Here is a 576,716-nt window from a genome sequence, read left to right as displayed (position 1 = left end):
TCTTCCCAATAGAGAGATTGGTGTAGGCCGTGTGGTCACCTGATGACGTAATTACGTTACATTACGTTACGTTACAGAAAAGCAAGAGTTTACCCTGGTGCGCGGGCAGAGTACAGGCATATAATAGCTGCTCAGACTGGCAAATAAACAATTGCTTATTATAAATCCTTGGTTGCCAGTCTTTCAAAATTCAGCACATGGACAGCGAAGATATAGTTTTGCCTCCACAGACCGCTCTCTGAATTTCAATCTTTAATGCATTACTGAGGGAGTGTAGAACAGTCACATCAGTCTTTCAAATAGAAGTTGCATTTATAAAAAAACAGTTTGCAACTTCAGACTGCCCCTCAGCGCTTTCCAGCGAACAAAGTCCTTTTAAAGTAGAGTGGCACGGTGGATTTACAACAGCTCTCCACTAACGGAGAACTAGTAGGCTAACCGCGCTGGAGTGATGAGACGCCACGGAGGCCCCCCAAGTGGTCAGTTGTAAGGGGGTGCTATCCTTTGGTATTACCAGCATGGCAGTGCTAGCCTGGCACAGCCCAAGGAGCAAACGGGCAATTTCCAAGGGGCACCCCTGCACTGCCCATTGGGCATCGAGCAGAGCCAAGGGGATGGGGACACGGGGGTGGTGCCTACGGGGAAATGAGGGAGATCAGTGGGGGTGGGAGGGCCTGCTGCTAATCTGTGCTTGGAATTGGTGGCAGAGGAAGGGAAGGGGCTGATTGGGGCTAGCCATTGGATTAGGCTGTGGGGCTGCGGGGTGGGGGTCGGGGAGATTGGGACTGTGGGTATGGATGGCTAGGTGGGGGAGATTGAGTGGGCCAGAGGTGAGGGGTTCAGGCTGGCCCGGAGACATCTAAGAGGCCAGTGATCAGGGAGGATGTTGGGTGGGGGTGGGAATCAGAGGGGCAGTGTTGGGGGTTGCTGTGCTGGCCAGCAATTGGGAGGGCAGCAATGTGGGGCTACTGTTTATGCGCCGATCTCGGCACTGACTGATCAGAGTGTGCACAGTGGCCCGCTCAGCACTATGCTACTGCCCACAGATTTTTATCATGATTCACTCTAGGGCACTCTGCAGTGCAGAGTGTAGGAGATTCATTCTGAAAATCCCACTCAAAAAAACTAGCAGGAGTTACTCAGTTTTTATGTGAATTTGGTGCGTAGAATTATTTTGGGAGAATCCCAGCTGTGAAGTTGTCCATTTGTGATTCTGAGGGGGCTTGACAGTAGATGCTGAGGAGATGTTTCCCCTCATAGGAGAATCAAGATCTAAGGCTCATAGTTTCATTATATGAGGTCTCCCATTTAAGGTAGGGTTGAGGAGAAATTTCTTCTGTTTAAATCTCATTTGAGATTTGGTGTCACTGGTAAGTCCAGCATCTACTGCCAATTCCTAGCTGCCTGAGAAGGTGGTGGTGAGCCGCCATCTTGAACTGCGAATGTCCATGCAACAATGGGAGGGGGTTGCAGGATTTTTAATCCAGCTAAAATGTCAGGAAGGGTCAGATTAAGACACTGAATGTTCAGTGAATAATCGTATTGACCTGTGCTGCCATCTTGTGTGGATATTTGGAACTACATCCTTTAAAAATCCCCACACCAGTGAAAGCACTTCAAACTCAATCTAATGTACAAATTACTTTCAAAATGTCATCACTGTTGTTGGTATGAGGCACTGTGTTATGCAGCTACAGCCAACTTTATATCATTACAACTTACAACTGATTAATCCTGAACTTTGAACAGAATGACCCTGGTAAAATATGTGATTTAGGTTAATGGCATTTAACTCCAAATACATTTTCTGTGCTTTGAACATTGAATTCACACACTTTGGGGTAGATCCTCACTTTGTACGGTGGGGTTCAACTGGTGATAAAGAATCAGCAGGTCTATTTTACATCTCTGCTGATTTTTATTTGGATTGCCCTGCATGTCAGCTGTGATGAAGCACTGGATCTTGTCTCCGAGGCAGAAGATTATGGGCACATGTCCCCTGACAGCAAATAATCGAAACAGGTAATTCCATGTGTTACTGAAGGAGTGCTGCACAGTCGAAAGCGTTGTCTTTCAAACGAGGTTCTAAAACTCGGGCTCTGTCAGATGGGTGTATATGATTCCATGATGCCTTGGGTGTGAGCACTTCTCTAAAGCTCCTGTCTATGATGCTTTCCACCATCTGCTCCTAGGTACATCCAACTGCTGCTCCAACCAATCCATGCAGTCTATGAGGAACTGCAACTGGGTGCACTTCCTGCAGATGTAGTTGTCCAGAACGTTTAAAGCCTCACAGATCCCCACATCTCACAGATGAAGCACTTGGCTCTGCTGACACTTATACCACTAATGAATTTATTTACAAATAAAACACTTAAAATTTAGGTTGAGCTATATAGTCCCTGGTGCTAGGTTTCTACTATAAATATTAATGCCTAAATACACTAGTCTCCTATGCTATTTAATTGATTTTTTTTTTAAACTAATTATTTATCACTCTTGATCTGAAATCAGATTAAAATCAGTAATTTAAATCAGTAATTCAGAATAGATTTTCAAATTTAGCCCAGACTTCCTTCCAGCCAGTCAGGTCGCAGTCACTTTACTGTTTTTTTTCAAATTATGAAACAAAGTCTTACTTTTACCCGGCAGTCTCTCCATCTGTCCCAGCTCAGCTTTGCTCCCAGAATGAAGGCTGCAAATCCCTGAGATAAAGTATTTATACTCTTAACTTTAACCGGCTGTCTCTCTGACAATCAGCTCTTTCCCTTGTGACCTCTACTACTGCAGCAGGGCAAGACAACACCTTGCTTTTAGCTCCCCACAGTGCAGGCAGATAGATAGGTGACTACGAGAAAGGGAAGTCAGTGTAGGATTCCCCTGTGGTTATCCCCCTCTCTAACAGATATATCATTTTGGATACTGTTAGGGGGGGATGGCCTATCAGTGGAAAACAGCAGCAGCCAGGGCAGTGGTACCATGACTGACTCTGTTGTTTAGCAGGTAGGGCCAAGGCACAGAAGAGCAATAGCTATAGGGGACTCTATAGTCAGGGCACAACAGGCATTTCTGTGGCTGAGAAAGAGACTCCAGGATGGTATGTTGCCTCCCTGGTGCCAGGGCCAAGGATATCTCTGTTCGGACATTCTGAAAAGGGAAGGCGAACAGCCAGAAATCGTGGTACACATTGGTGGTAACGACATAGGCAGGGAGAGTGATAAGGGCCTGCAAGGGGAGCTCAGGGAGTTAGGTAGCAAATTGAAAAAGAGGACCTCTGGGGTTGTAATCTCAGGATTACTTCCTGTGCCATGTGCCAGTGAAGTAGGAATAGGAAGATAGTGTGATTAAAACGTGACTAAAGAGCTGGTATGGAAAGGAGGGGTTCAGAAAGCTTGATCACTGGGATCTCTTCCGGGACAGGTGGAATATGTACAAGAAGGACAAGTTACACCTAAATTGGAGGGGCACCAATATCCTGGCAGGTAGATTTGCTAGAGTCACTAGGGAGGGTTTAAACTAGTATGGCAGGGACATGGGAACCAGAGCAGTAGGTCAGCAGCAGCAATAACTGAGGGAAAGCTACAGACTAGATCAGTAAGATTAAGAGGAAGAGCAGGTAAGGAGTAGTTGTTGAACACAGCAGGACTGGCGGTCTGAAGTGCAGTAAGAAGTCTCACAACACCAGGTTAGTATCCTGGCCAATATTTGTCCCTCGATTGACATCACTAAATTAAAAAGATTATGTTGGTCATTATTGCATCGCTGATTGTGGGATCTTACTGTGCGCAAAATGGCTGCCACATTTCCTACATTACAACAATGACTACCCTTCAAAATTACTTCATTAATTGGGGAGTGCTTTCGGATATCCTGAGATCATGAAAGTTGTTCCAGAAATGCAAGTTCTCCATTTCTTTCTTTAAATCCCGGTATCGTAGACCAAGAGAATGATACTGCAGTGAAGAAGGCCCTTCAGCCCATCTGCCAATGCCTATTATTTGAAAGAGTTAGCCATTGTGCCTCAATTCCCTATAGTTGCCATCCCTATTGTTCTGCAATGTTTTCCTCTTTGGCACAATGGTTAGTACTGCTGCCTCATGGTGCCATGGACCCAAGTTCAATTGCAGCCTTGGGTGACTGTCTGTATGGAGTTTGCACATTCTCCCCATATCCACATGGGTTTCCACTGGGTGCTCCAGTTTCCTCCAACAGTCAAAAGATGTATATGTTAGGTGGATTGACCATGGGAAATGTGTGGGGTTACACTGGATAAAATACTCTGTCACAGAGTCAGTGTAGATCAATGGGTGGAATGGACCTGTAGGGATTCTATGACTTCATGGAGTTTGCACGTTTGCCTGTGTCTGCATGGGTTTCCTCCGGATGCTCTGGTATCTTCCCACACTGCAAAGACGTGCAGGTTAGGTGGATTGACCATACTAAATTACCCCTTAGTGCCCAAAGCTGTGTAGCTTAAGGGGATTAGCGGGCTAAGTGTGTGGGGTTACAGGAATAGGATGGGGAATGGTCCTGGGTAAGATGTTCTTTCGTGGAGTCAGTGTAGACTTGAAGGGCTGAATGGCATCCACCTACTCAGTAGGGATTCTATGAATATATGCAACAATCTTTTGGAACTATTATCGAGTCCACTTCCATCACCCTTTACGGCAGCACATTCCAAAGCAGAACAAATCACTGTGTAAAAACTATTTCCATTCACCAATGATGTTAAGTCTGTGCCCTCTGGTTACCAAAGTGACTGACAGTTTCTTATCTGCTCCATCAAAGGCCTCCTTGATTTTGAGCATCCCTTTTAAATTCCCTCTTAACCATACCTGCTCTGAGAAAAACAATCCCGGTTTCTCCAGTCTTGCCCCCCCCCCCAGTGAAGTCCCAAATCCCTGGAATCTTTTGAGCAAATTTCCTCCATATACTTCTTCCAGGCCTCCTTCCTCAGACTAGTGCCAGAGTCTGGAGACAATACTCTAGTTGGGGGTTAACTAATGATTTATAAAACACAACCTCCTTGCTTCTGTACACGATGTTACTGTAATAATCTCATTGAGGCCAGTCTCCCGGCACTAACGCCTTTATTTACACAGTGAATAAAGTTTTGCTTCTGCCGCTACAGAACACAAGTCAAAGCCCCGAGGCTTACCGTGTGCAGTCCAGACACAGACAGCTGGTTTTAAACTCCTGCTGCTCTTTTCCTATCCAGCAAACCCTGCTTGTTCAATAGGCCTACAGGGAGATCTATCAATGATCCCCCATACTCTCCATGGTCACTAAAGGTAATAGTGTATCCTGATTTGTCTTGAAACTTGGTAACATCACTGGGTACTGTGCTTCAAACAGTTACAGAAGCAGTCAGAGGCTGGGAATCCTGCAGCAAGTAACTCACTTCCAGGCTCCCCAAAGCCTGTCCACCATCTACAAGGCACAAGTCAGGAGTGTGATGGAATACCCTCCACTTGCCTGGATGGGTGCAGCTCCAGCAACACTCAAGAAGCTCAACACCATCCAGGACAAAGTAGCCCTGCTTGATTGGCATCGCTTTCACAAAGATTCACTCCCTCCATCATCGACGCACAGTGGCTCAGTACACAGCGTGTACTGTCTACAAGATGCAGGGACTAACCAAGGCTCCTTCAACAGCACCTTCCAAACCTGTGACTCTAATCCCTAGAAGGACAAGGACAGCAGACACATGGGAACACTACCTCCTGCAAGTTCCCCTCCAATTAATAGTGGCGGAACGTTCAGTTGAATGGAGAATTAGAAAATCAAAATTAAAGGAGAGGGTAGAAAGTGCAGGTTAATGATGAGGACTTCCAACTAGTTAAAGGAGCTGAAGGTTCAGGAGAGTTTAGTAAAGTTTCCAGACCACATAATAGAATAGAAAGTATAGAAGGTGGCAGAAATCTAACCTCAAGCAGAGCAAAAAAGGTGACAAGTATGAGAAGAGTCAATGCAGGACAGAGGGCATTGTACCTAAATGAGCGCAACATACGGACCAAGGTAAATGAGCTTGTTGCACATATTGAAATTGGCTGGTATGATGTTGTGGGCATCACAGAGACATGGCTGCAAGGGGATCAGGGATGGGATCTAAATATCCAAGGATATGTGTCCTATCAAGAGGACAGACAAATGGGCGAAGAGGGGGTGGGGTTGCATTATTAGTAAGGAATGAAGTTAAATCAATAGCAAAAAGTGATATAGGATCAGACGGCAATGAATCTCTGTGGGTAGAGTTGAGGAATTGCAAAAGTAAAAAGACCCTGATGGGAGTTATGTACAGGCCCCCTAGCAGTAGTCAGGATGTGGGTCAGAAAATAAATCAGGAGATAGAAAAGGCATATAAAAAAGGCAATATTACAATAATCATGGCAGACTTCATTATGCAGGTGGACTGGGAAAATTAGGTAGATAATGGATCCCAAGAAAAGGAATTTGTGGAATGTCTAAGGGATTGGTTTTTGGAGCAGCTTGTAACAGAGCCTACTAGAGAACAGGCAGTTCTGGTTTGGTGATGTGTAATGCGGCAGACTTGATTAGGGAACTTAAGGTGAAGGAACCCTTCGGGAGCAGTGACCACAATATAATAGAATTTACCCTGCAGTTTGAGAAGGAGAAGCTGGAATCAGATGTAACAGTGTTATAATTAAATAAAGATAACTATAAAGACATGAGGGAGCAGCTGGCCAGAATTGATTGGAAAGGGAACCCAACAGGGAAGACAGTGGAACAGCAATGGCAGGACTTTTTGGAGGTTATTTGGGAGGCACAACAGAAATTCATCCCAAGGAGGAGGAAAGGGAAGGACAAGGCATCCATGGCTGATGAGGGAAGTCAAGAACGGCATAAAAGCAAACAAAAAGTATAAAATCAAAAGAAAAAGCTCACGAAGTGGTGAGGATTAGTGGGAAGCCAGAGGATTGGGAAGCCTTTAAAGGCGAGCAGATAAAGTAGGACTGAGTCAGCATGGCTTCATCAAGGGGAGGTCATGTCTGACAAATCTGTTGAAGTTCTTTGAGGAGGTGAAAAAGCAATAAGAGGTGAGAAGATGAAATATGAGTGAAGTTAGCTAGTAATATAAAAGAAGATAGGAAGAGTTTTTTTCATATATTAGAGGTAAGAAAGGGGCAAAAATAGGCATGGACCACTGGAAAATGAGGCGGGAAAAGTGATAATAAGAAACAAAGCAATGGCAGAGGAACTGAATAGATACTTTGCATCAGTCTTCACAGTGGAAGACACCAGTGGGATGCCAGAGCTCCAGGAGAATCAGGGGGCACAGATGAGTGCAGTGGCCATCACTAAGGTGAAGGTTCTTGGGAAAGTGAAAGGTCTGAAGGTGGATAAATCACCTGGATCGGATGGACTACACCCCAGGGTTCTAAAAGAGATAGCTGAGGAAATTGTGGAGGCATTGGTGGTGATCTCTCAGGAATCAGTGGAGGCAGGGAGAGGCCCAGAAGACTGGAAAGTAACTAAAGTAACACTGCTGTTTAAGAAGGGAGGCAGCAGCAGACGGGAAATTATCAGCTAATTAGCCTGACTTCGGTCATTGGCAAGATTTTAGAGTCCATTATTAAAGACAAGACCGTGGTGTACTTGGAAGTGCATGATAAAATAGGACTGAGTCAGCATGGCTTCATCAAGGGAGGACATGTCTGACAAATCTGTTGAAGTTCTTTGAGGAGGTAACAAGGAAGTTAGATAAAGGAGAACCAGCGGACGTGATTTATTTAAATTTCCAGAAGGCTTTTGACAAGGTGCCGCATAGGAGTCTGTTAAATAAGTTAAGAGCCCATGGTGTTAAGGGTAAGATCCTGGCATGGATAGAGGATTGGCTGACTGGCAGAAGGCAGACAGTGGAGATAAATGGGCCTTTTTTAGGATGGTAGCTGGTGACTAGTGGTATGCTTCAGGGTCAGTGCTGGGACCTTAACTTTTCACAATATACATTAATGATTTGGAAGAAGGAACTGAAAGCATTGTTGCTAAGTTTGCAGATGATACAAAGATATGTAGAGAGAAAGGTAGTATTGAGGAAGCAGGGAGGCTGCAGAAGGACTTGGACAGGTTAGAAGAATGAGCAAAGAAGTTGCAGATGGAATACAATGTGGAAAGGTGTGAGTTTATGCACTTTGGAAGGAGGGATGGAGGCATAGGCTATTTTCTAAATGGGAAAATGCTTGGAAAATCAGAAGCACAAAATGACTTGAGAGTCCTTGTTCAAAATTCTCTTAAGGTTAATGTTAAGAGGAAGGGTAATCTTAAGGTTAAGAGGAAGGGCAATCGCCAAATATGTGACAACCACCAAGGAATCTCACTTCTCTCCATCACAGGAAAAACCCTCGCAAGAGTCCTGCTAAATCGTCTGGTCACTTATCTGGAGCTGGGCCTGCTTTCAGAGTCACAGTGTGGTTTCCGCAAAGGTCGCAGGACTATTGACATGATTTTTGCTGCGTGCCAACTTCAGAAGAAGTGTCAGGAGCAGAATCGCGAGCTCTATACAACCTTTGTTGACCTCGCGAAAGCCTTCGACACTGTCAACCGACAAGGCCTATGGAGGATCAAGTCAAAGCTTGGCTTCCCCCACAAATTCATTTGGATGGTACACCAGTTCCATGATGGCATGATGGTCAGAGTACTGGATGGCGGAGGATCCTCTGAGGCATTCCCAGTCACCAATGGTGTCAAATAGGGCTGTGTGCTCACACCCACACTGTTCAGCGTGATGTTTACTGCCATGCTGAATGATGCCTTCCAGGACAATGTTGCTGGAATCAGCCTCAAGTACAGAGTGGATGGGGAAGCTCTTCAACCTGAGGAGACTTCAAGCTATTACCAAAGTGAAGGAGACTGTTCTGAGAAGCTTCCTCTTTGTCGATGACTGTGTCCTGTATGCTGGCTAAGACTCAGAGATGCAAGTCAGTATGGACAAATTTTCCACGGCTTGTGACAACTTTGGACTCACCATCAACATTAAAAAGACCGAAGTCATGCACCAGCCTGTTCCTCATGCACCGTACACAGAACCCATAATCACAATCAAAGGGCAGAAACTACAGGCAGTGGATCAGTTCACTTATCTTGGCAGCACCCTCTCCCAAGCAGTGATTATTGATACAAAAGTTAACTGCAGAATATCAAAGGCAAGTTCTGCTTTCGGTAGACGGTGCTCCACTGTATGGGAACATCGAGGAATCAGCCCAGCAACAAAACTGAAGGGCTGCAGTGCCATGGTACTCACTACCCTCCTGTGTGCCTGTGAAACGTGGACTGTGGATCGAAGGCATGCAAGACAGCTCAATCATTTTCACATGACTTGTCTTTGCAGAATATTACACATCAGATGGCAAGACACGTACCAGAGACTGAAGTTCTCTCTAGAGCAAGTCTACTATCAGTCCACACACTGCTGATGAGAGTGTAGACCCAGTGGGCAGGTCATGTCATCCATATGCCAGACGAGTGCATACCCAAGCAGCTGCTTTTTGGGGAACTCTCTGCTGGAAGACGCTTGCATGGAGGGCAGTGGAAACATTACAAAGACACTCAATGCCTCCCTGAAGTCGCTTGACATAACCGCCTGGGAAACGCTGGCACAAAACCGCTCTACCTAGCGCTGCCTCATCCACAAAGGCTATCAAGCTGACAAAGCAAGGTGCATTGCTGAAGCACAACTCAAGCGCAAGCTGCACAAGTCCAGAGCCACCAGCACCACAACTACAGTGCCTGCACAAGTTTGTCCAATATGCGCCAGGACAGTCCGTGCCCGAATTGGCCTGATCAGTCATCTTCCGACACATCACATCTAGCCTCAAAATGACTAATGGTGTTGTGGTCTTCATCAATGACGATAGACAAACAACCAAACCAAGGTTAATGTGCAGGTTCAGTTGGCAGTTAGGAAGGCAAATGCAATGTTAGCATTCAAGTTGAGAGGGCTAGAATACAAGAGCAGGGATGTACTTCTGAGGCTGTATAAGGCTCTCATCAGACCTCTTTTGGAGTATTGTGAGCAGTTTTGGGCCCCGTATCTAAAGAAGGATATGCTGTCCTCAGAAAGGGTCCAGAAGAGATTCACAAGAATGATCCCTGGAATGAAAAGCTTGTCGTATGAGGACGATTGAGGACTCTGGGTCTGTACTCATTGGAGTTTAGAAGGATGAGGGGGGATCTTATTGAAACTTACAGGATATTACGAGGCCTGGATAGAGTGGGCGTAGGAAAAACTAGAATCAGAGGGCACAACCTCAAGCTAAAAGCACAATCCTTTAAAACAGAGATAAGGAGGAATTTCTTCAGCCAGAGAGTGATGAATCTGTGAAACTCTTTGTCTCAGAAGGTTGAGGAGGCCAGGTCATTGAGTGTCTTTAAGACAGAGATAGATAGGTTCTTGATTAATAAGGGGATCAGGGGTTATAGGGAAAAGGCAGGAGAATGGGGGTGAAAAAAAATCAGCCATGATTGAATGGCAGAGCAGACCTGATGGGCCGAGTGGCCTAATTCTGCTCCTATGTCTTATGGTCTTAACCAGCATTTCCAAACTCCAATCCAGATGCGACCCACTGAGGGCCAGATGTGGCCTGCGGGCCGTACTTTGGAGACCCCTGGTCTAAACGACACACAATTTTGACTTGGAAATGTATCAACATTCCTTCACAGCTATTGGGACAAAACGCTGGAACTCTCTCCATAACAGCACAGGGTGTACCTACACCTCATGGACTGCAATAGTTCAACATGGCAGCTCACCACTAGCTTCTCAAGGACAATTAAGGTGGATAATAAATGCTGACCTTGTCAGCGATGCCCAATGAACAATAAAGAAAATCCCTGCTGGATTGTTGTTTAAGACACTGCTGATCATTAATGAGCATTAATGAGGAAGAAAATTTGTCATTTTGACTGTGAGAAATCAGGTGCCAAAGATTTCATAACGCAATGCTGCATTCTCGAGGTAGTTAGGTTGTGATGGCACCCCAGTGCTTAACAAACAACCAGAAGAAATATTTGCACCCCAGGATATTTTCACATGAACCTTTAATTAACCAGAAAAAGTTTGCTATGTGAAAGTAATATAATCATTCTGGATTAATGCTTCCAATGCCACGAGCAGTGAAGTATTATTAAACAGCTGGCCAGCTGCAGCACATATAGGTTAATGGGAATTTTACTGCCTATTAGCCAACATTGCAGATTCATTATTTCAACAAGAAAATATCAACTAAATTGATTAGCCTGTTCAGTTTCAATCACAAACAAATATCAGCAACTTATTGACCTTTAATGCAATTTTCTTAATGTTCTGTGTTGTCTCTCACATTCTCCAATCGGTAATTTGTGTCCTCAAAGCTATTTATCAGTGAGCAGACTCATGTCATCTTCACTGCGCTTGAAATGAGTAAAGGAACGGAATGGTTTCTCCCCCCATTATTTCTTCTCAGAATGTGGGAAATCAGGTTTGTTGCCCTGTTGAATTGCTCTCAGGCAATGATGAGAATTTGGGCCTCTGAAGATCCTTGTGGTGTGGTGCTTCACAAGGGTGGTGTTGGTGCCAAGTAACTAGGGTCCCCCCTACCCACTTACGGCATGTTACTGGTGCCAATATGACATTAATAAGGTCACTCACTGCTGGTGTTCTACAAAGCCCCCAGGCTCTCCCTTCTACTTCTGTAGTAGGGAAAATGCTTGAATCTATCATCAAGGAAGAAATAGCGAGACATCTGGATATAACTTGTTCCATTGGTAAGATGCAGCATGGGTTCATGAAGGGCAGGTCATGTTTGACTAATTTGGTGGAATTCTTTGAGAACATTACATCTGCTGTGGACAATGGGGAACCTGTGGATATGGTGTATCTGGATTTCCAGAAGGTATTTGACAAGGTGCCGCACCAAATGCAGCTATATAAGATAAAGGTGCACAGTGTAACGGGTAATGTATTAGCATGGATAGAGGATTGGTTAACTAACAGAAAGCAAAGAGTGGGGGGTAAATGAGTGTTTTTCTGGTTGGCGATGAGTGACTAATGGTGTGCCTCAGGGATCAGTGTTGGTACTGCAATTGTTTACGATTTACATAGATGATTTGGAGTTGGGGAGCAAGTGTAATGTGTCAAAATTTGCAGATGGTACTAAGATGGGTGGCAGAGCAAAGTGAGTAGAGGATGCTGAAAGTCTGCAAAGGGATATAGATAATCTAAGTGAGTGGGCGAGGGTCTGGCAAATGGAGTACAATGTTGGTAAATGTGAGGTCATCCATTTTGGTAGGAATACCAGCAAAATTGACTATTATTTAAATGGGCAAAAATTGCAGCATGCTGCTGTGCAGAAGGACCTGGGTGTCCTTGTTCAGGAATCTCAAGGAGTTGGTTTGCAGGTGCAGCAGGTAATTAAGAAGGCAAATGGAATTTTGTCCTTCATCGCTAGAGGGATGGAGTTTAAAAACAGCGAGATTATTTTGCAGCTGTATAAGGTGCTGGTGAGGCCATACCTGGAGTACCGTTACAGATTTGGTCTCCTTGAGAAAGGATATACTGGCACTGGAGGGGGTGCAGAGGAGATTCATTAGGTTGATTCCGGAGTTGAGAGGGTTGGTTCATGAGGAGAGACTGAGTAGACTGGGGCTATACTCATTGGAATTCAGAAGAATGAGGGGATTATGATTATATAAGATTATGAAGGGAATAGACAAGATAGACACAGGGAAGTTGTTTCCATTGGCGGGTGAAACTAGAACTAGGGGGCATGGCCTCAAAATAAGGGGAAGCAGATTTAGGACTGAGTTGAGAAGGAACTTCTTCACACAAAGGGTTGTGAATCTGTGCAATTCCCTGCCCAGTGAAGCAATTGAGGCTACCTCATTGAATGTTTTTAAGGCAAGGATAGATAAATTTTTGAACAGTAAAGGAATTAAGAGTTATGGTGAGCGGGTGGGTAAGTGGAGCTGAGTCCACAAAAAGATCAGCCATGGTCTTATTGAATGGCGGAGCAGGCTCGAGGGGCCAGGTGGCCTACTCCTGCTCCTAGTTCTTATGTTCTTATCCAATATCCCGATGAGAAACAGCACATTTTTTAAGGAGGGATAATAATGTCCTGATTGAGTAAACTGCAAATCAACTGATTTCCCCCAAATAAATGCCTCATTGTGCCCCATGCCAAGTTTTAATGTTATTTTCATAAGAGGTTTACCCAACAGTAAATGTATCTCACTTGGGACTACATCAGTATTTATAAAATGGCTATTTCACATGGAATTAAAACTCTCTTTAGTGACCTCAAAGTGCCATCAACACCAAACCTTAAACAAGCAGCACTTTGATATGGCTTAACTTTGCATCATGTATTGAATCAAAAAGACATTTCAACCAATCAGCCCCCTATACTGTTGAAGGATATGCAGTGCTATCATCACAAATTAACAGATTCAGTGGCTGACACATTTCATTATGGAATTAACACTTGTTGGCACTGGTATAATTTATTCAGATTCATCATTATCTTCATCATCTTTCTCAGAATGATCTTCATCATGTGGCATTTCAAAGACTATGGGCAGGATTCTCTGGCCGTTCATGCCAGCAGGATTCACCCATCCCCCTTCAGTGAACAGAGATTTGGCTGAGTCCCAAATTCTCCATCCTCTCTGGCAGTAGTGCCTCGGCATGAACAGCCAGAAAATTCTGGCCCTTGCCTCTTCAGTCTGGGTGATTCACCACAAATATAATACACTGAATCACATCTAAAGTACCTGTTAACTTCTCTTTGGGCAATGCTATTATTAGAGTTCCAATCTGTCTTTAATGCTGCCATTGTATTGCTACCTCCTGAACATTTTTCTAAGTTATAAGTTTTATATGAATGCAAGTTGCTGTCATATTTGTTGTCATACCTGACATTGACCCGTAACTTCTTGGCTTCCTGGATTTGGGGACTACCCCAAAGATGCAGTGGGGAATCCCTTTCAGATGTTCTCAGGTAAGGGTTTACCTGGCAATTACCCAGAAGGGCTAAATGGAGAATTGTGACGGACTGGGGAGCAGCTAACAAAGCGATTTAAATTGGATGGTTCTGCCAGTTTTACACCAATAATTACTTTGAAAACGTCAGAAGAAATAAAAGCACTTTTAACTTCAATGTAACTATTTTAAATACCTTGACTAAGTCTGATATAGGCAATTCCCCAATCCCCAGGGGGCCCCCACGCCATTCCCCCCATTGAAGCTGCGCCCCCAAGGTATTCCCCACTTACATGGGATTTCCCACCTCATCCACGATGTCTAACTTCCCCCTCCACCTCCTCAATGTCTGGCTTCCCCCTCACCCTCCGATATCTGAACCCTCCTCACTCACCCTGATATCCAACCTCACCTCACACCCTCGATATCTGACCCCCCCCTCACCTACTTAGTCTGACTCCACCTTCCCTCTTGATGTCCAGCTACCTGCAATGTCCAAACCCCCCCTCCCCATCCCGCTCTGTCTGACTTTGCCCTCCCCATCGATGATCGATTCCCTATCCCCACATCCCATTTGCTTACCTTAGAAATGTATCTCCTCCCTGGCCTGTTATTTTCAATGGAACATTTAAACTCTGCTGCTTTATGGCAGCTCATGCTGTAAGAAAGAGGGTATGCCCTCCTTCACTAATCTCCTGGAGCCAGGGACATGATTTGCTGTTTGAATCTCACCCAGTCTGAGTCACTGCCACTCCAAGGAAGTTGCGACCTATTGTGTTTTCAATTCTTACCATTGAGAAGCATGTAGATGAGAAATAGGAAGGGACCAAGAATAGACCCTTAAAGTCTTCAGGAGTAATGATGCTGGGACATGAAGACAAGACATTGCAGATGATTCTCTGACTATGGCTGGATAAATTAGAATGGAAGGGGAGGCCACTGGATTTTCTGAAGATTTTTTTTAAAACTTACTCTGTTTTCACACCCCTTACAGACCTCTATCTCCTCAGTTCCTCAAGATAGGAGCCTCAGCCCTGCCCCTAAGGGGAGGGGATTCCAAAACATGGGATCTAGGTAGACACTGGACAAAATTGGATTACATTTGTTGATCTGGAACTTTAAAAGGCAAACTTTCCCACGAGATAGTGTTCATCCTAACTAAGTCAATAGCTCCTCATATGTCAGTCCCCCCATCTCAGGAATCAGTCCAATAAATCTTCACTGCACTCACTCTAGAGCAAGAACATCCTTCCTCAGATAAGGAAACCAAAACTGCACACAATATTCCAGGTGTGGCCTCACCAAGATCCTGTAAGATTGCACTCCTGCACTCAAAACCTCTTGGTTTGAAAGCCAACATACCATTTGTCTCCTTTATCCCCTGCAACCTGGGTATGAGGACACCCAGGTCTCGTTGCACATTCCCCTCTATTAATTTGTTTTTAATCTATTTATTGTTATATAATGCATGTCTGCCTTCTATTTCATAAACTTTAAATAGACATTGCTCTGAGCTTAATAGATTCCCTGCCTCGCATTCCTGAAGGACTGGATAAAAATGTTGGGAAACTACACCAACATTGCAGTGGGCAAAAAATAAAAATGTTGATAGCTTGTCATGGAGTCGATGTGCTGCCTGTGAGCATTGGTGAAGAGCTCACAAGGAGAAACAGCTGTGCTGTCACATTCAGGAGAAGAATGACCTTTGGAATGTTGACTGGACTCACTGCTGCGCATTGTTAGAGACTGGAGCAGGGAGGGGAAAACAGAAACCCTGTTTTAAACATCACCCAGTTTGAGGACCAGTACTAGGGAGTTATTGACAATCAACCAAATGTTGAAGGCATGTAGATGTGTAAAAAGAAAACACTGAAGGGACTCTGTGCCGGGCTATAAGAATGCACAATATACTCACAAAGAAACAAGATCTAGGTCAGTAGGTTGCATTGTCAGTCAGTGGTTTGAGATGATTGATCAGATGCATATTTTGTTTAATGGGCAAGCTTCTTAAAGACCAGGACAAGTGCACCAAAGAGCAGTTACTGGATGACATACATGGAATGGTGGGGCAAGGCTGAGAAGTGTCCAATAAGGAAGGACATGAGCTGCACTGCAAGCCTATCACATGGGAATACCCCCAGAAAATAGCACTGTCTAGGTCTCCTGTTATTGGATTAGCAGAAAACAGAGAGGGAAGTTGTTGACTATTTCTACCAGATGCATAAAAGCAGATCGCGGTCACAGATAAGTTCCAGGGTAAGAGGGAGCAACTGTACACTTAAAATTTGGAAATTGACTAAATCAGGCTGATCATCCCACCCAATTTTACCGTCCACTGGAATTCCATCCCATCTGATGACTGTTGCACCCAGCAGAGTTATCACCAGAGCAACATCCACATGTCATACTTTGAGGCTGCTTGCCACTGGGAAGTGTAAACCAGGCCTGATTTGGAGGAGACTCCAATTGCACAGTGTGGCACACTTAACTGAGCTGTGATAGAAGTTTCATGGTTTGTGTTGGTGGATCATACAAACAGGATATTTTTCTTTGTCACTGTTAATATTGACCAGAAATTCATCAAACTACTGGACTGACACCAGGTTCATCTGATAGGGAAATGATCAATTGCAAAAGACAAATGAAGATTAGTATCAAGTAAATTTACATCAGATATTAGGAAGGGCTTCTTTACTCAGGAGGATAGATTCAGAAAAAGTATCAGGTGAGGTAATTGAGGCATTTGTGTTCCTCAGAACTGGGTTCAATGCTGTAATGGGAAATTAGGTTCCTGGATGAATAAACCTTGACTTCTCTGACATTTCTTCATGTTTGCTTTCTAAGTCGCTTTGGTTCAGTGGTGGCACTCTCACCTCTGACTCAGATCCAAGTCCTACTCCAGGACACTCCAATGCAGTACAGAGAGAGTGCTGCATTGTTGGTGCTGCCTTTCAGATTAAATGCTAAACCATAGTTCTCTCTGTGCTTTAGGGAGTATGTAAAAGATCTTGTGATGCTATTCAAAGCAGATTAGTGGAATCTTTCCAAATGTTCCATCCATGTTTATCCCTCATGCTACCTCATTGCAACAAGATTATCTGGGTCATGCCTCGCATCGTTGTAGGTGGGGTCTTGCTCTGCACAAATTGTCAGCTGTGTTTCTCTCAATTCCAATGGTCACATTTTGCTAGTACTTCATTGGCTTCTAAAACAATTTGGGATGTCCTGATATCATGAACCAGACTATATAAATGCACCGTCTTTCTTTATTGACTTTTCTTACATTCTTAAATAATCTATTGTTCTTGTTCAAGGTATCTGTGAGAAACATTAGGATGGACAACGTGGGAAACATGTTAACATTGAAACATCAGTTGGATGTTATTCCAGAATACCTTTGCACTGAAATGAAATCAGTTTGTATATAGGCAAAAGGGCATAAGAAATGGGAGCAGGGTAGGCAATTTGGCCCTATAGCCGATCTGTTTGTGGCCTTAACTCCACTTTATTGACTGTTCCCCATAACCTTGAATCAATCCTTGTTAACGACAAATCTGCCTAACCCAGCCTTGCATATATTTAATGACACTGCCTCCACTGTTTCTGAGGTAAAAAATTCCAAAGCTTAATGATCCTCTAAGAGAAGAAAATCATCTTCACTGCTATCTGAAATAGGAGACCCATTATTTTAAAATTGTGCCCCAACAGTATTAGATTCCCCTAGAAAGGGAGACATCCTCTTAACATCTGCCATTTCAAGTTCCCTCAGAATTTTATATGTTTCAGTAGGATCACCTCTCATTCTTCTAAACTCCAAGCCTGGTAACTTTTAATCTCAGAACTAACTTTCACAATAAGGGTTTTTCTTTCTGGAACTGTTTCCTCTAACTCAAATTGGGCAAATCTTCCAGCCTCATTCTAAATCCTTTCAAATTTGGTCATTTCAATCTGACTCACATTTCCATACAGACTGGCTGCCTCTGGATGCTCTCTCTCTCTCACTGTCTCTCTTGGAAGACTGACTGTGACTGTCAAGGATATCTTTTGGAAAGTCTGTAGTCTGTTCCTATAAATGACTTCTAACTGATCCTTCCCTTCTCTCTATAGCAATCTGAAACACATGGGTCTTCTAATAAAGATAGAAATGCTAATTAAGTAGCCATTTAGGCTTTCAATTTCATTCTATCTTAAAACTAAGTGTACGGTTGAAATATAACTTCAACTTTACAATACTGACAATTCTAGCTCTGTCCTGAGTCTCTGGAGACTAAGTCTATTCACTGACAGAATGGATGCCTCTGTCATTCTTTACTAGTGTGAATATCTTGCCCCTTCTTTTCAATAAAACAACCTTTAACCTTTAACAATGACAGTAACCCATGTTTACTGTCAGCAGAATTGAGAACAGGTCACCTTACCCTCCTTCATTCCTCCATTTTATGCAATACTTAATTTTTAATATTTAAGGTCATTAAGATTTGAATATTGTAAACATTCATGGCCCCAACACTAATCCCATAGCAAGCCACTAGTTGTAGTTTGGCCACCTGAAACTGATCCATTTATCCCAACATTGTTTCCTGCTAGTTAGCCAATCTTCTGACATGCTAATATCTCACCGCCAACACCATCAGCTCTTGTCATGCGTGGCACCTTACTCACTACCTTTTGGAAAGCCAAATATACTACATCTACTGGTTCTTCTTCATCCAGGCTTCTCATTAATCATAAAAAAATTAAAATTTACTTATTAGTCACAAGTAAGGCTTACACTAACACTGCAATGAAGCTACTGTGAAATTCCCCTACTTACCACACTCCAGCACCTGTTTGGGTCAATGCACCTAACTAGCGCGTCTTTCAGACTGTGGGAGGAAACTGGAGCACCTGGAGAAAACCCATCCAGATACAGGGAGAACGTGCAGACTCCACATAGAGAGTGAACCAACCCAGGTCCCTGACACTGTGAGGCAGCAGTGCTAACCACTATGCCACCCTGGTAACCAAATGGTAAAACTTTGCTGCAATTGCTCCTTTCTGAAGGTTTTCTAAAGCTTTACAGGATCAGAATTCACTATTTTCGTTCTGTCCATTGAGACATTCTGTGAAAGAAATGTGTTGGGTAGGAATTACTTCTTGCAGTTGTAAGATAGAATGACTTTAGTTTTTATGGAGATGTCAATTATACAGATGCAGGAATACATTTCTCATAACAGCTTGTATTTCTGCAGCATTTTGAACATAAGGAAATGTTCTAAGCTGCTTCACAGCAGCATCATAATGCAAAATGTGGCACCCAAACACAACATACTAGGACATAGACCAAAAGAGACCAAAAGAGAAGGAAAAAGAAGTTTAGCAAACAAAATTCCAGTGCTTACAGCCTCGTCACCTGAAGGAATGGCCACCAATGATGGAGTGCTAAAAAAATTGGGGATGTTCAAGAGGCCAGAATTTTGAGTACAATTAGAGATGTTGAAGCTTGAGGAGATCACATAGACAGAAGGGGCAAAGCCATGGAAGAATTTGAAAGCAAGAATGCAAATTTTAAAATGGAGAGATGGTTTAAGAGAACCAGTGAGCACAGGGTCAATGGGTGCACAAGACTTGGTGATTTAACATAAACCTTGCTTTTAAAGTTAAAGTTTATTTATTAGTCACAAGTAGGCTTACATGAACACTACAATGAAGTTACTGTGAAAATCCCCAAATCACCACACTCAGGCGCCTGTTCGGGTACACTGAGAGAGAATTTAGCATGGCCAATGCACCTAGCCAACATGCATCCAGGGGAAATCCAAACAGACATGGGGAGAGCGTGCAGACTCCACACAGACAGTGACGCAAGCCAGGAATCGAAGCAGGGTCCCTGGCGTTGTGTGGCAGCATGCTAACTGCTGTGCCACTGTGCCATCGTGCCACCCCTGTTGCACAGCTACCTGGCTAAAATCTGTAGCCAACTGCAGTTACCACCAGTCCACTTGATTATCCAATTTCTGCATTCCTGGCAAGTTTTGTTTCCAGCCTTATCCTGAAATGGTAATTCTATCTGGCTATAAGTGATTGAGAATAGCAAAGCCTGTACCTGACACCTGCCCTTTAATGATATGGTTGAAAATTTATCCATCACTAGGACCACTTACCTTCAAGTATTACCCATCTCCCTCTCTGCCAGCTGCTGATACTCTCATCCACTTTTTTGTTAAGTTCCAACTCCACAATCCTGTTTACTCAACATCAATGCTTGTTGGCTGTCTTTCACCCAACACCTCAATTTAGAATTTCTATCCTTGTATTCAAGGGGTCACACCCCTTCCTATCTATGTAACCTCCTGTAGCCTTAAATTCTGTACAAATAAGAACATAAGAACATAAGAACATAAGAAATAGGAGCAGGAGTAGGCCATCTGGCCCTTCGAGCCTGCCCCGCCATTAATCAGATTGAATTATGACACTGGAGCATCAATTGTTATAAAATCCATTCATTCTGCATCTCTTGAGTGCTAAGTAGCTGACTAAAGAAATTATAACATTTAAGGTACGGGATATTCCATTGTTTCTTACATTGTTCCAGCTTAGTAATAATGGCGGATCCTCTAGGAGTACTTTAATAGATCACCAGATCGGTTCATGGGTCAGTAAACAGTCAGTTTGAGTCAGTCAGCCTTCTTCAGAAAAGAAATGGGGCAGGAAGAGGTCCCAAAAGAGAGTTCCAAGTAAGGGACAGAGACAGGGGACAGAAACATGTCTTAGGTAAGTTAAGAAAAAACAAAGGAGCAGAGAAACAGAACTTAAGTTAGGCAGAGGGCTGCAGGGAGTAGACTTTAAGTCAGGCACTTTCGGGCAAAGATATTCCTCTGGAGCAGCTTGGTGCAGCCGAAGAGCTAAAACTGTGCTTGAAAGTTGGCGCCCAAGTGTATTTGGGAACCCAGAGAAATGGAATCTTGGAAGGAGAGACTGGAATTCTGCAAGAATGGCCATCATTGATGCTGTCCGGGTTGGAGTCACTTTTAGAGAGAATTCCAAGACCAGATCTTCAAAGGTGAAGATCGGAAAGCCTTGTGAGAGACAAAGTTTTAGTGACATTGGTTGACTCAATGTGACTAACGTCTGGGTGGGTTATTGAAAAATCCATGGAACTGGATTTGGTCACACTTATTCTGTAGTGTGGTGTTTTGACCACAGTTTATTCACGTGTACCTCATACTTACCCTGAATGTTAGAGTACAAGATAAATATTGTAAATTGTTTTATGTTCCTGAATTTGTAAAGTTTATTTTTGTTGGTTCCAGAACCATGGAATCTTGTGTCTTTTTTTACTGAAGTGTCTTAAATCTCAAACTTTGTTTACTTTAAACAAAATGTTCTTGTTCACTAACCAATCCCACCAATAACTGGGGATCTGGCCAAGAATCATAACATGAATACATAGCAACATCAAAGTGATACCCTATAATTTGACAATGGAATAGAAAATTTAGCTAAATTTATTGATTTGGTTTTGTATAAATCAGGTGAGACCATTTATATTTCACAGGTTGAAGTTAGGCAAGTACTTGGTGTGATTAATACATGATTCATTTTTCATAATGAAGCAGGCCTATTTATTTATGGAGTTACTCTTTGATCTCTCTTTGTAGAAGTTCACTTTTTGCTGCTTTCTGTTTGTCTGTTTTGGTGGCATATGGGGGCGTCATGGTGGCAGAGTGGTTAGCACTGCTGCCTCACAGCACAGGGACCCAGACCTTGGGTCACTGTCAATGAGGAGTTTGCATATTCGCCCCATGTCTGCGTAAGTTTCCTCCGGGTGCTCTGGTTTTCTCCCACACTCCAAAGATGTGCAGATTAGGTGGATTGCCTGTGCTAAATTGCCCCTTAGTGTTCAAAAATATGTAGGTTAGGTTCATTGGCCATGCAAAATTGTGCCTTAGTATCAGGGGGACTTGCAAGGTGGGGTAACTGGGATAGGGCCTGAGTGGGATTGTTGTTGGTGCAGGCTCAATGGGCCTAATGGCCTCTTCTGCACTGTGTGAGTTCTATGATCCTATAAATCCTGAAAGAATGCCAATAGGTATCTCAAACATGATTTTCCTCTCCTAGATCCATGTTGACTCTGCTTTTCATGTTTAAGTATTTCAATTGGTAAAAGTTGTTAATTCACTCATTATACTTAAACTGTATTGTAAAATAAAATTTGTTTCAATTAAAGCTTCCTAGTGGGTCAATACAATCATACCTCGTGTGAAACACCTTATTCTTACCCCAATGCCAAAATAGAAAAACTGTTGGCATCTAGTTGAGTGTCTTAACAGACCTTGTGGTTTCTGCTCTAGTACCCTAACAGAAGTCACAGTGCTCTGGAACTGCTCAGCAATTGATCCATGTGGACCTCTGCAAAAAATTGATGAACCTTTGTAACAATAATGTTCAGTGAAGGAGAGAAAAATGCAATGAGTTGTGGTCAGAGAGTGAAGGAAAAGGGAGGGTGGATGCAGACATGGATCATAGAGGGATGGCTGAGGGGATGAGGATGTACAGTGTAGGAAGAGGGGGATTGCAGTAGGATGATGGAACATAGAGAGATAGGATGGGGTAAGGGTAGGATGGATCAGGGGGTAGATGGGTCAAGAGGTAGGATGGGTTGGTTGGGAGGTCAGTAGTAGGGTAGGGGGAGAAGACAGGGGAATCAGTAGTTGATGTGGGGGAGAAGTCTGGGAGTTGAGAGGGTAGTCAGTGGATGGGGTAGTCACGAAGTGAGGGGAACTTTTGGAGGCTGGCAGAGTAGTCAGGTGATTGGGGATTAGTTGGGAGTCTGGAGGGTAGTTGAGGTGGGTATAGTTGGAAGAATTGGTGTAGTTGGGGGTGGGGAGGGTAGTTGGGGGTGGAGAGGTAGTTGGGGGTGTTGGGTAGAGTCTTGTCAGGTTGTAGTCAGGGAGTAGAGCAAGTTGGAGGTGGAATCATAGAACCATAAAATCCCTACAGTGCAGAAAGATGCCATTTGGCCTATCAGGTCTGCACCGACTCTCCAAAACAACATCCCATTCAGCTCCCCCCCCCCCCGCCCCCCCCCCCCCCCCCCCCCGGTCCTATTCCTGTAATCACCCACATTTACCATGGCATTTGACACAGTGGCATGGTGGTTAGCACTGCTGCCTCACAGTGCCATGGACCTGGGTTCAATTCCAGCCTTGGTCACTGTCTGTGTGGAGTCTGTACGTTCTCCCCATGTCTGCATGGGTTTCCTGTGGGTGCTCCAGTTTCCTCCCACAGTCCAAAGATGTGCAGATTAAGTGAATCCAATACATCCCTCACCCCTGGGCCCCCTAACATCCTTTCTCCCCCTTAACCCCTCTCTCCCCTCAAGCCCTTCTTTCTTCCCTAATCCCGTCTCTGCTCATAAACCATCTCCCACCGAACCCCTCGCCGCCTGTCCCCCACTCCTTAACCCTCAGCGCTTCGCACAGCGGCTGTCAGAACCCATCAGTTCACGTCATTCCCGGGGCTGGCAGCTGATAAATGTGCTTCCTGATACTCAGCTGCTCCGCTTCAGAGGACGGAGGCGAAAGAAAGAGCAGTGACCAGGTATGTACCAAATATCTCTGATTTTTTTTGCTGCTACCTCTGCGGCTTTTGCAGCTCCCGGTCACATATGCAATGTCTGTTGTATTTCATCTATTTGAGAAGTATTTGCCTTTTAGCTGGCAGTGGTAACTAATCAAAAGGTGAGTTTGTACAGGGCAGTCAAAACGGTTTAGAAATACTTATTGCATGCACGCACCTGTCGTTTCATACTGGTTGTGCTTCCAAATTTAGCTAGAATTCTGCAGTCCCAGAATAAGCTTCCCACTTCCTGCGAGTATCACAGAAGCCTTGCTCGCTGTTAATATCAGCGATTAAGAACTGCCACAAACTATCCCCGTCCCACTTTTAGCAGTCACAGGGGAAATCGGGTGCATTTTGCCCCTTATTAAACGTTATTGAACATTTGTGACTTGATCAAATGCTTGAAGCATTGAGACTGGTGGGTAGGATGGTTTGAAATTCGCTGGAATGTCTAATCTTTCTGTTTCTGTAGTTTTTTAAAATTAATCATACGGATATTTCCGAGCATTGATATTTGGGGCGGGAGGTCAGGGAATGAAATAAGAGTTGTCCCTGGAGTCACTGAGACACTTGTCTGTTGAAACTCCCAAGTCACGTTGCAACTACCGGTAGTAAAATAGGGGGTTAATCTACCCTGAAATTGCTCTCTGGCGGGATTTTCAAGTTCTTAAAATCACTGGTACCATAAGAATGAATGGTATCTTTTATTAAACGTAGAACCAAAATTATCCTGTGTACCATTGACAGACAAAATGTTACGGCAGACTTTTTTTTAAATGAATGCAAGTCTAAAATGGTTGAAATACCTTTTTAAGATCACTGAGAACCATTTTCTAATGACCTGTAGTTTTTTTCTAACTTGTAAAAATTTCTGAATAGATTTGAGGAGTTGGAAGAACCTGGAAAAAATCTATGCGACTGTATTCTATAATTGGAGTTGTGAGTCACACAGTCCTAGCATGCTTGGTGTTCTATTACAATCCATATATGGCCCATTTGTAGCTGTGACCTGTCCCTGTATGGCTAGCTGTTTCTATTCTTGGGAGACACTTCACTCCTTTTTTTTCAATGGGCAAGTCTTTTAATTTGATGATTCGGTTTTAATTGTTACATTTCTTTTCATGAACTTTTTTTGTCTCTCTCCTTCATACCCCTTCCAACCAACCTCATGTTGTGGCTTCAGGGACTGCTGGGAGAGTGAAAGATGTCAACCTATAATGTGTCTCTTAACGGCCCTGCACCTTGGGGCTTCAGGCTGCAAGGAGGAAAGGATTTCAACATGCCCCTGACTATATCAAGAGTAAGTTCATGATTCCTGCCTGCTTCTCATTTTCACTTCAATGGCTGTGCTGTCCTGTTCCACAAATCACTTCATTTTAAGCACCATCAAAGACCCACTTTGAAATCATCCAAAAGTTATCTCACTGTGCAGTCCTAATTGCAGGAAGCCTCAATATTGTCAATTCTTGTTCACATGACATGTTTTCTGATTTCTTCCCTTACAAAGGGGTGTTAATGTCTCCGCTTTCAGATGTTGCTGACCTGCTGAGTATTTCCATCACTTTTTGTTTATATTTTAGACTTTAAGCGTCAACAGTATTTTGCTTTAATGTTGGTTTGGATACTTTTACAAAATCTGTTACAAATGTTCAGAACTCGATTGCCCAACCGTTGCTGGTTTGAAAGCTGAATGTGTGATGGTAGTGGTGGGGGAAACAAAAATTGTCCTAACTTGGAGCAGCGGTACAGTTTTCAGGTTAAATCACTTTCCACATACTATCCAAGTTCCTAAAGCAGCCGAGATGTCTGAGCAGAAAATGTCCCCATGACACATCAACGATTATTGCCCCCATACTGACATTCTATAATTCTGTAAGTGAATACTAAGCCCAAATACTTCCACCATGAATCAGTCGAAAGCTGCAACCTCCATAAAGTATTCTTGTATTCTCTGATGCAGATTCCATGAGTTGATCCCAGGATTTACAAATCTGCACGCAGAGCCCAATCCTGACTCAAAGCCCCAACTAAAACTGGGTCTAGAAGTGTGTTGCTATGCTACAGTATCCAAACTTCTGGCCCAAATTGATTTTCTCTTGGATGTAAGCAAGTCATGGGTTGAGGGACGAATAAATTTGGTAGAAAGACCTTAATGCTTCTAATGATTAGTCAAAAGGAATCTCTTCTCTCCTCCTCACCTGAAGGTGTAAAAGCCAAGTTTCTGAAATCTGAGATTTTGTTTGTCAGAGTTGGTACCCAACAGAATAATTCGGCCACAAACCAAACGGAACTCACCCCCTACCCCCCCCCCCCCCCCGCCACCCCCGGCCCCCCACCGCCCAGGGTTCAACTCAAGATTCTGTTTTTCACAGCAATGATCTTTTGCATTAATCTACCACCTTTCCTTTTCTTGACCTTTTTGAAATTGATCTAACGTACTATAATGCCAAGACTTTTTCTTGTGTACTCCAAGCCCCAAAAGTCATCTTGGTTGAACCCTAACTTGACCATCTACAATGATGATTTAATGCAACTTGTTTGATCCTTGATCTTCTTTTGCCTAAAACCGTTACATCATGTAAATTATTGATAATGTCCAGAGTGCTTTTTAAACACCATGTGGTCTTGCAACTAGAGGAGCCATGTAATTACTGACAACTTCCTGAAAGAACAAGATATTCTTCCAACTCACTCGAGAAGCAATGTGATCAGTACTGGAATGAAAGCCAGGGTTGTACTGGTTCCAAGTCTGGCCAGTTCTTTAGAACCACTGAGACTTCAGAAATGTCAGAAAGGTGAAATCCTGTCTCTGATTATGTTGGACACCCAAAGTCTGAGAATCGTTTCTCAACCAAAGTGGCGCAAAGCAACTGATAATAGCATTAATAATAAAGGAGATTTCTGAAACTATTAAACTCATTAGCTTGCCAGCCTGGTCTTATTTCAATCGCATTGAATGGCAATATGCTCATATACCAGTATTTACTTAACCATTTCTATACTACCCCATAGTAATATATCCCACATAGTGGTATATCCTATGAACAGTGTGTCCTATTGACACAGTTGCAGTATTTGGAGGATTGTGGCCAGGACTTTTACTCACAATGCTCACCTTAGTGCTCCAGAACTTCATCTCAATCGTTTTCTTAAACATTAGCTCTTCAGACCACACCCCTCACCCAATGCCCATATGGATGCCAATTTGATGCCAATTCCTGCAAGCCCGTGCCCCAGCCATCGCCATTGACCCCCCAACTGCTAACTCATGTCATTCACTCATCGCCATGGCCCTTTGTAGCCCCTGTGCCAATTTATATAATCTCTTGAGCCCCATACACATGGCACTTTATAACGCCAGTGTCAACCTAACAACAATATCCCCACCCGCCACCCTTTGCTTTACACTCTCAGTGCCAACTCATCCAGTATCCACCATAGGCAGACATCAGGAATCATAAGAACATAAGAAATAGGAGCAGGAGTAGGCCATCTAGCCCTTCGAGCCTGCCCCGCCATTCAATAAGATCATGGCTGATCTGTTGCTGCTCAGCTCCACATTCCCGCTCTCTCCCCATAACCCTTAATCCCCTCTCTTATCAAGAACCCATCAACCCGCTTCTTAAAAATATTTAGCGAGGCAGCCTCACCACTTCAACGGGCAGAGAATTCCAGAGATTCACCACCCTTTGAGTGAAGAAGTTCCTCCTCAACTCCGTTCTAAACCGCCCCCCCTTTATCTTGAGGCTGTGACCCCTAGTCCTACTGTCTTAATAAAGTCCTAAATGTCTGTTCATGAAAGCACATTCGATGCATTTAAGTGTCCTCAGTACTTAATCCCTTATAAAAACAAACATTTGTACTCATAACCCCACATCAAAGGCAGCTAATTCCTAAATAGTGTATTTGAACTGTCAATCAAACTGTGAGGACACAGCTCTTCATTGTTATAATAAGCTACAAAAAACAATCAGACGTTACTAATGCTGTAATAATAGTACTTAAGGCTATGCCAACAAACAGCTATGGAAAGTGCTGGAACATCATTTTTTTAACTCTCACAGATGCATACAGGAAGTATTTTTTCAATTTTTAAAGGGCTAGACATTTAAATATCTTGATTGTTCTGCAGACTTTATTAGCTCTTCAAAAGGCATTTTAGACATCTCTAAGGATCCATAACTCCCATTCTGTGGGTAAAGACTTCGCTCCAGAGAAATGAGATCTGTTTGAACTCCGTATTGAATTCAAATAACCCTACTGTGTTTGGGTTTCCCACACGCGAGCGTCATATCCTGTGCCCCTGTTTCGCACCTGACAAAATCACTTTCTGCCGGAAATGGGACAGGACTTGGAGGGTTGGGTAGCTCTGTTGGTTAGATGGCTGGTTCATGATGCAACAATGCCAACAGCATAGGTTCAATCCCCGCACCAGCTAAGGTTATCTATGAAGGCCCGCCTTCTCAACCTTGACCTTCGCCTGAGGTGTGGTAATCCTCAAGTTAAAATCACCATGAGTCAGCTCTCCCCCTCAAAGGGGAAAGTAGGCTTTGATCATCTGGGACTATGGGGAACTTTTTAAGTGGCAGTGCTTGGAATACTGTGTGCAATTCTGGTTGCCATATTTCTAAAAATATACAAAATCACTGGAGAGATTGCAGAAAAGATTTGATGCAGGGGCAGTTTAGCATGGCCAACATTCTGGTCACCTCCCATCTATATTTTTTAAGTGCATCTTCACACCCTTTTTTTGATTTGGAGAATAGTGGGAAGTGGTGGAAGGATTGCTGGGCTGATTATTAGCCCTTTGAACCATGTCATAAATGCTCCTTCTGTGGCCAGTGAGTCCCCCAGTGGGATTTTCCAGCCCAACCCACTGTTGGGATTGTCCAATCCCACTGAAAGCCAATGGAATTTTGGCTGGAATCTCCTTGCGGTCCTGCCAGTGTGGCTGGAAAATCCCAACCCTAGGGTGAGACTTGAAACCAGAGCTTTTGGCCTAGAGATAGAGATGCTGACCTCTGTACCGCACAACCTCCCATCTTCCATCAACAATAAATTATCCAAAAAATTGTTGTATCAGTTCCTGCACCAACTCCCATTGAATCCCTAAAGTGCAGAAAGAGGCCACTGGTACATCAAGTCTGCCCAACTCTGAAAGAGCATCTCACCCAGGCCCTCTCACCCACACTATCCTCTCAACTCCGTGCATTTTCCATTGCTAGTCCACCTAACCTACACATTTTTAGATACTAAGGGGCAATTTAGCATGGCCAATCCACTTAACCTGCACATCATTGGATTCATCCATTATTTCAGTTATAATCACAAAGGTTTACAGCATGGAAACAGGCCCTTTGGCCAACTTGTCCATGCCGCCCAGTTTTTACCATTAAGCTAGTCCCAATTGCCTGCATTTGGCCCATATCCCTCTATACCAATATTACCTATATAACTGTCTAAATGCTTTTTAATAGAATTCAATAAGAGTTCTTATGGACTCCTGGCTCCTGATATCTCCTGTTTACAATCTCTGTCTTTAAATCCCTCCATGGTTCTCTCTTACCTTCTATCTGTGGTCTACTCCAATTCTATATCCACCCTCCTGCCCCAAAATATATGGCTCTTCCAGTTGTGAAAATTCTCCCTTTCCATCATCAACAGAGGAGTTTTTATCCTTCTGGATCCCAAACTCTGAAGGCAGCACTTGTACAGTGCAATAGAAGGTTTCCCATGATTCAAAAATAACTGGAACTGGGAGACAGGGCAGAGTGAGCAAGAGAGATGGTCTTGAAGAGAGTTAGGAAGCTGTTGGAATAACTATAGTTATGTTGTCCATTATGTGTAAAGGCTACAGACCAAACAGTCTCTCTCGCTAGCCCTGCAGCGATGTCATTTACAGGCTCTTTAATCAATTGTAGCCATGAAGCCCTACCCTTTCCTCTATGCCACATTGCGCTGGTAAATGGAGATGACCTGCCAGCTGTTTGATTCAGGTCACTGTCAAGAACAATGGGAAATTTGTGGAATGGTGATTTCATGCTCATGTTTCACTGACTGCACAAATGGGATTCCTCACTCCTCATCAGGGCAGTCATTGTCTGTGTAATGAATGGCCATATTTCACTCTCTTCCTGAAAATTTGTCTATTAATATGTTCTGATGTGTTGGTTATTTGGCAGTGAGTCATCACTTGTTGATTGATAGCAGAGGTGATACAACCAGGGAAGGTGCAAGGTCACCTTATACCTCTGACTATGCTTCAACAAACACAACTGGATTGATAACCAGTGATACAATAAAAATTGCTTTCATGTATAAACACACTTTTCTGTAGAATAAAACATCCAATATCACTTCATGCAGGAGAGCTGAAGTTGCCTGTTGAAAATATGGTCTCAGTTACTCAGTCTCATTGGGAGAGTGGGGTTGTTGCTGGAAAAGGCAGTGGAGGGCCCTAGGCAGCATTGGGATAGGGGTAATGGAACCATAGTATTCCTCTGCATCTGCACTGACTCTGGAAAAGAGTGTCTTACCCAGGCTCACTCTCTTGCATATCCCCATAGCCCCATGTGTTTACTATAGCCATTCCACCTAACCTACATGTCTTTGAACTGTTGGAGGAAACCGGAGCACTCAAGGAAACTCATGCAGACACAAGGAGAATATGCAAATTCCACACAGTGACCCAAGCCAGGAATGGAACTCGGGTCCCTGGTGCTGTGAGGCAGCAGTGCTAACCACTGTGCCACCATGACACCCGGGAAGAATATCACCTAGATGCCATAAGTGCAGATCAGCCACACTGAAAGTGATGAGGGAGTTATTAGAGTGGGAATTTAGCATTAGGAGTCAGAGGGATTTTAATCCCAATTAGATTATTTTGGATATTTTGGCCCTGGAGGGAGTGCAGAGGAGGTTTACTAGGCTGATACCGGAGTTGAGGGGATTGAGCTATGAGGAGAGGCTGAATAAACTAGGCTTGTACTCGTTAGAGTTAAGAAGAATGAGGGGAGATCTCATTGAGACGTATAAGATGATGAATGGGATGGATAGGATAGAGGTGGAGAGACTCTTCCCGCTCAAAAAAGACAGTAGGACTAGGGGGCACAGCCTCAAGATAAGGGGGAGGCGGTTTAGAACGGAGTTGAGGAGGAACTTCTTCACTCAAAGGGTGGTGAATCTCTGGAATTCTCTGCCCGTTGAAGTGGTGGAGGCTGCCTCGCTAAATATTTTTAAGAAGCGGGTTGATGGGTTATTGATAAGAGAGGGGATTAAGGGTTATGGGGAGACGGCGGGAAAGTGGAACTGAGCCACGACAGATCAGCCATGATCTTATTGAATGGCGGGGCAGGCTCGAAGGGCTAGATGGCCTACTCCTGCTCCTATTTCTTATGTTCTTATGTTCTTAGATTGTTCAATTGAGCCAATTCCAAACTTTTATTCAATGCCAACCCAGTGGCAGAGATTTATTTGGGATTAGTTGTGAGATTGTTCTATTTTGGAGCACAGGAGAATGAGGAGAGAGGTGCATAAGATGATGGCAGGCTGGCAAGAAAAGAACAGAAATTGCTGGAAACACTCAGCAGGTCCAGCAACATCTGCGGAAGGAGAAACAGTTAACGTTTCAGGCTGTGACCTTTTGTCAGAAAAGCTGTTTGTACAAGGACCAGGGGAAAGATTTAAGATTTTGGGCAAGAGAAAAGAAGGAGAATGTGAGGAAAAAACCTTTTTTACACAGTCAGTGGTAATGGCACAATTGGATTGTGTGAATGGTGCCGAATGTCAAAAGGAAATTGGAGGTGCACTTCAGAAAAATAAACTTGCATGCTAAAGGGATAGAACAGTGCAGGGAATGGGACTGAATGGATTGCTCTACAGAGAGCCAGCATGGATCCAATGGGCCAAATGATCCCTTGGTGGAGGTGAATGATAGCAATTGATTAACTGAGAAAATTATGATGCTGGCTGACTGAGACAGGCACATCTTAACCTGAGGAATGAAAAGCGATGTCTGCTGCTTTTTTGGGCAACAGGTTACTGCAGACCTATAAGGCAGCAATGTAAAATTAATGTTGCCTTAATGAGAGTGGAAATGAAAAAGTTATTGGCCAGCTTGGATGTGAGAATTAGATTCTCGGCAGAAGCCATTAATGTCATGCAGATTCATTTCTTTCCTAAGCAACTGGATTGTATGTGATTGAGGAATGATTGAAGGTTATTAAGATATGAAAACAGAAAGATAATCACATGCTTCACAGGATTTGCAGCTAGGGACACTAAAGTGTCCTTGGTGGAATGTCACTGGTCTGGTCAACTTCAAATTATGACACAGTAAGTTCTCAGCTTGCTTATCTCTGGAAGGAGCAGGAGGTGGGGGTGATCTGCATAAAGGTTTGAATTTCCTCTGTGGAGGTACTTTGAAGTTAGTCACCTTCCTGGGAATTGGGATGTAAACAGTACACCCTGTGAGAAGTGGGCTTGACAAGTTGAATACCATTCCCTTCTGATTCTTTATTGAAGTGTCAGGATTCAAGCTTGCTTTGTTGGTTAAATAATAATGTTACCTCAATGACCAGGACCAAAGGTTTAAAGTTTATTCATTAGTGTCACAGGTAGGCTGGTATTAACACTGCAATGAAGTTATTGTGAAAACCCCTAGCCACCTGTTTGGGTACAATGAGAGAGAATTTAGCAAGGCCAATGCACCTAATCACCTCTTTCGGACTGCAGGAGGAAACTGGGGCACCCGGAGGAAACCCCCAGACACAGGGAGAATGTGCAGACTCCACACGGACAGTGACCCAAGCCGGGAATCTGGCACTGTGAGACTAACCACTGTGCTGCCTGCAATAAAAACGACTAAAACTTGGAAATGAAGGGTACCAGTAAAACTGGCCCGAAACGGTCTTGTATACCTTAAAATGGAACTCAGTCTTACTGGTGTCAGTAGTGTTGATCTTGTTTACTGGGATTTAAACCTTTGCTTTTTTCCCTTTGGTCAGACCTAAATTGATCCCTGTTATCAACACCAGTTTTGGTTTGTTTCATTGACACTGTTTTCTGTTACCAAGTGGTTATATATTCAAAATAGTTCATTGACAATGAAATTTGACAACTTTAAGGAAATACGGGTTTATTCGTTGCTTGGTGTGAAAAAATGAAAACTGGTTTCTTCCAGCATGAAACTTTGTGCTGCCTTCAGGAATCAGCATTGAACGTATCACACTCACCAATGTGCTGTAGCTTTTCTGTTTCATACATAGTTGGCCTCGAGTCTCCACGCTGAAGATATTGCACACCTTAGGAGAGGGGACGGAAATTGTAATAGCACTTTCATGATAAATGAGATCGGTCAACCCTGTTCTAAATGAAACTGCTCATATATAGGAGACATGAAAAAGGGTAATTTGCAGTCATAACACCTCACTCAATGAATTCACTGAGACGTTGAGGTCTAATGTACTAAAGTATAGTTTGCATTAAGTTTAATGTCTGTGCTATTTTACTGCAGCCAAACGGCTTAGCATAATTTCTTACAAAGGACAACTGGCCCATTACAAACTTCTTTGAAGAGACATGTTCTGCAGTGTTTTTAATATTTTGCTGGTTGTTCTACCTAATGTTACAACTTATTAATGGGTGAAAATATTAGATGCTTTTTATCATGTAAACATGATATGAATATCTGCTATTTCCAAGTGAATATGGTGGCTTGTAAATAATTAAGCAAATTACTTGTAAGTGGGGTAATTTAAGCTTCCCACTCATTCACTTGTGGTAAAACAGTATGGCACAGGTACTGTTTCTGACTTGTGTAGGAGATAGATATAGCAACTGCTGTTGGACAATTAGGAGAACCACAAAGTAACTAGAAAACCATCTAAATGATCTCAAATTGTGTTCAGTCCTTCATCAGTTCCTTTCTGGACATTGTAAGTGCATTCCTCTCTCTCTCATTACCATAGACTCAATAGAATCCCACAGTGCAGAGGGCGGCCATTCGGCTCATCAACTCTGCACCAACTCACTGAGAGAGCATTTTACCCAGGCCCCCACCTCGCCTCGGTAGTTAGGAAATGGAATTTGTGGCAGGGGCCAAAGACCAAAGGTGTGCTCTTCTCAATGTTTAGTTGAAGGAAATTTCTGCTCATCCAGTACTAGATGTCAAACAAGTAGTGTGACAAGTCAGAGACAGTGGAAGTGTGGGGAGCAGAGTTGCTGAGGTAGGATGAGTGTACAAATAGATCCTATCACTGTGTTTTCAGGCAATGTCACCAAGCGGCAGCTTATAGATGAGAAATGGGAGTGAGCCAAGCCCTTGTGCAGTTTCAAAGTAACAATGAAGGAATAGGAAGAGAAACCATTGCAGGTGATTCCCTCCACATGACTGCGTAGATAAAAATGGAACTAGATCAATCTTCCAGTTAAGAAGAACCAGTACCAGCTCCTCGAAGATTGATAAGTTTGCTATTTAAATGGTTGGCAGCGAGCACAGATTAGTGAGGAAGTCCAAATGTCTTCACTAACCCTGTGAGTATTTTTGACTGACGCCATAACACTAATCTGGACAAAGCTTGGTCCCTCAATGATCACTTACATGGTTTTATTTATAGAGAAAAAAGTATTTTTGTTAAAAGGCAAGGAGATTTCCATTTTTGTGTTCTCGTTTTCTCTCTCTGTGCCTGTCTCTGTATATGTCTCTCTGACACTCTTTTTTCTTTCATATTTCCCCACTTACTCTTCCTGTCTCACTTCTTTCTCTCTTACTTGTGCTTTCCCTCTCATGAGACTGTTGATCTCTTTTACTCTTTCACACATATTCTCTCTCTTTATTTGTCATTTGCTCCTCTTCTATCTCTTTCTCTCGCATACACACAATCTACCCTTCTCTCTCAATCTCCTCTTCTCTCTCTCAAACATACAAACACATTCTCCTCTTCTCTCTTTCTTTTTCTCCCACATTCTCGAGTTTCCACCACAGCAGTTGGACTACAGCTCTTTTTCAAATTAGCAATGATAGGATTTCAGGTGAAAATAAATGCTGTGAATTCTGCCAAGTGGACGCTGAATTTTTCATGATGCTAATACAATTAAAAGGGATACAATCGTCACAGTTCCTAATCATTTCAAAATGTGAGTGCCGGTCTTCTCCACCTGTTGCTCCTTATTGTTGTGTTTTGTTCTTCAAATACCTGATTAAAACAACTCAGAAACACCTAAAGCTCTTATAGAACCTTCCTCTTTAAAATTAGTTTTATTCAATTGATTTATTTTACCCAAAGTAAGCAAATTGGAAGCATTTATTCGAAAGCTGATAATTAAACCAGTGGGATTCTTTGAGGATGGGTTTCAGTCTAGCTGCAGCTATGTTGCCATGTTTATTACAATAAAAATGTATATGTTTATTATTTTTAATCATGATGCTGGTGTGACAGGTCTATAAGGTAAGAAATGAGAATGTGATTGTGATCAATGTTTCACCTGCAACTCATTCCCTATTTTCCTCCATCCCAACGCACTCTCAAATTCTGAAAAGCTTCTCTCATGATGGGTTAGCAGTGGTAATTCTGGTGATATATTGCAGCCAGCTGCAAGTGACATTAACAGGGAGCGCATTGTGTGAAAAACGATGTGGCTTCTCCTGACACATTTCCTGTCAGTCCTGTTTCTTTCGATTGTGGAATTAACCCTTGTGTTTCAGCTAAACCTCCAAGAAGGAAGAAAGATGGGTGGGAGAATCTCTGTCTGTGCATAGATATCATCATGATTAAATAAGTCTTGCTGTGTTGTTGCTCAGTGGGAGCAAACTCCCTCCCTCTGCCTTGGAGAGCGAAGTTATAAACTGTTCAAAGGACTCGGTCTTCAAGTTTCACAAAATAAAAGCTGATGTGCTGCTCCTGGAGTTTATAGCTGTCAGGATAGATTGATCAGACTGTGGTGTTTTCCTTGAGAAAGGAGAAGAATGTTGGTGAGGGGAAGGGGGACTGGTTTGATCTGAGATTGTGTTTCAAATTATGAAGAAGTTTAACAGGGTACCTGTCGACTAGATGTTTGCACTTGTGGGGAGATCAGATCGAGGGGTCATAAATGTAAGATCATCACAATTAAATCCTAGGACTCCAGTAGTAACTCATTTACCCAGAGAGTGTTTAGGATATGGAACTCACTACCACATGGGGCAGTTGAGGTGAACAACGTCGACTCATTTGAGCAGAAGCTGGATAAGTGCAATAAGACAGACCAAATGATCTCTTTCTGTATCGTAAATGCTATACATCATGAAACACAGTAATATATCTTATCGACAACCCAAGCTAAAATTGTACAAAGAAAGTCATCTCACAGTCTCAACATTTTACCATATTAAGACTGCAATATTGGAATCCTCCAAATTGGATGTGGTCATATGAGCTTTCTCTTACCCTGATGACCTCTGGAAATCTAGAATCCAACTGAAGTTCCTGATAATTTTGACAGTAAAGGTGTTGGAAATGTAAAATGTCCTGACTGTTTCTGTGGAATTAAATATATAATTTTACACTTGTACTATAATCACACTGCCTCCCTGTCCTTCTTCCCAAATTAACATGTTTATGAGAAAAAAGTATTGATTTTCCAGTCAGCTCTGGTGGTCATGAATGGAGAATGGGTGCTAAAGGGGGATCAGATAGTTGGATAAAGAAAGATTGGGAGGTGTTTTGTGCACAGACCTCTCTGCCCAAACTCTTTGCTACAGTTTTGAGTACAGAATGTTTGCGCAGACTCAATGTCACACTCATTATGACCTTAAAACACATGTAAAAATTTTTAATTGGCCTATTTGCCTTCAGACCCTATTTTGAAGGAACATTAGAGAAGTTCCCTTTGAGATATTTCTGATACCCTTTTAGTATTGTGTTAGTACTGTTGATTTTTATATATGTATGTTCATATTTGGTGAACAACCCATCCAAAATTGATCACTCAGTCATGGGAACACCAATTAAGTGAAGCATTTTCAGGGTTTTAGCCCTTACAGAGCTTTAGCCCAACAGGAAGCAGAGTTTAATTGTGAGGTTAATTTGAATGAACCCAAATTATGGAATATCATAGTTGAAATGATGTAAAATGAAAGCAGGCAAGCCAGAGATTAACAAGTATCTGTGCAATTAAGCCACTTGCCATACTGAAAGGAATGAGCACACCTGTCCATATAGTGGCTTAAGCCTTCACAGGCTCTGCGTTAACTATGAGTTAGCTGCACTATGAGGACACCCAAGAGGTATTTTTGCAAGGGTCTGCACTGGCAGCAGAGCCTTGCAAAATGACCCTTCTGGAGCCAAGTACAACGCTACAAGTGACAGTTAAGATTATGACCATGTCAACTTTTCTGCTTCAGGCCAATTCAAGGCTAACACTTCTATATCAGGCAATGTGCTGAGCTCAGATGTGTCAAACTCATGATTGATGCACTGGTTAACATTGCTCTTCAGTGGGAAAGGCTAGCCATAGGAGCATGCTGCTACTACTCTGCTGCTTTTGGGAAAATGCAGGGATGACTGGCTGGTCAGCAAATTTTTATTCCACTGTCATTAACTCTTGCTCATATTCTCAATATAACTGTTTTTTATTCAATTCTATCTACTCAAATTCGCCAACTACAAAGGGTGTAAATATGCTGATAACTGCAAATATTGATGAGGGATGAAAGATTTTGTATTGACAATCTTCTTCTGAGTGACTGGTAGTTCTTCAAGTTCAAGAAAGACACACTCTGCATCCAACGTATTTTAGTTGAAAACAATGTGTGAAGGGATAAGACTAAAGAGCAAGTCTCTGAGCCTCGGATGGCTGCAGCTTCACCATCTCTTACTCTCTCGTTCTTGTGTGCAAATGAGTCTTGGATCCTTCATCAAAGTGAGTCAAGGGCTTGTAGTTTCCTCGCCCCTCTCAAACTCAAACTGTTTCATCAGAATTCTCCGCCATTTTTCCTGCATATAATGAAGATGTCTTGAGATGGTGAACATTGAAGGAGCACATTCAAAATAATGAACATTGGGGCGGCATGGTGGCACAGTGATTAGCACTGCTGCTTCACAGCGCCAGGGACCCGGACTTGATTCCGGCCTCAGGTGACTGGCTGGAGTTTGCATGTTCTCACCCTGTCTGTGTGGGTTTCGTCCGGATGCTCTAGTTTCCTCCCACACTCCAAAGATCTGCAGGTTAGGTTTATTGGCCATGCTAAATTGCCCTTAGCGTTTCAAGGGGATTAGGAGGGTTACAGCAATAGGATCTGTATGTAACTGTTGTCAATCCAGGCACAATGGGCCAAATGGCCTCATTCTGCACTCTGGATTCAATGAACATGCCCAACCGTTATCCTATCTGAACACATTGATCCTTTTCTCCTGAGTTGGGTAATGGAGGTCAGGAAATTTCCTGGCTTACTACATCCATGTCAGAAAATAAGTGCCTAAATGACAGGTTCTTCATTTCAGGAAATGGCTGTGGGATGGAGTCGGTCCTGCAATCCCCAGATGATGGTGGTGGGAGCAGGGGCTACAAGGTCCAAGGCAGGCTTGTTTAAAAAACCTCTTCGCTCTTCTCTCTGGAATTTTGTCCCACTTGTTATCTTAAACATTAGGCCCTCAGTCCCACTCCCCACTCACTTCCCCTCTCTGCTCCAATGACATCTGACTGTCCATGCCAATCCATGGTCCACTGTGGCCCCTCTGCCAACTTCGTGCCAACTCACATTCCCTATCCACCACCCATCGCCTTTACACCCTCCATACTAATACATCTAGTATCCACCATGGCCAACTCGGGAGCCATGCTGAGATAAAGTTCAAAACGCCTATTACTGATTACACAATGTGAAAAATGCCCCCATTGATAAAAACTTATTCAGTATATTTAAATCCTCTCATGTACTTAATCCCTAATAAAACAAATATTTGTATTCATAACCCCACATCATAAACAGCTAATCTTTCAATATCCTCTTTGAGCTGTCAATCAACTTATGAACTTACAGATACCATTCCCCCTACTATGATAGTGAAAGGATGTGGAAAACAGCCAAGCATTAATAAAGCCAAAAAGTGGGGAAATGAGCAGGCATCAGTTTCCCAACCTCTGACTTCATTGCAGGCCCAGATGCCGATCCCTGAGGAGCCTGAAGCCCAGAGTGCAGGCTTAAGAAGTGGGGAGAGTGGAATTTGGAATCTCAAAGAGAGAGGGCAAGAGCTGCAGTGAACAGCAGCAGCAAAAGTCTGGGATTGGTGAGTCAGTGTTGAGGAGCCAAGCCCCTGAACAGGGCAGACCAAAGCCTCTGACTGCATAAGAAGAGCTAACAAACAGCTGCTGGAGACCTAAGCAGACCACCTAAGTTTGAGAGGACACAAAAAGAGGAAGATCCTCATTATGTCTGGGGGTAATCTGGGTTACAGGGTCACGGTAAATTAGCAATATGAGCTCCACTAACTAAACTCTGCTACCCAGCTTGCTAGAGATCAGGAGTTAATGCTTGATGTTATTGTGGTGGATCTGGAGCACTGGCTGTGAACATCCACTGTAAATAATTTGTTCCTGAATTAAGCTTTTCCTGTAATGTTTATAAAGGTTTGATGCCAGTGGAATAAAAGATTCCTGTTTTATAACCTTTGTACAGTCCACATATCAATGCTATAATGATAGCATGTATGATAATATCAACAAACAGCTATTGTAACTGTTAGAACAGATCTTGTTTTTCTACCCAAATAGACATAAAGCAGATGCTCTTTTCAATTTTTAAAAAGGTTGGTCATTTAAGTAACTTGCCAGCTTCCTGTTTTATAGAACTCAGAGTAATGACTTCTCTAAAGATTCATAACTCCCACACTATGGATAAGGCCTTTGCTCCAGCAAAAATGAGGCTGGTTTGAACTCAGCGTAGTTGAAATATCTCTCATAAATTTGGGTTTCCCACATGTGAAAGCCATATCTCACACCCATTTCCCACTCCACCACCAACACCAAACTCCTCCAACCAGCAAAAATGAGACCTGTCAGAAATGGGGATGGGGCTTCTGGGCTCACCCGCCATTTTGGAATGTCTCTGGAGTCTCCACGACTCCACCAAATCCAGGCCTAAGTGAGTGAGCATGAGATTGTCTTAATGATTTGATTCACAATGTTTTTTTTAACAATATGGGCATATCAAGGCTTTCAATTGCTGGTTGCAGCTTGATTATGTGCCCTGCTGAGGATGGAAATGCAGGAGATGCTGTGGAAAGTTGTGTGACGAGCTGGCATAGTGAGCAGTAAATGTGGAGCAGTCTGATTGACAATACCTTTGGTATACAATCTTGCTCATTTATCTGGGACTTGCTACTGTTGAATTATTTTATTTTCAATTCTTTTGAGAATATGGTATTTTGTTTTGCCTCTGGCGCCAGGGATGTGTAAATACTGTACATAGCATTGAGACTGGCTGACACTTCATTAATCTGAATAGCTAATGAAATAACATATTTTAAGCAGTATGCAGGGGAAATATCTGTACAAAAATATCTGAATGAAAAACAGCAAGCATGATTTATAAGAGAAAGATCCCAGCTTCATTGAAAATGTTGCAGATAAAGTAAGTATTTTTGTTGTTGTGCAGACAAATATGACAACCAATTTTTACACTTAAGCAAAATAATGGATTGCATTTAACAGGATATTGTGGTCCCCTACATCTCTTTCCCCACACCCCACACACACCACCACCCCCCCACAATGGTTAAATCTCAGCAGCATTAATTGGCCATTTAAGGGGCTCACTTGGCCCGTGAGTGTACACCTGCCCAACGTACATCTGCCATGAGTAAAATTGGGACAAGCATGTAGGCAGCGAGTATGGCATCCATTGTTGTACCCCCATCCAGACCAGGTAAGAATGGCAGATTTCCTTCCCTAAAGGGCAATGGTGAACCAGATGGATTTTTATCACAATTGATAATCTTTACTGAGACTAGCTTTCACTTCCAGATTTATTAATTGAATTTAAATTCCACCAGCTGTCATGGTAGGATTTGAACCCAGGTCCCCAGAGCATTCGGCTGGGTCTCCGAACATCCGGAGACCTTACCACAATCCAGGAGGATGTGCGTTCAAGTCTTAACTCCAGGGTATGATCAAAGCTGATGCTTCAATGTGCTGAGGGTACTGCATTGTCAGAGGGTGTTGAGTAAATATAAAACCCAGCCGTGTGTGCCTGTACAGATGGATAGACAGGAACCCTGACACTATCTGATGGCCTGGCACGATTTGTATATATTTATCTCCTTGCTTATGGGGATAAAATCAGACAAGAACTCTTTAAATTCTAGATGATTAGTTAAAAAATACTTGGAGATGTCCTGAGAAGTTCAAACAGACACTGTGGCTTGGATTTTACACGGTAAGAAGTCTCACAACACCAGGTTTAAGTCCAGCCAGTTTATTTGATAGTAATTCCACAAGCTTTCGGAAACGGTATTCCTTTGTCAGGTGTGTGGAAGGTTCTGATCAGAGAAGGGCATATAAAGGCACACACAGTTTATAGAATACTAATCTATCGCATTCTAATCAGTATTCTATAAACTGTGTGTGCCTTTATATGCCCTTCTCTGATCAGAACCTTCCACACACCCGACGAAGGAACACCATTTCCAAAAGCTTGTGGAATTACTATCAAATAAACTGGTTGGACTTAAACCTGGTGTTGTGAGACTTCTTACTGTGTTTACCCCAGTCCAATGCCGGCATCTCCACACCTTGGATTTCACAGACAGCAATGAAGAAATGGCACTCATCATTGACCTCAAAGGAATTCCCACTGGATGTTCTTATGTTCTTTAAATGCCCATCACATGTTTCCCTTAACAATGTAATTGACATTAACAAACCTTGGTATAATCAATAAGACATTGACATTTGGGGGATCTCAAGGCTTCCAGTAACATTCATCAAGTAACCCATCACTTTGAAGTACTCTCACAATCAGCAAACTCGTAAGTAAAATGCACTGATTATTATTCCCTTTTTATAAACATGACATACAGTGAAACAAATGATTGCTACATCACAAACTTCAAAAAGATTATATTAAAATTTCAGATTTTTATCATTGACAAAATTGATGCTGCACAAATATAAAATTAGTTTTCTGGAGTCAGAGACGTAGTAGGCGTGACTTAGATGCCATTTAAAAATCCAGTTACACCTCATTTACAAGGTTTAATCTTTTCGGGGCTTTTAACGCTGATATTACAATGTAGAATGGGAAGTTCACATCAGTTCAGTGGTTCCCAATTGATTTCTGGTGAGGAATTCCAACAGCACAAAGTATTGAATCAATGGCAGCAACCTAAGGTTTTCACATGTCATTGCACATGTTTGGACTCCGGATGTTGCTGTCAGTTTCAATGGATTAACGACAGCAAACACTGATCGATTTGTATCATTATTATCACAAATTCTGAGTGAATGTAAAAACAACAAAGTTCAGTATAATCCCTGTTTCCTGAATCTGCCAAAAATCCCGACCAAATCAATCCCAATTGTCTACAAAGTCTCCTTCTGTACCATCTAACTAAGCAATCAGAAACCCTTTTAAGTCTTGGGAGGAGATTCTTCACTTCAACAATAGGCTGTTGGAATTTCAGGAAATGCAAATTTAGAGTCTTTAGTCCCATCATGATGTGGTTGACATATATCTGAATTCCTCAACCTGTCTTCTCCCTGTACTGTTCCTGTTCCTGTTCCTGCTCACAGCTAGCTTTTTGTAAATTTTTGAAACTGTTAAGTTTGTCAGACAGTTTGATGTCAGTTGCCCTTGATTAGCCTGTGTATTTTGAGTGGGTAATTATATTATGGATTTGCCTACAACAGGAATTAGGAACAGGAATTAGACTAACTGATTGATCTACAATTATCTGGTTGGTCCTTCTTTACGTAATGAATAGAGGTGTTCCAATAGCTATTACCCAGTTCCGTGCTAACATTTACACATATAAAAAAATTCTAAAATTGCAGCCAGAGCCTTGGCTATCAACTCTGAGTCCTGATATATCAATAACTTATCCATTTTGTTCTGCTCTTTATTTATTAACAATTTATTTTCCATAGTTATCAAAGCACAATAATTTTATGTCCTTCTCTATCATAACCTCAAAGAGTGTTCTACCTTACCCCCTCTCCTGTCTTATCCCCGTAACCTTGCATATTCTCCCTTTTCAGATAGCAATCCAATTCCTTTTAGGATACCCCGATCAAAACTACCTCTACCATCCTCTCAGGAAGGTTGTTCCAGAATCCATCCACCCTCTGGGTGAAAATATTTTTCCTCACATCACTTTTATTCCTTTTGCCCATTATTTTGAAAATGTGCCCTCTCATTCTTGATATTTTCTTGAGAGGGAACAGTTTCCCATTCTTACTCTGTCCATTACTTCTCAAGATCTATGAGGTCTCCTCTCATCTTTCTTTTCCCAAGCAAAACAGACCCAACCTCTCCTATCCTTCCTCATAGCTACAGTGGTTTATTCCTGGAATCATTCCTGTGAGTCTCCTCTGTACTCTCGCCAATGCCTTCACATCTCTCCTCAAGTATTGCACCCAGTACTAGATGCAGTGCTCCAGATGAGATCTAACTGGCGTCTAGTACAAGTTCAGTATGAACTCCTTATGAGTGATCTGTGCCTTTATATCATTATAATAGCATGACAACTTGCACCATAATTTGTAAACTAAAATGCAAATTTTTCTTTATTATTTCTGCCATAGCTTCATCCAATCTTTAACAGTTCTTTCCTTGTAAGCACAGGAATCCATCTCTCCTACATCCACAATACTATCCCCTGAGATAAATCACTGCTTCATCTTATTAACTGGAATGTAAACAGTTATTCACATGTCACAACACTAATCTCTTCTCAATATAATTATCTAGTTTTCATTTCCACTTCCTGACAGTTTGTTTAGCTATTTTTCATTTTCTGGAATAATTCCTCTGTTTCATCTAATATTTGGAGAGGTATTTTACCATTTTTTATCTAAGTGCTGGGAGGACTTGAAACTTGGTGGGTTTCAGATCCGTCTTTTGGGCATATTTTTAGACCCCCATACACACTCTGTTTGCAAAATTCTGAGCGAGCCTGTTGCTCGCTGCACCAGCCTGTGGACGAGGCTTAACACACCCAAAAGACTGCAGAGGGAGGTAGTGCACATGTGCAGGCCTCTGATGCTGCACATGTGCATTAGCAGTAGCCTGACAAACTAAGAGGGAGATGTCAGGCTCCTGCTAGTGCAGGCAGCCTGAAGCAGCTCCCATCCCTGCAATCACAAGGGCCCATGGCCCGAGATACAGCCCCCACCGATCCCCTCTCCCCTCAGATCGATCGTTGTGGAGTGGCAGTGGGTCCCCTCTTCACTGCCCTCCACCAATCGCTGCAGAGTGGCAGCGGGCCCCTTCCCCCATTAGCCCTACCCGTGGCACTGCCCAGGTGCCAGACTAGCATTGTCAAAGTGCTACATTGGCACTGCCAGTCTGGCACTGCCCAAGGTGCACCTCCATTTGTCCTCGGCTCCCTGGAGGGCCTCAATGACTCCCTGTTCATGGGAAGCATGTCTATTCCTAGCCGGCGAGAACCTTTCCTAGTGAGGTCATACGGGGGGTGGTGAGCCCAGATGATTGTGCACCAGGCTCGCTAATGACATGTAAACACTTCATGTAAGCACTTCTTTAAATAAATTTAAATACATTAACCTACTTCTTATCCATTTCCAGCAAGAGGCTGACTGCGTCGGAAATGTGGGGCTCACAAAATGGTGCCAGTTGTGAAAACCGGCGCCAATTGAGCTAATCACTTTATGGCCCACTTGATGGTAAAATAGCCCCCCGTGGAATCTAATTCATTATTTCTATTTTCTATTCCAAAGAAGTTATGAATGAGCTGCATGCTTTCAGCTTTTCTGTTCCTCCTGATTCTCTTGTCACCTCCTCCAGCTCTACAATCCCAGATATCTGCTCTCCTCCAATTCTGGCCTCTTGCGCAATCCCATTATTCATCATTCCAGCATTGATGCTAGTGCCTTCCACTGCCAAGACCCTAAACTCTGGAATTCCTATCTCTAAACCTCTTTGCCTCCCTTGCCATGTTTTAGGAACGGCCTCTTTCTCCGAGATTTATGTGCTCATTATATCTCATGATGTGCTTTGGTGTCAATATGTGTTTGATATCAGTCCTGCGAAGCACCTTGGAATAGTTTTTATTACACGAAAGCCGCTATATGTAAGCAATTTTAAAGGAAAGTAAGGCTTGCATTTATAAAGATGCTTTTCACGACCACCAGATGTCTCATTGCTTTTCATTTGTAGTCATTGTAATGTAGGGAATGGGCAGCTAATATATGCATCACACTTCCACAGACAGCCACTTGATAATGAATAAATAATCCTGATTGAGGGATGAATATGGACTGGGAATAACTCCCCTGCTCCTCATTAAAATGGTGCCATGGGATCTTCTGCATCCACCCAAGGAGGCAAATAGGACCTCCGTTTAACATCTCATTTGAAGATGACACCTCTGACAATGCAGCACTCTGCACTGAAGTGTCCACCCGTACAATGTGTTCTGAGTTCTAGAGTGGCTTCTACCACTGAGCTAAGGTTACAAATTGTAAGCCAGCAAGCCAGCAAAGCAAATCCACCTAACATAAAAATAAGTTTCATCAGCGATTAGCATCAAAATTCAGCATTGTATTGATGCTATCCAACATGGGTATAACATAAGTGTGCAAAAGAATTGGGAGTTCTTTACAAACAGTCTGAATTATGTGAGTGGAGAATTGGTATGTTGGAGGCAGAACCTTTAGGATCAGTGACATTTTCTCATTTATCATAGAGAATCATAGAATCCTACAATGCAGAAGGAAGCCATTCAGCCCATTAAGTCTGCACCGACCACAATCCCTCCCAGGCCATATCTCATAACCCCATACATTTACCCTAGCTAATTCCCCTGACACTAAGGGGCAACTTAACATGGCCAATCCACCTAACCCACACACCTTATGTTCATCAAATCCATCATTAGATAGGAATTTATTATTTTTAAACCTAGCCCATTATTAGATAGAATCCATGGCTCAATATTCCAAAAGATTTGATTTACATCTTCAATTCAATTGTTAAAATTAGGTAGCCCTCACTTTTTCACATGATCTTTTTTACATTGTGCAGTCTCATTAAATAAACTGGCCATGTGAATACAGTTGCCAACTGTGATTAATTGCATTCCTGGAGGTTTCATCACATGATAGCCTCTCACTCTCCAGCCATTAATTGGCCAACATATCCATCCTTGTGATGTATGGCCTTCCTATGCCAATTGGAAGGCAAAAAAGCTAAATACCCAATTGGATGATGCTTAACTGTCAGTCTTTATTTCCTTTATTCAAAATCTTTGTATCTCCAAAAGTAACTGGTCAAGGAAAATGACAAAAAAAGAACAATGTCCTGACGAATTTTCTCCAGCAGTATCCTAGGGATTGAACTTCAATTCCTGGAGATGCCAGGTTAATCCTGAATGGTTGGCAACGCATCATGTGAAGAACATAGTAAAGAAATCTCTGAGCTCAGCAGCAGAAAACACCAAGATTCAAAACTTACCACACTGTCAGCATTTAGGATCTGATTATTTTTATTGTCATTGTCTAGTCACGCTACAAGAGATGGGGGCAGAATCTACACCACAGGGATAAAACTGCCTTCCATCTTTCACTGGAGATGAATCATAAGAGCATAAGAACATAAGAAATAGGAGCAGGAGTAGGCCATCCAGCCCTTCGAGCCTGCCCCGCCATTCAATAAGATCATGGCTGATCTGTCGCTGCTCAGTTCCACTTTCCCGCCCTCTCCCCATAACCCTTAATCCCCTCTCTTATCAAAAACCCATCAACCCGCGTTTTATAAATATTTAGCGAGGCAGCCTCCACCACTTCAACGGGCAGAGAATTCCAGAGATTCACCACCCTTTGAGTGAAGAAGTTCCTCCTCAACTCCGTTCTAAACCGCCCCCCTTTTATCTTGAGGCTGTGCCCCCTAGTCCTACTGTCTTTTTTGAGCGGGAAGAGTCTTTCCACCTCTATCCTATCCATCCCATTCATCATCTTATACGTCTCAATGAGATCTCCCCTCATTCTTCTTAACTCTAACGAGTACAAGCCCAGTTTATTCAGCCTCTCCTCATAGCTCAACCCCCTCAACTCTGGTATCAGCCTAGTAAACCTCCTCTGCACTCCCTCCAAGGCCAAAATATCTTTGCGCAGGTGCGGCGCCCAAAATGACAAGTAACAGTGGACCCAACACCGATCCCTGAGGCACACCACTGGTCACAGACCTCCAGTTTGAAAGACACTCCTCTACAATCATCTTCTGTCATCAAACCAAATTTGTATCCATTTGGCTACTTCGCCCTGGATCCCATGAGATTTAATCTTATGCTACAACCTACCATGCGGTACCTTGTCAAAGATCTTGCTAAAGTCCAAATAGACAACATCAGCTGCACTGTCCTCATTTACCTTCTTAGTTACCCCTTCAAAAAACTGAATCAAATTTGTGAGACATGATTTTCCACTCACAAAGCCATGCTGACTGTCCCTAATCAGTCCTTGCCTCTTTAAATGCCTGTAGATCCTGTCTTTCAGAATACATTCAAGCAACTTACCCACTACAAATGTGAGGCTCACTGGCCTGTAGTTCCTAGGCTTTTCCCTGTAGCCCTTTTTAAACAAAGGCACAACATTTGCCACCCTCCAATATTCAGTCACCTCATCTGTGGCTGTCGATGATTCAAATATTTCTGGTAAGGGACCTGCAATTTCCTCTCTGATCCTGTCTCACACAGACACTTGGCAACAATCTACCTCAGATCAAAAAAAGGTCAAGATGGTTTTAAAAGTAGATTTGCAATAGTAATGAAGCCAAGTTAAAAGAGAGCTGAAACAGACTATGTTTAGGTTAGCACCAGTGGCACCATAGTGCTGCAAAGGTAAGAACTGCCAAGCGTTGAAAGGACTGTGTAATTCTGAGCACTTGGAGTTGTCATCACTGATTCCATTGTATTTAGTTAAATTTCAGTGAAAGAAACAGCGGTCAAACAAAAATGTTTAGATAATTTCCTTTCTTCCAAACTTGTGTTACTACAGATGGAGAGAGCTGAGCATTCAGGGTTAGAAATGGTAGGGAGCTGTGTATTCAGAGTTACAGATGGAGAGAGAGCTGTGTTTTAGGGGTTACAGATGGAGAGAGAGCTGTGTGTTCAGGGTTACAGATGGAGAGAGAGCTGAGTGTTAGGGGGTTACAGATGGGGGAGAGAGCTGTCTGTTCGGGGTTACAGATGGAGAGAGAGCTGTGTGTTCGAGGTTACAGATGGAGAGACAGCTGTGTGTTCAAGGTTACAGATGGGGAGCCAGCTGTGTGTTCAGGGTTGTAGATGGAGAGAGAGCTGTGTGTTAGGGGTTACAGATGGGGAGAGAGCTGTGTGTTTGGGGTTACAGATGGGGGGAGAGCTGTGTGTTTGGGGTTACAGATGGGGGGAGAGCTGTGTGTTTGGGGTTACAGATCTAACAGGAGCAATCTGAGGTTGTATTATTTACAGAATTGAAACTGGCCATTCAGCCTAGCTGCTGTATTCCAGTATTTATCCTCCCAGCCCAGCTTTCTCAACACTACTTCATTTCGCTGTATCAGAATACAATCCCAAAGCTTTTCCCTTTGTACTTACACTAGCTGTCCTTTGTGTGCATCTGAGTTGCTTGCCCTCATCACTCCATATAGCAGTAAGTTCCACATTCTAACCACTCTCTGGGTAAAGAAGGATCTCCTTAATTCCATATTGTATTTATTATTGATGTCTTATTTTACATCCTTTAGCTTTAGTGTCCCAAAGGTGGAAATATCTTACCCACTTTTACTATACCTGTGACAAATTAAGATTTTTGTTTGTCCAGCATGGTGTTGTTCTTTCTAAATATGTGAATCTCATGCAGTTGACATTGGCCAGTGCTAAACCAAAACAGCAGAAAGCCAGGTCTCTCCCGACCTTCAACCGTTTGGAACCCCCTGTTCAGCCTCCTAAACATATTGAACCAGTGTGGGTCATAGTAGACTGCTAACAAGTGTCCACAGTCAAAGTCATGGGTTCAAGTTCTGCTACACGACTTCAGTATATCATCTCTGCTGGTCTTCAGTACAATACTGAAGGAATGCTGCACTGTTGGAGTGGGCCTACATAAGATGCTTTCAGAGAGGTGCATGGTCTGAATGGCCTCCTTCTCCACTGTAGGGATTCTAAGAATTCTAAATTGCATGCTGGCCTTTATTGCTTAGGGACTGGAATGTAAGAATAAACATGTCCTCCTACAATTGCCATTATGATGCATTGCTGCAACTGCCTTAGTACTTAACGCCAACAACTGCCAATGCTCAAATGCAATTCTCCAACTCATCTGCTCCATCCTGGACCACACCTCCACCTTCATCTTCAACAACCAGTTCTTCATCCAGACACACAGAACAGCCATGGGGACCAAATTCGCACCTCAATATGCCAATAGGTTCGAACAAGACCTCTTCACCTCGTAGGACCTTCAACCAACACTATACACTAGATATATTGATGACATTTTCTTCCTTTGGACTCATGGCAAACAACCACTGAAACAACTGTATGATGACATTAACAAGTTCCATCCTGCCATCAGACTCACCATGGACTAATCTCTGGAATCAGTTGCATTCTTGGACACATGCACCTCCACCAAGGACATCACCTCAGCACTTCATTGTTCCACAAGCCTGCAGATAACCTCACGATGCTCCACTTCTCCAGCTTCCACCCCAAACACATTAAAGGAGCCATCTGCTCACAGGAGGAGTATCGCTACAGACACCTACAGACACTGAAAGACGCCATCATAAAAACAGGGTATGGCACTCGACTCATCGATCAATAGTTCCGACGCGCCACAGCGAAAAATTGCACTGACCGCCTCAGGAGACAAACACGGGATATGGCAGACAGAGTACCCTTCGTCATCCAGTACTTCCCCGGAGCAGAGAAGCTAGGACATGAACCTTCAACATGTCATTGATGAAGACGAACATCTTGCCAAGGCCATCCCCATATGCCCACTTCTTGCCTTCAAGCAACTGCACAACCTCAAACAGACCATTTTCCGCAGCAAACTACACAGTCTTCAGGAGAACAGTGACCACAACACCATACAACCCTGCCAGAGCAACCTCTGCAAGATGTGCCAGATCATCGAAATAGATGCCATCGTCTCACATGAGAACACCATCCACGGTACATACTCCCGTGACTCAGCTAACGTTGTCTACCTGATACGCCTCAGGAAAGGATATCCCGAAGTATGGTACATGGGCAAATGCTATGACAACAGGTGAATGAATACCACTCGACAATCACCAGGCACGAAGTGTTCCCTTCCAGTCTGGGAACACTTCAGCAGTCATGGACATTCAGCCTCTGATCTTCAGGTAAGCATTCTCGAAGGCGGCCTTCATCACATACGACAACGCAGAATCGCTGAGCAGAAACTGATAGCCAAGTTCCGCACACATAAGGATGGCCTCAACCAGGATCTTGGGTTCATGTCACACTCTCTGTAACCCCCACAACTTGCCTGGGCTTGCAAAATCTCACTAACTGTCATGGCTGGAGACAATACACATCTCATTCTGTGCTTAACCCTCTATCCACTCATATTGTCTGTACCTTTAAGACTTGATTACCTGTAAAGTCTTGCATTCCAACCATTATTTGTAAATTGAGGTTGTGTCCGTATATGCCCTGTTTGTGAAAACAACTCACTCATCTGAAGAAGAAGCGAGACTCCGAAATCTTGCTCTGCCAAATAAACCTGTTGGACTTTAACCTGGTGTTGTGAGACTTCTTACTTTGCTACAGTTGTACAGAGATTTAGTGAGATCACACCCTGGAATACCATTGCAATTTTGGTTTCCATATTTAAAGAAGGATATACTTGCACTGGAGGCAGTACTGGAAAGTTTCAATGAATTAGCCGCTGGGATGAGGGGGTTGTCTGATGGGAGACTGAGTAAATTGGATCGAGAAGAAAAATGAGAGTTTAGAAGAGTGAGAAATGGTCTCATTGAAACATTCAAGATTCTGAAAAGGCTTCACAGAGTAAATACTGAGATTCTTTCCCCTGGCTGGGGAATCTAAAATATGGGGGCAAAGTCTCAGGATAAGTGAAACAGTCATTTAGGACTGAGATGAGGAGAAATTTCTTCACTCAGAGGATTGTGAATTTTTGGAATTCTCCACCCTAGAAGGTTGTGGATGCTCCATCACTGAATATACTTGAGGTGGCGAGACAGACTTTTGGTGTCTTGGGTAATTGAGGGTTATGGGGGCTGGGTGGCAATGTGGAGTCTGAGACTGGATGGCAGAACAGGCTCAAGGGGCTGCACAATCTACTCCTGCTCTTATTTCTTATGTTCTTTTGTCTTTTTGATGTTGAACTGAGGTTCTGCTTGTCAGTTCAGGTGACCATGAGAAGTCTCCTGGTCAGTAATACACTCTCAAACAACATGATGGTCATTCAAACATTTCAATGATGTTTATGTAGCCTTGGACAGGTAAATGGACTGCAACATTTGCTTACAAAGCAAGTGTTATGATTCTTTAAGGTTAATCATTTGGCTGGAAAATGTTTTGGGCTTTACCACTGCATTCCGTGTGTGGGACACATGACTAGAATTATCAGTCCAGTGTCGAGCTGTGCCACTCTTGTCAGCTCATTAGGATTTAGAAATTTGTTGGTTTTGAAGTGAACTTTGAGCCTCGAGGAGGCCAGATGTTCAGAAGCTCCATTTTGATTCAAAACAGGAGACTGATACGCAACAGTAGATATAACATTGAGTTCTGAAACCAAGAGGGAGAGAAATAGCAGGATGGCAGTGCTGGTTCATAACAGGACGCATATTGTACAGTCTGGTCTGACGTATATATGATTCCCGATCCCCAGCAATGTGGTCGACATGGAAATGCCCTCTGAACCATTTCAAGCCTAGCAAGCAACTCAGTTGAAGGGCAATTGGGGATAAAGGCTGGTCCTGCCGGTGATGCCCACATCCCATGAACAAATAAAAAAAATTGTGTGATGGTTTACACATACTAAAAAAGCCAAGTGACAGCATCAAGCAAACATTTTCTGTTCAGGAAAGTCCTGCCTGGTTGATGGATTTGCAAATGTTCCCTGGCTTTTGACGCACCATGCATGAGTTTGGGACTTCAGGTTTATTTCTGCCATCAGCTGTTGGAGATGACAGGCAGGAGCTTTTAATAGCTGAGAGCTGAAGGTCAGAGAACAGTGAGAGATAGCTGAGGCTATAGATATTGCTGTGTCTGAGTGCTGTCAGCTTTAAAGGGGACGTCTGGCACAACCAAATAGCAAGTCCCCACTATATTTTTAAATCCTGTCTCATTTCTATTGAACTATTTGTGTTTCATGGAAGTCGCGTTACATTGTATCTGGAAATCATTTGAAAATATATGATCATGATTTAAACCTGTGTCTTCACCCCCATTCTCAGGACCAATTTCAATAGTTCCATGGTAGTTGTGTGGGGAAATGTGTATCAGTGACCTACAGAGATCACCATGGCTGACATTTCATCCTTGGTGTGTATTGAGTTGGCTGATCTCACAGGGGCCAAGAGGTCGGGTCATGGCCTTCGGTGTTCCTGGACCAGGAGGAATAGTACAAATTCTGCTCCTGTTTGGTATCAAATGACCTCCCCCCCCACCACACATGCCTCCCACCCCATAGGGCTTTGCTTACGTCTGATGTGGACGGGTTGCACATGGCAGCAATGTTTCTGTACTCGAACAGTCTAGAGAAATTCAAGATACCAAATTCCAACGTGAAGCAAAAATTCTGATGGAAACATTCTGCACTGCTCCATTGACTCAGTCTGGAGCACTCCCTCTTTCTTCTGCCATTCATCATGATGAGTGCACCTTCATTCATCTCTGAGGTCTGAAATTCTCTCTAAACCTCTGTGCCCCTTTCCCTCTGTGACACCATCCTTTTGACCAGACCTTTGATCATTTATCCTAATGACTTCTTTTCTCAACAAGTGCCACATTTACATTGATAATGCTCTCACGAAGGATGTTTTGTTACTTGTTGTATAAGCTGTTGTTGAATAGGTGCATGTTACTAGGATGCAACACATTTGGTGAAGTGGCATTCTATGTTGCTGTTCTGATTTCCTTTAGCAAAATGATTAAATGGCATAGATAAACTGAGAGATCTGGGGGCACACATTGTTAACAGCAAACACAGCAATATGGTTCATATGTTTGGAGAAGGATTGAACAGGGAGGGGCTCTTTACTTTAGGACAGAGAGATAACTTAGCAGAAATTTTCAAGATTACGGGCGGGACTTTCCATCCTCATCTGTCACCTGAATTATCAGGTCCAACTGAAAGTTGATGGACTTTTGCCTGGACCGCTGAATCTCCCACAACAGGTCTGCCATCATGGGGCTGGAAACTCACAGCCTATGACTGGATTTGATGGGGGGGACTGCTTCCACTTGTGGGCTAGTGCTGAATTAGGCATCATAAATATGAAATAGACACCAATAAATCCAATCCAATAGGCAATTTACTCAAAGAGTGTTCAAAATGTGGATTGTGCTATCACAAGTAGTTAAAGGTCCATGTGGAGCACAAACAGTGACATGGATCTGATGGTTGAATTGCCTGTACCTGTGTTGTAAATGTTTGGTAATAAAAAGCTACAGGATGGAAAGAAGCCAAATTGTCACTGTGCCTGTGCTGAAGTTCCCAAATTTTGCTATACTTTGGAGGCAGACTTTGAGCTAAGATAAATGAACCCCTAACAAAAGAATAACACACTGTGTGTTGCCCATTGGGTCTAGGTCCCTGATTTAACTCTTCACAACATTGTTTCAGAAGTATTTATATGTGAAGAGGTTAAGGAACGTTTTCTCCCAATCGCAGAGGTGAATGGGGAAAGCCATTGGAGATGTGTTAATAGGGCTCTATCTAGTGTCACCACCCCAACACCCCTCGGCAAAAACTTTGGGGCAAGCCCACCCTACTACAATAGCTCACCTTCAGACATTTAGTGCTAGGAAGGGATTCAATTGCTTCAATGTGAGAATTCCACCCCCTCATCTGAAGAGATGGCCTTACCTGGGACTGCATCCAGTCCCAGGTAAGAGCCAGAATGAGGGCAGAGGGTATCTGAGATGAGACCCTTAATCTAATATTAACTAATCGCTCATAAGTCGCAGTTGGAAATGGGCAGGCAGGTCACCCAACACCTCCCTCCTGCATAACGCTGCAGTGAGAAAAGGGCAAGACAGGCCCATGATTTTTTTATGTGACCTTACCGCCTGCAAACCACCACCATCAAGGGATGTAAAATCCAATTTATGATGAAGGAGAGAGGGGAGTATTAAATCTCAAAATTATTTCAACACTTTTTCAGTCAATTTTAACTGCAGTCATCTTTTCACCATTTGCAGGAAGAGTATAGAAAATCTACATTAGTGACACATCTTGTGTCCTGAGGAACAGCTTCATGCAAAACACTACTTTTTAATTTTTTTTATGGGATGTGGGCATTGTTGACTAAGCCAGCATTTATTGCCCACCCCCAGTTGCCCTTGACAAGGTGGTGGTGAGCAGCCTTCTTGAACTGCTGTAGTCTATGTGGTGTAGGTTTATCAATCGTGCTATTAGGGGGGTGGGGTTTCAGGATTTTGACACAGTGACAGTGAAGAAACAATGATATGTTTCCAAGTCAGGATGGTGCATGATATAGAGGGGAACATGAAGATGGGGGCACTCCCACGTATCAACTGTCTTTGTCCTTCTAGGTGGTAGCGATCATAGGTTTGGAAGATGTTGTCTGGGGCAGCCTTGATGAGTTACTGCGGCACACCTTCTAGATGGTACATACTGCTGCCACTACAGTGGTGAGGGAACGGATGTTTTGGGGAGTGATGGGTACCAATCTTTGTCGAGCTTCTTGAGTTTTGTTGGAGCTGCACTTACCCAAGAAAGTAGAGGGTATTCCACCACACTCTTCACTAGTGCCTTGTAGTTGGGAGTCAGTCTTTGGAGAGTCAGAAGATGAGTTATTCTCCAGAATTCTCAGCCTCTCACTTGGTCTTGTAGCCACAGTCCAGTTTACTTTCTGGTCAGTGGTAACCCCTAGGATGTTGATGGTGGGAAATGCAACAATGTAGCCTCTATCGTTACCATTACGTAGACAAGCATGGCAGCTAAACTGCATATGGAAAGGTACCATAAACATCAGTTAAGCTTAACTTTTGAGGCTAAAATCGCTCACTATTATTTACATGCAAATTGGACAGCAACTTCTTGTGGAGATCATTCATTTGAAGTTAAACACAGAAATCGGGAAGTTGCTGTTCCATATGCCCTGCTACTCCAAAAATTGGTTGAATCTGTATCTCATGGTTTGACTTGCCATTCCAAGACATTAAAGAGCATGAAGTTGCTACCCTTGCCTCAGAGTTACAGGTTAAAGCTTCTTCATTCTAGTCCACGTTTCACATGTAATGGAAAGATAATTCCTGACAGACAATCTCTCTGGCACTGAAAATTAACTTTTACAGGAATGCACCTCATTTTTCAGCTTTCAATTCTTACATGTTTTTGCTTTTAAAAATTAAATGACCTTTCTCTTTCCCTCCTTTTATTTCATTTTGTGTACCTGAATTGTCATTGAATTCAATATTCCACCTAACATTTCTGGGTCACACTGTACATTAATGATTCTTCAGTCTGACTGGTTAAAAAGGTACAGCAGCTTTCCATGTTCACACAAGTTTCAGGTATGAGGTGCTCTGAACCTCCATGTTACTGGAATGGGAAGTAGATTCTTTGAAATCCCACGGGTGGGCGCAATTAACAAGATTTTTTTTAGACACCAATCAAAGGTCAGGGTATCACTGACTCCTAAGTATCAATTCACCCCTCAGGAGAACGTCTTGATAGGTCAGATGGAGAATGTGAAATTTGATAGGAAGGAAAAACATTTGGGTTCTCAAGTCACAGTACGCCTGATAGATTGAAACTCATTCTCCACGTGGCATTCCCACAAGGCTGAGGAGAAGCGAATGGAGGAGAGTTGGTCTTTTCATTGGTTAGTTTGACCATCTGCCTGCCCTGTTACTGGGCAGAATGCTGCTGTCTCTAACCATGGGCATATTAAAATTCTGCAGCCGCCCCCCCATGCCCCCCCCAACTTGATTCCAAAGAAATATGTACCTTATCCAAACATGATTCTGATCAGATTCTCACACAACAAATCACCGAGATGTCGAGTGAGCTGATTTGTTTGACTGACCTCAAACTTCAAATGTGGAAAGTTAACAGGTTCCAATTCTGCTTTTTCTATTCTGAAGAGTAGGTGGATGGGTTTACGGCATTTTGCAGATCTTGGAGGCAGGCAGCACCTTCTAGATACAGCTTGGTGCCCTGTTCCTTCTCATTTTCTCACTTTGATGTCTTTCAGAACTCTCTTATTCAATGCTTTGTGTATATTTATGCTTGAAAATATCACTAAAAGAAAATAATTAAAAAATTTATCATCATTCCAAGCCAAACAAAGAGGGTTTAAGATTCTGTAACATTGATAAGGACTTGTTTGAAGGGAATTCCTTTTCCAAGGGAAGGAATTTCCTTTGCTATAGAGACTCTGCCATGGATTATGTCAACGCCTGTTGAAGTGACCTCTTGATTCCCAGACCTGCCTCCACGATTTGGTCTGTTTCACTGCCCTCTTTCATATGTTTTTGCCAATTCCCTGAGAAACAGTAATCAAAGGCCAAACTCTGCAACCTTGCCTGTAGCTGGGATTCTCTGGTTTTATTGCTGTGATTTGGCTGAATGCCAAATTCCCAATTCTTGCCAGCAGATGTAGCAGGGAATATAAGACTGCAGATTTCAGACCCTGATCAGGAGTTGTGCCAAGGACAAGAGATGCTTGGGAACAGCATAAGCAAGTTTCCTTTCCAAATCATGCACCATTCTGACTATATCATCATTTTTTCACTGTCACTGGTTGAAAATCCAGGGATTCCCTTCCTAACTGCACTACGGGGCTACCTACACAACATGGTCTGCAACAGTTCAAGGATGCCAATTCTCGAAGGCAATTAGGGATTGGCAACAAATACTGGTCTTGCCAGTAAGTTTCACATCCCATAAGTGAATAAAGAATTGTTGACTATATGCCAATGAGATACGGAGTATACATACTTGAGAACGTGCATGTATGTATACCAGAGCTAGTATTTCCCTGTCAAGTTAATCTAAGAGAAAATTTGCATTTATATAGCACCTTTCCCAACCTCTGGAAATCCAAAGTGCTTGACAGTTGATGAAGTGATTTTCGAAATCTAGTCAATGTTTTAACGTAGGAAATATGGTAATTGGTTTGCACATTACAACCTTCCATTAATAGTAATGTGATAAATGGGCAGATAATCTGATTTTCTGATATTATTGGGTGATAAATATTAGCCAGGACAAGAGGCCCTGCTCTTCTACAAAATAATGCCATGGATTCTTTCATGCCCACCTGAGAGGGCAGACAGGGCGAGAATTTCATTTAAAATACATGAAACCTTGTTCAACTGTTAGCACATTCTGGTATCTAACCATTATGCCACCTTAGTCTTTAACACTGTAATTACCACCCCCCAGTCTTGTGTCCATGACATCGAAGTTAAATCTCTTCTGAGCTCTCCCGATTTTGACCTATTTTGTTCCATCCCCTCTTCCAACAGTATGAAATCCATCACATTTCTCCCTCTCTTCAGCTCTGAAGAAGTGTCACATGGACTCAGAATGATAACTGTTTCTTCCTCTGCGGATGCTGCCAGATCTGCTCAGTTTTTCCAATATTTTTTATTTATATTTCACAATTCAATGTTTCATCCATAGGTTGGCTCCTCTGACAATGCAGCGCTTCATCATACTATACTGGAGTGTGAGGCTAGATTGTTTGGCTCAAGTCTCTAGGGTGGAATTTGAAGCTACAGTCCTCTGATTCAGGCAAGAGTGCTGAGACAGCTGACACATGAGTACATTCAGTGCTGTGCTTGCTTTTTAACAAACATGAAATGTAAAGACTTCAGATAAAGGTGCAAATAATGGTTTTGTCAATCATGCTAGTTGATGCCATCAGATCCCAACTTTTCAGTTGTAGCCTTGCATATACAGCATCATGTTTTCCTGTTACAAATATTCCTTATTTTGGGGGATAAACATTTTCCCAGAATGGCGATGAGTAAATGTTACCTGTTGCCCCTGAGTAAAGTGATTTGAAAATAAATTTAGCATTTAGTAAGAAGTGAGAGGTTTTCATTGTCAGTTTCTGGTCATTGTGTTTATCAACTTCAAGTGCTCGCTCTGTGCTTGTGTCAGCTATGCCCTGACTCATTGATTTTGACAGTGATTGACAGGGGATATTTTGATCACTATAAGCAGTATCAGCAAGTACTTTCTGTACTGAATAGCATTTTATAGCTGGGAATGGATACCAAGGGGTGAGTTACAGGTTGGAATTCATTCTGAAGACTTTAGTGAATTTAATAATGATGGATACTCGGGAATGAATTACAGGCTGCATTACAGTTGGGTTCAGATACATGCTCGCAGTTCCTCCAACTGTGAGGGGGCTTAACCTTAAAATTAAAGCTAATGTGTTTAGGGAGTATGTCAGGATGAACTATTTCATGCCAAGAGTAGAAATGTGGTTCATTCTCTTCCAAGTAGCTGGCGATCTGATTGGTCTGCTTCTGTCTCCCTCCTTTTTGCTTTAATTGAAACAAGAGACAAAATGGCTGTAGCTGCTTACTTATGAGTAAGAGGAAGTCAGTAGGCTAAAAAGCAATTTAATTGTGATCTCACTCGGCGTTTTCTTTATAGCAGTTACACTTTTGCAGCTTGAAGGAAGCTATGCCCTTTAACAGCAGGATAATACGTAACCTAATGATCCTGTGCATGGTGAACAGCACATCATTTGACTTACCATTAGCAAAGTGTGAAAGAACTGAGGGGCTCCAAGTCTTGCTAAGTGCGACATATGTTTGCAGGCATCAGCCAATTGTAAAATGCTGTATGCTTCTCGACTGCGACCTGAAACTAATGAGGACATTTCAATCTTCCAAGTTTACAGATTACACAGCAATTAAACTCTGAGTGACCTCTGGCTGTGTTACCTGAAGTAATTTTGATTTTCTTGCCTTAAAAGGACAAACCAGTTCTACCTGAGCAACATTGTAGGATGCATTGATGCCTTTAGAAAATATGCGGCTTTAACATTCAAAATCCACTCCTATACGATAGGGGGAGGTTGATCAACTGTTTCAGACAGTTTCTATGTCTTCCACCTGATGTAGCTTGCTACCCATCAGACAGTTTTAAGGTGACATGCATTCTGTGTCACAAACCAGGCATTAAGACTTTGTGGCTAGAATTTTGCAGCCCTTCACACCAGTGGGATCTTCCAGTCCCACCAAAAAGTGAGTGGAGATTTCAATGGTTTATTGGCTATGATGCAGGAGGACACATGGGGAGATGGGGTGGGGTGGGGCGGGGCAGGGGGGCGTGGTCTCTTGATATTTATTTTTCACAGGTGTTTAGCTCCCCAAGACAGCTCGGAAGCAGGTGTCCTCTCGAGGGAACACAGAAGCACCAGCCTGTACCTCCCTTTTCTTGGCAGTCAACATCTTCTCACTTTCTCAGAGCGTGTTTTATATTGGTTGCCCGTTAATTGGCCAGTGTGAAAACGTGTTCTGGGACCAACTGCAGCCAGAAGCACATTTTGCACCCACTTCTGGACCTGCTGAGTGTATGTGCGCAACAGGTGAAATATTCAGCCTATAAAGTTTATTTTTGTAACAAACTAAAGACACTTTGCACTGACTGTTTAAGTAGTGCCTTTAAGAGAATAAACCAATTGAAATGAGTCACTGCTGTGAGTTGGTGCTGATCTTTTGGCACAATCTGACATCTACAGGATGGTTTAACCTGTGTTCTTGCTGCTGGCTTCAACTGGAGCACAAGTACTTTGCTCTCCTCATTTGATGTATCCACCAAATGATACAGCACTAAAGTGGTGTCCATTCAGCCCATCAGGTTTGTGAAGCTCTTTGGTAGAGCTGCTTCATTAATCACTACTCTGCTCTTTTACCACAGCCCTGCAAATGTTTATTTGTCAAGAAATTGGGGAGATTCCAGGCTTTAGAGAATTATGCCTGTTCTCAGTAGCAAATACTGCAAGATGCCAGAATCCAGGTTGTCCATTTCAATCAAACCATTGGACACCAGATAACGTGATGCAGTTAAATGTAGGGTATTGAGTCACGATACGAGTGTCTGTCGAAGAGATCGAGAGAAACATTTCAATTTGTTGCCCATTCCTGTTTGAGCTTGAACTGAGTGGTTTGCTAGGCTATTTCAGAGATCAGTTAAAAATCAACCACATTGCTGAGGGTCTGGAGTCACATGTAGGCCAAACCAAGATTTCCGTCCCTAAAGGACATTAGTGAACCAGATGGGTTTTTATGACAACCAATGATAGTTCATGATCACCATTATGGAGGTTAGCTTTCAATTCCAGATTTATTAAGTGAATTTAAATTCCACCGGCTGCCATGGTGAGGTTTGAACCCATGTCCCCAGAGCATTAGACTGGGTCTCAGGATTGTCAGTTCAATGGATGCTGGAGGAAAAAATTGAAGGCATTAAAAGTCCCCCTGCATTCTGGAATTGATCATGAAGAGTTGTGAGTCCCTGAGAATGGCATGAGAGAGTACTTGTTTGACAGGCTCATCCTGGGGGAGAGTGACTGAACTGAGTGTAGGGGATAAAGCCATTGTATTTGTATAATTGAGACCTTTGGACCTGCCATGCATTGTGGGAATAAACAAACTATAAATAAAATATAAACAAATGCTGGTCTTTTCAACAACGCCCACATCCCATGAAAGAATTTTTAAAAATCATTCTATCCATGTGGAGAGAACCATATAAACTCAGTCTATGAAACAGCTGAAGTTCCAGGAGCTGTTTGTGCAGCTGCCTTGCCAGCTGTCCTACATGCCCACAAGTTAAGTCTTCTTGCTCGATGGCCAAGACAATGCTGATCACACATGCAAAGTCATGGTATAGATAGAATTTAGAATGTAATAAAAGGAAAAGGAGTGAGCCATTCAGCCTTATAAACCTGCTCTGTCATTCAGTAAGGTCACAACTGGTCATCTACCTTAACACCAACTTCCTGTACTATTTCCATATCGCTTAATTCCTGAAAAAAATCTGACAATCTCTGTCTTGAGAACAGTCAGTGACTGAACATCCACAGATATCTTCAGTAGCGTTCCAAAGACATTCAACTCTTTGCATGAAATAAATTCTCCTCACCTCACCCCAAAATGGCTAACCCTTTGTTCTGAGACTGTGATCCCATGTTTTAGATTCCCCATATTTTTTTCTGCTTTTTTTTCATTCATACATGGGTCTCGCTTGCAAGGCTTCATCTAATGACCCATAAGGTGGTGTTGAGTCTTCTTATTGAATCAGTACAGTACAGGTGGTGTAGGTGCAGCCACAACATTAGTCCTGTCAAGCCTTTAAGAATTTTACTTGTTTCATTTAATGAACCTTCTTTTTTCCAAAATCTGGTGTGAGATGGGCTTTCCTTTGAAACCAAATTTGTTTGCATCTTCTATCACTCAACAAAGCCCTCAAAATGTTCTTGAGCATTTCTTTCTGTACTACAGGTGGTTGGACCCAATATTTGAGGTTTATACGTTATTGTCTTTTTGTGCCTTGAATGTTTACTGTGTTAAAGGCACTGTCTCAACTGAGTTCTTCCTGTTTTCACCAACATTTCTTCATGAAACAATCCAATGGAATGGATAGAATTACTTGACTTAGGATGTATGTAAAAAAGCAGTGGTGGCATAAAGTTGAGGAGGCCAGGGAGAATCTAATATTTCAACATCTTCCCATCCTCTGAAGGATGACAGGACTATTTTGTATAGGTTTTTCAGTCTTGGGGACCGAATAATTGCAATTAGAGCTTGCTGAATAGAGCAGAGAATAGTTCTTGGTGAGCTACCTCCCACTTGTTATTTGATTTGGATGGGCTATTTTGTTAATTTGTCTTAGAATTTGTTAAAATAGGGATGTTCAATGAAGGGAAAATGATGTGTTGAGAAATCTTTGCAACAGATATTGATTATGCCTGTCTGTTGTACTAAGGTTTAACCACTAAAAGACGATTGAATTTGTATTCCTTGGTCATCTCTTGCCATTTTTGGAGCAACATATCATTCCTCATCAAAACCAAGACAATTCAACTATTCCAAAGTCATCAGTTCAACTGATATTAGATCTATGAAACTGGTCCTAAATGGCGAAGACTTTTCTTTAATTTCTCTCCTTTTGGTGAAGCACATGACTATGGATTTGTACCCAAAACCTGCCTAAAATTGGTGGTGCTGCTCTTGATAATGGTTTGTCTTATCATCTCTGGAAGTATTTCCTTTTAACGTATCATCCTCAAGCAACCTTTCAGTTCAGAGGGGGCTTTATGGCAGAGGACTGACTTTATTAACAACAGCCTAGCAAACAGCCAAGGATATCTATGATTTCATTTGGATGTTTCATTGATTTCATTTTGATTTAAAAAGGAATGGGCACTTGAAGGAAATGGGGGATAGAGGACAGGAATAGGACCAATTTGACTGCTCCAGCAAAGGGCTGAATGGCCTCCTTTGGTGCGATAAATGATTCTGACTCTCTGACTCCCTATCTGCTTCCCCTGATGTCAAAGCTTTTGTTGCTTGAAGATTATTGACCTGTTTTGTGTTGAATTGTATTCCCGGGAAATCTGCAGCTGGTTATTTGGTCTTTCTAACATCCCCTTTGTGAAATATAGTAAGAAGTCTCACAACACCAGGTTTAAATCCAACAGATTTATTTGGAACCTGTTGGACTTTAACCTGGTATTGTGTGACTTCTTACTGTGACCAATTTATTGTGGACCCTTACTGTGGTCCAACACCAGCATCAATGTTATGGTGAGGTTGTATAAGACATTGGTGAGGCCGAATTTAGAGTATTGTGTGCAGTTTTGGTCACCTAGTTCCAGGAAGGATATTAATAAGGTTGAAAGAGTGCAGAGAAGGTTTACAAGGATGTTGCTGGGACTTATCTCATTGAGACGTATAAGATGATGAATGGGATGGATAGGATAGAGGTGGAGAGACTCTTCCCGCTCAGAAAGGATAGTAGGACTAGGGGGCACAGCCTCAAGATAAAGGGGGGGCGGTTTAGAACAGAGTTGAGGAGGAACTTCTTCACTCAAAGGGTGGTGAATCTCTGGAATTCTCTGCCCATTGAAGTGGTGGAGGCTACCTCGCTAAGTATTTTTAAGACGCGGGTTGATGCGTTTTTGATGAGAGAGGGGATTAAGGGTTATGGGGAGAGGGCGGGAATGTGGAACTGAGCCACGACAGATCAGCCATGATCTTATTGAATGGCGGGGCAGGCTCGAAGGGCTAGTTGGCCTACTCCTGCTCCTATTTCTTATGTTCTTATGTTCTTATCTCCACATCATGGCCACACTGGTGGAGTATGGAAGGTGATGGAAGGTGATGCTGCATTATGATAGCATAGCGTGCAACATTTGAGTATGCTGTTTTAGCTATTACAGAAACGTGGTTTCAGGGTGACCAGGGCTGGGTGCTTAACATTCCAGGGTATAAAATGTTCCAAAGAACAGACAAAAGGGGAAATAAGGTGAGGTAGCACTGTTAATCAAGGAAAGTTTCAGGACAGTGCTGAGTTGTGATATAAAGCAATGGATGGTGATGTAGAATCAGTTTGGATTGAAATTATGAATAGCAGGGGAAGGAAGACAAGAGTGGGAGTAGTCTATAGACCCCCAAAATGCGACATCTCGAGAATTCAGAGAATAAATGAGGAAATATCAAGGGCATATTTAAAGAGAACTGCAATTATCATGGAAGATTTTAATTTGCATATTGATTGGACAAACCAAACCAGCAAGGGTAACACAGAAGGAAAATCTGTGGAGTGCATCAGGGATTGCTTTTTAAAGCAGTACAATACCAGGAACGGGCTATTTTAGTCTTGGTTTTGTGTAATGAAGAATTAATAAGGGATCTTGTGATTAAGGATCCCCTTGGGGGTAGTGACCATAATATGATTGAATTCCAGATACAGTTTGAGGGTGAATGCCCTAAGTCCATAACCAGTGTCTTCAACTTAAATAAGGGCAATTATGATGGTATGAGGGAGCAGTTGTCTAAGGGTAAACAAGTTAAGATACAGGTCAGTAAATGAGCAGTGACAGATATTCAGACAGCTGGTCCAAAATGCTGAGCTGCAGTTTATTCCAATCAAAAAGTGGGATTCCACGATAAAGAGGCAAAATCCATGGATAACAAAGGAAGTCAAGGATAATAAGAACATAAGAACATAACATAAGAAATAGGAGCAGGAGTAGGCCAACTAGCCCTTCGAGCCTGCCCCGCCATTCAATAAGATCATGGCTGATCTGTCGTGGCTCAGTTCCACATTCCCGCCCTCTCCCCATAACCCTTTATCCCCTCTCTTATCAAAAACCCATCAACCCGCGTCTTAAAAATATTTAGCGAGGTAGCCTCCACCACTTCAACGGGCAGAGAATTCCAGAGATTCACCACCCTTTGAGTGAAAAAGTTCCTCCTCAACTCCGTTCTAAACCGCACCCCCCCCCCTTTATCTTGAGGCTGTGCTCCCTAGTCCTACTGTCCTTTCTGAGCGGGAAGAGTCTCTCCACCTCTATCCTATCCATCCCATTCATCATCTTATATGTCTCAATGAGATCTCCCCTCATTCTTCTAAACTCTAACGAGTACAAGCCTAGTTTATTCAGCCTCTCCTCATAGCTCAACCCCCTCAACTCCGGCATCAGCCTAGTAAACCTCCTCTGCACCCCCTCCAAGGCCAAAATATCCTTGCGTAAGTACGGCGCCCAAAACTGCACACAGTACTCCAGCTGCGGCCTCACCAGTGCCCTATACAGCCGCAGCAAGACCTCCCTACTTTTGTAGGGATAATGTTAAATTGAAAAACAGAATAAACAAAGTGGGATAGTTGTGGACCTGAGGACTGGCAAAACTTTAGGATCCAACAACAAAAGACTAAAAAGCTCATAAGAAGGGAGGAAATGAATTTTGAGCAAAAACTTTTATGCAGCATAAAAACAAATGGTAAGAGTGTCAATGGATATATAAATAGGAGCAGGCACCTAAAGTGAATGTGGGACCTTCACTGAATGAGACAGGTAAATTGATAACAGCAAATTAAGAAATGGCGGATATACTAAGTACATTTTTTGTGTTAGTCTTCATTGTGGAAGACATTGCAAATATCCCTAAGTTATCAGATGGGCTGATTTCAAGTAACTTACAAAAATCCCAATCACAAGGGAGTATTAGAGAAACTCAAGGGGCTAAAGTTGGAAAAGTTGCCACAACTCAATGAACTGCATGTTAGGCTTTAAATGAAAGTGACTGCAGAGCTAATGGACCCAGCAGTTGAAATTTTTCATAACTTGCAAAATTCTTGGAGGGTACCAGAAGATTGAAAAACAGCCAATGTGTTCAAAAAGTGAGAAAGGCAGAAGGCAGGGATCTATAGGCCAGTTAGTTTAACATCTATTACTGGCAAGATACTGGAGTCAATTGTCAAAGAGGAAACAGCTAATCATTTAGGAAAGCTGAATATAATCAAATTTAGTCAACATGATTTTATGAAAGGTTTTATGCCAAATTTGCTTGAATACTTTGAGAACATAACAGGGAGAATAGATAGAGGGAAACCTGTAGATGTAGTGCATTTAAACTTCCAAAAGGCATTTGATAAAGTGCCTATATTTTATATACAAATACCTGGAATAAATGGGTCCTTCACAGAGTGGAAGAGTGTAACTAGTCGAGTACCGCAGGGATCAGTCCTTGATCCGCAATTGTTCATTATTTAATAACTGAAAGGAAGGAACAGAATGTAAGGTTTCCAAATTTGCCGATGAAATGAAGACAGGTGGAAGGGCATATTGTGATGAGGATATTGTGAGGATTTTGCAACAAGATGTTGATAGATTGGGTGACTGGGTAAAAATCTGACAAATGGAGTTTAATGTGAGGAAGTATGAGGTCATGACTTTGGTAGGAGGAATCAAAAGGTAGATTATTATGGTGAAAAACTGCAGTGAGTGAAGTACAAAGGGCTGTAGGTGTTCTAGTGCATGAAATCACAAAAAGCTAGCAGGCAGATCCAACAAGTAGTTAAGAAGGAAAACAGAACTTTTGGCCTTTATTGCAAAAGAGATGGAGTTTAAAAATAGGGAGGTTCTGCTGCAATGCAATGTTTTGTACAGGGTGTTGGTGAGACCTCACCTGAAATATTATGTAAAGTTTTGGTCTCCTTACCTAAAAAAAATTGTAATGTTGGGGGTAGTCCAAAGGAGATTCATCAGGCTAATTTGTGGGATGAGAGGGTTGTCCTGTCAAAAAAGACTACAAAGTCTGGGTCTGTATTCACTGAAGTTTAGAAGAATGAGGGATGAGCTTATTCAAACATATCAGATCTGAGTGGGCTTAACAAGGTGGATGGTGAGATGTTTTCACTAGTGGGAGAGTCTTAAACAAGAGGGTGTAAAGAAAGGGACAGTCATTTAAAACTGAGGTATGTGTAAATTTCTTCTCGCAGAGGGTAGTAAAGCTCTGGAATTCTCTGCCCCAACGGGTGATGGAGGCTAGAACATTAGAAGTAATTAAAGTGGAGGTGGATAAATATTTGATAGATCAAGGAATAGAGGGCGATGGGGAAATGGCACAGAAAAGGAGTTGAGGTTGGCATAGATCAGGCATTATTGTATTGAATGGTGGGGCAAGCCTGAAGGGCCTGGTGGCCTACTCCCGCCTCTATTTCTTGTGTTCTGATTCTGGATATTGTACGCATTTCTACTGTGTGCACAACAAGCCATTTATTTGCCCATTCAAAGTAAATAGAGTGGGAAGTGGCTGGTAATCAGAAATTGGTACTATTCAAATACCCTAGTTTTCGTAGAATTCTAGAATCATAAAACTTAGAGGCCAGTCGGACCATTGTGACTGTGCCAACTTTTTGAAAGAGCTATCCAATCTATCCCATTTCCCCATATTCTTTCTTCCCCCAAGGGTGTGGCGGGGGGGTGGGCGTTGGAGGCAATTGTTTTACTGTCAACCAAGTGTACAGAATAGTGGAAATATTGGAGGGTCTCGGTATGTGACCTCAACCAGATTATACTTTCAGACTGCATAACAATCTTTAAACATTAGGTCAAAATTCACCAGATTCAGCCAAAGAAATTGTTCTCTTTCATTAAACTCCCAAAACTGAATGAAGCATCCTGAAGAATGGATTGTTTTGAGTTCTCTTATCTTTTAGCAATACAGAACTAATGTATTGCTGTAAAAAGATACATGCCTTGTACTCATCAGGATAGCTTGCAAGAATTTAATATACTCTTTCATGGGATGTGGATGTCTCTAGCTGGGTCAGCATTTATTGCCCATCCCTAATTGCCCTTGAACTGAATGGCTCACTGAGCCATTTCAGTGGGACAGTTAAGTCACCCACATCATTGTGTGTCTGGAATCACATGTAGGCCAAATCGAGTAAGAATAGTAGATTTCCTTCCTTAAAGTACATTAAGGAACCAGATAGGTTTTACAACAGTCGACAATAGTTTCATTGGTGAAGGCATTGCCCTAGGAAATGAATCCTCCACAACAGAAGGAACGTGTCCACACTTTATATCTTTTTCAACAAAACAAAAGTTTAGGGAGTAATCATTCCTTGCGAGGGCAGTGTCTTGACAAATAGAGTCCAGTCATCTGGTTTGATTTTAAACAAGCTGGGCAGTGAATTGTTCCATGCTAAATTCTCCATAGCAATGCCTCCATCAATCAAAGGGAGATATCACACATCAGTCTGCCGCTGGCAGGAAAACTTCCTGTGGTGAAGTCGGAGATGGAAGGGGACAAGTGTGAGAAACATGTTCCTTGCAGCAGAATCAGAGTTTGGCTCATTAATGAGCCAATTGACACCAATTATCCCTGAGTCCATTGGAATTTAGTGGTGGCTCAGGGATTACGTGGGAGTTGAAAGGTTTTCCTGTTACATTCTTCTCTTTAATGGAAACATGCTGATCACCCGACAAGAATTGGTGAAACAACAATGTGTTCTTTGTATAAAGATGAAACTAAATACAAATAAGAGTTAACTGAGAAGCAAAGTGCAGTATATCTGCTCTCTACTGCTGCTGCTTGGAAACTGACTACAAGATGCTAGTGGTTGATAGCAATTCACGATGCAGTTACTTAAAGGTGCATATATACATCATGGGTGGGGAAGGAGGACCTCCTCGTGAACCTGCTTCTGGGCCTAGCCAAACTTAGCATGAGCGGGTCCAGGGGTGGGGGAGTGTCAGCCAGCTCAACAGCCTCACTTCCACAGCTATATTCATGACTAGATGTCCTTTGAGAGGGAGAACATAATGTCTGCTGACATCATCAAAACCTTCAGTAGGGACTGGGTGTTGACCAACCCTTTAATCATATTTTGATTTTAAGTTTCCTTTGCCATTTGTTTTTGGTTAAGGGGCTGCTCTTTTGATTTGTCCCTTTGCTTGCTTAATTTTTTTAATTGATTCAACCAAAAATAGATAAGCTGCAGAGCTGGGCAGAGAGCTGGCAAATGGAGTTTAATGCGGAAAAGTGTGAGGTGATTCACTCTGGAAGGAGTAACAGGATTATAGAGTATTGGGCTAAGGGAAGGACTCTTGGTAGTGTGGATGAGCAGAGATCTCGGTGTACGTGTGCATAAATCCCTGAAAGTTGGCACCCAGGTTGATAAGGTTGTTAAGAAGGCGTACGGTGTGTTAGCTTTTATTAGTAGAGGGATTGAATTTCGGAGCCGTGAGATCATGTTGCAGCTGTACAAAACTCTGGTGCGGCCACACTTGGAATATTGCGTACTGTTCTGGTCGCCGCATTATAAGAAAGATGTGGAAACATTCAAAAGGGTGCAGAGGAGATTTATCAGGATGTTGCCTGGTATGGTGGGAAGGTCTTATGAGGAAAGGCTGAGGGACTTGAGGTTGTTTTCGTTAGAGAGAAGAAGGTTAAGAGGTGACCTAATTGAGGCATACAAGATGATCAGAGGATTAGGTAGGGTGGACAGTGAGAGCCTTTTTGCTCGCATGGTGATGGCTAACACGAGGGGACATAGCTTTAAATTGAGGGGTGATAATTATAGGACGGGTGTCAGAGGTAGGTTCTTTACTCAGAGGGTAGTAAGGGCGTGGAATGCCTTGCCTGCAGCAGTGTGGACTCGCCAACTTTAAGGGCATTCAAACAGTCATTGGATAGGTATATGGATAATATTGGAATAGTTTAGGTTAGAGGGTCACTAGATTGGTTCCACTGGTTGGTGCAACATTGAGGGCCGAAGGGCCTGTACTGCACTGTAATGTTCTCTGTTCTAAAAATAGTGCATCATATTACAACATTTCCTCCACTTCCAGAAGGCCACTCAGCAAACCCTATTGTGGGGGACATAGGAGAAATCCCTCAGTGTCAAGCATCCTGCCGGTTAAAGGTCTTGGCAGCAGATAGGGAGCCATGAAAGTCACACACTGTCCTTGCCTTTGACTATCTTGTCCCTCCCACACTCATCTGAAGAAATCCAACGTCGGTTCCTGGAATGAAGTCTTTGGAGCGTTACCGGCAGCAGCCACTGCTCCCAGTAGTGGGAGCGAGATTTCCACCACTAGGATTTACAGGAAGACCAGACACTGGCTAGCACTTAATTTGGTTGGGTATTCCCCATAAAAACAATGCGAGCTTCTCACTAGTTCACTGTTGGGCAGGACCTATATCAGGAACATTAAATCCAATTCTTGGTGTGGGGCAACTAGAGGCTCTATTCACTTTCAAATTCTAGATGAGGAAATCAAACTGTATACTCAAGAAAAGTAATTTTGGAGTTGGAGGTTAAACTGAAGTTGTGCTGAAGATGTGGTAGAATCATAGAATCCCTACAGTACAGGGAGAGGCCATTCAGCCCATTGAGTCTGCACCAACCACAATCCCACTCAGGAACTATCCCCCTATCCTTACATATTTACCCACTAATCCCTCTAACCTACACATCTCAGGACACTAAGGGGCAATTATAGCATGGCCATTCAACCTAACTCACACATCTTTTGACTGGGGGAGGAAACCCACACAGAAACAAGGAGAATGTGCAAACTCCACACAGACAGTGACCCGAGCCAGGAATCAAATCAAGGTCCCTGGAGCTATGAAACAGCAGTGCTAACCACTATGTCACCGTGCCGCCCCACTGGTGTGGACAGCCATATTCTTGGAGACGTTCTCCATAGGTGACAGTCCCTGATGTCAGATGTGGGCATTCAGTGCTCTTTCTGTGACACTTGAGTTCATCTAAAACTCTGGGATTGTGGCCTGACCCAGATCTAGTCTGATTCACCCATCACCCCTGTGCTCACTGCCACACATTTGGCTCCCAGTTTACAATGCATTAATTTTAAAATTCTCACCCTTGATTTCAAATCTCTCCATTGCCTTACAGAGGAACACAGGACTTGGAGCATTTAGCCCTTTGAACCAGCATCATTCGATGAGATCATGGCTGATCTGATTGTGATCTCAACTCCACATTCCTATCTGTCATCCATAATCCTTCACAGCTCCATATCTCTGAAACCTAACTTGACAATCCTACAAGATCTCCCCATCCATCCAATCCTGACCTGTTATGCACCCTGATTTTTCACCTCACCATTAGCATTTGTGCCTTCAATTTCCTTTCTAAAGCTCTCTGCCCCTCCACCTCTCACGGGATATAATGATCAGCCAACAACAAACCAAGCATCATAAGACCTATCTTGATGGACTTTGGCTGCTGGGAATGTGCCGGGAATGTGCCCCGTCTGATGCTGATTGTGGCATCATTCCGCTGTCATTCTTGTTCCCGGCTGTCACAGATAAAGGTCCTTTAATCCCTGTGGGCAAGATGTGTATACTGAGCTGGGACGTGTTATGGTTGTTATCAAACCCTTGTACTGTGAGGAATGGAAGCCAATCAGTAAAACAGTATTTAAAAGCTTTTGACCTTTCTGTTATCTTAATGAACAGAATATCTGACCTTTTCATTGCATGGAGAGGTTCGACAGCATACTTGGCTTGATAAGACCTTTGCCTGATGAGATTCTGACTTTGCCAATGACCTGTTACAGTGAAAGGCCAGAGCGCAGAACCATTGTCCAATTTAATTTGATTATAGCTACTTTTTATATTACAGGTTGGCTCTCAGTATGAGAGCTATCTGTATTATGGTCTCTCATTTACCTGTATAGGGTAGCTAGCCCTCTTTTAAAGATCATTCTCCTGGCAAATGCTAGAAGTAATCCAGTAGCAAAATCAAGAGATTTTAATTAAAAATATTTTATTCTATTTTCTTTGGATATTTTCCATTATTAGTCATAAACATATTGGCAATGAAAAAAATGGACATTTGATTGAGTCATGTTTGACCGAATCACACAATGAAGAGTGGGCTTGAGGTGATGAGGTCTGACATGGTGATGAACATGTCAGGAAGCCACTGGTGAGAGTGAGGGGTGGGGTTATTCAAGGTCAGGTGAGAAACCTCCAGGAGTACATCCTATCAGATTTCTCACATATTATAACGAGTGTGTGTTTTCGGAAGTTGGTGAATTGTCACGTGTGTCAGCCATAACTCATTTCGTCGCACACTTGCCTCTTTAATCAGAAGGTTCTGTGTTCAAGACCTACTCTAAATGTTGAGCAATTGACAATCCCATGCAGTATTGAGGGAGTGCCGCACTGTCAAAGGTACCATATTTTGAATTAGACATTAAACCGAGGCCCCATCTGTCATCTTGGGTGGCTGTGCTATTTCAAAGAGCAGGGGAGTTATTCCTGGTGTCCTGGCCAATATTAATCTCTTAATCAACATTATAAAAAAAAGAAACATTATAAATTTATCACATTGTTGATCGTGGGAGTTTACTGAATTGACTGCCATGTTCCCTACACTACAGGTGACTACATTTCAAAAAGTACCCAATTGACTATAAAGCACTGGTAGACATCTGATGGTTGTGACAAACACTATATAAATGCAAGCTTTTCTTTGCAGATTCTGGGAAGATCAGTAACACCTAAGCAGATCTAACAGTGGGTATTTCTGCTTTTCTTAAAGTTTAAATAAAAAGTTCCAACTGTACCAATTGAGGACAAATTATTTTACAAGTACTTTGCTGATCAGAGAAAAGCTTCAAAGACCTCGCTCTAATTATCATCACTGATGCACTGTCACTGAAAGTGGGGATAGTCTCATTGGTTTAAAATCTTATTTTCTGTAATAACAACAACAACTTTCATTTATGTAGCAAACATCCCTCATAGATGTGTTTATATAAAAGTGGGAATTTACTGCACAGGAGGGGGTCATTAGGGCAATCCTATCTGAATTGACTGAAAAAGACCAATCCAGTCCTGTGGGTTACATCACTGATATATCCAAGTATTTTTTGTTTAACTGCGAGGAAGGTTTCTGCCTCTGCTGCGCTTTCAGGCCCCCCATTACCCTCTGGGTGAAAACATTTTGCAACTACTCTCTAATCCAGCCCCCAGTTACTTTAAATCTATGCCTGTTCTCTAAACAGTCCTCACTATTCACAATATTTCGGCCTCTCATAATTTTAAACCTCAAATCCAAAGAAAAGAATCCTAACCTATCCAATTTTTCCTTAATTACAATTCCCCAGTCCTGGCAGCATCCTTCTCCAGCGACATGCATTTGCATCCTTTCAGTAATGCAGTAACCATTACCTGCGTACAATATTCTAGCTGTGGTCGAACTAGTGTTTTACAAAGTTTTAGCATAACTCCCTGTTCTTATATTCTGAACCTGAGCTAATAAAAGAAAGTGTTCTCTCTGCCTTATTAACCATCTCATCTACCTGCCCTGTTACTTTCAGACAGTTGTGACATGCATACCAAGATCCCTCTGTTCCTCCATACCTCTCAGAATCCTATCATATGTTGTATGTTTCTTTTTCTTATTAGATTTTTCCAAATGCATTCTGTCATACTTCTCCAGAAATGCCAAATCATAAGAACATAAGAAATAGGAGCAGGAGTAGGCCATCTAGCCCTTCAAGCCTGCCCCGCCATTCAATAAGATCATGGCTCAGTTCCACATTCCCGCCCTCTCCCCATAACCCTTAATCCCCTCTCTTATCAAAAACCCATCAACCCGCGTCTTAAAAATATTTAGCAAGGTAGCCTCCACCACTTCAACGGGCAGAGAATTCCAGAGATTCACCACCCTTTGAGTGAAGAAGTTCCTCCTCAACTCCGTTCTAAACCGCCCCCCCCTTTATCTTGAGGCTGTGCCCCCTAGTCCTACTGTCTTTTTTGAGCAGGAAGAGTCTCTCCACCTCTATCCTATCCATCCCATTCATCATCTTATACATCTCAGTGAGATCTCCCCTCATTCTTCTAAACTCTAATGAGTACAAGCCTAATTTATTCAGCCTCTCCTCATAGCTCAACCCCCTGAACTCCGGCATCAGCCTAGTAAACCTCCTCTGCACTCCCTCCAAGGCCAAAATATCCTTGCGTAAGTACGGCACCCAAAACTGCACACAGTACTCCAGCTGCGGCCTCACCAATGCCCTGTACAGCTGCAGCAAGACCTCCCTACTTTTATATTCAATCCCCCTCACTATGAAGGCCAGCATCCCATTCGCCTTCCTGACCACCTGCTGCACCTGCAAGCTGGGTTTTTGCGACTCATGCACAAGGACCCCGAGGTCCCTCTGCACCGTCGCCTGCTGCAGTTTTTCGCCACGTAAGTAATAATCCTTCCTACCATTATTCCTACCAAAGTGGATCACCTCGCACTTGCCAACATTAAATTCCATTTGCCATTTCCTGGCCCATTCGCCCAGCCTATCTAGATCCTTCTGTAGACTCTCCACACCCTCCGCACAATTTGCCGTTCCACCAATCTTGGTGTCATCAGCAAATTTCGACACCCTACACTCGGTTCCCTCCTCCAGATCATCTATATAAATGGTAAATAGCTGAGGCCCCAGCACCGATCCCTGGGGCACTCCACTAGTCACCATCCGCCAATCCAAATAGCACCCATTGACCCCCACTCTCTGCCTCCTATTTGACAACCAATCCTCTATCCACACTAACACCCTACCCCCAACTCCATGTCCCCTGACCTTCTGCAATAACCTCTTGTGAGGTACCTTGTCAAACGCCTTCTGAAAATCAAGAAAGACCACATCCACCGGCTCTCCTCTATCCACCGCCCTAGACACATCCTCATAGAACTCCAGTAAATTTGTCAGACACGACTTCCCTTTAACAAAACCGTGCTGCGTCTGCTCTATCAAGCAATTCCTCTCAAGATGCCTCACTATTTCCTCCTTGATGACGGATTCTAACATTTTACCTACAACAGACGTTAAACTAACCGGCCTATAATTCCCTGCCTTTTGCCTGGCACCCTTCTTAAACAACGGCGTAACATTAACCGTTTTCCAATCTTCCGGTACTTCCCCGGAATCCAGCGACGTCTGGAAAATAACCACCAAGGCATCCACTATCACCTCTGCCATTTCTTTCGGAACCCTTGGATGCATTCCATCCAGTCCTGGCGACTTGTCCACAATCAGCCCCTCCAGTCTGTCGAGCATTGCCTCTCTAGTAACAGTAATGTCATTAAGACCCTCCAGTCCTACCACCTTTCCATCTCTAACACCCGGCAAATTATTCACGTCCTCCTCCGTGAAGACAGAAACAAAAAAGTTATTCAAGACCTCAGCCATATCCCCATCCCCTACCACTAAGTCCCCCTTCTCATCCTCTAAGGTACCAACGTTCACCCTAGCCAGCCTCTTCCTTTTTATATATTTATAAAAACTCTTGCTATCCTTTTTTATATTAAGCGCTAGCCCAGCTTCATAGTTTCTCCTACCCTTCTTCATCAACTTCTTCGTCAATCTTTGTTGACATTTAAACCTCTCCCAATCCTCTTCTCACCCACTACTCTTAGCTACTCTAAACGCCTCCGCTTTTACTTTAACACTTTCCTTCACCTCCTTCGTTATCCACGGCTTATTACCTCTCCTCCTAATCTAATTGTCACTTTTCTGTCCACTCAACCATTGGTATCTTTCTGCAGTCTACAGCTTTCTTCTTCACCATCAACCAAACGGCTAATTTTTGTATTGTTTCCAAACTAGTTAATCTTGGTGTCTACATTTAAGTCTATGTTGTTGTATATCATGAGAAGCAAGGGATCCAGCATTGAGACCTGCAGAATGATCTTCCAGACACATAAACTCCAGATAAACATTATAAAGTACAATAAATAAGAGCAGGAATATATCATACAGCCAGTCAAGCCTGCTTCCCATTCAGTACAATCATGGCCGATCTTGGGCTTCAATTATGCCATCTGCTCTCCGTATCTCTCCTGAGAGACCAAGCGCAGGATTTTAGGGCCTCACTCGTCCCAAAACCATAAAATCCCACCCCAGGTCAACAGACCTTTCCATTGTCCACCTCTCACCCATTCCAATTCCTGTGGTGGGCAGGGTGGCAAAATTCTGGCCCACACCTCAGCTCAGTATCTTTCCAGTTCTTAAAGTTTTACTGTTAGTCCCTATGCATCCTTTTCCGTAGCTGGACTAAATCTAACTGAATTATGAATGCTAACGCTAGAATGCTTTCCTGTTGATATCTGTTCCATCATCCCTAGATTAACTCCTTAAAATTAAGTCCAGAACTCCTGCTTCTCCTACTAGCGGTTTTATAAGCCAGCTAAAAAAAACTCCCAAAACGCTTTTAAGAATTCTGTGCTCTCTATATCGTTTTCACTCATTTTATCCCAGTTAATATTGGGTCATTAATATCCATTACACTTACTGCCCTCCTTCTATTTCACTCTGAGTGTTGGGGTCTGTAGTATTATTCCCGAAAGTGTAAATTTTTTTTTGTTCTTTAAGTTCAGGACATGTGGTCTCATTTGACAATCGTTCTAGCATACCAGCCCTCCTCACAGTTATGACTGTTTCTTTAACTAATATTGAGAACCACCCCCCACCCCACCTCCAACACCCTCTTTATCCTGTCTAAAAATCCTGGAACCAAGAATGTTGAGCTGCCATTCCTGCCCTTTAAGCCATGTTTCAGTAATAGCTATGATATCCTATTTCCAAGTATTTATCTGTGCCCTCAGCTCAGTTGTCTTGTTCAATAGGCTCTTTGTACTGAAGCCTATGGCATTAATCAGAGCTAGTCTATTTTTCAGCCTTCATTCTCTATGCATTCCGTAAACATTTTCTCATTTCTTGCCTTCATTTCCAGCTGTGTTTATCTCCTTTTCTGAATCTTCATTGTCCCTTGGTTCTTGTCCCTTGGCTAAGCTAGTTGAAATCCTCCCCATGACACCAGCAAACCTGCCCACTACCAGACCAGTCCAGGCCCAACTGAGGTGGATGTAGAGTAAAGTGTCTCAAGAACCTTGTCTCAAGAACCTTGAGAGATGCTCATGTTTATCTGTCCTTGGAAGTAGGTGTATATGGTTAATAAATGTTTGGAAATTCCTGGGCACCTTGTTTCCAGTAATCTTTGTTAAACATGCCCTGAAACTATGTCTAAAGTTACTTCAGTATAGTTCTCACCTCCCCAGGAACCAGTTCCAGTTCCAGTTTGGGAATCTAAAGCCGTCCATCCTTCACCATCTCTCTAGCCACACATCAGTCTGCACTATCCTTCCATTACTGTTCTCACTTAGATGTAACACCAGGAGTAATCCAAAGACTTATTATCATTGCAAACTGAACTTGACACTGAGCCACAGAGATATTAGGAGAAGGGTGCCTTAAAGTAGGAGCGAGGAGAATGGAGAGATTTAGGGAGCTAATTACAGATAACGGCAGATTGCATCTCACACTATGTTTTATGGATTGTGAACAGATATCCCAACGTTGTTATGGTTGCTTTGTGTTGTTGTTGCCCAAAATTAAACAGCGACAGGTGACATGCTCCTTAACAGAATAGTATCACTGAGATCTAGCTTTTGTTTGTTTAAATGGCTCATTTCATTCAGCTTGTTCCATCCTTCCTTCCATTGTAAATAAATTGGTTCTTGCTTTGTGCACACTTTATTTCGTGAAACAATTTGATAAATATGGTGGTCGAGGGTGATTTGAGTACACAATCTAGGCTGACACTTCAATATTGAGGAAGAACTGTTAGTCTTTCAGACAAGATGTTAAACTAATTTTTGTGGGTGTAAAAGATTCCATGATGGTATTTAAAGAAGAGTAAAGAGCCTGTAGGTCCTGACAACATCTATCCGTTACTCAAAACCACCAAGCAGGTTATCGTTCTCCACACAAATTGGCTGCCAATTCTGCTCACACAATAAATTATTCGCTGTGAGCACTTTGGATATCTAAGGATAGGAAAGGCAGCAGACAAATGCAAGCTATTTGCTTTTCCAACTTTGCAATCCAAAAGAAACCAGTTTGTCAGTTCAAAGCTATGAGGTTATAGTCCTTTCGATGACCCAATTCCTTCATGTTTGGCTTCCTGTTGGGTAGAGGGGAAAACGGAATCCTTCTCTGATCCTGCACAATGCCTGTTTACCATGTTGTTGATCTGCCATTCAGCCAGCCTCATCATTTTTCCTTCCAATGTGAACATTCAGAGCCAAATAATTGATCACAGCAGATTAAACTGACATTCAAGAGGTTAAAATCAAATTAAACATCAAAATGTTGGAATAGCATTTTACTATCGCTGCTCATAATCTGGTGGCATGGATTGCCTGCTCATTGCAAAACCATCTGATTTTCACACCATTGATTTCAACAAATACTACAAGAAGAGGACTGATCTGTGCAGCAAAATAAAGGATGACGGTTGAAGGTGAGAATGCCCTTCTTGGAGTTTCTGAAGATTGTTCAAACTCTGCATCACATATTTAAAAAGGACAACGTGAGTACTGATACCAAGCAGTCAGTTAGTGAGCTGAAAGCAGGATGCAACTTGTGGCATGACTTACAGAAAACAGAGTCTATTTAAAAGAGCCTGTACAAACTACAGCAAACCGAGATCATGATTGGAAATACAGCAACATCTTCCAATAACAGCAGGATTATTTCTCCAGTTAAATTCACTGACTGCAGGATAGCTGCATTATATAAATTATTGCATGCAATCAATTCTAGTCACTGACAGCAGCAACTGGATGATGTCCTCTGTCAATCTTGATCCTTATTTTGAGTTCATTTTGTGGTGTTGCTATATACAGCCCATAATGAAACCCTTTTTCCTGAAGGAGCTTGCTGTTTACTTCCACGGGACAGATCTGAATCTAAAGAACAGGTGGCTTCTTCGATAGCTGTCCCAGCTGTTTGTACTGTCTGTTCCTCATCTGTCATCCATTTTAAGTGTAAATGAATTTGGTTTAGTTGTGCATAGTTTACAGTAAGCTGTTGGGCACAGGCTACATCATCTGCAAATTTTTCAAAAAAATGCTCAGATTGTAATGGCTGACATTTTGTTCTGGGTTTTGCAAGCTCGGGCTGTACTCTGCCTATTATGAACAACTGAAGGGAAATGCTGTTTGGTCCAATCAGCTAATCGCTGAGACGCATAGTTTACGTACCTGGTCTCACATTGGCACTGAGTTTCTACATAATGTTGCTCCTGTGGATTTTTTTGGGCTGATGGCAATGTCCCATTTGTGGAAAATACACTTTACGTAGCCACTGCATAGTAGCAGTTTTCTGTTTTTCACACACACCCTCGAACACCCCTGCCCCCGTCCCCTCCAGCCAATGATCCTGAACTTCCTGCCTTGTAGCCTGACAAACACCCACAACCTGCAGGCTTTTTCTCCCTCCATCCCGAGGGCTAGTCCAATTCTACCCCCAGCTCTGCCAACACAGTGATCATTCCCGATTTACCAGGGACCTGACAATATTCCTGCCAGTTGTGGACAGAAATGGGAATGTACTGACATTTCCAGCACTAAACACCAAACATCATTAATGCAACAAACAGGGGAACCTGTTGCAAAGAACATGCATATGATTATATATATAAAAAATATAATATGAAAGTGATGCATACCCCATACTTAGCATGGAACAATGATTCATACCCCATACTCAGCATGGAACAATGATTCATACCCCATACTCAGCAGGGAACAATAGGCGTACCTCATACTCAGCAGGGAACAATAGGCATACCCCATACTCAGCATGGAACAATGATTCATACCCCATACTCAGCAGGGAACAATAGGCGTACCTCATACTCAGCACGGAACAATAGGCATACCTCATACTCAGCATGGAACAATGATGCATACCCCATATTCAGCATGGAATAATGATGCATACCCCATCCTCAGCATGGAACAATAGGCATACCCCACACTCAGCATCGAACAATGATGCAAACCCCATACTCAGCAGGGAACAATGGGCATACCCCACACTCAGCAGGGAACAATGATGCATACCCCATACTCAGCATGAAACAACAATGCATACCCTATACTCAGCATGGCACAATAGGCATACCCCATACTCAGACATTAGTTACAGGATTTAATCCAATCTCCAGCTGCAGTTGGCCAATGAGATTAAAATTTATATTTGATGGAATCTAGGGCCTTGGCTTTTAGATTGTCATTTTCTTTATAATGGGCCTCACTTGGTGAACGTTGGGTTTCCTTTTATTTTGTTGATGTTCCTTCAACAAATTTGGAACCAGCCCTTCCAGTACAGTATAAAATGTTTCAGGATTGCTTCAATTCTGACTGGGTATCTGGAGAAAGGGAAGGATCCAGCAACTGATGGATGTACAGCAGGTGCAAAGAGTTCTAGATTCTCACTGGCTCATATTTCTTGTGAAGCGCACTGGCTGAGTCAGCAACATAGATATATTTATCACTTAACAAGACTCTAGGGTCAGTTTTCTTCATTGAAAAGCTCAGTGGCAGTGATGGATGTGAATGCTAGGAATTATCTGGAACTTTGCACTGTAATTATATATCTGATCATCTTAGCTTGTGCGGTTGATGTGAACACAGCCTCCTTCAGACAGAGGGTGCGCAATGCTTGGTATTTAAGTGAGGCTTTCCCAGATTGGTTTCCTTCTGTCTCCTGGCAGCCTCCAGAAGACTCAGGAGCTCCTGCAGTATGGTCCAATTGTTGCTGGAAGACCTCTGGCAAGCGATCAAAGTATTGGTTTGCTGTTCGGCTGTGATAGTGTCAGAGCCAAGCCTGACTTTGATTGCCCCGATATAAACCCTGCAGCAGGAAGTGCTCAATTAGAACCAGGAACAGGACCTCTTCCTGATTATTACATGTAGTTTAATGATGTTCAGAGGCTTAAAGCAGTTGTTTAGTGCCATCTTAATGAATAGTGTATACTGAGAGGGTCCCTTGTGAGTTGTTTGAACGATGTATGGATACATTTAAGGGGCAATTAGATGAGCTTTTGAGGGAGGAAGGAATACAGGGTTACAGTGGGAGATTTGAGAAAAGATGGGAGGAGTCTTGTCTGGAGCAAACCGCTAGGATAGACCGGTTTGAGAAGTGGTCAATGTCTGACCCATACATCCTACGTAATCCTGTATAATAGTGCAATTGAATGTGTAAACATGGAAAAAGTATGCAACATTTTTACTTAGCCCTGTGCCCTGCTCCTCTAGTCTTTGATTGCGTGAGGGCTCTCTTGAAGCTAGCTAGATATGCCTACAGAAATATCAACCATCTGTTGCTAGCTGCAGAAGCCTGTGGGAGGGGCTTAAAGCATCCGAAAGCCTGCAGAGGGAAGTAGTACACATGCACAGGCCTCTGATGCTGCACATGCGCTGTAGCAGTAGCCTGACAGACAAAAAGAGAGCTGTCAGGCCCTTGCTAGTGCAGGCAGCCTGAAGGAGCTCTCCCCTCCCCGTAATCATTGGGGCCCTCGGCCCGAGATATAGACCCCACCAACCTCCCCCTGCCACCCAGACTGATCAGTGACCATCCCTTCCCCATTGATTGTGTGCGTGCCGCCCTCTCCCTACCGATTGTGGATCCGCTGCCCTCCCCCCACCGAACACAGACCAGTCGCTCTCCCTTCACCGATTGCTGCAGGGTGGCACTGGGCCCCCTTTCCTTCCCTTCCTCACCCACTCACCAATCCCTACACAGTGGCAGCAGGCCTCTCCCCTATTAGCCCCTCCCCATGACCAACCCCCACTGGCTTTGCCCTCACTGCTCCCCCTCCCACCCCGCGACGCTGCCTGATGGATATTGTCCAGATGCCAGATTGGCATTGCCCAAGGGGCACCCTCTTGCCCTCAATGGCCTGCGGTTCCACTGGTGAGGCCAAGTCAACTGCCCGCCTGTTCATGGGGAGTATGTCTTGCCAGCGCAAACCTTTCCCAGCAAGGTCATAAAGGGGTGGGGGGGGGGCAGAATTGAGCGCTGGGCTCGCTAAGCAGATGTAAAACAGTATTATATTTCCACACATTAACCTAGACACTGCCCATTTCCGGCGTAAGGATGACTGCGCCGAAAATCCGGCACTCGTCAAATGGCGCCAGTTGCAAAACACTAATTGCGCTAAGCACTTTACACCTGACTTTACCACCACATCATGCCTAAAAACTAGCACAACGCATTGGTAAAATTGCCCCCATTGTGTCAGATGTTTGAGGGATGTGGTACGGTAGCAGTGTTTTTTTTCATTTCTTTCTCATTCATTTCTCTTCCTCACTCTCTCTTTGTCTCAGTTTAGATGAAGGTAGTTGTTTAATTTCACAGAATGATATTGACACTGCAATGTCCATCACTCACTACCAATGTTTCCATTACCATTTCAAATACAAAAGGGTGTCCAGTCAGTGTTGAGTGTGGCTAGTTATTTGAATATATTTCCTTCAATCTGTCTCATTGTTGATGTGGTCATTCTAACTGCATTTGCATGCACTTTTTATTAAAAAGCTCTTATCCTTTTCTAATAGGGGTGCAATGATATCATGGGAACTGTGCTAATAAAGATAAAGTTGTTATAGTCCCAGGTGACCATAGACTGCTCTCCCTTTTGAGGAGGGAGAGCTGACTCATGGTGTTTTAATCTGAGAATCACCACACCCCAGGCAAGGGGCAAGGTTGAGGTGGGCCTTCATGAGTAATCTCAGCTGGTATGGGAATTGAACCTGTGCTGTTGGTGTCGCTCTGCATCACTAATCAGCTGCCCAGCCAACTGAGCGGTTAGTAATCAAGAGGCACAGGCTAATGTTCCGGCAAAGTGAGTTCAAATTCCACATTGGCAGCTGGTGGAATTTAAATGTAATTAATAAACTGAAATGTAAAACTAGTCTTCGTAACGATGACCAGAACAACTATCGTTGGTTGTCTTAAAAACCCATCCAGTTCACTTCAGGGAAGAAAATCTGCTATCCTTACCTGGCTAAGCCTACATGGGTAAGCCTATATTGGCCTAGCTAGTGACACCCACATCCCATAAATGAATTTTCGAAGAAGTCACAGCAATGTGGTTGACTCTTAACTACTCTCTGAAAGGATTTAGTGAGCCACTCAGTTCAATTTTTTAAAATTAACATCAGCAGCCCATGATCTCTAACATAGGGCATAACAGGGAATGGGCAATTGATAGGCCCCATCAATGCTGAGTGAATTTATTCAGTGAGTTCCTAAATCTAATCACAGCACTACATTACTGATTGCATTTGGGCTAGCAAGGTGGGGAAGGGGAAATTAATCCAGATTGCCATTCCTGATCACTATTTTGCACTCAAGATGGACAATGGGCTTGAAAGGTTTTGCCACTTATGATGTTTCAAACAGTTGAATATTCAAGCACATGGTTGAAAAATAGCCACTTGGAGATGGTACAAGAGAACAAATAGTCCCATAATACACAGCAAGGAGTCTTCCTTTCTGAGAGGGACAGAAGGGAGAAGTTGTTGCAAAAAGTTGGGATTAAAAGCCTGGATGCAGCCTAACTTTTACTTTTCAAATGTTAATTTAATATTATTTGCAGTTGACACATGATATTGGAAGAGCAGTTTGTTATACGTCATTGTTGTATGTAAACATTATCCTGACCTTGTTGAATCTTGTTTTAGCCTTTTCTATCTTTGGCCTCCTCCACTGTCAGAACTAAATTAAGTACGTATTTTAGAAGCAGAATCTAATATCTTCTGGTTTCTCTATATAACTGTGGTTGGAAGTCTAACCAATATTTCAAACTCTATCTCACTGTTGTTTACTTGTTGGATTCAACATTTTGTTGTCTTCCTTTTTCAGTTTGGGGCAGTGACTGATTTACTTTTTTATCCATCTCATTCTGACTTCGAAGTGCCTTTATAGCTGACTCCAATTTCAGATAATCTTTACAGAGAGTGACAGGCCATGCCGTCACTGTGCACTTTTCATAGAATTTTTGATGGACTGTAATGTCTGATTTTTTTAAGAAATAAGTTAGTCAATGTCAACTCTGATGTCTGAGCATTGGTTCTGCTACCCTGTCCTATTCTGTTGTTGTAGGTAAACCATAATAATGCTACACCTGAAACCCTTAGCCTGCCATTTTCTTTCAAATTGGTTTGCTGTTTTTTTTAATCTGCCCTTTGTTGTTTCAATTGTTATGAATGTTCACACATACTTCTTGTCATTTTCAGGTGAGCCCAGGCAGCAAAGCAGCCCTAGCAAACATCAATCAGGGAGACACCATCGTGGCCATAGATGGGGTCAGCACAGAGGGAATGACCCATTTGGACTGCCAGAATAAGATCAAGTCAGCCACCTATGCCCTAAACCTGAGCCTCCAAAAGTAGGTGTAGATTTGATAGTGTGACGTGAATTGATGCAATGGGTAGAGAATGAAGTTACAATGCATGTTAGCAATGTTGTGTGCATGGGGTGTCACGTGCGAACTGAAATCTCACATTCAGACACTTTATCTAGTTTGTTTCACTTTGTGTGATTCTGTAGAAGAAGGCAAAAGTTGTGGACAGTTCATGCAGTTACAGGATCACTACAACTTTCATTGCAAAACATCATGGTGATGGATTGTTGGGTAAACTGACTGTAAAAGTTATGTCCCACTGCACTTTCAGTGTAACTGTATGTTCTTACACAATTTGTATACATGGTCTTTTTCAGTAATGGACGGTCCAGGGAGGTAGTCCCAGCTTATCTGGAGTCTTTTTTCATCAATGCTTGTTAATTTTCTTGGTAAATGAGTGTTCAATGTCATTTGACAAATGATGAGCCAGCAACACCCTGAACTCCTTGCAAAGTGTTTATTAATGTGTATAGCCCTACTCTCAATTGAATGGTGCTGAAAAGGGAGATGTTGTTGAAGCTTTTCAACCTGCACTCATCAAGACAAATGCAAGAATGCCAAATTTCAAACTCAACAATTTATACTGCAGGAGAAAAAGATATTGATTGGTTGGGAAGTCAACTCTGATTGACTGAGGTGTTGCCTTGGTGAAAGCAGCAGGGAACTATAGCTTCTCCAAGTTCCCAAGTAATTCAAAAAAGGCACAACTTGAACATATTCCTTTTGTATGCAGAGAACAAGCCCCCCTGCATATAAATATATGTCACTTCTGGAAAGCATGAACCCACATTATGAACTCGAGTCATTGTCTTAAATTGATTGTTAATGTAGCTATTAGAATAGTCAGTATCATTCAGCCAATCTCAGAATCACATCTATCAGTAGACATTTTATTATGGGTTTTGCAAATGTGGGTACATGTATGGGATGCTTAGTGTACCAATTGGTAATATAAAGCGTAGATTTTTTTTAAGAAAAGCAAATGATATGTATTTAAATAGTGGCTGGGATTCTCTAATCTTGTTCGCACCACAACCACTACCCGTGAGAACGGAGAATTTGGCACTTAGCCAAAACTCCATTCACTGCAGAAGGTCGGAGAATCTCAGTCGCCCGTGAGGTAGGAGAATTCTGGCCAGGATCTTTCACAATATCAAGATGCCTCAAGTCACTTTACAGCCAGTTAGAACCTTTTCAAGTACAACTATAATATAGGGAACTTGGCAATTAATTTGTGCACTTCAGCCAAAAGTAAATTCCCACAAACAGATTGCAGTAATGACCAGATAATCTACCTGCTTTCCTTTGAAATATGTCCTTCTGAATTAAACATCTCATCTAAAAAATTGCACCTCTGACAGTGCAGCATTCCCCGGGTACCACACGCAACTGGGTCTTCGAGACAGTTAAGCAAAGTTGGAATGCACAATCTTCTGATTCAAAGACAAGATTGATGCCCAATGGAGCAAGTCATAGATAAAACTCACTGCTCAACTTAGTGGCATAGGAATTTTTGGTTCGAAACATACGCTGCTTGCCAGTGCTGCCTACATCCTTAGAATAAATAAATAAATTAGAAAAATCAGCTCAGTAGAAAATTGGAAACCATCCACAAATGGTTAAATACCCTTTGCAGAAAGTGGAATCTTTTATAGCTCCCTTATAACAATCACATGGAACAGATTAAATGGTGCCTCCATAATCTTTGGAAATGAAATGTTGAAGCAAATGAATCACAAGCATCGTCACGAAGGCTGGACACCTTTGCCAGAAACAAAAGCTATCAGCCAGAATTGAGATTTATCTCATGTAGTTTATTTTATGTGAAGCCATTTTATCTTCACGCTCAGGAAGATGCAATATTAATAGTTTTTAATGACAAGTTTCCTCAGATATAAAGTCTGCTGTTTTCTGACAGCTGATGGTGACTGGATATTACTTCATGTTTTGCCTCCATTCAACAACAATGCAAGTGTCTTAATTGATCCTGAAAGGCACTTTTTCATAAACTATGTCCTGTTCGAAGCTTAGTGAAGAGCAAAATTCCATCCAATTTCTACACAAACTAAAAATGTCAAAATTATAGACAGAAAATCTCTGTTTTGTCTGAATCGTGTCCAGAACCAAGTTCTGGTTGCACAGAGCTGAAATTATTAATGTTTCTTTCTGAATAACAGGAAAATAGATTCTTTAACTTTCATCTGGTCCAATAACTCTTGTAAATAATTTAAAACATTGCTTTAATCATTTCAGTACTCCATGTGATTTCTTGTTCCCTGAAGGTCAGCACAGTTGCAACTATCTATTTTACACCGACAAGAGTATTTTAAATTCGCTCTCCTTCACTTTTTATTTTTATTTGTCATGAAAAGGCCAAGCTATAGTTAATCTGTTTAGCCAGTTGTATGATATGGAGTTGTTGTCTAATTAAAGGGAAGAATGGTTTTGAATTTACTCCACCTTCAGGCACAGGCCATGTCCTTTGGTTCTAATGTTTTTTTTAATTAATTCTTGGGATGTTTGTCACTGATGAGGCCAGCATTTACCTTCCTTCCTTAATCTCCCTTGAGAGGCGATGATGAGCCACTTCTTTGAACTGCTGCAGTCCGTCCGCAGTGAACATACCTACAGTGCTGCTGGGCAGGCATTTCCAGGATTTTGACCCAGCGACAATGGAGGGAGGATAAGAGAGTTCCAGGTCAGGATGGTGTCTGACCTGGAGGGGAACTTGCAGTTGTCGGTATTGTTAACACTTTTGAACTACATTGTGTTTTTTAATATCAGTTACATTAAGATTAAGTGAAATAGGTGATGGATATGAGTTGACTTTGAGCATGTATAAATTGGGGATAGCTGGGATACTGGATTGAGTGGGAGACAGCTGTGAGACTGAACAAGTAAATAAACACTGTCAATGAAGGAAAACTCTGTGTCTTGATTTCCATTTCCCTAACTAGCTTGGATTTTATTAATTGCCCCCATGTGCCTGCTGCCTGTTCTTCTAAATGGTAAAGGGTGGAAGTTTGGAAGGTGCTGTTGAAGGAGCCTTACTGCATTGCTGTCCAAGGTGCAGCCGCATGTCATATTACATTAATCAATTCCTAAACACAGCAAGCATACTGCTTCTTAACCTGCTTTTTTTCCAGTGGAAGTATGACCAATTTACATACCATGTTTATTAGCCAGTCTCTCCATCCCCCAAACATTGCGGTTTCTCTTTTCTCAGTGCTTTCAGAAACTCCAATATCCTTTTGTACTGTGGTGAACCCAATAATTATATACATATATAAACTGGCAGAGTTACCTGAGTGTATGGGGTCATTACTGACATTTTAAGACATCACAACAGCTGAGTTTCTTTACCCTTTACCATATAGTAGTGGATCAGTGTGTCCCGATCTTTCATTTACTATGCACTTCCTTTTCATTTAAGTAGTAGTCTCTTTGGGAGATCTTGTGGTGCACTGGGTAGCATCCCTACATCTGGGCCAGAAGCACTGGATTCAAGTTCCACTCAGGACCTGACGGCTATAGAAGGTGTGTTCATAACATGGCCAAACAGGTTGATTACTTAAGATAGTCACTCCCCTGACTATCTTAAACTTTGATCAAATTGCCCCTTATTGTTCTAAATTCTAGGGAATACTATCCTACTTTGTTTAATCTCTTCTCATAATTTAACTTTGGATCCAGATAGCATTCCAGTAAATGGAAGTTGTATTCCTTCCAAAACAAGTAAATCCTTCCTAAGTAATGGTACCCAGAACCAGAACCAAGTAAGTGATGTTTGAAAGAATCTTCATTTTTTATAATTCATATCCTCAGGTTTCAAAGTGCATTTGAAGTGTAGTCAATATTGTATTGTTGGGAAATGTGGCAGTCAATTTGCAAACAGTAAGTTCTCACAAAACAACATTGAGATAGTGATTAAATTGTCTGTTTTAGACGATTGGCTTGATGTTGGCTTTGAGATACATATTGGCCAGCGCTCTGGGAGAACTCCACAGCTCTTTCACATCCAGCCAAAAGGGCAGAGAAGCCTTCAGGTAACTTTGCGCACGAAAGACAACACATCCAACAGTGTAGCACTCCCTCAGTAAGAACCTGAAATGGCTGCTTAGATTATGCTGTCAAATCTCAGAGGGTTTTGAACCCACAACCTTCTCAATCCAAGTTGAGAATGTTATCAATTGAAACAAAACCTACACCTTGAATTGGTTATTTCTATTCAAAGTTGTAATGGTTCCTTCGCAAACTAAGATTTGAATGAAAAGAAAGCTTTCTTCCAGTTTGAGCCCAACATTTAATACTGTAGCTCAGACTCTGCTAACTAAAATTCATCTTGTCATCTCTCTGACCAGAACAGCAGCTTTAAATTGATCATTATAACTGAGTCAGACACTGATTTAAATACTCAAAAGTGAAGCATTAAATGAAGTAATTTCTAATTGCTCACACCATGAATTGAGAAGCAGAAATCAGCCTGACTCCCCCATAAAGAAACACATAGAAATTTTGACGTTGCATTCATCATGGATCCTTCTAACACTCCTCACCAATAAACCTCTTAGAAGTGGTTTATTCTAGGAGAAGAGCAGAGTCAATAATTGACATGAAGTATAAGAGAGGCTGAAGCTGGGAGAAAGTGACTAAAATGATCTGTATTCTCTAAAGTTTCGAAAAATGAGGCATGACCTCATTCAAAGTTACAAAATCTTCACAGGGTGTGACAGGATAGTTGTAGATAAGACAATTCCCTGGCTGGCAAGTCTAAAACCAGAGGACATAATCTCAGGTTAAGGGGTAGACCATTTAAGGCTGAGATGAGGAGGAATTTCTTCATTGAGGGTGATGAATCTTTGGAATTCTCCACCCCAGAGGGCTTTGGAAGCTCAAACATTGTGCATGATCAAGACAGAAATCGATAGATTTTTGGAAACTAATAACATCAAGAGGTGTTGGGATGGTGTTGAGGTAGATGATGAGCCATGATCTAATTGAATGGCAGAGCAGATCCACAGTTAGCACAGTGATTAGCACTGCTGCCTCACAGCACCAGGGACTCAGGTTCAATTCCCAGCTTGGGTCACTGTCCGTGCGGACTCTGCAAGTTCTCCCTGTGTCTACGTGAATTTCCTCCAGGTGCTCTGGTTTCCTCCCACAGTCTGAAAGACATGCTGGTTAGGTGCATTGGCCATGCTAAACTTTCCCTTAGTATATCGGAACAGGCACCACAGAGTGGCAACTAGGTGGTTTTCACAGTAACTTAATTGCCATGTTATTGGAAGCATACTTGTGACTAATAAAAAAAACTTTAAAATAAAGCTGAATGGCATGCTCCTGTTCCTACATTCCCAAAGTCAAAATGTGTGCTTTCTTATCTTCAGTTCTGCTAAGCGATCTTAGAAATGGAGAGTTTAGGAAACTCCTTTGGACAGGTTGAAAGAAGGGCATCAGACAAACGCAAATTCACAAAATTGTAATGTGCGCATAAGTGAGATGCCATTTAACTCAATGCGTCTCAACTGCCCTGAAGGAGACAATAGTCCCATTTACCCATTGTACTGTGCTCATTGATCCAAGTTGGCTGCTTGTCCTTGATTTTAATCAATCTGATGCTTCAGTCCTTGCTGTCTAACTTCCTCCAGCTTTACTATGCTCCCAGATCTTTGCACTCCTCCAATTTTGCCCTTTCCCACATTTTGGCAGCCAAGGCTCCAACTGCTGAGACTCTCAACTCTGGAAATCCCTCCATCTCTCTCTCTTTCCTCTTTCTTTATTTTTGGTCACAGGTGGTTTGGTTTCAAATTTTGTCTGATCAAGCCCCTGTGAAGTGCATTGGATTGTTTTACTGCATTAATAAGTGTAAAGTTCTTTTCTTAAATTGATCATTTGCACTGCAACTATCAATGTCCCTGTGAAGTGAAATGTAGCCAACAAGCCCCCTGTATGCGGGAGAAAATTGTATCGCGTGTAGTGGTGGTGCACCATGTAGTTAAATATATCATCTTTACTCATTGACACAATTAAAGCCAATGAGACAAGATCTTGAAAGGTCACTAAAGTCCCATGGGACTCCACTTCAGAAAGTAAGAGAGCAAAATCTGTTAAGAAAGCAAAGATCTGAGGGTTGGAAAGGTGGATGAGGTGACAAATATAGGGATGCATTAGGATGTGGAGAGATTTGAATACAAGGATGAGAATTTTAAAATTGAGGCATGTTTGACCAGATGTTGTAGGTTAGCAGGCAGAAGGTGATGAATGTTGTGTCCTGAGAATCTTTGCTGGGGGTAGTACTGAGTGGAATATCCCAGAGATTGGGGAAACTAGCCTCTACCCATTAGTCAACAATGGGCAAACTGTCCATTGGCACCAGAGACTCATTCCTATAATTTGCGTTTATCCTTTTGGACTGTATGACTGCTTGCGCTTGCCTGACATGTTTAACCATCAATCCCTGCCCTGCTTCTGGATTTGTTTAGTGCACTTTGCTATTTCCTTTGTGTCCAAACAGAATGGGCCATCTTCCTTCCAGGTCAGAGCTTCAGTGAATGAGGGACTGATGTTCCCAAGAGAATGACCTATCTCCACAACTCTATCTACTACAGATCTCAGTCTAACTGAGGACGCATGTGATCTGGGATTGCTGGCCAGAAGGTGGCCAATTCTAAAGCTGTTTTATAGAATCCCTAGTGCAGAAGAGGACATTTGGTCCATCAAGTCTGCAGTGACACTCTGCATCTTACTCAGGCCCTATCCTCATAACCCCACACACTTCCAATGGTGATCCATCTAACCTACACAGCTGCAAACACTAAAGGGCAATTTAGTATAGCCAACAGACCTAACCTGTATATCTTTGGACTGTGGGAGGAAACCGGAACATCCAGAGGAACCTCACAAGAAGTTATTGCAGAAGGTCAGGGGACATGGAGTTGGGGGTAGGGTTTTAGCGTGGATAGAGGACTGGTTGTCAAATAGGAGGCAGAGAGTGGGGGTCAATGGGTGCTATTCGGAATGGCGGTTGGTGACTAGTGGAGTGCCTCAGGGGTCGGTGCTGGGGCCTCAGCTATTTACCATTTATATAGATGATCTGGAGGAGGGAACCGAGTGTATGGTGTCGAAATTTGCTGATGAGCACAAACCCAGCTTGCAGGTACAGCAGGTGGTCAGGAAGGCGAATGGGATGCTGGCCTTCATAGCGAGGGGGATTGAATATACAAGTAGGGAGGTCTTGCTGCGACTATAAAGGGCATTGGTGAGGTTGCAGCTGGAGTACTGTGTGCAGTTTTGGGCGCCGTACTTACGCAAGGATATTTTGGCCTTGGAGGGAGTGCAGAGGAGGTTTACTAGGCTGATGCCGGAGTTCAGGGGGTTGAGCTATGAGGAGAGGCTGAATAAACTAGGCTTGTACTCGTTAGAGTTTAGAAGAATGAAGGGAGATCTCATTGAGACGTATAGAACATAGAACATAGAACACTACAGCACAAACAGGCCCTTCGGCCCACGAGTTGCACCGATCACATCAACACCTACCAACCTACAGACCTATCTATAACCCTCAATCTCATTAAACCCCATATACTCATCCAGAAGTCTTTTAAAAGACCCCAGCGAGTTCGCCTCCACCACCACTGACGGCAGCTGATTCCATTCACTCACCACCCTCTGAGTGAAAAACTTACCCCTAACATCACTTCTGAACTTCCCTCCTTGCACCTTAAATCTGTGTCCTCTCGTAGCAACCATTTCAACCCGGGGAAATAGCCTCTGAGAGTCCACCCTATCTATTCCTCTCAACATCTTGTAAACTTCTATCAGGTCGCCTCTCAACCTTCGTCTCTCCAGGGAAAAGAGTCCCAGCTCCCTCAACCTAACTTCATAAGGCATGCCTCCCAGTCCAGGCAACATCCTTGTAAATCTCCTCTGTACCCTCTCAATAGCTTCTACATCTTTCCTATAGTGAGGCGACCAGAACTGCGCACAATACTCTAAATGAGGCCTGACAAGGGTCTTATAAAGTTGCAGCATTACCTCCCGACTCCTAAACTCAATCCCTCGATTAATGAAGGCCAGTACACCATACGCCTTCTTGACCACCTCCTCCACCTGCGAGGCCGATTTAAGAGTCCTGTGGACCCGGACCCCTAGATCCTTCTGCTCTTCAACACTACTCAGACTTCTGCCCTTGATAGTGTACTCGTTCATCCCGTTGGTTCTGCCAAAATGGACGACTACACATTTATCCGCGTTGAAGTCCATCTGCCACTTCTCCGCCCAGTCCTGCATCCTATCTATGTCCTGCTGCAACTTTTTCCATCCTTCCAGACCATCTACAACACCACCGACCTTAGTGTCATCAGCGAACTTACTTACCCATCCCTCCACTTCCTCATCCAGGTCATTTATGAAAATGACAAACAACAAGGGTCCCAGAACAGATCCTTGAGGCACTCCGCTGGTGACTGACCTCCATTCAGAAAAAGCCCCATCCACAACCACTCTCTGCCTTCTGCAGGCAAGCCAATTCTGGATCCACAAGGCCAAAGGCCCTTGGATCCCATGCCCTCTCACCTTCTCAAGAAGTCTTGCATGGGGGACCTTATCAAACGCCTTGCTGAAGTCCATGTACACTACGTCCACGGCACTTCCTTCGTCAATGTGTTCAGTCATATAAGATGATGAATGGGATGGATAGGATAGAGGTGGAGAGACTCTTCCCGCTCAGAAAGGACAGTAGGACTAGGGGGCACAGCCTCAAGATAAAGGGGGGGGGGGGGCCGGTTTAGAACGGAGTTGAGGAAGAACTTCTTCACTCAAAGGGTGGTGAATCTCTGGAATTCTCTGCCTGTTGAAGTGGTGGAGGCTACCTCGCTAAATATTTTTAAGACGCGGGTTGATGGGTTTTTGATAAGAGAGGGGATTAAGGGTTATGGGGAGAGGGCGGGAATGTGGAACTGAGCCACGACAGATCAGCCATGATCTTATTGAATGGCGGGGCAGGCTCGAAGGGCCAGATGGCCTACTCCTGCTCCTATTTCTTATGTTCTTATTAAATCCATGAGACATGGGGAGAATGTGAAAACTCCACAAAGTCACTCACACAAAACTGGAATTTAACCTGGGTCCCTGTGAGGCAAAAGTGCTAACCACTGTGCCACGCTGACCCTCAGCCTGGGCTGAGAATGGAAGTTGGGGAGGGATGGAGGGGGGTGCATTTACCTGCCATGTCACCCTGATGCTTTCCACCTGATATCAGGTGGAAAGGCCTCTGGTCCTCCAGCTTCAAGAGCCCTCTACTGTCTGTAATCGGATAGCAAGCCCATTCTCGAGCCACTAACTGGCCAATTCCAGGAAAAATCACTTTCCCACAATGTACAAGTTTCTGACCCTCATTTGAACCTGACCAGTGGGGTTCAGAAGCCTACAGGGAAAAATCCAGCTCTCTGACTTAGGGGCAAGACAGCTAACAACTGAGTTAAAGTGACAACATAGTAACAAGATCTTGATTTCTCTCAAATAGTAACAGTTCTAAATGTTTCAGAACCTACTGGCATGCAGCTGTGATATAAATGAGTTCAACATGATACACCAACGCTATGGAGCCCACATTTGCTTTCAATTTTATTTTTTGCTTTCTGTCTTCATCTTCCTATTGCTTTCTCATTCCTTCCTTCCCTTATAAGGACATGTTTGTAAGTGAACTGTAAATCCCTATGGAATTTGGGCAGCAGCTTGTGTCATGTCATTGGCTATCAAATTAATTGGAATTAATTGATCCTATTTACTTGCCGCGCACTGCAGGTTTTGCTGAGTTTTATCCATTACGTCCATCATGGCCTTTGTACCTTGCCAGTTATAATAAACTGCAGCAAGTTTAGACACCTTCAAACTTAATCACAGAATTGTTACAGCACAAAAGGAGGCCATTCAGCCCATCATGTCAGCACCAGCTCTCAAAATGAGCATTTCACTTTGTGCCATTTTCCTTTCTTCTTTCTCCCCGTAGCCCCGTACATTTGCCTTTTCAAAAAACAGTCTGGATCCCTTCTGAATGTCTCGATTCAACCTGCCTGCACCACCTCACACAATGCTAGTATGTAAGTACAGCAGCTGCTTAGGAAGGCTAATGGAATGTTTCCATTTATTGCAAGGGGAACTGGGTATAAAAATAGGGAAATTTTACTGGCTCATTCCAGGGTCAGTATCTGGAGTACTTAGTACAGTTTTGGTCTTCTTACTTAAGAAAGGATATAATTGTATTCAAAGCTGTTCAGAGAAGATTTGCTTGACTGATCCTGGGATGAAAGAGTTATAGTATGAGGAACGGATGGGCCTATACGTTGTGAAGGCACCTCCAATACAGAGTCTTACCAACAATCCTAAGACAACTCAGCCTCACACCAGCCTCACACCATACCCTAGTGATGGCCCTATTTATATTGAAGATGTACCTAAATAAAGGAGAGTGTCCCTCTGAACCAAATTCTGGGTTTCTCCATCTATTCATATACCTGAGAGATCTATTTCAGAAATGTTTGTGCTGAGCTGTATTTTTTTCCACCACGTATTTCTTCACCTTGCCCATCGTGAACTGTCTCCTATTTGATTGGGCTTGAGACAGAGTGATAACACAGATGTGTCAATCATCCCCTGCCAGAACACTAGGCCTTGAGTACTGGCCTTGAGTGAACATATTGCATCATTTGGGGCTTGAATTTTGTGGTGATCATAAAATACAGCCTTTTGCAAGGAAAGTAAGAAATGGTCGCAGGAATCAGCTGTACAAGAATCCAGATTGGAGACTCAGGCTGGCATGCTTTGATTCTGACCAATATTCTGAGTATGGCTTCCTTGCTGAGACAGGGGTGTCATATAAGTACCCAAAACAGCCAATATGACCACTTGACAGCAGCAAGGGTTTAAGCAATATTTCACTCCTAACTCAGTGCTTTAACTAATTACTTCTCCCATTTGTCACTAATTCTTCCATTCATTGTGTTGCTATCCTAGTCTCGATCGCAAAATAGGTGGTACAGTGTATTGGAAAAGACTGATTCAAGAAATAAAGGAACATTGCTGAGAGCATAATTAGCTTTTGGATTTGGATCACAAAGGTAGATCATGATCCAGGTGGTCTTTAAACCTCCAAAGACTTCAATGTCTTGGCTACAAGAGCAAGTCAAATACTGGGAGCTCTCTGGCAAGTCATTCGCCTGCTGGTTCACCAAAGCTTGTCCAACATGTATAGGACACAGTAAGCAGTGTGACGGAATACTTGGCTGAATGAACGCTGCTGCAACACTCAAAAAGCTTGACGCCATCCAGGACAAATCAGCCCGCATGATTAGCACACAACCACAAGCTTAAATCTTCACTCCCTCCACCAACCACATACAGTAGCAGCAGTGTGTATTATCTACAAGAAGGACTGCAGCAATTCACCAAAGCTGCTTAGAGAGCACCTTCCAAACACATGACCTCTACCACTTAGAAGGACAGGGCAGCAGGTGCATGAGACCACCATCAGCTGCAAGCTCCCCTCCACGTTGCACACCATCCTGACTTGGAAATATATTACCATTCCTTCATTGTTACTGGGTCAAAATCCTCAAATTCCCTTCCTAACAGAACTGTGGGTGTTCCTACAACACGTGGATTGTAGCAGTTCAAGAGACAACTCACCACCACCTTCTCAAGAGCAATTCGGAATGCGCAATGAATGCTGCTCTAGCCAGCATTTCACATCCTGTGAATGAATAAATAATAAAAAAAACCCCGAAGAGATACACATAACAAGCTGCAATCTGAGCAGGAAGGTAGACTGGGCCGTTTGGTCTCTCCCAGCATCAAGATTTTCTGTGAGCTAGTTGATCACCAGTTTGGTCAAGTATTGAGGATAACTGAATTAAGATGACAGAATGGGTAGTGAAGAATGATGGGTATGTGGGTGTAACAGGTTGATGTCGTGGTCAGTGCTGAAAAAGGGTTGAGGCCTGAGATCTTGCTCAGTGGGGACACAGATTAATAGGGACTATAAAGATGCTTCATTTGAGGTTGGGGGTAGAATTCTGACCTGTGTGCTGATGTGCTGCTTACTTGATCAGTGGGATGTTGGAGAGCTGAAATGCAGCTCGTATTGTTGTGTGGGGCGCAGTTTAGAGTGAATTTCTTCTCACCTGCGGTATTAGATAGTGTCGATAGGCTTCACATTGTTCATCCCTTGTATTCATCCAAAGGCTGTCACATAACATTATATCTGTCTCTTTCAATCACTTGCTCTTTATACGTGCTCTACTGTTTGGATTGTGAGACCACTTGTTTTCAGGCTGTAATGGATTTCAGCCAAGCCACCACATGACAATTTCAGGCATTTCTTCATGGGAAGAGAGAAAATTGGAGCTAGATCTTGACTGCAGCAATTATCTGGGAGAAACTCTTTAAAAACATAAGAACATAAGAACATAAGAAATAGGAGCAGGAGTAGGCCATCTAGCCCTTCGAGCCTGCCCCGCCATTCAATAAGATCATGGCTGATCTGTCGTGGCTCAGTTCCACATTCCCGCCCTCTCCCCATAACCCTTAATCCCCTCTCTTATCAAAAACCCATCAACCCGCATCTTAAAAATATTTAGCGAGGCAGCCTCCACCACTTCAACGGGCAGAGAATTCCAGAGATTCACCACCCTTTGAGTGAAGAAGTTCTTCCTCAACTCCGTTCTAAACCGCCCCCCCTTTATCTTGAGGCTGTGCCCTCTAGTCCTACTGTCCTTTCTGAGTGGGAAGAGCCTCTCCACCTCTATCCTATCCATCCCATTCATCATCTTATACGTCTCAATGAGATGGTTCATCCCAAGCCTATCTAGCTACAGCAGAAGGAACTGTTCGCAGTTTTCAAAATATTCTAAGAAAAAATTACTTTGTCCTTTCAGATCAAAACGCCCAGGCCCAGTGCCCACAGCAACTCTTCGTATGGACTCTCCCATGCCAGTTATCCCTCATCAAAAGGTAAGGCCTGTGCCACAGTCATTGTTGGTTCTGCAATTACTACACTCCCACTCTCTTATATTTTCTCTTGTATAATTGTCTCTTTAAAACTGTTGATATAATTGATGACATGAATTGTGTACAGCATACAAGATGCCATTGTGGAGAGTGGGGCTCCTGTACAAAATGTGACAGTCATTGCAACAACATTTCACCCAGAATCACACCAATCCCACCTGCATGGGGAAGAATCAAAAAAGAAAAATGGAAAAGAGAACATTTGATAGAAAAATCTACTTTCTTCACTTGCCAAATTGAGCTATGACTTTTTATTTGGAAGAGACAAGAAATGTTTTCGTGTGAATTATGTTGTTGCCTTGACTTTATGTAAAGCCGATTTGCCACACATGGTCAGGAATATGACACCCTAAACTAGGCTCCTAATCAACTTTACTAAATTAGCTAATTAACTTAAGCAACCAACCATTAAGACATTTGAGCTTTCAATAATTATTGTGTAAATGACTCAGAATGAACATCTTGAAATCTGCCACCCTGAAGTAGTTAACATTCAGCAGCAATGATCAGAAATTATGTTGCAACAACTGTTGATGGTGCAAAGATCATTACCTCTGAGTTGCAGGTCCCAAGTTTGATCTATGATGAATCATCTGGCTGTACTCCTTCGACAACACCTTCCAAACCTGTAACAAGGGCAGCAAACATATGGAATGTACTAGTTCCTCTCCAAGACACAGATCATCCTGATTTGGAAATATATTGCTGTTCCCTCACGACTGGGTCAAAATCCTGAGACTCCCTTCCTAACAGCACTGTGTGTGTGTGTGTGTGTGTGTGTACATATGCTGCACAAACTGTAGCAGTTCAAGAGAGCAACTAACTATTACCTTCTCAAAGATATTGGGGCAAGAAATGCTGGTCTTGTCAGTTGATGCTCACATCTCAAGAGCAAATAGGAAAATAGTCTGGGACAGTAATGCTAAAGTCATCCACAGCTCCAGACAGTTAGGGGAGCCAATTTACTAATAGTGGGGACATAATATTCAGTATGCACTGACCTATATGGCTTGGGACTGATGGACACAAGTTAGATGCAGTATAGGGACAAGGAAGGGGAAGTCATCAGACCATGCTTGACCATGAAACTTGGGTGCCCAATTGGGGAGAGTTCCATTTGCCAGGACCAGCATCATTGCCCTTGAGAATCACAGATAGTTCTCTCTCACTTTCTCTCATGCTCACAGCTCTGGCTTTACCTCTGGCTCTCTTGCACTTTCTTTCTCTTTCTACCCCGGCTCCCTTTTGTGCACTTATGAATGTGATCCTGGATCCAACTTTTCATAAAATGAAGGAACAGCAAATTAGGAATCAAATTCCCACTTCAGGAGTTTCAATTTGCTTCACTTAACATGCTAGAAGTCTACATTTTGAGCGCAGTCACAGCATCATCTTGGCGCAAACCCTTCTAGAGCCTCATTTAATTGGGCTTTTTACCAGACCATCAGGATAATCCATTAATCTTTTCCATTTTAGTCAGGGAGCTACTGATAGCTTTCTATATTCCTTTCTTTCCCAGCACTCTCATGCTGACTATCACACTCAAACACGTACACACGTTTGCACGTTCTCATTGTCTCATACTGCCTCGCTCCTTCTTTCTCTCACACTTTCTTACACTCACATGTTGGAACACTCAATCTCTCACTCCCTCACTCACACACACTCATGCACATACACACTCACACACAAACACAGGATGTAGGGAATCAAGAATATTTTTCTAGGGCTTGGACTGCTTTGTAATTTTGTCTCTTTTTTAAGTAGGACCTTGAGAGAAACTGCATTTGTTTCCTGAGATTTTGAGAACACTTTTGACCCTTTGTTGTTGTCCATTTAACTAGAGGATACTGCTCCTATTCACAGTTTGTATAAAAGGAGTAGGCAATCCACTTTCTACTTTCCTACAAATTAAGGCCACAACTTTGAGGAGACAATGTGGCAACTTTCTTTTACCTTTAATGGAGTCATGCTACACTATTACATCTCAGGCAATCGACCATCTACAGGATCTTGCGCTTTGTAAAATAATTTCCCCCAACCCCATTTGTTTACAAGTATTGTTTTCCCTTGACACTATGCTGGCTTTAAAAGTACTAACACTGTCTGTTTGCATTGTACTGGCACAGTGATGTGACAAAAAGCATTTTCATTAACATCAATAATCTCCCTGCTCCAATAAATGTATACACCCTTTACATTTCCAACATGAGGGAGGTACTGGGCAATACTCAATAAAACACAAACATTCTCGATAGATCTCCCTTAAATCTAACCATACATTTTGATGTTGCTTTTGCCTGGCCAGTTCTGAATGGAAGTACAGACAATAATATATGCGACTGGTGGAAATTCGGATTGACTCTTTACCAGTGCCAGACTATTGCAGTAATCTCTTGATCCTTTCATATTTATAAGACTTCTGCCATAGCTTGTTAATAAACACATACGCACATGCCAAATCACACATGCACAGCCACACATTCAAAATTGGAAGTTCTTAATCTGACAACTAAAATAACAAGCATTGATTCAGAAGAGGTATCACATGCGAGTGAGGAGAATTAACAACAGTATGTGCCTGGGAAAATTATAAACCCATGAATAATTCTTGTGCATCCTAATCCAATTCCTTTCACTGGCAGATTTAGTAATTTATCCCAGTCAGCAGTGCTGATAATACGAACAACACAGAATCATAAAATCACTTCAGTGCAAAAAGAGGCCATTTGGCCCATTGAATCAGCACCAACTCTGTGAAAGAGCATCCCACCTAGGTGCCTCCCATTCACCCTACCCCCGTAACTATTTACCATGGCTAATCCACCTAACCTGCACCTCCCTGGACAAGAAGGGGCAATTTAGCATTGCCAATCCATCTAACCTGCACATCTTTGGACTGTGAGAAGAAACCGAAGCATCCAGAGGAAACCTAGACAGGGGGAGAGTGTGCAAAAACTCCACACAGACAGTCACCAAGGCCGAATTAAACCTGGCACTGTGAGGCAGCAACGCTGACCACCAAGCCATCGAGCCACTGATAATCAGGATATCCCAAACAATCATCTTCTGAAGCCCCCAATCAAAGCTGTGGATCTGGAGTGTTTCAGCATTTTTAGAACAAATTTCACAGCATCATGAACATTCTCAAATCTCCCAAAATAATTGGGCATTTTATAAGCCTTGGCAGGTCTGTGTGTGGTGGGGAGTTCAGTGGATCAGCATTGACCCATCATTGTTCTGCATCAGATGCTTCTGTGCAGCCCAAACAGCCAGACATTTTCCATTAACTGTTGGTTTACAATATGACAGCATTTGAGCTGACATTTTGTCCCCTAATTATATCACTTTAAGGCTCCACATTGGCATAGCATACTGGCAAAGCAGAAACTGGCATAACCACATGTTCCAAGTGTGAACATTATAAAAACTTCTTTGTTCAGTTTAAAATGCATGTGGGCTGATTTCGACTTGGGCAAAGGTTGCCCAACTGCCCTGATGCTACCTCTGGACAGAAGGATTCCAAAACCAACCAAGGCTCCAGAATACCATTGAATGAATCCTTATATATGTGGGTTGTTAGGTGATAACTGACTGTCATATCTTTCACAGCTGCACCACCAACCAACACCTAGCCCCTGAGCCCTCACAAATGAGTTTTTTGAAGGGTAAGAAGTAATCTGTAGCTATTCGCTTGAAACCACAATTCCTTCCAATGTCCTGTGCTCCCGTGGCAGAAGAACCTTCTCCACTTTAAACTGTGAGGTGACAACATGGACCTCAAGAAGGAACTACAACTTGGCTGTAGCTCCTCCATGCCTCTTTGTTCTCCTGTCTCCTGTTGCTTGAGCCAAGAGCTGAGATAAGTTAGAATTAAATCATTGGGAATTTATTTCATCCAGTGGACAAAACGCACAACACCTTAAATAAATTTCCTTCAAAGGAATCATTCCAACTTTCTTTTCAATCCAATTTGTACAGTCAAACAGGGTGCTTAAATCACTGAGTAGGAGGATAAACAAGTTTCAAGGATGCCTAGTTGGATGTAGAAATTGAAGCATAATGGAATAATCAGGGAGTGGATGGAAAGATGGCAGCTGGGGCTCAACACACATGTAAGGTCAGTGAACCTAAACAGAAGAAGCAATAATGTGAAATGTATGGTCCAGCAGGTAAGAGATTTAGGAGTTCTGATGGAGAGGTCATGAAAGCTGTTTTTTCACTTTTATGAATTAGTAAAGAAAACAAATAAAATGTTGGGATATATGACTGAGTGTGTTAATATTCAGTGTCAGAAGGTTATGTTGAAACTACATCGAGACTTGAAGGAACCTCATAGAGCAGGGTGTACCATTCTGGTCATATTTTAGGAAAGATGCAATCTTACCCAAGGAAGTTCAAAGGAGGGCTCTGAAGCTCATTCTTGAACTTAGCGATGAGTTCTGAAGAAAGGTTGTCCATTGTGAGACATGATTCAGAAAAGGATGAAACAGAATTTGATAAGTGCAATGCTTTGCGATTTACATGAGTGTGGAGAATTTTGATCCAGTTATGCTGTGTTGGTCATTGGATTTAAGAAGTCTCATTGACAATTTGACCTATGGTATTGAAAGAAAGTTAAAAATTTGGACAGTGCTTTTCAGCATGAAGGAGACAGTTTTTTGAATAACAAGCAGAGTAATGGATAGCTTTTTGTTAAAGAACTGGATTACTATTAGTTGGTTTCAGAATGACACTAAGGAAACGAATGGATAAGTTTGGAAAAATAGGCTCAGTGGACCTATGGCATCTAATCTAAAATTTCAGTTTCTCTATTATATAAGGTTTCTGCATTTTTTGGAGTGCAATCTTCTACCGAAGCCAAAATGAAAGTGGTCATGCAATAAATAAAACAGAAAATGCTGGAACTTCTCAACAGTTCATGTAGCATCTGTGGGAGCGAAATAACATTTGAGGACAATGACCTTTTGTCAGAACTTAATTTCAGATTTTCAGTGTCTGCAGTATTTTGCTTTTATATTTTGCATCATGGAATCAGTAGCATAATGTGGACAAAGTAACATCCAGACAAGGAATTAAAACAGAGTTGACCTGGTGGTGGGATCACTCATGGATTTAAATGGTGATGTAAGTTTGTTTACTGGGGGTTAAGGAGGTTTATTAGCTCAGTTGGCTGCAAAACTAACACTTCTTCAGAATAAGGACAACAGTGTGTGGTTTGAACCCCACTTAAGGTGAGGTAAACCTGGGGCCTTCGACTTTCTCCTCACACTACCCTGTAGTAAAATCACTGCATAATCCATGGATCAGCAGCCCTCCAATAATTGAGGATATTACTTGAAGAAAAAGTTGTTCATTGGAAAATGTTATAAACTAATAATCTCCATAAAGAGCACATACTAACTTCAACATCAGGATTTTCCAGTTTCCAGTCTGAGATATTTCCAGTTAGCTTTTCTCAGACTAAACTGTCTGTTCTAGCTGATTGGCTCATTCCTGATGTCAAAGATTCTCTTCAGTCAAGTGATTGGTGTCATCAATGAATGCTGGATATTTTGGGCCCACTAATTATTTTCTTTTGCTTTGATCAGTGGTGTACTGTGTGTTTGCATGTGATCTGTGATTTTCTTTTGCCTTTTGTTCTGTGCTCGGGTGTGTGTTGCTGCAGGACCCAGCTTCAGGAATCGGCACCAGCTGTCTGAGCGGAAAACTGACGTCAGCCCCTGAGCACCAGCTCAGTAAAACTGCTTGGGTCTCTGATAGCATGCTCACAGCTAATGGGATGTCCTCTGATTACCTCAGCACAAGGGACAGCAGCTTGTCTCGTAGCTTGGAATTGGCAGCATCTCTCAGGCAGACATCTTCCGTGACCACTTCGATTTTCTCTCCAGCTACGTCCCTCACTTCCGACCTTTCACCTCAAAGAGGGGTCAGCCTTTCTCAGGCACCAAGAAGGGGTTATGATGTAACTGGCATTGAAAGTGCGACATCTAGCTCCAGCCACCGTGGGCAGTACAACAGCCCAATGGGTCTGTACTCTAAAGAGACTATTAATGAAATGGTCAGGGCAACAGCCCAGAAGGATGACAGGCGAGGCAGGGCCTCTGCAGGTGGATTCCTCCGAGAGTAAGTATTAAAATTGCAACTAAGTACATGGTAGGTAGCTGGCCACATGCCTTCAAACTTTAAGGCTTTAAACAGACTTGGTTTTTAAAGTACTCCAAGTTGCCCCTCGCTAAACAGCCTGGTGAACAGTTTCTAATTCACACCCCTTTGCTGAGTAGTTTGTCTCAGTTTTATTTGCCCAACTGGACCAGTGATTGCCCATCAACAGCAGCACTTCATCCAAGCCGGCACAGTTACCATTGCTACCCACATTGTGCAGCTCCTGGCTGCAGGCACGTCTGTCTTGTCACCACTTAGACTTCAGAGGGAACTGGAAAATTGTAAAGCATCCGACCATACGTGAAAAAGTGACATACTCCTTACCCTATAGGAATGGAGGACCAGGAGGAGGCCATTCAGGCCCTTGAGCCTGTTCTGCCATTCAGTTACACCATGGCTGATCTGTATCTTCACTGTATCTATCCAGCTTGGTTCCATAATTTTTAATACCAGCCATAGGGGTTGGATTAGTGCTGGTTTTTAGGTGTAGGTTACCAAGCAGATTATGATTGCCACTGGAGTTTTATACTGTATGGCTATTAAACAGAGTGACCAAACCAGAACCGCCAGCTAGAAAAAGATGTATCCAAGTGGAGGGAGTACAGCTACATTTGAGGGTTTTGTCCACCGATCATCATGTGTCTACACTTACAAATAAATATCAAGTGCACACTGTCGTGGTTCCCCAAGACGACAACTTATTTAACCCGATTGAAACAGAGAGTCTGAGTTGTAATCCTCCAAGCAATAGACTTTATTTCCAGTACAAGAGAAATAAAGCCGGGAGGTCCGGAACACTCCAACGAGCCATCGGCTTACAGTCTTTTTAAGCACATTTCAGCTCCATACCTCAAGATCCTTATCTCGCTTTTACGACCCACTGACCCTTTATCTGTTTTGCTTGAGATTGGTCACTCCCTGTTTCCTCTCTTTTCTTCTTGAAACCATGGTGGTTACATCCCTTGCTTTTATCTTTACAACTCTGCTTGTACACTAATAGTGGTTTAGCTGACTTAGGCCGAATGTGAAGAAAAACATGCTGTTATTTCCTTTTTATTACGGTCAATCTCAAGCTGGACAGCTGGGTTGTGTCCATTGTCCCCTAAGGGACTATTGGTTGCATTTGCTAGTAAGTAACTGCTATACTGCTTCTCTGGGCCTCCTGCTTTGATCACATGTGCTACACTTGATTATATTAGGTTACAAATCAGCTATACTTGATTACCCATCCTAATTCTACTTCAAGGAAGACATTCTAATACTATCCGTGCTTCCGTATTTCATATCCAGTTTAGGCACAATTATTCAGTACAAATTCTCTAAGTACTAACATGCTTACATATTGAGTACAAATTTCCTTACATATCCCCCCTTTGAGACTATCCCCTAGTCTCATTCCAATTACCAAGGTCAGCTCAGATAGTCCCCCTTGTTTGACCCCGTTCACATGCACATATTTAATCACACTTGTAGGCAACGTGGGGGAGCCGAGTATTTTGGTCAGGGATTAATGTCCCCATTCTAGTCTTATCATGGCCTGTCTAGCAAAAGTCTGAATTTTTAGGTTGCTCCCCCAGATTGCCTGCTCCTAACAGTCATCAGCCAAAAACCTTCCCACCCTTGTCTAGGGAAGGGAAAAAGACTGATTCCTGTGTACAGACTAAGTCTCTTGGTCTCCGTAGGCATCGGTGAGGTTGTAGAACGATCCTCCACTAGTGCAGCTATTTCGCAAACTGACAAGTTTCAATTTCAACCAGGGTCATTGTGAATTCATCCAGCGGGGGCAGTTCAATGTTTCCCCATTCCTTAGTTGTTCCTCCCAAACGTGGGTTGCTTGTCACTTGTGTCACCATTTGTTGCACTGCCAATCTGGCAAGGAGGGATCTCAAGACAGGTAAAAAACAGCAAAATATTAATCCCAGGATGGTTATTGTCATGGCTGTCACAACTCCAGCTTTAGCAAACCAGGCCCCCCATCTTCCTAACATATTGTCCAGCCAATTCCATACCCCATGCCCGAACCCAGCATTCTCCTTCACCTCTCTCCTGAGATTTTTCAGCTTATTCATGGCCTGTGTGAATGACCCCTCTGGGTCAGTGTTATTAGGGATAAATGTGCAACACTGGTCCCCAAACATAACACACACCCCTCCTTTTTCCGCCAGAAGCCAATCTAATGTTTTATTCCCCTACCTCCCCAATTCTGCATCTCTATGCTCTCTACACTCCATTTTCCTTTACTGTGGGTCAAGGAAGTCCCTGAGGGAAATAGTTTCCAAATCCCAGGTGACTTGGCTAACAAGCCCAGGCTGGACACTTGCATCATCAGCCAGCTCATACACAGAACCACTTTCACCATCCTCCGCTCCTTTTTTTCTGTTTTGGCTCTGTCTCTGTTCCCCAAGATTCCCCCCCCGTGTAGTTTTACTTCTTCCTCACTGCTACTCAAATCCAGATGATTGGTGTTTTCAACCTCCCTTCTCTCCCCTACCTCTGGTACCGTTCTGGTGCAATGATTTAAGTGATACCACAATGTACTGCCTTCTACTGGTATCGCCGTGGGAGAAACTTTGGTCACTTCAAACGGTCCCTCTCGCCTCGGTTCGTTCCAACGCCTTCGAAACTTCCTGATGTATACTCGATCTCCAGGTTTGATCTGGTGTTCTGCTGCAGGACTCTCCTCTTCCTTGGCTTTTTCCTGTTCAAATATAGTTCTATGTATAATAGTTAATTGCTGTATATACTCTCTTGTGTCCTGATCTAAGCACTCCAATGAGGGGCCCCCTGCCCCCCTGATCTTTGGTACCGGCATTACTCTTCCTGTCATCATTTCGTGCGGACTCAAATGTGTGATTCTGTTTTCCTGACTTCTGTACTGCATTAAAGCCAATGGCAGAGCATCTATCCAGTTTTTCCCTGTCTCGCTGCAAATCTTACTTATTTTAGCCTTAAGAGTTCCGTTTGCCCTCTCCACCATTCCCTGGGACTGAGGATGATACACACATCCAAATTTCTGCTTTATCCGTAATGCTGAGAGAGTCTCTCTCAGCACCCTTCCGATAAAAGCAGACCCATTGTCGGAACTTAATTGCATGGGTATGCCAAACCTTGGGATAATTTCTTTTGACAGGAAGTTAATTACCGTTCCAGATCCTTGATCTTCGGATGGCGTTGCTTCTATCCATCTACTGAATCTGTCAATAATCACCAGCATATATCTTTTTCCTCTTACCACCTTTCCCATATCCACATAATCCATGCATAAGTGTTTGAAGGGTCCTTCGGGAATGGGTATGTGCCCTATTGGGGCAGTAATGCCCTTTCTGATATTATTCTGAGCACACACCTCACACTGACTTAGTATGTAATCAATTGAGTTCTGTAGATATGGGGACCAAAATCCTTCTTTTTTGATCTTTCTGGTCACTTCCCCCCTTGCGCAGTGATCAACCCCATGTGCTTCGCTGATTAGTACGGTTAGTAGCGGTGTGGGTGCTATGATCAACCCCTCCCCATTTCTCCATATTTTATCTTGCTGTCCCTGCAAGGCTCCCCTATCCTTCCACATTGTCTGTTCAGCCACAGAGGCTTCTTTCTGCGCTTGGGCTACATCTTCTAATGTAATTTGGGGTTCGATGTTTCCCTGACCTGGCCCTGGATGCGATCTTGCTATTTCTACCGGGGCTATCGTAGCTTCGGCACATCCTGATGCCTCTTTAGCTGCTTTATCGGCTTTGGAGTTTCCCTGTGTAATGCTATCTGTTCCCTTTTTATGTGCCTGACACTTGATTATAGCTAGTTCTCTTGGATTCATCATGGCCCGTATTAATGTTCTGATTTGACCTTCGTGTAGTATTGGTCCTCCTCCGCTTTTCATAAATCCCCTTTGCCTCCATATTGCCCCAAATAGGTGACAGACCCCGTGGGCATAGGCCGAATCAGTATAAATCTCCACCGCTTCCCCGTTTGCTAACTCACATGCTCTGGTCAATGCCTTAAGCTCCGCCAACTGAGCTGAGCATGGCTGCTCACATTCTTTCGCCTCTATCACCTCAAATGTGTCCCCCTTCTGTTCAACTATTGCATAACCAGCGTGATTTCCTATATGATCCCTATAGCACGAACCATCAACATACAGAGTTCGCTTCCCTGCTGTGTCTAATCTATCAGCCTTCAGGTCTTTCCTCAGTTTCATATACGCTCTTGTCTCTCTGATGCACTCATGCTCCTCTCCCTCATGTGGCAATGGCATATAATCAGCTGGGTTGACCCTATTACACTTCACTATCGTAATGTCAGGGAATGTGGTCAACATTTGAAAGTGATGAATTCTTGACGGCGTCAGGACAAATTTCCCTTTTTCAATCAATTCAGCTACCTTGTGGTATACATGTATGTTTATCGGATATCCCATTGTGACTGTGGCTGCTTTTTCGTATGTCCACCAAGCTGCTGCCAGACCTTGATAGCAAGGAGGATACCCCATTGCTACGTCGTCTAGCTTGGTGCTGTAATATGCTACAGCCTGCCTTCGTTTGCCCTTGCAATTCTCCTGCATTAATACTGCTGTAGCAAACCCTGCTTCTCTGTTACTCACAAATAAGTCAAAAGGTTTGTCATAGATTGGTAAAGCCAATGCTGGTGCCTGTGCCATTTCTTTCTTTATATTCTCAAATGCTTCTGAAGCATCTTTGTCCCATTTTAGTTTGGCTTTTAATTCTTCACACCCCGCCTCCTTCATTATCTTTCGTAGTGCCTGTGTTTTTTCTGCATAGCTTTCCACCCATTCAGAACTGAATCCTGTCATTCCCAAAAATGTCATCATTTGCCCCACCGTCTGTGGTTTCGGAACTTTTAGTACTGCTTCTATTTGCTGTGAAGCTATCCCCTTGTGCCCTGCTGATATCTCTCTCCCCAAGTATTCTACTTTTACCTGGCACAACTGCAGCTTTTTCCTGGATACTTTATGACCCCCTTCTGCTAATCTTTCCAATAGTTTTAAACTGTCCTTCCTGCATTGCTCTCTTGTCTCTGCGCATAATAACAAATCATCCACATGCTGTATTAATGTTCCCTCCAACTGTATCCCCTCCAAATCTGCCCTCAACACCTGGTTGAATGCATGTGGGGAATGCTTGAATCCTTGGGGCATCCTGTTATACGTGTATTGTTTCCCGTCAAATGTAAATGCAAAGAGATACTGGCTTTCTTGAGCTAGCGGCACGCTAAAAAATGCTGAGCATAGGTCTACTACAGTGAACCATCTGCTTTCAGGCGGTATATTAGTCAACAGGGTGTAGGGGTTGGGAACCTCTACTGGCATGTCTTCCACTACCTCATTTACTGCCCTCAAGTCATGCACTAATCTCCATTTTTCCCCGTCTGCCTTTTTTACCGGTAGCAGTGGTGTGTTACACTTGCTCCGAGTTTCCTTTAATACCCCTGCTTCTATCAGTCCCCTAATTGTTCCTCTAATTCCTTCAATTGCTTCTGCCTTAATCGGATACTGTGGTCTGTAAGGTCCTTGTCGTCCGGTCTTTAGTCTAACCTCCACTGGATTAGCATTTTTAACCCTCCCCACATCAGTGTCCTGTCTGGACCACAACTTCTGTGGGAGGGAATTCAAATCCTTTTCTAAGCTCTCTCTCCACTCCTGCTCCTGCTTCTCAATCTCTGCCTCTATTTTTACCTGTTTTGTCTTCCCGATCATTTTAACATCCAAGATTATCTTCAACATTTGTCCATTACTGGACGTCCAAATATCTACGTTTTCTGTCTGAACAAATTCTAATTCCCGTGCCCTCAGTACCATTGGTCCTAGATCTTTTGATCTGTGTCCCGGATTCACTTTTAATGTAACATGTGGTTCCGACCCAGATACAGAGAACCATTTGTTAACCCATTCATTCCTCACGACCGTGAGGGCCGCTCCCTCTGGGCCAACTAAAATACTTTCCGACCTTATCTCTTGTTCTCGTCCTGCCTCCTTTTCCCATTTCTCCTGTATCTCGGGTTTCTGTTCTTCATCAAATATCATTGTGCTGTGCAGTTCTGTCCTTGGCCATTCGGCCTGTGGAACCCAAGTATCTATCAGCTCTCCCCAAACTTCCCATACCTGTTTTTTAACTTGCTCCTCTATGTCTCCCAACCAGTACACATTAACCCCTTCCTTTCCTGGTACTCTGAGTAAATACACTCCCATCAAATCAATTCCTTGTTCTGTACATTCTAATTTTAGTCCTAAACCTAGGATTGCATCTCTTCCTAATAAATTTAATGGCATTCTATCACACACTAATATAGGTACATGACTAGTTTTGCTTCCAATGGTGACAGGTACCGGCGTTGTCATCTGAGTTAACGTTATTTTCCCCGAGAACCCCACAGTTTTCACAAACTGGTTTGATAATGGTAGGTGATTCGCATATTTTGTTTGTATGCACGTACACGTGGCGCCGGTGTCTATCATCATGGGGACCTCAACCCCTCCTACTCTAACACTAATTATGGGTTCCTGATCTGCTGTATCTGTTATTTGTACGTACTGTCCTACCACTTCAGGGTTCTCAGGGCCCCCCTATAGGGAGCTCTGAAAATTCACAGGTCCCTGCAGCACGGGGGTGTTATTCAACGGCATTTGCGCCATTTGCTGGTCTATCTGCTGCTGGTTTTCTCCCTGCCTGTAAGAGTTCTGTGGGCAATTTCTTTTTATATGTCCTGCTTCCCCGCCTCCCCAGCATACGCCTGGAGGGCCAGGCGGCGGTCCCTGCCTTGGAAGCTGCTGATTTCCCTGTCCCTGTCCTCTCTGATTCTGATAGGGTGGCCTACCACCTCCTTGTCCTTTCCCATTTCTATTCCAGTCAGTCTGATTTTGTGAAGCATAAGGGTGTTGATAATTTAAGCCATAGCCTCCTGGGTTCATGGACAGCGGGAAGGCAGAAATGTTGTAGGTTATGATGGGCTGGCCTCCATCTCCGTTTCTCCCTAGCATCGGTGCAGGTATTTCCTCTGTCTTTTGGTTCACCACCATCAGTGCTATTTTCTTTAGTGTGGGGTCTTCTTTCACTTTCAGCTTTTCCTTACTTTTAATTTCTTCCAGCTGGGCTTGCAGGAGTTTGCGTTGTATCTCCTTCAACTGTTTGTCTGCATTTTTCCTCCCTGCGGTGTCTCTCCACTGCATGGGCAACATAATCCACAAACTCTCGGTAGTTTTTCGAATCCAGGCCCACCACTTCTTCCAGTCTTGCCTTAGCTGAAGTCGGCAGGCCTTCTAGGATTGCGGCTCGGAACAGGGAGTTGGTTAGTGGATCTGTTAGAATGTCCCTCTCCGTGTCCCTTTTCCACCTTCTTAACTGGTTTTCTATGTACACGGCCGCATTCTCTTCCTCACCCAACGGTTCCCCTCTCAGAGTTTTTATATCCATCCGATTGGGGTACATATCCCGCAGTGCTTGCCAAATGTCGTGGCGGTATGGATCCATTAGTGTTCCATCCACATCCGGGTCATAGGCTGCGGTCGGGATGCCAGCACGTCTCATTACTTCAGCCATTTGGTCCATTCCCAGCACTTTTGTCAGGAGAGCTTTGATGTCACCCAGCGCCATCCTCTTTCCCACCATTCCAGCCTCCAGCTGTCCAATCCACCTTCCGGCTCCGTCCAAAATATTGGGTAATTCGTTAATTAAATTAGGCAAGTCCTGACCTGACCAAGGGATATATTGCAGTCTGCCACCCTTCAGAATCACCGGGAACACCCCTTTCTCCCTTCGTTCCTCGGCTGGATATTTTACAGGTTGGTGTCTTTTCCGCATTGATTTTCTTCGTCCCCCTAACACTGACTGTCTCTCCTCCTCTTCACTACTTTCTTCTGTCCCTCCTTCCATCCCTTCCTCTATTCTTTCTCTCTCTGGGTGCTTCCATGTCCACCCTTCTATTTTCTGAATTTTTTTTTTTATCCCCACTCCACTTCTTAGTGGAAGTGACTACTTGTTCAATTAGTCCAGCTAACTGATGTATTAACAATACTGCTATTTTCTTTGTTTGGTTTCTTTTTTCTAACTCTCTAATCTGTGATTCTGACGTTTCAATTCTCTCCTTGTCGTCAGCCCAATTTTTTTTACCCAAGACTGAGATGTGTTCAATTAATCCAGTTTAAACCTGTTTAATTAATTCAAACTAAGAGAAGTCCAATTATCTTAGTTCCGTCCTTTTTTTTCCCAATCATTTCCATTGTTGATCTAGTGGGTGAAATGGATCCCACCCCTAGGTCGCTCTTATCACAGTCCGGTGATACCTATCAGGGGTGATCAGTCCCCTCCGTACCACCGCTTACACTCGTGGGCTTACACCCTTAAGCTCACACTATTAAGCCGGCTTTCCCTTCTACTCCGGCGATCTCTCAGACAGATTCTTTCTTACTCTCATCTGAACATCACATCCCAGGCATCCTTTTCTAGCCTTTACACTCACTTCAAACTTCTGAGCTTCGCATAGGGGGCTACCCCTCTTAACAACTGGTCTAAGGCTGGGTGTAAAGACAGACACCTCCTTATTTGCACATACTCAGCTCAGACCTCTCACACACTCTCACACTCTTTCATCACAGATGAGCACCTACTGTACTTTGATTCACTCCCTTAAATTCGGTAATCTATTCCGGAGCTCCGGTTGTGGCCATTCAACCGGACCCGTAAAAAGATCCCAGGTCTCAGCACCAATTCTTGTAGGTAAAGATACCTCTGAATCCAATTGTGAGTCAAAGTACAGCAGTTTATTTAACAAAAGCCTGATTCAGAAAATCCAAAATAAGATTTATTTTTATCACCTTTAAATATCCTCACTAAATCAAGACCCTTGCACCTTCTTACAATTCTGGTACAATAAAACAAAACATCACTTGGAACACAGATGCACGAAGAAATACTGAAAGCATTCTAATGTGCAATCTACATGTTTAATTATTTCTACAGCTCTGCCTTTGTAACCAACACAGGCAAGTACAAAATCAAATCTACTGTGTGCCTAACTGGTTAACTCTCCTTACAACTTTAAGATGCAATGTAATGCCACCTTTCCCACTTGGCAGAATTCAAATCTCTGTCCGATCCCTGCATAATTTAGTAAACTTAAAGCAATTCACTTTGATTGGCTATACCTATTACATCACCTGAGGGTCTCAATTACACAGTTCCACCCCCTCTCTCTCTCTCTCTCTCTCTGTACCATACAGAGTCAGCCTGCTTGTCTCTTTTTTTAACCCTTTACTGGTGGGAGCTCACTGGCCTCTAATAAATTTGATGGGTGTCTCATGTCGTGACAAATCCCCTTCTCTCTCAAACAGTCATATAGTCATGCACAATTCCAAATACATAACTGCTATTAGCGTTCACCCCGCACCTCAGTAAAAGCCTATGTCAGGGTTCCCAGTTCCACTGACATACTTCTCTCTACTCTTTCTGCTCCCTCATCACATAACCTCCCCTTAGTTTTAACTACCGTATTAGGTAAGAGAGCAATCTCTCACAGATCTCTCTCCCTCTCGGTTGACGTCTTTTCCCCGAGGTCCTGGGTAGGTTCGGACTGGCAGGCCTTCCTACACTTACTCTCCTTGGGCAAGTCGTAACCTGGAATCCCGCTCCAAACCGCTTGACTTAACCTAGTTGCATCTATTAGCGTTCGGTTCTTTTTGCGTCGCACTTTTTACCCATTCACAGACAACACAGTATTCGCAGCGCGCTTTGCATGCAAAACTCTACCCTTCAGATTAGACTCAGTCTCTCAAAGTATTTTCCCCAATTTAATTTTACCTTTGCAGGATATTCTTTGGGTTGGGGAGATCCAGGACCAGCAGAGAGCCGGGTGCGCTGGGCCTCGAGATCCCTTTTTCCGACAACAAGGATTTACATGCAATATAAGTCTGCTTACCTTGCTGTCAGAATGCCGGCTTTGGGATGTCCAGCCCCAGTCAGACCACTGTCTCCACTACTCCTTCCCGATGCTAGTTTCCGGGCGGTCTCCCACAGCACCCTGCTCGCAGTGCCAATTTTGTCGTGGTTCCCCAAGACGACAACTTATTTAACCCGATTGAAACAGAGAGTCTGAGTTGTAATCCTCCAAGCAATAGACTTTATTTCCAGTACAAGAGAAATAAAGCCGGGAGGTCCGGAACACTCCAACGAGCCATCGGCTTACAGTCTTTTTAAGCACATTTCAGCTCCATACCTCAAGATCCTTATCTCGCTTTTACGACCCACTGACCCTTTATCTGTTTTGCTTGAGATTGGTCACTCCCTGTTTCCTCTCTTTTCTTCTTGAAACCATGGTGGTTACATCCCTTGCTTTTATCTTTACAACTCTGCTTGTACACTAATAGTGGTTTAGCTGACTTAGGCCGAATGTGAAGAAAAACATGCTGTTATTTCCTTTTTATTACGGTCAATCTCAAGCTGGACAGCTGGGTTGTGTCCATTGTCCCCTAAGGGACTATTGGTTGCATTTGCTAGTAAGTAACTGCTATACTGCTTCTCTGGGCCTCCTGCTTTGATCACATGTGCTACACTTGATTATATTAGGTTACAAATCAGCTATACTTGATTACCCATCCTAATTCTACTTCAAGGAAGACATTCTAATACTATCCGTGCTTCCGTATTTCATATCCAGTTTAGGCACAATTATTCAGTACAAATTCTCTAAGTACTAACATGCTTACATATTGAGTACAAATTTCCTTACAACACGTGGCCAGCAAATTCCAAATTGCAAATTCTGAAATAATCCAGAAATTGCAAAAATGGAATCAAATGGAAACAGATGTTTATAGAATCCCTACAGTGCAGAAAGGCCATTTGGCCCATCGAGACTGCATCAATCATCCAAAAGAGCATCCCACCCAGGCCCTCCCCTCTGCCCTAACCTCATAACCTCATGCATTTAAATGCATCTAACCGGCATGTTTTTGGACTGTGGGAGGAAAGTGGAGCACTCAGAGAAAACCCACGCAGGCAGTGGGAGAATATGCAAGCACCACACATCACCCAAGGCCAGTATCGAACCTGGGTCCCAGGCATTATGAGCCAGAATGCTAACTATTGTGCTACCATCCTTGATATCTGAGGCAATTTAAAGTTTCCCCATCCTTTATTATAAGTGAATGTTCACCTTGTCTTCTCGTGGAATTTATGTTCTTCAGGGAATGAAACACTCTGTCCCATCCTGCTCCAACCTAAAAGGAGAGAATTTATCTCCATTTGGAAAGGCAAGATTTGATCAGGGAAAATCAGTATGGTTTTGTCAGTGGGAGGTCATGCCTAGCAAATATGATTGAATTTTTTGAGCATGTAACAAAGTGTTTGGATGAGGGTAGTGCAGTTGATGTAGTTCACATGGATTTCAGCAAAGCCTTTGACAAAGTCCAACATGGAAGACTTATTAAGAAGGTTAATGCACATGGGATACAAGGTGATCTGACAAGGTGGATTCATAATTGGCTTAGTGGTAGGAGACCAGAGGATAGGGACAGACAGCTGCTTTAGTGACTGGAGGCCAGTGTCCAGTAGCATATCACAAGGATCCGTGCTGGACCCCTATTGTTCATCATTTATATAAATTAAATAGATGACTATGTGGGGGTTAGGATCAGTAAGTTTGCCGATGACACAAAGATTGGCCGTGTGGTTAACAGTGTCTTGGGTTACAGAAAGATAGACAGATGGGTCAAATGGGTGGATAAGTGGCAGATAGCACTTAACTCTGAAAAGTGTGAAGTGATGCACTTTGGAAGAAGTAATTTGACAAGGAAGTATTCAATGAAAGATCTGACACTGGAAAATTCTGAAGAATAAAGGGACCTTGGTGTGGTTGTCATTAGATCTCTGAAGGCGGGAAGACAGGTTAACAGGATGGTGAAAAAGGCATATAGCACACTCGCCTGTATCAATCAGGATGTAGCTTACAAAAGCAGACAGGCCATGATGGAGTTGTATACAACTTTGGTGAGGCTACAGCTGGAAGGATGTGAATGCAGTGGAGGGGGTGCAGAGGAGATTTACCAGGATGCTACCTGGGATGGAACATTTAAGTTGTGAAGAGAGGTTAGATAGGCTTGAGTTGTTTTCGCTGGAGTAGAGGAGACTGAGGAGTGACCTGATTGAGGTGTCCAAGATTGAGGGGCATAGATCGGGTGGATAGGGAGCAGCTGTTCCCCTTAGTTGAAGGGTCAGTTACGAGAGAACACAAGTTAAAAATGAGGGGTAGGAGGTTTAGGGGAGATTTGAGGAAAAATCTTTTTATTCAGAGAGTGGTGACAGTCTGGAATGCACTGCCTGGGACTGGGGTGGAAGCAGAATGCCTCACATCCTTTACAAAGTACCTGGATGAAAACTTGGTACACTGTAACATTCAAGGCTATGGGCCAAGTGCTGGCAAGTGGGCTTAGGTGGGCAAGTCAGGGCATTTCATGCGTTGCTGCAGACTCAATTGGCTGAAGGGCCTCTTCTGCACTGTAGTAATCTGTGATTCTGAGAGTATGAGAAGCTGACACTTAGGAACTGGACTGAAAAATGTTTCCCTCCTGTTCATTGAGGTCACTGAGCGCTGATTGAAAAGTTTTTTTTCATTTATTTATGGGATGTGGGCATTGCTGGCTAATCCAGCACTTGTTGTCCATTCTTAATTGCCCTTGGGGATGGGCAATAAGTGCTGGCCTAGCCAGCAATACCCACATCGTGTGAATGAATTTCAAAAGGACCTGACCTCACAAAGAGGCAGATAATTTTGGGTAGGCAGTAGGCAGCTTTAGGTAGTCTTTTTAATCTATTTTACCGGAATCTGGGGAGGGCAGAGGCAGAGATGGGGATCTGCAGTTTGTCTCTTTAAGGGCAACGCAGGCCATGTGACCCTTAGTCTGCTGTGTTGCCATTTAAAGGACTATCTCCATTGTCCCTTTAAGGGTAACAGAAGGTCCCTGGCAGTGCCCAGAGATAGAGATGGTGAGTGTAGAGAGGCCCAAAGATTGGCAACATATATCTTGAAAACTGGACAGATGTTGAAGTGCAGCGAGAGCAAGAGGCTGAGTCTGGCTGCCTTACAATTCTGATTGTCTACCAAGGATTATTTTATTTTGCATATTAGTCTTTTGTCATATCTGTAATCCTCCACTGAGTGGGTCACATTTGAATTCCTGCGTCACTTTATGATTGTGATGCCATTCCATGAGTTTGTTCTTAGAAGATTATTTGTGAGTATTTAAAAGGTTTATTATGCCAGTTAGCATGAATTATGACATTTCTGAGTAAATTGACTTCACACCTTTCATCACTTCACAGTAGTTTTGATACTTAGGAAACGCAGCAGCCAATTTGCATGCAGCAAGCTCCAACTAACAGCATTGCCCTGATAAGATTAGCAGGGGATTCCAAACTTGCCACGATTGTAGGCCAAATTCAACTTTTGCTATACCCTCCTGTTTACACTTGCTTGTACTCTGCACATCAGACAGAATTTTAACTCCCACAAGGGATAAGGACAGTGATTATAATTTCATACACACTTTTTGTTTTGAAGGAGGCTTGTTGACAGTTAAGCTACTAGTAAGAGGCGAATGGTAATTTAAATACATATTTATGTGACTGCGTGCCTGAAATTTTAGCACGCTTTTACAGTTGACGATTGTAGGCTGGCCTAGTGTGGTCACCACATCTCTGCAAAGTTTGTGCTTACTAAGCATCTCCAGAGTTTACGTCCAAATACGGCAGCACTCCCAACAGCTGCATGTGTAACTGGAGCCCGGTGAGGCCGGAGTCTAGAGTTAATAAATACACTGAACACTTCAATCTTCCTCAACCCAGCTTAGAAACATTCTGAGGAGTAGAGGATGGGGAAGGGGCGAATGAACAGGACTATTCTGAGACACATAAAGGGAGAGCTTGTATAGCTATGGAATCCAGATCACTATCAATGTTGTGAACGATTGTCAACAAGTTTTGAAGACTAACTGATTTTTTTACAGAAGTATTGGCATAGAAAACATTGCATGTTGAAATAAAGATTCGATAATTTAATACTCTGTTTCCCTGATGATGAGTCCATCTGGGAGTGTGCAAGAGATGGAGTGAGAGAGATAATTGAGGGAGAAACTGTGCTTGTTTTGTTATCAATCTGTATTTGAGTCTCCACTGTAATTGCTGCTTTTGGGAATTCAAACTAAAAGAGGACCTGAAACTCTCAACAGGCCATCATGTTGCAGTACCTAATCCATGTCACATTAGGCAGTCTCCCTCTCTCTCTCTCTCTCTCACACACAGTCCCTGAAAGCAAGGAGGACGCTCATCACAGAACCTACAGCAAGAGCTTACATGTGAAGTCTTTTAACATGAAAATGCTGTTGTGTTGGCAGCTACCACGTGGGTTCTGGATGTCCAGGAAACTCTCCAACTCTTACCACCTGCCATAGGCAGGAAAGATTTATAGGTTGACAAAACGCTGCAATTTTACCATGGAAAATGGCCTTGGAATCAGAGCAGGCAAGGGGCAAACAACAGAAATATCTGTTGCCCTAGGGCAGGAATTTCTGGGGTCTCGCTCGACCGAAGCTGTAAAATCCTGCTTGGCAACATTATGAACATGCCTTCCTTGGCTCCTGGGTGAGAATCTGGCTCAGTGGTAGGAAAGTTACCCATTGTACCACAGGAGAGTCTCGAATGGCAGTGTTGATATTAGCTCTCGTGGTCATATTGAGGTACTGCAGGAATGTAATTTTCAGCTGAGCTGCTTTCAGTCACTGTATTTTGACACAGCTAAAAGCTGCACTGAAAGTTATTCCTCCAGCTGTGTAATTGTCTTATTGCTGGCTGCTACTATTGAGTGCTGACTTTGGAGATCAGAAACTGCTGCCCCAGTCTGAACCTTGTCTGCCACTTACTCCGGAGGCAGGAATATGGCTCACTGCTCTCCTTCCCCTTGGTGTTACAGATTGTCTCTTACCTTTCACCTTGATGTCTGTGGCAATGGTGGCACAATAAGAACATAAGAACATCAGAAATAGGAGCAGGAGTAGGCCATCTAGCCCTTCGAGCCTGCCCCGTCATTCAATAAGATCTTGTACTTAGACCTCACTATGGATGGGCTTCTCATAGGGATGAATTCAATCATTATCGATTGGTAACATGTACTGAGGCAGCTCTCCTAGGGCTCTGAATGTGACTGGATGCAGTGGGTCCATTGCCTCCTTCCCAATGGATTTAGAATTTATTCTCCCAGAGGAAGAGGACGATAAGTTCAAAACTGGTTGTAACCAGGGTAATGGCAAACCAAATTGGAACAGCCTCCAGAATCGGGCAATTGTGCCATACTCACCTCAAGTAGAAATAAGAAAAATAAATTCAATACAATCCATGACAGTCGAAATGCTGCTATCGAATCTATGCTTCTCTCATCCTTGGCTCTTGATAGGCTAGTCTTAAATCTCTCATTGCAAATGCTCTAATTGTTTCCTAATTAAGGGTTAGGGTAGGTGCCTGGTATGTTGGATATGTGATGTACCTTGGTCCTGCACAGGCCCAGTGCTCATTGGGGTCAACATTGCTAAAGGGCCCTAGTAATATTTGACAATCGGCAATTGTGCGCAATGAATAAATAGATCACATTTGGTGGCCTGAAAGTTGGTTTTACTTGGTCCAATCACAGATCTGTTGCTGCAGCCACACACAAACAGGAACTGTACCCTCAGCTTCAATCCTGTGCAATATTCATCCAGTGGAATCCAGGCTCGATGGAATGTATTATTCACTGATCTATCATTGTATTGCAGTGAAAATTGATGAGCTTCAAGCTGTAGGGGTGCAGGCGGTCCGAACAGGGAAATTCATTTCTCAGACATGATTTGGTTATTCTAGACTGTGATGCACCGCAGTATGATTTGAAAACTAAACCATCTTTTTTTAATTTTTCCTCCTGCAGATTGTCAACACTGCATCCAAGTTAGTGGGCGGCCATATTGTGGTAGTGTGTGGTGTGATGTGATCTGTTAATGGGCAGCATGAAGAGCCCTATGTAACTTCAAATTGCTGTGTTTGCTCCTTCTCTGCGTTGTTCTGCAGCATGAATGTAATTTGAGGTTGTTTTCTCGGATGTTTAAGCTCAAATTGCTTTATAGATTCATCGCTGTGGTGTAATATTTCATCTCAAACTGAATACACAGAATCAACGGGGGTTTGTCCCACACCTGTCTGTACCATACAACACAGTTGACACAGCAGAAACAGGAGAACCTGAAGCCTTTTTCTCCCATCAGATTTCCTGAGATTTAAGCATCAGTATGGATAATTCCAAAATCCGTTGTTCCAAAGCTTTGGAAATCATTCCCATTTCAGATAAAGAATGCTTGTTGCATCAAAGCAGGATTGTGTGGTATGTTTTGATTAGGTCTAACAGGGAGCCAGCATAGGCACAATGGGCCAATTGGCCTCCTGTGCTGCAAGCTTTTATGACTTGGCTATGCCACCCGAACTATGAACCACCCAGGACATTAGCAAGCACATGGATTCCATTTTAATATGACAACCCTTACATATATATCACACCTTTAATATGGGAAAACACTAGGTGCAGGAGTATAGTCAAACAAAACAACACGGAACATAGAACATTACAGCACAGTACAGGCCCTTCAGCCCTCAATGTTGTGCCGAGCTATGTCCAATCCCAAGATCAAGTTATCCCCTCCCTATAATTCTGGAGTGCTCCATGTGCCTATCCAATAACCACTTGAAAGTTCTTAAAGTGTCCGACTCCACTATCACAGTAGGCAGTCTATTCTACACGCCAACCACTCTCTGAGTGAAGAATCTATCTCGGACATCTCTCCTATATCTCCCACCATGAACTTTATAGTTATGCCCCCTAAAAACAGCTACATCCACCCAAAGAAATAGTCTGCACGTCCACTCTATCAATCCCTCTCATCATCTTATAAACATCTATTAAGTCGCCTCTCATCCTCCTCTGCTCCAAAGAGAAAAGCCCCAGTTCCCTCAACCTTTCCTCATAAGACCTACCCTCCAAACCAGGCAGCATCCTGTTAAATCTCCTCTGCACTCTCTCCAATACTTCCACATTATTCTCATAGTGAGGTGACCAGAACTGAACACAATATTCCAAATGTGGTCTCACTAACGTCCAGTACAGTTGCAGCATAACCCCACGGCTCTTAAACTCAAACCCCCTGTTAATAAATGCTAACACACTATAAGCCTTCTTCATGGCTCTATCCACTTGAGTGGCAACCTTCAGAGATCTGTGGATATGAACCCCAAGATCTCTCTGTTCTTCCACATTCCTTAGAACCCTGCCATTGATTCTATAATCCGCATTCAAGTTTGTCCTACCAAAATGAATCACCTCACATTTATCAGGGTTAAACTCCATCTGCCACTTTTCGGCCCAGCTCTGCATCCTATCAATGTCTCTTTGCAGCTGCAAAAGCCCTCCACCTCATCCACTACTCCACCAATCTTGGTGCCATCAGCAAATTTACTAACCCATTCTTCAGCCCCCTCTTCCAAGTCATTGATAAATATCACAAATAGCAGAGGACCCAGCACTGACCCCTGTGGTACACCACTGGTAACTGGCCTCAAGTCTGAAAATTTTCCCTCCACCACCACCCTCTGTCTTCTATGAGACAGCCAGTTACTTATCCAATTGGCCAAATTTCCTTCTATCCCACACATCCTTATCTTCTTCACCAGCCTACCATGGGGAATCTTATCAAACGCCTTACTAAAATCCATGTATACAACATCAACTGCTCTACCTTCATCCACGCACTTAGTTACCTCCTCAAAGAATCCAATCAAATTTGTGAGGCAGGACTTACCCCTCACAAAACCGTGCTGACTATCCTGGATCAAGCTGCATCTTTCCAAATGGTCATAAATCCTATCTCTCAGGACCCTTTCCATTAACTTACCAACCACTGAAGTAAGACTAACTGGCCTGTAATTACCAGGGTCATTCCTATTTCCTTTCTTGAAGAGAGGAACAACATTTGCCACTCTCCAGTCCTCTGGCACTATCCCCGTGGACAGTGAAGACCCAAAGATCAAAGCTAAAGGCTCCACAATCTCATCCCTTACCTCCCAAAGTATCCTAAGATGTATCCCATCTGGCCCAGGGGACTTATCCACCCTCAGGTTTTTCAAAATTGCTGATTCATCTTCCCTCAGAACATCTACTTCCTCCATCCTATTAGCCTGTGTCACGCACTCATCCTCAAAAACATGGCCCCTCTCCTTAGTGAACATTGAAGAAAAGTATTCATTCAACGCGTCACCTATCTCTTCTGAAACTAAAGGAAATATTAGCCATGTAAATACAAGCTTGGTTCAAGTGGTCGATTTCAGGGAAGATCTAAAAGATCTTCAAGTGGTAGATTTCAGGGAAGATCTAAAAGAAAAAAATTAAGCAGTGAGGTTGAGGGATAGGTTTTCAGGGCCATTGTTGGGACAAAGGGATTGGGATGTGCACAAGGGGCCAGAGTTAATGAAATGTAGAGTTCCCAGAGGATTGACTGGAGGAAGCCACAGATATAGGGAGGGTTTTGAATACTTGTGTGGGAATTTTTAAAACATAGCTACTGGTGGACTAAGGCCAGTGAGCACAGGGACAATAAATGAGAGGGGCTTGGTGCAGATTGCCATATGGAAGCAGAGTTTTGGAATTTATGCAGTGGTGTTCCTTGTGCAAAGCCCATTGGTGAAAGGGTAGAGACAGCAATAAAGAGAAAGAGGAATAAGTGACAGAAAGAAAAGGAAATGATTAATGGAGAAAGGGCCAAGATTGAGAAAAGGATCTGAAGGTAGTAGATGATCCAAGAGATAGTTGGGTTCACAGACTCATGGCCACAAACAAGGTTTCGCAGATGGGCAAATCATTAAAGTGAAGACATCCAAATAAAAAATACTTATGGACACGAATGGGGGTCACACATGTAAAATTATGGGAAAGCCAAAGATATAGGTGCTCAAATAGGCAGTGAGATGACAAGAATGACAGATAAATGTCAAAAACACACAGCAAAAGAGTGAAAATTTGAAATAAAAGTTTGCTTAAATTAAAATGAATCACCCTGCTGTTCATTTCCAACACTAATGTATATACTTTAAGATTGGAAATCCCAAAATACATCAAAGAAACCCCAAAGACTCTGTCACTCTTTCAACCTTCTTCCTTGGGTGTTTTGACTTGTGTGCATTGGCAAATTAGAAATAAAATGAGGCAAAATTATAAAGATTGGGAACAGTCCTAATAGACTTCAGAGTAATGAAATAGAGTGTTGCCTGTTAATCAGCCATTATTAAGATTTGATAACTGGGTGCTAGCAAGGGGTATTAAGTGCAGGTATCAAGCTTTTCCCTTGCTGAAGCTGGGCTGGGGAATAAGTCCCCAGCTTCAATCTTTGACTTGCGCTCATATCTCTCAAGACTGTGCCACAGCACCTGAGTGCAAAACAATTACTCCTTTTATATCTCTGCTTCTGTCTATATAATCTGAAGGGAATCTCCAGAGGCAAAAGCAAGATTTGTGTTACATTCAGCTGATGTGAACCATTGGCGGCTCATCGAGAATTTAAGTTCATATTGAGCCCTGGTTGGGAATTGAGAACATTGCTTTGGTTCAGGTGGAACTGTTTCCAGCTCAGAGTTGGAATGGTGTAGAGACACCTTCAACCCATGCTGTACTTGACCTTGGACTGACTGAGGTTGCCACATCACAAAATGTTTCTTATTTGGAGGAGTTCTCCATCTTCACAAAAATAAATAGCATTAATTGAGGCTGTTTGTTTAACAGTGTAGTGTGACCTCCCTGGATCATATTGCTTTATTTCACATTTTTCCTATTCCAGAAACCACAGGCCTTAAAAACCATACAAACATGTAAACATTTGAATTAAGAGCAGGAGTAGGCCATTCGGCCCCTCAAGTCTAATCTGCCATTTGACAAGATCATGGCTGATCTGATTGTGGTCTACTCCCTATATCCTTTAAGTCCCTTGTTAGTTAAGAATCTATCTAACTCTGCCTTAAAAATATTCAATTACCCTGCGTCCACTATTCTTGAGAAAGAGAATGCCACAGTCTCATAATCCTCTGACAGAAAATTCCTTATTTTTAGACAATACTGCCTCTCATTCTTCTGAACTCTAATGGATACACGCCCAGCCTTCCAATGTTTCTTCAGAGAATAATCCCTTCTTTCCAGGAAACAGTCGAGTGAACCTTCCCTGAACTGCTTCAGGTGCAAGTAAATCCTTTCATAAGTAAGGAGACCAAACTGTACACAATATTCTAGATGTGGTTTCGTCAATGCCTTGTACAACTGTAGCAAAACTTATCTACTTTTACATTCCATTCCCCTTGCAATAAATGACAATATTCAATTTGCCTTCCTAATCACTTACTGTACCTGCATTTCAACTTCCTGTGACACTCAGATCCTTCTTTACCCGAGTCCTGCTGTCTCTCTCGCCATTTAAATAACATATTGCTTTTCTATTCTTTCTGCTAAAGTGGATGAATTCAGATTTTCCCACAAAAAACTGCCAAATTTTTCCTCACTCAACCTATCTACATCCCTTTGCAAACTCCATATATCTCATTCACAACTTATGTTCTACCTATCTATACATTATCAGCAAATGTAAAAAACAGGCCGCTCGACTTAAATATTCATCTTAAACATTCACCCTATCCACCCTGACACACAGTAGCAGCACTGTGTACCTACTACAAGATGCACTGCAGCTACTCATCAATGCTCTTTCGAAGGATTGATGAGTAGCTGTCTTTCAAACCCTTAACCTCTGCCAATGAGAAGAACAAGATCAGATGCATAGGAACGAGCTCTTCTCAAAGCCAAATAAAATCCTGGCTTGAAACTATGGCTGCAATTCTCCCAAAAGTGCTGAATTGGTGAGAGAACTGTTCTAAATCCTGACTGTTCTGTCAGTTCAACTTCTCACCTGAATCTCCACACTTTCTGCACTGAAGAGGTTCTAGTCAGCAATCTCATTAAAAACTCAGGTGGCAGGGCCTATTCATGCCAGAGTTTGAGTTCTGTAGCTTTGCGCATTCACAGTGGCCCCAAACTGTCAATTCCCATTTGCTGGCCAGCCTGATCGCTGGCCAGTTAGGACCACTGCAGTGCTGCCCCTCCAGCCCCCACCACGGCCCAATTGCAGCCCCCCACAGCAATTCCCAGGCCAGCCCTGAGCCCGCCCAGAATGCCCCAATGTCCAGGCCCCACTCCCCCAGCAGTGGCAGTTCTCCCCACCACCCCCCTACACTGACACCCCCAGAGGCAGGCCCCCTCCCTCCTTGGCAGACCACCCACCCTTCCCAGCCCACCCCAATCACTGCCCGCCCTCCATCCCAGACCGATCCTGTCTGCAGAGTGGCAGCGGGATCCACCAATCACCCTTAGGCCAAATCCACAATAGGCTCCGTCCCCTTCTCATTGACCGATGCCCAGTGGGCAGTGCCAAGGTGCCCCTGGGCATGGGCACTATGCCCCTTGAGCAGTGCTGGGGGCACAGACTGGCACTGCCAGGGTGTCCATGTCCGGGGGCACAGCCCCCTGCCGCCCGATCCCCTGGGAGATCTTGATTGCCTCCCCTTCAATCTTGTGGGGTCTCCCACTAGTTCCCTGAATGTGGGGAGCTAGTCTGAACCCACGGGAATGACATACTCCTGGTGGGGTGGGAGATTCTATCAGGACCTGAAAGGTCATTAATTTAACTCATATACATATTTAAAACATATTAAAAAAAAGATTTAAGTGACTTACCTGCCTTCCCGCCAGTTTCCAGCATGGAATGACTGGCAACTGTTCACCGGCTCTGGGAGATGCACATGTGCAAATCCCTGTTCAAGGCTGGAAACATGGGTCTCTCACTGCAATCCAACAGAAAAGTCGTGGGTCGCGATGGGAGAATTGCGGCTTATATTTCTGTTTGTTCACTGTAGCTGGATCAAATTCCTGGAACGCCCTTTGTAAAAGGACTGAAGGTGTTCTTACAACCCATCAACTACAACAGTTCTAAAAGGCAGCTTACCACCACCTTGTCGAGGGCAATTATGGATGGGCAATAAAAGCTGGTTTAGCTAACAATGCCCACATCCAATGAACATTTTTTTTTAAAAAAAGCACCCAAACATTTGATCTTTTCATCCAAGTCATTCATATAATTGTAAATAGTTGAGGTCCTAGCACTGATCCCTGTAGCACTCTACTCATTCCATCTTGCCAATCTGAAAATGATCTATTTATACATACTTTCAGGTTCCTGTTAGCTAACCGATACTCCATCTATGTTCATATTATCCCCTACACCATGAACTCTTATTTCATATAATAACCTTTGATGTGGCACCTTGTCAAACGCCTTTTGGAAATCCAAGTCATCCACAGGTTTCTAAGTTTACTTGTTACTTCCTCAAAGAACTCTAATAGATTAGTCAAAAACACAATTTTGCTTTCACAAACACATGTTGAACTCTCATTGTATTGAGATGGTGCTCTAAGTGCAGTCTCACTGATACCCACTGCCATTTTAGTAAAACTTCCCTACCTTTTATACTCCATCCCTCTTGCAATAAATGTTATTTTCAACCATTGAGTCTCTTGCCAGGCCACTAAACTTGTCACCATTAATTCTCCTCTTGCTAAGACTCCCTGATAACCAAGACCAGACACACCTCACCATTTTACTGATGTTTTCCTTGTTTTGGACATGAGGTCAATGGTTAAGACCCAATCATGTGAAATAAACATGTAATTATGTTTTTACAAAAACAGGAACTACCCATTCAAAACTGCTGGCATTAAATGCAGTTAAATGAAGTTTGTGTAGTTCTGGGATTTGCAGCAGAGAAACAGTGGAGGAGGTGAAATGATGGTCACAAAAGTAGGAGTTCAAGGAAATAAACTCTCACCCTTTGCTGATTGGTGGCTTTGAGCTAGATTCTGCAGCGCATGCTGGGTAGGAGGGTGGGTTTCAGCAATGCATGCTAGTAAGAGGGCAGGTTGTGAAATGCATGCTGAGTATTGGAGCAAGTTTGTACAATGCATGTGGGGTCTATAAGGGGTCATGTGCTATCTCAGTATCTTAATGCCTCTGGCAGGGATGCAAGCAAGTTCCTTTCATGAAAAGGAAAAACAGAAATATTTTACTAAAGTTATGGCAGAATGAAGAGGGAATGATTGAGTTGACATTCTGCTTCTCATCTTTGCATTTGAATGCTTTCTCTAATATCCTTTGAACTGAGTTGTTGATGGTTTCTCACATGAAATTACTGCCAAGTTACCACAGTGAATGCAATAAACTGTTCTGTTCAAATGTTTAAATGATTTTTATTTGTGGGGAGAGACTGATGGAATGTCGTGCAGAACTGAGGCTCCTTTGAACAACTCTTAATCAGCTCTTGACCTGCATGGTGTCTTGGTGATATGAGTAGACAATGGATATGGCTAAGCAGAAGTTTCACAGTTACTTGGTTGTCTCTTTCCCATACTTGTAGCTCTCCTGAACCCTAATTTATTACTAATTGGGTTTGTCAAGGTTAACTACCCTTCACCAGTGAATCTCTACAATTAAAGCCATGGGTACCTACCCTCTGAATTCTCCCTCTCTCCTCCAGTAGGAGCTAGCTCTCTTGAGGTGGTAGAAGTCAGAAGTACATGTGAAATCTGTGGCCACTTTGCTGACACAATACAATTAATCCATTCTAAAATCACTGTAAGCTATGGATTTTGAGTATAACTTTGGCTCTGAAAGCCACTGAATTCCTTTGATTTGGTGTTTATTTTTGTTCTCTCTTTGTTTTGTTTTTAACTATTTGGGGGTACATGGTAATAGTTTCCAGGGTGTCTCCCTGTATTTCCAGAGATCAGGGAGAGCTGTGTTTCGGTGTGCTTTCTTCGTTCCTCCTAGGTGAGGCATTAGGCACATTGACCAATTTTAAGATGAGTCCTAAAATCACCCTGTCACCCAACCATTGTGAGGGCTCAAAATGACAAGAATATTTTGACTATCGAATACCCAGAGAAAGAAGAGAGTAGAATGGGGGATAGAAGGAAGATTGAAAGGTAGTCTTTTCCTTCTGGGATTTATATTTGGACTTGCAAACGTAAGTAGCTTCTGCTTACCCAACACCGCCTCTCTCCATCACCAGCTATATTTTTCCCTGTTTTGCTTTCTTCCTTTCACAATACGCTCTCCTCTCCTTTCTCACTCCCACAACCGATAGTGAGTATGTGGAGCATTTCAACCCCAATGTCCTGAAGGATTCCGTGTTGTCCACACACAAGCCCATTGAAGTGAAAGGCCCTGGTGGGAAGGCCACCATCATCCATGCCCAGTATAACACCCCCATCAGCATGTACTCCCAAGATGCCATCATGGATGCCATTGCTGGTCAGGCTCACGCCAGGGGCAGTGACCTTTCAAGGTAGGCCAAGAAAAGCTAAGATTTGTTTGCCGGCATGCAAAGACCTTGAGGAGTTATTATGTATCTTTGAAGTTTATAGACCAGAAACGTAAAGCCATTTTGAAGATGAATAAATTTTTAGTTATTTAGTTAAAATATAGTTATTAATAAAAGCATGTTAAATGAAAAGTAATCTTCTGGCTTGATAGGTTTAATCCTTCCTCTGGAAACCTGTCCTTTCAAACTCTGCAGAAAGATACTCATCATTGGAGTTTTTGCAAAAGACTATAGATAGATACTGATACAATTCTGGACACGTGGAGAAGTATCTGACCTGAGAAATTTTCACCAGTTAAGCATTAAAATGTAGCATCCGTATGAATTCCAGTTTGGCCACACCTTCCTCTGTGCTTCAATCTCCGTTCTCTAACTGGTGCTGCTGAACAGCATGAAATGGTTGGGCCGAATGGTCTGTCTCTTTGCCATCTATCCAGTGTAAACTGCCCATCTCAGTCCACCTGCCCATTCCACAAAACAAAGATTCCACAGAGATTGACACATCTGCACGGTAAGAGCTGGAATTTAACATCACGTTTCCTTCGCATCTTCCCGAAACCACAGCGACAACAGCTGATCATGAAATTATGTCTGATTTTACATTTCAACTCTCGGGTCAAACAGACACATAATAATTTTCAGAATTTCCTCAGGAAATATTTGACTCCATTACTACAGGAAGAGCAAGCCTCTTTCTGCTGCAGTTCATGCAACCCAGTGAACAACTAAAACAAGAAAATAGTTCTGCAACACAAATTTCCTGTAAATGTAGCCTGTATATGTGTGTCTATATGCCGGAGATCTTCTGATCTCCAGATGGTCAGAGACCTGACATATCCAGAAGATGTCTCCTAGGGGACCTCTTGAAATCCAAAGTAAGGACTCCATAAGAGTTGCCCAGGAAGTTTCTCCTTCAGATGAGCAACTCCTCAGCATCTGGGACCCTCTCCCAACTCTGAAATGGAGTCAAAGACTTTGGAGAGCTCCAATTCAGTTACCGGGATAATTATTTAAGAAATATTAGACCAGGAGTAATCATACCAAACTCCTAGTTGACTGTATAACTGAACGACCCCCACCCTGACCCTCCAACTCCTCCCTGACCCTCTAATGCCCCTCCATCCATCTCCATTTAACCTTACTTTAATACCCTACTCACCTGCCCACCACTACCTACAACCTACTAACTTGTCACTTTGCCACCCCCTTTCATCCTGCCATCCTACCCACTTACCTCACACACACATTCACTGAAGCGTTGAAAAATTATTTAAATGTCTCAAAACTTTTGAATGTGTTACTGAATGAAGACTTACCAAAATAGGACAGCTAATGCCATAAAAAAGGGGCACGGCGTGGCTTTCTCCAATGATCCTACAACAAAAGGAAGGACTCCGAGGTCAGGTATGCTCCACATTTCTGAAGAGACCTGCTTCGAATGTATGGGCCAGAAATGCAGAGCTCCATCTTAGTGTCAGAAAATAGAAGCAGAGTCGTAATTGGATAGTGACTACTATGTCCTAGAAGACTTGGCCCTCTTGTGCAGCACATAGTTTGGATACTGTGACAGGAGTTGTTTCCTCCTTCCATTTCATACCCTCGCTGAGGAGATGTCGATCAGAGGCTGAAATCATCACATGCTTATTTTCTTTGCAGCCTTGAATCTGGCAGAGGAGCCCTGTCCATCAATGTAATTTGAGGCCTACTTAAGTTTAGGATGGAGCCTTTAAAGTTCATGTCATGAATGAGGTTCTATTGAAGATCATCAAATGCTATCAATTACATTTGGGCTTCAGCATATTTTGAAAGACTCCATGTCATTTATTTATTTCATAAATGGCTAATGTGTTCTCCACCACAAACACACACCCAACCATCAATGACCTAAATCTTCTTTTGAGAAACAGCCTGATAGATCCAGCATCTGCCTATTTACATTTGTAACTCATTCCAGCATCTATCTTGAAAGGACTTTGTTGTCTTCCTAGCTGGAGATCCCTAAACTGTTTGTATTTTAGGCTATCAAAAGACACTCCAAAGCTTCATTAAACAACATGGAGCACTGAATGCAAATTCAATAATTTAAAATGATTGGAGTGGTTTCACTGCTAGAATCCAAGTTCAGTTTGGACAGAGGAAATTAAAGAATCCTCTTGCTGCTGGTCCTCAGTGATATGAGTTTGCCCAATGTTGACTCTGTTCCTAGGACACAAGAATCCGGAGAAAGCCACAGTTCAGTATTATTGGACAGTAAATTAGTACTGATACTTGGAAATCACATGATTGGCCCTTGTTCGAGGAGGAAGAATCACAGTGGTGGCAGGAAATGATTGAAGTTGAGTCAGGACAGAGAGAGCTTTGTCCTCCATCTGACAAAGTATATTGATCTGGGAGTTCTCAATGTCACCAAAAGCAGGTCCATCATTTGAATGAGCACAAGTTTCATCATTTAAAAGATTTTATATTAAGAGTTCAATTTTGTGAATGTGGGAAAAATACTTGACCATATAACATTCTTTTAGAGGTTTCCACATAATGGTGATATCTGAAACTGGCCTTGCTTGATGATACAGTATGGTAACATTTTATGTGGTATAAGCTCTTCTCAGAATTCTGTGATTTTCCCGTGTGGATGGCTCACTGAAGCCTCATAAACTGTTGACAATATTCTGTAGATCAGGGGTTGGTGCTGTAATTCTTTCATTTTGATTGGTAGCGCAGTATGTTGTTCTAATCGTCTGTTGCTTCTCTCTCTCCAATCCCTCCCCCAATCCCCACTCCCCACCCACCCCACTCACTCACCCCCCTCCACCATTCCCATTTCTAACACACAACTGTCATTGTCACTTTTTGTTACCTGTCAATCAAACCAACCTACCTCCTAATAATCACGGATACCAATGATCAATACCCTGGTGTGTTTGATCATGTGACCCTCAGTGGCCCTGAACCTCCGTTTGCGTAAGTAGGTTCATCTTTCGTAACCAGATTATCGTTTCTTAACCAAATCTGTACTAAACTCACATGGGTCAGAGACACCATTTCAATCACAGATCTGGGAGGTGCGAGTTTCCCTTTCTTGGTTCCTTGCCATTTTACGTTGAAATTGTGTCGTGACATCTTCATTTTTGGTTTTCTACATTTTACAGAAAAAAAATCTGGAAATATTTTGTTAAGGCATTAAACAAAACATTTCACTTTCCTCACCCCATCAACAAAAAATAAATTCAGAGGGTGGCCATTTGTTGATTGTTTGATTGTTAGATCTGTGGTAGCGTCAATACCTTTTGGCAGGTGAGTTTGTGCTGCCAGTTGTTTGATGCTAGTCACAGTAGTTGGATTTAAAGGACACAAGGAATCCTAGTTTCATAGGATGTAATGTGGTATGGCTGCCCACCATTTGTGCCTTTATTGAGCAGCCAGTTGCACTAGTTCACCCACCTGGTAAAGTGGAAACTTGCCCTGTAGAGTGGGAGCTCATGAAGTGTTTAAATAGGCCAATAGGTTAGGAATTGACAATTCTATCAGGTGAAACTGGAATGGAACTGGAAGAGGATAGCAACTTTCATGGGCTAGTCCAAATTCTCAAGATTTAGCTAAAATGTGATAGATCTGCAAAGTTCTTTTGGCATATTTATTAATGTTGGCTTGGAGGGCAGGGATGTGCAGATTAGTTTGTGCTTGTTTGCTTTGCTGCTTTCTAAAGCCAACCGCAGATTGGTTATATGATATTTACCTGAGCCCCCATTTGGGACAAAGGTGGGCAATTGTCAATTAATTGTTTCACCTATAGAATTTGCCTTATCATTTTGTTGTTCATTTTATAGACTTTTGTTTTCACTTTGTAATTAGATCAGACTCAAAAAGATTTAACCAATCCAAATTTAGGATATAGGTTTAATGGAACAATTATGCAGCATGTTAGTTAGAAAAGTGAATTATGGTTATTACTGTAAGTAGGATCAGTGCAGTTTGCTGCAACAGTGAAGCAGGCAAAGATGGTAGAATAAAGAAAGCAGCAATATGAGAAAATGGGTTTACATTAACCAAAGAAAGTCAGGATTGTTGGATTACATTTGAACTATTGCACCCCATAGGAAAGATGTTATATTCCAATCATTGTTCCCAGGAATTTAAACTATAAGAGAAATTGGACATGCTTTTATCAGAAGAGAGCTATGAAGGGATATCCAAAGTTGATCATGGCATTCAGATGCCAATGATAAGGATTTCAAAATTGAAAACCTTTAAAAAATAAACATTGAACTCTGACCGATCTGTTTCACACATAATAATAAACTGATGTATGAAGCTACCACGGATATAAAGGCCAGAGAGGTCCAATGTGGTTCTCAGGATTTGGTGGGAAGATGGCTTCCAGCTTAACCACAACTTGGTCCTTTTGTTAGACTAAATATTCTTTTACCATTATGAAAAGCTCCTAATTTACATAAGTTCAAAATGAGTTCAAATATTATCCAGAAAAATTATAATATTTGAATTATTATTCAGTAATATTTTTGCACTTGATGTAATTTGATGAAAATCATTGCAAACCTAAAATGCTGATGTCTGCCCCTCCAGTTCGCACAAAGTTGCATGGAATGTTGAATTGAGTGTGTAATATATACTTATATATAATATATACTCATATGTTAAAGTCATTGAGCCAGATTGTAGGTTGTCCCTGAACTATTGATTCTTTCACTATTTAAGCTACAAATTCATTTGATTTTTTTTATTTTCTAACCTGAGCTAACTACCATGGTCAGTGTTTGGTGTCATGGTTTAGAACCATCCTGTGCCAAAATTAACTTTTGTATATATTATAATTGTTGTGGCGTTTTGGAATGGACTTTAATCAAGAATGCACTCAAGAATGTCTTGAGCAGAAGGTTGGAGTCTGTTTTGTTGGAACGTTTTGTGCAACCAATGACAGCGGTCATTTAATCATAAGAGTTTGTATCTGAGGGGGAACAAACTTCATGGTACTGTAGCCCACAAGAAACAGTAAGTTATCAACTGGCATACACCTGTGCTTTTAGTCTGACCTTTGCAAATAAAAGCTTGTCGTCAAAATATCAACAAGGATGGGTCAAAAGGACACACATGTTTAAAATGTAACAAAATATCACTGAGAATCTATAATGTCATCTACAGGAACAATAGGTTCCTGTAGGGATATAAGATGGTCAGAGACTCAAAATTTGAGATCGGGCTGTCCTCCCAATCATAAAGGAATGTCCTTTCCAAATTAGTCTATTTTGTACTTATTTTGGAAAGAATGTGATATTCTAATATTGCATAGTAAACTTATTGACATTTGTTGAATGGAAGTTAACAGTTTCTGCAAACTATGTATAGTGATTAAAGTAAAACCAATCGTGAAGTTGTCTGTATTTTCTACTGTAGCTACTAGCTTTCTCACGGTGATTGATGGGAATAATGACATGGCTTCACTATGATGTTATCAAACAAATGGGCTGAAATGGTTTTATAATAAATTTTCATGCAAGGGGTTGAAATGTTTTTCTCTGGGGCCATCGGCCTCCCAGAAGAAACCAGAGACAGAAACTTCTGTAGGCATGAAGTGGTAAAGCTAGGGCACTGCCAGTAGCTTTCTTTGCCAACTAGGATTGTGACAGAAACTAAGACTTTAGGTTAAAGTGATTAAAGAAGGGCGGTGACAATAAAATAGGTCTTCAGAATACAAAGCATACTGGTTTGACATACTGAGTAATTCACTGACAGTAAGCTGGTGTGTTTCTTATAAATCCAAAAGGGACTTGACTGGTCAGCAAAAGGCAATGCTATCTGTCAGTGTTCAGCTCTCAAGGTGAACTGGGTGTGAAAAGTTGAGATGTCTGAGAGATGCCTCTTAAGTTTTAAAACTTGTAGCCTATTCTTATTTGGGTCACATATTATACACACAGTCAATAATGCTGAACTGAGAACTGACCTGAGATACAGACATTCCTTTAACTGCATCACTGACAGAAACTCTTCTTTACTGACTGTTGGATGCTTAGGAATGCTTGACAGGACATGTATATTAAGGTTGCATTGACTGACAATTGTACTGGCCCTCAATGGAATCCAATTTTATTTAATGTTTTGGAACTTCGTCTGGTATCTCAGTGCTAATTCCCAGCGCCTTAGTACTAGACTAACTGGGTTTAATTTTCAGTATCTAATTTCTTTACTTCAGGACCTCAGCTTTTTGGAAGTGGTATTAATGTCCCTTGGCCTAAAAACTGAGGCTGGGAGCTATTTGCAATATTTCAAGTGCTCTTTATTGTTTCTTAGTCCAGTCAGCAAATGTTTGCAATCTATTTTGAGTTTTAAAACTTAAGTGTACTTTAGAGAAAGTTGTATCCTTGCTATAAACTTTTGTATTTGATTTCCCATATGCCTGAGATGTTTATCACACAGAGTAAGTTGCCTTTCCAGCAGCAAAATATCTAGGCTTGATTCAGTTTAGAAGCCTCACTTGCTCATGAATGATCAAGGCCCAAATATAGGTGAACTAAACTCCACTATGGGGAAGGAGCAATTCTGAGCAGGAGCTAAGGCTGGAATTCAAAATCCCGATCCCAAAGTCAAGAGCTTGAGGGATGGAAACTTATTTTCTCTGCCATTGGGCTTTTCTCCTTGAGGAACAAAATGGATATGCACTAAATGAACACACCAGAGGGCAGCATCATGATTACACCCGTTCCATTTCTTATGTTCTTGCACACTGAGGGATTTGGAGATAGGGTGGGAAAGTGAAGTTGAGATCAAAGATCAGTCATGATTTTATTGAATGGTTCAGCAACTCAAGAGGTCACCTCTTCCTAGTCCTAGTTGGATCCCACCCCATTCAGAAAATGGGAAGAATTAGAAGCTTGGCTGCAATAGTTGAGCAGAACTGTACAGTTTCTGGGCTCTGAACCTGATTGTCTAGTCGGTCACCTTGCTCTTGTCCCTGCTCATTGGCTGCTGCAAGAAGAGGTAGGGTAAAAAGGCACGTTATTTCTGAGCTGCCAAAGACAACCCATGTGGCTATTTTGTTAGCATTTATCTTTAGAGCCACCTATGACCAGATGATGAGCCCCAATCTGGAACAGACCAACTGGTGACCTAGAGTGATATGGAGTTGAGTACCTAACTAAAAGAATTCAAGATTGATTTCATGTGAAGTTAGCTCATCACACTCCATATTTCATGGTCCCCTGCATACTTTTCTTTCTCCCCACTATGCTTTCCGATCCTCTGTCACCTTGGGAAGTTGAGTTAGATATCCAAGTCCTCCTCCACAAGCACTATCAGAGGTGCCCTCTGCATTAAACCACAGAAAGAATGATAGTTTTGTTTCCCTCCCTCCCTTTAACTTTGCTTAACTCCGGTAGCCCCCACTCTACCTGCCAACTGCCCACAGGTCACACTGCCCAACAGCCGGCTGCCACTGGGGGACTTGATTCTGTGTACCAGGTGTGTGAAGCGAGGGTGTTCACCAGTCATTAAATGTGAAATCATTGAATGGAACCACCGCTGTTGTGGAAATTTAAACTAGTGCATATGCAAAGCGTAGAGAATGAAAAAGAAAATTGAATACCTTATTTTTTGAAAATGAAGAATATTTATATTTTTGAGAGAAAAATTGGAATGTTTCTCATAGAATTAGATACATACTTAAGAAAGTTTGCCATACAACATTTTTGGTGAGAGAAGGGAATAGTACCTTTTTAAACTTGAAGATTTCTTCTTTCCCAGTTTAAGAGCACCTCTCCTAAAACAAAAAGGCAGCTGCTCAACACAGACCAGTGGCTTCTGGTCAGTATTAACTGGCACACCAGCCAGGACTTTTTGTCTTGAAATCAATATCCAGGGGAGGGAGAATGCATAGAATCCACCTGAAATTTGAACTGAATTTTCTTTGGCTCCTATTTGACTTGTTTAATCCCATTCTTGACTCTTAGAACCACAGGAAGTTATGGCACACAAAGAAGCCATTGAGCCCATTGTGTCTGCACTGGCCAAAAAAACTAGCTGCTCATTCTAATTAATTGATTCATAAATGTTTACAGCACAGAAGGAGGCCATTCAGCCCATTGTGTCCTTGCTGGTCAACAAATTTCTGACTACACTAATCCCATTTTCCAGTGCTTGGCCCTTGGCCCTGGAGGTTATGGCAGTGCAAGTGAATATCTAAATACTTCTTCAATGTTACAAGAGTTCTGACTCGAACCATCATTCAGTGAGTTCCAGACTCCCACGACACTCTGACTGAAACCTCAACTCCCCTCTTAGCCTTCCACCTTATACCTTAAATCAATGCCCCCTCACTATCGAACCCTCCGTTAATGGAAAAAGTGCCTTCCTATCCATCCTATTCATGCCTCTCATAATCTTATAGATCTCTGTCAAGTCAATCTTCACTGCTCAAGAAAACAGCCTACCCAATCTCTCTTCATAGTTCAAACCTTCCAACCCAGGTAGATCCTGATAAATCTCCTCTGCACCCTCTGCAGTAATCACATCCTTTCTATAATGTGGTGGCCAGAACTGCACACATTTGTGGCCTAACCAATGTTTTATACAGCTCCAGCATGACCTCCCTGCTCTTATATTCTATGCCTCGGCAAATAAAGGTAAGTATCCCATATGCCTTCTGAACTACCTTCTCCATTTCCCCTGCCACTTTCAGGGAATTGTGGACATGCACTCCAAAGTTCCTCTGATCCTCAGTACTTTCTAGAGTCCAACCATTCACAGCCTAATCTTTTGCCTTGTTAGCCCTCCCCAAGTGTATTACTTCACACTTTCATGGGTTGAATTCCATTTGCCACTGCTCTGCCCACCTGACCAGTCTACAGATATCCTCCTATAGTCTATGGCTATCCTCCTCACTATTTACCACCTTACCAATTTTCATGTCACCTGTGAACTTCTTAATCAAACGCTTAAGTCCAAATCATTAATGTACAGCATAAATGGCAAGGGCCCCAACACTAAGCTGGGGCTAATCTACCTTCCAGCACCCCGTTCATAACCTTGCAGGTTACAGCACTTTAACTGCAGATCCAGTTACCTTTTAAATGAGTTAAGGCTTTTTGCCTCCACCACCAAACCAGCCAGCAAATTCCAAACACCCTTCACCCTCTGGGTGAAGAAAGGTTTCCTCATGTCCTCTCTAATCCTTCTATCACTCACCATAAATCTATGCACCTGATAATTGACTTAAGAACATAAGAAATAGGAGCAGGAGTAGGCCATCTAGCCCTTCGAGCCTGCCCCGCCATTCAATAAGATCATGGCTGATCTGTCGCTGCTCAGTTCCACTTTCCCGCCCTCTCCCCATAACCCTTAATCCCCTCTCTTATCAAAAACCCATCAACCCGCGTCTTAAAAATATTTAGCGAGGCAGCCTCCACCACTTCAACGGGCAGAGAATTCCAGAGATTCACCACCCTTTGAGTGAAGAAGTTCCTCCTCAACTCCATTCTAAACCGCCCCCCCTTTTATCTTGAGGCTGTGCCCCCTAGTCCTACTGTCTTTTTTGAGCGGGAAGAGTCTCTCCACCTCTATCCTATCCATCCCATTCATCATCTTATACGTCTCAATGAGATCTCCCCTCATTCTTCTAAACTCTAACGAGTACAAGCCCAGTTTATTCAGCCTCTCCTCATAGCTCAACCCCCTCAACTCCGGTATCAGCCTAGTAAACCTCCTCTGCACTCCCTCCAAGGCCAAAATATCTTTGCGCAGGTGCGGCGCCCAAAACTGCACACAGTACTCCAGCTGCGGCCTCACCAATGCCCTATACAGCTGCAGCAAGACCTCCCTACTTTTATATTCAATCCCCCTCGCTATGAAGGCCAGCATCCCATTCGCCTTCCTGACCACCTGCTGCACCTGCAAGCTGGGTTTTTGCGACTCATGCACAAGGACCCCGAGGTCCCTCTGCACCGTCGCCTGCTGCAGTTTTTCGCCTCGTAAGTAATAGTCCTTCCTACCATTCTTCCTACCATAGTGGACCACCTCACACTTGCCAACATTAAATTCCATTTGCCATTTCCTGGCCCATTCGTCCAGCCTATCTAGATCCTTCTGCAGACTCTCCACACCCTCCGCACAATTTGCCGTTCCCCCAATCTTGGTGTCATCAGCAAATTTCGTCATTCCTGTCTCTCTCTTCTGTAACTACACCATCCTGAACACCTCTGGATGTGACTGGAATTTAACGTTAGTTCAAGCCTGCTGATACAAGTCTTAGTGAATTTCAAAAATCTAGAACGTTAATTTTTTTAGCTAATTTTGCATGTTGGTGCTTTCAAAACATTTGAAAAGTGGATCAGTGATAGAGTAATTTAATCGATTTGGAACAAACACTGTCACTGAATTGCAGGTGCAAATTCACCTTCTCCCTACATCCCAGAGGAAGTGACAAAGAAAGGCTGCCTGCTTTAAATTGGAGGCAAACACCAAAGGGTATTATTATGGTTCTCCCAGGGACCTTCTTCAGAGTATAACCAGGACAGGCTCAGGAGGGTCAGTTGTTGTTGAGTAAGGTAAAATGGGAGAACATCTCAGGGTTCTAAATCAATATTTCCTCTTTTGTTTTTGAAGTCTTGATGTTGACCGGGGACAATGTACAGGTCCTTAAAACTGAGTTCCTCAAAGAAGAAATGTCTTTCTCCATCTGAATAGGTTCCACCACAGACCTGTGGCAGATGTTGAGGTTTCCAGTGGTGGAGAGTCGCAGTGATAGGTTAGGGGTTAGGATGTGTCATTGTAAAATGAAACTCTCTCTGTTATTGCAGTAACCTACATGTTAAAGATGCTCTAGTCGACAGTGCCTCTCCAGTCTACCAGGCTGTCGTTCGCAACACCAGCAAGCCCCATCAGACTCAGCAACAGGAGCTGGATGAGTGGACACGCCGGGCTGCCAATTTGCAGTCCAAATCTTTCCGCGTCCTTGCTCAAATGACTGGAACACAATACTGTAAGTATAAAAAAGTTTCATTTTGTTAAGTGAAATGAGAAGTGAGTGATGCACTGTGATCACGTTACAAATGAAACTTAAGGCTAAATCCAGACCAGACTGGTGAGGTGAAAGTCTCCCCTCTTTCTGTTGGTCCTAAGTGAAGTGAGCTGATGAAATATTATCTTGGTGCTCACTGGATACAGGTTCACAAGATGAAGCAACCTGTGACTAACACCAAATGATCAGTCTCGTGATGGGAAGTAGTGCAGTAGCTGCTTCTATAAGGTTATATTAAACAGAGTAAAGGGAGCTTTATTCTGTACCTAAACTTCACTGCAACTGACCCAGAAGTGCTTGATGGCATAGAGAAGAGGGAACTTTACTCTGTGTCTGATCTACAAATGCTTGATTTACCAGTACTGAGGGAGCTTTGACTTTGATCAAATCCATGCCATTCCCGACGTGGGATGCTTAAAGGGGCTCTGTAGAGGGAACTTTACTCTGCACCTTATTTGGGATTGCTCAATGGGACCAATTACTTCACCATGTCTACTGGAGTAAGCTGGGTAATTCCTTTCTCCTAAGATCTGTCAACATATTTATTGCCTGAATAAAAAAGAAATAATTATATTAAACCAGTCAATATTTCTCTAGGGGATGTAGCAAGTGCCCTGGGAGTGGAATGGAATTACATTGGCTGACATCTAGCATCAGTGCAGCATTCAAGCCATTTGAAGTTCTAACTGTTGTTACTGTTTAAGTACTGTATTGTGTTTAAGTCATCCGTTGCCACCTGAGCAAAATGGATTTGTAGATGCACAAGCGTTCACACCAACTATATCTATCCTGAAGGCAAGGTACTTCGCCACACTACACTGATACGGTTATACTGTAGCACCACTGAAGCTTTGGGAGCAAAGATTAACCCTAGCCTATTGATTCCTTCTTCAGACCCACTTACCCCACCCACGACCCTCAGGATTGCCTTCCCACCAGGGCTGACTCACTGGCTGGCACAACCTGATTTCTGCCATTCCATAAGCAATGACATCTAAGCAATGCAGGTGTGAAAGTCATGGCCAGTTAGAGACCAGGGCAGTTCCAACAGGTATCCCAATTATCAGCCCCATTCTAGCAGATGTACCATTCTAGATGTGATGAAATGTGAAGTAAACTGTCATTGAATGGAATGCCCAAGTGAGCAAGCATTGAAAGACTTTATCAAATTAACAATACAGGAATGATATCAATAGGAGAGAATTACAGGTTTGCTTCTACTGCACATTTTTATGTTAAAATTCTGCAATTATAATTTTCTTCCCACCCAAAAGTAACTTTTTAAAATCCTGAGATATGTCAGAACTTAAAATTAAAGAGCTGGTTAATGAAGTAATAATTTTATAAATATTATTCCCTTTCTCCATCTTCCTTGTCTTGTCATGCACCGGTCTCCAAGTTAATAGAAGTGCTTTTTAATATTTACTATGCACTGTTGTTTAAACAATCCATCTCCCATTCTGAAGATTAAGATTTTGTACTTGATGTAAACCACTCAAAACAAATCTACTATATTGAAAACAGAAATGGAGAACTTCTGGAAATCTGCAAGAGTAAATACTCCATTGTGCATCTGATCGATGAGGCCCTTCTAATGTAGGTCATAACATTTTCAGCAAGAAATTCTCGCCTTAGTTGGTCTCCTTTTCCTTTTTAAGCAAGATTGCAATGTCTTCACAATCCTGGTCTTGTTTTTAATGGGACTGGGGGGTGAAATGCGATAAACTATTGGATCTAAGCTTCAATACAGCACAGGAAAAGAGCAAACTCCACATCTCTCCCTGATGGAATTAGGTGGGACAATTGCCCCTCATCCCCTTGCATTCAAATCTAGTTTACCAAGGTGCTGGGTTTACTATAATTTTCTATCCTTCCATTATTGAATGGTGTTGTTGTAAGACTGCCTGGTAACAGCATTTACCAAATTAAACAGTTGACTGGTCTTTCAGCAGATTTCGTCATCTCAACCATTTTGCTGCCAAACCTTATATTTGTTGTGCTTGAGCGTAATTAGACATATCTCTGAAGCTAAGTTTCATAAGGTGGAGCCCTCAGGGGTTTAGAATGAGACAGCTTTCACCTTCTCTTACAATACCCTCAGCAATCTAAGATCAGTGTTTAACTTGCAGCCCATGGGATATGTACAAAGCAGCATGTGCTTGTTTCACTGGGCATGATCATTCATTTGCACCTTTTGTTTTCTAGTGCAAGATCCAGATGAGGATGCTATGAAAAGATCAAGGTAGGCTTCCAGCAACAGCAGCAATCATCTGGCCCACTTAATACATACTTCAGACAGTTTACAACAAACACATTAATACGATACATTTAGCATTAAACACAGCATTAATTAATTTTAAAAATTTGGGGTAATTAAAATAACTTTGGTTGACAATTTTGAAATTGAACAAACAATTCTACATCCAACTCTGCTTGCAATAGACATTCAAGGCTCTATAAATGTGAGTCTATGCCATCAGTTACAGGGGATCATTCCATAAATGCACAATGGGCTAGTTGTGGTTTATGGACCACAATGAGGCATTAGTATTATACTGAGGTGCTACTCAAATGATCTTCCCCAAGGGTTACCATTTTAAGGGTCTTGCTGATTCAGAAACCAATGTGCAAAACATCTTTGTGTCTTTGTTGTTGTAGCAATGGATCAATTGGGGATGGATTTTTATTAGGTCTTGTCATTTGTTCAATGCATTAGTTGGTTTGTGTGTGATACAATTATAAGGTCAGGAGAGTGGAGGCCATTATCCCTAATCCCTTACTCTTCTCCTCCTCTCTCTTTCTCTCTTTCTCTATGCCACAGGGAAAAGTTTGAACATGAAGTAAAAGGTCCACGCTTTGCCAAATTGCGTAAATGGCATCATGGTCTGTCTGCACAGATCCTTAATATTAAAGGTTAAACTGCCCACGTGTAATAAGACACTTGAAGTTAGAATGACTAACTAAAGAAAAAGAGCATATTACTGTAATAGTGGCTATAAAAATAGTGAGAACATCAGATCTTCTTAAAACAATTTAAAGAAAGTGCTTGTTGAGTGTCCTTAGCCTTACATCCCTCTGTTGTATTGTAGTGCTCCTAGCAGCACAATACTTCTCCATGTATGAAGGTTTCTCTGCCAATAAAATGCTAAAAGTCCTGTTTCTGTAAGATTCTGTATCACTGAATTCCTTTCAAAGAAATTTTAGGGAATTAATATACTGAGAGTTTCCTTGTGTTTGAGAAAGAGTGCAATTTGAAAGAACTATTGTGATATCAGTGGTAGAAGTCAAAATGGTAGGTTCTGTCTAACCTGAGGGAATGCTTGCATAACACAGTTCAGCCTGCCAGGTCAGACAATGAGGCTTTGGGGAGGTGAAGGATTTGAAGAAAATGGGAATGACTTTCTGGGAAGTACAACAATGGATAACACATTTTTACATGCTTCCAATGAGATGTAGCAGTGCATTTTACAAAATCATAGATAGCTACCCAGAGATTGCTCAATCACTTATCAAAATGGGCAATGAAACATCTTTGATAAATCTTTGTTTTTATTTACTACTGCTGATCATTACCACTAAAATCTCCACCCCAATCTCTTTGTCCTATCTAAGTATGATATGTTATAAGCATCATTAATATTTAAATAATTACTTACCCAATAATTTCAGGTATGAATGTTGGCCTCCCACTGTTGCACACTCTTTGCCCAACCTCATTCCTGCCACAAAGTCCAAATCCTTATAAAAGACAAGCAAGATTCCTGTAATATTCTGTTGAAGTAGTTGGTCTATTATGCTTAGCTTCTCTCACAAAGCCGTCCAGCATGGCAGGAACTTTAGCTTCCCATCTGGATTTCTGATTGAATTCATAACAAATATTTTTAAGATTGGGACATGCAAATTAAAAGGGAAATAGGGAACCATGCAAAATGATCCAGGCTGAATCCCATTACATCTGGGCAATGTACACTGCAATCAGGACACAATTGCTGTGTCCACCGACCAAACTCAGTGAAGGCATAGGCAAATAACACAAATAGACAATTTCATTCAAACTGTCATTATATGAAAGGTTTTTTGTTTGGAAGGTGAGGGGCAATTTATATTGAATTTGGATGAATGTATAGTTATTCGAACAGTCTTTATAAAATTACATTCAATAACCAGATCAGATAAAACTATTCTTCAGTAATTGTATTGTGTGAGCATTCCTTCAGAAGTGGGGAAATTGCAAGTATCTCATCATTTAACTTTTGGAGGTAAAATATAAAATTTAGTTATATTGAGTTAAAGGTAAATGACAAAACTGGGATCAAGAGATTGAGGAAAGACTGCATCGGAAATTTATAACACATTTCACTGCAATTTTGCAAAGAAATTTCTGGATTGAATGTGCAAAATATTTCCATTCTTCCCCTACTTTCTCCACTGAAGGTGCTGATTTGTATCGTGGTCCACTTCTTCTTGTGTACATATTACCAATCCAAATGTTCTGCCGGGTGGTCAGGGCTGAGTCTCAACAATGATTAGCATCGAGACTTACAGATTCCTCCTGCACCTTGCAGTCTGGGTCACTGGATGGTAATAAATAGGAGAGAGAAACTCAATTGCAGTTTTCCTCCTCATACTTCACTCCTCTACTCTTCACTGACCTAACAGCATTGAGGTAAATGGTAACACCCATCGCCTAGCTGAAATTAGTTAAGATAGCAATTGACCCAGTCTGGATCGTAAAAGTGAGGGTCATAATGCTGTCTGAATTTGCCTTATTTTGATTGTGATATGGGGGAAGAAAAGTTCACGAAAAAGTTGCAAAGTAGGGAGCTCCATGTTCCAAGAAAAAAAAGACCTAAATCTGCAAAATATAAGTGAGATGTGTTATATTTTATTGTTAAAAAAAGGGCACCAACTGGAGGTGGTGATTTGGGACCTTCTGGAGACAGCAGGTCTGAGCTGTATCTGCAATTTCCCATTAACCCTGATGGTTCTGAATGATGTGGTCTGTTAATACGATAGTTTGTGAATGATTTGAGCTGAATAGACGTGTAGGTTGGAGACGAGTAATACAGTATATAAAATTTGGGTTCTGGTTTAGTGGAATTGTTTGGTGAAAGGCAGGGTGTGGTGACTTGGTTCCTGTATTTTGTGCTTGACTGCTTTGGTTTGCTATTTCTCTGTATATACCAGCACTTTTTCTTTTCTCTGAAATAAAAATAAGTCAAATTTTAAAAAAGACCAATAGATCCTCTTCCAGTCTCTTTCTATATCAAATAAATCTAGCACTAGATTCTCATTAAGAATCACAATCTCTATATTTGGAATCAGATTTAATTTCTTTAACATTGCATTAAAGAAACAGTACCTGAACTGGACACAACAAAGGGTTTGTATCCCATCAGTTAAGAGGATACAGCCACCACAGATACAGTGATTGACTTCAGCGGTTAGAAATTCCAGATGGCAAATTTTTTGCGCACACACTGTTCGGACTTATATGAGAGTATAGCGTGATTTATTTTTAAATATGGTTTAAACCTGATCACCAATTCTGGTCAATGCCGTACAAATGGCAGACATGGGATTATAGTATGAATATATTTAATCTGCAGGCATAATGGTGCTAATCAAAATTTGTACCTTTTCTGACATTATTGGGTACAAAAAGGTTGATGTTCTAATATCCTAAAATGAGAAATAGGTTCCATTCCTCCCCCTGCTGCCACTCCAACCAGGAAACTGGAGATTCTTAAATCTCTCCCAACCTTTCCTCAAAGTTGCATTAGTCCACTACTCAAAGCTAACCACTTCAAACCAAGCCCTTAATGCAGATTTCAAGCAATACTGCAAAGCATTATTGTTTTAGTAAGAACTTGATTGGTTGTTCAGTTATACTTTCACTATTCCATGGCTCCAAATGGCAGATCAGTAATGCTGATCATCCCTATGTCCCTGAATTCCAGAAAATCTTCAGGTATTTTTGGCTGGTTTTCAATTAATTGCAGCTTTCTGTAGTAACTATTGTGGCCAGTGAGGCTTAGATTGATTTTGGTTTTTCTCCATCTGATAAATCTAGGATCCAGGGATATTTCAATATAAACTGGTTAATATGAAACTTATTGTAAGTAGGCTGACACAAAGAAGTACTGTCGCTTTAAAATGCATTAGAACTGTATTACTGAACAGTGCACAAACATTAAAGTAACAGTGGACTGACCAAATATTTGTGTATGCATAAATGTGTACAAAGTATATGGTTACTTTTATGTAGAAGTCCTTTTCTTTAAAGCTACTTGTATTTGTCCAGGCGAGGGATAGACACTGAGAAGGCAGATGGGGAGGCAATCGGCTAAGTATTGAGACATCAAAGCAAAAGGGAGTTAGAAAGAAAATGCCAAGTGACTGGAGAAAATAGATGAAGACTTTTAAAATGTGTCCATGGGGTGTGGGTGTTGCTGGGTAGGCCAGCATTTATTATCCATTCCTAAATGCCCTTGAGAAGATGGTGGTGAGCTGCCTTCTTGATTTTACCAGCAGTAATGGAGGGAGAAGGATTCATGTAGGTTATAGTTGGAAAACTAAAGGTTTGTGGTGGGATGGAGAGTCAGAGAAGTTTGCAGGCTCATGGAGAAACCTGAGGGTGAGAATTTGAAACCATGACACGAGCTCATGAAGTGAACGAAGGTGGGTGAGTACAAAGGTTTTCACATTCTGATCCATCAGAATTTTATCTCTGAAACTTTCCTGAATTGATTTTGGGACCATCAAAGCTAACTTCACATTTTAACTTCATTTAGATCTGACCTGCTAGTTAAGTCTTTATGGTTAATCAATAAAGAGCTCCCACCTATGGGATAAATGTAGATTATAACCAGCAATTGTGTATTAGCCACAATGAAAACTTCAGACTGGTAGTGCTTTGTGTACTGTGGCTCTCTGAGTATCATATGAGCACACATAGGCAGGATGAGGTCGAAAGAAGCTACTGAACATGTGAGCTCCTAAAATGACCTTAGAAATCTTCTTTAATATAATATAGTAATGGCATTGCCACATTTTCTGAATTTTTAAACATATTAAGACCTTATTTTGGACAATAATAATGCATCATTCTAATTTCACTCAATAAGATAGAACACCAAGGAATTGATAACTAAATCTTTGAGTCTTAGCTTTTATTTGAGATGTTTGGACAATCCATCACTTTTAAATGCTGCTCAAGCTTGTGCACAACATGATCTACAATCATACTAAAACCTTGAACATGGAACAGGCACTGCGCAGGACCAGATTGTAAAGTCTGATTTACTCATGGTAGGCGTTCAAGGTTTTCTTGATATCTATTTAGATTCATAGTCATTAAGTGGTTTTTTGACTGACAGCAAATAAGATTCTGCAAATCTGAAACTGGAGGCAAATGAACTCTGTCCATTTCAGATAATTGTGTGGCATGCTGTTGCCTTTGTTTAATTTAAAATGCTCTCTGAGGGGTGAATCCTGGCACAGTACTATCAGGCTACCTTTTAAATGGCAGGGCAACTGATAAACAGATAAATAAATCACAAATCATACTTCCTTTTTGAAAAAAATCTGAAGTAAATCATGCTCTTTTTTAGAAAATTGACTTAATTCTAATTTTTAAAAAAATATAACTTTAAAATGTTTTGAGAGGCAGCTCTCCCTTGATGGAGCATTTATGTATATTTGTGATACTGATGGAGGACTCAGATGCTGCTCAGTGCAGTAGCACCCAGTTGAAAAACTGCCATCATAATTTTGAAGGAATCCTCATGCATTTAAGTTAGCCTTTGGCTTCAGTTTTGTAGCATAAACATATACCATTTACATTGAGAGCAGACTAAATATGAAACTGAGCTTTCAAAATGAAGGTGCGAAGTAGAGAATTTACTCTGCAAATGCATTCTAGTAAATGTGAGACTCCCAGCTAGGTGTTACAGTTTTGGATGCAGTACAGCTTGTGCTGTTTACCTGTGCTTTTCAATAGCTAAATTCAGGACAGGATGCTTTATTGAGCACTAAAATACAATAACAAAAGTAGCCAACTTGCTTGGGAACCATTGCCCTCTGAAAGATGTGGAGATGCCTCTGACCCAGGTCTCTTCTTAAGAATGCTGTCTACCAGCTAGCTTAGAAACAAGACAAACTGCTTCCAAAAAAGTTGTGAATAAATGAGAAGAAATTACATAGGTGGAGCTAGGCTTCTTAAAATCCTGGTTGGACTTGGTTTAACGGATACAAGTAAACGATACAGGTGTGACACGTGGGCAAATAGACTTCCTCAGAATTGTGCAAATAATGTGTTCTTGAAGATTCTGTTCCATGGCGACAGCTGAAACAAAAAGAGGCCTTTCAGGTAAACTGCTTGTCTGGTTGTGACATAGGGAAATATCCAATCTGCAATGGGCTGTTCCTTTTCCAAACCAAAAACTAACCCAACTTCTGCTGGATGCCTCCATGGTTGGAGCATTCCCTCCATGGCTGAGACATTCCTTCCTTGATTGAGACCTTGCACCCATGGTTGAGGCATTGCCTCTTTTGCTGGGAAACTGCTTCCATGGCTGGCTAGGATGCTTACTGACTGCATGCCTGCATGTTGGGAGTTGGTGACTTTGTGTGTGTGCGTGTGTGTATATATTTGTGTGTGTGTGAGCAGGGGTATCCCTGAATGCTGACCTCTCCCAAAAAGTTTGCTTTTTCGCTTCCATGTTATCATCAATTGCTTCATTGCCATCTAATTTATTCATTCTACTCACACTCTTCCTTCTCCCCAAAATGAAGACCCAAAAGCAGGTGTCCTCATTCATGATATTAGCAACATTGTGGTTGAATTGAGCTATTTCATAATAGATCACCATGTTTTTTTTTCAGTTTGTTGCACAATGTTTTGGTCATCTGTGAAAAAATTATTCTGAATCGATACACATTTGCTCAAATTTCCCCATCACCTAACTTCCATCTTCTATTGTTAAGTAAACCAATTTTTAGCAGCTACTATTAGAATAATTAAATCACTTTTCAAAAATTTATGTTTTTCTACAAAATATATCAATTTGCTTCTCGTGCAGGGGAAAAAAATAAACTAATGGACAACATAAATGGACCACTCTTAGGGAAGCGTATCATTACCTTGAATACATGACGATCACAGGACATGGGTTTTGTGTACAGCAGATTATTTGTCACAGACCCAGCATGGGAAACACTTAACTGGAGTGATTTTGTCTTTAGTTTCCATATAAAAAGACATGCATGTTCTTCACTCTGATGAGTGCATATTAACCCAAATGGTGTTGATCCAGAACTTGGGGAACAGTAAATGGGGGTTCCTTTCTGTCTGAGAGCAATATCGTCATCCCATTTGTCCATGTATCTGTGCTTCTTTGTTGTCTTGTCTTTTTGCACTTTACTAGGAAGTTGTTGTTGTAACTGCAAAATCACTTCCTGTACTTGGGCTTCTGAAAGATGGCTGCTTTGGAGAGGGAGCGAGCTGATGGCGCAATTCCTTATCCGCCATGCTGAAACTTCCTGGTGTAATTGCAGGCTCTTCCTTGTTTTCTCTTTTAAGAAGGGGAATACACTGAATTCATCTGAGGAAGTGAGGCCCAGTTTTGTTTTATCCTTTTCTGTTCAAGTCAAGGAATATTCACCCTATACCTGACCTGTGCCCCATTACATTTCTTGAAACCGGTGCTAGGTGACAGATATGGAAATTGTTCTAGTTCCCTCAATTTAATGAGAAATGTTAGCTGTTTCCAGTTGGGTTCCACAGAATACTGTATTCGGTCCCCTGCCTTTTGTGTTATATATTAAGGACTTGGATGTAAACAGAGGGAGAAATGATCAAGAAATTTGCAGACAACCAAAAACATGGTTAATAGCAGGCAGGATTGCTACAAACTGCAGGAGGATATCAATGGGCTGGGCAGAAATGGAATTCAACTCAGCAAAGTGTGAGATGATACATTTGGAGCAGTTAAACAAGGCAAGAGGATATACAACAAATGGGAGAATACTAAGAGGAACTGAGGGACTTTAGAGTGAATGTCCACTGAGAACTGAGGGTAGGAGTGGAAGGGTGTGTTTCTGAATGGAGGGCTGTGACAAGTGGTGTTCCTCAGAGATCAGTGCTGGGACCTTTGCTGTTTGTAATATATATAAATGATCTGGAGGAAAATGTAACTGGAATGATTAGTAAGTTGCGGACGACACAAAGGTTGATGGATTTGTGGATAGTGATGAGGACCATCAGAGGATACAGTAGGATATAGATCAGTTGGAGACTTGGGCGGAGAGATGGCAGATGGAGTTTAATCTGGACAAATGTGAGGTAATGCATTTTGGAAGGCTAATATAGATAGGATATATATAGTAAATGGTAGAACCCTTAGGAGTATTGATAGGCAAAGGGATCTGAATGTACAGGTGCACAGGTCACTGAAAGTGGCAATGCAGGTGGAGAAGGTAGTCAAGAAGGCACACGGCATGCTGGCTTTCATCAGCTGGGGTATTGAGTTTAAAAATTGGCAAGTCATGTTGCAGCTTTATAGAACCTTAGTTAGGCCACTCTTGGAATATAATGTTCAGTTCTGGTTGCCACACTACCAGAAGGATGTGGAGGCTTTGGACAAGGTACAGAAAAGATTGACCAGGATGTTGTCTGGTATGGAGGGCATTAGCTATGAGGAGAGGTTGGAGAAACTTGGTTTGTTTTCACTGGAGCGACAGAGGTTGAGGGAAGTCCTGATAGAAGTCTACAAGATTATGAGAGCATGGATAGGGTGGATAGTCAGAAGCTTTTTCCCAGGGTGGAAGAGTCAATTACTAGAGGGCATAGGTTTAAGGTTCGAGGGGTAAATTTTAAAACAGGTGTACGAGGCAGATTTTTTACACGGAGAGTCGTGGGTGCCTGGAACTCGTTGCCGGGGGAGGTAGTGGAAGCAGTTACGGTAGTGACTTTTAAGGGGCATCTTGACAAGTACATGAATGAGATAGGGATAGAGGGATATGGTCCCCGAAAACATAGGGGGTTTTAGTTAAGACGGACAGCATGGTCGGTGCAGGCTTGGAGGGCTGAAGGGCCTATTCCTGTGCTGTAATTTTCTTTGTTCTTTGGTAGCAGGAATGGTGGATAAAGTGGTTAAGAAGGCAAATTGAATATTTTCCTTTATAGACCAAGGTACAGAATATAAAAATATAGGAGCAGGGAGATTATACTGGAACTAAATAAAACATTATTTAGGCCACAACTTAGATACTGTGTGCCATTCTGATTACCTCATTAGAGGGTATAGAGGAGATCTATGAGTGTTGCCAGAGCTGGGAAATTTCAGCTATGAGGAAAGATTGGATAAGCTGGGGTTGTCCGCCTTAGAACAGAGGAGGCTGAGGGTTTGATTGAGATGTACAAAATTGTGAGAGGCCTAGATAGAGTGGATGGAAAGGATCTATTTAGTTTAGCAGAGAGGTCAGTGACTAGGGTGTACAGATTTAAAATGACTGAAAGAAAGAATAGAGGGAAGATGAAGAAAACATCCTTCACCCAGAAAGTTTAGAGATCTGGAAAACATTGTCTGAAAGGGTAGTCGAGGCAGAAACCCTCAACTCATTGAAAAGCTGTCTGGATTTGCACCTCAAGTGCTGTAACTTGCAGGGCTACAGACCAACCCTGGAAAGTGGCTTTAGGCTGAGTGGCTAATTTTTCAGCCAGCACAGAGATGGCCAAGTGCCCTCCTTCTGAGCCACAACATTCTATGATTCTATGAAAAAAAACACCAAACAATATTAACATTATTGAACAGGAGAGAGAGAGTAGGATTTAAATGAACAGAATACACCAGTACCAACATGGTTTTCATTAAATGCAATATTATTCTTTGTTGTTTTTGCCTTCACCTTGTGGTGATGATGAAGAGTAAAAGGGATGCAAATTAGATCAGGTAGCAACTAAACAATGACAAAACAAAATGGTACTTGGCGACCACCACTAGTAAATGTCATATTGACTTGGAGATATGCTGATAGGAGTTTAATATTTTGATTAAGAAGTTGATACTATGGAACTGAGTTTCTGAGGCTCCCTATCGCCCATGTGTACATACAAAACTCTCCCTGTGTTTGTACTTCAAGCTGCTGCTTGTATGCTTTCTGCTTGGCCTTCCTGCAGTTTTTACTCATATATGCTCATATATGCTTTTGTTAAACTTTTGCACCTCTGACTTTTTATCTGTCTGATGCTTGTACACATCTTGTGCTATGGGTCTGTTACCTGCACGTTGAAGTCCTACTGTATCTAACATTTGCCATGATAGCCTTACCCATTTCTGTGATTCTATTTTATGCTCCTGTCCACAGTAACCCTTCCCCTCCTGGGAGACAGTTATTTCCCTATGTTAAGACTGCAAGCAGACTCAAATGTAAATTAAGCTATGGGCCTCATCTGGAGCTCTCCTGTGCGTGGGACCTGCCTCTAACTGCAGTGGCTGAGAAAGACAGATATGGCTTTACCTGCCTTTAAAATAGTTGTGAACTAAAAACAGCATGAAATAAGCTGTAATCTTACCTTTCTTACGTTTTAGCAGCTATTGTCTCTCTCTGTAGTTTTGTCATTTTTTTCATTTAATGAGTAATGCTGGCTTTCGCAGTATCTCTTCTGTGGCCTGTATGTTACAAGGTTTATTTCTTCACTTAACTCTTTTCATCAACAAAAAGAGTGCCCACAGCAAAATTTCTGTTCCTTGGAGTCTTTGTCCTGGGTTTTGAAGATTCAGCCACCATAGCAAGAGAAATATGTTATTTTCAACATGGGATCATGAGGTAAATTAGATAATCTCGCACCACATTCTAACAAGTCCATCATGCATAGGGTAGGGTAAAGATCCAATAGTGTGCAATGAGTTGGAGGAAACCAAGGAAAGATCATACTTGGACCACTATCAACTCTCCTCAATTACATAGCAGAGTTGATGGCAGTCAAACAGAGGTTACGTGACCCAGGCTATCCCACACTGCATCCACGTTAAGGTGGACAAAGTTACTCTGGAGAAATTGAAATAAGAATACTAAAATTCAGGGACAAAATCACAAATTTGACAGTTGTCAACTACCATCTTATTCTCTAGAATATGAAGAATTCTGCAGTGCCTGCAGCAGACAGGGCATCTTCTAGATCTTAAGTTTTGTATTTAATGTAGCCTTTTGTAGGCCAGCAGAGAGATACTGCATCTCTATATGCCAACCACAAAACACAATCAATTCCTTCATCTCAAGAGTCTTAACTTTTGTAACACAAATTAATTGATATTGATGGGCAAATTTCAATATCAATGCTGAATCTGGTTTAAAGCCAATACATGACAAGTTCCAATGTACCCAATAATCAGCGTTGGTAAATATATAAGGTTTTGTCCCTCGTCTGTATAGCAGCCTGTACAGATGGTGCAGTATCCTATTGCCATGTAGCTTTAATTAGCTCAAGTATCAGCAAATTTGTGCTCCTGGACATTGATTCCCACATTGGAAATTGAGATGGTTTAGTAACCTTGCACAAGAGCTACTTATTGCTCAATTATTGATCATCCTTCAGTCCTTCATTCCTAAGGACATTTTTCATGTTCACCCTTTTTGATGGCTGTCAATCTCGTCTGAATCTACACTCCCTGTTTGACAGTTGGACATTCAGCAAGATTGACTGGATAGTAATCAGGAGCACATAGCCTGGCTGATCTGTATTTTTTTCTCCCTCCTTTGAGATAGGTCCAACTGTAAATGCCCAATGGTTTACCTGCATCTGATCAGCTAACACCACATGTGTTGGGGGATTGAACCTGAGACCTTCTATTGTTATGCCCAGTTGCTGGCAGTGTTTATACCCAGTAGGTTATTGTGATTGCTGAGAAGATTGGCTACTGTTTTTAATCACAGTTGTGTTTTGTGAATGGTAGCCATAGAACTGTTTAGTTCTCTAACACATCCATCTCTTTCTTACATTTGTTCTATTTGGATATTTCAAATCTAGACTAACCAGTCATTTAACCATAGTCTGTTTCCCATTAATGCTTTACCCATGTGACAGATATTTAAAGCCAGTTAATTGCTTGGAAATTGACATGACAATAGGGATTAAAATACAGTTTAAATATTTGAAATATCCGATTGGTTTGTTCTGTTTGGTGTCTCCTCTGTTTGGATGGCAGTTCAGTGTATATGAGCAGGATTTCTGTTTGTCTAGGAATCCTTAAAGCCATAGGTATGTTGCAAGCAGATTGTCATAGTTTGTGAGTTTTACTCTGCAGAGTAATTGGTATTGTCTATTTGTGCAAAGTTGTCCTGTCTTCTATCTGGCTATGTTTATGTTCATTTAAGGCTGTTGCAAGAAAATGGCAAGCTTTTGCAAGTTCCTCATTCCGAATAATTCTGATAGCAATATTCTTGGCCCAGACATTTTTCTCACTGTTATTTTAAATCCGTCAGTTCTTGAAAACCTGTTTTTAAAAATGAGCATGAACTGGGCCATAGCACAAAACAGGCAAAAAGCGGATCAGCTATAATTTTAAATCATAACCAAATTTCATTTAATTGATTGAAACCAATCAAAAAAGAAATGCAGTGAGCTGTCAAGTCATAATCGCTCATTCCAAGTTGTAGCCCAAGACCATTTGCCCCCCCCATGTGTCTCCAGAAGGTTAGATGCATTGGCCATGCTAAATTGCCCCTTAGTTATCAGTAGGATTAGCAGAGTAGATACATGGGGTTAAGGGGATTGGGACTGGGTGGGATTGCGGTTAATGCAGACTCATTGGGCCGAATGGCCTCCTTCTGCACTGTAGTGATTCTGTGATTGGAACAATTTGAGGTGTCTTCTCAACACCTTTGGTTGCCATTGAAATTCTAGCAACAGCCTTTCTGTTTTCCATCCTGACTGTACTTTATAGCAAAAGTTGTTTATCACTTTAAAAACACTTCACTCCACATTCCCAACATTAACACCCAGCTAGTTCACTGTCACTTTCCTACACATGTCCATGTAGCTCACCTTAGCAATGGAGGGTGGGGGTGGTAGGTAGTGAGCCAAAGGCCTAATGCTGCTCGAAGCCTGAAGAACCGCTGACACCACGATGCCTGTCTTGGCTGTTGATTTTTTTTCATTGAATGTCATCACTACAGAAATAAAATCAGCCTAAAATATCACTTATGGTGAGAGTGTTTTTTGTGTGTCAACTAATCATGTGTTTGGTGGGTTGCATGGAATTGTAATTCATTCAGCACCCGTGCACAAGTTCACTGATTTTATTTTGATTCACCACTTTTCTTTTAATTGTTCACCATGGATTGAAGCACATCTCATTGCCAACTGCCAGCCATGTTGATGAAACACAAAAGAACTTTGATACTTCTTGCGAATTGAACAAGTACTGGCTCTTGACGCTGACCAACTGATTTAAAACTGGCAAACTGCTATTTTTGAGTGAGCTCTCCAATCTCTAATATAAAATAGACATTAAAAGATTTTTTTAAATTAAGTCTTTCTGTACAATTTTTACAAGATGTGGAAGTACGTCTTTGGGAGTTCATAATTCTTACGAATTTTAAAGCATCCTTTCACCCACACTTTGCCTCATCTTCTGGATGTTTTACTTTGCAAAATGGGCAAACCTCGCACTGAATTTCATGATGACGGAGGTGCTTTGAATCTATTCTCTATCACCAGATTTATCTGTAACATTGTCATGGGGGTTCCAACAAGGTACCATTCCCAAGAGCTCCCCTGGATTTGCTCCCATTGACACTGTTCTTGCAACACAGGTATCTATAGACAGTAATGACCCAGCAATAGTGCTAATATATAATGTTAGACCATAAGAATTTGCTCAGGACAAAAAAATCTGTCCAGGGAATGAAACAGTTTCTCTAATTAAAGCAGGGAGTAGAGAAATACCAGTTTCTCCATCACCTACGGAGGCTGTCATCATTTCAGTGGATTAACTGATCCCAGGTCTCCACCAAACATTGCTCTCTAATCAGCTTTAGGAAATGCCAGTGTTGGGGATCTTTTTGTTTTGGTTATTGTCTGACCATCCAGTCATGAGCTTAAACCATTTCCTGGTGCATTAAACTTTTAAATGACTGATCAGAGACCACTGGCATTTGCCTATCTCCATTTTATTAATAATGGTCATGTTCATCTGTTTGATGCAAACATCTATTTTTTAGGACAGGCACAATTTATTATTTTTCTTTCATCATATCCTTCTAAGGATATACAATATATCCTTCTGTTCCTGAGGCCCAATCATGGTGAGCAGAGAAATGGATTGCCCAATGGTGGACTGATTTGGAAGTGTTATCTGAAGAATTATTCCATATAATCAGCATGGAGGTTCTTATTTTGCAGGAGCCTTTTTTCCAGTTGTTTTATCTTAAATTATGTTTTCCTGCTATGACTGTTTACTTGCTTCTCACTTTCCCATTTTTTTAAATGATAATTCCGGTTTCAATGCTGCCTGTCTCATCACCCACTCTTCCTCACTTTGGTAGCTTGATGGAGCACAGGTTCAAAACTGCTGAGACCAGGTAATGTGCGTGCCTTCTCTCACTCACTGTCTCTGCCTGCCTGTCTCCCTCTCTCTCTCTCTCTCTGTCCGCACATGTGTGTGCATGTCTCTCTCTCTCTTTCTGTGTGTGTGTGTCTCTTTGTCTCTCTCTCTGATCACATTTACGTGTTCCTCTCTTTGTATCTCCTTCTGCATGTGTCTCTTTTTCTCTCTCCTTCTCTATCTGTCTGTCTCTCTCTGTCCATGTTGTGTGTATGTGTCTCTCTCTCTCTCTGTACATTTTTGTGTGTGTGTATATGTCATTCAGAGCAGTCTATGGTCATCTGGGACTATGGCGACTTTACCTTTTTACCATATGTGTCTCTCTTTGTCTCTTTCTCTATGCCTGTCTGTCTCTCTCTACTCACTGTCTATTTTATTCCAGACTGTCCTATTCCAGACTGTTTTCTTTAAAAAGTAAGCTGCACAGTATAAGTGATTTTGGTCACTGAAGTTCAAATGCACAATGATGAGTAAAAGGATTTTTACAGGTCAGATATGAACAGCATCTGATTTGCAGATTACATTTGATTAATGCTGCTGTAAGGTATTTTGTAAGTTTTTGGAGGGAGAAGTTGAAGTGCAATTCTCTCAGCTGCTCCTCAAAGTACCCACTTTTGCTGGCTTAAAGATCCACTGTTATTACTTAGCCTTGTAGTGTCTCACTCATGTGGTTTTACTGAATACATGAAGCAGTGAGTACTGCTGGCCTGATTGACAATAAGAGAGCATTACATCAAGCTCCAATGTGGTTTTCAGCCAGCATCCGCACATTGCACTTTTTAAAATTAGGATCTTTATCCTGGAAGTAAAATCCCCAATCGATGAACTGAATCTTTGTGAGCAGGGGGTGATATACTGTGTGGTTACTTATTTTCCTTTCTTAACCTTGTTTTCCCTCCCCTCTGTCTCAAATTGTAACCAGTTTTTTCTTAAGTCTTCACAAACCTGTTCTTGAGGTGTCTGAAATGCAGCCTCGGTATCTCCCTGTAATTTTCCGTCCTCCCTTTGGAATTCGAACTGATTACAATGGTGTTGGGATGCGAAAGCCTGCAGGTGGATTTCCTGTAAAACAACGGCTAATAAATTATTCTAGGAGGCAAAAATCATAACGTGAATTATATAGACTTTGAGGATGTGTGAGACAAGGCAATTCTCTCTGGTGAAGGAAAATTTCCTCTGAGCTGAACAATGTTCAGCAAAATGTAAACACATTCTTGATAAATGCATTTGATTTTGCTGTATACAGGCCACTTTCCTTTGTTACTCGAGCTTTCAGAAGGTTTGACAAAGTTCCAAATTAAAAGCTTCTAATTCAGCAGAAAATCATGGAAATATGGGCTAAATATAGGACCAACTAATTAAGGGTAAGAAATAAGACTGAGTTCCAAATGACACTGTGAATATATCTTATACAAAACAAAATGATTATGTTAAAGCAGTAGGCAAATGAAATAGGTGAAAATGCATCTTGATTTCCAAGTAAATCATACACTGTTGGGCTAGCACAGCGTTGAGTGGAATCCTACAGCGAAGCAATGTTGTAAGGTAAATATTCTGGGATACATAGACATCATAGTAGGACAGCGGGTGAATCCAAGCAGGGTAAAGCGCTGAGCATACTTCACTTGGAGTGCAGTTGAGACAGCCAGAGAGGTATGCAAGTACAGGAGTGAATGCAGAGAAAAATAGTGTGATTTTTTTTACCTGTGGGCAGATGATTAAAATAAATATCAACTTGATTGTCTAAAGAGATTGTTAAGGGGGAAATCTTGGTAAATTACATAAAAAATTCAAAGGTTTTAACAAGATAACAATGGGATTAGAAAATGAGCCTAGGGTACGGACTAATGTAAATGTGATAAATATCTGGAATAATCAGCCAATTATAGATACCTTCAAATGTATTTGATCCTTGGAAAAAGAGTTTGATATTAAAAGGAAAAGTTTCAGGCCAATGATCTTTTGAAACCCTAGATGTTTATGTTTTTGTGATTTTATTTTCTTCTCTCAAATTCCTTGGATATTGTTACAAGATGACTGTAAGGTCCTGTGCTAAATATAGACAATTAATCTGGATAATGTGTACTATATTAAGTGCTTTTGTACTTATTAGACGGACCTATTGCACGAGATTGCACATTGAATGCCTCTATTTTTGACCGTGCAGGCCAGATTATGTTCACCACAGTCACTGGATCTTGTGTGTTCCTTCCTAACTCTGAGTATCACTGTTTTTAGGGTGTACAGGTGTGTGCTACGGGACGCCTCCTCTGCGCTTCCTCCAGTGTTCTATAACGTTGCCTATATTTGACTAACCTAAACAGTCATGTGCATTTAATGGTATAAATCAAGCAGCTCATTGGGTGAGATGTATGTGAAATGGTGAAGGCAGGGTAATTTCAATGTTATTGTGTTCTGTCAGTTATTGATTCCAGCTGTTAGTGGAACTGAGACACTCCTGTCCAGAACCATGGCAACTAGTCAATTATTTGTGTAACTTGCCAGTTGTTTGATTGAGCCAGTGGAATCCAAATCACATATAGTGGTTTCCAGTGTTTCAGGCAAAGCTCCCAACTACACTTCTATAACTTACCTGAAACAGTGCAGTCTGGAGGTTTGCCTTAAGTATCAGGAATCAGGAACTCGCACTCAAATTATTCATTCACTACACGATAAAGATGCTGGAAATTAATTGGAGTGAGTTTTAATTGCTGTACAGTATAATGGATTTCAACAAGTTATTTCTTGGACGGGATAAAGGTGGATATGATTTTATTTCAGTTGGTAACAGGACAAATATAGTTCTCAAGAATATAAGAACTAGGAACAGGAATAGGCCATCTGGCCCCTTGAATCTGCTCCATCATTCAATAAGATCATGGCTGATCTTTTCGTGGACTCAGTGCCACTTACTTTAACCTTAATTCCTTTACTGTTCAAAAATCTATCTTTGCCTTAAAAATATTCAACAAGGTAGCCTCAACTACTTCACTGGGCAGGGAATCCCACAGATTCACAACCCTTTGGGTGATAAATCTGCTCCCCCTTAGTCTGAGGTCATGCCCCCTAGTTCTAGTTTCACCCATCAGTGGAAACAACCTCCCTGCTTCTATTTTATCTATTCCCTTCATAATTTTAAATGTTTCTACAAGATCCCCCCTCATTCTTCTAAATTCTAATAAGTATAATCCCAGTCTACTCAGTCCCTCCTCATTAATCAACCCTCTCAACTCTGGAATCAACCTAGTGAACCTCCTTTGCACCACTGCCAGCGACAGTACATCCTTTCTCAAGTAAGGAGACCAAAACTGTACACAGTACTCCAGGTGTGGCCTCATCAGCACCTTATACAGCTGGAACATAACCTCCCTGTTTTTAAACTCCATCCATCTAGCAATGAAGGAAAAATTTCCATTTACCTTCTTAATTACCTGCTGCATCTGCAAACTAACATTTTGTGATTCATGCACAAGGACACCTAGGTCCCGCTGCACAGCAGCATGGTGCAATTTTTTTTATTATTTAAATAATAGTCCATTTTGCTGATATTCCTACCAAAATGGATGACCTCAAATTTACCAACATTGTACTCCATCCACCAGACCCTTGCCCACTCACTTAAACTATCTATATCCCTCTACAGACTTTCAGTATTCTCTGCACACTTTGCTCTGCCACTCATCTTAAGTGTCATCTGCAAATTTTGACAGACTGCACTTGGTCCCCAACTCCAAATCATCTACGTAAATTGTAAGCAATTGCAGTCCTAACACTGAATCCTTCTTGGAGGTAAAGGAGTAAGCTTTGTGACCTCTTCCCATTCCACGCTCTCTGTGATTCAATTATAAGGTGTTCTGCTGATGTGTTTTGATTTATTTACACTTCTTTAGGTAAGAATTATGCCGCCTGAGTCTGACACACACTGAGATATTCTGTAGATTGCCAATTTGGTGCCCGAGTGTAAAACTGATTTTTCAGACTGTCCACGTGTTAAAGAAACTGCTGATATTCATTTCCATTTCCAAGTTGACAATACATTCCATTAACTTTATATTGAACTGAAGAGTTTGCCAAATAAACTGCTTCTGATAAATAATCCCTTTAATGAAATGAGACCTGGATTGTTATGTCTGATCTACGATCAATCCAAAACATTTTCCATCTTTGATTGAAATTTGATTCAAGTAAAGTTTATTTATTAACCTCATAAGTAGGCTTACATTAACGTAGCAAAGAAGTTACTGTGAAAATCCCCTAGTCACCACATTCTGGCATCTGTTCAGGTACACTGAGGGAGAATTCTGCAGGGCCAATGCATATAGCCAGCACATCTTTTGAACTGTGGGAGGAAACCCGAACACCCATAAGCAGACAATGGGCAGATGTGACCCAAGTCAGAATCAAACACTGACATTGTGAGGCAGCAGTGCTAACCATTGCGCCACCATGCCGCAATTAGAATGCTGGGATTCAAGTTCCCTTTTTCGTGAAAAGCAATGATTTCTTTAAATCTTGGAGAAATAAAATCCCAATAGTATACTATTCAAGTTCACCAGATTGCCAAGCCAGATAACTGATAGGATAATTAGCCCATAGTTAGAATGCAATCCTTTCCTCACACAGTGAAACTGTAACGCTTAGAAATCAGGAGTAAAAAAACACACCGTGGTAAATTATACACCTACCAGTTTTGGAGGGTGAGGGTCCAAGGTGGGAACTCACACTGCTAACATTTATCCAATTAAACCTATTTAAAATGTCTTAAAACATACTTAGAGATAGTTTTTTTTCAAGTTGAAGCCAGTATAAGTACTTCAATACGAAATAAAAACAGAAAATGCTGGAACAATTCAGCAGGTCTGGCAGCATTTGTGGAGAGAGAAACAGAATTAATGTTTCGAGTTCATACGAGCCTTTAGAGATGCTGCCAAACCTGCTGCGTTGTTCTAGCATTCTCTGTTTCACTGCCGATTTCCAGTATCCACAGTATTTTTAGTACTTTAACAATGGCTTAGTGATTTCATTGCAACTTTTATTTATGTATGGATAAAATTTGCTGTTCTGAATGTACATATCCCTCCATTTGGTCTCACACACTTCTTCCCAGATTGATGGGACATTCTGAGACATTTTTCCAAACACACTGAGTTCTTTACAAGATGTTCCACTGCAACTGCTGGTTCAGTTCTCCTACATAATATTGACTCCATTGTCAGTCTATAGGAGTGGAACAATCTTCCTAGGCTGATTGTAGGATAGTCGATCTGACTACTAGAAATTAGCCAAAGCAGCGTTCAGCTCACTTTACTATGGAGTTTGTTCAGTGTTTGTTTACTAATGTAATATTTTAACCATTGCCATTAACAGGAGAAGGAAGTGGCGGTATTTCCTGTCATAGTTTTACAGAACCAACACTGTCCTCACAAAATTCAAAATATTCAGTGCCTTATCTTTTTGTAGCGGTTGGGATTTCCATCCTGATATCCATGTTATTTTCCATCTCCAAAAATAACAACCCACTGAATAATTATTCTGTTCTAATTGTAATTGTAAGATTGCCTTTCCCTCAGGCCCAGGACCCAATGGCTGTTTGATGATGTTGTGGTTTCCAAGATGCACAATTCAGCTGGTGTTTGTTCCGTCATTGGCTCGACATTGAAATCTATTTGGCACTGAGGCTTGTTTGTAATGATTTGTTTTTCCTTCTGTAATTTGGATTAGCACACCTATTGAGCACGCTCAGCCAGCTTCGTCAGCAGCCAGCCCTGCCTATGCTGCTATGCCTGTTGCTTCAGCCAATCCGCCTGCTGTCGCTAACTTGATGGCATCACCGATCTCGCCACCTGCTGCTGTCAATCAAGATCGTCCTGCTGCGCCAGCTTCGCCTGCTCTGCAAAGGTATCGATTTTCTGCAAGCAAGATAGGTGATGTGGCCATTTGCTAATGCCCTTGTTAGACAGGATTCACTTTGCCCTTTGAGGAAAGCCTGAAAAGATTCAATTCCTGTACATTGTTGTCTGTTCAGTGTATGTGCAAGTAAAACTGTGTTCTTAGCAGGGATTAAATGACATGCTGTCTGTACTAATGTAGAAAAAATACAATCTTGAACATCAGGTACGTATGGAGCCTCTTGGGTTATCCCCTGATGCATCTTTGGGGGAAGAGTAGATTTATTACCATTTCTTTGGGGAATATTCCCTTATCTGTAGTTCTGGTCCACTATGAAGTTTCACTTTTCTCCTCCATCATCACAGATCTCTCTCTTTAAATGATCCCACCTCCTCAGGGGCTGTCGTGGCGGTTTCATTATGCACGACCAGAAGTTTTCTCTCAATAACAGTACTGAAATCCTTTCGGGAAGAAGCCCTTTGCCCAAAGCCAAGCTATGCAGATTACAATCCAGAGGGTGATGATTGGTGAACTCCAGACTCTGAGACTCTTCCACATACATTAACAGCAAATGGCCCAATCAATAGATAGAGTGCTTGGAGCTGGATAAGAAACAGGAAGTTTACTTGTGCTCTCTGCTTATAAGCTGCCATCTTCTAATTGATCTTTACGCACATGTTTGATCCTCTCTGTCTTGCCTCTTTCCTTCCTGTGCCTAGGTTCTAAGGGATTGTGGGTTGTACCTCTATTGGGGAAGACTGTGCATTCTGAGGGAAAAGAGAAATGAGATTTCTCCATGAGCTATGTCTCCATTTTAAACAGTAATGGGTTTCTGCACTTGTTGAACCTAGCGCAGCTGACAAAAGCTTGCTGTCTTTTGTGATTGATCAATTCTGTATTGATTGCTTTTCCTCCCAGAGATTAATTATTTACAGACAGGGCACTAAATTTCAGGATAGAACCATAGATGTTTACGGAAATAGTCTAGCATGTCTGTGCCAGATTTTACTAAAACAATCCAAAACGATTCCCCTGTCCTGCTCTCTTGCCTTTGGCCTGTGTCTGCTTCAAATGTTTAACTGTTCATTCCTTGACTGCCTCAGCTAAAATAACTTGCTGTGTAAGTTTCTTCTAACGTTTCTTTTCACTCTTGTAGTGACTGTTGTAAATTGTTGACCACTCACAACTAACTCCCAAACAGAGGAAACAGCCTTCCATATGTTACTCAAAATACTTGGCCTTTCAGCTCCAATGGAAACAGTCCCACTATCATTTAGCTATAGGTTTTCATCCTGGAGCTATTTTGTTCAACTGCCAGTGAACTTTCATTTTAATGTTCATTCTGTAAATATGCAAATATTCTAATGCTGGCCTAATCACTGCTCTGTGCAAATTTCAAATTGTCTCCTTGCCCTGGGACTCTCTTTATAATACTCAAAATACCCAAAATGCTACTTGCCACTTTGTGGCTTTATCTTCCACACTCTCAGTTTGTAACTGTAGGTCTCCTGTTCACTCCACGTTGCAACAAATTGTATTTATCTTGCTTATTATAAATGTAGTACCTGCTTTTTAACCAAACCCCTGCTTCTACCTCTTATATTTACTAGCACAGTAACAGGATCAAGGAGCATAATGATGAAACTCCCTTGTGGTCTCCATATCTTAAGCATGCATACCGCTTTAATTATTCCAATGATTAGCCAAGTTAACATGTACCAAAGCATGATTTAGTTTGGTTCATAAGCTTCTATATCCCAATAGTGGACAAAATATTTGGAACATGGAATATGATGAAAGTTGTTTGTGTTTACATAACTTACAAACAATAACACGTGTACACTAGCCCATTTAGGTGAATTCTTACTCAACAAAGAGAATTAGATTTACTTTGCTGTTTGTACTCCCCACTAGGCAAAGTGTGTTTCTCTGTTTTGGTTGTTTTGCTGATCTCTGGCTGCAATGATTACATAGAATCTAAAGCACAAAAAACAGGCCCTTTGACCCAAATGGTCCATACTGGTATTTATTCCTCAGACCATCTCTAGGAGTCACTAGGAATACAAGTTGTTATACATTACAGTCAAGTCTGTTTTTGTCCTTTCATCAAAAATATCAGATCAAATGTCTGGAGTGTTGTTTCTTATTCAATCGACCACCATCTCCCTAGCCTGATGGTACTGTTATGTTGGTTGGGCAATATGTTAAAGGTGCAACATGGATATAGACTATTTGACCCAACCAGTTGATGTCAGTGTTTATCTTCCACATGGGAAAACATTATAATCATCTTTATTTGCCCTGATGCCCCATTCTTTTATCACATTTTATTTCACTAACTAGCCAATTTAATCTTGAATACTGACAGTTTTTGCTTCAACAGTGAACCCTGGGAGTGAATTCTCTACGAGAAGATGCTTCTCCTGCTCCTAATCTAAATCTCTTCCATTATTCTACACACCTCAACAACTGAAACATTCTGTTACTCTTAGTCCAACTCATCCATCTCCAATTTTAAACAATTCAATTATATTACCCTGTAATCTGCCTTTTTTCTAATGATAGAAACACTGCATTTGATTCCTTCATTTTATGTGATTTGTTCTTCCTTTTACACCCAGGAGCATCCTAGTGAATCTTGTTGAACTAAAACTGAAGCCTGATACGAATTGAGATCTTTTTAAGGTTTACATAGACACACCGATTGATACCTCCTAGCTTTTATATTCTATGCCTCATAATAGTTCTACCCACTTTTATTTACAGACCTATCAACCCATGCCTCTGTCTTTTAATGTTCTTTGAAGCTGTAATCCAAATCCCTCTGCTCTTCTCACAACTACTTCCATTCAAAATAAAATTACTGCTGGATATTTTTATGGCCAAAGTAATCACCTCACGCTTATTATTTATTATGTTCACTTTTAAAAGCGGACTGGATTACTTTAGCTCAGATTTCAAAGAATCATAGATTCCCAACAGTGCAGAAGGAAGCCATTGAGTCTGCATCGAACATAATTCCACCCAGGTCCTATGCCCGAAACCCCACATATTTACCCTGCTAATCCCCCTAGGGTCACTAGGGTCAATTTAGCATGGGCAACCAACCTAACCTGCACATCTTTGGACTATGGGAGGAAATCAGAGGACCTAGAGGAAACCCACACAGATACGGGGAGAACATGCAAACTCCACACAGACATTGACCGGAATTGAACCCAAGTCTATGGCGCTGTGAGGCAGCAGAGCTAACCATTGTGCCATCGTGCTGCCCAAATAGATTTGGGCTATCATAGCTTTCCCAATTTGTTTGTGCAGTTTGTGGGGGCAGAGGATATCTGAACAAACGGTCCCAAAGTGCTGTTTAGCGGGTTCCTTAATTGGGGCAAATTCATTTCCAGCGTTGACAGACTTCACAGTAGCTGTAGTCATTTCCAATTATTTATGAACTTTATTACTATATTACTGTGACTGAACACAGAAAAATACCTCAACTGAGGAAAATGTTGTCATTGCTTACGAAGGTTTATGTGACATAAGCCAGAGGATAAGAAACAGATGTCAGTGCGTTACTGGAGTTCTGTTAGTGTATTAACTAGAATTGGTGAAGTCATGTCATTTTCACATACGTAAGCTTAGCCATCCCAGTGGTTTAGTGGATCATGCAGAACCTTACAGACTGGAAAAGATTCCAGTTCATTTCCTCAACTATTCGCTAATCTCAGCTGGGAGAACTGCTGGGCTAGGCATCAGCATTCCTGGGGTTGGAAAATAACTGGGCAGCATTCCTACTGCTGAGCAGCAGCCTTAGGCCCCTGTTGGAACTGTTGTGACAATGTCCAGTTTGGCTAACAACATTCACAGTCTTGACTGGTGCATGAAACATTGGAGCTTGGGCAAAGTATTGGAAGACTTACAGATGGAATTGCTCAGTTGATGCCTTTAGGATAGGAGAAGAAGAGTAGAGAATGCAAAAACAATAGAGAGTGCTTTTTAGGTAGTCAGGCTTATTTGGCTTGCTTTGGTGGCTATTTGGAAGTGCATTGCTGTGAGCCAACACTGCACTACCGGAGAACCATGGAGGAGCTGTGACATAGTTACATTCATAAACTTAATTCTAAGTAAGAAATATTCCATCAAACCTTGCAGTGTTGAAAATCCATAAAAATCCAAAGTAAATCCATACTACTGGCAGCCATTTTACAATCTGTATTTGAATTTCCTCTGCCAGATTAGTCTGTAAATTGTGCAAATTTAGGGGTTTAGCAGTGATATTCTCCATTGTTTTCCTGTATTGCTAAGGCAAGAATGAATAAATAGATGAGCATTAATATTGGGTTTTGGCACACCAGCTGTCCCACAGTTCTGGCACATCCTGGTGAGCTAAATTCCAGATTAAGCATGACTTTTGATTTACTGCCATTAGGTTATGGGTGTGTAACCTGTCCTTCACAACTCCTCCTCTATAATATCTCTTCTATATCATTGGAAGTGAAATCATAAATTATTTTTAATTACGTAATCTATAGAAGCACAGAAATTATTTTTGAAAAAAAGGATGAAGAACCAGGAAGTAAGATTAGACTGTCCATGGAAGGGTCAGTTGCCTTGGAAACAGGGCGCATTTCATGCAGGGCTGCACACTTGCAATATCTGCAGACATCATTCCCAATTGATTAAAAGTCAATTCACTTGAACTGATGGAAAGAGTCTGAGGCTCCTGACACCATCTTACTTGTCATGAACTTTGTGAAGTGTTTCGGCCAGTCCGAGGACTCTGGGTCCTGCCCATAAGCTAATGCTGTACTTTAAGTGGTGTGTGCTGATGCAAGCTGTAGTGTTGAGCTATGTACGTCTTTGTGGTGTTGATGCCTTTCTCTCTCTCTGCTCTGTGTCCTCTTCAGAGTGGCTGCGCCTTCCATTGCTTCACCCATGCAGCCTGGAATGCTTGCTGGGTCCAGGACTACATCCCTGGCTGCGGCCACTGTAACTGCTATCATCTCTGCGCAGACTAGGTACATCCATCTCCCTTCACCTACTTTCCATCTCTCGATATGGACCTTATGTAAAGCATTGCTACAGAAAAGGTGTCACTAACAATAAACATTGGATGCCCGGAGCGTTCCAGACTATAGTAAATGACTCCAGCACACAGTGGACCACATTAATTAACCCCCCTACATCCTTCTCCATCCCCTCCCATTTCCTTTACGATGAAAACATCTTGATTGTGAAATACCATTCTAAACTGCAGATAAAGATGGAAATTTAAGAAAAAAAGCACCCAATTGAGCTTCTTTGAAGTTGTCAATTGGAAATCATTTTTTAAAGAGATGATGGTGAAGATGGTGGTGTAGTGCAAATGTCATTAGACCAGTAATCCACAGCGTTAGGCTAATACTTTGGGGACGTGAGTTCAAATCCAGCAGCTGGTGGAATTTCAATTAATTTAGTTAAAAAAATCTGCCTTTGAACACTAGTCTCAGTAATGGTAACCATGAAACTATCAACGTAAAAAGTCACCTCATTTCTAATTCCCTTTAGGGAAGGAAATCTGCCATCCTTACTTGGGCTGGTCTAGATGTGACTCCAGACCCACAGCAATGTAGTTGACTCTTAACTGTCCTCTGAAATAGCTGAGTAAGCCACTCAATTCAAGGGCAATTAGGGATTGGCAACAAATGCTGACCTTGACAGTGTTGCCCATATCCCATGAAAGAAACAAAAAACATGTATTTGAATACATGGTCGCTGATCCATGACTCTGTGGTTCCAACCTTACCATTTTGTCCCACAGTCGATGGGCAGGGCTAGCTAGTAAGATAACGAGAGAGCCAAGATATCCAGCAAAATTAGTCTCATGACCAAAAAGGGCGCAAGGCTGATTGTAATTTGAAAATTCAGTTTAAATTAGAATTTAAATATTACAAGTGAGCCCGGGACACAATCCCCTGGGCTCACTTGCCTTCACCATTGAGGATCACATATGGTCCCCATGTGTTGACCCCACTGGTGTAATAAAGGTCGTTGAAACACCCCTGGGAGATCAAGAGAAGGGGGGTGCCCCTTGGGCAGTGCCAGCCTGACACTGCCAGTCTAGCACCCTGATAGTGCCCACTGGCAACCAGGCAGTGCCAAGGGAGCAGGGCCTGAGGGGGGGGTGAGGACAACTGGGAAGGAGCAGGACCTTAAGGAGATAGGCTGGCCAGGGATGGGGAGGGACAGTGTGGAGAATGCTGCACACTCTGCAACTGCAATCAGAGAGGGGTGGGAATGCAGCGCACTCAGCAACCACTGATTGGCCAGTCCATGGGCGTTATTGGGCAAGGAGCGGGGAGGGGGGGGAGATCGGTCGCAAACGGCAACAATAGTGGCGGGGGGGGGGGGCGTCGATTGGCCGCAGAGGCCAGTGGTAGCTGGGAGAGGCAGTGACTGACAGGTTTCTGTGTTCACAGAAGGCATGGATCTGAGAAGGGGCAATGGAGCTCCCTGCTGCAATTTGCCAGGTTCCAGCGATCTTAGACCCCACCCACTTCTCCTGCTGGCAGGAAACAGATCTTGTAATAATTTTTTTCTACAGAATGAGCTAAGATTCGATTCTCCACTTTCCCCAAAAAAAATCAGTGTGATCCTCTCCAGTTTTAACGCTTGTTCACATTTCAAATATTTTTGTTAAGATTGCCCCCTTAGTATTTGCTAATACTCACTGATGTTTCCTATGTAAATAGGCAACAATGAATTGCCTATTTACAATAGATCAGCCTCCTTTTAAAAAGGAAATATACTATATTGAAGGAAAAAGCAATGGGGTAATACATCCCAGATGGGAGTGGAGTGTCTCCAGGCAGGGGCAGTGTCTCCAGGCGGGGGGGGGGGGACTCAGGGCAGACAGGAGGGACACAGGGCAGGCATGAGTGATATGGTGCAGATGTGTTTCTCCTAGCTCAATTCTTCAGCTGTTGCCTTGATGTGAGCCAATGGGTTCTGTGGTCAAGATTGTTGGCATGGTTCATTGGGGGTTTAGCTGGCTCCTGGGTTTGAGGTATATTTTCTGGTTGACGTAAAATATAATTTCATGAGGAGAATTGTCATCAATGGGACTGAGCTCAGTGGGTACAAAAACTGGATTAACACATATACAGAAACACTTGTTTCATCAGCAATATACCCCATATTATAGGCTGGAAATTACAGTTCCAATTTTAGCAAATACTCAACACACCTGAAAGGAGTTTGTTCACTCATTGATGCGGATATTAATCATTCAAAACAAATGGCTGTGTACTAGACAAGATAGTGCCATTGAAAATCAGGAAAAGGTTGCTAGCCTCTCTTTTGCTGGAGACGGGTGAATGTTGCACTTGCTGCACGCATTGATCATCATCTAAAGAGTTTACAATGTGCAAACTCAGCGAACAGCCCCACTCTGAGTTTACGTAAGGGAAGCTGTTTAATGAAGCAATTGAAGGTAGATGGATGTAGATGCAGTCTGATTAACCCTTATGTCATGGAGCTGGTTTGATTTTCTCCAACAACAACTATCTTCCTTTCTGTGGCACAGTGATCAGCACCGCTGCCTCACAACACCAGGGACCCAGGTTCAATTCCAGTGACTATATGGAGTTTGCCCGTTCTCCCCATGTTTGCATGGGTTTCTCTAGGTACTCTGGTTTCCCCCCACAGTTCAAAGATATGCACTTTAGGTGGATTGGCCATGGTAAATACGTGGGGTTACAGGGATAGGGTGGAGGGAAGGGCCTTGGTGAGATAATATTTCACAGAATCAATGCAGACTCAATGGGCTGAATAGCCTCTTTCTGCACTGTAAGCATTCTATTCTATGGTTCAATAGTTCTGAAATGACCAGCATGGACATAACTGGCTGAACGGCCACTTCCTATGCTGTTAATCTCTAACCTATAATAAGGGCTGTTGAGGGTGGTGTATCTCAGCCTACATGATCTGAGGGTGTCTGGTAGTTCTTCAGCATTAAAATGCCACAATAGTCAGAAATAACTGCCCAAAGCCACGGGATTTGGGTTGATCTGGACCTTTTCAAACTATCAATTTAGTTTGGTTTGGACTCAGAACCTGGATTCAGTGAATTTGTTTTAAACAAATCAGCACAAATCTTGTTGTGGGAGGAAGGACTATGAAATACCAGAACAGGAACCTAATCTGACAGAACATACTAAACCTTGTGTGATCCAATTCAAACATTAATTTTCTTAGTAAATTCTGACACATTTGAATCATAATCATTTCCTGCTCACTTTTAAATAGCAGGCATACAGGAAGAGGAACCTGTATTTAATGTTATTCCAGAAAAAAATAAAAATCTGTCAAAGTAATTGAGAATTTTGGTGAACCGTTAAGTCCCATAGTGCACCACCACTGGTTTTGCAAACAGGACAACAGATGGAACCAATTAGGTAAATTAAAAATAAAAACAGAAAACATTGGAAATATTCAGCCAGTCTGGCAGGCATGAAGGGTAGGGAACAGAGTTAACATTTCTGATCAATGCACCTGCTAAGAGTCATCAGCATTTTCTATATTGTTTCAGGTGTCCAGCATCCTCAGTGGTTTGCTTTTGTATAGAGGTGAATTGAGAAATGGCCATTTAGTTGACAATGTGTCTTGCAACCTAGAGATTGTAAAACCAAGTGAAAACCAGGGAAAGTTAAGTAATTCTCAGATTGAGGGAATAATTGTCAGAACAAGGTCTGCATCCCCTGGGCTACATAAGGAGTGCTGACTTTGGTTCAACAGTTTTTCATTTTCCTCAGTGTGCGGCATGAAGCAATAGGTATCCATGTTTGTTCCAACAGTTTATTTTCATTCTCAGCTATGCCTCACAGGAACAAGTTCTATACCAAAGCAGCTGACTTCCCAGCATTCAGTTTGACAGTATTGCTGGAACAGACTGCTGGTGACATCCAGTGGCAGACCTGAAATACTGCAATTCCTGGAGTCTGTAACTGCTGAGCCAGAGCCTCGTTTGAGACGAAGTGTGTGCAGGTCAGTAGTTCCAGTTGCCCATCCATTGTGACCACAAAATATCCTTGGAACAGTATTACCCCTTTGAATCTCAAAGCGAATGAGTCTTGAAGCGAAGTTGTCATAATCTATAATGAGACTGCAGCAAAGTTTGGCTTGTTTGTTTTTTGCTGCCTTCCTGAATGCTTTAACCTATTTGAAAAAAAATCCCAAATCTCAGCTCTTCCTATACTGGTGCTGCAGCTCCAAGAAAGAGGAAGCCTTCAGTCTTCAAACATCACTCTGCCCAAGCTTGCATTTATTACCCTTGAGAAGGTTGTGGTGAGCCACCACTTCGAGCCAATGCAGTCATTTGGTGTAGGTGCTGGATTTTGACCCTGCTACAGTGAAGGAACAGCATTATAGTTCCAAGTCTGGATGGTGTGTGGGTACCATTCTAGCAGGTGATAGTATTCACATGGATCTGCTGCCCTTGTCCTTCTGGTGTAGAGGTTGCGAGTTTTGAAGGTGCTGTCAAAGGAGCTTTGAGAGTTTCTGCAGTGCATTTTGTCAATGGTACACACTGTTACCACTCTACTGGTGGTGGAGAGAGTGAATGTTGAAGATGGTGAATGGATGCCAATTGCGCTGTTTTGTCCTAGATGGTGTTGGATTTCTTGAATGTTGTTGGCGCTGCACTCATCTAGCCAAATGGGAGTGTATTCCATCACACCCCTGACTTGCAGACAGGCTTGTAGACAGGCTTTGGAAGATTAAGAACATAAGAAATAGGAGTAGGCCATCTAGCCCTTTGAGCCTGCCCCGCCACTCAATAAGATCATGGCTGATCTGAAGTGGATCAGTTCCACTTTCCCGCTTCTCCCCATAACCCTTAATTCCCTTGTCTATCAAAAACCTATATACCCGTGACTTAAATATATTTAGCGAGGTAGCCTCCACCACTTCAACGGGCAGAGAATTCCAGAGAATTTTGAGTAAAAAAGTTCCTCCTCAACTCTGATCTAAACTGCCCCCCCTTATCTTGAGGCTGTGCCCTCTAGTCCTGTGCCCTCCAGTCCCAGCCTCTGACCTGCTCTGAGAGGCACAGTATTCATATAGCTGGTCCAGTTCAGTTTCTGCTTAATGGTAGCCCCCAGGGATGTTAATGGTGCAGGATTCAGCAATAATAATGCCATTGAATGTTGGGGGAGATGGTTAGATTCCCGCTTGTTGGATTTTTTCATTGCCTGGCACTTCTGCAGTATAAACGTAACTTTCCACTTTAACCCAAAATTGAAAGATGTCCAGCTTCAGTATCTCAGGAGTCATAAATGGTGCTAAACACTGCAATCATCAGCAAACATCCCCACTTCTGACCTTATAATGAAGGAAAGGTCATTAATGAATCAGCTGAAGATAAGCCTAGGACACTATCCTGAGGAACTTCTGCAGTGACATTCTGGATTGAGATGCTTGAACTCCAACAACCACAACTATCTTCCTTTGTGCTAGGTATAACTCCAGCTAACGGGGAGTTGATTCCCATTGACTGCAGTTTTGCTTAATCTGCTTGGTGCCATGCTCGGTCAAATATGCCATGATGTTAAGGGCACTCACTCTCACTTCATCTATTGACTTCAGCTTAGTTGTCCACGTCTGGGCTAATGCTATAATGAGCCCAGAACTGAGCGGCCTGGTGGAACCCAAACTGAGCTTGATAGCACTGTTGGTGATGACTGAGTATATACTGATGGGACACGATTAGCCAGGTTGGACTTGCCTCACTTCATGTGGAAAAGACATACCTGGGCAATTTTCGACATTATTGGGCAGACACTAACCATAATGGAACTGTCTGGATTGGGATGTGGCTAGCTCTGGAGCACAAGTCTTCAGTACTATTGCCAGAATATTTGTGAAGACTCGTCCTCCTCCAGTGACTTGTTTAATTGTCCGCCACCATTTACAACTGGATGTGGCAGGACTGCAGAGCTTAGGTCTGATCTGTTAGTTGCATGCTATCGCACGCTGTTTGGTATGCCCTGTGTTGTAGCTTCACCAGGTTGATGTCTAATTTTTAGGTATGCCAGGTACAACTCCCAGCATGCTTGCCTGCACTCTTCACTGACCCAGGGTTGATCCACCAGCTTAATGGTAATGACAGAGTTGAAGATAAGCTGGGCTATGAGGTAAGAGATTGTGGTTCAACACAATCCTGCTTTTATTGATGGCCCATAGTGCTCATGAATGCCCAGTTTTGTATTGCTATATTTCTTCAAAATCTAACCCAGTTAGCACAGTGATAGTGCCACACATAAAACTTGCATTTCCTGCATTCCTGGCTTGAGGATGAAAAACATCATTGGATGATGTCAAAGGCACAGAGTTTGCTTCCCTTTCATCAGCAATGGGGATATCACTATCATTTGGAAGTACCACAAGGGCAATGTAACTGCAACCATGATAATGAAAAATAGTTTCATATCATTGCATTCTGACCCTTTGGCCATAATGACTTAGCAGGAATGAGCAGCAGTAATCAGCTGACCCCACTGCTATTGAAAACTTCACTCTCCAGCTCCATGGCCTGGATTTTTTAAAAATGTTATCTCTCTGTCTTCACTTGATTGTCAGACAGTTACCACAATAGTGACATTGGACTGGAGTAAAAACATATGCTTCTTTACCTGTGCCTTCCAGAAACATCCAAAGGAAGGAAACTACAGAAGATCATTAGCATTTTTCTTGGCAAAAGCTCAACAGCTTCCAAAATATAAAGCACATTATTGTTTTGTAATTCACCTTATCACAATGCCTACTTACAATTTCCCTATGTGTAATGTATCCTTTTAAATGTAATCCTCCTTTTAAGCAAACAACTGCTTCTCCTTTTAAGCTTATTGCAGGCTTAAAAATCCTTTTTTACTCTCTTCAGTTTTCAGGAAACAAATGATGAAATTTGTTTAAATGGAAAGATGTTTCAGCCTTGGAATTTTACTGGGGTTGTATCTGCATAAACCTTGACTTCTCTTCTCCATCAATGGGTCAGCAATAAGAAAACCGTTCTTATGTTCTCCTTTTTAAATCAGATGGTCGTCAAAGGAAGTTGAGATTATAGGAGTCACTCAATGCTTTCAATGCATTTTCTAACAATAATTACAACTCTTGCAATCCAAGCATTTTGAACAATGTCTGGTTGAAGTATTTTCATGGGTTAAACTCATCTTATCCCTGAATGGTTTTCTTATACTGCATTTTGGTCTTTTCTACCTCCTTGCAGTATACGCCATCCCTAAATCAATCAAGTGTCTTAGTTGCATCCCATTCTAAATGGGTGTTTGCCTGCTGGTCGTTTGTGAGGTTGGAAATCATTTATGGCACAGGGAGAGGGTTCAAAAGCTGCTCTAGTAACATATCACACACACCAAGATTTTCCTGCTCTTCACTAAGCTCTCTAATCCCAGGATAGGGCAGCAGTGGGGGGAAAGGTGGAGGACAATGTGGTTTCTGACCGCTGCTCTCACTGCCCTTGGGCTAGGAAGGAGAACAATTAACCAGGGCTCCTGCAGTCTGATGACATCCGCTGAACAGTATAGGCAGAGGGTTGGATTAAGCTCAGCTATGATGCCATTAATGGTCTAATAGCTTGACAACACTCACCATCAAGAGTCACAGATAAAGAATAGTGGCCTAAGTTTAAGCTTAGTATTGGAGGGTAATCTGTGCCAGCAAAAGTCAAGAAAGGAATGAACCAAACTGGTGAAATGAAATTGTCATCTTCATAATACGGTTGTGTTTTTTTTCAACTTTTTGTGGGGTAGATTCGGTGTCAACCCACTCAAACCAAAGAGTGCCTTGGAAGCGATTCGTATAACTCCACTCATCAACGCACCTTCCTTACCCAAACGAACAAGGCCTAGTTCTGTTCCTCTGGGAAAAGCAAACCTGAGGTACCACGAATTCGTGGAAACTAATCCTATAAAGGGCCACATGAGCAGAGCATATTTGGATATATATGGATTTTTAAATGTATAATAAACACTAATAAATCAGCAAATAATTGAAGATTTCATCATGAATTGTATCATAATGAATTGACGTAATCAATGCAGTGTATGCTACTGTTTTAATTGATGTGATGCAGATATATTGAAATTTTCATGCAGAAGTTGTCACCACATTAAGTTTTCAACATCCTCCTTTGGAAAGTAAAGTAATGGCACATAATCCACTTTGGTACAATACTGAAGGAGTGCTACCCCCTCAAAGATGTCATTCAAATAAGACTGAGGCACCCCCTACCCTCTCAGATAGATCTGAATAATTCTGTGGCACTATTACTATGGCCCAAGGGAAGTTTAGTTCTCCCTGGTGTCTTTATCAATATTTATCTCTCAAAAACCTCTAAAAATATAAATATTTAGTCACTATTTCATTGCTCTTTGTGGGACCATGGCATATGCAAATTGTGTTTCCTACACAACAGTGACTACACATAATTGGCAGTAAAGTGCTTTAGGCCATCTTGACGTAGTGAAAGACATTTTACAAAGGATGACAGTTCTTTGTTTTCTACTGCAGACTGAGGCAACTCCTCTTATCTTGCTGTTCCTGTGGGGAAGTCCCTGACTTTGACTATTAACTGTATATCCACCAAGGAGATTGGGAGAACATTGTTGAAATTCTACCCCAAGATTCTACAAAAAGATTTTCAATGCTTGCCCAGACATGGGTAATTTATTGGAGCCAGTTGTAATGTTCAATGCTGGCCTGGCCTAAATCTTATGAGGCTGCAACTTTTAATAGGAAGATCTGAATAATTGTAGCTGAGATAAATCAGCAATTATCAGCTTGTTTTCTACTTAAAAGGAATTCTGTGGTTTACAGCTATCTTACACAAGATTTAAAAAATACTCTTAAGTATCTTAAATCTCATAACTAATACAATGAAAATGTAGGAATTCACAAAAGAAATCAGAAAAATGCCCATAAACTCTGTTCTACCCATTCCTTTGTTAAATGAACTGTGTCATCACTGGGTATACCCTCATTTGTTAGGTAATAGTCCCAGTCTTCACTAGATTCCCACTTTCCATGGGCTGGGCCAAAGTAGAACTGCTATCCTAAGGCTTTATGTGAAGAATGCAGAGGCATGTGTCACTGAGCATCCATCCCCAGCCTTTAGGGATTACTATTCCAGACTAGGATTAATAAAGTCAAAGACGTAAGGAAGAGAGCAGCCAGAACTGAAACGTATGAAGACAGTAATAGGAAGTTGGTGACGGATTAGCAAGAAAGTAGTAAAGATACAGGGAAAAAATAATATGGTAACCATCAAACATGGGGACAGATTAAGAAAGAAAATAGAGAATAAAGAATTGCACATGAGCATTCAAAACTAGGTATGGTCTTCCATTGAAACAAGCTTAGAAAGCACAGAGATAATTAGACTAGGGCATGTAGGTACAACTTGATCCCCATTTTAAATGAATGTACATTTTGCTTGTTTTTACATTTCTCTTATAACAACGTTCTTAACATCATTTTTTAATTGAAGCTGTCTGAAAACTTGTCACATTGCAATTGCATCTTTCTGTCATAGGTGGCAGCATAGTGCCCCATGATTAGTTTACATAGATGGCTTCAATTAAAAATATGACCGTACAGATGTGGTAATATTGTAATAAGATAAATTTAAAAGTAAGAACTTGCCACATTGCAGTTGTACCTTCCTGTCAATGGTGGCAGTGTAGTGCCCCCTGAAATGTTTACATAGTCTGTTTCTATTACAAATTTGATAAAGGGATTTATAATGCAAAAAAATTACAGCATGTGCACGTGTATGTGAAATTTTCAATATATGATGCATGCATACATCTGCAAGACCATCTAACTGGAAATAATGATACTTTAAACATTTTTATTTCAAGTGATAATTATTTGAATATATATCAACATGTATTCAGTTTTGGAAAATTATTTAGAAGAGTTAGATTTTTCATATATACCCTCCCCATGTGGACAGTGTGATATCAACAATTCCATTATCCCTCCTCACACAGTATGCCTAATATACACAAATAACACCCAAAGTCAAGAACAATCTAATTTTCCCCAATCTTTGAGTTCTTTGTGGTTTTTATAATATCAGTAACTGAGTTTTTACAAGAATATATTTTTGAATATTCACAGATTTTATAATCCTTAGTTGCACTAATCATTTTGGAATGTGTTTTTTTCCACCTGTTTTAATACTGAAGAGTGCACATACGCTTCTTTTAAAAAAAGATTCTGTTGCCAAAGTTTTCTTTGTCCCTTCATCCAACTACATTTGTATTGCTCCTTAAAATCTTGATGTAAGATCTGGGTTTGAAACTACACTAAATACAAGAAAATATCATTAATCTTTCCTGGGAATTGAGTCCCTTCACCTCTGGGATGTAAGTTCCCACAAGGAAGCGCTGAGGGTGCTTTTCTTAGACAGGAATAGGTACTACATTCTGTACTTCCAGTAGGGGTCATTGAGTCGTACAGAGTCGTAGAGGTTTACAACATGGAAATAGGTCCTTTGGCCCAACTAGTCCATGCCACCCTTTTTTTAACCCCTAAGCTCGTCCCAATTGTCGATGGTCCCAATTGGATCATGATAAGGGGCAGAAGCCCATTGTCTGTGAGAAATTTATCACAGAGCTCAATAGTTACAAACTAAACTAGGTTGACACTGAATCGGTTAACATCCCAAATGTAGGATGATTTAAAGCTCCTACAAAAAATGATGTTTCCAAACTCTTGACCCAATTCAGACTTTATTGGACAAGCTTCAGTATAACTTTTACAATCTAACTCGGAGCAAATTTTAATTTTTTGAACGGTCAGCATAAAAAAAAGAATCTTAAATAGCCAACTATCAAAAAGATGAAAGACAAGGTGTCCTGAAATAGCATCAAGACATACTACAAACATCAACAGTGAACAGCAGCTTCTGTGTTAATATGGAGAAATTCATGCCTCATGAGTTTGTCGGTTCTTTGTTTCTTCTTCCAGGATATTATGGATAAATGTTTAAATGCTTATTCATATTACAGAAAAATGAAGCCACAAGTTTGGAAATTTATGGGCTTGAGATCAGAAATGGGGAATATATGGGGGGTTGCTCTACATTAAATTAATTTGTATCCGTTCAGGTGGATGTATAAAAAATTAAATCTAACAATTGGATGGATGTTTTTTTGAGGCTGTAACTAAATGAAACATTTCAGATACATTAGGGTAGTTTTCCCTTGATACCTGTGTATAAAACTAGTTGTGCAGATCTGTTGTCCATCATAGAACCAGTGACTGAAATTGATTTTAGTGTAGTTTTATACTAGGCAGCTGTTCCACAACAAAGGCTTCGTGTCCAAGAATCAAGTTGAAAATCCATCTCTCTTTTACCTAACTTTCAAGAAGCACTAAGCAATGCCTTGTTATTTGGCTTCCTTCACTTCCTTCACCCAGTAATATCACAAAATGAAGATTATTCAAAATGAACGAAGGAGACAGACAAGGTCCTACAGATGGTTCATTTTGGAACTCTGCTTTTCATATTGATTTATATTCTTTGTGAAGACTGTGATACTAAATTGACTTTGGAGATTGAAGGGGAGTAGTAAAGCTTGCTCCACAATGGAAAATAATTTGCAGCAGTACAAAAAATAAGCATCCTCTAACATACCCAAAGACAACTTTAGAAATATAAGTGGCTGTAATAGTAGACCACTCGTAGAAAATGACTCAACACCACTTGGATCATTCACAAAAGAAATGTAGATGCATTGAACAGGTACCAAATATACTAAATATATATCAGCAATATTCTGTGTTCAAGCTATATTGTATCAGGGCATTGTACATTAGCAACTGAAAAAAAGGAAAATATCTCCACAACACAACCTTCAATTTTCAGGTCGCTGTAGATATAGTTGCCAGAATTTTACCAGCATGCCCACACGAGGCTCATAAGATCCCGCCCGAAGCTTGGGCAGGCGTGCCGGTAAAATTCCGGCAAGAGTCAAGAATTGACTTTGAGCGGAATATTAGGTAATTTTGCACAGCTTCACCCCTGTTGCAGGATTTTGTTAGATAGGAGTGTGGGTCAGAGATGGGCTAATTCTGTGAAGTGTATTCCCATCCTCTGTCCAAGGAACTTCAAAAGTACAAAGCCTAACTCTATCACACAGTATGTGTGTAATCTATCTGTTCTGTAGTTGCTTTCACAGTTGCTAAATTATTCTGGTCATATGAAAGGAAAACCTTAATGGAACATAATATTTTGTGTTTTCCCTTTAATCTACAGTTATCCCTTAAAAATTTTTTGTTTTCCTCACTGAAAATATTTAAATGGATTTTTAGAAGGATAGCATTTCCCTTCACAGGAGGAAATGGACCATGTTCTTCACTCACTGTGAGGTTTGCACTTTGTTTAATATCTTTTGTCTCCTTTTGACTACAGTTGGCAGCAGAAGACTTCTTCCTCCATCAGCTACCAGTCTCAATCAGCACATAATACAAGGACTAGGTACCTGCTAGATTTGTGTCAAAATCATTTCAACTTTTTAACAGAGCACTAATGCCAAACATGGTGTGACAGTATCATATTAACCAGTTAATAGAGATGCCAAGTATTCATACTGCACAGAAATACTCTCATTTTTCCTGCTTCCTCTCTGTTCTAAATTTATTTTGCAATTTTCTTATTTAATTGAGGCTGTTGCAGTCCAAGCGGCTAGTTCTCCATTTCCCAAATTTAGGATGAATTGGGATTGCCAAACCAAATCAGCCCAAGTTGCTATAAAATTCTGTGTCATTTGCGCATACCCTCTAAATATCAGGGGCCAACCTATGGAGCAGCACACATCCTGTTAATATGACTTGAAATTTTGGAACCACAAAATCTCTACAGTGCAGAAGGAAACCATTTGGCCTATCACATCTCATCTAGCCCCCACCCTATCCCTGTATTCCTGCACATTTACCATGGCTGATCAGCCTAATAGACATCTTCATTTTTGGACACTAAGGGGCAATTTAGCATAGCCAACTCACCTAACCTGCACGTGGTTCCAAGTATACGGATCAGAATATACACATTTTCCATTGGCAATAAAATACATTGAGCTGCATGATATAACACATGGCCCTGATTAAACATGTAACCTCCAATTTGCCATGAGCAACATCTCTGTACATCTACTAGGCCACAAGTAAAACTGGAATAAAGGTAAGGAAATAAAAGAGGAAGGAACAGTCAATATGGAATGTTCATTGGGAACCTCAGCACCTATAATTCTTTCCATTCCCCTCCGTCTATTGTCGTTTTAGTGCTTTTGAATGTTGCCATCTCTGTTTCTCAGCTTTAGCTTCATTTTGCTTGAGGAAAATATCCTAATCAACAACTAATCCAATATTTCTGTTTCAAATCTCTTTCACAATTTTTCTTTCATAATCTGGAATCACCCTTTTCAATGTCGCTTGCTGAACACACTTTCATTACTGATATTACCAAAAGCAATGAACAGTGCTCCAGAATTTAGCAATATTGGAGTAGACAGTACAGTGCTGCAAAACAGGATTAGCCATCTTTTATAGCGAGCACCTGATATTTACTTCCATTATTATCAATGAAATTAAGTAAAGTGCACTGTGTATAACATCCAATACCATCTGTTGAGCTCCATCGATCGAGTCAGATTCCTATTCTATCGTCTCTTATAAGGAGGTCTCATGGCACTGTGGGTAGCATCCCTGATTCTGAATCACAAGCTCCAGGCTGAAATCCCACACTAGAACTTAATGGCCAAGGATGGTGCATTCATTATGCAATCAAATCAGTTGAATATAAACTTTTAAACCTTCCCAACATACACCAATAGCAGTAAAAGTCAGAGAAATTCCTGATTAGCTGTGTGACCGAAAAAATTTGGAACTTTTACTATCACTATTCATAGCCCCAGAGTACAACATACATGTAAAAGTGTATTTCGCCTTGGATTCTTTTGTTTGTGTGTGTGTGTGTGTGTGTGGGTGGGTGGGTGGGTGGGTGGGGGAAAAGAGTGGTTGGTCAGTTGGCTGGGTTAGCTGGATGACATGATTGGTACCAACAGCAGAGGTCTTGATCCTTGTTATGACTAGGATGGATTTGGGAACTGCCTCCTTGTCCTACCCGTGTTGGAGATTGTGGTGCTGTGAGACAACTTCCTATCTTTGAGAAGAGAACTTGAGAAGTTGTCTCTTGCAACCATGTTGCTTTCCAGCATATATGTTCATTGATTCTGCAGTAAAATCCGACAACAAAACCCAATTCAATAACCACTGCAGCGGAGCTAGAATGCTTAACTCCATTTTCTCAACAAACAGGAATATAGCTGAGGCCAAAACGTGGTCTGATTTCAAGAAGAAATTAGATATAGCTCTTGGGGCTAAAGGATCAAAGGATATGGGGGAAGAAGGAATTGGGATATTGAATTTGATGATCAGCCATGATCATAATGAATGGTGGAGCAGGCTCGAAGGCCAGATGACTCATTCCTGCCTCTAGTTTCTATGTTAGTTTATCATCATCTGCAATAGGCATTATTTAGTACATTCACTCTGAATCCAACATTCAAACTCACCCACCAATGAATTTCATCCTCAGACGATATTCAAATTCTTGAAAACAAGAATCAGCCGCTGTTTGGATGTGCTTCTCTTGTGTTGCAGCCTAAAATGGACTTGATCATCCAGAATTCTAATTCTAGTTGCTATTTAAACTTATCTGATCATGGCCATAGTGTTGGGCAACATTTATAATTGTGTGCCTGGAATCAGAGTCGCTGGTGATAGTTTAGTTCACCTGGCAAAGCTGTAAAAGCTTAGGGAAATTCTATGTGTTGAGATGGGAGTGGAGCTAAGGGATTCAATAACTCAGCCAAACTAAAAAAAATGTCCATTTCTGCTATACAAATTGATTCTATGCATGATCACTGACTAGCTTGATAGATCATAGGTTAGGAAATGATTAGGAAGGCCATTTGTCCCATCCCAACTCGGCCACCTGCAAATGTCTATAACCCCCAATTACAATATCTAGTTATTGGATGAATCATTCCAGTGTTTTTACTTTCACTGCCTTACCAAGAAGGCCATTCCAAGTATTTATTATGGATTGAAGAATTCGGATATGTTTTTGTGGTACCTTTGATGGTTTGCATTTGTACCTTTTGACTTAACGTGATGATTTAATGACAAATATTGATTGAGGTTGAACCTCTCAATTCCAATTATTATCTGATAAAATCCCTTTCAGCCAACTTGCTTTTATGTTCAAGAGATCACATTTCTCCAGTCTTTCCTCAGCTCATTTCTTTGGCTTTAAGGATCAGTCTTGTGTCACTTTTCACTACCTCCAGCATTCCAAAGTATCTTGGCGATCACAAAAGTACACAGTACTCAAGTGAGCACATCCAGCGAGTCTGCAGTTTTGGACTGATGCCTCACTATTTGGAAGACTGGGGCAGTGTGCCTAAAGTATTGTCTCTGTCTTTGTCTTCTTCTCCCACTCTTGCTGAATTTGACCTCAGGTTGAGTGACAAAAACACTGCATGTGACGTTGTCCAACTTTGTACCTCTCTGACTTAGTTACATGATACAGCCTTTTAATTGCTGCTGTGCCGTACTTGGACATGTTGTTAAATTGCCTCACCTGCACCACTGAAGGAAATCTAGAGGCAAAATCTTCTTTTAAGAAATGGAAAAATGTGTGTGTTTTCAAACAAACCAAGGATGTGACCTTTGGATTGGATTGCTGAGAAGATGCATGATAACACTACTACGGCAACTGTTAAGCTATTCAAAAGCCATTGACCTTGTCATGATTTGCAGTTTAAACCTCTGGCTTCAGTTGCAGTTTGCAGAAAACAATTCATTTCATATCTCTGATGGAATTGCAGATGAGTAGAGAATTGACTGCTTACTGAATGTTTTATATCCAACTCTTAGACTATCTTTTGATTCAAAGTCTGTGTAAACTGATGATAAAAAACATCTCTGCTACTCACTCCCAGAAATGGATTTGATAACTTGCCCTTGGCAACCTGTTTCAGTCTGTTCCAAAGGTGATAATTTACTCTCATTTCCCTTGTATTTCCCATTCACTTTCTATCCTCTTTTTAAAATTCTTCAGTCAGGGCTTCGCAAGCAACACTGCAGTGATTGGGCCGCCAGCTCCTCAAGTTTGTACTGAAGCCTCAAAACTAGCTTCTAAACCAAAGGTTGTCAGCACAGCGAGTATCCGACCCGCAGCCTTTCCCTCAACTGGAGGTAATAACTTAAAGCAGCATTCGTTTTTGACTTTGTTGGATAGTCTGAGCAATCATGGAACAAACTCCTGCATTTAAGAAACATTTAGTATCATGAATAGTTAATTGTGTAGTGGTATTGTCACTGAACTAGTAATCCAGAGACCCAGATCTGGGGAACAAGGGTTTGAATCCCACCAGATGGGGAAATTTGAATTCAATAAAAATCTGAAATAAAAGTCTAATGAAGTAATTGTTGTAAAAATCCATCTTGGTCATGAAAGTCCTTTAGGGAAGAAAATCTGCCATCCTTACCTGGTGTGGCCTACATGTGACTTCAGATGCTGGTCCTTAACCATCTTCTCAAAGGCAATTAGGGATAGGCAATAATGCTGGCCCACCCAGCAACACCCACGTCCCATGAAAGAATTTTAAAAAAAGTAAGACCCTCTGATAAAATGAAACTTTTCTATCATTGGCATCAACTTCTTTGTTTCTGTTGCAGTACATAAAGTACTAAAAGCCCTTTACTTTCAGAAATAAACATGTCCCAGAATTTAAATACAACTGTTTCATTATTAGTCTTTTGATTGAAGTGCATGAGAAAGCAACTAAACCATTCAATTCAAATACAAATATTTTATGAGAATGCACCAAATATATTTTTGATTGACAACTCTTTATCAATTCACATTAGTTAAATGTACATAGTTATTTGAGAGATATTTCTCAGTCCATTTTACTGAAATATGTAAATGTATGAAATATACAGAATAGGAACAGTAGGCCACTCAACACCTCAAACTTGCTCTGCCATTCAATATGAACATGGCCTGATCTGACTGTAACCTCAATCCTTTGATAACCTTTCACCTCGTTTTTTTTTGTTTGTTTTTATTCCAACTGGATCCATCAAGTCCAATTCACAGTCTCAACAAGTTGAGACATTCCCAATCCAAGCTGACAAGACAGGGCTCTCACCTCCTGTCTTGGGCTTGATCTACATGATCCAAGATGATTGGAATAGGCATAGCACCTTCTCCAAGGCTTGATCTCATTTGCATTTTAGCCAAAAGGCCAAGATGCCACTTTTAAAAATTGCTTCAAATGAAGCTAAGATGTAACCTAATGACTTCAACCAACACATGTCAATAATACACTTGATCTCCTTGTTAATCATGAATCTATCCAGCTCTGCCTCAAAAATATTCAAAGATTCTGCTTTCACTGCTTTTTGAGGAAGAGTTCCAGAGATGCATGGCCCTCTGACACAAAACATTTCTCTGTATCTCTGTCTCTAACATGTGACCTCTTATGCTTAAAGAATGACCCGCAGGTCTAGATTCTCCAATGAAAAGAAACATCCTGTGCACATCCACCCTGCCAATACCCTTCAGATCTTAAAGGCCTCTTACTCTTCTAAACTTCAGTGGATATAAGCCTAGCCTGTCCATCATTTCCTCATAAGACAACGCACCCAATCCTGATTTTAGTCCAGTAAATCTTTTCTGAACTGCTTCTAATGCATTTACATCTTTGAAGAGTCCACCTGAAACTTTTGGAGAGATAATAATTAGCTCAAAGAGCTACAAAGAATGGTAAGGGAAATAAAGAACTGCCACATGAGATTATATACATTTGGCTTAGCATAGTAATCAAGAAAAAATTGTAATTAACTACCTAAATAGCAAGATGTGTAAGAAGTCTCCTAGGACACACTAAGTGAAGGTTTCCCTATAGCAGCCAACTGAGATGTTAAATTCCATAAATAGTTGGGAGTAAAAACCTAAAAAGTAACATAATATCTAATTGGCACATGAATTTTGAATTTAAACACTGGCTTAGATTTGCAGAGCCAATTAAAGGACTGGAATTTAATTAATGGGCATGGGATTACATAGTGAAGAACTACAGCATCAACTTCAACGATTCTAATTCTGAGTGTTTTCTAATGGAGTGCTATGCAATGTAATGGGTAATGTGTTTTATACTTGATCTTCTATACCATTGTAACACTTTTCAAAAAAATCTCTCCCGCATCTGGTTCTCCAAGGGTGTGTATCCTGGTGCCAATTCACATTCCCTTATCAACTTAAAGTGCTACTTTCTGACTTAGTCCAGGACTTCAAAAGCAACCTGAACTTGAAAAATACTGGAACAGCTCAAAACACACAGCAGGTCTGGCAGCATCTACAGGGAGAGAAAACAAAGTTGATGAGTGGAATTTTATCATCTTTTGACTAGGTGTCAATCAATTCAGACGGGAAAAACTGGATCTGGCCTGCCGACTGCACTGTCGAATTCTCCTGCCACATTTTTTGACTTGTCATCAAAACAAATCAAGGAGGCGGGTCGACAGGTCCCATGCCATCATGCTGGATGACAGTCTGCCAGCAACAAATCGGGGCACCTTTTAAAGATAATAATAGAATAATCACAGATACAGAACCTCTAGCATTCCCACCGCAACCACCACCACCACCCCCCCCCCCCCCCCCCACCCCAGCACGGGCTGTGCTAGGGTATTCCCTGGCATGACATGACTCCTCACTCCTTGGGGCCATGCTTACCTGTGTGCTCCTGGCAGATTCTGTTTGCCAATTCTCAATTTTTAAAAATCTGTTCTAATCCCACCGATGTGACTATCCTTTGTGGGGAGATGTTACAGCAGGCAGGCCCGCTAATTATATTGACATGGGGTTCCCATCATTGCATGGTGGGAACACCATTATATCACAGATGGGGGAGAGGCGAGGAGAATCGAGCAGGAAAATCCTGCTGGTATAAAAGCCATTTTGGGATGCCTCCTCGATTCTTCCCTCCGCCATTCCCACCCACTAAAAACAGGTGCAGAAAATCCCTCTCAGTGTTTGAGTCCATATGACCCTTCTGCAGAGCTGAAGAGAGAGAGTAGTGTATCGAATTACGTAGTATATAGGAGAGTGGAGAGCTAGAACAACGTAGAAGGTCAGTGATTAGTGGTAGCTAGGACAGATTGCAACAAAGATGTAGTAAAACTTAAGAACGAATGACAGATAGTCTTGTTGCAGAGGGGGAGGGAAGGTTTTTGCATTTGGACAAAGAACATTTGGGGTACATATTAAAGTAAGTTAAGGGGGAGGAGAAGGGTCACAGTGTAAAGTTGTTGAACTCAATGTTGAGTCCTGAGGGTTGTAACATGCCTAATTGGAAGATGAGATGCTGCTCTTCCAGTTTGTGTTGGACTTCATTGGAGCATTGCAGCAGGCCATGGATGGACATGTGGGCATGAGAGCAAGATGTTGAGTTAAAATGGCGAGTAACAGGAAAGCTGGGATCATGCTTGCGGACTGAGCAAAAGTGTTCCACAAAGCAGTCACCCTCTCTGCATTTATTTTCTCCAATGTACAGCAGACCGCATTTGGAGCAGCGAATACAGTAGATCAAATTGAAGGAGGTGCAAGTGAAATATTGCTTCACCTGAAAGGAGAGCTCAGGGCCTTGAACAGAAGAAGGAGGAGGAAAGAGACAGGTGTTGTATCTTCTCCGATTGCAAGGGAAGGTGCTGTGGGAAGGAAATGAGGAGTTGGAGATGCTGCAGGAGTGGATCAGGGTGTCACCGAGGAAGCAGTTCCTGCAGAATGCTGACTGGAGGGAAGATTTGTTTGGTGATGGCATCATGCTGGAGTTGGCAGAAATGGTGGAGAATGATCCTTTGAATGCATAGGTCAGTGGGTTGGAAAGTGAGGAAAGGGGGGGAACCTATTATGATTCTGGAAGGGAGGGGAAGGAATAAGGGTAGAGGTGTGGGAAGTGGGTTGAACTGTCAACCTGATCCCACTAGGGGTTGAAACCTTGGTTCAGGGAATAGGCAAACATGTTAGAGCACCATTTCTTCAGCTGATATCATCAGAACAGATGTAATGGAGGCAGAGAAACTGGGACAATGGGATGGAGTCCTTACAAAAAGCATAGTGTAAGGAGCTTTAGTCGAGGTAGCTGTGAGAGTGAGAGGGCTTGTAATGAATATTGCTGTCAGTCTATCATGGTAAATGGAGATAGAGGTCAATAAGAGAACTGTAGAAGATAGACCATGGGAAAGTGAGAGAGGTATAGAAATTGGAAGCAAAATTAATAAATTTTTCCAGATCCATACGAGAGCATGAAGAGGCACTGAAACAGTCATTGAAGTAATAGAGAAAGAGTTGCAGGAGCAACTGCATTGGACTAGAACAAGGAGTTCCACATAACCCACTAATAGACAAACATAACTGGGGCACATGCAACTACCCATAGCCACATCTTTTATACGCAGGAAATTAAACAAGTTTAAGGAGAAACTGTTAAATGATGGAATAGGTTTGGCCAGGCAGAGGAGAGTGATAATAGACAGGGATTGTTCAGGCCTCTGATCAAGGAAGAAGTGGACAGCCCTCAGATCCTGCTGCTAGGGGTGAAGGTACAGAGGAATTGGAAATCCATCTTGGAAAGGAGGCACCAAGGCTAGGAAGCTCAAAATTGTTGATATGAGATGGGGCATTAGAGAAATCACAAATATAGGTGAGATGAGATTAGACAAGGGGAGAAAGGGTGGCTCAAGACAGGAAGAAATATGTCCTATGGGACAGGAACAGACTGATAAGATGGCTCTACCAAGGTAGTCCTGTTTTCAAATCAGCATCTTGCTCTAATGCTCACATGTCCCTCCTTGGCCTGCTGCAATGCTCCAGCGAAGCCAAACACAAACTGGAGGAGTAGCTCCTCATCTTCCAATTAGGCATGTCACAACCCTCTGGATGCCAAATTGAGTTCAATAACTTTAGGCTGTGATCTTTCTTCTCCAACTTAACTTTTTTATATATTTATTCAAACATGTTTTATCCCAATGCAAAATTATCTCCCACCCCTCCCCCATCAGGCTGTCACTTGTTCTTATGTTTTGCTATATCTGCTATTTGGGATTCTATTACTTATTTCTTCCTTTCAATTCATTCTCTTTAGAGCACATGCACAGTAGCACTGCCACATTTAATGTGGCTAAGCCAGCTCCAGCCCCTCCAGAGCAACCAGCAGCTCCAACATCAGGTGGTCGTCCACCATGGATAACAGATGACAGCTTTGCACAGAAGTTCCAGCCAGGAAAAAGCACCTCTACCCTCACCAAGCATATTCAACCTTTGCCACATTCTGCACCACCTAAGCCATTTGTGCCATCCCAGGCACCTGCCCAAATTCCTACACATGCTCCAGTGCCTGGGCAGACAAGTGGAGGCACTCGCAACCTTGTGCAAAGGGCTGAGAGATTCCCAGCAAGCAACAGAACTCCTCTATGTGGACAGTGTAACAGTATTATCAGGTGAGGACATGTTCACTTATTGTTCTACTTTAGACACAGAACATAGACTAATTTCCTCCTTTGCATGCAGTGGCCCCTGTATAAACAAAGGAAAAGGGGTGATCCCTTCTCTTCTATTGCTTCAGGATATCTCTGCAGTCAGTTGCTGGTGCAGAATCATAAACTAACATTTTCTGGGGGAAGAAGCTCACAAACTAATCCTCTTTTCATAATAACATAAGAAATAGGAGCAGGAGTAGGCCATCTAGCCCTTCGAGCCTGCCCCGCCATTCAATAAGATCATGGCTGATCTGAAGTGGATCAGTTCCACTTTCCCGCTTTCTCCCCATAACCTTTAATTCCCCTGTCGATCCGAAACCTATCTACCCGTGACTTAAATATATTCAGCGAGGTAGCCTCCACCACTTCAATGGGCAGAGAATTCCAGAGATTCACCACCCTTTGAGTGAAGAAGTTTCTCCTCAACTCCGATCTAAACTGCACCCCCCCTTATCTTCAGGCTGTGCCCTCTAGTCCTGCTATCCTTTCTAAGCGGGAAGAATCTCTCTACCTCTACCCTATCTATCCCCTTCATTATCTTATACATCTCTATAAGATCCCCCCTCAGCCTTCTAAACTCCAACGAGTACAGACCCAGTCTATTTAGTGTCCCTTCATAGGCTAACCCCCTCATCTCCGGTATCAGCCTACTGAACCTTCTCTGCACTCCCTCCAAGGCCAATATATCCTTCCGCAAGTGCGGTGACCAAAACTGCACACAGTACTCCAGCTGCGGCCTCACCAGTACCCTGTACAGTTGCAGCAAAACCTCCCTACTTATATATTCTATCCCCCTCGCTATAAAAGCTAACATTCCATTCGCCTTCTTGATCACCTGCTGCACCTGCAGACTGGGTTTTTGCGACTCGTGCACAAGGACCCCCAGGTCCCTCTGCACCGTAGCATGCTGCAGCTTTTCGCCTTCTAAATAATAATCCCTCCTAATATTATTTCTGCCAAAGTGGATAACCTCACACTTGCTAACATTTACACTCTATCTGCCAGGTCCTCACCCACTCGCTCAGCCTATCCAGATCTCTCTGCAGACTTTCCACACCCTCCACGCAATTTGCTTTCCCACTCATCTTCGTGTCATCAGCAAATTTCGTCGCCCTACACTCAGCCCCCTCCTCCAGATCATCTATATAAATTTCCATTCAGTAGTGTCTGATTAGTGTCTAATGACACTAATGTTCCACCTTCAGTGTTATGGGCAGGAGATATTCTGGAGTTGCGAAGCTTCCGCAAACTTTGCATACAATCAGAAATAAGAAATGATCAACAGCCACTAAAGGGACAAGATGGTAGAAAAATTGGAATATCTCCTTCCAATTAGGAGATACAGACATTGACCTTGAAGTGACTGCATTCAGTAGGCAGAAGATAAGCAGATTGAGCCCATTGGCAGCTCCATGGAAGCTGGGGTACCATTTTCTGGGGTTGAGCCTTTGTTTGAATTTGTCACCAGCAGCTGATTGATCAGGGAGGGCAGGAAGTTGGGTGATTCTTCTGTTGAGTTCAGTTTAAGTTAGAGTAGGACTGTGAGGCAGTTGCAAGGGAGCATGGTGATTTGGAGATAAGGTAGAATTTTGAAGTTTCAGGAGGAGCGCAAACACTCCTTGTGACCCAAAAAAAAATTTAAAAAAAAGCTTTTGTTCCCTTTTGTTTTAAGTGGCCTGTGGCTGAGCCTTTAAATGTCACTGTACAACTAGAAATGAATGGAATAAGCATGGTATACCACAGCCCCCCATTGGTACTTCCAAATTGTATTATGGTCATTTTGACATCACAAGGTCTTGAATTGTCTGTGTTTGGCAAGATCTGCACTACCCTTTCATTGCCTCAATTAAACAGGAAGTGACTCGCATGTCAGCAGCAACATGGCAGTAAGTGCTGTGCCACTTTTTTATTTTTTTGTTATTATCCTGTTTCCACCCAACAGAAAGGGAAGAAAACTCATCAAGTTTATATTTCAAAATATGACACACTTCAAACTCTTGGAATGAAATGCTCTCCCTAACTTTTGTGGTGCATTCCAAAACAGAAAGACAGAGAACATTTGCTGCCAGGGGCAAGATTTTGTAATTCTCCTATCCTAATTGCACAAATACTGTATATAATTGAACAGGGAGTGATTTGTTGGATTAGTATTTCATACAATAGAAATGAGTAGGATGGGACTGTTGCAACACAAACCATTGTTAAACAGCTGTGAAGAAACACCGGTTTGGCCAATTGGGATTCTGCACAAAGGGTGAGGTTCAGGACTGGTTTGGTCCAGTCATCACAATGCTGGAATTGGCTTTGCACTGATCTGCACCCAAAATCGTGAACAATTCTGAGATATTGAACAAGGCACATTGAATTTCCTGGCAATGCATGGTGCTGTGATTACTGTGTGAGAGAGACAGAAATACATTTTTATTGTAGAATTTTGTTTCAGTGCTCATGTCATTACTTGTAGACAAGAAATCTAACTATCCATTTCTCTACTGCTCTCTTATTTTTTAGTATTTCTGTTTATCTTCTATATTTTTTTCTCTCTATGACATCCAGGTTCAAAAATTAATGAGCATGTTTCAGGAGAAGCCTTAATTGGTCAAAGACACAGCAGGGCAGAGACCCTACAATCTCATGTCAAAGCTGTGTCAACACACTGTAGCAATAGCTCCTGCCTGGCCACCCAGTCAAATGGACAGTATGGCTGGCAGACACCTACTAGAGGCAGGAGGCTGGGGACCCTTGTAAGCTGTTCCAGATGATCTAAGGGAAGCAAGTTCAAAATTGGGAGAGGGATAGAGGAAGTGGCAGGGGTCAGTAGGAAAAGCTGGTGATCAGAAAAGACCAAAGGTTTCCTTAATGGGCTTGGAAGAAGCATTCTCTTCCTGGTCCACAGGGAGCATTGAAAAAGCAATTTGCCTTAGGGAATTGGCAGTTCTGCATTGGTTTGGGTAACTGGAATTCCACAGTTTGAGGGATTGCCACAAGGGTAAGGTTTTCCTGGCTCCAGAGTGGCAGGCTGGAAGATAGTATGGGAAGGTTGCGGGAGGGGTGTTGGAGGCCAGTAAAATATCAGGGAGTCATGTTGGTACAGCTCTTCAATGTGATCTCATTGCCAGCGAAGTGGTATAGTGGTTGTGCGTAGTGGTTGCCCACTAAATGGAGGCAGGCAGCCTATTTAAATAATTAACAATCCACACAGAGTCTATTCCTTGGGTTGACTGCTGTCCTCCTCATAGGGAATAAGGTTGTTAACTGTGATTATATGTATTTCTGGAGTTTTTGACACATGACTTGCCTCGCACTCCCAGCCATTAATCAGCCAACATATCCATTTTTGTGATGTACTGCCTTCCTATGCCAATTGGAAAGCAAAAACACTCATTACCCAATTGGATGATGATTGACTGTCAACCAAACAGCTTTTTCACCCCATTTTCAATATTTTTATATCAAGTGAAGAAAAACAGTCAAGGAAAATGATTAAAAAAATTAATGTCACAATGGCTTTTCTCCAGGGTTGCACACAGCAGTGTCCTGAAGATTGATCTTAAATTCCTGGAGACTTCAGGCCAATTCTGGAGTGCTGGAAAGTCTAAGGGAGGCAGCTGATTTCATGGAGGCAGTGGCTGCCGGGGGCCATTGGAGCTGGAGACTCCAACTCCAAAGAGGGGTTGTTGGGAGAAAGACAGTCTCTGTGAACCCCATGCAACATCCAGAGGCTCTTCTGATCTGTAATTTCCTACTTAGCTCTCCAAGGCCATTCAATCGCCAAGCTGCCTCAACAGCATTGACCTCTTCCAGTGGCGCTGTTGAGGATTCCGAGCCTGTGGCAGCAAGAGTCCACTACTGAGTCTGGGGGCGACCATTTTGGAGGCAGCCTCTAGAAAAATAGCTGATCAGGTCCTGTTACTGATAGTTATGGCTTGGAACCCCTAATTGTTTCCTACATCATGATCCTGAAACCCACAATAACTCTCAATGCTGATGTTTTCCAGCTGCAACTGTGATTTGGGTAATTAGAGCCTTTTGTGTGAGTGCCTTGAATTGTATACATATATCTGAAAAATGGGATAGTGTTGCCCTATCCTGATATTTTAAACCACTGTGCCACCCATTATGGTAGGAGGGTTAAAGTTCAAGGCCAAATTCTCCCAATGTCCTCCATGTCCTTTTCTCTTTTGACTCTGGCTCTTATTCTAACTTTCTCTAAATCTGCCCATGAATATTTCCTCGCAACGTGGGCAGTTCATTATAAGTGTCTGGATCTTATACATGTTTCTTTACGAAATTAACTGATTTGTGTCTTTTACAATGTGTGTAGGCTGAAGGATTGGGGCTCACCAGGAAGAAGCAGGGCTTGATGTAGAAGAAATTGGCAGTTGGAGCAGAGACAATAGGGAGAAAACTTGAGACCAGTGAATGGGGGATTTGGCTTGGATTTGCTCTGAAGAAACAGGTTGAACTAGAGAAACAGTCTTCTCTTTTCAGGCATGAAGTAACGGCACTTGCCAATATTGGGATGCCCAAAAATGAAGATGGGGATATTAATTAACTAGAAATTAGCACTTGCATGGGAATGGGAAATAAAGAATTATTAAGAAAAACAAGGTTTGATCAGAGTGAGTGGCAAGGGTTCAAGAGGAGCAGTCATGTCTGAACAACTTTGAATTTCTTTGAAAAGATTATGACACTGTTCCACTTAACAAAGTAATTCCGAAGTTGCATGTAATTGGGATAAACGTAATTGAAGGTGTGTGATACTATGAGGTGAGGTTATCCACTCATAGAATCCTACAGTGCAGAAGGAGGCCATTTGGCTCATGAAGTCTGCACCGACCACAATCCCACCCTATCCACCCTGCTAATCTCCCTGACACTAAGGGAAAATTTAGGATAGCCAATCAACCTAACCTGCACATCTTTGGACTCTGGGAGGAAATAGGGGCACCCTAAGGAAACCCATGCAGACACAGAGAGAATGTGCAAATTCCACACAGCCAGTCCCCCAAGGCTGGAATTGAACCTGGGTCCCTGGTGCTGTGAGGCAGCAGTGCTAACCATTGTGCCACTATGCCACCCCGGGCACCTCTGCATGACTTTACAGGGATCTTTAAGATATTCACTTGCACAGACAATTTGGATCTGAGAAAATGTTTCTATGAGGCATAGGATTCAAGGACAGTGCTTAAACTTCATATTGCCCAAAGAAAATAGAAAACATAGGCTTTTTAAAAAAAATTAGAGGTGAATGGAATTGTGAAACTGATTCCCAACGTGGAACAGATGTTTTTAAAATGGGCAGAATGAATCCCTGCAAGAATGGAGTACAAGATTACCAGTTCCAGAATCAGAGTGGGAAACAGATTGGTGAATTTGGTATTTCCTGTCCAAATCAATGCTGTTTAATTATCGCATATCATGTGTTATCTATCTCCAGAGGTCCTTTTCTTGTGGCTTTGGGCCGCTCCTGGCACCCTGAAGAGTTTAACTGCACTTATTGTAAGACCTCACTGGTTGATACTGGATTTGTAGAGGAGCAGAACAATATTTACTGTGAACGGTGCTACGAACAGTTCTTTGCTCCAAATTGTGCTAAGTGTAATGCAAAGATCATGGGGGTAAGTGAAACCTACAGCACAGTGTTAAGCATAGACAAGTAGGTGGCAGCACCTAATTAGAACAGAACTTCAACATCAAATAGACAAGTAGAAAAGTAAAACCACATCCATTGGAACCAGTTCTGAAATATAACTTGGCTGTCTTACTGCCACATGTGCTTCACTTATACTGCAGATAAACAGGGCTAACAGATAACTGTTTATGTGCAAAAGTTGCTGAGTAATATCAGAAACAGGAACACTGGCATCAAAGTCAATCAAAGTCCTATCCTTTGTCCACATGTAGAGCCTGATTTAAGGTCAAGCAAATGGGTGTGTTTTGATAATGATCATGAGTGAAAATCCCAGCTCACTACTACCCCCGCTTGTCCCCACCCCTCAAAGAGTCATAAAACCAGATGTACTGCTCCATCATGACAGAGAACAGCTAATTCAAAATGCAACTAGACTTGTAGGTGGAACTTTCCCAGCCTATATGGTTCAGTACAATATCACAAATGGATCCCTGCAAAGGTCTTTCTACAAAATGTAGAATGGAGTGTAAGTGAAGAGTATCTCCCATACTGTTGAGGGTGAAGGTAGTTGAGGGTAAAATTGGTCTTCAGGGAAAGCACAAAACAAAGAACAATGAATTAAAGTCAATGGAAAAGAACTTTGGCTGAGATTTTCTGCACAACATGCCACGTATTTCCCTGCAGCAGAGGCCGCTGGCCTGCAGCAGAATTCTTTGCTCCTGCCATTATCAATGGGGTTTCCCACTGAATGCACCCTTTGCCACCAGGAAACCCACGAAGGGGTACAGTATCACTGGGACTGCTGCCGTGAACAACTGGAAAGTTCCCACCATTGGGTACAGTGTAAAATGAACTGCCAATTTCCTGGAGTATCTTGTCCAGTCATATCTTAAAGATGATGTAGAGACACTGAAGAGGGGGCAAAAAAGATTTACAAGCATGATATTAGAACTTGAGAGTTATACTTGTCAGTAGAGAGTGAATAGGTCAGGTCTCTCTTGAAGAAGGAAAGCTGAAGTGTGACCTAATACAGGTCGTGAAAATTATGGAAGGTTTTGAAAGAGCAGTCAGTGAGAGAGCTCAGATGAGCAAAACTAAAGGCCATCATTATATAAGATGTTCACAAAGAAATCAAATAGGAAATTCAGAAGAAATCTCTTTATCTGCAGTGATAAGAATGTGGAACTTGCCATCACAGATTGAGGTGAATAGTATAAATGCACTTACAAGGTTAAATAAGCGTATGAGGGAGAAAGATTAGAGAGTTATTCTGATAGGTGAGGAAGGATGGGAGAAGACTCGGGTGGATCGTAAACATAAATTGGTTTGGCTGAATGGCCTAATTCTATGTTGTAAATATTCTCTGTAACTATTGCCGTAACTTGCATTTGTCATAGATCAATTCCACCCCAGTTATCAAGAACTGCAGTAGAACTCTGTTAATTAGTTACTTAGATCTACTACTGCTGAAAAATTCATTCATGTCTTATCAGCTTCAGTTTTGTCTATTCCAGTTGTCTTCTGGTCAGTTTCCCATTCTCCACCTTGTTTTGAGTGTTCTGTAATATATATTTGGGAACTGACAATAGCTTTCATCCCTTCTGTTAAAAAAGACAGAAACCCTTAGTAAAGGTATCCTTCTGCTTTTGGATAGATGCCATTTTTATCTGTGCTGGACTTTTTTGCCAAGATAAATTCATTTAATTTTGTAAGGCAGTATGGTTATCTGACAGGGAAATGCTTGTAATAAGGTAAAATGTCTATTTTCGTTGAGTTATACTCATCAAAGTTTGCAGTGTTATTAAGACTAGTATTGAGGTTTGATGATCCTGTTGTCCATTGCAGGAAGTAATGCACGCCTTGCGACAAACTTGGCACACCACATGCTTTGTCTGTGCAGCCTGTGGGAAATCTTTTGGAAATAGTCTTTTCCACATGGAAGATGGAGAGCCCTACTGTGAAAAAGGTACATTTTCTCCAAGGTCTGCTGATGAAATAACAGCCTGAATGCATAAACGGAGGTTATTTTTCCAATTTTAGCTTCTTCAACCCTTCTCCAAAATGCCACTGACTCTCATTGTGATTTGCTATCAAGTGGATGCCTTCAATCCTCCAACAACACCTTAGCCTACTGCCTATTTTACATTATTATCTGGAAGATAAGACATATATATTCCACCAACTCAGTACAAAAATGTTATCCTAGTTCTGTCTTTGGATGAAGAATGAACTTCTATTTCCCATACAACTGTTCTTTAATAGATTAATGATTGCACATTTAAAAACCAAAATACTTGTATGTTTATTTGGTGTTATTTTAATAGGAAAGTTCAAGTAGGCATTTGCTATCAGAATGGATAACTCGTAAGTGAAATGGAGTTAGCCTGACACATACGATGAGCAATTATGAATGTTCAACTCTGTTTTTGGGTGCAACATTTTTGGATGTTGGGTAATGGATTGCTCTCCATGAGTCATGAGCATTAAATGAGTAATGAATAAAAGTCAACTAACTTACTAATAGCAATTACTCAAAAGAATGATTTCTGTCTATACTTTCAGTAGCAATGCCATGACTATGTTTCCAAAAATGATAGGTGGAACTTTACCTAAAAAATGACTAAGTGTCATAAGGTTGAGGAAAGCAGAGTGATCCACACCAGTCTGCCCGATGCAGACCAGACCACAAACATAGAATAGAATCCCTACAGTGCAGAAGGAGACCATTCAACCCATTGAGTCTGCACCGACCACAATCCCATCCAGACCCTATTCCTGTAACCCCAAATATTTATCCTACTAAGCCCCCTGATACTAAGGGCCAGTCAACCTAACCCGCACATCTTTGGACTGTGGGAAGAAACCGGAGCACTCAGAGGAAACCACACAGACATGGGGAGAATGTGCAAACTCCATACAGACAGTGACCCAAGGCCGGAATTGAACCCAGGTCCCTGGCGCTGTGACGCAGCAGTGCTAACCGCTGTGCCACTGTGCATCCCACAGTTAGTCATTTTTTAAGAGAATTTCGTGCCAGTTCTGGGAGGAATAGGATCTAAATACAATGAATCCAGCTGCAAAGCGATTAGGCTCCATTTAGAAAGGCTCCTCGATTTCACAGGGCTCTGCAAGAACATAAGAACAGAAGAAGTAAGAGCAGAAGTAGGCCATCTAGCCCCTCGAGCCTGCCCCGCCATTCAATATAATCATGGCTGATCTGAAGTGGATCAATTCCACTTACCCGCTTGCGCCCTATAACCCTTAATTCCTTTATCAATCAGAAATCTATCTACCGGTGACTTAAACATATTCAACAAGGTAGCCTCCATCACTTCAATGGGCAGAGAATTCCAGAGATTCACTACCCTTTGAAAGAAGTTCCTCCTCAACTCTATTCTAAACTGACCCCCCCCTTATTTTGAGGTTGTGCCCTCTAGTTTTGGTTTCCCTCCCTCCGCCATTGGGCATCAGGAACCCCCCCCATCATCACTGGCATGTTTCCCCACACCCTCTCCAATGTGGATCACTGGCATCATGGCATTAGTGACCTCCCAATGGATCCCCATACATGCCATCCCCTTCTTAGCCATCAACACGCACCCCCCCCCCCATTCACAGCACTCCCCCTTCATAGCCACTCCTTCATGCCCCAACCCTTTTGTGCCCCCCACCATAGAACCCCCCTTCATACCCTCTGTCATGCCCTGCCCCTTCATGATGCCCACAGGCTCCACCTTCACTCTCATTCAGGCCTCACCTTCTTGGCACTGCTCCTGGCACTCTTCTACTTTGGTTGCCCTTTCTGTATTCCTTATATGTCCTAGCTATGATTCTATTTCTCTATATTGTTCGGTAGTTCTATGGGAGTTAACTTTCAAATCCACTTAATTGCTGATTGTATCTTTCCAATTCCAGACTTTTTTCACCTCATGCCTTTAACTCTATCTCTCCACTGTAAAATTCAAATCTATATCATTGTCATTTTGAAGCTAATTTATTGACTATTGGTGATTTAGACAAGTTGATTGAGTGCAAATAATGCAAACGAAAGTGAAGTTATCCATTTTGGAATGAGAAACAGAATGGCAGAGTATTATTTAAATGATGATAAATTGGGAAATGATGACATATACAAGAACCTGGGTGTCCTTGTACACCAGTCACTGAAAGCAAACATGCAACTACAGCAAGCAGATAGGGAGGCAAGTGGTATGTTAGCCTTCATTGCAAGGGGACTTGAGTGCAGAAGCAAGGATGTCTTACTGCAGTTGTACAGGGCCTTGATGAGACCACAGTGTGCGCTGTTTTGGTCTCCTTATCTAAGGATGCACTTGCCATGGACAGAGTGCAGTAAAGGTTCACCAGACTGATTCCTGGGATGGCAGGAATGTTGAATGTGGAAAGATTGGCTCAGCTGGCCCTGAATTCACCAGAACTTAGAAGAATCATAGGCAATTTAAGTGAAACATATAAATTTCTGATGGCTGGACAGACTGGTTGTAGGAATATTTTTCCTTTAGCTAGAGGGGGTCTAGAACGAGGGGTCACAGTCTCAGGATTTGGGGCGGCATGGTAGCATGGTGGTTAGCACTGCTGCTTCACAGCTCCAGGGTCCTGGGTTCGATTCCCGGTTCGGATCATTGTCTGTGTGAAGTTTGCGCATTCTCCTCGTGTCTACGTGGGCTTCCTCCGGGTACTCTGGTTTCCTCCCATAGTCCAAAGATGTGAGGGTTAGGTTGATTGGCTATGCTAAGAAATTGCCCCTCAGTGTCCAGGGTTGCATGGATTAGTGGGCATAATATGTAGGGATATGGGGGTAGGGCCTGGGTGGGATTGTGTTCGGTGCAGACTTGATGGGTCGAAGGGCCTCTTTCTGCGCTGTAGGGTTCTATGATTCTATGATGATCTGGGGTAGGCCATTTAGGACTGAGATGAAAAGAATCTTTTTCACTCTGACGGTGTTGAACCTGTGGAATTCTCTACCACAGAAGGTTGTGGAGACCAAGTCACTGAATATATCTCATTCAGCTAAGAAGGAAATAGACAGACTTCTGGACCCTAAATGCATCAAGTGGAGAGCACAGGAGTCTGGCGTTGAATTATAGGATCAGCCATGATCATATTGAATGGTGGAACAGGATCGAAGGATCGAATGGTCTTCTCTTGCTCCTATTTTCTATGTTTCTTCGAATGCTCTCCACACAGGTCTCCATCTATCTTTCACAAACTCTAATGCAATAATCTGGCCTGAAACCCCTTGCACAATCCTACTATCCATTCATCTCAAACTCCACTAACTGCTCTCTAGATTCTGCTGCTGACCTCATCTGAGTAACTTCCCCTCAGCACATGTCTCAGGACATACTCTGCTCTGCTGACTCTGGTTTATTTTATGATCCCTCCTCAATCCACTTGACCGAAGGTGGTGGATCCATAAGAAATTACACATCTGCTTTCTAGAAGTTGTGTCACTCCACACCATTTCTCAATTTAATTTAAAAACCTCCTGAACAAAAAGCACATCTCCTTGTGCTTCTGATGCCTTCTGTCTTTACCTCCCTATTCTTCTTTCTTCTTGTTAAGTGGTGAATGATTGTTCCTGGTATTTACAGAGATAGAGAAAATACAGCTGGGAAATCCAGTAGTATGGGTTTCCCAAATATCCTGCTGAAATTAACAGGAAGATATGTTTTAAAGTTTTTCAACAGGTTTCCCACCTGACAGCTTGATCGTCAGGCTGCCTGCCTATCAGGAAGCAAAACCCAGGCGCAAGGTCACAGTCAGGGAGTGGGAAAAATCAACGATGGGGAAGGGAGCCAATTTGGGGGAAGTGTCTGTAATTGTGAGATAGGGGAGAGATTTACTTGTTAAGTCTGAAGGAAACACGCCTGCTCCATATAATCCAAAACAATGTTATAAATGCACTTAGTTTATGGATCTAGCAATGACCTGTAAAAATGGAGGCTTGCAGTCTCCTTAAAAGATTTTAGTAACTGACCTGCTTCCTGAAAGCAGATTGATCATTCCCCACCAATCTGTCACCATTAAAATCAGAAGTGGGTTGGTTAAGTTTAAGATTTTAAAAAAATACTTGTGGGTTAAAATTCCCTCATTCAGGAAGCAGTGCAGTACAAATATTTTTTGTCGTCCTGGCGAAACATTCTATAGCTTCCTACAGGTGGTGTGGTGAGGTAGAAGTTTGGCATTGCCCCATAACAGACGTTCTTGAAAACTGAGGAAGAGCCACCACCTTTTCTATTCTGGGTTACGAGAAACCTTGGGCAGAAATCCAAGACCAGTGTCACGAACCTGGCTAATTTTATCTGCAAGGGTGTCCCAACTTGAAACACCAGTTTGTGGTGGTGTACAGTTTTGTTTACAAGAATAGTGTAAGGAGCCACATACAATACCTAGTGAGAACAGTAATCAGCTCAGTCATAGTCTAACACGTATTAAAGACTATTTATTACAATAAAAAATACACATATACATAAACAAGATTATAATGCTATAAGAGAGTTACATACAAGAAACTACTGCACACATCCATACAGTTGAAGTAGGATTAACTCTTTTGATCCAAAGTATATTTACAGGATCTGAACTCTTTCAGGACTTCCCTCTTCCCAAACAACATGCAATCCAATAGTTCTATAAGTAAAGGTGAGCTTATAGTTACCATACGGAATATGATTGATAGTTATTCTGAGAAATGCCTCTTCTTGGTTCAGTGAAGAAATGAGTTTTAACTGTCTCCACAAAGATTTTTTGCACTCTTGCTTCCAGGCTGCAAGCTAGAACCAGCTTATAGGCTGCATGATAGAATCTGCCCCTTGCTTCCATGAAAATGTTGCCAGTTAGATCATTGTTTCCCTCTGAAGATTCTCTCTGTATAGTTGACTCTCTGTGCCCTCAGCTTCTGTTAGTTCCAAAATATTAGCATATACATATGTCTTCCCTGGATGGTGTCAACCTCGACCCAAAGTGTTTCCTATTAGCAGGATGATGTATTTCTCTTGGTCTGTCTCCAACAGCTAATCTTATTATTGGGATTCACATCCTTTGAAATACTGGTGGCTGGTGGCTTTGAACCTGCTGGCACATTCGTGACACCAGGCCGCTACTCACCTAGCTGAAATGTTACATGGCAAGAGCATCTGTCTATTGCCAATTGATTGACGAAAGCATATTAGTTTTTTGTTTACCTTTTATTTATATTTTTGATCAGTCTCATGTTTAATTTTTTTGTCTCCTCTGTTTCTTTTTGCTGATAAGTATTCAAGTGATTTTTTTTCCCCCCACCAGATTACATTGCCCTGTTCAGCACTAAGTGCCATGGCTGTGACTTCCCTGTGGAGGCTGGAGATAAATTCATTGAAGCACTGGGTTATACTTGGCATGACACCTGCTTCGTCTGTGCTGTATGTATGAAGTAACAGGTTCTTCGAATAGACTGCAAGCCTTTTTAAGATAGAGGAAGCAGTTTATAGAAAAAAATGTATGAATAATATGGTGCTATTTTTTGGTATCCCTAGTGTGCCATAAAGTGAAATACATAGTCAAATTGTTCCTGAATCACAAGAGCACAAGAAGTTGGACAGGAGTAGACCAGCAGCCAGATTTGCCTTTTGAATTTAAGAAAGGGAATGGAATCTATCTTAAACATTTGTTACTCCACTTCTTAAGCATGTGCACAAACTTAATGGGACAACATTTATCTACTTATTACATATTTCATCTTCCCTACTTTTCAGTATTGGTAGGATGGGATCACACAGTGTGCCACAATGAGCAGTGCCATGTGTGGGAGATGCTGAATGTAGAATTATTTTCCCTGTGAAGACTGAAGGAAAGACCAATCTGACTGCTCTGGCATACTTCTTTACCTTAACTGAAGAATTCATAACTTTGGCATATGCTTAAAACAGACTGCCTGTCTCTCCTCTGGAGAAGGCAGTGATGCCAACTTTGAGAAGACCTAAAGGGAAGAAAGCTAAACTGGTAGTGGTCTAGTACTCGCCATGACCTGTTTGTTTATCTTCCTCAATAATGACACAAAGCTATTCAGAAATACCAGTTCGCAATTTGACCTGTAAAGGTTAAGTTTGATTCCAGTGCCTGGTTGTTAAAGTAATTTCTCTTTTTCCCAGGTGTGCCATGTGAATCTAGAGGGTCAGCCATTTTATTCCAAAAAAGACAAGCCACTCTGCAAGAAACATGCTCACGCCATTAATGTTTGAACCCATAGGGACCATCAAAAGAAAGCGGAAACCTGTTTATAAGGAGCACATGGAGAGGGGCTACCTCTTCCATCAAACAGATCCCACAGCTGCATTTTAAGTCTTTTCATTCTTGTATTTTTTTAATTAAGTTTCAAATAATGTAACTAAAATCATGCATGATTGTAAAAGTTCAGTTGCCGGGTGGGGTGCAAGGTATTGTGGGAATGAACTTTTTTCCACAGTCAAAACAGTAGCATCTTGCAATGCTTTATCAGGCTCACTCAATACTAACAAAACACATTGCACATAACTGGAAAGTTTACAGAGTTAAGCTTGATGAATGCTATTCTGCTGTTCCTAATTTGATAGCTAATGTTTCTCAAAACCAGCAGGTTTCCAATTAAACTAGTTAATATCTGCACCTGCATTAAGCAGCTATCCTTTAAGATTATGTCTGTAATTACTGTTTCAAATGGCCTAGTCCTGTCGTTACCATTGAGTTAGTTAGTGGATTTAAGTTGTAGTATAGCTGCATTGATATTCTGTGCTTTTACACATACCATTTGCATTTGTACATGGATTTGTTGAACAACTAAAGTCAACTACTAACATTGTCATATTTCCACTTTCTTGTTTAAAATTTTTAAGATATCTGTTTAAGGAGCAAATATCCAAGCAAGGGTATGTATGATAGTAATGATTCTGCCACAACTGTCCTCATTTTAATTCTCCGGGGGGAGAAGGGGCAGAATCCACCAGCTTGCAAAGTGGGGTTAAGCATGCAATATTCTGTCAGCACTGCGACCTGTGATTCCATATTTATGTTTGAACAATTACCTTGAACCTTAAAATAATTTTGGGTGGTAAGAACCATGTCACAAGTCAACTGGTACGCTTCCTAAAGTTTATAGAGGTAGAGTTTTTAATCAGTTGCACTTATTTACTTGATGCAACTTGCTGAAAATTGGCTTAAACTGTGCAAAAGAGTGAATAATTTTAAGTGTAAATCAGCATTAATCAATTTTCGTGACTTTTGCACTCATTTAAAACAATGTTTTAGATGTCAGCCCAACCTACAGAACTGGCCAAGTTCCCTAGATTAATTATTATTGGGTGTTTCTGTTAAGTGTGCTTGTTTGCAGGCCTATGAGGAGGCTACAAATTTTTAATTGATTCCTTTGAGTGAAAAGACTCCAATTATAGGCATATTTTAAAAGTTACTGTGCCATAAGAAAATGGTCAATGGTTCTGTATTTTTTTTAAAAATCAGTTTCAGTAATTTAAAATTTGGTATACAAAGCTGATGATCTACACAACAATTAAAAATGTGTATTTTTTGTGATTAACCCCATTTTCAGCTGCATTAATCCAAACTCCACAAAGCTTTCATTCTCAAATATACCCATTCGATGTTTTACAAAGGAAACTTCTTTATTTTATATAAATTACATTTTAAATGCTGTCCCATTGCACTGGTCTGTAGTAGAAATGAAAATGAGTTTCAGCAGGAGTCTGAGGGGGGAAAAAAAACTTCTGAAAGCAGGCAGAAATTTGGATGTAATTTGTGGCCAGATTGCTATCTGCACCCATAGGTTCAACCCACTAGTATTTAAGAATTTAGAATATATTTTATCAAAAGTTAAACACGTTTGTTTAACCAAATATAGTCATTTTGATCACACAGACTGTAGAGAATCACACTTTATAATTGTCTCAGTTTCCTATAACAGAACTCATTTTAAACTGTTTTTGAGTAGGCTGTTTTTCTATTTGGATCTGCCTTGGGTTTCAGTGAGTCGGGGTCAGTTAAATCAAAATAAAAATTCCAATTACAGATGCTTTGCTCACAGCCTGAGTGTCAAGGAATCTTATAATTTTTTGAGAAACTAAGATAATTAGATATTTTTATTACTGCTATTTTTTATTCCCTGAACAATGCAGTGGCTTCTTGCAGTGAACTATTTCTTTTATAAATTCTATTTTGTAAATTGCAGCCATTACACTATCACAATTCTATATATAATATTTGAATAGAAACAGATGAACCTTCTCTGGTTTGCTCATAGCCAAAGTTGGTTCCAATCTTGACTGGAGGGTGTTGGGTAGGTGATGTTGGGGTGAGAGCACTGACAGGGCCGCATGGCTGCACAGCATGCATCCATCTTTTTTCCAAAATCCTTGCCCAAAGGTCAGCCTAATTGGCAGGCTGGGTTTGCATTCAGAGAAGTACAGCACAGTGGCAGAGCAGAGGGAGCCTGCAGCGATTACGGGGGAGGTGTTCCAAACTCTGATCAGGGTGAGAAGGCAAGTTTCCGATCCAAGGGAAGATGCTTGGGTTAGGGATACAAACAATGTAGTGTAGGCAAATATTTTCACCCAAAGCTGTCCTTGCTTCTCTTGAGCTTCCAGATTGCCAGCCAAGGCTACATTTGCGAAGCAGATTAAATATAAGCTGCCAGCTCACTCCTTCCCTCACAATTGAATCTCTCTTCCCCTCACCCCTAATATAGCCTATTTTAATCTTGCCTATCCCAGCAAACTCAAGAGCATTTATATCTACCCCACCCTGAGGAAATGTTCCTCTTGCCAGTTGTAGGGCTTGTCTCTGCAGAACCCATTTCATTTGTTTATAGCGATATTAGGATTGCATTTACTTCTTCCCAACAATGAAGAAGGCAAGATCACAACTGTTAGATATTATAAAATTACTCCGGACAGCTTTCCAATGTGAAATATCTCTTCTGTTTATCACGTGAGGAGTTTAAAAAGGCTGGAGCAGAGAAAAAATCTTCACCTTTAACTCAAGAGATCTAATGGATTGGCAAACAGCAAAGAGAGGTTATAGAGAGAAAGCCTTGGGCCAGAAGAAAGGAAACAGCAGTGCGATTAACAAACATTTGAAAACAGGCTGCAGCTGGGAGATAATTCGCCACAAGTGTGTACCAAAGGCGAGCATTGTTATTGGAACCTTGGTATTTTGTAATCTCCAGGATAACGATTCAACTCCAAAACCTTGCATGGGATGAAAGGATTTTCTTAAAATATAGACTATTCAATGTTTATGGCATAGCTGAATCAGGTAATGTGTAGTTGTTGTCAAGTTAGTGCTTTTCTCTAACTTTTTGTCTATTCCTCTCATTGTATCCACTGTGATTGATCCTTTGTGATCTTCTATTCCATCTGTAATCTTAATTTTTTAAGTGGGAAGTGGTGGATTGTGTTTTAGAAACGGTAAAGCTTGAATTTCTTTGAAAGCATTTAGAATTTACTGATACCATTCACTCATCCTATGATCGTTTTGCACTAGGAATGCGACTGCTCTGAAGCAATAGAGCACAATGAGTGACAGCAAATTGGCAAGGCCATTTTACTCTCCACTGAGTTTTAATTTCCACAACTTCAATTGAAACTAATATTGAGCAAAGCATAAGACATACTGCTGACTCTCTGTCACCTGTTTTGTACTGGAGTCAGAACAAATTCCATCCACTGTGTCTGTTGATTGATACCAATCCCCCACCCTGTCCCCTGTACCTGCATCAGTTATCATTCATCATTTTTCTGTTTTATCAGCCCCTTACAGCTGTCCTCCCTTTCCTTTTCCCCTCTATTTCTCCGAAGTGTACAATATCAAGTGAGTGATGTATTTGATCTTTCCATAACCTACTTGTCCCTCACCCATGAATTCCTGTTCCGTTCTCTGTTATTGCTACTCCTTTTTGTCTGTCACTTCTCCCAATAGCATTCCATGTTTCCACCTGTCACCACTGCCTCTCTCTCTGTTTCCCCTTTGTCTCTCTGCTTCTGCTCTTTACTCTTACTCTTTGTTCTGTTCTTGCTCCTGAAACTAAAAATCTATTTCTCAATATTGAACAGGGAAACAGGGTTTGAGTTCTTTGAGGGCACGCCAATATTTGTATGAAGCACGTAAAGTGCTTTTAAACAGAAGAGGATAGAAATTAGGAAAGGTGCAGCTGGCTGAATGACCCAAGGCAAATGCCCACAAATGAAGAAGCACTGGAGAGAACGCAAACAAATGACCAAGGGAGGGTTCCTAAGGCCCATTTTGGTGAGTGAGGTTGCAGGTCACATGGGATAACCGGGGGCAGGAGGATAATCCTAACATTAGAAACTATGATAGGAGCTGGAGCAAGCTGATGGCTGGAGAATTATGCCAAATTCCTGAGAGCGAAACAGCAGGGACCAGAAATTGAGACAGGCGCAGGTGGCACATGCCTAAAGTGCTGGACTGCTATGGAGAGAAACAGGAATGGGTAGAAATGCCGACTAGCTGGTAGTAACAGCATGATGGAGAGGACAGACAAGTAGGGAGTTTCAGGAGCCATCAGTGCCCTGTTAAGATTAGGAGGCTTTGGATCAGAAAATGTAGCAACTTTTACTGTAAGACATACTGGCACGGGGAAATTAGCTTCAGCAGTCACAACTTAACTTTTGTAGTGCAGTCACTGTTATGTAAAGGGGAACATTCTGCTCTTTGAATTGTGGCATAAGATTTTTCATAAAATGCACTAAGTTAAAACGTCATGGTGACCTTTGCTGCCTGCTGATATTCTCTTGTTGCAGCAGATCCATAAGAGTAGTGTTCCTGAAACTGAAATTGCTCTAGTACCAGAAAGCAACAGTACAAAGCATGCTGAAAAGTAGGGCATTTCTAATTCAAAGATATTTTGCATTTCATTGTAGTGGTGTAGCAGCCTAAACCAGCTTGTCAGCTAACCTTTGTTTAGTTTAGAAACAAGGCAAATCTTTCAGAGTCTGTCGCAAATACTGAAAGATGAGGAATGAGAGCATTGATGTCCTTAATTAAGGTTTCCTATCTCTTGGCTACAAATGGCACTCAGAACAAGTTTCAATGGTGTAATGAATAGACAGCAAAATGGTGCAGCAAGGAATCAATCAGTATTGCTTCTTTGTTGAATGAAACTGGTGAGGCAAGAGTTGAGGTAATGTCACTTGCCCTCATGTTGGAATTGCAGTTGCTATTACATGGACTTTGTGGGTTTGGCCAAATAAAAAAATGATTGTGAAGATTTGTATTTAAAATGACTGCAATAATGTAAATAGCTTCATGATCAGTGCAAAGCTGAAACAGCTATCCAAACAAATTAGCATTATCATATGTATGGTGGCCACTCATTTTTATAATCTCACACTGCAGTCAAAGCTAAGTTATATTAATTCCTCCCATATTTTCCCTCCCAAATGTTATTTTGAGCACTGCAAATTCCATTTATCTTTGAATCATGTGACTGGAGAGAGAGTTACATGGTTGAGAGTGTGAAATGAATTTGTACTAATCTCAGCAAATAGAGAGAATGCATTAAACAGAACATTTAAGCAACGGTTTTTTTTTGTAACAATCCTGTGTTCACTAAACATGTGAAAGGTGGGCCCAAAGTATGTTTCTGCTCTTAGTCCACAAGGCCCATCACTCATGAGTGCAATTTGAATGGGTAGATTTTTGTGTTGAAACATCACTTGTACAGAGTGCAGAAAGGAAATCTGGGTGGGGAAAAACCAAGTCGATTCTGCTCCCAGTGTATGATTCTCCTTATACAATTTTGCTCCAATTCTGCCTGGTTTAACACCCAGCAGGTAAAGTCAAAAGGCTTCTCCACACAGTCCAGTTTCAAAGCTGTACCTTACAAATTGAGGCCTGGTCATAATCCACATGGTGTGATATGTCATTCATGAATCCTAGATGCAGCATTAAAAGTTAAGCATTAATTGACTGCGTGAATGTATTTTTATATATTTAGATGTTTGACTACAAAATGCTTGTTCAAGGCTGAAAATCCATTAACAGCAACCCATTTAGGGAATTTTTTTTTACAATTTTGACTTTTAAATTTCCAATATTTTACCTGGCCCTCCAAAAACAACCATGAAAGTTGTTTTAGAAGCTGCTGGGACCTCAGGCCCTCACTCTTCACACTCCAGTTATGTCCCTCCATGCCAACTCATGTCCTCCATCCACACCCACACGTCCCTAACACCACCTCCATGCCAACCCACATCTCCACCCAACCCCCATGACTGTGGATTGTTCTTGCTCTGGGATAATCTGGCTCAATATATTATTATTTTTGAAAGAAGTTCCTTCTGCTGTAGTTGCACGAGGAGAAAATTTCCTGATAGAGCATGTTGGAAAGTTTGACAATAGTGCTGCAACCTAATCTCTGGTCCGCAATCCTTTTAAGCATGACTTTCTGCTGAGAGTGTTAAACTGGGAATTTTACTCAATACAAGCAGCATGCTGAGTGATTTCACCACACAATCTGGTTATATAGTCTGCAGTTGCTGTGCTTCTTTATTTCAAAGCCTGTATATTGGGATCTGGTTAGCTCAGTTGGCTGAACAGCTAGTATATGGATCAAATTGATGCCAGACTGGTAGACTCAGGGCCTGCCTCTTTGACTTACTGGATTAAAACCCAGGCACTGTGCTGCATTGTGGCAAGTAATCACCAAAGACCTATCTTCAGGCAAAGAACTGAAAAAGAAAATTACTGTGTGCATTATTGGAACATCAAGTCACCTTGTAGTGTATTCTTATTAGCTGTCTTTTTTGTTGTTTTGAACATTAATTTTATAAGTGAAAAACAATAAAAGGATTTACGTTTCCATAGCTCCTTTCAAAACTTCAGGACAATCCAAAGCTTAACAGTTAACTAAGTACACTTAAAATGTACTCACTGTTGTGTTGCAGGCAAAAGCAATAGATAATTTGTACACAGCACGGTCCCATGGACAGCAATGAGATGATTGACTAGATATGTGTCTGTGTTTTAGCGATGTTGACTGAAGAATACATATTGTTCTTCAAAGAGTGCTACTGGTACCTTCACATCCACCTATGAGAGTAGATAGAGCCCAGGTTTAACATCTCATTTAAAGTTGCCACATCCAGCAAAGCAGTACTCCCTCAGTACTGAACAGCAGTCTTAGTTTAAATTAAATCCTCAAGTCTCTGGACTGGAGCTGAACCTCATGACCGTCTGCCGAAGAGATTAGAATGCTACTAATGAACCGCGGCTGATGATGACATAGATAAAATAGATATTTCTAATGTACATAGAGATGATTGTTGATGATAGATTTCAAATCACGTGGGCACTTCCTGCAATGTGCAAACCAATGGTAAACAAGTGACACAGTTTGCAAATAGCTTGAACTGCATGAAGCCTTTCAGGCAAGACTTTGTTTATACATTTTAGTCTTTTTTTAATAGAAGCAGCATGTGTTTGCAATGAAAAATATGTATGAGAGAAATATCAGTGATAAGTGACATTTACAGGCAAGTCTTATGTTTGAAAGACTTTACTTATTTTTACTCCATTCTTAAAGTTACAAAGCAGTGTGCAGAGCAGATAAGGCAAGCCCAAATTCATCTCCTTGCTTGTTCCAAAAAACAAATTCAAATTGAATCCCATTCATGGTCCCCATAAGACAGATAAACAAGATCCAAGCTGACAAGAAAAGGCATTACGCCCCAATTTGGGCTTGATCTGATGCTTGATCTTTGCCAAAAAGCCGAGAAGCGTGTTTGAAAGATTTTTGTTGTCTGTTTACCTTCATTTTTTTTACCTAATAGAAATTACATCCCTAAGAAATATGTAACTATCGGTGAGCAAAGCTATTGGGTTAGACTGCCTGCTTACAGCTAGGTTGGTCTTGGAAATTGCACAACACCTGAATTATGAAACTAACCTGGAGTTACAGGATAACTAAATTTGTGTAGCAAACCTGCAGGAAATTGCTCAGTAAGTAAGCTTGTAACTGCCTTGCAGCAGTAGACATTAATTAACATGTTTTACATAATACTTACTGACTTCATACTCAGAAGATACCTGCAATTTTCCAGAGCTTGCCCCAATGAATTACTGTATTTACAGCAAACTCCCAACAATAGAGCCTGCCAAAAAGGGTGCAGCTAATGTTTTAAGGGATGTGGCCATTCAGTAGTTGCAATCCTGACTAAGACTTTAAGTATATTTTAAAAGCTGTAGAAGCAAAAAATGTAGATTAATTAAATTGGGAAGCTAAGATACAAAGTTTGTGGGCAAATAATAAAGCTCCTTGTTTGTGGTTTGATAAAGTGGGAATTCTGCTGTCTAAGATAGACACCCCACCTGCATGTCCAATCCCCTCCTCTGAGAGAGCAGCAATACAGCATGCCTGAAAGGAGATGGCAGCCAAATCAATACCTTGTATCATGACAACATAACCTGAGAACAGATGTGGAGGGATGTGGAATATAACACATCTTGAGGAGGTTGCCAAGGTAAGACTACCCAATAGACTATCATGTACATAGCTGAAGTATCCATGCGAGAAGGTGATGCCTGCAGGTCAGTTTCACATTCAGTATGAGCTTCAAACCAAATCCATCATAATTGTTCATCATGCATGTTCATCCTTTATCAAAGTGTCAATTCAAGCTGCAAATTACAATTGATACCCTTGACACACTCACCTTCACATATAATGTTGTAATATAACCAGGTGCTCCCGTTTCCTCCCACAGTACAAAGATGTAGGTTAGGCGGATTGGTCATGCTAAATTGTCCCTTAGTGTCAGGGGATTAGAAGGGTAAATATATGGGGTTATGAAGATAGGGCCTGCGTGGAGTGGTCAGCGCAGACTCAATGGGCTGAATGGCCTTCTTCTGCACTGTAGGGATTCTATGATTCTTAACCCACCTGCACGATGCATAGCAACTTGCTGACACAAGAAATGGGTTGTAGGATGCCTTCAATGCCTTCTCTATTTTGGAAAATGTAGTGCGGTCATATGTGAAATTGGGCAGCCACATCATACTGTTGCTTCTTTAAGTCAGAAAGGCTTGAATTCAGGAATATATTAGTCTATGTTTGATTTATGTGCAGTCAGCACATTGCCTAATCCAGCAGGTAACCATCTATTAGCCTGGATGGAGGATAAACGTTCAGGCAGGAAGTGAATATCCATCATGGGAAATGGCACAGATCTCCAGCTAGCTCCACCCTAACCTGGAACCAATTACAGAACTATTCCCAAAAGTCATTCCCAGTTAGGGGTACCACGGTTGATGATACAATGCGTGTGGACAATCCAACTCTCCTGGAAAGCATTGTTGAATTTTATAGCAATTTGCTAACTGACACTACAGTTTTCATTAGATGTCTTGCTGTGCCTTTAGATTCCCACTTTTTCAGCACCTGCCGAAGTCTTGGCAATGCTTTCAATTACAGTTAAATGTTAATTTAATAATTTTAAGATAAAGAAAAATTATTCTTTAGTGCCTGATTGAGGGAGGAGGACATTTAGAAGGGCGGGTGCTGCTTAGTCACCCTCCTGTCTTTGCTGCAGAACCCCTGTATTCCTCCTCCCATGACCCATCCCACAATGAGAGCACTCTCGTGTCTGTCCTTCTGGAAACAGCCATGACACCTCCAGTGGCACAGCTAAGCACCAAAGCTGTCAGCCTCTGATTGGCTAGCAGCTCATGGGTAGCAAGACTATAGCCCTTGAGGTCTTGATTCTAGTTGCTGGCTCTGACACTGCCTGATGGGGGTGCTTCGACAGGCCTTCTTGAAAGGAGGCAGCACATGTCTGTCGCCAGCTCTTTGGCTGGCAAGTAGACTACTGGCATCTCAACAAGATTTTGCCTATTGTCTTTTAGAAAAGTAACCTAAAAATAATTAAAAAAACCTATTCCTATCAGTGATTAAGTGACTAGAGGGCACAAATTTCAGATCAACAGTAAAAGCATGATCATCCATTTGGGAATAGGACATGGAGGGATGAATTTTAATCAACAGAAACCAATGGATTGAGGTCTAGTGAGTTGTTAAAATTTTAAACCTGATTCCAACCCATTCACTTCCAGGTTTAGTAGAGACAGGATGAAGGGAGGGCAGCCAATTCACTACAAGGAGGCAAGTTATTAATTTAAATATTTTAACGAGGCTGCCAGCCCCTAAATTAACCTACTTTGCAGACCCAGTCCTCAGGAAACCTGGCAGCTGAAGGGATGCAAGTATAGCTTCAGAGAGATGGTAAGTTTGTAGCAACTGCTTGCAGACCAGGAGGAGCAAGATTCCTCCTAGCCATCTAGCTCCACCATCATCAAATTCCCTCCATCTTTTCAGAAGCATAAAGATATTGGGGAAATTTTTGTGACTCCAAAATGTTTGAAATAAAGCCTGTGATCTAGTTTTGTCAGGCGAGTGGAAAGGAGCTCTTACAGACGTCAGAAACTGTTTTGTTTTGCCACAACGTCAGAACCATCATAATAGAAGTATGAAGAAATTTTAACAATTTTTATGCATTTTCAAATGCTTATTTCTCATACTATCTAAACTCCTGCGAACAGCTCAGTGAAAGATCAAAAAAAAAGCCTCACTTCGAGAATTGTCAAAATTAGGTACCAAAGAGGGTACTCTACAGGACACGTAATAAAGCTGAGCAATAGGATCCAAGTCCTTTAAATAATTCAGTAGCTTAATTATTTCAGGTTTGTGGGGATTTCTGTGACGTGTAACCCTTCACTTTGTTTGAATTACATTAGAGTTTCAGGAACTCCATCTAGCAGCTATTGTGTATGCATTTCATTTTGATAACCATGCAGAAGTCAAGCAGCCTTATAAATGGTACTTGAGTCTACAAATTACTTCTGGTTTTATTACTGGATAATTACTTTTGTTTGATCAATTGTATAGACCAATAGATGAAAAAAGTAGACTGGGAGAAAGGCATGAATGCTTCCCTCATTGGGGGCAACGGTAGCATTTTTTAAAAATCTATAAGTTTTGTTGCTACTTTGTTGGAAGTTTTCAAGAGAGTGGTTATATTGTGTTCACCTCAAAGCAAACTGATTTTAAAGAGAATAGACTTATCCACAAGGGAAATCCATTTGCAAGGACATCATCTTACCTATAACTCTTAGCCAAGAATTTTGACAGCTCAGAAATAACTTGCAGAGCACTCTGACCAGGGCGCTGTGGAACAACAGACGAAAGTGAACCATGTAAAGAGAGACTTCACATGAGGTTTAGATTCTCATCAATTACATCTTTGATTTTTGAATTAACATTCATGTTTTATGAGCTGCGCAAATGGTGGTGTGATGTGTAAAATTGGAAATGAAATTATTATACCAAAATGTTTGATGGCTTGAACAAACCATATTACATTTTTTTTTAAACATAATGCAACATTTTTGAGATTGATGCGATATGCAATAACATGGTTGAGCGTAGAGAAAGCTGCTACTAAGATTTGCCTATTCAGATATATTACCTTGTTGTGATTGTCATAAATACAGATTAACACATCTAATACACTTGGACAAGTGTTTCCCTGGGGCCATTCTTGAATGTTTCAATGGGAATTATGAAACTTGGTACATGCTGAACAAGAACCATCACTTTTAAAATGATAACTTAATGTAATTTGATAATCCAAATACCCTTCCCTTGTTTGTAAATTGGAAAAGATTGTGAAATGGATCTTTAATTGTTTGAAGTGTTTGATTTGTTTCACCTCTCCATACAGAATAATTACTTTATATGCTTTTTTTAAAAAACAAAATCTGAATTGGTTCGACCTTTATTTGTAACAGAAGCCAACTGAATGTGAGTGGGATGTGACCTGCCTGAAAGATAGTTAAGTTTATTTGTTTTTTTTTGCTAAGAATGTGTGCCAACCTCTGGCTATAGGAATGTTTTCAGTGTAGATGTTTAAGGGAGGGGAAGGGATCTAATAATACAGTACCTTCATATGATATGCAGTAATAGATATTTGATGCTATTAAGATATTAACTGGAATGATACTGCCTTCTACTGTGGGTAATAACATTTAACATAATTTTAGAAACGCTGAGTGATAAGAGTTACCACACTGATAGTATCACTGGATTCCTGAATTTTAAATTATGCTTTGGTTTTTTTAAAAATGTTTTTGGTTTTTATAAAATGAATTTGAAAGCACTGTTCTTATTACACTGCTATTTGCATGTACTGATGCAAAAACATCTTTAAGTTTGGAGACTGGTCTGGAAAGTAAAAACAATTTATATGTAATTCTGTTTAGCCTCTGTACAGAGTTCCAGGCATTGTGTCTTGCAGAACATCTAGGCTGCAATAAATGGCTGGAGGCTAAAGGGTTTGTTCTTGGTTTCAATTTTGCATGACCTTAAATGCATGGAAGATACGTGTCTGATACTATATCAATAAAAAATAATTTGCTTGGAGTTGGTGTTCAGTGTGTTATGTTGTCAGGGTAACTAGATGAATTACAATGGTCCCAGCATCATTACTTTGTTTAGCATTTCAAAAAATCAATACACGCAAGTGCATACATGCCAACTTACAAAATGCAGAAAAGCTGACTAACTGCTTCAGAAATCTTTTAAAGTGCTGACAACTCAAAAATCAATGTAAAACTGAAAAACAATCCAGTATAAAGACCTATGACTATATCTATTGTTTCAAGATAAACTCCTTATTATTGCCTGGCACTGCAGTTTTTATTAGTGTTTTGGGATCACATTTTGTAATGAAATCAAACTGCCTCCACATGACATACAGAAGCAGTTACAGGAATGCAGTCAGACATGAGTTTGTCATGACTTTAGGTACAGCTACACCCAACATTTCATTAGCTATTAATATGAAAAAGTGAAATACACAAAACAGCATCTTTTATAAAAATGGTTTTAGGCATTTTTGGAAAAGGAAGTGACAGTGGGATAAAATTACTTCCCAAGGCTTGCTCCCCACCCCCAGGAAATATTAAACAACATTTGTTGTAATTTATAGCATTTTGAAATGTTCTGGTTCAGTGACTCAAGAGAGCTCAGTAACAATAAGTGTCACTGAAACTTTTGTTATGTCATCTTGTTCCAGGGGTCTGGTCTGTGTGGCTTCATGTCCCAGACTGTGCTGTGTTATCTCAACTTTGGAGTTCATGTATGTTTTATTCATTCAAGTAATGTTGGCTTGTTTGGGAAGGCCAGCATTTATAGTCCATTCTTAAATGCCTTGGAGAAGGTGGCAGTGGGCTTCCTTTTTGAATGAAACAGTGGTCAGGACGGTCAGAAACGGTCCCCAGGACCGGATGGAATGCATCCGAGAGTTCTGAAAGAAATGGCGGAGGTGATAGCGGATGCCTTGGTGGTTATTTTCCAGACGTCGCTGGATTCCGGGGAAGTGCCGGAGGATTGGAAAACGGCTAATGTTACGCCGTTGTTTAAGAAGGGTGCCAGGCAAAAGGCGGGGAATTATAGGCCGGTTAGTTTAACGTCTGTGGTAGGTAAAATGTTAGAATCTGTCATTAAGGAGGAAATTGCAAGGCATCTTGAAGGGAATTGCTTGATAGAGCAGACGCAGCACGGTTTCATTAAAGGGAAGTCGTGTCTGACAAATTTACTGGAGTTCTATGAGGATGTGTCTAGGGCGGTGGATAGAGGAGAGCCGGTGGATGTGGTCTTTCTGGATTTTCAGAAGGCGTTTGACAAAGTACCTCACAAGAGGTTATTGCAGAAGGTCGAGGGACATGGAGTTGGGGGTAGGGTGTTAGCGTGGATAGAGGATTGGTTGTCAAATAGGAGGCAGAGAGTGGGGGTCAACGGGTGCTATTCGGATTGGCGGATGGTGACTAGTGGAGTGCCCCAGGGGTCGGTGCTGGGGCCTCAGCTTTTTACCATTTATATAGATGATCTGGAGGAGGGAACCGAGTGTAGGGTGTCGAAATTTGCTGATGACACCAAGATTGGGGGAACGGCAAATTGTGCGGAGGGTGTGGAGAGTCTGCAGAAGGATCTAGATAGGCTGGGCGAATGGGCCAGGAAATGGCAAATGGAATTTAATGTTGGCAAGTGTGAGGTGGTCCACTATGGTAGGAAGAATGGTAGGAAGGACTATTACTTACGGGGCGAAAAACTGCAGCAGGCGACGGTGCAGAGGGACCTCGGGGTCCTTGTGCATGAGTCGCAAAAACCCAGCTTGCAGGTGCAGCAGGTGGTCAGGAAGGCGAATGGGATGCTGGCCTTCATAGCGAGGGGGACTGAATATAAAAGTAGGGAGGTCTTGCTGCAGCTGTATAGGGCATTGGTGAGGCCACAGCTGGAGTACTGTGTGCAGTTTTGGGCACCGCACCTGCGCAAAGATATTTTGGCCTTGGAGGGAGTGCAGAGGAGGTTTACTAGGCTGATACCGGAGTTGAGGGGGTTGAGCTATGAGGAGAGGCTGAATAAACTGGGCTTGTACTCGTTAGAGTTTAGAAGAATGAGGGGAGATCTCATTGAGACGTATAAGATGATGAATGGGATGGATAGGATAGAGGTGGAGAGACTCTTCCCGCTCAAAAAAGACAGTAGGACTAGGGGGCACAGCCTCAAGATAAAGGGGGGGCGGTTTAGAACGGAGTTGAGGAGGAACTTCTTCACTCAAAGGGTGGTGAATCTCTGGAATTCTCTGCCCGTTGAAGTGGTGGAGGCTGCCTCGCTAAATATTTTTAAGACGCGGGTTGATGGGTTTTTGATAAGAGAGGGAATTAAGGGTTATGGGGAGAGGGCGGGAAAGTGGAACTGAGCCGCGACAGATCAGCCATGATCTTATTGAATGGCGGGGCAGGCTCGAAGGGCTAGATGGCCTACTCCTGCTCCTATTTCTTATGTTCTTATGTGGTGCTATATTTCAAAGGATGTTGTGTGATTTGGAGGGAAACTTGAGCCCTGACTTTCCGTGTACACTCACAATCCAGAGAGTTTTGAAAAATGTGCTTCTTGCTGGCAATTTTGCAAATTTGGATTAGGCCCGCTAGCAGAACACGTGGTGGAACGTCAGGAACCTCATTTTAATACACTGACATCTCATTATCGAGCAGTCATTCCAGATATTGAGTCCGCACCAAATATTCAGCAAGTGCTAGCGCATTTACAATAGTTCTACTTAAGTGTGAATCTAGCATCTTCACCTTCAAGAGATGTATCGGAGGTGAGCACTCAGGCAGCCATTTCTTCTCAGCCTGTCCAATACTGAAGGGCACCAGAGAGAACACTGGGGACACAGATAAGTACAGCTTGGAGGTGGGGTCACTCTTGCCATATGAAGGAGAATGGCAGGTCAGATGCAATGAGAAAATAGGAATGTGACTGTTGTGTCAGAGGGGATGCTGGGAGGGAAAGCAAATACTAACTCAGTGAATGGGAAGCACTTGTGTGGAAGGGCAAGGCTCTGGTAGGACTCTTCTTAGCTCACTGTGGTGTTCTCACTGTTGCAGCGCATGATTCAGGAGAATCATGAAGCCTGTGGAGTCGATCTTTGTTATTCACAGGTGAGACCAGCAGCAGAGACAATGCTGTGCTGTTGCACATGCCCAGGATCAGAAACCTGGAGCAGTCCAGGTAGCAGATGCACAGGATCAAATTTGGAGGCAGTACCGGCTCAGAATTTTCCGGCAAAGGTGCTTATACTTTCAGATATCCGAGCCTTAGTGCTAGAGAAGATGGCATCCGTCCTGGGGGATGTTGGGCCACCTCTGCCAGATACTATATGAGCTGACACCCCATGGAACTGGAGGACACCCAATGCCTGTGGCCTTTAAAGTCACAGCCACACTAGAATTTTTTTGCCAGCACCTCCTTCCACAGCAGCGCAGGGGACATCTGCAGCATCTCCCAGTCTGCCACCAACAAAGGAGGTCACACAAGACTTCTGTACAAGGACGGAGATGCTTATAAACTTGGATCGAGATCAGGTGAGCCATGACACCAGAGCCTAGGGCTTTGGTCTCACAGCAGGGATGCCCCAGGTGCACGATGTCATTGGCTGCCCATACATAACTCTAAGGTCACCAACCCTGCAAGTGGCGCCATTCATGAACCACAAAGGGTTCCACTCCCTCAATGTCCAACTCATCTGTGACTACACAATGCGCATCAGGCAAGCCCATTTCCCAGGGAGCACCCATGGCAGTTATATCTAGGGTCACTCACAAATACCAGCCATCTTTGAGGGAGATGGTGGCTGAAGGGGTGGGTCCTTGGGGACTAAGGGTAGCCATTCATAAAGTGTCTGTTGACGCCAATTCGGAGACCACAAACACCAGTGGAGAATCAAATCAAAGAGCTTCAATGTGCACGCTGGTGCAGCAGGCCATTGGACTGCTGAAGATATGGTTCTGGTGCCTGGGCCAGTTGGGGGGGGTTGCCCTACAATATACACCCCCAGCATACTGTGGCGTGCTGTGTGTTCCACAATTTAGCACTGCAGAGGGGAAACCGCCTAGGACAGAAGATGGGTGAGCGCCACATCTCCTCAGATAAGGAGGATGCTCAGGAGGGAGGTGGGATGCAAAGCCAAGGAAGAGGAGGAAGGCGGCAGGGCTATGGACAAGGCCAGAATGGACCACAGAGCATTGAAGAACCTCACAACATCTCATTTTGGGGGTGAGCATGAGTAGCCCATGTTAAGCACTCTTCCCCACCTCTACAATAGTGGAGGTTTGTCCCTTCAACGAATGGGGATGTGCAAAGGGTTTCTGAGGTTTTGGGAGCGGCATTGAGTGTAGCAGGTCCTCTATAGTTTTCTCAGTGTGGGACAGACATTGCACAGGCATTCTCACACTCATCAGAGATGAAGCACAGGGTGTGTGTAGGGGTTCACATAACTTTCGGCACCAAATGACACGGTGCAAGCTTTGTAAGTAAACAAAGTGAATACTTATTCTAGAACTATATACAGTGCTGACCTTTCTACACTTGTGCTTACTTCATCCAACTAGGTGCTAGAGCGATCCTTCCTTATCCTCCCACTGCTCTATGTGCTCCAGGATTCACAGCTGAGGTCAGAGAGCTCTGCTAACTTCCATGCATGAGACAGAAGATTTGGTCAAAATCATGCCGGTAGCATCAAGAGGGGTTACTTTGTTTTTCACATGGGAACCAAGACTCTCCCAAATTCTCGTAAGATTCTGCCCGTGGTGCTCACATGCATGTGCTGCCCTTGCCCCTCTTGGGAGTTGCAGCTGTGCATCTTCTAGATGGTACATGTGCAGTCATGTTGCCCCAGTGGTAGAAAGGGTAAATATTTAAGGTGGTGGATGTGGTGCCAAATGTATAGGCTGCTCTATCCTGGATGCTGTCAAGCAAGTGAAGTGTCAATGTTGTAGCTGTAAAGAGCTAAGTTAGAGACAAGGCGGGTTCTGGAACACAAGTCTTTGAAACCCCATAGCAGGCTTGTTGTCCGAGACCAGAATCTTTGCTAAATGAAGTGCGCTCAGTCTTTTGATATCACATAGAGTGAACCAAATTAGTTGAAGATTAGCACCTGTGATGGTGGAGACTGCAGGAAAAGGTCGCAATGGATCATTTATACAGTACTTCTGGCTGAAGATTATTGCACTTTATTTTGCTGGTGTTGGGTTCCATCAGATTGAGGACAGGGATGTTCATGGAGCCTTAGGTAATTAATTGTCTAGCATTGCATATGACAGGACTGCAGGGCTTTGAACTAATCTATTGACTGTAGGATTGCTTCGATCAGACAATAAGACTGTTTCTGTTGTTTAGCATGCACATATTCTGTGCTGTGGCTTCATTAGGGGGTACTTCATTTTCTGGTGCACTAGGTGCTACTCCTATTACACTCTCTTACTTGCTTTCTGAAAGACATGCCAGTTAGCTGCATTGACCCGAACAGGCACAGGACTGTGGCAACTAGGGGAATTTCACAGTAACTTCAGTGCAGTGTTAATGTAAGCTTTACTTGTGACTAATAAATATGCTTTACTTTATTTTTACTCCTCATTGGACCAGGGTTGGTTACTTGGCTTCATTGCAATGGCAGACAGAGATTTGGCAGAACACGAAGGCACATATTTTGATGAAATATAATTTAAGTCTACTGCCGCAAATGGCCCTAAGTTCCTCGTGAATGCTTAATTTTGAGCAGTAAAATCATTCTGAATCTATTCCATTTTGCATGGTAGTATTGCCACATAATATGAGGGTGTCCCTCAGAGTGAAGATAGGGCTTCGTCTCCGCAAGGACAATGCAGTGGTCATTCTCACCAATATTCTCATGGGCACATGCATCTGCTGCAGATTGGTTAGGATGATATTAAGTAGGTTTCTCCCAAGTGCTGGTTCTCTGTGTTATGGCTTGCATGACTTAGTCAGATGAGTCAGTAGTGGTGATATTGAGGCAATCCTGGTGTTATATATTGAATCCCTCACACAAAGTACATTCTGTGTTCTTGTGTTCAATATGGAGTACTGATTCAACAACATTGGAAAGGGTGTTAAGTAGTACTCAGCAGCAGGTTTCTTAGTTCACATTGACCTGATACAGATTCATGAAGTCCCGATCAACATTGAGGACTCCCAAAGTAATTTGCTCCGTATTGTATACGAACAAGTCACCACCACTATGGGACACGACATACCCAGGGATGGAACCAGAAGTGTCTGGGAAGTTAGCTAATAGGTATAATTCTATAATAAGACTATATTGCTTGATTGAATTGTGGGACAACCTCCAAATATTGGCACAAGTCCCTGATATTAGTGAGGAAGATTTTGCATGTCAACATGGCTGGGTACGCCTTTGTCATGTCCGAATCTGAGTGATCTATCTAGTTTTATTCTCAACATAACTTTTTGTAGTGGTCTGATACAATTAAGTGGCTTATTAGATCATTTCAAAGAGCAATCAAGATCCAGTTACATGGCTGTAGCTCTGGGGTGAAACATTCTTCCAAACTTATCACAGGAGCACTCCTCAATTCTATCAAGTAGCACTTATTGAGAAATAACTGGCTCACTGGTGCTCAGTTTGGGTTCTGCCAGGCAGCTTGGGATCTCATTACAGCCTTGCTTAAAACATAGACACAAAGAAGCAGGAGTAGACCACTCGGCCCTTTAAGCCTACTCTGCCATTCAATTTGATCATGGCTGATCATCAGAATCAATATTGTAATACCATCCTCTGCCCATATCCTTTGATCCCTTTAGCCCCAAGAGCTAATTTCTAATTTCTTCTTGAAATCAGCTTTATCTAATTTCTTCTTGAAGAGCTGAACTTAAGTAGTGACATGACAGTTACTGCCCTTGACTGAGTGTGGCATCAAGCAGCCCGAGCAAAACTAGAATGGGAATCAGGGAAAGCTGTCCACTGGTTGAAGTCAGTATCTAGCATAAGGGAAGACAGTTATGGTTGTTTGAGGCCAATCATCTTATGAAGCGGCTTATTTAATGACCCTCCCTCCATCATAAGATCAAAAGTGGAATATTCGCTGATGGTTGCACAATGTTCAGCATCATTCACAACTCCTGAGATACTGAAGCTATCCATGTCTATATGCAGCAAAACAATATTCAGCTTAAGCTGATGAGTAGCAAACAATAGTCACACGACACCAGCGCCAGGAAATGATCATATCCAAAAAGAGAGAATCCAACATCTCTCCATGATAATTAACGTCATTACTATCACTGAATTCCCCCACTATCAACATCCCAGAAGTTACATTGACGAGAAACTGAATCAGATTACCGTATAAATACTGTAGCTACAAGAGCAAGCCAGAGGTTGTGAATTCAGTGGAGAGTAATTCACCTCCTCAAACTTGTCCACTACTTGATTTGATTTATTATTGTCACATGTATTGTTATTCAGTGAGAAGTATTGCTCCTTGCAGACAAAACATACTGTTCATAGAGTACATAGGGAAGAAGGAAAAGAGAGGGTACAGAATATAGTGTTACAGTCATAGGTAGAGTGTAGAGAAAGGTCAACTCAATATAAGGTAGGTCCATTCAAAAGTCTGATGGCAGCAGGGAAGCTGTTCTTGAGTTGGGTGGTATTTAACCTCACATACTTTTGTATCTTTTTCCCAAAAGAAGAAGGTGGAAGAATATGTGACAAATACAGCACCAACAAAGTGCTAGGGCCTGCTTGAAAAATCCTGGAATGAAACATGATTTAAAAACATTTCTTAAAGGCACAATACCGTCACACCAGCAATGTTCTAGTAGTATTACAATGAGAAACTAGCAGGCACCTCTATCATGCACGTTGATGATTTTCTGTCAGGAGGTTCTGTAGAAATTGAGCAATGGGTGATTGAGAAAATAAAGGGGGCATTTAAAATTGGAAGATTGGCTTTGGGGGCCTTTAAAAATGTAGGGTTAAATATTAAGCGGAATATGTTGGGAATGTCAGTCTCATCCCAATAAATCAGGCCAGATCCTCATAAAAAAGATGATCCTGCATCCAAAGATGAAATAGACCAATTAAGAAGTTTGATTAAATAATTGAACTGGTCGTTCACTCCGACTAGACCTAATTCTAGTTAGGATGTATTGGAACTGCAAAAAAATGATGAAACATACTTTCGAGGAAGTTCTGAGAGCAAATAAAACATTAAATAAATTAAATTCAGAGAAATGTACACTCAAGTTTCCAGCTTTGGGGGATCTAGAAGGTATGAACAAAAAATACAGCATAAAGACAGGCCCTTCGGCCCACCAAGTCTGTGCTGATATAGGTGCCTCTCTCATCTAATATTTTCTTGCCTCGATATGGTCCATATCCCTCTATTCCCTCCCTATTCATGTAACTATCCAGATGCCTCTTGAAAGTTGTTATAGAATCTGCTTCCACCGCCTCCTCCAGCAGCACTTTCCAGTCATTTGCCACGCTTATTTGTGAAAAACTTGCCCCATACATCTCTTTTAAACTTTCCTTCTCTCTGTAACGATAACAATTCAAGAAATATGAACACCAAACTCCAAATTGTCCAAAGCTCTGCTGCATGTATCTTGGCTCACATTAAGTTCCATTTGCCATCAGATTCCCATCTTTGTTAACCTAAACTGGCTCCCACTCCCCATAATACCTTAAAGTTAAAGTTTCTGGGGATGAAATTGGTCCACACCAGCAGTGTGAAATGGGCTCATAATGAATCAACAGGTAGATTTTTGATTGATTGATTTATTATTTTCACTGTATACTAATGCATGTGGCATGTATTATTTCTTGCGCTATATAGATAAAATACACTGTTCATAGAGAAGGAAAGGAGAAAATGCAGAATGTAGTGTTACAGTCATAGCTAGGGTGTAGGGAAAGATCAACTTAATATAAGGGAGGCCTATTCAAAAGGCTGAAGGCAGCAGGAAGAAGCTGTTCTTGAGTCGGTTGGAACGTGACCTCAGACGTTTGAATCTTTTTCCCGATGGATGAAGGTGAAAGAGAGAATGTCCAAGGTGTGTGGGGTCCTTGGCTAGATATTAACCTTGCCTGAACTCCTTTCCACAGAATTATAGTTTAACTCTTTCTGGGTACTTGTTTCCTCGTCTCATTGTCAATTTTACTTAGTTTGAAATCAAAAATCTTGGCAATATTTTCCAAACAATGGAAAAAAAGATTAGGCTGTTGATTGGCTACAAGCCAATTTCGTGAAGCTGCTGCAAATTTCATCCCCATTATTTTTGTTTTTGAATTGTTCTCTGACTTGGCTCAGTCTTTTGCTCTTTGCAGCTCCAACTCTTCTGGTCTTCTGCATTGCTTGCCCTATCTTCATCCCACTATTGGTGGCTCAGCTTCTAGGTCATGATTCAAATTTCTGGAATTCCCACCTTGAACTTTTCTGCCCCTTAATTTCTGTATGTACCCAAAACACATCTGTTTCAAGAAGCATCCAGTCATAAGTCCTATTTTCTTTTCCTGACTTAGGCTGGATTTTTGTCTCCTGATGGAGATGAGAATGTGCAGTAAGAAGTCTCACAACACCAGGTTAAAGTCTAACTGCTCTTTCATCAGGTGTGTGGGAGTTGTGTTCACAAACAGGGCAGACACAAACTCAATTTACACAAACTCAACGTGGACAAGGAACCTGGAATCTAGAGGTTTTTGACAGCAGTAAAAATAATTTCCTTTCTGACACCATGCTATTTCAATGCGGCCTTTTTGCAGGTAGGAAAGGCCTTGCATGGGTCACGTCCTCCCACACAATCTTTTGAGACTGGGACTGTGATTGATCATAGAAATAAGGGTAGGAGACAGCTCGTGGAGCCTGCTCTGCCACTCAATATCATGGCTGACCTGAATGTGGCCTTAACTCTGCTTTCTATCCTGTCCTCCATAACCCTAAACACCCTGATCAAAATCTGTTTAAATCAGTTTTGAATATATTCAATGACTCAGTCTCCACTGCTCTCTGAAAAGAAGACAATTCCAAAAACTAACAACTCTCTGAAAGAAAAAAATTCATCTTCATCTCAAAAAGACCACTTATTTGTAAACTGTGGCCCCAAGTTCTGGATTCTTTTATGAGAGAATTCATCCTCTTAGCATTTAGAACATAAGAACATAAGAAATAGGAGCAGGAGCAGGCCATCTAGCCCTTCGAGCCTGCCCCACCATTCAATAAGATCATGGCTGATCTGTCGTGGCTCAGTTCCGCATTCCCGCCCTCTCCCCATAACCCTTAATCCCCTCTCTTATCAAAAACCCATCAACCCGCGTCTCAAAAATATTTAGCGAGGCAGCCTCCACCACTTTAACGGGCAGAGAATTCCAGAGATTCACCACCCTTTGAGTGAAGAAGTTCCTCCTCAACTCTGTTCTAAACCGCCCCCTCTTTATCTTGAGGCTGTGCCCCCTAGTCCTACTATCCTTTCTGAGCGGGAAGAGTCTCTCCACCTCTATCCTATCCATCCCATTCATCATCTTTTACGTCTCAATGAGATCTCCCCTCATTCTTCTAAACTCTAATGAGTACAAGCCTAATTTATTCAGCCTCTCCTCATAGCTCAACCCCCTCAACTCCGGCATCATCCTAGTAAACCTCCTCTGCACTCCCTCCAAGGCCAAAATATCCTTGCATAAGTACGGCACCCAAATCGTGTCAAGCCTGTTTAGAATAGCAAATCTCCATTACTTTTATACTCTAGTCCCCTTGCAATAAAGGCCAAAACTCAATTTGGCTTCTGAATTATTTGAAGTAACTATATGCTAACTTCACAAGATCCATATTAAAGAACATCCAGATCCCTCTGTCCTGCAGCATTCTGTACTCTCTCTTCATTTAAATAATATTCTGTTTTTTCCTATTCTTCCTGCCAAAGTGGAGAACTTGCTTTCCTATCCATCTTTGTATCATCATCAAGCATGACCACAATGCAGTTTATCTCTTTTTCTAATATAGATCTTAAATAATTGAGGCCTCAGCACTGGTCCCTGGGATACTCCAAATGTCAGTTTGTTAACCTTGAAAATGACTTATCTATCTCAACTCTCTGTCATGAGCCCTGTAGGAAAGGTGATTTTTCCAACCCTGCTCCTCATTGTTTCATTGTGTTCGTGCCAGTTTGGGAAGTCCTGTAAAGATCTGCCTCATTGAGTGTTAATAACCCGGGGAAGGAATATTTCACAGGTATGGGTTAAATGTTTTTGACAACTTCCAAAGTCACTATTAGATTTTGTATTGTAAAATATATGTTTTTAACTGCAGTGATTTATCAACTGAAAAAGTGATTTGATCATTACATTGGCCAGCATTGTTTAAATGCTGTGATGCATTAGAATATTTTTCCCATTTGGAGAGTGTTCTTTTGCATTCAAAACTGAACAAAACATTGCTTGGGGTCTCAATATGATGATTTAAATGCCCAGGGTCCTTTTTAAAATGAAAAAAACCTACAGTAGATTTAAAGGACAAAAAAAAACCTTCTGCTATTTGACTACTTCAATTGACAGGACATCTAGTGCAGCCAATCTGACAGATGTACAATATTGTTTACATTTCCTAGGATTTCTTAGTACTGCTCAACCCATTCTGAATGATTGGTTGACATTCTAAATCTGATAGAAATACTTTTCTCAGCAGGGTTCTTTGTCTACCTTTTGATTGAGTTTTAAGTGCTTATTAAAGGATTATCTTTCATATGGCAAGTGAATAAATGCTTGATTTTGTAACAAAATGAGCATTAAGGGCTTTTTTGTTAATAGCTTTTATGAATTTTTTTTCAGTTACGAACTGTGTTAGAATTATTCTATAAGATTGTTAGATTTTTAAAAACATACATTTCAAAGACGTCTCGAGGTCTGCCCATTTTGGATACTAAGTGAGTAGCTATGGAGGAGGCATGGAAGTATGAAAAGGCGTGGAGGAGGAACACTGAGTAAGAGGAGGCAAGTGAGGGGTGGTGGGGTGAGGTTTAAGGGTGATAAGAACAATGGTGGGAGCTGGGTTGCTTTCCCTGAAAGCATAGAAGGACCTTCATGCGGCTTATGTTACTTGACTCCTCCCCACCCATGTCTCTCCAGAACAAAAATATGATGGGTAGGGGAGGCCTTTGGAGGCAGGATCACATTTCAGTTGGCGCAAAAGCCCTCACACAGATTTACTCATCCCTACACCTTGGTGTCTGATGGAACAGCGCTCCGAAAACTTGGGATACCAAATAAACCTATTGGACTTTAATCTGGTGTTGCGAGGCTTCTTACTGTGCCCACCCCAGTCCAATGATGGTACTTCCACATCATATTTTCTTCTTGTCCCATCTGTCAATTGGCATGGACTATTTTATTACTGCAGTGAATGGATGCATCCTATGTGTTCATTAGCACAGCAAAGCAAATCTAAAATCATAGTCATGATATACTCACCAATTACACCTAGTGCATCAATGTACTTTGGTTTTTCGATAATATTTTGTAAATTAATTTTCTTCAAGACCATGTTAATCTCCATCAACACAGCCAGATATAATACTGGTTGCCAAGGAAGCCACACTGCCCCATTTGTCTCAGATAATAAAGTTATTTGGGTTATTTATTTGCATCATTTTTGCAAATAAATTCCACCAAACTGGAAGACCAAGAAGCACAATAGGTACGCAGTAAAATTAAGTGAAAGAACAAAAACAGAATGTTGGAAAATCTCAGCAGGCTTGACAGCATCCGTGGAGAGAGAATAGAGCCAATGTTTTGAGTCGGGATGACTCTTCGTCAGAGCTGTTAGCCACTCAAAATGGCATGCCACCATTTTGTGTTAACGCATTTTTTTTCCCACAATTATGCAGTTCTTCCTGAGGGCTTTTCTCTACTTGGTTGATGCCCGGTACCTTCATTCATTCATTCATTCATGTATGCTCTGCCTGAAAGTAGGTGTTTCGTTCATTATCTGTTGATGCTTAATCCTGAGCCACTTTCTTGGCAGTTCTTTGTCTGTGATGGTTTGCTATAGTATTCCACTCTTTTGGGCAGAGCAAGAAGACAGGTCCCAAGTCGATCTCAGGAATCAAACCCCCAGTATCAGTAAATACGACTCACACATTAGCTATCTAGCCAATTGAGCTAATCAGTCCTTTGCTCTGCAAGGACAAAGCTGAAAAAGTATTTTTATTAAGAGCTTCCATTTCACTGAGGAGACTTCAGGTCAATTCACATCCAACAACCTGCTGTGAAAATTCTGAAGACCCTGCATAAAAATTGCATCAATATCAAATTGTAAACACAGTTGTGTTGTAAACTATCTCTTTACTCCTAAGATGAAAAGAGAGTTGGGATCAGAGATAACTGATCATCATTTCTACTTGAATAGAAAGCTATTGTGTTTCATGGGAAAAGATGATAAGAAAGTCATTTTGAGATCAGAAAATCCAGAAATGTCATGCAGAAGTAACAGCTTGGTCTTAGTCAGCAGCCAGCCAAGGGGGAGAAAACAAGGAAATATAGAATTAGCCAAGCCTGCAGCTTAAGCAGAAAACATGCTGATTCTATCGTTCACCATACAGAACACAGGTGGAACTCATGCTTAGTTTGAAGACCAAGTTTGTGAGGAGTTAAAAGTGGATGAAAGATTTGCCTAGCTTCGAGCTAGAGAAATAAATCAACAGTGTAACCCTCACAGTAAGAGACACTTCTGTGATTAGAAGGTACTCAACTGGGAAAGTAGTAAGGAAACAACCCACTTGGATCTAGGAGAAACTGTGAACTGTTTGCAATGGAACTTGTAATTTTGGAGCAAGTGAAGGTAACAAAAACTTCACTGCTATAGTCAAAGGCATAAAGTGCCTGCACAAGAGAATTGTGTTTAGTGAGTTAATGGTGTTTTTCAGTTTATTGATACAATAAAAATTTTTTGAAATGTGAAATCTTGATGTGTCAACCATTCAGTTAATAACTGGGGGTTGGATTTTTCTTTCTAAAGAGTTGGAAGAATTTTCCTTTTGAGGAAGTCATAATACATAATAAACTTCTTAATTTGTTTTAAAGAAGGAAAAGAAGTTCTCCTGGTATCTCAATTAACACTTAGCCATCAACCAACACCACAGAAACAAATTGATCCTGGAGCAGGAAACATAAGTATGCATTACAAACAACAATCTCATACCAAAATAACTTTTTTTTGTCAAGCCTTTTTCTCTGTCGGAGAATAGGAGATGGAAAGAATATAGGAATAGGAAATGGGATCACAACTATTTGTTCACATGGAGAGTGAACACAAAATGGCCAGATACATCTGTGTATATTACGTTATTGAAGCCATAATCTGGCCATACTCACCTTTATAAATAAAGGAGCTTTTCTGTCATGATCCATTGTTGTTTTGTAATACGTCATCTTTGTTCACTGGTAGCCCTCTCGCCTTTAAGTCAGAGGTTGTTGATTCCAATGCAATTCCCAGATTTGAGCACACGATCTGGACAGATAGTTCAGCGCACTATTAAAAGAGTTATGCTTTGTTGGAGGTGCTTTTTGGATGGAAGGTTCATTGTTTCAGTTGAGGTAAGTAAGAAAAGATCTTATTATCTTCTTTGAAGATGGATGTTCTCCTGGTGTCTCAATTAACACTTAGCCATCAACCAACACCACAGAAACAAATTAATTGATCATTTAATTAATTGTTGTTTGTATAAAATTTGGCTACCATGTTTGCCTACAGTTCAAAATGATTGACTGGCTGTAAAACACTTTGGGATGGCCTGTTGATGTGAAATTACACAAATGCAAAAAATTGTTTTTAATCAGTATTCCCATCCCCTCAAACTTTAGGTTATTCCAGGCCATATATCGGGAAACAAACCTGAGATTTTAAGTTTTGAATTAACTCTTCATTTTCCCTGCCATAATTCTACGTCATTCCCAATCTTGGAGAATGACAATGCTAATCTACTGTGTGAAGTTTCTGCTGAATGAAGAATCGGTGCCACAGGAGCTGGATCCCATTAATCTGTGGTGCGGGGGGGGGGGATGATCTTAAAGGCAAAGCAGTTATCACGGGCTGAATGGCTGCTATCTTTCCACCTGTTTCTCTTTTCCGGAAATCTGCACTTTAAAGAAAGTGGAGCAGTATGGTAGTTCTTTTCACGAGCGAAACGAGTAAAACCAACTCAAATTAACTTAAGGACAAATTAAGAGGGGCGGCCCCCCAGCACTGCTGCTTCTCAGGTTCGGTTCCCAGCTTGGGTCGCCGTCTGTGTGGAGTTTGCACGTTCTCCCCGTGTCTGCATGGGTTATCTCTGGGTGCTCTGGTTTCCTCCCACAGTCCAAAAAAAACGTACTGGTTAGGTGCATTAGGCATGATAAATGCTCCCTCAGTGTACCCGAACAGGTGCCGGAGCGTGGCGACCACTGGATTTTTACAATAATTTCATTGCAGTGTTAATGTAAACCTATTTGTGCCACTAACAAATGAATTTTGAAAGCAACCAGGACGTTCAGTGAGAAATCCTTTGTCCAAGTTGCTCTGTCAGGCAGTGCATTCCAAATGCTTGTATATCAAGAAAATCACGTTTCTTTCCCCACCTCCAGCCTAAATTTTATTTTACTTGCACACAGAATACATTGTGATCCCAAGGGCGGCACAGTAGCACAGTGGTTAGCACTGCTGCTTCACAGCTCCAGGGACCTGGGTTCCATTCCTGGCGTGGGTCACTGTCTATGTGAAGTCTGCACATTCTCCTCGTGTCTGTGTGGGTTTGCTCCAGGATCCTCCCACAATCCAAAGATGTGCTGGTTAGGTTGATTGGCTACGCTAAAATTGTCCTAGTGTCCAAGGATGCGTAGGTTAGAGGGATTAGCGGGTGAAATATGTGGAGATATGGCGGCAGGGCCTGGGTAGGATCCTGTTGGTGCAGACTCGATGGGCCGAATGGCCTCTTTCTGCACTGTAGGGTTTCTATGATCTCCCCCTCACACTGACTGAGTGGGCGCCCAGCCGCCCGCGAGCGGCGGTTTGAAAACAAACCGTCACCGTGCCGCCCAGAGGAGAATAAATCCCTCCCTTAACCCCACTATCATCATCAATCCCATCCTTTCCTCAGTCATATTCCCTTCCGTTCCACTCCACTCGCTCTTCTCTAAGTTCTCTCTCTCTCTTACCCGACAATTAATTACCGGCGTCTCGACGCCTCTGTTTCCGGCATATGTTTTTTTGTGCGGGACGACATTTAACTCGCTCGCATTACGGAGGCGGGCGGTCGAGGGTTGGAGTGCGTGTCTGCGCATGCGTGCGGCAAAGGACGCGCGCCGTCTTGTTGGAAGACGCGTGACTGCCGGTTCGGGGGCGGGGGGAAACAAAGAGAGCGAGGAGACCGGCAGCCCGCATGCGCACAGCTTAACTAGTGAAGGGAGGAAGGAGGCTGTGCGCGTGCTGGAGGCTGGTGGGGAGGGTGCGCGCGCCTGCGTGCTGGAGGCTGCTGGGGAGCGCGCGCGCCCCTGCGTGCTGGAGGCTGGTGGGAGCGCGCGCAGGCGCCTGCGTGCTGAAGAGTGGGGGAGAGCACTTTCGTTCGTTGGGCTGTGAGGGCGAGAGAAGACAGACGGAGACTTGGAGCTGGGCTCGAGTGCCAGTCGGAGGGGAGGGTATTTTTTGGGAAAAAAGAAATTCGTTTTATTCCAGACGCTGATATTTGGTTATTTACATATTTATACCTGTGAAAGAATCACTTACCGTGGATAGGATCGAGGAGGCGCGGCTCACCGGTGAGTGTTGGTGTAATTGTTTGGCGGGGGGAGGTATTTTCTGTTTTGTTGTTGGGGAAGATGGTGTTTGTGAGGAGTGAGTTTGTGGAAGCGCCGGGTTTGCAGAGGGAAAGGAATGGAGGTGGGGTTAAGAGAGCAGGAGGAGGGTAGTGAGCCGCCTGTCTCCCCGGCCTGGGAAAGGATTGGGGCAACTTGCAGACATCAAGGAAAGGAACACAAATCCAAACTCCTTTTTGCAAACCAGACACACGCTTTTTATTTTTGTATTTACGGGGCACAAACCCCAAATCAAACTTTTGCTCAGGTCCTGGTACAAACTTTTTCGGTTGCTGGGATTTTTTTTTATCTCTCTGCTTTCAAATTCAACTAATTCCCCTCTCGAGGCAGTGAAGTCGTTTGGGAAAGATTCTTGTTTTATCTTGTTAAGTTCTTAGTTTTCAGTATTTGAACCTTTTGTCTAATCTTGATCTACCTCCCCCACCCTGTGTTTAAATTGGAAGCTGAAGCAAAAAGTTTTGAGCTCCGTTCGACAATATGTGAATGTGTGTGATAGGACTTGTGTTGTCGTGAATGTATTAATGCTCAGGGTTTGACAACATGCCCTTTGTCTGCTTGCTGTAGATCCTTTAAAGAATCAAAATCAAATTTACAAATTGGAAGCCACCCACGTAAAGGGGACAAAAGGGTTTGGTAATGTTTAATTGTGACAGTAGAATTTGGGTCAATTTTACCTGCGTTGTCCTGACAGAAATCATGTTCTGATCGTTATATAAAAGGCCACTTATACTGGCTGAAATATTTGTTTCAGTTAGGTGAGGGAGTTTCTTGCTTTCCTTGGAGGAGCATATTATGCCAGACTTGACCAGTTTGTTCGTTGACAGAAAGAAAATTGGCAGGTTTCATTGTTGTGGCTCCTGGTAGGTTTACCATGAGGAAGTGTGGTTTGTGATGAAGATGGCTAAATTGTCCCACTCTTTTTGAATGTTGTCAGCACAATAAGTTGAGGCGATGTATTTGGTCAGAAAATTTGATGATACTGGAGAGGTGGTATAATTCACCAGAAGTCTATTTTAAATGTGTCATAGAATAGTGGGGCAAACATGAATGAATCTACAATAAAGCCTATAGATAACAGCAACAAGACAATAAAATGGGGAAGAAGGTTTTCGCAGGACAACTTTTCCCGACTTAATGATCAGAAATTGTTCTATATTCCTCAGAGCAAATCATCAATCTACCCTTCCAGCTGGAGAGTAGGAAATTGATTTGTTTGGGAAAGAAATATGTCTGAAAATGACAAGTTATATGTTGAATTTAAATCCATGCATTTATTAGTAATTATTTCAATTTCTTTTCTTTCGTAATTGCCTTCTATGCTTTGGAAGAGAAATGTAGATGTTACATCACTGATTTGTTGCATGCGATGTTACGCCAGCATGAAGGACCCACGAGTCATTCTTGTGACTTTACAACTGTCTGTAGAGCAAATGATGTCCACAAGCACTGAGTCAAAGATCTGTTTACTTGTTTCACTAACTTTTCAAATTATTTTGGAATGAAGTTTGCTATTTTGTGTTAGTTTCTTCTGCTGACAATCAATGTTGTTCTCTGTCCTGTACTGAGGAGGAAAGAATAACATTTCCCTGAGAGGTGTATTTTGTTCCCCCTAGGCTGACATCCTCATTTGAACATTAAGTAAGTACTATTGAAGCGCAGATTGTTTTATTCCATCATATTAGGGCAGGTATCTTGCCCCTACCGTAATGTCTGTTCAGTTGGATCACAATGTTAAATAAATGCTTTAATGAGAGAACAATTTGGAGTCAGTTGGGTTTAATTAGTTGTGCTGAGTGAAGAATATTAGTTCAAATATTCAGCGGCCTCCTATTTGTGTATGAGGTCACAACATTTCAATCAGCAAATAAAGAAAGTAGTATTGTAATGCATGAGCATACATGTTCAACACTCTGAATACTATGGAGTGATTTTTGAAAATATTTAATATTTTTTCCTCTTTTAATTCTCTTTCCCCTCCTCTTACCAAAATATTTCCAAGTGGCAGAATTAGTAACAATACTTTTTATTCCTTAAATGGCTCATTGGGCAATTTTAGTCTGTACTGCAGTAAGCTCTACAGACATTGCTTTGATTTCTAGAAAATAAAACAACTGCTGTCGTGAAATAAAAGCAGGTGCTGCAGATGAGAGCAGAACGTGTCCGCATTTGAAAAAATGGCAAAAGCACAATGAAGGGCACACACCCAAAATGTCACAACTTGTCTTTTGGCCTTACAGATGCTAGTTAACCTGCTGTTTAGTTCTAGAGCTGTATTTTTTTGTTTTACTTTGATGTCTGGCCTTGTGTGGTGAGTGGCCATTGCAGTGCGATACTAGCTGGTTGCCAGTACCTGCTGATCTGTACCTTCAGAGACTGTGAAAGCTTGTGCTGCCAAATAAACCTGTTGGACTTTAACCTGGTGTTGTGAGACTTCTTACTGATCTGTACCTTGGCAGAGAGCAAATGAGGTGAAGAAATATAGGTGATCCTTGTGATTGAAATACATCCTTAGTTAATGTGACTTATCCTGTGCTAAACATTATAACGGCATAAGCATTATTACAGCATAATTAAAGACCCCACGAGCCCCAGATGTTCTCTCTTCCATCTTCTTCCTTTGAGGAAAAAGATACAAAAGTCTAAGGTCACATACTGACTGACTCAAGAACAGCTTCTTCCCTGCTGCTTTTGAATGGACTTATCTTGCATTAAGTTGATCTTTCTACACCCTAGCTACAACTGTAACAACTGCACCCTCTCCTTCTCTATGAATAGTATGTTTTGTCTGTATAGCAGACAAACAATATTTTTCACTGTTAATACATGTGACAAAAATAAATCAAATCAAAATCATTAAGAAAAAGTAACTGAGGATTACAAAGGACTCTCAAAATCAGACTTCAAGAAACTGCTGTGCTATGTTGAAACTAAAGTTAGTTTTGTTTCCTGTACATCTCTGGTAGCAGCATAAATTGGTATCCAATATTTTTTGTTTACAAACAATTCAAAATAAACAATTGTCACTAAACTGTCAGAATAAAGACATAATGTTCTTTCTTGCTTTGTTTGGACCACACTCAGGCCAGGTTTTTGTAAACAAAAGACTTGTACTTCTAGGATCTATTGAGAGAATATCTGGTGTTTAGAAAGATCAATGTTGTCCAGTAATGTAGAAACAAGTATCATAGTTTTAAGTTTCAGATCTTTTAAAGTGAATCAGTAATGGAAAGCTAGCTAATGTAAATTAACATTAAGATCTTTTTTGTGCTCTGACTGTTTCTCTTAAATTTTGAATATTTCAATTTAATCAGAGTGCTGATTGCACCATACAGAACTGGCTGAGAGAGTATGGGTGGCGAATTGACAATTGTGGAGAGGTATCCACTAAACAGGAGTCATTCTGGTTAGAATTCATTCTCAAACTTTGTACCTATACTATCAGTTCTCATACACTAAACAGAAGCTTATACTTTTTGAAAGGATGAAACAAAGCAAGTTGTTACTTAATTGAAGCAGACAAGTCTTCAATAATTCCAACCCTGTATCAAAAATGAAAAGAAAATAATTTAAGAGTTTGGAGACAGGGAAGCACTTCAAAGCCATTCTAATCCATTTCACCAGAGTGTTATCACGCAAGTATCATCTGCCAGCTGGTATTGCAGCATAGATTTGTCCTGCAACAGCCGTCGCTGTGTTTGGCTTGTCATAGGCACATTTGGTTTTGTCCCAATTGTGACTATTCATCACTAGGGTTCTGGCACAAGAGTAAAGCAGTTATTTTCAAAATGAAAACTCATTTTTAAAAATAAATTCCGCTTAAGTAAATGGTAAGATCTGGAAGGCACAAAACATAATGTTCAGTTCAATAGCTTTGATTTGTATTTAATTTGAGTAGAAGATATTAGAAAGTAGTTTAAAAGCAGTTGAAATCATGGAAAGAGTGGATGAATAGAAGGGAGGTGACCTCTTTAAACTTTAGTTATTTTGATGTATTCAGTTGCCCAATTGATATTAAAGTGACAAAACCTCAAGGCAGGTGAAGCTTTTACTTTAATATCAACTCTGGTCAACTGAACCAGCTCCATCTTTGTAATTGAGTTACTTTCAGCATCATTGTGAAAATAAAGTCTTATAGGTAGTAATGATTCAAATCATTCTATCGCTTCCCTGATTTCTTTCAGTTGATAAATAGATTTAAAATCGTTTCTTCCAAATTTATAAGAAAATTTTGATATTCTATTATTGACCAGGGATGTTACTGAATTACATTGGTGATGTGAGCGTACAATTTCGTGCAAAAATGTGCTATGCTAATATCTTAGATGTGATGCATTTACATCTTTGAAGCAAGTTTCTGGCAGGAAAAGAAATGAAAGCTTTGCAATTAAAGTGGATCTAGTTCACCCTTTGGCAGAGAGTATTTATTATGCTTCAATTAAATGTCAGATTTGTTTCAGATGGATCTGAAACAAGGGCAGTATTGCACTGACAGCTGCTACACCACAATACTGTGCATACTGTCAATGAAAGGTGGCCTTGGGTCATACACCAAAGTATTATTTACTAAAAGTAGCATCACAACTGTTCCACATAATCCTCAACAGTTTTAACTTCCCCACCATCGTATGGCTTAATAATCAATGTAGTTTCTTCAATTTTACGAGGCTGATAGTGAGCAGTTAATTCTGGGTTCTCATTTAGTTTTTTTTGAGTTCTAGTCTCTAGAAAATAAGCTGATTTTTAAAGTTGATATAAGGTGAAAAGGGGAAACAGGAATTGCAGTGGATCTTTGGATTAAGATGAAACTTTCTGCAAAACTAGCTAACACCATTCATGTGGCAAATACTCAACCCTAGAAGTCTGTTGTTCTGCTGTTCTGGCTGACAAAAATAGAATGTGGTGTGCTAAACATCTATTTTTGAAAAATAATTTGTTGTAAGTGGCTGCAAGAGAGAATCCACTTGCTTGGACTCGATGTCCAGTTGTGATGATAGTGTTTCTGAAAATATGTAAGAAGTGGCAGCAAGAATTTTAGGTAGAGTAACAAGAGGTTTTTCCTGATTTAAGATACAGAAATTATTCTTTTTTTTTCAAATTTTCCACTTTCAAAAGAGTGCATCATGCTGGCTGGTGTTTTATGTGAAAAAGCGTGGCAGTTCTTTACAGTGAGATTGCAGGAATATAAAAACATTTGGGATGGGTAATATTGTGCAATGTTTCATGTCCAATTTAAAACTCTCCAGTGATTTAGTAACTTTTTATGATATTGTATTCAATGAGTAGAGAGTTATTGCTAGGGTCAGCAGAAATTTTTAAACTGTAGAATTGAATACCTACCTGGAAAGAACTTTGTAACGTTTCTCCTTCCCTAGAAATTACTGTGTAAACTTTGCATCTAAAAATTGGTTGGCAAATTGGATTCCCTTGATTATTAAGAATAATGTGAGTGCTTCCAAGTTGTTTGTGTAACTTAAGCTTCCCTTGTGTTCACATTTTGCTGCCACTCTGTACACAGGCTCACTAATCCTAGTTACTTATTTTGGGTTTTCCCAGGTTTCATGTTATTCTTCCCCTCACCTGGCTATGCCAACTTTCAGCTCCTCCTTTGCTGTCAAGATTGTTTTTGCCTATTTTCACCCTTCGGTTTGCTTTCTCTCCTAGTTTTGTCTCAGGCACCAGTCTTTAATGATTAAGCCCATGGCTTCCCTTGACATTCTCCAATAAGCTTGTCATAGTAACCATATCTGCCATTTAGAGCAACTGTCCTGTTCTGTATTTCGTTTTGTTGACCATGTTGCCCATTGGGCTTATCACGAGCTTGTTGACCTCTTTCACCACTTCAGCAGACCTTATTGACAGTTTAACTTTCATCATTGTATTTCCTTCAAATGTCTGCTCACTTGCAAATAAAACCCTTGCAATTATGACCTGATCTTGGGTGAAAGTATTTGAATCGTGTCATTGACAAAAGTATGGTGCACATGCAGCAATTTTTTTTCTACCCACTCCAACCTGGCTTTATCTATCACTGTCAGCCCTGCCTTCAGTTGCTATGATACAGACATGATCCTCTTCTACAATCCACACTGTGGTACCTTGGCATATTCTCCTGGTACCACCACCTTCAAGCACTTTGCCCTTTTTCATCCATCATGAATTCATTAATTCTTGTAGTTCCAAGCCAAGATCCTTGCTCAAAAGGCCACACTTGTCTTTCCCTTATGCTGTGCACCAACAAACTAGCTTATCTTCAATTTCAGATTTCCTATCCCCTCTTGAATAGGATCAGCACCTTCGTCTTTTTTCGCCTAAACTCCACTACTTGACTTTACCTTTTTAATATCTTCCGTGCCTTAACAACAGCAACTTATATTTACATAGTACCTTTAATGTAATGAAATGTCCCAAGGTGCTCCATAACAGTATTATAAAACTCAAGTATGACACTTGACTAAGCCAAATTAGGATATATTAGAGGAGTGTAGGTACCTTGGAAGGTTGTGGGGTTGGAGGAGATCACAGAAGGGAGGGCCAATGAATGGATTTGAAAACAAGGGTAAGAATTTAAAAGTCAATATGTTGCAAGCATGAGGCTAATGGGAAAGGGACTTGCTTTTTAAGACATAGGCAACAGAGTTTTAGAGGACCTTGAGTTTACAAAGGGTAGAATCTGAGACAGGTCAGGAGTGCTTTGGATGAGTTGATTCTAAAGATAGCAAAAGTATTGATGAGGGATTCAGCAGCAGGCAGGCTGAGACAAGGGTGAAGCTGGGTGATTTTACAGAGGTGGAAATAAGCGGTCCTAGTGAAGTCAGAGATATGTCGGAAGTTGATCTCGGGTTCAGATGTGGCATCGTGGTTGGGAACAGTCTGACTTCATCTGACTGTTACCAGTAAAGGGAGGGGTGCCTTCAATCTTCGCCATATTTAATTGGAGGAAATTTCTGCTCATTCATTACTGGGTATCGGAAGAGCAGTCTGATAACTCAGTGACGATGACATCATCTAAGGAGGAGGTGAGCTTGTGATGATGTCATCGGTCTACATGTGAAAACTAATGCTAAGCATTCAAATTATGTTGTTGACTGCCAAGGATAGATCCTTAGGACACCAGAGGTGATGGTGTGGGAGCAAGAAAAGAAACCATTGTAAGTGATGCTTTGGCTATGATTAGATAAGCTCAGATGGAACCAACTTAGAGCAATCCCATCTAGGCTGAATGTCAATGCAGAAGTGGAGGAAAGTAATGTGGTTAACCATAGTTTATCATTGTCACAGTCATGTACAGTATGACCTTTAAGAGCTGTTCAAAGGCATTTAAACATGAAGATCTGGGAATGATATGGGAGGCAGAAATATTTTCAAAAACTTAGCAAAGGAAGTTTGGAGATGGCCTGATGGTTTGCAAGGATTGAGGGGTCAAGGGCTTTTTTTTTTGAGGGACAGAATCATTTACAATATCAACTAACGGGGACTAGGATTGGAAGTTCACGAGTCAGAAATTTAGTGGGTTGAGTGAATCAGGAGGTGGGTCTCATTAACAACATGAGTTCAGAGAGGAAATTAAAAAAAACTAGACAGATGCAAGCTCAGGAGGAAGGGAAAGCAGTAAAGGAATTTTGGCTGGATAGAAGGGAGGAATGCGGCAGAGACAGCTGATTGGATTGTCTCCATCTTAGTGACAACAAAGCTCATGAACTCATCGTATTTAATGTTGTGCTTGATTTTTAACATGGCTATCTATTTCCTTATTTACCTTGCTGCCCATCACCTTGAATATTCTTACCACTTTTTCCATTCGTTTGTGTGGTGGAGGAGGGAATCACTTGCCATGCCAACTTTCCTGCTTCTGCAACTTTACCTTTGATACCTCTCAGTGATCAATCCTTGACCCCCTCCTCTTATAGAGTCATTGAGGTTTACAGCATGAAAACAGGCCCTTTGGCCCAACTTCTCCATGCCGTCCCTTTTTAAACCCCTAAGCTAGTCCCAATTGCCTGCGTTTGGCCCATATCCCTCGGTAGCCATCTTACCCATGTAACTGTCTGAATACTTTTAAAAGACAAAATTGTACCCCCCTCTATTACTACCTGTGGCTGCTTGTTTCAGATGCTCGACTCTTCTGTGAAAAAATTACCCTCCTGGACCCTTTTGTATCTTTCCCCTTTCACCTAAAACCTTTAGATTTTTAGTTTTTATCCCTTAGTTTTAGACTCCCCTAACTTTAGGAAAAGATATTGACTATCTAGCTGATCTATACCCCTGATTATTTTATAGACCTCTAAAAGATCACCCTTAAGCCCCTTATGCTGCAGAGAAAAAAGTCCCAGTCTATCCAGCCTCTCCTTATAACTCAAACCATCAAGTCCCGGTAGCATCCTGGTAAATCTTTTCTGCACTCTTTCTAATTTAATAATATCCTTTCTACAATAGGGTGACCAGACCTGAATGCAGTATTCCAAGTGTGGCCTTACCAACGTCTTGTTCAACTTCAACAAGATGCCGCAACTCCTGTATTCAGTGTTCTGACAATGAAACCAAACATGCTGAATACCTTCTTCACCACACTGTCTACCTGTGACTCCACTTTCAAGGAGAATTGAAAATCTCTAGATTCATTTGAGTCTCATCTCAACTTTTTTTGGCCTCTGTAATCTTATTAACATCTGATGTCAATTTGATGAACCACTCCTTCATTTTTATCTAGAATACGTTTTTGCCCACCGAAACGTTCACTGTCTCTCATCCTTACTGTGGTAGAAATTGGGCTCTGTTGCGGTGTTCTTTTGATTCATTTGTATTAACTACTGTGAGAAGAATGGTACTAGTGGATCAGTATCTGCCTGTGGATTGAGACAATTGGTTGTTACAGATCTGATTTTATGCAGAATGTTCTAGAAAATGTTTTTGTTTTATAGTCTGCAGAACAGCGATTCAGAGTGGGTAAGGCATTGGACTTGAAATCCAATGGGGTCTCCCCGTGCAGGTTCAAACCCTGCACACTGTGAATCGATATTTGGGCGGTACGATGGCACAGTGGTTAGAGTAGCTGCCTCAAAACACCAGGGACCCGGTTTGATTCCTGGCTTGGGTCACTGTCGTTGCGAAGTCTGCGCATTCTCCCTGTGTCTACATGGGTTTCCTCCAGGTGCTGTGGTTTCCCCCCTCAGCCTGAAAGACATGCTGGGTAGGTGCACTGGCTATGTTAAATTCGTGTACCCGAGCAGGCACTGGAATGTGCAACTAGGGGAATTTCACAGTAACTTCATTGAAGTGTTAATGTAAGCCTTACTTGTGACACTAATAAATAAACAAGGATATGTGCAAGATCGTAGTATGTTGCCTGTGATATCTTCAGAACAAAATCATTTTACAGTAATTCTGAAGTCCAGGAGACAAAGTTTGTTCACAGTATTTCCAATGAGAGCAATGGTTTCAAAAAAAGCCAGTACTAGATATTGTTTACTAGTGAAAAATACCATTGCATTTTCCCACTCGGGAACAGTTTACTTGGCGGGGGATGATTAGGTGTTTGGAAGTTTATCACCAGAGAAAAATTAGCAAAAAATATTGTTCTTTGAAATAAAAACAGAAAATGTTGGATTTAGTCAGAAGACTTTGCAAAATCTGAGGAGAAAGGATCAAATAAGGTTTTAGGTTGGGATATGGTGCAATATTTTGCTTTTTATAAGTATTACTTTTTGTTGTATTAAAATGTTCCTTTCTCACAGTAATGAGCGTAATGCTGTTTTCAATATACGAAAGAACTGTTGCAAACAGAATGGATGAATCATTTTATTTAATTTCTTCAGATCATTTTGTGTGAGATTTTGTGGAAAAAAAATCAGAATAGAACCCATTTCTTTGAAAGGATTTTTGTGCTCCAACCGAATTATATTTTAACTGTATGTCACTTGTTCATGGAGTATGGCATTGCTGGCTGGGCCACCATTCATTGCTTTTCCCAAATTGTCCTTCAGAGAAAGCAGTGGTGAACTGTCTTCTCGAGTTTCTGCTATCAGTGTGTTGTCGTAATACTCACAGTGCTGTTAGGAAGGGAGTTCTAGGGTTTTGACTCAGCAGCAAGGAAAGGAACGGCAGCAATATCGTTCAGGATGATGTGTGATTTAGGGGAACTTGCAGGTTGTATTCCCTTGCATCTGATTGTTGCTGAGTAAGTGCCACTTGATAGCACTGTCAGTGACCCCTTTCATTACATTACTGATGGTCAAGAGTTGACTGATTATTGTCTTTTGTGCTGCACTCCCCCATCATTCAGGATGGGGTTATTTTTGGAGCTGCTGTTTGTTTAATTGTCCACCACCATTCATGACTGGATGTGGCAGGACTGCATTTGTACTATTGGTTGTGAGATCATGTAGGTTTGGCATGCAAGTCATCATGTGTTGTAGTTTCATCAGGTTGATGCCTCATTTTTAGGTATGTCTGGTGCTCCTGCACTCTTCGTTGAAAATTGATTCCCATACTTGATGGTGGAGTAGAGAATATGTCAGGCCATGAGCTTCAGTTAAGGTTCTGTACAGTTCTGCTGCTGCTGCTGAGATCCTACAGCACCTCTTGAATGCTCAATTTTGAGTTGCTAGATCTGTTCAGAAACCTATCTGATTTAGCATGGCAATAGTGCTACACAACCAAATGGAGGTGATCGGAATGTGAACACAGGACTTTACCTCCACAAAAAATGTGTGGTAGTTACTCCCACCAATACTGTCATGGACCAATGCATCTGGCATGTAGATTGGTGAGGATGAGTTCAAGTAGGTATCTTCACTGTGTGCTGAAGATCCAATCTAGCAGCTATGTCATTTAAGACTTGGCCAGATCGGTCAGTAGCGGGATACTGAGCTATTCCTGGTGATGGATGTTGGAGTCCCCATTCAGGGTACATTGCCACCCTAGGTGCTTCAAGTGGCATTCACCTTGATGGATTAGCTAATAGTATGTGATAACCAGCAGGAGTTTCTTTGCCCATGCTTGACTGTTGTCATGACATTTCATGGAGTCCAGAGTTGAGGATCCTAGGGCAACATCCTCCTAACTTTAAAAATACATCTTACAGACTATGTCAGGTTGTTGTTTGACTCACCTTTGGCTCAGCTGCCCCAATTTTGGCACAAGGCACCAGATGTTAGTAAGGAGGATTTTGCAGTACAGGCAGGTTGTCATTTTGTTGCCTAGGTCAATACCAGGTTGTCCTTCTGATTTAATTACTTTTGGACTTCATAGGGGTTTGACACAAATGAGGGCATTTAAGAGTCAACCACATTGCTGTGGGCCTGGTCAGGTCAGATAAAGATGGCAGATTTTCTTGCCTAAAGGACATTGGTGAACCATATGGAACCATATTTATTACAACAGACAATATTTTGTGGTCAAGGTGAGACTTGAGATGCATTAATTGAAATTAAATTGCACCAGCTGATGTGATGGGATTCAAAGCTGTGTCTACAGAGCGTTAGCCTGGGTCTCTGGAATGCTAGTCCAGTGACATTACCACGACGCAACCCGTTTCCCCCTTTCTCCCTGTTGAGAGTACAGTATTATTACCATTCAGAACATAAACTGAAACTTAACTTTATACTCTTGCCTTTCACATCCTCAGACTATTCCAAAGCATTGCTGAGTACTCATTTTTTTGTCAACGTAACAACTAATTACACCCAAACACGACAGTTATTCTGTGCACAGCTGAGATTAATGACGCTTTCGGTGATGTTGATTGAGGAATTAATGATCGAATCACTACAGTGCAGAAGGACATAATTTGGCCCACCAAACCTGCAGTGGCAACAACCCCACCCATCCTTTCCCTGTAACCTCATGTATTTACCTTGATAGACCCCCTAACACTAAAGGGGCAATTTAGTGTGGCCAGTGCACTTAATCTGCACATCTTTGGATTGTGGGAAGAAACTGGAGTATCCTGAGGAAACCCATGCAGACATGAGGAGAACGTGCAGATTCCACACAGACAGTGACTCAAGGCTGGAATTGAATCTGGATCCCTAGCACTGTGAGGCAGCAATGTTAATGTTGGCCAGGATGGTTTCACTGAAATTGTATAGCCCCTGAAAAGGTAGGTGATACTTTGGTTCAATAATTTATTAAAGAAATGATAACTCTTAACAATGGGGTGGCAGCACTGCTGCCTCACAGTGCCAAGGACCCAGGTTTGATTCCAGCTTGAGTTACTATCTGTGCGGAGTCTGCACTTTCTCCCTGTGTTTGCGTGGGTTTCCTCTGGGTGCTCCAGTTTCCCCCCACAGTCTGAAAGAGGTGCTGGTTAGATGCATTGACCATGTTAAATTTCCCTCTGTGTACCTAAATAGGCACCAGAGTGTGGCAACAAGGTGATTTTCACAGTAACTTCATTGCAGTGTTAATGTAAGCCTACTTGTGACACTAAAAACAAACTTTAAACATTTCCTTAGTAACACGCAAGTGTCATCTGAGATTATATTCTCATGCTCTTATGTTATCTCATAATCTTATGTTCACAGTCCTGGAGTGGGATTTGAATCGACAGCCTTCCAATTCAGTAGAATGCTCCCAGTCAGCTAAACTGACTCTGTAATCCAGAAGTACAGATATGTTTTGTATGTTGAGTTCTAAACAATATCAAGAAATACACAGTTTTCAGGATTTCTTAGTGTAAATGTGACTCCTAAGTGACAATTTTAAATTAATTGTATACTAAGAATAGTCAATATTCTTTCTTATCTATATGACGCATTTGGAATAGTTTCCCATTCCATAAGATTGTCCAGCTGGGTGTGAGCAAGGTTACTTCTGTGCAATGTTTAATCTTGTTTAGAAGACACCGAACCTCCCAGAAGTACTTGGAAGATACTAAACAGAAACAGGGCATTTGGCCCAACCAATTGACGTGAGTACTTCTGTCCATGGAAGCAAACAAAGTTAACTGTATGTACTTGTCCTGCTGCCCTATCCCTTTTTCCTCTTTTCCTTCATCCATCTATCCAATAGTTTGTGTCTCAATCATTCAATACTGGGAGTGAATTTTACAGGCTGTATAAAGAGGCTTCTCTTGCTTTCTGTTCTGTTTCTGGTTAGGTTCTTGTTCTCTAGCTTATTAATTTTAGACAATAATGGAGACAAATATTGCTGGAGCAAGTAGGAAAAAATACATTTCTTGTATCTACTATTAGACTTATTAGAAAGCATGTCTTGATGTCAAACAAATGACATTTTGGATGAAGTACTGGCTGTGGAACAGTATCTCTGAGTCACCAGCTTAAAAATTACATAAAATTATGGACAATTGGTGTGTGTGGGAAAATAATAAATTATGTTTGTAAATGATTTTTTGAGTGACTTTAAGGCTGTGATATAACAAACCATGCAGAGGATTCTAAAGCTTTTCAGCTTGGTTGTATACTAAACTCGGACCCCACAATTTGAATACAGATGAATGTTAGCTTGAAGCCATTCTCATTTTAGGAATTAGATTTTTTTTTAAATATCTGTAATGCTTCATACTGTCAGACAATTGAAAAATACCTTGATGCAAAATAATTGAATTCAAACCATTTGAGAAAAAAATCAACATGGTGGTAATAAAAAATGGATGAGAAATGGGAATTATTACTATATGTAGTATTCAGAATTGATAGATAATGAATTGGAAATGTGTAATTTGTTGTATAAATCTAAAATATGTTATGTCCACAATTCTTTCATTTGTATATTAATAATCTGGAATGCCTAAATGTGTGGTGGAGGCAAATTCAGTCATTGGATTCAAAAGGGCATTGGGTCATTATGTGGAAGGGAAAGAAACTGCAAGGCTGTGGAGAAAAGGTGGGGTTGGTGAATTGCTGTTGTAAGAGCCAGCATAGATATAACAGGCTGAGTGGCCTCCTTCTGTGCTTAAGCTATTCTATGATTATATAATTTGCTGTTTCATTGTTTTCTGTTTGTGTTACTACAATACACAAGTGTTTGTCAGCTCAGATGTGTTGCTATCCATAAATTACATGTTGTTTTCCCTGAAAATATCCTTAAAGCAATTTTTCAATATGCTTTTGTTCATTATCCCAAGACACATTTTCTCTCCACATAATGGTTTCCTTAGGAGCCATGTGTGTTGATTTTCATCCTGCTGTAACTGTGTATAATTCAAGGACCAGTATGCTAACAGACAATGAAAACAATAGTGGAAATGACAATGGCAAACCCAGCCCTGTTGATGCTCCTAAATCCTCCTTACTAACATCTGGAAGCTAGTGCCAAAATTGGGAGAGATGTCTCTCAGACCAATTAATCTGATGCATGACTACATCTGATGTAGTCATACTCTCAGAATCAGATCTTCCAGATCATGACCTAGACACCCCCATTCCTGGAAAAGTCTGCCCCACTGGTAGGACAGACCCATCGGAGGTGGTGACGCAGTGGCTATGCAGTTGGGAAGGAGTTGCCCTGGGAGCCCTGAACCTCGACTCTGGACCCCATAAAGTCTCATGGCACCACAGAAAATATGGGCAAGGAAACTTCCTGCTAATAACATGTGCTGTCCCACCTCAGCTGAATGAATCAGTGCTCCTCCATATTGAATGCCATTTGAAGGAAGCACTGAGGGTGGCAATGGCATCGCATGCACTAGGTGGGGAACCTCAGTGTCCATCACTTCTCCATTGTGTTGTGTGGCACTATCACCATGCCAAATGGGATAGTGCCATTAATAGTTGCCGAGGTGAAAATCCCAGACACTGGGAGGCTGCACTGTATGATTAATCTCCAATAACTACAATCACTTTTGTGCTAGGTATGTTTCTAACCGGTCAAGAGTTCTGGTTTTGGGCTGCTATATCTGTTCGAAGTCTACTTCGAACAGATCTAGCAGCTCAAAACTGGGCATCAAGAGCGACTTCTCTTGACATCAAGATGACTGGCATCATGGAACTCTAAAATTTGAAGTCAGTAGAAATCAAGAAACCTCTCCTAGCTGGAGTTATGCTTTCTGCAAGGGAAGATGTATATGCTTGTTAGAAACCAATTGTTTCAGCCCAAGAACGTCACTGGATAATTTCCTTAGGGCAATTGGCACTATCTGCTTCAATTGCTTCGTTAATAACCTTCTCTGCAACATAAAGTCAGAAGTGGACATGCTTGTGGAAGATTTTGCAGTGTTCTGTTCCATTTACAACTCGGATAATAAAACAGTTCCCACCATCGATAGACCTGGGCAACATTACATCTTGGGCCGATGTGTGATACGTGTTTCTTGCCACCCAAATGAAAGAACTGTCATCAACACTTCACTTCGTAGATGATTGTAAACAGACTGCTAGAGTCAGAACTGGCCAGGTTAGGTTTGTTCTGGTTTTTGTGGACAGGACATATCCAGGCACATGCCCACGTTGTCAGGTAGATGCCAGTGTTGTGGCTGTTCTGGAACAGGTTGGCTAAGAGTACAACTAGTTCTGGAACACCAATATTCAGTACTATTGCTGGATTGTCAGGTCTCACAGGCTTTACAGTATGCATTACTTTCAAGTTCACATTCACTTTTTATGGGGGCTTCAGTGAAGAATGAACTTGTTGGAAGTGTTAAACCTGCTTGTTTTCAAAATTAACCTGCAAACCTATACAATTGGATTGTTCAGGACAAAGCAGCACTTTTGTCATCCCATCCACTGCCTTCACCATTGATGCATAGTGGCAGCAGTGTGTATCATCTACAAAATGCACTGCAGAAACTCACCAAGGCTCCTTTGACAGCGTCTTCTAAACACATGACTTCAGCCATCTGGAGGACATGGGCAAAAGATACATGGGAACACTCGCACGTGCCTGTTCCCCTCCAAGCCACACACCATGATTTGGAACTATATCACCATTCCAATACTGTTGCTGGAGGGCAAAATCATGTGGTGTACCTACATTATACTGACTGCAGCAGCTCACCACCATCTTAAGGGCAACCTAGGGATGGACAATAATTGCTAGCATAGACAGCAATGCCCACATTCCATGAAGATTTTTTAAAAACTTTGAAATCTGATGTTGATCTCCAGGAAGTGATGGTAACTAATATATCCGTTAACGTTAAGCTACCTGAAACCTAATTTGTTCCCAATACTCCAAAGCTTTGGATTTAAAATTCTCATCCTATTTCAAATGCTTTCATGGCTTTATCTTTGCCTATCTCTCTAATCTTTTCCCGCCCTGTAACCCTCCAAAAACTTCAACATTGCCCCACCAATGGTGGGGCAATTCCTTTGGTCACTGAGGCCCCATCCCTAAACTTGTACACCTTGCCATCTCACGATCTTCCTTTCAGATATTGTTCCATTCCTGCCTCTAGGACCAAGCTATTGATTATCTTGTCTCAAAATGGCTCCTTTGGTTATCAGTTTTGTCTAAAATTGCTCAATTAAATAAAGCATACTTGAGATAGAAAACCTTGCGATGAACGATAAGCACACAGATGTTATGAGCATCATTTGCATATTCATTAATTTCAATACTATATCTGGACATCAGCTATCTAAACAGAACAATCATTCTTGTTCTTCCCCCAACACATTATTTTAGAATTATATTGGACATTGCGTTCACATTTTGGTTCAGCATTTGCTTTTACAAGATATATAACTAACGGATATGTACCCTATCACAATTTCTTCATAATTTTATGAAGTTTCTAAAAATTACTGAGCCAAACTGACTCTTTCCACCAAATACATTAACATTTCCATTTCCCATATATTCATGCTGTAATTAATAAACAATTACATACTTAACAGCCAAATAAACAATTCTGGTGCATGGCAAAATTAAATTTTTGTAAAATAAATGATTGTGCAGCTTATTCTACAAAATAGATGCATATTTGTACAGACTTCTCAAGCAGCTTTTTCTTGAGAGTACACGATACTCCTGTGTAGATACACTCCAAACATTCTTGGATTCCCCTAATCCAGGAATGGCACCTGTCCTTTGTGAAAGACATTACAAAATTAAATCAGAGAGCAAAACACATCAATCATCTGACCACAATCATTAACAAACGTGAAGACAACATGAACAGTAAAGAAGTTAAAAGTACCAATAACATAATGCACCATGGAATTCTTCAAAGCAAGTTCTTCCCCTCCACTTATACCTTTTTAGCAAACTCGGAAGGAAAAATTGAATATGAATTATTAAAATATAGTTGCAACATTACGTTGCACTTGTTATGCATGAGCTAAGTTTGGAACAACCCAGGAGCAGACAGAGGCCTCAGTTCAATATAGAAGTGAGTCATAACCAAAGACCAAAGCCTACAAGGAAAGAAAAGGTGGTGCCAGTGAGAGAGGAGTTTGGGTTTAGGGCAGTGCTTGTAGCAGCAAGAAGTTCCTGCTCAGGAGTTGAGTTTTTTTTTTGTTTGAATGAGGACCTCTGAAAAGGAGTTGACCTTTTCTCCCCGCCTACTAATCTGGTCACTTCTTCAATTCTGCTGTTAAAAACAGAAATTGAGAAAGTTCAGACTTGAGTCTGGTGTAGTCATGAAACAAACAAAAAGTAGAGAGACATTCATCACTAATTGCTGAAGAAACTGAGCCCCCCCATTCCTAGAGATGATCCCAGTTCGCAGTATCACCCTCTATTGGAGAACCGAAAGCAAATCAGATGTAAAGTCCTGATTCTGGAAATGATGCTTGGAAGAGAGCAGGGAACTGGGCAAGGACAGGAAAACAAACAACAGCTTAATGCTGAACAAAAATAAGGAATAGAAGGAAGAAACTAACAAACTGTGTACATATGTACATCATGTTGCATTCTGAGGTGCTTCAATACAGTCAAACATTACAAAATGGTGCAAAGGTATTTAAGTTGTCTACGTAGATCAAGTTGCACTCTGAGGTGCTTCCATATAATTGTGATACATGTGATATTAATGTCAGGTCCAAGTGTTTTGCTAGGCCATTTGAGGACAATTGAGTCAACCACATTTCTGTGGTTCTAGAGTCACATAGACCAGACAGGTTAAGGATGGCAATTTCTCTTCCCTACGCCCCCAAGATCATTACTGAACAAGGTAAATTTTTATCTTAATCTGCAGTTATATAGTCGACATTACCTACACTTTTTCCCTTATTTCAGAATTAATTTAGTGAATTTAAATACTCAACTGCTGGTGGGGTTTGTGAATTCTGATCTCTGGGTCATTAGCCGAATGGTTTTAAAAACAACTTTAGGGACTACACAAGGGATTAACAAGAGTTTATAATAATCAGGATGAATTCAAAATCTGAGGTCATGATGTCCAAATGATGGTTAGTTGATGATCCTTAATCTGTTGAAGGGTCACCACCTAAAATATCAAAATAAAAGCAAAATGCTGCGGATTCTGGATATCTGAAATAAAAACAGAAAATGACCAAAATCTCAGTAGACCTAGCGGCATCTGTGGAAAGAGAAAGAGTTAACATTCTGATTCCCTATGACTCTTCAGAGCCTGAAGCATTAACTTTGTTCCTCTCTACAGATGCTGCCTGACCTGAGTGTTCCAGCATTTTCTGTTTCTATTTCAGATTCCCAGTGTCTATAATATTTTGCTTTTAAATTAATGGTTAGGTCAAATTTAAAATACTGTGTGCAGATTTGGATTCCTTTTCTCTGGATGCAGCTCTGCAAGACAGGTTTATTTAAAGTAAAAGTTTATTTATTAGTCACAAGTATCCTTACATTCATACTGCAATGAAATTACTGTGAAAATCCCCTAGTCGCCTTTACCAGAATGAGTTACAGTAGAAATTGGAATAATTCAATCAGAGTTCGGGGAGATTAGTTATAAAATTAATGGATGGAGTGAATGTAGATAATTTCCCTTAGTTAAATCAAGGACATTGAGCCACAATTGCAAGATGATCACTGGATATTTAAAGGAAAAGACTAAAGAAAACTTGAATGAATCACGGAATCACTACAGTGCAAAAAGAGGCTATTCGGAATCCTTCGTCTCAATTGGGAATTGATTCCATTATCTTTATTCCTGTTTTACACTTAAATATGATCTCGGCTTTAGGCTTCTCAAAATACAATTTTTAGAAACCCAATCAATAACAAAGATCATGGAGCCAAGTATCGTATTACAAATTTCTGGAGAGCAAGTCAAAATTGATTAAATATGTAACTGTTGCATTGTTCTGTATTGTGACTCCATTTTTATTTATTAAAAAATCCATTTTCACTGAACAAGATTATATGGGCCTAACAAGTCCATTTAGTTATGGCCTTACCCTGATCCCCAACCTCCTGATTGTGGCCTCTTCCCACTCCCTGGTTTATTTTAAAATTTCGAAGGGATATTTGAGAAACAATAGCCTTATTTTATTAGATACTTATGGCACTTAAATTTTAGGAAAGGAAATTTAGACGCCTTTTAAGTTCTGAGAGGTAGCAGTTTTTAAAAGGCTTGCTGAAACGCATATTATAAATCATTGTAGCTTGCCAGTTTTATTATTGTGTAAAGGAATTTATTGGAATAGGGTGTCTGGATATTAATACAGAACAGAAACAGCAGCAATATTCCCTTCGACAACACATTGTATTTATATGAAAGTTATTTACGTGGCACCAAGCTCTAGCTGCCGTGGTACCATATTCATTTTTAATTGTTCAATGTTTCCCACTCAACCTTTTTCGGTTCCAATGCAAATGGCAGACTTTGGTCCAAATTTAGATTGGATTTGGTTTCTGCCCTCTTTCCCTCTGCTGCTATCCCCCTCACCCCTGCCCCCCCAAGCTATAACTTTGGGACATAATAGAGTCATAGAGGTTTACATCATGGAAACAGGCCGTTCGGCCCAACTTGTCCATGCTGCTAATTTTTTAACCCCTAAGCTAGTCCCAATTGCCCACATTTGACCCATATTCCTCTATAACCATCTTACCCATGTAACTGTCGAAATGCTTTTCAAAAGACAAAATTGTATCCGCCACTACTACTGCCTCTGGCAGCTTGTTCCAGACACTCACCACCCTTGTGTGAAAACAATGCACTTATGGATTTTTTTATATCTCTCCCTTCTCACTTTAAACCTATGCCCTCCAGTTTTAGATTTCCCTACCTTTGGGAAAAGATATTAACTATCTACCTTGTCTATTCCCCTCATTATTGTATAGAAATCTATAAGATCATCCCTCAGCCTCCTGCGCTCCAGGAAAAAAGTCTATCAGCCTCTCCTTATAACTCAAACCGTTAAGTCTTGGTAGCATCCTAGTAAATCTTTTCTGCACTCTTTCTAGTTTAATAATATCCTTTCTATAATAGGGTGACCAGAACTGTACACAGTATTCCAAGTGTGGCTTTACCAATGTTTTGTACAACTTCAACAAGGCGTCCCAACTCCTGTATTCAATGTTCTGACCAATGAAACTAAGTATGCCGAATGCCCTCTTCACCACCCTGTCCACCTGTGTCTCCACTTTCAATGATCTATGAACATGTATCCCTAGATCTCTTTGATCTACAACACCCTACCGTTAACTGAGTAAGTCCTGCCCTGGTTCAATCGATCAAAATGCATCACCTCACATTCATCTAAATTAAACTCTATCTGTCATTCATCAGCCCACTGGCCCAATTGATCAAGATCCCGTTGCAATTGGAGATAACTTTCTTCACTGTCCACTATGCCATCAAGCTTGGTGTCATCTGCAAACTTACTAACCATACCTCCTAAATTCTCATCCAAATCATTAATATAAATGACAAGTAACAGTGGACCCAACACCGATCCCTGAGGCACACCACTGGTCACAGACCTCCAGTTTGAAAGACACTCCTCTACAATCATCTTCTGTCATCAAACCAAATTTGTATCCATTTGGCTACTTCGCCCTGGATCCCATGAGATTTAATCTTATGCTACAACCTACCATGCGGTACCTTGTCAAAGATCTTGCTAAAGTCCAAATAGACAACATCAGCTGCACTGTCCTCATTTACCTTCTTAGTTACCCCTTCAAAAAACTGAATCAAATTTGTGAGACATGATTTTCCACTCACAAAGCCATGCTGACTGTCCCTAATCAGTCCTTGCCTCTTTAAATGCCTGTAGATCCTGTCTCTCAGAATACATTCAAACAACTTACCCACTACAAATGTGAGGCTCACTGGCCTGTAGTTCCTAGGCTTTTCCCTGTAGCCCTTTTTAAACAAAGGCACAACATTTGCCATCCTCCAATATTCAGTCAGATAATGTTTATGATTCTTACTTGTCTGTAGTGTACAGTCATATATATTCAAATTTACTTTAGTTAATTGTTCTTGAAATTATTATTATAATACCATATGATTATGTATTGATAGTGAGCCAGCATCCCAAAAATTGAATTAATATCCTGACTTGCCAAGTTGTGGACTTGCAAAAACCCAGCAGTTTTCTTAATACCCTTTCCAGAGGAAGACTCCATCCTCACTTGTGCCTTCTGTCTCATACAATGTCTTCACTCTGAATATTCCCACAATTGTTGGGCACTGCAGAACTTTACCCGCATCACTAAATGGCTCACTCTTAATTTGGTTGAGTTGGCTGTTGTACATCATTGATGTTGTACTTCATTTGATGGGGTGGTTTGTGAAGAACATTTTTGGCATTTGCTATGGTAGGATTAATATTGAACATCATCTTAAATCAAACATTCCATTTATTGGTGATATCAATCCTGTTTGCCATATAAATTTAACCATATTGGGTTTACTTTGGACAAATAGTTATGACACTTCAAAATTGGAATACAAATTCAGTCCTCGACTATAGTACTGCATCAACAGAGGTGATCTTTGTCACTTGAAGTTGGTTGGAGGAGTGTAAAATAGCATTGACAGCATTCTCTCTAGGACTCCACCCACCCCAGATGTGATTGTACGGTGGGGCAGACAAGGCCTCGGATGGGAAGCCTATCCATATCCCAAAATAAGACCTTTAACTGGCTACTTAATGGTCACTTAAGAACCAACATTGCTGCTCCTCTGGAACCCCAAGGCATCCCCTACCCTTGCTTCCCTGGGATCCGTGGTTCTTCCTGAAGTGTGGTCCCAGGACTTAGCCTCAGGCACGGTAGTGCAGTACCTCTTCCAGCCACTACAGTGCTATGCTTAGAAGGGCTGGAGATGTGTCAGATAATCTGGCCGATAGCTCTCAAAGGCTGTCTAAGTACAGTCGGAAGCATCACCTGCTGCCAATCCAAACTCAGTTAAGAGTGAAATGACAGTTAGTCTTCGCAATCAGGAGTGCGTTTCCCATCAACCCTGAGGTTAATGGGTACCAAGCGCTTGCTAGTCCAAAAACGCAGATCTTTTAGTGCAAATCAACTACAGAGATTTTGCACATAAGCTTCTGAGCTTTAGTTGAAAGTGGATTATATACAGAGGATTTTGGGGTGTTTCTAAGATGTGATAAGGTACTGTAAACCTGTTAGGTGATCTTTGTTTTGGTTCATGCTGAATATGACTTGGGCATTGACGTTCAAAATAACTACGATTTTTACATGAAAGCAAAAAAAACCCATTAAAATTGCTTTCCACTTCTGATCATAACATAGCTAATAAAGCTCTTGAATGGGAGAACATATTTTGTACTGAGTTGTATTTTTGTTTTAAGGCCCTTTTACATAGTGTTTTAATGCATTATCAGTCCTGAATATGTTGAAGTTTGCATCCCTGTATCATATTCATATTCCTAACTTTGTCTGTCATTGAATGGAGGTGTATTAAATGTACTGAGCCGAATTTTTGACTGGTTTGAAAAAGTGGATCTCTGCTGCTTGTGGAACAAGTTAGGTCAGGTGATTTGCACTTGTGAGTACCTTGCGAATTATGTTGTCAGCAGGCAGTACACTAGTAAGGTGAAAGCACTTTGTTTTCCTTTCATAGTAATTAATGATATCTGCCCCACAACTATACATACCTTCTCCAAGATAACCTGATGTTGTCACATTTTGTAAACTACTATGCTAAAATTTTGTAGGCCAAATTTAGCTCTTCATGCCAGACACAATTGAATTGTTGCCATTTCAGATTAAAGTTACTCAAAATGTTAATTAATTGTTAAACTGGCTTATTTTATATTTCCTATCAATTTTCTGGAGTTTTAGTTTTTCTTGTTAGGTCATATGTAGTTAACCTGCTAGTTTTTTATAACTACATTTTCAAGATTTGTGTATTTTGCCTAGATTCTGCAAATATATAGTAATAAATAATAAAAACTATTCTTTGCTTTAAATTCAAATTAGTTAACTTACGAATTTTAGCCCATTCCTAGTTTTCCCTTCATCTCTAAAGGCTCCACTTGCTAACCAGTTTAGTTTCATTAGGGCTGTCAGACCTCTGATCGCTTTTAAATTCAATTTAAACCATTTTACCAAAGCCATTTTACATCAGAAATTGCTGGATAAACTCAGTAGGTCTGGCTGCTTCTGTGGAGAAACAAACAGACTTCATATGACTGTTCCACAGAAGCTGCCAAACCTGCTAAGTTTATCCAGCATTTACAATTTTTGTTTCAGATTTCCAGCACCCTGAGTATTTTGCTTTGATATCCTCTACACGTATAGGTAAATATTGATAGATTAGGTAAATGGGCAGAACTGTGGCAGATGGATCTCAGTTTTAGCAAGTGGGAGGTTATTCATTTTGGATGGAGGAATGATAGATTAAGTCACTTTATAAATGGTATGAAGTTAAATACAGTAGATGTCCAAAGAAACTTAAGGTTTGGGTACGTAGGCCTTTAAAATGCCACAAACAGGTGCAGAAAATAATCAAGAAGGCGAATGGAATGCTGGCTTTTATATCTAGATGGGAGTATAAGAACAAAGAAATTATGCTGCAGCTTTACAAAAGTTAGACCCCACTTGGAGTCACTGAGCAGATCTGGGTACCACACCTTAGGAAGGATATATTGGTCTTGGAGGGAATGCAGCGTAGTTTTACAAGAATGATACCTGGACTTCAGAGGTTTAATTATAAGAAGATAATATAAATTAGATTTATTTTCTCTAGAATTTAGAAAATTAGAGGTGATCTTACTGAAGTCTTCGACGCACTGACAGGAAAAGACAGGGTAGATAAAGATAAACTATTTCCACTGGCTGGAGATTCTCGAACGGAGGTATAGCCTGAAAATTAGAGCCAGACCATTCAGTTAGGAAGCACTTCTACACGTACAGGGTGGTGAAGGTTTGGAACTCTTCCACAAAATGGCAGTTGGTGCAATATCAGTTGCTGTCTTTAAATTTGAGATGGGTAAATTTTTGTTAAGCAAAGGTCTTAAGGGATATGGGCCAAAAGCAGGTACATTAGTTAGTCACAGATTAGCCCTGATCTCATTAAGTGGCAGAATAGGCTTGATGGCCTGCACCTGTTAGTATGTTCCTAGGTAGTTGGCTTACAAGTCCTGATGTTGAACAAAATCTTTGAAATGGCAGCCGTTTTCTCTCTGAGGTCAGGATTAAAACTTATAATAAGTGTACAATAAAACAGTTAGAAAATAGGCTTGGGAACAGAACAAAGTATCACACTGTTAATATTGCACATATTTCACTTCTGGATTTTAGATAGTCTATGTTATATCATTATAATTGCATGCTTTCTGATGAATAGTGAAAGCTACTATTCAACAACTGTCTGCATTGTTTATGATTATTTATTATAGTTGAAGCTTTTTGAATTAAAAAAAGTTTTTGATATGAATAGCCATGCAAATGGGCAACCATCCTGTTGATTGGTTTTATCCTGTTGGCTCCTTTTGCAAACAAAACTGGAGCTTTTGTCAATTCAAACATCATTTCAGAAGTTTTGTGAAAAGTAGCAACTGAATAACAAGTTAGTACGTCCCCTGGATTGAAATTCAAATATTAAAGCTTGTGAATCTTGGCTAGATTGGTTTTATATGTGAATTTCTTTGGGCATCTGAAGCTCCAGAGACGTCAGCATTTTTGGTTTTGATTTTTTTTTGTAAATAAAAATATTTTAATTTAAACAAAGGAATTGAGTTTAGTAAGAAAAAGTGAAGTATCTGAATAAAAATGGGCTTGTTTCCTATATAACATTAAAAACAACTACATCAAAAGAATTCTATAAAGCAAGAAAATCCAGTAAAATTTGGGAAAAAGAAGCCGTATGGGTTAGAAACATTTAATCTGGCCCATAACCAGAATGTGTTGAACTTTCCATCCAAACTATCACTTCCGAAGCCATAATGGTATTCTTGGCAATGTTTTCACTTCACTGTATTACATAGACACAGCAAATTTACAGTGCCAGAGAGGCCATTTGGCCCATCATATCCATGGTGGCTGAAAGGGCATTATTCCACTTTTCCTGTTCATTAAGTTCCATAAATTATAACACTAGGTGCACATGCATGTATTTTCTTTAAGTGTTATGTGGATTTCTGCTTCTATTGCCCTTTGAGGAAGTTCAGATCCCCACCACCCAGAGGAAAAAAAATTTCTCTTCAACTCCCATCATTCCCATTGTGACTGTAAAGCAATGACCCTGGTTATTGACCCCTCTACTAAGGGAAATAGACCTATCCTATACACCCAACCTAGGGTTCACACTTCAATTAAATCCTCCCTCATCCTTCTGTTCCAGCCTGTCCAGTCTTTCCTCATTTAAGTTTCCTTTCCTGGTAACAACCTTGTGTATCTCCTGGACCTGCTGTGCTGGATCACATCTTTCCTGTAATGTGGTAGCCAAAACTGTACACAGTACTTTGGTTGTGACCTTTTTGATATTTTACATGGATCTCGCATACCCTATGTTTTCTTAGCCAGCTTACCTATATGTTAGGTGATCTTCAGAGATTTGTAAATAGATACTCCAAGACCACCACCACTACCCCCCTTCCCCCGTTCCTCCGCACTTGATATTGTATGTTTGATTGTGTGTTTCCTTAACTTATCCAAATGGTTACCTCCCAACCATTTAGAGTTGGATGTTGTTCATGTGCCTAGCATCAAACTCCTGAAGCAACTGCTCTGAACTCAGTTGCAGCAGGACTGTGGAATCAATTTAGGGATATCCTCAAATAATCCCTGAAGAGGCCAAGCACCCCTGTCAATTTTTCGTAGTCTTTGGCCAGTACTGACCAAAAAGAGACAGATTCATTCAGGAAGGTGCCAAACACAAAAGTCATCGGGAACACACACAGGCATAGTCATGCCTTCAGAGAGACCGCAAAACCTGCAAACAATTCATCTACCCAAATATTCAAAAACCACTTGCCCTTGTGTGCTGAAGTCCGTGTGTTGCATATTGGACTTATTGGCCAAATCAAACCAAAGTGGAAGCAAGTCATCCTTGATCCATAGATCTGCCTAAGAAAAAGACCTCACAGCTCTCTAGATTGAATTCAATCTGCTGCTTTACTGCCAACCCAGGTCTATTAATATCTTCTGCAGTCGACAGCTTTCTTTCTCAACATCAATTATATAGTCAATTTTTGTTTCACCCTCAACTTTTTGAATCATGTCATTTATATTTAAATCACTGATACGTACCATGAAAAGCAAGAGACCTAATATTGAACTTTGTGGAACCTCACCTGAAAGCAACCTTCTGGTCACAAAACACCTGTTTCCCTGTTACCATTTGCTTCCTGCCACTGAGCCAATTTAGAATCCAATTTGCTGCTTTTCCTTTGACCTGTTGAGTATTTATTTTTGTGACCTATCTGTCATGTGAGACCTTGTGAAAAGCTTTGCAAAAAATCATGTAAACTCTACAAAATACTATACCTTAATTGATCCTCTTGTTACCTTCTCAAAAAAGTTCAATCAAGGTAGTCCAACACAATCTTCTCTTAATAGATCCATGATGACTGTCCCTAGTTAATGCATGCGTCAATTTATGCTGACCCTCAGACTTATTTGTAATTTGTCTACCACTGTGGTTAGGCTGACTGGCCTGTGATTGATTACTCAATCTATTCTTTCCTCTCATTTTTAACAATACAATGTTGGCAATCCTCCAGTCCTGTAGGTAGGGTGAATTGGAATGGGTGATCAGACCCCCTTGTATCTCTTCCCTTTCTTCCCTGAGCATTCTGAGATATACTTCAACTGGGCTTAGCAATGTCTCTACTTTCTAAGATGCTAAACCCTTAAAATTTCCTTCCTCACTATATTTGACCCATCTAACACTGCAATGAAGTTACTGTGAAAATAATTTAAGCCTACTTGTGACACTAAATCTTCAAACTTTAAAAACTTTAAAACAAATACTTCTCACTCCTCAATTACAGCAGTTTTTATGAAGATGGCTTCATTGAGAACCATGACCACTTCGTCTGCCTTCACATACGTTACCATTTTGCTTTATCCTACCTTGTGTTTGACAATCAAGAGTGGTCTAGATTTGGGAGTCTTAGCCTTTTCATGCAACTGGCAGTGAACATGCAGCATTGAAGCACTAGAACTTTCCTGAGCTAATTGTCTGGTACATCATCTGCAGATAGAGGTTTAGTAATGGTTTTATGTAGTGCGAATCCATTGCCATTTTTTGTTCAGATAAGCTACTTAGAAATCACATCTTTGAAAAGTCTTGAACAGATTGTTACACTGCACATTAAATTTGAATTAAGGGGAAGAAACTAAAAATGTAGGTTGGTTTTAATCTCTAGGAGACCCTTTCTTGCTGAAGGAATTTGGGGAGGAATAAAAGGGAGCTCACAAACACAAGTAGTGTAAGCCACCAGGCCTTTCAAGCCCATCCCACCATTCAATATGATCATGGCTGAGCATGCAGTGAGTTAGCTTTTCTGTTAGCTACAATAATAATGTTTCAAGTTTGCTAACTGGTCAACTGCAGTAGATGGATTTGTCACGTTATTCACAATCTGTGAAGGACATAGGAGTCATAGAATCATAAAGGTTTACAGCATGGAAACAGGCACTTCAACCCAACTTGTCCGTGCCGCCTTTTTTTTAAACCCATAAACTAATCACACTTGCCCATATTTGGCCCATATCTCTCTATACCCATCGTACCCATGTAACTTTCTAAATGTTTTTTGAAAGATAAAATTGTACTAGCCTCTACTACTACCTCTGACAGCTTGTTCCAGACACTCACCATCCTCTGTGTGAAAAAATTGCCCCTCTGGACACTTTTGTATCTCTCCCCTCTCACCTTAAACCTACGCCCTCTAGTTTTAGACTCCCATATATTTGGGAAAAGATATTGACTGTCCAGTTGATCTGTGTCCCTCATTATTTTATAGACCTCTCAGCCTCCTATGCTCCATAGATAAAAGTCCCGGTCTATCCAGCCTCTCCTCATAACTCAATCCATCAAGTCCCGGTAACATCCTAGTAAATCTTTTCTGCACTCTTTCTAGTTTACTAATATCCTTTCTATAATAGGGTGACCAGAATTGCACACAGCATTCCAAGTGTGGCCTTACCAATGTCTTGTACAACTTCAACAAGACGTCCCAACTCCTGTATTCAGTGTTCTGATGGATGAAACCAAGCATGCTGAATGTCTTCTTCACCACTCTGTCCACCTGTGGCTCCACTTTCAAGGAGCTACGAACATGTACCCCTAGATCTGTCTCCTGTAACTCTCCCCAACACCCTACCATCAAGAGTCTTTTTGATTGGCTCATTTACAACGCATTACAGTTTTTGGTCTCTGGGCTCTGTTCTGCATGCATGTACACTGACCCAAGATTAATGATGCTCTATTCTCTAGCTTCATTTGTTCCCTTTGCTTTGACACGTTTCACAACATGTTAGAGGAAACGTTTGTTCTTTCATTTGCATCCAACTTTTTAAAGCACTTGTTGAGTCACCCTGGCTCAGTACTGAGGCACAAAACACGTGTGGCCCATGTATGACTCATGACTAAGTCAAAGCATGTGGAGTCAGAGGCCAATTTGCAGAATGAATGTCAAACTGGCTACTAGACAAGACAGAATATGAATTCCAGGTAGTTACTTAAATTGGCAACAAATGAGATATGCATTAATGCTGGGATCACTGTTCACCATTTACCTAAATGTGGATATGATAATGACAACTGCAACATTAAAATTTTCATATGGCACCAAATTTTTTTTGCAGGGCTGATGTGGATAGTACTGAGAACTCTGACTAAGTATAGTACACATTAACAACCTTTTAAATGGGCATGCAAATAGCAATGTGTTTTAACATAGATAAGTCTAGTTGTTGTATTTTGGTAGAAGGAATAAGGATGTCACCTATTCTTTGCACCTCTACCATAGACTTATTTTCCAAAAGTATTTCAGTATGGCTGTGCAAATCTTTAAAAATAGCATTGTCATTGAAGTCATTCAGTGCAATTTCTATAGAAATAAAATTCAAAAGCAGAAAAGTTATGCTAAACTTGAATATCTTTTGACTAAACCACATTTAATATGCTTTGTAGAAGCAATAGAATACTTTCAAAAGTTTTAAAAGATGATGCCAGCCTCGCTCAGGTACAATTCTCAAGAAAGACTGAAATAAGACTGACCCGATTGAGGCCGTAAAAATTGTGAAGAGATTGAAAAGGTTAGACATCGAAATGGTGTTTCCACTTGTGGGGAAGCCCAAAACCTGGAAACATAAATAGCTGGTTAAAAAAAGTTCTGTTAGGAATTGAGGAGAAAATCCTTTACTCAGAAAGTGGTGAGAATCTAAACTTTGCTACCACATGGAACAGTTGAGGTGAAACACGTGCACATAAGGTGAAGCTAGCTAAGCAAGTACAGGAGGGAGAAAGGAATTGAAGGGTGGGATTAAATATTACAGGAGGAGGCTGGCATGGAGCCCCTTCCGGGCTGCAGTCATTCTATGATTTCAATGGACCTTGTATAGATTTTTGTGGAATTTACAGCATGTTGCCATGAAGTCTATGTAGTGCTTATAGAATGATAACAGAACAAAGGAAGACCATTCAGCCTGCTGAATTTGCGTCAACTTTTCAAGCAGTGCATTCTAGATCGTAAATTACTACATTAAAAATGATTTCTATTGTGTCCTCTAGCTCTTGACATCCTGCCAAAAGCATGTTTCTGCCTTGCCTGCTCAACCTAGAACCCTCATGATTTTGAACCTCTTTGTCAAATCTTCTGTCATCCTTCTGTTCAAGGAGAGTAACCCCAGCTTCTCCAATATGTTCTTCTCCAGTTAACTGAACCATTTTCATAAGCCTTCACACCCTTTATCAAGTTTATTGCCCAGAATTAGGCACATTATTCCAGATATTTTGTAAAGGTTATTCATAACTCCTTACTTTTGTGCTCCATGGCCGGAACTCTACCACCTCACCCGCCCAACATCAGTGTGGTGGGGATCCGACTATGCGAATCTCCATTGACCTCAAGTGGGAATTTCTGGTGTCTTCATTAATGAAAGACAAATCCACGTCTTAATTAATGGCGGCCAGAATCCGACACAATTTTTTAATCACTTTCTCAACCTGCCATCACCTTCAACAATTTGTTTGCATAAGCCCTTGGGTGTTGTTCTTGCAGTTCCTTTAGAATTTGATTTATATAACCCCTTGATCTTGGTAGGAAAATTATTCACTTCGCAAGTCTGTTACATTTCATCTGTCATGTTATGAATACATATATATATATATATATATATATATATATATATATAACACCTTGAGTCAAAAAAGGATAAAAACAGAAAGCAGGAAACTTTAGACCAGTTGGCTTAACATCTGTCATAAGGAACTTGCTAGCATTAATTATTAATTAATCACTGTGGCAGGATATTTAGAAAATCATAATGTGATCAGGCAGAGTCAGTATGGCTTTGTGAGAAGGAAATAATTTTTTTTTTGAGGAAGTAATAAGCAAAGTGGATAAAGGAAAACCTATAGATGTGGTGCACTTGGATTTCCAAAAGGCATTTGATAAGGTGCCACACAAAAGGTTTCCACACAAAAACATTTGGTGCGGGGGTAATTATTAACATCTTTAAATGTTAGCTGATAGGAAGCAGAGAGTAGAGATAAGTGGGTCTTTTTCCGGTTAGCAAGGGATCAGTGCTGGAACCTCGATCATTTATAATCTATATCAATGACTTAGATGAATGAACTAATGTATAGTAGCTGGATTTATCAATGAACCAAGGTATGTAGGAAAATAAGTTGTCAAGAGTAGCTAGAGAGTTTGAAAAGATAAAGGCAGGTTATGTGAGTAGGCAAAACGTTGGCAGATGGGGAATAATATGGGGAAATGTGAACCTGACCTCTTTGGCAGGAAGAACAGAAAAGCAGTGTATTATTTAAAAGGCGAGAGATTTCAGTACTCTTGCACAGAAGAATCGAGGTGCTGGGGGGAAGAAGTCAAATTGTGGTAAAGAAAAATAGTTTAGTTTAAGACAGAGATGAGTATATTTGCAACTTACAATGTGGCCTGTTTTTTGTCTTGGGAGTACCAACCACAGACTGGATGACTGCCTTGCGGAAGGCCTCGATTTAGTCCACAAGCATGACTCCAATTCTCCAACTTGGTCTCATGCTGAACTGTCTGCTCTTAGTTGACTTAGGCCTTCCAAATGAAGCTCAATTGAGTTTGAGGAACAGCATCGCATTGCAGCATTCTGGATTCAATATTGAGTTCAATAATTTCAGAGCATCATGTCTGCCCCCATTTTCTTTACTTTTGTTTGCATGTTTCGGTCTTGCTCTCATTCTCACTTTTTGTTTTTGGATGGGAGTTGTTTGTAATTCTGCCATTTACACTTGCTTGAGACATATTTGTTTTTGTTTCCTTGCCTCATTCTGATTTCTTTTGCCCTGCACAACTATTTTGTCATTTACACTCTCCTGTCTTCTACCCTATCACAGATCTTCCCTTTAGATACACATACCTTGGTTCATTGACCTGAAACATTAACTCTGTTTCTCTTCTCAGATGCTGCCAGATGTGCTGAGTATTCCCAGCATTTTCTGCCTTTTTCATTCATCATTACTCTTTGCTTCTTGTCACTTAACCAATTTTACATGCACGGTCCAGCTGTTTCTTTTATTCCACAGACTGGCAATTCTATCATGTGACACTTTATATCAGGCACCTTTTAACTTGATTTAGCTCATTTGTGTATAGAACACAGCAGTTGGTCTAGGTTAGCAGGAAGAAATTTTAACCTGCTGGCAGTTATAAACATCAAGCAAATTCAGGATCAGTCTTGCCTATGATACATTATGGCCCCCCCATCCCCCTCCTAATGAGTGCTACTGCCATCCATGGGGTCATATGCTATCACACCCCTCATGATGCAAGGAAAGAAGAGTTATTAATTCCAGTTACATCTTGCCCAAATAGCTATTCATCTAACATAGAATTGCCTTTATTATGCTGCCTGATTGCTCAATAATATTAATTCTACATTACACTAATGACTGCTATTCAGAAGTACTTCATGGGCTGTGAAGTATTTTAAGAGGTCCTAAAGTGCTGAAGGATGCCATATAAGTGTCTTGAGTAGCGTTTAACATGGATCACATCTGGGATGACGCATGAAATAATCATTTGCAAGGCTGTATTTTCTGACAAAATCCTTTCAACACTAGTTAAATATCTACAAAATTTTATTTGAGAAAAATAAGTGAAATTTTGGGCACATTTGTGTTCAGTCATACAAAATTTAGTTTTGATACTTCAGCTTTGCATGCAAATTAAGATTAATTACTTTTTTTATTGCATAATGAATGCAAAACACAATGGAATGTGTATTTATGTTTCCTGGAAAAGGAATAAAGTTTTTTTTTGAACAAGAAGTTTGACTGTGTTGTGCTTTCAGTTCTCAATGCTTGTTTCTTGTGGAAACTGGAGCATGCCGTGCTTAAATCCCATGGTGTTTTTTTTCAGGCCGAGGATTACTTTACAAATTCTGTTTAGGGAAGGGGGAGGTGGAAGAGAGTCTGCAAGCTCAGGTTACACTCTGCATTCCACAGTCTACTTCACTGTGTGTCTGGAGACTTGCTGGCTGTGCTTTAAACGTGTGGTTAATTTGACACTGCCCTGGCCTAACCTCCAGTCTGAAGGGAGGGCAGGCAGTGAGGAAGGAACTGAATTATTTTATGCATATAACAAAAGGGCCTCTAACGGGAAGGTGTTAGTATTTCTCATGCTGTATTAGTCTTAATTTTTATCTTTTAAATATTGTGCTTTTTAAAAAAATTTGGCCTTTTGGAATGTAGGAGGAGTTTGCCTATGTATTGCTTGGTTTTATTTTGAGAAATGGAAGTCTCTGCCATTGCCTGTGTTGTCCTTTGCTGTCTCCCTGTTTCAGCCTGCTGTCATTATGTATGATGTTTATGAAGCTAATTATTTCAGTTTGGAAGTCTGTGAAACTTGGAACATTGCATGAAATCCTACATAACAGGCCTTTGAACTGAGAAGCCTGACAATTAATACAGCTTTTATTTAACTTATTCAAACATGTGAAAATGGCAGACAAAACTATATATATGGTGACAGAAGAGTTATTTTATATTTGAATCAGATTAAAACCTGATAATGTGAATGTGAAACTGGTGCTGCTGATGGCTGAATTTGTTACTGCCTTCAGCTGAAACGTACCTGCCCCTATTCACTGATTCTAATCATTTTGAGATTTTTTTCCGTCCTAATTGAGATCTTAAGATAAGAATTACTCAGTTTAATTTATTGATCCCTTCCTCGCCATCACCTCCACCTCCCTGCCTCAGCCAATCTAGTCTTGTATTGAGTTCTGTATAAAGTTGTGATTGCATGAATCTTGTCCTGAGAATGTTGTTGTTGGTTGTAAATGTGAATATGTTTCTGGAAGACCATTTGGTATCATAAGCCTAAAATTTGCTTCCCGATTCCATCCCTCCCTGGCAACTAAGGCAGAACCACAGTTTGCAACCTTGGTGTCAATTGTACACATGAGATGAACTTCTGACTATTATCATAAAGACTACCTATTTGCACTGCTGTAGCATCACCCACCTCAATCTCTACCTTGGCTCATCTGTTGCTGAAATCTTCATTTGTGTCTTTTTGACCATGTGATTACATCAATGTGTTCTGGACTGGCCTCTCAGTATCTGCCCTGCATAAACCCTGAAGTCTCACTAGGGCTTATTCATCCAAGGTGCTCTGAATTAGGAAATGGACTTCCATTTACACAGCACATTATGTAGCTCGCTGACCTACTTTGGTCTCCAGTTAAACTATTGAAAAAAAATTCTCACCCTTATTTTCAGATCCTTTCATGGTTTTGACATTCCATCTCTGTCACCTTCTCCAGCCATCTGATATCTGTGCTCCTCCAGGTTTAGCAGCTTGAACACCCCTGATTTTAATTGTTCCACCATTAGCAACCTTGCCTTCAGTTATTGATGTCCTGAGTTCTGGAATTTTCTCTCTAAACCCTTCTACCTCTTTTCCTCTCTTTCATCCTTTAGACACTCCTTAAAACCCACATCTTCAACCAAGCTTTTGATCATCTGCCCTAATACCTCTTGTGTTAGATTTTGTTTTGTAATGTTTTTGTGATATTTATTGAGGTGTTTTACTGCACTAGATTTGCAGTACAAACACAGGGAGGCCAGGCTGTGTTTAAGATTTCATTTGAAGAAAAATATGCTGCAGTATTTCCTGAGTTCGGCACTTAGGTGCCAAGATTCTCTGTTCAAGTCTCACTCGAGATTTGAACCCACTCTTGAATAGGCTGCTCTTATGTTTCTGAGCTCATTTATTTTCAGAGTTTCAAAAAAAGTATTTTTTTTAAAGAGTGGATTTTATTGAACTGCAATTTTTGAAACTTGATTTAATTTGTAAGACTTGCTGCAGATTCATTAATCCTAAAAAGAAGTTTGAAAAAACTTAACTTGGAAAATGTGTACGAAATGCTCATGATTCAACCATCTACTGCTGGAGTAAGAGTGACAGATTTAGTAAAGAGATTGTGAGGAGCAGGTAGGCAGATACTGGAAACAATCAGCAAGCCAGACAGCATCTGGAAGAGAACAGATGAGTTGACGTTTTGGATATGTGCCCTTTGGAAAATTGTGTATCTTGTGTATAATAATCAGAGTTAAACAAGACCCTAAACAAAAGGGTCTTTCTCTTTTTCCCTAGTCTAAATGTTGCAACAAATGACCTAGCTTAACTTTCAATTTTTTACGACAGAGCAACCTCCTTGATTAAAAGCAGAATGTTTATACCTATATCTGTGTCTGTGCAGAGTACCTGATTATTTTGCTCTGTTTACAAGTGCATCCAGGTATGCTGCAGCATAGGTTTGTTCTGCACTTGCAATGTGCTTTATGTCGATACCAGTTTGATTTTGTTTTCCTTTTATCTTATGGCTTTAGACAAGGGGACTGGTTAGCTGAAATATGTGCAGTCGCTTACATTAGTAAGACATAATGTTCAAAGTCTTGTATTCTGCAGTCATTGAAACATCAATAACTATTAGACGTTTATCCTTTGAACTGAGTATTTCTGCCAATTTGTGCTGTTTTGTTTGTGTGCGGTTGGACATTGACTCATTATCATTGATTAAATGCAGCCTTTTGGCATCTTGCTGATTTGCTGCTGCATATAAATTGTCTCAAAACATGGAATTTTTACCAGAATGGAATAACTTGATACAATGTTGAGGTATTCTTTTATAGATCAACTGCACATTTACATGCTGTGAAATTAAGGAATGTAGCAGCCAAATACTTGGGCAATTAAAATAAACAGATAAACATTTGGCTTTACTGATACTCTCATGTTCTTGCTGACTTTGTCAAGCTTATTTTTAGTTTATCCTTACCCAAGGTGGAAATTTTAGCCTAGAGAAAATGTAGATTTGTGCAGTTTATATAACGTAAAATAAAAACAGAAATGCTGGAGTGACTCAGCAGGTCTAGTAGCATCTATGGAGAGAGAAACAGAGTTTAACACTTTGAATCTAAATTACTTTTTCAGGAGCATCATTTGGACTCAGTGTTTCTCTCTCCAAAGAAACTACCAGACCTGCTGAATCTTTTCTGCACTTTTTGTTTTTATTTCCGGTTTCGAGTGTTTGCAGTATTTTGCTTTTTTGTGCAGCTCGATTTACCTTGTGCTTTTTTTTAAAATCAGTGCTGACAAATGACCTTGAAAAATGGTCATTTTGCCCTCTTGTGGACCACAAGCAGAAATATTTCTCATATTTGTACAGTAATGACATCAACTGACATTTGCAATGATGCTCATTGCTTCAGCAATTCTGTTAGTGTTAGAAAAGAGAAGCTTTAAACCAGATCAAACTTTTGTTTGCTAAAGAAGAATACACAGTGACATCCATGAAGTTAATGGATTTTATATACAGTTTCATCTGATAACACTTAATTTTATTATCCAGGCAGCTTCTTAGTTGGGAGTTTAAAATGTCACTTCAAGCCGATGACTGAGTATTCTTGTTTATTTAAATTAAGAAGCACCAATGCCCGTGCTACAGGACAAAGATTGAAAAGAATAGAACAGAAAACAGCTTTCTGAAATGGTGATTAAATGAAGGCAAACATGTATTTTAATTACTTGTAAAATGTAGATGGAAGGAAAGATTGAAAGAAGTATTGCGTTGCACAATTTTCTGTTCCTGGAAAAGGATGAGTTTTAAGTAAGGGGACTATGCAGTGAACTTTCATTTCAACAATGCTGTCAGTATTTCAAAGGAACAGCTGCTGCGGTTTCAGTAGGATAACAATATACTTTGTTGAAATAAAAAGAAATGCTCAAAAATTGAAAATGTTGGAATCACTTGTAGCCTCAGTCTCTGGTGCAATTGGTTAGCATGATGTGAAGATGCCGGCATTGGACTGGGGTAAACACAGTAAGAAGTCTCACAATACCAGGTTAAAGGCCAACAGGTTTATTTGGTAACACAAGCCACTAGTTTCTGGAGTGCTGCTTCCTCATCAGATAAGTGGAAATTCTGTTCACAAACAGGGCATATAAAGACACAAACTCAATTTACAAAATAGTGGTTGGAATGTGAGTCTTTACAGCTAATCAAGTCTTAAAGGTACAGACAATGTGAGTGGAGAGAGGGTTAAGCACAGGTTAAAGGGATGTGTATTGTCTCCAGGCAGGACAGTTAATTCAATTGGTTAGCACATTCAGCTGTTAACTGTAGAGGTTGGTGGTTCGAGACCATCCAAGAACTGATCTTTCTCCCCATCAGCATTCATTATCTCACAGTTCCAGGTTGTCATTGGGCCTTTGGGCAACAATTTAAAAAATCAGTAGCACTGGGGGAGACCTGATGTTCCATTCACGATTGAAGGAGATGGCGAGGTATTGTATGCCAACATATAAAAGTTAAGATGTGAGGAGACACAACACCAGGTTACAGTCCAACAAGTTTATTTGAAATCACAAACTTACAGAGCGATTTGAAAGCTTGTGATTTCAAATAAACCCTTTAGGATTATAACCTGGTGTCATGTGACCTTTCATCATGCTAACCCAGTCCAAAACCGGCTTCCATCATGGCCACCATCGTCATATAAAAGTTGAGATGGCATCATTGGAGCTAAGAAGGCTGTTAGTTGATCATGAGAGATTGTGTCAATGGAATAAGAATCAGTGATTCAAAAATTGAACTGAAGTAATTAACTTGTGTGCACTCAAATTCTGTATAATCTGAGGGAAGAGAAAGAGCATGTTCTTTCTAACCTGAGGGATATTGAAGACTGCATAATGGAATTATCAATGAAAGTTGAATAAGGAGTGGAAAGGATCTTCAGCTCTCGGTAGAGCTTAACATTCACGAAGTCCCACTTATCAATAATTCCAGTTCTCACTGACATATAATGGATTCTGACATGCCTTAAAAATTCTCATCCTTGTGTTTAAAGCCTTTGATTCTGTCCCTTCAAATGACTAAACAGCTACAGCCCCTATCCCTTTAAAACTTTCAGTTCTTCAAAATCAGACTTTGTGAAATCCTGTATTTATCATGGCATGGTGGCTCAGTGATTAGCACTGCTGCCTCATGGCACCAGGGACCTGGATTCAGTTCAAGTACCATTAAAGCAGATAGACCATAGTATGCCAGGATCTTACCAGTTTGAGACTATCCCACTTGAGTTGGACAATGGCTGACCAGTGGGACATGATGATCCCTCCCCTCATTCTCTACACTAATCGTGGTGGGCTTATTTTTTGTAACTGCTGTCTCCTGTGTTGTGTTAACACTCCGCAGTGAAACTGCAGTATTCTCTCAGGGTGCAAGTTAGGGAGAATGTTTGAAGACCCTGGGCTACCCCAAAATTAGGATTCCCCTCTGACCTCTCCGGTTCAGCCAAAAGAAATGCCAAACATGACATTTGACACCAGCTTGGGTGCAAGAGTTGCTGGAAAGGTGACATTTAAATAGCAGTCTGCTTTTGAGCTCCACTCCAGATTTTTTTGTTAGGGTTACTCTCTTAGACTTCAACCCTCCCAAGGTATCCTCAAAGTAGTAGATCTATTTGCTCATATCTGGGAGTTTGGTGTGTGTGTATTTGTGAGTGCATATTCGCATATTGCTGGGCCTGTGCATTTTGTTTCTGAGGACCAAACCTCATCGGAGTTGCACTGAAGCTTTAGTCTGGGGCCACAATGGATTCAATTTTCATGTGTCACTAGTAGGATGCATAGCCAAAGACGTGTTGATACAGAGGCTATGTACTGACAGACAGAGAAGACTTAGACGTTTGGCTGTTTGCTTTGCTGCTAGTTGAAAATGAGAAGCAAACTATAACGGGCAAAGCAAAAAGTGCGATGACTTCATTGACACACCAGACACATTGCATAAACCTGTTAGAGGTTTGTCAGATGTTGGATTCAGTGCCTCCAGTGGAGACTATGACCTGAATGCAGCAACTCAGACTGCCCAGCCATCTAAAATCAATTAAAACTGAAAGCAGCAGGCACAATGATTGTTTTTAACCAGTTAATGTTGTTGGTCAGCACGGGGACTGAACTTGCAACCTTAGCACTATTAGCACCACGCTCTCACCGTCTGAGCTAACTGGTTGGGGCAAAATAATTGCAGATTCTACAAATATAATGCAAATTAGTAGGACGAGGAGAATTACTATTGTGGGACCTTGAGCTAGAGAAGAAGTTGAATATAGTGAGACAATGATGCAGAATTCAGAAAATGAGGGAAAAATCTGTTGGTATTATTTGCTATTGGGAAGAGTTGACAGTAGTTTGAAACAGGGAAAAAAAGCATGTAGAAAAATGATGCAATGGGATAACTATTTCTGACATCAAACTGATAAAATCCATTTATGGGTAAACCAGAACATATAGTATGTAGCGCCATGAGTTTTCAGGGTGAGTGGGAGGGAAGACATTAAGAAAAGTTAACTGTCCAATTAATCTAAAACCATTGTTTTGGCTCACTTTCAGGCTTTGAAAATAAGAACATAAGAAATAGGAGCAGGAGTAGGCCATCTAGCCCTTCGAGCCTGCCCTGTCATTCAATAAGATCATGGCTGATCTGAAGTGGATCAGGTCCACTTTCCCGCTTTCTCCCCATAACCCTTAAATCCCCTGTCTATCAGAAATCTATCTACCCGTGACTTAAATATATTTAGCGAGGTAGCCTCCACCACTTCAACAGGCAGAGAATTCCAGAGATTCACCACCCTTTGAGTGAAGAAGTTCCTCCTCAACTCTGTTCTAAACTGTCCCTGCCCCCCTTTCTCCTTTATCTTGAGGCTGTGCCCTCTAGTCCTGCTATCCTTTCTGAGCAGGAGGAATCTCTGTACCTCTACCCTATCCATCCCTTTCATTATCTTATACGTCTCTATAAGATCCCCTCTCATCCTTCTAAACTCCAACGAGTACAGGCCCAGTCTATTTAGTCTCTCTTCATAGTCATTGGGTTTGAATCAAAGGAAAGAAAATTGCTTTCAGCTATGTTGTTTTCTTTCTATTGAAGAACTGACAATTTTATGTCAAGATGGTGATGGTTTGTAATCTAAAGTCCATGTATTTTATAATAATTGTTGGTTTTGAAATTGGTCTTGAAAAGGCACCTTCTAAATCATCAACTGTTTTGTTATTAGATTTCCCACAACTACATCCAGCATCATAACCTTCCCAGGCTAGCTGTGTAGATTTACTTTGTCCCTTTAAAGTGAAATCTCAACAAATAAGAATGTTGGATAGGAAACAACTGCTGTATTATGCTAACAGTTTTGGGAACTACAGTCCTAATGTGTGTCTGGGACTTATTATTTATTGAATTTGCAGGTAAATACATTCTGGGATATGTTGTTTCTCTTTAGTTATGAGTACTGTACAATACATGCGTGTGGGAGTGGGGTGAAGAAGGAAATTTACTTTGTGGGTAGCCTTAGAAAATGTATTGTGTAGTGACTTTTTTAAATTAAGTTTTTTTATGCCTCAAAGATTGGACTATAACGATGTAATGGTTGGGGAGTTTCAGGATTAACCTAGCAATGAAAGAACTGATCAGTTCAGGATATTGTGTGACTAGGAGGAGAACCTGCGGACAAGGGTGCGAGAGGTTGTGGATTTGGGAGGTTCTGTCAAAAAAAAGCTGTGGCAACTTTCTACAGTACATTGTGCAGGTGGTTCATACTGCAGCCACACAGGTGGATGAGTGTTTAATTGGTTGAATATTTTTGAGCTTCTTGAATTTTGTTGAATTCAAAATTACTAATTTTATAGGCAAGAAGAGAGTATTTCACCACGCTTCTGACTTGTGCGTCGGTGGTGGTAGAAAAGTTTTGAATATTTAGTTGGTATGTTGGATACCTAGCTTCTGTTTATTTGTTTGTAAGCAGAGTATATTGGCTAATTCAGTGAAGTTTCTGGCCCATGATGTTGACTAGGATGTCGATAACGGGGGATTCAGCGACATAAATGCTACTGAATATTAAATAAATTTGAATTTGCTCTTTATTGGTGATTATCATTTCCCAGCCTCCACATGGCACAAACGTTACTTGTCACTTATCAACACAAGCCTGAATATTATCCAGATCTTGCTGCATGTGGACATGGACTGCTTCGGTATCTGAGGGATCATGAATGGTGCTAACATTATTCAGTCATCTGCAAATCCCACCAGTTCTGACCTTGTGAAGGTGTGAAGTTCATCGATGCAACAACTGGAGATGGGCAGCATGGTGGCAGTGTTAGCACTGCTGCCTCACAGTGCCAGGAACTTGGGTTCGATTCCCAGCTTGGTTCACTCTCTGTGTGGAGTTTCTACATTATCTTCGCGTCTGTGTGGGTTTCTTCCATGTGCTTCAGTTACCTCCCACAGTCCAAAGATGTGCAGGTTAGGTTGATTGGCCGTGCTAAATTGCCACTTAGTGTCAGGGGGATTAGCAGGATAAATACGTGAGGGTTAAGGGGATAAGCGTTGGGTGAGATTGTGGTCACTGCAGACTCAGTGGACTGAATGGCCTCCGTATGCATTGTAGGGATCCTATGATTCAATGGTTGGACCTAGGACACTACATTGAAAAACTCCGACAGTTCATAACTTTGCTTTGTTCGCTATGCCTCTTTGAGGTCCTGGAACCTATCTGCATTTTCTCAGTTTTACCCTGCTGTGTTCAATGATTTGTGCCCATATATCCCCTTATTCCTTTGCTTTGTTTATATTGCCTTTCTTCATTTTTCTTACCAAAATAAATCACTTCATGTTTGTCTGAATTAATATTAATTTGCCATATGTCTGCCCATGGCACCAAACTGTCTGTTTTGTTGGAGTCTATCCCTATCCTTCTCACCTTTTACAATACGCTATTTGAATTTGTGCCCTGAACACCCAACTCTTAAGTCATTAATATACAGTATTCTAAGAAAGTCAATGACCCTTAAACTGACCCCAAAGAGCCCCTCTGTACTATTTCCTCCCATCCTTAAAAAAAAGGTTGATCATCCTTAGACAATTTTGTGTCCAGGCTGCCACAGTGCTTTAACTGGTAAATTATTATGTGATCTTTTGGAAGTCCATATTAACTGCATTACCTTCACCAGTGCTCTCTGTCAGTGATTCAGAGATTAATCAAGCCAGTTAAAAAAGATTCGTAGCGCGTAATCCCTATAATGCAGAAAGAGGCCATTTCGCCCATGAAGCCTGCACTAACATGTATCCCACCCAGGATCTAAGCCTGAAACCCCACGTATCTATCCTGCTAGTCCCCCGACACTAAGGGGCAATTTAGCATGGCCAATCAACTTAAGTCATGCATCAATTTGCTTTGAACAAATCCATGTTGGCGTTACTGAATTAATCCTAATTTCTCCAAGGAAATATGATAGGCGAAGAGAAGCATGATTACGATTACTATCCAGTCTGCATAAGAATAAATGAAATCCCCATTATTGATTTGGAACAATACCACCTTCTTCACTGTCGCTGGGTCAAAATCCTGGAACTCTCTTCCTATTGTTGACCCAATCAATTAGGATGGGAGGGATATAGGGATCCTTCCCTATGTTGAGGTTTGAGTGAAAGATTATCTTATTTTCTCTTGAAGTGTCAACTTGGCACATTGGGAGTACTTCCACCATCTAAGTCAGGAAACTATGGACTCAAGTTCCAGGAGAGTAGTGGTTCTTGAATTGGTCTGCAAACCCCAGGCAAAATTTTCCAATTTTGAATTGCTGTTACTACACACATCAAATTTACCAACAAAAATGCAATCATAGCATCTAAAAATAACATAATAACAAGTCCTTCAGGCCATCTATAATACAGGTCTAGTCAACGGCAACTCCAATTACCTGAATCTGTTTTCTGACCTCATCCCTTAGGCAACACCTTGGACATGTTGATAGCCTCACATTCCTAAATAATCAGGTTTACACAGCTCCTCCTGTTTGCTGAAGATGCAAGACTCACAACACCAGGTTAAAGTAGCAAATTTGCTACCAAATAAACCTGTTGGACTTTAACCTGGTGTTGTGAGACTTCTTACTGTGTTTACCCCAGTCCAATGTTGCCATTTCCACATGCTGAAGATGTGCCAATGTACACTCCACCATTGTCAGCTAAAAAACTATGGGCCAATTAAAGCAACAGCTGAGCAGTTTTAATCAGAACATGAAACAGAACAGGCCATCGAGAATACTAGAGACCCATGTAGTCCAAATACTTCCCTCCTTTTAACTCAAATATACATCCATACAAATGCTCAAGCGTGGAAAATCAAGAAAACACGAATGCCTGTTGTTTTAATATGCACACAGCGAAATCCTTCAAAAAGCTTTAATTGGCCCATGGTTGTTTTAGCTGACAATGGTGGAGTGTACGTTGGCACATCTTCAGCACGTGGAAATGGCAACATTGGACTGGGGTAAACACAGTAAGAAGTCTCACAACACCAGGTTAAAGTCCAACAGGTTTATTTGGTAGCAAATTTGCTACTTTAACCTGGTGTTGTGAGTCTTACATCTTCAGCAAACAGGAGGAGCTGTGTAAACCTGATTGTTTAGGAATGTGAGGCTATCAACATGTCCAAGGTGTTGCCTAAGGGATGCGGTCAGAAAACAGATTCAGGAAATTGGAGTTGCCGTTGACTAGACCTGTATTATAGATGGCCTGAAGGACTTGTTATTATGTTATTTTTAGATGCTATGATTGCAATTTTGTTGGTAAGTTTGATGTGTGTAGTAACAGCAATTCAAAATTTTTTCACTCTCTTGTAAAGCTTCAGGTTGACTGGATGGAATCAAGTTTACTGTATCTTTTAAAGATTGTTATTTCAGTTTTACATTTCTTTGTGTTCCATTTGTACTTTTAACTGATTTACAAAGCATTAAATGTTATGGGAGTTTTGACGCCCAGAAAGAACTTCCACAATTGAAAATGAAGTACAATTTGCTTCACTTTAAACTATGCATTCACACTTGGTTATAGATTAGGCTAATCCATAGCTCAATTTCTGTTCACCATGTTCAGATAAAATTTATGCTTTGTGACTTAAATCACTAAACTGTAAAGTTAGTCATGTGCTGTTTATGCCTAAGATTACAGTTGGAATGTTCAAAATTAACATTGAGCATCCATGTGTAGAATTTGGAATATGGGACATTTTACCATCCATTTTTTAAAAATCATCATCTTCGTCTTGATCAGAATTACTTACTCCAGTTTAAAAGCCTGTAGATTCTGAGAAAGATATGTGTATCTTTCACAAAGTTAACCAAAAGAAGGTTTCACTTTGAGAAACTGATATACAGCATATAATATCCTAACTGTCATGCTAACTGTATCATAATGAGTAAGTAAATCATAGAGTTGCTGCTAAACAGACTGCAGTTAGTAGAAGTAGGCTTATCAACTTGCACCTTTTCCTTAAAAATTTACAGGAATTGGTTCTGTCCAGTTGAAGGAAATGTGTTCAGCCAATGCAGAGCAGTTATGTTGATCGTATGTGCTTGTGGCTGATGTCACCATTTATATGAAGTATTTTAAAACTTTAAACTGTGCTTTTTTCAGAAAGCAAGGCTGAAGGTATACCTGATTCTTGGAATCTTGTTGTTTCAGTTTGTTTGAGGATTAACCAAATTGTGTATGTTTTAGAACAGCATGCTTTATTGGTAGGTGAAAAGTTTTGTTGTAGTTTTGTCTGTCTAGTGTCACCTGACCTTGTTTTTAATTACTGCTGTTTTTTTTCACATTTCAAAATGGCTGCTACTTACACCAACACTGGTGGCATGCAGTTTTTTATTCTGCATGTTGGTTGACTCTGTTTTTAGAAGAATTTTGAAGCTTCAAAAGTCAACTTTTACACTGCGTTCTGCATATTTCCACAGTCGTGGACAGTTTATAGGTGATGTTGGTCATAGAGAGAATGTAGAGTTGGAAGATAAGATTGGGGTTAAACAGAATGCCAAGATTCCAAGCAGTATGGCTCAGTCCAAGAGAGGGGCCATAGAGAAGGTTGGAATTGGTAGTATAAGTATTGAGTTATCTGAAGTTTGAAAATCCCATTTATAATTTGGTAAATACAGGAAAGAAATTAGTTTGAAAAATCGAAGTCAGAATTGGTTTTGTTATTGGTCACAACTGAAACAGTAGAGGGACCACAGGTGATGGTAAGGCATACTAGATATTTGGATAGTATGCTTATGTGAAAGAAGAGGTTAGGCAAGATGCAAGTGTAGTGACGTCAGAAAAGAATGGAAAAGCAGAGCTAAGATTTAGGTGAAATAATCAAAGGTGAGGAATCGCAATGTAGAGGCCAAGAAGGAAAAGGGGGAGGATACCTAGTGGAGAAACTTAATTGTAGGGCTTTTGTGCTCACAGTAAAGGAGAGGTGGAATATGGTGAGGTGCTTAAAGGAGAAGTTGGTAAAGGAGTAGGGTGAAAGAACAAAGTTTGTCTGGGGCACATGGTGAAAATTACACTCGAGTGTAGAGGCTTCAGTAAGGTGCAAATCTCATTTACTCTCTGGCCAGGTTTCTGTAAAAAGCCAGATTGTGAATACTGTGATCCACAATAAGATTATTCGCTCACTGACAAAGTCTTTGCCATCTACAGACATTCTGGAGGGAGAAATGGAGCAGAGAACTATTGTTGAGTTGCTAGCAGGTCAAGGGGGCTGTGTTGGGTACGTTAGTGGATTGGTGGTTGTCAGGTTAGTCTTCAACAGGAAGATCAATGAGGGATGTTAATAGAGTGGTTGGGTTTTCTACTTGTAAGGAGACAACAATGGGTGCCTTGATGTGCCATTTGGAGAATGCCATGATAGGCCCAGAGGGTCTATTGAATAACTTAGACCTTCAGTTCAATGCCCTTTTTCTTCTTTTATTGAGATGTTATTAAGCAGTCTGTTAGTCATTTGGTACTATGGTGCACCAAATCCTGGCCACAGTATTGAACCACACATTGATATAAGATGAGCCCTCTCCTTTGACCACTACACTGGGCATAAACTCCCCTTGTATACAAGTAGCCCGCTAATACAAAGTTGAATGTTGTAGTTACAGAGCACTGATGTGCTTTAACTGAATAGTGGATGGCTGATCACAATACCAGCAACTGGCTGCTTCACACCAAGAAACAATGGAGCTCTGTTTCTTTGCCAGTAAAGCCTTACAATTCAAAAAGAACTGAGGATCTTGTTAGTCCTCCATTACCAACATCAACATTGACAGTTGAAAGTTCCCAGGTGGCCTGATGGGTTACCAAGTGGCATAGATAGAAAATGAGGGAATGGGTTTTCGAGAAGAAGAAAGATGGAGGTGATTTGTCATGTGTCGTTAAATTTCCCCATACTTGACTGTTCTAATAGTTTTATTTTACAGAGGAATTCAGATGCTGTAATGCAAATATTCTAGGTTCTGCAATTATTTCCTGCCTTAAGGATGAGGGTGTGAGAGAGTGTGTTAACGTTTAGCGTTAAATTGACATGTTTTTCTGTATTAATAGCATACATCAAGTTAAGGCAGCTAAATCTGCTGAGTGTTGTATTCAAAACTTTACAAGTTAACAGCATTCAGAATTAATTAAAATAAGCACTGTGCTCAACCAACATCATCTGCTCTTGTGGCTATGGTATGTTGAAGGATAGCGTTTAAAAAAAACCAATGTAGACCACTCGGCCATTTGGGTCTACTCTGCCATTCAGTAAAATTTGATCATGGCTTGACTCCACTTTCTTGCCTGCACCTCCATTCCCTATAACCCTTTATGTAGATTAAAAATCTGTCTAACTTAGCCATGAATATATTCAGTGACCCAGCCTCCACTGCTTCTTGGGATGGAAAATTCATGACTCTTGAAAATACATTTCTCCTCAACGCTGTCTTACAGGAAACCACTTATTTTGAAGTAGTGCCCCATCTTCTACATTTCCCCCGGGGAGGAAACATTAATTAAGCATCTACCTGTTAAACGTCCTCAGAATCATGTATGTTTCTATAAAATCACCTCTTTTAACTGCAGAGAATGAATATAGGATCAGCCTGTTCAACGTTTTGTCGCAAGACAATAACTTCATCCTGGAGATCAGCTGAAGCAACCTTCTCTGTACTGCTTCCAATGCAAGTACGTCACTCCTTAAATAAAGAGACCAAAATGGTATGCAGTGGCCTAGATGTGATCTCACCAATGCCTTGTACAGTTGCAGCAAGACTTTCCTACTTTATCCTTCATCTCCTTTGTAACAAAGACCATTCCATTTACCTTCCTAATTACGTGCTAACATTTTGTGATTAATGTGTGAGGGCACCCAGATCCTTACATATTGCAGCATTGTGGCCTCTGTCCATATTAACAATAATCTATTTTTCTTGCCTTCCTACCCAGGTATATAACCTCATATTTTTGCACATGATACTTGATCTGACGGCTTTTAGCCCACTCACTTAATCTACCTATATCCTCCCAACTCTCAATTTTTCACAATAACTGTGCTACTATGTGTATCTTAGCAAATTTGGCGACAAAACACTTCCCTTTTATTTGAGTAATTAATATAGTTTGTCTGTAGTTAAGGCCTAAGCATTGTTTCCTGTGACATCTCCCTAGTCACAGTTAGTCAACCTGAAAATGACCCATTTATATTGACTTTATCTTCTATTAGTTAGTCCATGTTTCTATCCACATTACCCCAATACCATGAACTCATATCTTGTGTAGTAAACTTTTTATGTGGCACCTTATCGAATGCTTTTTGGAAATCCAAATATACTATGTCGACTGGTTCCATTTTATTTACTCTGCTTGTCAAAATCTCAAAGATCTCGCAAATTTGTCAAAGACACTTACAGTTGCACAAAACCATGTTGACTCTGCTTCATATAATGTCCTGGTTCTATTACTTAATAATCAGTTCCAGCATTTTCTCAACGATGTAGTGTCATAGAGGTTTACGGCATGGCAATCAGCCCTTTGGCCCAACTTATCCATACCGCCCTTTTTTTAAACCCCTAAGCTAGTCCCAATTGCTTGCATTTGGCCCATATTCCTCTAGCTATCTTATCCAGGTAACTGCCTAAATGCTTTTTTTAAAGATCAAAAAGATCACCCCTCAGTTTTCTATACTCCAAAGAAAAAAGTCCCAAGCCTCTCTTAAAACTCAAACCATCAAGTCCCGGTAGCATCCTAGTAAATCTCTTCTGCACTTTTTTTAGTTTAATAGGGTGACCAGAACTAATCACAGTATTCCGAGTGTGGCCTTACCAGTGTCTTGTACAACTTCAACAAGACATCCCAACTCCTGTATTCAGTGTTCTGACCAATGAAACCAAGCATGCCAAATGCCGCCTTTGTCACTTTGTCCACCTGTGACTCTATTTTCAAGGAGCTATGAACCTGTATTCCTAGATCTTTGTTCTATAACTCTCCCCAATTCCCGATCATAACTGAGTAAGTCCTGCCCTTGTTGAATCTACCAAAATGCATCACCTCGCATTTATCTAAATTAAATTCCATCTGCCATTCGTCATCCCATTGGCCCAATTGATCAAGATCCCGTTGCAATCAGAGATAACACTCTTCATTGTCCATTATGCCACCAATCTTGGTGTCATCTGCAAACTTATAACCATGCCTCCTATATTCTCATCCACATCATTAATATAAAAGACAAATAACGGTGGACCCAGCAGTGATCCCTGAGGCACACCGCTGATCACAGATCTCCAGTTTGAAAAACAACCCCCTGCAACCTCCCTCTGGCTTCTGTCATCAAGCCAGTTTTGTATCCCTTTTAGTTACCTCGTGCTGGGTCCCGTGAGATTTAACCTTATGTTACAATCTACCATGTGGTACCTTGTCAAAGGCCTTGCTAAAGTCCATGTAGACAACATCAACTGCACTGCCCTCATCTACATGTTAGGCTAAATGTCCAGTAAGTTCCTGTCCCTCCTTCCTTGAATGGGGTCATTACATTTGCAGATTTGTAATCCACTGGGACCTTTCCAGCATGTTGGATGCTTTGGAAGATTTTCAATACATCTGTTTGCATCCACTTCTTTTAAGACTGAGGATGCAGGCCCTAGTATGTAGGCCATCAGGTCCAGGGACTTGATAGCCTTTAACCCATTAGTTTTCTGAGTGTTTTTCTCAAGTGATCATTATTTTAAGGTTGTCACTCCTTTTTGCCTCTTGATTTTCTATTATTTGTGGGACGATATTTTGTGTGTTGTATTCTTAGGAGGCTTGTGTGTCTTCTACAGTATTCAAAATAATTATTCAAAGTCTCCACCATTTCCTTATTTTCCATTATTAATTGGTCCCACCAAGATTGGTGGAACGGCAAATTGCGCGGAGGGTGTGGAGAGTCTGCAGAAGGATCTAGATAGGCTGGGCAAATGGGCCAGGAAATGGCAAATGGAATTTAGTGTTGGCAAGTGCGAGGTGGTCCACTTTGGTAGGAATAATGGTAGGAAAGACTATTACTTACGTGGCGAAAAACTGCAGCCGGCGACGGTGCAGAGGGACCTCGGGGTCCTTGTGCATGAGTCACAAAAACCCAGCCTGCAGGTGCAGCAGGTGGTCAGGAAGGCTAATGGGATGCTGGCCTTCATAGCGAGGGGGATTGAATATAAAAGTAGGGAGGTCTTGCTGCGGCTGTATAGGGCATTGGTGAGGCTGCAGCTGGAGTACTGTGTGCAGTTTTGGGCGCCGTACTTACATAAGGATATTTTGGCCCTGGAGGGAGTACAGAGGAGGTTTACTAGGCTGATGCCGGAGTTGAAGGGGTTGAGCTATGAGGAGAGGCTGAATAAACTACGCTTGTACTCGTTAGAGTTTAGAAGAATGAGGGGAGATCTCATTGAGACATATAAGATGATGAATGGGATGGATAGGATAGAGGTGGAGAGACTCTTCCCACTCAGAAAGGATAGTAGGACTAGGGGACACAGCCTCAAGATAAAGGGGGGGCGGTTTAGAACGGAGTTGAGGAGGAACTTCTTCACTCAAAGGTGGTGAATCTCTGGAACTCTCTGCCTGTTGAAGTGGTGGAGGCTGCCTCGCTAAATATTTTTAAGACGTGGGTTGATGGGTTTTTGATAGGAGAGGGGATTAAGGGTTATGGGGAGAGGGCGGGAATGTGGAACTGAGCCACGACAGATCAGCCATGATCTTATTGAATGGCGGGGCAGGCTCGAAGGGCTAGATGGCTTACTCCTGCTCCTATTTCTTATGTTCTTATTATTCCTGAGTCTCATCCTCTAAGGAACCAATATTTATTTTAGCTACTCTCTTCCTTTGTATATACTCGTAGAGATTCTTATTGGCCTTTTATATATGGTGCTAGTTTATCTTTAATTTTTCCCTATTTTGTAATCTTTTGCTAGTTTGAAAAACTTTCCCAAAATCTTCGATTGCCTTTGCAACATTGTATATTTTTTTTCAATTTGATATTGTCCTTAATTTCCTTAGTTAGCTGTGATGGTGCATCCTTCTCAGTTTTTCTTTATCAATGGGATATATCTCTGCTTAAATGTCTTCTTATTCACTGATATACCTTTAAACTTATTCAGTGGGTGCTGAAGGTTCTTTAAATAGTGTGACATGATTTACAAAGTATTTATATTGTAAATGTTTTGAATCTAAATTGAAGAGAGTTCCAGGTTTAGCTTGTGGAGAAATTGATTTGAACTGATCCCTTGGTGAAAGTGTTTTGCTAGGTGTTTTCTAAACAGCAATCAGTTTGAACACATTTTAATCTGGAAGTCCTCTGGTGAAAATAGATGGCTTGGGTTTAAAAGCAGCTGCAAGTTGAGCAGTAGCTTGTTTTTCATTTTGAGTCTGGCCATTTTATTTACAGTTGATCTGTGTAGTTTTTGCCTGAGCCACTGCAGTCAGCATGAGTCATGGTCTCCTGGGCTTTGTTAATTGTGACAAGGTCTGCACTTCTGGAATGCTGTCTTTATGTTGTAATTAAGTTGTGCCTGAAGTTAGAATGGGCATTGCAATTCTAGTTCAGTAGAATCATCAGAGAGAATGAGAAATTGCCTTTCCTAGTACCAGAATACCACAGCGCCCATTTCCCTTTCAGTAGTGTGTCCATGCTTTTGTATGTGTTCATGTATTTTAGATTGATGAAGTAGAATTTATTGAAATGGGCAATTCAGGTAGTTGTACTTCCTTTAAAAAAAGGTTTCTGATGTGCTATGGATGAGCGCTCATTCAAATGTATAGATTATATGTTAGGTTTTTCTGCAAATAACTTCTTCCCAGAATTTTTACTTTTCACTTTTCTAATCATACATTTACACTAAATTACTAATATTATGTTAAAATATGGTCCCTCTTTTTTTATTTGTTCATTTGATATGGAAGCCTCTGGCACATGCACCATTTATTACCCGTGAGAAGGTGGCAGTCAGCTATCCACTTTGAACCAATGTATTCCTTTGGTGTTGCTCTGAAGGAAGTTCCAGATTTTTGACTAAGCAACAGTGAAGAGCAGTTATATATTTCCCAGTTAGGATCGTTTGCGGTTTGGAGGGAAACTTGGAGATGCAGAATTACCATGCATCTGTTTCCCTTATCCTTTTACTTTGTAACAGTTACAGGTTTAGAAAGTAGTGTCAAATGAGCATTGGCAGGTTGCTGCAGTGCACCTTGCTGGCATCTATCTGGTACATATTGCTGGTGTTGAAGGGAGTGAATGTCTAAGGTGGAACATGGGGTGTTGATTTGTTTGAATTGGTGTTGAACTTCTAAATGTTGTTCCCACACATTTGTCCAGTGGTGGGTATTTCATCACACTGACTTGTGCCTTATGGTTGGTGGAAAAGTACTGAATTCTCAGCCTCTAACTCTTTCCTGTAGCCAGAATATTTATGTGGCTGATGCGGTAAAGTTTCTAGTCGGTGGTAATGCTCAGGATGTTGATGGTGTAGGATTGAGTGATGGTAATGCTATTGAGCATCGAGGGCAGATGGTTAGGTTTTTTTTTGCTAGAAATGGTCATTGCCTGGCAGTGTTTGTTTGCCACTCAGATTGAGCCTGAGTCCAGGTCTTGCTGTATGAGGCTGTGCATTACTTTGATGCTGTGAATAAAGTTTATTTATTTGTCACAAGTAAGGCTTAGATTAACACTGCAATTAAGTTACTGCAAAATTCTCCTAGTCGCCACAGTCTGGCATCTGTTTGGGTCAATGCATCAAACCAGCACATATTTCAGAATGTGGGAGGAAATTGGTGCACCCGGAGGAAATCCATGCAGACAGTGTGTGAGAACGTGCAAACCCTACACAGACAGTTAGCCAAGTTGGGAATCAAACTGTGTCCCTGGTGCTGTGAAGCAGCAGTGCTAATCACTGTTCTGCCCCGTATGAAATTGAACATGCAAATGTCAGGAAAAATCCTCATTTCTGATCATTTGTTGCAGGGAAGTTCTTTGATGCAGCAGTTGAAGATGTTTCAGCTGAGGATACTGTCTTAAAGAAATTCCTGCAGTAATATCCTGGAGCTGAGATGATCAATCTGCAACAACCACAACAATTTACTTTCTCTTTTTCCATTCCAAAGCCTTACCTCCCATTGTCCTTTACTTTTTTGACCAAATTTTTCAATAAATTTGCTATATCACACTTCAAATTAACTGTCCCACCAATGGTGACATTGTGGCATCTGAGTTTTGCTGTTTCATTATAATATAATATGAAATTGAAGTTTCGTATAAAATGAAGAATAAATGTACAAATTTAAAGTGAGAACTGTGCCTTGGTGCACTTAGCTCCTGACCATTTCATTTGAAAACTACATTTGGCCTTGACTTCTCATGTGCAAAACTATGGGAGATTCACTGGATTTCTATTTGGCGTGCTTTGCCGTATTGCAATGCAAAGTATTGTTCTGTGTAACCTGGGCTCTAAATATAAGAGGTGCAAGGAAATATTTTGGAAAAGGTAAAACAAATCTTGGCCATATGAATGCTATATACAGTAACGAAGGGTTCGTTGTGTTGGGGTTTCAAAAACATCAGAGCTGAAAGTTGGACATCAGAGACATTTTGATGAACACTGATTTACAAATTTTGATCCATCAGAAATGAATCCAAAGTACGGAAACATAGAAATTGGAAACTGGAGTAGATCATTCAGCTGTTTGAGCCGGCTCGGTTTTCATTATGATCATGCTGATCATCCAACTCAATATCTTTTGCACCCCTTCACTTCAAGAGCTATATCTAATTCCTTCGTAGAATCCCAACTGTGCTGTAGGAGACCATTCGTCCCATCAAGTCTGCACCGAACACGTCCCATCCAGGCTCTATCCCACTGACCGCATGCATTTACTCTAGCTAGTCCCCCGACACTAAAGGGCAATTCAGCATGGCCAATCCACCTAACCAGCACGTCTTTGGACAATGGAAGGAAACCAGAGCACCCGGAGGAAACCCATGCAGATGCAGGGGGAATGTGCAAACTCCACACAGTCACCCAAGCTGGGAATTGAACCTGGGTCCCTGGCACTGTGAGGCAGCAGTGCCACTGTGTCACCTTCTTGAAATAAGTTTGGCCTCAACTCCTCTCTGTGGTAGCGAATTCCACAAGCTTACCACTCTCTGGGTGAAGAAAGTTTTCCTCATCTCAGTCCTAAAAGGTTTACCCTGTATCCTTAGACTATGACTGCTGGTTCTGGACACACACACACACACACACACACACACACACACACACACACACACACACACACACACACACACACACACACACACACACACACACACAAGCACTGAAACATCCTTCCTGCATCTACCCTGTCAAGTCCTGTTAGAATTTTATGTTTGTGAGATTTCCCCATCATTCCTCAAAACATCAACAAATATTTCCTAACTGACTCGATCTCTCCTCAAGTGTTAGTCCCACCATCATCAGTCTGCTAAACCTCTGCACTTCCTCAATAGCAAAAACATTCTTCCTCACATATCTAGACCAAAACTACATATACAGTTCCAGGTGTTGCCTCACCAAGGCCCTGCATAATTAATTGCAGCAAGACATCTTTTCCTGTACTCTAATCCTTGAGCTGTGAAGGGCAACATGCCACTTGCCACCTTTACTGTCTGTTGCATCTGTATGCTTGCCCTCAGCAACTGATGTATGCAGACACCCTGGTCTAGCTGCATATTCTCCTCTCTCAATTTATAGACAATCTGCTTTGGCCACCAAAGTGGATAACCTCAAATTTATCCACATTATACTACGTCGATATACATTTGCCCGCTCTCTCAGCTTGTCCATGTTAGCATATACAATTGCAAATAAACAATAGAAAATTGGGCACGTAAAATGTGGGTAGTATGGTGGCTAACAGTTGCCTCACAGCACCAGGGAACAGTTTCGATTCCGACCTTAAGGAACAGTCTGTGTGTAGTTTGCACGTTCTCCATGTTCCTGCATGGGTTTCCTCCCACAGACCAAAGATGTGCAGGTTAGTTGGATCGGCCATGCTAAGTTGCCTCTTAATGTCTTAAGGTGTGTAGTTTGGGGGATTTGTGAACTAAGTACGTGCATGTATGGGGATATGGTGGCGTGCTAGGTAAGATGCTCTGTCAGAAAGCCAGTGTGTATCTGCACTGTAAGGATTCTATGATTCAATTCTATAATAAAATGTTTGACTATTTTTCCCTAAAGTTCCCAATCTCAAACAGTAAATCATATATAGTTATATGTGGCTCATTGTGTCTTTGCCAGTTCTTTGCAAGAACTATTCAACTCGTCCCAATCCCCCGCCCTTTCAACATAGCATTCCTAATATTTTGTCTTCAGGTGCTTATGCAATTCCTTTTTGAAACAACGATTGAACCTGCCTCCACCACAGACTGGGGTATTCCAGAGCCTAACCACATGCCACTTATTATTTTTCTCATTTGCCATTCGATCTTTTATCACTCACTTTATATAGATATGTTATGGTTCTCTCTTCTTTTGCCAATGGGAACAATTTGTCTCTATCCACTATCTAGATCGTTCATGGTTTTGAACAGTTTTGTCAAATATCATTCGTTTAAGGAGTCCTGGCATTTCAAATCTATTCACATATTCAAAGATTTCTAATCCGAGAACAATTCTTATAAATCTTTTATGCATTTCTCAAGTGTTTACATCCTTCCTAAATTCTGGGGCTCCAAATTTGATGCTGCAATCTGAACATAAGAAATAGGAGCAGGAGTAGGCCATCTAGCCCTTCGAGCCTGCCCCGCCATTCAATAAGATCATGGCTGATCTGAAGTGGATCAGTTCCACTTTCCCGCTTTCTCCCCATAGCCCTTAATTCTCTTGTCTGTCAAAAACCTATCTACCCGTGTCTTAAATATATTTAGCAAGGTAGCCTCCACCACTTCAACAGGCAGAGAATTCCAGAGATTCACCACCCTTTGAGTGAAGAAGTTCCTCCTCAACTCCATTCTAAACTGCCCCCCCCCCATCTTGAGGCTGTGCCCTCTAGTCCTGCTGTCCTTTGAGCAGGAAGAATCTCTGTACCTCTACCCTATCCATCCCTTTCATTATCTTATACATCTCTATAAGATCCCCCCTCATCCTTCTAAACTTCGAGTACAGACCCAGTCTATTTAGTCTCTCTTCATAGTCTAAACCCCCCATCTCTGGTATCAGCGCAGTGAACCTCCTCTGCACTCCATCCAAGGCCAAAATATCCTTGCGCAAGTGCGGCGACCAAAACTGCACGCAGTACTCCAGCTGCGGCCTCACCAGTGCCCTGTACAGTTGCAGCAAGACCTCCCTGCTTTTATATTCTATCCCCCTCGCTATAAAGGCCAGCATCCCATTCACCTTCTTGATCACCTGCTGCACCTGCAGACTGGGTTTTTGCGACTCATGCACAAGGACCCCCAGGTCCCTCTGCACTGTAGCATGCTGCAGCTTTTTGCCCTTTAAATAGTAATCCCTCCTGCTATTATTTCTGCCTAAGTGGATAACCTCACATTTGCATCTGCTGAGGTCAAACCAATGTTTTATAACTTGCTTTTATAATTTATGCCTCTGTTAATAAAGGCTAATATCCCAAATGCTTTTTAACTGCTTTCTCAACTGGCCCTGCCTCCTTCAGTGATTTGTGTAATATACCTGCTTGCAAAATGTATCACTTCACATTTTGCAGCATTGAATTTCATCTGCCACCTCTCTTCCCATTCCACCAGCAAGTCTCTGTCTTGAATTCTATCACTATCCTCCTTACTGTTCACAATGCTTCCAAGTTTATTGCCATCTCCACATTGAGACTGTTTCTTAACATGTCAAGAAAAATGGTGGTTCTAGTTGGGACCCTAGTTGGAATATAGAATTCCACTCCATATCTTCCTCCAGTCTGTCACTCAGGCGAATTTATATTCCATTAGGAAAGGTATTCTTTTGTCCTTACCTAGTTTGGCCAGCATGTCACTCCATGACTTGATTTGATTTAATGTTGTCATATGTATTAGCATACAGTGACAAGTATTGTTTGCACACTGTACAGACAAAACATACCGATCATAGAGAAGGAAATGAGAGTGCAGAACGTACTGTTACAGTCGTAGCTAGGGTGTAGCGAAAGATCAACTTAATGCAAGACAAGTCCATTCAAAAGTCTAATGGCAGCAGTGAAGAAGCTGTTTTTGAGCTGGTTGGTAAGCGACACCAGACTTTTGTATCTTTTTCCTGACGGAAGAAGGTAGAAGAGACATGTCCGGGGTGCATGGGATCCTTAATTATGCTGGCCGCTTTTCTGAGGCAGCGGGAAGTGTAGACAGAGTCAGTGAATGGGAGGCTGGTTTGCATGATGGATTGGGCTACATTTATGACTCTCAACAATGTGATTGACTATTAAATGTCCCCTGAAAGCCCCCCTCAAGCCAGTTGGTAAAGTGGCAGTTAGGGATGGGAAATAAATGCTGGCTTAGCCAGTGACTCCCATATCTTGTAAGTCATAATTTAAAAAAAACATGGACTTCAATTTAGTTGAAAAACATACAAAGTGGCACTTTATTAAACATCCTTTGGAAATCCATGTACATCACATCAACCACATAACCCATATCAATCAAGTTGGCTAAATGCTATTTACCTTTTAATAAACCTATGCTGGCTTTCCTTAATCCACATTTACCAAAGTGACTGTTATTTTGTCCTTGGTTTTTGCTATAAGGCTTTCTCACCACTGATGTTAAACTAACTATCTCGTAGATTCTAGGTTATCCTGTTCAAAAAAGGGTGCAAATCTGCAATAGTCCACTGCTAAATAGCCCATTAACTAAGGAGGATGGGAAGATTATGGCCAGTGCCTGCCTTCTCTAAGTATCTGCACGTGCATCTCATTGAGTCCTGATAATTTATCAACTTTAATTTGTAGTCTGTAGCTCATCCAACACCACCAGCTTTGCTAAGACTATCTTTCTTTCAGTACCTCAACATGTCCTTTACCTCCCATATGAATTATTTTTGTACCAAATTGGCTGCACTGCTCCTTTTACTATTTATTTTCCATAGAATTGATTCCAGTTTACCTGAGCCTAATCTACTCTTATCCCCCCTGAAATTGGCCCTCCTGCAATTATGTATTTTTACTCTAAACTGTTCTTTTCTATTGTTATCTAAATCTTATACTATGATCACTGCACCTTAAATGCTCCCCTGCTGGTATTTGATCCACTTGACTCACCTCATTCCCCAGAACCAGATCCAGCAATGCCTCCTTCCTGATTTGGACAGAAACATGCTGCTCAAGAAAATTCTCCTTGATCCCACATCAAAAACCCTTCTTCCTCTCTGCGCTTTACACTTCTACTGTTGGAGTTAGTACTTGGTTGATTGAAGTTGTCTATTATCACTACTCTCTAGTTTTTGCATCTCTATAATCTCCCTGCAATTTGTTTCTCTACATCTTTCTCACTAGTGGGTGGCCTAGCGCATGATCCAAATAGTAAAGGCACGTCTGGTTTGTAATGCTAACCTAGTAGCTGTCTTTGACGCTTCCAGGATGTCCTCTTTCTCTAGAATTGTGATATTTTCACATTGGGTGATAGGTTGTCCCTTTGTAGGCCACTTTTGTGAGCCAGTTGGGATTTTAGAGCAGTACAGAAAATTAAATGATCTAATTTTTATTCTGTGTTGTAAATGATTTGATTGATGTAATTTAGTTTCATAATTTACCATGGTAGGATTTGAACTTGACCTCTTGGTTGCTAGTCCAGTAGTGAAATCATAAAATCAGTTTACCTGTTTATCCCAAGCCAAAGATTCTTCTGTTGAACTAAGAAAATGACAGGAAAAACTAGACATGTGCATCACAGCTTATATCACAAACTGTTCATTTGTAAGCAAAATAAATTTTGTTTCATTTGATTGCTGATCACTAATCATGACTGAACTAAACAATGATGAAACATACTGGAGCACATGATTGTCTAGACCTCTGAAGCTTTGATCTCAACCGTGTCAAGGAAAAAACAGAAAATTATTACTATGCAGCACTTGTGTGCATTTTATAGCATTTGATTTAGAATAGTGTTACTTGAGATCTGTTGATGCTTTCTATCCTTTGGGGCCTAATCTGAGAAGACTAATGGAATGAGGAGAAAGTAGTATTTTTATTCCATATATTAATAGAAGAAAATAATGAATGATTTGATCACAAAAAAGTGCTTTGTAGCATGCTTGTTTGCTTTCTTTATCAGTTTATAAATTTCAAAAAACCTTCCACTCTCCATTTTAACACCAGAAGTCTCCTGGCATTGAAACAACAGTATATTCCTAGCACCAGAGCTGTGAAATTACGATTAATTGCTCAAGCTGTTTGCCCATTCTTTATACATAGAATGACTAAATTCAGTGCTTTGCAGAATTTCATTAGGGCTGCCTCTGTAAAAAATGTATGTTTAGAATCTACAGCACAGAAATATGTTGGTGTCTGTAGTCCATGAGAACCTCCCCTTTCTATTTGCCTTTTGCGATCTGCTCCCATAACCCTTTACAGTATTTCTTTGTGCCTTACATATGCATCAAGTCTGTCGCTTCATGTGTCAGTGCTGTTGGCTTCAGCTATTGGTTACGGTGTTGTAGACATTGTTCCTGTGACTGATATGGCAGACCTTCAGTAACATTGGAGATTTCCCTGATGCGTATATCAGCTCCCTCTCTTTTTTTTCTTTAAAGGAAAAACTTGGTTGAATAATCTATATGTAGTAAAGGATTCTAATGGACAGTAAAAATTTGATACTTATGAGCGACTGAATTTCTATCCCTCCTAAGGTGCTGCTTTGCTTCTGAACAGAAGTATTTATGTGTACCGTGAGATATGCTTTATAATAGTGCACTTTGGAAAAAATTCTGAAAAGTCACTTGTGAAACATTGGCTGGCAGGAAATTTACTCCCTGAAGCTACAATGCAATTTCAGGGTGGTGAAGTTCAATGCATCTTGTCTAATATGGTGACTTTGGATATGAAAGCTTTGGCCTTTAGTATTTCATGTGAGAGAAACATGAGATCATAACATAAGATCATAAGAAACAGTCGACTGCAGTAAACCCCATCTTGGGAGCTGCAGGGAGGCCAGGCTACAATGTTGGAGACTTATTAAATCACGCATGTGGCTCTCTCATGTCTGCATAAGTTCTCTATTGTCTGAACCACTGAGTAATCTATCTTAAAGTGATGGTAATGGGCTGTTGCTACCATGGGATTTTTCTGAGTTGTTAGTAAATATTTAACCTCTTAGTACTATTGCTTATTTTTGATGTGCCTCCTTTAAAAAGGAGACAAGTTGTTGGATTATATTTTTGACTAACAGGCATTCAAAATTTGACATGAAATTGTACAAGTGCAGCAATATAAGTCCTTATTATCTGTAACCTTTGAAAAAACTAATGTCCATTTTGAAAATCAATTGGATGGTTTGTTGTATTTTTTTTAAGTCAATGTTTTACATGTTTTCCCTTCCCATTGCATTACATTACTAAAGTATTAGTTTGTTGATTCCACACACAACTCCCCCCACCCACCCGTGTCATGTGTACCTCATAATTACAAATCTCCAATGCTTCAGCAATTTTTAGGGTGGAATCAGTTGGCTCCCCATTTCCACTTTGACTGCCTGATGCTATAGGCAGCAAAAAAATGACAGGAGCAATTACCTTCATGTGGAGGGAACTTTCTTCAACGGCACCCACCGCAGAGTAACTAAGTTTAAAAGGAATCAAAACAGGGAGAAAAATCTGCATCCTATTATTCCATAGCATCATTATTGAGGTTTGTCACGATTGTATCTTTTTCAAATAAGAAAAGATTATGCTGACTTGAGTACAAAAGTGCCTGTCGTCCCTCCTTTCTTATTCCCAAACAAAAACGCAGGCCCTAAACGCATTGAGCTAAAGTATTATTTAATAGACTGCAGATGTTTCCTCCTACATTGTTATCAAAAGACAGCAACTGATTCTGCATGTAACATTGTTCAGGTTTCAAATTAGCATTGCATAATTTACTGGTGAGCTGCAGTTAGACCAGCCAGAAGATGTTTAAAAATAGATATTACTTTTCATTTTTTAAATCGGTCAAACTATTTAGCCCAGCTTGGTAAGAAATTGCTTGTTGTCATGCTGTAGCTATGTGATGCTCAACATGATGTTCCCACTTTTAGCCGTGTTGTGAAATCATACGTAATATAAAAAGAATGATTTTTTTAAAAAAAATTACTGCTGGAGGTCCCTAAATTATCTTTAAAAAAAATGCTGAAGCCATATTCCAGTTACTTGGAGTCACAGTCAAAGATGGCTGCATGTTTGCAACACTACTTTCTGTAATCCAAGCCATTGAAATGGAAGCAACCTGTATCTTTGTTCCTCCAACTGGGTCTTTAATGGAGAGAAAAGGAGTTTTTTTTAACTCATTGAGGAGAATGACATCTCTGAGTTTCTTGGACACAGGATCTAATCACCCCTATCTATCAATCAAAAGAAAGTTACTCAACCCTTTCGAACTTCGTGTCTGACTTTGCTGACAAAGTTTGGAATTTCTGGTGATGTGCCTCCTATCCAATCAGGATAACATTTTTTGTATTCTCATAGTATGACAAAATCTCATCGGACAAAGTCTCACCAAGAACAAAGATCTTGGGGAAACATCAATGAGAGCCATCACCACCTCACCCAGTCACCTGGTACTCAACTGTTTGGGGGCAAACGTTAGACGTAATTATTTGGATAATGCGGCCTTAGCTGAGAAGGAATTCCCAGCCATGATCTTAGTTATAACTAGAATACATTATCTGTGCTCATATGGAGTTGGAGAGAGAGAACCCCTTGTGTTCAAGCGACTTTTTTCTACAGTCAAGCAACTGAGTCGCTGAATGAGCAAGACCTTAAGTGGATTCTCTCTCTCCATCCAACTGGAACCATGTCTGCTGATTTTGACTGTTCAGGTGCTGCAGACACGTATTTTAAAAATAACAGAATCTAGTGTAGCTCTCTCCAGAAGAATGGATAAATCGTCTTGATGCTGAAAACAGTAGAGCCACCATGTGTAGCCTGAAGCCAGCTGAGTCACTAACCTTTTAAGAATTGTATGCCCCTTCAATTTTACTGGACTCTAAATTGCATAATTCCCATTCCCATTCTGTAATCAATTTGTGTGTGCATGAAAGTTGGAATGTTTTTATTATTTTACTTAGACCGGATCATGTACAATTTTTAAAAATGCTTTTTTCTAAACTGAAACAAACCAGCCTGTATGTCTTTTATAGTCACATCATATGAAGCAGTTAAAGAACAGTTCTTTAAGCTCTTGCAGCCAATAGAAGAATGGAAAAAGCGGGGAGCGCTCAAACCCTTCTCACCTGATCAAAATGGCCTGTTTACTTTTCTCTAGCTAAAAGATCTTTGGTCATCTTTTAGGACAGGACTTCCCAACCTCAGTTGCAGCTTACAGTGGGAGGTAATGCAACAAGATTTCGGAGTTGTGAGTTCCAAGGCAGCTGTAGAACGTGACTGAATGTAAACAGCGCGAAGCAGCCTTCCCAACCCCTGCGTAAGAACTCGTAACCTCCAAATTCTCATTCTGGAAGCATGCAAAGTCTGGGCTATTAAAAATCAAGTTAGAATGGGAATGGCAGCAAATTCATAGGAACATCACAACGTCTTAAGGTTGCACGTCATCCTGACTTGGAACAATATTGCCATTTCTTTACTGTTGCTGGGTCAGGTTCTGGGACTCCCTTCCTAACAGCATCGTTTGTGTTCCTACAGCACCTGGACTGCATTTATAATTCAAAAAGACAGAGCACCACCACCTCGTGGGCAATTAGGGATGACCAGAAATGCTGGCCTTTCCAGAAATTCCCACATCTATGATCAAATGCAAAATATTTTGTTTCAGCAGTATGAAATGGAGGAAGTCGGGCAATGTTACAGGAAATAGGCAATCTTGGTGATGGCACAAATACGTGGTCAGGAGTTCATCTCCAGATCAAATATGACACAAACGTTGCAAACATACTGGCTATGTCTCAAACTGTTACCAGGGTGAGGGATGGAGCTGATAGCTGAGCAAGGGAATTTGAAGCAGGGACCGAAAACTGTGGCAACCCAATTAAAACTAAAAACAATACGCTCTACTGTTTTTTTCCCCTAATAATAAATTGATTGATTATTGTTGTATGTATTAGTATACAGTGAAAAGTATTGTTTTTTGCATCTATAGAGGCAAAGCATACCATTCATAGAGAAGGAAAGGAGAGAGTGCAGAATGTAGTGCAATCATAGCTGAAGTGTAGAGAAGGATCAGCTTCATATAAGGTTCAAAAGTCTGATGCCAAATCTATAACAGATTGAATTAAAGCATTGTTACAGAGTTTAAAGAGTTCGAATAGAGGTTGATAAGTATAGAGTGAGATTAAAAGATAGAATTAGAAGGTATGCTGGACATAGTTTGCAAGAAGTCACCACATTGACCTTTGGCTCTGCACCTTGCATGTTGACCACAGAAACACAAAGTGTTGCAAAGCAATTTCTTGCTACAATCTTTTCGTTAAGCAGTGTGGCAGAAACTCACCTACAGTCTTTCACCAGCACCTTCCAAATCCATGACCCTACCATCTTGAAGCATAAGGGCATAGATGCATGGGAATACCATTATCTTGAAGTTCTTCTCCAAGCCACTCATCATCCTGGCTTGGAAATGTATCACCATTCCTTCATTGTTGCAGGGTCAAAATCCTGGGGCACCCTCCCCGGCAGCACTGTGGATGTACTTCCAGTACAGGGACTTCAGTGGTTCCAGAAGGCAGCTCACCACTACCTTCTCAAGGCCAGTTAGGGATGGATGATAAATTGGTCTAGCTAATGACATCCATATGCTACAAATGTATTTTTCTAAAGAAGATGTGCAGTAAAGATAGGAGATGCACTGCATAGCAATCCAGATAACTTGGAATATTAACAAAATGGTTTGGAAGTGTTCCCAAATTAGTGGAGCAGATGAAAATGTGGTTGGGCAACATGACGTGTGCCACTCCCAAATTTGTTCTGCTCACTGTGTCAAGATGTGATCCTGCTGAATACTGGTTTCTGGGTCAAAAGACTATTGCCACGGCTTATCATTTATTTAGTTAACAGCATTGTGACCAATGCTATCTGTTGTTCCATAGTCCACCCACCTCCATAAAACCGACCATCGGTTCAGATGTTCAGAAAGCCAGAAATGGGCTTGTTTGTCCAGTGCAATAATCATGTACTGCTCTTTTTTCCCCACATCTGAAGCTTTTTGTGTTCTGTGGAATTGGGTTAGCAGGTCTTTTCCTAAAATATTTGCATATACTTCTGTTGATTTTGACCCCAAAAAGTGAGCAGTCTGAATGAATGTTGGAATGGAATTGCTGTTTTGGTCTGGAAAAACTTGTGATATTGAGTAGTTAAAGCCATGATCTAATAAAGTTCGTGTTGAGGTTACATTGGAGGTTTTTTTTTGATCATCAAGCGAGTTTTCCACTTGTGTTCCGGAAGTTTTTGAAATTGGCATTCATTTATAATGTGCCATTATTTAAACCATTTAAAAATTATTTTGCTTAAAAACCACATTGCTAGCTTTACTTCAGACTCAGTTGGTGAACTGCACGCTTTACTATATGACAGTTGTACTTGATTTTGAATTATGTCAGAGCTTCTTGGAGTCACCAGGAGTTTTTTTTTAACCATGGTCACTTGCCAATTTGATCTGAGTGAAGAAATTGCTGCATCATTTATCCAGCGCGCAAGTCAGAACTGGAATGCTACAGACAGTTGCAGATGGGTTTGGTTCTCGGCACATCAGGAAATGTCAACAGTTACTTGTTATCTATGTAAGACTCGACAAACCTGTGAATAAACAGTGAATGGTTGATTGCATTCCATACCACTACCATCTTTTCGGGATAAGCTTTTGGTCGATTTAGGATCAGCCCATTCTTTAATTAGTTGCTTTCTAGATATCTTTCAATTAATGTTGATTTAATAGCATACAGTAATCCTAGCTTCCTTATTGCACATTGTTATTGTTTAGATTTAACTGCAAGGCAGAATGACATATTTGGCTGAACAGTCCTAGACAGAGGCATCCTCTGCCTAACTTCTTAATTGTCATTTTGTCCTGTGGTGTGAAGAATTGGAGGAGGGGGAAGCCTTTCCATTAAAACTTGTATCTTTCTTTTAAGGTGCACTTCCATCCACCTATCACAATCATGTTTAACTCTCCTTCCAGGGGCCAAAAAAAGGCCTTTTTTTTACTATTACTCATATCTCATTCAAAATTATGTTTGTACTCCGTAAACAAATAATGCACTAGCACAGGTCTGGAAGTAGGGTATAATTTGCCTCCCCTCTTTTTGTTGCGATTGTGACACGTTAACATGTTGTTTCTCTATAGCCTACTAACATCATTACCTATTTGGTGCATAGAGAATATGTTACAAAAGGATGAAGACCATATCCAGTAGTGAATATATTTGTTCCAGATATTGTTGTTCGGCTAATCAGTACAATCATAACATTTTATTTATTTGTCACAAGTAGGCTTACATTAACACTACAATGAAGTTACTGTGAAATTCCTCTAGTCACCGCACTGTTCGGGTCAATGCATCTAACCAGCACATCTTTCAGACTGTGGGAGGAAGCCAGAGCACCCAGAGGAAACCCGTGCAGACACAGGGAGAACATGCAAACTCTGCACAAATAATGACCCAAGCCAGGAATCGAACCCAGGTCCCTGGTGCTGTAAGGCAGCAGTGCTAACCACTGTGCCACCGCGCTGCCCACATTAATTGCCAGGTACTGGACCTAAGTATTACCACTGCTCTGTTGCTTGCTGGAAAAGATCAGTTCTCTGCTTCATGAACTTCAGGAAATAACTTTGAATGGTGAAACAAATGATTGTTTCTTTGCTTTACCAATGACCTTCCATCTCTCAATGCCAAGTTTTGGTCTATTTTCTTCACATCCCAGAACATTAAAAAAAACTTCTTTCACTTAAATCGAACTTTGTGAGAAACATTGATGAAAGGATGATTCTTTAATCTGCTTTTGGTGGTGTTGATTGTAGGAAGTGTTGACCAACTCACTGGGCAAACTTCTGATTGAAAAGTGTATGGCATGGGTCTTGTTTCATGTCTATTTGACCAAGTAAATATGTCTTATTTTAAGGTTTCATTTGAAAAATAGCACATTCAACAATACAGCACACAAATTGAACTAAAATAAAGCTGATGCTTTAGTAGTGCTCTATTCTTGGATCAAGCCACGAATCTATAATCTTCTGGTGTGGAGGCAAAGATCCTTTCACTGTGCCAAACTAAGAATTTTGAAATATTTGTAAGAAATCTTTTTTATGACATCTGCCCTTTTTCTAGGGCCTGAAGCTTGATTAGAAATTATTACCTGGGTCTAGGGTGTTTTCTGTTTGGTCTGCGTGTCAGTGAAGAAGGTACAAACAGCAAGTCATGGATCTATAGGAGCAGCATAAAAACTCCTTCAACCTACATTATGTGACAACTGGATAGAAAAACACTGAAATGTGACTTTCATTTTGTCTGTAAAGCTACAATACCCTGACAGCTGGACAGAACATTTATGTGGACTGCAGGACATTTCTTTTTATATAAAAAAAATTGTTAAATTAATCAAGTATTTTATTTGGGGTGAATGGTTTGTTATGCTGAAGAGGGGAATCTGAATAAGTAGCTTGTTGCTATTCCAACCCACAATGGAAGTAAGGGTTTTGTGAAAGTATCCTTTTAATAACCAAGAAAGAGAAGGAAGACTTTGAGGATGGAGTTTGGAGAAGCAGACAAACAAAGTACTTGTATCTTACTCAGTTAACTGACCTCTAAGTGCAGCACAGTTATTACCTTTTCAGAACGTAATTACTTGTCAATAAGAGGTGTTGGGAAGAGAAAAACATAGCTATTTTCATAAGCAAGTGTTGTAAAGTATGAGGTAAATAGCATTCTACTGTGCACCTATGTGAGGCCCTGTGTTTTTCAGAATCGGTCTGTGTAGTGCCAGTCATTAATTTAAGAATACCACCAAAAGTACAAAGTGAAGATTGAGGAGTTTTTTTTAATGTCCAGAACGTTAGGACATGGAATACACCAAAGAAGCAGTGATAGAAGCAGAATACTTGTAAGCTTTTCTAAGAGAAGAATACTTAAAAGGATGGCGGGTAACAATAGATAAACAGAACAGTGGATACCCCGTTCAGAGAGCTGGAGCAGGCATGATGGACTAAGTGGCAATAAATGCTGGCCTTGCCAGTGACAATCTCACCCCATTAGCAATTAAAACGAAGTGACTGCATCTTAAAAGTGCTTCATTGGCTGTAAAGCACTTTGGTTCGTGTCTAGGCAACTATATAAATATTTGTTCTCATTTCTCTCTCTCGTTCTCGTTTTTGTCTCTCTCGTTCTCGTTTTTGTCTCTCTCTCGTTCTCGTTTTTGTCTCTCTCTCGTTCTCGTTTATTTCACTCTCTCGTTCTCTCTTCTCCCTCCTCCTCCTCCTCCTGCCCCGTCTCTTTGGCTTTCTCCCTCTCATTTTTCACTTAACTTACTAGTTTTCCAAACAATGTATTTCTGCTGCACACTTTTTTATTCATTTACAGGATACGTGCATCACTAACTAGGCCAGCATTTATTGTCCATCTCTAGTTAACCTTGAGACGGTGATGATGAGCTGCTGCCTTGAACCCCTGCAGTGTGGGACACCCCCAGTGATGTTAGGAAAGGAATTCCAGGATTTTGATCTAGCGACAATGAAGGAACAGTGATGTGTTTCCAAGTCAGGATGGTGAATAACTTGGGGAACTTTCAGATGGCGGTGTTCCCCACTATCCATTGCCCTTGTCCTTCTAGATGTCAGTGATCCTGCGTTTGGAAGGTGCTATCTAAAGAGCCTTAGTGAGATCCTGCAGTGCATCTTGTAGATGGTGCACTTGTTATCACTGTTCATGAGTACCTTTTAAACTCTTGTCAGTCAAATCTTCACACTGAATTTTGGTTCAGTTGAATTGGCTGCTCAGGAACTATGCCTATTTCCACCCTAGAAAGTAGTAGGGATAGGAATGTTGCTACTAGCTGATGCTTTCTAGATGTATTACTCAGTTAAGGAAGTGTTAAACGCTAAATGGTCATGGACAACAATCGAGTGAAAGACTAAAACATCATGAAATGAGCTCTGTGGTTAGAGACTGTTTACAATTCACGAGCCATAATGGGACTTCAAAGCTCATGGACGTGGGGAAGAAGCATTCGGCTAACTGGATCTATATCAACAATTAATGACAAGTTGAAACAAGATTAGTGATTTGGTGCTATTGTCAGTTCCTGTTTTGCTTGTTATGGCATTACAGCAGCAGTAAAATATGAATCTTTGCTTGATAGCTCTTGAACGCCACACTTATGCTAGTTTTTGCATTGAGATAAAATAGCCACTATCATGACGGTAGCCTGATAGTGAATTTTGTTTTGTCTGGCTCACTAAAGATGTCGTGGAGAACTTGCACAATGTAGTCAGCACGCGCTGTACACAGCCAATGACTTGCACAATATAGTCGTAGCTCTAACAAGGTTTCTATTAATCTCTGTTTCCACTTAGTAAACATATTCCAAATTGATTTTATTTTTTACAGAAAATCACCTTTTTAAGTTGGTGTATCATATTTGAGAAATAGATTGCCTTGTTAAATATCCGCTTTAACATATATTGCAATATAAATAGTGAATTAACATAAGAAAGGTCATTACCTGAAATGTTTTCTCCATTTGCAATTTTTAAAAATAGATATGGGAACTTTGACAGAAGGAGAAAATAAATACCTGGAAACAAACTTGTATTTTAGCTTGCCAAGCTGGAGCTTGTCTGCTGAGAGTATTTTGAGCTGTGTAACACTACAGTAGCTGCAGGTCAGTGCAAACAGTAACTATTGGTGGCACGGTGGTTAGCACTGCTGCCTGACAGCACCAGGTACCCAGGTTCATTTCAAGCCTTGGTCACTGTCTGTGTGGAGTTTGCACACTCCTTGTCTGCGTGGGTTTCCTCCAGGTGCTCTGGTTTCCTTCCACAGTCTGAAGATGTGTGGGTTAGGTTGATTGACCATGCTCAATTGAGCCTAGTGTCAGGGGATTAACAGGGTAAATTTGTGGGATTACGGGAATGGGGCCTGGGTGGGATGTGGTCAGTACGAACTCAATGGGCCAAATAGTGGCCTCCTGTACTGTAGGGATCCTATTCTCCTTACAGCTCACGTTTATATTTTTAGGAAATAGTTTTGACTGGTGGCTGGATTTCAGCTGCAAGCATATTATTTTAACCTGCATGAAATCTCTGCACTGTTTCTACTAATACAGCTGGATGTGCTGATTTACCACCTGACTTAAAAATAGCAGTTGTCTTGTATATTATGTGAACATTTTAAAATCATGCCAATCAATTCATTTAATGACTGACTTGTTGCTCTTCCTGCTAAAGTGTAAAAGGTAGCAGAGAATGATCCACAGACTAGAAGTCGATCTTTATCCAGTTTTAAGTTTATCCAGAAAGTGAGACATTGCAAATGTATATTTCCTAACTGTACAACCCACCTCGGTGCCAGTAAATGTATCTTGTATTCTTTTGAGCAAACAATCAAACAAATTGTGAAGTGCAATCCTTTAAAATGGCACTGTAACTAAAACAAAATATGAAAGCAAAATCCTCAGCAGAAGTTTGTTAAAGTAAAATGAAATTGATGGGGCTGCTGATACAGTCAGTCCCTGCACCACCACTGTCCATGGAAGCCCTTCACTAATGATGTGCTTTCTCTCTAGGGACACTAGTGCAACCACAAGGAAGGCAATAGGTTTGAATGACCTCCTTCAGCTGCCTGCTGCCTGAACCTGTTTTTGGCCACCCTGGCCAGACCCAGAAGCAGGCTAACAAGGAGGCCCGCTGATCTGCCTGCCCCTCTCATTGTCAGGTGGCCAAAGAACAGGTGTGGATCTGAAGTGCAAACACCTCGGGAGCAGCCCCCTAAGACATTGGAGTAGGGACTGCAACAATCTACATTTGACACAGATGTGGACTTCTTAAGAAATTACAGGTGGCCTGGGAGTCTATGAACTGACTTAACCTTCTGTTGCGTGGGGCTGCTGCAGACAATCCCCCTCCATGCCAGGTCCCCTATGTAGGAAGGGAGAATACCCACAAAGAGAGTTATCCACTGGGGGTCCCTCGCCATCTTCTGACAGCAGGACAGAAAACCACATTGTGTCTGGACAATGGGTAAGAAAGTGGAGAGTGTGCAACAGTAGCCTGTACAGGAAACCTCCTTCCTGCAGAGTGGAATGGCATAGTGGGGATTTCTCCAAGATGGCTCAGACTGTTAGGATAAGGCTCCTGAGGGAGGCTTCAGGGCTGTGGACCGATGAGAACTTCTGTCCAAGTGGGCACCATGCAGTTCTAAACCACCTACACACCATGAGTGCAGTTGGGGCCATGTTTTTGAGGCTTCTGGATGGTTACGTGCACAAATAATTAAGCAATGAGTATCCCACCTGTAGTCACGAAACCTTAGTTTATACAATTAATAAATGAAACAGGCTTTAAAAATTATATTAACTCCTTTGGTGAAGAAGGGGAACAAATTGAGGAGGAAGATCTAATTCTCCATTCTGATACCATGCTTACTGGATAGTTTAATAAAAGCACACAGTTACATTTGTTGATGTAATATATTTGAGACCAAAACTAAAGCATTGTTTTAGCAAAGTGGCATTGTCACTGAACTATTAATCCAGAGACCTGGGGTAATGCTCGGGGGACCCAGGTTCAAATCCCATCATGCCAGATAGTGAAACTTGAATTCAATAAAAAATCTAGAATTGAAAGGCTAATGATGACCATGAAACCATTGTCAATTATCGTAAAAACCCACCTGGTTCGCTAATGTTCTTTAGGGAAAGGAAATCTGCCATCCTTACCTGGTCTGCCCTACTTGTGATTCCAGAGCCACAGCAATGTAGTTGACTCAAATGCCCCCAGGGATGGGCAATAAATGTTGACACAGCCAGTAACACCCACATACTATGAATGAATGAATATAAAAAGAAGTGTTGAAATTATCCAATTTTGCATCCATTTCCATTCATTCTAGAAGATTGTGGGGCAATTTTTTCCACATAAGGTGGTGCATGTATGGAATAAGGTGGTAAAGGCGGGTTCAATTACAACATGGACAGGCACATGATGGGAAAGATTTAGAAGGATATGGGCCATACACAGGCAAATGGAACTAGTTCAGTTTAGGAAACCTGGTTTACAAAGGGCCTGTTTCTGTGCTGTATATGTCTCTGACTCTACTATTTCGATGCAAATGCTTTTGGTTAACTGCAATTAAACTTGGAACAAAAGAGTTTGCAGTTCAGTGTGTTGCTGTATGTAGTTTCTGAATTTTTATGAACACAGTTGTCAGACCTTCTATTTTGCTTAGTGTGATTTGTTGTGAGCTGATCTTGCAGCTCCTCCAAGTTTATTTATAGGCATCCCTTTGAGAAATGCTGTGTTGTATTTTATGTATCATTGCTAAAAATAGTTTGCATTTTTTATTTCCTCAGTGTGCTATAAATATAGACCTGTTGCATAATTTCAAGGATAGAAATGACTGGTTCTTATTGGGGACGGAGAATCATGCATGGCAACAAGCACAGAACTGTTAATCTGTCCCTCGCAAGCATAGTCTGTCATTTAACTCGCGGTCATTACAAATGCAGTGTTTACTGTACAGGATTAGCAAACCAAAGGTTAAGAGTTCAGGCATGTTGAATTCAATATTTTTTCTTTTAGTTCATTCTTGGGGTTTGGATGGCGTTGGCAAGGCCAGCATTTATTATCCATCTTTGATTGCCATTGAGCAGGGGAGCTGCCCTCTTAAGCTACTGCTTTCATAAAAGCCAACTGGTTCATTGATCTTCAAAGGAGGGAACCTGTCACTCCAAACCTTCAGTGCCAAGTAATGCAGTTGACATCATTTAATGCTCTCTGAAGTGATTTTGCAAACCATACAGCAGTAAAAATAATCCTTGGCAGGTAGATGGATAATCAATGCAGCCTTTGCCCATGTTGCCCACAGTCCAACAAAAACTAAAAGCAGCTGAAATAGTGTACCATTTCAACCAGTCTCTTTGTGACTTCTGAGTTAACAGTCGGTGTAGCAGTTGCTCAATAGATTTTATCAGCATTTGAGAGCATAGTAATATTGCAGGTAAAAATCATTTTTAAATGCAAATAGACCAAATGCCTTTCAGATTTCTAGCATTTGCAATATTTTTGTCTCTGCCTTGAAATTATACTGATGTTGATCTTTCTGAGCTAGTTTCACCTGAAGTGCTAGTTGAAGTATTTCATGGAAGTTGTTGCACCTCATTAGAAGGAAGAGGAATAGGAGAATTGACTGTTTACTATGAAACTCACTCAGATTGAAAGCCTAATCCATCTTGCAAGAAAATATGACAGTGAACAGATATAGAACTTAAGAATGATTTTGTGTTACAAAGAGTGGATATTCAAAACTTTACATTTCCTTGTGATAAAAGCAGGCATTTGAACCTATGGAGCACACTATAATTGTTTTTGTGACCTTGCCTTCTGCCTTAATATGTTGAGATGTTGACACCTTGATAGGATGCAGTTGTACTGATGTTCTCTGATGTATCCACCATTTATATACAAGCTTTGTCATGTCTCTTTGATTATGGTGAACTTGATTTCCGCTTATATTAACACTTTTAGCAGAAGTCAAAGAAGAGTCATTGAGAGTGACAATTTTGCTTGTCTTTCTCCCTACCCCATCACCTCTATATAAAGTTACGAGGCAGATTGTAGGGCCCCTGCTGATGCCCAAACTAGCATTAGCATAGACCTCTGACCTCAAACAAAAAGGGCAGAAAAGATCAGATCAGATTAGACAGTTCTAATTGGAGAACTAACAACAACAGTAGAGTCATTACAGCGCAGAAGGAGGCCATTCGACCTAACAGATCTGTGCTGGCTTTCAGCAGAGTAGTCAAGTCGGTCTCATTCCCCACTCTATCCTGGAACCCTGCAAAGTTATTTACATCAAATGCAAATTCTTTGATTGTCTCTGCTTCCATTACCCTTTGAGGCAATGACTCAGAACTATCCAGGTCACGACTACACACTGTTTTAAAAAAGGTTCTTCTTCATACCCCCTGCATCTCTGGTCCAAAATCTTAAAATTATGTCCCGAGTCCTTGTTTATCAGCTCATTGTTTATCCTTGTTTGCCATATCTAAACCTTTTATAGTGTACGTATCTATTAAATCTCCTTTGCTCCAAGAAGAACAACCCTAGCTTTTCCGACCTAACCTTGCAGCTAAAATTGCTCACCCTTCAACCATTCTGGTAAATTTCCTCTGCATCCTCTCAAAGATCCTTGCATCTTTCATAAAGTAAGGTAACTAGTATGAGATGCAGTACTCCAGCTATGGCTTAATCAGAGTTTTAAAGGTTGGGTATAATTGCATACCTAGGAAGCCCAAGATGCTTTGCTAACCACTCTCAGTAAGTTGTGTCAGGCTCAAAGGTCTTCGTATGTGTACCCCCCAGGTCCTTGTATTTCTGTACCCTCACTAGAACTGCCACTAAGTCTTAGGTTGCCATTTCTTATTCCTTATCTATATTAAATTTCATTGTCATTTATCTGCCCATTCTGCTAACCTATCTGCGTCCTCTTGCAGTCAATTGATGTCATCCTCACTATTTGCCACTTCTCCAAGTTTGTTAACATCAGCAAATGTTGAAATTTTACCCTGTATTCCAATATCTAAATTAATTGATATTGACCCTTGAGGTACCCCACTGTCTAATATCCTGCAATCTGGAAAATAAACTGTTGCCATGATTTACTGTTTTGTGTCCTTGAGCCAATGTTTTTAGCCAAGCTGGCACTGACTTTTCTGTTCCATGAGCCTCATTTATATTAACTATACTTTTATGTGGTACTTTATGAAATGCCTTCTTACAATCCAATATCCACTGCGTTCCCATCATCAGCCTTCTCTGTTAATAAAAAACTCAGTTAGATTAGTCATTCACAATTGGCCTTTTTCCAAATACGTGCTACCTAATCCTAATTAACTGGAACCTCTCCATGCCTAGTTATTGTTTCTAAAATCTTGTCCACCACTGATGTCCATCTGTCAGATTTTGCCCCACTCATTTAACTTATCCCTTCCATTTGTAAATTTCTTATTTCATTATCACATTTTAGTGTAATCTGTATATTCGGCTATGGCACCTACTATCCCTGCATCCAAGTCATTCAAGTCCCTTAATATCACTACTGTATCACTCTTGCATGTCCTCTGATTTCCTTGCCAGTTTGCTCTTCTCTCACTATAGATAATCATTACTTCTCAACTCTAATCAAATGGATTCTTGCCACCTTAAGGACATCCTCTTCTCAATACAGTGTCTTCCTTAATCAGCACTGCTACCTTCTCTTTTTTCCCTCCTTTGTTTTTTAAACACTTTATAACATCTAATATTAAGCACCAGTTCCCACTATATGTAAGCCATGTTTCCATTATTGCCTCTACATCATAATCCCGCATGGCTATTTGTGCTTGTGGGTCACCAATCTTATTCAACACTATTTTTATGTTCACATAGCATGTATTCTAACCCTGTGGTATTCCTTGTAATCCATCTTAACCTGTCCCTATGTAACATGAATCACTTTAGCAACACTTTTAAATGCCATAAAATCTGGACTGTTGTATAATCAAAAAAAACAGATGCTAACACTAGGTATTGGAAAGGTGAACAAAAGGTGGATCGAAGGCATGAGTGGTAGAGCTGGAGGCAGAGAGGCAGATGGGTTTAGGAAGGGATTTCTAGAGCATAAAAACTAAGATATGACCACTAATAGTGGAGAACGTTGTGCTGTGTAAGTTCTTTGATTCCTGTTGTGTGGCTCAGCTTTCACTGAATGAATGTGCTGAATTGCTGAGGAAATGTGTGTGAACGGTTTATGCCTGAGGGACAAGATAATTGAATGCTTAATGGTACCTATTCTATAAATATTGATGTTTGCATCAATATTTGCAGTTTTGCAAATTTGCAGTTTCAGGAACTTGCTCACCTATTCATGGAAGCTGAAAATGCATCTCCTTGGCCAAGTTCCACAACGTAGAAACAAACATCTGTAAATTTTTAACCAACTATCTTTTCTTATGTTTACCCTGCTTTCCCAACTGCTTGACTGTCACTTAGCAAAAGCGCCTCTACGTACCAATATAAATGACAGGAAGTATAATTCTCTTCCAATTTATCCTTTTCCTGAATTATAATTGAGATCATTTAAGGCAGTTGAAGGAAATAACTCCATATTGAACAGCTAAAAATGCTGCTTTATTGTGCCAAAGAAATAAAATAAGTTGTGAATTTGGTGATCTTGTATCTGAAGTCTGAAGGCAGCACATTGCTGACATTCCAGAAAAAAAACCAAGAGTTAATCAGGACTTCAGGGCATCCCAGAGCACTTAACAAGCAATTAAATATTTCTGAAATACAGTCGCTATTATAATGCATAGAACTCTCACTGTACACGTAACAAGGTACCAAGAACAATCATAAGATGGTGACCAGTGAATCTCTGTTTTTATGGTGATGTTGCTTTGGGCAATAAGCATTGGTCAGAATACTAGATAGAAAAATGACTCTTCTGTTTTCTAATAGTAACATGGAAACTTTTACTTTGAACTGAGAAGGGAGAATGGTCTCTGTTTAATGGCTTGTCCAAAAAGTGCCATTTTAAACATTGCAGCACATCATTCCTGTACTTGGTCAGCCTAGGTTATCTGCTCAAGTTTCCGGAGCAGGGCTTCATCAAGAGTCTTTCATGCTACCTAAAAACATAAGAACATAAGAACATAAGAAATAGGAGCAGGAGTAGGCCATCTAGCCCTTCGAGCCTGCCCCGCCATTCAATAAGATCATGGCTGATCTGTTGTGGCTCAGTTCCACTTTCCCGCCCTCTCCCCATAACCCTTAATCCCCTCTCTTATCAAGAACCCATCAACCCGCTTCTTAAAAATATTTAGCGAGGCAGCCTCCACCACTTCAACGGGCAGAGAATTCCAGAGATTCACCACCCTTGAGTGAAGAAGTTCCTCCTCAACTCCGTTCTAAACCGCCTCCCCTTTATCTTGAGGCTGTGCCCCCTAGTCCTACTGTCTTTTTTGAGCGGGAAGAGTCTCTCCACCTCTATCCTATCCATCCCATTCATCATCTTATACATCTCAATGAGATCTCCCCTCATTCTTCTAAACTCTAACGAGTACAAGCCTAGTTTATTCAGCCTCTCCTCATAGCTCAATCCCCTCAACTCCGGTATCAGCCTAGTAAACCTCCTCTGCACTCCCTCCAGGGCCAAAATATCCTTGCGCAGGTGCGGCGCCCAAAACTGCACACAGTACTCCAGCTGCGGCCTCACCAATGCCCTATACAGCTGCAGCAAGACCTCCCTACTTTTATATTCAATCCCCCTCGCTATGAAGGCCAGCATCCCATTCGCCTTCCTGACCACCTGCTGCACCTGCAAGCTGGGTTTTTGCGACTCATGCACAAGGACCCCGAGGTCCCTCTACACCGTCGCCTGCTGCAGTTTTTCGCCTCGTAAGTAATAGTCCTTCCTACCGTTCTCCCTACCAAAGTGGACCACCTCACACTTGCCAACATTAAATTCCATTTGCCATTTCCTGGCCCATTCGCCCAGCCTATCTAGATCCTTCTGCAGACTCTCCACACCCTCCGCACAATTTGCCTTTCCCCCAATCTTGGTGTCATCAGCAAATTTCGACACCCTGCACTCGGTTCCCTCCTCCAGATCATCTATATAAATGGTAAATAGCTGAGGCCCCAGCACCGACCCCTGGGGCACCCCACTAGTCACCAACCGCCAATCCGAATAGCACCCATTGACCCCCACTCTCTGCCTCCTATTTGACAACCAACCCTCTATCCACGCTAACACCCTACCCCCAACTCCATGTCCCCTGACCTTCTGCAATAACCTCTTGTGAGGTACCTTGTCAAACGCCTTCTGAAAATCCAGAAAGACCACATCCACCGGCTCTCCTCTATCCACTGCCCTAGACACATCCTCATAGAACTCCAGTAAATTTGTCAGACACGACTTCCCTTTAATGAAACCGTGTTGCGTCCGCCCTATCAAGCAATTCCCTTCAAGATGCCTCGCAATTTCCTCCTTAATGACGGATTCTAACATTTTACCTACCACAGACGTTAAACTAACCGGCCTATAATTCCCTGCCTTTTGCCTGGCACCCTTCTTAAACAACGGCGTAACATTAGCCGTTTTCCAATCTTCCGGCACTTCCCCGGAATCCAGCGACGTCTGGAAAATAACCACCAAGGCATCCACTATAACCTCCGCCATTTCTTTCAGAACCCTCGGATGCATTCCATCCGGTCCTGGGGACTTGTCCACAATCAGCCCCTCCAGTCTGTCGAGCACCACCTCTCTAGTAACAGTAATGTCATTAAGACCCTCCATTCCTACCACCTTTCCATCGCTAACACCCGGCAAATTATTCACGTCCTCCTCCGTGAAGACAGAAACAAAAAAGTTATTCAAGACCTTAGCCATATCCCCAACCCCTACCACTAGCTCCCCTTTCTCATCCTCTAAAGGACCAACGTTCACCCTAGCCAGCCTCTTCCTTTTTATATATTTATAAAAACTCTTGCTATCCATTTTTATATTAAGTGCTAGCCCAGCCTCATAGCTTCTCCTACCCTCCTTTATCAACTTCTTTGTCAATCTTTGTTGACATTTAAACCTTTCCCAATCCTCTTCTCGCCCACTGCTCTTAGCTACTCTAAATTCCTCCCTAAAACAGCCCTTTAAAATGAGAGCAGGCCGTGAAGCGGGCTGGACCTGGAGCGCTGCCTTTATTTCATCCTACGCTGTGCAACTGATCTCATCAGGGGATTAATTTACTCCTCTTGTGGTTAGTAGAGATTAGTATTACTGTGTGAACTGAAAACAGGTGACAATGAAACAACCAGTTTGTCATAAAATATCCATCTCTGGTGCACTGATGTCCTTAATGGAAGGAAATCTGTTCTCATGTTTGGTATAGCCTGTATGTGACTCTAGACCCACAGCAATGTGGCTGACTCTCAGTTGCCCTCAATAACGACTTAGCAAGCCACTTAGCTGAATTTAGGAAGGCAATTCACTACCACCACTTCAAGGATAATTTGGATTGGGCAATCAAATGTTGATCCAACTCTTCTAGCATCCCTTGAACAAAATGGCAACTGTGGTTTAATGGGTATTTCTCTCTTGCCTCTGAGTCACAGATTTTGGGTTCAAATCCCACTTTGAAGTTACACTTGGAGCTGTCACCGTTCAGAAGAGACCCAAGGCTCCTGCTTCTTGCTTAGATTGATATAAAAGATCCTGTTGATGCTAATTTGAAGAACAGGGTAGTTAGCCACATATCCTGGCTAATATTAATCCCTCATCAACATCACAAAAGAAAAAAAAAATCTGGTCGTTGTCACATTTGTTGTTTATGGAAGTTTGCTATGTGCAAATTGGTTGCCATGTTTCCTAATTACAATGGCTACATTTAAAATACTTCATTGGTTCTAAAGAACTTTTAAATAGTCGTGAATAACTAAGTTTTTGAATAAAAACAGAAGATAACAAACAAAAGTCAGTTCCAGAAAGCAATACTTGGGAAGTTTGTGAAACATTGAACTAAGAATTTGAGCCTACAGAATTGTTTCATGTAGTTTAGGTGGGACTGGTTGACACATTGAACATCTAGAATGTTGCTAGGGTTTTTGGCAGCGCTTAATGCCATTTACAGAAGGGCAGCCAGGACCCAGACACAGCAGAGAGAACTCTGTGGCCAGATAGCAGAGGATTAGGCTACATGTTGAACTGCAATGGAGAGAAGGAGCAGAGCAACTGAAGTGGCACAGTGCAAATCAAAAAAAAACAGGCGCAAGACGGTCATTGAAACTGGGGCTGCAAGATGCTGCCATAAAATCATTTTGATTTAATTGTAGGAAATTGATTGTGTATATTCTTAACAATTCATTACACACTCAAGAGTTTAAGATCTCTAATTCACTCTCAAAACACTCGTACATTACCACTGATGATAGTTCTGACCTGATGTAAATGAAGCAGCACTGATGTCTCTGGAGAACCACTTTTCAGACTCCTTTTAAAAACTCTTGAAATGCTGTAGAAATATGCTGTAGAAGGTTTACCACTGGTAATGAGTGACCTTCCGAAGCCAGTGGGTTTCAGGTAGATACCTATGGGTCAATAATCTTGTTCTTCATGGCATAAGCCACATAGCTACCATAATTTGTCATTAAGCCGACAATCAGAGGTCACAGCATGGATCGTTTAGGAATTGAAAAAAAAAATCACATTTGTGTTGTTGGAGCTTGTTGCATTAAATTGGAATGCTTTACTTCTAAATTATTGAGTTTCCTGTTGGATTTGTTAGTGACTACCTTGTATTTATTGGTCCCTCATTCTGTTCTCCCCCAAGTGGAAGCATCTTTATCATGTGGACCGTGTTGCCCTTTTTTTGGAGAGTAAAGCCCCAGCCTGCTCAGACTTCCTGACAGAATGAAACAAACTTTCAAGGTTTATGTCTAATTTTTTTTTGCACCTTTACTTGTGCTTCAATATCCTTTCTGTAATATGAAAACTAAAACTGTTCACAGTGCACACAAGGCTTGTTTAGACATTGTAATCATCTATAAGCTTTATTAAGTGACCTATGGATACTCATGAAGTAACAAATTTGAACCTGTGTAGAAGTTATTGATCTAATCTATAAATGATTTATGGATTACTTTGAAGTTCTTTTTCTCTCTGGCTTGATGACTGTCTGTCTGCCATGAAGAGGGAATGGCCATCAGCAAATGTTGCCACTTGATATTCTCTTCAGTTTCAGGTTGCCAGTTTGCCAAGATTTAGTATTTGTTTGAGTTTTACCCTTGTGAATGTGGCGGAAATTTACTGTTTGGAAATGGAATGCACAGTGAGAAGGTGACCTTCAATTCACAATGGATTTCCTACTGAGTTTAGTGTTTGTAAAGCTGTGGTGTCTTTCTGCAGTTGACCCCTGCAGCAATATGCACTTGTCGTTCCAGGAAATAAATCTCACTATCAGAGCTTGTTGTAGTGTTCAGATATTTTCTCTTATAGTAGGTAGTTGCATATATTGAGCAGTTATGTAATGCTAAATAATATAAAATGTTCTTCAACTTTTTTTGTAAAATTAGGTTACCTCCAGTTATCACAATCAAATCTCAATTCATTCTACCCTGGTCATTATCACATCATTGCTGAATAACTGGGCCATGTATACTTTGCCGTTTTGAAGAATGCGAGGTGGCCTTGTTGAACAGGGGATTAACAGGGTAGATGTCGAGAGGTTATTTCTGCTGACTGGAGAATCTCACACATGAGGCACAATCTCAGGATAAAGGGTTGGTCATTTAGGATTGAGATGAGAAACTATTTCATTCAAAAGGTTATGGATCTTCTCCATCATTGAATACATTTATGCCTGAGATAAATAGATTTTTAGCATCTCAGGAATTCTTCAGAGGGCAGGAAAGCTGAGTTGAAGTCCAAGATCAGTTGCGATTAAATCGAATGGTAGAGCAGGCTTGACAAATTGTATGTATCATCCCATTTTTTTTTGGAGTCTTATGGAAGACAAACAGATTATTTTATGGTTTAATCTAGGGAAAAAATATTAGGAGCTAGTCTTTTTGACTCTTCCAAAATCTTTAAAAATTCTAACTGAGGTGAAAATCATAATTTCAGTGCAAAACTTTTCTTAACAAAAGCACAGTCAATGAATTAGTGAAGTTCCAATTATGGTTGAGCTACAGGGAACATGGCTAATAAGAAATATTTCCCAAAGAAATAAGAACACAGGCTGCACTTATCCATCATCTGGTTGGTTGTTATTTCTGTTCTTACTGTCTACATCCATCCAGCTCTGCCTCTTTTCACACTTTCTCCTACTTATAAAATCCTTACAGTGCAGAAAGAGGACTTTAGCCCATCAAATCTGCACCGACCATAATCTCACCCAGGTCCTATTCCTGTAACTCCACATATTTACCCTGCTAATCCCCCTGATACCAAAGTCAATTTAGCACAGCGAGTCAACCTAACCTGGATGTCTTTGGACTGTGGGGGGAAACCAGAATACCTGGAGGAAACCTACACAGATGTGGGGAGAATGTGCAAGCTCTACACAGACAGTGACCTGAGGCCAGCATTGAACCTGGGTTCCCTGTGAGGCAGCAGTGCCAACCACTGCCACCATGCTGCTTATGATACTTCATGATTTATTTCTATCATTCAGACCTCAGCAATGTTATTATATAGCCAGCTGAAGAGGGAATAGAGGGGGAAAAGAAGATACCTCTTTTTGGAAGATTTTAAGTTATTTTCCCTGTCTATTTTTGCAAGTGCCTCAGCACTGTTAGGCAAAGCCCTTTCCAACTGAATCAAATCACTTATGGTTTGGAATGAAAATCATTTTGGATGATTTGCATGCATTGATTTCAAATCTTTGTGATGCATTAAAATTTCCACAATTCAATAAAACAGATACTCCCAAGAATTCCATGGTCTCCAATTTTTTTGCACCTAAAGAGATCACTAGAAGATGATTGACTTGCAGTAAGGAAAGATGCAAATCATTTGTATTCCTTTTCGGAATATTGCACGGTATTTTGGTAAAGGGAGATTCAAAATTACACAAGTTGATGGCGAATGTACCTTATTGAAGTTTTTGTGCTCATCTGACATCAAGGTTATAGAATGCTTCGACAGGTGTTGGTTTAGATGAGCAATTTGATCAGGAAAACACCTATTTAAATAGAAGTGGTATTTCAATGGGGGACCCTTAAAATTGAAACACGCTCAAGAAATTCTCATTTATAGCTTAAAACAAGTAGAAACAAAGAGCAGTGACCCCAGAGTTGACTATGTGATTTGTGTGCTGCAAATATCCTGATTTGATTAGGTACAGGAAGTAAAGGATAATTTGTGACAAAATAGTGCTGTTAATTTTTGGACCCAGCTGTTATCTGCAGCTGATTTTTACAACAGCTTGTCAAAGCTTCAATGAAAACTAAATATGTAATCAAAAATCTGATGGGCATATTAGCAACTGTTATCTTCAACCCACACTGATTAAAATTGCACCTTGGGACTAACTGCAATTACTTTAGCTGTCAATGTTGCATTGGTATTTTCACTCAACACAGCACCTGCTCCTTATTTTCAATAATAAGGGATTAAGGGATGAAATTAATGCCACGATATATTGATTTGCAAATTTCTTCATATTTTGCTAGTATTTCTGAGTTTTAGTGTGATATAAAAAGGGAACTTCATAAACAATTTACTTGCATGTGTAGTGTTTCTCAGAGTTGGAAAATGTACTGTTATGGCCATTTTTTATTCATTCAAGGGACATGGGCATCACTGACTGGCCAGCATTTTTGTTGCCCATCCCTAGTTGTCCTTATTCAGAGGACAGTTGAGTCAACCACATTGCTGTGGTTCTGGACCTGGTAAGGAAGGCAGATTTCCTTCCCTAAAGGACTTGTAGTGAACCAGATGGATTTTTCCAACAAGCGACAATAGTATCATGGTCATCAGTAGATTTCAAATTCCAGATTTTTAAAATTGAATTTAAATTCTGCAACCTGCATGGCAGGATTTGAACCCAGGTCACCATATCAACAACTTCCAGTTCCTTGGCTCAAACTGTCTCCTCCTCATCATGGATAGATGCTCAATCCCTCTACATCTCCACCTCTCTGAGAGCTCTTCGCTTCTTCCTCCAAACAGAGGCCTGAACAATCCCCATCTCTTACCACTCTCCTCTGCCTGGCTGAATTTGTATTCTCACCCAACAATTGCTCTTTTAACTTGTCTCACTTGCTCCAAATTAAAGGTGTAGCTAAGGGTACCCGCGTGGGTTCCAGTTATGCCTGTCTCTTTATGGGGTATGTGGAGCATTCTCTGTTCCAGTCCTAATCTAATCTTCTCCCACAACTTTTTTTCAGTAGTACAGTGATGACTATTTCAGTGCCATTTTATGCTCTCATCCAGACCTGTAAAAAATTTCAGTTTCTGCCCCATTATCATCATTTGGTGCACGTCGCTTCTCTTCTTTGACCTCTGTCTCCATTTCTGAAGATACACTGTCCACCAGTATCCATTACAAGTCCACCAACTCCCACAGCTACCTTGACTACAGCTGTTCACCTCCCACATCATGCAAGGAATCCATCCAATTCTATCAGTTCCTTCACCTCCACCGCACCTGTCCTGATGATGTCACTTTCCAAAATGGTGTTGCTGATATCTCTTCCTTCTTCTGCAATCATGGTTTTCCACTCACTGTGGTTAATAGGGCTCTCAATTTTGTCTGACCATCTTCCAAGCCACTGGTCTAACCCCTTCCCCTCCCTCCCAGAACCAGATAAGGGCTCCCTTGACCTCACTTTTCACCTCACTAGCCTCCACATTTCAAAAGATCATCCTTGCCATTTCTGTCAACTCCAGCATGATGTCACCACTCAACACATTGTCTCCTGGTTGAATTGGTCATCACATAGGTCAACTTGTAAGCTTCAATTGGAAAAATTACTGAGAGCAGAAAATCTTTGCAAACAAGAAAAGCTGCTCCTATAGAATCATAGAAATGATACAGCACAGAAGGGAGCTATCCTGTCCATGTAGATGCAAAGACACCCAGGTGCCCTTTCTAATCCTGCCATCATGCACATGACCCAAAACCCCGTAATCTACAGCACTTAAGTTGCAGATCCAGGTACTTTTTAAACAAGTTTAGGATCTCTACCCTCACCACCAACTCGGGCAGTGAATTCCAGACACCTACCACCTTTTACATAAAAATATTTTTCTTCGTGTTTCCTCTAATTTTTACTTTGAATCTCTGACCTGATTTCTTCTCTGTCGGAGGGAAAACAACACCAATCTCTCCTCATAGCTACAATTCTCCGACCCTGGCAACATTCTTGTAAATCTTCTCTGCACTCTGTCCAGAGCGATTACATCCTTCCTGTAATGAGGTGACCAGAACTGCACACAGTACTCCAGTTGTGGCCTCTCCAGAATCTTACAGTTTCATCATTTATATCCCTACTTTTGTGTTCTACACCTCTGCCAACGAAGGAGAATATTCCAGATTGTCCTTCACAACCATATCTACCTGTAATGCTATCTTCAGGGACCTGTGACCTTGCACACCAAGATCTCTCACTTAATTTACTCCTCTCAGTATATCCCCATTTATTGTGTATTTTACTGTTTGACTTCCCTAAATGATTGTACCTCATGCTAAGCAGAGTTGAACTCCATCTGCCACAATCCTGCCCACTCCACCAACCTAACTATATCATTTTGGAGCTTACAGCTGTCCTCTACACTATCCACTACACAGTCAATTTTTGTGTTGTCTGCAAATTTCCCAATTGTGCCCCCTACATACAAGTCCAAATCATTAATATCTAAAACAAACAGCAGGGGTCTCAACACTGAGCCCTGTGGAACCCCACTTGAGACAGCTTTCAATTCGGTTGGGCAGCCATTGGTCATTACCCTTTGTTTTCTTATACTAAGCCAACTTTGGATCCAAATCTCTATAATACCCTGTATCCCATGGGCTTTACATTTTTGACCAGTCTGCAATATGGGACCTTGTCAAGTGCCTTACGAAAGTACATATAGACAACATCCACTCAGGATTGATTTTAACAATTTTCCCACCACTCAAGTAAGTCTAACTGGCCTATGATTGTTTGGCAATTCCTTCTTATTCTTTGTAACCAACAGAACCAAGTTTGTATTCATGTGTCAAGTGAAGATTGGAAAATATTCTTCAGATCATCTACTATTTCCCCTCTAACCACCTCTAACATCCTAGGGGACAAGCCTTTCCACCCTGATGGCTTTTCCACTTTCAAGGATCCCATCTTCTCTAACACTTGCTCTCTCATTAAGTTATTTTATGTGATATTTCACACTGCGCCTCTTCAATTACTATATCATCATCCCTTTCCTTGTGAATACAGAGAGAAAAAATTCATGTCAAATTCTTCCCCTATCCTCTGACTTCACTCATGATTCTACAAAGAAAGAAACTTATAATTCCTATAGTACACAAGGCCATTCGCCCATGGATCCTGCACCAAAAATCATAGTGAAGAATGTGGGCAATGATTTCACTACCTCTCACATGCAAAGTGATGCTCTACCATTTGAGCTAATTCATCACTGATGGGTCACACTTTTTCCTTCACCCTCCTCTTGCTGTTTATATACTGGTGAAACATCTTTGGGTTTTCCTTAATCTTGCTTGCAAATTTTTTTGTGCCCTCTCTTTGATTTCCTTTTTACTTTTATTTGATTCCCTGTACTTTGTATACTCTTCCAGGCTACCTGCAGTGTTGAGTTTGTTTTGAGTTATCATAAGCTTTCTTTTTCTGTTTAATCTTGCCCTGTCCCAACACCAGGGGCCGGGTTCAATTCCATCCCCAGGTGACTGTGGAGTTTGCACGTTCCCCCTATGTCTGCATAGGTTTCCTCCCACAGTCCAAAGGTGTATGGTTAGAATGATTGGCCATGCTAAATTGCCCCTTAGTGTCAGCGGGATTAGCAAGGTAAATACATGGGGTTACAATGACAGGACCTGGGTGGGATTGTTGTCAGTGCAAGCTCGATGGACCAAATGGCCTCCTACACTGTAGGGATTCTTTGATTCTACATAATTTTCTAGACAACCATGGAGTCTAGCTTTGGCAGATAACTGCGGAACACAAGGAGACGATTCAGCCTTGTGTTAGTGCTGGCTCTTTACTAGAACAATGTAACACTCATCTCAATATCCTGTCCTCATCCTTTGTTTCTTTCTCTGCTTCAAATAATTAACCAGGTTCCTTTGCTTTAATTGCTCCCTGCAACAAAGCATTCCATGTTCATGGCAACCTTCCATGTAAAGAAATGTCTCCTGATCATTTTATTGATATGAATGCAAGAAACAATTTATAGCACCTCTAACATAATCCCAAGAAGCTTTGCAGGAGCAATATCAAACAAAATATGAAACTGATGTGTTAAGAAATAATAGGTCAGATGACCAAAAGCATGGTAAAAGAGGTAGGCTTTAGGTGCTTCTTAAATGTAAAGAGCTGAAAAGGAGTAGGGAAGGAATTTGAGTTTAGAAGAATTAGGAAGCAGGAGTAAACATGCGACCCGTTGAGCCTATTTCATCACTCGTTAAGATTGTGGCTAATCTTGTACTTCAACTGCACTTTCCTGTACAGTCACCAACCTTACAATCCTTCAAATCTCTGTATCCAAACTATATATTTCAATCTTTTTTTCTTGGTGACAGTCAGCTGCATTTGTATTGCAGTTTAGGGTATTGGGAAACTGCCTTTTGCTTGCATGTAGCAATGGATAGTACAACTGTTTTTTGTCCCCACTGCCCAATTTAGCTTTCCATCCAAGTGTTTGCAAATTGAGGTACGTTAGGGTCGGTACCAATTGCACAAAGTCATGCCTTTATGATGTGTCAGGAATCTTTACCGACAGATGCTGTCACAATTGGAACAGCATATTTATTGATCCCAAGACCAGCAGTTAGAAAAATCCAGGTTTTAAAAATCAGGAGCAAGTGCCTGAAAGTCAGTATAAAAGGCAATGATTTGGTCCTCTCAGTATTGAATGAACAATAGACATGCCAGACAGCAATAAAACCTTGAAGGCAGGTAAACCATGTCAGTAACATTGCAAAGCCATTCTCAAGAAAAGGCTCATGGCTCCTTTCATTTCTGAATAGATTCATTGAACATAAGAAATAGGAGCAGAAGTAGCTCATTTGGCTCTTTGAGCCTGTTCTGCTGAGCCTAGTCCCTTAGCGCTAACTGATTCCAGCTGAAAGCAAAAAGAGCAGCAAGTGGGTGCAATTTCTGGTAACTTTTAACAAGAGGTTTAACCTCCCTGGTTATTGAGTGTCACTTCGACTAAGGTCAGTTATCCTATATTTTGTAGAGGCAGAACAAGAATGTAGGTGTACATTGCACAATAGACTGCTTACATTGAAGTTCAGTGTGGACTGATTTCATTTCAGCAGGTTTTTTTTTAAAAAGTAAAAACTACAGCAAGCACTGAACTCTTTCACAGCACAGCAGATCTCAGACATCAAAACATCTGAAATACTTAACTAGTGTGATTCCTTTTCAGTTTCTTTAGAGATGCTTAGATATTTAGACTCAATTTTCCCATGAAGAAAAATTGAGTTTTATACCTTAGTCCAGTACATGGACACTAACAAAATAATGTTGTTCATGGTACCTTAGCTGAGTCCCCACACTAGCAACAAGAGCAAACATATAACAAGAATTTAAAAAGCACAAAGTGGGATACCTTGACATATGCACCAAAAAAAAGAGAAATAACCTGCAGAGAGAGAAATACTCCATTGTCACAGCTGTCTTTAGTTTTTAGGTGGGTACATTAGAAATATTACATTCATTTAAAATGTCTTTGCCAGCCAGTGGTCATGTATTAGGGGAAGAGATACTTGGCTAGATTTGATCCCCAGTATACCAGAACCAAACCAGGCAAAAGCAGTGCACAGACTTGGAAATACCTAAAATTAAGTTAACAATTGTGGTGGAAGATGTAGATATGCTTCTTGCTTTTAGCATGCAAATATGGTTGAGATGTGTCTATGGAGCAAGTCTTGGGGAAGATGCTGGTCACAATGATGAAAAAAATATTGGGTTTGCTTTACCTTCGATTTCTAAAAACTAGCTGCCCTGTTCTTATAATTATAATGTGGAGCTGCCAGCATTGGACTGGGGTAGGCACACCTGATGAAGGAGCAGTGTTCCGAAAACTCGTAATACCAAATAAACCTGTTGGACTTTAACCTGATGTTGTGAGACTTCTTTCTTCAATTAGCACATTTTAGTAATCAAGGAATAAAGGAAGCAAAGCAAATTAGTCAATTTCTCTGAAACGTGAGTCAAAATTTGTACAAGATTGGATCTATGTGATTTATGAAGGGAAAAGCTAACTGTCAAGTAAAGTTGAAAATATTGTACATTTGTAGCAGATCTGCTGTTGACATCTGATGAAATGACAGCTTAATATTTCTAGTCGTAATACATTTGTAATATATTTGTAAAATTACTTGATGCAGTTTTGTTCAAAATTTGAAGAATGTAGTTCAGACCAGTGTGTCCTAAAGCTGCATCCATGATGATGGGAGAAAGCGAATGGTGTTAGCAAACTAAGAACATTTTTACCTAGTCTTGTAACTCTTTGACATTCATTAATCACATACATTTATATATGTACATAATGCAACTTCTGCGCTCAACCTCAGTGAGAGGGTTGTGAATCTTTACAATGTATTGCCAAAAGGATTGTGAATGCCCCATGGTTGAGTATATTCAAAGCTGGGCTAGACAGATTTTTGATCTCTCAGGATGTCAAGGGAAATGGGAAAATGGGGAAAAGTAGAGTCAAGGCAGAAGATCAGCTGTGCTCATTTACGAATGGTGGACAAGACTTGAGGAGCCATATGATTACACCTGCAACTATTTCTTATGTTCTTATGTTAGTAACCTATTTAATCAAATTACTTGCTTATAACAAAAAAACTTTTTTTCTTCAGGTTTTTGGAATTTTCTTCAGTTCATTTGGTTCTTAGGACTTCAGGTGTAGAAGATTACTTATGTTGTGCTTCAGATTCCAGTGTGAAATGTGCAAGTTCCTCAATTTATTGCTCACATCAGGTAAGATTCACTGATTCTTATATTCCATCAGGTCATAAGAAATGGGTGAAACATCCATCGAGCTAACTCCATCATGGCTATCTAGCCTGTCCCCCATAACCCTGAACTTGCATCAAAAATCTATCTAACTTAGCCTTGAATATATTCACTGACCCAACCTTTCTTCATTTCTGAGGAAGAGAATTCTCAAGACTAATAACAGTCTGAGATAAGAAACTCTTCCTCATCTGCATCTTAAATGAGAGACCCATTATTTTTAAACACTACTCCTTAGTTCTAGATTCCCTTAAAAGAAAAAGCATTCTATTAGCATCAGTATTTTCTAAGCCCTCCCACTCCCTCAGAATCTTGAATGTTTTGATAAGATCAGCTCTGCTCTTATGAACTTCAGTGAGTATAGGCTCTACTCTTCCTCAACAGACAAACCTCTTATCCCAAGAGTCAGCCTAGTGAATCTTCTCTGAGCTACATCCAAAGCAAGTATATCTTTCCTTAAGAAAGCAGACAAAACTGCATGCTGTCCTCTAGGTGCAGTTTCACTAATGGCCTGAGCAATTGTAGCAAGACTTCCACACTTTCATACACCACCTCCTTCGCAATAAAAGCAATTGCATTTGCCGCCTTAATTGCTTGCTGTACCTGCATGCTAATTTTTGAGAGTTGTGTATGATTATCCCTCTGTACTGCAGCATTCTGCAGTCCCTCATTTCTATTCTACTTGCCAAGTAGAACCCTTCACTTTCCCACATTATACTCCCATCTGCCACATTCCTGCCCATGCACATAATCTATCTATATTGCTTTGCAGACTCTTTTGTATCCTCCTCACAACTTGCTTTCCTACCTACCTTTGCTTCATCAGCAAATTTGGTGACAGTACAGTCTGTCCCATCATCCAAGTCGTCCATGTAGATTGTAAATTGTTGACATCCCAGCACCACTCTGTTAGTTAGTCTGGCAATCTGAAAATGACCCATTTATCCTGACTGTTTGTAGTCAGATAGCCAATCCTCCTGAACACTTACTTAGCACCCCCAACATCATGTGTCTTTACCTTGTGCTTTTATGTGGCACATTACCAAATGCCTTTTGGAAATCCAAATCCAGAAAATGTTTCTTAAAGTGGCTTGGAAAATGTTTAGCACCAGCTGTTGACATTTTAGCATTGAAATGCCCTTTGTGCAAAGTGATAGTGCTTAGCAATTTTGGTTGAGGACTACTCACCCAAGAAATGACTTGCATTGACCCACTCTGCTTATTTTCATGAATAGCAACTACACCATATCAACGAATAGAAATGCCAATGACAAAAATATTAAACCTTACGGTTTTTACTTGGTATTGAACAGGTATAACAAATCTGTTTTATCAACTTGATTTACACATGCAAATAATTTGTATTTTGTTTTGATCAGATATTGAAAATCATACTAGCACTAGTGATCTCTCTCAACTTTTTGTTGTACGTGATCTACCTATTTCAATGTACAGTTCCTAAAGGGGATGTTTGTGAGTTACCTGCATAGTACCTGAATGATTTCTGCCTGGCTACACATATGCGCATCTAAAAGGGTACATTTGTGAATACTTACCATAACACCTGCTCCATTTGAATTACAGAAACAGGGTGGGCATTTGCTTTCAAGAGCTGTAGCTCAGCTGTGGGTTCCCAGCAGTAATTGTTTGTATGCAGCTTGACATTCAGTCTCCATCAAGAATATTGAAATTGGACCATTCAGTAACGGTTGGCTTGAATTTTTTTAGCTTTGGAGCAGAATGAAGAACCAAAAAAGTCTGTTTTTATGGAACTATGTGCAACTTCTTTCTACTGAAAATGGTTATGTGGAGCTGGTATTTCAGACCTTCCATATCAGTAGCAAGGTTGTACATTGTAAGGAAATTGAGGTGGCGGTTTAGGGTATGTACCAACTATCCAAATTTCAAATGCGAAAGTATATATTAAAATCATGGCTTTTTTCCTACAATTGAACTTTGGGTGTCCTTCGTGCAGTGTAATCAATAGTCTTGGTTTCTCTTAGCTGTGAGAACTGTTGATGTGCAGGTGTTTCATTCAATAAGATCTTTCAAGTTTTTAAAACTATTGTTTCACACTCAAGGGATGATAGGCCAACAGAACAAGGAACATATTCTACTGGATACTATGCATGCAGTCATAGAAATGTATCTTATAATTTCTGCAATATTTTAAAACCTCCAACCCACAAATGTCAATTGGATGATGTAAATGTTAAAATCTGGAGTCATCAGCATCCTATAGCATATTTAACAAGAGCATTATTAAAAACATTTTTTGACATTTTTTTCACACTGAACCACAGAAGTAGAAATCGGAACAGATGACTAAAAGTTTGATCAGTTTTAAGGAGCAAGTTAAAAGATGACAGTGAGGGACTGAGAGAATTCTAGAACATAGGGCCAAAGCAGTGAAAAACACGGCTGCCAATGTTAGTATGATTAGAATCAAGGATGCGCAAGAGACCAGAATTGGAGGAGCACTGAGATCTCAAGACTTCTAGGGCTGGAGGAGGCTACCCAGGCCAGAAGGAGCAAGGCTGATGGGATTTGGGTCAGGAAACTCAGTTTAAGAGGAGGGATAATTTACACCTCAAGTGGGAATGTCATAGGTTGCAGATTTGTTAAACAAACAATACTTAATCATACAGTTAGCAGCCAGTACTTAAGTAAAAAGTTTATTTATTAGTCACAAGTAGGCTTACATTCACACTGGAATGAAATTACTGTGAACCCCCCCCCCCCCCCATTCGCCACACTCCGGCTCCTGGTTCCGATACACATAGCCAATTCCCTTAATCTGCACGTCTTTGGACTGTGGGAGAAGACTGGAGCACCCAGAGGAAACCCATGCAGACACGGGGAGAATGTGCAAACTCCACACAGACAGTGACCCAATGACACTGACACAGACCTTAATTGGATTCTAAAGCACCTGTTCCAACACCCAAAGTGGCAATTCAGATGTTTCTGCATTGCCTAATATATATTAATAAGCTTGTCCTTTTTAAAAAAAGTTAGTTTTAATGAATTCTCTTTCTGTAGACTGATAGAACTCCCCAATGTTGTTACTTTATCAACTGTTTCACTCCTGTTGCTAGTCTATTGATGAAAATTTTCCAGTTTGAAATCTGCACGATTCCATACCAGCCTCCTTCGGAAAATGACATAACCCTTCTGCAGAGCCTATCAAATTAAAGCCTGCTGAAATATATGCACTGGAATATCTTCTATGTTTATTGAATAAACTTACTGCTGTCCTAATCTTATTATTGTTTCAACACTTCAGTAACTATTGCATCTAAATGAATTTCTGTTTCCTCAGGTAACAGGAAAAACTACAGGTTACTGATGCTACAGTGTAAAGAAAAATAAGTAGCAGTTTCACAGCGGATTTCAAGACAGTCTCGTTAACTCTGTCCTTCCTGAAGGAATGGACTAAATGTTGCAATAGGTTTCACAGGGAGAAAACATAATCTGCTCAGATCATATAATTAAAATACAGGGTTGCCTGTGATTGCACGAATACCATTGCATATGATATCGCAAAATTGGCCCATTGCTATTAGAAGCACTAAATTTAGTTTTAGTTAAGGTATTACTTGATACCTTTGAAATGCGCACAGGAGCAAAGCAATTTGCACCGCTTGTGGCACTTAGCTAATGAACATTTTGACCCTGGTTATGAGTGCCCAGCCAGTCTGCCCAGGACTTGAATATGGATTATTGGACATGGTCCTTTCCAGAAATGCAGTCTTGTGTGTGTGCAGTTCTCCCATTGTCTAATCTATGCCACAATTTAATCAGAGTTAAAGCAGATATAGCAAAACACACAAATCTGCACAATTGTATTGAATGTAGCCCAGTAATAGAAAATAAGCATAAAATTAAGCATGCTAATATTGGATGGCACCTATAACACATGGACTGCAGCAGCTGAAGAAGGCAGGTCACCACCACCTTAGGGGCAGTTAGAAATGGGCAGTAAACGCTGGATCAGCCAGCAACACCCACATCCTAAAAATGAATAACAATAAAATTGGACTGAAGAAGTTTGAAAATGCAATAAAAGTGAAGAAATGGATCAGATCGTGCTATGATCCATGAATACAGATGTGATCCCAATTAAGTAGAGGTGATTGTTTTCAAAACTACAAGTGCAAAGAAAATCAGGGATGCTGTATGCAATTCGAATTGCTATGTGACTTTTGTTTACAGGATATCACTAATGCTGACAAGGCTACATTTTTATAGCCCATCCCTAATTGCTTACAGAATAACTGAGCTGCTGCAATGGTGTTAGACCGGGAATTTCAGGATATTGACCCAGTCACAGTGAAGGAGCAGATTTAAACGTGCAACTCAGGCTGGTGTGTGCCTTAGGGGGGAACTTGGAATTGGAGTCACGACAACATTGCTGCTTGTCCTCAATGATGGCGATTCCAGGAGATAGATATGCTATCATGTTGATGAATTGTTGGCGAGCAGCCTGTGCACAGATTGCGTAGATGGAAACTGATTCCAGCGACATGTACATTATATGCAGTGTTTCATTATAAATTTGAATATCCCATTTTATGTTTAATTGGACTCTATAACTTGTCATATAATTGAATATACCTAATTAGATGGTGATAGCTGCTCTGAATTTTGAATGTACTGGTTTTCTACCTTTTTTGCAGCAGTCCTATCCATTACTCTGATATTGTTGTTAAAGTTAGCTACCTTTGGGACAAATTTGGGACAAATAATTTCTCCAGTTATGACACAAGCTCCTAGCCCTACAATAGACAACGAAAAATACTTCTCCTAACTAACTTGAGCATACAATAAATCGTCAGAAGATCACTTTAGGCAGTCACTTGCACAGTTGACAGTGGTTGGCATTGGAGAAGCACTGGGACTCAAGTTCTGTGGTGGTAGTTACGAGTTGTTGAGTGAATCTTAGAGTGGACAGAGCAGTTGGTGAGTCAGTTTGTTTAATGACAATTGATCCTGATTAACAGGAGCAAGAGTGAGATGACTGAAGAAACCTAGTGATATCCTCAATGCTCCCAGACCTTGTCGATAATGAAAATCCAGGTAACGTTAACTGATAACTGGGGATCCATTGTACATCTTTGCTGTTTTGGATTAATATACTCCTCTGGTTTTTGTTGGTGTGGGGGTGGGGAGAAGAGGCTGAGAAATATAAGAATCAAAAAAATTGTTGACAACCAACTTGTCTCTAAATAGCACCTTTAACATAAAATGTCCCAAAACTTGATTTCCTTCTCAAAAAAATTAGAGTTAACACAGGGGTAGCAATTAATATTTTTAGGCTGCAAGAATATAATTTTATTTTCATTAAAGAAGTTAACATTTTTTATTGTTAAATAATAGCAGTAATTTGCATCAATTGTAGGTTTAGCTTACAGCCCAGTCTAGTGTTTCTTGAAATGTGCCTATTATATGCATAATAGATTCCTTCACATGGACTTGAGCTTAAAAATTCGAAGTACTCTAAGAGCTGTTCAAACATCTCCCGAGATTTGGTAGTTTCCAGATGATGCTGAAAAACGAGAGTAGGAAATAGAACAACCTTTTAGGAGTTGACTGATGGTGCTGTCAGGAAGTATTGCACGGACCATTTGAAGTGCAGTAGAGAATGGACTGGTGACTGAGAGTCTGGGCATTTGACTCTTGATTCCGAGGAAAATATTAGCCTATAGAATCGAGGAAATTAAAAATGTTTGGGGGTGTAGTGTACTATTTTAAAATGCATTTGTTTTAAAACAGAATGATGGATCTTTTGATGTTTATGAGCAGTATAGCTACTGCTGCATTTTTAGCCTGGTAGATTAGCAGCTACGCATGCAAATTGTCATGTGCGGTCAGTTTGTTTTCTTCCTGCAATGCAAATTGCAGCCAAGTGGATGCCAGATTTGACTATTAGGAGTAGGTTAATTTCACCTGTTCTTCCAGAGAGAGACATGATGCCATAGTAATTGAGGAGCAGTTAGTTAGAATACTTATTGTTGAGATTGCAAACTGATTGGAAACTGAGGGAGGAAATATTGAAAGTGGGTCTTGTTTCATATATTATACTAGTAGATAAAACTGGCCTTTTTAACACTTGTTTATACTGTCGAGTTTGTGGCAAATAGGTTTATGTTTTTTCTAAAGCTCCTCTCAGAGTAAAATTGATGTATTGTAGAAGCTAAATTGTTTAAAATACATTAAGCTGTGCCTTCTATCCAAAGTCCTTTGAAATATTGCTGTTTGTCCACATCCATGCTGGTGAGTATAAGTGACTAAGAGGTCCCGAAACGTGCCTGAAGTTACCGAAAGTGGTGGAACCACTATCTTGTATATCTGAAACTAAAAAACAATGTTACAGTTACATGATCCCATTTGCTTGATGTTTGATCTTTTAGATTGCACTATGATCAGAATCTTGATCTGACCCTCTGTGTATAAAATTTGAATATAGCAGTTTGAAATGTGACACATTTCCAAGGAATGCAGGATGGCTTGAAGGACTAGCACTTGAGACATATAAAGCATTTAATGAAACTAATCCCTGTAAATAAAGATATGGTGGGAAATGTTTCAATGATGTAATTTGAAATAAGAAACTTTGAATGAAATGGGCAGGCTTAGAATATTGCATCTTTTGAACTTGTTGACCATAAAAATTTATTGTATCCAAGTGTTTCAACAAATTTAACCATTCCAAAAAAAAAGAGATCAGACATTCATGGCATTTCAAACAATATGACTGGTTTCTGAGTTACATAGTTGATAGGATTTTCTTTGAACAAGAAAGCTATTGAAGAGTGCCTTCGATTTTTAAGATATTGACCCAGCTATCAGGGAGCATTTAGTTAGTTACTTGGCTTAAAATAGTCAAGAGAATAAAAATTTTAGCTTGAGATATGCAAATTTGATGGGAATACTGATTGAGCCATGCAAATAGTATGAATCTCACAAGGCCCCAGGGATCCCTGCTTCCTGAAGAGGCATGTTATTGTGGTTTTACCCAATAGGTGTTTGAGCTCACCAGGTCATCGTATTTGCCAGATGATACATGGCCCCTGCGCAAGGATGACACGCAAATTCGTGAAGCGTTCCATATTTTTCAGGCCCAGGCAGCAGGTGATCGAGGGTGCCATCCATCCTGACTGTCTGTCTGCCCTTCTACCACGGCTACATTCCTGACAAGGTGTCCCTGGAGAGGGAGCATGCAGTGTCCACGGGCGCAGTTGACTCCTTCAGTGCCCTTTTGGGCACCACAGGGGCTGGGGTGCATTATTGACCCTGATAATCACATTTTAATTTGATGTTTTCAAGTTTCCTTTCTACTTTGATTTTGTCTGGGCTATTCCCCTTCCTTTGGGGAGTTACCCGTTTTACTTTGTCCTGATTTAACTTGGGTTTGTTTGTTTAGTTTGACCTTGAGAGAGGCCAGATGATACAAAATGTTTGCAATATTAATGGAAGAAAATCTTTTGAAAATAGATTTGAGTTTTTAAACCATCAGCAATCCAAACTGCTACATCCACTGCCAGATTAGGAGAAGAGCTTCAAAAGGGTCTTGCAATTCAACCATTCCAAAATGAAAGCCTGCTTGATATGCACTCTTAAAGCATAGTGACAAGTAAAGTGTTCTGTTTCTAACAGTGTGCTCCAGTTTTTTAAAAAAATTCCTCAAGAGTAAACTCTCCCCTTTTTATCAGAATTTATATCCTGGGAGATTCAGAAAAAAGACATCTCTATATATTGGCTTCTGAATCCTTGAGTCTTGCCACGCCTACACTCTATTGTCTGCCATTTCCAAGCATAGTATCCAGACGTTTAGTAGACCTTTGACTCATGGCTCACCTCCTATAATCTTTTTTGCTGATGGCTCCCCGTTCCTTTCAATCATCTCCTTTAACAATGAAGACTGAACACATTTGAATGTGGCTGCAGTGCCCCGGCTTGCCACAATTGTACATTTCACTCCTCATTAACAGCCATGCAGTTATGTTCCATGTTTGGGTACCTCCATTGTTTTGCAAAATCTGCTGCCCACCAGCAGCCAAACTAAAACAAGATAATCATTTATCATCCCCTGTTTCACTAGTTTGCCCAAGAAAAGTTTGAAAACCAACAGACAGCTGTACTTTGGAAGGACACTTCTTTTGACAGTGCTGATAAGAGAGCCCTCCAGATCTCAGTAAAACAACTCAATGTTGTGTGGCTCAGAAAATGAAGGGCTTCAGTTTGCCATGCATCTGTGACTGATTTGTCACATTAGACAATGTATTAGACAACATTTATAGTCTTTATAGTATTTACATTAAGCATTGTATTTTGATAATTCATTTCCATTTCTCATCTTTTTTCTTGAGTTTCAAGGGATATGGGATTTCAGAATTGTGGGGAATTATTTTGCCTTTGACCTGAAGTTGTGATTTAATTTCAATTTTCTTATGTGGAGCGCTCTTATAATATGAACTAAAATTGTGCAGAAAGCGTTGTAGTTGGTTGGCCTTTAGATATAAATGTCTGTAGTCATGCCTTGTTCATGAGTTGCAACTGATATTGAAAACATATTTTTCTTCACAGAAAGCTGTTGTTTTGCTCTGTCCTGTTCCCTTTCAATCTAACACCCTCTATTGCTTACCAAGATAATTTTGCCAAACTTTGAAGGGTATCATTATAAACCGTCAGCCTTCAATTCAGTTATCCCTTGATTGTCTTAGATTCTGCTCCTGAGTTTTTCTTTGAAGCAACGTATTAACACCTGGATACTTAAATGCAGATGGAAGTGATTTGGCATGTGCCAGTGTCTGTTCCTTCTTGGCGTTTACCATATATGTATATTCTGTTCTTATGTCATTTTCTAATATTTTTCTTTAACACTTATCAAATTTTCTCTTAAACATTTTGACCTATTTAATTTCAATGGCCTCTTGTGGTCATGGGGTGTCCATTTTGATAACCCATTGCGTGGAAAAGATTCTTCTGACCTCGCCTTTGATTTTAGTGCTGATCTTTAACTTTTAACCAATTCATGGTCTACTAGAAATCTTGCTCTATTTTCTAACACTTCAGTTCCATTCCCCTTTTAACCTTCTCTGCTATAGTTAATACATCTTGTTTTGTTTTTCAAATTTAGCCTCACAAATCCTCTCCTGTTATTATCAGTGGTATCTTGATGAACCTTAACTGCACTTTCCCCATGATTCTTGGGGAGCCCAGATCTACACACACTTCTCTAGATGAGGCCTTGACAATGCCTTTTACAGATTCATAACCCAACTCTTATTTTTACTGAGTATAGGAAATCAAGAATGTAATTTTTCTTTTTATGGCTTTTTTTCTCCTGTGACTTTGTTTGCTTTTGTTCTTTGGATCTATCTATTACGTCCACTGTTTAATGGATATTTCCATTCCTTGTTCTTCTCCCAAAATGTGCCATTTTACAAAATGCATCAATCTGCTGATTTGCCTTTGTCACGCATTATGTGCTCCCGTTGTTCTTTATTTTTGTCTCATTCCCCACATTTAAGAATTGTTAGTATATTGGAGTATTTGCTTTCACTGAACTCTCAGCAAAAAATGCTGGGGCACAGTATTGGCAGCATCTAATTAATTTGAGAAATAGCCATCCACCCTGGCCTTCAGCTATAGTTTTATTGAAGCTACCACTTTACCTTTCATGCCACGGCCTTCATCTTTGCAACAAGTCTATTACTGTTACTGTTAATTATATATTTCTGAAAATCCAGTTATATTACATCCACTGTGTTGTTTACAGAACAAGCATGGGAACAGGAGTGAGCCATTCAGCCCCTCGAGTCTGTTTGCCACTGAGCTTTACTTCAACTCCCTAACTCTTGATACAAAAATCTACTTATACTGGATAGAGTTCCAGATTTTCACTCTCCTGTACTCTTTGAAAAAATACTTCGTGATTTCACTCTTTAGGTACAAAACCAGACAGCTAACATATCCATATGATCGGCGCAACTTGTGGGCTGAAGGGCCTGTTTGTGCTGTAGTGTTCTACGTTGTAACGCAGGAATGTCCAAAAGTCATTCCTGCACAAGCTTCTGAGCTGTCATTTGTGAAATAGCAGATCGTGTAAGATAACTTCCCTGATGTCTTTGTTGTGAGGGTATGGTTGGCAGCTACTGTATGATAAAGGAGAAGTATTGGTGCCATACTCTGTACTCTGTATTTTTAAATTACGTTCATGCACTGCCTTATGATGTGCAAATTAAGTACAATGAAATATCTCTGTTCACCATGCTTCAGGAGGTTTTTAAAATTTTGCAACATTTCAATAGTTGAGTTCTGGGTCCCAGCAGCCTGGGAAAAGGAACAATGGTAATAAGGCTTAAATCAACCAGTGGAGGGAGATCTCTGATGTTTCATGTGGACTTTTGGATAATTGAGATTTATTAATTTGATGGGGGCAGCGAGGGGAAAGGAGCACTGAGCTTCTTTCTGTTGAAGTCTAAAAACTGGAAACTTTATTTTTCTGCTTTAACAGTTTTGAGCAAGTTCAGCTCAGTAATGTAGAAAGTTCTTTAAGTCACTTGCTACTCATGGAGTTAGATTTGCAGCACTCATTTATGCCTTTGCTAACATCAAGACTTGACTATTCCAATGCATTCCTGCCTGGCCTCCCACTTTCTACCTTCCATAAACTTGAGGTAATCCAAAAATTTAACTGTCTTAACTCATGCAAAATCCTGTTCACCTATCACCTCTCTGTCACTGATCTACATTGGTTCCCAGTTCGTCATTACTTTGAAATTTTTCATTTTTGTTTTCAAATGCCTCAATGGTTTTGCCCCCTCCCTGTTTCTGTAATCCCCCCACAGCCCTGTGAAATATTTCCATTCATTTAATTCTATCTTGAACAGTCCTGATTTTAATGGCTCCATCATTGCTGGTTAAACTTTCAGATGTCTGAACTCTAAGCATTAGAATTCCCTCCTAGCAGCTCTCTCCATTTCTATCTTGCTTTCTTCTTTTAAGACACAACTTAAAGCCAACCTCTTTGCTGAGATTTCAGTTAACTGGCCTAAAATCTCCTTCTGTGGCTCAATGTTATATTTTGTTTTATAATGCTCCAGTGAAGCATCTTGGGGCATTTTGTTACATTAAAAACACTATAATAAATGTTGTATACTGCTATGTATAGGAATTTGAAGCATGAAGTGTTTGAGTTGAGTGCTTAAAGTGTATGAAGTATCTAATTCCTTTAGGGCTTGTAGTATATTCATCTTGGAAGTTTTGCCTATGGTGGGTCCTTGCATTCACTATCCCTAAGTAAATTGAGAATGTAAGACTGGTTTGCCATCTCCTTGTTTAGGATGGGAGCTTTGGCCACCTGAATATAGACCTGGCCTAAAATTGGGGTGGACTGGAACTTGGAAAAAGCCAATAGTGATGAACCAAGATATGATTTGGTGCTGTTGCCATTCTGCTTTTAAATGCAACAGAGCAGCAATGACCCACAATCTGCCTTCTGCCAAACTTGTGAAAACGTAAAATGTTTAACAGTTTGTATTCTCTTTCATTGTTAGCAGTATTTAAATCTTGTTGCTTTAAAAAAATGATTGCAGAAAACAATTGATTTCTATTTTCTATTCTGTTTTTGCATGGTAGTCCCCTTTGATCTCTCATTACTATACTAGTACCATATTAACACTGAACAAAGTGCAATCTGCTAAATCATTTGGTCAACGTAGTTTGTAATGTGTACTTTCTTCAAATTCAATTTAGTTTTAAAGTGAGTTTGCATTTTATAATCTATTCTGTTTTTGCTTGGTGACCCCTTTGATCTGTAATTTCTAGTGCTGTATTAACTTTGAACATAGTCTTGCTACACCAGTAGTTTCCCAACTTGTTAACCCTTTATTGGTACTAACTTAATTATTTCATTTGGGAAAGCCTGACCTAGATGCACAGTTTTGTTTTTATTTTAAAGGTTTTACAAAGAAAATTCCCCTCTATTGATAAATTAATTCATGTTTCTTGATCTGAGTATATTCCAGACTTAGGCATGTGCAGTCTCATGTCCTTTCCATGTGTGCATTTGATTTCCACATAATGAATGGTAGCCTATTTCTGCCAGAGAGTGCAAGATGTTAGCTTGCTCCAATAATTCTCAAAAAAAAGTTTATTTTGGGGAGTGAATGCTGCTGCATGGAGGCAATAATAATGTTTTCTCATAGGAGCAATAAAAACAAGGAGACTCTAAAAGCACATTAAAAAGCTGCAGAATCCAGGGTCTTGGTTAGTTGTGTTTGGTATGATGAAATCCAAAAGTTTGGGAAATCTTGATATGAAGGGGAAATGTTATATTAATGGGGCACACTTATAGTGCAGGTCGGCTTGTCAATGTTTTCTGTGACCTACTGAGTTGGCCACATATTCTTAACTTTGCTTGAAAAAAACACTGCTATCAATACGAGTCAGTTGCTGCTTATTTGTTCCAGCACCTTTTTTTAATCCCTCCACAGAGACATTTGGGAGTTTGTAATTGAGTTATTTATCTTTGATAGTTTATAACTGTAATAGAATGGAGCAATCACTGATAAGAATGTGCTGTACTCCTCCACCTTGTGATGCTTAAACAATGATTGTCCATAACAATTCATCACGTCAGGTCTAGCTCCTGTGACTGATTTGTAATGCTTAGGAGTCTGCTCTGAAATCAAGAGGGGAGTGTTCCTATTTAAATCTCACCATGCTGGAGGGGTACAATACATTCTTATTGGCTGTTGCTAACAGTTGCTATTAAACTCTTTGTGGGACATTGAGTAAGACTAGGACCTGATTCTGCCACTTTCAGAGCCCCTTGACATTATCCATGGGTAAACAATTGATACTTGCAATTATTTTACAGGGGATTTTCACAGTAACTGCGTTGCAGTGTTAATGTAAGCCTATTTGTGATGCTAATAAACAAAAATAATCTATCATGAAATTTCTTCAATTTTTTTGTACAACTATTAATTCTTTTGCCTTCATGGTGACGACTAAACTAATTCTGTCTACTTGTCAGTATGATAGATATACAGTTGAAAAAAAACTGTCTGTTAAAAAGAGAGCATATTTCACCAATAAGGAATAATACTTAAGTTCTTCAATGGTTTCTCTCTCCCGCTGAGCTACCAGAAACTCTGACCCACTTGTCTTTTAGAAAAGCATACACAATTTATTTCCATGATTTCTCTGGTAGCGATCCATCCAAAAATATATATCCTATCTACGATATTTTGTAATTTTTTTTATGTACTTGTCATGGAAATTTTTGTAGGACAAATGGGAAGTGTGAAATGATCCACCTTAGATTTGGGATAGAAAAATCAGAATACTTTTGTAATGGACAGAGAGGAGGAGCTGTGAAGGGCCAAGGGATTTGGGTGTCCATGTAAAAAAAAATCACTTAAAAGGTAGTGGACAGGTACACAAAGGATTGGAATTTAAAACTCATACTTGCATTGTGCGCAGAGCCTTAGTGAGGCTCAATCTGGAATGTGGTGTTCTGTTTTGGTCACCAAACCTTGAAATAAGATATATTGATGCTAGAATGGATACAATACAGATGTGCCTGAATGATGCCAAAAGTTAAGAGTAAAATATAAGGATAGGTTCCACAAATATGTCTTGTATTCTGATGTGTTTAAAAGTTAAGCTGTAATCTTACTGATGTATTTAAAATGTTGATGTGATTTGATAGGATAGATAGAAATCATTTTTCACCATGGATAATCAACCTAATCTGTACATCTTTGGACTGTGGGAAGAAACTGGAACACCCAAAGGAAACCCACAGACACAGAGAGAATATCTTTGAATGTTAGAGCAGGCTTCAGATCTGTCGGACGGATCTGTAATTAAAAACACAGCAGTGTTGGAACTAAAAGCTTTACCAGAAACCTTTTAACTTTTCGGAAAGATCCATGTCATGTTTTTAGATCTGCTGCATTAGAAGAAGAAGCTCGTGAACCGATTGGTTACGTGTTACTTTTAAACATCATGTGTTATGGACTGGTGATGGCATGTGAGATTCTGTACCCTCAGCCAGCAGTGCTTATGGACCATATGAAACTTTCAAGTCATGGCACACCGTTCTAATATGTGCTGGTATCTCTTGGTTTGAATTTTGTGTGGGTTTGGAAAGTGCTATTCTCTGAATGATAGAATACATTTTAAAGCATGTTGGTATCTACATCCTAAACTGTGTGTGCAAATTCATACAAATATTAATTTGCTCCAGAAGGTTTTATGGCAACTCCCAAAGCCGAAATGTTTGGATATTTCTGTAATATTTTGGCATTCTCAAATCCAAAACTAGTCTGTTTTCAAAGCCTGCACTAATGCATGATCTTTGAATCTGAATGGATGAAATGAAAATTGCTTCAGTGAAGGTCCTTTGCTATGCATCTGTGTTCCTAGGATTAGAGAGAGGCTGCTGTCTGAAAATGATGCAAATAGGCAGGAAATGACATCATTTCATTGGAGGGGGAATGGCAGCCACAGAGTCACTGTGGCCGCCTGACTTAAACAAAAGCAGGCTTCTTCATCCAGGAAATAATCACGTGGAAATGAAAGCCATCTGGAAAACATTTTCAATGCAGACAGTTGTGGGCAGCAGCGTTGTGAGTATTTCTGGCTCAAGTGTGCCTCAAACACAGTAAATATCAACTTTTCAGGGACGGAGCTGAATTGTTTCCTTACTACTCATGTAGTTAGCCAATGAGAAAATCTTTCAGAATTACGTTGTATCCAACTTATGCCCTTATAAAATATCATTAGACCATGAGCAATACCATGAGGAATTGCTGATGATACGTTAAGCATAGTATGCCAGCACCATGTTCATGTCCGTCATGTCACAAGTCATTCGTCACTTTTGTGGTGCACATTTCTAATTAAAAAGTGAACACAAAAACAGAAATTGAACCAGATTCAAAACCTTCCTTCAATTTTTTTTTCCCATTTCATGTGTATACCAAATTTACATGCACTCTATCATGACAACCTGATGAAAAATTGTAATCAAGTTTATTTTGTGTCTTTTGAGGCTTCAGCTTCTTTCAAAACTCTAGCATTGCACAATTCAGCTTTGTACTAACTAGGTTGTCTATCATTGTCTTATCCAATACCACCAAATGTTACTGTCAGCCGTCTCAGGACCTGTACTTCCCAGTATCTAATCATCTGGGAGTGATTTGGGGGTTAAAACAATGAAACTCATGCTAAGTTTTGAAATATAGTGTGTCTGATTCCTTTGGCTTTCTTAGTCACGTTATTATGCCATAAGGCTGCCTCTAGAAGTAGACATCTTAAGATTGGTTCACCAAAGCCCTTTGCAGAAACATACTTAAGACAGCTGCAGTCCTTGTACACGAAAGAGAGTGCACAGAAGTGAAAACATAATAGATTATCAAACCACTGAAAAGGAGTGGAGAAGACAGGTTCAAAATCCACCAAAAATAGTTCCTGAAAAAAAAGGAAAACAGACAAAGGCTTTAATTGAGACTGCTTGGTAAGCTACACAGAAAAGTACTGCTCTGCAAAAAAAAATAAAAGAAAAGTCCGTTGAGGTTGCAAATAAAATTAAATGCTATAGCGAAAAGAAGAAAAGAAAAGTATATTTAACTACAGATAAGCTATCCAAAACCACCAGCTGTTTACTTTTAAATACACCCAGTATTGGAATCATCTTTTACCATGGCGTGGGTAGCATCTTGGTGAAGACAGATGCAACATTTATTTAGCACTTCAGCTTCACCTTTGCCTCTGTGCGTAAATCCCTTTTTTGTTTGTCCCTAATAGCTCTTATTCCACCTATTGCCACCTTTTTACCATAAGTATCCTTTATAGAAGCTTTTGAGATTCCGTTTTATGTTTAAGGTTTTGTCTCAAGTAGGCTTACATTAACACGGTAATGAAACTACTGTGAAAATCCCTTAGTCACTGCACTCCGGCACCTATTTGGGTTCACAGAGAGAATTTAGCATGGCCAGTGCCCCTAACCAGCACATTTTTCAGACTTTGGGAGGAAACTGGAGCACCCAGAGGAAACCCACAGGGAGAAAGCACAGACAGTAACCCAAGCCGTAAATGAAACCCAGGTCACAGATGCTGTGAACCAGCGGTGCGAACCACTGTCACCCATCAGTTGCTTTTAATACTCCCTCTTTGAAGCTCAAGTGATTGCTTTGAATGGTGGAGCAGGCTTGATATGCTGTGTGGTCTACTCCCATTTGTGTTGTGTTTTTCTATCCTCAAAATTACCAGAATGCTGGATATCCCACCTTACATCCAAAACCCTGTTGTCCTTCTCCAAACTCGTACTATGTCCTGTGCTGGCCTACCTACACTAGCTCCACGTCTGGCAATAGCTCAGTTTTAAAATTCTCATCTTTTCAAATCCTTCCATGGTCCCATTTCTCTGTCATAAACTTGTACAACCCTCATCTCCCCAATTTTGTCCTCTTCACATCCCATATTCAATCACACGTGGTGGCCGTGCCTTCAGCTGCCTATGCCCTAAACTCTGGAATTTTCTCCCTAAATCTTTCTGCTTCTTGACTTCGTGAAATTATCACAGCCAGGTCCAATGCTGCTGTTCTCCCACACACTTTCAAAGTAGGGGTTACTAGATAGCCACATAGTGCAAATTCTGCAAAGGTTGAAAACTGAACTTGTGTGCCTGGCTTAATACTCCATTATGTTGTGCATTTACCCACTCAACCATTGAAGCTCAAAAGAAACATTTCAATCACAGAGCAGTGATATTGGCAGTTGCATTTGCGTCACATTTTGGCCACTTTCCCCATTGGCTGGGAGGAGAATAATGAGTGGAAAAATGAGCAGGGAAAGAATTTACAAATGACGCATTATGTGAGCAGAGGAATGTAATTGTTTCTTATATAATAGTAGGTACAGCCAGTGTGCAAAATCTTTTAAAAGTTTTTTGTTTCCATTTAAAAATGTAATTTGTTGGAATTAGTAAAATTCTAAATATGTTCCTAAATAAATGTGTTTGAGTTTTTTCACATACAAGTTCATCTATTTGGCCGTTTTGTTTGTTAACAGAATGCTTGCTATTTTTATTTGGGAGGGTGGAGGGAAGTGAGGATCTTTGCAAACCAACAGCTCAAGAATTTATAGCTTCTTTCCAGCTGCTGCCTCGGCATTGACTGTGGAGTTTACTCAGACCATCTATAAATAGACCGGACCCATGCAGTTGCAGTGTGACTTGTAATCGTTCCAGATGTAGCTTAAGTTTGTGGCTTGTTCTTTGTGTCTACTTACCTGTCAATGTTATAAATAGCATGTCTTGCAGTGCCATAAATGATACTCTGAATTTTTTTTGATTCTGTAATCTTTCAAGAGTGATCATGGTATGTATTGAAATATAAAGCTCTGTCATATGGATAGTATAGAATGTCAACACAGTAACCATGTTCACCGAATAGCTATGCTCTCTTAATAATGTAAAATCAGCATTAATATAATAGATATGATGGAAATTGTAATTGTCGTGTTAAAGTAGGGGAAAAGCAACCAGCTCAGTATGGTTTTCATATACAAGTAGCATTAAATTGCTATCAGGACAGCACGTTGAATTAATTGGTGTTTCTCAGCTATTGTCAAAGTTCAAAAGATTCAGAGTCACTGCAGGATGTCTTTGACTCTTTATGCACAGAAATTGGAGCACGAACAGTCCCCACAGCCCCTCAACCCTGCTCTGTCATTCAGAAAGATCTGGCAGGTCTAATTTGGGCCTCAGCTCCACTTTCGTGCCTGTTCCCCGTAACTCTGTCTATCTCGGCCTTGAATATATTCAGCTTCTGCAGCTCTTTGGAGTATCAATCATTTGTTGTACTGAAGAATGGGAAGTCTGCACAACAGATTGAAATTTGTTGAGGGGACAAGTTCATATAGCAGGCAAGGAGATCAAAGTTCCCATGTACTGGTGCATTAGATTGACTGTGGGTCAGTTTCTTGGTGGGTTTAATTGCAGGAACTCTTGATTTTGCTGAGCAACATTTTGAAATGCTTATAATGAATAAGGGAAGGTTAAACATTTCTTCTGGCCTTTGTAACTAAATTAGTCTCTGGCTGCAAACTCCATTTCGATGAAAAATCTACAGTGATTAATCACATTTACCCCGAACAAAAGTCAGCATTGAACTGAAGCTGCACTCAATGGTGTATAAATATGACCATTTGTTGTTTGCATTCATCAGGTTTTACCAAAAGGTCCTTCTTGTGAGACTAGTGCAATAAAATGAGATTTGGCTGATCTGATTTGTGTGGCTTATTCAGGGGACATTTCTGACCTTTACTAGAAATGTGTTTAAACGTCCTCAGTGGGATGTCATGCCATCCCATTTCCACTATAATTAGCAATCTTCCGAGTGACTAGATATGAAATCTAATACCTTTCTCTGGATAATGATAAGTAAAGAAGGGAAAGAAGGAAATTCTTTTTAGCAGATTTTTTTAACTCAAATCAATTAGCAAGTTTCATCCCTGTTACAAAACCATATAACAAAATTTAATTTAGTTCCTCTGAGATACTTTGTTAATGACACAACCAACCAGTGAAAACTTAAGACATTCATTGTATACTTTGCCAACTGTGACAAGCTTAATACTGCCCACAAACACGTACATAGGTATGATATCCTTAGCCCCCTCTTGTTTCTCATCTGTGTGCCGCCTCTTGGTGACATCATCTGAAAATACTAACACCCTCTACTCTGTCTAAATTGTAAGCCTGCTTGTCTGACATCCAGTACTGGATGAACAGAGAATTCCTCCAGCAAATATGCCACTGTCTTCATTCCCCACTACAATAGTCAATCCATAGCTGTTGACTGCATCCCTCTCTCCTTGGCAACTGTCTGAGGCTTAAACCAGACTGTTTACAGCCCTTGGTGTCATATCTGACCCTGAGATGAGCTTTGAAACATGCATCAGTGCCACCACATAGTGCTTATTTCCACCTCCTTGACATTGCCCTCCACCAATTCTGCCTCAGTTCATTTGTTGCTGAAACCCACATCTGTGCCTCACTGAAAGCACTCAAGTAAAATGTCCCAAGATATTAAATAGGAATTTGCTACCCAACCAGATAAGGTGGTATTGGGACAGGTGACCAAAAACTCCATTAGAGTTTGTTTTAAGGAATAGCATTAAAGGGGGAAGAGAGATGGTGAGGTTCAGGAAGGAAATTCCACTGCTGACCTGAAAGACATAGATTGGATCTGCAGCAGATGGTGGGGAACCAAAAAGTGGGGAAAAACTACTTGACTTTTCTCCTCACTAATTTACCTGTTGCAAATGCAACCGTCCATGACAGTGTCAGTATGGAGACAAAATCCCATATTCACATTGAGGATACCCTCCATGTTGTATCATGCTACCACTGTACTAAATGGGATAGATTTCCATCAGAATGATCAAATTCAAGCTGGACAAGTATGAGATGCTGAGGGCCATCAGCAGCAGAATAGGACAGAGGTGGGGTGTTCGCTGATGATGCCACGGTGTACAGCACCATAATGAGCCCTCAGATACTGAAGCAGTCCAATGCAATTGCAGCGCAAGTTGGGCAATTTTCAGGCTTGAGGTGGCAATTGACAGTTACACTACACAAGTGCCAGGCAATGACCATCTCCAAGAGAGATTCTAACTTGTCTCCTTGACATTCAATGATACTGCCATGCTGAATCCCCCACTATCAATGTTCTGAGGGGGTAATCATTGATTAGAAACTAAATTGGACTAGCCATATAATACTGTGGCTACAAGAGCAGGTTAGGGGCTAGGAATCCTGCGGTAAGTAACCTGCCTCCTGACTCCCCAAAGCCTGTCCACCATTTGCAAGGTACAAGTCAGGGGTGTGATGAAGTACTTTCCACTTGCTTGGATGGACACTGATCCAACAATACTGAAGAAACTTGACACCATCCAGGACAAAGCAGCATCCACACGCATTTGCTCCCTACACAACCATTGCATATTGGCAGCAGTGTATACCGTCTACAAGTTGCACTACAGGAACTCACCTTCCAAACCCAGGACCACGAGAAGGACAAAGGAAGTAGATGCATTGGAGCACCATACCTGGAATTTCCCTTCCAAACCAACCCTGATGCTGACTTGGAAATATATCAACATTTTTTCACTGTTGCTAGGCCAAATTCTTGGAAACTTCCCTAACACAACTGTGGATGTACCTACACCACATGGAATACAGTGGTTCAAGAAGTTTGCTCACCACCTCATTTTCGAGGGCAATTAACGATGGGCAATAAATGGTGGCCAAGCCAGCATTGGCCACATCAGAGCGAATATTTATATTAAGGGAATCGAGATTAAATTATTTTATCCATAGAATATGTGGATTTGCTAGGGTCTTTTAAGAGACTTTTGGATAAGTACATGGGACTTAGTAAGATAGAGGGTCATAGATAAGCCTAGTAGGTAGGGATATGTTCGGTGCAACTTGTGGGCCGAAGGGCCTGTTTGTGCTGTAGTTTTTCTATGTTCTAGAATAGCAAAATGTGGCATTTGTTACCATGGAGCAGCCAAAGCAAATAATACCAATGCATTTGTGGGGAGGTTGGACAAGCCTTTGAGGGAGAAAGGAATTAAGGGTTGCAATGATAGATTTGGATGAGAAAAGTTGGGAGAAGGCTTGAGCAGAACATAAACATCTGCATGAACTGGTCTGACCGAATGGTCTGCCTCTGTGCCATATATCCTATGTAAAGATTTTTTTGATTTGATTTATTATTGTCACATGTTGGGATACAGTGAAAAGTATTGTTTCTTGTGTGCTACACAGACAAAGCATACCATTCGTAGAGAAGGAAAGGAGCGTGTGCAGAATATAGTGTTACAGTCATATTTAGGGTGTAGAGAAAGATCAACTTAGTGCAAGCTAGGTCCATTCAAAAGTCTGATGGCAGCAGGGAAGAAGCTGTTCTTAAGTCAGCTGGTACGTGTTCTCAGACTTTTGTATCTTTTACGTGACAGAAGAAGGTGGAGGAGAGTATGTCTAGGGTACGTGAGATCCTTGATTATGCTGGCTGCCTTCCCGAGGTAGTGGGAAGTGTAGACAGTGTCAGTGGGTGGGAGGCTGGTTTGCATGATGGACTGGGCTTTTGTTCACAACCCTTTGTATTTTCTTGAGGTCTTGGATAGAGCAGGACCCATACCAAGCAGTGATACAACCAGAAAGAATGCTGTCTGTAAAAGTTGGTGAGAGTTGTAGCGGACATGTCAAATTTCCTTAGTCTTCTGAGAAAGTAGAGGCATTGGTGGGTTTTCTTAACTATAGTGTCAGCGTGGGGGGACCAGGACAGATTGTTGGCGATCTGGACACCTAAAAACTTGAAGCTCTTGACCATTTCTACTTCATCTCCATTGATGTAGACAGGGGCATGTCCTCCATTACACTTCCTGAAATCAATGACTAGCTCCATCATTTTGTTGACGTTGAGGGAGAGATTATTGTCGTTGCACCAGTTCACCAGATTCTCCATCTTTTTCCTGTACTCCGTCTCGTCATTGTTTGACGGTGGTGTCTTGAAAATCAAGTTTGTGGGGAATTTGGCCACAGTCATAGGTGTATAAGGACTAAAGTAAGGGGCTGAGGACACAGCCTTGTGGAGTACCAGTATTGAGGATGATCATGGAGGTGGTGTTGTGGCCTATCCTTACTGATTGCAGTCTGTGGGTTAGATGTTTTCAGAATAGCCTTAGAGGAGTGCTTGTGTCCTAAGTTTCGAGTGTACAGGCTCCTGCAACTAGCCTAACTGCATTATAAACTTGTATAATTCTGTAAGAGTGACTGCCAGGAAAACATTGTAAACCAGACTGGTCTTAACAAATGCAACACATTTAAAGCTTGATGCTCAATACCCCGTTGCATTAAAAAAAACTTCCAAATGAGATCTAAAAGTAACTGAGCTCAAGCATGTTGAGTGGCCATCTAGCAAAGTACTGTAGGGCTTGCTGGTACCTAGGGAAAAATAAATAAGAATTTCATTATCTCATCCATCTTGTTTACAGTCATTAATTTTCAGTTTACTGTGTTGCACTGTAGAGAAGGGCGGAGAAAGCTGGCACCAATACTTGAGTACCACAATTAATTTTGTCATCTTAACAGTTCCTTTTAAATGTGTTCCAGCAGCTAGTTAAAAAGTATAGGCATGATCTCTAATTTGTGACTGTTTTCTTCAAATTGTCTTTGGTGCACAGGAGTGTTGCATGATTTACTAAGGAATACTGGTTGGATTGAACATTGTTCAATTCCAATTTAAAGAACCGACTTCTTCACTGTTCCTTACTGCAAATTTCTGAGACAGGAACTCTATCGATGAGGCACATCTGGCAAAATGGTCTGTTAATTCTTCAGGTTATAAACCTGATTCTCACAGTAACTTCATTACGGTTTGAATGTAAGCCTACTTGTGACCAATAAATAAACTTCAATTTTACAAATTAAAATAAAAAGTAAAGTCAATTTTGATAATATTTTGTTAGTTTTGTGATACTGAATATTTGGCCCATTGTATTTTTTCCTCTGTTTTGTTAATTTGATTGTACTGCTGCTGGAGTTCATGCCCAGTGTGTTTTGAGTAACTCGTGTACTGTAAATTTACATAGTTAACTGCAGTTACCAATAGCACAGACATGCATGTACACCGTACCTTAAATTAGAAAACTGCCCAAGCAAACGGAGAAAATGCAGAAAGGGTTTGTCGTGAGAATTTTGGAGTACATTTTAGTCAAAAAAGGTTAGGGAAAGATGATAGGATTTAGATGGGGAATTTGATTGTATGGTGGAAGTGGCTGAATGCTGTGTTTTAAATGATGTATGAAGTCTCACAACACCAGGTTAAAGTCCAACAGGTTTATTTGATAGTAAGCACCACAAGCTTTTGGAACACTGTTCCCTCATCAGGTGAGTGGAGAGTTCTGATCAGAAACAGGGCGTATAAAGGCACACACGGTTTACAGAATACTGATTAGAAGGTGTGTTTTTACAGCTAATCTGCTATTCAAGTTTTAAAGGTGCAGACAATGTGAGTGGAGATAGCATTAAGCATAGGTTAAAGAGGTGTGTATTGTCACCTGATTATCACCTGATGAAGGAACAGCATTCCGAAAGCTTGTGGCGTTTACTATCAAATAAACCTGTTGGACTTTTACCCGGTGTTGTGAGACTTCTTACTGTATTTACCCCAGTCCAATGCTGGCATCTCCACATTTTAAATGATGGGCAGTGGTCGATGGTAGGGTGGAGGAAACACAAGGCATTCAGTTCAGAGGAACAGAATGTGAGGAGTCAATAAGAGTTAGTGGATGATCAGGACTACAAAGCTAGAGTGTTATTTTGAAGTCAAACTAAATTCATTGTGTCAATCAACAGAGAACATATATAGATCAGCAAGGGCTAGGCTAAGGAGTAGTTGGTACTTTCATGACAGGATGTAGGTGTTATTATCTTGAACAGATTAGTGTTTTTGGAGGGTAAAACGTGGAGGCAGCAGAGGAAAAATAGGGTATTCAGAACCATTTCACCTTCATGACTTTTTATTTCACCATTTTGTCCAGAAACTGCTTTCTGTGCTTTGAAGGCTGTGATGTATTATAAATTATAACAGTCTCCTTGATCACTTAACTAAGCTGTCAGCCACCTTTTCTACCTCTTGTGCTATATTGCTTAACATCTGCTCCAATATTCTTTTTATTTTTTTTCTTCTATCTGTGTAAAGTTCTTGGGACATTTCCTACATTGATATTTTTTCTACGCATAGTGTACAAAGTTCAAGGTGAATTCAGTATAATGGAAACAAAATTATTTTACACAATAGCTTTCATTAGAAGCAATTCCAAAATATAGGAAAGATGGAAAATGGGTGCATCAACATATCCTGTGTTCTAAACATGTTCCTGTACTACCAAATGTACTACCTAAACAATCCCTAACCGCAAGACTATATTGATTCACCAATTGGTTCTTAACCAGTCAGTAAATTTGCAAAAATATAGATTCTGCGACCATTTCATCAAGATTAGAAAATTCAGGTGACCAGATACCATGATTTTGCAACGTTGTTGGATCAGTATTTATGCAGTTCAGAGAAGGTTACTGGACTAATAAATAAAATAGGTAGGGCTGCCCTTTGAGGAAAGGTTGGACAGGCTAGGCCCACATTCACTGGAGTTTAGAAGAGTAGGGGGTGACTTTGATTTAAACATTAAAATCCTGAGAGGTCTTGACAGGGTGGATGTGGAAAGGGTGTTTCTTCTTGGGATAATCTGGAACAAAGGTTACTGTTTAAAGATGATGGGTTGCCCATTTAAGACTGAGATTAGGATTATTTTTAATTAGAGGGCAGCAAGTCTTTGGAACTTCCTTTCTGAAAAGTAATTTCAATATCTTAAAACAGAGCTAGATAGATTCTTGATAAGCAAGGCGGGAGGGTTTGGGGGTTGGCGTGGTGAAAGATTATCTAGAGTAAGGTGGGAATGGGGCTTGAAGTTGCAATCAGATCAGCCATGATCATATTGCATGGTAGAGCAGGCTCCACTAACATAATGGCTATTCTTGCTCCTAATTCATTTGTTCATATGTATGTTGTTCATTTGAATAAACAGCACAGCGCACAACTGGAGGAATACAACCCTCAAACATTGCTTTCTGATCTTTAATGCCATTGGGTACCACCGGTACCTTGTTGGAGGGCCAGTAGGAAAGAGCAGCTTGCTTTCAGTGCCTCAAGTGAAAAAGCAGACTCTTTGGCCTCTGAGTTATGGATATTGCCCTTGTATCGTAGAATCCCTACAGTGTAGAAGGAGGCCATTCAGTCCATTGAGTCTGCACTGACCACAATCCCACCCAGGCCCTTTTCCCTTAACCTCATGTATTTACGCTGCTAATCCCTCTGACGCTAGGGTCAATTTAGCACAGCCAATCAACCTAACCTGCACATTTTTAGACTGTGGGAAGAAACCAGAGCACCCAGAGGAAATCCATGCAGACACAGGGAGAATGTGCAAACTCCACACAGACAATGACCAAGGCTGGAATTGAACCCAGTCCTTAACGCTGTAAGGCAGCAATGCTAACCACTGTGCTACCATGCCACCCCTATCATGGTACCATAGATGGCAGGTGTGTCATGCACTTGATATTTTGCACAAATTAGAGAGCCAGGTCTTCGTTGCCAAAGAGGAGAAAGTTGGCACAGACTCAATGGCGCAAATGGCCTTCTGTAACCATTCTATGATTCCACAAAGATTTCTATTACTTAAAATGAAATTGTGTGCTTTGACCTGTTGGCTCCCAGTTCAGCAATGCTTTGATTTTAAAATAGCCATCCATGTTTCAAAATCCCTTCACGATCTGTCTGTCTCTATAATCTTCTCCAGCCCTATCATCTCTGAGATGTCTGTGCTCTTTCAGTTTTGGACTCTTGTGTTTTGCTGATGTTAGCCACTCTAATGGACGTTGTCCATTCAACTGCAAATGGCCCTAAGTCTCTCTACTTCTCTCTCCTTTTTGATGAGTGTTCCTGTCATGTTGCACTCCAGCCACCCATTTTTAGATACCATGCATACAGAGTTGCATAAAAATGTTAAAGGGCCTACACAGTCAAATGAATATTGTTCAGTGTAAAAAAAAATTAGAGGGTATGTTTTTTGAGGTGCCCATTGTCTCCTTTTATGGCTCTATGTCAAATTCTATTCGATAATGCTGCTCTGAAGCACCTTGGCGATGTTTTACTAAATCTAAGGCACTAAAGACCGTCCTTGTCTTTACAACATCCAAGTTGTGAGGAACAGAACTCGCTTTTATAAATTGACACCCCGTTTTGACTTTACAGCATTGGGTTTGTCTTATGCCAGAGCACCATCCATCTGCATAACTCGACAGGTTAAATTGTCCTTACTAGGTGGGAAGCAAGTGTTTTATTCTGGTAATTTTTATTGGTGAAACTATCACAATTTGAATACATGTTTTGTTTAATATGCACTCAGACTCACCAGAGGTTCAAGATTAAACAGGCAACTGACAGTGATCAATGGCTTCATTATATACCCCCATTCTAACCAAGGAACTTTTGTTAAGTCCCCTCAATGACTTGATAAGGCAAAAGTTGAGAGTATTTAACACCGCTGGGTTCCAGTTTTGGTTCAGGAACCAATCCCCTATTTACACAACTTTTCCTATGGGAGTTCCGACTTGCAACATTTCAGCCTACGCCATCGTTTTCAGCAACCCAACTTTGTCCCAGTCAGAGGACAACCTGTATATAAATTGTTATTGCACTTGTAGGAGGTCCTGTTTCAGTGAAAATCATATTTGTATTGTGAGGTGGATGCCACCAGATCTGGAATAGCATCTTAAGAACTGCACCTTATGACTTTGTTGTTGACATCAACAATTCAGTGGCTGGTGATAGCATTTATGGGGGGAGTTCTTGTGCCTCCAGAGCTACCGGCAAAAACCACTCTTAAGATAGGTCTTGGAGCCTATAAAGATTCCAACTGTGCTTGATGGTGGCGGCTCTCCAAAGATTAAAGCTGAGCAGCACCACAGATTGTTTCGAGATTTTAAAAAATGTATTAGTTTGTTTTAAAGTAGAAACTTTAATGTAAAAAAAGTTCCAATTATCTGATTTCTTCTAATTTGTGTGATCTGACCCCTACCCGAAAAACTGCACCTCTTATTCTTGAGCACCTCAACCTGTGAGGAAAGTTCGACTCATCTTTGTGCTGTTATTGCCACTTTGCATTTCACTATGTGTAGGTTAGGGACTTTACCTTTTTTGCGCTATCTCGCTTGGTGCTGCTGTTAATAAGGCTGAGGTTAGAGACCTGCTGTATCTTTGGGTGTGAATCATTGCTGAGGTTGTGAATTAAACAGTGTAAACCTGTTTTAAAGATGATTTGTTGAGAAAAGACACCTAATGTTCAGAAAAAAATTGTGGAATTTTATTGCAGCCCAAACAACAATAAAACATACCATTCTCCCTACACTGAATTTCAGTAGTTAATTGGTTAAGTAATCAAAACTTCAAAGCTGGTCTGCGTTCTGCCTCGTTGCTTTTGTCAAAACCTGTTGACAGTAAACTAAAGTTCAACAAAGTCTGGTTTGTTGTGAGTTTGTATTTTAATCAGAAAATGAGCACGGTACAGCATTGGCCGCATGCAGCTTTCAATGTGCACAACAACGGTGAAGGAATGGAGGTATTTAAGCAGCGAAGATCTCAGCAGAGATTGCTTGCTGGGAGATGGCAATATTCTTATGCTAATCAAGAACTGAATGTGTGGCAGAGCAGCCAAGCAAACAATAGCGTTGGAGCCAGAAAGTCTGTGCTGCAGTCTAGCAGTGCTTAAAAGGCATGTCAGCCTGGGCGCCTAGGGCAGCTTAAGAGGAGGGGCTTGCGGAAAGGGAGAATTTGCTCTCGACTCCTTCAGCCTTCACTGTAATGGGAGGTGGCAAAGAGCCAACAGTTTGAAAGGCTTGCTGCACACGATGAAAGGGGGGTAGAGACGCAGTCTAGGCATGCTTTCATTAGAAAGGCCATTTGTTTAAAAAGTCTCCGATTACAACTTTAAAAACATTGGTTTGGCTGCCAGACATCTCTCTTGGTATGTGCTTTTTACTTAACCAAAAAAGTGATGTTTTGAAAGTCAGTCCCTACCATGCTATATACTCAAGTTATTGCTGTGTTACTGTTTCTCATTGGAATCAGAGTCAGTTAAGAAGTTAAATGGAAAAAGTGAATTAACTTATTTACAAATTATTTACTTAATTTTACAAAGAGATTTTCACTGCACGAATATAAGTGAATAGTGGGTTTGCTTTTTCAGAACAAGTATTTGTTCACTTTGGTAGGAACCATACACATTCAGTTGAGACAGTGCAATTTTAAAATGTTTATTACTTACTGAAAACAGAATTAGTGACTGGAGGCCATCACCTTGGATTTGTGTTTGGAATGTAGAATTATTTTTTTACCTGAATACCTGAGAGTCTCTCTCAACATAGTCTGCAATGATCTGCACTAAACATAAAAAGCTATTCATTTTCAATGCTCTGTGCTTGATATCTACAATGTGGAGATGCCGGCCTTGGTATGGGATAAACACGGTAAGGAGCCTCTCAACACCAGGTTAAAGTCCAACAGGTTTATTTGGTAGCAAATACCATTAGCTTTTGGAGCACTGCTCCTTCGTCGGGTGAGGATAAGTAACCAAAACTTCAAACTGGTCTCACCTCACCTGACGAAGGAGCAGCATTCCAAAAACTAGTGGCATTTGCTACCAAATAAACCTGTTGGACTTTAATCTGGTGTTGTGAGACTTCTTACTTGATATCTACCTCAGGTAGGAGTTTGAGGAAATATCGATCTAAATGACAATCTAATAAAAAAAAATTGAAAAATTCACCCCACCAGTTTACCTCTGTAGCTGTTGAACATAGAGTGGGATTTTGATAAAATCATAATTATTGTGCTAGCATGCCAAGGAGTTTCAGTTTCAAGTAAACAAGCAGACAGGAGTGAGATGGAATACCGTCCTCTTTCCTGGATGAGTACAGCTCCAACAGCACTCAAGAAGGTTGATACCATCCAAGACAAAGCAGCCCACTTGTTTGCCACCCCATCCATCCCTTTCAATATTCACTCCCTCCACTGCAGATGCAAAGTGGCAGCCATGTGTACCATTTATAAGATTCACTGCAGTAACTCCCGAAGGCTCCTTCAACACCACTTTCCAAATCTGCAAACGCCACCGCCCAGAAGAACAAGGACAGCAAATGTCTGGGAATATCGCCACCTTCAATATTTCCTCCCAGCTACACACCATCCTGACTTGTTCCTTCATTGTCGCTGGGTCAAAAACCCAGAATTCCTTTCTAACAACACTATTGTTATAACAACAACAACACAAAAGGCAGTTCACCTCACCTTCTCAAGGGCAGTTGGGGATATGTAGTAAATGTTGATCTAGCCAGGAATGTCCACATCCCATGAGTGAATAAAATAAAATACAGAAATGTTAATGAGGGACTTAAATTATCTAATGTAGGACTGTGAAATAATAGTGTGAGGGCAGAGAAGGCAATAATTTCTGAAATGTGTCCAAGTGAATGTCCTTGATCAGTACACATCTATCGCAGCATTGCTAATTCTAGTTTTGGGAAATGAAGTGGACATGTTTCAATTGAAGCCCTTTTGAGAAATAGTGATGACAATATCATTGGTTTTAAGGAATTAATGGAAAAGGACAATGAAAAATAAACTGATTATTAATTTGGAGAAGTGGTAAGTTGAAAGGGATCTAGCCCAAATAGATTGGGATCAAAAATTGTCAAGTAAACCATGAAGGAGTCATGGGAGCCCTTTAAAGAGGAATTGGTTTGGGCATAGTGAAATGGTAATCCAAAGCTAAACACCCTGGATGACTAAAGACTGAGAGATTAAAATGAAATGGAGAAAGCTAGCTTGTGATAAATGTCAAATGCATGATTCAGCAACTGGGCTGAATGCAGAATTCAAGGTGGAACTGAAAAAGGAAACAAGGAGCAAAGAAAGTGTTTAATAATAGATTAACAGGTAACAAAAGTGGGAACTGTTATTAAAAGAAGGATGAAGCCAATTTGGGACCCAAATGGAGGCAGAAGGCATGATGTTTTATTCACTTTTGCAGGATGTGTGTGTTACTGGGCAGGCCAGCATTTATTGTCCATCCCTAGTTGCCCTTCAGAAGGTGGTGGTGAGCTGCTGTCTTCATCTGCTGTGCCCCCTGAGGTGTAGGTACTCCCACCATTTGTTGGGGAAGGTATTCCAGGATTTTGACCCAGTGAGAGTGAAGGAACAGCAATATATTTCAAAGTCAGAAATTGTGAGTGACTTAGAGCAAAGCCTTTAAGTGGTGGTGTTCCTGGGTACCTGCTGCTCTTGTCCTTCTAGATGAGAGTGGTCATGGATTTGGAACATGCTGCCAAAGGAACCGTGGCAAGTTCCTGCAGTGCATCTTGTAGCTGGTACACTGCTGCCAATGTGCATCAGTGGTGAAGGGATTAAATGTTTGTGGAAGGGATAGCAAACAGGCAGACTGGTTTTTTTTTCCTGGATGGTGTTGAGCTTCTTGAATGTTATTGGAGCTACATTCATCTGGGCAAGTGGAAGGCTTCCCATCACACTCCTGACTTGTGCCTTATAGATGCTGGACAGACTTTGTGAGGTCAGGAGGTGAGTTACTCGTCACAGAATTCCCAGCTTTTGACCTGTTCTTGTAACCACAGTATTTATATGGTTAGTCAAGATCAGTGCCTTGTCACTAATAACCCTCGGATGTTAATAGGGTAGTGCAGTTGACTGAGGTACTAAATTAATATTTTGCATGTGTCTTCAGTAAAGGAGAAGGAAAATGTCAATGTAGTGGAGGAGGTAGTGAAGAAGTTTCATGGGATAAAATAGAGATGCTAAAAAGGTTGGTGACATTTAAATTAGAAAAAAGGTCACCCAGTTAGGGTCGCATCCTGGATTGCTGAGGGACAAGGTGAAAATACAAGGCACTAGCTGTTCTAATCCACTCTGGTTATGGTGATAGGAAGATGTCAGATGTTTAGCCCATTGCCAATCTAAAAAGAGGAGAGGGATCAATCTAACAGTTACGGACCAGCCAGCCTAAAGTCTGTGTCAAGGAAACATTGATACATTAATCCAGTACAAAAATAATTAGCACTTAGAAAATTAGGGTTAATAAAGGAAATCCACTGCAGATTTGTTAAAGGCAAATAATGTTTGCCTTGATTGAACCTTTTGAAGTAATGGAGAGGGTTGATGAGGGTTGTGCAGTTGATGTGAATCTGGCAAATCTTCAAAAGAAATCTGATAAAGTACCACAAAATAGACTTGTTACCAGAATTAAAGCTCATGGGATAAAAAGGGCAGTTACTTGCATGAATCCAAAGTTGACTAAAGACAAACGCATAGAGCGTGGTAACATTTATTTCAGACTGGAAGAAAGTGTACAATGATGTCGGTACTGATACCACTGAATATGACTTACCTGTACTTGGATGCACAGGGCATGATTTTGAAGTTTGCAGGTGATGCAAAACTCAGAAATATAGTACATAATGAGGAGAACAGTGACAGATTTCAGAAGGATGTAAGCAGACTGGTAAAATGGACAAAGAATAGATAATATTTATTGCAGCAAGGTGATTCATTTTTGTCAGAAGAATCAGGAGCATTATAAACTAAGTGGTCCAATTTCAAAGGTGCTGCAGGAGATTTGGGGATACTAGGCAGATTTTTTACACAGTAGTGTGTGCCTAGAATGCGTTGCCGGGGGAGGTAGTGGAAGCGGATAACAGTAGTGACTTTTAAGGGGCGTCTTGACAAGTACATGAAAAGGATGGGAACAGAGGGACATGGTCCCTGGAAGGATAGGGGGTTTTAGTTAAGTTGAGCTGCATAGTTGGAGGGCCGAAGGGCCTATTCCTGTGCTGTAACTTTCTTTGTTCTTTGTGTACGTACACAATTCCTTGAAGGTGGCAGGGCAGGTTAAAGTGACTGTTTACAGACCAGTAGGCATACTTGGATCTTGGGTTTATAAACTGAACCACAGAGTTAAAAAGAAGGTTACATTAAACCCTTGTAAACCAGTTTGGCCCCTCTGGGATGTTATATTCAATTCTGGGCACCACACTTTAGGAGGGATATCACAAAGACGACACAGGCAAGATTTACTGGAATGGGACTAGGGGTGAGGGACTTTGTGAAGAGACCAGGGAAATCTGGGGTTGTTCTGCTCAGAGGAGTGGAAGTTAGGCAGAGAATTAATAAACAAAACGTTTCGAGATGTTCAAAATCTGGAACAGTTTGGACAAAGTAAGAAGCTGTTTCCAGTGGCAGTAACCAGAGGACACGCATTCAAGATAGTTGCAAAACTCATGAGGAAAAAATAGATTCATGCAGTCAATTCTGATGACTTTGAATATGTAAAGTTTATTAATCACGAGCAAGCTTATATTAACACTGCAACAAAGTTACTGTCAAAATCCCCTAGTCACCATGCTTCAGTCCCTGTTCAGGTGCACTGAGGGAGAATTTAGTCAACACACCTACCCTGCATATGTTTCAGACTGTGGGAGAAAACCAGAGCACAGAGAAAACCCTAGCAGACATGGGGAGTACGTGTAGACTCCTCACAAACAGTGGCCCAAGCTGGGAATCGAACCTGGGTCCCTGACTTTGTGAGGTAGCAGTGCTAGCCACTGTGCTGCCCCATTGTCTGCTAGGGTGGAGGAGACAGATTCAATGATAACTTTCTACAGGGAATTGGATAAAGATTAGTAAAGGGAAAAAAAATTCTGGGCCTTGGGTAAAGAGCAGGGGATTGAGACAGCTTTTCAGTGTGCCAGCAAAGGTATAATGAGCTAGATGACCTCTGTTTTTTGCTGTATTATGAAAAAGATATTTTTAAACTGATTTTGGTTGCTTGTGACATTTGTTCCATCTATTAAGTATGTCAGTTTCGCTTTTGGGCATCACCCACTGCCTTTGATTTATCACTCGACTTGTCTGCCAACTATCTCATCTTGGATAAGAAGAAATATTCTCCAATTAAGCATTGGGTAGATAACAATTTTGTAATAATCGTTATTGCCACTCGATTCGCTAGCCACAGACCATCTCTCTCCCTGCAACTGTAAGATCTTTTGCAAATTAGACATCGTGTTTTATGCTAAGGTGAGCTTCTAATCTCATATCCCCCTTCCCATCATCAGATGCACTTAGTTCCATTTCCATAACATCACCCATCTGCTCATTTTCTGCTAAAGCTCTCATCTATACTTCAGTCAATTATCCCAGAGCTGTCCTGGGCAACCTTGCACTCTGTCAGCTTGAGTTGACCCAAAGCTCTGCCTGTATTCAATCCAGCACCAAGTTCTGTTCATCCATCAACCCCTTTGTTATTTGATCTACATTGACTTCCAGTCCAGTAGCATCTTGATTTTTAAAATTAGCGTGTTTAATTCAAATCCCACTATAACTTTCCCTTCTCTATCTCTGTAACCAACTTCAGATGCCCATGCTCGTTCAATTCTGGGCTCTTGCGCATCCCTGATTTAATCATTCCACCATTGCTGTCCATGCATTCAGTTCCCTAATCCCCTAGTTCTGTAACTTACTCCCTATATCTTTCTATCTCTCCTCCATTTAAAACTTGCCTTTTTGGCCAAATCTTTGGTCATCTAACCTAATGTTTCATGTAGCTGGACTGAATCTTGACTGGTAATGCCCCTGTGAAAGGCAGTGGGATGTTAAAGGTTCTACATTAATACAGCTTGCCGTTACTGAACATAAACATAAATCTTTTAAAAACCTAAATATTATTTAAGGCCAAAAAACTTGATTTGCATTTGGAAATTCTGGTATGTGCTTCATGTTGTTATGAAAGGCATATTTTTTTCAAATCAGCAAATGTTTTTTGGTTGTGACATAATTATGGCTATGAATATAGGAACATTTTAAGTTATTTCTATAACTTTGAGCCTAATGTGTCAACTTCCAAACAAGCATCAACTTGATATCACAGGCAAGCCCAGACACCACTCAATATGAGTGCCACTGAAGCAAAGTCAGCACTGATATGTCTTTCATTCACAGGAACTTCTAATGCTGCAGTAATTAATTGCTTCCTGTCTAGTCACCTAAGTATATTGGCCCAGGTCCCAAGTCCTTGGAGGAGGAACTGAGTGACAAGAGATCATAGAAACCCTACAGTACAGAAAGAGGCCATTCGGCCCATTGAGTCTGCATGGACCACAGTCCCACCCAAGCCCTACCCCCATATCGCTACATATTTACCCACTAATCCACGCATCTCAGGACACGAATGACAATTTTAGCATGGCCAATCAACTTACCCCGCACATCTTTGGACTGTGGGAGGAAACCGGAGCATCCGGAGGAAACCACGCAGACACAAGGAGAATGTGCAAACTCCACACAGACAGGGACCCAAGTGGGGTATCTAACCCAGGTCCCTGGAGGTGCGAAGCAGCAGTGCTGACCACTGTGCTACCGTGCCATCCAAGGGAAAAAATGGATCCCAGATTCAATGTCCAGCAGCGCTACAATTGGTCTAGTTGGCCAACTCCTGAAGGATATAGTTCTCAGATTTGGCCTGTGGCAGTTGGTGTGGAACCAACAAGAGGGAAAAACCTAATAGAGCTTTCCCTCACCATCCTACTGATGCATTCAATTATGCATTAATCTGCGACAATGTTGGTAGGAGTTCTTGTGGAGATCAAGTCCTGTCTTCACTTTGAGGTTGTATGTGTGGCATTACAACCCTGCTAAATGGGATTGATTCAGAACAGATATAGCATCTCAAAACTGGGCATCCATGAGATGCTGAGGGCCATCAGCCGCAGAATTATATTCAACTATAATCTGTAATGTCATGATCTGGTGTATCCCCCACTCTGCCATTACCACCAGGTCAAGGGATCAACCCTGGTTCAATGAAGATAGTGAAAGGACATGCCAGGAGCAGCACCACACAAGCCTAAAAATACCTGGTGAAGCTATAACACAGGATAAGTTGCATGCCAAACAGTGGAAAACAGGATAAATAGACAGAGCTATGTGCCCCGACAACCAACAGATTAGATCTAATCTCTGCAATCCTGCCACATCCAGTCGTGAATGGTGTTGGACAATTAAATAACCAACAGGAGGAGGAGGCTCCACAAATATTCCCTACCTCAAAATAATGGGGAAGCCCAACACATCCATAAAAGGCTGAAGCGTTTGCAGCCATCTTCACCCAGAATTGCTGAGTGGCTGATGATGTAGCTTGGCTTTCTTGTTGGTTTTCCAGGATCACTGATGCCAGTTATCCATCAATTCAATCCAGAACACTTGATATCAAGAAGTGGCTGAAGGAACTAGATGCGGCAAAAGCTTTGGGCTTTAACAATAGCCCAGCAATAGTGCTAAAGATCTGTGCTGCAGAACTAGTCGTGCCCATAGCCAAACTGTTGCAGTGCAACTACAATATCAGCATCTACTCAGCAATGTGGAAAATTGCCCAGGTATATCCTTCCACAAAGAAGACAAATCCAATCCAGCTTCCTCTTGATCATCAGCAAACTGATGGACGATTCGTCAACAGCATTATCATGTCGCACTTGTATTGCAAATACCTGCTCACTGATGTTTAGTTCAGATTCTGCCTGGGCCACCGGTTGCAGACCTACTATAGCCTTGGCTCAAACATGGACAAGAGAGCTGAACTCGAGGTGAGATTAGAGTGTCTGTTCTTGATATCGAGGCAGCTTTTGATTGAGTGTGCCATCAAGGAGCAATAGCAAAATTGAAGTCAACTTGTTGAAATCATACCTAGCACAAAGGAAGATGATCTTCATTTCTTCATAAGGAAAGAAGTGGGGTTGATCACTACTGATGAGGCACAATGTTCAGTATTATTCACAACTCCACAGGTACTGAAGTAGTCCTTGCCTACATGCAGCAAGCCCTGAACAATATTCAGGTTAGGGCTGATAAATGGGAGGTAAAACTTGTGCCACACAAGTGTCAGGCTGTGACCATCGTACCAAAGGAAACCTAACCATCTCTCATGACATTTAGTAGTATTACCATCACAAAATCTACAAATATTACTGCTGAACTGCAAGAGCAGATTGAAGGCTGGGAATTCTGCACTGAGTAAACTCACCTCGTGACAGCCTAAAATCTGTCCATCATCTAAAGGTGCAAGTCAGGAGTGTGATAGAAAACTCTCCAATTATCTGGATCGGTGCTGTCCCAACAATGCTCAAGAAGCTTGACACCATCCAGAACAAAGCAGCCCGCTTGATTGGTATCCCATTCACGTACATTCACTCTCTACACAACTGACACACAGTGGCAGCAGTGTATATCATCTACACGATGCACTGCAGGAACTAGATTCACATTATCAAGTTAATTTAAATCGTCCTGCAAAATATGTCTTCCAGTGAAAGTATTGAAAATTTGTTGTTTGACACGTTCTTAATTTCTTTATCAAGTCAAATTTCTACTGCGAATGAGGCTTGACCAGTGAAATCTGTTGCTTTATTCAAATTCAACTCTTGTGATCAAACGGCCCAGATGTAGCTGCACCATCTTCCCCCTACTTGAATGCAATACCTGGTTGAGTGAAGTTGGAGCAATTTGAAAATGCAGCTAGTCAAAAGTACCTGACCATTATCATTTGAGGAGTGTTGCATTGTCATACAATGTGTAGAGGGCACCCTAGAATCATCGCTCCACGACTTAAAAAAACATGGGGGAATCATCACTGTAAAAAGTCTGACAACACCAGGTTTTAGTCCAACCTATTTATTTGATAATATACTCGCAAGCTTTCGGGTTAGCCCCTTCGTCAGGTGAATGGAGAGTTCTGGCCTCAGACAGAGCATATAAAGCACAGACAGTTTAGAGATTACTGATTAGAATGCGAATTCTTACACCTAACCTGCTGTTCAAGACCTGAAGTGGCTGATAATATGAGTGGAAGGAGCACTGATCACAGGTTAAAGAGATGTGTATTGTCTCCAGACAGTACAGTAAGTGAGGTTTTGCAAACCCAGGCAAGTCACGGGGGTTACAGATAGTGCGACATGAACCCAAGATCCCTGTTGAGACCGTCCTCATGTGTGCGGAACTTGGCTATCAGTCTCTGTTCAGCGACTTTGCGCTGTCGTGTGGCGTGAAGGCCGCCTTGGAGAATGCTTACCCGAAGGTCAGAAGCCTCTGACCTTCGGGTAAGCATTCTCCAAGGCGGCCTTCACGCCACACGACAGCGCAAAGTCGCTGAACAGAGACTGATAGCCAAGTTCCGCACACATGAGGACGGTCTCAACAGGGATCTTGGGTTCATGTCGCACTATCTGTAACCCCCGTGACTTGCCTGGGTTTGCAAAACCTCACTTACTGTACTGTCTGGAGACAATACACATCTCTTTAACCTGTGATCAGTGCTCCTTCCACTCATATTATCAGCCACTTCAGGTCTTGAACAGCAGGTTAGGTGTAAGAATTCGCATTCTAATCAGTAATCTCTAAACTGTCTGTGCTTTATATGCTCTGTCTGAGGCCAGAACTCTCCATTCACCTGACGAAGGGGCTAACCCGAAAGCTTGCGAGTATATTATCAAATAAATAGGTTGGACTAAAACCTGGTGTTGTCAGACTTTTTACTGTGTTTACACCAGTCCAACGCCGGCATACCCACATCAGGAATCATCACTGACAGGAATCAATTCTCTGGCCAAAGGAAGTGGATTTGCAGCTCACCTGATGTGCTGTGGAGAGTGATTACAAGCTTCATCCAAGCATTAACTTTCATCAGTGAATAAAATCTAAGCAGTGGATTAGTGTCATGATTTGCACTTGCATGACTAGTGGGAGAAAATAAACTTGCTGGTAATTGATAATTCAGATTGAAATACAAATGTTTTTGTGATACCTTATTCCATCTTGCAGAAGCAACAAGATGATGTGGATGATAGTCTTTACTGTTGCTGAATCATTTTGGCCAAAGTATGGCATTGAAAGACAGGGAAGTCATCTTAATAATTGACACCTGTGGGCTTTACATGGAGTGCTGGTATTTGCATGCGAGAGAACTGATATTTTTAGCACAGGCAAATGATCATGATCCAAGCAATGGACGTTGGTGACATGTAGCTATACAGCAGTTTGGTGTAAAATTTGGTTGCCATTTATGATGCTGATGTACCGTTGTTGTTGATGCCTTGGCTGGCATTCCACATATCCATTCTTCAGGAGGGAGAGCTGAAAGCAACATGTTGCCAACTGCTTTAAGCTTTGTAACAATGTTCCATTAACAGAGGAAATAGTGGCATTGGCTCCTATACAGGGACAAATAGTGAACCTCTTGAGCACCTAAGTTCTACATTGCAGCTGCTTATGGAAGTCCGTTTTGAATCTGTTGCCTGTACTAAGGAGGATGTGTGGTTTCTTGGTAATATACAGGAAAATGCTGCTGCTAGGGGAAGTGAGAAAGAGGCTTAAATATTAGAATGCAGTGAACATATGGAAGAGGAACTAGCCGCCACCATGACCATGGCATCCAATTATATGCAATTGCTGAGGAAGTGGCTGCTAATTAAGGCTGTTAGCTTGATGGAACTTTTCTCTGCACTAAATAGAACAAACTGCCAATTTTGTGGATGGATGTGCTATCACAGGAAATAAGCCAAAATCCTAGTATTAAACAAAATGATTGAAGTTTGAGTTGCACAACTTGTGCCCTACTTTAGTTTTTATCATATGTGTCTTTGATTGCTTTGATGTTTTATGGATTTTTTTAATATGCTGGTTCATGTAAAATTGCTTAATTTCCAAACGCAATCATTTTTTTCACGCAAAAGAGTTGGACTTCGGAATGTAGTCTGTATGTGTAAGCACAAGACAAAGCAGATGGAAAGAAAGACATGCATTTATATAGTGGTTGTCACAATCATCGTACCTCTCAAAGCATTTTATCGACTGTAAGGTGCTTCTTGAAGTGCAGTCACTTGCAGTATAAGAAAGATGGCAGCCAATTTATGCTCAGCAAACAAAATAAGCTGATAATTTGATTTGAGATTTTTTTGAGGGAAAAATATCAGTGAGGAGAAAGGGGTAATGCCTTGTTATAATCCCTGTAAAGACCAATAATTAACAAGAAATTCAGACTTCCAGTTAAAAACAGATTTCACATTTTAAGACAGTTACTTTAACAAAAGGCTAAAAGCTCCAATGACTAGACACTTGGTTAAAACAACATATATTTTAAATCACAAAATGGAATATCCCTTGTTTGCATAATTGAATAATTGCACTTGACAGATATGTATAGGGCAGAATGGTGGCACACTGGTTAGCACTGCTGTCTCACAGCACTAAGGACCCGGGTTCGATTCCTGGCTTTGTCACTGTCTGTGTGGAGTCTACACGTTCTCCCGGCGTCTGAGTGGGTTTCCCATGGGTGCTTCAGTTTCCCCAGACATGCTCGTGAGGTGTATTGGCCATGCTGAATTCTGTGTACCCGAACAGGCACCAGAGTATGGAGGCTAGGAGATTTTCACGGTAACTTCATTGCAGTGTTAATGTAACCCCACTTGTGACAATAATAGACTAAACATTGCACTGATCCTTACATTTTACCCAAAATTAAAGACCAGTCTCAAAACAACATCTTCTGTACCTCAGCATCGTAACATAATATTGCCATGCGAACTACATCCACCCAAGCAGGCAGATACGACCTCAGTTTAATTTTTCATCTGAAAGATGCTGTGTTTAACAGTGCAGAGTTTTTCCATTGTTGGCCTTGAGTATCAGCTTTAATTTTAGTGCTCAAACTCTGGAGTGGGTCTTGAACCCAGAATCTCATGATCCAGAAGTGAGTGTGTTGCTAACTGAGCGACAGCTGACAAGAGTATAAGCGTGAAGAAGCTAAGAGACAGGATGACAATCTTTTTAAATCTGTTTAGTCATGAAACTACACTTAGCGTAAATGGATTAAGTTTGTGACTCAAATGTGGATTGATATGTGCATTCTGAAATCCATGCTTATAATAAACAATGTATTAGAGCCAACTGTATTACATAATTACCTCAACATGTTGAGCCAACTATAATTTTGTAGGTATAGGAAATGGATTTTGTTGGAAAACACTAAAAAAAAATTCCCTTCTCCTCCCCAAGTAATGTAATTGATCACACATTTCTACTTCAAATCAATTAGGATCACTTTTTTCCGACTTTCAATTTTCTCCCTTCTGCTCCAGGAGGAAATGACTCATCTGGTTGGAAAGACACTGGCAACTGCAAACATTTGACTCATTACCATTCATGTTTGAATCTTAAAAATTGGTGCAGGTAGCCTATTTCTTCAGCAAAAATATCAGAGTGGGGCTTTATTCTGTTCTCAATCCTATTAATGGCCAATGGCCAAAGGCCAACAGTCAGTAGTGGGATTTTCTTCACCGTTTTACAAGAGCAGAGTGGCCAATAACGCAGGCTGGTGGGGGCGTATGATCTATTTATTCCTGCTGTATCTGAAATCGGCTATCTGGCACAGAGATAGCATAGATATTTCCGCCTTCACGCTTTGGGTGGCTCAGTATGACACCCAGCTTTTTATTAGATGGCTCAGTGGGTAAATTAAATGACAGGTCTGGAATTGCACATGATCTGTCTGAATATGCTAGCAATTTTATTCAGTAAAATAGTGAACCAAGATTTGGTAGGATAGGATCTTTAATATTTCACAAAAAGAGTTGATGTTATTGACTAAATTGGGAATAATTTAGACCTCAAATTACATTTAAACTCAATCTTAGCAGAATATTGGGCATGTTTCAAAGCTGTTTTGTCTCTCACTGCAGAATTACAAATGGAGCAAAGTCTAAGAACGCAACTGTAACATGAAAGAATTAACCTGAAATAATGTAGTTGTAAACCTTTTAATCAAACTATTTTGAGTAAAAACCTATTAATGCAAAATGATCATGTCATTGGCCTAACATTGGCATTGCAACCATCATTTCATTTGTGCTGTCATAACCAGCATTTAATCACATGGCCCAGTTTGAATTTTAATAAACTGAACAATGTGAAGACTGATTGCACATCTCCTAGTCGATATGCAATAGGCTCTTTCCCAAGGAACTCTGGCACATTATTGCCCCAACTTATTGGAAACTTGCTACTTAAGATGACTCCTTAAAGACTCTCATGCTACAATATTTGACTGTGATGAGGTTTCCCATATATTTAAAAGAAAGGTTCCAAATTGTGAATGTCCAAAATGCTTCATTATAGCATAGTACCATACAGTTTGATGTATTAGTTCAAGTCAGAGTTTGCGACAGTCCCCCAACTGTGGGTATTATTACCTGACCACAATGAAGTCTGTGAGCAAACAGAAAGGAGGCAATCTATCACCACCACCCATGGATAGAAATTACAATGTGCAGTATTGAATATCTTCAAACTAGGCATTGATTCACTTTCTGATTGAACTAGTGAACTTTTTTTTAAATGAGGTAAGATTCCATGTTTTCTTCTATCAATGAAGAGTTGAATTGTTATGGATGCCTGTATAAAACTGTAGTTTTCAAAAAGCAAGCTACAATCAGCTGTGGTCAACTTTAATATACTTAGCTATCAAAAGGTTTTTAAGCTGTTTGAATGAACAGCTTGGCTTGAACAATTAGCAGGACAAATTCACTGGGATATTGAAGCATCTTAGGTGACGGATGTTTTGATGCTCCTCTTAACCCATTTAAAAGGATATTTCAACACTCTTTTACAACACTGCACCAGTATCCCCTTCCAATACAATCATCGCTAGTTTCTTCAAAAATACAGGAAAAAGATAGATTGGAAAGTTAAAATTAATTTTTATGGAAACCAGTTTTGTCAAAGGGTGGGATGCAGCACAAAAGTTTAAACATTTATTACATTACCTTTCAGGATCTAAAGATAAATAAATCTCTTTCAGCTTCTCCCATTTTAGTTGGGGTTGGCACAATGCAGGTTGATCACCCCTTTCCAGCTCCTGTCAGCAGCCAAGAATTTTAAAGGAGATACACAAATAGAGAGACCCAACTATTTAACAATGCCAGGACGAGTGGAGAAATACTTTTTAAAAAGTATATGGAATGCTTGGATTTATGAATAGAGAAATAAGAGTACAAAAAGCTGGGAACTTGTTGTAAACCAAATAAAAAACACCGATGAAGCCCCTCTATTGTTTCCAGTTCTGGACACCACATTTCAGGAAGGATGTCAAGGCCTTTAGTTTAAAGCAGTTTAAAGGAGATTTATTGGATTGTGCCAGAATGAAAAATTTCAGTTTCAATGAGGGCATTAGAGAAATGAGTGTGGCCTTTAGAGCAGCGAAGGAAAATTTTGAAGATGTTGTTCAAAATATTAAACCGTTTTAGTACAATAAATAAGGAGAAATTGGTTAATTGGATAGCTCTTTGAAAGTACCTGCATGATGGGCTGCATTATTCTTTGAATCTAAGAAAGGGATATCCTAATAACTGTTTTGATTAAGAACATAAGAAATAGGAGCAGGAGTAGGCCATCTAGCCCTTCGAGCCTGCCCCGCCATTCAATAAGATCATGGCTGATCTGTCGTGGCTCAGTTCCACATTCCCGCCCTCTCCCCATAACCCTTAATCCCCTCGCTTATCAAAATCCCATCAACCCACTTCTTAAAAATATTTAGCGAGGCAGCGTCCACCACTTCAACGGGCAGAGAATTCCAGAGATTCACCACCCTTTGAGTGAAGAAGTTCCTCCTCGACTCCGTTCTAAACTGCCCCCCCTTTATCTTGAGGCTGTGCCCTCTAGTCCTACTGTCCTTTCTGAGCGGGAAGAGTCTCTCCACCTCTATCCTATCCATCCCATTCATCATCATATATGTCTCAATGAGATCTCCCCTCATTCTTCTAAACTCTAACGAGTACAAGCCTAGTTTATTCAGCCTCTCCTCATAGCTCAACCCCCTCAACTCCGGTATCAGCCTAGTAAACCTCCTCTGCACTCCCTCCAAGGCCAAAATATCCTTGCGTAAGTGCGGCGCCCAAAACTGCACGCAGTACTCCAGCTGCGGCCTTACCAATGCCCTATACAGCTGCAGCAAGACCTCCCTACTTTTATATTCAATCCCCCTTGCTGTGAAGGCCAGCATTCCATGAGCCTTCCTGACCACCTGCTGCACCTGCAGGATGTGTTTTTGCGACTCAAGCACAAGGACCCCGAGGTCCCTCTGCAGTGTCGCCTGCTGCAGTTTTTCGCCACGTAGGTAATAGTCCTTCCTACCATTATTCCTACCAAAGTGGACCACCTCGCACGCACTTGCCAACATTAAATCCCATTTGCCAGTCCCTGGCCCATTCGCCCAGCCTATCTAGATCCTTCTGCAGACTCTCCACACCCTCCGCGCAATTTGCCGCTCCACCAATCTTGGTGTCATCAGCAAATTTTGACACCATACACTCGGTTCCCTCCTCCAGATCATCTATATAAATGGTAAATAGCTGAGGCCCCAGCACCGACCCCTGGGGCACTCCACTAGTCACCAACCGCCAATCCGAATAGCACCCATTGACCCCCACTCTCTGCCTCCTATTTGACCACCAATCCTCTATCCATGCTAACACCCTACCCCCAACTCCATGCCCCCTTACCTTCTGCAATAACCTCTTGTGAGGTACCTTGTCAAACGCCTTCTGAAAATCAAGAAACACCAGCTCTCCTCTATCCACTGCCCTAGACACATCCTCATAGAACTCCAATAAATTCGTCAGACAGGACTTCCCCTTAACGAAACTGTGCTGCGTCTGCTCTATCAAGCAATTCCCCTCAAGATGCCTCGTTATTTCCTCCTTGATGACGGATTCTAACTTTTTGCCTACAACAGACGTTAAACTAACCGGCCTATAATTCCCTGCCTTTTGCCTGCCACCCTTCTTAAACAACGGCGTAACATTGGCCGTTTTCCAATCTTCCGGCACTTCCCGGAATCCAGCGACGTTTGGAAAATAACCACCAAGGCATCCACTATCACCTCCGCCATTTCTTTCAGAACCCTCGGGTGCATTCCATCCGGTCCTGGGGATTTGTCCACAATCAGTCCCTCCAGTCTGTCGAGCAGAACTGCCCGTGGTGGGATTCTTATTAATATTCCCGATATATTCCATTTCCACCCAAAGCACTTAATGGTGTGTTTAATACTTTTCCTATTGCTGAAAAAAGACACGTTGCTGAAGCTTTTATCTTGCACATTTTAAGACAAACGCAGGATTGTCAAATTTCAAATTACCACAGCAATTTATATTGTAAGTGAAAAGGCTGTTGATTAGTTGTACAGTTGATTCTAATTGGCCAAGGCATTGCCTGGCAAAAGCAACCAGGAACTATAGGCTCACCCCTACTTCTCGGCCTTTTAAAAAATGGCCAGACTTAAATATAGATTCATAATGAGGGACCAGCAAGCTTAAATGAGCAATGTTACAAGCTTGACTGATTATCTTAAATTTGTTATTATTGTAGCAGTTAGCACACTCAGGATTGTTCAGCAAGTGTTGCTGCTGTTTCAACTGCATATGTATATCACAAGACAAAGGGAAAATACTGAGGATATTGGAACTTTAAAGTATAAATAAAAATTGCTGGAAATGCTTAGCTGCTTTCCACTGCCTCCTTTCCCAAGTCCATAGCCCCACCACTCCTTCCAGGTGAGTAGTTATTTACTTGTATTCCCTTCAATTTATTAAACAGTATTTGTTTCTCTCAGCCTCCTCTACATTGGGGAGGATCAAATGCAGATTGGATTATTGCTTAGCTGAACAATTCAGTTCAATCCATAAGTATGATCCTAAACTTCCATTAGATACCATTTTAGTTCCTGTGCCCTTTCTGTCCTTTGTCTCCTGTACTGTTCCAATGAAGCCCAGTGCAAGCTTGAGAAACAGCAAATCTTTTGATTAGGTATTTCACAAACTCTGTACACAACATTGAGTTCTGTACTTAATTGGCCACTGCTATCATAATATCATCATAGCCAGTGCTGCCATTTTCTCCGGACAGTAGGCACTGGTACCATGTTTCTAGATCCATTTTTGTTTGTTTACTTATCTTATCACCACTCCCTTTTGCCTTGCACCATTATCCCCTATAACATTTAATCCCATCCCATCACAGACCTTTCCTTTTGTTCTTTGTTCACCCACCACCCTCTCCCTGTGTCTGTATATACATGTTACAGTGGCAACGGGTTTTTCCAGTTCTGAGGAAAGATACTGATCCAAAAGTATCAAATATTATTTTTTTTGCCACAGATGCTACATGACCTGAGCATTGGTAGCATTTTCTGTTTATAGTTCTGTTACAATTATTCTGCAGAAGTGAATCTGATTACAGAATCAGATTATTCTAAACATGATGTGGAAATGCCAGTGTTGGACTAGGGTAAGCACAGTAAGAAGTCTCTCAACACCAGGTTAAAGTCCAACAGGTTTATTAGGTAGCACAAGCTCTTGGAATGTTGCTCCTTCCTCAGGTGAGTGAAGAGTTTGTTCATAAACAAACCCTGTAAACCCAGGTTTACCAAATAAACCTGTTGGACTTTAACCTGGTGTTGTGAGACTTGTTACTATTCTGAACATAGCAGTGCTTGTGGCTTTTTCATTACTTGTTTGTCTAGACCATACCTGACATTGAAAAAAATTATGTATTTGTCAAATGTTACCTGCATTTTGTCACAAAGTCTTGATCACAACTATTGTGTATGTTATGGTATAAATGCACCAGTCACTTATACTGTATTGTGCAGCTATGTTTTGTGGATTCATTTATTGCTTCTCAGTACATGGATAGGAAGCTTGAGAACGTCAGAGGGTTCTGTTCCGGGCCGAAGTGAAACTGAGGCTGGATCACACTTTCCTTAAAGCAATGGCATGTTTCTATCCCCATATGGAATAGTAGCATGTCATTACTTTAAGATTTATTACAACAACAACTCCATTTTGAGGGCTGTAATTCGGATTTGCCGTGAGCTGCTATTGTAATTGAAAGCCCAAATAACACTTTATGTATAGCATTTTCTTGCTGAACTATACCATTAGAATCATGGGAACCCTATAGTGCAGAAAGAGGCCATTTGGCCCATCAGATTTGCACCAACTTGCTGAAAGGACATCCCATCCTGGCCCTTCCCTTCTCCCTATCCCCATAACCCTGTGTATTACCATGGGTAATCCACCTAACCTGCACTGTAGCAATACTATTCTACACATCTTTTGACACTTAAAGGGTAATTTAGCATGGCCAATCTATTTAACCTGCATATTTTTGTTTTACAATTCACAACTACAGAAAGGAAGAGAATAATTGTGCACACGGGTATCTTGCATGCAGAAACAAAAATGGGCAACAGATTGACCTGGGTTATAGGAATTTGGAGTGCTCTGTTTCATGATAGGAGTCTGACTGGGTCAGCACAACCATATCGGTCATCCTTCTGGAAATGGTCCAGCACCCTGGACTGAACTGGCTGATATGGGAATCTGTCACTGCCTTGATTGAGGCACTGACTTTGTTCTCCCTTCTTTGGGATTTTGTTGGTTGTTCCTTGCAGTAAGGAAGCCTTTTTGTTTCCTCATTATCTACGAATCATGGATGTGTGAAAACTAGGCCACAGGTCATGGGTTAGTTCTCCTTGTGAAAATAAGATGTGACATGAACCTCCCCACTACGCTACTAATTTGTTCTCTTCATGAATGCTGTTCAGAGCTGCAATTAAAATAAAATACATGAAGACCCCAAAGAACAGACAAATCAAGTTATTAATGGTGGAAATGGCCACTGATGGTAATTGCAGCACATCCTTTAACAAATACCTTAGACATGTTTAGCCATTCAAGGATAATAGTGCCAGGCTGACAGGGGTTAGTAGGTCAAGCCCACAGAAACAAGAGGCCAAAGAAAGGCAACTGCAGATTTCTATTCATCTTATCACAAATCCGCTTTGTGCTGCATTAACTGTTTAATTACAGACATTGTTTCAGTACTGCTGTAGCATCCAATTATGTTTCCTTCATACCTTTGTTTAAAATTACTGCAGAGACGCAGTATGTATTCAAGACACACCACAATCCCCACGATCCATGTTATCATGATTGCAAAACCTGAACGAAACAGGATTATCCATTGCACAGAGGATTATTTAGCATGTGTCAAAATGATAAGGGTTTGGAATATTTGTTGATCCTTTGGGAGGATGGAAGCTATCCATACTGATCAGTACGTGTGGCAGGGATTTAGTTTAAAGTTTGGAGTATAAAATCTGCTTTCTCCTTCCACATTATGAATTAGTGCTCCATTTTAAAAACTGATGCAAAATTGTGCACTGAAGGGTGTGTAGCCTTATGTCGAGACTTGAATCTGGTTAATTACTGTTTGGTTCTTAGGACTCCAGTTGTCTGTCGGCTTTCAGTTTACAGACAGTTTCATCACACGCACACAATCAGCTTAGTGAAAATCAAGGGGTGAACTGAGTTGGTTGCTTTCCCTCTTTTTTCAGAATCCTAAAAACAAACATTGCTGATAATATTTCTCAACATGTACACACAGCTTACCAATAAATCTTATGTTTGAGTCAGGACTCCACTCACCTGTGTTTTAGACCACTATCTGCATACCTTGGACAGCAAGGATAAATAAATCTCATACTCTTCACAGAGATGAAGACTTGAGTACAAATATCCCACTGGGACTCAGCTGTAAATGTTTTAAACTGGACTGCCTGAGGTGAGTAGAAAATGGCAGTTATGACCCTTTTTACCAAGAGAATTTGAAAATACATATGTAGCGTTTTACTTTACACCTCAGTGGCCCAATCACTGTTGAGTTCTGGTCACCTCACTATAAGAAGGATGTGGAAGCATTGGAGAGAGTGCAGAAGAGATTTACCAGGGTGCTGCCCGGTTTGGAGGGTAGGTCTTATGAGGAAAGGTTGGGAGCTGGGGCTCCTCTTTGGAGCAGAGGAGGATGAGAGACGACTTAATAGACATTCATAAGATGATGAGAGGGTTTGATAGAGTGGACGTGCAGAGACTATTTCCTCGGGTGGATGTAGCTGTTATTAGGGGGCATAACTAAAAGGTTCATGGTGGAAGATTTAGGAGGGATTCTTTACTCAGAGTGGTTGGGTGTGGAATAAATTGCCTGCTGTGATAGTGGAGTCAGACACTTTAGGAACTTTCAAGCAGTTATTGGATAGGCGCAAGGAGCACACCGGAATGGTAGGGAGGGGATAGCTTGGACGTAGCTCGGCTCAACATTGAGGGCCGAAGGACCTGTGCTGTGCTGTAATGCTGTTCTATCACCATAAACAAACTCAAAAGCAAAATGCCACCGATGCTGAAAACATGAAACAAAAACCAGGAACTGCTGGAAACACTCAGCATTAGACTTAATCTGTAAAGAGGAAAAATAAAGTTAACTTTTGAGTTCCATCTCTTTTCCTCTTATTGTCAAGTAATCAATTTTAGCATCCATACGTTTGAACAAGTAAGCATTAGTTTAGCTGTTTATTTCATTACAGATGATATGGCCAAGCTTGATCTTGATGCAGCCTTTCAGTATCCACACATGCATGCTTCTTGAGGGATAGATGGATGGTAATGGAGACAGTGATTTTTTTTCTCCCCAGGTTAGGAATATTAAGCTCAATTTTACCCCAGTTGAGCCCAAGTTGACTTGGTATGAACTAGGGATTTCATGAATGTGTTGTCTCTTTTGAAATCCACACCCATATCTCTTGTATCTCCATATTGAATCTCTGCACACAGGTTTTTACTCCTGACACAGCAATGACACAGTAAGAAGTCTGACAACACCAGGTTTAAGTCCAACCAATTTATTTGATAGCTATCAGCAGTGATGCAGCCAGACAGAAATTACATCCCCTGACTGTGCATTAGTCCTACTTTTCCTCTTTAGCCTTTAACACAGTTGAGAACCATTTTCATCCATCATCGTTCCTCCTTTCCCTGGCTTGCTTCCACTCTGGTGACTACTGCCTCTTAGCACCATTTGTGAAATGTATGATAGCTAGCATGTATTAGGATTTGTTTTGAGCATTATAATAGCACTAATTCATAACTTGGAAATTGCAGGGAAGGGCGAGGGGCCTTGCATTAATATAGACCCTGTTATGACCCCAGGAAATTCCAATGCACTTTGATCACTTTCAAAAGTAGAACTTCACAGTTGTAGGAACTGTGACAGCCAATTTACACACAGCAATGCCACACAAACAGCAATATGACAATGACCAGGTTACTTTTTTTTAGTAATGTTGATGGAAAATATTGGCCCGTGTAATCTGGCACAACTTCTTTTCAATAGTCTCCTGGGATTTTATTTTACAACCATTTGATGAGACAGATTGGGCCTCAGTTAAGCATCACACATGAACAATGGTGCATGAACACTTGTGGGCCTAGATTTTGTGCTCAAGTCTTTGGAGTAAGACTTGAACCCACAACCCTTCTTCCATAGAGGTGAGAGCGTTACCCTTAAACTGTGGAGTAGTTAATCTGGATGTGCATGACTGTGAACACATTAGGAAATGAAGGCAAAGCAAGATGAGATGCATTACCTAATAAAAGCAAATTACTGCCGCTGCTGGAATCTGAGACCAAAAGAGAAAATGCTGGAAAATCTCAGCATGTCTGGCAGCATCTGTAAGGAGAGAAAAGAGCTGACATTTTGAGTCCAGATGACTCTTTGTGAAAGCTAAAAGGCATAGCCTATGAAGAAAGGCAAAGGAACTGACATCAAATAAAGCAAGACAGCCTAGAAACTGAAAGGCAGAAGAAAATATGGGATTGGATTTTCAGTAGATGGGGCTAAAAGTTAGCCCTGCAAACCAATGTGCTGGTTTCCTGGCTCCATCCCACCTCTGGATCTTTTGTACGGAGCTGGGATCAGTGATGAGCAGGATACCCAGCCAGTCATACTGATTAAGATTCGAATTAAAGCCAATCAAAGGAGGCCATATTTCAGTTGACTTCAAGACTCACACAAGTGGCAGGGATCAATTTAGGTGACTGGCGATAGGCCCTTGACTGGTTGGGTGCCAGCAGTCATGGCAGGCCTAAAAGCCACAAGCTGTCCTATTAAGGAGCTTTCCCCACCCAGTCAATGTTGGTTTGGCTGCTTCCATGTTGTATCTTACTCTACACCCGTTGCAGTTTGCTGTTCTTTTCAGGTTGGAAATTCCCTCATCAGTTTGTCTTTTGGTACCAGCTTGCTGACCTTAATTAGATGGTAACCCTGCATCTTTGTCTTAATTGGCCATTCCAAAGAAAATTGCAGGTGAATGTCCCCTTATACAGGCTCAGGTGAGATGCTCTGGAGTGTGGTGATTTCTTGCAAGCTGTGCCCAGCATACCCTCTAATTCTATTTTTTTACTCTTGTTCTATGCTTCTAAAACTTCATTCTAACTCTTATAAACTCTCTTAACAATGCACTACATTCTGCATCCACTCCTTTCCTTCTCTATATACAGTATGCTTTGTTTAACATGCAAGAAACAATACTTTTCACTGTATAATAATATATGTGACAAATCAAATCAAGACCCAGAAACAATCCTAACCTCTGCATTCCCTCCAGGAAAGAAAGTCAGCGTAAATCTTTGAAAGACTATTTGTATTATTACAAAATGTATTTTTAACAAGAAAAAAAACTTATAAAAGTTCTAGACCAGCACCTCTGAAGTGTGTGCTCAAAACAAATTTAAAAGCTGCAGAGAAATATTTTGGAGGGCAGTTAAAGGAAACAAAAACTAGTGAGACCTAGGATTTATTCAAGGTCTCTGGAGAATGATGTCATGTTTGCTGTTAGATATAGGAATCCAGGCAATTTTTGACTATTTAATTATGGAAAGTGTTTAAATTGTAATAATCATTTAAATGTTAGGTTTTCCTCTGAAGGTGTTTTGAGGGCAGTGTGCTGCCAATGCAGATTGAAGCTTCTCCCTTTAAGGGAGTTGTATAAATGCAGCAGATAATTCTCCATAGTTTAACATTATTACTGATTCTGCTGTTCACAAATTATATGGTAGATAATCGACGGAGTCAAGCTTCCTGAAAATGATTTTATGTTTTAGAAGCTGATAAATGATTTCAACAGATGACAACAAAAGTTAAATTCAATTCCAAAAAAAATTGCCCAAAGTTATAGGGTAGAATCATTGTTCAATTTGAAATTTTCTTGATTTTGGTCGTTGTATCGAATGCTAGAGTTACAATGTGCTCAGTGCAATGATGAAGCAAGTGTCATGATTTGCATACGAGCCAAAACCCTTTTTAGGCTGGCAGGGACGAGTTCGTGGAGACTCGGGAGCATTAATAGAGGTGTTAAATTATGAAAGAGTGGAATAGAATAGATGTGAGCGCATTGTTTCCAAAAATTAAATATAAAAGATGTAGAATACAGGACAGGAAAAATATTTCTGAAGATGATTATGATGCTGTGATTCATTACAGAATTGATGATTGAAATTGAGATGACATCAGTATTTAAGAATAGGTTAGAAAGCAGTTGGAGAAAAAGGAGTGAAGGGAATAATACAGGCACGTGGGATTAATTGTACAGCTAACGGAGGGGTAGATGCCATCATGGAGTAATTGGGTAGACGGAAGAGCTGTGGTAGTATTTTTGTACAAATATAAACATCTTACCCCACTGGTGAGTTATTTAATTTATTCTACAGTACAGCTTGAAAGAGTTTTCGTGGTCTTGATTCAGCGAATCTTTGTTAAAGTTTATTTAATACTGCAATGAAGTTACTATGAAAATTTCTAGTCGCCACATCCGGCATTTGTTCAGGTACACTGAGGCAGAATTTAGCATGGCCAATGCACCTAATCAGCACATCTTTCAGACTGTGGGAGGAAACCAGAGCACCAGGAGGAAGCCCACACAGACATGGGAGAATGTACAGACAGTGACCCAAGCTGGGAATTGAACCCGGGTCCCTGGAACTCTGAGGCAACAGTGCTAACCACTGTGCCACCGTGCTGTCCTTTGCAGACTGTGGTATGTCAATTCAGAGAGCTAATGATCTTGTGGCACACTCCACCCTCAATTAATTTTATGTTTTATTTAATTCAAAAGGTGACAACCTGGTTGGGAGACTTCAGAATCTTTCTCTAAAGAACCATCTAGGAGGTCAGAGCCTGTAACTACATTGTGACAATTGACCATGCAAAATTGAATGGGATATGCTGATACAGCAAGTCACAATGGTAAATGTGAACAAAAACATGTCAACATTGATAACAAAAGCTGTAGTTTTTGGATGGGAGGCTCATGCCCTACATTCTTTTCATTACACTCTGTTTTGGAACACTTTTCTCTGCGAAAGCTGCGTATACATACAAGTTGCTCTCATTCCAGTGGAATTATTTAGTTTTATTGCCAGAGATAATCTAGAGGTTATAATTATTCCCGATTATTATGAAAAGCATCACTAACATATAGTTAGTGATGAGATCATTCTCTAGTAAGAACTAAATATCAAACTTATTCGAATGGTGCAAATGATTTTATAATGTGCACTTCATAAAGGACATCACATGTAACTTTCCCCAGGAAGGAAGGGGACAAATATTGGGAGCGTTTGTAACCTTTCCTCGCCTCCCTCCTCTTCCTTCCTCGCCTCCCTCCTCTTCCTTCCTCGCCTCCCTCCTCTTCCTTCCTCGCCTCCCTCCTCTTCCTTCCTCGCCTCCCTCCTCTTCCTTCCTCGCCTCCCTCCTCTTCCTTCCTCGCCTCCCTCCTCTTCCTTCCTCGCCTCCCTCCTCTTCCTTCCTCGCCTCCCTCCTCTTCCTTCCTCGCCTCCCTCCTCTTCCTTCCTCGCCTCCCTCCTCTTCCTTCCTCGCCTCCCTCCTCTTCCTTCCTCGCCTCCCTCCTCTTCCTTCCTCGCCTCCCTCCTCTTCCTTCCTCGCCTCCCTCCTCTTCCTTCCTCGCCTCCCTCCTCTTCCTTCCTCGCCTCCCTCCTCTTCCTTCCTTTCTCCAAAAATGAGTATATCCCCTCAGGGCCAACCAAGGTTTTGATGGTACTTGGAAAAGTGATGAAAAGGAATCTAAGGGGACAAAAAATACATAGTTAATTAAAAAAATAAGTCACATAAGTAGCAATGCCAGGACACAGTAGTTCTTAATCTCATGCAGATTCTCAGTGTTGTTCCAATTATTTGTGCAGGACCATTGGGTACTAGCTCTTGTTCGGATTAATTATGGAACACTATGCTCTTACCACGTAAGTTTTATCTGCATCCTTGAATGAGGGCAAGTTGATTTATAGCCATAGAATTAGTTGTATTGCTATTAGCTCCAGATGCAAGAAATTGAATTGCTTCCACACTAATACAAAATCAAACTACTGTAGACGCTGGAAATCTGACATAAAAATAGAAGATGCTGGATGCAATATATACAATTCGGAAAGGGATGTGGAGCAAAGAGACCTAGGGATATATGTGTACAAATCATTTAAGGTGATGAGGAAATTTGAGAAAGTAGTTAAAGCATATACTGCATTCTGGACTTTGAATAGGGAAGTAGAGTGCAAAATAAAGGAAGTTATGATAAACCTGTATAAAACATTGTATGACCTTATCTCAGTCTTAACCCATCCCCCAACCCCTTGTGCTACAGCTTTGAGCTCTTGTTCTAGAAAGGAGAATATTTGGTTAACGTTTACTTTATTGATCCTGTTGAATATTTTATGTATGTCAATCAAATCCCCCCTCATTCTTCTGTACTGTAACAAGTACAAGCCCAAGCTGCTCGTCCACTCTTCATACAACAGCCATTTCAAACCTGAACCTTTTCTGAATCACCTCCAGGGCCATCACGTCTTTCTCAAAGAAGATGACCAAAACTGAACACAATATTCCAAGTGGGTCTCACCAGTGCCGTATACAATTGTAACAATATTTCTCTACTTTTACTTCTCTACCAGTAGAGAAATAAATGCTAAGATTCCATTTGCCTTCCTTATAACATTTTGCACCTCCATATCCACTTTGAGACTCATGCACAAGGACACCCAGATCCCTCTGCACAGACACCTTTAGAATTTGTTTCCCATTTAAATAGTATTTTGCCCTTTTATTTGTCCAGCCAAACTGGATAACCATGCATTTATCCACATTAAAATCCGTCTGCCAGATTCTGGCCCATGCCCCTAGCCTGTCAATATCCATTTGTAAACTTTTTATGTCCTCTTCACTGCCTGCTTTCCCACCTATCTGTGTTGTCAGCCAATTTTGCTATGCTACACCCTATTCCTGCTTGTAGATCATTGGTGTAAATTATAAATAGTTGTGGTCCGAGAACTGAACCCTGTGAGGCCCCAATAGTTACAGATCACCAACTGAAGGAGGACCCATTTATCCCAACCCTCTACTTTCTATCAGTCAGTCAATCTCAATCCAAGCCACTATTCTACCTTTGGGATTTAATTTGAAAGCATTAACGAGGGTGCAGAAAAGATTCATATGATTGGTTCTAAAGATGAAGAACTTCAGTTCTGTAGATAAATTGGAGAAGCTGGAGAGGATATTTGTTAGAGGTATTAAAACTCATGAAGGGTCTGTGCACTGTAGATAGAAACTTAATGTTGGAAAGATCAAGAACCAAAGGGCACAGGTAGAAGGTGATTTGCAAAAGAAGCAATGGCAAAATGTGGAAAAACTTCTTTATGCAGAGTGGTTAGGAACCGGAATGTACTACCTGTGAGAAAGTGGTAGAGATCGATTCAATTGTGGCCTTTAAAAAGCAATTGAATTAGTATCTGGAAAGGAAATTTTTCAGGGCTGCAGAGATAATGGGAGTGGAACTAGGTGAGTTTCTTTTTCAGAGATCCAGCACAGACACAATGGGCCAAAGAGCCTCCTGTGCTGTAACTATTCTATGATTCTAAATATTCAGCAAGTCGGACGGCATCTGTAGAGCGAAAAAGCGCACTGACGTTTCAGATCTGTGACCTTTCATCAGACCCGAAACTGTTTTTTTCTCTTTCCAAAACCTGCCTGATGTGAGCATTGCCAGAATTTCTGTTCTTGATGGAACAAAAAAGTTTCATTGGTGCTTCAAGAAAATGGCAGAGCAAATTGAGGCGTGCTGAGAATGAGGTGTTATATGGCTGCAATGAATTCAAAATTAATTGCATATCTGAGAATCTTTTCAGCATCTAGTTGAATCCCTTTCTGAAATTAAAAATTGTAGATTTTTTTCTGCAGGCACAGTAGCACAGTGATTAGCATTGCTGCTTAACAACTCCAGGGACCTGGGTTTGATTCTCAGCTTGGGTCACCGTCTGTGAAGAGTTTGCATATTCCTCTCGTGTCTGCGTGGGTTTCCTCCGGGTGTTCCAGTTTCCTTCCACAGTCCAAAGATGTGCAGGTTAGGTTGATTAGCCATGCTAAAAATTGCCCCTTAGAGTCCTGCGATGCGTAGGTTAGAGGGATTCGCTGGTAAATATGTAAGGATATGGGGGTAGGGCCTGGGTGGGATTGTGGTCGGTGCAGACTCGATGGGTCAAATGCCTCTTTATGCACTGTAGGGTTTCTATGATTCTAGGTGATTAACATTTGTCAATTTTGTTTGGTTGTAATTGCTTTTCATCCCATTCTTTGACCTTTCTTCTTTCAGGGTAGCCAATCACGGAACCAAGTAATAGCAGCCATCATCTTCCTGTAGTCCTTTCTTCTCCTGACCCCAAACCCAAGACATATACGGTCACACATCTAATTGGAGTGGCTCAGTGAGCTAGAACATCAACAGGAATGAGTGTTCACAGAGCGGGTGTTCTTGGGGTATACCTACTACTGATTCTGCAAATTCAAGGTAAGCTCAATTTTTCTTCCCCTTGATCCTAGTTTTTCAATGCGTTACCATTGGCAGCATGCCTCCAAGTGTGGTTCCGAAGCTCTGCAATTCTCTCCCTGAACCTATCATAATTTCTACCTCTCTCTCTCCTCCTCTAAACGTTCTTTGAAGAAGCCTTTGGTTATCTGTCGCACTATCTCCTTATGTTGTCTGTGTCAAATTTTGTACGAATGGCCTTGGGTCATTTTACTACATTAAAAGGTGCGATATAGATGTAAGTTATTGTTTTAAATTTTCGTTTTTGAAATTTAAGGTTGTGTTGCGAAAAGTAGGGAGTGAAATTTTTTTTCCTCTGCAAAAAAGTGAATTTTTAGAATGTGCATTATTTTCGCTGTTCTGTTTTCACTCTTGTCTCCACTGTATAAAGTTTTTGACTGGGAGGGGTGGGACTGCTGCATGAGAGAGAAGTAAGATAGGTGAACGTGTAATATGGGCACAAGTTTCATATTGATCTTCCTATATGTAGCATGAACTTCACTATGACAAACCCAAGTTTAGAGTATAAATAAATACCTTTTGTGGTTTGACCTAAGCATTCACACACAACACAGAAATTGCTGATTTGCTGGTTTTCGGTCTCCAGCTCCAAAAGCACAGACTTTGTGCAGTCAATGGCTATGTTAATCATTCAGTACTACACAGTACATTCAAGGCAGAAGGTGAGAGATTTTCATATACTAAGGGAATCAAGGAATATGACAGTTAGGCAGAAGAGTTGAGTTGAGGTAGACAATCTCTCCCTTCACATACAATGCCCTAACAGAACATTTGCAACCATGGACCTCTTTAGAGACATGGATCATCTTCATTGTTGCATTCATGCAGTTTGCAAGCCTCTCTAAAAGAATAATTCTTTACCTATCTTGATCTCTTTGACCATTGATCTCATCAGCATCAAACTTCCTTAATCATTTTTTTAATTCTGTGCCAAGAAATTCCAACTTTCTCTTCCTAATTTTTGTCAGCACAGTTCTTTTGATCTACGGGATTTTTATCTCAGTTTTTACAGCAACTGTTCATTGGTACTCTGACTTGTCCAAGATATTTTCATTATTCACCTCAATTCTTCTCTTGCTTCATTGATTGTCCAATATGTGCTATGTTATGAGGCATTAATTTGCTATGATGGACTGGGAAACATTACTGAAAGGAAAAACAGTGGATAGGCAATGGCAGACATTTAAAAAAATGAATAGGTGAATTCCAGAAGTTCTTTATTCCTGTTTGGCGCAAGAATGGTAAGGGATTTGTGGTCAAATCATGGTTTACAAGGAAAATTAGAGATAGTATCAGATTCAAGAGAGGAGCATACAAATTGGCAAGAAAAAGCAATTGGCCCGAGGATTAGCAGCAGTTTAAAATTCAGCAAAGGAGGTCCAAAGGATTGATTAAGAAAATAAAAATAGAGTATGAAAGTAGGCTTGTGGGAACATAAAAACTAACCGTAAAAGTTTCTATAAATATGCAAAGAGAAAAATATTGACAAAAATGAATGCAAGCCCTTTGCAGTCAGAAATGGGAGAATTCATAATCATAAGAACATAAGAAATAGGAGCAGGAGTAGGCCATCTAGCTCTTCGAGCCTGCCCCGCCATTCAATAAGATCATGGCTGATCTGTTGTGGCTCAGTTCCACTTTCCCGCCCTCTCCCCATAACCCTTAATCCCCTCTCTTATCAAAAACCCATCAACCCGCTTCTTAAAAATATTTAGCGAGGCAGCCTCCACCACTTCAACGGGCAGAGAATTCCAGAGATTCACCACCCTTTGAGTGAAGAAGTTCCTCCTCAACTCCGTTCTAAACCGCCTCCCCTTTATCTTGAGGCTGTGCCCCCTAGTCCTACTGTCTTTTTTGAGCGGGAAGAGTCTCTCCACCTCTATCCTATCCATCCCATTCATCATCTTATACGTCTCAATGAGATCTCCCCTCATTCTTCTAAACTCTAGCGAGTACAAGCCTAGTTTATTCAGCCTCTCCTCATAGCTCAACCCCCTCAACTCCAGTATCAGCCTAGTAAACCTCCTCTGCACTCCCTCCAGGGCCAAAATATCCTTGCGCAGGTGCGGCGCCCAAAACTGCACACAGTACTCCAGCTGCGGCCTCACCAATGCCCTATACAGCTGCAGCAAGACCTCCCTACTTTTATATTCAATCCCCCTCGCTATGAAGGCCAGCATCCCATTCGCCTTCCTGACCACCTGCTGCACCTGCAAGCTGGGTTTTTGCGACTCATGCACAAGGACCCCGAGGTCCCTCTGCACCGTCGCCTGCTGCAGTTTTTCGCCTCGTAAGTAATAGTCCTTCCTACCATTCTTCCTACCAAAGTGGACCACCTCACACTTGCCAACATTAAATTCCATTTGCCATTTCCTGGCCCATTCGCCCAGCCTATCTAGATCCTTCTGCAGACTCTCCACACCCTCTGCACAATTTGCCTTTCCCCCAATCTTGGTGTCATCAGCAAATTTCGACACCCTGCACTCGGTTCCCTCCTCCAGATCATCTATATAAATGGTAAATAGCTGAGGCCCCAGCACCGACCCCTGGGGCACCCCACTAGTCACCAACCGCCAATCCGAATAGCACCCATTGACCCCCACTCTCTGCCTCCTATTTGACAACCAATCCTCTATCCACGCTAACACCCTACCCCCAACTCCATGTCCCCTGACCTTCTGCAATAACCTCTTGTGAGGTACTTTGTCAAACGCCTTCTGAAAATCCAGAAAGACCACATCCACCGGCTCTCCTCTATCCACTGCCCTAGACACATCCTCATAGAACTCCAGTAATCGGGAATAAAGAAATGGCTGAGGAGCTAAATTCGTACTTTGCTTCAGTCTTCACAAAGGAAGATATGAATAATGTACCAGCATTAGTTGAGAAATGTTGTGGGGGAAATTAATGGGATTAAAGATGGATAAATCCCCAGAACCTGATAATCTTCATTTCAGGGTACATAAGGCATTGGAAATAGTAGATCCATTGGTGGTTAGTTTCCAAAATTCTTTGGACTCTAGCTCCTCCAGATAAGAGGGTAGCTAACATAAGCCTGTTATTCAAAAAGAGAGGTAGAGAGAAAGCAGGAACTATAGACCAGTGAGCTTAATGTTGGTACTGGGGAAGTTGCTCGAGTATTATCATGGATTTCATAACTTGGCATTTGGAAAGCAGTGATATAATGAGACAAAGTCAGCATGGATTTACAAAAGGAAAATGATGCTTGACTAATGTATTGGAATTTTTTGAAGATGTAACTAGTCAAGTTGACCAGTGGATGTGGTTTATTTAGACTTTCAGAAGACTTTTGACAAGGCCAGTCTACAATGTAAAGTTAAAGCACATAGGATTGCAGGTAATGTTTTGAGATGGTTAGAAAGCTGGCTAGTAAATAGGAAGCAATGAGTTGGCATACATGGGTCATTATTCTGATTGGCAGTTAGTGACTCGTGGGGTTCCGCAGGGATCTGTGCTAGGATCCAAACTGTTCACGTTATATATAAACGATTTGAAAGAGGGAATTGAATGTGTTATCTCCAAATTTGTAGATAATACAAAGTTGGGTAGGAGGGTGAGCAGTGAGGAGGTTGCAGAGATACTTCAGTATGATTTGGACAGGCTGAGTGTGTGGGCATATGCATTGCAGATGCAGTATAATGTGGATCAATGGAAGTTATGCACTTTGATAACAGTAATAAGAAGACAGATTATTATTAGAATGGTGTAAATTGAGAGACATATTCAGTGAGACCTTGAAGTCCTTGTGCATCAGTCGCTGAAAGTAAGTGCGCATGTACAGCTGACGGTAAAGAAGGCAAATGATATGTTGGCTTTCATAGCAAGAAGATTTGAGTGTAAGAAGTACGGTAGGATGAGAGAGGAATTGGCGAATGTGGGCTGGGGGAGCGCGTTGGAAGGTAGGTCTGCTGAGGAGCAGCGGAGGATTTTTAAGGAGATCTTTCTTGGTGCTCAGCAGAAATTTATTCCAACGGTCAAAAAGGACCGTAGGAGGAGAGGTAATAATCCGTGGATAACGAAGGAGGTGAAGGAAAGTGTTAAATTAAAAGCGGAGGCGTTTAGAGTAGCTAAGAGTAGTGGGCGAGAAGAGGATTGGGAGAGGTTTAAATGTCAACAAAGATTGACAAAATTGATAAAGAAGGGTAGGAGAAACTATGAAGCTGGGCTAGCGCTTAATATAAAAAAGGATAGCAAGAGTTTTTATAAGTATATAAAAAGGAAGAGGCTGGCTAGGGTGAACGTTGGACCCTTAGAGGATGAGAAGGGGGACTTAGTGGTAGGGGATGGGGAAATGGCTGAGGTCTTGAATAACTTTTTGTTTCGGTCTTCACAGAGGAGGACGTGAATAATTTGCCGGGTGTTAGAGATGGAAAGGTGGTAGGACTGGAGGGTCTCGATGACATTACTGTTACTAGAGAGGTGGTGCTCAACAGACTGGAGGGGCTGATTGTGGACAAGTCCCCAGGGCCGGATGGAATGCATCCGAGGGTTCTGAAAGAAATGGCGGAGGTGATAGTGGATGCCTTGGTGGTTATTTTCCAGACGTCGTTGGATTCCGGGGAAGTGCCGGAAGATTGGAAAACGGCTAACGTTACGCCGTTGTTTAAGAAGGGTGCCAGGCAAAAGGCGGGGAATTATAGGCCTGTTAGTTTAACGTCCGTTGTAGGTAAAATGTTAGAATCCGTCATCAAGGAGGAAATAGCGAGGCATCTTGAGGGGAATTGCTTGATAGAGCAGACGCAGCACGGTTTCATTAAGGGAAAGTCGTGTCTGACAAATTTACTGAAGTTCTATGAGGATGTGTCTAGGGCGGTGGATAGAGGAGAGCCGGTGGATGTGGTCTGTCTTGATTTTCAGAAGGCGTTTGACAAGGTACCTCAAGAGGTTATTGCAGAAGGTCAGGGGACATGGAGTTGGGGGTAAGGTGTTAGCGTGGATAGAGGACTGGTTGTCAAATAGGAGGCAGAGAGTGGGGGTCAATGGGTGCTATTCGGATTGGCAGTTGGTGACTAGTGGAGTGCCCCAGGGGTCGGTGCTGGGGCCTCAGCTATTTACCATTTATATAGATGATCTGGAGGAGGGAACCGAGTGTATGGTGTCGAAATTTGCTGATGACACCAAGATTGGTGGAACGGCAAATTGTGCGGAGGGTGTGGAGAGTCTGCAGAAGGAGCTAGATAGGCTGGGCCAATGGGCCAGGAACTGGCAAATGGAATTTAGTGTTGGCAAGTGCAAGTTGGTTCACTTTGGTAGGAATAATGGTAGGAAGGATTATTACTTACGTGGAGAAAAACTGCAGCAGGCGACTGTGCAGAGGGACCTCGGGGTCCTTGTGCATGAGTCGCAAAAACCCAGCTTCCAGGTGCAGCAGGTGGTCAGGAAGGCTAATGGGATGCTGGCCTTCATAGCGAGGGGGATTGAATATAAAAGTAGGGAGGTCTTGCTGCGGCTGTATAGGGCATTGGTGAGACCGCAGCTGGAGTACTGTGTGCAGTTTTGGGCGCCATACTTGCGCAAGGATATTTTGGCCTTGGAGGGAGTGCAGAGGAGGGTTTACTAGGCTGATGCCGGGGTTGAGCTATGAGGAGAGGCTGGATAGACTAGGCTTGTACTCGTTAGAGTTTAGAAGAATGAGGGGAGATCTCATTGAGACGTATAAGATGATGAATGGGATGGATAGGATAGAGGTGGAGAGGCTCTTCCCGCTCAGAAAGGACAGTAGGACTTGGGGGCACAGCCTCAAGATAAAGGGGGGGCAGTTTAGAACGGAGTCGAGGAGGAACTTCTTCACTCAAAGGGTGGTGAATCGCTGGAATTCTCTGCCTGTTGAGGTGGTGGAGGCTGCCTTGCTAAATATTTTTAAGACGCGGGTTGATGGGTTTTTGATAAGAGAGGGGATTAAGGGTTATGGGGAGAGGGCGGGAATGTGGAACTGAGCCACGACAGATCAGCCATGATCTTATTGAATGGCGGGGCAGGCTCGAAGGGCCAGATGGCCTACTCCTCCTATTTCTTATGTTCTTAAGAATGGGGATGTTTTGCTGCAATTGTATAGGGCGTGGGTGAGTCAACACCTGGAGTATTGTGTGCAGTTTTGGTGTCCTTATCTGAGGAAGGAGATCCTTGCTATAGAGGGAGTACAGTGAAAGTTTACCAGGCGCATTCCTGGGCTGGCAGGTCTGTCATATGAGGAGAGACCAAGTAGGTTAGGATTATATTCACTGGAGTTTAGAGTGAGAGGTTGTCTCATAGCAACTTATAAAATTCTAACAGAATTAGACAGGGTAGATTCAGAAAGAATACTCCCAATAGTGGGGGAGTCCAAGACTGGGGGTCATAGTTTGAGGATACGGGGTGAACCTTTTAGAACTGAGGTGAGGAGAAATTTCTTCACCCAGAGGGTGGTGAATGTGTGGGATTCACTACCACAGAATTTAGTTGAGGCCAAAATGTTGTCTGATTTGAAGAAGAAATTAGGTATAGCTCTTGGGGCTAAAGGATCAAGGGATATGGGGGGAGAGAGGGGGTCAGGATATTGAATTCGATGATCAGTCATGATCAAAATGAAGGGGAGAGCAGACTCAAAGGGCCGAATGGCCTCCTCCTCCTAATTTCTATGTTTCCAAATGTCAAAATTGGTGTGATGTAGCAATCCAAGTTTCCGAGTGTTGTTTTCATAACTAATGTTGAGTTGATTATTTTATGTTCTGGTATGATTTTCTTTTTGGATGCCACAAAACAATTTGTTTCCTTACAGGTTATGCTCAGTCCTATCTTCTCACTTTCACTCGGTGCAGCGTCTCTTCAGATTCAGCAATAAGAATGGTGACATTGGCATATTTTTACATTGTTAAATTCGTAACCTCCAACTAATTCAGGAAAGTCTTCAATCTAAGAATAGTTTCACTAAACAAACGGAATAAACCTAGAGGGAATAACATCCATATAAGAACATAAGAACATAAGAAATAGGAGCAGGAGTAGGCCATCTAGCCCTTCGAGCCTGCCCCGCCATTCAATAAGATCATGGCTGATCTGTCGTGGCTCAGTTCCACATTCCCACCCTCTCCCCATAACCCTTAATCCCCTTGCCTATCAAAAACCTATCAACCCGCATCTTAAAAATATTGAGCGAGGCAGCCTCCACCACTTCAACGGGCAGAGGATTCCAGAGATTCACCACCCTTTGAGTGAAGAAGTTCCTCCTCTGACTCCTCTTTAATCTTCACAAAATATCTTAGATCATTTTCTATAATCCTTATGGTACACATGCATGTGGTGTAGGTGAGGAACTTCCAGGATTTTGATCCAGCAACAGTGAAGGAAAGGTGAAATCTGAAGCATGAAAAACTGATAAGCATGTCAGAGTTTCTTGACCTTGATGACAAAGATCTGAGACTGATGAGAGAAACCTTTATTGGTAGAAGATCAGCAGTTTATTGAATCCATGAAAGAAGGACTAGGCATTAAGTAAGGCTTTTTATTAGGTAAAGGTATTATGGGGTGGCACAGTGGTTAGCACTACTGCCTCTCAGCACCAGGGACCAGGGTTTAATTCTGGCCTTGGGTGAGTGTCCGTGTGGAGTTTGCACGTTCTCTCTCTGTCTGTGTAGGTTTCCACTCTCAGTCCAAAGATGTGCAGGTTAGGTGGATTGGCCATGGTAAATTGCCTCATAGTGTCCAAAGATATGTAGGTAAGGTTTATTAGCTATGGTAAAATATCTGAGTATATTGCTCCTTAGGAGAGTCAGTGCAGGCCAATAGAGTTAGTGCAGACTCAATTGGCCTGAACAGCCCACTCCTGCATTGTAGAGACCCTGTGGTAAAGAATATGGAACCAAGGTAAACAAATGAAGTTGAGATGGGGGGAGATGGTGGTGTTGTGGTAATATCACTGAACTGGTAATCCAGAGGCCCAGGCTAATGCCTTGGAGACACAGGTTCATATTCCAGCATGACAGCTGGTGGAATTAAATTCAATATAAGAAAGGAATCTGGAATTGAAAGGTAATTTTAGTAATGGTGACCGTGCAATCGTCATCTGTTATTGTAAAAACCCACAAATATCTTTTAAAGAAGGAAATGTGCTCTCCTTACCCAAACTAGCCACAGATCCATAGCAATGTGGTTAACTCTTCTCTCTGGAATGGCCTACTAAGTAGGCAATAAGTGCTGACCTTGCTGGTAACACCCACATCCCATCAAGTAATAAAGAGAAAGGAATCAGCCTATTAGTCTTGATCTAATTGAATGAGGAACAGGTTTGATGAGTTAATTGGCCAATTTCTAATTAGAAAATTGGCAGTAAAAGCAGGAAGAAAGGCAAAGTATGTGGGAATCTTTTGAAAAAGTCCCACATAAGAGGTTAGAATGCAAAATTAAAGTGCGTAGTATTAGGGGTAATATATTGGCATGGATTGAGAATTAATTAGCAGACAGGAAACGGAGAGTAGGAATAAATGTGTCTAAAAATGGCAGGCAGTGACTGGCGGGGTCCTGCAGGCATCAGTGATTGGGCCTCAGTTATTCAGAATATAAGTCAATGACTTGGACGAGGAAACCAAAAGTAATATTTTCAAGTTTTCTAACAACACAAAACTTAATGGGAATGTAAGGGCGTGTTAAAATGCATCAAAGTGATTTAGACAAGCACACAATTAGGAAGACATATGCTACGTCAGCCTTCCTTTTAAGAGGAGTTGAGTACAGGAGCAAGGATGTCTCTGCAGCTGTACAGGGCCTTGGTGAAACCATACCAGGAACATTGCGTGCAATTTTGGTCTCCTTATCTAAGAAAAGTTGTACCTGCCATAGAGGCAGTATGGCAAAGGTTCACCAGACTGATTCCTGGGGTGATAGGATTATTGAATGTGTAGACATTGGGTTCACTGGGCCTGTATTCACTCGAATTTAGAAGAATGTGAGGGGATCTAATTGAAGCATACAAAATTCTAACGGGATTGGACAGACTGGATGCTGTTTTTCCCTCTGGCTGGGCGTTGGGGGAGGGAGGGGTTCTTGAACAAGCCATTTACGACTGAGAGATAAGAAGCAATGTCTCCACTCAGAGTGGTGATTCTGTGAAATTCTATACCACAGAAAACTATGGAAGTGAAGTCCTGAATATATTTAAGAAGGAAATAGATTTCTAGACTCTAAAAATGTTGAGGAGTGTGGGGAGAGTGAGGGAGCATGGTGTTGAGATAAGGATCACCCATGATCATATTGAATTGGAGTGCAGCCTTGAAGGGCTGAATGGCCTACTCCTGTCTTCTTTTAACAAAGAATTAGATTTTTTTCATCCTCGAATAATTTAACCATTTGTGATTTTTTTTAATCCTAACATTTTTAACAGTGTAGTTTGAAAATCCAGTATTATTCTGTTGTGATGAATCAGATTTATCCATGAGTTTTAATGCCAAAAAACCCCAGAATGGTACTGAGGTCATCTGAACACTCGGCAAGCTCATTCTTTTTATTTTAAAAGGAGCAAGAATGAGGAGAAGAAACCTATTTATAACAAACCTGTCCAAGCAAATCACAGTGGAAAATATTAATATTTGGTTTGTGAATCTATTAGTGCTGGAGAAAAAATGAGAGTAAACCAGCGTCAAAGTCCAGTGGACATTAGATTTTCAGTTTCAGTTGGAAATAAAACAAGCTAAGAAATACTATGGATTACCCATAGATTTGTGTGAATGCTGGCAGTGATGCTCTGCACTATTGGGTTTCTAACTACAGGAAGCTCATACAGGAAGTTATTGCCTGATTGCTGGGGAATTTATTTCTCTCAACTCACTGCTGCTTCCTGAAAGCAGCATACTCAACAGTTCCTGGAGACAATATAAGCAGTTTTATTACATCAATTTCAAAAACCAGAACAAAACATTAATCACTCACCGGAAACCAACATTTTTTGTGCAGTAATAATAAGTGCAGTGATGTTACATGGACTTATTGAAAACGAGCTCTGTGCAACACCCCTCAGTGAAACTGGAAAAAAACAGGTTTGTATTTTGCTTTAATATTAAGTAATCCAAATGGCAAGTTCCTTAGTTTGTCTTGGGGTATGAGATGCACGTTATTCACCCACAGTCTATAACAATTGTAGCAGAATTTTAGTTTGCTAAAATGTTATTTTAACATTTTTACTTGAATCATGCACTGAACCATGGATGTGTGTCGGCTGCATTGATTATTCCTGTTGCATACCTAAATCAAATATAGCATCATGCTTTCCCAACCTTCTATCTACCTCTAGTTTATGTTCTTTTTTCCCTCATGTTCCCCTATAACTCATCTAGTCTGTAACATTGGCTAGATGTGTGGTTCAGATTAGTGCCAACAGAGTGGGTTTGATTCCTGTTCTGGCGAAAGTAGACTTGGAACCTATTTCTCTCCCCTGTCCCTGAAAACTACTGCTGACGAAAACAATTGAGAAAATGTTTCAGGATGAAGCGTCAGCAGACAATGAGCCAAGCAATTGCCTTTGGGCAGAACATACGTAACATGACGTTCGCTGTATTTTCCTCATTTCTACTGAACTGCAACCCACCTAACTTCTCTTCCTGTCCTGGCTCTCCCCGTACCTGCTCATCGATATTTAAATGGTAATGATATTCCACCTCAGAAATTGCCTCTGTTCTTGTGAATTACCGCCTCATCATAAGTCTTCCTTTCGTTGCCACAGTTCTAGAATGTGTTGATACTGCCCAAATCAATGCATATTTTGCCTGTAACGTGATTTCTCCACTCGACCTGGAGCAGGCTATCAAACGGGCCCATCCAAACTCTCACATGGTGGCATTTATAATTGAAGAACTTATCCCTCCTTGATCTCTTTAGATCATTTGATGTGGTCAACTGCAACACCTTTTCCCTCCATTCATTTTTGTAGGACTGCCCTCACCTAGTTTCACTGTTGTTCATTTGATTGTAGTTAGAGTTTCTCCAGAAAGGGATTCTCTTTCTGACCCCACATTGTTACTTTTGGAATCTTATCCTCAACCATCTCTCTTCTTCATCCACCTGGTTGGGGCTGAGCTTTAATATCCATATACACTGATGGTATGTAACTCTACTTCTCCATCACTTGCCTTTAAATCTCCATTCCTTACATACCAAGGGACTGTTGTTCAATGTCCAGTCTTGGTTAAGCTATATGTTTCTCCAATTAAGCATTGGGAAGACAGATGCCATCATTTCAGCCTCTGCTTTTGCGCTCTTTCTACCAATTCTGTCTCTGTCACTGGCCATTTGATCAGGTTAAACCACTGTTCACAACTATGTTTTTCTATTTAACCCCGAGTTTAGCCTTAACTCCATTATCTCTCCCATCACAAAGACCACCTATGTGAATCTTTTTAATGCTATCTGTCTCAAACTACCTGCCTTTACTGCCTCCAAATGCAACTAATACAGTGGTCTCCTGGCAGACATATCATTCTGTACTCCACACAATCTTCAACTACCTTCTACCAAGCCATGCTTGCCCATTGTTCCTATTCATACTGACATACGTTGGGTCCCAACACCTTTAAAATTCTCACTCCTGTATTCAAATCCGTTATGACCTCACCCCACCCCCTCTGTATTTGTAACCTCCTTCAGCCACAAGTGCTCTCCCTACTTTAGTATCTAGTCTCAAAATAAGTTTTATTGGTGCAGTTAACTTGTCAGTGAATCACTATAATTTTACAAAGAGACCACACTTTTCAGAGTCAATTCTCTTTCACACTGACCTACACTAGCTCCCTGTACTCAAAATATCTAAGCTGAAAACCTTTACAGATCACTCCACCTTCCTATCTGCCCTACATCTGTCATTTAGCCTTACCTCCCCTAAGGTCCACTACCTCTGGCCTTCTATCCAGTGTCCAGTCTATGACTCTACTATGTAGAATTCCATCCTTAGCCTCCTCCACCTCACCACTTTCACCAATTTTAAACGCATCCTTAATGACTATCCCTTTAAATAAACCTTCGGCCACTTAACTTTTCTGACAGTCTTATTGTTGAATTTAGTGTTGTGTGAACTGTCTGTGATGATCCTCCAATCTCAACTTGTCGGGCTTTCTTTCCTCTGAGTTCACCGTCCCCTTATCCTTCCTAAATGTCTCCCTTCACGTAAACTCTCCAACCCAAATACATGGCTATCCCTGACCTCGCCATTTCCCAGGGTCTTGCTAGTCCCATTGTATCAATTGTAATAAGGCCATCTCTGATCACTTCCTCATATCATTCTCCTTGCATGGCCTAACCCCCAGCTCCTTTTGTATCTGGCCCTGGAAGATACAAGATAATGTATAACTTACAAGACTTACAAGATAGTGAAGGGTCTAGATAGGGTAGAGGTATAGAGATTCTTCCCTCTTAGGATAGCAGAACTAGAGGGCACAGCCTCAAAATAAGCGGGGTCGGGGGGGGGGATGCAGTTTAGAATGGAGTTGAGGAGGAACTTCTTCACGCAAAGGGTGGTGAATCTCTGGAATTCTCTGCCCATTGAAGTGGTGGAGGCTACCTTGCTGAATATATTTAAGTCACAGGTTGATAGATTTCTGATAGACAAGGGAATTAAGGGTTATGGGGAGAAAGCGGGAAAGTGGAATTGATCCCCTTTAGATCAGCCATGATCTTATTGAATGGCGGGGCAGGCTCGAAGGGCTAGATGGCCTACTCCTCCTATTTCTTATGTTCTTATGGAAAAATTATCGCTCAACTCAACTGTACTACCAAGTCCCAGCTGTCTTAACTTTTGGCCCTCTATTCAGTACCACGTTTCTGCAACTAGTGATGTGCTCAGCTGCACCCTCGTTTCCAGTTTTGATGTTGTTATGAGCAGGGAAGAGAGGCAAACTGAAATCCTTTTTTTTTGCCATGTGCCAGTAAGCAGAGGTGTTTTCATTTATGAAATAGGCTGTGGTGTATTTCCTCAAACCGTCTGTGTGAATTTTAAAGTGACTCAGTAAATTCTCTTCAGCGTTAAGTCAAGAGTACAAGTTATTAATATATTCAAACCCGATTTTGCGGGGAGGGGGGGGAGGAGATGGTCGCAGTTGTATACAAACACGCGTGCACACAATAAGAAGTTAGGAATGACAGCTTTTACAACTTTAAATAATTTAAAAGGAAAAGAACCTCACATTTGGATTTCAGTTCATGTGTTTGCCAGAGTCCAGTGAGAGTTCCCTCATGTAGGAGTTACAGCTCAGGAGGGTTAAGTTAACTGAAAGTAGGTGTTACAGAATTTCTTTAAAGTTGATGATAATGCAGTGAGGTAAGGTTTGTTATACATAGACTTGCTCTGCTTACCAGGTGATGGCAGGGATTTTTCAGAAAACCAGGCTTAGGCTTAAGTTGTTTTTTTCTGTTAATGTCAAAAGTACATTTACACTGCAGTGAAGTTACTGTGAAAATCCCCCAGTCGCCACGTTCTGGCGTCTGTTCGGGTACACTGAGGGAGAATTTAGCACAGCCAACGCACTTAATCAATCTTTCATAATGTGGGAGGAAACCCACGCAAATGGGGAGAAAGTGCAGACTCCACACAGACAATGACCCAAGCCAGGAATTGAACCTGGGTCCCTGGTAGCAGTGTTTGCCAATCTGATGCAGGCTATTGGTCAGGCTGGAATCCTACTGTGGTGTCTGCAGGCTGGAGGTTAAACAGCAGACTGAGTTGTGAATCTAGGAACGTAGCAATAACTTTCCAAAAAGACAAAGTATTGGGTCATGTGATGTTGCCCATAAATTAGTGATGAGTTAATGAGCAGTTTTTGTGCCTTGGTCAAAATCCATTGTTCATCGTAGCAGATAGATGTGACTATTAATGCAGGTGTGATGAGTCTTGATGAGTTTCTTTGTTATAGTCCAGGCTGGAGAGACAAGTTGTTCGTTGGTCCCTGGTTTCATCAATTATGATGTGCCCTATCAATGAAAGGTGCGAGATTATATACAGATGAGGGTTGAGCTTGTGTTCTGTAACTGCTGTTGGAAGTTTCCAGAAGCTGTAGCTAGCTTGTAATTCACATGACCTGTAGCTTTTGGTTCAGCTTTTTAAATAGGAAAAAAGTAAGTTTTAATTTAAATAGTTTATCTTCTTTTCCTTGTTTTATGAACATGACTGTTCCCTACTCACCAATAAACCCATTACTCTTTCTTACCCTGTCAATCTCCCCAATGCGATCCTCATCATCTCTTAAGTTCAAGGGATATAAATTTGAAAGAAGATGATGGCAAAGTGATTTAACCATCCACCACCAGATCTGGCTGGACAACATTTAAAGTACTATTGGATCCTGTTGTTGACTGCTGAAGTTGCTCACTATTCCACCACCACTATTACTGGAATGTCAAAGATAACAACTGGCTTCTTTTACAACTGCCAACAGTCTTTTCAATCCCCTCTCTCCTGTCTATTCCCACTTCCAACAATGTAAATCTGAGGAACTCATGGCCTTCCTTGTCACTAAGATCAGGACTGATATCTGATCATGCCTCTGCTATGTCCCTCCTTTTCATTAGATCAGTGGTCAGACTTCCTCTAAACTTTCCCCCTGTTCCAGCCAGGAGCTCATACTAGTCTCTGGTTTCTCTCCAATTTCTCCTCATTCTCCCTTTGAGCTCACCTTCTCTGTGCAAACTATCTCCTGTTCTCGCGATCCTCTTCTCACTGAAAACCTCCCCTGGTCCCCAAGTTAATTGATATTAACAGTTCAGTCTCTCCAGGTGTTGCCCCACTCTCATGAATTCTGCTGGTATCACCCCTCTCCTCAACAAAACCAACCTTTTGGCCTTGCTGTCCTTGCAATCTCCCAGCCCAACTCCAACCCTTCTTTCCTCCCCAAAGTTCTTGAATATGTAGCCTACCAAACCTTATAATTAGTTCTGCTTTGAGATTCAGGAATAAACCCAGACACAACAGTAAACTCAAACAGTAATGAAACAGCTCTTACCAAAGTCACAAATTACATCTAGCATGACTGTGACAAAGATAAACTATCCTTCCTCCTCCTCCTGCCTGCAGATTTGCACGATTGGTCAAAGCACCCTCCTCCAAGGCCATCTCCACAATTGTCCATCTGAGTGGGATTGTACTCTCCAGTTCCATTCTTATCTATCTAACCAAAATCAGAGTATCACTTGCAATGGCTTCTCTTCCCACTCCAATACTGTTACCTCTGATGCCCCCCAAGAATCTCTCCTTTGCCCCCTCCTATTTCTCTCACACATACTGTCCCTCAGCAATAGCATCTGAAAATAGTTTTCACATGTACATGATGACATGCAACTCATTGTTGCTAAATTATCTGACTGTTTATCCAACATCAAGTGATGGATGAGCAGAAACCTTCCCTCGTTAAATATTGGAAATCATTGTTTTTGGTCCTCATTCCAGACGCCTTTGACTGCTGACTCCATCCGTCTCCCAAGCAAAAGTCTGAGATGAAACCAAACTGCTCACAACCACCATGTCATATTTGACCCCAATATGAGTTTCTGACCCCATATTTGAAATCACTAAGACCATCAATTTTCATTCCATAACATTGCTAGTCGTACAGCTTTTCGGCCCATCGAGTGTTCGTCGAGAATAACTACCAATAAAGTTGCTCAAATCCCACTTTCCAGCACTTGTACCATATCCGTGAATGTTGTGATATTTCAAGTGCTCATCCAAATACCTTTTTTAATGGTTCTAAAGTTTCCAGCCTCCTTCCCAGGCAGAGTATTCCAGATTCTCATCATTTTTTTTCTCAAATCCCCTTTGAATCTCCTGCCCCTTACCCTAAAACTATGCCCCCTCATGATTGACTTCTCAACCAGGAGGAAGAGCTGCTCCCTACTCACCCTGTACAAACCCCTCATAATCTTACGTATCTCAATCGTTCCCCCCCCCTCCACTGCTCCACAGAAAACAATCAAAGTCTTTCCTTCAGCTCCAATGCTCCATCCCAAGCAACATTCTGGTGAATCTGCTCTGTACCTCCTGCAATGCAATTACTTACATCTTTCCTATAGTTAGGTAACCAGAACTGCACACACTACTCCAGCTGTGGCCTAACCAACATTCTGTGCAGTTCCAACATAACTTCCTTGCTGTTGTACTCTATGCTGTTAGGTACCAGAGTAGAAACTCCAAAGTACGTATGAAGCCTGACTAGACCCCAACGGTTCTTCTATTTTAGCATTAATATGAGGAAAAGGTGCTTCACTCCAACTGCGATTCTGTTGAAACACTAGGAAGCTTTTATCAAATTAAAATTTACTTAACAATATGGTTTAAGTGTATTGAATGAATTAGCTTAAGTTTTATTAATTGAAATACTTAAACATGATACAATTCTTAACTGCTAACCTATCTCTTTTAGTTCCAATTCAAGCAATATGCCTCTTATAGACTTAAACTCCTTGTCAAAATCAGTTAGCAACACACAGGCTTACACGTTTGTACTTGGGCTGCCTGTGTTTAAGCCTCCAGAACATCACTGGAGAGGGAGCGATCTATTTCTCCTAGAAGTTCCCAAACAACAGCCTCCAGAGAGAGAGAGAGAGATCACCTGCTTCTTTCAGAATGCGACAGCAATTTCCTGCTTTTCCCTTTAAGCTTAGCTCCTCTTCTGAAGCACATGACCGTTTGTCAATTAACCCAATCAAAACCTGATTCTGAAAATCTAAGGAAAAAGCCAAATAAACAAAAATGAATTAACTGAGATTAAAACAAACACAGCTCTGACTAAAATCAATCAGTAATCTGCATTCTCAGCATTTGAGCTGCCTGTTTTGCAGACAAATTGGCACCATGTAAAACAGCTGAATTTTAAACATATTTCTCACAAGAAACATGATATAAATACATTTCTTAAAGGCGCAGTATCATCACAATGCCCCACTGATAAAGGCAAGTGTCCCATATGCCTTCTCAACTACATTATTTGTCTGTTCTGTTGTCTTTTGGGAGCTGTAAACAAGTACTCCAAGATCTATCTGTTCCTCTGAGCTTCCTAATGTCCTACCATTCATTAAAAACTTCCTTGTCCCATTACTTTCTCCAGAGTGCATCACCTCACATTTATCAGGGTTAAGTACCATCTGTCACTGCTATGCCAATCTGACCAACTTATCTATATCTCCCTATAACCTCTGACCTTCACTATTAACCACCATACCAATCATGGTGTCACCTAAAACTTACTCATCATCCCGAAAGAGCCCCCCATCCCCATTTTCTCATCCCAATCATTTATGTATATAACATTAGCACTGATCCTTGTGGTATGTCAGTGGACACCAGCTTCCAGTGACTCAAGCAGCCTTCTACCACCAGCTTTGTGTATTATTACTAAGTCAGTTTCAGATCTATCTCACCAAGTTTTCCTGAATTCCACATGCTTCAACCTTCTCAATCAGCCTCCTATGTGGGACCTTTTGCGAAATTTTATATGAAGTGCATCATCTGCACTCCCTTCATTCACACACTTGATCATGTTTTTGAAAAATTCTATCAAATTTGTTAGCCAAACCCACACTGATTATCCTTCCAAGCGGAGATTAATTCTGTCCTTCACAACTTTCTCCACTAGTTTCTCTACCACTGATGTGAGACTCACTGGTCTGTAATTCCCTGGTTCTTTTCTACCAACCTTACTTGTTCTCCAGTCCTCTGACACTTTCCCCATGATCAGAGAAGAATTAAAAATTTCCATCAGAGCCCCTGCAGTTTCCTGTCTCACCTCCCACAGTAGCCAGGGGATCTGTCAAAAGCTCCAGTAATTTCTCACTTTCTATGTCGAACTGCTTGAATCCCTTGTCCTGAATTCTCTACGTACATTCCTCTTCTCCTGAGTGAAGACCAATGAGAAGTATCCATTTAGCACACTTCATCCTGCGGCTTCACACACATTACCTCCTTGGACGCTAATGGGCCCTATTCCTTCCCTGGTTAACCTCTTCCCTGTAATGTATTTATAGAATATCTTGGGATTCTCCCTAATCTTGTTCACAGGTTCTTTTTCATGCCTCCTTTTGGTCTTCTAATTGCTTTAAGTTCATTCTTGCTCTTCCTATATTCCTGTCGGGCCGCAGTCGAATTGCTCCCTTCCCTTTCGTGCTCTAGACTTGATTATTCTAATGCACTCCTGACTGACCTTTCACATTTTGCCTTTCAAAGATTGAGGCCATTCAAAACTCTAATGCCTATGCCCTGACAGCAAGTCCTGTTCATCTATCTCCTTCTGCTTGCTGACCTACATTCACTCTTCAAGCAGTGCCTTCATTTTAAAAAGTTCCTCCTTGTTTTCAAACCTCTCTATTACCTCACCCTACCCTTTCTCTCAAATCCCTTATCTAATAGTAGCCTCTTGAGCGCCCCCAATTTTAGTCACTAAACCAATACCAATCATGCCTTCAACTACCTAGGCCCTAAGCTCTGGAATTCTTCTCTACCTGGCTTTTCTTATTGCCTCTTTGATCAAGCTTTTGGCTATCTGACATCCCCTTGTGTGGCTTGGTTTCATATTCAGTCCACAATGCTTCTGTCAAGTACTTTGGGTTGCTTTATTTCATTAGAAGTACTATACAAATATAAGTTGGTGCATAGCATTTTAAAAGTTGCAAATGTATCAACAATTTCTGAGCTGTGTGACAAGGTTTTTGGTTGTTGTAGTGGATGAAATGCAGGATTTTGAGATGCTGTCAGACAAATGGTTTAACATCAACGATCCAGACTGTTGGTGGCAGTGATCCAGAGGATGCAACAGGGGAAGTGTCCTGGGATGATTGGTGGACAACAATCCCAAGGCAGTCTTCCTTTGCCTAATGCCTCATTTGTCAGCGCATTGAATATAAGCTCCTAGGTAGTGTCAGTTGTTGGAGATTTTCTGAAGGCTCCATTTGAAGCACTGTGATAATCAGCCTCTGGTACCTTAACAATGGAACAAGATTGTGCTTGTTCAATCCACCAGGTGTTTTTGTGGTTTGAATTCTTTTGTCTTTTAGTGGCTGCATTGTAGTGGAAGCAAGCCGAGTGGCAAGGATGATGTGTGTAGAGTCAGTGTTCATGTATAAAATGGTGAAGAATAAGATCTTTTTGAACACAGCAGTCATAAATGACTGTGGAGTTTGAATGCAAAGAAGGTGTTGGTAACTGAGAGCTGTGGTGCTAGTGGCTGAGGCAGCATTCAACACATTGGAAAGAAATGGAGATCAGAGCTGAGGGTGGCAACATCGCAGAGAGTAGGTTTGGGATTAGGCCAGAGCAAAGATTAACAGAACTAAGAAGCAAACAAGATTTCCATTCAGAAACTAACCCACTAACACTATTTTCTTACTTCAAGAAAGCTTGCTTTTCCTTTTCTATATTCTTCACACATTAGCAAACATCTCTTGGGGGGCGGAAGGCATTCTTCTAATTACCACACAAGTTCATTTGCATTGCTTCATTGTGTTTTTTTTAACTGAAGCAGAGTTATAAAACCAGGTACAGAAACAATTTAATGGCTCTGAAAATTGGACTCTTATTCTGGCAAGACAATCACAATTGATGTGTCTTTCCACTCGGTTGTATTTGTGGAGTAAGTTGGGGCATGACGACCGTAATGGTGGTGTTTCTTTGACAAATTAATGCAACTTGTTGCCTGCTTCTGCTGGAGCCCTATGGGGCTGCCCCTAAATGCATCTTTAGCTTTTTGGGCTGTTGAAAATGCTGGCAGGGAGCCAAAAAGATAATTCTCTGATCGGGTTTGTGATCGTGTGCTTGACTGACCATGTGTGAACTAGCGTGACAGGCTGTGATGGTAATAAAGGACCATCTTGTACATTGTTAACATTATGCTCCTGCTTGTTGAACAGGGATGTCTGCATAGTTGGCGCTTGCCAAATGATTGGGTTCAATGACTTTACTGAGGTGGTATCATTAGTATGGCTAGTTCTGCCTGTCAGGAGTTTAATTAAAAATGAGATATGCCAGCAGTTCAGCCAAGTTACTCTGAAAGAAATGCAATTTATTATTACAGTGTATGTGTCATGCTAAGATTAATAGCTTCTTGTACAAATTCTGTTGACATCAAGTTTAGTATCTAGCCCCATATGAAACTGCTATTGGCTCAGTTAACTTGTTACTGATTCACTCTAATTTTAAAATGCACATCTTACACGTTCTGTTCTCTACTATCTCCCATTCCTGATCCATTTGTAACTTTGCATTTTTATTATTTTTGTATTGATCTCAAAGACATGTTATTGTTTAAAAAAAAAAGCTATTGTGTAAGTTTGAGAGCAAATGACAGATAATGCTGCGGGCTTTGACATCATCCTGTGCCATAAAGTATTTCAATACTATATCTTTTGATTTGAATATCATGCTGCATTTGTATTTTTTAAGCAGTAGTTTCTGCTCAAGTGAGACTTCCTTTGTTTCTGTTTCTCGACAGCTTGTCGTTAGAGCAAGTATTCAATTAATTCTGTCTGGAGACAACGCTTGTTTATGACAGCGAAGGTAGCCTGGTTGGATAACATGCAATAATTTGTGATGTGGGAACTTGCACCAAAGTGAGCTAACCATGCACAGTATTGTAAGATCAGATCACTTAAATGCTTCTCGAGTATAAGTCGCCTTGAACAATTTGTGCTAAATTCCAAAACGGCTTGGGAAAGAAAGGGCCACCTTCGATGCAGGTTTTTCTTTAGTTCTTCTGGGCACCAATTCCAAATGGGAGTTTGATGACTGGAATGCTCGATTACACTCGTCTCACTGTTAGCTTCTTAGTCAGGAAATCATGAGTTCAAGTCACACTCTAGGGACTCTCACACACAATTTAAGCTGCCAATCGAGTGCATTACTCTATAAATGCGGCACTCTTAAAGGTATAGTCTTTAAAAGGAGAGATAAACTAAGACTCTGCCCTGCCTGTCCTTCAGTTGGCCATTATTGATGCAGGTACATGTTAAAGAAGAGCAGTGAATTCTCCCAGTTTTCTGACCAGCATTTATCTCTCATCTGACAGCTAAACAAATGATCTGATATTTATTTCATTTGAGTTTGACATGCAAATTGGGTGTTGTTTTTCCTTCCCAAACAGTGACTATATCTGAAGTATTGGGCCATCCTGAAGTCATGAGAGTTGTTACGTAAAGGCGAATCTTTCTTTTCATTAAGCTGGTTCCCCAAACTTAAAGGCACAGCTGGCACTTCTCTAATGCTTTGAGATGCCTGACGTAGGTACTTCGAGTCTACGAAACACACAGGAGTGCGGGGATCACTGTTGCCTGGTAAATCATGACCCTCTCTAGTTTGAGATCCTGTCCTCAAATACTTGTTTCCTCAGTTGATTGTAGGTGAGCTGGCATGTTGGAGGTGATTAATTTTGTCATCCGTGTCTGTTTTCATCAAGAGTAGCTTCACAATTACAGACAATAGTCCATATTTGCAGTTGATTGAGTAATAATTCATATTGATTACCAAACTAGTAAAAAAAAGCTTGAGCATTTTGCATTTAGTTATTGTGATATACCCATTTTGATCTGAATGAGGGAGAATTGCTTTGATCAGGTCAAGGTTTTTATATAGGTTTTACGACAAATTATGAATGTAAGATGTGAGATAAAATGGTCATCCCTTATGCACCCATAGTAAAATTACATTTGGAGCGTTATATTTAGTTTCAGTTTCTGTACTGTATGAAGTAAATTGAGGAAATGTGGAGAATCACGAGGATATTGCCAAATATGAGGGAATCACATATAAATGTTTGAAGAATTAATGCTCTTTTCATTAGTATGGGGATTATGGACTTTGGATAGTTTTTCAAAATTATCAATTGATTGGACAGATTGTTTCCAGTGACACAGAGATCTAGAAGAAATGGACATCGATATAGATGAAATATGAGGTTTACACCAGAAAACGTGATAAGCTATTTTATACAGAGGATTGTGAAACAATGGAGTGTATGACTGAAGATTGCAATTGAAGTGGAGACTGAGATTTAGGAGGCCTTCACAAGGGCAATTAAGGGTGGCAACAATTGCAGAGAGATCTGGATAGGCTGAGTGAGTGGGTGAGGACCTGGCAGATGGAGTATAATGTTAGCAAATGTGAGGTTATCCACTTTGGTAGAAATAATAGTAGGCGGGATTATTACTTAAAGGGCAAAAAGCTGCAGCATGCTACAGTGCAGAGGGACCTGGGGGTCCTTGTGCACGAATTGTAAAAACCCAGTCTGCAGGTGCAGCAGGTGATCAAGAAGGCAAATGGAATGTTGGCCTTTATAGCGAGGGGATTGAATATAAAAGGAAGGAGGTCTTGCTGCAACTGTACAGGGCACTGGTGAGGCCGCAACTGGAGTACTGTGTGCAGTTTTGGTTGCTGCATTTGCGGAAGGATATATTGGCCTTGGAGGGAGTGCAGAGAAGATTCACTAGGCTGATGCTGGAGATGAGGGGGTTAGCCTATGAGGAGAGATTGAATAGGCTGGGTCTGTACTTGCTGGAGTTTAGAAGGCTGAGGGGGGATCTTATAGAGACATATAAAGATAATGAAGGGGCTCGATAGGGTAGAGGTAGAGAGATTCTTCCCACTTAGAAAGGATAGCAGAACTAGAGGGCACAGCCTCAAAATAAGGGGGGGGGGGAAGCGCGCAGTTTAGATTGGAGTTGAGGAGGAACTTCTTCATTCAAAGGGTGGTGAGTCTGTGCATTCTCTGCCCGTTGAAGTGGTGGAGGCTACCTCGCTGAATATATTTAAGTCACGGGTAGATAGATTTCTGATAGACAAGGGAATTAAGGGTTATGGGGAGAAAGCGGGAAAGTGGAACTGATCTACTTCAGATCAGCCGTGATCTTGTTGACTGGCGGGGCAGGCTTGAAGGGCTAGATGGCCTACTCCTGCTCCTATTTCTTACGTTCTTATGTAACAAATTTCCAGACATTGCATGAATGGAAAAGAAAATCAAAGACCTGAGCTTTGTTCCTTCCTGCATCTGGCTAAGAGCCCTACAAGAAGTGATTATTCTAAGATGGTTCTGATTTAACAATGAGTGATAATGGAAACTTTCTGAAACATCTCAGCATCACGTGGCCAGGCAATCTGATTCAGCCACATGAGATTCTGTCTCTGGCTCTTACCTCCCTTTTAGGAAACAGTTAAATTCTTTAACAAGTCATTGTGGCATCAACTAATTTTGATAGCAACAAAAACATACAGTACCTTTATTGTAATGAAAAGACTTGATGCACGTCACAGTAGCAATATTAAACAAAATAGGATATCAAGCTACAGGAGAAAATATTAGATCAGATGACCAAAATGTTTGAAAGAGATAGGTTTTAAAAATTGTCTTAAACAAGGAAAGTAAGGTGGAGAGGCAAAGGGGTGTAGGGAATGAATTCCAGAGCTTTGGGTGGAGGCAACTGAAGGGCACAGCCACCAGTGGTGGAGCAATTATAATTGGAATATACACAAGTAACTCATCAAAACAATACATGTATAATTTTTAAATCATCTCGTTCCTATATTGGCGATGATTCATAACAGGGAAAGTGAATGTTACCCTATTCCGTCCTTGAAAAGATTTATGGCTAATTGATGTTTTAAAGTGATCATAAGATGCCCTAAGATGGAGATGGATACAACCATATCAACTCTACTAATGTTCATAGATCATAGACCATAGAACCCGACAGTGCAAACACAGGATTTAGTAACAGGAGTAATCCATTTGGCTTGTCGCACCTGCTTACCTTTCGATAAGATCATGGTTGATTTCAACTCCACTTCCACTTTCTTGTCTGCCCCCTATATCCCCTGGTTCCATTGTCTATGAAAAATCTGTCCAACCCAGTTTTGAATAAGTTCAATGACCCTGCCCCTACTGCCTTCTGGGAACAGAATTCCATAGATCAAATGGCCCCTGAAAGAAAAAAAATCCTCATCTCCGTCTTAAAATGAAGACATATTAATTTTAAACTGAGAAATTTAGAAGACTTTCACAAGGTCAATTGGGGATGGCAGCAAATGCTGGCCTTGCAACATTGCAGGAACAGAACAAAACATTGAAGGCCTGAGTTTTGTTGATCTCTGCATCTGGCTAAGAGCCCTACAGGAAGTGATTATTCTAAGATGGTTCTGATTTAACAATGAAAGGAAGCATTTAATTCATGATTAACTTATCCCGTGTCCTGCCACTCAGTAACCCAGAGAGTTGTGACCACACATCTGCAGTTTTTTCATGAGCTTCAGAAAGCAGTGCTCTGATGAGGGAGGCATGGTCGCACAGTGATTAAACACTGCTGCCTCTCAGTGCCAGGGATCCAGATTCGATTCACAGCTTTGGTCACAGTCTGTGTGGAGTTTACATATTCTCCCCGTATCTGTGTGGGTTTCTTCCGGGTTTCCCCCCTCAGTCTGAAAGATGTGCTGGTTAGATGCATGGACCTGAACAGACGCCACAGTGTGGTGACTGAGGAAATTTCATAGTAACTTCATTGCAGTATTAATGTAAACCTTACTTGTGACTAATAAATAAACTTTAACTTGATGTGCTTCATTGATATTGATATGTATAAGAACATAAGAAATAGGAGCAGGAGTAGGCCATCTAGCCCTTCGAGCCTGCCCCGCCATTCAGTAAGATCATGGCTGATCTATCGTGGCTCAGTTCCACATTCCCGCCCTCTCCCCATAACCCTTAATCCCCTCTCTTATCAAAAACCCATCAACCCGTGTCTTAAAAATATTTAGCGAGGCAGCCTCCACCACTTCAACAGGCAGAGAATTCCAGAGATTCACCACCCTTTGAGTGAAGAAGTTCCTCCTCAACTCCGATCTAAACCGCCCCCCCCCTTTATCTTGAGGCTGTGCCCCCTAGTCCTACTATCCTTTCTGAGCAGGAAGAGTCTCTCCACCTCTATCCTATCCATCCCATTCATCATCATATACGTCTCAATGAGATCTCCCCTCATTCTTCTAAACTCTAACGAGTACAAGCCTAGTTTATTCATTGTGTGTGTCTGGTGCAGATATTTGTATTCTGGTGTATAATATTTTGGAAGCTGAGGTTGGAGGGGAAAAAAGAGCAACTGGCACGCAATAGGACCAAACAGTGACAAAGTTTGCATTTACTTTCCTAAAACATCTGTTTTACCACATCAACAACTTTACATAGCTTTTGTAACAGGCAAATTTGAAGGAAATTGAGCTTACGTTCCTCAGATTTAAACCCGCATTTTCAAATCAGGAGAACAATTTGAATTAGGGTTTAATATTGTATGACTTTTGTTTAAGTAATTGAGCCAGACTTTAGATATAAGTTGTATTTATGTAACTAGGCCTGTTTTTACACAGATTGCCAAACCTTTAGCCAAAGTGAGTTGTTTTGATTCCCTTGAAGTCATTGAGTGAAAAATCAGAAATAACTTCATCACCCAAGGTGGGGCTCAAAGCCATGACACGGGGATTAAGAGATCCATTAACTACTAACTGTGGTGACTGTGCTCTTCGACAGCTCAGTGTGATGAAGTCTAGTGTGTGGGTCAGGAGGATTAGCATACTTTCCACTTCTGTGTACTAGCTTGCTTCTAATTTTCAATCTGCATCTCTGGTTAGCAACAATCCGAAAAAGAGAGTCAACTGTCCCTGAGCGTCTCAATCTTGCAACTGAAAGAGAAATGCTAAGAAAAAAGGAGACACTATATATTGCCCTCATTGATCTCACCAAGACCATGTGAGTAGAAACAATCTATGTAAGCTGTTGAAAAAAAAGCTGCCCAGTGAAGCTGCTCAGTGTAATTTCTTTCCATGATGAGGTGATGGATAAGATCACTTATGACGGGGTCACATCAGAACCTTTCAACGGGGTCAAACAGGATTGTTTTCCCGCGTCAACACTCTGGCATATAATGTTCTCTTTGCTGCTGTCATATGCCTTCAGGTCATCTCTAAATGTGCCTGTTTACACACCAGAATTGATGGAAAATGTCCTGAGGTCTAAGGCAAAGTCCTCATCAGAGAGTTACTCCAAAATGATGATGCTGTATTAGTATTCCATACCAACGAAGATCTGCAGAAGCAGATGTACAGATTCTCTCATGCCAGTAAAGACTTGGTTTGATAACCAGCTTCAGGAAGACCAATGAGATGATCCAAGATGTTGTCATATCACCGTCTAGCAACAGTGACAATTGACGCTGGAGATTTTTGATAACTTCACTTGTCTAGGCAACCACAATTGCCAGTAATCTGTAACTTGATGCTGAAATCATCACATGTATTGCAAAAGCTGCACAATGACAGCCTGACTAAAGAACACTGCAAATCTACCAAACCTTCATCCTTGGTGCACTCCTCCTCAGTGGTAAGACCTAGACTACATAAGCTGGGCAAGAGAAAAGGCTGAATAGTTTTCACTTTTGTTGTCTCAGATGTATCCTGGCAGGACGAGGTCACCATAGCTTTGAGGTCCTCAGCATACTAATTCTTTCTGCATACACTCATTACTAAGCAGGCAAAGTCTGCACTGGCTTGACAACATTCATTGAATGGATAACAGCCATATAGACAGAGTATGGTGGGTCACTGGGTCATGGCCTCCTGAGCATCCATACATCTGCTACAAGGCACCTGCTCATGTATTATGAAACTGATGGACATTGACAACTGGGAGACAATCACTGATAGCTCAGGCCACTTAAGGCTCACTGTTTGGAAGGGCATCCGAGGAGGCAAACAGGAACAAAACCTCAACTGGCCAACAAGAGGACCCAAAAAATAGCAAATCATGCACCTTCTCAGCCCTGTCTTCCTCTTCATCAGATGCTACAGAGACTATCAGCCAGAATAGGCCTTCTGAGCCACAACAGGCAATGCTTAATATCATGAGTCAAGCCATCATCTTACAAGACAGAAGGCTGACACCAATAGTTTTGTTTCAATGAAGATGCTAATTTCATTGCAACAAAACTTCCTGAAATACAAATGCTGATTTCATTGAAAATGTTTCACTGATCTTTATTTAGTGCATATTTCAAAATCTGTTTGAATATAAGTCAGGAGTGTTTTGGAATACTCTCTCTTTGCTTGGAAGCTCCAAAAGCACTTAAGCTTGACACTAAGGCTCCTTACTTAGCACTTTCCAAACTTGTGACCACTACCATCTAAAAAGTCAAGGGCAACAGATGCATGAGAACACCATCCACTGTAAGTTCCCCTTCAAGCCATCCTGACATGGAAATATCTGACCATTCCTTCACTGTCACTGGGCCAAAATTCTGGAACTCTCTCCTTAACAGCACTCTTGGTGGACCTACTCTGCATGGACTGCAACAGTTCAGGATGGCAACTCATCAGCCTCTTAAGGGCATAAGGGATGGGCAATAAATGTTGGCATAGTCAGTGACACCCACATCTCTTGAATGAATAAAAAGTATTTTTGGAAAGCTGATGAGTCTTAAATTTTCTTAAATGTGAGTTTTTGTTGAGTAGTTAAAGGACTGATTGAAAAAAGCAATTAGACTTTTTGTCTTACCACGTGGCTTTTCTATATCCTGTGGGTGACATCAGATGCATTTATTGCTCATCCCTATTTGCCCCAAGGGCAATAAGAGTTAATCATACAATATGGATCTGAGTCACCTAGGTCAGATTAGAAGAGGAGGCAGACATTTTTTAAAACAATGATCTAGCAAATTTCATGACCAGTTCCTGCTATCAACCCGTAAAATGATTGAATTCAGTGTTCCACCTTGCCATGGATTTGAACTCATCAAGTCTAGGTTGTTGGTCCAGTTTCTACTGGTAGCTTATGTAGTGTATTCATACCTACACTTCATAAGAAAATATAACATCAATTTGTACAGCTTGATGTTGTCTATCATGTTTCTTGTAAGCTATCCCAAACTCTTGGTTTCGAAATACTGCACAACTAGTAATGGACCTCTAACCATCAGTACTTGAGCCTAAGATGTAAGTGCAGTGTTACACAAGAAGTAAGTAGCACTGAGCCTTTTGTTTAGCAAGAACAACACAGTCTATTGTTTTAGCACCTTTAATCAGGTGAAACTGTCCTGATGCAATGGCATTGAAGGAGATCCTTGGCATCGGTATTCGGGGTGGGGAGCGGTAAATATTTGTGTGTAATCTATGCTATTCTTGCAGTATTATACTCCCTTAATAACCATTTTTATTCTTTCTCATAAAGGTCAAAACCCCGACAGCATGCTTATGGGAACAGGCATGAAGGCAAATGGTGCTACAGTAGCACCTGAGGATGCAGAGCCAAGGCTTCATTGTTACTGCTCTGGTCACTGTGCAACTGATGAAGCAAACAATACATGCAAGTAAGTTATTGCACTGTCTAGAAAAACATACTAATCAGTTTCCACGGGTAAAGCTGTAAGTGAAACCATAAGAAAGATGATTTTGTCATGAGCATTGTGCATTGCTCCTTTTAGAATTTTTGTTTCATTTTTGATGTTTAGCCAGGACAGATTAAAATATTGTTGTCCACCACCACTAAACCCATTAGTTACACATTTAAGAAGTGTAATTGAAATATCTTCCCTTTTCCTTCAAGAGTAGTGAAAACCTGTACAGTATTAATCAATTGGAAAGAAAAATGGAGCAATTATTCTTTTATCTCATAGGTATGGTCCTGGTAGCCACGTGTTTTAATGGCTTGTGTAACTCTGGTCTGTGGTTCCTCTGGCACAGCTTTTACTGAGCTGAAAATGTACAGCTAACTCCTACTTCAGTTTGTGGCTTTGAATGTTTCTGTTGTCACTTGCCAGTTTTAGCTTTGTTATAGCAGAGTTTCCAGTATTGTGTGACACTGTCTTCTCTGCGGCAAAGAGTTTTATTTCAGTAATGCAAAATGATATTTATTATTTTAACTTCAAGCAGCAGCAAATCTAGCTTATATCCTTAATTTTTGCTCAGTGTGCTTTTGTTTTGGTTTTTGGGCTGTAGATAATGTTGTCAGTATGACAGGGCAGCCATTGCACAGTGATAGAAACAAGGTCATCTGGATGCCACTGCTGTTACGTGTTTAAAATGTTTTGCTTTAGTGAAGAATGTTGGAGAACAAAGGCTTGGTTACATGCCTCAAATTCATTCTCTGTTTGCCTATTAGAACATATTCTACTTTCATCATAAAATCATGGTATATATATCCTCTCTTCTGATTCTGGCCTTCTTCCATTCTGCCAAGTATTTAGCTGTAAAATCTGCAGTTCTCTCACTAGGTTGCCCTTCTTGCTACATCTGTTGTCTCCTTTGAAATCTTCCTCAACTTTCTGGTTTAACCATGCCTTTAATCACCTCCCCCATTTCTTCTACTGCTTGATATCCAGTCTGTGATTGGATGGTTACAATGCTAGAAGCAGTATTTAAATGCAATTTTTTGTTAAGTTTAACTACTGTAAGACTGTCCAGTCAGTGATTAAAACCTTAACCACTTTGCCCTCTGTATTGTGCTTTGGGTTATGCAGGTGTGCCTGATGATTGTTGGTTTACTGGATCAGTTCACCTCTAGCTTTGAATGCGTAATAAGGAATCAAAATGTACATTTTCCCTACTATTATTGTCAGTACTGCCATATAAATAGCCGTGCTATGTAGTCTGTTACAGCAAGTAATTGACATTCCAGTTGCAGAGTTTCTACAGTTCGACTTTGAGGCTGAGAAGGGTATGAATGACAATACTAAATAATATGAGGTGCGGCTTACCTACTGAACAGCATAGTAGATACTTGCTTTGAGCATTTTACAACTTAATGAAATATCTTTATGGATGTTGTAAACTTGGTATCTTGTAGTCATTGTTGTTTGTACTAAAATAACTTGAAAGGAAATATCACAGAGCTGGGATAGGCTGAGTCCAGTTTAAGTTTCACATACATGGGTAGGAATATGGAAAAGCTTACACCTGATAAATGTTTTACAATTGAATTATTGACATTGTTGTTGCAGTTGTAAGTTTTTAAGCTTCAAGGGCACAATTTTTCAGGTGGTGATGTTTTCCACCCTGCAGAATCTGCAGGGAACATATCCCCAGCTGTACTGGCTGTCCTACAGCCATTTAACATTTGGCAGAGCATTAATTGGCTAAGGGCAAGATTTCCACTCCCATCAGGTGAAATTCCAAGCAGCTTTGTGGTCCCAGCAGCACCAGGTTTGTACATTGGCCATTGCTGGAATTACAGTCAGTCGTAGAGGTCTACGGCAAGGAAAAAGCTCCTTTGGCTCATTGAATCTGCACCAATCAAAGACAAGCAAACCATCTACCTATTCTAATCCCAATTTCCAGCATTTGACCCATAGCCTTGCATGTCTTGCATCACAACCACATGCCTAAATACTTCTTGAAGGTTATGAGGATCTCTGCCTCCATTGTCCTTTCCGGCAATGAGTTCCAGATTCTCACCACCTTTAGAGTGAAAAAGCTTTCTCTCACATTCTCTCTAAACCTCCTGCCCCTTATCTTAAATCTATGCCCCCAGTCATTGATCCCCCCACTAAGGGGAGAGGAGGAGTTAATGGAAGCCAGACTCAAGATAATTGCGAGCCACTGGCAGGCCACAGCAAAAGGAGTGAGGGATTGGGTCTGAGAGGCCAAAGGTTTAAAGGAGGTTGTGACTGTGGTGGGCAGAGTGCCTCCAGTGGGCACAGAGAATCCTTTGGAGGATATAATTCCTCCATCCCCTTCCCTTGCCTGACACTGGCCCATTTAGCTGAAGCTTTCCACTCACTTGCTCGACGAGGGCCCCCCCATCACAACTAAAATAGCAGTGGGATGGGATAAGGCAGTTAAATGGCCATTAACTTGCATTCCCCCCCTCAAAGTCAGAGACAGGCAGGTAACCAGCAAGAAAGTCATGTGCTGCATTTTACACGTCTTACCCCATGTGTACGCACAAGCATGTGGACACTCAGACCTTCAAACATGCCAGTGTGGGACTGTAATATTCCACCCTAAATTCTTAAGTGGATCACGTTCTCCACATGTGAGGAGGTTTGCTGCCCTGCATTATGGATCGTTGTGTATGTTGTCTCCCTTGTTGCAGATCCTCAAAATCAATATTCTCCCTTCCTGCACGACCAGCCAAGGTTTCCATCTTTAGTCCTGTCAATTCTTTAAAACAACTTGACTAATATTTCTCATTTTATAACACAGAACAAATGGAAACTGTTTTGCTATTATCGAAGAGGATGAAAATGGGGATATTACTCATGGCTCTGGCTGTATGAGATTAGAAGGAGCAGATTTCCAGTGCAAGGTGAGACCAATGTTTACTTATTTATTACTCACAAGTAAGGCTTACATTAACACTGCAATGAAGTTACTGTGAAATTGTAAAATATCTTGGTCTGTAGCATTATGTTACAGTATGGATCGCTTTTGCATTTTAGCTTGGATATCATGAATAACTATGTTTTTTATTTGTTCATGTGATTTGGGCATTGTTGAGACGACCAACAATTAGTTTTCATCTCTAGTTGCCTTTGAGAAGGTGGTAGTGAGCCACCGTCTTGAACCACTGCAGTCGAGCTGGTGACATGTAGATTCGTTGATGTAAAGGAGGCCATTCAGCCTATTGTGTCCATGTCCGGCAACAAAGATCAGACCACACTAATCCTATTTTACAGTGCTTGGCCTGTAGTTCTGCATTGCAATCTATTAATTCTATCTAATTAATCTCCACAGTGCTGAAAGGTAGGAAGTTTCTGGATTTTTACCCAGCAATGATGAAGAAATGGTGATATATTTGCATTTCAGCTTTCAGTGTGACTTGGAGGGAACTCGCAAGTGGCACTGTTTCCATGCACCTGTAGCCCTTATTCTTCTAAGTAAAAGAGGTCATGGACTAGGATGTCCTCTTTGAAGAAGCCTTGGCAAGTTGCTGCAAATGTTATGCACTGCAGCCACTGTGCGCCAGTGTATATTTAAGCTGATGAATGGTTGGTCTTCAGCTTCTTAAATGCTGTTGAAGATGGAATCATCCATGCAATGGAGAGTATTCTATCACACTTGTAGATAGCACAAATGCTTTGGGAGTCAAGAGGTCAGTCACTCATTGCTGAATACCCAGCCTCTGACCTGCTGTTGGTGCCGCAATATTAATGTGGCTGATTCTGTTGAGTTTCTGTGGTAACCCCAGGATGGTGAAGGTGGGTGATTCAGTATTGATAATGCCACTAGACATCAAGGAAAATGATTTTAAAAAATCTTTTCGGAGGTGGCCATTGCTGGGCACTTCTGTGGCACAAGTGTTACTTACCACTTCTCAACCCAAGCCTTATGTTGTACAGTTTGCTGATAATTCAACTGCATATCTACAAGAAAATAGGTTTATAGGCTTTTTTGTTTCCAGTTTGCCTTTTTTTAAGTTAATGCAAGATTGAAAATGTTCTACCTGTCCCATATTTTAGAGAGCAAGCATGCTTGTAGTAAAACCTGACGCAGGTCATTATTTAGTCTCTTCATTGTTATCATTCTGCCTCAGTTACTTTTTACCTTTCGCAGCATTTCCAGTTAAAAAACATACCTGTCACTCATTGATGAAAGCTCACCAACCTGAACTATTAACTCTGCTGTCACTACAGATACTGTAAGAAGTCTCACAACACCAGGTTAAAGTCTTAATGACTTTAATCTGGTGTTGTGAGACTTCTAACTGTTGTTCACCCCAGTCCAAAGCCGGCATCTCCACGTCATGGTTACCATCTACAGATACTGCCAGACCTGCTGAGTATTTCCAGCATTTTCTGTTTTTATTTCCAATGATCATTTCAATCGGTTGTCTACACATCATTCACAATATTGGACTAATCCATTCTTGTCACCTCAGCTTCTCTTCAAAGTTATAATCAATCTTTTGTATTTTGGTCTGCTGGAATAATACATTTACCAGCTCATTATTGCAGGAAGATACTTACAATTAGACATGGTAGCACGGAAGCTAAGTCACTGAAATGTTCATTCAGAGGTGTGGACAATGATCTGGAGACATGAATTCAAATCCCACCAGAGAGTCTGGAGAAATTAAATTTATTTAGCTAAATAAATCTGAAATAGCGAGCTGGTATCAGTAATGGTGACCATAGAATTGCAAGATTGTCATAAAAGCACATCTGGTTCGCTAATGTCCTTTCAGGAAGAAAATTTGCCACCCTTACTCCTTCTGGCCTCTGTGTGACTCCAGATCCTCAGCAATGTGGTTGGCTCTTCACTGCCACTCTGAAATAGCCTGTCAAGTCTCTCAATTCTTAAGATCAATTCATCAACATTATGATCTCTGAAGAGACCAGTAACCTGAGTTGGCTGGCGTGGTGGCATAGTGATTAGCAGCGCTGCATTACAGCATCAGTGCCCCGAGTTCAATTCCAAACTTGGGTGACTGTGTGGAGTTTGCACATTCTCCCCATGTCTGTCGGTTTCCTCCAAGTGCTCTGGTTTCCTCCCACAGTCCAAAGGTGTGTGGTCTAGATTGATTAGCTATGGTAAATTGTCCCTTAGTGTCAGGGTGATGAGCACGCTAACTACATGGGGTTAAGGGGATAAGGCCTGGGTGAGATTGTTATTGGTGCAGGCTCAGTGGGCCGAATGGCCTCTTTCTGCATTATAGGGATTCTATGATTCAAAATTAAAACGAGATTTGAACTTCGTATCATTAGCTGAAAGAATGACACAAGATTTGACGGTTTAAAACCTTTACTGCAACAGATGACTAAAAAAATACTGTTGACTGAACACTTTTTTTTGTAGGGAACTTCCACTTTAGCCTGCAGAAAGTGACATTCTGCTTTATACGTATCACCCATTTCACTCTCCAGTGAATCACAGTTCTTTCAGTGAACAATCCACAGCTTTCAATGGTTTTTCATTCCCCATTTTGTCGGTTAGTAACATCAAGTGAGCTTTCCTCAATTTTCGGAAATTTCCTTAAATTAACCATTAGCAGTAAAGCCTGTTGTGATGTTTCTTCCTCCCTCTGGCCATACCAGGGCAAATCTCTCAGAACCACATCCAGCTGTCATAGCTTGTAGAGACAAATCTTTCTCTCTGTGGACCACACAGAACTGCTGTCTGCGAGAGGCATTGATTTTATAGGGGAACCTGTAACCTAATTGCAGACATGGCTTCTCCTGCCCTCTTCCCCACGGCAGCATGAATTACATTAACCTTGCATTATGTATAACGGTTGGTTCGTTATAAAAGCAAAATAGCATAGATGCTGAAAATCTAAACAGAAAATACTGGAAAAACTCAGGATTAGCAGCATCTGTGGAAGAGAAACACAGCGAATATTTCAAGCCCGTATGACTCTTCAGAGTTCTGAAAAAGAGTTATACATGTTGATTAGCTATTCTTGGTGCCAGCTCACTTTTATTTTAGAAGTTTACACTGCAATTGTTCACAACCCAATGACTACAGCATCTTTCTGGAACTTTGAGAGACTGAGTCTACCCATTTTGAGTTTATCCATGTTAAAAACCTCAATCCTGTGCAGAAGTACAGAATGTATCTCCCAGTAAGTTTCTATTTATTGAATTAATATTCCAATAGCAGGTGAAAACTGAAGAGAAGCAAAAGTTAAAATATTCTACTCTGGAGGAAGAAACCTTTTGTATAACTTTCTTTTATTTGTTCATAGGATTAAGTGTCATCTGCAAGGCCAGCATGTATTTCCCATATCTTATTGTTGTTTGTGGTGAGCTGCCTTCTTGAACCCGCTGAATTCCATGTGGTGTAGGTACACCCACAGTGCTTATTAGATACCAGGATTTTGAGCCATCAACAGTGAAGTAACAGTGATATATTTACAAGTCATGATGGTGTTTAACTTGGGGAGAAATTTGCTGACTGTAATATTCCCATGCATCTACTTTGTCCTTTTAGGTGGTGGAGATTGTGGGTTGGAAGATATTGTGGAAAAAAATCTTGATTGGTTGCTGGACTGCATCTTGTGGACAATACTGCTACTAATGGCAGTGAACAAAGTTGGATCCAGCAAAATGTTTTGACCTTGGTCAACCTTGTTAAATTATATAATAAAAACAAAATTCTATTCCCAACTCCTGCGCAGGTAGCTTTCCTTGTTGCTTCATTACACTTTTGGTTTACTCTGGTTCACATTTGAAGGTTTTTGATTTACCAAATAGAACAAAATCTTTGAATTTGCCTTTCGGGAAGTTATTTAGCAAGTGAGTGCCAGAACTGTATGAATTGTAATAGTTTCAGACACTCCTGTATAATATTTTGTTATGGCTTAGACAAGGAAGATGATTTTAGTTTGGAAGATTTGTTCCAAGTGGTAATGAAGACATCTATTGTCAAGCTATTAATACATATGCAAGGTTTGAATGATGTTAAGAGCACAGCTGATGGTAAATGCTAGGGTATTCCAAATCCTGGAATGGAAACTTGGAATGCCTGCTCTCGACTGTATTTTAAAATTTGGTATAATGTGAGGAAAGATGTGAAGATCAGTGAAGGATGTCCCAGATGTTTTTGTGATGATTTTAAACAAAATAACTGTATATTAAGTAGCACAACACAAGAAAATCAACTAAAAAGCCCACTTAATTGTATTAATAGTTATACATGGTATCTTTAAAATTATCCAGTTCCAAATCCCTCAATTTTTCTAGTCCCAGAGCTAAACTTTCCCGAACAACATCCCAACTATAAGCAGAATTCAGCAATAGTTACCAAACCAGGCATTTATATCTTTTAGGGTTGCTTCTGTTTAAGGATTGAAACAACTGACTTCTCAAATAGGCATTCTTCAGGCACAGTTTGTTGAGAGTTGACAAAGCTTCCTACTGTGGGCTGCAGTCTCAAAATAGCTCTCTTGCATTGAGAGAACTTGCTTCTCATGTGCTGTTTTCCTTATCTTCCCTTATCTGAAATAACCATCTCAGAAGTCACTCTTATACTCTGATGTGAGTTCATCTTTTAGATTGTAAGTTTGAAATTCATCCTCATCTTTTTTTGAACTTTTAACATCCTATTCTCCATTGTTACCAACTTGCCTTAGGTGAGCATCTGTTCAGTGTTGCCAGGCTATTCAGCATATCAAAACCCTAGTTCCACCAACCCAGTCAACCTGTTTCCATTTTGGAATAGTTTGTTCTCCTTTAAACACACAACCACCAGAACACATTCCCAATTATTGGATTTCTTGCTTTTTTTTTCATTTTTATTGCCATTTCTTAACAGTAGGCAATGGACATCTGCCTGCCATATGGTTCCTTGCTTAGGTACTGCACTGTGTCTTTTCAACTTCCTTAATGGCTTTTTGGGGTGGGAAATATACTGCAGACGTTTCTTAATATCTTTAATTCAGTTTAGTTCCTCCCATTGACAGATCCCAGTCTTCAACCATGTGATTCACTCCATTTAATAGCAGGAAACCATGTAGGCACTGGGGCATGACTCATCAAGATTCCCTCCACAGTATCTTCCAAACCCACAATCTCTACTACCTAGAAGTAGATACATGGGAATAATACGATCATAACCAAGGCCATAGGCCTAGAAAGCATCCCAGTTGCAGTATGTAAAACATGTGCTTCAGAACTAGTCAAACCCCGAGTCAGACTGCCACACAAGTACTTCACAATATGTACAATTGCTAAAGTATGTTGCATCCACAAAAAATAGGAAATGTCTGATCTTCCTTGTGCATCTACTGTCAATCATCAGCAAAGAGATGGAAGATGTAATCGACAATGCTATCAAGTGGCACTTACTCAGCAAAAGACTGCTCACTGATGCTTAGTTTGGGTTCTGTTAAGGCTATTCAACTCATATCTCATTACAACCATGGTCCAAACATGGACAGGAGCTGTTTCAGAAGTGAGATGAGAGCGATTACCCCTTGCATTTCTGCGAAACTGGTCCATGTCCACCAGGTACAAGTCAGGAGAGTGATGGAATACCCTCCACTCTTGGTGAGTGCAACCCCAACAACACTCAAGAAGCTTGGCACCATACAGGACAAAGAAGCCCGCTTGATTGGCACTACTCCACCATTTTAGAAATTCACTCCCTCCATCACCAATGCCCAGTGACACCAGTTTGTACCATCCACAGTACAGCAATTTGCTAACACTTCTTTGATAGCACCTTCCAAACTTATGACTTATACCACCAAGAACAACAAATCCAGCAGACACAACAAAACACTACTACCTGCAAGTCTCCCTCCAAGTTGATCGATTTATTATTGTCACATGTATTGAGATACAGTCAAAAGTATTGTAATAAATCAATCAATCAAGTTGCATGCCTGCACACTTTTCTGATTTCGAACTATGTCACCGTTCTTTCACTGTCACTGGTTCAAAATCCTGGAACTCTCTTCTTAACAGCACTGTAGATGCACTTTCACCATATGAATTGTAGCAGTTCTCCCACCATCTCCCCAGGGCAATAAGTGCTGGCCACATCTGTATCACTCTCATCTCAGGGTATGATGAGGGCAGATACGTTGCAACAATTAAAAAAGCACTATTTAGGTCATAATTAATTTGATATGATTGCATTAGAGAGAATGCAGAGGTGATGTACATGAATGTTGTCAGAAGTGGAAGAATTCTGCTATAAGGAAAGGTTGGGTGCGATTTTCCTTCCCCTCTGCAGCATGTTTTGTGGCAGGAAATGGCACACTGCCCATTGGCAGCAAAATTTTTACCATCCCGCCATTGCCAATGGGATTTCCTGTTGAGAACACACCTTGCACCTTGCTGCCAGGAAACCCACAGCAGAGTGCACCGTCGACAGCAACGTGACTTCCCACCAACATAAAGGGCAGCAAGGTTTTGGCAATTGGATAGGCCAACATTGGTTTCTCTGAAAGGCTAAATGGAGATGTAATTGAGGGGCACAAAATAATAATGGGCCTAGATAGAGTAAAGAAGATCCTGTTTCCCATGGTAGAGCGGTCAAAGTGTGGAAGTAGGCTGAAAAGCTGTTTTTGACTGGCACAGGACAATGGACTTGATAGTTTCCTTCATCTTTTAAAAGCTATTTAAAAGGAATTAAAAATCCTATTTAAAAGGAACTCTGGTTATATTGTCCATTCTTCTAAAATAGAAATTCTCCATCTTTTCACTTTCCAATATTTGAGTAAATCAACTGCACACTAAGGAATTTCATATTGGGCACACTTGACTGTCTTGTGGGCATCATGAGCATTGTGCTTTTGGATCAAGGGCTCCCTCAGTTTATGGACTCTTAACCATCTGTTTTCCATCTAATTTTGTGCATAAGAAGTAATTTCATGTTAACTCTTGTTGTATAAGGTGAGCCACCACACTGTTGTACGCTGAACAGCATACTTCATTGTAGCACTCAGGGAGTACTGTATCATTGGAGGTGCTGTCTTTCTGAAGATAAACTTAGGCTCCAGCCTGCCAGTTCAGATGCAATAACCCACATTACTATATGACAAAAAAAAGACTTATGTAAATGTAATTGACGTTCATTTGTAGACAACAGTCCCCAAAAGAGATTGATTCATCATTTATCTCATTTGTTGTTTGAAGCATGATTCAATGCACAATCTGTTATATTTGCCTAAATAACAATAGTAACCATGTTTCAAAACATTTGATTGCCTTAATGTAAATCCTAAATTTGATAATCTTTCTGTATCACAGTGCTGTATAATCTCTTCCCTCACCTGGCATTATTACAACAGCACTATTCTAGTCTCCCTAGCACTTCTAATGTTATCATCGGGGTGTTGGATCTTCCACATATAGACACTTGTGTTCACTTGCACCCTGTACAGTTGAATGGTACACTATCCTTTGTATGTATTTTGTAAGTTGTCTCCTCCTGATGACCCTATTGATAGTTATATTTGTCACATCTGTCCAGCAAGAGGTTGGAATGCTCTGTGTAAGAGTTCTTGGTCTTGCTAGTATTTCATTAGTACCTCAGCAAAAAACTTGCCTCCTACCTTGTGTCTTTTGGATAATACCTCTTATTAGTTTTCTTTCATTATTTTCTTGTATTCTGTTTCATTCCTTGCTTTAGTTAACTGAGAGAATGGAACCTCGACCATATGGTTAATATGGAAGAGGGTATGCTTTTTATTGGAAAGACAAGGGGTATCCAAAAACTTTTTCTTTGTGGACCATTCAGCTATCCATTATGAAACCTCAAAAAGGGTAAGATAAGTCCAAATAAATATACCCATTAATTTGCATATGTGTTAGAACAGATATAGGGCTAGTGACAGACAAGAGTTGAGAAGAATCTACTAAACCTCAGGACTGAGAAATTCTAACAGGGGAAACTAGCAGAGTGAAGAATACAAGTTGAAATGGAGTTGAATTGCTTGGATTTCAGGGAGCGGACAAGTTAAAGCTTGTGACCTTCCATTGACTTTAGGCAGTAGTTTGGGTACCCTACTAATTGCTCTTCAATTAAAATATTGTGGTCACATTAACCATCTAAGAATTATTTCCTCTCTTGCTAGACCTGTTTAAACTCTTTAGCAAGAAGCTATAATTTTAATTCTTGCACACACAAATTTCTGATGACTTCCTTTGACTTGAATAAGGATTGCTGAACTCAAGTGACTAAGCAATGTGTACAGGAATTTTCAAAATTGAGACTGCACAAATTCAGTCATTACATTGCTTGCCCTCCCATTTGCTTCTGTTCTTTCGGTTACTTAAAATCAGGTTTGCAGTGACAGGCATCTCTCGATCATAAGCACCATCAATTAACCAGTTGCTGGGCTGATACTTCATTATAATATTATTGGGACAAGCAAAAGCCATCCAGATTACTTCCCCACTTCCAACCGCTAAAAGGCCGTTCTATATCAGATCTAGACCATTTGCTACTGTTTGAGCCAGCAATGAGAATTTCTGACCCCATTTCTACCATATGACTTCCTATTTCCACCACTGTAACATCACCTGTCTCTGTCCCTGTCTCAGCTCATCAATGCTTTCATTATCTATAGATCCAACTGTTCCAATGCGCTCCTGGCCAACTTCCCACCTTGCATCCTCCATAACCTTGGCCTTGCCCAAAACCCTGTTGCCCATTCCTTAACTTACAAGCCCCATTCACCTGTTGCCTCTTTGCTGACCAAGATTGGCTCCTGGTCCAGCAATACCTTGAATTTAACATTCCCATTCTTATTTTCAAATACCTCCATCTACATCTCTAAGCACCTCTGGCCCTACCCTTTGAGATCTCTGGGCTTTTGCACATTTCCAATTTTCATCACACCATTACTTTGTGATTCAGTTGTCTCCACACTAAGCTCTGAAATGACTTGTACTTCTCTCATCCTTTAAAATGCCTCTTATAAAAATACCTCTGACTAAGCTTAAGGTTATCTCTCTGAATGTCTCCTTTTGTAACTGTCATTTTTTTTTTGATTACTCGCCTGTGACATGTTGTATGTTATTGTTTTTATTCCACGTAGGAATTAGTTAATTTTCCCTCCAAACATCAGCTACATTATTTTCTGTTGACTGTATCCTAAGTCATGAAGAAATTCTATCCCATGTTAAATAATGCTCAGTTCTTTCCCAAGGTACGATAAGTAAGATTGAATTATGAGTATGTACACATATAGTGTGTACACACTCCACAAATTTGCATGTTGTTTTTTCAGTCTATCCCTCATGCTGATAAAGCCTTTCAAAAAAAACACTTGAACCTTCTTACTGGTATTCCTGTCCAAGCAATAGAGTCTGATACCCATCCACAGCTCAGTCCTGGAACAAATACCAGAATCAATTTTTCTCCTTTTTTTTGGTTTTTCTTCCTCATCAAGGGATCTGATTAACATGAATGGAATACTTTTCTGTCTTGTGACTTATTTTCAAAAACCGGACTTGGCGGTTTCAAAACTGAGTGTTTCATAGAACACCATCAGTTCAAGGTACCAAGCTAAAGAGAAGTTGCTTAGAGTCATACACAGAATTCTACTGCCCCACCTGTCATTGAATTGGAGCAGGCAAGGGGCAGGCATTGGAAATGTCCGTTGACCTTGGTTGGGATTTTCTAACCTCGCTTGAGTCCGTAAAATCCTGCCCATAGAGTTTTACAGCATAGTGAGAGGCCCTTCGGCCCATCATATCTGCGCTAACCATCAAGCACCTATCAATTATAAACATATTTTCCAATACTTGGTCCATAGCCTTGTAAGCTGACACTTTAAATGCTTTTTAAATGTTGAGAGGACATATAAAGTGCCAGTGTTCTGTTGGGCTTCTTATTGTTGCCTGAAGTAACTTGTAATGTTGCATTAGTTTGGTACTGTGTCCAATCCGGGTTCCAGTTAGGAGGATCCTGTCTGCACAAGTAGACGTTTTGCAAGTTCTGTATAAAGGTTTGAAATTTAAACTTTGTGTCATTCAGAGAAATAGCAATTACACTGGCAGATAATGCTCATTTCCTGTTGTGCTGTGTCTTATTTTTTAAAGGCACCAATTTTGAATACACTGCTCTCACAACACAATAGAATATTTATAGTAAACGAGGAGATCATTTGGCCACTTTTGCCTGTCCTAACTCCCTACAGGTGCAGTTTAGATATTCCTTTTCCCCATAGGGAAAAGGAAAAGGGGGGACTTAGTGGTAGGGGTTGGGGAAATGGCTGAGGCCTTGAATAACTTTTTTGTTTCGGTCTTCACGGAGGAGGACGTGAATAGTTTGCCGGGTGTTAGCGATGGAAAGATGGTAGGAGTGGAGGGCCTGAATGACATTATTGTTACTAGAGAGGCAGTGCTCGACAGACTGGAGGGACTGATTGTGGACAAGTCCCCAGGACCGGATGGAATGCATCCAAGGGTTCTGAAAGAAATGGCGGAGGTGATAGTGGATGCCTTGATGATTATTTTCCAAACGTCGCTGGATTCCGGGGAAGTGCTGGAAGATTGGAAAACAGCTAATGTTACGCCGTTGTTTAAGAAGGGTGGCAGGCAAAAGGCAGGGAATTATAGGCCGGTTAGTTTAACGTTTGTTGTAGGTAAAATGTTAGAATCCGTCATCAAGGAGGAAATAGCGAGGCATCTTGAGGAGAATTGTTTGATAGAGCAGACGCAGCATGGTTTTGTTAAGGGGAAGTTGTGTCTGATGAATTTATTGGAGTTGTATGAGGATGTGTCTAGGGTGGTGGATAGAGGAGAGCTGGTGGATGTGGTCTTTCTTGATTTTCAGAAGGCGTTTGACAAGGTGCCGCACAAGAGGTTATTACAGAAGGTCAAGGGACATGGAGTTGGGGGTAGGGTGTTAGTGTGGATAGGGGATTGGCTGTCAAATAGGAGGCAGAGAGTGGGGGTCAACGGGTGCTATTCAGATTGGCGGTTGGTGACTAGTGGAGTGCCCCAGGGGTCGGTGCTGGGGCCTCAGCTATTTACCATTTATATAGATGATCTGGAGGAGGGAACCGAGTGTATGGTGTCGAAATTTGCAGATGACACCAAGATTGGTGGAACGGCAAATTGTGTGGAGAGTCTGCAGAAGGATCTAGATAGGCTGGGCGAATGGGCCAGGAACTGGCAAATGGAATTTAATGTTGGCAAGTGTGAAGTTGTCCACTTTGGTAGGAAAAATGGTAGGAAGGACTATTACTTACATGGTGAAAAACTGCAGCAGGCGACGGTGCAGAGGGACCTCGGGGTCCTTGTGCATGAGTTGCAAAAACCCAGCCTGCAGGTGCAGCAGGTGGTCAGGAAGGCGAATGGGATGCTGGCCTTCATAGCGAGGGGGATTGAATATAAAAGTAGGGAGGTCTTGCTGCAACTGTACAGGGCACTGGTGAGGCCGCAGCTGAAGTACTGTGTGCAGTTTTGGTCGCCGCACTTACACAAGGATATTTTGGCCTTGGAGGGAGTGCAGAGGAGGTTTACTAGGCTGATACCGGAGTTGAGGGGGTTGAACTATGAGGAGAGGCTGAATAAACTAGGCTTGTACTCGTTAGAGTTTAGAAGAATGAGGGGAGATCTCATTGAGACATATAAGATGATGAATGGGATGGATAGGATAGAGGTGGAGGGGCTCTTCCCGCTCAGAAAGGACAGTAGGACTAGAGGGCACAGCTTCAAGATAAAGGGGGGGTGGTTTAGAACGGAGTTGAGGAGGAACTTCTTCACTCAAAGGGTGGTGAATCTCTGGAATTCTCTGCCCGTTAGTGGTGGAGGCTGCCTCGCTAAATATATTTAAGACACGGGTTGATAGGTTTTTGATAGGCAAGGGGATTAAGGGTTATGGGGAGAGGGCGGGAAAGTGGAACTGAGCCGTGACAGTTCAGCCATGACCTTATTGAATGGCAGGGCAGGCTTGAGGGGCTAGATGGCCTACTCCTGCTCCTATTTCTTATTTCTTATAGCCCCACATTTTTTTCTCTTCAGATAACTATCCAATTTCCTTTTCAATGCCATGATTGAATCTATCTCCATCACACACTCATTACATTTTAGATACTAACATTGTCTATCTTTAAATGAAAGATTTTCCACATGTTGCCTTAGATTCTTTTGCCATTTACTTTAAACATGAGTCCTCTGGTTCCCAAACCTTCTGTCAGTAGGGAATGAAAACCTGAAATATCAACCCTCAGGAAGTCAAAACAATAATAGATTGTAATTTATCTTTTATTAAAATCATCATGATAATCACTTCAATCTTTAAAATGGAATTAATTTGGATAAATACATTCATCAACTTTTGCTCAATTTACTTCTCATCACCTACACAACATTACATAAGAAATTAGAAAACAATAAGCATTTTTTTCTACTTGTGTTGGACCCATATATTTTTGTTCTTTTAAATGTGGGACAGCAGGTTTGATGCAACCCTTTCATCTGTGGGAACCAGACTCACGGACGAAAGTCTTGTCTGCATGCAGACCTGATGCCTGAAATTGGTTTGGCCTTATGATCAGCATGAAAAAACTGAAATAATAAACTAGCCAGCTCCAGGGAAGCCCTATCCCCAACCATGACCAGAACCTGTCAGCAGTGGGTAAGTTTACTTATCTCAGTAGCACATTCTGGAGCTATCTATATTGATGACAAAACTTGTGCAAGAATTACTAAAGCAGGTGTAACATTCAACAGCTATCAAACATCAGTCTGAGAGCAATGTGGAGTAAGTCTGTCTACGAAACTGAAAGGCTAAATGGCAATAGTCCTGCCCACTCTGCCCTGCATATACTAGACTTGGACTCTGTATTTGCATCATGTCAAGAAGCTCAACCACTTTATCTTGAATTGCGCTCAGAAGTTTCCGAAGATTAGATAACAGGACAAAATATCTGACACTGAAATGCTCATCCAAACTGACATGCTAACCATCCACACTATATTGAGACTATCACAACTGAATTCAGTTGGTTGTGTAGCCAGAATGTTTGACACTCACTCACCAAAGTGAGTCTTCTATGGAGAACTTGAGTCTGGGGTGAGTGCTCATTTCAGTCAAAAAAAAGTGCTATGAGGACACTCTGAAGGCTTCACTTAGAATCGTTTGAGAAGCACACCCAGGATTGTTGCACCCAATGCAACAAAATAAAAAATGGTATAGCCTCCTTTGAAAGTAAGCACACATCAGAGGCAGAGTGAAAATGCAAGGAGAGGAAATACCGTGCCAACATTCACCCAAATCTACTGTATTTTGACCTATTTTTAACAAAACCTTTGGGTGAAGTTTGGACTGCCAAGTCTTAGCAGTCATCTATATACCCCCCAGAACCCTGCCAAAACCCCAAGTGATGAACATTGCCTTGCTCGCCTCGGAGGGTAAACAAGAAAGGAGAGCCATGAAAGGGAACGCTTTCCCACCGAAATAACTGTTAATATCCTTTCTTAAGTGTTCCCACTGATTTGCTTGAAGTTTTGGTAGAGTATAAGAACCCAGTGGAAATGTTATCCCTGTGTCTACTGTACAACTTCCTAGCAGTGGTAAAACCATTTTAAAAAATCACAGTTTAACTGTGTGTGTATACATATATATTATACACAATATTATACATAAAACTAAATTAATCATTAAGAGGTGGCATTTTTAGTTAAAGTTTACTTATTAGTCACAAGTAATGCTTATGTTTACACCAATAAAGTCACTGTGAAATTCCCCTAGTCGCCATACTACAGCACCTGTTCGGTTCAATGCACGTCACCAGCACATCTTTCAGAATGTGGAAGGAAACTGGAGCACCCAGAGGAAACCCACGCAGACACGGGGAGAACATGCAAACTCCACACAGATAGTGACCCAAGGGAATCGAACCTGGGTCCCTGGTGCTGTGAGACAGCAGTGCTAACCACTGTGTTACTGTGCCGCCATTATCTTATAAGATGAAATTTAAAAGTAATGGGCTACTGACTATTTACTTACTTGCATAACTAGAATGTAACAAAGTTAAAATTAGCCTTTGATCATTTGTGATTTAAAATGATGTAACAGCTCACAAAATTGAGGGGTAATTGTATGGCTCAATTGTATGTTCCTTTCAGTTGTTATCATATTTCAGCTGGATGATTTTTGCACCTCGTCCTGTAACCCATGAGTTTCTCTGTTTCTAGTTCTAGATCTATGGGTAATCAGTGTTCCTGTATTCTAGATATGCCTATATTGTAGCATCCAGAATCATTTTGCTCAAAGATGGACACTTTGCTGCACCTAACTATATATTAACAGAAAGACTACTGAACTGCTCACCCAGTCAGCTGAACCCTTTGACATTACCTCACTATTATTATGAACACAGAAAAATGGCCAATCTGATTTCACTGGGCTTCAGTTTCTAAATGTGGAGGCCAGGGAAGTAAATTCTTTTCCAAGCAGGGTTATTTTGCCTGAATGTTCTGGAATAAAGATCAAGAAATGCAAAGCTGAGGATCATATTTAGGCAGTCTCAGTACAAGTATCTATATTTAGTACTTTCATGAAACAAATAAGTTTGAATTTAATGTGAAGGCAGGCTAAGGATATCTTCTGACGTCAACTAGTCAGTGAAGTAATCAACTCTGTTTTGTATATCGAGCAGTATAATTGCTTGCGTTCTCATCAGATGTGTAAGCTACACAATTAGATATGTCAAATAAAGGATGACAACTAATGCTTAGTTATAAAGATAAGTCTGAAGAAGTGTAAACTATACTTGTCACCCATTCAAGAGGTAGGAACTTGTTTTGTCCTGGATAAATGTGTGCAATGCTGTCCATATCCTTTCTTAAATCACCCCTGTGCTGGCCAACTGACATTGGCTTCTGGTTAACCAACAAAACACCTTGATTTTAAAGCTCTCATCTTTGTTTTCAAACTGCTCCTTGTAATTGCCCTTCCTTATGTCTATAATCGCCTGCAATCCCACAATCTCGAAAGTAGCTGCACTCATCTAACTTTGGCCTCTGGAACATCCTCAATTTTGATTATTCCATCAGTGGTGCCTTCAGCTGCCTGCACCCCAAGCTTTGGAGTCCACCCTCTATCCTTCTCTGACTCTCTGTCCTTCTTTCTTCCTTTGAACCGATCCTTAAAACCTACCTCTTTGACCAGCTCACCCAATGTGCGAATGGTACCCATGTCCAAAAATGAATTTCTTTAAACAGTGAAGTTGGTTTGGAAAAGGAAGATGGAACTTTTTTTGCTGAAAATCTTGCACTCTTGAAAGGGTTAACATAAATTGTGAAATCTTGGTTTTTTAGCATAAAATCCCAACTAACTATTTACCAAGCAAGAAACTAGGTTTGGAAACAACCAAAATCATTGACCTGGGACTTTATTTTCCCTCTGTAGGATTCAACAAAAGTGAGAAAACGGAGAACTATTGAATGCTGTAACACTGACTTCTGTAACAAAGATTTGCACCCAACACTTACTCCAATTTCCATTTCAGGTAAGATATAGATGAAGCTTGCAGTTACAGGGTAGCTGAACTTCTGTCTCCATTTTAAAAAATACGATATTTCAATTGGGAAAATATGTAAATGTTTCAAATCCAACCTGGAATATTTTATCAATAGCTTCCATTTGAAACTGCTTCTCTGATGTCTTATGTTTATTTTAGGGTTCACTTTCACCACCTGATAGCTTGGAAAGCCGTCATGCCTGCAGTAGTGCAGTTTTGTGTGTTTGTTCTTATAACAGAGTGATAGCCTTGATTTATACCAACTTTGTCATAGTCTGCATTCAATTGAAATATTGCATAGATGAATTGCATTGGCGCCATGCTAATCTCTGCTGATGTGAATTGCATTTGCTTTGCCATGTTTGAGTTATTGCGAAGTGTGCTGTCCTTGCCACATTGTTCTGAAGCACTATGGCAGAGACTTTACAATGGAGTGATGTGTAATGCCTGGCAGAGGGTGCTTATTTGAAAGATGATGTGGTCTCCAGTCGCTGAAACATTTCTCCTCTTGTTTATTTGTCTGTAGTAACTTGAAATTATATTGCTAATAAATTTTTGTATAGCAATTCATATAATTTCAACCATCTGCCCATATCATTGCATGTGGAGAGTTAAACCAAGGTTATCCTTCAGGTTGAGCAATGTTAAAAATTGGTCTCATTGTATCAGGTTCATGAATGTAATTCAGGCCCACATTTAAAACTGTACTCTACGTTTATTATGTAATAATATTATTTTACATCATTATTAATAGTTAACTTGCAAAACTTGGCAGCAACATTTGATAACAGGGCGATAGAGTTGGTTCAAGTGTGGATGTTCTGTGCTTTATAGAGGAACTGGCAGATGCTAAATGGAGATGTTACAGCTCCACCATTGGTAGGATTGTGTAATTAAGGCAATAGAAATTTACATAATTTTTATATTTCTTAGCATTTACATTCAGTTGTTTCAATAAAATCTGCAATGTATCAAAAGTATTGTATGTCAACTTTATGCATGATAAATTCCACATCAACAGTTATAAAGGAAACTGCCCTTTTCAAGTTAAAAGTGGCCATTATACTGTTGATTTTGAAAATGAAAGCTTTTTATTCTTATTCCTTAATAGGGGGTTTATTTCTACCTATTTTTCTAGCCATTGATTTTAGGTGTCACTGATTGTGATTAGCCTTTTGATTAGGCATAGTGGTGCAGTGGTTAGCGCTGCTGCTTCACAGTTCCAGGGACCTGGGTTCAATTCTGATCTTGGGGTAACAGTCTGTGTGGAGTTTGCACATTCACCCCACATCTACATGGGTTTCCTCCCACAGCTCAAAACTGTGCAGATGAAGTAGATTGGCCATGCTAAATTGTCCATTAGGGTCCCAAGATGTGTAGGTTAAATGGATTAGCCATGGTAAATGTGTGGCGTTAGGGGATAGGGTGAAGGAGAGATCCTGGGCAAGATACTCTGTCGAAGAGTCGATGCAGACTTGGTGGGCCAAATGGCCGCCTCCTGCTCTGTAGGGGTTCTATGATAATTTGCAGAATGCCCTTATCACCTGGAGTATTGTATGTTTTTAAGAAGGAGTTAGATACAGTTCTTGGGATGAAAAGGATCAAAGGATATTGGGGGAAAGCAGGATCAGAAGATTGAGTTGGATGATCAGCCGTGATTATAATGAATGGTGGAGCAGACTCAAAGGACCGAATAGCCTACAGTAATTTTCTATATTTCTTAATCCTGAAACTTGTGTCAAACTCTGATAAATCTATGGTGATGTCCATTGTGATTGCGGTCAGGGGCTTTTTTGTACTTTTTTTAACCTAAAACATCTTTTGCAAACAGGTGGACCATTTGAAGGTGATGTCCACCGATTAGGCCTCTTAATCTCGCTTATTGTCTGCATCTTTGTCCTGATTATAATCACAACTGCTTTCTACTTCAGGTAAGAGCTGATTCGAATATGCTTCAAAGGGAAAATAGTATCACTCATGTTCCATTGGTTTTAGCTATTGGCAGTCTCTTAAAATTTTGCATTTTAATTCTATTCCAATATAACAGTGAGATGTGTAATTGATGATCCTAGTTTCTGGAAAAATATTCAATGGTCTAGACAGTTGATTACTTTTAGGGATGAAACTGTAGAGTAACCAGTATCAAGAGTGTAGGAAAATAAATAGTGCAGTGTAACTGCTTTTGTTTTGTAGCAGATGGGGCACCAAGGAAAGAGCAAGAAGTGACCTTGTGAGGGAAACCTTTCTTAAGACATTTCGTGCAAGGTTCTTCCCTAAGGGTACCACTGGGGCAACTGCCTGGAGCATTATCATCTTTGCTTACAACTCGGTGCTTCAAACTGGCCTGAGATTGCAAGACTTGAGTAGTTCCTACTACTAGCTTGTAAACACTATTTGCTCCAACTTGTGCTTGGAGGTTGAATAACAACAAAAACTTGCATTGATGTAGCACCTTTAACTTAGTAAAATGGTGCTTCATAGGAATGTTATCAGGCAAAATTTGGCATTGAGTGACAAAGGGAGATATTAGGGTAGATAACTAAAAGTTTGATCAAAGAAGTGGGTGTTTGGGGGGGATGGAAGGAAGGAAAGTTAGAAGTGGATAGATTTAGGAAGGAAATTCCAGAAATTGGAGGCTAGGCAGCTGAAAGCATTGCCAGCTTATGGTGGAGTGATTAAAATTGAGGTTGTTTAAGAACCCAGAATTGGAGGTGTAGAGACTTCAGTGAGTTGTAGGGCTAGAGGATGTTACAGAAGTAGAGGGAGGAGAGAGGTGATGGAAGGATTATAAAAGAAGAATAAAAAATTAAGGTTGAAGCATTACCAAACCAAGAGTCAGTATAAATCAGCAAGCACAGAAAGCTCATGTCATGAAGAGATATGGAGATAGTGTAGAAAAGTGGCATTGAGCTAGATGATCAGCAATGGTGGAGCAAGCTCAACAGGCTGAATGACCTACTAACGTTCCTATGTTATCAGTGAGTGGGACTCTGTGTGAGCTGGAAAACAGGCAGCATCGTTTCAATGACTTCAAGTTTAATGCAAATCTCTGTTGTCCCATTTCAACACCATTATGGTTAAATAGAGTCTGATTGATGTCCAATCTGTCAAAGAACTGTGAGGTCTTGGGGTTGAGCAGTGTAATAGATAGTCATACAATCAGAAATCATTATATTTGTATATGCGCTATATTCTAACAATTATTAGTCTTATTCAATGATAGTACCCTCACTTCTAAGTTAGTAAGTAATGGATTCGTGCCCCACTGAGCACCTAATCTAGGCTGGCACAAATACCTTCTTTTGGATGAGACATTAAAATGAGTCTTTGTCTGCCCTCTTGTATCCTTTATTATCTCCTGTTTATAGCCTCCTATTAAGTTTGTGTCAATCCCAGGGAATTATAAGAACAATTTAAAATGGCTGTCTTGTGATTTATATGTACTTCACTCTTGTTTCAAATAACTTATTTTGTTGTTGCATTACATTGGAAAATGATGTGTTTTGTATGTAGTCAGTTATTCCACTGTTTATTATCAGGAAGCTGAACTTTGTTTAGTAGTGTGTACATTGCTTTTGCTCCCTTTCCTTGCCTTCTGGTATGTTAAAGGTGAATGCATAGCAAAGAAGAAAGAGTACGAATTGTTTAAAAACTACTTTTGTTTTAGGTACAAGGGACAGGCAGACAGACGTCGTTACAATCGGGATCTTGAACAGGATGTGGCCTTCATCCCACCAGGAGAGTCACTGAAAGACTTGATTGACCAGTCACAGAGCTCAGGTAGTGGATCTGGGCTCCCTCTTTTGGTAAGTGCACTAATTACACAATTTCATATTTTAACTCCCTTGGACAATCGATCCCCAACTGAGTTGGTCCTCTTGGTAATTTGTAGCTTATCTAAATGACAATTTATTGTCCTCATCAACCTGACAGACCTAAAACACACTCTCAGAATAGCAGAGATCACAGCCAGAATAGCTGAGCTGACAATTTGATATTTCATGTTTTTGTTTTGCCCTGTTTAATAAATCGCTTTTTCTCATCCCCATTCTGCCTTTTCCCCATAACCCCTATCCCCTTATCAATCAAGAAGCTATGTCTCTCTGTCTTAAAGACACTCAATGACCTGGTCTCCACAGCTTTCTCTACCCCAAAGTACATTCCTCACATTGGTCACTTTGTGTGTGAAGAAAAGGTTCTCAGTATCCTTCCTAAATTAGCCTACCATTTCCAGATTAAAAAGGTTTGCATCTAGGTCCCATCAATCCTATAGAATTGTAGAATCATAGAATGATTACAGCATAAAAAGAGACCAGTCGGTCCATTGTGTCCACACCAGCTCTCTGTGAGAGCAACTTGCCTAATCCCTATAGCTCTGCAATTTTCCTTCTCTCTGTTAATTGTTCCACTCTCTCTTGAAAGTCTCATTTTAATATGCCTTCACCACAGCCAGTGCAATCATTTTGATCCCATAACAATTTTTATAAGCGGGAGACATGATATGTTTTCTGAAACAGAAGATCTCTGAATGTGAGTTCCTGTAGTTAGAACCCATCTTTTTGATAACTACATACAGTTTCACAATGGATTGTGCATTCCAGATCCTAACCAGTCTCTGCAAAAAAAAAAGGTATTTTCTCGTATCGCTGTTGGTTCTTTTGCCATTAAATTAATGGCCTCTGGTTCTCGATCCTTCTGTACAACTGCAGTAGTTTATTCCCATTGACAGCCCTCATGATTTTGAACATTTCCATCAATCCACCTGTTAATATTCTCTTGCCCAAAGTCAACAGCCTCAGTTTAACCAATCCTTCCAAGTAACAAAAGTTCTCATTTTGCCATCAGAATTCCAATAGAGACTGTCTCAGCTGGCTCTCTCTCTCTCCATCATTCCTTAGTTGGATAAGAACTTGCTCTCTTTATCACTTCCCCACTCTCTTGCTGCCTCTCCTCACTGTCAGGTGCAATTGAGAACCTATCTGGCAGCCCAGGTGCAGGAGGTCGTAATACACCTTTTCTGAAGATGCTTTTTCCAAAGAGATAAACCAGCAATCAGATATTTCCCCGTTTTTATTTAAAAAGATCTGAAGGAGCAGAGAGCAAAACCCCCAAATCTTAACTTTATTATTTCCAATCCATTATGAAACTATATGTAGTTATCAAAAAAATGGATTCTAACTGCAGGAACCCACATTCAGAGATTTTCAGTTTCAGAAAACATATCATGTCTCCCATTTACAAAAATTGTTATGGATCAAGATGATTGCATGCTACCCGTTTTATGACATAATAATGAATGAGGATAACTTTTCTTATTTATCAAGCAGGAATGAGTTCTTAAATGAGTCCAGTGATTTTAGTCCATGAGACACAGCAACAAAATTAGACCACTCTGCACATCGAGTCTGCTCCACCACATGATCATGACTGATATTTTTCTTACCCCCATTCTGCCTTTTCCCCATAACCCCTAATCCCCTTATTAAGCAAGAACCTATCTCTTCCTGTTTTAAAGACACGCAATGACCTGGCCTCCACAGCCTTCCCTACCCCAAAGTACATTCCCCACACTGATCACTTTGCGTGTGAAGAAAAGGTTCCCAGTACCCTTCCTAAATTAGCCTTTTACTAGTTTGAACCTATGGACCCTTGTCTATTTTGTTTCTGCAGCTAAATTTAATTTTCTTAATTTACCTCAACAACCTTAGCCATCTTTTCCCAAGATTAAAAAACATGCCCACGTTGCTTAAATTTTCTCCTCATTGCTGGGGATCAACTTCGTGATTGCCTCAACCATGTTTGAATGTTGACCCTAGGGAAAAAAAAATTACATTTCTATATCATGTTTCAAATGTGATGACTGTTTGCATAATCCTCAAATTTGCTTCTGATAATTTGAAATTGGATGAAGGAAAATTAATAGGTCAACTCCCACAGGAGTAATGTGGATTTAGAACTGCAAAAGAGTAAAGAAAAATGTGGCCTTAGAGCACGCCAAGGAGATTATATCTCCAGAGTGATTGATATTATTCATATTGTTATTCATTGCCAGACAATACAATATGCCAAAAGTTTGATTTAAAAGAAAGTTAGATTTTAATGTTATTACAGATTCATCAAACAATCTGAAATTTCATTAAAAGCAGTGCAATTTAAATCAAAGATTTTGCCCTTCCACACTCGAGTTTCAAGTAGCCCATTATTGGAGCAAATCAGTACACAGTTGGAGCACAATGGTACACTATTAAAGCACATTTCCATGCTGCTAACATGTTCTGGTCTGCTGTTAAAGCTTATTAGAATTCTCTTAAAATGTTGGCTCAAATGAAAATTTTCCTGCACTGTATTAGTGCCAAATGCACATAGCAATATCGTAAGAATATGGAGGAAAGGCAACTGCCTCGCAGATGCACAATGAGTCTTTGTTTACACAACGGCCTCAAAAATATTCAAACTAGTATGCTCCTGACTGCTCAGTAAAATGTTTGAACAATTTTGTGCCACTCTTGAGGCAAATTAGCATTTTCTGCAGCGTTTGTGCTAGCCACTGATCCTCACAGAGTAAAATTTGAGAGGAGAGAAATCAAGGTATGAGCAACAAAGACAATTCCAGGTATCAGAAATTAATGACCAAAAGAACGATGTAGGCAGTTGGGCCGCCGCCTTTTGCAGCCAGCAGGTTTCATAATGATCATTTTGCTGAGTTTTCAAAATCGTAGAATCTCACAGTGCAGAAGAGGCCCTTCATCTCATGAAGTCCTCACCAACACATTAGAAACACCTGAACTCCCAAGATAACAGAGCTTAACCAAGAATGTTTCACTACAGAATTGAACTGGGATTAAACTATAAGCTGTTCAGAAACAAAATGAAATGATGACCAGTAAAATAAAGCAAAGCCAGATTGCTCAGTGTTAACAGACTTATGGAATAAATTATCAGGAAGCTTCAATTGAACTAGAGATCGTGGGCAAATGGCCTCACACATTAATTCTCTAATAGATCCAAGAAAAAATTTAGATGCCTTTTAGAAGAGAAAGGAGATTAGGATAGAATCATAGAGGTTTAAGAACATAAGAACATAAGAAATAGGAGCAGGAGTAGGCCATCTGGCCCTTCGAGCCTGCCCCGCCATTCAATAAGATCATGGCTGATCTGTCGTGGCTGATCTGTCGTGGCTCAGTTCCACTTTCCCGCCCTCTCCCCATAACCCTTAATCCCCTCTCTTATCAAAAACCCATCAACCCGCTTCTTAAAAATATTTAGCGAGGCAGCCTCCACCACTTCAACGGGCAGAGAATTCCAGAGATTCACCACCCTTTGAGTGAAGAAGTTCCTCCTCAACTCCGTTCTGAACCGCCCCCCCTTTATCTTGAGGCTGTGCCCCCTAGTCCTACTGTCTTTTTTGAGCGGGAAGAGTCTTTCCACCTCTATCCTATCCATCCCATTCATCATCTTATACGTCTCAATGAGATCTCCCCTCATTCTTCTAAACTCTAACGAGTACAAGCCTAGTTTATTCAGCCTCTCCTCATAGCTCAACCCCCTCAACTCCGGTATCAGCCTAGTAAACCTCCTCTGCACTCCCTCCAAGGCCAAAATATCCTTGCGCAGGTGCGGCGCCCAAAACTGCACACAGTACTCCAGCTGCGGCCTCACCAATGCCCTATACAGCTGCAGCAAGACCTCCCTACTTTTATATTCAATCCCCCTCGCTATGAAGGCCAGCATCCCATTCGCCTTCCTGACCACCTGCTGCACCTGCAGGCTGGGTTTTTGCGACTCATGCACAAGGACCCCGAGGTCCCTCTGCACCGTCGCCTGCTGCAGTTTTTCGCCACGTAAGTAATAGTCCTTCCTACCATTCTTCCTACCAAAGTGGACCACCTCACACTTGCCAACATTAAATTCCATTTGCCATTTCCTGGCCCATTCGCCCAGCCTATCTAGATCCTTCTGCAGACTCTCCACACCCTCCGCACAATTTGCCTTTCCCCCAATCTTGGTGTCATCAGCAAATTTCGACACCCTACACTCGGTTCCCTCCTCCAGATCATCTATATAAATGGTAAATAGCTGAGGCCCCAGCACCGACCCCTGGGGCACCCCACTAGTCACCAACCGCCAATCCGAATAGCACCCATTGACCCCCACTCTCTGCCTCCTATTTGACAACCAATCCTCTATCCACGCTAACACCCTACCCCCAACTCCATGTCCTCTGACCTTCTGCAGTAACCTCTTGTGAGGTACCTTATCAAACGCCTTCTGAAAATCCAGAAAGACCACATCCACCGGCTCTCCTCTATCCACCGCCCTAGACACATCCTCATAGAACTCCAGTAAATTTGTCAGACACGACTTCCCTTTAATGAAACCGTGTTGCGTCTGCCCTATCAAGCAATTCCCTTCAAGATGCCTCGCAATTTCCTCCTTAATGACGGATTCTAACATTTTACCTACCACAGACGTTAAACTAACCGGCCTGTAATTCCCCGCCTTTTGCCTGGCACCCTTCTTAAACAACGGCGTAACATTAGCCGTTTTCCAATCCTCCGGCACTTCCCCGGAATCCAGCGACGTCTGGAAAATAACCACCAAGGCATCCACTATCACCTCCGCCATTTCTTTCAGAACCCTCGGATGCATTCCATCCGGTCCTGGGGACTTGTCCACAATCAGCCCCTCCAGTCTGTCGCGCACCACCTCTCTAGTAACAGTAATGTCATTAAGACCCTCCAGTCCTACCACCTTTCCATCGCTAACACCCGGCAAATTATTCACGTCCTCCTCCGTGAAGACAGAAACAAAAAAGTTATTCAAGACCTTAGCCATATCCCCATCCCCTACCACTAGGTCCCCTTTCTCATCCGCTAAGGGACCAACGTTCACCCTAGCCAGCCTCTTCCTTTTTATATATTTATAAAAACTCTTGCTATCCTGTTTTATATTAAGCGCTAGCCCAGCTTCATAGCTTCTTCTACCCTCCTTTATCAACTTTTTTGTCAATCTTTGTTGACATTTAAACCTTTCCCAATCCTCTTCTCGCCCACTGCTCTTAGCTACTCTAAATTCCTCCGCTTTTAATTTAACACTTTCCTTCACCTCCTTCGTTATCCACGGCTTATTACCTCTCTTCCTACTGTCCTTTTTAACCATCGGAATAAATTTCTGCTGAGCACCAAGAAAGATCTCCTTAAAGATCCTCCACTGCTCCTCAGCAGACCTACCTTCCAACGCGCTCCCCCAGTCCACATTCGCCAATTCTTCTCTCATCCTACCATACTCCCCTCTATTCAAACAAAGGACACGTGTCCGGGAACCCACTTTCTCCTCCTCCATCTGCAACAGAAACTCCACCATACAATGATCACTCTCTCCAAGAGGATCCTTCACCTCAAGGTCCCTAATTCTACCCGCCTCATTACATAGCACCAGATCCAAGATAGCTCGCTCCCTCGTCGGCTCCAACACACACTGTTCCAGGAAACTATCCCGGCAGCATTCCAAGAACTCCTCCTCGAGCCCACCTCGTCCAACATGGGTCGACCAATCAATATGCAGATTGAAATCCCCCATAACTACTGCCGTCCCATTCCTGCACGCCGCACTTATTTGCGCGTTAACAGCCCGCCCCACCTCCAGATCATTATTCGGGGGCCTATAGACGACACCCACCAGCGTCTTCCTCCCTTTGCTGTTCCTAATCTCCACCCACAACGATTCCACTTTCTGCTCTTTGGCTCCGATATCATCCCTTGCTACCACCTTGATGCTGTCCTTAATCAGCAGAGCTACGCCACCCCCTCTTTCCTCCTGCCTATCCTTCCTAAACACTTGATAGCCCTGTACATTCATCTCCCAGTCCCTGTCACCTTGCAGCCACGTCTCTGTAATGGCCACCAGATCGTATCCATTTGTGTCGATCTGCGCCACCAGCTCATCCACTTTATTCCGAATGCTTCGTGCATTCAGATAAAGCGCTTTCATCCCAGCCTTCTTCTGGACCCTATTTGCCGTAACGCCACCACTTGGGACATCCTCAGCCTCTTCCCTTACCTGTACCCTATCCTTAACTGTAGACCTCCTAACATCACCTACCCTCGCACCCTCCCCCCCCCTAATTAGTTTAAAGCCCTGTCTACAGTCCTCTTTACTCGATTCGCCAGCACTCTGGTCCCAGCACGATTCAGACCAACCCCATCCCGCCCGAACAAGTCCCACCTACCCCAATACTGGTGCCAATGCCCCATAAATTCGATCCCATTCCTCCCACACCAATCTCTGAGCCACCCATTCACTTCCTTTATCCTGTCAACCCTACGCCCGTCTGCACTCGGTTCAGGCAGTAGCCCAGAGAAGACCACCTTGTCGGTTCTACTTTTTAATTCCATTCCCAGCTTCTCATACTCCCTCCCCAGATCCTCAGTCCGCACTTTGCCTACGTCGCCGGCACCCACATGTACCACCACAACTGGGTTCTCACCCTCCCACTCCAGATTCCTCTGCAGCCCAGCTGCGACATCCTGTACCCGAGCACCAGGCAGACAACACACCCTTCTGTGCACTTTGTCATTGTGACAAAGGACAGTGTCAATACCTTTCACCCCACTATCTCCAATCACTACTACGTTCCTTTTCCCCTTCTCTTTGCCTATGTCCTGCTGCATCACTGTACCGTGTGCAGTTTGCTCACCAACCTCACCTGCCTCGTCCTCTTCCAGAGTGGAAGCAAGAACCTCAAACCTGTTATGCAGATTAAGAGGCTGAGGCCTCCGCTCCTCACCCCCCTTCCTCCTCCCAGCAGCCCCCTTTTGTTCCTGACCCTTAGATTTAGACAGTCTAGGGGGGGTGGATGTCACTTGCACCCCATTGACAATGACACCCTCTCTCCCCCTGATGAGCCTCAGTGTCTGTAGCTCAGAGGCCAGCTCATCCACCTTGAGCTGGAGCTCCTCCAGCAACCTGCACTTACTGCAGACATGGCCACTGGGAAGGACCCTGGGGTCCACCAGTTCCCACATCATACAGGAACCGCACATCACATGCCCCTCCATTATTCAATATAATTTGTTGTGGGAAAAAATATTTTCCTTGTTTTTTGCTGTAGTAGTTTTGAAAAAAAAATTTTTTTTTTTCCTTGTTCTTTCCACCTGGCCTTTTTACCTTCCAGCCCTTTTTGATATTAAGCCCTAATAGCTCACTCTGCTTCCCTCTCACTCCGCTGCCCGCTCCGACGCTGCCCGCTATCTACACCAGGCCTCCTTTTAAACTTGGCGCTGATTTAAAGCTGATGGGCCACAACTGCCTGATAATCACTCCCTCACAATTCTTAAAGCAGTAAATACAATAAGTAAATGCTTTAAACAGTTCTACAAAGAACAAAGTGCTTTAAACTTATTTTAAACAGGTTTTTAACAGGTAAAGTCTTAGCTTTCTCTCTGATGCTCCTTCCTCGTCTGCTCCAGCAAACAATGTCTGCAGCATGGAAACAGGCCCTTCGACCCAACTCATCCATGCCACCCCTTTTTTTAAACTCCTAAGCTAGTCTCAATTGCCCTCTTTTGGCCACTATCCCCCTATACCCATTTTACCTATATAACTGTCTAAACACTTATTAAAAGACCAAATTGTACCCACCTCTACTACTATGTCTGGCAGCTTGTTCCAGACATTCACACCCTCTGTGTGAAAAAATTGCCTCTCTCTGGGCCCTTTTGTATCTCTCCCCTGTCACCTTAAACCTATGCCCCCCTGGTTTTAGTCTCGCCTACCTTCGGAAGAGGATATCTATCTTATCTATGCCCCTCAGCATTTTTTAAAACCTCTACAAGATTACCCCCAAGCCTTTTACGCTCCAGAGATAAAAGTCCCTGTTCAGTCTCTCCTTATAACTCAAACCATCAAGTAGCAGTAACATTAATACTAAATCTTTTCTGCACACTTTCTAGTTTAATAATATCTTAGGATAACCAGAGCTGTACACAGTATTCCAAGTGTGGCCTTACTAAAGTTTTGTACAATTTCAACAAGATGTCCCAACTCTTGTACTCAGTGTTCTGACCAATGAAACCAAGCATGCCGAATGAATTTTTCACCACTCTGTCCACCTGTGCTTCCACTTTCAAGGAGCTATGAACTTGTACCCCTAGATCTCTTTGTTCTGTAACTCTCCTCAGTGCCCTACCATGAACTGAATAAGTCTTGCCCTGGTTCGATCAACCAAAATGCATCACCTCACTTTTGTCTAAATTAAACTCCATCTGACATTCATCAGCCTATTGGCCCAATTGATCAAGATCCCATTGCAATGCTAGATAACTTCCTTCACAGTCCACAATGCCACCAATCTTGGTGTCATCTCAAAACTTACTAATCATGCTTCCTAAATTCTCATCCAAATCATTAATATAAATGACAAATAACAGTGGACCCAGCACACCGCTGGTCACAGGCCTCCAGTTTGAAAAACAACCCTCTACAGCCACCCTCTATCTTCTGTCATCTGGCCAATTTTGTATCCATTTGGCTACCTCACCCTGGAACCCATGAGATTTAACCTTATGCAACAACCTACCACATGGTACCTTGTAAAGGCCTTGCTAAAGTCCATGTAGACAGCATCAAGTGCACTGCCCTCATCCACCTTCTTGGTTATCCCTTCAAAAAACTCGATCAGATTTGTGAGGCATGATTTTCCACTCACAAAGCCATGCTGACTGTCCCTAATCAATCTTTGTGTCTCTAAATGCCTGTAGATCCTGTCTCTCAAAATACCTTCTAACAACTTAGCCACTACAGATTTGAGGCTCACCAGCCTGTAGTTCCCAGGCTTTTCCCTGCAGCCTTCCTTAAAGGCACAATATTTGCCACCCTCCAATCTTCAGGCACCTCACCTGTGACTATCAGTGATTCAAATGTCTTTGCTACGGTTCTCGCGATTTTCTCCGTAGTCTCCCACAATGTCCTGGGATACATTTAATCAGGTTGCAGGGATTTAACTACCTTGATGTGCTTTAAGACTTCCAGCATCTCCTGTGGTATAAGTGCATTCCTCAAGACATCACTGTTTATTTCCCCAAGTTCCCTGACATCCATGCTTTTCTCAACAGTGAATACTGATGAAAAATATTCATTTAGGTTCTCGCCCATCTCTTGTGCATCTGCATATAGATGATCTTGTTGATCCTTAAGATCCTCTCTTTGCCCTTCACATATTTGTAGAGATATGTAGAGAGATTGCTCATAACTGGGGTTTAATTCTCAAAATTGGCCTTCTCCTGAACTGAAAATACTTCAATTCTCACTTATATATTAATCTAGATTATTTAAATTTTCTGTTTTAGCGTATTAGTTCCCCCACTGCCCCCTTGTTTCATTGGCTGAGTGAACAGGCAGGAGACCTACTTTCAATCTTCTGTCAACTGTGCTCTGTCTGTCAAACATAGAGCAGCCCAAGAGCAATTATAAATTTCTCATTTTTCCTTGTATGGAAGGGGCTGGCCTGAACACCATCCAGTGGTAGAGTTGAAATTGGGAATGAAATGTGTAACAAATTAACAATATGAACTCTGTTCCTAAAGTGCTGTGGAGTTGCTTTTTTTTAAAAGTTTATTTATTAGTGTCACAAGTAGGCTTACATTAGCACTGCAATGAAGTCACTGTGAAAATCCCCCTTGTCGCCACACTCCGGCACCTGTTCGGGTACATTGAGGGAGAATTTAGCATGGCCAGAGCACCTAACCAGCACATCTTTCGGACTGTGGGACCCAGAGGAAACCTATGCAGACACGAGGAGAACATGCAGACTCCACACTGACAGTGGCCCAAGCCAGGAATTGAATCTGAGTCCCTGGTGCCATGAAGCAGCAGTGGTAACTGGTGTGCCACTGTGCCGCCTTTTTTTTTGCAGAAGTTGAAGATTAAGGTGATTTGAAAGCAGACATATTTTCATGGATTTTAATCAGGAAGGGGCAATGGTAGCCTTAGAATATTTTAAAGAAAAACATTGCAGGATGTAAAACAACAACTGCTTGTGATAATGTAGCACCTTTAACAAAACAGCTGGTTCCAAGACACTTAAATGTTAGTATATGCCATGTCAGCTCTCCCCTTTATGCTAAGCTTGCTAAATTGATGCATACAGTAAATCTGTCTTTTGTGACAAATTAAAATGTGCAGGAATTTGTGTTCTTCTGACTTCTACATTTAGAGTATGGCATTCAAACCCTGTAATAACTTGGGTTTCCTGAAAATATGACTTATGATGAAGAATGGCTTCATGTCAGCCTCTGCTATCCAAAAGAAGCAAAATGTTTATGTATGACAGAGACCATTGATGGACTGTACAACCAAGGAAGTCACATTTAGGCTTGATTCTGTTCTCTGTTAACTGACAGCTGTGTGTACTCACGTCCGTTAATATTTTTGCCGCAACGCTATAGGATAGTGATAAGCAGCAAAGCCCTAATAATGTCCCTTTTTTCTGGCCTGGAGACATCACTACCCTACCTGGGATTAACTATTTTAATTCAGAATTTGAATTTAGCATGCAGAAGCTTCCTAAGATTGGAAAATAGCTAATATAACTCCAGAATTTAAAAAGGGGAGGTGGAGTTGAAAACGGGGAATTATAGACCAGTCAGCCTGATATTGGTAGTGGGGATAATTCTGGAGTCCATTATCAAAGATTTTGTAGCAGAGTACTTGGAAAACAGTGGTAGAATTGGACAGAGTTAGCATGGATATACGAAGGGGAAATCATGCTTGACAAATCTACTGGAATTCTTCAAGAATGTAAATTAATAGAGTTGATGGGGGGGGAACCAATAGATATGGTTTATTTGGACTTTCAGCTGAGTCCCTTTAAGAGATTAGTGTGTAAAATTAAAGCGCATGGCATTGGGGTTAGTGTACTTAGATAGAAAACTATCTAAGACAGGAAACAAAGAGTAGGAATAAATTAGTCTTTTTTCGAATGGTGGGCAGTGACTAGTGAGGTACCACAGGGATCAGTGCTGGGACTGCAGCTATTTACAATATATATTAATGATTTAGATGAGGGAACTAAATGTTATGTCTCTAGATTTGCAGCTGACACAAAGCTGGTTGGGAGTTTGAGTTCTGAGGAGGATGCAGAGATACTTCAGTGTATTTGGACAGGTTGTGTGAGCGAGCAAATGCAAAGCAGATGCATATAGTTTGGATAAATGTGAGGTTATCCACTTTGATAGCAAAAACATGATGCAGATTATTATCTGAATGGCTATAAATTGAGGGAGGGGAATGTGCAAAGTGATCTGGATGTCCTTGTACATCAGTCACTGGAGGTATCAATGCAGGTGCAAGAGGCAGTAAAAAAGGCAGTGTTTTCTTTTAAAGTTGGCCTTCATAGTGAGAGAAGCCACATCTTCGATATTGTGTGCAGTTTTGGTCTCTTTATCTGAGGAGGGATGTTCTTGCCCTTGAGGGAGTGCAGCAAAGGTTTACCAGTCTGATTCTTGAGATGGCCTGGCTGATATATGAGGAGAGTTCGAGTCAATTGGGGTTGTATTCGCTGGAGTTCAGAAGAATGAAGGGGATTTCATATAAATCTATAAAATTCTAACAGGACTAGACAGGGTAGATGCAGGAAGAATGTTCCCAATGGTGGGGGAGACCAGAACCAGAGGTCGCATTCATAAGGATACAGAGTAAACCTTTTAATACTGAGATGAAGAGAGATCTTTTCACTGAGTTGTACCCCAGAAACTAGTTGGGGTCAAAACATTGCATGCTTTCAAGAAGTTAGATATAGCACTTGGGGTGAAGGGGATCAAAGGATAAGGGAGAAAGGTGGGATCAGGCTATTGAGTTGGATGATCAACCATGATTATAATGAATGACGGAGCAGGCACAGAGGGTGTAGTGTCCTCCCCGGCTCCTATATTCTGTTTCTATGCTTTGTTTGACTAAATGACAAACCGTAATTTAAAAGAAACTCTTGAAACAACAAAGCACACTCTGTTTAATGCCTACTGACCAAAGAAAAATCCACCAATACAGATCTTCGAGAGACTGTGTCTGTCCTAGAAAAACAGAAAGCATGTTAAAATGAGCTTAATTTAGTTATAAATTCTGACAACAGTTTGATTACAAAATTGCTACTGCATTTGGAGAAGGACTAGTTTGTTTCTGAGAGCAAGTCTCTGCAGGATCCATTTTTTGATGGATTATTCTGAGTATGAAGCTGCATGGTTTACAGGCACCAAGTGGAAAAAGGGTCATGTTTTTTCTGGAATGCAGAGCAATATTTGATCTCTCTGAACAAGAGTTCTGATTGGTTGGCAAGAGATTATGTTGTCCAGTCATTCGGTGGGCAGAACATTGTGTGTGACATTCAGTGCTGGTGTGGTGCCAGGTCCCTAGGCTGTACATTCTAGTAATTGGCTGATCAAATCAAACTTCTTTGGTTATTTCTAACAGTACAGACATTACTCAACCAGCCCACACAAAATGTCTGTTGGATGTGATTCTGGGATTGGGTTGCTCCTGTTGAATAATAATGAGTATGCTAATTGCTACACTAACAACCAATATAAGATAACTAATTGAGCTTGTAACATGACTCACTTACATTTGCTAGAAGAAATTATGTTCATAAACAGGAACCCATTCTCTGCAAACAAAAGGAATATGTTTACCTCTTGTTATATCTTATCATTAGAATAATTTCATCCATACATTTGTATAAAGAACACTTATTTGGGCTATGCATCCTATCTAACCTGTGTTTTTGCTCTACTCTTGAACTCTCACATTTTCTACTTTTTTCCTGGTCCAATTACGTTACATTTTCATGTTCCTTAAATGCCTAAAACACATTCTTGACAGTTAACCTACTTTCTGCCCTTTTTTAACTTTGTATTCTTTATTCTACCTTTTCCACCTCAGCCCTTCCACTCTCTTCCTAACTTCCCTCAGTCTCTCCGCTGGTGAATTACAAGTTTAAAGTACTGTCCTATTCATTTTTTTTTGCTCAGCCGCTGATTCCAGTGCAGCTTCCATGTTCTCAGTGGCATGGTTCCTTCCTGTGTCGGTGTCCCATGCAATGGAATCCTCCTTTTCCATATCACTCCTTCAGTCATGTATTAATTTCCCTCGTCTGCTTGTCACTATAGCCAATTTGTAATGGCTCGAGTAATAATTTATAAATGATGAACTTTAAGATTCTGTTCTTCAATTTAGCTCCAAGTTCCTGGTACTCTCCATGCATAACAATTTGAATTAGTCCCAACATGGATCTTTGCAACTGAATCCTGCTTTCTCTGCCAAATAATTTCAAGACAGTTCAGGAGATCTCTCACACTGACACCAGAAAAGCAGTATACTATCTAGGATTCTCAGTCCTGCTCACAATGGATACTATCTCCTGTACAGCTTGCCACATTATGCTTCCCTTCCTCCTTTTCCCCTAAATGGAGCTGTCCATTACCCTTGTCAGATTATTTACTTTGTGATTTTTTTTGTAATTTATATACAAAATATGATATGTAAGTGAGTCCAAGATTGTACACTGCTGTGCACTGAACTCTGCTTGTACTTTGACTACTACTGCTGCTTGCCAGTGTCTTGTTTAGGCCTCTTATTTTACAGGAATTAACATTACCTTCAAATTATTTTGTGTTCTTTTTCATTTTACTAATATATTGTCGATAATAAACTTCTGGGTTTTTTACTCCACCCCTCCCATAGGTGCAACGTACAATTGCAAAGCAGATTCAGATGGTGCGGTTGGTGGGTAAAGGACGCTATGGTGAGGTGTGGATGGGGAAATGGCGTGGTGAGAAGGTGGCAGTAAAGGTATTCCCTTCTGCAGAGGAGGCCAGCTGGTTCCGCGAGACTGAAATCTACCAGACAGTGCTGATGAGACATGAAAGTATCCTGGGTGAGCTATACCAATAACCTAATTAGTATATTTCACATATAGGTTAACAGTGTTGGAAAGCTGGGGAGGAGATTTGATTTACATGCCAGCATTTCTCACTAGCTGTTGTGCTTTCCTGAAAGTTGTAGGAATTTGCTGCTCAGGTAGGAAATTATCCACTGAATGCAAAATACTTTGTTTTCTTAATGTATCTTCTTCCTTGCCATCCCTTTCCTCACATCTTCCATTATGATTTCCATCAGTCATATACTTTATCACTTTCCTGATACACATGAAAGATATAGCTGTTTAGTCATCACATCAAAGATAGCCTGTCATGCTCGAGAAGGAAACTACTTTAATCTACAACAGTTGCACCTTACTCAGTTTTAAGTTTATTTATTAGTGTCACAAGTCTGCTTATATTAACACTGCAATGAAGTTACTGTGAAAATTTCCTACTTGCCACACTCTGGCGTCCATTCGGGTACGCTGAGGGAGAATTTAGCACCTAACCAGTACATCTTTCAGACTGAGGGAGGAAACTGGAGTAGCCGAAGGAAACTCATACAGTCACGAGGGGAACTTGCAGTCACCACACAGACAGCAAGCCAAGCCAAAATCATACCTGGGTCCCTGGCGCTGTGAGGCAGCAGTGCTAACCACTGTGCCACCATGCCACCCTTGGGTACTAGTACCAGTATCAAAAAAATCATGGCTCTGTAATTTTGATAATGATGTTAAAAAGCACGCAAGGTAGTGATGAGAGCTTACATCAATTGTGCTGAACTTCTCCCTTCAACAGAAGGAACCCTGGTACAGCTTAATACCAACTCTGATTAAGGTTCCAAACCCCCTCACTTTGGGCAGGATTGTACCAGAATGGGTAATTGGTCTCCTAGGTTTTGCTGCTGGAAAAGTTTAGGAATGGTCCTGGCATGCACCAAATTCCAGTTTTAGTGCTTTGCGAATAAACTGCCTTGTTGGGGCCCTCCTGGTCTCTTTGTTATTCTAAAACACTGCATCATTATCAGTTGTGAGGATGACACCATAGGGGCCAATTTAAATCATCTGGAAACTCCTGACAGAGCAATGTAAAGCAAGAAAAAGAGACTATGAGCAGCACAATCTGGGGGAGACTAGGTGGAGAGAAAAGCATGCACTGGGGAGAGAGAAGGTGGCACAAACTAATTTGATAGCATGCTGGAATTTGAGAGCTTATGATCATCTTCAGCAGACACATCATTGCGTCGAACCAGACGTGGGAAGAGGGTGAGGCTAGCTCATGTTGCTGCCAAGTACACTGAAAGGATCAATATGCTTGAAGGTATAAATAATAGGTAATGGCAATGATAATTGTGTGGCGTTTCTTCAGCAGAGAAGACAGTATTCATGATATGAACATTCCTATTCATGTATAGTGATGAAATATTTGTTGAAACCTTGCAAGTAACCTTTTCCATTCCAGATGTTCTTGTTTAAAAGCAGTAAATTTACTCTCTTCTCCCCATTTCTAATTAAATATTCTTTCTCTTTCATTTATTATCAATATATGACAAGTTGTATTTACAACTTGAATATAAGAACATAAGAAATAGGAGCAGGAGTAGGCCATCTAGCCCCTCGAGCCTGCCCCGCCATTCAATAAGATCATGGCTGATCTGTCGTGGCTCAGTTCCACATTCCCGCCCTCTCCCCATAACCCTTAATCCCCTTGCCTATCAAAAACCTATCAACCCACGTCTTAAAAATATTGAGCGAGGCAGCCTCCACCACTTCAACGGGCAGAGAATTCCAGAGATTCACCACCCTTTGAGTGAAGAAGTTCCTCCTCAACTCCGTTCTAAACCGCCCCCCCTTTATCCTGAGGCTGTGCCCTCTAGTCCTGCTGTCCTTTCTGAGCAGGAAGAGTCTCTCCACCTCTATCCTACCCATCCCATTCATCATCTTATATGTCTCAATGAGATCTCCCCCCATTCTTCTAAACTCTAACGAGTACAAGCCTAGTTTATTCAGCCTCTCCTCATAGTTCAACCCCCTCAACTCCAGAATCAGCCTAGTAAACCTCCTCTGCACTCCCTCCAAGGCCAAAATATCTTTGCATATGTGCGGCGACCAAAACTGCACACAGTACTCCAGCTGCGGCCTCACCAGTGCCCTATACAGCTGCAGCAAGACCTCCCTACTTTTATATTCAATCCCCCTCGCTATGAAGGCCAGCATCCCATTCGCCTTCCTGACCACCTGCTGCACCTGCAGGCTGGGTTTTTGCGACTCATGCACAAGGACCCCGAGGTCCCTCTGCACCGTCGCATGCTGCAGTTTTTCGCCATGTAAGTAATAGTCCTTCCTACCATTATTCCTACCAAAGTGGACAGCCTCACATTTGCCAGCATTAAATTCCATTTGCCAGTTCCTGGCCCATTCGCCCAGCCTATCTAGATCCTTCTGCAGACTCTCCACACCCTCCACACAATTTGCCGTTCCACCAATCTTGGTGTCATCTGCAAATTTCGACACCATACATTCGGTTCCCTCCTCCAGATCATCTATATAAATGGTAAATAGCTGAGGCCCCAGCACCGACCCCTGGGGCACTCCACTAGTCACCAACCGCCAATCCGAATAGCACCCATTGACCCCCACTCTCTGCCTCCTATTTGACAGCCAATCCTCTATCCGCGCTAACACCCTATCCCCAACTCCATGCCCCCTGACCTTCTGCAATAACCTCTTGCGAGGCACCTTGTCAAACGCCTTCTGAAAATCAAGAAAGACCACATCCACCGGCTCTCCTCTATCCACCACCCTAGACACATCCTCATAGAACTCCAATAAATTCGTCAGACACGACTTCCCCTTAACGAAACCATGCTGCGTCTGCTTTATCAAACAATTCTCCTCAAGATGCCTCGCTATTTTCTCCTTGATCACGGATTCTAACATTTTTCCTACAATAGACGTTAAACTAACCGGCCTATAATTCCCTGCCTTTTGCCTGCCACCCTTCTTAAACAACGGTGTAACATTAGCCGTTTTCCAATCTTCCGGCACTTCCCCGGAATCCAGCGACGTTTGGAAAATAATCACCAAGGCATCCACTATCACCTCCGCCATTTCCTTCAGAACCCTTGGATGCATTCCATCTGGTCCTGGGGACTTGTCCACAATCAGTCCCTCCAGTCTGTCGAGCACTGCCTCTCTAGTAACAATAATTTCATTCAGGCCCTCCACTCCTACCATCTTTCCATCGCTAACACCCAGCAAATTATTCACATCCTCCTCCATGAAGACCGAAACAAAAAAGTTATTCAGGGCGTCAGCCATTTCCCCATCCCCTGCCACTAAGTCCCCCCTCTCATCCTCTAAGAGTCCAACGTTCACCCTAGCCAGCCTCTTCCTTTTTATGTATTTATAAAAACTCTTGCTATCCTTTTTTATATTAAGTGCTAGCCCAGCTTCATAGTTTCTCCTACCCTTCTTTATCAACTTCTTTGTCATTCTTTGTTGACACTTAAACCTCTCCCAATCCTCTTCTCGCCCACTACTTTAGCTACTCTAAACACATCCGCTTTTAATTTAACACTTTCCTTCACCTCCTTCGTTATCCACGGCTGATTACCTCTCCCCCTACGATCCTTTTTAACCATCGGAATAAATTTCTGCTGAGCACCAAGAAAAATCTCCTTAAAGATCCTCCACTGTTCCTCAGCAGACCTACCTTCCAACACACTCCCCCAATCAACATTCAAGTATGGTGTCAAGTGCTAAACTTTGTTTCTTTCCATTTTATTTTAAACAGGATTTATTGCTGCAGACATTGAAGGTAAAGGTTCGTCGACGTGGTTGTATCTGATTACAGATTACCATGAGAATGGCTCTCTGTATGATTACCTGAAGTGCACTGTGCTTGATACTAAAGCCCTGCTGAAGCTGGCCTATTCTGCTGCTAGCGGTCTCTGTCACCTCCATACAGAAATTTATGGCACACAAGGCAAGCCTGCTATTGCACATCGTGATCTAAAAAGCAAAAACATTCTGGTGAAAAAGAATGGAACCTGCAGCATTGCTGATTTGGGCCTAACTGTGAAATTCAACAGGTAATGTATGACTTCTCGAATCAAAAGACAAATCTATTGTCAGCTGTGCATGTAAGCTCAGGGTTTGGGTTGAAATAAAGCAGGTATTATTTTGCAGAAAGTCAAGATGCACAGCCCATACACAACATCTTACAGCACGTAAAGGAATGAGAATACCTTTTCTTAACCACCTCTTTTGTTGTGAATGGGCAGAGTCCATGTTAGACCTGCATGCAGCATCTTTATCTTCCTGTAACCCTATTTGGATGGGAAGTACCATCTTTTCCAAGCTATGCATGATCCCCCGATTCAACTCCAAATAAAAATCTGAAAATGTTGAATTTCCCATTAACAGCATTTTAAAATAATTTGAACTGTACCCATTGAACCAGGACTCTGTGTCTCCTACACATTTATTAAATTGAGGTGATGATAAAAGGTATGGATAAAGCAGACGTGAAGCGGATGTTTCTTCTTGTGGGACATTCTAGGACGAGAGATCGTAGTTTTAGGATAAGGGGTGGTAAACTTAAAACAGAGTTGAGGAGAAACTACTTCTCCCAAAAAGTTGTGAATCTGTGGAATTCGCGACTCCAAAATGCGGTAGATGCTGGGACAGTGAGTAAATTTGAGGAGGAATTAGACAGATTTTTAATTGGTAATAGGTTGAAAGGTTATGGGGAGATGGCAGGAAAACAGGGATGGGGAGCATGTCAGCCATGAAGGAATGGCAGAGCAGACTTGATGGGTCAAATGGCCTAATTCTGCTCCTTTTTCTGATGAACTTATGGTGCTGTCATGAGTATCCTCCGAAGGCATACACATCTAAACATGCATGGCATCAGCGCAGAAAGCCATGTTTGTGCTGGGGCTTGAATCCCTAAGACCTCTGACTCAGACAACAGTGTTACCAAATAAGTCGAGTTAACATGGGTAAAAATAACTGCTCCTATTCATTCAGTAATTCATCACACAATGTAGGAATTTTGCCAAGCCTAGCTATTTTTGGGAGAATAACACACTTAAGTATGCCCCTAGAAGGTCTTGCCATGATTGTAACATATACTTCCTCCCAGTATATTTATTTAACTCTTGTTTGCCACAAAATGCTGATTTCTGTACATATTGCTTCCTAGCAATTATCTGAATCTGGATGGTTCGCTTTTAATTTCATACTAAAAACTCTATGCATGTTTCTCCATTTCCCCCTTATCTCAGGATGCTACAAAATGTTCACATAGGAAAGGTAAAAGTCAACATAACCGGCTGCCCCAACCATGGCTTTTGACTTTTTAGCTCATTCTTCGTTATTACATTAAAATGTCAGAAGCAGATCCATATTTTTGTTGATGATTTTGTTTCGCAGTTATTGAAATGCATGTCTCCATTCTAAATGGGCCATACTTAATTTGTACATCTAGCCAGAAATGATTCTTGGGCTCCTTAGGGTTTCTCCCTATGTTGCGGGAGGTCAGAGCAAAGGGGTATTACGTTTCAGTTAAGAGCTAGACTGTTGAGAGGTGATGTCAGAAAACGCTTTCTCGTTTGAAAGATGATAGAAATCAGGAACTCTGTTCACTTGAAAAACTACTGACACTGGAGGACAATTTAAAATTTCAGAAGTGAGGTTTTTGTTAGGCAAGCATTTTAAATGTTCTGAAAACAAAGTGGGTAAATGGAGATAAACCACAGAGTAGCCTTAATATAATCGATTTGCTCTGAGTGCTGAATGGCTGACTCCTGTTCCTATGTTTGTTTCCCAGATTTAATTGAATCAGGAAATGTTTCATTCATTTTATCTTACACTGCACTATTCAGAGACAACTACAAGGTGTCAATGTGTGAGAATGCTTACTGAGGCTGCCTAGTCTAATGATTCAGGATGAGGCAGTTGGGGTAGTTGGATCCATTCTCCATTCCAACTTGGGCAATTCATTAACTATACAATAGTTAGCAAACTGCTGATGGGAAGCTGCCACCTAGTTGGTTAAAAGTCCCTGAAGTTGAGTTCTATTTGCAGTCATTTCTTAGGTTTTACTGAGAAAACTTCATCATAGAATTCAGTCCATTGGTTCTCCACTGATTCCCCAACAGAGCATCTTACTCAGGTCCAATCCCCATATTTACCCCACTGATTGCCCTAATCTACACATCTTGGGGCAATTTAGCACAGTCAGTCCACCAAACCTGCACATCTTTGGGCTGTGGGAGGAAACCCATGCAGACATGGGAAAACATGCAAACCCCACACTGTCAGTCACCCAAAGCCAGAATCAAACCCAGGTCCATGGAGCTGAGGGGCAGCAATACTAATCACCTGTGGTTTGTGAAACAACTTTATCGATTTACAAAATAATTCTGTTTAAGCTTATTTTTAATGCACAGGACTAGACATTGTTAGAGCTGTTTTGACGGTAAGGGTTGGAGATCTTCAGTTAGAGTCTCCTAATATTTGATTATTTTGGCACGTGTGCAGTGTGATGATTGCCTGAATTAAGAGGAAAGGTGCATGTATTTACCTTGTAGTATCTCTTATGTATACACCCATCACAAGCCTAGAGTTGGATAATGCTGTCTAGACCAGGGCTTCCCAAGTCTTCCCCCACTGAAACCCCATTTTGATAATTGCCATGACCTAGATGTGTGAGCCAGATTGGAGGGTAGAGCTGTGAGAGTAGGTTGATGGAGGGAGCTGTGAGACTGGGGTTAGCAGAGCTGGTGGCAGCAAGAGCTGTGAAGAGGTGCAGGGGTGATATTTAAACTGCTGGGTTTTCCATTAAAACACCAACCTTTTGGAGCAAGAATAGATCTCAAAGATTAGTTAGTTAGGCCATAGCCATGTCCAGCACTGGAAAAAAGCACGAGGATTTAAACAGGCCTCAAGATGTTAGCACTTAATCAGGAGCCTTTGCTGCCTTGTATGCAACCCCAGAATTGCATCTGGAGTCATGACCACACTTTGAGAAGTCCTGGTCAAGACTCTGACATGAAGAATGAGCATTGGCTTAATGTGAGTAAATTGATATGTTGAGAAATGGGGAATTTCTTTTCCCAGACATCAAAATTATAGTAATGAATTTAAGATGTTTCCATTAGTTTTGAATGTTCCTTCCGAACTCCTGTTCCTTACCTTTTCTTCACAGTGATACAAACGAGGTTGATATTCCACTGAACACACGAGTGGGCACCAAGCGATACATGGCACCTGAGGTACTGGATGAGAGTCTCAACAAGAACCAATTCCAGGCTTATTTGATGGCAGATATATACAGCTTTGGCCTCGTCATATGGGAGATGTCACGCCGCTGTCTTACAGGAGGTATTTCACCGATCAGAAATCAACATAGTAGAAGATATTCAGATAGAACTTGCATTTCTCAGTTCAACAGATTTCATTCAGAATTTTACTTGTAATTGGAACTCCCGTTCTAAGGCAGATAACATACTGATTTGTGTTTGTACGATGCATTATTCTACAGAAAAGGTAGATATATATAGAATCTAATTGTCAAATAAACACACTGCCTCCAGTAAACCAGCATTTGGGTGTTTGGCAAGGAATTATATAAAATAAAAAATGCGATCTCCAGGTTGGAAGCAGCTGGCATTAAATGGTTTGTTTTCTCTCTTTTAAGATTGTTACTTATCTGCAGCTGCATGTGTTATGTGATACGCAATTGACAAAACGTACACTAATGCAAAACTTTAATTTGTATAATTATACATAGATGTAGACAGACGAAGATAGATGAATGAGTTGAGATGCTCTGAAAGTTCCTTGCATCTAATTTGTGTCTTGTGAAAAAATATCTTCTAAGTCTATCTTGAACAAAATTTAAGATGCAGCACCTATAGCTTTCCTTTAAGACACTTAGCTTTGTATGACAAATTCATGAACATGCTTGATCATGTTTGCACCACTTGAAATTTCTGTACACTTTCCTGTGAATTCCCTGAGATGGGCTGTCTTGAGCTTTCAGCCCTGTTGCCTGATGCTTTATCCCTCAATTTTTCCATTATAAATCCTCCCATTTTTACAGATAATTCTTATTGGGGAATCATCCCAAGGGTTCTGGCTGCCTCAGTGTATTAGCCATTCTTCACATCTTTGTCTACTAGACTATCTAACAATGGCAGACATCAATCAAGAACACAACGACTTTAGCACTCCAGTAACCTTGAGACTCTGAGGCAAATCATACCAGTGTCCCAGCAACCTGGTTGAGATTAACTAATTCGGCATAGAACAGCAATCAATCCTGAAACCTTGTGGTGCCGAGTGTATTTAACACATTAAGTCATCAGGAAATTTTAATTTGATTTCTTTTCCCTGCAGGCATTGTAGAGGACTACCAGTTGCCATATTATGACATGGTACCAAATGATCCCTCCTATGAGGATATGAGGGAAGTGACATGTGTTAAGTGTCTCCGTCCAACAGTTTCTAACAGATGGAACAGTGATGAGGTGAGAATTTGGTTTTTAATGTGACCTTTAAGGACACTGCAGCTCTTCTGACTGACAGTGTAAGTGATGCTGTCAAATACATTGCTCAGTTCTTTGAATTGAGCTCCATGTTTTCAAAGTTTGCTACATAAGTTGGATTGCCATATTTGAAAGATGTGCCAGAGGGGAAATTTAATAAAACAGATTTTACAGGTCAGTGCACGTGAAATCTAAAGCTTATATTAGATTTCTGTAGTTAAAGTAAAACAGAAGTATCACGCACTTAGGTTTCATGATCATTTTGTGCTTGAACTTGCAAATAGCTATTAAAGCAGAGAGTAGATGATTATTACCTCAGATGTAACTAATATCTTGGCAACAAGCCTGCCAATACATCTAGCTCGCTAGTAGCTGAAGACTATTTTATCTCCTGGGCCTTGCTCGCTAGTAGCTGAAGACTATTTTATCTCCTGGGCCTTGCAGACACTGCATACACCAGTATCTGGATGAGCTAATATTTGAATGAGACCTTTCTGGATCAACAGTGAAGACTGCTTCAACCCACCTGCTGGTTGGTGTTCAGATGAAGCCTTGAAAAAGAATAGCAGATGTTTGTATCGAGCATACAAGCTGCCTTGACCTAGATCACATTTCATCACAGAATCCGAAGAAGGAAAACTTTACAAAATCCGAGAAACTTAACAGCTCAGAGTCATAGAGGTTTACAGCATGGAGACAAGCCCTTTGGCCCAACTTGTCCATGCATCCAGTTTTTAACCACTAAGCTATTCCTAATTGCCCACATTTGGCCCATATCGTTCTATATCCCTTACCCTGTCTAAATGCTTTTTAAAAAACAAAATTATACCCACCTCTACTACTAGCTCTGGCAGCTCGTTCCAGACACTCGCCATCCTCTATGGAAGAAAATTGCCCCTCTGGAACCTTTTGTATCTCTCCCCTTTCACCTTAAACCTATGCCCTCTAGTTTTAGACTCCCCTACCTTCAGGAAAGGATGTTTACTATCTACCTTATCTATGCCCCTCATCATTTTATAGACCTCTATAAGATCACCGCTAACCCTCCTACACTCCAGAGAAAAAAAGTCCCAGTCTATCCAGCCTCTCCTTATAACTCAAACCATCATGTCCAGATAGCATCCTAGTAAATCTTTTCTGCACACTTTCTAGTTTAATAATATCTTTCCTATAGTAGGATAACCAGAGTTGTACACAGTATTCCAAGTGTGGCCTTACCAATGTCTTGTATAACTTCAACAAGACGTCCCAGCTCCTGTATCCAATGTTCTGACCATTGAAATCAAGAATGCTGAATACCTTCTTCACCACCCAGTTCACCTGTGTCTCCACTTTTAAGGAGATATTAACCTGTACCCCTAGATCGCTTTGATCTATAACTCTTCCCAAAGCCCTACCATTAACTGAGTAAGTCCTGCCCTTTTCCAATCTATCAAAATGTATCATCTCGCAGTTGTCTAAATTAAACTCCACCTGCCATTCATCAGCCCCTTGGCCCAGTTGATCAAAGATCCTGTCGCAATCCTAGATACCCTGCTTCATTGTGCACTGTGCCGCCAATCTTGGTTTCAACTACAAACTTACTAACCATGCTTCCTAAATGCTAATCCAAATCATTAATATAAATGACAAATCACACTGCACTTAGTACCGATCCCTGAGGCACACTACTGGTCACAGGCCTTCAGTTTGAAAAACAACCCTCTACAACTACCCTCTGCCTTCTGTCATCAAGCTAATTTGTATCCAATTGGCTACCTCATCCTGGATCCACTGAGATTTAACTTTGTGCAACAACATTACTGTGCAGTACCTTGTCAAAAGGCCTTGCTAAAGTCCATGTAGACAACATCAACTGCACTGCCCTCGTCTACCTTCTTGGTTATACCTTCAAAAAATTCAAACTCGTAAGCAATGATTTTCCACTCACAAAGCCATGCTGACTGTCCCTAATCAGCCTTGCATTTCTAAATGCCTGTAGATCTTGTCTCTCAGAATACCTTCTAACAACTTATCCACTACAGAAGTTTGGCTCACTGGCCTGTAGTTCCCAAATATTTATTGGCAACCCTTCTAAAACAACAGCATGACATTTGCCACCCTCCAATCTTCAGGTACCTCACCTGTGGCTGTTGATGATGTAAATATTTCTGCTAGGCAACCTGCAATTTCCTCCCTAGCCTCCCATAACGTCCTGGGATCTGTCATCAGGTCCCGGAGATTTGTCTATCTTGATCGCTATTAGGCTTCCAGCACCACCACCTCTGTAATATGTACATTCCACAAGACATCACTATTATTTCCCCAGGTAACATCCATGCCTTTCTTATTAGTAAACACTTTTATCTATTTGTAGAAGTTCTTCGGATTTTCCTTTGCCTTATCTGCCAAAGCAATCTCATGTCCCTTTTTTTGCCATCCTGTTTTCTCTCTTAATGCTACTTCCTCTATACTCTTCAAAGGATCCATTTGATCCCAGCTGTCTATGCATATCTTATGCCTCCTCCTTTTTCAGGGCCTCAATATCCCGAGTTATCCAGGGTTCCCTACTTCTACCAGCCTTGCCCTTCACTTTAAAAGGAATGTGTTTATTCTGAACCTTGATTAACACACTCTTGAAAGCTTCCCACTTACCAGACATCCCTTTGCTAGCCTGCAGATTCCTCCCAATCAACTTTTGAAAGTTCCTTTCTAATGCCATCAAAATTGGCCTTGCCCCAATTTAGAATTTTAACTTTTGGGCTAACCCTATTATTCTCCATAGCTACTTTAAAACTAATGGAATTATGGTCACTGGTCCCAGAGTGATCCCTCACTAACACTTCTGCCACCTGTCCTTCCTTCCTTTCCCAAGAGGAGGTCAAGTTATGCCCCTCTCTAGTTGGGCCATTCACATGCTGAATGAGAAACTCCTCCTGAATACACTCGAGATGAATTAGGTTAATTGCATTGGCCGTGCTAAATTCTCCCTCAGTGTACCCGAACAGGTGCCAGAGTGTGGCGACTAGGGGATTTTCACAGTACTTTCATTGCAATGTTAATGTAAGTCTATTTGTGACTAATAAATAAACTTTTATTTTTTAACTTTTCAACAAATTTCTCTCTATCCAAGCCCCTAATACTATGGCTGTCCCAGCCAATGTTGGGAAAGTTGAAGTCCTCTACCATTAACACCCTATTTTTCTTGGAGCTCTCTGCAAACTCCTTATGTATTTGCTTCTCAATTTCCCACTATAAGGAGGATTTTTTTTGCCTGTCGTGCTGTGCTGGTTCTCGGACAATATAGCCACATTTACTCCTAAGTATTGTTTTGTCCATAAATCCTATATTAATTGTGAAATGTGATTGGAGTAGTTAATTTACTCCCTGATCAAACTGCTATACAGCCAACTTAAAAGTGGATTACCCTAATAGGCAAGGGGCGGTAAAATAAATAGCAACTTAAAAGCTAACATAAGAATAGGAGAAGGCCATTTAGCTTCTTCAGCCGTTTCTTCCATTCTGTTAGATCGCCGGACAATCTGTGTCCACGTACCCGACTTTGCCCCATGCCCCTCAATACTTCTGGTTAACAAGCTCAGAATTAACAACTGATCTAACATCAGTTACATTTTTGTGGAAGAACTTGAAATGTTAACCAACTTTTGTGTTTAGAGGTGTTTACTAAACTCATTTCTGAAAAGTTTAGCTCTAGACTTCTGGTTTATGCACCCAGTCCTAGTCCTAATTCTGTACCAACACAAATAATTTCTCCCAGTCTACCTTATCTGTGCCTCTTAATATCTTTGATCAAATCACTTCCAAGTTTAAGGAATCACAATCCTAGATTGTGTAATCTTTCGTCATAATGTGGAGATGCTGGCATTGGACTGGGATAGGCACAGTAAGAAGTCTCACAGCACTAAGTTAAAGTCCAACAAGTTTATTTGGTAGCATAAGCTTTTGGAGTGCTGCCCCTTTGTAGGGCGGCGTTCCGAAAGCTCATGTTACCAAATAAACCTGTTGGACTTTAGCTTGATGTTGTGAGACTTCTTGCTGTGCTTTCCTCATAATTTAACACTTGGTGACCAAATAGCATTCTGGAAAATTATCCATTTGTATAGATGAGCTGTACAGGCAACAAGAGATCACTGTCATTATTTAAGTTGATAACTTAGTTCAGAAAGTCCAGTTGGCACTATATATGTGAAGTAGATTACTGATTACTTGCTTTGGGATGTGGGTACAGATTTGCTCATTGTTTGAGTAGAGATGGAACTGGCAGAGGTGCCTTACCTTGGCAGAAGCTGAGGAGGAGTCTGTAGGACTGGTAAATCTCTCAAAATAGAGCGCACAATTAATTGGGAGGAAGTGGTGAACCTCAGTCAACTTGGAATTCCAAATTAACTGAGAACCTATTTTTTTTTAGTTGTTAGCAGTCTACACATTGAAGTACAGATTGAAGTAAACATTTTCCTGAATGCTAGAACTATAAGGAAAGCGTTTCACAGTCTCTTAGTGCAGTCTCTGCCCTAATGTGCTCGTTTTCACCCCTTACAGTGTTTAAGAGCAGTCCTGAAGCTGATGTCAGAATGCTGGGCTCATAACCCTGCCTCCCGGTTGACAGCACTAAGAGTGAAGAAAACACTTGCCAAAATGGTGGAATCGCAAGACATCAAGATTTGATTGAGCCACTACACAGCTGACATTACTACCCCACAGAGGGTCAGGATCTTCGGGTGTGTAGATAGAGGACTGGGCACCCAGTCACCCTAATCTCTTTGACACACCATACTAGATAGGCTGCTAATAATGACCTTTAGAATTCGGAACTATTACATGCATGGCATAGTGTGGGATAAAGGACGTTTGATAATGAACCTCTATGTCATACTTCATAACTACAGCATCATGTTAAAAACACGACTGTGTCAATGAATGCTGTTGGACTATCATAAACTTCCTTCGGTTTCCTATGTGTTGCCGCCTTTATCATGCTCTGTTGGCGGCCCATAGTGGAACGATACTGGCTGGCACCATGGGAACTCTAGAAATGGTGTATCACAGCCAGGAAAGATAGTGCTTTCTGTGAAAGCCTCAAATCTGAATGAATTTGAAAAACTATTGCTGGGAGGTTAATAGTCGCTTTTCATCTGCTATCTGTAAATGGGGTCAGGTGAACAAATCTGCTTTTGCCTGTCTTCGTGAGCCACAGGGGCATCAGTTATTTCTCTACCCCACCCTCAAAACCTTAAATTGGCTGGTTTTAGGCATTTTCCAGAACTTTGTGAATGCCAGCTGCACAGAATGAACTTCTGCTTCCGTGCCAGTTACAAAACACAGTTCCGACGTTTCGTCTTTTTAACCCCAAAAGCGGCTAGCTCCACTACTCTGATTACACATCAGCAATCAAGGGATTCATTCTTGTGTTCTGGAACCAATGTTGCTGCCAAGGTTTGTAGAACGGTGTGTTTTCTAGGAACTAGAGAAATGGTTTCGTGTAGTTCTGTTCATAATGTGTCTCAGCTATCCTCAACAGTAATTATGTCCTGGTTATAGCACTGTCTTAATTTTAAGTATTTTGCTATTTGCTAGCTGAAGCTCTCAAATATTCAAGGAGTTCCGTTTTAAGTCAGCCTATTTCCTCTGGGGCAAGAGAGCAAGTCCAAGTATTGGTCAGTCAGTCCAGCTAAACTCACGGAAGGTCAGGCAGTGTTGAGACTTCAGCAGTCCTGTGCTAGTGGTGTGGTAAGTGTCTGAAATGTAGTTCTGCTAACTTCTCAGGAGTGTTGGGGGTGAGAGGGTTTCTGACCAAGTATGTTAAAAATTATTCCTACACAAGTGTAAAATGTTATTAATCATGAATACTACAGACACAAATGAAATGCTGCATCTCTTGAGACTTTTAACTAATGTAATGTGTGTTCTGCTAACATTCTTTAAATCTGAAGTTCCAGTAGCGATTTGATGTAAATTCTGTTCCATTGAATGATCGTGGGGGTGAAATATCACTGCCAAGAAATGAAAGCTATCTCACCAATTCTCCTAATCCGCAAAGCTATTCCACTGATTTATGATCCTTCTTCAAGTTCAGTGTTTTTTGTCACACTAACAGTCAGTGTCAGGAGAGGAGTGTCAGCTTCACTTGTGTTCCATGAAAAAACAAAAAACTATGATGGTGCATGCAAAGTGACGTTATTTTTATTTTAAACTACACAATGCCAACTCCTGTGTTATTTTATTTTGAGCAATGCCAACCATCTTTATGAATTGATTGATTAATAATCCTGTTAATGGCTGAATAACTTGTGCCAGGCCAGATGCTGCAGTCTTGTAAGATGTTATGTAACATAATGTTTATAACTTTGTGTAGTACAGCTGATGCAATCTTGCCAGCTTTTCTTGTAAATATGATAGCCAAAGTAGGGATTGAGGCCCCACCCCACCCTCCACTATGCTGCCCTGTTCCTGGGAAGGATGAGGAAGATAGTGATGGTCCATTCAAATGAACAGGCTTATTTTTGTTGTGTACCATGTACAGTTGTATAAATCTGCATTTCTTGGTTGCCATGTTTACTTTGAACATGAATGATGCAGTGCCCATAAGTAAATTTGAATGTTTATCAGTGAGATATGATTTTGTGACTTATGCCCAATCAGCATCACTGCATTGTGTGTTGCATTATTTTTGTGTGTGGCCTGATGTACTGCCCTGGAGATGGTAAATTTTGGAAATTTCTTTCACAAATACCAAAGCCCTATGTCAAAGACTGTGAAAAGCACCATGTCATCAGAGCATGAAACTTGGATGTTTGGCAATCTGCAGTCTTATCATTGTGTTCCTTTTCAGTAATGTTTGTGTTGAATTGGAACAGCTTTTATCATTTGGAACTTATTGCAGGGGGATTCAGATCAGAAGTGCTGAATCTTCCTTTCAGTCACTACAAAATAATGAACGATTGATGTACAAATGGTGAATAATGCTGCCAATCCCTGCATTCACCCTGCCCCTTCTGATCATTCATTATTTCAATGTGCGCAGGTAATCCTTTTTATTTACCCCGAGGTGCAGAGGGGAGCAGGAGTCACTACAGAAAACAACGCTGTTGTGATGGAGGTATAAAAAGGTCCTGTAAATCTGAGAGGCAAGGGGAGGGGGGAATTCAATGACCTGTCCACTTTTATGATGGATATTCTGACCTATCAGAGGAAATGATGCAAGTCAGGGAGTTTGTTTTAAAGCAAGTGTTTTTAATGATGGTGCCTTTTTTTCTCAAATCAGCCTGCCTTTTTTATTTAAAGATAACGGGGAGAGAATTCCATCTGCCAGCTGCCAGACCAGCATCTCCCTATCAATGTGTCATTGTAGCATAGACAAAAATGTATGAATCTAAGTATTATGAAATCATTTAGTTAGTGTATTTGTACATAATAAATGGACAGAGAACAAAAGGGTTAAAGCAGTAATGTTACTCTAATGCTTATGTCATTGCAAGTAAAACAAAATGATTACCATTAAAACAAATGTAATGATTTATAAACCTATTTTGTACAGCATCTGGTAAAGGGTGCCTTATTAAGTTTACCACAGATTACTTTGCAAAAGGTACATCATGTACACAGATTATGTCCTGTATCTGACTCTTAAATAACATTATTTTAGTACACAACTGCACTGTTGGCTGTGTTTATTTGTTTTTCTTCCTTTGTTCACTCTTGAACTGGGGTCATGACAGCTGCAGAGCCTGTAGATATAAGTGAAGACCCAAATAAATTGCTGCAACAACAGTCATGTGACATATAATTTGGAGAATTCAATAAGGTGAATTAAATTATGTGGCAATTTAAAAAAATTTGGGTACAGAATGAGGACAAATAATGTTTTTTTTCCGACCGGTATGTTTGCTACCTCTCATATTTTCCTAGGATCTGGTCTGAATCTGAATCATTCCAAATGTTAATATAAATCAACCACAATCCGCAATTGTGCTCAATTGGAATTATTCTGAATGTAAATCAGAATCAAATGACTGTGATTCTGAATCATGAATGCGAATAGGAATCGATCTGGATGTGAACCTGGATCGATCTGGGTGTGAACCTGGACCCATCTGGATCTCTGCTCAATCTTCTGTTAGGAAAAGAGCCCTAACTTCTATGTATTTAAGCAACTGAAATTCCTCATCCCTGGAAACATTCTGCACTCACTCATGCTCTCGTATCTTTCCAAAAGTATAGTGCCCAGAACTGGCACAATACTGCAGTTGATGTGGAACCAGTATTTTATACAGGTTTACAATAATATCCTTTCTTTAGTACTCTGTGCGCCTATTTATAAAACCCAGGATCCCATATGCTTTTTTTCTTGAATTTCCCTGTCACCTTCAATGATTTGTGCACATATACACCTAAGTCCCTCTGTTCTTTCACTCCCTTTTGAATTGTATCCTTTATTTTGTAAAAATAAATGGCTTCACGCTTGTTTTTCCATTCCATCAACCTGTCCATGTTTTGAAGTTTTGACATTATCCTCCTTGCAGTTCACAGTACTTCTGAGTTTTGTGTCATCTGTAAGATTTGAAATTATGCCCTGTACACCCACGTCTCGGTCCTAACTATAAATTGGGGTCCCCTGCTGCTCTTAGCATTGACCCCCTATGGAGCTCCACTATAAATTTTGAGGTAAGTCTGAGAACAACCATTTACCACTACTATCATTCCTGTCACTCAGCCAATTTTGTATGTATGTTGCTATTGTCCCTTTTAGCCCATATGCTCTAACTTTGTTCACAATTCTGTTGTGTGACACTTTATCAAATGTCTTTTGGAAGTCCATGTGTACCACCACAACTGCATACCCTCGTCAATCCTCCCTGTTACCTCATCAAAGAATCTTGTGCAAGTTAGTTAATCTCAATTCTCCCTTAACAAACCCATTTACTCAAGTGACTGTTAATTATATCTTGAATTATTGTTTCTAAATCTTCACCACCACCACCAAGGTTAAACTGACTGGCCTATAGTTTGGCTTCTCTTTACATTCTTTTTAGAACATAGAAAGTACAGCACATTACAGGCCCTTTAGCCCTCAATGTTGTACCGAGTTTTGTCTGAAACTAAGATCAAACTATCCCACTCCCTATCATTCTGATGTGCTCCATATGCCTATCCAATAACCGCTTGAAAGTTCCTAAAGTGTCGGACTCCTCCACTATCACAGCAGGCAGTGCATTCCACACCCCAACCACTCTGAGTGAAGAATCTACCTCGGACATCTTTTGGAACTAGGGTGTAAATGTGCAATTCTCCAGGCCCCTGGCACCACTCCTGAATCTAATGGGATTGGAAAATTATGGCCAGTAGCTCCAATCTTTCTTCCCTCAGTAACTTGGGATACAGCTCTTCTGGTCCTGATGACATATCACCTTTTAAGTGCAGGCAGCCTATCTAATACCTCCTTATCAATTCTAAACCCATCAACTGTCTCAGCTACCTCCTCTTTTACTATGACTTGCATAACATCATCTTCCTTGAGAAAGACAACTGCAAAATGCTCATTTAGTATTTCGGCCCTGCTTCTGTGTGTAATTCTCCTCTTACTGCTCATTGGGAACTTTATTAAGAATTTTCCACTTCAGTTTAAATATATATTTTTTATACATAGCGCTAGTGTTTTGTTCAGATTAATATATTGCAAAATGAATAAGGAAACAAATGGGTGCAGTGATCCCTATTCGGAGTTGGTGACCTACAAAATAATGTCTTCTGGTGAAAGATCATCGTTAACTCTTTCTCCATCGATGCTGTTTGATCTGAGTATTTCAGGTGCTTTCCCTTTTTATTGCGAAATAACGTTAGCTGTGGGACCGACAGGAGGTCTTCCAGTCAGCTTTGCTCACTTTTAGACCAACAGTTTTGGAAATGCAAGCTTAGCTGAATTTTTGTGCCCCTTTATGCAATGATAAACTAAAATAATAAAAACTAGAGCATGTTGCCACAGCAATGATGTTTGTGCTAATATGCTAATATCTTTAATATTAAACAATATGCAGTTCAAAATTTATTACTGTAATTGTCCCAATTGGGATACCTATTTTTGTAATCTCTGAATCAAATATAATGCATCTACAGGAATGTGAATAAATACAACCATGAGCTACGACAAAAAGAGGAACTGGGGTGGGCCATTCAGCCCCTTGAGCCTGAAAATCCTAGGGAAAGACTTTATAGTGAGGGAACACAGTGCAGCAATGTAAGGGGAAGATGATCATCAAAAGTCTAGTTCCTGAATAGAAACCGCCAACAATGAATTTGTTAAAATAGTCTGATGTTTCTTCTATTTTCAGGACTGGTAGAGAAGCCTTAAGATGTTTTAAATAATAGAAATCCACTAAATGTTGTCTCTGATGGGGTCCGTTGAATTACAGTCCCTTGTGCCACCTCTACCCACACTTGCTGTCCTTTACTGAGCTGGAGGATGGCATAGCCCCAAACCAGGCTGCTGTGCTGATGGCTTTTCCGACTGTTATGAAATGCGACCATGTGATTACCATCAACCAAAAGATACCCAAGACCAAGTCCATGGTTGAACTCCACAGTAACCACAAACACATAGATGCCTTTGACTGGAGCTTTAAAGTAACCTTTTTCCAATGAATAACCATTTCCATGGTTCAGGAAGATCTGGTCAAACTTCAAAATCATGTTTGTTCCTGAATTGTTGGTAAGTCCCACGTAAAACGCCACCTGGAATTCTATACAAAAAGTAAGGAAATAGACCAAAGTTAAACAACTGATTACCTTTTTTGTGCTATTGGTTGAAGGATGATTATTGGTCAGGACCCCAGGAGAACTCTCAGCCCTTGAGATAGCACAGTATAGTACCACAGACTGCAGCAGTTCAAGAAGGTGTGTCTCACCAGCTTCTCATTGAGAAAGAAACGTGGATATAGTTATGAGCATCAATCCAGGCATCCTTATCAAGATAAGGTGAGGGCAAATGTATCTCAGCCTAATTTCTCTTGCTTTCTGGGAACTGCTACCCAAGGTGGGACAGCTGCTCCACAGACTGGATGAGCAACAGCCTGACTTGGTCACATCATTTATCAGCGGACATTCTGTATTACTGCCTCAACAGCAGGATAGACCCTCAGCAGGGTTTGGGGGGGAGGGAAGGCAGTCAAGGGTGAGATCCCTTAGGAATAACAACATTGACTGCAGACCATAAATCTCATAGTTTCAGGAGAAAAAAGGTCAAAGAAATCTTTGTTTATTGCCATTTGTACAGGGAGGTGGTGGCACAGCCACATTGTCACGAGACTAGTTTTCCAGTGACGCAGAGTAATGTTTTAGGACCTGGGTTCAAATCTCACCATAGTAGATGATGAAATTTGAATTCAGTAAAAGTCTGGAATTAAAAGGTCTAATGATGCCCATGGTGTAAAAACCCGTCATTAATGTCCTTCAGGGAAGGGAATCTTACCTAGTCTAGTCTACATGTGACTCTAGAGCCACAGCAATGTGGTTAACTCTGAACTGCCCTCTGAAGTGGCCGAGCAAGCTACTCAGTTCAAGGGCGTTTAGGGATGGATGTCCACGTCCCATGAGTGCATTTTTTAAAAAACCTAATCCTCCTGGAACCACACAACTGATCAATTAGAAGTTCTGAGAGAAACAAGTACAAAATGCACTTTGGATAGATTGACTATCACCAAGTGTGACTTAGTAATAACTATCATTGACTGAGTCTTGAAGACTTTGTTGTTTGGAAAAATGTCCCAAGGCACATCAGAAAGATAAAAAAGATGCAAACAAATACTGAAACAAAGAAGGAAGCTGTGACCAAAAGTATGTTCAAAGCAGTTTTAAGTAGGGCTTAAAGTAGGGAAGGGAATTCTCAAGCATGGGCCTAAAGTGACAATGGCGAGGATAAAGAGAGGTAGATCACAGAAGTTCAGACAGTAATGGAGAATTTGGATAGATTGTACATTTACAGTAGTACAGTGAAGCTGGCTGCTGGCCTCGGCCTTTTGGCTAAGATCAAGTGTAGTATCAACATGCTGCACTTGGTGGAAGTCATTAGGTTACATTTCAGCTTCATTTGAAGCAATTTTTTCAAACGGCATCTCGGCCTTTTGGCCAAGATGCAAATAAGATCAAGCCTTGGAGGAGGAGCTAACCTACTCCAATTGGCTTGAATCATGTAGATCAAGCCCAAGACAGGAGGTGAGAGCCCTGTCTTGTCAGCTTGGATCGGGAATGTCTCAACTTGTTGAGACTCTGAATTGGCTTTAATTTGACTTGATTGGATTGGAATAAAGTAAACAAAAAAAAAGTTTTTAACACAAGGCAGACAAGGCTACAAAGGAGTTTAAATTTGAGGGTGGAAATAATAAGATTCTGGGCAACAAAGTCTGGGCTAGACTGAAGCTTATGGAGGGTGGAAGATGGAAGACCAGTCAGGAGAATATTGGAATGATCCAAGTGTAGAGCTGCCTAAGATTGGATGAGAGGTTCGACAGCATATGCTCCACCTGGAGAAGGAGGAATGATGATGGAGGAGGACAGTGCGGTTAAATCGTGTCAAAGGGGCTGCAGAGGGGTTGAAGAGGAATAATGCACAATAGTCACATTCTTATTCAGCTACTGAAAGGTGCACTCACCCTGTGCATTTGGGATGCTACTTAGGTTGACTGCAATTGAAGCATTTCCATAACTCTCCAGCTGTTTGCTGCCATGGTGACCCTGCCTGTGATGCTTTCTCATTCGCTTGGAGCCAAACTGGCCTCGTCCAGTATGGAATGTCCCATTAGAAAGGTTGCTCACATGACCAATGAGCTTCTGAAACACAGAGATGTGACTGTCAAGGAACTGTTTTAAAGATGACACGTCTGACTGCACATTCTTCACCGACTTTATAACCAGCTCCTTTATTTGCTCCAAGCTCTGATTGTAGTAAGGATCTTCATTATAGCAGTGGGATTCCAGTTTAATTACTTTCAAATTCAACATCTCAATGTCTCTTTTAATATTTGATATTTCGTTAGAACCATACTTTGAATCGTCCATCTGTTCCTTTTCCATTGCTTCATGGTTTGGTTTCGTGTGTTCGAGGGAAAGGTGGTTTCTGTCCTCTATTTCTGAAGAGTTTTCCTTCAAAAAGTTTCCTTCAGTATCAGAACCAATTAATTCCTTTGATCCACTCTCTTCAAGTGCCAGCACCCTGTTGTTGATGTCTTCCAGGATCATTTTGTGGTTGGCAAGGTCTTTCTGTGTCTCATTGAGGTTCTGATATAAAACACTAATGGAAAGCTTTTGGAGCTCTGGTTCATCGTCAGATGTGATCTCCAATATGTCCTGCCCCGTCACACTCTGCAGAATAACTGTGTGTCTCAAAGCATCTTCCAAAAGGGAACTGAAGGAACTATTGAGGTATTTGATGTGAGAATCCATTCTGGTGTCTATTTTTTTCAAATGTCTAATTTCTCCCATAATCATTGTGGAATTCTGCTCAAGTGTTGCGATGTCTTCAGTTAAAGTGTTGATTTTTTCTTGCTGCGAGTACAAAAAGTTCTGGACATCTTGATGTCTTTGTTGAGAAGACCTGAACAGATCTTGAACAGAATAATTTAAACTAATTCTCAAATCCAGCTCCTGCTGCTTAACGTCGCTCAGATCAAAGTACATTTTGTCCATAAAGTTACTGGCATTCCTTAAGCTATCAACAACGAAACCATAATCGGCAATTAACTTCTGACAGTTGCAAAGCTGATCGTCTTCTGCCATTCTATATAACCTTTGTTTCAGTTCTTTCATATCACTGTCAAGATTGTAAAGACGTTCCTCTTGACTTGCGCTTCTATGGTTAAAGGAAACATTCAGTCTCAGAACATTCTCTGTAAAACCCATACTGGTCTCAGTCAGTTTTTGATCCATCTCTCTCTTCAGGCCTGCCACCAGTTGTGCACTGTTTGAGTCCTGCTCCTCCAGTTGTTGCCGAAAATCAGTAACTACCTTCGGCGCAGGGTGACATGATCCACAAATTCTATTCAAGTGTGTGAGATTCCTTGAATGAACCTCAACAGTTTCCCTAAGCTGGTCAAAGTCCTGCTTTGACATTCCTTTGACAGCTTTCGAGTTGCACGGTGAACAGGATTTGGAGCCTTTGAGTTCAGTAATCTTTGCGAGATGATCATTTAAAATGTCGACTTCTTGCCATAGCCTGTCCTGTTCTCTCTTCATCTCAGCTGTAGTGTTATCTAGAAGATGTGTTTTCATCTGAATCATCTTCTGACTGCGCTTGAATTTTAGATCAGTTTCTGCTTTAATCATGGTTAGGTTGTGGTCAAGGTTAACTTTCTGGGCATGCAATTCGTAATCTAATTTCTGTTGTTGCTCATGCAGCATGTTGCCGATCTTCTGCAGCTGCTCAGTGTTCTCATCAAGTTTCAGTTGTAACTTGGCGCCAATTTCCTCCAGTTCCCTTTGAGGCATTCGCTGTTTCGTGAGCTCGTTAATATTCTTCCTGTTGACCTCTATACCTTGTGATAAATTGAGGACCACATCAGATAGGTCCTGCAGGCTTTTGTGAAAGATTGTCCACAAGGAGTGAAGGTGCAGTCTCAAGTAATTTTCGACATGATGTTTTAATACATCCTGAAGCATTGGAAATTCTGCAAAACGAAAAAAATGTGCAATGTCATGGCAAGTGTAAGAAATTTTGTCCCCATTTTCAATTACCTTCTTCAACAACCAGAAGGTGGATTTTTACCAAGCTACCTACTCAAAGTGTAAGGAGGAGTGATGGATGCTGAGGTGAACCAAACACAGGAACAAAACAAGGAACTGTGAACATTGACAGCAAGGTGGTTTGGTTGAGGAGAGTTCCAGGATGGTGGAGCTAGACTGAGCAGCGACACGAAGGCTGCAAAATGGAACAAACTGCCAGGAACACTAGCTAAGGGAATTAAGGATAGGTTTGAGAGAGTTAAAAATAAAGACATGAGACTTGTAGTCATTGTTCTGGAGGACAAAGGTGATGAGAGTATGGAACTCATGAGAGCCAGAACTCCAGAGACAACATTCCTAAAAGTGGAGTTTGTGAAAGATGGATACAGAGAGTTGGTGAGGATACGATTCGAAAGGTAAACAAGCATAATGAAGTTATAGTTGAGGGTCAACAGTGTATGGAGAAGAATGAGCAATGTTATACAAATGTACAGCAGAGGAGCAGGAGTAGACCATTCAGCCCATCAAACCTGCTCTGCCAAATTAGATCATGGCTGATCTGTTTGTATTCGGAATTCCACATCTCCATCTGTCCTGATAACAATTGATTCGCTTGCCTGACAAGAATCCATCTAACCCCACCTTCACTGCCTTCTGAGGCAGAAAGTTCTAAAGTTGCCCAACCATTATTCCTACAAAAGTCATCGCAGAGGGAGGAGCCTGGGCCTCGGCTCTGACCTCTATGACTGGAATCTGAACGTCCTAACTCACAGGCCACCATCAGTAAGGATAGGCAACAACATTTTCATGATAATCCTCAACACCAGTGCCCCACAAGGCTGTGTCCTTAGCCCACTACTACTTGTATACCTATGACTGCGGCCAAATTCCCCTCCAATTCAATTTTCAAGTTTGCTGACGACACCATCTGGGTCAGATCTCAAACAATGATGCGATGGAGTACAGGAAAGAGAGAATCTGATGAACTGGTGCAGTGACAATAATCTCTCCCTCAACGTCAACAAATTGTCATCAACTTCAGGAAGTATAGTGGAGAACATGCCCATCTACATCAATGGGGATGAAGTAGAAATGTTTGAGAGTTTTTATGTGCATAGATCACCAACAACATGCCCTGGTCCTCCCATGCTGACACTCTAGTTAAGAAAGCCCATCAACTTTGTCAGGAGGCTAAAGAAATTTGGCATGTCAGCTACGACTCTCACCAACCTTCACAGATACGCCATTGAAAGCATTCTTTCTGATTATATCACAGCTTGATATAGCTCCTGCTCTGACCAAAACTGTAAGAAACTATAAAAGGTCGTGAATGTAGCCCAGTCTATCATGCAAACCAGCCTTCCATCCATGCATTCTGTCGACACTTCCCAATGCCTTGGAAAAACAGCCAGCTTAATTAAGGACCCCACGCACCCCATCTTCTCCTTCGGCAGGAAGATACAAAGGTCTGAGGACACGTACCAAGCAACTCAAGAAACTCTTCTCTACTGCTAGCAGAATGGACCTCGAATTAAGTTGATCTTTATACCCTAGCTATGATTGTAATGCTGCATTTTGAACTCCTTTCCTACTCAACAATATGATTTGTCTCTATAGCACGCAAGTAACAATACTGTTCACTGTATACTAATACATGTGGCAGTAATATAGCAATCAATCAAACAGCTGGAGCCTTGGAGGAAATTCACTTAATCAATGAATGTCTTGGTATTCTGAAAACAGCCACTCGGGGGTGAAGGAGAGCAATGCTCTTCTTTAATTGCCATGCCCATGAAGTGTCTTTAGGTGTCACTATTCTCAAGGGCAAAATCTAGGGGTCAAAGCTGAACAATACTTCTCTGTAGAACAGCCACATCATTGAATGCTTGGGCGAATTCAGACTAACTGAATGTGCCAGCAGCATAGAATCTTACAGCACAAAAGGGATACTAGTGGGGCTAAGAACATAAGAAATAGGAGCAGGAGTAGGCCATCTAGCCCCTCGAGCCTGCCCCGCCATTCAATAAGATCATGGCTGATCTGTCGTGTCTCTGTTCCACGTTCCCGCCCTCTCCCCATAACCCTTAATCCCCTTGCCTATCAAAAACCTATCAACCCGCGTCTTAAAAATATTTAGCGAGGCAGCCTCCACCACTTCAACGGGCAGAGAATTCCAGAGATTCACCACCCTTTGAGTGAAGAAGTTCCTCCTCAACTCCATTCTAAGCCGCGCCCCCCCCCCCCCCCCCCCCCACTTTATCTTGAGGCTGTGCCCTCTAGTCCTACTGTCCTTTCTGAGCGGGAAGAGCCTATCCACCTCTATCCTATCCATCCCATTCATCATCTTATATGTCTCAATGAGATCTCCCCTCATTCTTCTAAACTCTAACGAGTACAAGCCTAGTTTATTCAGCCTCTCCTCATAGTTCAACCCCCTCAACTCCGGTATCAGCCTAGTAAACCTCCTCTGCACTCCCTCCAAGGCCAAAATCTTGTGTAAGTGCGGCGACCAAAACTGCACACAGTACTCCAGCTGCGGCCTCACCAGTGCTCTATTCAGCTGCAGCAAGACCTCCCTACTTTTATATTCAATCCCCCTCGCTATGAAGGCCAGCATCCCATTTGCCTCCCTAACCACCTGCTGCACCTGCAGGCTGGGTTTTTGCGACTCATGCACAAGGACCCCGAGGTCCCTCTGCACCGTCGCATGCTGCAGTTTTTTGTCATGTCAGTAATAGTCCTTCCTACCATTATTCCGACCAAAGTGGACAACTTCACATTTGCCAACATTAAATTCCATTTGCCAGTTCCTGGCCCATTCGCCCAGCCTATCTAGCTCCTTCTGCAGACTCTCCACACCCTCCGCACAATTTGCCGTTCCACCAATCTTGGTGTCATCAGCAAATTTCGACACCATACACTCGGTTCCCTCCTCCAGATCATCTATATAAATGGTAAATAGCTGAGGCCCCAGCACCGACCCCTGGGGCACTCCACTAGTCACCAACCGCCAATCCAAATAGCACCCATTGACCCCCACTCTCTGCCTCCTATTTGACAACTAATCCTCTATCCACGCTAACACCCTACCCCCAACTCCATGCCCCCTGACCTTCTGCAATAACCTCTTGCAAGGCACCTTGTCAAACGCCTTCTGAAAATCAAGAAACACCACATCCACCGGCTCTCCTCTATCCACCGCCCTAGACACATCCTCATAGAACTCCAATAAATTCGTCAGACACGACTTCCCCTTAACAAAACCGTGCTGCGTCTGCTCTATCAAACAATTCTCCTCAAGATGCCTCGCTATTTTCTCCTTGATCACGGATTCTAACATCTTATCTACAACAAACGTTAAACTAACTGGCCTATAATTCCCTGCCTTTTGCCTCCACCCTTCTTAAACAACGGTGTAACATTAGCCGTTTTCCAATCTTCTGGCACTTCCCCGGAATCCAGCGGCGTTTGGAAAATAACCACCAAGGCATCCACTATCGCCTCCGCCATTTCTTTCAGAACCCTTGGATGTATTCCATCCAGTCCTGGGGACTTGTCCACAATCAGTCCCTCCAGTCTGTCGAGCACTGCCTCTCTAGTAACAATAATTTCATTCAGGCCCTCCACTCCTACCATCTTTCCATCGCTAACACCCGGCAAATTATTCACGTCCTCCTCCGTGAAGACCGAAACAAAAAAGTTATTCAAGGCCTCAGCCATTTCCCCATCCCCTACCACTAAGTCCCCCCTCTCATCCTCTAAGGGTCCAATGTTCACCCTAGCCAGCATCTTCCTTTTTATATATTTATAAAAACTCTTGCTATCCTTTTTTTTATATTAAGCGCTAGCCCAGCTTCATAGTTAATCCTACCCTTCTTTATCAACTTCTTTGTTGACATTTAAACCTCTCCCAATCCTCTTCTCGCGCACTACTCTTAGCTACTCTAAACGCATCCGCTTTTAATTTAACACTTTCCTTTACCTCCTTCGTTATCCAGGGGCTGCCATGTCTGTGCCTGCTTGTTGAGAGTTGTCCAATTTAATCCCTAATCCCATTCTCCCCCCTGTCCCATAAACCTGCAGAATTGTCCCCTTGAGGTTCAAGTCTTCTGAAAGTTCCAATGGAACCTGATTCTGCCACCCTTCCATGTTCCAGAGGTTGTTAACTCTACGTAAATAGAGGTACCTCTTACTTGGGTTCTATATTCATTGGAAGCATTCTACTGGTCCTGCACCCTCACTAATCTGTTTAACTCAAATATGTTCAAACTAGACTCCAAGTGCATCCTTATCTTAAAGACCTCAACCAGATGCCCCACACTTGTGAAGTAAAGGTCTTGACATTCTAAGCCTATTCTGGTAACTGGAAAGCCATCTCAAGCCTGTATCTCAACCCTACCAAACCTCTTAGCCACCGTGAGGCATCAAAATGGAACTAATATTGTTCCCTGAGTCCGGCCTCCTCACAACCACCTAGTGTCTGTAAAAGAGCTGTTGGATTGTCACAAAAACCCAATTATTTACATTTGGGGTGGAGATCAGCTCTCCTTACTCAGTCTGACCTATATCATAAAATCCCTACACCACAGAAGGAGACTGTTTGTTTGGCCCATCGAGCCTGCACTGACAACAACCAGGTCTATCCCCGTAACCCAAAGTATTTACCCTGCTAATCCCCCTGACATTAAGGCATGGCCAATCCACCTAACCTGCATGTTTTTGGAATGTCGGAGGAAAACCATGCAAACACGGGGAGAATCACAGTCACCCAAGGCCAACTACCTGGCGCTGTGAAGCAGCAGTGCTGATCACTGTTCCATCATGTTGCCTAGCCACACACAAAGCCTTAGCTGCACACCAATGTTGCCAAGCACGTCATGCAGCTGAGTTGATTAAGACATTAGAAATAGCAATTCAAGAAGATGGCCCAATAAATGGAGTAAACCAGTGATGCCAGTGACTCTCAGCTCTGTGGAATTAATACTTGAGAATCTATTCTTGAGCAGCAGAGAGGGAGAGAGATCCAGTAAAGTCTCCCTGTCAGAGACTCCAAGGGCTGATAAGTAGCAGGAAATAAATCCGAGCTCTACCTGTTCTGTTTCCTTTGCTTTCCATTGAGGAAGTGATTTTTGTCAGGTTATTCAGCAGTTCCTCGAAGGCCTGTGTGGAGGTAGTGGTGACAGAAATGTCATCCTGTACATGATGCAGTTTCAAATCGAAATCCTGTAGCTTGTCCGTTGACGTAACCGGTTCTGCTGCAGCAGAAAAGCAGCAACAATGAGAAAATGCAACACCGCAGGCAGAACACATGCAACCACTCTCTTCACTCTTACCCCCCTGCCACCATCCTACCCACACAGACTGGCAAAGTCAAAGTATTGCAGACTGGAAATACTCAGCAAGATGGGCAGCAGCAACCATGGAAAACAAAACAAACAGAACTGACATTTCAGGTATGTGATCTTTTATAAGGGGTGCATACCGAGTGCTGGAAAATGGGGATTGAATAGATATGTACTTGTTGGCTGGTGCAGGCGAGGGAGGTGATGGTCTAGTGGTATTGTTACTGAACTATTAATACAGGAAGTCAGCAAATGTTCAGAGGACCAGGATTTGAATCCCGTCACAGCAGATGGTGGAATTTGTATAAAAAATATCTGGAATTAAGAATCTACTGATGACCATGAAACCATTGTCGATTGTTGGAAAACCTCACCTGGTTCACTAATATCCTTTAGGAAAGTAAATCTGCCATCCTTACCTGGTCTGACCTACATGTGACTCCAAGAGCCGCAGCAATGTGGTAGATTTTCAACTGCCCTCAGGCAATAGGGGTGGGCAATAAATGCTGGCCAGCCATCAACCCATATCCCATAAATGAATAAAATGAAATGGGCCAGAGGACCACTTTCAAAGCTGTAAAGTTGTATGACTATACAGTAAATAGCCAAGGTCCTTTCCCCAGGATAGTGGAGTCCAAAACTTGTTGGCATGGGCTTAAGGTGAGAGCAGACATATTTAAAAGGAACCTGAGGGGCAGATGGTGGTGCGTATATGGGATAAGCTGGCAGAGGGGGCTGGTAGAGGCATGTACAATTACAGCATTTAAAAGACATTTGGATGGGAAAGGTTTAGAGGGATATGGGCCAAACTCATACAAATGGAATTAGTTCAGTTTAGGAAACCTGGTAGGTATGGATGAGTTGGGCCAAAAAGGACATGTTCCCATGCTGTATTCTCTATGACTGCCCATTCTTCTGCTATTTCTGTTTCTCCCTCCACGAACACCCTGACCTGTTTTGTACTTTCAGCATATCCTGTCAATACTCCAAAGGCACTTTGTAAGTAAATGCAATACAGGAATTGCCTGGGTCAAAGAAAGACTATTGCCCATTGCATTTACCTTCTAGCATCCCAGGAGTTGTTGCGCAATCTCTGTTAATGAGTACATGATGTGAGATGAGAGAAGTAAACCCCCAAATGGAGGAGGGCTTTGAGAACCACACCTAAGCATGTTTGCATTGTGTCAAATTACTCATATACTGTTTCCCAAAATGTTATTTTCTGAAAATCTACCTGATTTTCAGCTTTTATTAATTCATGGGACATGGGTGTTGCTGGCTGACCATTTATTGCCCATCTCTAGTTGCCCTTGAGGAGGTGGTGGTGAGCTGCCTTCTTGAATGGTAGCAGTCCATGAGGTGTAGGTACACCCTCAGGGCTGTCAGGGAGAAATTCCAGGATTTTGACCCAGCTGCTGCAAAGGAAGGGCCAATATATTTCCAAGTCAGCATGGTGATGGCTTGGAGGAGAACTTAAAGGTGGTGGTGTTCCCAGATATCTGCTGCCCTTGTCCTTCTAGATGGAAGTGGTGGAGAGTTTGGAAGGTGCTGTCTAAGGATCTTTGAATTGAATGAGTCTGTACTATCTGCTTCCACTATCCCTCTCCAGGGAAGCATTCCATTTCTTGGACACTCACTGAAATATTATTTCCACAGAATAGTTTTGAAACTAACCCTCTTGTGGAATAAGCCAAAATGGAGCAATAGGTCCCAGAGATTGATTGCTGGCTGGGTCCTCTTGATCTTATCCCAATCTCAATGTGCAATCACTGCTCTCGGCACTACTGGGATTATTATGGCAATATCAGCCAGAGCTCCATCCCAGTTTACAATTCCAGGAAGGGGTATGAGAGAGTGTGCTCGTGTGTCTGGATCTGGTTTTTATTATGCTTCTCTCAACCTGAGGATAACCAGGAGGCCAAACACTGCAGTAAGTCTCCATAGTGGCATACCCAACAGGGGTCAGAGGCTTGGAGGAGCAAAAGCAAGCTGGAAGCAGGAGGATCTGGAGGATAAGATGTCCCTAACCTTGTCGTGATGACAGGAGAGTCTCCATGGCAACAGTATTTTGCTGAAAGTGTCAGAGAAAGCAGAGCAGATACTGATTAACGTTCAGCTCACAACCCTCACAGGATCACTGAGAAAGTAGAATATAAAACCTGTGATTGGTTGTATATGTACTCTCCTTATCCTCTGTGCCAAACAATTACCAGCAAACAAGTAGACAGGATAAAAACAGAGAATGCTGGATAAACTCAGCAGATTAGACAGCATCTGTGGAAAGAGAAGCAGGGTAAACATTTCGAGTCGGCATGAGCTAAAGAGAGGGAGATAGGTGATGGATTTGATTCTTTATAAGAGGGGGTGAAGCAAAATCTGAAGTCAGAGATGGGATAAAGATGTCATGGGCACAAGACAAAGGGAGTGTTTAAAGAATCATACGGACTCGAAACTAACTGTTTCTTACAAAAGGAAGTGTTAATAATAGTGTTAAAGATGAAAGAAGGTACGAACAGTGACATTATGGTAAGATAGGAGCATCCCTTTGCCTTGTGTTCCTGCACTGCCTGGACCCTACGCTGCCCGGAATATCGCTTCCCAGGCCCTGTGCTGCGCGAAACCTACACTACCTGGAATATCGCTGCCCAAGCTCTGCGCAGTTTGGATCCAACGCTGCCCAATCCTGCACTTCCCACGCACTGCTCTACCCAGTTTTATTTCATCATCCTGAAGAGTAAAAGCTGGTGTGAACACAACCCTCGTGTGGCAGCCGGCTTCTAGCTGCTCCACACCCAGCTAAATCAGGACCTAAAACCTGCATCGTTTCAGCTGTTCTCAAAAAACCAAGTACAAGAATTAAAAGCCACAAGATATCCTGAAAATCACAGAGGATTTCATAGAATAAACGCAGAAGCTTCCTGAATAGGGGGACTGAGGCGACTTAAGGCTTCCTGCCTAAGGGCTGATTTATATTTTGTTCTGTGACTGACCTCATAGTTGGTGAAGCCACGCCTGTCTCCCAAGGCTACACACAACACAATAAAGGTTACTCCAGGGACGCTTCTTTGGGACTGGCAAGAAGACTTGTTTTTTTTGCGAAATGCTTGCCTCTCCATTAAAGGGAGGCTCCTTCAGCTCAATGCAACAACCCAGCTGTACTCCCCCGGGCAGCTGTGTTTAGAATCCATTCAAAGTAGTTTGTTTGTCCATTGTTTTATGTTGACAGTGATCTTTAAATGAAAACCGGGCCATTTAGAGACGGAAAGTCAGCAAATGTTTATTGTTCACATCAGAATACTCGAGATCTGGAAATATCTCTCCCAAAAAAGCTGTAGGTACTGGGGGGAGAGGGAAGAGATCTTTGACATTTTCAAGATTGCAATCAACAGATTTTTGTATAGTTTTATCAACAGATCCAGAACAAAAGCAGGTATATGGACTTAGGTTTACTTATTAGCCATCAGTCCACTTGAAGGGCTGAATGGTCTGCTCTTGTTCCTAATACCCCTAAATGGTCTTCCTCGCTGTTACCTCACCAACTCAGCATTATGGGGTCTGTACTCCCTTTGTTATTCATTTGTTGGATATGGATGTTACTAGCTGGCCAGCATTTATTGCCCATCCATAGTTGCCCAAGGGCAGTTGAGAGTCAACCACGTTGCAGTGGCTCTAAAGTCACATGTAGGCCAGACCAGGTAATGTTCTCTAATGGGACATTAGTGAACCAGATGGGTTTTTTCCAACAATTGACAATGGTTTTATGGTCGTCACTAGATTCTTAATTCCAGATATTTTTTATTGAATTCAAATTCCACCATCTGCCGCAACAGGATTTGAACTAGGGTTCCCCAGAACATGAGCTGAGTTTCTGGATTAATAGTTTAGCGATAACGCTACCAGGCCATTGCCTCCCCTTGTCTTTGATGGATCTGTGAATGGATTCAGAAGTCGTCTTGCTCACCACTTGGTGTTCCCAAATCATTAGAATTAGCCCTGGGATTACTGGGAATTCACAACAATCTTGGCACCCAGTTCATTGAACGTCACTCCAAATAAGTGATGCCGCATTTAGAGAGCGGAGTCACTCAGTGTGTATTCAGAACCAGGTTCCTGGCAATTGAACTGGAGTGTCTGAGCAAAGTGGGGAAGAATATGTAATAACATTCCGACTTTAGTTAGCTTTGGGTCCTTTGTAAATACAATCAAATGACTTAATTGCTAAATATGTCACTGGTATTGAGTGCGTTGAGGTTTAAAGAAAGCATAGCATTTAAGATTAGATTTTGTTTTTGAAATGTAGTGAGTTGTTGTGATGTGAAATGCACTGTCTAAACTGGTGGCAGAAACTGCTTTGATAGTAACTTTCAATGGGGAATTAGACCAATACTTTAAAAGAACAAACTTGCACAGACAGCTATGGGGAAAGAGCAGGGTAGTGAGTTTAATTTCAGATGCTGTCAGACCTGCTGAGATTTTCTGGCACTTTGTTTTTGTTTCAGACTCCAGCATCTGCAGTAATTTGCTTTTATCTTGGTCATTTCAGGTCAAGAGTGGGCTTGGGGGGAGTGAATATCCATCATTTGTTCACTAACAAAGATTAGCGAAACAAGCTCAGGTGTTGACAATGTCAACAAGGGGCAGCACGCATGGTGGTTAGCACTGCTGCCTCACAGGAGATTTTCACAGTAACTTCATTGCAGTGTTAATGTAAGCCTACTTGTGACACTAATAAATAAACTTCTAAACAATGTTTTATAATTGAAATGTAACTCACTTGGGGTTATAATTTCTTCCATCACTTGCTGTCCTCCCAAGGCCCCCTTCAGGGAGGCTGGTGCAGTCAGCTCCTCAGGAACTAGGGGGAGAAACACAGCAGTTAAAACCATTCCAATTCTTTCCATTCTACAGTGTGTGCTAGGTCAAACCATTCATTAAATCAAGAGCAGTCGAGCGAGGCTCAGATTGTTCTTTTCTGCTATGGGTACTCTTTACATCCAGATATTCAGTGCTGGGTTAAAAACTGTTTCAAACAGAAGTCTGCCGTTTGCATCCAAGGCTCCACAGACATTGGGGCTCTCCCTATGTACTCCAGATGTACCTGTGAGCATGCAGTTAGAAATTGGCATATCGATGGACATCTACAGAGAAGGAGACAATTGAAGCAGGGAGAAGAGATAGATTAAAAACTTCATCAGCCTCTGGAAAGAGGTTGTTGAAGTTTAAGGTTAAAGCTCATGAGTGTCACAAGTAGGCTTACAATAACACTACAGTTATGTTACTGTGAAAATCCCCTAGTTGCCACACTCTGGTGCCTGTTCGGTTACACTGAGGGAGAACTTAGCACGGCCAATGCATCTAACCAGTACGTCTTTCGGACTCTGGGAGGAAACCGGAGCACACGCAGGAAACCCACACAGACATGGGAAGAAGGTGTGGACTCCACACAGTGACCCAAGGTGGGAATTGAACCTGGGTCCCTGGTGCTGTGAGGCAGCAGTGCTAACCACTGTGCCAATGTGCCACCCAGAAAAAGGATAGAGTAAGAAATGCAAAGGTCAGGCAACTGATGGAAAAGCTCCCAGTCTCAATCCCTGCCTGCCAATTGCTAAGATGTTTGAAACTTAGCAACTTGGTATCACATTGCAGCTTGCCTGCATTTTGTCTTTATTCATTCGGGGGATGTGGATGTCACTGGCAAGATCAGCATTTGTTGTCCATCCCTAAGTGCCCTTAAACTGAATGGCTTGCTCAGCCATTTCAGAGGGCAGTTCAAAATCAATCATATTGCTGTGGGTCTGGAGTCATGTGTAGGCCAGAACAGGATGGCAGATTTCCTTCCCTAAAGGGAATTAGTAAACCAGATGGGGTAAAAACTTGGAAAGTAGGAGGAGGAGTAGTCCATTTGGTCCTTTGAGCTTACTCTGCCATTCATTATAATCATGGTTGATCAGCCAACTCAATAACCTGATACCTCCTTCCCCTTGTATCCTTTGATCCCCTTCGCCCCAAGTGAACTTCTTCTTGAAAACATATAATGTTTTAGCTTTCTGTGGTAGCGAATTCTACAGGCTCACCGCTCTCTGGGTGAAGAAAATTTTCTTCATCGCTATCCTAAACGGTTTATCCTGTATCTTCAGACTGTTACCCCTGGTTATAGAAACAAGACAATCTATGGAAATTGGCATGCAGCCCAGGACAGTAGTTTCAGGTAGCATCTGCCTCTGCTCTTGGTCCCTGCTGGGAGAACACCCCCAAGTCTCTGAATGCCACTTGAATTCAAGATCTTCTGATTCGGAAATGATCATTTTAGCTGATCAGTCCCAGATGGTGCTAATGTTATTCATGTGGTGACTTGCAGAGAGCTTCCTTTAGGAAGTAAAACCCCTGTGTGTGAAAGTTACCTCCAGGAGCGAGGCAGAGACTCTTGGTGAAGTCTAACCTGCCTGAAAACATGGCAGTCAAGGCCTGGGCGCAAAGTAAAAGGCATTTTGTAAAACTCTCGCAAAATCTCATGAGAAGCAGAATGCTGGAAAGCAACCATGTAATTGGTCACCTCTTCCTGCTCCACGTTTAACCTGCACTCTCCCTGTCAGGCCTTAATAGGTGGTTTGCCATATTCCTGCTGTACAGCTTAAAGGTTTTTACACAGAGGGTAGTAAGTGCCTGGAATGCGCTGCCAGAGGAGACGATAGAAGCAGATACAGTAGCAATGTTTAAGAAGCACTTTGACAGATACACAAATAGGAAGGGAATGGAGGGACACTGACTGCACAGAGGCAAAAGAAAGGCATCAAATGTTGGCGCAAGCTTGATGGGCCAAAGGGCCTGTTCCTGTGCTTTTTTTCTTCGAATCATTGTCACATTATCATTCTCATATCTTTGCTTTTGACATCAGGCTTAAGCAGGCTAAACCTTGAGAACGTATTTAAACACCAACCCATCAAGTGAGCAATCTGTTATAGACTGTGCGGTCATTCTGTGAGGTATCAGGAAATTGTGTCGAAGAGAAGCAAGGAAATTACTGCCTCGCTTGTCACTGAATTAACACTTCTGCAAAGACCTTTTCTCAATCTGTACACTTTCTGCTGGGTGATATTAGTGTGTGCTTACTCAGAAATATTTCAAACTCTTCAGATATAAACTGTGGACCCATTAACTGTTAGAATCACCTCTAGAAACTCATAAGTTGTAGAGCATCTTCTCATAACCCTCATAGGTTTGGCACTTGTAGTCGTGGGCGTCGACTCAACATCTATCCACTTGCTATAGCTATCAACCAAAACACTTCCACTTCAAAGAAATTGACATGTATTCTTTCCCAGATTTCGTGGGTCCGCCCATGTTCTACTTAATCTAGCCAGTTCTTATTGTATCTAACTCTGCATAAGGTACAGGCTTAGCTTGTGAAATTATTTTGACTTCAGTCTTGTGATGCCCAGTTTTATCATTTCTCCCTTTCTCAAAGACCACTTGGTGCTCTCTTATCACTTCCTCAAGGTCCATACAACCAGGTTGGAATTTGGTTGAGTTATTCACTGGCTTGGAGATTCATGGTGAGGTCTTCTTGACATTCATAAACTTTCACCATAGCATGAATAAGCAACTTCTGCCTCATACCTGGAGGTAATAAACGTAAAACATTTGTTCTTAAATACACCAGTCATCTTTACTAGGGTTGAATTTCCTCATTGTCCCCAAATATGCCTTCAGTGTCATTTCTGCAATTACGTACCCTGCTGCGTCACTGTGTACCTTAACTCAATTTGCATACACAGAGTATTCTTTCATACTTCCTCAGAATCAGTTTTAGGAGTCTTAAAAAGTGTGGCACGTTTTTCTCCTTTACATAGAATCATAAAATCCCTATCGTGCAGAAGGAGGCCATTCGGCCCACTGAGTCTACACCAACTCTCCAAAAGAATGTCTTTTCTCAGGCCCAACCCCAGTCTATCCCTGTAACCCTGTGTATTTACCCTGGCTAATCCACCTAACTTTCACATCTTTGGACACTAAGGGGCAATTTAGCATATCTAATTCACCTAACTTACACATCTTTGGATACTGTGGGCAATTTAGCTGAACTTCTCAAATTAACTTAGCTTAGTGTAACTTCTCAAATGAGCCATAAAAAGAAAATTCCATCTGGCTTTGTCATCACGGTATGGAATTTTCCAGCCCCAGCACGGTGGTGGGGTTGTAAAATTATTCAGCGAGTTGTTCAGAAGTCCATTGACTCTGGCAGAACTGGAAAATCCCACCAGCGTGTCGTTCCACCCCAACTTTGTGTAGTGCGTTGCACCAAGAAAATGTTAACGTGTGGATTCTTCAAACATCCACCTTGGAGCTAACTTTATCTCCACCTCCCCAACAGAAGGGTAGTAGAGAGGGCAGAATAATCAAATGCTCAGCTGCTGTAGCATACTACACTGGTCATGTAGCAGATTCAGAGACACTGACACCACCCCTCGCCCACCTCCGCACCCCCCCCCCCAACCTCCCACAAACAGAATTGGGTCATCAAAACTTGCTTCCTCCCCTGAACGTGCACAGCAAGTCTCCAGAACCCCTACTTTACTGAAACTGATGCCAGTGACACCTATGTCATATTCCTATTTATCAACTACAACTCAGCCTTCAACACCATTGTTCCTAAGAAACTTAGCTCCAAACCGAGCGCAAAACTTGGCCCTTCCCTCTACAACTGGATCCTGAACTTCCTAACCCAATCAGTAAGGAAAAGTAACAACACCTCCACGATCATCCTCAACACCGGTGCCTCACAGCACTGTCTCCTCAGCCCCTCACTATACTCTTTATACACATGACTACATGGCCAAATTCCCTTCCAACTCGATTTTCAAATTTGCTGATGACGACTGCAGTGAGTCAGCTCTCAAATAATGATGAGGCAGGAAAGAGATAGAGAATCTGGAGAAGTGGCCCAATGACAATAATCTTTCCCTTATGTCATCAAAACGAGAGATAGCCATCAACTTCAGGAAGCATATTGGAGAACATGTCCCTGTCTATATCAACGGGGACAAAGCAGAAATGGTAGAGAGCTTTAAGTTTTTAGTGTTCAAATCACAACAACCTGTCTTGGTCCCTCCATGCTAACATTATAATTAAGAAAGCCCACCAATGCCTCTACTTTCTCAGAAGACTAAGGAAAATTGGCATGTCAGCTACGAATCTCACCAACTTTTACAGATGCACCATAGAAAGCGTTCTTTCTGGTTGTATCTCAGCTTGGTATGGCTCTTGGTCTGTCAAGACCACAAGAAACTACAAAAGGTCATGAACAAAATCCATCATGCAAACCAGCCTCTCATCCATTGATTCTGTCTACACTTTCCACTGCCTTGGAAAAGCAGCCAGCATAATCAAGGATCCCACACCTCCCGGACATAGTCTCTTCCACCTTCTTCTGTTGGGAAAACGATATAAAAGTCTGAAGACTTGTACCAACCGACTCAAGAACAGCTTCTTCCCTGTTGCAGTCAGACTTTTGAATGGACCTACCATGCATTAAGTTGATCTTTTTCTACATCTTCGCTATGTTTGTAATACTACTTCCTGCACTCCTCCTCTATATACGGTATGCTTTGTTTGTATACTGCGCAGTAAACAATACTTTTCACTGTATGCTAATACATGACAATAATAAATCAAATCAATAACACTATCAGGTCCAACCCACTTTTGGATTGTATCATGACCCTATTTATCCTCATGCTGTGTTGTAAAGTTGTTGGGTGCCTCACTGAAAGGCCCAGAATCTGGTGTAGTCGAACATATTATTGTTAACGCACATCTATATACATATCTCTAAGGTATAACCTTGACTAGGCATTATCTTAATGCTGACCTCTTCAGCATCACATCTCCCATCTCTCACAGTGGTCCAGAAATAGTTAATTCTGCGCCCCCCTCCACCACCACCACCATTACCCTGGGTGCAGAAGCTGTTGGTCGAGTTCCATTAGCACTGCATTTGGGTATCCCCACTCTGCCCCTTTACCTGCGTGTTCACACTTGGATCCTATGTATCCAGGACAGCACTTCCATTCCAGGGAGGTCACAATCTTTTGCTTCACCTTGTACAAAGGCCTAAGAGCCAGTCGGTACCTGAACAAAAACAACTTGCATTTATATAGCTCCCTTTATCACCATGTACTCCACAAAAAAAATCAAAAAGTATTTGACACAGAGTCACGTAAGGATTTAAGCATAAGCCACATTAAGGCAAATGACCAAAAGCTTTTAAGGAATGCTTAAAGAAGGAAGGAGGGATAGAGAGGTGGAATGGTTTAGGAAAGGGATTCCTGAGCTTGGGGATGAGATTTGCCCCTCCCTCCCCCTGCAGCCTGTTTTCTGGCAGGGCAGGCACCTGCCATTTGCCAGTGGTAGGATCTCCTATCCTCACCAATATCTACAGGATTTTTCTGGAGTTCCACGCCATCCTCTGCTGGGGAACCTATCATGATAGTCCTCACTATCGACAGGACTAGAAATCTCTCTGGCAAGAAGGGCTGGAAAATTCCATCCTTTAGGACTCTGGCATCTGAATGCACAATCATCAGTGATGGAGCAATTAAAATCAATGTTCGAGAGCCCAAAATGAGAGGAAAACAGATATCGCTCAGACTTAAAGGCTGGAGAAGGTTACAGAGATAGGGAGGGGCAAGGGCATTTATTACGAAGATTTTTAGTATGGGGAGGTGGTCACATAGTGGTATTGTCAATGGACAAGTAATCCAGAGACCCAGGGTAATACTCTGGAGACCTGTGTTAAAATCTCGCCACAACAGATGCTGAAATTTGAGCTCAGTAAAAAATTTGGAAGTGAAAGTTTAATGATGACCATGAAACTATTGTCGATTGTGGGAAAAATTCAACTGGTTCACTAATGTACTTTAGGGAAGGAAATCTGCCATCATTACCCGGTATGGCCTCTAAGTGACTCCAGAGCCACAGTAATGTGGTTGACTCTTAAATGCACTCAAGGATGGGCAATAAATGCTGGACCAGCCAGAGATGCCTACATCCCGTGAGCAAATAATTTTTTAAAAATCTGCAGCAAGAAGCAGGAATTGGATTTTTAAAAGACAGATATTTCCTTGGAAGAGACTAAAGTGATCATCAGGATGGCCAACACTAATTTACATCATTATATTTTTCACATTCCAACCCTAAGCAGAGGAGAAGACAAATCTGTAAAATCCACCAAAGGCAATGACACTAAACCCTCCACTCTCCATTAACAAGGTATTGATGAAGTTCAACAACTGATGATGAACCATTTAAAGGTTAATCGCTTGGACAAAATATGTTGATTTTTAAGATTGATTTCCAGACAAGCTAATCTAACTGTAATTGGAATCTACAATTATTTTTGAATTACTAGCAGTTGAGGAGACCTTGCATAACTAGCCCAAATCTTCTGCGTGATTTATGGCACAAGGGTTTCTGAGCAGAATGGAACTAATGGCTGAGTTAAGTGCTCTTGCTCTCTCTTGCTCTCTATTTCATTCTCTCCATCCCTCCTTCCAACTCTCCCCACTGCCATCACTCGCCCTCCCCAACAAGGTTAAACCCTGTCTTCTAGTTTGACACTGTCTCTATTCCGCAGCAGACAGAGATTTCCTAAAGGGAGAGTTTAACCTCACAGCGGTGTCTCCAGGGAGATGGAAAGACCTGCTACAGCTTTAAACCACTTCTGCACTGAAAATAAAACAACCAGATTCACACAGCAGCTGGACCAGGATATGGACCGTGAACTTCTTTTAAATTTGGCCAAATCTATCCTCCCCAACCCTAGAACATCAATTCACGTGTGAACTTTGAGTGTAGACTTTAGTAGTTTTCTTATGATGTTTTGATGCCCTTTTTATTATGATCGTTATCTTTTTATACCAAGGCCAAATTGCAAAGTATGATGGTTAATCTTGTCTGGAAATATCAAGATGTGATGTGGTTAAGCACGCTGCGAGAAGGACAAAAATGATTAAGCATTTGACAAACTCAAATGTAGTCTGTCTGACACCTGCTGCTCAAATAGCAATTACATTCTGGAGTCCCCATGATAGGAGGAATGTGATAGCACTTGAAAGGCTGCAGAGGAGATTCACCAGGATATTGCCTGGACTGGAGAGTTTTAATTATGAAGAGAGATTGGGTAGACTGGCGTTGTTTTTCTTGGAGCAGAGAAGACAGTGGGAGGAGAGGGGGCTCATGTTTGAGATGTATAACATGAGGACACAGTAAAAAGTCTCTCAAAACCAGATTAAAGCCCAAGAGGAGTCACTCACTGCTGAAGGAACAGTGCTCCGAAACCAGTTGGACTTCAATCTGGTGTTGTGGGACTTCTTACTGTGCCCACCCCGGTCCAATGCTGGCATCTCCACAACATAACACTATGAGGGGCATAGATAGCATAAAGAGGAATAAATGTTTCCCCTTGGTGGAGGGATCAATGACCACAGGGCAGAGGTTCAAGGGACAGGAGATTTAGAGGGGATTTAAGGAAAAACTTTTTCGCTCGGAGGGTGGTGGGAGTCTAAAACTCGCTGCCTGAAAGAATGGTAGAAATGGAACTCTCACAACATTTAAGAAATATTTAGATGAGCACTTGCAATGTCAAGTCACACAAGACTATGGGCAAGTGCTGGGAAATGTGATTAGAATAGTTGAGTGGTTTGTCTTTGACCTGTGCAGACTCGATGGGCCAAAGGGCCTTTTCTGTTCTGTAGTCCCGTACGACTATGACATAACATTGTGATTTATCTGTTGGAAATTTGAGGAACAAGTCATTATGTTTGAGAAGTGAATTAATGGCCAAACTATTGACATTAATACCTTGGATAAGAAAATGTAGCCATCTATCTTGTGAAATGTTTAGGATCTGTTTTGTACAGGGAAATGCTTTGCAGACTTGTGACCTTTGGAATCTTTTGCAAAGACTGTTAAGAAAAGCAGGGGTCTTGTCAGGGTCCGTGGGACAGAAATGTAAAAATATTGAGATTCCAGACTAAGCCATTCATATAAGAGCGATTGGGATACATCCAAACTGGGTAGACCACCATAAATGAGGATGAAAGAGACATTGATGCACTCCATTAGAAGAAGGATTAAAGACCACCAGGCAGCAGAACAAAAAGTTCGTGCCACAGCTGAGAGGCAAGGAATGGAGTGGAAGAAGTTGCATATTGCTGCCTATACTAAGCACCACACAGTTTAACTTGCATTGCCTAATAAATCTATTAATGTGACCCAATGATTAGTACTGTTGCCTCACAGCGCCAGGGACCCGGCTTTGGGTAACTGTCTGTGTGGAGTTTGCACATTCCCCCCTCCACCCTGTGTCTGTGTGAGTTTCCTCCAGATGCTCCAGTTTCCTCCCACAGCCCAAAGATGTGCAGTTTAGGTGAGTTGGCCGTGGGAATTGTGTGGGGTTACAGGGGAAGGGAGTTGCAAAGGGTTTGGGTAAGATGTCCTGTCAGAGAGTTGGTGCTGGGCTGAATGGTCTCCTCCTGTCCTGTAGAGATTCTATTCTATGATTTATAATCAGAATCTGTATTATATGGTCCTTAATAAATCACAAATCTACCAATCTAACACAAGTATTTAGATGCCAAAGTCAGAGCATACATTCTTTTTGCCTGATTTGTTAGCAAAATAAAGTTAACCCCTTTCTTTGTTAAATGGTCTATGACTAGTTCATTTATAATCACAGCATGTAAGCAGCCAAGTACCCGTTAACTTGGCAAAGAGATCCGCATCTTAAAAAAAATACTTGTTGTGGTCAAACAAACAGGGGACATGAGGGGAATCCTTCGACCTCCTCCTTGTAACACTGAAGCATTTGGAAACATTGGTAAGAAAGTTAAATTAGTGATGTTGCCAGGCAAGGAGGCAAATGGATCAGTGAGCACAAGGGTGATGGATCAATCGGAGTTGGAGTGGAGAAAGCAATATTTTGGAGGGTGGGAAATAGGAGGCATGTTCTTCCACTCTCCCCCAAAAGGGAGAGAGAAACATAGCGTAATATAGATAGTGAGGAAGTGATATAAATATGATTGGACTCTTCTGAATTACACAGAATATATTATTACTCTTATAAACATTGATACAAAGTTCACTCCTTACCTATCTGATGCTGTTTAATAAAATATTTTGCTCCAAAAAGTATAGACATCAGATTTCCTGATTTCATTGTCCATTGCTACATAAGGACATTAACGTCTCCCTAACTAGATAAGGAGATGTTAATACATGGTCATTCACCAGGCTTTTTTTATTCATTCATGGGACATGGGCATCGCTGGCTGGCCAACATTTATTGCCCGTCCCTTGTTGTCCTTAGAGGGCAGTTGAGAGTCAACCACATTGCTATAGCTCTGGAGTCGCATGTAAGTCAGACCAGGTGTAGAGGGCAGATTTCCTTCCCTAAAAGGCATCAGTGAAAAGGTTGGATTTTTCTGACAATCGACAATGGTTTCACGGTCATCATAGATTCTTAATTCCAATTTTTTTTTTAGTGCACTCAAATTCCACCATCTGCCATGGTGGGATTTGAACCCGGGTCCCCAGAACATTAGCTGAGTTTCTGGATTAATAGTCTAGCAACAATACCACTAAGCCATCACCTCATAAACCATTCTCCAAAGATGAAACAACTTTCAGGGATGTCCCACCACCAAATACTCAGCCTTTTCCTTAGGGAAGGTCCATGTGCCACTTAGCAACTTAACCAGAGAGGGAGACCGCGGTGTCACTGAAGACACAAAACTACTCAATGCCAGGGATACTTTTTAAGAGTCTACAAAATATCTGCTGGGAGATTGCAAGGACTGCAAAGTGAGTTCGCTTCCGTTGATATTAGCAAAGGGGCGATGAAAAGTCTCAGATTGAACAGTGGCTGCAAAGTGGTGGGAACAAATAGAGATGTCGAAATTCTTATAAAACATGCTCACTTGTCTTTCTCCACACCCACCACATTGAAAGCTCTTCAATTCTGTCAACAGCATCTTCCAAAACTCCCAACTGTTAGTCCACTACCTGCCCTGGACATCTTCATCACTCTGTTCAACATTAGCTTGTCCTCCACTCCTGCGGAAGCCACACCATTTTCAGCAGACTCAAGCCCATCACACTGCACCGTCTAGTCACAGATTTGTTGCACACAGTGGCATATCACCGTTGGTACTTACAGCCCATTTTGGCAGTTAGCTATCCCATTCACACAGGGCTCCATCGTTCTTTGGACAAACTGCTCGATTCCACATGAAACCACGGATGTGGACAGTCTGGATTTCACAAAGGCGCACCAGTTCCTAAAAGAAAGGCAGAAAAATCATTTTCAAGATCGTCCAACTCTGGGTACGTTTGCAGAACAGGTTTCCTGTACCTTTTTAAAATTTAATCGTGATTCTTAAATACCAAGATCAGGAAACAAAACAGTAAAGTTTTTTTTTATTACTTCAACAGGATAAGAGGAGCTGTGATTTCAAAAGCTACTAAACAGAAGATGGGTGTAACGTGAGTAAATCTTATCAATAAAAACACGGAAAACACTGGATAAATACAACATTTCTGGCAGCATCTGTGGAGAGAGAAACAGAGTTAACATTTCTAGGCCGATATGACTCCTCTACAGAACTGAAGAGGGATAGGAATGTATCGATGAATGATTCCTCCAAGTTTTAATAAGGGATGGCTCAGAGAGAGCATTAATGGCTTAATATAAAATTATCATAGGATCCTATATTGCAGAAGGAGGCCATTCAGCCCATTGAGTCTGCACTGACCACAATCCCACCCAGGCCCTATCCCCGTGCGTTTACTCTAGCTAGTGTTCTGACACCAAGGGACAATTTAGCACGGCCAATCCACCCAACCCATGCATCTTTGGACCGTGGGAGGAAATCGGAGTACCCAGAGGAAACCCACACAGACAAGGGGAAAATGTGCAAACTCCACACAGACAGTTTACCTATAAATTTCCCATTCAAAAAGTAGACAAGAATGTGCGTTGTGTAACAATCAGTGGTGGTCCCCAGGGTGAGTATTAGGGTATGAAGTTGAAAAAGACCAATTTTCAAAAATGGTGGACCCAAGCAGATATAGCCATTCACAAACTCACCTGTCATCCCTCAATCCCTGCAAATAGTGGAACTGATTGTCGGGAGTAGACCTAAGGATTTTTAAAGTTAGAGTTTATTTACTGGTCACAAGTAAGCCTTGCATTAACACTGCAATGAAGTTACTGTGGATAAGAAAGGAGTCAAAGGTTATCAGATCAGCCATGATCTTATTGAATGGCGGAGCAGGCTCCAGGGGCTGAATGGTCTACTCTGGCTCCTAACTTGTACATTAACAAACATGGATTCAGAAATGGTGTTCCTGTCCTTGATTATTTTTTATTGAGGAATGGCCTCTAAAGTGAACAGTGGCTAGCTCCTGTGTAACCGGATTTCGGACAAGTGCTCCTCCACATTCTGCATAAAAGGGCAATTAGTTAAGCCCAAGGTTGTGGGAATTAGGATAAATCTCGGGAAGGGATAAGAATATGACGGAGGGGAGAGGACAACGGTCACACTATGGAGGGAATGCTGTCTAGGTTGTCCCAGCCATTGGCTTTGAGAACGCTGCTGTTCAGGATTTACACCAATGGCATGAATTCAGAAACCCATCTTAAAGTTTTAAGATGATCCAAATCAGGGAGAGACACAGCTGCTTCTGTGAAGGCAAAACAAGCTGGGAAAAGTGTACATGCAGACATCAAGTTAAAACATAAAGTGGCCATGTATGAAATACTAATCATAGGGGGAGAAACTGAATGATGGGCGAACGTAGGATGAATATTGAGGATGAATGGGAAGGAGACCTAGCTGTGTTCGGAGACTAAACATTGAGTATGCCCATGTCAGGAACACTCACTATGAAGGGATGCTAAACCACCTAGCCCAATTGTAGAGTCCGGATTGCCAACATTCTGAAATTGTCCTGCTGCCCTCAGGAACAAAAGATTATTCCCTAGGGCAATGCGGTGAGGAATTCCAGCGGGAATCATAGCGGCTTTAAAAAGAGTAAATTTCTCATTGACTTAGTTTATTCAGTTCATTCATTATAAATAATACTGGATCCATCTATTGTAAAGTGTTTTGTGAGCCAGGAGTAGAGTGTATGTAGGTACAATGCTGTACTTTCAGCAACTTCACTCGAGAGCAAAATAGGATTTATTTCATGATCAGTACAGCTAGCTCTAAAATACTTCTGCCTAGAACTCCCTCCTGGCTGCAGTGATCCCCCACTCTGACTCCCAATTCATCACCCAGACTGTGTTGCCCATACACTATAGTAGTACACTTTAGGTCTGTTTCAATGATGATGAGTAAGGTAGAGTGAAGAGTATAAAATTGGTTCCCTTGGTGGAGAATTCTAGAACCAGGGTACATGGATTCAAGATAAGCGGCAGAAGGTGTGGAGGGGACGTGAGGAAGAACTTTTTTACGCAGACGTTGGTGGGTGTCTGGAATTCACTGTCCGAGTTAGTGGTGGAGGCAGAGACCCTACACTCTTTTAAACAGTACTTGGATCTGCATGTTAAGTGCTGTAAGCTACGGGGCTGTGGGCTGAGTGCAAGAAGGTGGGATTAGAAAGGGCATCTGTTTGTCCTCAGGCTAAGATGGGCCGAATGGCCACTTTCTGTTTCTTTTCTACGGTTCTATGATAGCATGATATCTATCATGCTATCATGGTATAAGGTATAATATGTAGGACTGCTGAGTACTTTTGGGTTTCTCCTGTCCTGGATATGGCAGAAGCTGGGAGACATGGTGCCATTTTCACCAATTGCAGAGTCATCCCTTGCAGAAAACAATTAAATTGTTTCACTTGAGTTGTGGACAGAGAGCTCTTGCCTCAAAGGGGATGTGAGGTGCCTCCCACACAGTTACAGATCGGGTAAGCTTCAAAGAACTCTCATCCAGAAGCAGTTCTGATTCTGATCCTGATGATCTCCGGCAGCATCCCTCGGACTGAAAACAGTCACATCCGAGAAAGCAGTTTCTCAAAATGCCAGAAGAATTCGCTGGATAAAGTTCAGAATTGAGAGTCCTGCCCTTTCAATGCAAGACTCAAAGTGTAGATAGAAACTAGAACAGGATTAGGCCATTCGGCCCTTTGAGCCTGCTCCATCATTTGTTTTGATCACAGTTGATCATCGAATTCAATATCCTGACAGTCCAGTTCTACGCTGAAGTACAACATCAGCGTACGTGAGGACGAGGTGGTTATTGAGGAAGATTTGGGGGTGGGAGAGAACTCTGTGATGGTCCTCAAAGTGCAAGTTCTGTGAGAATATCAACAGGTAACAATTGGCCCTCAGTGCCGTTTCATTCAGGACAGCTGCAATGAGAACTGGGTTTATTGCACTAACGTAGCAGTTGTAAAGGGATCTCCTTGGTGCAACCCACCAGGCATTTCGGGCGGTAAGATGGCAAGTCATTGGCCGGTGGCAGGATGTTCTGGTCCCACCATTATCAATGGGGGTTTCCCGTTGAATGCTCCCCTCGCCGCTGGGAATCCCGTGGCGGAAAGTTCCAGCCAAATTGTGCTGCAGCTGAATTGGAGAGTTTGTTTGGACAGGATAGAAAGGGCGTTAGTTCTTTATCTTGTCAACTATGCATCTAAACTGGGATTAGACAGTGATGGGACACTGTCCAAAAAGGTGAACAAAACACTCCCCTAAAGATTGATAACCACAGGAATTCAAAAATGTATAACTTTAAATAGGTGCCTAAAATAATGTGTGTACATGTGTGCATCTGTGTGTACCTGTGTCTATGTATGTGTGTGCATCTGTGTGTACCGGTGTCTATGTATGTGTGTGTATCTGTGTGTGTTTGTGTCTATGTGTGTGTGTGTGCGTGTGCGCGCATGCACGTGTCTGTGTGCGTACAGGGGAGGATAAGGGACTGTTTCACCCAGAGGATACTGGGAATCTGAAAATCACTGCCTGAAAGGGTGGTAGAATCATAGAATCCCTCCAGTGCCAAGACAGAGACCATTCGGCCCATTGAGTCTGCACTGACCATAATCCCACCCAGGCCCTATTCCTGTAACCCCGCATATTTACCTTGCCAGCTTGCCTGATTCTTAAGGGGCAATTTAGGATGGCCAATCCACCTAACCCACACATCTCTGGATTATGGGAGGAAACCGGAACACCCGGAGGAAACCCACACAGACATAGGAAGAACATGCAAAGTCCACACTGACAGTGACCCAAGCTGTGAATTGAATGTGGGTCCCTGGCGCTGTGAGAAAGCAGTACTGACAACTGTGCCACCGTGACGCCCCTAAAGACAGGAAGATCAAGGTAGGAATCTTCTTTAAGAAGCATTTAGATGAACACTTGAAACACCATAGCATAAATGGCTATGGACCAAGGGCTGGAAATTGAGATTAGAATAGTTAGGTGCTTGATGGCCAGCACAAATATGATGGGCTGAAGGGCTCTATGACTCAAGAAAATGTTTTCTTCACAAAATCAAGGCTCCAGTGTTTTTCCCAGCAAGGCCCTGGCAGGGAGAGAGGTTCTTCCTGAACAATAAACCTGATGCTGGAGTTGTATCTTCGAGGCATTGTGGAGCAGAGGAGGGCCATTCGGCCCATTGACCAATGTTAGTTCCCTGGGGAGGAACCTGGACTTGTCAGAGTTTAATAAGCTGCTGACTCGAATGATTTTTCCTGTGACACCAAATCCAGCTCGTTACAACCCAGCAGTTTCTAACTGGAGTGTCTAACCGGACAGACTGAGGGGGGGATTTTGTGAGGTTACAGCAGGAGAGAGAGAGCAGAAAGTGAATTGGACCAACAGACACTTTGGATATGTGTGCGACGTTTTATTGGGGCTTCCTTGACGTGGTGTTCCGATCTTACCCTTTTAACGATTCACACAAACAGAGACTGCAGCATCAAATCACGGCAACTGTGTCCTCAGTGTTGAACCTTGCATCACACCCGCCTCCATCTTTCATATCCTCCCAATGATGCAGGACTGTTTATAGGCCTCAGCCAGTCTTTGTTCTGCCGCTAAGCCTCAGCCAGGTTTTGTTCTGTCTGGAAGCTCACAAAATGACTGTTCCCATGACAATGTCTTCCTGCCCTGTCTCATTACTTGACCCCATGGTCTTGCATTGATTTTTAGTTTACTGGATTTATTTCCATTCTCCTTTCCAAAGCTTTGCTGGATTTTTTTCCATTTTATATGTTGTTCCCCTGCCACTCGACTGGCGACAGGGATCAATCCCACTTCTCAGAAGGCCCAATAATTGGGCCACTGGAACATCTTACCCCAGAAATGTGCTCAGGACACCACCACGAAAGCCCCTCCTCCTCCTCACCCCCCAACCCCCCACGCCCCCCTATGGCTTTTGCCTGGAAAGTTCAGGCTTCTATTGGACAATTTCCCTCCCTTGCAAACCACGCAAAACTACGATATAAATCACAAACTTTGGATTGTCTGACATTAATAATGACCCAGGAAAAGTTAGAATTAAAACTACTTTTAACTTTGGGTAACTGAAGTATTGATCCCCCAACTCCCGTCTCCCACAGGGACTCTGGTACACCCCTGCCCCTCCCCCACCATTTACCCACCCACCATCCTCATCCTAACCTCTCACTACTACTGACTAACTCCAAATACCCCCACGTGGGAGCCCCCCAGACTACCCACCCTCCATTTACACCGCTGCCGACTAATCCTCAATATCTCCCCTTAACTACCTCTTCCTTACTCCCTTCAAATGTGCTTCCAATCCCTCCTCTGACCATAGCCCTGACCACTCTACACCCCCCAAACCCCTCATAAGAACATAAGAAATAGGGGCAGGAGTAGGCCATCTAGCCCTTCGAGCCTGCCCCGCCATTCAATAAGATCATGGCTGATCTGTTGTGGCTCAGTTCCACTTTCCCGCCCTCTCCCCATAACCCTTAATCCCCTCTCTTATCAAGAATCCATCAACCCGCTTCTTAAAAATATTTAGCGAGGCAGCCTCCACCACTTCAACGGGCAGAGAATTCCAGAGATTCACCACCCTTTGAGTGAAGAAGTTCCTCCTCAACTCCGTTCTAAACCGCCTCCCCTTTATCTTGAGGCTGTGCCCCCTAGTCCTACTGTCTTTTTTGAGCGGGAAGAGTCTCTCCACCTCTATCCTATCCATCCCATTCATCATCTTATACGTCTCAATGAGATCTCCCCTCATTCTTCTAAACTCTAACGAGTACAAGCCTAGTTTATTCAGCCTCTCCTCATAGCTCAATCCCCTCAACTCCGGTATCAGCCTAGTAAACCTCCTCTGCACTCCCTCCAGGGCCAAAATATCCTTGCGCAGGTGCGGCGCCCAAAACTGCACACAGTACTCCAGCTGCGGCCTCACCAATGCCCTATACAGCTGCAGCAAGACCTCCCTACTTTTATATTCAATCCCCCTCGCTATGAAGGCCAGCATCCCATTCGCCTTCCTGACCACCTGCTGCACCTGCAAGCTGGGTTTTTGCGACTCATGCACAAGGACCCCGAGGTCCCTCTGCCCACTGACCAGACCCTACTGACCTCCCGGAACCCCTCTTCAACTGACCACCTGATTCCACTGACCACCCAATCCACGTACATATTCTCCCCCCCTCTCTCCATTCCCCCCCACCTCCAAACATCCTGATACACTTATCCTTCCCCACGACTGGGCCTTGCGTCTTCCCTAAGTGCTGTAACAAAGATGGCATGTGTTACCTCTGATCTAAAAGCCTCAAATACATGATATTTAAGTCAGTGTAAACTGATGTAAATCTCTACTCTGCCTAGACCGGGATGTCCTACGTGTCAGTTGGTTACACTGAGGCATTCAGTGCCAAGGGAGCTCTGAAAGGAGAGAATAGTTGTCCAGGCGTGTATTCACTTTTGCTTTTCAGGGTTTGCTGTTTGTTGCCGAGAAACGCGTGAGGAATGTATTGTGAGAAACACAACCAACCTGATGCTGCATACAAAAGACTGGTTGTTCACAGGACAGGAAGCACTGCGCAGGAATGGACCAGGAAAGTGGGACGCAAAGGTACAAACTCTAGTACTGCCCACTATCTCAGAGGCCCCGTGCTGTAGAAGAACCATTTAGTGTGATGAGGGGGATTAGTTTTAAAGGGTTCCAATCACAATATTTCACAGTTAAAGTGCTAAGTGGATGGGCAAGGCCTACCTCAGGCTGCAGGTTGACACAGTTCACACCTCCCACATACCGACTCCAAGATTTAAGATGGCGGTGGAGTGAGGCAACTTTTAAGGGGTGTCTGGACAAATACATGATTAGGATGGGAATAGAGGGATATGGTCCTCAGAAAGGTAGAAGTTTTTTTGTTCAGACGGGCAGCGTGGTCAGTGCAGCCTGGAGGGCTGAAGGGCCTGTGTTGTAATTTTCATTTCTCTTTGTTCTTGCGAGCTGGCCCCAGCATACCCTCTAATATTTTACTCTCATTCTATGTTTTTAAAACTGTACTCTGACTCTTTTAGACTCTCAAATAATGTTCTATTTCAGTATGGGCCTACCTGACATGAAGTTGATCTTTCTCTACGCCCTAGCTATGACTATAACTCTACATTCTGCACCCTCTCCTTTCTTTCTCTACCATATGCGTTATGAATGGCTTGCTCTGTCTGTATAGCTGCAAGAAACAATAAATTTTCACTGTATCTCAGTACATAAGACAATAATAAATCAAATCAGATCACATCACTGACAGAGACTCTACTTTTGAAAGGGGACACAAGAATTGGCAATGGGAGGTGGCCATTCAGCCCCTCGAACTTGCTCTGTTGTTCAGTAAGATCTGACTGTGGCCTCAACTCCACTTTCCTGTCTGATTCCACCCCACCCTCCCCCCCCCCCCCGCCCCCCCCACCCCCCCCCCACCCCCCCCCACCCCCCCCACCCCCCCATGACCTTAGAGTCCCATTGTTCATCAATCTACCTGAGTCAACCTTGGAGATGTTCAATACGATAATGCAGAATTGTGTGTTTTACAATCAGTGGGCAGGGTTTTCTTATGGGCTTTGGGATTGTGTCGTTTGAATCAAATAGAGGCAGCGGGATCAAGCGCAGAGATCTCCCGACAAGCCATCTCCCAATTGGCCACTTTCAGGTTCTGCCCAAATAAGTAGCCTGACCAATCAGAGGGCCAGCATCTCTGAAGCCTCAGCAACCCCAAAAGGTGAGGTGGGTGCTGCCAAGGTAGGCTGGGGATATAGAAACCAAGAGGAGGCCATTCAGCCCTTTGAGCCTGCTCCACCATATAGTATGATCATGGCTGGTCCTTGATCTCAATGCCATATCCCCGCTTTCTTCCCATACCCTTCATGCCACTAAAATCACACAGTGCTCAAGACGCCCTTTGGCCCATCAGGTTTGCACTGACACATGAGAAACAACTGACCTGCCTAATCCACTTTACCAGCACTTGGTCCATAGCCCTGAATGTTATGATGTGCCAAGTGCTCATCCAGGTATTTTTTAGAGGATGTGAGACAACCTGCCTCCATCACCCCCCCAGGCAGCGCATTCCAGACCATACCAATGCTTCTTCCTCACATCTACCCAAAACCTCCTGCCTCTCACCTTGAACCTATGTCCCCTCATGATTGACCTTTCAAACAAGAGGAACAGCTGCTCCTTATCCACTCTGTCCATGTCCCTCATAATCTTGTACACCTCAATCAAAGAAAATTATCTATCTTTTTCTTGAATACGTTCAGTAACTTGGCCTCCACAGCATCCTGTGGTAGAGAATTCCACAAGTTCAGCACCCTCTGAGTGAAGAAATGTTTCCTCATCTCAGTCCTAAATGGTCTTCCTCGTATCCTGAGACTGTGTGCCCTGATTCTAGATTCTCCAGCCAGAGGAAATATCCTCCCTGCATCAGGTCTGTCCAGCCCTGTTAGAATTTCACACATCTCAATCAGATCCCTTCTCATCTTTCTAAACTCCAGTGCATACAGGCCCAGTCAAACCAATATCTCCTCGTAGGACAGTCCCACCAACCCTGGTGTCAGCCTATTGCATTCTCTCTATGGCAAGTATATCCTTTCTTAGGGAGACCAATACTGCACTCCAGATGTGGTCTCACCAAGGCCCTGTATGGCTGCAGTAAAACATCCCTACTTCTGAACTCAAATCTTCTTTGTGATGAAGGCCAGAATACCATTTGCCTTCCTAACCGTGGCTGCCTCCCCACTTTCATTGACTGGTATACAAGGGCACCTAGATCCCTCTGTACATCCACACTTCCCAATATCTCACCATTTAAATAATACTCTTCCTTTCTACTTTTCACACCAAAGTGTATAACTTCACATTTAGATTTTGGTTTGATTTATTATTGTCACATGTATTAATATGCAGTGAAAAGTATTGTTTCTTGCACGCTATATAGACAAAGCATATCACCATAGGGAAAGAAAGAGTCCGTTATTAAAGATGAGATTGTGAAGTATTTGGAAGTGCATGATAAAATAGGACTGAGTCAACACAACTTCGTCAAAGGGAGGTCATGTCTGACAAATCTCTTAGTTCTTTGAGGAGGTAACAGAAAGTTAGCTAAAGGAGAACCAGTGGATGTGATTTATTTAGATTTCCAGAAGGCCTTTGTCAAGGTGCCACATAGGAGATTGTTAAATATGTGCCCATGGTATTAAGGATAAGATCCTGGCATGGATAGAGGATCAATGACTGGCAGAAGGCAGGGAGTGGGGATAAAGGGTTAGGGATAGGGGTCTTTTTCGGAATGGCAGCCAGTGACTAGTGAGGTCACAATTTTTCACAATATATATTAATGACTTGAAAAAGGAACTGAAGGCACTGTTACTAGATTTGAAGATGATACAAAGATATGCAGAAGTGCAATTAGTATTGAGGAAGCTGCAAAAGGACTTGGACAGGTTAGGAGAGTGAGCAAAGAAGTGGCAGATGGAATAGAATATGGAAAAGTGTTATGTAACTTGGAAGGAGGAATGGAGGCATAGACTATTTTCTAAATGGGAAAATGCTTAGGAAATCAGAAGCACAAAGGGACTTGGGAGTCATTGTTCAAGATTCTCTTAAGGTTAACGTGCAGTTCAGTCAGCAGTTAGGAAGGCAAATGCAATGTTAGCATTCATGTCAAGAGGGCTAGAATACAGGAGTGGGAATGTATTTCTGAGGCTGTATAAGGCTCTGGTCAGACCCCCTTTGGAGTATTGTGAGCAATTTTGGGCCCCGTACCAAAGGAAGGATGTGCTGGCCTTGGAAAGGGTCCGGAGGAGGCTCACAAGAATGATCTCTGGAATGAGGAGCTTGTCATATGAGGAACGGTGGAGGTCTCTGGGTCTGTACTCGTTGGAGTTTAGAAGGATGAGGGGGGATCTATTGAAATGTACAGGATACTGTGAGTGGATGTGGAGAGGATATTTCCATTAGTAGGAAAAACTAGAACCAGAGGTAGGTCCATTCAAAAGTCTGACAGCAGCAGGAAAGAAACTGTTCTCAAGTCAGCCATGCGTTTGCTAATTTACTCAGCTTGTCTAAAAAACCACCAGGGTTCATCAAAATGGATGTGATCTCGGAGGGGTAAGCGACATTCCACTAGGGTCTTGGGGGTGATCTTTCCTTCCTGTGCCCCATCCCACTCCCCGGGAAACAGAGCCTCAGGCGTCAATGGCTCACCCTCCCTCCCCCTCAGATAGTCGCAGGGAGGCTGCCTCCATGAAGCTGGTGGTCTTCCCACCTGACAGGGTTGGGTCGCTGTCTGTGTGGAGTCTGCACGTTCTCCCCGTGTTTGCGTGGGTTTCATCCGGGTGCTCCAGTTTCCTCCCATAGTCTGAAAGATGTGCTGGTTAGGTGCATTGGCTGTGCTAAATTCTTCCTCAGTGTACCCAAACAGGTGCCGGAGTGAATGTGAGTGAGTTTGGTGTGAGTGAGTTCGGTGTGAGTGACTCCATTACAGTGTGAATGTAAGCCCACTCGTGACACCAATAAATTAACTTTAAACTTAAACAACCCACTCTGGAAAAATCACCCTCAGTGGGGCCATTGATTATTTAACTTGACTACCTGCCTGCCTTCTTTTAGCTATCAACCAATCCATGCCCTCTCCCACCCCTGGAAAAATTCCTCACTTGTGGGACTGTATCCGGAAGACTCACCCCTCCCCCACCCCTCCTTCCCCGGAAATACGCTCTCCCGTTAGTCTCCCAGTACCCCCTGCCTCCTGGGAAAATCTTGACCATCGAATCATAGACTGGTTCCAACACAGAGGAGTTTTTATCCTGGTAGGAACTTATCTGGTTGTTTTTGAACCACCGCAGGTGTGCCTGCTTCCACCACCTTCCCCGGTAGTGCGTTCTGGAGCTTATACATCCATCGCTATTCCAAACTTAGCTTCGCCTGCTCGACTGGAGCCAGTTACAGAGCTCGACCATCTGCTACCGTGTTATTGTGGCCAGTTGGCACCATGGCTATTGCCAGCGGCAGTCAGGATCACTGCTATATCCTGCCACCACTTCCTCCCAGGCTGGCACGGGAAGCAGCTGGTATCTCTCCATCCAGGGAGCTGATGGTTTGGGCCAATCTGGGAGTAGAATGCCTCACCACAGTTAATGCTGTGAGTGATTGGGGACCACTGCATATGCTGAGGTCTTATGGAAAATTCAATTCCTTAGCTGCAAATGACATCATTCCGAGACACTGTCCCTTTTGTACTCTGAGTGGCGAGTGAGCATGCTCCCTCCCACAAGCTAGTGACACACAGATGCTAATTCTTTATACGAGAGTCTTAGTGAGTCACAGTGATGATGGATACCAAAGCCCTGTTCAGGGAGTCGCCATGGCTCAGTTGGCTGGTTAGTGATGCAAAATAACGCCAACAGCACAGGCTCAATTCCTGCACCAACTGAGGTTATTCACAAAGGCTCCACCTTCTCTCCCTTGTCTCCTGGCCTGCGGGTGTGGTGACCCTCAGGTTCAATCACTACCAGTCAGCCCTCCCTCCTCAAAGAGAGCAGCCAATGGTCATCAAGGACTATGGCGACTTTACCTTTACAGCTCTGTTCAATCCTTAGACTCATTCACACTCACACAAACACACATAGGCACACACACACAAACATGTACGTACACACACACACACACACACACACACACACACACACACACACACACACACACACACACACACACACACACACACACACACACACACACACACATCACCTGAGATTTATCACAGCACAGGTAAAACATTGAAACTTGCACCCTTCCTGTTCAGTGGAGAATGCTCACTCTCACTTTGAGAAGGTGCCAGCGTTCTGCCCCGTTACCACAACACAGAGCCCTGCACGCGCGTGCACTCACTCACTCGCACTGAACTCACCCACCCACTCACTCACCCATCCACTTGCCCACCCATCCGCACGCCCGCCCACTCGCCCACTCACCCAGTCACACTCATTCCCATTCACCCACTCACCCATCCACTCACTCACTCTCACACTCAGACTCTCACTCTCTCACACACACTCTCACATCCTCACACACACTGACACAGTCTCACACTGTACTCACTCGCTCGCTCACGCTGACTTCACTCGCTCACGCTGACTTCACTCGCTCGCTCACGCTGAACTCACTGAGGAGGGTTGGTTAACAAGTGGTAATTTGTGAAACACGATTCTTTGCTGCAAGAGTCTCTTACAAATATCATTAGGAATTGTCTGAATCGAAAGATATCAGTTTCTGAATCACTTGCCTTCCTGATGGTGATCTGAAGAGTTCTCGATGTCTGGTAACTGTAGCCTGCATTAGCCTCCTGGAAGAGTCGGAGGTGGTGCTTCGCACATAGGAGAATGGTTTGTTGGTTCCTTGGACCACCTCGTAGCCCCAGCCCCCCAGCTGAGTGTCTGCACGGCCCTCAATGCTCTCAAAACCCACAGGGTGCTGAGACCCTCGAAGCCTGCCCGATTCAACCTCGTCTCTGAAGAATTCCTTGCGGTTGCTGTCTGCGCCGTCGGGACTCTCTGAATGCTTCTTCAGCCAGGCCAGTCGCAGGCACAGGAAAATGAGGAGAAAGCGGAGAGGCATTTTTCTCCTCCCTCCTAACCCCTCGCTGCCAAACAAGCTAATGTCTTCTCCTACTGTGTGGAGCCAGTGAGCTCCTGCTACTCTGCAAAACCTTCAAACAAAGAGAGAGGAAGAATAAAGAACTTCTCAGCCTACGTGGGAAATGTCAAGAGGCGAAGGAAAATGCAGACCACCCCCCCCACCCCACCTCATTCCTGTGAAGGTTTGGAGTTGGCACTGAGATTACACAATGGATCACAAGGAAATGGCTCACTTGCCCAATTCCTAATTTTACCAGAGGGCCGGAATGAGGTGGAAGGGTCTTATCAGCAGTTTCAGGACAGGAAAAGGAAGCTTCCAACAGTGAAAGACTAATAAATAGAAGAATGATTTCCAAAATGTGTTGTTGCTCAAATGAGCAGGCTGTAAACTCAAATGCAGCCAACTTTATACATCTCCATTCCACTGAAACAGTCGCTCCGATTTTTAACCCTCTCTCGGCCATTTTTTTAAAGCAAAATTGTTCCCAGAATCTGGCTGTCTCTGGTGAAGCCGCAGTGACTTGTCCATCCCTGGTCGGGCTGAACAAGCGTGAACGGCCAGCCTCCTTCCCATTGTCAAGTGGTCATGACTGACTGATGGATTGGGATGTTCAGCTGCACTCTCACTGGCACAGTGGTTAGCACTGCTGCCTTACAGCACCAGGGATCCAGGTTCGATTCCCGGCTTGGGTCTCTGTCTATATGGAGTTTGCACGTTCTCCCCGTGTCTGCGTGGGTTTCCTCCCACAATTTGAAAGACATGCTGGTTAGGTGCATTTTTGTCGTGCTAAATTCTCCCTCAGTGTACCCGAACAGGCGTCGGAGTGTGGCAACTAGGGGATTTTTGCTGTAACTTCATTGCAGTGTTAATGAGACCCTACTTGTGACACTAATAAATAAACTTTAATTGTGGGACTGAAGTTACGTGTAGGCTAGACTGGGTGAACAGCCTCCCTTCATTATAAAAGAATGAGAGGCGACCTTATTGAGATATGTCGGATTCTCAGGGGGCTTGACAGGGTAGATGCTGAGAGGCCGTTTCCACTTGTAGGAGCATCTGGGACCAGAGGGCACAATAAGGGGGGGTCACCCATTTAAGACAGTGATGAGGAGGAATTTCTTCGCTCAGAGGGGAGTGAACCTGTGGAATTCTTTACCACAGAGGGCTGTAGAGACTGGGTCGGTAAGTATGTTCGAGGCTGAGACGGATTTTTAATCAGTAAGGGAATTGAGGGTTATGGAGATAAGGCAGGAAATTGGAGTTGGGGATTATGACATTGGATCAGTCATGCTCTCATTGAATGGTGGAGCAGACTCGATGGGCTGAATGGCCTACTGCTGCTCCTGAGCCTTAGAATCATAGAAAAGTTGCAGCACGGCAAGAGGCCATTTGGCTCATCTTGTCCATGCCAGCCCGAGGTCACTCAGGTGCCCTTTCTAATCCATTATGGTCTAATGGACCAGTTAGCAAACAAATTGGCTCTTAAAACTTTCTGGCAGCTTATTATTTTCCAGCATCAACCCAAAGCCACAGATTTATAACAGAAAGTCCTGACATTACATTGATACAGAAATTGCTCCACAATTCCTGCCACTTTCTGCATTTACCTTGACAAAAGTAACTTCCATCCAAACTTCCCATTTGCCCACTCAATACTATCCATCCTATTATGGATGTTAGAGGATCCGCAGGTTGGGGCGTCATACTCTCGTTGCCAAAGTAAATCAAGAGGGGTTGCGGGGGTGTGCAGAGGAGCAGGGGGGATGGTGGCATAATGGTATTGTTACTAGTTTAGTAATCCAGAGGCCCAGGCTCTGGGAACACTGGTTCAAGTCCTACCATGGCAGTTGGTGGAATTTGAATTCAATGAATTAATCTGGAATTATTAAAACAATGTCAGTCTCAGTAATAGCGACCCTAAAGTTATCATCGATTATAGGAAAATCCCATCTGGTTCACTAACATGGCAGCTGTGTGTACCATCTACAAGATGCACTGTATCAACTCACCAAGGCTCCTTCAACAGCACCTTCCAAACTCCAACCTCTACTATCTAGCAGGACAAAGGCAGCAGATACCTAGGAACACCACTACCTGGAGGTTCCCCTCCAAGTCACTCACCATCCTGACTTGGAAATGTATGGGCTGTTTCTTCACTGTCACTGGGTCAAAATCCTGGAACTCCCTCCTATCTGCACTGTGGGTGTACCTACACCACACAGACTGCAGCAGGTTCAAGAAGGAAGTTCATCATCACCTTCTCAAGGGAAACTAGGGATGGGCAATAAATGCTGGCCAGCCAGTGACACCCATGTCCCTGAAGGAATGAATAAAAATAATTAAATAATTGGAAGAGAGGAATTAGGAGTGGCAGTGGGCAATTCAGCCCCTCAAGCCCACCCTGCTGTTAACAGGATCATGGCTGATCTTATCCTGGTCTCAATCCTGCTTTCCTGCCTGCATTCTTTGTCCTGCTTTTCACCAGAAACACATCTACCTCTTTGTTGAATCTGTCGATTGATGTTTGCCTCCGCTGCATTCTGGGGCAGTGAGTTCCACAAATTCACAACCCTCCGAGAGAAGCAGTTTCTCCTCCTCTCAGTTTTGGACCTACCTCCTCTCACTCTCTGGGCGGGATTTTCCTGCTGCACTCGTCCCGAAACCGGAAGATCCCACCCCAGGTCAATGGACCGTTCCATGGTCCGCCCCTCGCCTGCTCCAATTCCTGTGGCAGGCAGGACAGGAAAATTCCGGTGTATATCTTTCACCTCTTGTTCTAGATTATCCCGCAACTGTTCAACATCCACCTTATCAATCCCCTTTAACATCTTATAGACCTCAATCAGATCCCTCTCATTCTTCTGAACTCCAGTAAGTACAAGCCCAAGCTATCCAACCGCTCTTCATACATAAACACGTTGATCCCTGGAATCAATCTGGTGAACATCCTGTGAACTGCCTCCAAATCCACCACATCCTTTCTCAAAGAAGGGGACCAAAATTGGACACACTACTCCAGGCGTGGTCTCACCAACACCCTATACAATAACGAACTGATCAAACCAATAAACAGGGGAGCAACTGGGAAAGGAAAAGGCTGAGCAAGAATGAAAGCAGAAAGAGCTGGTGGGACAGGAAGTAATGAAGATAACAAAGGGAGAGAGTGGGAGGTCAAAGGAGGAAGCTTCAACCTCACTTAACCTTCCTGTGCTGCTAGTGAGAGAGAATGAGTGATTTCAGATAACTCTGGAGATCTTCACTGAGAAACAAACACCAGATCCAGTTTCCAATGGAAACGGGTGTTGAGGAGAATTTTAATTTTGGAACACTGAGCAGCAAATTTTTTTTGTTTTGGAGTTCTGGGTTCCACACGGTTGGCAGGATTTTTGAAACTTCGGACAGACTCAGGAGTAGGTTCACTGGGAAATAGAATCAGAACGTTCCGGAATTAACCCAGCAGGTCTGGCAGCATCTGAGGAGAGAGAAAAACAGGGTTAAAGTCCAGCCGTTCACACCTGCAGGATCTTCCAGTCCCGCCGCCAAAGGTGGACCCCTGCAGCGGGTTTTTTTTTTGGGGGAGGTCATTCAGTGGAAAACCCCATTGAAGATCCCATCACTGGCCAATGGCCATCACACCCCCCTCACCGACATCTCAGCTCTGAAGAAAAGTCGTTTGGTCTTGGAACGTTAACTCAGTTTCTCTCTCCACAGACGCTGCCAGACCTGCTGAAACTTTTTCTTCCCAGCATCTTATGTTTTTATTTCAGCTTTTTCAAATTTTGCTTTTATTCTAGGCTTACACAGCGATAGAAACAGAAATCCCCAGGGCCTGATAAGCTGAGGCTGCCGTCATTAGGAAGTTAAGTGCATGTTTTGACAGTGGGGTTTAAGCTCTGAATGGGATCAGACACAGTAGATCGCGTCCAGTGACTGAGGCTTTAGGAAAACAGCGATGAACAAGATTAATAGAACGAGGGTCAGGGAAGCGGAAAGAACTATTTTACACAGACGCCTGTGAGGCCATGCAATGTATTATTAGAATGAGCAAATGAGCTGGAGTACAGTTTTGGGCGCCGCACCTGCGCAAAGATATTTTGGCCTTGGAGGGAGTGCAGAGGAGGTTTACTAGGCTGATACCGGAGTTGAGGGGGTTGAGCTATGAGGAGAGGCTGAATAAACTAGGCTTGTACTCGTTGGAGTTTAGAAGAATGAGGGGAGATCTCATTGAGACGTATAAGATGATGAATGGGATGGATAGGATAGAGGTGGAGAGACTCTTCCCGCTCAAAAAAGACAGTAGGACTAGGGGGCACAGCCTCAAGATAAAGGGGGGGCGGTTTAGAACGGAGTTGAGGAGGAACTTCTTCACTCAAAGGGTGGTGAATCTCTGGAATTCTCTGCCTGTTGAAGTGGTGGAGGCTGCCTCGCTAAATATTTTTAAGACGTGGGTTGATAGGTTTTTGATAAGAGAGGGGATTAAGGGTTATGGGGAGAGGGCGGGAATGTGGAACTGAGCCACGACAGATCAGCCATGATCTTATTGAATGGCGGGGCAGGCTTGAAGGGCTGGATGGCCTACTCCTGCTCCTATTTCTTATGTTCTTATGAGGCAACGCTTGTTAACATTGAAGAACAGGTTAGATGAATCGGACAGTCCTTACAGTGCAGAAGGAGGCCATTCAGCCCATTGAGTCTGCACCAGCTCTTACCCAGGCCTACCCCATAACCCAGGTATTTATCCCACTAATCTCCCTAACCTAGATATATTTATATCATTGGACACTAATTAGCATGGGTAATCTACCTAACGTGCACATCTCGTGGGAGTGTGGGAGAAAACCGGAGCACCTGGAGGAAACCTATGCAGACACGGGGAGACACGTGCAGACTCCACAGAGAGAGTCACCCGCGGGTGAAATTAGCAACATATGGAGACAACCTATCAGTACAAACTCTCATTGAGAAACAGTCAGTTCTGTTGGCAGTGAGTTTTCGCCAACATTGACATGCATTTTGATTTTAGAACACTGGAGGGAGCCAGATGCCATGGAAAGAGGGGAGATTAATAAAGGGTGTTGATTTTTCACTGCCTGACATGGTGACAGTTCGGGGCTGGGATGGGGATGTGAGGCTTACGTAGTGTTTGCTCAGTCTCTCCCATTTGGAAATCTATTATGCAGAAGCTGCGTCAACCCAGGCAATTCACAGATTGCAACAAATTGCCCAAAAGTGATGTAACATCAGACGTAGACACAGAAAATAGGAGCAGGAAGAGGCCACTTGACCCTTCAAGCCTGCTCCTACATTCATTTTGATCATAAGAACGTAAGAAATAGGAGCAGGAGTAGGCCATCTAGCCCTTCGAGCCTGCCCCACCATTCAATAAGATCATGGCTGATCTGTCGTGGCTCAGTTCCACATTCCCGCCCTCTCCCCATAACCCTTAATCCCCTCTCTTATCAAAAACCCATCAACCCGCGTCTTAAAAATATTTAGCGAGGCAGCCTCCACCACTTCAACGGGCAGAGAATTCCAGAGATTCACCACCCTTTGAGTGAAGAAGTTCCTCCTCAACTCCGTTCTAAACCGCCCCCCCTTTATCTTGAGGCTGTGCCCCCTAGTCCTACTGTCCTTTCTGAGTGGGAAGAGTCTCTCCACCTCTATCCTATCCATCCCATTCATCATCTTATACGTCTCAATGAGATCTCCCCTCATTCTTCTAAACTCTAACGAGTACAAGCCTAGTTTATTCAGCCTTTCCTCATAGCTCAACCCCCTCAACTCCAGTATCAGCCTAGTAAACCTCCTCTGCACTCCCTCCAAGGCCAAAATATCCTTGCGTAAGTACGGCGACCAAAACTGCACACAGTACTCCAGCTGCGGCCTCACCAATGCCCTATACAGCCGCAGCAAGACCTCCCTACTTTTATATTCAATCCCCCTCGCTATGAAGGCCAGCATCCCATTAGCCTTCCTGACCACCTGCTGCACCTGCAGGCTGGGTTTTTGCGACTCATGCACAAGGACCCCGAGGTCCCTCTGCACCGTCGCCTGCTGCAGTTTTTTGCCACGTAAGAAATAGTCCTTCCTACCATTATTCCTCTCAAAGTAGACCACCTCGCACTTGCCAACATTAAATTCCATTTGCCAGTTCCTGGCCCATTCGCCCAGCCTATCTAGATCCTTCTGCAGACTCTCCACACGCTCCGCGCAATTTGCCGTTCCCCCAATCTTAGTGTCATCAGCAAATTTCGACACCGTACACTCGGTTCCCTCCTCCAGATCATCTATATAAATGGTAAATAGCTGAGGCCCCAGCACCGACCCCTGGGGCATTCCACTAGTCACCAACCGCCAATCCGAATAGCACCCATTAACCCCCACTCTCTGCCTCCTATTTGACAACCAATCCTCTATCCACGCTAACACCCTACCCCCAACTCCATGCCCCCTTACCTTCTGCAAAAACCTCTTGTGAGGTACCTTGTCAAACGCCTTCTGAAAATCAAGAAAGACCACATCCACTGGCTCTCCTCTATCCACCACCCTAGACACATCCTCATAGAACTCCAATAAATTTGTCAGACACGACTTCCCCTTAACGAAACCGTGCTGCGTCTGCTCTATCAAACAATTCTCCTCAAGATGCCTCGCTATTTTCTCCTTGATCACGGATTCTAACATTTTACCTACAACAGACGTTAAACTAACCGGCCTATAATTCCCTGCCTTTTGCCTGGCACCCTTCTTAAACAACAGCGTAACATTAGCCGCTTTCCAATCTTCCGGCACTTCCCCGGAATCCAGCGACGTCTGGAAAATAACCACCAAGGCATCCACTATCACCTCCGCCATTTCTTTCAGAACCCTTGGATGCATTCCATCCGGTCCTGGGGACTTGTCCACTATCAGTCCCTCCAGTCTGTCGAGCACCACCTCTCTAGTCATAGCTGATCATCCAACTCAATAGCCTGATTTCACCTTCTCCGCCATATCCTTTGATTAACCTTTGGGCCCAAGAGCTAAATCTGACTCCTTCTTGAAAGCATACAGGGGGCAATTCTGCAAAAAAAAATTACTAACTATCCAATTTACGTAAAAACTAGAGTAAGTCCTAATGGTTTTTTTTTTAGTGGGATTTTTCAGAATTAATGTCCCATGCTCTTTGTGCTGAATATCAGTGGACAGGGCCTATTTCCACTGGAGAGACTGGCAGCATAGTGCTGAGTGGGCTACTACTGCGCGTGTGCTGATCTGTCAGCGCTGAGATTGGTGCGTGTGTAGTAGCCCTGCACTGCTGGCCTCCCAATCACTGGTCAGTCCTGCGAACTGATTAGCACGGCTGTCTCTCAGTGCCAGGAACCCTAGTTCGACCCCTGACTTGGGTCACAGTCTGTGTGGAGTTTGCATGTTCTCCCCGTGTCTGCGTGGGTTTCCTCCGGGTGGTCTGGTTTCCTCCCACAGTCTGAAAGACGTACTGGTTAGGGTGCATTGGCCATACTAAATTCTCCCTCAGTGTACCCGAACAGGCGCTGGAGTGTGGCGACTAGGGGATTTTCACAGTAACTTCATTGCAGTGTTAATGTAAACCTACTTGTGACACTAATAAATAAACTTTAACTCGCATCACTGTCCCTCTGAACCTCCAGAAACGCAGTCGCTGGCCCCGCAAACATGTCTAGGCCAGCCTCAAACCCTCCCCTCCCCGTCCCGAACACTGAGCAGCCCCCCCTCACCTAAAGGTCCTGCTCCTTTTAGGCTCTGTCCCCATTAGGCTTCACCCCTTTGACACTACCCGATGCCCAGTGGGCAGTGCCAGGGTGCCAGACTGACACTGCCAAGGTGGCACTCACCCCCCCCAACATCCAACCCTCTAAGGGGGGCCTCAATTGCACCCCATTCACTCCAGAGGGGTCAGGCTGCCAGCTCCCTGCAAGTGAGGAGCTGTTGTAAATCCTGCTGGAGTGAAACACTCCTGGCAGTGGGGAAGGCTAGCAGACCAGAGACTTCAGTCCCGGGCCTGCTGATGGAATGTAAAAGAATCAAACGAGAATTTAAATACATTAGGCAGCTCTACACTGATTTCTGGCCTGGAGCTGACAGTGCCAGGAATCTGGCACCTGGAGACTCGTGGAGGCCATGGCACCCAGTGGGAAGCCTGCTAAACAGCCTCTGCTCCAATCTCCCAACCCGCAGCACTATTAAAGCAAAATGGCAAATATGGAACCTCCAGGGTATTAGAACCATTTGTCGAGCTGAATATCACATCACAATCTAATGGAGTTGCCAATTTATCATTAAAGCAGCCCAGCAGGCTGGGAGAATCGCCCCACAGTGTTTTGGCGTCAACTACTTTCTGTGATAGCGAATTCCACACATTTACCACTCTCTGGATGAAGAAATTTCTCCTCAGTCCTAAAAGGTTTACCCTGTAACTCAGACTGTGACTGTGACTCCTGACCCCACCACCGGCAACATCCTTCCTGCATCTACCCTGACTAACCCTGTCAGAATTTTACGGGTTTCTATGAGATCCTCCCTCATTCTTCTGAACTGAAGCAAATATAATCCTAACCCACTCAATCTTTCCTCAGTCCTGCCATCCCTGGAGAGCACTCCCTCGAGAGCAAGAACATACTTTCTCAGAAAAGGAGACCAAAACTGCACCCAATATTCCAGGTGTGGCCTCACCAAGGCCCTATAATTGCAGCAAGACATCCCTGCTTCTGTATTCAAATTCTCTCTCAATGAAGGCCAACATACCATTTGCTATTTTTACAGCCAGCAGCACCTGCATACTTACCTTCAGTGACTGATGTTCCCATTCAGTTCTGGGTGGTCGGGTTTTACGATAAGGTCCATCTGTCACCATTTGCAGTTCTTGACTAAAAATAATGTTTGTCTTCAGTGTCCAGGTCACAAGCAGGCGGAGAGGTTCCATTGCAATTCCGTTGACTGGGGAGACAGTGTATTATCTGTCACTGGATTAGTAACCCCTCAGAGACGGGCAATAAATACTGGCTCAGATAGTGATACCCACATCCCATGAACGAATATAACACAATAGAACTTACTTGCCTAGTTTTCATTCCAGCATCAAATTTGACATTAAATAGAAACCTTCAGGGTTTCTGCCTTCAGTATATCGAAGGAGCAATCCTTGCCGTTAACAGTGTGAAGGGGAGAGCTGGACTGATATAGTAACAGCTAACTGGGACCCCCAGATTGTTAATCACCAGTAAGTATTGTGATGTTAATGTACTTTGAAGACTTTTTTAAAAATCATGTTCTCTGCCGCTATAAACTGTTTTCATTTCATTGCTACCAGGCCGAGTTCTAGAAGTCTTTGTATTGCTCCTTCAGCCATTTAAATGGGGTTATTTATTTTTATCTGGAATCTTTTATGACCCTTCATTATCAGAGGAAGGTCATGTGTTTTGGACAGTTTTTTTTCCTTCCCAGTGAATTTATGGTTTCATTTGCTGTTTTGGCGGGTTGCAGTTGTTACTTATTAGAAGGGACATCAAGCTTAAAAGAAGCGTTTCTCTCTCTCTCTCTCTCTCTCTCTCACTGGTTTTGGAAATTCTGCTGCTTTGCTGAAAGTCAACCCTGTCTTCCTGGGATAGAGAATCTGCTGTTGGTGGCTTGATGTGGATATGCCGGCGTTGGACTGGGGTAAACACAGTAAAAAGTCTGACAACACCAGGTTTCAGTCCAACCGATTTATTTGATAGTAAATTCACTAGCTTTCGGGTTAGCCCCTTCGTCAGGTGAATGGAGAGTTCTGGCCTCAGACAGAGCATATAAAGCACAGACAGTTTACAGATTACTGATTAGAATGCGAATCTTTACACCTAACCTGCTGTTCGCACTGTCTGTAACCCCCGTGACTTGCCTGGGTTTGCAAAACCTCACTCACTGTACTGTCTGGAGACAATACACATCTCTTTAACCTGTGATCAGTGTTCTTTCCACTCACATTGTCAGCCACTTTAAGACTTGAACAGAAGGTTAGGTGTAAAGATTCGCATTCTAATCAGTAGTCTGTAAACTGTCTGTGCTTTATGTGCTCTGTCTGAGGCCAGAACTCTCCATTCACCTGACAAAGGGGCTAACCCGAAAGCTAGTGAATTTACTATCAAATAAATCGGCTGGATTGAAACCTGGTATTGGTGGCTTGACCAGAGTCTCTCCCTGGTGTTCTGGGCAGTGGTTCTGACTTCAAATTGTGTCCAGAAGGCTGCTAGTGGTTACAAGGCTGAGAAGTCAGAGTTTCAGTTCATCAACCAAAGGATTTAGTTCCAGTATCAATTGAGCATTAGTCTTTGCTGAGTTAAAGGATAGAAAGGGTTTTTGTCTATGGGAAGTTTTTGTTTGATTGGAACATTTTAGATATATTTGTTAAGGGTTATGCATTACCGTGGTTGTTTTGTTTTTGTCTGTAATTGATAAAAGTTATTGTTAATTTTCTTGCTATACATGTTAACTATATTCTTAAACTTTGTTTAATAAAAGCTCCCTAGTGGATCATTTGTATCATACCTGAAGTGAAACCTATCATGCTTATCCTAGCCAAATTCAAAGTGCAAAACTTATGATCCAGGAGGCTTCATAAAACACTTTGGAGTTTTTGACCTGAATTATAACAATATATACCAGTGAAATGATTGAAACATTGGTGTGATTGCTGCACTAAATGGGCAAGATGAAATCTTCCAAAATAAAACTCACACAGCACTCAGGGTGATGACACTTAGTAATTACCATAAGATTGGGAGATGATGGTGGAAGAAATGATCCTGGGAATGAAAAGCTTGATGTATGAGGAGCATTTGAGGACTCTGGGTCTGTACTCGATGGAGTTCAGAAAGATGAGGGGATTTCATTGAAACCTATAGAATACTGAAAGGCCCAGATAGGTGGATGTGGAGAAGATGTTTCCATTAGTAGGACAGACTAGGATCTGAGGGCACAACCTCAGAGTAAAGGGACAACCCTTTAGAACTGAGATGAGGAGGAATTTCTTCAGCCTGAGAGTGGTGAATCTGTGGAATTCATTGCCATAGAAAGCTGAGGAGGGATTGGGTCATAGAATCATAGAAACCCTACAGTGCAGAAAGGGGCCCTTCGGCCCATCGAGTCTGCACCAACCACAATCCCACCCAGGCCTTACCCCCATATCCCTACATATTTTACCTGCTAATCCCTCTAACCTAAGCATCTTAGGACACTAAGGGGCAATTTTAGCATGGCCAATCAACTTAACCCGCACATCTTTGGACTGTGGGAGGAAACCGGAGCACCCAGAGGAAACCCATGCAGACATGAGGAGAATGTGCAAACTCCACACAGACAGTGACCCAAGCCAGGAATCGAACCCAGGTCCCTGGAGCTGTGAAGCAGCAGTGCTAACCACTGTGCTACCGTGCCGCCCCTAAATGACCCAGGTCATTGAGTGTACTTAAGACAGAGATAGATAGGTTCTTGATTGGTAAGGAAATTAACAGTCACAGGGAAAAGGTGGGAGAATGGAGTTGAGAAACTTATCAGCTATGATCAAATGACAGAGCTTGATGGGCCGAATGGCCTAATTCTGCTCCTATATCTGCTGAGATTAAAAATCAAAGCCACTCACTGAATGCTACACTGTTCATCTTTCTGGGAAAGGGAATCATTCTCAGTTTTTTTTTGTGTTGAATCTTCACTCTACTTTCCACAGCTCTGGGTCTGTCTGGATTGCTAATTCTGAGATCTGTGTACCCTCACACAGGATCCTTTATTCTACAGTCTCCGCACCACCCCACCCCCCCCGTCACCCTCCATTACCCTCAGCCTGTTTGCAGCATTGCTTCTCAACTCACTTTGTGATATATTTAAATCCCCAACATGGCATCTGAGTGCAGAGAAAGATAGAATAATTCCAGAGTTGAGAAGGTTGGCTTATGAGGAGAGACTGAGTAAACTGGGGCTATACTCATTGGAATTCAGAAGAATGAGGGGAGATCTTGTAGAAACATATATGATTATGAAGGAAATAGATAAGATAGAAGCAGGGAGGTTGTTTCCATTGGCAGGTGAAACTAGTACTAGGGGGCATGGCCTCAAAGTAAGGGGAAGCAGATTTAGGACTGAGTTAAGGAGGAACTAATTCACACAAAACGTTGTGAATCTGTAGAATTCCTTGCCCAGTGAAGCAATTGAGGCTGCCTCATTGAATGTCTTTAAGGCAAGGATAGATACATTTTTGAACAGTAAAGGAATTAAGGGTTTTGGTGAGCAGGCGGGTGAGTGGAGCTGAGTCCATGAAAAGATCAGTGATGAATTTATTGAATGGCGGAGCAGGGTCAAGAGGCCTGATGGCCAACTCCTGCTCCTGGTTGTCATGTTTAAGATCTGACCCACCACAGTGGCATCATCAGCAAACTTGAAAATCGAGTTGGAGGGGAATGTGGCCACACAGACATAGGTGTATAAGGAAGTATAGTAGGGGGCTGAGAACACAGCTTGTGGGTCACTGGTGTTGACGATGATTGTGAAGGAGGTGTTGTTGCCTATCCTTACTGATTGTAATCCGTGGGCTAGGATCCAGTCACAGAGGAAGGAGCTGAACCCCAGGCCTTGGAGTTTGGAGATGGGTTTCATAGGGATAATGGTGTTGAAGGCTGATCTGTAGTCAATAAATAGGACTCTGACACATGTTTCTTTGCTATCTAGGTGTTCCAAGGTTGAGTGTAAGGCCAGGAAGATGGCATTTGCTGGGACCTGTTGCAGCGATAGGCAAACTGTAGTGGATCCAGGCAATCCGGGAGGCTGGAATTGATTCATGTCGTGACTAACCTTTTGAGGCACTTCATAATGATGGATGTCAGAGCCACCGGACGATAGTCATTAAGGTACGCTGCCTGGCTTTTCTTGGGTACCGGGATGATAGTTGTGTTTTTGAAGCAATTAGGGCCCACTGATTGTTGTAAAGAGAGGTTAAAGATGTCTGCAAATATCCCCGCCAGCTGATCCGCACAGGGTCTGAGTGCTCATCCGGGTACCCCTTCCGCTTTCCATGGATCGACCTTCAAGAAAGCTGCTCTAACATCTGCGATGGTGATCCCAGATACGGTTCATCCAAGGCTTCCAGGGTGGAGAGCGTGCTCTTGCTGACCTTTTGCTCAAAAAGGGCGTAGAATGCATTAAGCTCATCAGGGAAGAGTGTATTGGTGCCGGTGACTTTACGTGCCTTCGTCTTGTAGCCTGTTATGTCTTGCAGACATTGCCGTAGTGAGTGGGAATCCATGTGGCTACCTTGGGACTCCAGCTTGGTATTTTGGCATCTTTGGATCTCTATAGATCACATTTGGATTTCTTGTATAAGTCAGGGTCATCTGACTTGAATGCCTCAGACATGGACTTCAGCAAGCAGTGGATATCCCTGCCCATCCATGGTTTCTGGTTGGGAAACACAGATTTGCTTCTTTGACACACAGTCTTCTACTTACTTACTGATGAAGCCAGTTACTGTAATGATGTACTCATTCAGGCTGGTTGCAGAGTTTTTAAATACTGACCAGTCCACTGACACTAAGCAGTTCCAAAGGAGATCATCTGATTCCTCAGACCAACATTGCTTTGTCTGTATAACGTGCAAAAAACAATACTTTTCACTGTATCCCTATAATAAATCAAAATTTGATAATCCAGAGAAAATCTAGAAATGTTCTGGACTGGAATGTTCATGAGGATTTTGTCATCTTCGGAGCACAGTAAGGACTCATCTACTCTGTCAATAGTTGGAGTTATCTGGGTCGTCTGGGGTTGCAAAAGGTAAATTACCAATCCTCTCGCTCTCCAGTCAAGCTCTTAGAAGATCAGGACAAACTACAAGTGAGTTTGCGACTAGTGAAGAATGGTTCAATTTCTGGTGGACATTTCCAGGCTCTCTACTGGAATGTGATGTTGGAAGTTCCAGCCAACAGCCTCTGTAGTCCTGGTTTCAGCCATTGTCCCCAGCACTAACTCTCTGACAATACTGCCCCCTCCCTGGCCACAGTCCAAGGCTAAATCAATCCGTTTGCAGTCTTGTTATCCTATCTGACTCCGAGCTGAGTGTCCAACCCCATATCCTCCCCCTGATAATTACACACTGTGCCTTTGATCTGGGCCTTCGTGTTTACACAGTTTGCAAATCCATAGCAGAGGACATAGGCATGACAAATATGGTAACTTCCAAAAACGGCACAGAGCACTGGAACAGCAAAGGTTACAGGTCCTGACAACTTCCCAGCTGTAGTGTTGAAGACTTGTTCTCCAGAACTAGACCCCTAGCCAGGCTGTTCGAGTTCATTGACATTGACACTACCCGACAACGTGGACAATTTTCCAGGTAAATCCAGTCCACAAAAAAGAGGACAATCCATCCCAGACAGTTCCATGAAAAAAGACAGTTGCAATCTTCTCAGCTCCAGGACATCTCTACAGGAGTTCCTCAGGGGAGTTTCTGAGGCCCAACCATCTTCAATAGCTTCACCAATGATCTTCCTTCCATTGTAAGGTCAGAAATGGGGACGTTCATTGATGAATGCACAATGTTCAGAACCATTCATGACTCCTCAGTCCAAATACATCAAGACCCAGGCAATGTCCAGGGTTGGGCTGACAGGTGGCAAGTAACGTTAACACTGCTGCCTCACAGCGCCAGGGACCCCATTTTGATTCCCAGCTTGGGTCACTATCTGTGTGGAGTCTGCATGTTCGACCCGTATCTGTAGTTTTCCTCCAAATGCTCTGGTTTCCTCCCACATGCTGGTTAGGTGCATTGGTCATGCTAAATTCTCCCACAGTGTATTCAAACAGACACCGTTGCAATGTTGATGTAAGCCTACTTGTGACTAATAAATGAACTTTTAAAAAGTGCCAGGCAAATGACCATCTCCACAAGAGTGAATCTAATTATTACCCTATGACATTCAGTGATATTACCTTTGCTGAATTACCCCTACTATCAACATTCTGGGCGTTACCATTGACCAGAAACTGAGCTGGACCCAGCCATGTAAATACTATGGCTCAAGGGCAGGTCAGAGGCTGGGAATACTGTGGCGAGTAACTCACCTCCTGACTCCCCAGAGCTTTGTCCACCATCTACAAAGGCACAAGTCAGGAGTGTGATGGAATACTCCCCACTTGCCTGAATGGCTGCAGCTCCAACGGCAAAGATGAACAAAAGAGCTGAACTCCAGAGGTGAGGTGAGAGTGAGAGCCCTGGGCATTAGGCAGCATTTGACTGAGTGCGGCATCAAGGGACCCTCGCAAAACTGGAGCCAATGGGTATCGGAGGGAAACTTTGCATTGGTTTGAATAAAAGCCAGCAATGTAGATGAAAGAATTAATGCATCAAAAACAAAAGTGGAGGCCAACCAGAGGGTCAAATAATAGCTGGAGCCAACAGAGAAATACAATACACAAAAGAACTTTATTATTTTCCTTTAAAAAGCTTTCAAAACTGCAAAAGGAGGAGACAAATTCCAAAACAATCCTTTTTTTTGTGGGCAATCCTGTCACAGAGCAACGGCTCACCTGTTGGTAAAATATTTCATTAAAGTATGTTCCTTTCGGTAAGAGTCATTGAGGGCCTGGGAGTGGGTTAGCCAAGGTCAAAGGCCAGTAGGTCATGAGCAGGAACGAGACACCTGGCCAGTGCAGCAGGTTGGCTTTAATGACCTTTGAACTGTTAATGGTAGGAGCTGGACCCAGACCTGAGGGGGATTTCAGTCCATTATACAGAGAGGATCCAGTCAGCAGAGAGACATGGGAAACTCTAAAACTCCCCCATGTCCCCAATATCAGACCATGCCTTTCCATATATTTTACCCGACTCACCACCAGCTTACTCCTCCTTCTTCATCCAGCCACATCCCCCCACAACCATGACAAGATTTAAGCAAATTACTGCAGATGCTGGAATCTGAAACCAAAAGAGAAAACGCTGGAAAATCTCAGTGAGTCTGGCAGCATCTGTAAGGAGAAAAAGCTGACGTTTTGAGTACAGATGTCAGCTTTGACAAAGGGTCATCTGGTTTCACGTTAAGATTTAATTGGGTTTGAAGTAGTTTTCAGCCTAGCTCCCACGGGATGTGGGCATAGCTTACAAGGCCAGCATTTGTTGTCCATCCCTAATTACCTTTGAACTGAGTAGCTTGCTCAGCCATTTCAAAGGGCAGTTAAGAGTCAACCACGTTGCTGTGGATCTGGTGTCACATGTAGACCAGACCAGGTAAGGACAGCAGATTTCCTTCCCTAAAGGGGAACCGGATAGTTTTTCTTTTAAACAACAACAGTGGTCACCGTTACTGAGATTCCAGATTTTTATTAAATTTGTTACATTTTTTATTAAATTTGATTTAAATCCGTTGGCGGCATGGTGGCACAGTGGTTAGTACTGCTGCCTCACAGCGCCAGGCAACCTGGATCGATTCCTGATTCAGGTCACTGTCTGCGTGCAGTTTGCTCATTTCCCCCTGCGTCTGTGTAGGTTTCCTCCCATTGTCCAAAGATATGGATTGGCCATGCTAAATTGCCCCTTAGTGTCAGGGAGACTAGCTGGGGTAAATGCATGGGGTTATGGGGATAGAGCCTGGATGGGATTGTCAGTGCAGACTTGATGGGCCGAATGGCCTCCTTCTGCGCTGTAGAATTCTATGATTCTAATCTATGAACTGAATTTCAAATTCCACTTTTGTGGGATTTGAATGCCACGATCCAGAGCTTTCGTCTGGGCTTTGGATTACTAGTCTAGTGACAAAACCACTGCACCACTGCTGTGTAGAGTAGAGGAAGTCTGGTTGGGCCATTGTGAAGTGTCGATATTGATATGGTTTGCTTGTTTGGATGTGGTGTGGCCTCCTGGTCAGAGCAATGGATTTCTCAGGGTACTGGGCCTACTGGGAACTCTGGCTGGATTCTTTGGGGTGTCAGGTGGGTCGTTGGATTGGTTCTGCTGGGTGGATTTCCCGGAGTAAGACATCAGAGTGGTTCTGCTAAAGAGCCAAACCTGGGTCTCCCAGTAAATTATTCTGCACCGTCTCCCTCTCCCTCTCCCTCTCTCCTGATCAAGGTCACCAAAGGACTAAAATCGCATAATTTATTGGAAACCTAAATGTTGTCAATCCAAAAGCCAATTTTCCAGTCAGTGCACATCCCAATGTCAAGTCAGTTTTTCTCCACCCACCTTCAGAGCTTGCTGCAGGTAATTATGGAATCCCCACAGTGCAAGAAAGAGGCCATTCGGCCCCTCTGGCCACTCCATCTGCACTTCCCACTGCCTCAGAAAAGCAGCCAGTATAATTAAGGATCCCATGCACCCCGATATTCTCTCTCCCACCTTTTTCCATCAGGAAAAAAGGTACGGAAGTCTGGGGTCACGTACCAACTGACTCAAGAACAGCTTCTTCCCTGCTGCTGGGACTTAGACTTTTGAATAGACTTACCTCACATTACGTTGATCTTTCTCTACACCCTAGCTGTGACTGTAACACTACATTCTGCACCCTCTCCTTTCCCTCTCCCCTATGTACTCTATGAACGGTATGCTTTGTCTGTATAGTGTGCAAGAAACAATACTTTTTACTATATCCCAATACATGTGACAATAAATCATAGAATTCCTACAGTGCCGAAGGAGACCATTCGCCCCATCGAGCCTGTACCCATTCAGGCCTTATCCACTGTCACCCGATGTGCTTACCCTGCTAGTCCCCCTGACATTAAGGGCAATTTAGCTTGACCAATGCATCTAATCTGCACATCTTTAAAGTGTGGGAGGAAACTGGAGCACTGGAGGAAACCCATACAGACATGGGAAGAATGTGCAAACTCCACACAGACAGTGACCCAAGCTGGGCATCGAACCCGGGTCCTTAGTTCAATTCAAATCATCGAGTCTGCACTGACTCTGAAAGAGCAACCCTCTCAGAGCCTGCCCTCCACCCTATTCCCCCTAACCCCATGCATTTACCATGGCCAATGCATCTAATCTAAACTGCATATCTAGAATGTATCCTAGAGGGACCACAAATATTGCATTTTTGGCCTGAAAGGCTCTGTTTTTTTTCTGTGCCTCGCAGATTGAGGTGATTGGAGGTTTGGACAGACTGCAAAGTAGCCATTAATCGACCAGCTCTTTCTCATTTGTTACAAAGAGCTGGTCTTGGATCTGCCCATCGATTGCAGACCATATCTTGTTCAGAGGCACATGACCTGCACACTGACAATCTCCCGTCCGGTGAATTATTGAGGAGTTTTAATGGGGGGGGCAGGGCAGGGCTTTTTATATTCCATGCGAAGGCTCAGTTAATGCGGTTATGCCTGGGATTATGAATCCTTTTTTATTTATTGATTTTCAGCACCGTACAAAGTGCTGTCTGTGCGGTTTAATATCAGGAAGGAATGTACAGGGAAAGACTGCAGAAGCTGGAAAGCAGTGTGGGGGTCAGGGACGGCTGAGGATGTGACTGTGGCAGCTGACTGCAGAATATTGACTCCATACTCACATCGCATTAGAGGTTACAAGAGGTCATGTGTTGATACATTCAGTTATGGGCAAGGTTTATCCATTACAGAAACACACAGAATTCGGTGAGGAACTGCAGATGATTCAACAGGCGAGAGACACAGGAACAAGAAGTCATCCTTCATCTCACCTTTCACCCTGGACTCGATCATCAATTTCTAAAACGTGCTGGGAGACGCAGATTCAAGTCCTGCCTCGGTAGCTGGTAGAATTTAAATTCAATTGAACACAAACATATCACTTCACACTTGTCTCCATTACAACCACCAGACATCTTCCACCAAGCTCTCCATGTCGTCTTGAAGTTTCTCACTCTGTTCTTCATAGTTGACACTGCGTCGACATTGAGTGACATCTGCACATCAATGTGTTTAATATGGGGTAGCACAGTGGTTAGCACTGCTGCTTCACAGCACCAAGGTCCTGGATTCAATTCCGGCCTCGGGTCACTGTCTGCGTGGAGTCTGCATATTCTTCCCGTGTCTCCGTGGGTTTCCTCCAGGTGCTCCGGTTTCCTCCCACACTCCAAAGATGTGCAGGTTAGGTGGATTGGCCAAGCTAAACTGCTCCTTAGTGTCGGTAATTAGCAGGGTAAATATGTGGGGTTACGGGGATGGGACCTGGGTGGGATTGTTGTTGGTGCAGGCTCGATGGGCCAAATGGCCTCCTGCACTGTAGAATTCTATGATTCTATTTCTGTGAAAAGCAAAGAAGGAAAACTTGTTTCAGTATAGATGCTATGCCTTCAAATCCCATAAAGTCCTTTAGCAAATACGCTGGATTATCTAAATACACTACACTGGTATAGTGTAGCCTGTGGGCTAGTGTCTAATACAACAATGGCCAAGCAAGAAAAGGACACTATTATGTCCTGAAGGGAAATATGGTCAACTTCAGGATAAGAGGTTTTTAAACTCCAGGCAGAGAGTGTGGACTAATCTGTTTACCTGCAACAAAAGGGTAATAAAGTATGGTTGTTTTCAAGGGGAAAGTTGTAACAACACATGCATGATAATTAAGTCATTCTAATCAATCAAATGGACAGAAATCAAGTATGGCGGCACAGTGGTTAGCACTGCTACCTCACATGGCCAGGGACCCGGGTTCAATTCCCAGTTTGGGTCACTGCCTGTGCGGAGTTTGTACATTCTCCCCCATGTCTGTGTGGGTTCCCTCCAGGCACTCTGGTTTCCTCCCACAGTCTAAAGATGTGCTGGTTAGGTGGATGGGACACGCTACATTGCCCTTTCGTGTCAGGGAGACCAGCTTGGGTCAATACATGGGGTTATGGGGATAGGGCCTGGCTAAGATTGTGGTCGGTGCAGACTTGATGGGTTGAATGGCCTCCTTCTGCACTGTAGGGATTCTATGATTCTAAGTGGAGACAGAAGCCTGATTTTGAATGATTAAGCAGGCAACAGCCACCGCCCTAAACTCCAGCAGCTGCAATAAACCAATCTGCATGTTGCACCCATGATTAAAGTCTCTGTGCTGAACTGAAAGTGTTTGAATCAGTTTCGAGGAATAAAAATTGAAGTTTTGAAGTCAGAATCAGAAAGAAGGAACCACAGAACAGAAGAAAGGAGCTTCAAGCTGAAAACCTGATGAAGTCTGATCCCTCTCCATGTTTGTCCAGCATGAGGATTAAAGACACCCCTACAGGTCCAGTATTTAAATATAAATAGTTAAATCTATGTTTGCATACTTATTATCATAGATTAATAGGGGAATAGAAGCGTTTAAGTGTGATCCAGTGTAAGAATAGTCATAGCTATTTAATGTTTTGTTACATTTTTCTAATAAGACGTGATTTGATTTAAAGATAAAGTTTTTGTGTCCACCAATTGACTGGAGCAAGGATTACAGTTAACAGTGGTTCTCTCAACATGTATCATCTGTACTATACCCACCTCCTGTCACAAAACCATGTTTTTAACATCTTGGCAATCATTAGAAATTCCTATATCCACATTTCTAAAGGGAACTACCTATGTAAACATGTATACAACTTAGACAATGGAATAGAAAATCATATATCCAAGTTTGGGAATACACAAAGATAGGTGGAATTGTAAGCACTGTAAGTTACAAACTGACAGTGGTAGACGAAGTGAACGGACGAAAGGAGGCTGATTAATTTTAATAGAGGCGGATATGTAGCCATCCAGTTTGGGCTTAAAAAGAATCCAGCATACTTTCTAAATGGTGATAAACTAGTAATAATAGGGATTGAAGAAGACAGGATACATGAAAAATATTATAGAATCGTAGAATTACTACAGTGCAGAAGGAGGCCATTCACCCCGTCGAATCTGCACCAACAACAATCCCACCCAGCCCTATCCCCATAACCCCACGTATTTACCCTGATGCTAAGGGGCAATTTAGCATGGCCAATTCACCTAACCCACACATCTTTTGGACTGTGTGGAGTTTGTGCGGAGAGGGATATGGTCCCTGGAAGTGTAGGGGGTTTTAGTTAAGTCGGGCAGCATGGTTGGTGTAGGCTTGGAGGGCGAAGGGCCCATTCCTGTGCTGTAGTTTTCTTTGTTCTTTGAAACCAAGGAGACCCACGCAGACACGGGAAGAATGTATAAATTCCAGGCAGACAGTCATCAGAATTGAACCCAGGTCCCTGGCACTGTGCTAATCACTGTGCCACCGTGACCATTCTAAACTGATAGCAGTCCAAAGGTTAATGGAATGCTGGCCTTTATATTTAGAAGACTAAAGATAATGGGATGGGAAGACACAATTAGACCACACCATGGAATATACATGTTCTGGACCTGGGGGCATTGGCATTAGCAAGAATGCCATTTTATTAGAATGATACCTTCACTCAAATGGTTAAACTGTGAGGAGAGATTCCACAAATTAGGGTTTTATTCCCTAGAAGTTAGAAGGTTTAAGGAGTGGTTTGATCGAAGTTTACCAGGGGAATTAAGAAAAACTCTTTTCACTGATTGGCAAGTTTGGAATTAGGAGGCATTGCGTAGAGATTAGAGCCAGTCATTTAGAATGAAATTCAGAAACTGTCCGACAGACAGAGGGTGATAGATGTTTGACACTCTTTTCCTTAAATAGCAATTGATGTTAGATCAAATATTAATTTTAAAACTGAGGTTTATTTTGCTTAAAGTATTAAGAGATTTGGGAAAAGCCAGCCAATGTTTATCTGAATGGTGCTCAAATGGTTATCTGATCATTAGCTCATTGCTGTTTGTGGGAGCTTGCTGTGTACAAATTAGTTGCCATGTTGGGAAGAAGGCGGCTAAGAGGGGATCTTATTGAAACATATAAGATGATTAGGGGTTTAGATAGGGTGGATAGTGATAGCCTTTTTCCTCGGATGGAGAAAGCTAGCACGAGGGGGCATGACTTTAAATTAAGGGGGGGTAGCTACAGGACGGATGTCAGGGGTAGGTTCTTTACCCAGCGGGTGGTGAGGGATTGGAATGCCCTGCCTGCTGCAGTTGTAGATGCGTCTAGTTTGGGGGCGTTTAAGAGATCTCTGGATAGGTTTATGGACGAAAAGGGATTGGTATAGGCTAGTGGGTCATTGTTTTTGTAACTGGTCGGCGCAACATCGTGGGCCGAAGGGCCTGTTCTGCGCTGTAATGTTCTATGTTCTATGTTCTATGTTTTCTTGCATGATAATAGTGACCATATTGCTTCACAAGGACACACAAGAATGCTGGAGTAGGAGTAGAGCATGTAGCCTAATGAGCCTGGTCCAGCATTCAACATGATGCTGATGGCCTCCTGAGTTTCAACTCCTCTTTCCTGCCATTCCCCATATGCCCAGATTCCCCAAGAGACCAAAAATCAGCCAATTCCCAACCTTAAATATAGTCAATGATGGAGCATCCATAACCATCCAGGTAGAGAATTCCAAAGATTCACAATTCTTTCTCCTCATCTCAATCCTAAAGGATCCTTTATTCTGAGACTGTGCCCCCGTGTTTTAATTTACCCAAATAGTGGAAACACCCTCCCAGTGTCTACACATTCTAGCCCCTTCCAAACTTTGGGATTGATTCTCCCAGCCTCTGCTCTAGCAGCACAGAGGGCTGGGAGACATCAGCAGAGGCCGTTTAACCACTTTCCCACTGGGTGCCATGGCTTCCGTGTATCTCCCAGATTTCCAGCATCATCAGCTCCGCACCAGAAGTTGGAGTGGAGCTGAATAAATTATTTAAATCATGATTTACATGTAATTAGTGGGCCCAGGACTGAAGTCTCCATCCCCTCCATTCTCCCCATGCCAGGGGTATTTCACTCCAGTGGGGTTTACTACCGCTCCCCACTTATGGAAAGCTGGAGTGAAGGGGGGTGATCCACTGAGGCTCCACAAGAGGGTTGGGGGTAAGAGGGGTGTGGTACCCCCTGGAGTGAAGGGAGGCAATGGAAGCTCCCCAGGGGGTATGGAGCAAGGGAGGGGTTAAGGCTGACCTGGAGATGTCTGGGAGACCAGTGATCGGGGTATGGGGGGGATCAGCCTGTGGGGGTGGGGGGAGGTCAGGACTGCGGTTGGGTGTGGGGTGTAGTTGGGGTTTCCGGGGGGAGGGGGATATCGAGGCGGGCTGGGGGCAGAGGGGTTAGGGCTGGCCTGGAGACATCCGGGAGGCCAGCGATTAGAGAGTGGGGGGTGTTCGGAGTGATAGCAATGTGGTGTTGCTGGGCTGGCCAGCAATTGGGAGTTGGCAGTGTGGGATGACTGTAGATGAGCCAACCTCCGCTCCGACAGATCAGCACACGCGCGGCGGCCCCATCAGCGCTATGCTGCCGGCCACAGATTTGCAGCATGATTCACACACTAGTGCGCTCTGCAGTGCACAGAATGTGGGAGATGCATTTTGAAAATTCTGCTGATAAAACCGGAAGGATTTACTCCAGATTTTACATGGAATCGGCACTTAGAATTTTTTGGGGAGAATCTTAGCCCTTGTAAATGAATTTAAATGAGATCAACTCTCAATCTTACAGTATAGATCCAATTCACTCAGCCTCTCGTCATAGGTCAACTCCCTCATCCGAGGCACCAATTTAATGGCCCCCCAGTGTGCTGTCTCCAATATGATTAAATATGGAGATCAAAACTGCCCACAATATTCCAGGTGTGGTGTTACTAAAGCTCTGTACAACTGGAGCAAGAATTCTTTAATCCAATACTCCAATCACTTTGCAATAAGAGCCAACAGACCATGCCACAGGTGCTTGCTGTACCTAAATACCAATGATGAGCATGTGCAAGTCTCTCTGAATAACAACATTGATAAGTTTCACCCCATTCAAAAAATATTCTTGCTATTATTTTCATTTTACAACCAAAACATATTACACTCTATTTGCCAACTTGTTTCACAGTCCCTTAATGGGCGGGACTTTGTCACCTCACTCGACCCAAAACCATAAAATCCCGCCCAAGTTCAATGGGCTTTTCCATGGTCCACCCCTTAATAGAATCCCTACAGTGTAGAAGGAGGTCATTCAGCCCATCGAGTCTGTACTGACCACAATCCCATCCAAGCCCTATTCTCGTAACCCCACAAATTTACTTTGCTGATCCCCCTGACACTAAGGGTCAGTTTAGCATGGCCAGTCTACCTAACCCAACCTTTCCTGTGGGAGGAAACTGGAGCACCCGGAGGAAACCCACGCAGACACGGGGAGAACATGCAAACTCCACACAGACAGTCACCCGAGGCTGGAATTGAGCATGGGTCCCTGGAGCACTGAGGCAGCAGTGCTAACCACTGTGCCAAACCACCGCTCTGATTTCCGTCACAGGCGGGACAGTAAACTTACAGCCATCATTTATTTGCAGTCTCTCTGTATCCTCCTCACAGTTTACATTCCCACCTACCTTTGTATTGTCAGCGTACTTTAGATACATTGTTCTCTGTCTTTTTGTATTCATGGCTGTAAAATGCTTTGCGATGTCCTCAAATTGTGAAAGGCACAATATAAAAAGCAAGCCTTTCTTTAACTGAAGCATTGATGTCACTGGAGCAAGTGAGACCAACCCGGTTACAGAGAGAGAGAGAGAGAGTTGGTGCAGGATGGCTTTGGCAATGACATTTACTGCAGCAAGCAGCCTAATGAAGTGTTACATACTGCTGCTTTAAATTTATAATTCACACTGAGATCACTGTGAAATTGAATAGTCTGCCACTGAAACAGAAATGTTTTATCACAATCACTCACTCCCACCTATTCTCAAAAGACGGTGACATAAAGGGAGAATTTTAGACTGACCCAGACATAAAACCATAGAATCCCGACAGTGCAGGAGGCCCATTGAGTCTGCATCAACCCTCTGATAGAGTATCTTACCCAGGCCCTCTCCCCCGTCCTATCCCCGTAACCCCACACATTTCCTATGGCTAATCCATCTAATCTCTACATTTTAGGGCAATAAGGGGGGAATTAACATGGCCAATCCGCTTAACCTGAATACCTTTGGAGTGTAGGAAAAAATTGGAGCACCTGGAGGAAACCCACACAGACACAGAGAAATCGTGCCAACTCCACACACTCGCTCACAGCCAGAATTAAACCTGAGTCTGTGAGACAGCAGTGCTAACCACTGTGCCTCTGTATTGCCCACTTATCAAATCACTACGGAGCAGTAGGAGGCCATTTGACCCATTGAGACTGCACCAACAATAATCCCATCTGGACCCTGTCCCCTTAACCCCACAGATTTACCCTACTAACCGTCCTGACACTAAAGGGCAATTTAGCATAGCCATCAACCTAACCCGCACATCTTTGGAGTCTGGGAGAAAACTGGAAGAAACCCATGCAGACACAGGGAGAATGTGCAAACTCCACAGTCACCCAAGGCTGGAATCGAACTCAGGTCCCTGGTGCTGTGAGGCAGCAGTGCTAACCACTGTGCCAATTTCCTGGTGTCACATTTTGTTATGTTTCTTTTTACATTGGAAAATTCCATGTTCACTTTGGAGAAGGAACCCTGTCTCTCTTGTATGTGACATGCCTGTGATAATTGCCCTTTAAAGAGGGTTAAGATACCACTCAGATGTACAAACAAGCACTCATTTCAAAAAGAAAATCTACCATAGCCTTTAGTGATCTCTAAGGATCTTCTTTTCAGGACAACATAGAATGGAAAGTAAAAGTTGTATTTAAATTAAATGTCTGTTCCAACAGATGAATTGTTGACTTCACCAGATGATTGAAAAGCTTGTCAATATCTGGATTGTCACTGGCCAAGATGATTGGCAAGAAAATCAAGCAATCTCCTAGTGGGAAAATGCATCAAGCCAAACTGGCCATAGAGAAGACAGTCTCCTGACAGCCAAACAAGCACAAGATGGACTTGCACATTTGCCTTCATCAGTCAGAACATTGAGTACAAAACCTGAGACGTTATGTTACAACTGCACAAGACATTGGTAAGGCCACTTTTGAACTACTGCGTGCAATTCTGGTTGCCCTGCTATAGGAACGATGTTATTAAACTGGAAAGGGTGGAAAATGGATTTGCAAGGATGTTACTAAGACTGGAAAGTTTGAATTATAAGGAGAGGCTGGATCAGCCGGGACTTTCTTCCCTGGCGTGTAGGAGGATGAGGGGTGACCTTATAGAGGTTTATTGGCAGAAATAAGGTGAATAGTCAAGATCTTTTCCCCAGGGTAGAGGAGTCCAAAACTTGAGGGCATTGGTTTAAGGTGAGAGGGGAAAGACTTAAAAGGGACCTGAGGGGCAACTTTTTTACACAGGTGATGCATGTATGAAATGAGCTGCCAGTGGGGGTGGAAGAGTTGAGTATGATTACAACATTTAAAAGGCACTTGGACAGGTATATGGATATGACAGGTTTAGAGCATATGGGCCAAACGCGGGCAAATGGGGCCACTTCTGTTTAGGAAACCTGGTCGGTTTGGATGGATTGGGTCGAAGGGCCTGTTTCTATGCTGTATGTCTCTATGACTCTACATCCTCTATCCAAGAACTAGCATCTGATCATTGGCATATTTATGAAATTAATAAGGATTGCATTATCAAACTGTACATCAGCTTAATGATGAAAAGTCTTTATTTGAACGTATTATTGGGATGATTGGTGAATTCTGAATTACGTTAATAAGAAAGCTTTAAAGTTGACATCCTGTTAAGTGCCAAATACTGCAATACAAAAAAGAAGTGAAGTGAATTGTGGTTATATTTAGGATACGTTTGTACATTTGGGCTCCAGCAAGTCTAGCTTAATAGTCGAAGAAAGAACTGAAGCTTTAAGCTCATTCGCTAGAAGAATGACCTGAGGACAGGACCCCCAGTTAAAGGGTACCAATAAAGTTAAATTGTTGTGGGAAAGCCAGGGGAAATCTTTCCATTGGTTAAGAGTTTCAAATACTGGGTTAGAAGTTGTTAGTTGTGTTTGTTTCAGGCACACATGCATTGGGCTAAACATTATAAAGCAACTCACAGAAAGGGTATAAAAATACAACTGCATCACTGAGGCCTTCGCTCTTGTCGAGGACAATTTCTGGGAGGCATTTATCAAGAGAGCGAGTGAGGAGAAGGGCACCTGCTCAGAGGTTAACATTTACATAGGACGCTGCCAGTCCAAGGATATTTGTCATGGACGAAAGCATTGCCACAGAGTTTAACAAAGCCTCAAGAATTGGGACTTTATTTCTACGCTAAAGGCGCTACAGGAAGATAAGATGCTACTTATCAGCAAGTAGGCGATACCAGCAGGGCTTTAGTAACTGTCTCAGAGGTTTCCCATTAACAAATAAATAAATCCCCCACTCCCCCCCACATCCCAATCCCACCTTACCCCACCCCCCCCCCACACTCCACCCCCTGCAACCCCCACCCCCCAACACACTGCCTGTCTACACTCCTCCCACCCCCCACACCCCAGTACCCCACCCGTCCATACCTCCTGCATCCCCATACCCCAACTCCCCACACACCCAAGCACCCCCCACACACCTCAGCCCGGCCACATGGGCAGCTTGGGTGGCACAGTGGTTAGCATTGCTGCATCACAGTACCAGGGACCCGGGTTCAATTCCCAGCCTTGGGTCACTCTCTGTGTGGCATCTGCATGTTCGCCCATGTCTGCGTGAGTTTCCTCCGGGTGCTCTGGTTTCCTTCCACAGTCTGAAAGACGCGCTGGTTAGATGCTAAAATTCTCCGTCAGTGTACCCGAACAGGTGCCAGAGCATGGCGACTAGGGGATTTTCACAGTGACTTCATTGCAGTGTTAGTGTAAGCCTACTTGTGACACTAATGAAAGTAAACTTTAAAACTTTTAAGAAGTGTTCTTAAAGTGTCTACTGGAGCGACGCAAGAGACTGAAATTGTGCTATGTGTTCTTGTTGTCTTTCTGTTCCCAGATGTTGCTAACAACCACACTTTAAGTTTGTGTTTGTAAAGATCGGAAACTTATTAAGTTTAAATTACCCCATGTGGTCTGGTTCAAAAGAATTAAGAAGCAGATTGAATTGCTTGTGTACATGTCATGTCATTCTCCAATGCAGCTATGAAATGTGGGCCCCTGCAACACTTACACATAACACATTAGTTCCAAGCTAACTAGTTTCTCCCAGCTCTTTCCAGATGTTGCCGATATTAACTGGCCCTATGTTAACAAAGCTGTGCAGAATGGATCTGCAAGTGCACAATTCTGGGAAGATGCGATGATGAATGAAACAAGATCAGCTGAACTCTAACCTATCCCACCTCCCCCATCCTGCACGCCACAGAATCGGAGTGGGCGAGGGGCGGGCAATGGGAATGTCCATTGTCCTGGAGCTGGAGTTTCAGTCTCGCTCGAGTGAGACCATAAAATCCCGCCCCCATGGGTTTTCAATTTCAACACATTGAAGATGAAAGAAGGGGGAATCTAACTGTAGAGTAAAGGGTTAACTTTAATATGGACACACTGAGCATGTGCAAAAGGAGCTTTATTAGCATGATGTCACTCAATGGGAGAGGGTCTCTGACTTGCTGCTCTGTGTTAGCCTAATCTAACCTTTGTAAATGGTTAGCAAGTAAATAAACGTTTTTTGAACAAAGCCCACTGTCTGCAGCGAGACCTCTTCTAGAACAAGAATTTGGGGAGGCAATGGCCGAGTGGTATTATCACTAGACTTAACCCAGAAACTCAGCTAATGTTCTGGAGACCTGGGATCGAATCCAGCCATGGCAGATGGTGGAATTTGAATTCAGTAAAAAAAAAAATCTGGAATTAAGAATCTACTGATGATTATGAAACCATTGCCAATTGTCAGAAACCCATTTGGTTCACTAACGTCCTTTGGGGAAGGAAATCTGCTGTCCTTACCTGGTCTGGCCTACATGTGACTTCAGAGCCACAGCAATGTGGTTGACTCTCAACTGCCCTCCATGGGGAATAAATGCTGGCCCAGCCAGTGACGCCCATGTCCCACAAATAAATAAAAAGAAGAAGGTACCACATCCTCAGACAAATCCATGATTACAAAATAACTATCGTGGAAATATTTATTAACAGACGCATTAATTGCTGTACTTATGGTAACTGCCTCGGCTATTACCACTTATTGCGTTTCTTCAAATGGGAATGATTAAGCAGTCAGGAGATGCTCAGGCAGCACTTTCCAAGTTTGAGGAATCAATACTGCTTCTGATGAATGGAGTGTCCTCAGCACAACAACATCAGCAGGGAAATCACTTCAACACATCATGCGTAATTCATCAGACTGCACTCCCTTCACATTTCCAATCTGCAGCTTCCTTCTCTCCATCTTTCATACCTCGTGGCACAGTGGTTAGCGTTGCTGCCAGGACCCTGGATTTGATTCCCGGCTTAGGTCACTGTCTGTGCGGAGTTTGCACGTTCTCCTTTTGTCTGGGTGCTCCAGTTTCCTCCCACAGTCAAAGGTCTTGGTTAGACGCACTGGCCATGTTAAATTGCCCCTTAGTGTCCCGAGGTGCATTGGTTATAAGGATTAGTGAGTAAATATCTGGAGTTACAGGGATAGAGCCTAGGTAGGATTGTTGTCCGTGCAGACCTGCTGGGCCAAATGGCCTCCTTCCACACTGAAGGGTTTCTATGATTTCTATAATCTTTCTTTATTGAATGACAATGTTGACCCCACCACAGACCTTAATTGCAAATGGAACATCTTCACCAAGAATCTTCACTTCTATCCCTATGTCAACCCCCTCGACAGTTCCGTTCTCCATGGAATCTGAACCCCAACCCAGTCATCAACACAAATCCCACATAAAGCAAAGCTCTCATTCCTCTTAAACGTTCTGAGCAAGAAAAAGAAAATCATCCTCAACACTCCTCTTACCTGTAACATCTTAAACCCCTCTCCCTCTTGGGTGCAAATTGATAAGAACTGAACTACCCACTGAATAGTTTTTTCACTCCAAGAAATCTCCTGTTATTGAAGCTTTTTTGCGACACAACTATGTTAAAAAGTCAGAATGAAATGAGAATTGGCTTAAAAAAAAGAAACTGATTGACTGCATTATGGTTCCCACGTGAAATCCCACCGGAGTGAATGGCTGGAGAATTCCAACCTTTGTTTTTAAAGCGGAGATATTTAGATTTCTGATAACGTCTCACCTTGTTTATCAGTTGATAGGTGGAAGGTTGAAGTCAGATCAGCCAGGCTTTTATTAAACATTTGTGCAGAGTTGATGGAACGAGTGGCCTATCAAGCCCCTAATTTGAATGCTATTAAAGCAAAGATGGACCAATTTGGAAGTACATCAGACAGACGCGAAAATAAGTTTGATGAGAGACAGTACAATGGTAACTTGCTTTCAAAGTGCATGGCCCCACATTGGGGATTCCCATGGCAACATAAATGAACCATCAACATTTTCAGAAACAAAGATCCAGAGGTTGCAGGCGGAAAGGCCATTTCAAAAACCACACTGAGGATCCTATCTCAGCTTACACTTTCAACATAGCTCACTAATTATTAGCAGCAACGGGATAGCTTTTGGAAGGACAAAAGAATTGAAGCATTAGATAGAGAAAACACAAATGTATCTCCCAAAGAGAAGATAAAATGGATTGAACTACAGGATCTTAAAAGATTACAGCACAAAGACGGAAGAGGGGCTTGGTTAAAAAAAAACACTGGGTCAGAAAATCAGTGTGGACTCAATGGGCTGAATGGCCTCTTCTAAACTGTAGGGATTCTATGATTCTACAAGAAGAAACAGTACATGATTCCTTGAAAGTGGTAGACAGGATGATGAAGAAGGCATTTGGCACACTTGCCTTCATCATCAGAGCATTGAGTACAGGAGTTGGGATGTTATTGGTGAGGCCACATTTGAAGTACTGTCTACAGATCTGGTCACCCTGCTGTAGAAAGGATGTTATTAAACTGGAAAGGGTGCAAAAAAAGATTTAATAGGAAATTACTGTAATGGGAAGGTTTGAATTTTAAGGAGAATCTGGATAGGCTGGGACTTTTTTCCTTGGAGCATAGGAGGATGAGAGGTGACCTTATAGAGGTTTATAAAATCATGAGGGGCATAGATAGGGTGAATAGTCCAAGGTCTTTTCCCCAAGATAGGGGAGTCCAAAACTAAAGCATGTAGGTTTAAGGTGAGAGGGGAAAAGTTTGAAAGGGACCCAAGGGGCAACTTTTTCACACAGAGGGTAGTGCGCGTATGGAATGAGCTGCCAGAGGAGGTAGTAGAGGTGGGTACAATACTTACAATATTTAAAATACGTTCGGACAGTATATGGATAGGAAAGGTTTAGAGAGATAGATAGGCAATAAGAACTAGCTCAGTTTAGGAACCTAGTCAGCATGGACAAGTTGGGCTGAAGGGCCTTTTCCGTGCTGTAAATCGCTGACTCATTCAGTCCGGAATCTTTGCAAGAGGAATTCAAGTCTCAATCCATTGCCCCCACGTCCTGGATTGTGAATGGTGAATGCATCTATTTACTCTTACATTGAAAAAGGCTGTGGACTCTGCCTCAACTGTGTGGATAGGAGATTGAAATGATAGCACAGGACAGGAGTAAACACAGGACTTCACGTTGCAAGGATTACTGCTATCATCTGGATTTTACCGATACGAGAATGAGATGTCTTGTTGGAGGAGCCAGCGTGTGGTTACACGGGTGAAAGGTATTTTGATTATTTGGAAAGACTGTTATTATTACAGAAAAATTGAGGGAACGGGGAAACGGTGAACACGATGCCCAAAACAAAGGTTAGAATTCCTAGAATCCTGTCTAAAAAAGACAGGATGGACTTATTCACCCAATGGTCTTGCTCAAAATGTTTGAAAAAATAGACCTTCAACAGAGTCTTTGAAATGGAAAGTGAGATTGGAAAATGAACCAAACAAAAGCCATCTTCCTCTCAGGGAGCTGTGTAAAGCTGCCATCTGGCTGGACGGGGGTGGAATGGAGAGCTCATGGACACTCTGAGAGATTACTTTGGCAGAATCTGAGAGGGAGCAGCTGCCAGAGGGGTAAGCGGACGAGGAGTTGACACTTCTTATCAGTGGAGTCACACCTCGCAGCACCAGAAGGGAGGAAGCTGGATTATCAACAAAGATATTAACATCCAAGATTCCTGCTCAGAGGAGTTACTGGAAACCCAAATTGGGAGGGAGTTCAATGTGGGAACTGTTATTAATACAAAATGCCTCACTTTTGTTACTTCACTTTCATTGGACTGGGAATCTATGTTAAAACACATTCCCACGATGGTATTTTTGTACATTCAGAGAATAGAATCATAGCATTGCTACAGTGCAGAAAGAGGCCACTCAGCCCATCAAGTCTGCACCTACTCTCCAACAGAACATCTCACCTAGGCCCACTACCCACCTTATCCCCTAACACCATGCATTTACCCCACTAATCCACCTAACCACACCTCTGGACACTAAGGGACAATTTAGCATGACCAATCAACCTAACCCGAACATCTTTGGGCTGTGGGAGGAAAGCGGAGCACCCGGAGGAAACCCATGCAGACATGGGGAGAATGTGCAAACTCCACCTAGACAGTGACCCAAGCTGGGAATCGAACCCGGGTCCCTGGTGCTGTGAGGCTATGCCACCGTGCTGCCCCTCAAAACATTGGCTGGATTTCTCCAAGCTCTCCTGCAGCTGGGATTCTCCTGTCCCACTGGCAATGGTGGTGGGTGTTAGAGACTGGAGAGTTCTGCCCTTTAGGCCTTGCTGTCTCTCTTCACAGAAACTGTCAGATCCGCCAAGATTTTCCAGCCGTTTCTGTTTTCGATTCAGATTCCAGCATGTGGAGTAATTGGCTTTTATTTCAGGGGCCTTCAGTGTTCTACTTAGGAAGGGGCAGCAGGGTGGGGGGGGGGGCGGTGGCAGGAGAATGGGGGGGGCGGTGGCAGGAGAATGGGGGGGGCGGTGGCAGGAGAATGGGGGGGGCGGTGGCAGGAGAATGGGGGGGGCGGTGGCAGGAGAATGGGGGGGGCGGGTGGCAGGAGAATGGGTGGGGGGGCGGGTGGGGAATGGCATGGGGGGAGGGGGAAGCAGGCAGGAGGACGTGGGGCGATAGAGACATGAGTGCGTCTCACCCAGTGCCCGCTGCGCGCATGACACGCATCGTTGGTGACCTTTTATTCAACCCCGGGTAATATATGTCTCTCATTTGGAAGAATGTCATTGATTTGTGACCAAATTCAATTCTGCTCAGTAGCTGCAAGCTCCTCGATTTGACCTTGTGAACGTTGCAATCTGATCTTGTGGGGAAGGAGGAGTTTTATCGGACGTCAACTGCATGCACCAGCTGATGGAACACTGCGATGGGGTGACGTCAAAACACTGCCACTTCATCAGTGCAAGATTCATGTCTGCTACTCACAGGTACGAGAATCAGTGCAGCTTCTCCATGCCTGCTCTGTGCTGAAAGCTGACAATACAGCAGATCGATAGTAATAACGAGATACTTTCAATTATTTAGGAGGACTTGGCGTCTGAGATTATTTGAAAGACATCCCGCATTTTATTCACATTAGCACCATCGAGTCACCCCTGCCTTAAAAGCTTCAGATGAGATTGAAAGGCTAATGCGTCGCGACATCTGACACTCACCATGGAAGGAGCAGATGGTAATTATTAAACACACTCTAACAGGTTTGACACAAAATATTAACACTACACAAACCAATGCATCTCTTTCAACACGCACTTAACAAACTCCTACTCAATACTGATGATGGAGGATAATTGCGTCACGGTGCTGTATATACTTCAATCGTAAAATATCTGCAAAAGCGGTACAGACATTCCAAAGTGGCCAACGCCCAAGATGCAATAATGTTCATCTTCTCTACATTCATCACCTTGCATTCTGAGTTGCTTCAATTCAGCCCAAGGAACATTGCAGACACTTCAAAATGCTCGTTACGAATGGTGCAAAGGTGTTTTTAATTTTGTTTTAGAATCCCGACAGTGCAGAAGGAGGCCACTCGGCCCACTGAGTCTGCACTGACTCTCCAACAGAGCACTCAGCCTAAACCCATTCCCCCACCCTATCACCACAACCCTGTGCATTTAGCATGGCCAATCCACCTAACCTGCACATCTTTGGACTCTAAGGGACAATTTAGCATAGCCAATCCCCAAAACCTGCACATCTTTGGACACTAAGGGGCAACTTAGCATGGCCAATCCACCTAACATGCACATTTTTGGACTCTAGGGGACCATTTAACAAGGCCAATCCACCTCACCTGCATATCTTTGGACACTAAGGGGCAATTTAGCATGGCCAATCTGCCTAACTTACACATCTTTAGACTGCAGGAGGAAACCGGAGCACCTGGAGCAAACCCACGCAGACATGGGGTGAACATGCAAACTCCACACAGTTGTTCAAGCCATGAATTGAACTCAGGTCCCTGGTGCTGTGAGGCAGCAGTGCTAACCACTGTGCCACCATGCCCCTCTGTTATCTACATAGATCCGGTTGCACTCAAGTGATTCCATACAGTTGTGATACATGTAATATTCACTGCATACATTCACTGTGAGTCATATGGCCTGACAGGGTTCTATACAATTCCTCTTCCCTCCGTGGCAGGTACACAGGACCGAGTAGCTCGCAAACATATTCCACCATTTAATCAGATTTCAGCCAACTAACCAAGCAATTCCATCCACCTGCCTTGTTTCCAGGTCACTCCAAAGATGATGTGGAGATGCTGGCATTGGACTGGGGTAAACACCTATCTCCACTTATCTATCAGGTGAAACTGCACCATACCACAGACTGCAGCATAGTGGTATTGTCATTGGACTAGGAGACCCAGGATAATGTTCTGGGGACCCAGGTTCAAATCCTACCAGGACGGATGATGGAATCTGAATACAATAAATAAATCTGGAGTTAAGAATCTACTGATGACTATGAAACCATTGTCGATTGCCAGAAAAAAAAACCCATCTTGTTCACTAATGTCCTTTAGGGAAGGAAATTTGTCTTCCTCATCTGGTCTGACCCATAATAATGGGCGGCACAGTGGCACAATGGTTAGCACTGCTGCCTCGCAGCGACAGGGACCCGGGTTCAATTCCAGCCTGTGGGTGACTGTGTGGAGTTCGCACGTTCTCCCCATGTCTGCGTGGGTTTCCTCTGAGTGTGCCAGTTTCCTCCCACAATCCAATATTGTGCAGGTTAAGTGATTTAGCCATGCTAAATTGCCCCTTAGTGTCCAAAGATGTACAGGTTAGGTGGATTGGCCATGCTAAATTTCCCTTTTATGTCCAAAGATGTGTAAATTTGGTGGATTGGCCATGCTAAATTGCCCCTTAGTGTCCAAAGATATGTGGGTTAGGTGGATTGGCCAAGCTAAATGTGCAGGGTAGCGACAGTAGAGCAGGGGAGTGCTCTTTGGAGGGTAGGTGCTGACTCGATGGCCCCTGTCTGCACTGTAGGAATTCTATGATTCTATGAAGAAAGAAATGGTAGTTTTAATGATCATTGAAAAGTTTGGGCATTGACCTTGATTTAGATTATTCCCTGACTCTCAAAATTGCATTCTCCAAGATGTTTATTTTGGTGCTTGGAAACATGCTTCTAGAACACAGATGGAAAGTAGGTGCCTGGGTTCATAATAAACCATCAAAGAGATAATTAATCTGGGAGCCTTGAGGGCAAATTCTCAGGAAAAGGATTGGTCTTTGCCACGGAATGTCGAGACTTGGATCATGTTCCTCTTAAACCTTCTTATTGCAAATGAAGCGCAGCTCACATCCAAATCCTTTACCTTTTCTATCATCGCTAATTAGGCTTTACTTTCTTGTACACAAAGGCTACAGTTCCTGTTTGTCAATGTGTTAATTATCATCAACTCATTCAATCCATTCTTCATTTTTACTTCATTCACTAGTCTGGATATCTGTCAATAGCCCCAAATCCTGTCACCTGGTGCCACAGCCCCAGTGAATATTCGTTCTCCAAACATTATACATTTTGTGCCATGCAAGGGAACTTAAGCAACAGATTGGCTTTGGGAAGATCAACTGAAAAAAGTGTAGTGGAGTTTTATGTGATCGGGAATTGTTGCTGAAAGAAAGAATGTAAAGAAGATAGTTGCGATAGTTATATAGATAGAATCATAGAATCCCTATAGAGTAGAATGAAGCCATTCGGCCCATCCAATCTGTACCAATAACAATTCCATCCAGGGCCTATCCTGGTAACCCATGTATTTACCCTGCTAATTCCCCAGACTCTAAGCGTGGGATTTTCCGGCAGCACTCACACCAAGGCTGGAAATTCCCACCCAAGGCCAATTGCATGGTCCGCACCCACCCACTACAATTTCTGTGCAGGCAGGATGGGAATGCAGGCAGGATGGGAACATTCTGCCCTAAGGGACAATTTGGCATGGCCAATCCACTTAACCCACACATCTTTGGAGTGTGGGAGTAAACTGGAGTACCCAGAGTGAACCCACGCAGACACGGGGAGAATGTGCAGACTCCATACAGACAGTGAGGGGAGAATGTGCAGTGACCCAAGACTGGGAATCAAACCAGGATCCCTGGCACTGTGAGGCAGCAGTGCTAACCACTGTGCCACCATCCGTCCTTATATAGTGCAGAAACTTAGCAGCTTCAGGAAGAGAGGATAGCAATGCGTTAGTAATCAGTCGCAGAGGCTGAGGTGGTGGTAATGACTCACAAGAAAGGACAAAACCAGGAGCCAGCACACTGGGGAATCAATAAAGATTGTGAGAGCACTGAAGATACTGGCTGAGAAGAGTTTGAAATGATTAGATTTGATTTGATATTTTATAATACAATAAATTTGATTTATTATTGTCACGTGTATTGAGACACAGTGAAAAATATTGTTTCTTGTGTGCTACACAGACAAAGCATACCATTCATAGAGGAGGAAAGGAGACAGTGCAGAATGTAGTGTTACAGTCATAGCTAGGGTGTAGAGAAAGATCAACTTAGCGTGAGGTAGATCCATTTAGAAGTCTGACAGCATCAGGGAGGATCATTTGTTGCAGAGAGAGAGGAAATGTGTGAGAAGAGTGATGGAAATTGGGCTGCCAGAATGAAGGAGAGCAGGAAGGTCTCAGACCAGACAGAAGATATGGTGGCTGGAGGTTCCAATGCAGTAGGACTGGGAGATGGAAAAGGATGATCAGGCAGCAATGCAGAAACCTCAAATAAAATGGGAGAAGCTGAAAGAAGAAAGGGAGAGCAGGAGACTCATAAACAAAACCAGGGAGAATTTGTGGTGATGTGGCCCCTTTAAGGGGCGATTCTTTCAGGGTCACACGATTGGTTCAGACCTATAGAACAGAAGCACGGGAAGTCAGATAAATCTGTAGGGAGGGGACGGGTCCTGGAAACTCTGGTGGAGCCAGGGAGGAGGAGAGAGCAAACCTGTCTGATATGGCCATCAGATTCTTAGTGCGTAGATAGTTATCATCATTTCATGAACACTTCTTGTTGATGGAGCCACATCAAATCACATCCAGTTATCACAGAATTTCACCACTCTCTACTAGACAGAAAAATAAAAAGTCCAGAGGGCCAGAAATCCCAAAGTGACAACTCACAGACAGACTCCAAAGCAACCCTTCATAAGCTTAAATCTCAAACCCAGGTGTGAGGAAATTTAGAATCCTATGCCAGTGATATGCAAGTGGACGGGTCATTCAAGAGGCGGCTGGACATAGCACTTGGGGCGAATGGGATCAAAGTTTATGGGGAGAAACAGGATTAGGTTATTGAGTTGGATAATCAGCCATGATCATGATGAATGGCGGAGCAGGCTCCAAGGGCCAAATGGCCTCGTCCTGCTCTTACCTTTTGTGTTTCTATTTACAGGCACGGTACAAAGTGTATCGGGCAGGACAGAACGCACAAACAAAACAACAATTAAACACCATTGAAGACACTGGCTGAGGAGCTCAACAAAGGATCCGAATCATATACTTTAAACCTGGACTAACTCTATAAGGTGCCTCTGAGAGAAACAGCCTTGATGGTTAATGGCAGATCTGTTAGAAATGTCAACACAGGAGCCACAGTTATAGGTGAACAAGGGTTCCGATACCTCCAGAAAAGCCTGCAACTCTAGAGATTGGGTAATTCATTTTGTCTATGTAAGCAGGAGAAAGACAGTAGGGTCAGTTACAGGGATAGTATCCTACGGAAAGTAAACAGCACCTTACCTGTTCTAATGATTGAGGGTCACACACTTTCTATTATGGGTCAAGATTGGTTGAAGCAGATAATTAGAGTAGCTGAGACATTAAATATTCAAGATGGAGTTTTTCAAGAGTTACTGCGCAGATACTCTGAGGTTTTCCAAAAGGAACTGGATGAATAAAAGGGGCTAAAGCCAAAATCAATTGGAACCCCAAGGTTACACCTAAATTCTCCCGCCCAGTACCTTACGCACTTCATAAAGTAAAAGTAGGGTGAGTAATCTGTACAGTCCTCTGAATGGGCTGCACCTTTAGTCCCTGTTCTAAAGCCAGCTCACACTGTAAGAATCTGAGGATGAGAAATTAACTGCAAACTGAGGAGCCCTGGTAAATAAATACCCCATTCTGAGAATCAAGGACCTCTGTGCAAAAGTAGCAGGTGGCCTTAAGTATGCAGAGTTAGATCTCAGTCATGTCTACCAGCAGCTGGAGTTGGGTGAAGATTCCAGAGGTTGTTCACTATCAACACCCACAAAGGGCTATACTAGAATACATGCTCACCCTTTGGAATCTCATCAGCCTGTGCCATTTTCCAGCATACAATGGAAAGTTTATTGCACAGCATTCCCAAAGTAGTCATGTAGCTGGATGACGTGCTAATTAACGAGTGCACCCTGGGGAGCACAGGGCAAACCTAGAAGAGGCCCTAAAAAGATTTAAAGAAGTGGGCGTCCTCTTAAAATGAGATAAATGCACTTTCCAAACTGATGAAGTTACATACCTGGGTTTTGAGGTAGACATCAAGGAACTACACCTCTTAGATGACAAAGTTAAATCTATGAAAGAAGTACCACTGCCAAAAAATGTATCAGAGTTAAATTAATTCTTAAGGATGGTGATTTATTGCAGCAGATTCTTACAAAATGTCTACAAATTTAGCCCCCACACCAGCTTTTGAAGAAGCAGCCATGATGGAAATGGGGAGAACACAAAATGAGGTGTTTGCTGAAGTAAAGTCTTACAGTCATCAACACTCCTTTACATTTTGATCTAACCAAACCATTGGTAGTTACCTTTGATGCATCTCCATAGTCCAAAGATGTGCATGTTAGGTTGATTGGCCATGCTAAATTGTGTCAGAGGGATTAACAAGATATGTGGTGTGACGGCGAGAGGTGGGATTGTTGTCTATGCAGGCTTGATGAGCTGAATGGCCTCCTCCTGCAGTGTAGGGATTCTATATGGAGTGGGAGCAGTCCTGTCCCACAAGATGTCCCATGGAGTTGAGAGACCAACTGGATTTGCGTGAAGAATCTCATCAGATGCTGAGAAAAAATATCCTTAGATTGACAGAGAGATTCTGCTGATAACCAGTGTAGTGAAGGAGTTTCACCAATGGAAGGCATCTCACTGTAGTATCCAATCACTGTTGTATTTATTCCAAGATGATAACCAGTGCCATCAATCGCCTCTGCTACGGTGCAGAGATGGGCTTTATGGTTAGTTGCGTACAGCTACTCCCTCCAGCATAGACCAGGGGTGCAAATATTGAATGTGTATGTGTGCAAATATCGAATGCAAATATCAACCTCTTTCCTCTGCTGCAGACAGTACCATCACCTCCTATACCGCAAGAAATGGTATTGGTATTGGACCTGATAGAGACTTTGCTAGTCTCATCTACCCAGATGAAAACACAGATCTAAAGGGCCCCAGTGTTGTCCAGAGTGAAGAGGATGGTGTTATAAGGTTAACATATGATAAGTCAGAGCAAACCCCACCAGCAGAATAGGATGGACATGACATGTGAGGGTGACATGTCATTGTGGAGTCTTGTGTTGTGCCAGCCCAGGGGTGATGACTTTTAATACAGGAATTGCACAATGCCCACACCAGATAGGGTATAGAAAGGGAAAAGGTCACTGATACAATTCCCCAGATGCCATGGTGGCACAGTGGTTAGCACTGCTGCCTCACAGTGCCAGGAACACGAGTTCAGTTTTGGCCTTGGGTGACTGTACAGAGTTTGCATGTTCTCCCCGTGTCTGCCTGGGTTTCCTCTGGGTGCTCTGGTTTCCTCCCACAGTCGAAAGATGTGCAGGTTAGGAGGATTCGCCATGTTAAATTGTCCCTTAGTGTCTAAAGATGTGTAGATTTGGTGGACTGTCTGTGCTAAATTGTCCTTTAGTGTCCAAAGATGTGCAAGTTAGGTGGATTGGTCATGCTGAATTGACCTTTAGTGTCCCGAGAGGTACAGGTTAAGTGGATTGATAATGCTAAATTGCCCCTTAGTTCCAAAGATGTATAAGTTAGATGAATTGGCCATGATAACTTGTCACTTAGTATCCAAAGATGTGCAGGTTAGATGGATTGGCTATGCTAAATTGCCCATTATGTGTAGGTTAGAGGGACTAATGGGTTAAATATGTACGATCACAGGGAAAGGGCCTGGATGGAATGTTCTATGGGAGAGTCAATGCAGACTTGATGGGTTCAATGGCCTTCTTCTGCACTGTTGGGATTCTACAATTCTAAATCTTGGGGTGAAGATTAAGGGAGGGGAGGTATCTGGCTGATCCTTGGTGGTGGGTTTTGGAAAAGTTAGTTTCAGCTCCCCCAACGGGGAAGGGTCAGGAGAGTCAACCTGTTCCCATTATTCCCAATGCCTGGAGTGATCCTGAGGAATGACCAAGGAAACAGGTGTGGCCGTGTATCACTCCCGTCCGAGGGAACAAATGAATGTGTTAGAAGGTGAATTGGAAGCAAATCTAAAAGTACATATTTTTATCTCAACTTTTAACATATTGCTTGCAACAGGATAGCAACATACATTATACCTCTTAAAACTTCAAAAATGACCCATCTCTGCAGCTCGAGCACAAAAAGCAGAATTTAATGTTGCAGCTATCTTTCCCTGTGCCGGCAGTTTTAACAATCGATCGGGAAAATATACATATGTCTTTTGTTATGCGAGGGCAGGGTTGCTTTCTGAAATGCACAGAAAGAGCCGAGCTATGAAACAATATTAAAAGTGTGGCACTCTGCAGTATTTGAGAATGATGGCCACAAAACCTTTGCAGTTTTTTTTTGAGGGGCTGCAGTGATTCTTAACCAGTGCTGTCGAATGTCTGGAAGCCACCCAGAGAGGGGGGGCGGGGGGAACCAGACATTCAGTGAACCGCTCTCCCTCCCCGGATCAATGTCATTAACAGCAAGCGGATATTCAGAAGCAGTGCGCGCACCGGTAGCAGGGCACATCATAAATAGGGCTGGCAGGGCTGAGGACTTAATCAGTCGTTGCAGGGAGAGGGAGAGACACTGTTCTTAGGACGGAGTGGTGATTTTTTTTTCCAAAAGAGCCCTCAAAGCTAGTTGCCAGGTGCAGCAGCTGAGAGTAAAGCTGAAAAGAGTTCTCTGCTGAAAGACCTCATCCCACTTTTAACGGTCCACTCTTCCCACTATGGATGTCCTGAAGAAAGGTTTCTCATTTGCCAAGGAGGGAGTGGTGGCTGCGGCAGAGAAAACCAAGCAGGGCGTCCAAGATGCAGCCGAGAGGACGAAAGAAGGGGTGATGTATGTAGGTAAGGGCATCGCACCTGGGGCAAGTGTAACCCAAAAACCACTCCTGCGTTACATTTCTCTAGTTCATTGCTGAAGGAGAAGGATTTTTTGTGTGTGTTGGTCTTTGCAGGTGCGTGAGGGGAGATCAGATTAAATCGCCAAGTAGTTATTAAAAAAGACATCCCACTGAAGAATGAGTTAAAATATAAACGATTGGACAGTTCATAGTGTAATTTTACTTTAGGGGAAAAAATCTCAAAACTAAATTCATTGCACTAAAGGAAAAGGCTTTATTCCCATTATCTAATAATAAGTTCTGCAGAATGTTTAACGTGCACCTTTTTTTAACCACTGAAAGCATCTTTTGGTTCCCACTGCAGACTGTATCTGCATCCTGCCAGTCTGTGCTCCATAGGGGCTGTTATCACAAAATACTGACACCCCTGGGACAATTCGATCAGGTGCAGTCCCTTTGGTCTTATGGTCTTTGGATTGAGCGTTGCCAAATCTGTCTTTTTTTCTCTTCTGTTTCTCTGTAATGAGATCCTTGTTCTAAAGTGAGAAATGGTGCAATGGTTGTACTGGAGCGGGGGGGGGGGGGGGGGGGCGGTGGTGGGTTGCAGTAGACAGGAGAGTTGCTGCAGAAAGTGAATATTCCGACCATAAAACCAGCATCCCCTTAAAAATCCACCCTCAGGAGCGAGATTATGGGGCTGATTAATTCTTTTAGACTTTTCCCCAATTCCCCCTCCTCCCCACCTTTATTTTGTTCTGTGGAATCAGATTAAGTTGGGAGGGGGGTCTGAAATGCTTTCTGAGGGAGAATTGCTAAAGGTTGGGATTAATCGGGAGAATGGGGATTTTAGTTCCATCTCACAGAATCAGAGGGCTTTGCAGCCGCAGATCTTTGTCACGCAGGGGGATCATGACACAGCAGATATAACCAGGGGAAGCTGCCTCGCATGTTTAATAGTGAGGAGGGAGGGCATCTCAGGGCTGCTTTACGCATTTTTAACACGAATGGGTCAAAAGTCCCAATGGACAGAGTGCTGGCAGATTTTGATGCTTTAATCTGAGAGCCGGAGCACGCAGAGGGTTAGTGATTACTGCTGGCCCAGGGTGAATTGATGAGTGAGTGATGGGTAAGGAGGGTGCTGGCACAGAGTGTCAGTGACCCATCACATTGCGGCAACACATGTCTTTATTCAGCACCTTGCACTTGGAGGCAATTTACTGATGCCCTTAATCTCAGCACAGGATTTAAAAGGATGTGGGGTGGGGAAGAGAGATAGGGGGAATGGGGTGGGGAAGAGAGATAGGGGGAATGGGGTGGGGAAGAGAGATAGGGGGAATGGGGTGGGGAAGAGATAAGGGGGGGGGGAAGAGTGGGGAGAGGGACAGATGGGGGAGTGAGGTAGGGGAGAGGGACAGATGGGGGAGTGAGGTAGGGGAGAGGGAGGGATGGGGGAGTGAGGTAGGGGAGAGGGAGGGATGGGGGAGTGAGGTTAGGGAGAGGGAGGGATGGGGGAGTGAGGTTAGGGAGAGGGAGGGATGGGGGAGTGAGGTTAGGGAGAGGGAGGGATGGGGAGTGAGGTTAGGGAGAGGGAGGGATGGGGGAGTGAGGTTAGGGAGAGGAGGGATGGGGGAGTGAGGGGAGGAGGGGGGAAGAGGGAGGGAGGGATGGGGGGAGGAGGGAGGGAGGGATGGGGGGAGGGAGGGATGGGGGGAGGAGGGAGGGAGGGATGGGGGGAGGAGGGAGGGAGGGATGGGGGGAGGGAGGGATGGAGGATGGGGGGAGGGGGGAGGAGGGAGGAGGGAGGGAGGAGGGAGGGAGGGATGGGGGAGGAGGGAGGGGAGGAGGGGAGGAGGGATGGGGGGAGGAGGGAGGGATGGGGGGGGGAGGGGGGGAGGAGGGAGGGAGGATGGGGGGAGGAGGGAGGGAGGGATGGGGGAGGAGGGAGGGAGGGATGGGGGGAGGGAGGGATGGGGGGAGGAGGGAGGGAGGGATGGGGGGAGGGATGGGGGGAGGAGGGATGGGAGGGAGGGATGGGGGAGGAGGGAGGGAGGGATGGGGGAGGAGGGATGGATGGGAGGGATGGGGGGAGGGATGGGGGGAGGAGGGAGGGAGGGATGGGGGGAGGAGGGATGGGAGGGAGGGATGGATGGGAGGGATGGGGGGAGGGGGGGGAAGAGGGAGGGAGGGATGGGGGGGGAGGGGGAGGAAGAGGGGAGGAGGGGGGAGAGGGAGGGAGGGAGGGGGGAAGAGGGTGGGGGGGAGGGGGAGGGAGGGATGGGGGGGATGGGGGGAGGGAGGGATGGGGGATGGGGGGAGGGAGAGAGGGAGGGGGGGGGGAGGGAGAGAAGGGGGAGGGAGAGAGGGAGGGATGGGGGGGAGGGAGAGATGGGGAGGGAGAGAGGGAGGGATGGGGGGGAGGGAGAGATGGGGGAGGGAGAGAGGGAGGGATGGGGGGAGGGAGAGATGGGGGAGGGAGAGAGGGAGGGATGGGGGGAGGGAGAGAGAGGGAGAGAGGGAGGGATGGGGGGGAGGGAGAGATGGGGGAGGGAGAGAGGGAGGGATGGAGGGAGGGAGGGAGGTTGGGGGGAGGGAGGGAGGGAGGTTGGGGGGAGGGAGGGAGGTTGGGGGGAGGGAGGAGGGAGGTTGGGGGGAGGGGGGGTGGGGGAGTAGGGTGGGGAGAAGGAGGGGAGGGAGGTTGGGGGAGTAGGGTGGGGAGAAGGAGGGGAGGGAGGTTGGGGGAGTAGGGTGGGGAGAAGGAGGGGAGGGAGGTTGGTGGGAGGGGGGAGTAGGGTGGGGAGAAGGAGGGGAGGGAGGGGTGGGGAGAAGGAGGGAAAGGGAGTAGGAGGAGGGAGGGTGGAGTGGAGTGGGATGGGGAAGGGATGGGGGAGTGAGGTATTGGGGCGGGAGGGTAGAGGGGATTATGGGGTGGTAGGGTTGGGGGCCAACAGATTCTTCCAGACCTAGAGGTGTTTCTTTAAGCCTCTTCATTGTATTTTAGAAAAGATAGTGGGATTTTCGCTAGACTAGTTAATCTAGAGGTTCAAATCCCACCACTGATGGTGGAATTTGAATTAATCTTTTAAAAAAAAATTAAAATTCTAATGATGACTCTGAATTGTTTAAAAAAATTTCACTAATGCCCCTTTAGGGAAGGAAATCTGGCTGTAGACTCACAGCAATGTGGTTGACTCTTAAAGGCTCCCTCAAGGGCAATTATTGACCCAGCCAGAGACACCCACATTTCTAATTGTGAAATAATTAAAAATAAAATAACGTTTTTTTTGAAAAAAGAAGCAAAAAAAGCAAAATATTACTGAATTCGGAAACAGAAAATGTTGCAATATTTCAGGTCTGACAACAGCTGTGGAGAGAGAATAGAGCCAACATTTCAAGTCAGGGTAAAAATGCAGACAGCCCAGTGATGGGGACGTGCACTCACCTGAGAAGAATGAAGGGAGAAAGGAGGGGGGAGAGATGGGGGAGATGTCAGCACACTCTGAATAACAAGAGGACGATTACAGTGTTACCAGCCCACCAGGGATGGTGGGGGCTTTGTGAAGCGGTCGGTGGGTGTGTGCATTCAATTATAGCTCCGCCAAGGGAGGGGACACAACATGAATTTAAAACCTCCTTTGCAGCATGGAGAGTTACTGCAGTCTGTCATTAAAACCCTGCAGGAGCTCAAAGCCATTCCAAACCAGCAAGAAACAACTAATGCCTTTAAGCAGATAAAAAAAAGAGGGTCCATTAGACATCAGGGATAAAAACATCAGGGATAAAAGACAAGAAAGGAGGAGGAGAGAATTCTCTAAGGGGATTGGAACATAAAGATTAGAATTTTTTGTGGACCAAGAGAAATGATGAAGATTATCTAGCAGACGGGTTAAAAATAAATGCACTGTGTATTGTGCAGTTACACAGATTTAAAAAAACTACTGGCTTGGTCTGTGATACCCAGAATGTACAAGCGGCCACCCAAAGTCCAAAGATGTGCAGGTTAGGTGATTGGCCATGCTAAAATTTCCCTTAGGGGACTAACTAGAATAAATGCATGGTGTTATGGGGATAGGGCCTGGGTGGGACTGTGGTTAGTGCAGACTGGATGGGCCGAATGGCCTCCTTCTGCACGGTAGGGATTCTATGATCCAACACTCAATGTGTGGCCTAACCAAAGACTCTGCTCAAAGCTCAGGGAGCTCCGTTCAGGGTGGGGATTTGTTAAAGCCGCAACTTCTCCTGATGGATCAATAAGTAAATTTACAATCGGGTACGATAAGGTGACAGAAAGCTCTGGAGTCCGTCTCTTGGTTCGGGGCCAGCCACTGATGGTGATTAATTATATTTATATAATTAATCTCCTCACCTAAGTTAAAATTGAAGCCGAAGCCTGAGATTGCTCAGACCTTTACAGACCTGTGCCCTCTGAGCGAGGCTGTTTCTACATGTTGACAGCTCATACAATGAACATTACAGGAATTAAGACAATAAAATGCCAAAAGTAGATTTAATGTTCACAAACCATACCCACAACTTTAAAAAAAACTTTAAAACAATTAATAAATCTTTAGATCTGCCAACATCCCAGCCTTTAATTTGGTTTGGGGCCCTGTCAGGTATAATCTCATTTCTCTTAATTGTGTCAGGTTAAAATATTTAGAAGCCTTTTCACTTATTTTCTGACTCCCCCACCCTTCCAGCACCCATTTTTGATTTGGGAGGAAGGCCACCCCAATTAAATTGGATTGGGTATGAGTGATGGGTTTTACTATTGAACCATCATATCGGATCACAGTAAAACAAATCCCAAAGACCCAGCCTCAGTGTTTGGGGGGGGGGGAATGGGTGGGGGGGGAAGGGTGGGGTTGGGGGTGGGGGGGGGATGGGGTTGGGGGTGTGGGGGGGGATGGGTGGGGTTGGGGGTGTGGGGGGGGATGGGTGGGGTGGGGTGTGGGGGTGGGGATGGGTGGGGTTGGGAGTGTGGGGGTGGGGATGGGTGGGGTTGGGAGTGTGGGGGTGGGGATGGGTGGGGTTGGGAGTGTGGGGGTGGGGATGGGTGGGGTTGGGGTGGGGCCCCACACCCCAAGCATCAATGCATTTATGCAGTGTGACTCAACTAGATCCCCATCTAGTGATGATAATGACGGGCGTTTTTGCTCCTCTAAGGGCACCAGCTATGTGATGGCAAAATTCTAGCTTTGATGGGAGGATTGTGTTGTCAGCAGAGAGGCCCAGTTTGAGGCCCAGGTTATAAAGGAATAAATAAACCCCTTTTCATTGTTAAAGAGGTGTTTCGCTAATTGAAAATGTACATTTTGGATGCCAAGTAACGTGAGATGCTTCTCTGTGTGTGTGTTTCTGTCTCTCTCCTTCCCTGTGTGTGTGTGTGTGTCTCTCTCTCTCTGTGTCTCTCTCCTTCCTGTGTGTGTGTGTGTGTGTGTGTGTGTGTGTGTCTCTCTGCGTCTCTCTCTCTTCCGTGTGTGTGTGTCTCTCTGCGTCTGTGTGTGTGTGTCTCTCTCTCTCTCACCCTGCGTGTGTCTGTGTTTGTGCATGTCTCCCTCCCTCTCTCTCCTTCCTGTGTATGCCGTCTCTCTCTCTCTCTCTCTCTCTGTCTTTCTCTGTGTCTGTGTGTATGCGTCTCCTCTCTCTCTCTGTCTGTGTGTGTCATTTTCTCTCTCTCTCTCTCTCTCTCTCTATATATATCTGTGTGTGTCTCTCTCTCTCTCTGTGTCTGTGTGTCTCCGTCACTCTGTGTGTGTTTGTGTGTGTGTGTGTGTGTGTGTGTGTGTGTGTGTCGCTCTCTCTCTCTGTCTCCTTTTCAAAGTTCCACCTTGGTGTGAAATCCTAGTCTTTGTGTACAGACTGAAAGTATCATCAGGAGCCAACAGTCTCACCCTGTTAGACAGCAGCACCTTCGCCAGAGCATGGATAGCAAACGTAAATATTTAAGAGTATTTCAATCCGCGAGGTGGCCCCTCGCTCAGCAGTTTCTCAAATTGCACCTCTGTAATATCTGGTGTTTATTTTCCTCCAAATAGCACCAAAACAAAGGAAGGAGTCGTACAAAGTGTGAACACAGGTAAACCGATAACTCCTTACTGAATTAGCTCTTCCCTCTCAAGCCTCGGCTGTGTCACTGAGATGTCTTTTGTCTCTCGTTGGCAGTGGCTGAGAAAACCAAGGAGCAGGCCAACATGGTGGAGGGGCAGTGGTAGCTGGAGTCAACCAGTGGCCAGCAAGACGGTGGAAGGAGTGGATAACGTAGCAACAGCCAGTGGGGTTGTTAAATTGGTGAGAATAGCATTGCGTATATTGGAAACAGTTTGGAACACTCTATGCGTTGCCTCCTATTTCCCAGTTCTACTGCTTTATATACTGCAATCTGTCAATCACTATCAAGGCGGGCATTTATTGGGTCTGGAATGAATTATCACACATGTCCAGACTGGGTAAGGATGGCAGGATCCCACCCCCAGTTTGGCACCTTAATTAGTTCCAAACATTTTTCAAATTCTCAGTCTTGGTGGGATTTGAACTCATGTTTGCACCCCATAACATGCCCCCCACACAACCGAAAGAACAAAGTGGGGTAAAAGGGCTAAGGCACCAATACGCAGTGCAGCAGAGCGAAGGACCCTCGCCACTACTGCAACCCACCCCAGTAAACTCATTGAATTCCCAGTCTCATCCTTGCTGCTGTGAGCATAGTGCCAATATCAAAAGCAAAACAGTAGTATGATCAACCCATTCTCTTGTACCCTTAATTTCCCCTTGAACTGAGTGGCTTGCTCAGCCATTTCAGAGTCACACCCATTGCTGTGGCTCTGGAGTCACATGTCGGTCAGATCAGGTAAGGACAGCAGATTTCCTTCCCTAAAGGACATTAGTGAATCAGATGGGATTTTACAACAATTGAAAATGGTTTCACAGTCACCATCACTGATGATGTGCTTTTAATTCCAAGATTTATCAATTGAATTCAAATTCCACCAGCAGTGGAGGTGGGATTTGAACCCATGCCCCAGAGCATTGGTCTGGGCCTCTAACCTGGTAGCCCAGCGGTTAGCACTGCTATCTTACTGCTCCCAGGGACCAGCGTTCGATTCCTGGCTTGGATCACTGTCTGTGCAGAGTCTGCGTGTTCTTCCGGTGTCTGTGTGGGTTTCCTCCAAATGCTCCAGTTTCCTCCCGCAATCCGAAAGACATGCTGGCTAGGTGCATTTGGCCATGCTAAATTCTCCTCAGTGTACCCGAACAGGTGCTGGCGTGTGGCGACTAGGGGGAATTATCAGAGTAACTTCATTGCAGTGTTAATGTAAGCCAACTTGTGACAATAATAAATGAACTTTAAACACTGTGCCACCATTGCCTGTATCTGGTGGAGGGAGGCTATAGGAAGAGAGGCAGCAGAGATTACCTCCTCATTAAAGGAAACCAAAAGAGACAGTCAATCATATGGATGGCTTTAATGAACAAAGCTCTGACTGGGCACTGTGATCAGCTCTTGAATCTAACCCAGCGAGCAGCAATGAAAGCCTCCTTGTTCTTGCTTTTGGCAAGCTCTCACAATGTGGTTTCCAGCCATCAAAGGTATACAGGACAAAGCAGTGTCTGGGTTTATGAAGATAGAAGATGAGGCAGGCTAAAAGATTGAATAATATGGAGGGCAGCATTGCAATGCTGGAGAAACTCTGACTGCTTACCCAACAGAACAATGTTAGAGGAACCCTATCTGCTAACTCACCCGTCCTGTAAATGATCAGAGAGATTATAGTGGCACAGTGGTTAGCACTGCTGCCTCATAGCACCAGGGACACGAGTTCAATGCCCAGCTTAGGCCACTATCATTGTGGAGTTTGCACTTTCTCCCCACATCTGCGTGGGTTTCCTCCAGGTGCTCTCCCATAGTCCAGAGATGTGCGGGTTAGATGGATTGGTCATGCTAAATTGCCCCTTGGTGTCAGAAGGAGTAACTAGGATAAATGCTTGGAGTTATGGGGTTAGGGCCTGAGTGGGATTGTGGTCATTGCAGACTTGATGGGCTGAATGGCCTCCTGCACTGTAGGATTCTATGATTAAACTCCCTTCAGAGGTTACACTGGTTTTAGGATGATCATGAATTAAGCTGTTTGTTTTACATCTCACCCGATGTAAGTTAGATGGAAGAGAAGGTTAAAAGGGCATGACACAAGCCACCAGTGTCGAGGTTGGGAGGATTGGCCGTGTTAGGTATGGGAAAGGGCCTGTGTGGGGTGCTCTGTTGTGGAGTGGGTACAGATTCGATGGGCTGAGTGGCCTCCTCTGCACTGTAGGGATTCTATGATAAATCTCTATTGCTGCTTGATGGTCAATAGGAAAACCGAGCTTCACCTCCACAGGTCATTCGAAGTGAGTAAATGTATTTAATTCTCCTGCATCACCAACCCAGGAAAGAATTGAAGGGTTTAGAAAGGGTAATAACAAGGCTGTGGCAAAAGAAGAGACTTTAGTTAGGGCTGGTTTCTCTAGAGGATTGAGGGCAGAGTTTAGATGTCAGTGAGTCGGTAACAAGCAAGCATGACAACAATACAAGGACAAGTTGGGACAATGTGGATAGTAGCCCTTTAAAAGGACTGGCAGAGGCAGCAATGGGCTGAATGGTGGTCTTTTTGTGCTGTAACATTCTCTGGTGGGGCCATTTGTTACCTTTGACTAGACAGGGTAGATGGAGGGAGGATATTCCCGATGGTGGGGGAGTCCAGAACCAGGGGTCACAGTCTGAGGATTCAGGGTAGACCATTTAGGATGGAGATGAGGAGACATTTCTTCAACCAAAGAGTGGTGAGCCTGTGGAATTCATTACCACAGGAAGTAATTGATGCCAAAACATTGAATGTATCCAAGAGGCAGCTGGATATAGCGCTTGGGGCGAATGGGATCAAAGGTTATGGGGAGAAAGCAGGATTAGGCTATTGAGTTGGATGATCAGCCATGATCATAATGAATGGCAGAGCAGGCTTGAGGGGCTGAATGGCCTCCTCCTGCTCCTATCTTTGACATTTCTTTAGCTGACCTTTCTGCTGATTATAAAGAGTCTGAACATTTGCTGCATTCCCATGGAGATTGGCTGTCCGGCGTTTGGACCGAGTGTGGTTCTGGGTAGGTGGCCGCAGGAAACTATTGATTTTCCAGCCAGTAATCGTGTCACTGGATCAGTGAATTCACCAAAGTTTCTACCAGATTCCCCTTTCTAGACTCAAAATCAGTTTATGGAACAACATTTCAAAATGAATTAAAAATAGACCTCTGATACTTCTGTACAAAATCTAAAAATCAATTTTCCTCCATTTATGTTTTTTCCTTAACTAAAAAAATGGAAGAATTAATTATTGCTCCTTAAAGCATCTCGATCAATTTTAATCAAAGTTTCAGAGCTGATTTTATGGGTGGAATTTTCTGGAGACAATGGGAGAGTCTGGCATCCAAAGAGAGAAAATGCTGGAAAATCTCAGCAGGTCTGGCAGCATCTGTCAGGAGAGAAAAAGAACTGATATTTCCAGTCCAGACAACCCCTTGTCAACGCTGGCAGCAGAGTTGGTAAGACCCCCTCCCAGCCTGGATCTCTGGGTTACAAGCCCAGTGATATTACCATTATTCCACCATCACCCTCTGAAATAATAGGGGATAATTGGCCAGGAGCTGGCGTCTGATGCCTAGTTACTGTTGGGGAATGCTGGACCAGGAGAAGATTGGGTTGGTTTTGAGGGAAGCCAAGCTTGCTGCTTCCAAATCATAAAATCCCTATAGTACAGAACGAAGCCATTCAGCCCATCAAGTCTAGACTAACCACAATCCCACCCAGGCCCTCTCCCCGTAGCCCCATACATTTACACTAGCTAGTGCTCCTGATACTAAGGATCAATTTAGCTTGACCAATGCGCCTAACCCTCACATCTTTGGACAGTAGGAGAGCACTAGAGGAAACCCACGCAGACACAGGGAGGACCTGCAAACTCCACACAGACAGTGACCCAAGCCAGGAATTGAACCCAGGCCCTTGGCGCTATGAAGCAGCAGTGCTAACCACTGTGCCACCGTGCCATCCATGCAAAGACCCTGGCTTGAAGACTGACAACTTGGAGGTTTCAGGAGAGGAGAGCGATGGGAAAGTGTCAGTCTGTAAAAGAATAATGGATCAAACCTTTCCCTGGTTACTTCTGGGTCTGTTTGGATGGTATTTGACTGACAATGGAGCAACTCAATCCAGGGCACGTGAAGAAAATGACCCAGTGGCAAAGCTGGCAGTGTTCATTGCCACACTGAATAACAGTTTTTAACCCAAGTATGAGCTCCATCCATTTTACACTTGGACATTGCAGCATTGCTGTGCACAGCATGGGTTATCACCACTGGCTGATGAGTAACCGTAATTTCCTTGGCCAACAAAGGTCATGATTACCCATCTCTGGGCCCAACTCCCGCCAGCAACTTCAACACTGTTTACTGTTGTGTTTAGTGGTTCATTGACGGAATAACAAATGCTACATTTAGAGTTTGGAATGTGTAAAAATAATGACTATTTTAAAAGTATAGACACTTTCTGGTGTGTGTGTGTGTGTATGCGTTGCTTGGCTGTGTGTGTACTTGTGCATGTGTGTATACACGTGCTTATCTATGTGGATGCATATATGTGTACATGTACTTGTCTGTGCATGTCTGTGTGTATGCATGTGTGTCTGTGTGTGTATTTGGTTTGTGGGTAAGGGCTTAGACTTTGGTGTTAAGGACAGGCTCTTGCTGTTCAATTCACCTGAGTGTTCAGTCTCTCCTCCCCCCTCTGTCCCGGGGATGTCTCCTGGGCTGGGTCCCGGCTGCTGCTTCTCCTCGAGATGTCCTTGAGAATGCTTGCAGCATGCTCTGCGTTATTTAGCAAACGCCTGTCCTGTGGGTGTGACACCTTTGGGAAGCATTTACTGCAATGCAGATGCGGCAGTCACGTGAGACCTGCCTCTCCCCTTCACGCACATCCTCCTGTTAACTAGGGCTATGTCTCTGCGTTGATATCAGACCTGATCGGTGAAGGTTTGCAGGGAACTGCCAGTGGCTGGCTGAGAAGTGAAACACACTGGGTGATGTCTGAACGGGTTAATCTGAGCACAGGAATAGCTGACGCACAGAGTTCTTAAAATAGCCAAGACAGAGCTTGCTCACACGAGGCAGAGCTTTGAGCTGCTGCTCTGAGTTGGGTTGATTTCCCTCCTGACCCTTGTTCCTATAACGTCTCAAATCTGAAGTTGGCGAATATGAAACCGGTACAAGCTTAGGCTTGGTGTTTTGTGATAAAATGCCATCTCTCTGGAACTTGGGTCCAGTCCTGAGTAACCAGGAGAAGTTGCAGTAAATAGGTCAACGCTGGCCTTGGCTAACAGATATCCTGAGATACATTACTCTGTGATACGTGACTCTGTTAGGGTGGCCAGTTATGATTAAATGTATCCCTGGAGGTTTCATTACCAGATTTATCCCCCTCACCCCTCGCTACCTGCAAGCCCCCACCACCCGCCAACAATCCACCACCTTCCTCACCCACATTCCAGCCATTAGCCGGCCAACACATCCAGTCTCCTGACATATGGCCTTTCGACACCAAATGCAAAGCAAAGAAAGGCTCATTATCCAATTGGATGATGCTTAACTGTCAGCCAATCAGCAACCCCCCACCCCTCCAAAACTCCACACATAATTATATCAAGTAATGTTCAAATTCCAAATATGGACATTTTTTTAATGTCCCGATGAGTTTTCTCCAGGGTTACACACAGCAGTTTCTTGCGGGACTGAACTTCCATTTCTGGAGACTCCAAGACAATCCTTTTATCTTGTATTTTAGAAACAAGACTGGAGAGGTTGGGTTTATTCTGGGTTGGGTGGATTGGCTGTGCTAAATTGCCCCTTAGTGCCCCAAGATATGTAGGCTAGATGGTTTGGCCATGCTAAATTGTCCCTTAGTGTCCCATGATGTGTATGTTAAGTGGATTTAAAGTTTATTTATTAGTGTCACAAGTAGGCTTACATTAACACTGCAATGAAGTTACTGTGAAAATCCCCTAGTCCCCTCACTCTGGTGCCTGTTTGGGTACACTGAGGGAGAATTTAGCATGGCCAATCCACCTAGCCAGCACATCTTTTGAACTGTGGGAGGAAACCCATGCAGACATAGGGAGAATGTACAGACTCCACAGTGACAGTGACCCGAGGCTAGAATTGAACATGGGTCCCTGGCACTGAGGCAGCAGTGCTAAGCACTGTGCTGCCCAATTTGTGGCCGTGGTAAATTGCCTTTTAAGTGGATTGGCCATGGTAAATTGCCCCTTACTGTCCCAAGATGTGTAGACTAGGAGGATTAGTGGGGTAAATATGTGGGGTTACAGGGATAGGGCCTGGGTAAGATACTCTGTCAGAGAGTCAGCACAGACCTGATGGCTGAATGGCCTCATATGATCACAATCCTTAGAGCAGACAAGGTGACGCTACTGAGATGTTCAAAATGATGAACAATTTAGACAGGGTAAAGAAAGATATTCTGTTCTCACAAGTTGGTATGTCAGTGGCTAGAGGGTCACAGTTTCACGGTGGTTAGCAAGTGAGCTAGGAGTGAGATCAGGAGAAACTTCTTCACTCAGTTGTTTGGATTTGGAATACACTGCCTGGGAGAGTAGTGGAGGCAGATTCCATAAGAGGTTTCAAAAGAAAACTGGATACACATTTGAGAGTGAATTCAGAGACAGGACGGGAGATTAGCTGGGTAGCTCTTTTTGGGGGCCAGTGCAGTCATGATGGGCTGAATGGTCTCCTCCTGTACTGTAAAATTCTGATTCTATATATAGCGCTGTCGAAGCTTGGCATGCTTTAATAGTGGAACTCACAGGGCGATGAGGGGAGAGAAAATTTAGGACTTGTTTAATATGTTCTAGCACAGAGCCAGTAATGGACCAGTTTGTATTGAATTCTCCAAGAATCCAAAGGCAGCTTCCAAGGGAGTGATTGGCCGGAATTCTACAGCCGTTCACACCCCTGCTGCTGGCGAGAATGGAGAATTAGGCAATTGGCCAATTCTCTCTTGACAGCAGTGGGACTGGAGAATCCCAGCTGCGGCCGAGGTCAGAGAATTCCGGCCATTGTGTCGTTTTATTTAGTGGTTCATTTTGTGCAAATCGGGCTGAGGAATGTTAATGTTCAGGAGTGGAATATCCAGAATGGGTATCAAATATTCCCAAATCAACTACGGCACAATTCAAAACAGAGGGCAGATCTCTCGCTACTCTGCATCAATAACATTGCTTATAGAATCCCCACAGAGCAGATGGAGGCCACTCAGCCCATTGAGTCTGCACCTACAACAATCCCACCCAGGCCCTAACCCCATAATCCCTTTCATTTATCTTGCTAATCCCCCTGACATGAAGGGGAAATCCATCTAACCTGCACATCTTTGGACTCTGGGAGGAAACCAGAGCACCCATAGGAAACCCACGCAGACATGGGGAGAATGTGCAAACTCTGCACAGACAGTGACCCAAGGTGGGAATCAAACTCGGGTCCCTGGCACTGTGAGGCAGCAGCGCTAACCAGTGCTGTTTGCAGCGAATGTGGCAGCTATATTTCATACATCCCAGTCCCACAAACAACTTGGGTGTCCAGTCAATCTATTTTTGACTCAAGAAAGGACGTTGATAGGATACACCCAGAAAAGCAAAGATGCCTTTGAACTAATTCAAAACCTATTGCCAGGGGTGGAATAGCAATTAATAAATCCACTGTACCCTCCATCCCTCTCCAGGTATACACTGATACCAATTCACCCTGTTCATGCAGCCTTCTGAAATAACTGTTCAGATGCCCAGTGTCCCATCACTAGATTCTCTTTATTTACAAACTCTGTTCCACTCCCAGAGTGCCTCAGGTACATGGTCAAAATCTGGAATCCCAGTGGACCTGACACTCCCATTTCTATATGCAGGCGAGGCTCCCTGATTGGGCAGGCAATTATAACCCCCATCAGGGAACTCATACTCCAAGAGGCCAACTCCGAGGGCCTCGTTGAGATCATTACACCTCAATTATAAATTGAATTAGACACGTACGGTCCAAATTGATGTTAAAAGTGATTTATATGTTGCTCCTGCAAGATGTGGTGATGACAGTTACACTTTTTGAATTTGTTAATCTTTCAGTGTTTTTTATAGTATGCATGGTTTTCTAAATCATATTGAGAAGGCCCCAGGTGAGTACGTGCTAAGTTACTTCCTTACTCAGCAACAGGGGCTGACAACTTGTACAACTGTGCCTTTCTAGGATGAACATGGTAGAGAGATCCCTGCAGAACAGGTGGTTGAGGGAGAGCAACAGACCTTGGCGGAACCACTGGTGGAAGCAACAGAGGCCATTGAAGAGGTAGAGTATTGGTCTATGAAGAAGACTTTGAATCATCCTTTTCTCTTCCTCTCCCCCCCAACTTTTCTTCATCTTTCTAAACGTACTATTTTTCTTTTAGTGGCTCCAGAACCCAACTCCTTATTCTTTGTAGCCCACTCTTGTTCATTGACTTATGAACCCTTCTATTTCTTAGTTCTGTTGGTAGATTATACAATGCGGTGCTGGTCAATTATCTGTGTGGAAATGGTCAATTTTGCATGCCGAGGGTAACCAACATTACAATCCAGGTCAGAAACACCAAGGCATTTCATGGAGTCAGCTTAGATCCTAAGTTTTGCATTTGAAGTTTGGTGCAGGTCAGTATAATATGCTTCACTCCAGGTATGATTCAAAGGACCCAGTCGGGAACTTTTATCAAACGTTTAAGAATATCTTACAAGACCACTAACAATTTTTACCAATTACAAACAACAACAAAAATCAACATGATATTGTATAAACCTTAATAGCTAAGAATATTATTCCAACACAAGCACTCCTACAAACATACAGCCCCACTCTAGGCTTAACACAAAGTAAGTATTCTCAAGTGTTGCTGGATCTTGTAGCTTTGCAACACCTGCTGTGAATTAGTCCTTTAGATGGAGAACTGAAACTCTGACCTCCTTGTCCCAGAGCTCCCAGTACACCTGAAGGTAGAGATAGAGCCACTGCAGGACCCCTAGCTTTTAGCCAGCAAACCACTTCAAGACCGAGGCATTCCTTGTCTCTAGCTAGCTAGCCACCAAGAGCTAAATTTCCAATACCAGGGAGTGACACAGGAATACTGCTTCCAGTCTGCAGTTATAACAGCTTCTAACTAACCAAATGGAAAGTAAAGTTCCCCTGTGAGGGGAGGAAAAAAATTGCCCCACTTCATCTGTCAATCATTCTTACCCCAACAATTCAAAAAGGTCATAAACTCCAGGACAGTGTATTTGGCCCAGATTAAAAATAAACAAGAGCCTATTCATGTGGCTGTAGCAGCTATACGAGAACAGACAGCTCTTTGCCTGTGTATAACCACAGAAAACATGCTTAAAATACAGTTCTTAAAGGCACAGTAGCACCAGACTAGGCTAAAGAAGGTGATAGCTTAATGGAAGCTCCAGGCAATGGAATACTCCATGGAAATGAAACCAGAAGTTACTCATTATTATCAACTACTATATTTCTCAGACTAATTTCCATTGAGAAAGAAAGCCTCTGTGAGAGGTATCAGTTGTGGTTAGCTAAGGAAGTTAAGAACGATGTGGAGATCACAGTAAGAAGTCTCACAACACTAGGTTAAAGTCCAATAGGTTATTTGGAATCTCAAACTTTGAGTGCTGCTCCTTCATCAGCTGACTGCATATAATGTGGCTAAACAGATTGGTTGTCAGCCTGTAGGTCCTTCTGATATTCTTTACGGTAGAGAGTAAGAGTAGGAGAGTTTTCTGATCAGCCACACTGCAGAAAGCAACGGCAAATCACAGCAGTACTTTGACAAGCATTTCCATAGACCCATCTACTGGATGTCCATGGTCACCAGTACTATCTTAGGACATGGGGTTGCTAGAGGAAGAGTAGCAGGCCACTCAGATAATTGTAATATAATCAGGCAGAATCAATATTTATTTGTGAAAACAAAATTGTACTTTAACAAAGTTACCAGAATCCTTTGGAGATGTAGCAAGCAGCGTGGATAAAGGGGGACCAGTAGATGTAGCATACTTGGATTTCCAAAAGCATTTGATAAGGTACCACTTAAGGGGTTTCCACACAAGGTAAGAGTTCATGGTATTCAGGATGATGTATTAGCACGGATAGAGAATTGGCTAACTAACAGAAAACATAGAACAAATTCAGTTGGAATGCCACAGGGGTCAGTGCTGGGCCTCAACTGGTTACCATCTACATTATAATGACTTTGATGATGGGACCAAATGTATTGTGGCTAAATTTGCTGACAATACAAAGATAGGTTGGAGAGCAAGTTAAATGAAGATCCAATGAGTCAGAATAAAGACATAGTGACTGGGCAAATAATTTGGGGAAACATGAGATTGTCAACAAGAAGAATAGAATAAACAGAATATTATTAAAAAATAGTGAGGGACTGGAGGACAGAGGGATCTGGGTGTTGTTGTACATGACGTACAGTGAGTAATTGGGCAGGCACATAAAATGTTGGCCTTTATTGCAAAGAGGATAGAGTTTCAAAATCTTACTACAACTGTACAAGACATTGGTGAGGCCATACCTGGAACAGTGTGTGCAGTTTTGTCCTCCGTACTTGAGAAGAAATGTTCTTGCATTGGGAACAGTTCTGAGAAGGTTCACCAGGCTGATTCCTGGGATGAAGAAAAATTCTGAGGAGAGGCTTGAGTGGGTTGCACCTAAATACGCTGGAGTTTAGAAGAATGAGAGGCGATTACAGATAAAATTCTGATGAAGTGTGACTCTGAGAAGATGTTTTCCCTAGTGGGGGAATCTAGAACAAAGGGAGACAATTCAAAACTAAGGGGAATTTCTTCTCTTGGAAAATTTTTCGACCCTGGCATTCACTTCCACACAGAGACTGGGTCACAGAATATACTTAAGGTTGAATTAAACAGATTTAAACATAAAATCTAGAAGCAGTAGTTCTTTTGGTTTGTAAGGAGTGTCTAGACAAATACGTGAATAGGATGGAAATAGAGGGATATGGTCCCCAGAGAGGTAGAGGGTTTTGGTTCACACAGGCAGCATGGTTGGTGCAGGTTTGGAGGGACAAAAGGCCTGTTTGTGTTGTAATTATCTTTGTTCTTTGGTTTACGTGCACCCTTGAGATTGTTGACTTGCAGTCCCATGTCAAGGGCAAACTCATTCAGTAAAGCCCCTGACTCTATGTGTCGTGGGACACCAACTCTGACATGTCACAACATCAAGGGTGTGTCTACCCACACGATGGTCAATTCTAACAGAGTTGTTTTTCCTTTCCTACAGACTGGAAAATGAGGAGTTGTCAATTTCTCAGGAGATTCTGGGAGCTCTTTCCCTCTCCGCTGAACGTACACACCAGTGTTGCCATAGAGAATTGAGGACCACAGGTGTCAAGCTCCTAATAGCTAACTATAAAGAAGGGGAAATTTCCCAAAGCCCTTTCACTTTCACTCACCTCCCTATTCTGTGTCTTCCTCCCATGTCGGTTACTAACTCCACAAGAGTCCCTTATATAACCAATCTTGAGCTGCTATTCATTTCATCACATCCACCTGTCTAACATCGCTCACCTTTGGAACACCACTCTATGTAACCATCGTCTGCTTTTAGCCACCAAGTTACATTGACGATTGCAACGTGTAATAATGCCATGCATGCTAATCAAATAGCTTTGTGTGTTGGCATTTAAATGTTCTGAGATTTTATAATAAATATCCAGATTAAAATAAAAGTTAACAGAGCACTGCATCATCCTTTTTATATTTCTGAATCTTTACCATAAATGTCAACCCTGAGGGTAACAGTTATCAATCGATCAAGTTCACTAAATTTATCTGCATTTCTTTGCTTTACCAGTGATGAATGGAAGGTTTTGTTTTCCCCTCCCTAGTTTGACACGCATATCAGATATGGCACAGAACATGAGATTCACCAATGCACCTCAGCATGAACTAATATTGGGGTGAAGATGGTATTTAATGCGGGTGATAATTTTCTGATCTCCCCCATTTAGCTAGAGTGCTGAAGACAGTCCTGGCATTGCTGCCTTTGCAGAAACCCACTGGAATTAGGTGCCCCAGGCAAGAAACTCCAAGGTGTTTTGTGAAGTTAGCCTAGACCCTTAGATTTACATTTTATTTTGGCATTAGGGCAAGCATAAGATGTTTCACTCCAGTATGATTCGAGTGACCCACTTGGGAGCTTTTATTAAACAAACTTAAAGAACACAGTTAGAATATAACAAAAAGAATTAGCATAACTTTTACCAGTTACAAGACTTAAACATGATGCAGTATGCTGGCTATCTCTGTTGTTCCAGTTTAAAGCAATAACCCACAGACATACACTTTTTTACCATTAGTTAGCTGATGTGATGTGTATTTCTTTACACTTCTGGACAGAGATCCCAACAGCAGTTTTCAGAGAAGACTATATCCTCAAAACAGCAAAACCTCAGAGAGGTAAACTTACTCTTTGGCAGCTTCCAGTCTCCAGACTTCAGAATGGGGAAAGAGGAGAGACACTGCTCTATCTCGACTCACAAGCAGCCTCCAACCTTGAATATTTTATGTAAGCCCAGCTTCCCTGTCACATGACCATATCTACCAATCATCCCAATTGAGCCCCACTCTGCAAAGTCCCAGGGGAAAACAACAGAATAGCATTAGTTTAGATTAGAAACAACATGCCAGCCATTAGAAACAATGATGTTGTTGCAGCAACAATACAGGAGGCTGGTGAACAAAAAGGCTCCGACAAGATGCCAAGGACTGCTAGAAACATCCCACAGGGAAACATGATTAAAATACATTTCTAAAAGGCACAGTACCATCACACCAGCAGGCACTAAAATAATCAGGCATAGGCCATCACCAGATTTGGGGATCCTGGGGGCAGATGTCCTGCTTTCCCTCTCCCTCCCTCCCCACCCCCCCAACTCAGAGTAATAGAGGTTTATAACATGGAAACAGGCCCTTCAGCCCAAATTGTCCATGTGCCCTTTTTTTAAAACCCCTAAGCTAATCCCAATTGCCCGCATTTGGCCCATATCCCTCTACACCCATCGTACCCATGTAACTATCTAAATGCTTTTTAAAAGATAAAATTGTACCGTCCTCTACTGCTACCTCTGGCAGCTTGTTCCAGACACTCACCACCCTCGGTGTGAAAAAATTGCTCCTCTGGCCACTTTTGTATCTCTCCCCTCTCACCTTAAATCTATGCCCTCTACTTTTGGGAAAAGATATTGACTATCTACCTTGTCTATGACCCTCATTATTTTATAGACCTCAATAAGATCGCCCCTCAACCTCCTATGCCCCAAAAGAAAAAGGCCCGGTCTATTCAGCCTCTCCTTATAACTCAATCCATCAAGTCCCGGTAATATCCTAGTAAATATTTTCTGCACGCTTTATAGTTTAATAATATCTTTTCTATAGTAGGGTGACCAGAATTGTAGACTGGTAAGACCACATTTGGAATACAATGTCTTGTACAACTTCAACAAGATGTCTCAACTCCTGTATTCAACTTTCTGACTGATGAAACTAAGCATGCTGAATGCCTCCTTCACCACTCTGTCCACTTGTGACTCCATTTTCAAGGAGCTAGGCAGTGGACAGTGAAGAAGGTTATTTAGGATTGCAACAGGATTTTGATCAGTGAGCCAATGAATGGCAGATGGAGTTTATTTTAGATGAATGCAAGGTGATGCATTTTGGTAGGTTGAACCAGGCCAGGACTTAGTTAATGGTAGGGTGTTGGGCAACGTTATAGAACAAAGAGATCAAAGGTACTAGTTCATAGCTCCTTGAAAATGGAGTTACAGGTGGACAGAGTGGTGAAGAAGGCATTCGGTATGCTTGGTTTCATTTATCATAACAGGAGTTAGGATATGTTGAAGTTGAAGATATTGGTAAGGCCATACTTGGAACACTGTATATTCTGGTCACCTTATTAAAGAAAGGATATTATTAAACTAGAAAGCGTGTGGAAACGATTTACTAGGATGCTACCGGGACTTGATGGTTTGAGTTACAAGGAGAGGCTGAATAGACTGGGACTTTTTTCTTTGGAGCATAGGAGGCTGAGGGGTGATTTTATAAAATAATGAGGGGCATTGATCAGCTAGATAGTTAACATCCTTTCCCAAACATAGGGGAGTCTAAAACTAGAGGGTATAGGTTTAAAGTGAAAAGGGTCCAGAGGATCAATTTTTTTCACACAGAAGGTGATGAGTTGCCAGAGGTAGTAGTAGAGGTGGTTCAGTTCTGTCTTTTAAAAAGTGTTTAGCCAGTTACATGGGTACAATTGGGATAGAGAAATATGGACCAAATGTTGGGACTAGGGATTCAGTTAGTAGTTAAAAAAAGGGTGGCATGGACAAGTTAAGCAGAAGGCCTGTTTCCATGCTGTAAACCTCTATTGACTCTGAATGCTAACATCACATTTGCCCTTTGTTGTAGCTTCAGCAAGTTGGCATTTCAGTGTATGTGGTACTACACCTGGCGTGGTCTCCTACACTTCTCATTGAGCCAGGGTTCAGTTCCTACTGCAGTAATAATGCTAGCGTGTGGGATATAATGGACCATGAGAGTACACACTGTGGTTGTGTCCAGTTCTGCTATTGCTGCCTCACCACCTCTTAGATGCCCAGATATGAGTTGTCAGAGGTCTTGAGATACTATTTCATTCAGCGCAGTGGTAGCACCTAACAACATGATAGAGGGGTACTCAATGTGAAGATGGGAATCTATCTTCACACGGACTGTCTGGTAGACACTAGTATCTATACTGCCACTGACAAATGCCTCTGTGTCAGGTAGACTGTAAGGGCTAGATCATGTAAACTTTTCCCTCTTGTTGGTTCCCTCATTGCCCTCTACAGATCCACCCTGGAAGCTATGTCCTTCAGAACTTGGCCACTTTAGTCAAGTAGTTGGTGATGGACAGTGAAATCTCCACCCAGAGTAAATTCTGTATCCTTGCCACAAGCATGAACATTCACACAAAACCACATGCATGCATACACATATGACTCCCTACACACTCGTGCATTCCCACACAAATGCACATGACCTCACCACCATCACTACCCACGCCGCCGCCCCCCCCCCCACCCCCAAAAAAAACCACACATGCAAAACCACATATTAACAAGCAGGGCAGCAAGGTGGACAGTGGTTAGCATTCACAGCGTCAGGGACCGAGGTTCGATTCCTGGCTTGGGTCACTGGAAGGAATTTGCACATTCTCCCCATCTCTGCATGGGTTTCCTCTGGGTGCTCCAGTTTCCTCCCACAGTCTGAAAGACATGCTGGTTAGGTCATTGGCCATGCTAAATGCTCTTGTGACATGAATAAATAAACTTTAAACATACACACCCCCCCAAATGTGTAGACGTATACATACATGTGCAAACATACATACAGATTCCTGCGCACACATGGACCGACATCCACCATCTGCAGACCTATACACACACACACACACATATATGAGCTGGTGCACATTCTATATATACACATGCAGGCATACTATATATATATATATATATTTACATACACGTACATGCACACTCCCACACAGACACACACAAACACTCACAGACTCACACATATGATGGTGATGGTGTTGAAGGGGGCAATCACAGAGAAGTGAAAAAGTGGAAAAAAAAATCAGGAGAAATTGCTTTGAAATGTTAAGGTCAAATTAAACATTCTTAAAATCTGAACAAAAAAGGTGAATGCCAGTTATTCTATTGGGATATTTTATTCAGTTAAATGGAGTCATTCCTTTACAAATATGAGCTGTAGTTTGGCTGCGATCCTTTGCTATTGCTGCGTGCTGTCGTTGTTGAGACCAGGCACATTTTTGGCCACTTGTTGAACCAATTTACCACCTTCCTTCTTCGCAAAGGCAGCACCTTGATCAACAGCTGGAAGAATACAAGCTTACCATGAACAACATTATAAAATCACAGAATCCCTACAGTGCAGGAGGCCATTTGGCCCATCAAGTCTGTACCGACCACAATCCCACCCAGGCCCTATCTCCATAGCCCCATGCATTTACCCTGCTCATCCCCTTGACATTAAGGATCAATTTAGCATGGCTAATCCACCTAACCCACACAGCTTTGGTGTGTGGGAGGAAACACACGCAGACACAGGGAGAATGTACAAACAAACTCCACACAGGCAGTGACCCAAGCCAGAATTGAACCTGGGTCCCTGGCGCTGTGAGGCAACAGTGCTAACCACTGTGCCACCCAGTCTGATACATATGAATGCTACAATATGTACATTATTGCCTTTGCTACTGAGCAAAGTGATTGGAGCGGAGGGGAGGGAGTGGGGCTTTCCAGCCCTTCCTGTCAGTGGGCTCTTCTGGTCCCACCAGAGGTGACCCGCTGCCCCCGCCCATGGCGGGTTCCCTCGTGGTGGGATGGATGAGCCACGCAAAACAGCAATGACCCTGACAGGACCAGAAGATTTTGTCAAAGGCCAATGGCGAGGTTTCTCCGTGACTGGGAAATAGACCATTGCGGGGTGGGGTGGGAAAAGCCACTTTTCAGGAAAGATTTTCAGGGATGAGAAGGGCGGGCAGGAAGAACAGTCGACAGAACTTGGCGTGAAAAACAAAACGGAACAGGTTCCACAGTGTGACGCTGCTGGTATCGAATATAAGATTCGAGAGGTAGCATTGGAGTTGTGCAGAGCATTGGTTAGGCCACAGCTGTGTGCAGTTCCGGTCACCTCACTATAGGAAGGATGTGTTTGCACTGGAGAGGGTGCAGGGGAGATTCACCAGGATGCTGCCTGGGCTGGAGCATTGAGCAACAAGGAGAGTCTGGATAGGCTTTGGTTGGTTTCTCTAGAGCAGAGAAGGCTGAGGGGGGACATGATGGAGGTGTGTAAAATTCTGAGGGATATGGACAGAGTGAGTAGGGAGCAGCTGGACCCCTTGGTTGGAGAGTCAATCATGAAGGGGCATAAGACTTAGGGTGAGAGGCAGGAAATTCAGAGGGGATTTAAGAAAACACTTCTTCACTCAGAGGGTGGTGGGAATCTGGAATTCACTGCCTGGGAAGGTAGTGGAGGCTGGAATCCTTACAACAATTGAAAAATGTTCAGCTGACCCCTTGACACATAACATTCAGGTATATGGGACAAGTGCAGGAAAATGGGAGTGGCGGCTTTTAGTGGTAGATATTGTCAGTGCAGACTCAATGGGCCGAAGGAACTGTTTTAATTTATTCATGGGACATGGGCGTGGCTAACTGGCCAGCATTTATTGCCCATCCCTAGTTATTCAAGGTCATTTGAGAGTCAACCATATTTGCTGTGGCTCTGGAGTCACATGTAGGCCATGAGGAGATTTTGTCCAAAGGGTGATGGGGGGGTCCAGAAAGGTGGTAAAGGAAGATACCCTCAAGACTGTTAGAAAATTATTCAGATATGTGCTTAAAGTGCCGTAACCAACAAGATTACAAATCAAATACTGGACAGTGGGATGAGGCTGGATTGGTCTTTTTCAGGCAGTGTGGACAATAAATGGCCTCCTGCTGTGCTGTAAGTCCTTTCAATGTTTCTAAGATGGTGCTGCAAGTTGGGAGACGTGGAGGAGATTGGACAAAGATTTTTCCCTCGCTTCCATTAAACCAAGTGTTAGAGAGAAAAAAGGAAGAAAGGTTAGACTGTACCTTTATTTACAACCTGCTGCACTTGACTGGCACCCTTTTGTGCTGTATTTGCTGGGGACAGAATGAAGACATTTAGCATTGCAGGTAAAGAAGACAGATGATTTTGACACAACATGCCCCACACCCCTCGCTGCAACACACTGATATGCCCCACATGCCTCGCTGCAACACTCTGATTATACCCTACACACTCCTCACTGCAACACTCTGATTATACCCTACACACTCCTCACTGCAACACTCTGATTATACCCTACACACTCCTCACTGCAACACTCTGATTATACCCTACACACTCCTCACTGCAACACTCTGATTATACCCTACACACTCCTCACTGCAACACTCTGATTATACCCTACACACTCCTCACTGCAACACTCTGATTATACCCTACACACTCCTCACTGCAACACTCTGATTATACCCTACACACTCCTCACTGCAACACTCTGATTATACCCTACACACTCCTCACTGCAACACTCTGATTATACCCTACACACTCCTCACTGCAACACTCTGATTATACCCTACACACTCCTCACTGCAACACTCTGATTATACCCTACACACTCCTCACTGCAACACTCTGATTATACCCTACACACTCCTCACTGCAACACTCTGATTATACCCTACACACTCCTCACTGCAACACTCTGATTATACCCTACACACTCCTCACTGCAACACTCTGATTATACCCTACACACTCCTCACTGCAACACTCTGATTATACCCTACACACTCCTCACTGCAACACTCTGATTATACCCTACACACTCCTCACTGCAACACTCTGATTATACCCTACACACTCCTCACTGCAACACTCTGATTATACCCTACACACTCCTCACTGCAACACTCTGATTATACCCTACACACTCCTCACTGCAACACTCTGATTATACCCTACACACTCCTCACTGCAACACTCTGATTATACCCTACACACTCCTCACTGCAACACTCTGATTATACCCTACACACTCCTCACTGCAACACTCTGATTATACCCTACACACTCCTCACTGCAACACTCTGATTATACCCTACACACTCCTCACTGCAACACTCTGATTATACCCTACACACTCCTCACTGCAACACTCTGATTATACCCTACACACTCCTCACTGCAACACTCTGATAATACCCTACACACTCCTCACTGCAACACTCTGATAATACCCTACACACTCCTCACTGCAACACTCTGATAATACCCTACACACTCCTCACTGCAACACTCTGATAATACCCTACACACTCCTCACTGCAACACTCTGATTATACCCTACACACTCCTCACTGCAACACTCTGATAATACCCTACACACTCCTCACTGCAACACTCTGATAATACCCTACACACTCCTCACTGCAACACTCTGATAATACCCTACACACTCCTCACTGCAACACTCTGATAATACCCTACACACTCCTCACTGCAACACTCTGATTATACCCTACACACTCCTCACTGCAACACTCTGATAATACCCCACACTCCTCACTGCAACACTCTGATGTACCCCACACTCCTCACTGCAACACTCTGATATACCCCACACTCCTCACTGCAACACTCTGATATACCCCACACTCCTCACTGCAACACTCTGATATACCCCACACTCCTCACTGCAACACTCTGATATACCCCACACTCCTCACTGCAACACTCTGATATACCCCACACTCCTCACTGCAACACTCTGATATACCCCACACTCCTCACTGCAACACTCTGATATACCCCACACTCCTCACTGCAACACTCTGATATACCCCACACTCCTCACTGCAACACTCTGATATACCCCACACTCCTCACTGTAACACTCTGATATACCCCACACTCCTCACTGTAACACTCTGATATACCCCACACTCCTCACTGCAACACTCTGATATACCCCACACTCCTCACTGCAACACTCTGATATACCCCACACTCCTCACTGTAACACTCTGATATACCCCACACTCCTCACTGTAACACTCTGATATACCCTACACCCTTCAATGTAACACTCTGATATACCCTACACCCTTCAATGTAACACTCTGATATACCCCACACTCCTCACTGCAACACTCTGATATACCCCACACTCCTCACTGCAACACTCTGATATACCCCACACTCCTCACTGCAACACTCTGATATACCCCACACTCCTCACTGCAACACTCTGATATACCCTACACCCTTCAATGTAACACTCTGATATACCCCACACTCCTCAGTGCAACACTGATATACCCCACACTCCTCACTGTAACACTGATATACCCCACACTCCTCACTGTAACACTGATATACCCCACACTCCTCACTGTAACACTCTGATATACCCCACACTCCTCACTGTAACACTCTGATATACCCCACACTCCTCACTGTAACACTCTGATATACCCCACACTCCTCACTGTAACACTCTGATATACCCCACACTCCTCACTGTAACACTCTGATATACCCCACACTCCTCACTGTAACACTCTGATATACCCTACACCCTTCAATGTAACACTCTGATATACCCCACACACCTCAGTGCAACACTGACATACCCCACCCCTCACTGTATGACTGATATACCCCACACCTCTCACTGTAACACTGATATACCCTACACCCTTCAATGTAACACTCTGATATACCCCACACTCCTCACTGTAACACTCCGATTTATCCCAAATCCCTCAACTGTAACACCCTGATATACCTCTCACTGTAACGACACTCCAATATAACGTGCACCCCTCAGAGTAACACTCCAACACCCCTATCTCTAATACTCAATACAATCCGCACCCCTGTCTCTTATACTCGATATAATCCACATCCCTATCTCTAATAAATGTTATACACCACACCCATGTCTGTCTTTAGAGCACATAGATATATAGCAACAGCTTCCCTGTAGCACGCAACTCTTCATAACTCCCACACTGCAATATTCTTTGATCAGTCCATCACTAACATTCTGCTGTCGCCCACACCCCATCATTATAACATTATTTGATTCCACATGCCTCACTGTTATATCCCATATCCATAATGGAAACATATTATTATATCTCAAACTGTAACAGTCTGTTATATCCCACATGCATCAATGTAACAGGCTGATATACAGTCTTGGCAATTCATTATTCCCAAATTGTCCCACCATCTCAACAATCGGCATCACTTTCCCCTGAAGCATGTGACCAACCAGACTGGAATTAGAGTCACAGAGTCGTACAGGGCAGAAAAGGCCCTTTGGCCCATCGAGTCTGCACCAATAACTACCAGTGAAGTCACGCTAATCCCATTTTCCAGCGCTTTGTCTGATATTCTTGAATATTTAAAGTTTTTTTAAAAGGTTGTAAAGTTTTTGGTTTCCAATACCTTCCCAGGCTGTGCATTCCAGATTCCCACCACATTGAGTGAAAATCTTTCTTCTCAAATCCCTTCTGAATCTTCTGCCCTGCACCCTAAAATGTTCCCTCATGATTGACCTCTCAACCAAGGGGAACAGCTGCTTCTTACTCACCCAGTCCATACCCCTCACAATCTTATACACCTTGATCATGTTCTCCCTCAGCCTTCTCTGCTCTACAGAAAACAACCCCAGCCTAGCCAGGTCAATGTGGCCACCAGATATACAACTGATACCTCAGAAGCTTTTCTGCAACTGCAGAAACCCTGTTCAGATGAAAGCACTTCTTGCCCCAATGGAAGTTTGAGGGTGACTTGCTGGAGTTAGAATTGCTCTCCAACAGGGCATGGAACTGATTAGAGATCTTGCAATTAATCGTAGAAACCCTACAGTGCAGGAGGAGGCTATTTGACCCATCAAGTCTGCATGACAACAATCCCACCCAGACCCTATCACCAGAACTCCACAAGTTTACCCTGCTAATCCCCTTGACACAGAGGGAGATTTTACCATGGCCAATCAACCTAATCTACACATCTTTGGACAGTAAGGCTCAATCTACCATGGCCAATCCACCTAACCTATAAATCTTTGGACACTAAGGGGCAATTTAGCACGGCCAATCCACCTAACCTGCACATCTTTGGACTGTGGGAGGAAACCGGAGCATTCAGAAGAAACCAACACAAACATGGGGAGAATGTGCAGAGTCCAGTGACCCAAGGCTGGAATTGAACCCAGGTCCCTGGAGCTGTGAGGCAGCAATGCTAAGCATTGTGCCACCAAACTGTGACAACAGCTTCCAAAGCCGTCCAAGGATGAGGAGTCCAATCACTTGAGCAAAGCAATGCAAATTAAGGAGGAATGTAGCACTTTAATACAAAGAAGAAAGTTAAAATATCAGAAACTCAGAATAAAGCAAAGAGTCTAGACTTGAAACTGATCAGCAGTTGTCTCAGTTTTACCTTTTCTGGCTGTGTGACATTCCCTGATACATCTGCCATTATAATGAAGACATCTAATAACACAGACCGTGACTCCCTGTCTAACGTATATATCTGATAAATCATTTTCTATGTAATTCTCCCTTCACTCTGTTTGGGTTTCAGTATCACTGCACGGCTTTGACAAAACATGTAGAAGCCAGCAGAAACACTGGATCAGATTACCAAAATGAAACGGCATTCTGTAAAAACACTCGAGATGCTCACCTGAGTCAAAATAATCGGGAGCATCTCGCCCAATACTCTATTTTCCCATTGATTTATCACTGAGGATGTAACAGTTTCACTGAGCTGGCCACATTTAACTGATACTGGTAACCTCAACATGCTTGTCTGAGGCCAGAACTCTCCATTCACCTGACGAAGGGGCAAACGCTGAAAGCTTGTGAGTTTACTACATATAAATTGGTTGGACTTAAACCTGGTGTTGTCAGACTTCTTACTGTGTTTACCTCAGTCCAACACCGGCATCTCCACATCAAAACTCATCGTGCACCAGGAATTGTAGAATCCCTACAGTGCAGAAGCCACTTGGCTCGTTGAGCCTGCACTGACCCAGCCCCTATGCGTCTAACACCTACACATTAAACCCTAGTACCCCTGACACTAAGGGGCAATTTAGCATGACCAATCCATCTCACCCACACATTTTGTGACTATGGGAGGAAACTGAAGCACCCGGAGGAAACCCACGCAGACACAGGATCAAACCTGCATTGTTCTGGTAACAAATGCAATTATGGATCAGATGAGGTGACACTGGAGCTAGGCTTTTACTTCAGAATAACTTGATTACCTGCATTTGCCGCTTCATTTTCCACGCTGGCCATGGCCTTGTTAAACTGACCGCCAAAGTTAGCCATTCCTTTAACTCAAAGAAGGGAGATGTCAGCAGTAAGAGTAACAGCAGAGATAGCTAACAGCAGATTTGATAGTGTCAGGGTTGCACACTGAGCATTTATGTCAAGCATTAGCTCCGCCCTGGGAGTTGCAGCAGTTGCCAAGTCCTGTTGAGATACTTCTCATTACCTGGCAGAACAAGTATGCAGCGGCAAGAAGTCTGCACGGGGAGGGCAGGAGCTGAACAGAAAGTGAGCGAATTTAAATGTGTCAAGCCTTAAGGCTAGGGAGCAGCAAAACAGAGGCTGCCAAAGTTAGTTTGGAAGGTGTTGTGGGAAAATCACCATGCGGAATCAGATTTAAAGATTCAACATGCAGTTTATCAGACAAAGCTTTGGGAGAAGCGCTGGGCTCTCCGCAGTGCACGTGGTCACCTTTTCAACTTTAAAATGGCAGTTGAGCACCTTTTATACATGTTCAAATAATGGACAAGTATGGGCATCAGCCATTAGCACACCATTATACATAGAGTAGATACATTTATGCCCCCCATCAATGACTGATCTCGTTACCAAAACTCATTGTTTTGGTTCTGCTTTATCTCAAGCTAAGGTGCCTCAAGGTCTGGTTTATTTCCTGCAGTAATTTAGACACAATCAGGATTTAACTCATCTGTGCCCAAGTCAGCACATCTTAATGTCTTAAAGATGTCTAAAAGGAGTGAGGTGTTTTTACACTAATTCCAGCCACAGGAGCAGTCCTACCTGGCATGCCTTCAACTTGAGCAGAAACTTGGGTGGCACAGTAGTTAGCACTACTGCCTTACAGCACCTGGGACCCGGGTCCAATTCCAGCCTTGGGTCACTGTCTGTGTGGAGTTTGCACGTTCTCCCCATTTCTGCAGTGGGTTTCCACCAGACGCTCCGGTTTCCTTCCACAGTCCAAAGATGTGTGGGTTACATGAATCGACCATGCTAAATTGACCGTTAGTGTCCAAAAATGCATATATAGGTTAAAGGGATTAGCAGGGTAAAATGTGTGGTTATGGAGATAGGGTCTGCACAAGAGTGGGTGCAGACTCGATGAGCTGAATGGCCTCCTTCTGCACTGTAAGATTCTATGATTCTATGAATAAAAATGTAACTAAGTGTACCTCTCAAAGGGTTAAAAAATCCCAGAATAGCAGAGCTGAGAAATGTAGATTAAGGCCGGAATTTTCCTGCCTGCCACGGGAATCAGACTGCACGAGGGATGGACCATGGAAAGGTCCATTGACCTCGGGTGGGAGTATCCATTTTGGGATGAGTGAGGCCAGAAAAATCCGGCCCTAAAATTCAAACCAGGAATCGGAATCAGCCTGTTTCAGCCAATAAAAATTAGTTTCAAGATTCCGGTGAGCCTCCACCTTTAGTCAGGATATTTCTATCTCTGGGAAGCATGGGGGGGCTCCTGGTGACTGCCCAGAGCTCTCTGTACTCTTACAATCCAGAAGTAGAGAGGTGAGGCATCAAACTTCTTCCTCAATCAGGTGATTGAGGTCGACTCTCAGACAACACTGCATGGACTCCCATAGAATCCCTACAGTGCAGGAGGCCGCCATTTGGCCCATTGAGTCTGCACCAGACCTCTGAAAGAGCTCTCAACCTAGTCTCAGCCCCCTGTCCTATCCCTTTATCCCAGCCTTCAGGAGAACAGTGACCACGACACCACACAACCCTGCCACAACAACCTCTGCAAGACATGCCAGATCATTGACATGGATGCCATCATTTCACATGAGAACACCATCCACCAGGTACACGGTACACACTCTTGCAACTCGGCCAACGTTGTCTACCTGATACCTTGCAGGAAAGGATGTCCCGAGGCTTGGTACACTGGAGAGATCTTGCAGACACTTCGACAACGGATGAATGAACACTGCTCGACAATTACTAGGCAAGACTGTTCTCTTCCTGTTGGTGAACACTTCGATGGTCACGGGCATTCGGCTTCTGATCTTTAGGTAAATGTTCTCCAACGCAGCCTTCACAACAGAGTCGCTGAGCAGAAACTGATAACCAAGTTCCGCACACATGGGGACGGCCTCAGCCGGGATCTTGGATTCATGTCACACTATCTATAACCCCCATGACTTGCCTGGGCTTCCAACATCTCACTTACTGTCCTATCTGGAGACAATACACATCTCTCTAACCTATGCTTAATGCTATCTCCACTCACATTGCCTGCACCTTTAAGCCTTGAATAGCTGTAAAGACTCGCATTCTAATCAGTATTCTGTAAACTGAGTGTGTGCCTTTATATGACCTGTTTGTGATCAGAACTCCCCACTCACCTGATGAAGGGGCAGTGCTCTGAAAGCTAGTGGTGTTTGTTACCAAATAAACCTGTTGGACTTTAACCTGGTGTTGAGAGAGTTCTTACTGAAACCCACAGCCAGAGTGCCGCCAACTGAACCAAGCTGAACACAAGGTAAGTTTTGGGTAAAGCCTGAGTTGGGTTCTATGATAAGAGGAGAAATCATTCAAATTCTTGGTAACAAGTTCTACAAAGGAACAGGTTCTTTTACTTCAATGACCTCCCAAAGTGAGACAGTAAAAAAAGACCCACGGTGCATAGTTACTGTTCTGGAGTAAAAATGGAAAGTTCCCAACAGGTCAGGCAGCATCAGCGGAGAAAGAGTTAACAGCTGAAATTTTACCACCCTGCCCACTGCAGGAATTGGAGCGGGCAAGGGGTGGACAATGGGAAGTTCTGTTGACCTTGGGCAGGATTTTATGGTTTTGGGATGAGCGAGTCTGTAAAGTCCCGCCCAACGTCTTGGAGCTGCAAGTTTTTCCAGACAGTTTTTAACCGTGGGATAGAGCCGAGGAAACGCGAGGTGGGTGTGAAGGAAGAACAAAAGGATGATTGGGTGGAGGGAAGATGAAATTAAATGACAAAGATGTCACTGGTACTGGGAACAGAATGTCAGGAGAAAAGAGATGTAAGAGAAGGTGAAAATGGTTACACACAAGAGTAGGGAAGAGGAGGCTTGGAAAATATGACCAGGAGGAGATGGTCTCCATTGTTTGGGAATGTACTTAGACCCCAGCGCTGGGCAAAAGCCTGATGGCCACATACCAATAAGGGATCTGTTTTACTGGTGTCAGTTATAGAACATGTCACTTAAGGAAGTCTTCATAGTCTTCTGTATGTTAATAGCAAGTCTCTATTAGCCATTTGTAACTATATAGTAAACAATACAAGCAAGGTGCTATCCCCATCTCTAGATCTTAACAAGTCATTCGCCAACATCACATTGAATGAATAAAACAATGACCCATAACTAGGGTCAAAGGATGTAGGCATCGCTGGTTAGGCCAGCATTCATTGCCCATCTCTAATTACCCTTGAGAAAGTGGTTGTGAAATGCCTTCTTGAACTGCTGCTGTCCACATGACATAGATATACCCACAGTGCTGTAGGATAAAAGTTTTAAAGCTTAAAGTTTACTCATTATTGTCACAAGTAGGCTTACATCAATACTGCAAAGAAGTTACTGTGAAGGAACAGCAATATATTTCCATGTCAAGATGCCGAATGGCTTGGAGGGGAACCTCCAGGTGGTTGTGTTCCTATGTGTCAATTGCTCTTGTCTTTCTAGATGGAAGTGGTCGTGGGTTTGGAAGGTAAATTGCTGCAGTGCACCTTGTAGATGGCACACACTACTGCCACAGTGTGACAGTGGTGGAGAGAAGTTGTTGTTTGTGGATGTGGTGCCAATCAAGCTGGCTGCTTTGTCCTGGTTGGTGTCGAGCTTCCTTCCTGATTGTAGTTGGAGCTGCACCCATCCAGACAAGTGGAGTATATTCCACCACACTCCTGACTTGTGCCTACAGATGGTGAACAGGTTTTGAGGAGTCAGGAAGTGAGTTACTTGCTGCAGGATTCCCAGCCTCTGATCTGCTCTTGCAGCCACTGCTTTCTTACTGTACTCAGTCCCCATTAACCCTGTATATGCCAGACCGTTATACTACAGGATCAGACTTTGGAATTGGCGTTTTCAAAAGAGCATGTGTGGGTGAAGCTTTTACACGTCTAGAATTTCCAACATCTCACTAAAACAATACAATTTCTTTCTTATGCAGCAACATTAAATGAATTGAAACTTTTACTACCTGCTGTGGTGCTATGACATAAATCATAAAAGATTCCTTGGTGTGCCCTCCATTAGCTTACCTCAACCGGACAACGTGAGCTAGGTTCAGGTGAAAATTCATCAAAGGTTCTTGAGTGTTATCCATTAACACATGCTAACAAAGAGTCTGTTTAACTGTAGGGCAAAAATAGGTTAGAGATTGGATGAGTTATTCATTGGCTTGGAGATTAATGGTGAGGTCTTAGTGACACCCATAAACTTCCACCATAGCATGAACAAGCATCTTCAGGACAACAGATAATACTTCTTTCTGCACTACAGCAGATCACCATGGCCTCCATCTCGAAGGGCCTCTTTTCGTAAAACTTAAGAACATAAGAACTAGGAGCAGGAGTAGGCCATCTAGCCCCTTAAGCCTGCTCCATTCAAAGATCTTTTAGTGGACTCAGCTCCACTTACCCACCTGCTCACCATAACTCTTAATTCTTTTACTGTTCAAAAAAATGTATCTATCCTTGTCTTAAAAACATTCAATGAGGTAGCCTCAACTGCTTCACTGGTCAGGGAATTCCACAGATTCACAACCCTTTGTGTGAAGAAGATCCTCCTCAACTCGGGCCTAAATCTGCTTCCCCTTATTTTGAGGCCATACCCTCTAGTTCTAGTTTCACCTGCCAGTGAAAACAACTTCCCTGCTTCTATCTTATCTATTCCCTTCAAAATGTTACGTATTTCTATAAGATCTCCTCTGATTCTTTTAAATTCCAATGAGTATAGTCCCAGTCTACTCAGTCTCAATCCTCAACTCTGGAGTCAACCTCCTCTGCACCCCCTCCAGTGCTGGTTTATTCTTTCTCAAGTAAAGGGACCAAAACTGTACACATACTCCAGGTGTGGCCTCATCAGCACCTTATACAGCTATGGATGGGATGTCACAGCCTCACTAGACCCAAGACCAGAAAATCCCATCCGAGGTCAACAAACATTTCACTTGTCCAGCCCTTGCCTGCTCCAATTTAGTGGCAGGTGGGGAGGTCGAATTCAGGCATATGATCATCATCTCCAAGTCAGAGACCATTCCATCTTGGATATGTGTCACCATTCCTTCATCATTGCCAGCTCTCTACCCAACAGCTTTGTAGGAGAACCTTTACCACAAGAACTGCAGCAATTCAGGAATAAAGTTCACTGTCACATTCTTAGATCATAGAATCCCTACAGTGCAGAAGGAGGCCATTCATCCCATTGAGCCTGTACCGATCACAATCCCACCCAGGCCTTAACCCCTTGTATTTATACCACTAATCCTCCTGACACTATGGGGAAATTTAGCACGGCCAATCAACCTAATGCGCGCATCTTTTGAGCATGGAAGCCAGAGCACGGAAGCCAGAGCACCCAGAGGAAACCCATGTAGACATAGGGAAAATGTACAAACTCCACACAGACAGTGACCCAAGCTGGGAATTGAATCTGGGTCCCTGGCGCTGTGCCACCGTGCCACCCCACAGCAAATTAAAGACCAGCAACAAATGCCAGACATAGGAGTGGTGCTCAGTAATGTAAAAACGAAATTGAGAGAAAATTGTTGCTTCTTGTATTATTCTCTGAAACCCTAAATAAACAGCGCTGCACTCCATTGACTGGTTCTCACTTTGAAGCTATAGAGAACAATTTGCATTAGGCCCTGGAGCTAATGAGTAACTGCAATATAGTAATTCCAGCAACAAGGCGTTTCCCAAAGTACAGAGAGGTGGGGCAGCTTTGCAATATAGTAAACATGTCAAACTGGTTCCATTGAAGCTCTTGTCTAACCAAAGCCTGAAAGCAAGACCAGGGAAAGTGAGTTTGACTCAGGAGTGTTGGGTGGAGTGGGGGGATTGTGGAGGGGGGGAAAAACGGCCAGTATCGCAGCCCAGAAAGGAGCACATCATAGATCCCTACAGAGCAGAAGGAGGCCATTCAGTCCATTGATGTTGGTACAGACTCAATCCCACTCAGACCTTAGCGCCATAATCTCATATCTACCCTACTAACCCCCCGACACTAAGTGGCAATTTAACACAGCCAATCAACCTAACAAACATCTTTGGACTGTGGGAAACTGGAGCACCCACACGAAACCTACACAGGCACTGAAAGAACGTGCAAACTCCACATAGACGGTGACCCAAACCAGGAATCGAACCCAGGTTCCTGCCCATGAAGCAGCAGCGCTATCTACTGTGCCACCATGCCGTCCATGCCATAACCGACTCTTGAAAACTAGGAATACTTGTTGCTAAAAATCACCCCACATTTCAATTTTACAAACCTTGGCAGACACTAACAGTATGTGTGGTCCAACCACGAACAGAATAATTGTATCAGAGCCTGTTTGAGTTGTTTGGATGGCCTTTGAAGATGAAGCGGGGAGAAATTTTGAAAGGGTTTGGAGAGTTCCATGGATGGGGAGCGTGACAGCTGAAAGCTTGACCGTCAATGGTGGGACAAAAGAAGAGAGACAAAAAAAACTTTCAAAGAGCGAGTGGGCTCATGAGATGGGAAGGTTGAAGATGAGGACAAGGCTTATCAATTCAATGGGGTTGGAAGTAGTCCAGGACAGCAGCATTGTATCAGCCAGGTATCCATAATGTACCTCATCACATTTTCATTCTACGAAACCCAATGGAACTGAGTAACAGAGGGGATGTGTAACAAGCTATCAACGTAACACTACCTAAGACTAGTGGTGGGATTTACTGGTCTCGCCTTCTGCCAAGATTGTCTGGTCCCGCCAAAAAATCAGTGGATTTTTGGCTATACCATCCCATCCCCCAAGCTCAGTCCTGCCACAGTGGTGCAGAGGATTGCCAACCCTCCAGGATTGGTCTGGAGTTTCCAGGAATTGAAGATCAATTAGCCGTGGTTAGCACTGCTGCCTCTCAGTGCCAGGACTCCAGGCTCAATTCCCGGCTTGGGTCACTGTCTGTGCAGAGTCGGTACATTCTCCCTGTATCTCGTGGGTTTCTTCCCACAATCCAAAGATGTGTGGGTTAAGTGGATTGGTATGGTAACTTGACCCTAGTGTCAGGGGGATTAGCATTAATAAATGTGTGGGGTTATGGGAACATGGCCTGGGTGGGATTGTTGTCGGTGCAGGCTTTTTAAATTTACTTGTGGGACATGGGCATTGCTAGCTAGCCAGCCAGGATTTGTGGTCCATCCCTAGTTGCCCTCGAGAAGGTGGTGGTGAGCTGCCTTCTTGAATCACTGCAGTTCTAGGGGCTGACTCACAATGCCAATTGGAAATTAGAAAATCTCATTACCCAATTGTTGATGTTTGACTGTCAGCCAAAGAGCACCCCACCCCCCCCAATATATTTTAGAAATGGTTAAGTTCTAATAGAAACTATCATTTTTAATGTCCTGATGATTTTTCTCCAGGCTTGCACACAAGTGTCCTTTAAATTTTATTTATTCATATCATTAATAGGCTTACATTAACACTGCAATGAAGTAAGTGAAATTCTCTTAGTCACCACACACTGCTGCACCTGGAAGAAACCCACACAGATATGGGGAGAAAGTGCAAACTCCTCACAATCACCTGAGGCTGGAATTGAACCCAGGTCCCTGATGCTGTGAGACAGCAGTGCCCACCACTCTGCCACCCCTAATTAGTGTCCAAGGATATGCAGGTGAGGTAAATTGGCCATGGTAAATTGTCCCGTAGTGTCAGGGAGATTAGCAGGGTAAATACAAGGATTATGGGGATAAGGCCTGGGTGGGATCGTTGTCAGTGCAGACTCGATGGGCCAAATGGTTCTATACCTGGCAGCATCCCTGGAGAGAAATGTTATGGTCTTGCTCGTCTAGAAATCGGAAAATCCTACTTGAGGTTAACAGACCTTCCCATGCTCTGCCCCTTGCCCACTCCAATTCCCATGGCGGGTGGGCCGGTAAATTTCTGGCCAACATTTCAGATCAACGAACTTTTGCCAGAGCCTGAAGGAGTTACAGGGATAATAGGTTTTAAAGCAAGCACAGAGGGGTATGGGTGGGGGGTAAAACAAAATGGAGACTTCGGAATAGCGCGAAAGGCAGGAAAAATTAAATGACATGGGATAGGCAACAAACATATCCTTGCCAGTGTCACCCACATTCCAATAAAGAATAAAGCAGACATTCAAAAACCAAAAGCGGTGAAGCAGGGCTGGGGAGCAGCAGTCACAATCTGAAATAAACCGGAAGGCTGTGATGTGTCTAGTTGAAAGATGAGCTTAGCTCGAGGTTAATATGAATGGTGTAGGAGACCAAGTTCCGAAATGGAGTAGAGAACAAAGTGATTGGTGACAGGCTTGTGGGGGTGATGCTTGCAAGTTACATGCGAGTGTACTGGTCCCTGGCTCACCAATGAGATTAAAATTGGAGTTTCAATATTATAATCAGCCTCGCACCATTTCCCATAACAAGGCTGATTAAGTCATAAAAAAAATCTAGGAAAATCATGACCGGCATCCCACAACAGCCTCCTGCCAACAACCACTACAACCCTTCCTGCTGCGCTGCTGTGGGAAAATCACACCCATATTGTATCGCTTGCATTTGTCAGGTGGGGATGAGTGTGGGAATGCTCCTTACTGAATGTTGAAAAGGGGAGAGGGGAAAATGTTTGGTGATGGTAAAAATGATAGTGTATATTGTGCAGAATGAGAAGGTTGGTGAGGTATATGGAGAGGGCAACGATACATCTTAGCCCTGGGGTGGGGGTGAAGAGCTTAGTGTGGGAAATGGAGTAATCCTAAATCAGTGGGGTGGAGCTCTGTACATCTACAATACTTACAATGTATACAACATTTGTTAAAAATGCTTCAATTGTCTTCTGTCTGGTGAGACAGAACAGGTCAATAGGCCTATCCAACCAGCCTAGAAGAAAATTTGTGTAGTTTTTCATTCTAAATGACAGTGCAGCGTACATCACTCGGTTTACCTTCCAGGGAATGATATGGCCTGTAGGAAGCCTCTTGAGCTTGCACTGCCATTCATTTACCTGAATGCCACCTTACCATGCTATCCCCCTATTGTCCCATCTATCCGAGAGAGGGGTGGGGTCTAAGATCCTTAAATGCACATTCCTCTTCCACTTCTCTATTTTACTTTCTTCACCCATTACTTTTCTTTACATGCTCTATATTTTAATCTTCTCTTCCATTTCTCAATCTTGTCCTCATTCCTCTCTGTCTTGGCTTTTTAATTTTTCCCCTTTGACACTTA

General features: G+C 42.1%; 4 protein-coding genes, 3 long non-coding RNA genes and 1 pseudogene across 9 annotated transcripts; 4 read left to right on the top strand and 4 right to left on the bottom strand.

Annotated features, from left to right (window-relative positions):
- The first annotated feature begins 23,448 nt into the window (after positions 1 to 23,448).
- On the top strand, positions 23,449 to 213,886 carry ldb3a (LIM domain binding 3a). Its single transcript, XM_080215604.1, has 20 exons — positions 23,449 to 23,557; positions 24,762 to 24,878; positions 83,639 to 83,790; positions 96,738 to 96,813; positions 118,993 to 119,012; positions 127,341 to 127,541; positions 138,383 to 138,564; positions 140,809 to 140,845; positions 141,425 to 141,516; positions 144,490 to 144,574; positions 160,935 to 161,111; positions 166,007 to 166,117; positions 173,903 to 174,031; positions 178,573 to 178,638; positions 182,284 to 182,420; positions 187,379 to 187,733; positions 193,213 to 193,393; positions 195,253 to 195,373; positions 200,713 to 200,828; positions 201,558 to 213,886. The coding sequence occupies exons 2-20, from the start codon at positions 24,783 to 24,785 to the stop codon at positions 201,645 to 201,647; spliced, it is 2,424 nt and encodes an 807-aa protein (XP_080071730.1). The 5' UTR covers positions 23,449 to 23,557; positions 24,762 to 24,782; the 3' UTR covers positions 201,648 to 213,886.
- Positions 213,887 to 230,429: 16,543 nt separating this feature from the next.
- On the top strand, positions 230,430 to 455,787 carry bmpr1aa (bone morphogenetic protein receptor, type IAa). 3 transcript variants are annotated; one of them, XM_080215776.1, is made up of 14 exons: positions 230,430 to 230,633; positions 231,255 to 231,318; positions 318,995 to 319,115; positions 374,526 to 374,720; positions 402,971 to 403,109; positions 405,943 to 406,045; positions 421,558 to 421,657; positions 423,501 to 423,600; positions 425,337 to 425,475; positions 439,403 to 439,595; positions 443,377 to 443,674; positions 446,797 to 446,972; positions 447,990 to 448,120; positions 452,678 to 455,787. In XM_080215776.1, exons 4-14 carry the CDS (start codon positions 374,660 to 374,662, stop codon positions 452,801 to 452,803), a joined length of 1,566 nt encoding a protein of 521 aa, XP_080071902.1. In that variant the 5' UTR covers positions 230,430 to 230,633; positions 231,255 to 231,318; positions 318,995 to 319,115; positions 374,526 to 374,659; the 3' UTR covers positions 452,804 to 455,787. The 3 variants fall into 3 exon arrangements, with proteins under 3 accessions (XP_080071902.1, XP_080071903.1, XP_080071904.1); XM_080215777.1 differs by lacking the exon at positions 231,255 to 231,318; XM_080215778.1 differs by lacking the exons at positions 231,255 to 231,318; positions 318,995 to 319,115.
- LOC145360609 (U6 spliceosomal RNA) lies at positions 326,209 to 326,269 on the top strand (annotated as a pseudogene).
- LOC145360526 (uncharacterized) lies at positions 375,292 to 398,632 on the bottom strand. The gene is made up of 3 exons (XR_013889732.1): positions 398,517 to 398,632; positions 384,681 to 384,773; positions 375,292 to 375,439 (listed from the first exon to the last, which is right to left on the bottom strand). It is a non-coding gene; the product is annotated as an uncharacterized LOC145360526 (long non-coding RNA).
- A 111-nt stretch (positions 455,788 to 455,898) lies between the features above and the next one.
- On the bottom strand, positions 455,899 to 496,590 carry mmrn2a (multimerin 2a). Its single transcript, XM_080215779.1, has 7 exons — positions 496,024 to 496,590; positions 483,399 to 483,521; positions 478,208 to 478,314; positions 472,961 to 473,041; positions 467,935 to 468,099; positions 460,780 to 462,789; positions 455,899 to 458,871 (listed from the first exon to the last, which is right to left on the bottom strand). Exons 1-7 carry the CDS (start codon positions 496,353 to 496,355, stop codon positions 458,480 to 458,482), a joined length of 3,210 nt encoding a protein of 1,069 aa, XP_080071905.1. The 5' UTR covers positions 496,356 to 496,590; the 3' UTR covers positions 455,899 to 458,479.
- A 15,319-nt stretch (positions 496,591 to 511,909) lies between these two features.
- LOC145360461 (uncharacterized) lies at positions 511,910 to 555,588 on the bottom strand. Its single transcript, XR_013889719.1, has 3 exons — positions 554,881 to 555,588; positions 535,392 to 535,463; positions 511,910 to 515,631 (listed from the first exon to the last, which is right to left on the bottom strand). It is a non-coding gene; the product is annotated as an uncharacterized LOC145360461 (long non-coding RNA).
- sncga (synuclein, gamma a) lies at positions 537,803 to 556,151 on the top strand. The gene is given in 7 exon segments (XM_080215677.1): positions 537,803 to 538,192; positions 544,223 to 544,263; positions 544,350 to 544,379; positions 544,382 to 544,408; positions 544,411 to 544,475; positions 552,519 to 552,617; positions 555,606 to 556,151. Coding segments are annotated over 7 exon segments (396 nt in total). The 5' UTR covers positions 537,803 to 538,070; the 3' UTR covers positions 555,618 to 556,151.
- A 3,923-nt stretch (positions 556,152 to 560,074) lies between these two features.
- On the bottom strand, positions 560,075 to 567,554 carry LOC145360512 (uncharacterized). The gene is made up of 3 exons (XR_013889729.1): positions 567,273 to 567,554; positions 562,027 to 562,077; positions 560,075 to 560,259 (listed from the first exon to the last, which is right to left on the bottom strand). It is a non-coding gene; the product is annotated as an uncharacterized LOC145360512 (long non-coding RNA).
- Between the last annotated feature and the right edge of the window lie 9,162 nt (positions 567,555 to 576,716).

The sequence above is a fragment of the Carcharhinus amblyrhynchos genome, chromosome 31 (assembly GCF_965287045.1).
Source record: "Carcharhinus amblyrhynchos chromosome 31, sCarAmb.v2.hapA, whole genome shotgun sequence".
Classification (NCBI taxonomy): Eukaryota; Metazoa; Chordata; class Chondrichthyes; order Carcharhiniformes; family Carcharhinidae; genus Carcharhinus; species Carcharhinus amblyrhynchos.
The sequence above is the reverse complement of the archived record's forward strand: the minus strand, read 5'-3'. Positions and strand labels throughout refer to the sequence as shown.

Bases quoted from the DNA above. Each gene is read 5' to 3' on its own strand.
- bmpr1aa (XM_080215778.1), top strand. From the start codon at position 374,660: ATGAGTGTTCACAGAGCGGGTGTTCTTGGGGTATACCTACTACTGATT. The intron at 443,675-446,796 runs GTAATGTATGAC...TTTTCTTCACAG, and splicing joins CTAACTGTGAAATTCAACAG to TGATACAAACGAGGTTGATA. The intron at 448,121-452,677 runs GTGAGAATTTGG...CACCCCTTACAG, and splicing joins ACAGATGGAACAGTGATGAG to TGTTTAAGAGCAGTCCTGAA.
- ldb3a (XM_080215604.1), top strand. From the start codon at position 24,783: ATGTCAACCTATAATGTGTCTCTTAACGGCCCTGCACCTTGGGGCTTC. The intron at 127,542-138,382 runs GTAGGCCAAGAA...CTGTTATTGCAG, and splicing joins AGGGGCAGTGACCTTTCAAG to TAACCTACATGTTAAAGATG. The intron at 178,639-182,283 runs GTACCTGCTAGA...AAAATTCTTCAG, and splicing joins GCACATAATACAAGGACTAG to TCAGGGCTTCGCAAGCAACA.
- mmrn2a (XM_080215779.1), bottom strand. From the start codon at position 496,355: ATGCCTCTCCGCTTTCTCCTCATTTTCCTGTGCCTGCGACTGGCCTGG. The intron at 473,042-478,207 runs GTAAAGGGGCAG...TTCTCCCCCTAG, and splicing joins ATCCAAGTGTGAACACGCAG to TTCCTGAGGAGCTGACTGCA. The intron at 462,790-467,934 runs GTAGAGCTCGGA...TTCGTTTTGCAG, and splicing joins AAGCAAAGGAAACAGAACAG to AATTTCCAATGCTTCAGGAT.